Source organism: Cydia fagiglandana, chromosome 25, assembly GCF_963556715.1.
Source record: "Cydia fagiglandana chromosome 25, ilCydFagi1.1, whole genome shotgun sequence".
NCBI classification, from domain to species: domain Eukaryota; kingdom Metazoa; phylum Arthropoda; class Insecta; order Lepidoptera; family Tortricidae; genus Cydia; species Cydia fagiglandana.
Window position 1 is genome coordinate 2,101,545 of NC_085956.1, and position 576,716 is coordinate 2,678,260.

At 39.1% G+C, this 576,716-nt stretch overlaps 14 protein-coding genes, 1 long non-coding RNA gene and 1 other non-coding gene across 17 annotated transcripts; 5 read left to right on the forward strand and 11 right to left on the reverse strand.

The window, feature by feature from the left end:
• Positions 1-10,123: 10,123 nt before the first annotated feature.
• On the reverse strand, positions 10,124-38,733 carry LOC134677128 (chaoptin). Its single transcript, XM_063535587.1, has 21 exons — positions 38,592-38,733; positions 37,832-38,005; positions 37,380-37,480; positions 36,540-36,709; positions 34,207-34,359; positions 33,052-33,155; positions 31,762-31,860; positions 30,869-30,970; positions 30,140-30,284; positions 28,747-29,001; positions 27,126-27,298; positions 25,663-25,866; positions 24,520-24,751; positions 19,049-19,248; positions 18,172-18,256; positions 17,119-17,314; positions 15,507-15,584; positions 14,896-15,093; positions 14,176-14,416; positions 12,478-12,623; positions 10,124-11,163 (listed from the first exon to the last, which is right to left on the reverse strand). The coding sequence occupies exons 1-21, from the start codon at positions 38,603-38,605 to the stop codon at positions 10,868-10,870; spliced, it is 3,366 nt and encodes a 1,121-aa protein (XP_063391657.1). The 5' UTR covers positions 38,606-38,733; the 3' UTR covers positions 10,124-10,867.
• A 4,216-nt stretch (positions 38,734-42,949) lies between these two features.
• Positions 42,950-77,463, forward strand: LOC134676908 (3-hydroxy-3-methylglutaryl-coenzyme A reductase). The gene is made up of 2 exons (XM_063535290.1): positions 42,950-43,098; positions 73,999-77,463. The coding sequence occupies exon 2, from the start codon at positions 74,029-74,031 to the stop codon at positions 76,564-76,566; it is 2,538 nt and encodes an 845-aa protein (XP_063391360.1). The 5' UTR covers positions 42,950-43,098; positions 73,999-74,028; the 3' UTR covers positions 76,567-77,463.
• Positions 67,726-71,669, forward strand: LOC134676789 (uncharacterized). Its single transcript, XM_063535171.1, has 2 exons — positions 67,726-70,354; positions 71,434-71,669. The coding sequence occupies exons 1-2, from the start codon at positions 67,726-67,728 to the stop codon at positions 71,667-71,669; spliced, it is 2,865 nt and encodes a 954-aa protein (XP_063391241.1).
• A 2,282-nt stretch (positions 77,464-79,745) lies between the features above and the next one.
• Positions 79,746-150,507, reverse strand: LOC134676790 (paired amphipathic helix protein Sin3a). The gene is made up of 30 exons (XM_063535172.1): positions 150,320-150,507; positions 139,084-139,184; positions 127,978-128,041; positions 127,244-127,389; positions 126,485-126,690; positions 125,578-125,701; positions 124,767-124,891; positions 123,311-123,426; positions 117,856-117,959; positions 116,984-117,112; positions 115,215-115,343; positions 114,358-114,447; positions 112,483-112,576; positions 111,829-112,000; positions 110,149-110,307; positions 109,651-109,823; positions 108,709-108,806; positions 104,803-104,919; positions 104,185-104,361; positions 101,645-101,749; positions 100,462-100,660; positions 99,470-99,637; positions 98,380-98,468; positions 97,789-97,935; positions 95,780-95,954; positions 93,518-93,699; positions 91,181-91,321; positions 85,109-85,213; positions 83,920-84,179; positions 79,746-83,060 (listed from the first exon to the last, which is right to left on the reverse strand). Exons 2-30 carry the CDS (start codon positions 139,153-139,155, stop codon positions 82,928-82,930), a joined length of 3,999 nt encoding a protein of 1,332 aa, XP_063391242.1. The 5' UTR covers positions 139,156-139,184; positions 150,320-150,507; the 3' UTR covers positions 79,746-82,927.
• A 636-nt stretch (positions 150,508-151,143) lies between these two features.
• On the forward strand, positions 151,144-373,878 carry LOC134677080 (protein seele). 2 transcript variants are annotated; one of them, XR_010099988.1, is made up of 8 exons: positions 151,144-151,365; positions 151,443-151,510; positions 152,453-152,552; positions 153,991-154,145; positions 156,642-156,734; positions 158,618-158,713; positions 159,588-161,163; positions 373,790-373,878. XR_010099988.1 is itself a non-coding variant. In XM_063535528.1 (7 exons), exons 1-7 carry the CDS (start codon positions 151,278-151,280, stop codon positions 159,744-159,746), a joined length of 759 nt encoding a protein of 252 aa, XP_063391598.1. In that variant the 5' UTR covers positions 151,144-151,277; the 3' UTR covers positions 159,747-161,616. The 2 variants fall into 2 exon arrangements, 1 of the variants encoding a protein (XP_063391598.1); XM_063535528.1 differs by lacking the exon at positions 373,790-373,878 and having other exon boundaries at positions 159,588-161,616.
• Positions 169,468-182,258, reverse strand: LOC134676903 (ras-related protein Rab-31). Its single transcript, XM_063535286.1, has 6 exons — positions 182,077-182,258; positions 175,843-175,970; positions 173,079-173,221; positions 171,974-172,118; positions 170,040-170,160; positions 169,468-169,596 (listed from the first exon to the last, which is right to left on the reverse strand). Exons 1-6 carry the CDS (start codon positions 182,117-182,119, stop codon positions 169,490-169,492), a joined length of 687 nt encoding a protein of 228 aa, XP_063391356.1. The 5' UTR covers positions 182,120-182,258; the 3' UTR covers positions 169,468-169,489.
• Positions 199,359-253,745, reverse strand: LOC134676791 (homeobox protein Hox-D4). Its single transcript, XM_063535173.1, has 6 exons — positions 253,635-253,745; positions 231,380-231,624; positions 230,808-230,998; positions 227,832-228,020; positions 202,300-202,457; positions 199,359-199,733 (listed from the first exon to the last, which is right to left on the reverse strand). The coding sequence occupies exons 1-6, from the start codon at positions 253,743-253,745 to the stop codon at positions 199,410-199,412; spliced, it is 1,218 nt and encodes a 405-aa protein (XP_063391243.1). The 3' UTR covers positions 199,359-199,409.
• On the reverse strand, positions 264,165-269,353 carry LOC134677167 (uncharacterized). Its single transcript, XR_010099993.1, has 2 exons — positions 266,882-269,353; positions 264,165-264,738 (listed from the first exon to the last, which is right to left on the reverse strand). It is a non-coding gene; the product is annotated as an uncharacterized LOC134677167 (long non-coding RNA).
• Positions 274,361-396,650, reverse strand: LOC134676793 (uncharacterized). Its single transcript, XM_063535174.1, has 35 exons — positions 396,265-396,650; positions 351,562-351,966; positions 351,174-351,246; positions 348,703-348,906; positions 347,443-347,567; positions 345,915-346,009; positions 345,170-345,230; positions 344,344-344,402; positions 343,417-343,546; positions 340,092-340,222; positions 338,384-338,480; positions 337,655-337,784; positions 317,860-317,955; positions 317,490-317,628; positions 315,822-315,920; positions 315,015-315,109; positions 313,449-313,541; positions 299,838-299,898; positions 299,397-299,488; positions 298,177-298,644; positions 295,918-296,800; positions 295,370-295,443; positions 294,443-294,527; positions 290,270-290,351; positions 288,990-289,086; positions 288,726-288,839; positions 288,462-288,575; positions 288,198-288,311; positions 287,461-287,571; positions 286,008-286,160; positions 281,290-281,387; positions 279,502-279,596; positions 277,338-277,423; positions 276,408-276,456; positions 274,361-275,390 (listed from the first exon to the last, which is right to left on the reverse strand). Exons 3-35 carry the CDS (start codon positions 351,234-351,236, stop codon positions 275,338-275,340), a joined length of 4,446 nt encoding a protein of 1,481 aa, XP_063391244.1. The 5' UTR covers positions 351,237-351,246; positions 351,562-351,966; positions 396,265-396,650; the 3' UTR covers positions 274,361-275,337.
• LOC134676730 (piggyBac transposable element-derived protein 1-like) lies at positions 340,974-342,504 on the reverse strand. Its single transcript, XM_063535116.1, has 2 exons — positions 342,451-342,504; positions 340,974-342,095 (listed from the first exon to the last, which is right to left on the reverse strand). The coding sequence occupies exon 2, from the start codon at positions 342,093-342,095 to the stop codon at positions 340,974-340,976; it is 1,122 nt and encodes a 373-aa protein (XP_063391186.1). The 5' UTR covers positions 342,451-342,504.
• Positions 396,651-397,395: 745 nt separating the features above from the next.
• LOC134676892 (cytochrome P450 6B2-like) lies at positions 397,396-402,492 on the forward strand. The gene is made up of 3 exons (XM_063535276.1): positions 397,396-398,662; positions 400,373-400,626; positions 402,320-402,492. The coding sequence occupies exons 1-3, from the start codon at positions 397,554-397,556 to the stop codon at positions 402,487-402,489; spliced, it is 1,533 nt and encodes a 510-aa protein (XP_063391346.1). The 5' UTR covers positions 397,396-397,553; the 3' UTR covers positions 402,490-402,492.
• An 8,657-nt stretch (positions 402,493-411,149) lies between these two features.
• On the reverse strand, positions 411,150-411,222 carry Trnaf-gaa (transfer RNA phenylalanine (anticodon GAA)). The gene has a single exon. It is a non-coding gene; the product is annotated as a tRNA-Phe (tRNA).
• Positions 411,223-463,736: 52,514 nt separating this feature from the next.
• Positions 463,737-493,341, reverse strand: LOC134676794 (uncharacterized). Its single transcript, XM_063535175.1, has 5 exons — positions 492,919-493,341; positions 472,533-472,717; positions 470,045-470,194; positions 466,362-466,503; positions 463,737-463,879 (listed from the first exon to the last, which is right to left on the reverse strand). The coding sequence occupies exons 1-5, from the start codon at positions 493,181-493,183 to the stop codon at positions 463,737-463,739; spliced, it is 885 nt and encodes a 294-aa protein (XP_063391245.1). The 5' UTR covers positions 493,184-493,341.
• On the reverse strand, positions 478,098-480,964 carry LOC134677033 (uncharacterized). The gene is made up of 2 exons (XM_063535453.1): positions 480,692-480,964; positions 478,098-480,610 (listed from the first exon to the last, which is right to left on the reverse strand). Exons 1-2 carry the CDS (start codon positions 480,873-480,875, stop codon positions 479,337-479,339), a joined length of 1,458 nt encoding a protein of 485 aa, XP_063391523.1. The 5' UTR covers positions 480,876-480,964; the 3' UTR covers positions 478,098-479,336.
• An 8,386-nt stretch (positions 493,342-501,727) lies between the features above and the next one.
• On the forward strand, positions 501,728-504,874 carry LOC134676983 (histone acetyltransferase p300-like). The gene is made up of 4 exons (XM_063535358.1): positions 501,728-501,874; positions 502,756-502,920; positions 503,908-504,080; positions 504,360-504,874. The coding sequence occupies exons 1-4, from the start codon at positions 501,860-501,862 to the stop codon at positions 504,493-504,495; spliced, it is 489 nt and encodes a 162-aa protein (XP_063391428.1). The 5' UTR covers positions 501,728-501,859; the 3' UTR covers positions 504,496-504,874.
• A 433-nt stretch (positions 504,875-505,307) lies between these two features.
• Positions 505,308-542,040, reverse strand: LOC134677155 (uncharacterized). Its single transcript, XM_063535614.1, has 7 exons — positions 541,837-542,040; positions 525,273-525,449; positions 518,261-518,392; positions 515,078-515,150; positions 514,703-514,770; positions 510,251-510,543; positions 505,308-509,336 (listed from the first exon to the last, which is right to left on the reverse strand). Exons 1-7 carry the CDS (start codon positions 542,023-542,025, stop codon positions 509,165-509,167), a joined length of 1,104 nt encoding a protein of 367 aa, XP_063391684.1. The 5' UTR covers positions 542,026-542,040; the 3' UTR covers positions 505,308-509,164.
• Positions 542,041-576,716: the final 34,676 nt, after the last annotated feature.

A 576,716-nucleotide genomic window follows, 5' to 3' on the forward strand; every position in this document is an offset into this window, starting at 1 on the left:
ATTAAAATAGTAATAACATGTAGCTGTAAGACACGGCATTTTGTGCTCATATGTTACATAAAAAGACAGTAATATAGCTTCACATAATTACTAGCCTAAGTTGACTTAGAGATGTAAAGGTCTCTAAGTGTCAGAAACATTAAAAATATAGGTAAGTATGTATAATCAAAAATAAAAATCAAATAAATAAATATGTACTTAGAGATGTATAAGGTCTCCAAGTGTCCAAAACTAAAATTAAATTAAACAATATAATCAAGCGAGAACATCATTGTCTCATGTGTCAATTCTACTGGACACTAGCATATTTAATTCACAATGTAAAAAAAAAACAATATTTATTTAATTCTTATTATACTAATGAAATCAAGCTACCGGCTTAAAAGCATCTCTATCGTTTATAAAATCATTTACAGTGTAGTACGCCTTACGTAACAAGGAGTGCTTAATGTGCGACTTAAATTTATGAAGTGGTAAATTCACTACATCAGTGGGGACTTTGTTATAAAAACGTGTACAGTTCCCGACGAAAGACGTACTAACCTTACGGAGGCGGTGGGCGGGCACAGCAAGTTTATGTTTGTTTCTAGTGTTATAGTTATGGATATCACTGTTAACCTTGAATTCGTGGATGTTTTTCCGAACATACATAATATTCTCTAGTATGTATTGAGATGCAACGGTAAGAATGTTAACTTCTTTGAATTTCTCTCTTAGGGATACTCGAGCGCCCAGTCCATAGATGGAACGTACAGCTCGTTTTTGCAGCACAAATATTGTCTGAATATCTGCCGCTTTTCCCCACAACAGAATTCCATAAGACATAACACTATGGAAGTAACTAAAGTATACCAGCCTGGCCGTCTCTACGTTTGTCAGCTGTTTGATTCTCCTCACTGCATAGGCTGCTGAACTAAGTTTTCCGGCTAGAGTGCCTATATGTGCATGCCATTGCAGTTTGGAGTCTAGAGTGACTCCCAGGAAAACAGTTCGGTCCTCAAATTCCAGCGTATCACCTTTTATTTTAATCTTGCTGTTATTTACCTGCTTGACGTTAGGTAGCGTAAACTTGATGCATTTGGTTTTCTTGGCGTTCAAAAGCAAATTGTTTGCCGTAAACCAGTTTACAATGGTAGATAGCGCGTCATTAATGCTCTCGAAGCTATTTTCCTTTCTGTCCACTTTAAATATAAGGGAAGTGTCATCTGCAAATAACACTATATCATGTCTATCTTGCACAACTTTTGGTAAGTCATTAATGTATACCAAGAACAGGAAGGGACCAAGAATTGAACCTTGAGGCACTCCGAGGGCTACCGGGGACCCCGCCGATTGAGTTCCATTAATAACTACTCGCTGAGTTCTATCCGAAAGGTACGATGAGACCAGGTCAAGGGCACTAGCTTTTATCCCATAGCGGCTTAATTTTCTCTTTAAATTTTCGTGATCAACGCAATCAAATGCCTTTGACAGATCACAGAAAATTCCAACAGCATCTTGAGCTTTTTCCCAAGCATCAAAGATGTGTTTTAGAAGTACCGCACCGGCGTCAGTAGTTGATCGACCTTTGGTGAAACCAAATTGATTGCTGTCAAGCAGTTTGTTTCTGTTGAAATGTGACAATAGTTGATTCAGAATAAGTTTCTCGAACACTTTGCTTAATGCCGGTAGTATTGAAATCGGTCTAAAGTTCGTGGGATCTGTTCTCGTTCCTGATTTAAACAGAGGGATAATTTTGCTATGTTTCATAATATCTGGAAAAATTCCAGCATCAATGCATCTGTTGAAAATCTCAGCTAAGTATGGTGTAATTGACTCAATGATGGAATCTAATACTTTGACAGACAGGCCCCAAAGATCTTCTGTTTTCTTTAAATTTAAAGACCTAAAAGTCTTAAGAACTATATTCGATGAGACATACGAAAATTTGAAGATTTCTGTACATTCTGCCACATTTGTCTTCAAAATTTCTTCAGCGACGTCTGGCGATGAATTAAGGGATCTTGTTGTTTCTACCGGGATATTCGAGAAAAACCGCTCAAAATGATCTGCCACTTCACGGTCGGAACTTACTAAAGTGTCAGCAATTCGTAGGTTGTAGTGCGGATCCTTCAGTTTACGTTTTCCAGTTTCATTACTGATAACTTGCCATACAGTTTTGACTTTATCGCTGGAATTTAGGATCTTTTTCGACAAATAATCGGCTTTAGCGGCGACACACAACATTTTAAAAGATTTAGAATAATTTTTGACGTACTCCAGAAATTCCGGTTTTTTATCAGTTGCCTTTAAATCATATAAGTCGTAGAGCCGGCGTCTTTTCTCGTGAATATCCGGTGTAGCCCAGTCGCTAAATTTAGTCTTAGCCTTGCCTTGCACCTTTTTCTGAATGAAACAGGCATCAAATTCCTTTTTAATACAATTAAACAACTCGGAACTCAAACAGTCAGGGTTTTCCTGGGTACATGAAAGACAACATAATTGTTTAGTAATATTACGATTGAATAAACCTAGGCGACTTTCGGAAATCGGCCTACACAAAGTGTCTTGAGGAATTTCTTCAGTTTTCCCGCTGAAAGAAGCTTTTAGTCCACAGTGGTCAGAACTTAGGTTGTTAATAACAGATTTACTAATCGCGTCATTATTACTAAAGATGTTATCTATACATGTAGCACTGGTTGCTGTGACTCGAGTGGGTTCACAAAATAAATTGACTAAATTGAAGGATTTAAAAGTATTTAGTAACCTTCCACATAATGGCGAATTTTCTAGCAAATTAATATTGAAATCACCACATACAATTATATTTTTGTGACTTCCAAAAACACTACTAAGTACTTCATCTATGACCGATTCGAATAAGTTATAGTCTGCCGATGGGGGCCTGTACACGCATATAATTATAAATTGTTCCAATTCAACACAAGAAAGTTCTATAAGGCGTTCCACAGACATGTCAACAATGTCTTTACGCTCCTTACTTTTTAAATTATGTTTTACCATTATCAATGACCCGCCGCGATTGCAAGATCTCCTAAAAAATGAACTTACTATACTATGATTATTGAAATTAAACATAAATTCATGACCTTTAAGCCAGTGCTCAGTTATACAGAGAATGTCAATATTCGAGTACTGTATAAACAAATCAATTTCGTGTTCCTTACAGGTAAATCCTTGGATATTTTGATGAACTAAGTTCAATAAATTGGTTTTACTAAACATACTAGCATCACAGTGATCAATATGAACGGAGCCGGCTGGTGCACACGTTGTCGTAGCGATTAGTTTAAATTCAAATCACCAGGCGGCTCCATCTCAAACCCTACGCTACCAAGGCGTAAAATACTACGCGACTTAAGGTTATTAGACGCCGTGCTAGCCACGACGGGGTCTTCAATATTATATGCTAACAGGTTAGCACACTCTACAAGACATCTTCGCGGTAGGTAGGTCCTCTTATGGGGCATAACAAAATCTTCTATAAATTTATTCGTATCAAAATACGAAATCGAAAATACGAAATACAAAATACGAAATTTATTCGTATCAATACCTACATTACTTGACAAAAAAGTTCAAATCATTGATAGCGCACTTCACACCGTCAATAACTTCTCCGGAGAAATTTGGAACTGTTATTTATCTGGACACTTTTACAAATATTCTCCCATAAAAGAGTTTTCTCCTTACCTCTACCCTCCAAAGTTTGAAATACCTCGTATTAGTCATTTGCCTTCAACTCCTTTGAAATATAAGTACTTAAACAAAGAGTGCTAACTCCATACTAGGGATGTAACGATACCGATACGATATATCGGCCGATATAATCGGCAGACCGATATATCGGCATCGCCGATTTAAATTCAGCCGATATTACAGTTTGAAAAGCGCGCGAAACGAATGACGCTGCTAATAATTTGAATACACTTTGTTTCCATAACAAATAACCCTCCCTTTGCGTTGCCGTAATCGGGTAAAAACTACCTAAAGTGAACTATAATTACTGATTTGGATTTACTTTTGCATTGATTGCTTGGTGGTTACCTAAATAAATGTTTTCTTTGATTTTGGTTTTACAGTTTTTCACACTTCACAAAATTGAGTGTCTATTAATACATATGTATGTTTTATGCATAATAAGTATATAATTCCTTACTTGTTATATCTATTAGCTAACTACTGTGCCATTGATATCGGTATCTGTATCGGTATCGCCGATTACTTACTTCAAAAATCGGTATCGGTATCGTATCGGCAAAATCATGTATCGTTACATCCCTACTCCATACATCAGTTTTCATACCAAAACGCGAGTTATTTTCGTAGCTAGTCGATATCTAGCGTCTAACTTTGCGCAAGTATCAATATAAACGCCTTATTTTGATCTCTCCCTTCTTCCTGGCGTTATCCCGGCATTTTTGCCACGGCTCATGGGAGCCTGGGGTCCGCTTGACAACTAATCCCATGATTTGACGTAGGCACTAGTTTTTACGAAAGCGACTGTCATCTGACCTTCCAACCCAGAGGGGAAACTAGGCCTTATTAGGATTAGTCCGGTTTCCTCACGATGTTTTCCTTCACCGAAAAGCGACTGGCAAATATCAAATGATATTTCGTACATAAGTTCCGAAAAACTCATTGGTACGGGCCTGGATTTGAACTCGCGACCTCCGGATTGAAAGTCGCACGCTCTTACCGCTAGGCCACCAGCGAAACGCCTTATTTTGATATCGAGCATTTAACTTGATTTACTACGAACATTTAACTAGATCAGTGATTTTCAAACTTTTTGGTGTCACGGCCCTTTATGACCACTAAATTTTTTTCGCGACCCCCTAGCCCCGTTTCTACGTTTTTCTATCTATATAGTCTGTGCGGAAAGAGAACAGTCGTGAAATGTATGGGATCCCATACATTCTACGGCTCTTATCTTTCCGCACAGTCCATCAATGGTCGATATTTAAAAAAAAGCCGGCCAATTGCGAGTCGGGCTGGCAAAAAAATCACGTTTGTTGTATGGGAGCCCCACTTAAATATTAATTAAATATATTCTGATTTTAGTATTTGTTGTTATAGCGGCAACAGAAATACATTATCTGTGAAAATTTCAACTGTCTATCACGGTTCATCAGATCCAAAAAAGCGAGGAATTAATTCCCAGCAAGCTGGAAATCTAATACCTTCATTTGGTCCTAAATGCGAATAATCTGAGTTTGCTCCCAGGAGGTGTGGATAAATTTTGGAAGCCTTGGGAGATACATTTTATCTTGGATTGACAAAACCACTCGAAATAGAAGGAACCCACCGTCAAAATTAATGTTACTAAGTTGTTGTGGATCAGACACTGGTAAAAATAATTCGGATTTTAACACGATTTTAACAAAAATAAAATAAATTCAAAGTGGCGGCCACTTTTTACAATGTTTGACTAGGTAGTAATTCATATTAAGGTACTTTTCGGATCCTCAGTTATCAATTTTTATCATGATTAGAGCAAATTTTCCGTCGGACGTACCGTTTTTGAACTACAAGCAAAAAACTGAAAAAGGGCAGCAATTTTTCCACAACTCCTGAAATGTAGTAAACTCGGATTACACTAATTTAGAACCAAATGAAGGTATTAAGACGATTTCCAGCTTGCTGGGAATTAATTCCTGGAAATAATCTAATTTCACGGGCCTCTGTTAGCTTAACTTGTTTAACTGTTTATTAAATACAGTTTACCTATCTAATAATGTTTTGTTTTATTGATATATTAACTACGAGGGGCAAACTGAAAGTGTTTAGAATAGAAAAAGCTGAAGTAATTAGGACGTTACTCTTTATTTTAATGCGTGCTTTATCTCTTTCTGACCACGCGTACAAATTTTCATTAGGATAGGATTACCCTGAAGCGCACACAGCTCATTCTTCCAATGCCTTTTTTGTATGGCGATTTTAGGTCCTCGGAGGTTTTGTATGAAATTCATGAGGTACCCATCGGGATTCAAGCTTTTTTGACACAAAATAATTTAAGCAAGATTTTTTTAACAGTGTCATATGAATACTGAGGGATATCAAAAACTACTGATATACAATTTTTTGCCAGTATTTTTTATTAACCGCACAACTGTGCGATGTAAACTTTTGACGTCACTCTTGAATGACATGCTTCTCTATGATCATCCGTTGAATAACTACAAAAGCGATTAAATGTGTAATTTAAAAAATAAACAGACGTACAAGAACTAGGCTTCATTATGAAACTATAACTGAAGCCTACTGTAACTCTGTTGTTGGCTGAGCTCACAATAAAAATCGTTATAAATAGTAATACGAAAAAATTCTTAGGTCGAAATTGAAATAACGCTCGACGTACAATTTCCAAATTGCCATCAATCCTGAAACACAGATAACGACCAAATTGCATATACCTCAAAAAAAGTATAAAGAGTTATATTTTCATAAATAATATGCCTCTTTTTGTTATATGATCTCTAAGTAGCCTTTTCTAAGAACTTTCAGAGTTGCCTACGTATGTACGTTAACGATCATTAAATTTTAAAAGATTGGACTATATTTAAGTAAAAAAAAATGAAATCTGCTTTCCATAAGTTTCTTTCAACGCTGAGCTTCGCGACCCCCCTGGACAAGTGCCGCGACCCCCCTGGGGGTCGCGACCCACAGTTTGAAAAACACTGAACTAGATTACTTATACATTTTACAATCGGTTTATAGTATTTCTAGCGTATCGGGCATTTGTGTGTATTGTACATTCTCGTTGTTTTCTTATCTTTGTTATTTTTAATCGTTATATAATGTAACTCAATGGATGACTGTCATTGGCCTTATTTTTATGTAAGCATTAATATGTCTTAGTTATATTTACGGCTGTTGTTATCCTGAATACCAATAAAATAATAAAATAAATATTTTGAGTTGAGTTCTTGTAGTTGAGATACCCCACACTAGCTTGTTTGTTACTGCACACCGTGGTATGGGGACCTTGCACTTTGAGACTATGCGCTGAAACTTGTCTTTTCTACTTTACGCGTTTTTTTTGTTAGAAAGTGCATTGTTTTAGTTCCAAATTTATCCGACAATGATATATCACATGCCCTAATAGGGATAGTTTTAGAGAAATGTTGCTCCAAGTGAAGCGCGGCGGCGTCGAACTTCCCCCCCTCCCCCCACTAAATGAGACGTGGCTCTCGACAGCTCCCGGTCTGTATCTCTCAAGACCAGCTAACAATCAACTGTGCCAAGTTTCAGCGCATAGTCTCAAAGTGCAAGGTGTCGTGCAGTAACAAACTAGCTACACGTATGGGTTTGATGAAAAAAACATTTTTGAGGTTCAGTTCTAAGTATGGAGAACCCCAAAATTTATTGTTTTTTTCTATGTTTGTGTGAAAATCTTAATGCGGTTCACAAAATACATCTACTTACCAAGTTTCAACAGTATAGTTCTTATAGTTTCGGAAGAAAGTGGCTGTGACATACGGACGGACGGACAGACAGACAGACATAAGGGTTCCGTTTTTTGCCATTTGGCTACGGAACCCTAAAAAGAGTAGAAATTAAAAAGTGGCAACACTGTAGTGTCATCCCGTTCTCTTATATAAATTGATTAGAAAGGCACGACACTACAGTGTTGCCACTGTTTAATTTCTACTCTTTTTTTGCCAGGCTGTAAGTTATTAATTTATTGTGATAACAAAAATGCATTTTAAAGGTGTAAAAATATTTATTTCATAAAAATATTGTATAATGTCGGACGTAATTTCATTTTTTCTTACAATTAAAAGATACAAAAATATAGACTTCAATGTTTTCATAGTCATGTTTATAAAAAAATATATCACAAAGGCTACATTGAAGACAAATTTTATACTAAAAAAATTGTGATTTAATAGTTTTTTTTTTCATTTTGCACAGGTTAAAATGTATACAACCAAAGCCACAGGAGAGGGCTAGTTTTACAGAATCAAAACTTTCATTTCTGTCTTGTTTAACATTTTTTGTCAGAAAAAAATCTGGCAATTTTTTACCTTCTTGTATACACTATTTAAGGTCTATATTTAAATGTTAAATCCTCGACATTGAAGCAAATTACCTACTCTTTTTTTGTAAAATATGTGTTTTATTTTGTATTAGTTATATGTAGGTATATTCCAATTGAATTAAATTTTTAGATTTGTGTATTTTTTGTTTAAAAATATTTATTAACTGTCATCTAAATGTAAATTGCCTCCTACTCACAACTACAACTTTTTCAGACCATAGGAAGACTTATATATAACAATATTAACAATCTAGCACTTTCCGTATAAAAATAATTTCATAATATACAAAATATAATACAATACCCTGTAGAAGATGGGATATTATACCGGGTGTGGCCTGTAACATGAGCAAATATTTAAAACATAGATTGTACTCCTCAAACGGTGACACTTTTGTGTTTAACAACTTTTAGAAATTATGAAGTATTTAGACTCCCTATTTTTCATACAAAATAAATATTATCTTCAATGGACGCCATCGCCACGCCATATCATTTGTGATTGACGTTGCTTGTAGCCTTAAACATAACAAAATTCGCAATACATTGCGTCTTTGAATAACCTTTAAAGTGTATTAAATATCAAAGTAAAAGTTATTTTAAAGTCGCTGAACAAATGTTGATCAGTATGAGGAGTACAGCCTACAGTTAAATTTTTTGCCCATATTACCCGGTATGATATTTAATGTAATATCAATTTGAATGTGCTGTCAGGAGTAATATGATTTACTTACCTATGTCTAACATTGAGCATTTTCTTTTTTAATACTATTGCTTAAAAAGTTAAGTACTTAAGACCATTTCACGTCTCAGTTCCATTTTGTGACCAGGTTATTCACATGATACGGTAACCGGTTACAGATTGAAAATCAAAGTTTTAAGTTTTATTTTTCGCGGTCATATTGCGAAAATATTGAATATACCCAGTTTATAAGGTCCCCCCCACATCTAGCGTCTTTCGAGCGTCGGCGTCTGGTCAGCGCTATGGAAAATGACGTCGCTGCGCAGTTGCGTCGACGTTGCGTCGAGCAGCGGCCATAGAGTTGTAGACGCCGACGCTCTAAAGGCGCCAGATGTGGAGGGGCCCTAACAGGTTAAATGGGTTTTAGATAAAATCTAACAATCTCAAATGAGAGGAATATATTTTTACTAAAATTGTAATTGATTACTAAATGGAACTAAACCAATTTTACATGTCAGATTATTAAACTGTACCTACAAAATACTAAAATGACGAGGAACAAACGCCATTTCATTTCATATAGCTAGGCTATATATTATACATTTATAAAATTCAGCTTACAATATATATTAAAAATAAATACAATATCACAACTTATTAAATTTGTGACTTATTAAGTGTATATACAGGGCGTCCCACGGCGATGCCACATGGAGGGAAAGTACCTTAAATATCATAGATAGCATATTTTGCTGAAAGAAGACTTCATTTTATTTTTAAAACTTAGTAAAGTTGCATTCATACTTTTTTATTTTTTTTTTTTTAAAAATGTACGGAAAAAAATTATCGAGTCATTGGAGGAAAAGTACCTTAATTATTGTAAATGAACATCTTACTGAAAGAAGACATTATTTCGATTTAAAAAAACAAGTTGAATTGCATTTTAAATAATTTCATGGTTAAACCGGGAATCGAACCCGCTACACGAGAAAAAAAAATACCTTGTACCAAAAAAATCATTCTCACATTGAAGCCTTTCGATCGGTATGACAAAGCTACAAGGTATTTTTTTTCTCGTGTAGCGGGTTCGATTCCCGGTTTAACCATGAAATTATTTAAAATGCAATTCAACTTGTTTTTTTAAATCGAAATAATGTCTTCTTTCAGTAAGATGTTCATTTACAATAATTAAGGTACTTTTCCTCCAATGACGCGATAATTTTTTTCCATACATTTTTTTTCAAAAAAAATTAAAAAAGTATGAATGCAATTTAACTTAGTTTTAAAAATAAAATGAAGTCTTCTTTCAGCAAAATATGCTATATATGATATTTAAGGTACTTTCCCTCCATGTGGCATCGCCGTGGGACGCCCTGTATAAACAAAACTGGTCAAACAAGTTTGTCAGTAGCAAAAGGCGCGAAATTATTTTTTTTGTGAAACCATTACCCATCGCGATTTTTTTTTTAATTTACTGCTTTTTTCTACTGACGGAAATGGTTTGACACACTATATAACAAAAAATAATAAAATCAACATAGCCTAGCTACAAAATTGAGATTCTTCAAATATGTACATGGTAACAAAAAAAATACAAAATTATAAATTAAACACCCTGGCAGTGATAATACTTATAAAAAATTGTGACAATAATTAAAGCATCGACTTTAAGGAACAAATTTCAAATACAACCACAAACTTACTTGTCTTGAGTATGTTTCATATAAATGTTTTTTTATAATAATCCTGAAAAGGTGTAGCAAAAATCCTTAGTGTACTCCTAGTCCTTAATATAATTTGGAAGACCTACTTTTGTCAGTAGAAAAATATGCGAAATTCGAATTTTCTATGGGAGGACAAACCTCCGCGCCGACATTTATTAAATTTTCCGTTTTATTTTCTATTGACAAAAATAGCCTGCCAGACTATAATATTGGTCAAATAAAACATACACAAAAGTATTTTTAACCATAAATGCTTCATATTTTTCAAATCGGGCCATATAAATAAAATATAGCATTGCAAACTGTCTTTTTTACGCTATAAAAAATCAACAACAAAAAATACTGCAACACTACCGCTTCTAAAAGCTAGTAAACCTTGATAGCAACATAGCATACTCAAGACTAAATTTCTACACATTAAATCTCAAAATCCGCCAACTTTCTAAAGCACACACCCAAAAATATGCACAGAGTAATCAAAATGGAGTCGCTCACTAACCTCAGAACGTTATTTTTGAAAAAAGAATACGTTTTTTTCTTCGTCAGCCGGCGCTTGTCGACGTTCAGTTTTTTCGGCCAGCTTTCAAAATTGGAAGGCACGGTTTGACACTGGCTCGGGAAGCGTTTGCGCGCGAAACCGTTGGACTTTTTCGCTTGCACGCAAATGTCATGTTTGGCGCCTTTTTCTTGGAGTGACGATTGGAGATCGTTGTCTGTGGAAATGTGTAAATAATATAACTAAAAACCGGGCAAGTGCGAGTCGGACTCGCGCACGAAGGGTTCCGTCCCATAATGAAAAAAAAAGCAAAAAAAAACGGTCACCCATCCAAGTACTGACCACTCCCGACGTTGCTTAACTTTGGCCAAAAATCACGTTTGTTGTATGGGAGCCCCATTTAAATCTTTATTTTATTCTGTTTTTAGTATTTGTTGTTATAGCGGCAACAGAAATACATCATCTGTGAAAATTTCAACTGTCTAGCTATCACGGTTCGTGAGATACAGCCTGGTCCCGTTCTACCCTTTGGGTACGGAACCCTAAAAAAAAGATCGTTAAGATCCATGTACGAGTAAATATAGCTGGTCAAGCAAATCGTGTCAGTAGAAAAAAAGCGCGAAATTCAAATTTTCTATGAGACGCTATCCCTTCGCACCTACATTTTTCAAATTTGCCGCCTTTTTCTACTGACGAAATCTGCTTGACCAAGTATAACTATTTAGTAACTGGATACGCCTTGGGTGTCATTTTCTGTACAAAAAAGTCTGCCGATTTTTGCGGGGGAGGGGCACGTCAAATGTATGGCTATTTCTACATGATTTGAACGGAACGTACAAATAGCCATGTCAGATAAACGTCAGTCCATACAAAAGGTTTCACAATTGTGCAAGGTTTTCGGCAGAGGGGTAAGCTCTTAAAGGCGACTCCAGTTATTAAATGCTCTAAGCTATTTAGGTAATGAGATAACTATAATACAAAACATACATACATATTTTAATTTAGAGTGGAATATGTAGTAATCATACAGACATATAAATAAGGAAAGAGTGGTAACTCATACATCAGTTAGTTTTCTTAATAAAACCAGGCGTGGCTCACTCCGCGATTTCGTCGCTTTGCTACAGGTAGCTAAAAGTACATCCGTTCGACCCCAATTTTGGGGTTGCGCGTGGCGCTGTCGCCACCTAGCGGCCATATCTGTGCTGATTGTGACACACGCGTTTTGTTAGAGAGTGAGTCTTCTGTATCTAACTAGTACTATTATTTATTCTGTGCTAAAACGCGAGTTATTTCGTATTTTCGTAGTCGACATCTAGCGTCAAGTAGTGGATTTATAAGTACTGCTACTTGACACCAGATGTCATAAGTGTCGCTACTGATGAAAAATATACTGCCACAACAAATTACAACTTATATTACAAGCAGAAGAAGTTGAAAATTGAGTTCCGGTTAATCCGGTTGTAATAAATATTAGCTAAAAATTGTTGCTCAATAGTTAAGCTAGTTAATATTAGTATTAGGCACATACCTATATCAACTTTTGTAGAGCGTAAATTATACGGCACATCGTTGGAATAAACGACGTTTCCCTTATCATTTATGATGAAGAGGAAGAAATCAGCCACGTCCTCTGTTGTCCGGACGAACCAGTGCGCGTATATTGTTGGTTGCGAACTGAAATAAATTAGTCTCGTAAGCCTTATTACAGTTCGTAGGTTTATAATAGAGCCCGAGCTAATCCTATTGTCTATTGTTAAGTAAAACCGCTCGTGCCACGTGCCACAACCACCTGCATAAAAACCTGCGTACTTCGGTTACCGAGTGCCGGCGAGTCGAACACTACAGAACCAGTCTAAGATGTGTCATCGAGATGCGTAACAAAGGCGCGTTATCGGAGAGCGCACCTGCACTGGTTTTTTGAGCGTTGGACTAGCCCGCGCTCAGGTGCCAAATAGAATAATTAAGACCCTTTTTTGCAGGTAAGTAGCACGTGCGGTTTTACTTAACAATAGACAATAGGATTAGCCGCCGGGCTCTGTTACAAAGCTACGAACATACAAAGGAGTAAGATGCAAATGTGTAAACATAATTTTAACGTCGACTGTACATTAAAATGTACATATTTGTTGCAATCTAATTTGAACGTTTCATGAAATAAATAAAGTAGTATTTCTTTTGTTTAATTGCGTTTTAAAACAAACGAAATACGTTCCAATTTACTTATAGAACAAGGTTCAAATAAAAAATTGGAAAACTTGGGCATTTTTAGAAAAAGTCTACTATTTAGTTTCATTTGAAAATCCGACATCTTTTGGGTTATTTCCACTCGGAAATACGAGAAAATTGATTGAAAAAAAGAATACAAAAAAAATACAGTTTTCTGACGCATCATGTTGAGGAACGTCACAAAAGTGAATGGATCACAATATATAATGAGGATTCTGGCTGGCATTATTACGAAACAACTGGTCCAAAAAAAATTACAGTATACACGATGTAACATGAGGAAACCGAATAATTTTAACCACGCATTTCTGAGGTCAAAAGAAGGAAAAAATGTAATATAAGGTCAATTTAACAAAAAAAAATTCTTTTGTTTTGTTTTTTAAATTTTTTGAATAAATGTTATTGGTAAATTTGTCACTGAAAATTGATTTTTACATTTTTTTTCGTATAACCTACTTTTTGCAAAGTGTTACTTGTCACTTTTTGACATCCATCTATAAGGATATTTACTACGTCCCATAGCAGCAACATCACCATCAAATAGGGCTTTTACACTATGTAACAATAAAAACTTGTTATTTTTAAAAATTAATATTATCTCTGAAACCAGGCGAATTTCAAAAAAGTTTATAGGACATTTTTGTCTCTAAATATGATCAGGAATACGCTGTTAAAATTGTTCGGTTTCCTCATGTTACACCGTGTATATATATGTATACCTATGAATTTCCTATGAATTTTCTCAAATGATTTTTATTAACATAAGCCATTGTTTCTTTTGGGCTCCCGTGTTGAGCGCGTGCCAAAGCAACAATGTCGTTTAAAAAGCATCTGTATCGTGCTGGTTTTAAGGTTCGATGGAAGAGTTGACTTTTTAGGACATACGGTGAAATTGCGACTGCGCTTATAATTTTACAAAGTAGAGAACTCTATCTATCAACCGAATTATATCAAAATCTAACGAAAACAAAATGTTGGCTTAAAATTTAAAAGTACTTACTACTGTATATCTCTGAAGCTCAAATCCGGTTCCAGCTCAAAATCAAACTCCTCCCCCCCAAACTCGTTAATTTTCTCCTCTAACCCTATATTCTTGGCGCAGAGTAGCCGTTCCTCGTCTATGGTGTTTAATGGCTGCCCGGCCATAGATAAGGGCTCGGAGCAGGTTATGTTATCTATGGTTCGGTGGTTCAACAGGTGTTTTAGGGGACGAGTGAAGCAGTCGCATTTTAGGTTGTTTCCTGAAAAAAAAGGAAAGAAAAATAAAAAATGAACATTAAAAAACAGTCAGTTAAGATTTTAGGCGACGTCATTTATCTTCGAGCAACACCGGCTGCCGACATGTCGGAAGGGAGGAGCCCAAGCGATATCTACAAAATGGTGGCCTAGCAATAAGAGCGTGCGACTTTCAATCCGGAGGTCGCGGGTTCAAACCCCGGCTCGTACCAATGAGTTTTTAGGAACTTATGTACGAAATATCATTTGATATTAACCAGTTGCTTTTCGGTGAAGGAAAACATCGTGAGGAAACCGGACTAATCCCAATAAGGTCTAATTTCTAGAAGGTTAGGTGGTAGTCGCTTTCGTAATAACTAGTGCATACGTCAATACTTGGCATTACTTGTCAAGCGGACCCCAGGCTCCCATGAGCCTTGGCAAAATGCCGGGATAACGCGAGGAAGAAGAGAGATTAGAAATATGCAGCATATTGTGAACTTACCTTCGAAATAAACTGTCATCCCTTGGTCCCTCATCTTTCTAACCAACGCTGGATGGAAAGTATCCAGCAAGTTATCCCGCACATCCAGCACCCGAAGCTTGGTCGCGTTGACTATTTGTTTTATCGGCATTTCTTGCAGCGTATTGTTCTGTATGTACAGTTCTGTTAGATTCTCCGGTAGATTGAATTGGAGATCGGCTGGAAGGAATAGAATCATTTATATGCCATGCCTAATGCACTTATGCTTCCAAAAATTATCTTTAGGTATTTAAATAAAAGTAATCAAACAATTTGTAATTTTCGGGTAGTTCTAACATTTATTGGTTAACCAACGAAATAAATGTTTTCATCTACACTCGCGGCCATCGCGCCAGCCAAGTAAAGCAATGCAATTCAGCGAGGTAATGCTGCCAGCGTCTACGGCACCTTGCCGAGGGGTGAATTTTTTATTGTATTTTTCGTTTAGACACGTTTTATTTTTATTAATTTAGAATAGTTACCTACTTATAGTTTATAAGTTTTCATACAATATCTATATTTATTTGCTTAATGTTTCAATAAATATTATGTTCAATGAAAAAAAGAGTAAGTAGGTAATAAAATGTACTTACATGTCCTTGAAACTAAACTTTTCAACTGGTTGTCAGACAGATCCAGTACTTCAAGCGATGTTAAGTTGCCAAGAACATCTGAAAAGATATAATATTTTTTATAAAATTTCTGTAAGCACCAAAATTACGTGCTAGATCCAGAGTTAAAACTGAGACTGATCTCATTATAACTGAGGTCTACTTTGAACAGTCTGCATGGGAGTCATATTAACAGACAATACTTAATATTCCTAATATCGTTGATAATGTTTCCCTTCTATATAAGCTTCTTAAGTTTCTTAGTGCCAAGCGTGAGATCCAGGGTTAGAACTCAGATCTCTTTATAACTGAGGTCCACTTCGAACAGTCTGTATGGGGGTCATATAACTATAGACAATACTTACTAGGTGTTAGGGTGGTTCACGTTTGTATGGGAAAAATTCAAACTCTAGCTAGAAGAAGCGGCACCCTCTCATTTTGTTACACTTGTTCTGTTGACTAAATATGCCAAGTTTTGTAATCTTATCTCACCTACAAGGGGTTGCTCAAACACTTTGAAATTTTTCAAAGTTGTATGATAGTATCCAAAAAAATCAAGTTATTATTTTTTTGAGTTTTATGTAAGTAGTAGTTTTCACATAATTTGATAGTGTGATTTAAAAGTTATTTGGTGAAAAACCATTTTTATTTATATTTTTTATGATTTTTTTAGGTGAAATACTAAAAATCTTACTTTTGAAAAATTATAAAAAATAGAAATAAAAATGTTTTTCTACTTAAAAACTTATAAATCACATGTGCAAATAATATGAAAACAGATACTTAAATAAAATTCTGAATATTAAATACTTGTTTTTTTTTTGGTTTTCATACAACATACAAAATTTTCAAAGTGGTTGAGCACCCCATTGTAGTTGAGATAAAATTACGAAACTTGGTGTATTTTGTCAGCATAATAAGTGTAACAAAATAAGGGGGTGCCCCGTCGGAAAATAAAAAAAAATGTTTTTTGAACCACCCTACTTACTATTCCTAATTTCCCTTCAATATAAGCTTAAGTTTCTTAGTCCCAAGTGTGAGAGCCAGGGTTAGAACTGGGATCTCATTATAACTGAGGTCTGCATCGAACAGTCTGTATGGGAATGATATTAACAGACAATACTTACTATTCCTAATATCGTTGATAATATTTCCCTTCAATATAAGCTTCTTAAGTTTCTTAGTGCCAAGCGTTAGATCCAGGGTTAGAACTGAGATCTATTATAACTGAGGTCCACTTCGAACAATCTGTATGGGAGTGATATTAACAGACAATACTTACTATTCCTAATATCGTTGATAATGTTTCCCTTCTATATAAGCTTCTTAAGTTTCTTAGTGCCAAGCGTGAGATCCAGGGTTAGAACTCAGATCTCTTTATAACTGAGGTCCACTTCGAACAGTCTGTATGGGAGTGAGATTAACAGACAATACTTACTATTCCTAATATCGTTGATAATGTTGCCCTTCAATATATGCTTCTTCAGTTTCTTAGTGCCAAGCGTGACATCCAGGGTTAGAACTCAGATCTCGTTATAACTGAGGTCCACTTCGAACAGTCTGTATGGGAGTAATATTAACAGACAATACTTACTATTCCTAATATCGTTGATAATGTTTCCCTTCAATATAAGCTTCTTCAGTTTCTTAGTGCCAAGCGTGAGATCCAAGGTGAGTACTGGGATTTCATTATAACTGAGGTCTACTTCGAACAGTCGGTATGGGATCCAGGGACTCGCGGGGAACATCTTCTTGGTCAAAAAGCCGAAGCGATTATGGCTTAGATCCACCTAAAAAAAATATGAATTGCTTGTTGTCATTTTCATTTATTGTACAATCGCCATCACATATAACGGAGCGGCCAAGGCGCTCACAAATATCTGAACACGCCTCTATTATCAAAGGCACTAGAGTGCGTGTTCAGATATTTTTGAGCTTTCGGCCGCTCCGATATATCTGATGGCGAACATAAGAGGAATTTGTTGTTATTTAGATTTGACTGTTTAATTTCACTGTACAGCTCCGTACATTAAGGTCAGAGCACACCGACTGCGTTTGCGTAGACATGCATATGCGCATGCGCAAAAATGCTGGAGACATACACGCACACGTCACGCAAACGGTGTGACGTCTCTTATAATGATCTGTATATTACAACGCGCACGTCCACGTCTACGCAAACGCATCCGGTGTGCACAGGCCTTTATACAGTATAAACAATAACATAACCTACAACAATAATTAAGTACATAGCCTTGTATAGATTACTTTTATAACTAAATTAATGTATCTGGTATGATTTATATTAAATTTACAGTCCATATGGTGCTACTTTCCCGCAATAGTGCGGGAATAAGGACTTTCAGTGCATATGTCGAAAATTTAAAGGGCCGTATGTACTGTAAAACGTTGTACGATACATGTGCGAATAGATAATTAGCAACTCGTCGTTTACCGCCACTCGTTGCGAATTTCCTACTTTCCGCACTTGTATCGTAAATAACTATTATCTGGTTATATATTAATAAATATTCAAATTTTATAATCTGTTATGGTATGTCAATGATTTAATACGACCGCTCGCGAGCGAAACACATTGCGAGTCGCGTCACAAGGCATCTCGCGCGCACTCATTCGTCAAACCTACCTTTTCCAAAGACAGGCAGTCGTCTAATAAGCCGTGTGTTTTGTTGTCGATCCTCTCCAAATAGTTGTGTGACAGGTCCAATTTCCTATAAAAAATAATTAAAGTGTTAATAAACTTATGGTAAAGTACGTATTTAAAGAAGAGACGCTAAGCAGAAGGAATTTCGTACACTGATCTCTATCGCCCACGCGTAATTATATTGCTGTCCCGCCTGTGATGCCGGCTCTCAGTGTCACTGTGCAAGCGGGACAGCATACATTGCTTAAGCGCGTACGATAGAGATATATACAGTCGGGTCAATGTACGAAATTCCTTGTGCTATGCGTTTTTTTAACCAACTTCCGAATTGCAAAAGGAAGAGGTTATCATGTCTGTTTTTTTTAATGTTTGTTACTTTTTTTATAACATACCTCAAAGCGACCAGCCCTTTAAAGGCCTCGTTGGTGACCCTCTCCAGCATATTGTTCCTCAGCGACAGGTCCAGCAGCTGCTGGAGACCCTTGAAGGACTCCTGGGCGATGTCCGCCAGCTGGTTGCCAGAGAGGTCCAGTTTGAAGATGGTCGGCAGGTTGCAGAAGGCCGCTTTGGATAGGGACGTGTTGTTATAGTTCTCTCTGTCACTCTTTACTTTTTTTTTAAGCCTACTTTGGTGTCCCACTGCTGGGCAAAGGCCTCCCCTCGACCCTGTCATCGGCATTTTCCCACCATTTGGGGTAGAATGCGTCCAAATCGTCCCGCCATCTCCTTTTCGGTCCGTCTGCACCCCGGCCTGCATCGTCTATTGTGTTCCGTGGGTCCCACTCATTAAACATTTTGGCCCACCTTTCTGGGTACATGCGGCAGACAGACTTACTATATATTATAAAGTATAACATACCTTAAAGCGACCAGCCCTTTAAAGGCCTCGTTGGTGACCCTCTCCAGCATATTGTTCCTCAGCGACAGGTCCAGCAGCTGCTGGAGACCCTTGAAGGACTCCTGGGCGATGTCCGCCAACTGGTTGTCCGAGAGATCCAGCTTAAAGATGGTCGGCAGGTTGCCGAAGGCCGCCTTAGATAAGGACGTTATGTTGTTGTTCTGAAAACAAAATTAATATGCTGGATTATCGATCCAGAGGCCGTGAGTTCAAGTCTCACCCAAGACGGTATATTTTCCACTTTTAAATTTATTCTACAGTGTGTTCTCTGTAACATTAGCAATAAATTAAACTGTAGGCTGTACCCCTCAAACTGACCAACATTTGCTCAGCAGCTTTTGAAAATAAGTCATGTTTTGATTTTTATTACACTTTAAAGTGGAATTCCTTGCCGGCGTCTATATTTCCGTGCTCTTATAACCCGGCAACCTTCAAATCAAGAGTGAACAGGCACCTTCTGGGCGAGCTCGCTCCATCGTAGGCCACGTCTACGCCTCGGCTAGTCTGTGGCCATGAGTAAACCCATGCATATTAAAAAAAAAAAAAAAAAAGTTTATTCTAAGACGCAATGTACTGAAAATTTTGATATGTGAAAAGCGTGACAAGTAGCGTCAAACACACTGATATCAGCGTACATTGAAGGCAATATTTATTTTGTATGAAAAAGAGGAAGTCTAAAGGATTCATAATGTTTAAAAGTTGCTGCACAAATGTTGGTCAGTTTGAGGAGTATAGCCTTTAATTTAATTTATTGCTCCTGTTACAGGAAGCACCCTGTATAGTAGTTTGTGTTACAAGGGATCAAAATGATATATATCCGTCAAGGGCGTACATTGAATCCTGAATGAAGCGATGTATTCTACAATTCTCACTACGTTCGAGATTCTAAAGTATGATCCTGAGCGTAACGCGGCATTCAAGTGTTAATGCCCAAGACGAAATAATTTTGATTAGAGATGCACCGGATATCCGGTTACTATCCGGTATCCGGCCTATCCGGCCATCATTTTACTATCCGGCCGGATACCGGATTGTGACCTACTATCCGGCCGGATACCGGATAGTAAAATTGCTTGATTTTGGAGTAAACAAATTGGATTTAAGAATCAGACACGGTCATAATCGTACTTGTTTATTATTTTAACACAATTTAAACATTCTTCTGTCTTGCACGAGCACTCATTTCGAACCTAGAAATGAGTCCGCGCGAACGTTCACTAGGAAACAGGTCAAACCTGCAGAATGTGCACCTGAATAACCGAAATGTAGGTATAGTTTCGCCGGCCGAATATTCGGCGGCCGGATACCGGATATCCGGCCGATGGTCAGGCCGAATATCCGGTAACCGGTATCCGGCCAAACAACTATCCGTTGCATCTCTAATTTTGATACCGTGTGACAAAGAAATTGGACAGGTGGAATACCACCCTAAGGCCCACTTGCACCAGCCCACTAACCCGGGGTTAACCGGTTAAACCGTTAAGCTAGTGTCAAATTGTACTGGTAACCATGGTGACACTCCAGGTTTAAACCTGTTAACCCCGGGTTAAAGCTAGTGTCAAATTGTACTGGTAACCATGGTGACACTCCAGGTTTAAACCTGTTAACCCCGGGTTAAAGCTAGTGTCAAATTGTACTGGTAACCATGGTGACACTCCAGGCTTAACCTGTTAACCCCGGGTTAGTGAATGGTGCAAGTGGCCCTAAGGGGTGAAAAAATACATGTATAAAATTATAAGTCGCCGTTGTTAAATTTGAACATTTCTTTTTAGGGTTCCGTACCCAACGGGTAAAACGGGACCCTATTACTAAGACTTCGCTGTCCGTCCGTCCGTCCGTCCGTCCGTCCGTCCGTCCGTCCGTCCGTCCGTCCGTCCGTCCGTCCGTCCGTCCGTCCCTCCGTCCGTCCGTCCGTCCGTTCGTCCGTCTGTCACCAGGCTGTATCTCACGAACCGTGATAGCTAAACAGTTGAAATTTTCACAGATGATGTATTTCTGTTGCCACTATAACAACAAATACTAAAAACAGAATAAAATAAAGATTTAAATGGGGCTCCCATACAACAAACGTGATTTTTGACCAAAGTTAAGCAACGTCGGGAGTGGTCAGTATTTGGATGGGTGACCGTTTTTTTTTTTGCTTTTTTTTTGTATTATGGTACGGAACCCTTCGTGCGCGAGTCCTACTCGACCGACTTGCCCGGTTTTTTAATTTTATTCAATTATTTCTTTTTTTTTCAATAGTTTGGATGTTAATCTTTTAATTTTATACTCGATCTATATTACCGATATTTTTTAATACTTTATCTTAACTTACCTGTAAATACAAACCTCAAACCTGTGTTGTGTGCAATAAAGTGATCACTAATACTACTACTACGTGGGTCAGACTGAAAGTTTCAGGATTCTGATATGGGGCTATTCATAAATTAACTCATTTCAAATTAGGGGGGATCTGGACATCGGATGATGGTAGCATGACGTAGGAGTAAACGGGGCCATTCGAAGCAAAATTTTTGGATGATTTAAGGGGGGGGGGGGTCAAAAATCAATGACGTAATTTATGCACAGCCCCTATATGAGACGACTTATTTTTTCTAAATCGATGACGTAATTTATGGACAGCCCCTATATGATATGACTTATTTTTACTAAATGGTCAGTTCCAGGAATTTTCAGTAGCCCCTAAGTACTACTAACCTGTAAATACAAGTACTGCAGACTGGTGAGCGTATTGAGCGCCTGCCACGGCGGAGTGGCGACTCCGTTCCCGGACAAGTCCAGGCTCTGCAGCGTCAGCAGACCGGCGAAGCTGTCGCCCGACAACTCCGCCAACATGTTCGACGACAGGTTCAGGCGGAGCAACGCGTTCATGGTCGGCCACGTGTTGGCTTTGATCTTATATAGCTATCTTACCTGACTGTAAGTTTGTATATCTGACCTGACTGGAGTTTTCCTCTCATCTACTTGGTTAGCTGGAGGAGATCCCTTATAGGGATAAGTTCGCCTTTGTACTTCCATTACTGTAATTTATTTTTGTAAACCTGTGTTGTGTACAATAAAGTGATCACTAATACTACTACTACGCGGGCCAGACTGAAAGTTTCAGGATTCTGATATGGGGCTATTCATATAAGTCATTTCAAATTAGGGGGGGGTCTGGACATCGGATGATGGTAGCATGACGTAAGAGGAAACGGGGTCATTCGAAGCGTGATTTTTGGATGATTTAAGGGGGGGGGAGGGGTCAAAAATCGATGACGTAATTTATGCACAGCCCCTATATGAGATGACTTACTTTTACTAAATGGCGAGTTCCAGGAATTTTCAGTAGCCCCTAAGTACTACTTACCTGTAAATACAAATACTGCAGACTGGTGAGCGTATTGAGCGCCTGCCACGGCGGAGTGGCGACTCCGCTCCCGGACAGGTCCAGGCTCTGCAGCGTCAGCAGACCGGCGAAGCTGTCGCCCGACAACTCCGCCAACATGTTCGACGACAGGTTCAGGCGGAGCAACGCGTTCATGGTCGGCCACGTGTTGGCTTTGATCTTATATAGCTATCTTACCTGACTGTAAGTTTGTATATCTGACCTGACTGGAGTTTTCCTCTCATCTACTCGGTTAGCTGGAGGAGGTCCCTTATAGGGATAAGTTCGCCTTTGTACTTCCATTACTGTAATTTATTTTTGTAAACCTGTGTTGTGTACAATAAAGTGATCACTAATACTACTACTACGTGGGCCAGACTGAAAGTTTCAGGATTCTGATATGGGGCTATTCATATAAGTCATTTCAAATTAGGGGGGGGGGGGGGTCTGGACATCGGATGATGGTAGCATGACGTAGGAGGAAACGGGGTCATTCGAAGCATGAATTTTGGATGATTTAAGGGGGGGGGGGGGGTCAAAAATCGATGACGTAATTTATGCACAGCCCCTGTATGATATGACTGTTTTTACTAAATGGCCAGTTCCAGGAATTTTCAGTAGCCCCTAAGTACTACTTACCTGTAAATACAAGTACTGCAGACTGGTGAGCGTATTGAGCGCCTGCCACGGCGGAGTGGCGACTCCGCTCCCGGACAGGTCCAGGCTCTGCAGCGTCAGCAGACCGGCGAAGCTGTCGCCCGACAACTCCGCCAACATGTTCGACGACAGGTTCAGGCGGAGCAACGCGTTCATGGTCGGCCACGTGTTGGCTTTGATCTTATATAGCTATCTTACCTGACTGTAAGTTTGTATATCTGACCTGACTGGAGTTTTCCTCTCATCTACTCGGTTAGCTGGAGGAGGTCCCTTATAGGGATAAGTTCGCCTTTGTACTTCCATTACTGTAATTTATTTTTGTAAACCTGTGTTGTGTACAATAAAGTGATCACTAATACTACTACTACGTGGGCCAGACTGAAAGTTTCAGGATTCTGATATGGGGCTATTCATATAAGTCATTTCAAATTAGGGGGGGGGGGGGTCTGGACATCGGATGATGGTAGCATGACGTAGGAGGAAACGGGGTCATTCGAAGCATGATTTTAGAATGATTTAAGGGGGGCGGGTCAAAAATCGATGACGTAATTTATGCACAGCCCCTATATGAAATGACTTGTTTTTTCTAAATCGATGACGTAATTTATGGACAGCCCCTATATGATATGACTTATTTTTACTAAATGGCCAGTTCCAGGAATTTTCAGTAGCCCCTAAGTACTACTTACCTGTAAATACAAGTACTGCAGACTGGTGAGCGTATTGAGCGCCTGCCACGGCGGAGTGGCGACTCCGTTCCCGGACAAGTCCAGGCTCTGCAGCGTCAGCAGACCGGCGAAGCTGTCGCCCGACAACTCCGCCAACATGTTCGACGACAGGTTCAGGCGGAGCAACGCGTTCATGGTCGGCCACGTGTTGGCTTTGATCTTATATAGCTATCTTACCTGACTGTAAGTTTGTATATCTGACCTGACTGGAGTTTTCCTCTCATCTACTTGGTTAGCTGGAAGAGATCCCTTATGGGGATAATAAGTTCTCCTTTGTATTTTCATTACTGTAATTTATTTTTGTAAACCTGTGTTGTGTACAATAAAGTGACTACTACTACTCACACGGAGGTTAGCTGGAAGAGATCCTTATAGGGATAAGTTCGCCTTTGTACTTCTAGTAAACCTGTGGGCCATATTGAAAGTTTCTGGATTCTGATATGGGGCTATTCATAAATTAAGTTATTTCAAATTAGGGGGGGGGGGGTCTGGACATCGGATGATGGTAGCATGACGTAGGGGGAAACGGGGTCATTCGAAGCGTGATTTTTGGATGATTTAAGGGGTGGGAGGGGTCAAAAATCGATGACGTAATTTATGCACAGCCCCTATATGATATGACTTATTTTTACTAAATGTCCAGTTCCAGGAATTTTCAGTAGCCCCTAAGTACTTACCTGTAAATACAAGTACTGCAGACTGGTGAGCGTATTGAGCGCCTGCCACGGCGGAGTGGCGACTCCGTTCCCGGACAAGTCCAGGCTCTGCAGCGTCAGCAGACCGGCGAAGCTGTCGCCCGACAACTCCGCCAACATGTTCGACGACAGGTTGAGGCGGAGCAACGCGTTCATCGTTGGCCACGTGCTGGGTTTGATCTCGGTTAGGTTGTTGTGGGCGTAGTTTAGTTCACTAGAATAAAAAATACATTGAGTGCTATTAACCTTGTGATGGGCACCTTTGCGCCGGGGGTAGCGCGGGGAGGTCTCTTTGAGTAGTTTTTATATTCTTTGTTTTATTTTAGATATATTTAGGGTTGTTAGTTTTAATTTAGTATTATTTATAGATGTATTTAGTTCATAAGTTATTTATTTGTCTTTCTACTGTCTTTTTCCTATGAAATTAACCTCGTAAGATCTACCATAAAGTATTTAATTTGAGTCTTCTTATACAGCGATCTTATTTGTAGAGCCATAAGAGCGGGTCACATATTTTTGCGGCCTTCGAAGAGTAACATATTATTGCAGGTGACTGTACCTCGTTGTCATGGTTACACACAAATATTTTAAACTGACTGCCCTCCACACGGATAGCAGTACCTAATATACCTACTTACTATACTCTTTGGATAGTTCTCTTCTACAACTATAGACACCCCCCTTATTCATAAAACTTTACCGGCCTGGTTTAGTTAAATTATGATTTATCCCTTTCTTACAAATACATAAGTCAAAATGACAGAAAAAGACAAACAATTCATGGCTGATTCCGGTCCGTAACGCGTTTATAAATATCGCCATTAAATGATTTCCTAACTTTGGCGTATTCGCTCCGTTACTATGCCTACACTAAGACGTGGCTGCACTATGGAGTAATGCTATGGGGATTCAGTTCATACGCACAAGAAGAAAAACAATGTATCTATATTCAACACACACGATTTACCAGAAAGCTGCTGCTTATTATTTTCAAAATATAGTGGTTTTCTTATAACACATGTTAACACATAACATAATGTGAACTTTCGCGTTTTTAACACATGTAATACATAATTTTGTCACATCTATTAGCGAATGGTAATTTTCTTAATATATTTTACTTACCTCAAGCTAATAGGTATTTGGAATATCCTATCCAGCTGATTATAACTGATATCAATCGATCTACAACTGGCCAGTTTAGCCAGACCGCCGCGAGATGGATCCCGCAACTTGTTGTGCGACAAATTTAATTCCAGTACCGTGGGTAAGGTACCGAATGTCGCTGGTTTGATTATTTCCATCGAGTTGTGGGATAAGTTTAGGTATCTGAAATAAGAATAAGAGATGTTTATTAGCACAAATAATAATAACTAATAGTCAGCGAACGGTCTCATAGCGAAGAGTCTCGACCAACACCTAGAGAGACTCTCGCTGGGTGGTTGGATCAAGGGTCAGATGCAGAAGGCGGTAATTTTGGACACGGCGCGTATAGTACGTCGGTTCCTCACTCTGCAGCCCTGACCACCGGCAGCTTGGGCCCTGCCCCGCTGCTGGCGGCACCCTAGGTTAGGTTTTTTATAATGTGTTTATATGTATTTTTTATTGTTTTGTAAGTGTTTTTATATTTTATTTTTATATTCATATTATAAAAAAACCTAACTTAAGACGTAAAATGAATAAAGAATAACTAATAGTAATAACACAAAACTAAAATTCAATTACATAAATATTTGTGCCAAAAGGTCCTCACTCAGCTTATTGTCACGTTGTGTATCCTAGGACACACAATGTGACGCTGATTTTCAGTGAGGCCTACTTAAAGACTAAAGCTAAAACTAAAACTATAAGGTGGCAGAACCAAAATAATAATTCAACAATGAATATAATAAAAAGGCAATTGATTTTATATATATCGATGTATCTACTTTTGTCGAGCGCGTATGTGTGTGTGTGTGTGTGTGTGTGAATGAGTGTGATGTTTATTTGTTGGCACGGTTGCCTAAGTGCTACATTTTTTGTTTATTTAACAGAAAGTTCCGGAGTTTTACTAGAATGAATGAATGAATAGATGATTTTGTTAATATTTTTGTGTCAGTCAAATTTAATATATATTGCCACAGTGTAAAAAGTAACAGTACCGAGAGAGTAAGTAATACCGAGCTACTAACAATGACGATGTATGCAGCTCGGGTGGCCGCGTGATTGGTATCTGGGATGAGCAATTCAAACGTACATTTAGCTATCTAAATGACATTTTACATACCATTTTTTTTTTCTTTTATTAATGATGCTATAAGTTCCGAAATAAATTAATTTGGTATGGTACCCCATACCCCGCAAACGCGCATCGTAACTGGTGAATTTCCAATACGACTTGGAACACCGGTAGCCGTTTAAGAAGTCTTACGGTAGATGTCGCTAGGGGCGCTTCCCTAAAGGGGCATATGGTGGAAATATTCGCTGTCTTCGGATGTAGTCTCGGTAGCTTAGTTGGCAGAGCATGAGCTAGCGATCCAGTGTCGTGAGTTCAAGTCATCTTAGACAGTGAATTTTTCCACTTTTAATTTATTTCCAATCGTACATACCTCAAAGAAAACAGATTCTGTAAGACAGCATTATGTATCTCCGTCAGATTATTATGTGAAACGTCAACTGTATGGAGCTCATACAATTTGGGGAACGCCATTTTAGGAATACTGACGATTTGATTGTATGACGCATTCAGGACTCTTATGCCGGACATATTTTGTACGGGTATCTGAAAATAAAAATTTATATATTTCACTTTTCCTTCGTATTTTCACGGAAACTTACGAACGTGTCTCGCTATTTCAGTCTCGGTACAAAAAGTACTGAGGTTGACTGAAGTGGCATGACAAATACGAACGTTTCCGAGAAAATACGATGGAAAACAATTAGCACTACGGCTGTACGTCTATTAACTACCTCTACTACTTACCACTGGCAACTACTCGAAAAAATCTCAGTAGTTACCACTGGTAAAAGGTGGGTTTTTTTACAAGCTTTTATTTAGTTTCACCTGACCATTGTTTGTTTGTCTGTGTGTAATCAAACCTTGCAAGTTAAATTTGATCCACTTCCCGATTTCCGATTGAGCTGAAATTTTGCATGTACGTATAAATCGGATGACAATGCAATATTATCGTACCATCGAGCTGATCAGATGATGAAGATGGAGAGAGAGAGGAGGTGCCATAGGAACTCTGTGATGAAACAACGTAACCTAATTGTGTTAGGGGTTTTAGAATTGTCTCGATGAGTATTAGTTGTCTGTCGTAAGAAAAGTACAGTCAGCGATAAAAGCTTGTACCAAAAATGAAATTGATAATGCTTGACGCGTACGCTGGGTTCTTTATCTATAATTTAATATATAATTAGTTTGATTATTATAATAAATCATGGCAATTTTTGGTAGAAATAGTAGTTTCAACACAACTAACCTGCGAAAAATTTACTATCTCATTATACGCCACAGTGAATTCATCCGCATAACTGTTCGCATCAAATCTTATTATAACTTAAGTCCATCATAGTTAAGTTTTGGCAGTTTTAAAACGATCCCTTAATATTGTATTTAGTGGTAGAAAAGGTAGTTTTAGCAGAAACTCAGTTTTTGAACGCTCCCTTCTCTATGGTAGTTTTTAGTAAAAATAATAATTCAAGTACAACTTACCTGCGAAAAATCTACTATTTCATTATACGCCACAGTAAACTCCCCAGCATAACTGTTCTCATCAAACGCTCCTTTACTGATATTAACAATCTTATTATAACTTAAGTCCATCATAGTTAAGTTTTGGCAGTTTTAAAACGATCCCTTAATATTGTATTTAGTGGTAGAAAAGGTAGTTTTAGCAGAAACTCAGTTTTTGAACGCTCCCTTCTCTATGGTAGTTTTTAGTAAAAATAATAATTCAAGTACAACTTACCTGCGAAAAATCTACTATTTCATTATACGCCACAGTAAACTCCCCAGCATAACTGTTCTCATCAAACGCTCCTTTACTGATATTAACAATCTTATTATAACTTAAGTTCAACATAGTTAAGTTTTGGCAGTTTTAGAATGATCCCTTCACATTGTATTTATCGGTAGAAAAGGTAGTTTTAGCAGAAACTCAGTTTTTGAACGCTCCCTTCTCTATGGTAGTTTTTAGAAAAAATAATAATTTAAGTACTACTTACCTGCGAAAAATCTACTATCTCATTATACGCCACAGTAAACTCCCCAGCATAACTGTTCTCATCAAACGCTCCTTTACTGATATTAACAATCTTATTATAACTTAAGTCCAGCATAGTTAAGTTTTGGCAGTTTTGGAACGCTCCCTTCTCTATGGTAGAGAGTTCGTTGTGAGAAATGTTGACGGTGGCCAAATAGAGGTCCGTGAAGGCTTGGCTTTCTATTATTTTGATTTGGTTCTCTGCCAAGTTTATAACCTGAAAAGAAACAGAAGTTGTGAACGTGAAATAATTGCATTCTAGTAATTGTTTTTAAGCTTTTTGGCAAATTAAAAATAATTAAAATTATAGAATACGTTCTGTTTAAAACGCTTTTTTATTTTAATATATATATATATATAATACTAGTCCTGAAAGACTTCTGAACATGTCGGGCCGTGGAAATCTAGGTCACAAGTAGAATTTAGCTTACAAAGGGTGGTTTGGGTGGTCTTAGGGTTGGGTCGGTGGAACTAGGTATATAGGTCATGTGAACTTACCTCAGCGTACTTTACGCTGAGTTATTTACGCTGCGTAAATAACCTGTTGAAACATCTGATAGTCGACCTTGGCGATCTTATTCCTGGCTAGATCTACTGTGCCTATTCTGGTTACAAAGGAAAAGGCACGATATGGAGGGTTGTGAGTGGTATCTTAGAGTTGAGTCGGTGAGACTGGATGTATAGTTCATGTGAACTTACCTCAGCATATTTAACCTGCTGAAGTATCTGTTAGTCGACCTTGGTGTTTTTATTCCTGGCTAGATCTACTGTGCCTATTATAGTCCCAGAGTAACATCAAGTAACATACATCCAACTTGTCTTAAATATGTCTAGTTATGTGAACTTACCTCAGCATATTTAACCTGCTGGAACATCTGATAGTCGACCTTGGTGATCTTATTCCTGGTCAGATCTACTGTGCGTATTCTGGTTACAGAGGTAAAAGGCACACAACCAACGTATTATGATATGGAGGTTTGTGAGTGGTATCTTAGAGTTAAGTCGGTGAGACTGGGTGTATAGTTCATGTGAACTTACCTCAGCATATTTAACCTGCCGAAGCATCTGGTAGTCCACCTTGGTGATTTTATTCCTGGCTAGATCTACTGTTCCTATTATAGTCCCAGAGTAACATACATCCTACTTATCTTGAAATGCCTATGTGAAGTTACCTCAGCATATTTGACTTGCTGAAACATCTGATAGTCGATCTTGGTGATTTTATTCCTGGCCAGATCTACTGTGCGTATTCTGGTTACAGAGGTAAAAGGCACACAACCAACGTATTATGTATGGGCGGTGGAGTGAGTGGTATCTTAGGTTTGAGTCGGTGGGACTAGTTCAAGTGAACTTACCTCAGCATATTTAACCTGCTGGAACATCTGATAGTCGACCTTGGTGATCTTATTTCTGGCTAGATCTACTGTGCCTATTCTGGTGACCGCGGAGAAGGCGCCGCGACCGACGTCTGATATCATGTTGTCTTGGAGGAAAAGGCGCCTGTTGAGAATAAGTTGCCAGAATTATATTTTTGATAGAGTTTGACCAAGGTAAGTCTGCAACGATTTTGAAAGCACACGCAGTGTTATTTTAAACCAGAGCTCGGAGACCGTTTTATTTTTCAAACCGGTTTCGCTCACTCACCCGGGAACGAAAAGGATTTCTTTTCTGTTTGCGGTTATCAGTTAAAGAACTGTTCTATTAAGAATATTAAGATACTGATTTATGCCTTATTCGTTCGCCTTCCGTTTCTGTGGAAAAAATTAACCGGTTAAATTTAAAATATTGAAGCGAGATAGAACGAGTAAGTATTGCTATTTCTTTCATGTATGACAACGAGTTTAATTGAGTCTCCGAAACCTAAGAATAACCGGTATTATATAGTTCCCTGCGAACCATAAAGTTCCGTTCCCTCTTCTTACCAGTTAGGAGAGAGAACATAATTTGTTAGTTCTCGTTCCATCAATTAACCGGTTTTTTAAAGAACGAAATAATATAACGGTTTTAAACAATATTAACAGGTATTTCAATACCGGTTCCGAGCCCTGTTTTAAACGTCAAACTTCTATGAAATTATGACTCACCTCAAAAACCTCATCCCTCTGAAACTGTTGGTGTCAATCTTCTTAATTTTGTTGTTGTCCAGATGAAGGACCTTTAACACTGTGTTCCTCGCGAACATACCCCTGCGATTGAGAACACAAACATAGAATAGAATAGAATAGAAAAAGTTTATTTGGTGTTATTATTATTACATCTCGTTTTAATAAGAGGCAATCTGGATTGATCCCCTTGATGAGTGAATGATCCCCTTATCACGTCGGGGTCACCAATGTAGAAGGTAGAGAGGCAATAGAGAGTACTCTCTCCAGGCGGGTGTTATGCCTGGGGACCGAAGTCCACTGAGAGATGGTCGGAAGTTATATATATAGAAACTGACATTTAAAACTCCGTAAGCGCGATGTAGGTTCTCTTACTAATTGCGTTCTAGCTCCCTAACGCCATCTGTTAGATTATTAATGGCTCGACGTTGGCAGTGACAGCTAGAGGAGACGCCACAAGTCCCTTCCGTAATATACCCTTTTTTGGGGTTCCGTACCGAAAGGGTAAAAACGAGACTCTAATACTAAGACTCCGCTGTCAGTCTGTCCGTCCGTCTGTCTGTCACCAGGCTGTATCTTAGAACCGTGATTGCTAGGCAGTTGATACACAGATGATGTATTTATTTCTGTTGTCGCTATAACAACAAGTACTAAAAACAGAATAAAATAAATATATCAGTGGGGCTCTAATACAACAAACGTGATTTTTTCAGTTTTTTGCGTAATGGTATGGAACACTTCGTGCGTGAGTCCGACTCGCATTTGGCAAGTTTTTTATAAAGAAACCTAGCAATTATCAATAATGTTGTGACGATAACTCAGTTTTTCTTTTTCATTTATTTAAAGAAATTGAAGTCTAATATATATGAATATACCTGGCGATCTCTCCGATAAGGTTGTGGCTGACATTACACCACCCCAGCTTAGTCAGGTCACCAATATGCTGACCGTCCAGCTTAGTTATATTGTTGTAACTGTAAAGAAAAAGTAAAATAAGTCATAGGTGTGGGTATTTTTAGGCTAACAAAGAGAACAGCCCGGTTCGAACTTTAAGATACGTCAAATATTACGGCTAGATACGATATAGATTAGATATGTCAGTGTCAAAAGTGGCGTTTTTGTTTGAAGAAACGTCAATTTTGACATTGTCGTATCTCATCTATATCGTATCTATAGTTCGTTTTTTTTAGCATTAGAAAGAACTTGCAAGAATGTAAGCGATCTTGACATGTGTTTTAATTGAAAAACGCTTTTTAAAAATCAATAACTTTTACAGAAAGCAGAAAAATAGAAATGATCGTATTAGATTCATAATTGTTACATATTTGCCGTAACTTATTTTTAAAATGCGTTTTTCAATTAAGAGACACATCAAGATTGTTTACCTTATTTCTAATGCTAAAAAAACGAACTAATATAGCCGTAATATTTGACGTAGTTCGAATAGGGCAGAAAAGAGCGTATAAGGGAAGAAGTAGAAGTCCGTAGACCTCGGCGGACTCTCTCTGATCAGATCGGGGAAATCCTGAAGAAAGGCCAGGCCAAGAGCACCCTAAACCGGCGAGCGTGTATGAGGAATGTTATGAAAGTGAAGGAAGCGAAAGAGGTATGTCAGGATCGTGGCAAGTGGAAATCCGTGGTCTCTGCCTACCCCTCCGGGAAATAATTAGGCTTAATTATATGTATGTATGTATTTTATAGTAAAATATTTTTTCGCTTACAAAGGGTCTACAGGAATTCGACGCAGGTCTACAGGAAGTAACAGCTAATATTACTCCCAATGCAGTATTTTTTAAATATATTATACTCGTATCACTGTCATGTCATCTGAAGAAGTTATAGTACATCAAGTGTTTGTCAAGCTGTCATTATTTTTTTCTAATTTAAATATGTATTACTTTTTATATTTGTTATATAAATAAATAACTTATAAATGTTAAAAAAGTCAAATGCTTATTTATAAAAACTTTCTGATTTTGTTAATCAATACTTTTTTATAAAATATTAAATTTTAAAATAAATCTTTTCCGTTTCATACGCAAATAAATGATTTTTTTTTATATTAAAGTTTGAGCTAAACCCTTACTACACATTAATTTCTAATTGGAGAATAAATAAACGAAATAATTTAAATAAAAGTAAATAAAGTAAATGTGCATATTTACCTTATGTCTAACACTTCAGTGTCCCTGAGACCTTTAAATTGACTCCTCTTTAGAGTAGCCAGCCTGTTGCCGTGCAGGTCCAGGATTTTCAGCCTCTTTAGATTCTGAAATAAAACAAATTACGATAATAATTATTAAATAAATATTATTAATAAAGGAGATACAAATAATTATTGTTTTTATGGTTTTTTATGTGTTTTTGTATTTTACTTTTATATTCATGTTATAAATGACCTAGCCTAAGAAGAAAAATAAATAAATGAATAAATGTGATATAGAGAGACTCTCGCTGGGTGGTTGGATCAAGGGTCAGATGCAGAAGGCGGTGATCTTGGACACGGAGCCGATGGTCCGCCGGTTCCTCTCTCTGCGGCCCTGACCAGTGACCACTGGTAGCCAGGGCCTTATAGTTCGTTTTTTTTAGCATTAGAAAGAACTTGCAAGAAGGTAAGCGATCTTGACATGTCTTTTAATTGAAAAACGCTTTTTAAAAATCAAAAACTATTACTTATGAAAGCAGAATAAATGTTCGTATTAGATTCATAATTGTTACATGTTTGCCGAAACTTATTTTTAAAATGTGTTTTTTAATTAAAAGACACATCAAGATTGTTTACCTTATTTCTAACGCAAAAAAAACGAACTAAGGTTCGGTTTTTATAATGTGTTTAAATATATGTATTTTTAAGTGTTTTTGTATTTTACTTTTATATTCATGTTATAAACAACCTAACTTAGAAAGATTAATAAAGCTAAATATGAAATGGCTACTCGGAGTAGTAGCCTACTCCATTCAGAAAGTATGGCCTATTGTGCCCTTAATTTAACCTAGTGTGCGCTAGTGGCGCCAACGTTGCATCGAACAGCAGCCATAAAGATTTCGCCTCGTCGCTACAAGTACATGCGGCCCACACCAATATTGGTGTCTAGCAGTAGTGGTTGCCGCGCACCGCTTCGGCACGGACGCCTGCTCGCGCTTGCGCCACCTAGCGGCCATATCTAATAGACGCGTTCTGTTAAAGAGAGAACCTTCTATACCTAGTAATATTATTTGTTCTGTGGTGTGGGCTCAATATCGCTTCTGACTTTTTGACCACCCGCGGTGGTAAAAAGTGGCCATTGGCATCATAACTCAAATTTTCTGAATAATCTCACCTGAAAAGCTTCCACAGGTATGTCATTCAACAATCCATTGGTAATATGCAGTTTCTCGAGCCGGCCGGCCGCTTCGCTGCCCGCGAATATGTCTTTACCCAGTTTGGTCATGTGATGACCGTCTATGGATAGGATGGATAGGTTCCCCAGTATCTGAAAACACACAAGACACAACTTATCGTAAATAATAAAATCGGACAAGTGCGAGTCGGACTCGCGCGTGAAGGGTTCCGTATCATTACGCAAAAATAGGCAAAAAAAAGGACACGTTTGTTGTATGGGAGCTCCACTTAAATATTTATTTTATTCTGTTTTTAGGGTTCCGTACCCAAAGGGTAAAACGGGACCTATTACTAAGACTTCGCTGTCCGTCCGTCCGTCCGTCCGTCTGTCACCAGGCTGTATCTCACGAACCGTAATAGCTAGACAGTTGAAATTTTCACAGATGATGTATTTCTGTTGCCGCTATAACAACAAATACTAAAAACAGAATAAAATAAAGATTTAAATGGGGCTCCCATACAACAAACGTGATTTTTGACCAAAGTTAAGCAACGTCGGAAGTGGTCAGTACTTGGATGGGTGACCATTTTTTTTTGCCTTTTTTTTGTTTTTTTTTTTGCATTATGGTACGGAACCCTTCGTGCGCGAGTCCGACTCGCACTTGCCCGGTTTTTTATTAGTATTTGTTGTTATAGCGGCAACAGAAATACATTCATCATCATCATCATCTAAGCCATAAGACATCCACTGCTGAACTTAGGCCTCCCCCTTATGGGGGGCGAATGCCATGATCGCCACGCTTGGCAGGCGGGTTGGCGATCGCAGTCGAGTACACCGAATTTGAGGGACGCTGCTGCCCGTCCACCGGTGGTCTTGGACGTAGTTTAAGGACATACCCGGGTCCAGAAATACATTATTTGTGATAATTTCAACTGTCTAGCTATCACGGTTCATGAGATACAGCCTGGTGACCGACAGACGGACAGTGGAGTCGTAGTAATAGCTGGTAATAGGGTCCCGTTTTTAGGGTTCCGTACCCCAAGGGTAAACGGGACCCTATTACAAAGACTCTGCTGTCCGTCCGTCCGTCCGTCGGTCACCAGGCTGTATCTCACGAACCGTGATAGCTAGACAGTTGAAATTTTCACAGATGATGTATTTCTGTTGCCGCTATAACAACAAATACTAAAAACAGAATAAAATAAAGAGTTAAGTGGGGCTCCCATACAGCAAACGTGATTTTTGACCGAAGTTACGTCAGTACGGGCGGGGTCAGTACTTGGATGGGTGACCGATTTTTTTGCCTTTTATTGCATTATGGTACGGAACCCTTCGTGCGCGAGTCCGACTCGCACTTGCCCGGTTTTTTATTAGTATTTGTTGTTATAGCGGCAACAGAAATACATTCATCATCATCATCATCTAAGCCATAAGACATCCACTGCTGAACTTAGGCCTCCCCCTTATGGGGGGCGAATGCCATGATCGCCACGCTTGGCAGGCGGGTTGGCGATCGCAGTCGAGTACACCGAATTTGAGGGACGCTGCTGCCCGTCCACCGGTGGTCTTGGACGTAGTTTAAGGACATACCCGGGTCCAGAAATACATTATTTGTGATAATTTCAACTGTCTAGCTATCACGGTTCATGAGATACAGCCTGGTGACCGACAGACGGACAGTGGAGTCGTAGTAATAGCTGGTAATAGGGTCCCGTTTTTAGGGTTCCGTACCCCAAGGGTAAACGGGACCCTATTACAAAGACTCTGCTGTCCGTCCGTCCGTCCGTCTGTCACCAGGCTGTATCTCACGAACCGTGATAGCTAGACAGTTGAAATTTTCACAGATGATGTATTTCTGTTGCCGCTATAACAACAAATACTAAAAACAGAATAAAATAAAGAGTTAAGTGGGGCTCCCATACAGCAAACGTGATTTTTGACCGAAGTTACGTCAGTACGGGCGGGGTCAGTACTTGGATGGGTGACCGATTTTTTTGCCTTTTATTGCATTATGGTACGGAAACCTTCGTGCGCGATTCCGACTCGCACTTGCCCGGTTTTTTTACCCTTTGGGTACCTTTGGGTTTGTCACGAAAAAATCACTACCCTCCCCCAACCAACGTGCTGATCACGTTGATTGGGGGAGGGTAGGCATAAGAAGACCTCACGTGTATTTTTCTACATTGAACGAAATTAAAATTCGGTCGAATGAAAAAATACACGTGAGGTTATGTGGGAGGTAGCCAAAAATATCACCAAGGGCGAGGGGGGTAAAAAAGTAGCCGAAAACACCTCGCGTGATTTGTGCACAACCCCAAAATGGTGCTTACCTTAAAGGCGTCCTTAGGGAATGTAACAATATCTGTATTCTTCAAATACAGCTCTTGCAACGTTCTATTGACGCCTAGGAAAGCGTTTTCATCTATGGTAGTTAATGGGGCGTCTCTTATATGTAGTACGCGGACTGACGAGCGATGGAAAAGAGATCCAAATAGATTCTCTGAAACAACATAACAAATAGTAAACAGAATTTATACTCTGTATATTTAGGTATTTAAATAAAAGTAAACAAAATCTACCCTCAAAAGGCTGCTTTGTGCCAGTTGAGGGTAGATGGAAAACATTACGTGATCAAATAATGTAGGTTAAAGTCGGGTCGTACAGTGACAGATCCAGGCGGTTTTGTATTTGGTTGGATAACCAATAAATGTTATAACTACCCGAAAATGTACAAAATTATTTGTTTAGTCTTATTTAAATACCTAAAGATACCGAGTTATAGCAATAGTATAAATGCGTATGTCAAGGTAAATTTAGTAGCCACAGTAAATTTACTGCCATCTTTTGACACAGGATTAAAACTTATAGAACGCCATTTGATTTTGATCCTTGTTCTTTCATTGATATGTGTTAAAATTGTTAAATATCAAATGGTGTCGCCATCTACACGAGTATAGGCCAAACGTATGGCACCATCTTTTCGGGCATATTTTTTTTTCGAAGTTACCTTTTCGTCTTAGACTTGATTTATCTCAAAATATCTTTTGGCCGACAAAAAACGTATTATTCGCCAAAACCACGTGTAATTTAGTGAGATTCGGTTTGACCCCCTCCCCACTGAAGCCACACGAGATTAATGGACGGCCCCTAATCCAAAATGGCTTACTTACGTATGGGGCATTGTTTTAGCTCCAGTCTCTCTATGGGCAGCCCTAAGCCAGCTATGTTGCCCAGACCAACGCTCAGTACTGCCAACCCTGAGTTTTCACACCTGAAATTTAAAAAAAAATTTAAAATTTATGGCATACAATTTAAGCTGAAGTAGCATGACAAATACGAACGTTTCCGAGAAAATACGATGGAAAACAATTATGTACCACATGAAGCACATCTGTAATGGATGAGCTCATGAGTAGGTGCTTAAAAACTGGACAAGTGCGAGTCGGACTCGCCCACCGAGGGTTCCGTACTTTTTAGGATTTGTTGTTACAGCTGCAACATAAATACATCTGTAAAATTTTCAACTGTCTAGCTATCACGGTTCTTGAGATTCAGAATAGGGTCCCGTTTTTACCCTTTGGGTACGGAACCCTAAAATATTATGATAGATAAGATAAGATACCTGACATATAGCCCAGCATCTGTCCCTTTCTCACACACACATGGATGCAAGAGATGCAGATTCTCTTTCGGGCATGGATAAGCTGGGCCCGGGGGTTTGTATTCCGAATTTGAAAATGGGAGTGTTGCCAGGATGATAATTAGAAACTGTGTTGCCATGTTGGTAGGTTGTGATCTGAAAACAAATGTTAAAAAAAAATCTTTATAATAAAATTACCAACAACAAATAAAACCCACATCACTAGAGTTAGCTTGCATTTTTTATTGTACATACTGCAAATAAATTGGCTTAAGCAATCATTCTCAAAGTGTACACCGCGGAGCCCTAGGGCTCTGCAAAGCCTCCTTGGGGGCTCCGCGAGAATGCTTGTAATAAAAAAACTTCTATACGCCTGGTCCATAGTCCGAATTTTTTATTTTATTTAGGGCTCGATCAAACATTTCGCTTTCCAGTAGAGTTCCATCACAAAAAAGTTTGAGAACTACTAAAGCAAAGACAACCTTCTTTCAAGGAGACTACTTTATGGACTTCCCGAGCGAGAATTCATAAAAAATTCGTCATCCGAGGTCATCAAAACCCGTTTGCATCATTAATAAATACGCATTACGCATTCCCAAAGGCTATTACGTTCTATTTAATAGGGCCTTAATAGCTCTAAACTCTATTTTGTTATTGTACTGTCAATGCAAAACATTTTTTTTAATCCAGGAACTTCATGCGAATACTTTCACTTACAAGAACTTCTAAAAACAATTATTACCTGTCAGTTTTCATAGTTCACAGTGAAAAATAACAGTCACGGTAGCTGGTGGTAAATTTTCACAACTTTTCCATGCTTAATATCGCGATAGAACGTAAATAATGTTCTAATTTTTCAAGCTACACTACCTACAACTCCATGGTCAACAAGAAACTAGTTTAGAAAAAAGAAACCAATGGAAACCATAAGCAAAGCAATGATAGAGTTTTGACGTTGACGTTTGAATAATGTTGCTAGCACTGTCACTTAATTGTGATTGGTATATTTTGCGATACCAGTTTAAACAAATTTCATTATTTGAAAATATTATATATTCATATACATCTTTTTAGACATTATGTCGTCATGTACGGTGCAAAATAATTACCGTTGCAGTAATAACGCAAACCTGAGATCGTGGCCTCTTCCTGTCCCCGATAATTGTACTCGACGCAATTACTTTGCATTTAGCGGATGGGATTTATTATTTTTTCCTCTTATATTTTGTTCCCGGCTTTGTAATGTCTTCTTTTCAATATGTAGTGGGTTCAACGATAACATGGTGGTTTGTTTATTCATACACTGGTTCATTTGCAAAATAAACTCGTTATGTGGTATAAGCCCTATTAATGCACCGTATTACTACTACCTCGTTTGGCAAATTATAATAATATCTCTTTTACTGTGGGTATTTTGGGTTTATCTTGCTAGGCCAAGTCTTATGCCGTGGATTATTGCATTTATTAAAACATTCAAACGTGCAACAACTACCTTTTTTTCCGAAGAAATTGAAACGGATAGAAGTGTTCCAGAGAATAGGTATCGCAGATATTGTTTTAAAAAGTCTGAATTACTAAAATAAATGATGCTCCTCTGCTGTAACAGAAGACTGTGTAAAGAATATGTTTATTTTTATATGTTATATATCTTGCTTTATATTCGTTTATATTTTGTTAATAACTATGAATTATACCTACATTAATATAAATATATGTACTAACTGAATTAAGTATATCATTGGCAATAAGTTTTGAGCAGTATAGGTATATGTATAGTGCGACATAAAATGAGAGTAGTAGAAATTTAATACAATGGAACAAAAAAATCCATTTTAGCATTTTACGCTATATACTTACTTTACTCTTTGATTTTCCGTCAAAAATGTGACAGTTACGTAGGAAGTGGCGCCCTCGATCAATTATTTTCTACATAATTATGTTTATGTCGCACTGTAGCTATCTATCTATAACAGGCGTAGTCGGCGTAGGCGAAGTGGGCCTTCGCATGGTCCTCTCCTCTCCTCGCCCACGCTCTCACGCCCCAAGAGACTCCTTCGAGCACAGTGAAAGAAAAGGGCCTCGCAGATGCGACTTCGCCGAAGTCTAGATTAGTTCACGCTACGCCACTGGCACAGTATAATAAAGAGTACTAACTATATCTTTTCTTTCCCATTAATACCTACTCACCTTATTAATTTATTTTGTCAGGTATTTAGTAAGCTACTTTATTATAATTGTTAAAATCATGCTTTGTATAACAATGTATTGTACCTGTTTTACTTATAGGTATGTCTTTGCAATATCTGCTTGCCAATGTATCTTACATTAATCAAATATTATAATAAAGTTGTTTATTAATGGGTAATAGAAGAGCAAAACTCTTGATATAACAAATTGTATATGATCCTGTTTGCATATTGATTAATGTTTAGTGTGAGTTCATACATTTGTAGCAAATGTATGAACTCGTACTAAACAATAATCAATGTGTAAACGGGCTGTAGGAATGCATATTGACGTTAATGCTTAATTTTAAATGATTCTCCATTCTCGTGGAAAAAATTCCACGAGAGGGCTCTCTTTCTCATATATATATATATATTATATATACTACTCTTTGCAATGGGTTTGACCACTGAAATATGAAACCTTATTATATAGGTCTATGGGTTTGACGGTTACAAAAATACTATAAAAATACATTTAAAATGACACTTAGTGACTGTCACTTTTAAGTAGTCGAGTAAGCTGTAAATTTTAACGAAATTTATTTAAGTGCAATATTCTACCATGGCTAATCGACCTCCTCCTGGCAGAAAACCTCCTCCTGGCAAAAAACCTCCTCCCAGATCAGTTCCGAGCCACCTGGAGGCTAATGCAACATCATGTGATCCTCTGCGCGCCAGCGCGTTCAATGTAGGTGGCGGCGATGGCCTCTTCTCAAACAATTGGAGTGATATACTATGCTTTCCCTACACTCTATGCATCAAATTTTGGGAATGCTGTACTGCCCTCTGCTCAGGCACAAATTATTGCATGATCTACTGGCTCATACTTCAATGGATTTCGTGCAAAATTACACAGATGACTACCCCGCACCCTATCGTATACCCATACTTTTTCAACATATTTTTCCAAGTGTTTGCTCTAACAATCTTCTTTTGCACGGTTTGGCGCTGGTACGGAAAGTCAACGTTGGGGCCGTATTTTAGAGCGTATTGGACTGCGTTGCTAGAAGTGCACCACGGCCCGGATTGGGTCAAAAGAAACGTAACACGGCTTTCATATAGAAAATATTGTTTTAGAAAATCTGAGATATTTGAAGTGCCTCTGGATAACAGTGGGCTGACTATAATTGCGAATTATATTTTACCATACTTAACTGCAGCTTTTCACTATTTTATTACGAAAATTATACATTGAGATATGTGTATTTCTTTTATTTTTCACCTCTCCGCATTATTATTTTTACAAGTTTTTATAACAAAACTTCCGTGAGACACACGAGAAACTACCCTCATTTATGGCATTATTGTCAAATGATGGGTTGCACACTGGTTGCACACAACACTCACTACGTCATTCGCTAATGGTTCGCCCACACTGTCCACCGACGTAGTACCCAAAACAGTTTTCCAGCTTGTAGGCACTGACCACGCACTGACCAACCACAATCACGGTTAAAATTCGGATGACGACTAATTTCGATAGCCTCCCGTACTTTTCGCTGAATCACAAACTTTTCTTTCGCCAGCACGGTTACCTTTATCCACGAAACTTATATAGGGTGTTACTGACCATCGGGCTTTAAATCCAGGGCTCGATTCTACTCGCTAAACTGAGCTACTTTTATTATGGCACCAACCCCGAAATCCCGAAAATTTTTGAAGTGAAAACTTCTTTAGCGGCGCTGAGCACTTTTTGAGGTGTAGCTGGTTTGTTACTGCACACCGTTGTATGGGGACCTTGCACTTTGAGACTATACGCTGAAACTTGGCACAGTTGATTGTTAGCTGGTCTTGAGCAGATACAGACCGGGAGCCGAAGAGAGCCACCTCTCATTTAGTGGGGGGGGAGGGGGAAATTTCGACGCTGCCGCGCTTCACTTGGAGCAATATTTCTCTAAAACTATACCTATTAGGGCATGTAATATATCATTTTCGGATAAATTGAGGATGAGGAATCTAGTTTAGGGACAAAAACAATGCACTTTCTAACAAAAAAAGCATAAATGATATATCACATGCCCTAATAGTTATAGTTTTAGAGAAATGTTGCTCCAAGTGAAGCGCGGCGGCGTCGAACTTCCCCCCTCCCCCCCACTAAAGGAGACGTGGTTCTCGATGTCTATCGGTCTGTTTCTGCTCAAGACCAGCTAAGAATCAACTGTGCCAAGTTTCAGCGCATAGCCACAAAGTGCAAGGTGTCGTGCACTAACAAACCAGTGGCCTATTATATAATGCTACAAGTTACAATTTACAAGCGGAAGCCTCGTTCTAACACATAGGGTTAGAAAGAGACTTCCGCTTGTAAATTGTAACTTGTAGCTTTATAAAATAGGCCACAGGTAGTGGGGAAAAAATGATAAACTCGATTCAGCGTAACGCGTAACCATAGATTAGTATATAAGTATATGTTATAACACCGCAGAGCCCCGGCTATCCCTGTTCTTCATACTACGTATGTGCTCGGATAATCTAGTGGAAACTTACGACTTACTACTTAAATACGTGAGTGACCCGTTTTTAATATATTTAACAAGTTTTTATAGTTTGGCAGTGTTTGACCCATGCACGGAAGGGAAGAATGAATGAGCGCGCCGAATGAATGACTTCTTTGTTTTGTGGGCCCTTCAAACATAGAAATAATCATACTGTCTTTGTCTTACGCTAGTACCATCACTCAAAAGAAAGAGGTGAGTATAATTTTCTTGGTTCTTACTGACTGACAAGTTGAGTTTTATCACGCAGATTACAGCAAGATTACAGTTTGAAAATTCCGCGAAAATACTCTTTTAGCAGAAAGTATAGCTATTATTATGGCAACACTAAAAAAATAAAATAAATGGTAGTTCATGGTTTTTGTGTCAGTCCACTCCAAATGTGACTGTGACCACAGGCCGCCGAAAGTGTGTCAGTCAATGTTAACATTATTTCTCAATATTTAATTATTTCCTAGTGAAACGGTGAATTTGGCGGCCTGTACGTTCGTCCGGGAAACTATAAGTTATAAACTACACATTTTTACTGGTGAGTAGTGTTTAAATGTTGCATGGGAATTTTTCCTGGTATAAAAGTGAAATTTCGATTTCACGTAACCCGTAAAGAAATAATTTGAATAAGAAAGAGGTTTCCTTGGTTCTTTGTTGGGTTTAGTTTCTTAGTATGCACATGTTGAATGTATTTAGGCCTCAATTATTCTTTTATTACCAGGTCATGGCTGTTTTAATCTTGCGTGTTAAACCAAACTTAGTCATTTAAAGTTATTGAGATATCCGGCGTAGAGATGTAAAACAGTAATTTTCATAATTATCTGATAGTCTCCATAACCGTAATTATTCAGGTGCTTTAAAATAAAGATCAGGCAGGGATCATATGAATAAATTCACTTGAAACGAAACTTATATTAGAGGCCTCCTCCAGGTCTTTCCATTGGGGTAGGTCTGTGCCTGCTCGGTCACTACAGCAGAGAGCGCTTCGCTCTCGGTCAATCGGTCAAACGAACTAGTTCGGTCTTTTAGTTCCTTTAGTTCAGTTCGGTCTTTGAGAGCTGGGAATGTATGAATCGATTTTACCTTAGTTTTTTTTTCTAAAGTTTTGGCAACTGAATTACGATTCAATTGTACGATACTATATGACGGTTAAACATCAAAAAGCTAGACACAATAAAATAAAATAAATAATATAGAAAAAATATTTGATTTTTTTTCATACTTTTCAGTAGGGCATGCAGGTACCGGTCCCGGTACCAAGAATTTCATTTCCCGGTTCTGGGCATGGCCGGAACCGGGATTCCCGGTTCTTCCCGGTTCTCAAGGCATCTTTTGATTACTTTTAAGAAATTGTTTCTGTTAGCGTACAATCTTTATGAATGACTTATTTTCATATAAATAATTGCATAAGAATTAATAAATGACTTATTTTATTATAAACAAACACTTAATTGGCGTTCCAACCTATTTTACGAAATTAACCGGCACACATTGGCTCCGCCTGGGCCGAGCCACACGGCCGTAGCGTAGTCGATGCACTCAGCACTCTATGACGGCACGGCCTGCCTTCACGAATGCCTACTTTACTAGGTTAATTTATCGGGTTATTTGGGTCCCGTTTCATAGCACCATTATTAAATGTTATATAATGTCCCGAGCTAAAGTAGTAATACATTACTACTATTGAAATGGGAATAAATAGTCATATGATGAGAATCGGGAAGTACCGGTACCGGGTCTTCAGTACCGGTTCTTTTGATACCATAAAATTCCCGGGAATTCCCGGGAATATGAGAACCGGGAATTCCCGGGAGCATGCCCTACTTTTCAGGTTTAGAACTGTTTGTCATTTTTAACCATTTCGTTCAGTCTATTTTCTGTTTCCCTCATGTCAAGCGCTCATCAATATCAATCCCACTGAACTAAAGGACCTAAAGACTTAGTTCCTTTTGGTCCTTGACGGGATTTCATTCTTAACAGTTCTTAAGGCTCCTCTTCACGTTGGGCCAACACCAACGCCAAAGAGGGACGCATTTATGCGTTAGAGGGAGCAAGTGATATTGCTATCTCATTCTACCGCAGGGCTGCGTTCCTCGTTGGCGTTGGCCCAACGTGAAGAGGAGCCTTTAGTTCATGACCGACACAAGCCTACATTGGGGTCTGTCGTGGGCCACTCTTCTCCAGTCCGGGCCCACTGTGAGTTTGAGTTCATCCTCCCATCTTGTTCGAGGTCTCCTCTGACTCCGTGTCCAACCTCTTGGGTACCAATACGTTACGATTTTGCACAATTTTACCTACTTGTCTCTCAACATGTGGCCAGTCCATCTCTAAATCTGCTGATCTATTTTATTTAATGAGTATGTTGGTCACTTTTGTTTTTTTGTCTCAGGTCTTTATTTCTCATTTTGTCTAGTCTGCGTGTTCTCATCATACTTCGTTCTATAGACCTCTTCTTCCTCAGCGAGTATGCGCCCACTGTTGGGCATACGCCTCTCCAAATCTCCTCCAAGCAGCCCTATTTGCTGCTTCTCTCTTCCAGAGTGGGCCTGCAATCTTTTCAATGTCATCCTCCCATCTTGTTGGAGGTCTGTGATCCTCTGGTCTCTTTGAACGAGGCCTCCACGCTAGGACACGCTTGCTCCATCTCATATCATCTCTGCGACATATGTGCCCAGGCCCATTTAAGAGTAGCAATCCGTCGGCCGATGTCTACTACTTTGGTCCGTCGCCGGATCTCCTCGTTTCTAATTCTATCGCAGAGAGATATGCCGAGCATACTGCGTTCTATAGACCTCTGGCAGGACTTAAGCCTGTCTCGGTGCTCTTTGTTGAGTGTCCATGTCTCACATCCGTAAGTAATGCAGGGTAAGATAAATAAATATTATAGGACAATTTTACACGGATCAATCTAGACCCACGGTAAGCTCAATACTTGTGTTGTGTGGGTGTGTGTTGTGTTGTGGGTACTAGACAAGGATATATATAATTTTTTTTTTTCAACTTAAATCTTAATCAGATGGTTTGTTTCTTTTTTTTTTAGTTGCTATTTAGGGTGGTGTTCCACTGAGCACCATCATCAGTTTACGTGGGGGCTTATTGTCTCCGGTCTAGCCCTAGGATATGCCATCTTTTTAGCCTCGGTATGTAGTCTTGTTCGTTTAACAGGTTTCTGGCTAATTTGTTGCAGTGGATTTGAAGTCTTTCCTTGTACTTTTATATAATTATATGTAAATACTTATATACATAGAAAACATCCATAACTCAGGAACAAATATTTGTGATAAACACACAAATAAATGCCCTTACCAGGATTTGAACCCGGGACCTGCTTCGTAGGCAGGGTCACTACCGAGTAGGCTAGGAGGCCGTCTAAGATACATGTGTTAAATACTTTTCTTAGTGGTGGTGCTGCTGAATTGTATTGCTGAGATTAGTGGACTTCGTCACTTCCTTAATATAATATTTTTTCCATCCATTTGCTATTCTTGTATTTATTTCTTTGCTAGTGAGGTCTACCGGAGATATCAGGTGGCCAAGGTATGTGTACTCTTATATTCTAGTAACGTCGTATTTATGTTTATTTCTGTTTTTATTGAATTGTTAAACGTCTGTGTTCATTGTTAAACGAACTTTTTTGCTTTCCTTGCATAGTGACTCGATCATACTTTGCAGTTTCTTTGGATCTTCTTTAAATAATACAATATCATCTGCAAATCTAAGCTGGTTTAGTTTCTTACTATGTGACCCCCGAGTAGTTTGCGGAAAATGTTTTCAAGGACTGCAGAAAATAACTTGGGGGACATTGGGTCTCCCTGTCTCACAATTCTTTTTACTCTGAACTCTGGGTCAATTTTTTCCAGTTGAGCTCTTGCTTTGCTATTTTTGTCATCTAAGGTTTATTTTTTTATATTTCTATGAAATAATAAGTTGTGTGAGGACTGAGGAGTATGGTAAAACTTGTTATTAATGATATTATAGATAAGCAAAAAATTTTATTATAAAATATCGAACAGCTCGCTAGGATCCATACTAATATTCTCTCTCTCTCTCTCTTTAGCCTTTTTCTACCCTTCGGGTGTAGGCCTCCTGCTTTTACGCCGTTTGTCAGGGTCTTGTGCAACCTGGAGCCACTTCTTCCCCGCAGTCCTTTTGATGTCGTCGTCCCATCGCATCTTGGGTCTACTTTGAGGACGCTCTTCCCCCCATGGTCGCCACTCGAGTAGTCGTTTACTCCACGAGTCGGTCTTTCGTGCTATATGACCCGCCCATCCCCACTTTAAATTTGCTACGTGTTTTACAACATCCGTGACCTTGGTCTGCTTTCTCAGCCACTCATTTGTTTTACGGTCTATACTAATATATATATATGTATATATATGTATTATAAATGCGAAAGTCTGTCTGTCTGTTACCTCTTCACGCTTAAACCGCTGAACCAATTTGGACTAAATTTGGTATGGAGATAGTCTGGGCCCCGAGAAAGGATATCTATAAGGTAGTTTTGGTTCATAATCATCACCAATCCAAGCAACGGAAAATTTCCAATTTTCTCGAGAACATTATCTTATTATTCTCATACAAATTTTAAGACAATAACAAATTTATTCTTCATTGTTTTCTTTTCTAGTTACATTTAAGACGAAACAGGAGCTGAGTTTTAAATATTTTAGGTAAATATACCCGTCTCGCTAACGTTAAAAACGCTAAAATCCTGCGTATAAATCTCAAAAATCGAGGTTTCGTACTCCTCTGTTTCCTCCTCCAAAACTTAACCAATCGTAACCAAATTTGGAAATCTAAATGATTATGAAATTATCTGTGTCGGACAGTTTTGCTTTTTTGGCTAATTGATATCAGTTTTGAATGCCACGCCTGTCGCCTCTCATTGCGGCATAGTCAATTAGGCCATTTTGGCCATTTTTGAAGGGCTCTATTAGCGCCTTAAAAAACAAAAATATCAAGAAAAGCAAAACGGTCCGACACAGATATTGACAATATTAATCTGTGTTGAAAAAATCATTGCTCTAGCTTCAAAAACCACGGAGGAAAACGAGGAGTACGTTTGTATGGAGAAATGACCACTCCTGTTGGCTCTTAATACAAATTTATTCCTGTAATTCACCAAAAATTCATGAATAGGTAGAAGAAGTTAACTTTCAAGTGAATTTATTCATATGACCCCTATGAAATTGAAATTGCATGATGCAATTGCAAAAAGTACCTTAGGGGTCATCCATTAATTACGTCACACGAATTTCTAGGTTTTTTTTGACCCCTCCCACCCTCCTTGTCACACTTGGTCACATTTGGCAAACCCCCCCCCCCCTGTGACGTCACATTTATTCTACTAAATCGCCAAATCGAATTAAGTAAGTACTTACCTAAGTATTATTAATATTTTATCAAAATATTTTTGACGATATAAATATTAGTCATTTTATACCCCAAAACTGCTTATGAAAGAAAATTAAACGAATAAAAATTATTTATCGTTTTAAAAACTTGTTATTTAAATGTACAGAGAATAAAATAATTTAAATAAATTTTCAGTTATAGTATGAATTATCTCAGATGATTTTTTCGAGTTCGGGTGCTAATCCGTTAAACAAAAGCCTTTGTTTCTTTTAAGAGCGGTCTACAGCTCGTGCCAAAGCAACCATGTCGTTTAAAAAGCAACTATCGTGATAGTATTAAGGTTCAAATTTATATGACAGCTTGTTCAGAGAACAATTAGGGTAGTCTTGTTTTTGGAGATAACAAAAACGTGTTATCTCCGAATGGGCTGATTCAAGAATTTGAACCATATAATTAATTAGAATGGTAAATTTGCTTTTTAAATGGGTTTGTTCCCGTTACTTACGTCGGGGCTATTAGCAGTAAACATTGTAACCACTGCATAAAGGAAACAATATCTTTTGTTTAACAAATTAGGGTCCGAGCCCGAAAAACTCAGCTGAGATTATTCATACTACATATACTGATGAAGTTAAAGTGACGTCACAAAGTTTGTGTCTCCCCCCCTCCCCCATGTCACAATATGTCACATTTTCTTGACCCCCTTCCTCCCCCTAAACGTGTGATGTAATTAATGGATGACCCCTTAGGGGCTGTCCATAAATTACGTCATCGATTTTTGACGGTTTTTGATCGATCGTTTGATACGTCGCATAGTGCCGCAATAATGTTTGTTAGTTTTTGCATGCATTTCATTTAGCATATATTTTTTTTCTTCTCATACAATGTATATATACCTAAGACACTTTAGAGGATACCCCAAAAGTTCACGTACTTACCTGGCAATTCTGTAGAGCGGTCACCACGACACAGGCCTAGCCTAGTGTGGGATCACTGAGCTAGTTATGTAATTTTATCTTCTTTCTTTTAATAAACTAATTTTTAAGGTTCCATACCCAAAGGGTAAAACGGGACCATATTACTAAGACTTCGCTGTCCGTCCATCCGTCCGTCTGTCCGTCCGTCCGTCCGTCCGTCCGTCCGTCCGTCTGTCACCAAGCTGTATCTCACGAACCGTGATAGCTAGACAGTTGAAATTTTCACAGATGATGTATTTCTGTTGCCGCTATAACAACAAATACTAAAAACATTATAAAATAAAGATTTAAGTGGGGCTCCCATACAACAAACGTGATTTTTGACCAAAGTTAAGCAACGTCGGGAGTGGTCAGTACTTGGATGGGTGACCGTTTTTTTTTGCTTTTTTTTTGTTTTTTTTTTGCATTATGGTACGGAACCCTTCGTGCGCGAGTCCGACTCGCACTTGCCCGGTTTTTTTTAAATGTCGGAGCGGCGTTAATAATAGCGTAAGCGCCAATCGCCATAAGGTACCTTTACCCGTGGGACGTCACTATGTTTACCATAGCTACTTTGTTACGTATGCCATTTTGACAAACATCTCACGTACACACAGCCTACGAGACGTGAATACAATTTATGGTCAGAATACATACCTTACAAACTAACATAGGTTCCTGTTACATACCTATAATCAGGGTTGGGCAGTATTTCAATTACATGTATTTGAAATACGTATTTGAAATACATTGTAGTATTTTGTATTTGTATTTCAAATACTACCTGGAAAAGTATTTTGTATTTGGTATTTCAAATACTGCACTCACATGTATTTTGTATTTTGTATTTCAAATACTTCAAGCTTCAAAATACATTTCTACAAAATACATTTTATTAAATTCTATGATCCTAAAATGGAACGTTTTTTTTTTAATATAATGTACAACTTGTACGAGGGCAAATATGTACCATGCGCGAGTTATTCTGCGCGGAACTTTTCGTCAACAGCCAGGGGATAGAGTCATTACAGTAGTTTCCGTCCATGCTCTAGTTTTCGACCACTTGACAGATAGGCAAATAATATATTTCATTTTTAATTTACTATTTGCAGCAATGTAGGTTTATATTCAAATTTCGTCAAGTGGATGAAAACTAGAGCTGGACGAAAACAAGCGCAATGACCATACGTTTTTAGGAAAGGATATTCGTTAAACAAACTAAACGATTAGACAAAAAGAATTAAAAGTATTTTGTATTTTGTATTTGAAATACATTATTTTAAACACTGTAATTTGTATTTTGTATTTCAAATACCAGTCACCAAAGTAGTTTGTATTTGGTATTTCAAATACTTTTAAAAATGTATTTTGTAATTTGTATTTGAAATACGTGGAAGCCAGTATTTTGCCCAACCCTGCCTATAATAATAAATGTAATCATTTCTGCAACACAGTTTTCTGTCGCATGGTGTGTTCCGGTGTACGATTCGGCAGATTCCCACGGAACTGCCGAAATACATTGATGTATATCTCGGGACGGGCCTTAAGCCGACCACTGACTAACAGTCCGCCGGTCGATATCGGCCGGTCAGTTGTTCGGAACTGTCAAATTATTGTTCTAACTGACAGGCCGATATCGTCCGGCGACCTGTTAGTCAGTGGTCGGCTTTACGGGCACTAAAAATGGTACTAGTTCAGTGGTGTCACTCTTAGAGCCATTTAAAAATGGTACTAGTTCAGCGGTGTCACTTACGAATTTTGAGCCAATCGTGCAGCCTAACGCAACTATAGTTGCGACCAATCGCGCGCGTGATGCGAACTCATCAACCAATCGCGTTGTAGCGGTGTCGCACCGCTGTATTGGCCCCATTCATGCCCCTTCTTATGCCCGTAGGGAGGCGTGTGTCACTCCGCGATTTAATCGCTTTGCTACAGGTAGCTAAAAGTGCATCCGTTCGGCCCCAATTTTGGGTTTTGCCATAAGCCGCGCGTGGCGCTGTCGCCACCTAGCGTCCATATCTGTGCTGATCGTAACAGACGCGTTTTGTTAGAGAGCGAGTCTTCTGTACTTAGTACTATTATTTATTCTGTGCCGTAGGCCTTAAGGCCAGTCCTGAGATATACTCGTACGTCAATGCCGAAATATTACACCTTTCGGTCACAAGTCCGCGCTCGCCATGGTTTCCATAATATTCTAAAAGTTATTCGCAAAGTTAACTTTTCTGAATATTGGATAGCGAAATTTAAGTGGATACAAGCGCTAATATTATTTTTATGTCGTGATATAACATTTGATTGTTATGTAAATTAATATTATTATGCGCAAACGCATACAACTTGACGACATATTGATGACGCACTCGACCTTATTACTTAGTTACTTATTATATTACACCTTTAACAATATTTGTTCAGGTTTAATACCAATTTCTATTAGATATACTTACAGCTTGGCAAAAAAAGTAGAAATTAAAAAGTGGCAACACTGTAGTGTCGTCCCTTTCAAACCAATTTATATAAGAAAAAGGGACGACACCACAGTGTTGCCGCTTTTATATAAGAAAAAGGGACGACACCACATTGTTGCCGCTTTTATATAAGAAAAAGGGACGACACCACAGTGTTGCCGCTTTTATATAAGAAAAAGGGACGACACCACAGTGTTGCCGCTTTTATATAAGAAAAAGGGACGACACCACAGTGTTGCCGCTTTTTAATTTCTATTTTTTGCCAAGCTGCAGGTACATAAGCTCTACTGCTGACCTGACCTGCTAGCATGAGTTCCGTTCTCGCGCGACTCCATACATCTAGCCCGAAATCAAGCACAGAATATATTATAGTGCTCATTATCATCATATCAGCCTTTTATTGCCCGCTAATATGTCGTCCAAAACCAATAAGAACCGTACAGAAAGAACACTTCCTACAAAACCGAAGTTTGACAGCGATTCAGGGACGAATCATGCTGTTCCTATCTAATGTATGGCACTATCCCTGTCAGCTATTTAGGGTTGTCAAAATTCAAGTAATTTTATCTGTGGTCAACTGGTCGTACACGCAAAGGGACGTCAAGCTGTGCCAACCCCAATAATTGCTCGGAGCAATGCTGTGCTATAACCGCGAAAATCGAAATTCGCAAATTGCGGGCATTATTCTCTGTCACTCTAATTACGCCTTCATTGGAGTAAAAGAGAATGATCCCCGCAATTTGCGAATTTCTGTTATCGCGGTAGCCCCTCTGAGCCGAAAACGCCGGAACGCTTTCCTACCCCTGCCCATAGCCGCCAGTTCGTCGCCACTGTCATGCACATATCCAATATTTGTTTGTAAACAGATTGGTCGAGGAAGTGTGCCAACGATCAAGGCCACTAGAGAAAGCGAAGGAAATTAACCGCTACGTAATAATCAGGGCAAAAAGAGCCTATAACCATTGAACGTACTTTTTAAAATTAGACTCTAAGATGTACTTTTTAAGGTATATTTTTGAATACGCTTTTGTATAGCCGGTTGGTGTTGAAGATACACTAAGTCATCTTCCTCGCGTTGTCCCGGCATTTTGCCACGGCTCATGGGAGCCTGGGGTCCGCTTGGCAACTAATCCCAGGAATTGGAGTCGGCAATAGTTTTTACGAAAGTGACTGATATTTGACCTTTCAACCCAGAGGGGAAATTAGGCCTATTGGGATAATAGCGGGACCTTATTACTAAGACTACACTGTCCGTTTGTCTGTCTGTCACCAGGCAATGAGATACATCTCTAGAACCGTGAGAGCAAGACACTTGAAATTTTCACAGATGATGTATTTCTATTGCCGCTGTAACAACAAATACTAAAAAGTACGGAACCCTCGGTGGGCGAGTCGGACTCGCACTTGGTTTTTTAGTTTTTACATTACGTATACATTTGACGTGCCCCTCCCCCGTAAAAACCGGTAGACTATTTTCAGTGGCGGATTTGCCCTAAGGCACAGTAGGCAGTGTTGCCAACTTGGCATAATTGATGCCAGATCTGGCATATTTTCACTTGCTTTGGCACCAAAATTTTCCATTTAGCATTTGGCATATTTTTTAGCATAATTTAGTCTAAGCCAAGTTTGCACCAACTTGGCAGCAACAATATGCGCCATCGTCTTATGTGGTTCATATTTTCATATGAATTTTTACTTTTGTGGACGGATGGACGTCGACGGACTATATAAAGTTGGTCAAGCAGATCTTGTCAGTAGAAAAAGGCGGCAAATTCGAAAAATGTATGTGTTTTAAGTATCTAATTTCAAGTTGACATTTTAGCATATTTCAAAAATCTTTGGCATAATCTAGACATTAGACCAGCATTTTTTCAAAATCCGAGTTGGCAACACTGACAGTAGGCCCGGGCCTAGGGCTGCAAGATATTTAGGGGCGGCAAATTGTGACAAAAATTCGCTGATGGTAACAAGAAATAACTCAAAATGTAGTCAATATTATGGGTGCCTTGAAAGGGGCGGCTACAGGGCCTGGGGCCTAGGGCGGCAAAGACTGGAAATCCGTCGCTGACTATTTTGCACCGAAAATTACAGACATGGCGTCTATGTTTGGTTATATCCTCTAAGTGTATAGTAGGTACATAATTGCGTCACATAATTAGCATATAGTTAGTGTTGATATGCGGAGAATACCAAAGATTTTCCTTTGTTACATTCTACTACACTGTTAACTGTACATCGGTGGACCTTATGCCTTTTGTAATAAGGTCCACGTTTCGAGTGTTGCTGTTACGTAGGAAAAACAGTACAGTACGTGAGATCTTAGAAGAACCTTCGTAATTTAGAAAAAGACTTCGGTTATCGGCGGTAACGTACGAAGGTGATACTGCTGTTCTGCTTTCTTAATAGCTGATAAAACTTTTTGAAGTTATCGTAAAAAGTTAAGTGGACAATTAGCATCAACATAAAATAAACCCTAATCTAAAGGCACTTAAATTAAATTTCGCTAGATAACTATATTGCGATTAGACTTATTGTCATAATTTAAATAAACTGGAATCAGAATTTGAATTTCGACCGGAGGTAAATTTGAAAACAGAATGTCATCTCACCATGTATCGCTTCTGGAAGAAATTATATAGAGCTGAGAATACCTATCGCATATTGGATTTTCTTCGATCATACAATCAGACGTGGCACGCACACGCATTAAAAGACGTGCTTGGAGTGTCGATGGACGAATGAGTAGAGGGCGTGCACCCAGAAGATGGACAGATGTGGTCCAAGACGTTATACCAGGACTTCACTCCAGGCAACTATACAAATGGCTGAAGATCGAACGGCCTGGAAAGCAGTGACAGAAAGAATAGCCCAATAAAGTCACGTCCCTCAGTCATGAGGTCACGACCAAGAAGAAGGAGAAGTAGATTTGAATTTATAATATAAAAGTAAAACTTCAAGATTAGAAAATTGCGTTAATATTACCATTTTTAATGCTAGGGTGTGAGCCTATCATCATCACTATCGGAGTCATGTGTATCAATTATAAATTGGTCACTGTAGTTATCAATTCTATTTTCGTATTTACGGAAATTTTCTTCACATTTAACTGCGTGCTGACAAACTTTTCGCCAGTCTTCCGGACCGATCATATTAATCTTTTCTTGGAGAAGATTCCTGATGCTTGTCATGTTCATATCAACATTACGCTGGGCTACATATTGTTTTATTTGAGCCCATATATTTTCGATAGGGTTAAAATCTGGGTGATACGGAGGTAACCGCAGAACAGAATGACCATGTTCAGCCATTATTTTATCTATTGAATATTGAATATGTTCTGGTTTGTGTTTTGAGATAATTTCGTAAATATCGGGTTTGTTTAGTCGGGTGTTTACTGGAATGTTGCGAGTTTTCAACCAATCTATCATATCTTGTTTCCGGGTATTAGAATTTGGCATCTTTTCGGTATGTTTGTAGTGATATGGGGCATTATCAACTACTAGCACGGAGTTTTGCGGCAAATTTGGAATGAGCTGATTTTTAAGCCATTTCTCGTAGTTTTCGCTGTTCATCTCCTTATGATAATCTCCCGTTGTGTCCGTAGATTTGTACATAAGCAACGCACCGGGTATAAAACCATTTTCACTGCCGGCATGAGCTATAATAAGACGTTGCCCTTTGGAAATTGGTTTTTTAATCCCTGCGTTGCTCGAGTCTGACCAGCCTTTGCCATTAACGTGCGAGGTGTGTATTTACGATTCATCCATATACACTATTTCTTTTCCTTCTTCTCTACATTTTTTTATTTTAGATAAAAATTGTGTCCTTTTAAGTCGCACATCATGTTTTTCCATTAAAGTTTTTCGGTTATCTTTGGTTTTGCAATACCGAAATCCCAATTTTCGTAAAATTTTTCGTAGCGTGAACGTAGAACCCTTGAAATTTATCGCTTCTATTAATTTCAATCGCAAATTTTTCAAATTAGGGAGTTCTTTGAATCTATAATGAAAGTCATATACCATTCTCCTGATTACGTCGTAATCAAAACTATCTAAATTTAATAAATAATCTTTTTTCGGTCTCTTTCTCTGTGGCGTTTGAAAAGGCATAGATGGAGATTTTTGGTTGGCTTCGTTTAAAATTCTTTTTAAAGTACTTTTGGAAATGCCTGTTGCTTCTATCACCCGGTCTTGTAGTTTATTAAAATATTTACAATTATCGCTCTTCTTAAAAGTTGCCGCTTCCTTCGCAAAATATTTATATACATTATATACAATTTCCCGCGATTGACTATTTACAGATATACCCTTTTTGAAACGTGTCTCCATTAAAATCAATTTTTTTAAATATCTAATTAAATATTAACGAATATATTAATGGTGGTATTAACTGCTCTATATAGTTCAAGACGCGAAAAACGACTGCACTCTTTGGGTGTTGGACTGCCACTAATTCGTCAACCAAAGTAATTGAAACTGTCATTTTCTATTACACGATTACATCCGATTATAGCCGAGACCCGAAGGTTCTTCTAAGATCTCACGGACTGTATAATTCTTTCCATTTTATTTTGTCAATAAAAGTTTGATTGATTGATTCCTTTCCTACTAGTCCTTAATGTACTGGTCTGGTCTAAGCCAGTAAGGGTCCCAGTAAGGGCATTTATTTGTGTAATTATAATTTACCTGCCGCGTCGAATATTATCCTCTAGCCGCCCAGAGACCTATAAAAAGGTCTCCTGTTCCATTCTAATTTGAACTTTGTGTTGACAAAATAAAATTTTGTTTTGCTTGGCAAGGTTTGACGTATGGGCGGCTAGAGGTTATTTTACGAGCCCCGATGCAAGTTAGTTCATCTAGTCTAGTTCCACACAACAATTTTGTTTATTCTAATAAATTTTTCACCGCCTACAATATTTTCTGCTTGGCCTTAAGGTTGACTGGTAGAGAATGCCTCATGGCATTAAGTTCGCCTTTTGTACATTAAGTTATTCTTTTGTGCAATAAAGTTTTAAATAAATAAATAAATAAATACACGTGAACATATAATGACATTGTCTTCTAAAACAAACGTCACCCTATGCATTGCGCTATTATTACTATAGATTATAGATAGAGTTGTACAGTAGATTAGGGCCTTGAAGTATAGGTATAATGTTATAGACCGACCGTTTAAGAGCCCTTCAATGTCCACACTAGCGCCACAGCTAAATAATAGTGATTATTTAAATTTAACATAACAAAAGATATTGAAAAAAGGGGGCCGCTACGGACTGTATTGTGTATTTAAGTACCTTTTGAACAGAGGCGTAGCTAGAGGATATGGCGCCAGGGGCAGGCACCAAATTTGCGCCCCCCCCCCCCCCACACACACAAACGAAATGAACTACAAAAGGGTTACTTTTTTTTTAACTAAAATTTACTTTTAATTTAGACAATACAGTGTATATGTGTTATTTTAATACATCGACAGGCGTGGCTCACTCCGCGATGTCGTCGCTTTGCTACAGGCAGTTAAAAGTCCATCCGTTCGACCCCAATTTTGGGGTTTGCCATAAGCCGCGCGTGGCGCTGTCGCCACCTAGCGGCCATATCTGCGCTGATCGTGACAGACGCGTTTTGTTAGAGAGTGAGTCTTCTGTACCTAGTACTATTATTTATTCTGTGACATCGGTGGGTAACATATTTACGACCCACCTGATGGTAAGTGGTCACCGCATCAAATGGACGTCTACACTCCAAAAGAGTTACAAGCGCGTTGCCGACCATTTTAAAACTTATGCACTTTTTTGGAGATCTCCATACTGTAGCCTCTCGAGAAAAAGGAACTTAATCAATTTATTGTGGAATGAGCTCCCTTTTTTCGACAAATTTCCTCCCGACCACTGTGGAAGGAATTCCTCTTAAACCGCACAGTACGCGACCATTTAGGTTCTAGGGTGTGAGGATTTAAACACTCTGCCTATCCTAATACGGCGAGCGGTGCAGTGATGGCAAGCTGTCACCGTTGGCAACTAGGCAGCATGTCAAACAATTCTTCAGACAACAGCTCATTGTACTTACCTACGAGCGGTAGAGATCATCCTGTATACAGGGTGGCTAAAAAATAACTGTATTCCCGTTGCCAGGGAGGTTCTGGGATTATAATGAGCAACTTTTACTATGGGACCAACCCCTCAGTCGCGAAAAAAAATTTGGCTGGTTCATACATTTTGGTTGGTCCATTTTCTATGGGAGGGTAAACTTTTTTTTTTGAGATTTCGGGGTTGGTCCCGTAGTAAAAGTTGCTCAGTATAATCCCAAAACCTCCCTGGCAACGGGAATGTAGTTATTTTTAACCAGCCTATATAGGAATCCCCGTACCTACTGTCGTCCGATAGACAACATGTCACAGATATGCAGCAGCAGCTATTGGAGTAGGTTCCGTCTACTACGGCTCATATATATGCGCCTGCCGGACAAAGGGCTAGGGATCCATTTGCATAGGTAGTCTCTTGGACTGTCCATAAAATGGTAACTTCCCGACAGGAGACCCCTGAGGGAAAAGACGCGCTAACACGGAACACAGCTCTGAACTCTCTGAAGCACTCGGCCCGCTCGCCTTATAAAATGAAAGCATAGCAACTCCTACCGAATATCCCTCTGCTTGATAGAAGTTTCTGGCATAGAGTATTCGCACTGAAGGATGGTGGGCGGTAGGGCGCTACCGTCGTCTTTTAAGGTCGAGTTCTAGGCAAAAAAGAGTACCTAAAAGATCGGCTTTCTCTTTGCTTTTCTGAGCTGTGGGCCAGATTACCAGGATGAGAGGTAGTCTTTTGCCCATTTTGGCGCCCCCCCCTTGGACGGCGCCCGGGGCACTTGCCCCCTCCAACCCCCCCCTAGTTACGCCTCTGCTTTTGAATACATCAGACTAGTTTTTATGTTTCTGGATTCGTCAATCTATGCGTCCAAAGTTAAAACGGCCGTTTTTGTTTTGAGTTCCTAGATCCCCTTTTTTCAATATCTTTCGTGAAATTTAAACAATCACGATTATTTAGCCGTGGCGCTAGTGTGCACGTTGAAGGGCTCTTAAATGAGTCCTCGCCTGCGCGGTACGGGGGCGACGGGGTGGGACGACTAAGGGCGGCGGGGAAGGTGCGAGCGCACACAGGCGAAAAATCAATAAAAGTCGGACAAAACCTAAACATTCAGGATTATTATAGAAATCGTATTAATGCAGGTTTGCCAACTAATAAAAACAAAATTACAATTATATTATGACATTTTATTAAATTTTGATCATAATATCTTCTTCTAAAAGCGAAGCTATAAGTATGTTTAACTCATGTAAGTGAATTGTAATATTCTTATGAGTAATAAATTTCTTTAAACCTAAGCTTCTTGGGAAGCGACTTTTTACCACCCAAGTTTCTTAGTCCTGTTATATAAGGATCGGAAGACACTAAAAGTCTCTTGAAAGTGTCTTCCATAGCCATTTGCCTAAAAAAAATGTCGCTTAGTCACATTTTTGATTAAACTAGTCATCGATTAAAATGAAAATTTTGTTAAAATGTCGCGTAAGGTCGCATAAAATAATGGTTGTATGTTAAAACCCAAGTTCTGTAGTTTCTAAAATTGATAATATCAAAACCGGATCTATCAGGAAGTTGTACTTTTCTCCTTGGTGAAGTTGAACAATGTGCAAAAAATACAAGACATTACACTTATTTTTTTTTTATAATAAACAAGCAAGCATAGCTATCAAAAGTAACTATTAGTAATTAGGTTATTACCTTCTGGAAGGGTATCCATCATTAAATCACAACTTTCTGAAAGCAAACGATAAATAAGTAAGCACATAAGTAACACTTCGCAGAGCACTAAAATATTCGCCTTTGAACAAGTCGAACTTTGGAATGAGAACGTGTCGCGTAGATGACTCTAACATGAAAATGATTATGCGAGTAGCGTGCACTGTTTATTGGACTACCCGCTAAGATTGGTTTTTGCCTGTTGGGGCTACTTAGAAGTTTTTTGGTTTTGTCCGACTTTTATTGATTTTTCGCCTGTGTGGAGCGGTAGGCGTACACCCGCCCGTACACTTCCCCGCCACCCTTAGTCGTCCCACCCCGTCGCCCCCGTACCGCGCAGGCGAGGACTCATTTAAACGGTCGGTCTATAACGTATAGTACATTATATACTTCAAAGCCCTAATCTACTGTACAACTTTGTATAGTGGGTCAATGATCACTCAGGGACGCCGTGTTCTCATAGATACAAGCAGCAAGACTCCTAACTGTATATTGGTGAACATCGCTGGACCTTATTACAATAGGCATAAGGTCCACCGATGTACGGTTAACAGTGAGCGATGGTACCAAACCGGTTGTGACTTGCCCAATGTGTGAGTTTGCTAAACATTTGTGGCCTATTTGCTGACTGACATAGTTCCATTCATGGCTACGCCAGAGAGTAGCGAATTATCTATTTATTTAAACTTTATTGCACAAAAGAATATCTTAATGTACAAAAGGCGAACTTAATGCCATGAGGCATTTTCTACCAGTCAACCTTAAGGCCAAGCAGAAAATATTGTAGGCGGTGCATTAGAAAAGCAAAAGAGAACTTATCTAGAAAGAAAATGAAAGATGATGATGATGATATAATATACATATACCTAATCATACATACATATACAATATATAGATATTGTACGACTTGTCAGACAGATACTTAATTCTTCTTTGAACTGCCAGCAAAGAAATCACGCACAGATTTTTTAAAAGCAATTATATGAGAGCGATAACCTTCATCACTTACAGCAGTATTTTTCAAACTGTGGGTCGCGACCCTCTGGAGGGGTCACGAAGCCTCTGCCAGCCTTAAAACAATACATAAGGGAAACATTTTGTTCGTACTAAGGGGGTCGCGTCATGAAAAAGTTTAATAAATCTGACAGATCTTTTTTATGACGCGAATCCTTACCGTAAGTCAAGTGTAAAAATATGGGTGCATATACAACTTACTTATAAATTTTAAATAAATACATTTATGTCCCATAGTTCTTAATTCCCTGACATAAGAGCTATGTGACATATTTTTGAGTATGATGAGCGGACATCGTACATTTTATAGCATTTTCGGTGCAGCGGAGTTATAACAATTTCAAACCTAATGATTAATTAGAGTTAATTACGTTAATATTAACCTCAATTTACCATTTCAGTGGAATTATCTACAGTGAGTAAATCTAATACGGGCGATAAATTAAATCGGACATAGTATGAATCATTAGTGTAATCATGAAGTAAAAGGTTTTTTTGAGTTGCAGTTCATTACGACCCCATAATTAATTTTTTTTAAATTTCTCAGCAGCAATGTACTGTAAACATGGTTGCGGTACCGAAATGTCAAATGTTAATTAGCAATACAACAATAGCATTTACAAACTTACCTATCTGGAGGAACATTCACAATACATGTTAGCATTACACTGCTTTTAATGTTTTGTAGTTATTTTGGTAGGTAAAAGTACTAGTAGGCGTGTTAAAAGATATTAAATCTTATTTATTTATCATGTTTATCAACAAGAAACTGACTTCATTTTAATCAGTCACGATGACAGCACTTGACGTGATGATTTCTAATCTGAGCAATAGACAAGCACCTTTGATAGCATACCCTTTTTGAAAATTCATCTAATATCAGTATCTCATAGAAAGTACTCTCTTTTCTAAGTGATTATTGTGTATTCATTTCGTATTTAATTTGCCTGTTTTTTTATACCAGGATGGCGGAAAATTAAGCATACGGCCCGCCTAATAGTTGTACAGTTATTACCAAAATTATTTCGAGAATTAACTAAACCGTCTAAACACCACACAACTTGGTTGGTACATTGTGTGAAAACGTGGCAAACTCTTTGGTGGAATTGCAAGTTTCTTATTTTATTTCAACTCTGATTTGACAATGTCAGTCGTTCGATTCAAAAGTAATCGTATGTTACAAAAATGCCTCGTTTAACAACTTTTACTGCTCCTAAATTAATGGACATGATTTTAATTTACGGTGAAACACTACAAAATGGTCATCGAACGCTAGCTGTGTACAGAGAGCGATTCCCTCATCGGGTTGTACCAAGAAACGCTCAAGTAATTGTAAACGCGATACAGCGAGCTCGCGAAGGATTGCCCGTAACTGGAAGGGTGGAGGGGGCAAAACTAAACTCAGGTTTCTCAGAATTTGTATTGTTGTAGGGTACATCGCCAATTATTAGCCAGTTTTCAATTACTGGCCACCTATACTAAAATGAATTCTGTGTATCAGTGTTGGGCAAAAAGTAATTGAATTACTAATTAACAATTGCAATTACAAAATGTAATTCCAACAAATAATTTCCATTACATGTGGAAAGTAATTAAAATTTTAATTACTAATTACAATTGCAAAATGTAATTAGTAATTAAATTATTAATTACATTTTGTAATTGAAATTTGTAATTTAATTACTTTTTTGAATTAAAATTACTTTTATAGAATGCAAGTTTTTGATCATCTTTATTTCCAAAATCAGATGAACATTTTGAATGGTTTTAAATTTGACTAAGCAACATTGTCAATGTTAACTTTGGTTGATTTGGTTGGACTGTAGCAAAGGGAGGGCTGGGAGTTAGAATTTTTTTCTGATTAAGTGGTGTCATTATGATACTATTTTTAAATGATTGTAATGTGTAGATCACGTCAAAATAAGCATCTTTTACTGGAAAAACTTTTCTCTAAAATAAAAAATGGCTGAGTTAGACGCCTCCAAAGATTGATGTTTTTAAAGGGAGCTGGGACTTAGAAAATTTTCATCGCGAGTGGTGTCATTATGACATATATTTTAAATGATTGTAACGTATAGAACACGTTAAAATAGGCTACTTTTACTTGAAAAACTTTTTTCTAAAATTGAAAATAGCGGACTGTATCAAAGGGGGGCCGTTTCTGGGACTTAGAATTTTTTTCGAGAAAATGAAAAAAACAGGGGTTTTAAAACAGTTCTTAATAAAATTTTAGAAAAAAGTTTTTCAAGTAAAAGTAGCTTATTTTGACGTGTTCTATAACAATCATTTAAATATATGTCATAATGACACCACTCGCGATGAAAATTTTCTAAGTCCCAGCTCCCTTTAAAAACATCAATCTTTGGAGGCGTCTAACTCAGCCATTTTTTATTTTAGAGAAAAGTTTTTTCAGTATTAGATGCTTATTTTGACGTGATCTACACATTACAATCATTTAAAAATAGTGTCATAATGACACCACTTTGTCAAAAAAAATTCTAAGTCACAGCCCCCCCTTTGCTACAGTCCAACCCGAAAGGCACCTTAGGTCGGCGCTTACGTCATTATTAGCGGCGCCCCAATACTAATGCGGTGCTACGCGACGTAAGCGCCAACCGCCATATTCAACGTGGTTTGTCACATAGTACCCTGTAAAGGTATGATTCCAGGGATAAAAAATATGTTATAACGTTATCCAGCGTATAATGGAATTTATGGAATTCATAAAAGTTTTTTACTCCAAGTAAATTTGTTCATATTTGCATATTATTAAAAAGGTAAATGAAAAGTAATTGAGTAATTTAATTACTAATTAATGTAATTACAATTGCAAATTACACAGAAAATTTAATTACATGTAATTAAATTTTATGTAATTCAATTACATTGTAATTCAATTACATGTAATTAAATTAGTAATTAAATTACACGAGTAATTAATTACGCCCAACACTGCTGTGTATAGGTGAATAGAACTCATTTTTGTAAGAGGCGGCCAGTTATTGAACGAGTGGGTTGTAGATAAATTTCAGTTACTGGCCATTTTCCTTATACTGAAAATGAGTTTTATTTATCTGTAAATAGAATTCATTTTTGGAATAGGTGGCCAGTAATTGAAAACTGGCTAATAATTGGATTTTCGTACCTTATATACTAAAATGAACTTTGTTCACCTATAAATAGAAATCAAATTAAGTGGCCAGTAATTGGGGGGTGGCTAGTAATTGGCGATGTACCCTAAATTGTGTTTTTTAGTTTTCTTTTTTAGTTGGTTTTCTTTAGGTAAGTATTTCAGCAACTTCAGTACATTTCAGTTGTAATTTCAATGGGTCGTTATTAAAATAAATGATTGCTTTTAATAAGATTTTTTCATGTAATTTGATTTTAAACTAGGTAGTAATTTCGTCAGATAAAAAACATCATACTTATTTATTATTTACCCACTCATGACCGTTAATGACATTACATACGCAATAGGAGTTTTTGAAAGTAACTGTCAACGAGCGTTTAACGTGAGTGTGTTTGCATTACATTGCGGGCTGAATTATTTTGTATGAACAAAATTATTGTTGCAACTTTAAGTAAATGTTATCTAATTACCTTTACTTTGTCCTATACTAACCACCGTTAAGAGATTCACCCGTATTAGATTTACTCACTGTATAGCTATAATAATGTTTAGAATATTTACGATATCTGAGCGTTTTCCAAAAAAAGTGTACATTTCATTCATGTCTTCAAAATATCGACTTCTTGGGCTCATTTTACTCAGAATCATTTGTACATACACGCCTCATACATGAAAAAATGTGTCCAAAAATTTTGTATGAATGTGACGATCTGGAAAGGAAATTTTTGGACACATTTTTTTTATGTATGAGGCGTGAACGTGAAACGTGAATGCACAAATGATTCTGAGTAAAATGAGCCCAAGAAGTCAATATTTAGAAAGACTTGAATGAAATGTACACTTTTTTGGAAAACGCTCATCTGTGATCTGATGATGAGTGCAGCTGCAGCCATATTTTTATTTTACTCTTGTCTGTACAAAATGTTTCGCTTTTCTATTTACTTGCTTTATGGCTGGTAGAGGTTGGTATGGTAGCCTAGCGGTAAGAGCGTGCGACTTTTAATCCGAAGGTCGCGGGTTCAAAGCCGGCTCGTCGACCAATACAATGCGTTTTTCGGAACTAATGGATCAAAAAATTTAAAATTCTCAAACATGATTGCCGCAATTCCGGGCACAGCCGCCTCGCTCGCACTTACGTTCAGTAAGAGCGAGAGAAAAACCTGAACCTAAACTGAACCTAGATAATATACGTGAAGTATGTTTAAGGGTGGTATTCTACCTGTCCGATTTCTTTGTCCAGTATTTCGTCTCACATTGTGCTTAATGAGAGAGTGAGACGCAATGACATTGGACCAGTATATTGGACAGATGGAATACCACAATAACGCGGAAATACTTTCACGTGTGACCTTGTTGGACCGGTTGCTTCTCAATTTAGCCGGTTTTCATGTAAAGTCACTTTTCCTTTTAAGAGGCTGTTAATAGGTACCTAAAACGCCGCACTGTGTATATACTTGGTCAAGCAGATCTTGTCAGTAGAAAAAGGCGGCAAATTTAAAAAATGTAGGCGCGAAGGTATATCGTCCCATAAGAAATTTGAATTTCGCGCCTTTTTTACTGACAAGATTTGCTTGACCGTCTATACAGTATCGGAGTAAAGGGGTATCCAGACGGCACTGACGAAATCAGTCGATTTGTTCAGAAAAATAATTGGGCAGTCTCATCTAGCGTCCACACGTACACAAATTAAATCACCAATTTGCATTCTACTATCAAAATTGGCATTTTTGTGTCCGCACCTGCTGATGTGATCGGGGAATCAAATGGTATTTGCGTCCGCACGGCCCTGTTCGATCGGAGAATTTCATCAGATTGGCGAAAAATTGTCTCGTCTGGATACAGCTTAACACGTTCACTGCGGCTCAAAATATTGCTAACTTTCAACTAGTGCTGTAAGAGGTCTTTACGCCTTAACTGTACCATTTCACCGGTGCGGTTAGGGGCTTTAAGACCACTCAAGAAACAAGAATATTAAAATCCTTTTTTTCTCATGAAATTCACAGATTTGTGAATGATATTTATATAATGCTGTTGCTAAAGGACTGTTTTGTCTTGTTTTGGCTTCGCCCGAAGTTCTGATGTCAAAATATGGAATAATCACTAAAAATAATTAGGAGGCCTTTAGACCTCTTACAGCACTGAATTTGAGGTACATTTGTATGTACTTCTAGTGATGTTCCTAATAAAAATGCATTTTACCGATAAATCAAATAACTTTATTATATAATGTAAGTGAATCACATATGACTGTTATAGAACCATTTAAGACACAGAGGCTTGTTACAATCACGGCAGTAAGATTTAATTTCTACTAAACTGCAAAACGTAATTCAAGACCAAAAAAGTAATAAATGTTGCCACTTTTTTACTAGCGCGTCTTGTATTTATGTACAAATAAGTAAATAAAAGTACTTTTTTAAATAGTTGAAGTAAAATTACTAATGAATAAATTATCTTAGCGTGATTATTTATCAAAATCAATTTACAATTTTATAAACAAATTATTGCAATTGGCAACATTGTCTTACTTTTTTTGGTCTTGAATTACGTTTTGCAGTATAGAAGACGGCTCACTTAGTTACTACTGTGTTCGCTTTTGCAGTAACTTTTTGGTAAACTCGGCGATATTTTGGCACAGAGGTTGCGTCTTGCACTTCATTCTGATTCTGTGCTAATTGTAGAATCCTCCGACATCTCTTGTTTACACTCGCGACCAATGATTCATCACATTCGATACTTATTGTTAATATCACTCACTGACCAACAGCACTTCTTGGGTATTTAACCTAAACACTGAACACAATTGACGCTTACTACTTAGAATGTACGTATTTTGTCTCACGAGCAAATGCAATACATTACGTAGGTACATAATTGCTCATCGACTCGTGCACATCACTGGGTCATAGTTCGATTATCATAGACACAGACAGGTGCGGGAGGGGGCGGATAAGCCCGTACTACCTATATGAGGTCTTTAGACCCCCTATTCGCACTGGACGCACACTTTTCACTCTCAGTGCGATGAGAGGCCTTAAGACCTCCTGCGTATTTTAAAGTATCAGAAAATTTTACGTTATAATAGAAATCGAACCATATATTGGACTCTTTTCTACCTATACAATTCTATAAGCTACGAGGTCCGCACCAGAGCGAAACCACAATATTTTTGCCCGCACAGCCCGGGAGTACTAGCAGGGGGTCTTTAGACCTTCTATCGCAGTGAACGTGTTAAACAATGATAAAAGGCACGTATTTAACCTGTCAACTAATTAATCGCTTTTAGTAGTTTAAAAAAAATTAAATGGGTACTAAAATTTAGAGATGCAACGGATAGTTGTTTGTACCATCGGCCGAATATTCGGCCAGCGGAACTATACCTACATTTCGGTTTTTCAGGTGCGTATTCTGCAGGTTTGACCTATTTCCTAGTAAACGTTCGCGCGGACTCATTTCTAGGTTCGAAATGAGTGCGCGTGCCGGTCAGTGATTAAATTGTTTTTAAAGTAATAAACAAGTGCGATTATGACCGTGTCTGTTTCTTAAATCGAATTTGTTTACTCCGAAATCAAGCAATGTTACTATCCGGTATCCGGCCGGATAGTAGATCACTATCCGGTATCCGGCCGGATAGTAAAATGATGGCCGGATACCGGATAGTAACCGGATATCCGGTGCATCTCTACTAAAATTAATAGATTGGCAACAAAAGAGAGACTTAAAATATATCAGTATGAGACAGCATTTTAATGCCGTTACAGCTTTTGTTTATTTTTAGACAGGTACGGTCGCCATCAGATATATCGGAGCCGCCAAGGTATTCACAATATCTGAACACGCACTCTAACGCCTTGACAATAGAGGCGTGTTCAGATATTTGTGAGCACCTTGGCCGCTCCGATATATCTGATGGCGACTGTACCAAATATTCATTTGGCAACTGAATTATTATATTAGAGACTATTTACGAAGTACATTTTAAACAGAAAGCGGCTATATATTAATTTAAAAAAAATTTAGTTCTTTTAAAATATTTTGTTTGGTCACTACACGGTCAACCTAACACGCTCCTCCTCGCTTCGCTCGTCGTCGCACCTATCTTTTGACTCTTGCAGAACACCGTGATACTTAACTATTGAAATTAGTAATTAAAAATTTAAAGAACTAATGGTATAATAGCCATTAGGTGTTTCATGATTAGAAATTTCGACTATAAGTATAGGTACTATTGCGGTATGCGCTTTTTAGGGTTCCGTACCTGACATGGAACGCATCCTTAAGTGGCCCCCGCCGCCGCCGCCGGCTGGAGGTCTCCCCGCGCTTCCAGCCGTCACTGTCAAACACTGTCTTAAATAATGTGCTTGTTAATACATCCCAATAAAAAGATTATTAATACAGTTAGTATTATCATTTGATATTACATGGTGCCGAAACCCGAGAAAACCATCAAAATATGGCCGAAAACAAAACAGACGTCAATATAAAGCCGCCCAAACAATTAATCATAAACACCAGTGAAGATGTAGCAAAGGCGTGGAAGCTGTGGCTCCAACAATTCGAGTGGTATGCCATCGCTACAAACCTGGAAGGGAAAAAACCAACGGTGCAAGTGGCGGTATTCATGGCATGTATCGGACCTGACGCGGTGGTTATATACAATACGTTCAATCTTACAAGTGATGAGGAGTTACAATTACAAACGATTAAAGACAAATTTACAAATCACTTCACTCCAAAGATTAACGAATCATATGAAAGGTATATATTTAATACCATAGTACAAAAAGAGGGCCAACCATTTGACGAATTTCTCACAGAACTCAAAAGTAAAGTAAAAAACTGTGATTATGGTACCTTAGAGGACAGCCTCATTCGTGATAGAATTGTAGTAGGAGTAAGGAGCGACTCCCTTAGAGAGAAGTTGTTAGCTGAACAAGCCCTTACACTGCAAAAAACGATTGACCTCAGCCGCTCAGCGGAGCAAGTTAAAATGCAAGTAAAAACGATGAAGCAGGCTCCTACTGTAGATGCGGTTACCTGGAACAATAAAAACACAAATATTAAGAAAAAAGAAGACAACATCAATATGAATAATAAGAAAAAAGAAGATAAAAGTGAAGAGACATTTCATTGTGGTAGATGTGACACTATACATGCCCGGAGAAATTGTCCTGCTTTTAAGAAAATATGCCTGAGATGTAACCGAAGAAACCATCTCACCAAATGTTGTAAAATAAAAACGGTGGATTCACTTCTCCAGAATGATGAATATGATAGTGAAGACGGATTCATGGTGTCATCAATAGATACTGATGATGATGATGTTGGTAAAGAAGACTGGTATGAGCCATTAACCTTACCTAATGCAGTCACAGTGATGTTCAAACTTGATTCAGGCAGTCGGTGCAATGTTATTAGCCGAGAAATAATGTATAGAACAAAATCACACCTCAGTCCATCAACAACCAGATACCTGATATCCTTTTCAAAGCATAAGATGCAAGTCTTAGGTGAAGCCAAACTGATGACTATTAGTAAAGGACAGCAAAACCTGATTAAATACTATGTTGTTGATGAAAAAGTGACACCAGTTCTTGGCAGGAAAACATGTGAAAAGTTAAATTTAGTAAAGAGAATTGATGCTATTACAATAAATGATGACTTGTTTGAAGGAATTGGTTGCCTGAAACAGTACAAATATGATATTGATTTAGTAGACAATCCAAAGTTACCTATATGCCCGGCACGTAAAATTCCCCACACCATAAGACAAAAAGTAAAAGATGAGTTGGATAGCATGGTCGAACAGAAAATAATTAAACCTGTGACAAAGCCTACACCAGCTGTTTCACCTATGGTTGTGGTGAAGAAAAATGACAAAATAAGACTGTGCTTAGATCCCTCAGACATAAACAAAAATTTAAAAAGAAGACATTACCCACTTAATACTCTTGAAGAAATTGCTGCCAGAATTCATGGCTCGAAATGGTTCACACTGCTAGACTGTAGAAAAGGATTTTGGCAACTGCAAGTGACTCCCCGCACATCAGAGTATCTCACGTTTAGTACACCCTTTGGAAGATATTCTTGCTTAAGAATGCCCTTCGGCTTAGCATCAGCTCCAGAAGTCTTCCAGCAAGTTATGAGCTCACTCTTAGCGGACCTGGAAAATACAGAGGTGTCAATGGATGATGTACTTCTACATGCTGCCAGTAAAGACGAATTAGAGAAGACTACACAGAAAGTACTGGGAAAGTTTAAAAATGCAGGTCTTAAACTTAATAAAGAAAAGTGTGTATTCAGTACACAAGAAGTCAAATTTCTGGGCCACATAGTAACTAGCGAAGGCTTAAAGCCCGACCCGGAAAAAATAGAAACCATCACAAAAATCAAGAGACCAGAAAATATAAAAGAACTGCAACGGTTTCTAGGATTAATTACCTACTTGTCAAAATTCATAAAAAATATGGCAAACATTACCAGCCCCCTGAGACAATTATTACACAAAGATGTAGAATGGGTTTGGGATCAACCACAAGAAGAAGCGTTCACCAAATTAAAAGAGCTGTTAAAAAACCCACCTGTTCTGGGATTTTATGATCCTCGGGCACCAATTTTGCTGTCAGTTGATGCTAGTAGTTATGCCTGTGGTGGTGTAATGATCCAAAAAGAAAAGCCTATTGCTTACTGTGCTAAATCTTTCACTAAAACTGAACAGGGCTACAGTCAATTGGAAAAAGAGGCCAATGCAATCTTAGTGGCTTGTAAAAAATTTCATAACTATATCTGGGGCTGCAAGGACTTAACAATAGAATCTGATCATAAGCCTTTAGAAACAATTTTCAAAAAACCACTTACCAGTGCACCACCAAGACTGCAAAGAATGTTATACCAGATTTTGCCATATAATCCCAAAGTGACATATAAAAAAGGTTCAGAGATGTATGTAGCCGATACTTTGAGTCGAGATTGTGAGAAGCTAAACTGCGAAGATGTTAACTCAGAAAACTTGCAAATATGTGCTATTGTGCCATTTTCAAAAAACCGCAGAGAAGAAATCAAACAAGAAATTGAGAATAGCAGTGAGTTGAGAAACTTAAAACAAATTATACAAGATGGCTGGCCTGAAAAATGGGGCAATTACCAGATAACTTGAAAAAATACTGGCACTATAGAGAAACGCTCAGTGTATATAACGACCTCATTTTCAAAAACGACAGGGTACTAGTACCCACATCAATGGTATCACTAGTGATGAAACAATGCCACCTGGGTCACAAAGGTATTCAAGGCACAATACGGCTCGCCCGGGACAACGTATTTTGGCCAGGTATGACTACGGATTTAATCAATTACACGAAATCTTGTACAACATGTGCAAAAGTACAAAAAGATAATCCAATGGAGCCTATTGTTGTACAAACAGCATCAGAACGCCCTTGGAGTCTTGTGGCAACCGATTTATTTCATTTGAAAGGCAAAGACTATATAGTGATAGCAGATGGCTACTCAGGGTTCTTTGACCTTAAAGAACTGAAAAGAGTTACCAGCCTTGACATAATTGACAATCTGAAATCTTGGTTTGCGACATTTGGAATTCCAGATATACTATTGACTGATGGTGGTAAACAATATGACTGCCAAGAGTTTAGACAATTCAGAAAGGAATGGAACTTTGAACACAGAATATCAAGTCCACACTTTCCTCGCTCCAACGGATTAGCAGAACGCTATGTTCAAGAAGCTAAAAATTTAATGAAAAAATGTATGGAAGACAACACAGACTTACAATTAGCGTTACTGCATCACAGGAACACACCCCGACTAGATCTTGGGTCACCAGCACAAAGGATGTTTAATAGAAGGACTAAAACCTTACTTCCTACAAACAGTAAACTCTTTATACCAAAAATAATAAGAAATGTAACTAAACAATTGCAAAAAATTAAAGAAGAAGAAAAGAAATATGCAGACAGAGGAAAAAAGGTAAATAAAGAGTTTGTTAGTAATGAAAACGTGATGCTACGAAAAGGTCATCAAAACTGGGTTCCAGCAAAAATAGTGACAGAAGAAGGTCACCGAGCCTACAAAGTAGAGACTGATGATGGTGCAATTTATAAAAGAAACTCCTGGCACCTTAAACCAACAGCCAATTACACAGAGCTGGCCACAGAAGCTCCAGAGCTAGGAACAGAAGATCCAGACACTGCTGGACAGCCATCACCTACAGACCAGTCACCAGTCCCTGTAGTACAGCCTGTACAGCCGTCACCTATATCACCAGCCAAACCCACACTGACTGTGCAGAGTCCAGAACCACAGCGGCTGCTAACAGCTCCTCAACCTAGAAGTACCCGCAGTGGGCGGATAGTGATCCAGCCTGCTAGGTATCACTGAAAAGGAAAGATGACATGGAACGCATCCTTAAGTGGCCCCCGCCGCCGCCGCCGGCTGGAGGTCTCCCCGCGCTTCCAGCCGTCACTGTCAAACACTGTCTTAAATAATGTGCTTGTTAATACATCCCAATAAAAAGATTATTAATACAGTTAGTATTATCATTTGATATTACAGTACCCAAAGGGTAAAACGGGACCCTATTACTAAGACTTTGCTGTCCGTCCGTCCGTCCGTCTGACTGTCACCAGGCTGTATCTCACGAACCGTGATAGCTAGACAGTTGAAATTTTCACAGATAATGTATTTCTGTTGCCGCTATAAAAACAAATACTAAAAACAGAATAAAATAAAAATTTCAGTGGGGCTCCCATACAGCAAACGTGATTTTTGACCAAAGTTAAGCAACGTCGGGCGTGGTCAGTACTTGGATGGGTGACCGTTTTCTTTTTGCATTTTTTTCCGTTTTTTTTTGCTTTATGGTACGGAACCCTTCGTACGCGAGTCCGGCTCGCACTTGCCCGGTTTTTTAATAATATGATGCTTAATTTTGATATTAATGCACAGCCAAATTATATTATTATATGTCCAGTGAAAGTTCCTGTTTAATATTTTAGTTGTACGGTTAATAATTACCGAAATTAAATCATTGATTGTCTCCAAAATGTAGTCAATTAGAATATCGGTGTCTTTGAGAAAGTTACTTAACGCTCAGGGGGCCGATTTTTGAAATTCGACCACTCGATTTCGTGTATTTCGTTAAATGATATCTCCACTACTAGGCGTTTAAATTCTACTAATAGAATTGAAATCGAGTGGTCAATACCACTAGATTCCAAGTTTCGATCGCTCGTATTTCAAAAATTAGCATTTCGTCGTTTTCCACCGATTTTCGAGTGACGAAATCGAGTGAACGAAATTCAAAAATCGGCCCCCAGGAATGCACCCTTGATATAAACGGAGTTAAAAAACACGGTGTATGACGTAGGTACTAATTTATACATTTCAGCCATTATACACGTACCTATGTAAACATAGACTTCAAAACAACTATGTAGACTTTGTTGTTTCATATGAAGGTATTGTTAAAGGTTCGCCTTGAATTGGTAAATACGAGCGAAACTGCAAAATTCACTTTCTACTGTTTTGCAACTGAGCGTGCTTGTATTTCATAGGTTAGTTCAAGTTTTAGATAAAAGTCCTGCTCTTTTCAAGTTCGATATCTGGGAGACTGAGCTTTGCCCGGAAAACTTAAAAAAACTCAAATTTCCCAGATAGAACATAGATATAACTAAATCGTTTTGTCGCCCTCGAAAACCCCCGTATAGCAAATTTTATCAAAATATTAGAGTGTTTCCGAGATCCCCTAAATATATAAATAAGTATACATGAATTGCTCGTTTAAAGGTATAAGATATAATCCGTATTATACGCGATATAATCCGTCTAAATAGTTTTATTTCATGAAAAACTATCGCAATAACCGTAGACAATACCCTCCTGACCTTTTCTTTTGATAAAGGTGAAATTAACAGCCAAACCAAAATCAAATTAAATATCATATATTATCAGGTCAGGTCAGATACATACCTTACAAACGAACATACATACAATAATAAAAATCTTTAATACATTTTTTTTTCTATTAAGTAGAGATAGGGATTGAAACCTACTCTAAGGCGATTCCACCAGAGATGTTTTTAATTCACAAATGAAATCTTATTACGAAATTAAAGCTCATTTGTCATACTCATTTAATTTTCTTGTCGGTGAAACCACAAAGAAAATAGAACAGTATCTGTCTATGAGCGGTTGTGCATTTAACTGAAAAACTCTCGTGTGTCTTTCTCAGCACCTTCACTGTATTTCAATTTCAATAAGCCTTTATTTAACCTTTTGAACGCCACAGACGGCAATTGACGTCAAGGCAAAATCGTGACAACGACGCCAAAGGGCATTTCACGTCGATCGTTATTTGATGAAATCTACTGAAAAACACGCCACTTTTAGGTTGGCATTATTTATGCATAAAACTAAATTTTACCCCCGTGGCGTCAGTGGCGCGGCAAATGGATGCGCCGTTTGGCGTTCAAAAGGTTAACAATCTTATAAACTAGTTTTACAAAATATAATATAAACATCTTATTTCCCTCTTACTTAAAAATATAAAAAAAACTATTACAATATCTCCGCTACCAGACATCGGAGTCAAGATTGTCTTGCTTTCCAGCATAGGCCAAGTACCTACCTCCAAAGTTCGCGATCATGGGCTTTCCTTATAATTTCCTTTGCTTATAATCTTATAATTCACGTTGACTATTTTCTTTTCCAGACATAAGCTGTTCAGCAGCTCTCAGCAAAAATGAAGCTCTGGGGCGCCCACGGAGAGTTCTGCGCTCGCCACCAATGGGAGGTGATCGTCGCCACCCTGGCCTTACTGGCCTGCGCGGCCAGCGTCGAGAGGCATGGCCCTGGGGCCAGGAGCGAGCGCTGCGCCGGCTGGGCCCGCGCCTGCCCCGGCCTAGAAGCAGAATACCAAGCGGCAGACGCCGTTATCATGACCTTCGTGCGATGCGCAGCCTTACTATACGCCTATTATCAGATCTCCAATCTACACACCATAGCTTCTAAGTACCTACTCATCATAGCCGGCGTGTTTTCTACGTTCGCCAGCTTTATTTTCACTTCGGCGCTTGCTAGCATGTTTTTTAGCGAACTAGCCGGTATAAAAGACGCGCCATTCCTGTTCCTGCTAGTCGCAGATGTCGCTAGGGGCGCGAGGATGGCTAAAGCCGGCTGGTGTGCCGGTGAGGACCAGGGAAAAAGAGTGGGGAAAGCATTATCGCTGCTAGGACCGACTGCTACTCTAGACACTTTGCTAGCGACTCTTCTAGTTGGAGTTGGGGCGTTATCAGGCGTTCCAAGATTAGAACATATGTGCACCTTCGCCTGTTTAGCTTTGCTAGTTGACTATCTGGTGTTCGTGACCTTCTACCCTGCCTGCTTATCCTTAGTCGCTGATTTCGCGGCCAGCCGCGGCACAATTTCATCGGATGGAGATTTCTCAGAAACTGATTTAAAACCTAACCCTGTAGTCCAGAAAGTTAAAATGATCATGGCCGCTGGGTTGCTCTGCGTGCATTTAACTAGCCGTTGGACCCTCACAGCTAATAACGGGAATATGGAAGGACCTTTAAACGAAAACTCCACTCCGATCTCTCAGGACAACGTGTTGCTACACTCTTACGTCAAATGGTTCTCAGTGAGTGCCGATTACATAGTTATAGCGACACTGCTCTGCGCTCTGATCATTAAGTTCATATTCTTTGAAGAGCAGAGAAGTTGGATTATTGATATGAACGATATGGTAGTGAAGGAACTTGTAGCAAAAGAGGAAACGCAGAAAACTAACAAGAAACCGATGTTCTCCGTCGGCGATGACGCTATGGCTGAGGCGTCCACGCAAACCGATAATATAATTAGCGCAGAAGAATCTGAATGGCCTACGTTATCCCCTAGTTCTTCAGCAAATAAACTTAACGCCAAAAAGCGACCGATGGCAGAATGCCTAGAAATTTACAGATCTGAAGGCGCGTGCACGTCTCTCAGCGACGAAGAGGTAGTCATGCTGGTCGAACAATCACATATTCCTTTGCACAGACTTGAAGCAGTTCTTGGAGATCCTTTAAGAGGCGTGAGACTGCGTCGTAGAGTCGTTGGAAGTCGGTTCCAAACTGACGCAGCTATAAAACAACTGCCATATCTGAATTACGATTACAGCAAAGTCCTGAACGCTTGCTGCGAAAATGTGATAGGATTTGTGGGTGTGCCAGTTGGTTACGCTGGGCCTTTGGTAGTCGATGGAAAACCTTATATGATTCCGATGGCGACTACGGAAGGGGCTTTAGTCGCTTCGACCAACAGAGGCGCGAAAGCCATAGGAGCTAGAGGAGTCACAAGCGTGGTCGAAGATGTTGGGATGACCAGAGCGCCTGCTGTGAGATTCCCGAATGTCGTCCGGGCTCACGAATGTAGGCAATGGATCGACAATAAAGAAAACTATGCATTGGTCAAAGAAGCTTTTGATTCTACCTCTCGTTTTGCAAGACTCCAAGAAGTCCATATAGGAGTCGACGGTGCCACGCTCTACTTAAGATTCAGAGCGACCACAGGAGACGCTATGGGAATGAACATGGTCTCAAAAGGCGCTGAAAACGCTTTAAAAGTGCTTAAATCTTTCTTCACTGACATGGAAGTTATCAGCTTATCTGGAAACTATTGTTCTGATAAAAAAGCTGCGGCTATCAACTGGGTTAAAGGCAGAGGGAAACGCGTTGTATGCGAAACTACTATATCTGCTGAGAATTTAAGGACGATATTCAAAACTGACGCTAGAACTCTTTCTAGATGTAACAAGATCAAGAATCTATCTGGGTCCGCTTTGGCTGGGTCCATAGGAGGTAATAACGCTCACGCAGCCAACATGGTGACAGCCATATTTATCGCCACTGGGCAAGATCCAGCGCAGAATGTAACAAGCAGCCAATGTTCTACAAGCATGGAAGTATGTGGGGAGAATAGCGATGACTTGTACGTAACGTGTACTATGCCTTGTCTGGAAGTTGGCACAGTAGGGGGAGGCACAGTATTGACAGGACAGGGCGCTTGCCTTGAAATTCTAGGCGTCAAAGGGGCTGGGATAGTCCCTGCCGAGAATTCTGCAAGACTTGCATCTTTGATTTGCGCTACTGTTTTGGCAGGCGAACTAAGCCTTATGGCAGCTCTTGTGAACTCCGATCTGGTCAAGTCTCATATGAGGCACAATCGGTCCACTCTCAACGTCCAAACCATCACAAACGAAGTCACCATGTCGAACAACCTTAGAGTGCCGCGGTTATAACATGCATGTTACTTAGTTGTAAGCATTGAGAAATATAAGTAAAGAAAGAGTGGCCACTCCATACATCAGTTTTATCAAAACGCGCGTTATTTTATTTAATTTATTTGACGACTGGTCTGGCCTAGTGGGTAGTGACCCTGCCTGCGAAGCCGATGGTCCTGGGTTCGAATCCCAGTAAGGGCATTTATTTGTATGATGATACAGATATTTGTTCCTGAGTCATGGGTATTTTCTATGTATTTACGTATTTGTATATTATATATATATCGTTGTCTGAGTACCCACAACACAAGCCTTCTTGAGCTTACTGTGGGACTTAGTCAATCTGTGTAAGAATGTCCTATAATATTTATTTATTTATTTCGTAGTGGACATCTAGCGTCAAGTAGCGGAATTTATCAGTACTGCTAGTTGACGATAGATGTCGTGACGAACGAGAACTCTAATGCTAAACAATTTTCAGCTAATATTATTACCGGAACTCTATTTTCAACCCCTTCTGCTTATAATGTTAGTTGTAAATTGTTTTAGCAGTACATTTTAAGTCAGTAGCGACACTTGTGACATCTAGTGTCGAGTAGCGGTACTGAACTACTTGACGCTAGATGTCGACTACGAAATAACCCGCGCAAGAAAACTGATGCATGGAGTTACCACTCTCTCTTTACTTCTATTTCTCTATGGTTGTAAGGCAATTTTACTCGAATTATCGGCGGATATTTTTGTACGTTTTTTAAGTGTATTCTTAAGTATTAATATTAATATTCATTATTTTAAATTAATTTGTGACGCTGGTTGGCTTCCATATTGTATTTTCAGCGTGTGTAGCTTTATGACACTGCCGTGAATCTTCGACATGTTTGTTATGTTTGATTATTACATGATTATGACATTGAATTGACAGACTTTGTATATTTCCTTGTAGTTAAGTCATTCGAAATTATATTTTACAGTACATATTTTTTTATTTTACCGCCCTATGGCCATATGTACTGTAAAACGTTAAACAGTACACGTGCGAAAAGGTAATTCGCTACTCTTGTCGATTTAATACACTCTCTTCGGTTGTGGTTCAATTTATCGCTACTCGTTGCGAATTTCCTACTTTTCGCACTTGTATTGTAATCATTACAGACGAGCGAGTTACAAGTGAGCAGAAAATGAAACGCTGGTTCGTACTACGTTAATTTCGTCAAGTAGCGAGTATTTTAGTTACTAAACGTGTCTGAACACCAAAAATTTAGTGGAGTAGATTAGTAAGAGAGGTGGGACGAAGCTCACTCGCCAGAAAAAAATGAATAAAATGGATCCACTGGACAAATTACTTGACTAATCTACTCGACTAAATTGTTGGTGTTCAGACACGTTACTCGCCACTCTACTAAATTGCTAACGTAGTCCGAACTAGACTTGGTGATTAATAGGTGTCGTTGCGCTTTATTTTTAACAAGCTTTTATTAGGTCGACCTGTATGTAACTATGTAATGGAATCTAAGGTAACTAATTTAACCATCTTCCAAGGATCGTAGCGTCATGAAAATTGGCAGCTGTATGTAGTTCTGATGACAATACAATAATATGCTACTGTCGAATTGATCTGATGATGGAGACAGGAGGTGGCCATAGGAACTCTCGACCTGTATGTAACTATGGAATCTAAGGTAACTAATTTAACCATCTTCCAAGGATCGTAGCGTCATGAAAATTGGCAGCTGTATGTAGCTCTGATGACAATACAATAATATGGTACTGTCGAACTGATCTGATGATGGAGACAGGAGGTGGCCATAGGAACTCTGTGATGAAACAACGCAACCTAATTGTGTTAGGGGTTTTTAGAATTGTCTCGATGAGTATTAGTTGTCTGTCGTAAGAAAAGTACAGTCAGCGATAAAAGCTTGTACCAAAAATTAAATTTTTGCCAATAACTTATTTGTCTTTAACACTTGTCTCTGACATAAGTACCTTTTGAACGCTGATACTTGTTTACATATCTAGTATAACTAATACTTCTTACAAATATATTCAGTATTTCCGCTCGATGGCAACAATACGTTACCTATCTAGTCTAGATAAGATCTGGTAGTTTCTTAAAGAACTGACGTCACGTTTTAATAATGGAACATGGATTTACCCGTAGCACAGAATAAATAATGGTACTAGGTACAGAAGGTCCACTCTAACAAACGCCTCTATCACCACAGAATAAATAATAGTCCTAGGTACAGAAGGTTCACTCTAACAAAACGCTTCTATTACGACAGATATGAACGCTAGGTGGCGCAAGCGCGAGCAGGCGTCCGTTCAGTTGCAGAGCGCGGCAACTATAGTCGCACCAAACAAAGTCTGCAGCGGATTTGATAGCCTACGCAGTGTAAGTGTTATGTATACGTCATAATTTCATAGAAGTTTGACGTTTAAAATGACACTTGCACTGCGTGGGCTATCTAAATCGCTGCAGACTTTTTACGGTCTAACTTTAGTACTACGACCACAAATAATGACTTCAATTTAGCAATCCTAGATAGCCGAAAGGGATAGTGCCATATATTAGAAAGGGACAGCATGGTTCGTCCCTGAATTGCTGTCAAACTTCGGTTTCTTTAGGAAGTGTCATTTATGTACGGTAGTACTATTATTTATTCCGTGACGCATGGTACAGTCATCAGCAATAGTATCTTACACAACTAGGGCCGCAAAAATATATGACGCGCTCTTATTGCGCTCCAAATAAGAACGTGTCACATATTTTTGCGGCCCTAGTTGTGTAAGATACTATTGCTGATGACTGTACCTTAGTACCTACAGTTCGTTTTTTTTAGCAGTAGAAAGAACTTGCAAGAAGGTAAGCGATCTTGACATGTCTTTTAATTGAAAAACGCTTTTTAAAAATCAAAAACTATTACTTATGAAAGCAAAAGAATATAAATGATCGTATTAGATTCATAATTGTTACATATTTGCCTAAACTTATTTTTAAAATGTGTTTTTCAATTAAAAGACACATCAAGATTGTTTACCTTATTTCTAATGCTAAAAAAAAACGAACTATAGTACACTATTATTTATTCTGTGACTTGGTCAACTCAACTCTAGATACTTTCTAGGTATGCTTAGCTAGAACTTTGGCTCGTCGCTAATTAAAGGGTTCAGCTTCTAATTCAATAAAAACACAAGTATATTATAAATATAATAATATTTATTTCTCTTGACAAGTCATTTTTTCTTTACAAATTAACAAGATTGGTTCTTCAACAACACTAACGCTCACTCTGCTATATACACTGACACACTGTACTTCATAGAGATCCGGCGGCAAGCGGAAATGACGTCACACTTCCGGTCGCCGCCATCTTACACTACGCCTCGCCACTAAAACGCGGTTCGGCGAAAAAAAAAACAGTAAAAATGAGATTACCCCTTTAAAAATGCATTGGCTAAAACCGGCCCAAAATAATTTTAATTTGACGCGTGTACGTTTTAAGATACCCTGTGCCCTGTTTGGACCGACTTTAATACCAGTAGTTTAATTTTTAAGAGCGAGAATATCGTTTGTGATTAAAACTATAAAGGCCCATTTACATGGTGCGAGTTTCTCGCACGTTTTGGGGCGAGAAATCGTATGACATTATCGTATGCAATAATCGTCAGGCGATTATCGAATAAAAATGTTTACACTCATACGAGAAATAAAAACTCGCCTACGATTATGTCATGCGATACTCGAATGGCGATTATCGCCAGGCGAAATAGTTTACATGGGGAGCTGCGTTCTAGGGAGATATTTGCATACGATTTCTCGACTCGTCTAAACTGGTTCTCGTATGACATTTTTTCACGTACGTGCGAGTATCGCACGAATCGGTGCGAACCGATTTTCGTACGAGTTTTACCTGTCAACTTACGTGATTAGTTACTAATCTTTTCACTATACTGTCAATATTCTTAGTAAATATTTCTTGTTTCTTTCATTATTTTGAATTTTAATATATTTTAAGTTGCATTTACGAGTATTTTAATATTGGCTCTTGGCTGAAGTAACGTGACGTTGCTTTTAAGAAAAAATAGTTTGCCGGGAAACGACAACATTACTCTGAGGGGTGAATACATAATTACATAATGTAGTTCATACAAAAGAACTTTTACCTACTCCATAGTAGGTTGTCATAAATTTCAAAGAGTCATAATTCGTCAATGTTTTCTATGGAACAAGCAGATTTGTTTTCCGCGATTTCGGGGTTGGCTCCACACTCCACAGTAAAAGCTGTTCAGTATGACCTACATAATTCACCCCCCAGAGTACATTGGTCAAACATCACAAAATACACTAGGTATGAAAAGAAAAATATTGTTGTGCGTTTTGGCTATTAATAAAACATTTTAAATGTCCCAAAAACGCATAAAATTGGGACACCAACAAATATGAACTCGAAAATCTCGAAATGCGATTCTCGCATTAAAATTTTGTTTACACGGAGACATCCAATCAGCAAAGGCGAGGCGATTATCGCTCCTTCTAGTACCATATCGTACGTTTAGTTTACATAATACTATATTTTTCCTCGTGCTACGATAATCGAGCGTTCGAGGCGAGAAAATCGCACCATGTAAATGGGCCTTAATACTTGGGCCATACTGAAAGTTTCTGATTCTGATATATGTAGAAGACTTATTTTTTCTATGTGGCCAGTCCAGGAATTTTCAGTGTGCCCTAAAGTATCTGAAATCTGGACGTTCAAACCGGAGGTTAAACTTAGGTCGACCCAGATAAGTTTGCAACAATTTTGATAGCACAGTTCGCAGTGCGTCATTTTAAACGTCAAACTTCTATGAAATTATGACGTATAAATAACGCACTGCGTATTCTATCAAAATGGTTGCAGCCTTTTCTTGGTCGAACTCTGGATTTCTTGTTTATAAAGGCCAGTCCAGACGGGATGATCAAATCGATCGATCACAATTTAATTACCAATTTTAGATTTATGGCGAGATTTGAGCGCTCGAAATAAAGTAAAAATGCCGCCAAACGCGCATATTACCGTCGAAAATTGGCATTATTACGACATCTTCATTTGATCGGTCAAAATCTTAAAATTGAATCAAATGGGACCGGCGACCCAATTTTATACGTCCACACCACCTGATTTGATCAGGCAATTTAATCAGATAGGGCGAAATTGTACCGTCCGGACTGGCTTTAACAGTGGACTTATTTACATAGGCGTAAAGTTCTGTTGTAGTGACTTGTGCTTTCAATATTATGCTGAAGGCAATAGCCGCTATATAAATACATAATTGACTTTGAACAGATATTATCTATATTACAATTTATATACATTTGTGACAGAGGCGCTACTGAATCTAACATTTATTTGACATTGAGAATATAAAATAAAAGGAAACTGCATACAAAAAGTATATTGATGGATTCAAATTAAAAAAAAACATTTCAAAAGCGCTTAGCATTAACATGTCCCGCGTATTCGGATAATATTATTTAAAAAGTGCTTTATTATCACATCGAAATCACAATAAGTAGATTAGATCTCGAATAAGCGGAACTTTCTTATTATTTAGCTTCTTGCTAGGCAAGAATCATTTTAATTATTTGCGTATTTACATAAACAATATTCTCACTCCGTCTTAAAATTAATGAGTTTTGAACAAACACCCTTCAATAGACTGTAGAAATTTGAGTTAGAATTTCAGTTGGCCGGGAAAAGATACAGATGTGGTGCATAATAATTTTCCATCGTATTTTCACGGAAACGCACGAACGTGTGCTATTTCAGTCAGTCTCGGTACTAAAAGTACTGACGTTGAGTGAAGTAGCATGAAAAACACGAACATTTCCGAGAAAATACGATGGAAAATAATTATGCACTACATCTTGTAGAAATCTGCGATATATAACGCGGTATTCGACTTTCTGGTTTGTAAAACATCTATTAGGATTTTTATTAATTAATATTTGTATTGAAAACGTATTTATATCAATTTATACGTTTGAAATTGTCATCCTGCCGTAATGCTATAGAAGGGTAAATTTAGTCGATTGGCAACAAAAACTCACTGTTATTTTTTGAAAATCTTTTTATTTTAATACTGAACTGTTATAAAGATTCAAATTTAACAACGCGTACTTATGTACCATTTTTAAGCAAATACGAATGCTTTTACGATGAAAATTCACCATTTTCATCACGACTCGGTCTTACATGAAACGTAGTTTTCTGGGACGCATCACGCGCATGCTATATCAAATGTTATACCATACAAGTTTGAAATACAGTAAGTTTTGGTCGTCAACCGTACATACTGTAGTTGTAACAGTGGGGGAAGGGTAGGTTTAAAAGTGTGATCATCGGTGCGGGTTGGACTGAAGCCACGTCTTGAACTTGGCTCGTCGTGCGGCGTGCAGGCGCGCGTGCGAGGCGCGAGCGGCCGCTAGCGCCCCCGCCCGGTAGAGGTGGTGCGGCCGCGACGCCACCAGTCTGAAAGAGACAAAGATAGGTTAGGAGAGTGTTGATATTGGATGTTGTGAGGTGTTTGGAGGGATGTCAGAACATTAAATGCAGCCATTAGTTATATCATGGTGGTCAAACGGTAATTTGTTTCATCATATTGAAGTAGAAAAGTGCCTTTTTGATTCGTAATATTGTAACTGTAAGAATAAAACTTCTGCTGACGAATGTCGTGGAAGTTTACGAATAAAACATATATTATTGTGCACTTTTATGACCAGAAAGTTAAGAACTATATTATAATTGTACTGTGAATAAATCATTTTTATTTGTAAGGAGAAATGTAACAAAAATCGATCAAAAATATGGCTATATAGATCGGTGGAGATAAAGCATTATTCAAAAACGCGTAGTAACATGCAGGCCTGAATTAACAATGAATTGTTTGTTTTTATTTATCATTTTGATTCATGTATTTATAAGAAAAGCAGATCATTGACTTGAATTAAATCAAACCCGTAAAATTTTATAAATCCAGGGGTTAGTTCTTACTAGGGACTATTTAGTAAGTTTGTATATTCGAGCGATAAAGAGACAGTTTTTCGTCGATCGTGGCAAGGCAAGAACGTTCACAGTTCCATTTTCCCTCAGGGCTACATTATCCCGAGTCGCTACATCTCGCGGCGTTATTCACGAATCCTCCTCCCGAGTCGTACACTCATGTCAGAGTGGTCGCGGTTATGGGTCGTCCTTTTCCATGTTTATTGCGGTCGTTGCGATACTCCTCCATCTCAATATTCACGAATAAGACGAGCTTTTTGCCAAGTCAGTACAGAGTAAGAGCGAGGCATCTAAATAAAATAATGGTCTAACAATAAAGATTCGTTACCTGATGCCGCTGCTGAGCGTGCACTCGCTCCTATCAATAATCCTGTGGGGTTTCCTCTTCCCCCGCACGCCGCCCACCGGGCCGGAGTCCCCCGGCGCCACGTTGTGGCCGGAGCCGCCGCAGCGGGCGGCGTTGCGCGCGAGGAACACGGGCTTGTTGGGCGCGGGGCGGGCGAGGTCGGGGCGCGCGTAGCGCTCCGTGTACAGCGACCAGGCGGCCAGGCGCGACACCGGCGACCCGTTCGGCGCTGAAGGCCGCGACTGGAACATACATTTATTTTTAGTAAGTCACCCCCGAAGACGAGACGTCCTCCAGACCGAGCATAGTAGCGCTACCCCTCTGCCACAAATATAGTAATTTTGGCAGCATCGGATATATGAAATAATTGCTCTAAGCTCCGTCTAGAGGATTCCTAATCTATGTTCACCCTTTAAAAGACAAATCAGCCATTTTAACTTTGATATTTAAAAAAAAAATCGAGTTCTATTTTGCAATTACGCTTAGTACAAAACCGCTACGGCTAAAAAAGGGGTAATCCAGCTCGCAGCGCTCCTACTAAACCTATTTAATTAGAGTGGTATTCCACCTATCCAATATCTTTGTTCAATGTCTATTCATCATCATAATTTAAGAGCATGACTCTTGTCGGTGGAGTATCACCAATTTTCACGGTCCTCGGCCAGGTTTTTTAAGTCCCTTTAAGATGGGGTCGAAAAATGCTCGAGTGGAGACCACGGACTAGCAAACGCAGCGTAGGACGTCCACCCACAAGATAGACAGACGACCTTGTTAAGACCGCCGGAAGATGCTAGATGCGGGTCGCTTCTAACCGGTACGAATGGAGGTCCAAGGTGGAGGTCTATGTTCAGCAGTGGACGTCTTATGGCTGAGATGATGATGAAGACACGACACCTGCTTTTAGTTGTTGTGTATAGCTTGCACGTGGTTTTCCTCTTCCTCTCCTAACTTCGATCTTGCCTTTTAATATAGTTGTCTATTGCGTCTCACATTTTGTTTTAATGAAAAAGTAAGACGCAATGACTTTGGACAAGTGGAATACCACCTTTAACCAATTACGGACTAATTGAAAAATAAACACTATGTTATAATTCCAAGAAATAAAAATCAATTATTTTGGACTCAAAATAACCAATTTAATAAAACACGTATTTCAATTAATGATTTTTACCTGATTGGTAGGTGACAGCCGCGAAGAATCGTTGTGCGGGGAAGCGCGACCCTCTCCGCCACTCTCTAGCAATTCAAAGGAAACGCGGCACTCGTCACCACCATACTGAAAACAAAACAACATTACATTAATATAAAGGTGTATGACCGCTATATTAATCAGTAGCGATTTCAAATTATACCTACGTACATACATATACACGGTGTAACATGAGGAAACCGAATAATTTTAACAGCGTATTCCTGATTATACTGCGCAACTTTTACTATGGGACCAACCACGAAACCGCGAAAAAAATCGCTATAGATGCTTGAAAATACCCTCGGATCGGAGGGTATTTTCAAACATATATAGCATTAGCAACCCGCTTCGGCTTCGCACATGATAACAAATGAGACTCAAACCTTCCTCGAGAATAGCTCTATTGATAGGTGAAAACCGCATGAAAATCCGTTTAGTAGTTTTTGAGTTTATCGTGAACATACAAACAAACAAACAGACAGACGCGGCGGGGGACTTTGTTTTATAAGGTGTAGTGATCATTGACATAGATATCTAGGGACTGATCTTACGGGCAATAATAATGAGGCCTGACAGGGGCCAGTACAGCGGTGTGACACCGCTACAACGCGATTGGTTGATGAGTTCGCATCACGCGCGCTATTGGTTGCAACTAGTTGCGTTAGACTGCACGATTGGCTCGAATTCGTGAGTAACACCACAGAATAAATAATAGTACTAGGTACAGAAGACTCACTCTCTAACAAAACGCGTCTGTTACGATCAGGACAGATATGGCCGCTAGGTGGCGACAGCGCCGCGCGCGGCTTATAGCTAGCCACTTTAAGGGGCTACCCCACGCCAATGACCTTCGATCTGAATTCCTTAGTTTTCAAATGTTTTTTGGAGCTTATTATATTAACAGCAACGGCTTTATGCAATATAGTATCCCATATATACGTCAAAGTTCATTGTCTTCGAGATATTTGGCATCAAAGTTGAACAATTTTAGGCTAAAAAACTGGTTTTCTTGCCATAACTTTTGTGTTAATTAGTTTAAAACTAAAACCTTGGACACGTTTTTCGGGACGTCAAAGACGAACCCAAATATGTAGATATCGTACATGAAAGATTCTACACTGCAAACTAGATACGAAAAAAGTGTTTTTTTAGACAATGTTTAAAAAATTCATAAAAAAATAAGTAATCATTTTTTTCAAAATCCGGTGGATAAAACCGGAGATAAAAGATTGAAAAACCGATAGCCATTTGTATTATAATTCTATCTGTAGTGCAAAAAAAGGAGATACGATTCAAAACATGTCAAAAATCGATGAAAACCTCAGGTAGCCCCTTAAGCTACCTGTGGTAAAGCGACGAAATCGCGGAGTGAGCCACGCCTGGTACCACCGCTGAACGCAGTACTATTTTAGTTGCCCGTATCGGCCGTCCTTAGATATTATAATAGCATGGCGGTATCAATGGTTGTGATGTACATGTGGCCTCACCAGCTTGATGAGGAAGGCGGTATGATCCTTGTGCAGGAAGCGCTGCGCCCTCCGCACGTAAGATAGGGCGCCGCGCATGCCGCCGCGCGCCGCCAGCTCCGCCGCGCGCAGCGACCACGGCTCCGACACGCAGCGTTGTGTAGTAATGTAGACGTGGACTCACCAGCTTGATGAGGAAGGCGGTATGATCCTTGTGCAGGAAGCGCTGCGCCCTCCGCACGTAAGATAGGGCGCCGCGCATGCCGCCGCGCGCCGCCAGCTCCGCCGCGCGCAGCGACCACGGCTCCGACACGCAGCGTTGTGTAGTAATGTAGACGTGGACTCACCAGCTTGATGAGGAAGGCGGTATGATCCTTGTGCAGGAAGCGCTGCGCCCTCCGCACGTAAGATAGGGCGCCGCGCATGCCGCCGCGCGCCGCCAGCTCCGCCGCGCGCAGCGACCACGGCTCCGACACGCAGCGTTGTGTAGTAATGTAGACGTGGACTCACCAGCTTGATGAGGAAGGCGGTATGATCCTTGTGCAGGAAGCGCTGCGCCCTCCGCACGTAAGATAGGGCGCCGCGCATGCCGCCGCGCGCCGCCAGCTCCGCCGCGCGCAGCGACCACGGCTCCGACACGCAGCGTTGTGTAGTAATGTAGACGTGGACTCACCAGCTTGATGAGGAAGGCGGTATGATCCTTGTGCAGGAAGCGCTGCGCCCTCCGCACGTAAGATAGGGCGCCGCGCATGCCGCCGCGCGCCGCCAGCTCCGCCGCGCGCAGCGACCACGGCTCCGACACGCAGCGTTGTGTAGTAATGTAGACGTGGACTCACCAGCTTGATGAGGAAGGCGGTATGATCCTTGTGCAGGAAGCGCTGCGCCCTCCGCACGTAAGATAGGGCGCCGCGCATGCCGCCGCGCGCCGCCAGCTCCGCCGCGCGCAGCGACCACGGCTCCGACACGCAGCGTTGTGTAGTAATGTAGACGTGGACTCACCAGCTTGATGAGGAAGGCGGTATGATCCTTGTGCAGGAAGCGCTGCGCCCTCCGCACGTAAGATAGGGCGCCGCGCATGCCGCCGCGCGCCGCCAGCTCCGCCGCGCGCAGCGACCACGGCTCCGACACGCAGCGTTGTGTAGTAATGTAGACGTGGACTCACCAGCTTGATGAGGAAGGCGGTATGATCCTTGTGCAGGAAGCGCTGCGCCCTCCGCACGTAAGATAGGGCGCCGCGCATGCCGCCGCGCGCCGCCAGCTCCGCCGCGCGCAGCGACCACGGCTCCGACACGCAGCGTTGTGTAGTAATGTAGACGTGGACTCACCAGCTTGATGAGGAAGGCGGTATGATCCTTGTGCAGGAAGCGCTGCGCCCTCCGCACGTAAGATAGGGCGCCGCGCATGCCGCCGCGCGCCGCCAGCTCCGCCGCGCGCAGCGACCACGGCTCCGACACGCAGCGTTGTGTAGTAATGTAGACGTGGACTCACCAGCTTGATGAGGAAGGCGGTATGATCCTTGTGCAGGAAGCGCTGCGCCCTCCGCACGTAAGATAGGGCGCCGCGCATGCCGCCGCGCGCCGCCAGCTCCGCCGCGCGCAGCGACCACGGCTCCGACACGCAGCGTTGTGTAGTAATGTAGACGTGGACTCACCAGCTTGATGAGGAAGGCGGTATGATCCTTGTGCAGGAAGCGCTGCGCCCTCCGCACGTAAGATAGGGCGCCGCGCATGCCGCCGCGCGCCGCCAGCTCCGCCGCGCGCAGCGACCACGGCTCCGACACGCAGCGTTGTGTAGTAATGTAGACGTGGACTCACCAGCTTGATGAGGAAGGCGGTATGATCCTTGTGCAGGAAGCGCTGCGCCCTCCGCACGTAAGATAGGGCGCCGCGCATGCCGCCGCGCGCCGCCAGCTCCGCCGCGCGCAGCGACCACGGCTCCGACACGCAGCGTTGTGTAGTAATGTAGACGTGGACTCACCAGCTTGATGAGGAAGGCGGTATGATCCTTGTGCAGGAAGCGCTGCGCCCTCCGCACGTAAGATAGGGCGCCGCGCATGCCGCCGCGCGCCGCCAGCTCCGCCGCGCGCAGCGACCACGGCTCCGACACGCAGCGTTGTGTAGTAATGTAGACGTGGACTCACCAGCTTGATGAGGAAGGCGGTATGATCCTTGTGCAGGAAGCGCTGCGCCCTCCGCACGTAAGATAGGGCGCCGCGCATGCCGCCGCGCGCCGCCAGCTCCGCCGCGCGCAGCGACCACGGCTCCGACACGCAGCGTTGTGTAGTAATGTAGACGTGGACTCACCAGCTTGATGAGGAAGGCGGTATGATCCTTGTGCAGGAAGCGCTGCGCCCTCCGCACGTAAGATAGGGCGCCGCGCATGCCGCCGCGCGCCGCCAGCTCCGCCGCGCGCAGCGACCACGGCTCCGACACGCAGCGTTGTGTAGTAATGTAGACGTGGACTCACCAGCTTGATGAGGAAGGCGGTATGATCCTTGTGCAGGAAGCGCTGCGCCCTCCGCACGTAAGATAGGGCGCCGCGCATGCCGCCGCGCGCCGCCAGCTCCGCCGCGCGCAGCGACCACGGCTCCGACACGCAGCGTTGTGTAGTAATGTAGACGTGGACTCACCAGCTTGATGAGGAAGGCGGTATGATCCTTGTGCAGGAAGCGCTGCGCCCTCCGCACGTAAGATAGGGCGCCGCGCATGCCGCCGCGCGCCGCCAGCTCCGCCGCGCGCAGCGACCACGGCTCCGACACGCAGCGTTGTGTAGTAATGTAGACGTGGACTCACCAGCTTGATGAGGAAGGCGGTATGATCCTTGTGCAGGAAGCGCTGCGCCCTCCGCACGTAAGATAGGGCGCCGCGCATGCCGCCGCGCGCCGCCAGCTCCGCCGCGCGCAGCGACCACGGCTCCGACACGCAGCGTTGTGTAGTAATGTAGACGTGGACTCACCAGCTTGATGAGGAAGGCGGTATGATCCTTGTGCAGGAAGCGCTGCGCCCTCCGCACGTAAGATAGGGCGCCGCGCATGCCGCCGCGCGCCGCCAGCTCCGCCGCGCGCAGCGACCACGGCTCCGACACGCAGCGTTGTGTAGTAATGTAGACGTGGACTCACCAGCTTGATGAGGAAGGCGGTATGATCCTTGTGCAGGAAGCGCTGCGCCCTCCGCACGTAAGATAGGGCGCCGCGCATGCCGCCGCGCGCCGCCAGCTCCGCCGCGCGCAGCGACCACGGCTCCGACACGCAGCGTTGTGTAGTAATGTAGACGTGGACTCACCAGCTTGATGAGGAAGGCGGTATGATCCTTGTGCAGGAAGCGCTGCGCCCTCCGCACGTAAGATAGGGCGCCGCGCATGCCGCCGCGCGCCGCCAGCTCCGCCGCGCGCAGCGACCACGGCTCCGACACGCAGCGTTGTGTAGTAATGTAGACGTGGACTCACCAGCTTGATGAGGAAGGCGGTATGATCCTTGTGCAGGAAGCGCTGCGCCCTCCGCACGTAAGATAGGGCGCCGCGCATGCCGCCGCGCGCCGCCAGCTCCGCCGCGCGCAGCGACCACGGCTCCGACACGCAGCGTTGTGTAGTAATGTAGACGTGGACTCACCAGCTTGATGAGGAAGGCGGTATGATCCTTGTGCAGGAAGCGCTGCGCCCTCCGCACGTAAGATAGGGCGCCGCGCATGCCGCCGCGCGCCGCCAGCTCCGCCGCGCGCAGCGACCACGGCTCCGACACGCAGCGTTGTGTAGTAATGTAGACGTGGACTCACCAGCTTGATGAGGAAGGCGGTATGATCCTTGTGCAGGAAGCGCTGCGCCCTCCGCACGTAAGATAGGGCGCCGCGCATGCCGCCGCGCGCCGCCAGCTCCGCCGCGCGCAGCGACCACGGCTCCGACACGCAGCGTTGTGTAGTAATGTAGACGTGGACTCACCAGCTTGATGAGGAAGGCGGTATGATCCTTGTGCAGGAAGCGCTGCGCCCTCCGCACGTAAGATAGGGCGCCGCGCATGCCGCCGCGCGCCGCCAGCTCCGCCGCGCGCAGCGACCACGGCTCCGACACGCAGCGTTGTGTAGTAATGTAGACGTGGACTCACCAGCTTGATGAGGAAGGCGGTATGATCCTTGTGCAGGAAGCGCTGCGCCCTCCGCACGTAAGATAGGGCGCCGCGCATGCCGCCGCGCGCCGCCAGCTCCGCCGCGCGCAGCGACCACGGCTCCGACACGCAGCGTTGTGTAGTAATGTAGACGTGGACTCACCAGCTTGATGAGGAAGGCGGTATGATCCTTGTGCAGGAAGCGCTGCGCCCTCCGCACGTAAGATAGGGCGCCGCGCATGCCGCCGCGCGCCGCCAGCTCCGCCGCGCGCAGCGACCACGGCTCCGACACGCAGCGTTGTGTAGTAATGTAGACGTGGACTCACCAGCTTGATGAGGAAGGCGGTATGATCCTTGTGCAGGAAGCGCTGCGCCCTCCGCACGTAAGATAGGGCGCCGCGCATGCCGCCGCGCGCCGCCAGCTCCGCCGCGCGCAGCGACCACGGCTCCGACACGCAGCGTTGTGTAGTAATGTAGACGTGGACTCACCAGCTTGATGAGGAAGGCGGTATGATCCTTGTGCAGGAAGCGCTGCGCCCTCCGCACGTAAGATAGGGCGCCGCGCATGCCGCCGCGCGCCGCCAGCTCCGCCGCGCGCAGCGACCACGGCTCCGACACGCAGCGTTGCAGCTACATTAAAAAAAACATTCATTTAATTAAACTACATTGACAATTTATACTGAAATAATAATTACATTTACAAATGTAATGCATAATAATTTTCCATCGTTTTTTTTCCACGTAAACGTACGAACGTGTCTAATTCAGTCATTTTCAAATAGTGAATAAAATCAGGCGTTACATTGCGGAAATCCATATTAATTAAAACCAAAGTATTACTTTGCTAATCGACGAATAGTTAACGTGCTAGTCAATCAGTGCTAACCCGTTTTACTTACTTGCGTATTTCTACATGTAAGCATGCATGCATAAATGTATACATTACATGGTGGGAGGGTGGGAACATTAATTACATGCACGCAAGTAAGTATAACAGATTAGCACTGATTGACTACCACGTTATCTTTTCACGGATTAGCAAAGTAATATTTTGGTTTTAATCAGTCAGACTCAGTATAAAAAGTACTGAGGTTAACTGTATTAGCATGACAAATACGAACATTTTCGAGAAAATACGATGGAAAATAATTATGCACTACGTCTGTACATGGTTGGATTTGTAGACGTCAGTAGGAAGGCAGCATGCGTGTATCACCACAGGGATTCTGTTGTTGCACATCGCATGTGTTTCATCATTGTCTCATAATAATAACGACTAATGTTTCTAATTCGTTTTTAATTAATTTATAATCGCTTTTATGCAGCCTAGTGTCACCTGTGAGTGAAGTTATACTACGTATTGTAGTTGTTTCAAACACTTTTTCATCTCTCCTGTTCGGAAAGTTCACCTTTCATAGGCTGATAAACGGGTGGAAAATTTCATTTCCCACCCTAGGGTGGAAAGTAATATTTTTTTTTATGTTACTTCGAGCAATGGCTAACAGCCATATATGCCATGCCATATATGCCATGCCATATTATTCAGTTAAAAGCTCTCATTAGCTTCCGCATGACTGAAATTGGCGTCGTTTACATTTTCAAGTGATTCGAGTGACTTATAGTTATGTGGTTTACCCAGGTATCTGTTAATAATTTGTTCTAAAGAAATATACTTACCAATAATAAACCTACACTACATTTCTCGTGTTTGACTTTCCTCATAGTCGAAATGAAAAGTAGAGTGTTTAACTCGGGTAAAAGTAACCATCTCACTCTCGAACTATTGGCGCTCTCTCTTCGTTCGAGCGCCAAAATATCTCGGGTGAAATGGTTCACTTTCCACCCTTGGTTAACAATCTACTATTTACCGACTTTTATTTAAGTTCACCTGTGTGTAATCATACAATGACTTCAAATCTAAGAAAATAAACTTAGACCTGTGGGTCTAATTAAAAACTTTAGATTGACCCATTATTTGATTGAGCTGGAACGTCACACATATGGATGACAACGCAATACTATGTACCATCGAGCTGATCTGATGATGGAGACTGAATGAAATAAAGTCAGGTTGTCTAGCCGCTAGTTACAGTAGGGCGGGTATTCCGTACCTGTCGCACGGCGTTCCACACCAGCTTGTCGAGCGTGTAGGCGGGGTAGGCGTGTATGCCGAACATCTCGCGGGCGGCGTCCTCGTACGCCGTGGCCTCGGTGTTGTCTAGCCGCTAGTTACAGTAGGGCGGGTATTCCGTACCTGTCGCACGGCGTTCCACACCAGCTTGTCGAGCGTGTAGGCGGGGTAGGCGTGTATGCCGAACATCTCGCGGGCGGCGGCCTCGTACGCCGTGGCCTCGGTGTTGTCTAGCCGATAGTTACAGTAGGGCGGGTATTCCGTACCTGTCGCACGGCGTTCCACACGAGCTTGTCGAGCGTGTAGGCGGGGTAGGCGTGTATGCCGAACATCTCACGGGCGGCGGCCTCGTACGCCGTGGCCTCGGTGTTGTCTAGCCGATAGTTACAGTAGGGCGGGTATTCCGTACCTGTCGCACGGCGTTCCACACGAGCTTGTCGAGCGTGTAGGCGGGGTAGGCGTATATGCCGAACATCTCACGGGCGGCGGCCTCGTACGCCGTGGCCTCGGTGTTGTCTAGCCGATAGTTACAGTAGGGCGGGTATTCCGTACCTGTCGCACGGCGTTCCACACGAGCTTGTCGAGCGTGTAGGCGGGGTAGGCGTGTATGCCGAACATCTCACGGGCGGCGGCCTCGTACGCCGTGGCCTCGGTGTTGTCTAGCCGATAGTTACAGTAGGGCGGGTATTCCGTACCTGTCGCACGGCGTTCCACACGAGCTTGTCGAGCGTGTAGGCGGGGTAGGCGTGTATGCCGAACATCTCGCGGGCGGCGTCCTCGTACGCCGTGGCCTCGGTGTTGCCGTCGAGGACGCCGCGGACTAATTCTAGTAGCGCAGGATAGTAGTCTGCGGGGGATGACGCGTCCGCTGGGAGATCTGGAAACGTTATATTGAGATTATAATGTAATCTGGCCTGTATTCATTTTAACCCACGCCCTATCACCAGTACTAATGTATTTATTTTTTGAAATAAAAAACGATTGATTTATAGGTATAATTCTAAAATAACCTCTAATTTAATCGCAATATCGTTATGTCATGGCGTTTTTACGAAATAGGGTGCGAGTACTCAGTCATAAGACTTTTGACAACTTAGTGTCGGCAAAGAGAAGAGTGTATAGAGGCTTATTGTCATAGTAAATTTTGAATTTTGTAGTCACAGTAAGGTTCTCTTTTCTGAATAGTTTATGTTGGCATAACATAATGTACAAACGCAACAAAGCTATATAAAATAAACGTCTAGACATGTTACTAATTTCGTCTAAATCCTCGTATTCTGTATTTTTTATTTAAAATCTAAATCCTCGTATTCTGTATTTTTTATTTAAAATCGTATTTTTGTTGGAGACTCAGGTGCACCATTCGTGTATCAACCACAGTGAATCTGTCAGTGCCCCCCGCACGTGTATCATCATTGTCTCATATCATAATACAGTAGAATCCGCTTATAATGACATCAAAGGGAAGTGACAAACACGTCATACTAAGCGGATGTCATATAAAACATAGTTCTACAGCTTATTATTTTTGTTATGTTTTCCAAATTAATCTCAAATTCCTTTGTGAGAAATAAGTTTTATTAAACTTGTAACAAATATCAACTTGTCACTGATGATCAAAACTAAAATACCTTACGCCACGAACGCATCAAACGTCCTCGCAGGGAAAGACGTGGTGACGGCCACGAAAACCAGCATAAGTGTCAGTATGACCGGACATAATTTCATGAAAATGGGATTTTTCGGTCATAGTAAGCGATTTGTCACTATAAGCGAAGTCATCTTATCCGAATTTGTAAGAATTTTATATGAAAACCAAACTTCGCACAGTAATTACGTCATAGTAAGCGGTTGGTCAGTATAAGCGGAGTCATAATAAACGGATTCTACTGTATTCTTATTTATGACTAAATAATTATTTGTGGAATGTGGCCTTAGTCTGTAAGGAACTGCCACCAATTAATTGTACTACGGTGCAAATTTGCCAATAAACGTCACTTGCACCATCTCACTAACCTGGGGTTAACCGGTTAAACCTCGAGTTACCATGGTTACCAGTACAATTTGACACTGGGTTAACGGTTTAACAGGTTAACCCCGGGTTAGTGGGTCGGTGCAAGTGGCGCTTAGTCACGATAATCGGTAATAAAGATATTCGCAAACGGTTTCTCGGATAATTCCGCTACTCGATGCTAGATGTTGACTACGAAAATAATAGCCTCTTACCGCCCATACGCCAAACCTTGCTAAGTTAAATGAAACTTTGATTAAGCCAACATAAAGTTCAAATTAGAATGGAACAGGAGACCTTTTTATAGGTCTCTGGGCGGCAAGAGGATAGTCTTTTTGGTACTAAAACTGACTTGGAGCATTTAGTAACTGGAGGCGTCATGGCCGTCATGTTCTGTACGAAACAGTCTGCCGATTTTTTGGACGTCATGGGACGTCAAATGTACATGATTTCTTTTTCTACATGATTTGTACGTAACGTACCATGCCATTCCATACAGAAATTTGCAAAGTTTTTCGGCAGAGGGGTAAGCTCTCACAGGCGACTCCAGTTATTAAATGCTCTAAGAAAACTGAGGTATGGAGTGAGGATCTACGTATTTTATTATCTATGGCGATACTGAATGTTGATGAAGTGATAATAATTGAGAAAGGTATGTTGAGATGGTTCAGACATGTGGAAATAATGAGTGACAAAGAGAGTGTATAAGGGAGAAGTGGGAGTTGGAATGGGTAGACCTCGGCGGCCTTTCTCTGATCAGATCGGAGAAATCCTGAAGAAAGGCCAGGTGAAGAGCACTCTAAACCGGCGAGCGTGTATGAGGAATGTTATGAAAGTGAAGGAAGCGAAAGAGGTATGTCAGGATCGTGGCAAGTGGAAATCCGTGGTCTCTGCCTACCCCTCCGGGAAGGCGTGATTATATGTATGAATGTATGGTGATACTGACTGTTGGGCTTGAGCCGCAGGGCGGCGGCGACGCTGGGGCGGCGGTGCGCGCGCTCGCGGGCCTCGCGCTCCGCCAGCTGCAGCGCGCCGCGGCGCAGCGCGCCCAGCCGCTGGCACAGGATGCCGTGCAGCCGCAGGAAGATGTACCACGACATCGTGCACACGAACCGAGCCTCCTACGACACACACATCAATAGGGGATATTACTGCGATGTTCTGCCGACAGAGTGCAGCACTAGCGCCTCTAGTAAATTTATTGAGTAACTTATACATACTGTGCCCTAAACTGTTTTTTGACAAGTTTTCATACATAATAAAATATGACAATGATGCATCAAGATAGTTTGTTAACAATGGCCTACTGGTAAACGCGAAAATCGAAATTTAGTTATCTACCCCTTTATCGCTCGAATATGCAAGAGTGATAGAGAAGCAGAAACCGAACTTTCGATTGTCATGTTTCACGGTAAGCCATGTAGTTGACCTAGTGACGCATGATGTTTGTTTACTGTATGTGCTAGTTGTGCCACCTACGCACAGCTTTGCCTAATATTCCCTATTAAATATAGGTATAGTTTCAGAAACTAAAAGTGAGAAAACTAACCATAGAAGATATTACACCATGTTTTTATCGTAATAATAGCCGGGTCCACACAGAGCGAGCATACGCGCGAGGCAATTTCCACGCGCACAAAACGGCCAGTGTAGCCGGCAATGCGGCCGAAATTGCCTCGCGCGTATGCTCGCTCAGTGTTGACCCGGCTAATAATCTTATATTCTACCTGAAGACCACGGAACGCTTGACGCTAACACCGACCGTCATACATTTGTTTTGATCTTTTCGATGCCGGATGCCATATACCATTGGCATCGCATGTCCAACGCCAAAGACAGATTAATCCGTCATACACCACAAAGCAACAAACTACGTGCATATGCATAAAGTTCAATTTCAGTTTTGACACTTTGGTTACGTGGCGTCAAAGTTTTGACACGGCGTCGAAAAGGTTAACCAATATGTGACCGTTTACGATGCTTACCTCGGTCGGCTTGCAATATCTGATATGGGCTAGATTTTCAAAAATCGAAATAATACTCGATAAAAAATCTCGTTTCGCCTAACAGAATTCACAAGCGCAACGAAGCTATGTTAAATAAACATTATAATTTCGTAAAATCCTCGTATTCTGTACAATAGGGTATTTTCCTACTAGTCAAATCAGTTACTTTTTTAGAACTGTCAAAACGATTTGCTAATATGGAATTTATATGAAACATTACATCGTGACGTCACGGTCAACTCACCTACTTTTTGTATTTCTATCCGATTTATTAAATACAACTTGTGCTGAAAAATAACTCCTATCTGTGTTTTTGTAATAATTATCTGGTGCTTTATTTCATACATGGTGTAAAATAATTTATTTTAAATACAGTGTAATACCCTATTGATTATAAATCATATTTTTGTTGGAGACTCAGGTGCACATTCATTCGTGTATCAACCACAGTGACTCTGTCAGTGCCCCCCGCACGCACGTGTGTCATCATTGTCTCATATCACATTAATATCTATACTGCAAAACGTAATTCAAGACCAAACAAAGTAAGACGATGTTGCCACTGCAATAATTTGTTTGTAAAATAGTAAATTCCTTTTGCTAAATAATCACGCTAAGATAATTTATTTATTAGTAATTTTACTCCTGCAATTTAAATAAGTACTTTTATTTACTTATTTTTACATAAATACAAGACGCGCTAGTAAAAAAGTGGCAACATTTCTTACTTTTTTTGGTCTTTAATTACGTTTTGCAGTTTAGAAGACCGAGTTTTGCTCGGAAAACATATAAAAACTAAGAATTGCGCGTTTTCCCAGAGATAAGACCTAGCTAGATCGATTATTCACCCCAATATAGCAAATTTAAGCGTTTTTCAATTGACAGACGCCAAGATGGCGTTTTTTTTTTCTAATGCTAAGAAACGAACTATAGCAGGTCAATGGCTCACGTTAGGCGGATGGTCCCTAAAGTCCTCCTCGTCCTTGACCTCTAGTTTGTCGGTGCGCGGCTCGTGGTTGTTGTTCTTGGGTTTGTTCTCCTTGTCGTTCTTGTGGTGGCGCGACGACTTGTCCGACGCGTTGTCGGACTCTGACGACTGTCAAACATAACAACATTGTGACAAAAACAATTCGGATTACAGTATTTTCCATGGAACAGTAATATCACTAAACAATAGGGAGTATTACTGCAATGTTCTGCCGCCAGAGTGCAGCACTAATTTGTTTAGTAAACGATAGAGTAACTTATACATACTAGGCCTTAAACAGTTTTTTGACAAGTTTTCACTATGACATTGACGCACCAAGGCGGTTTGTTTGCAGGTAGCCTACTGCGAAATGCGAAAATCGAAATTTCTTTATCTGCCTCTCGATCGCTCGATTTTGATATAGTAATGAAGCTATTACAACATTTAAGATAAGAAATTTGCTGTAAAAAAATAGTTTATCGTAATGTGGGCCATTATTTACGAATTTTGAAGGCATCATAGACAGTTTATGATATGTGTGTAGATAAATAATTTAAACTTCACAACACATACCTCTTGTTTCTCTTGTTTGACGGCTTTGTCCTCAGCCGCGGTGTCGGCCGTAGGGCTCCCGGCCGGGCTCGAAGGCTCCTCTTTCTCTTCTGTAAACGAATAAATTGTTAATATCCTGTGTAAAGTAGGGTAAATGGTAGTTGTGAAGGTGGGAGTGTCAGTAGGAAGGCAGCATGCGTTTATTCAACAGTGGGATTCTGTGTAAGCACATCGCATGGGTTTCATCATAGCAAAAAGAATAGATAGTATAGAGGGGTCCTGTCATTGTAAATTTTGTAGTCACAGCAAATTTACTGCCATCTATCGACACACGACTAAAACTCAGAATGAAGACGTGTAAAATTAAAAAATTATTTTCTTATTTTTATTTCATTTAGATCCATGTTCATTTACTGATATATATGTGTTAAAATTGTTAAATATGAAACGCTGTCGTCACGCCAGAATAGGCTAAAGGTGTGTGCGGCATCTGTCCGAGAATGACTTTTTCTTGATATCCGAGGCACGTTTTTTCCTTAGACTTTATTCATCTTATACGAAGTTACATATGTCTTTGATCATAGTGATTGTAGTAAGTTATTTTAAAATCGAAATTGGAGGAATTTGTGGTTTTAATATGTATTTTCAGATGGATGAAACCACAATATAATAGGATAGTAATAAGTAGTTTATAAGTATAGTTTGCTTTTTTTTAATTCACTCAATATATTTCTCTCTCTGCACCAATTGTAGGTATGGTCTAAGATCCGGTATATATGGTCGATCTTCACCAATACGCCTGACGGATGAAATATATTATATTTTAAGAAAGATAATATAATTAATATCTTCCAGAACATAAATAAATAGGGTTGCCTAAAGAAATATGGACATTGGACAAGGCTATTTTTAATGATTTTTTGAAAAAAAAAAATTACTTTCGACAAATTTCACCGATTTGTCTGACGAACGAAATAAGTTTCAATGGAAAGTATACAACTTGTACAACACGAATCAACTAGGTTGCCCATCTTTTTCCGGTCACTATTATGTGGTTGCCGTGTCGACGGAAGACGAAAGTGATCTAGGCCTGCAGGTCTACAACTCCTACCTTCATCTCTCTCGTCGTCGGAGAGCGGCTGGCGAGGATGCGCGAACAGGTCCGGCAGGAAGTGTCTCAGCAGCTGCTTGATGCGGCGTTTCTCCGCCTTCTGTATGCCGGTCTGACGCCGCGCGTGGTGGATCAGGAGCTCGGCGGCGTCACGGACCACTTTGATAGCTGGGGACAGAGAAACATATTAAACACTAGTTCAACATGAGAATATATGCAACATAATAACTTGTCAGATATTTTACAAGTATGTATTGTATAGAAAAATCGTAGGACTGTCTTTCACGGCTCACGGCCCGACGTAGACCAATTTTAAGGGATGTATACTCTGGCACAGCCACTTTGTTGACTTTGTCAGTAGAAAAAGGCGGCTTTGGGCGCAAAGGATTGATCTCCCATAGTAAAATAACAACGGGTTGCACTCCGGGAGTGCCGGTAGAAGTGACTCAATGACATTGTCACAGTTTTTCGATCAGGTCACGTGTCCGTCTTACGCTGTCGCGAGTTTAACATTTTTTCCCCATCACATAAAGTGCACTGCGCCGCTAGAGAAGATTTCACTTCAAAAATTTAAATGCGCGCCTTTTTATACAGACAAAATTAAGTGTGTCTGAGTATTGTTATGAGATGGAACGAAAAACTCACCTCTCATACATAACTAAGTACATTTTGTACAACAATTTGAATGGACATTAAAAAAAGATTTGCGTATTTCTATTTTACATAATATATTTCATTTTTGGAGACTTCAGTAGGAAGGCAGCATGCGTGTATCACCACAGAGAATCTGGTTTTGCACATCGCATGTGTTTCATCATTGTCCCATACCAGTATGAATAAAAGGTATAAAAATTATATCATTTATTTTTACGATTAAACACTAACGTTAAATTCGTTTTGTGCACCAGATTAATACAATTTTTTCACTCAAAATCGTATCATGTCATGGAATCGAGTGCTAATCTCAAGGAGTTAATGATTATGAGACGTACCTTCCTGCCGGTTCTTCATATGATAGTCCACCACTAGATGCGGGCCGGGCTTCCTGGCCGCGTACGCGCTCTCCACCTCGTTGTAGAGCGACTTGGAGCGCATGGCCTTCAGGTCGTTCTGCTTGAAGTTGATGCCCTGGTGGTCGAGCGACTTCAGGTAGTATTTCTCGTTCTGCTCGCGCCATTGCTTATTGAAACCCTGTAGGAAAGATTTTATAGCATTAATTAATGTTATCAAGATCTGTAATTTGAACTCTTGAGCATACTTTTCCACATCTTATACCTTAAACGAGCAATTCTTGTTTATTTATATATTTCGTGGATCTCAGAAACAGCTCTAACGATTTCAACGAAATTTGGTACATACGGGTTTTCGGGGTCAAAAAATCGATCTAGCTAAGTTTTATCTCTGGGAAAACGGGCATTTTTAGGGTTCCGTACCCAAAGGGTAAAAAGGGACCCTATTATTAAGACTTCGCTGTCCGTCCGTCCGTCCGTCTGTCACCAGGCTGTATCTCACGAACCGTAATAGCTAGACAGTTGAAATTTTCACAGATGATGTATTTCTGTTGCCGCTATAACAACAAATACTAAAAACAGAATAAAATAAAGATTTGAATGGGGCTCCCATACAACAAACGTGATTTTTGACCGAAGTTAAGCACCGTCGGGAGTGGTCAGTACTTGGATGGGTGACCGTTTTTCTTTTTTGCATTATGGCACGGAACCCTTCGTGCGCGAGTCCGACTCGCACTTGCCCGGTTTTTTGAGTTTTAAGGTCTCCCAGATACTGGAATATCACAAGGTGACGATATAATTGTTTTTTTTTTATTGTCGTGTCCGTCAAAACCCAACAAGTCGCCCGTAAGGTCAAAATGGGAACATGAATTAGCTATGAATCGTTTGTCTTTATCCATCTTTGACTTATGTATTTGTAAGGAGATAAAACATAATTTAACCGATTCGGTGCTGATGACACGTCTACCGTGTCATCAATGTTTTTTACACATGGCTGATGACACGGTAGGCGTGTCATCGTATTCTATGGCGCATGGCATGGCTGCCGTGTCATGAAATGATTGTTACGCGCCATAGCCAAAAGTTTTCGAAAATGGAACACGCAACGAATCGGTTAACTAAATCAGGCCTGTAAAGTTTTATGAATAAGGGGGTTAGTTTTTACCTTCTGCGCCTCCCTCCACTCTTCCTCCTTGGCCTTGAGCCGGCGCAGCACGACGGGCACGGCCACCACGGGGTTCTTCTTCAGCCCCGCTATTATGTCCACCGCCTGACAACAACATATACATTATTTATTTTCCATTTCTCATGCTCTGAAAGAGGGGTCATTGTTGTTCTAAAAGGTGTGCAGAAAATGATACGTAACTGCACTAGAGCATTTTAGGTTCCAAGTAAGATTTATTTTACGATAAGCAATTGAAATTTGGGTATAAATGGATATGTTATACAATTTTCATTCTGATATTTGACTCCCCATTCCATAAAAAAAAACTATTAAAGCTATTTAAGCTATTATTCTACTGTACAGTACATATGGTGCTACTTTCCCCCGCTACCTTCCAGTGTCCATAAAAGCCGATTCCCACCGGCTTGCCTGTTCTTGGACGTTTGAGCAGAGTTGTAAAGGAAATATGTAAGCCAAATTAGCCCCGGCTTGCCTATGGATATGTTTGACGCGCCGCCACTGCTACCTTCCCTTCCCTTTTTTACTGGTGGGACTAATCTTAATAAGACCTAGTTTCCCCCTCTGGGTGGGAAGGTCAGATGGCAGTTTGTCAAGCGGACCCCAGGTTCGCATGAGCCGTGGCAAAATGCCGGGACAACGCGAGGAAGAAGGCTGGTGCTACTTTCCCGCACTAGTGCGGCAATAAGCACTTTCCGTGCCTATGTCAAAAATGTAAAGGACCATATGTACTTTAAAACGTTGTACAATACACGTGCAAAAAGGTAATTCGCAACTCGTGTCGATTTAAAACACTCCCTTCGGTCGAGTTTCTATATATCGCCAATCGTTGCAAATTTCCTACTTTTCGCATTTGTATCGTAATGTACTATTACATTTCATTTTTATACATTTTACTAAACTGCCTAAGCGTGCAAATACTGCATAAAATATGCTTCCATTACAAATAAAACATGTAAAAGCATTAAGTACATTTAAACAACAACTAGAAGTAAAATAAAAACTATAAGCGCTCTACAGTTCCTATCCTTCCTTTTGGTTTCTACTTTCCATGCAGATAATAGTTAAAATGAGCAAATAATTAAACCATAAAGATAGAAATATGAACCACATCAAACAGATTTTACAAACGCAACAAAGCTATATAAAATAAACGTGTATACACATTCTAATTGTCAAATCCTCGTATTGTATTTTTGATTATACATCATATTTTTATTGGAGACTCAGTGACCATTCGTGTATCAACCACAGTGACTCTGTCATTGCCCGTGTATCATCATTGTCTCATATCATATTATTATTATTTAATGTCTAAAAAAATATTTGTTGTTTTCCATCAGAGAAAACTGATCAACTTTTTCTCAACAAATAAAATAATTCATATACATAAATAAAAATATACGCTTACTAGTAATTAAAAGGTAAATAAATAAAATACCACGCAAATAACCAAACCGGGATTCGAACCCGTTGCAACTTGGTGAGAAGTAAAATCAATCGCGAAAATGCAAGTAAATAAAAAAAGGCTCAGGTATATAAAGCTAAGTCAGAATGAAAAGTAGTTACCAAAGATGTAAACAAATTTACCAGTAATAAATGAAAATTTGGTCTATGGGCGTTTTGCGAACCCTCATACCCCAAGTTTGAGAGAAGTAGACGGGACCATATACAGATGTAGTGTATAATTGTTTTCCATCGTATTTTGTCGGAAACGTTCGTATTCAGTGGCGGATTTGCCCTAAGGCACAGTAGGCCCGGGCCTAGGGCGGCAAGATATTTAGGGGCGGCAAATTATGACAAAAACTTCGCTGATGGTAACAAGCAATAACTCAAAATGTAGTCATTATTATGGGTGCCTTGAAAGGGGCGGCTACAGGGCCTGGGGCCTACGGCGGCAAAGACTGCAAATCCGCCACTGTTCGTATTTGTCATGCTACTTCAGTCGACCTCAGTACTTTTTGTACCGAGACTGACTGAGATAGCAAGACACGTTCGTACGTTTCCGTAAAAATACGACGGAAAATAATTATGCACTACATCTGTACTTGCGTTGTCAAATTTCAGATTTGACGACGTGAAAGACTATTAAATAAATAAAAACTAAACATAAAATGTATTCATCCTTACGTGTCTTATAATGTAAACAAACGTGACGTCAAAGTGTTATTCCAACAATACGATTCATAGACTCTAGACATCGTAATGTCAGATGTTTTTGAGGTGATCCGTTCGTGACTGCGATTATTGATGAAAAACTTATTAGAAATGATATTTTTCAATGATCATTTGGTTGATTACAATACTTTATGAGTTTCATTAAGTATACAACCACATTTAAAGTGATGATTATTGTGTAAGTACAGAGAAAAGTAGGATAATGTCTTCGACAAGCGTTTGTTTACACGATAGGACAATTAAGGATGAATACACCTTACATACATAGTTTAAAGTTTTCTAGTTTACATCTTGGGTAACCTGTAGCCCTACAAATAAACATGCTAAGAGCTTGTCGCTCGTACCACCTTCTCGCCGTAGATGCGTCGCAGCGCCCGCTGGTGGATGGTTGCGGAGTGACCGCCGAGGCAGTCGTCGAGACGGTACTTGGCCGCGTCGTCCGCCGTCATTCGGGAGAGCTTCTTCTGCACGCCCTCTAGCACGCGGATGGTGGCCGCGTTGGTTTCAATTACTACGTCCAGCTGGAAAATAAAATAGGATTAATGATGTTTAAAAATGCTAAAATCCTATCCTATTTAGTCAGATTTAATACTTTGAATGTCACGCGTTCTTTTGTATACTTACGGCGCGATTCGAACTTTAAGATATCGCGCCGTTAGACATTCGCTCGATATGAAATAGTAAAGATATGTGACGTTCCACGGAAAAAGGTACCTTATGGCGGCTGGCGTTTACGCTTATTATTAACGCCGCTCCAATATTCAGTCGGGGCAATGGTACCTTTTGCCGTGGAACGTCACATATCTTTACTATATCTTATCTAGCGCATCTCTATTTCATTTCCCGCATCGCGCCGTTAGTCTCGTCACCATGGTGGCGGTACAAGCTATCAAAAATAACTTAGTTTCTTATAAAGGAAACAAAACAAAGAGTATTCTTTGACATATGTTTCTGACACTTACCTCAAATCTCTCATCTTCGCACCGATAGATGTACTCTTCATACTGCGTCTTGCGTGACGTCACAAACGTAGAGTCCTCGCTCCACGTAGGGAAGGACACCCAAGTATCGTTCAAAACCTGAAAGTAACATTAATTGTAGTAGCTGCGTGGAGGGGTGTATAGAAAGTAGGGAAGGACACCCAAATATCGTTAAAAACCTGAAAGTACATAATATGTAGTACTAATGTAGCTGTGTGGAGGGGTGTATAGAGGTCACGCCAGACGTCAGTAGGAAGTTGGAGTTCTGAGTTTGAACATCGCATGGTTTTCATTATTTTATTTGGGGCATTATCTATGAAAAGGTACTGCAGATGGCGCACAGCGTCGCGTGGCATTGTATTTATATCGGAGCATCGTTAATAATGGCGTAAGCGCCAAACACATTAAGGTCCCTTTTCATAGATAACGTCACATTTATTGCCCACCTCACCTAAGCTAAGTTCATCTAAATATAGGCATTTAACAGTGTAGGTAGAGGTATGTACTATAATTAGGCCAAGCTTCAATTAACTTTATTTTGAGATCGGAGCGTGGGCGGATCTAAATCGGCTATGTATAAATATTTCGTAACTTTAAATTGCGTGTTACATAAAATAGTCGCGGCGGTCAAAAAGTTTACCATTTCACAATATGCAATTAAATATATCGTCGGGTGACAAGCAAAAGTCACTAACTAACACCATTGAAATTATTGGACAATAAACCGTGTTACAAGTGTAATAAAGTGGATTGTTACTTTAATTTTACGATAGTACTAAGTGACTTTTGCTTGTCACCAGACGATATTACATGTATGTTTTTCAGAGCCGTACGAGTATTAATGAAAACTAGTAAGGCATAATGTGCATTACAATGTACAGTTTCAACCTTTTAAAAACTAAATAAAGTAGAATTTCTTTTGTTTCATTGTCTTCTTAAACAAACGAAAGTCACCCTAATATAATATACAACAAGGTTCACATTAAAAATAGGGAAACTTACGAGGTTAAGTTACATAAAAAGTCAATCCTATAATTGGCTACTTTCCTACTAGTCAAATCAGCTTCTTTTTAGGGTTCCGTACCCAAAGGGTAAAACGGGACCCTATTACTAAGACTCTGCTGTCCATCCGTCCGTCCGTCCGTCTGTCACCAGGCTGTACCTCACAAACCGTGATAGCTAGACAGTTGAAATTTTCACAGATGATGTATTGCTGTTGCTGCTATAACAACAAATACTAAAAACAGAATAAAATAAAGATTTAAGTGGGGCTCCCATACAACAAACGTGATTTTTGACCGAAGTTAAGCAACGTCGGGATGGGTGACCGTTTTTTTTTTGCATTATGGTACGGAACCCTTCGTGCGCGAGTCCGACTCGCACTTGCCCGGTTTTTTTAGAACTGTCAAAACGATTTGCTAATATGGAATTTATATGAAAACTTGTGTAGTGACGCCACAGTCAACTCACCTACTGTTTATATTTCAATTCGATTTATTAAATAGAAATTGTGGTAAAAAATGACTATGTTTTTGTATTTATTATCTGGTATTTTATTTCTTGCACGGTGTGAAATAATTTATTTTAAGTAGAGGAAAGTACCCAATTGCGTCAAGCTTCAATGAACTTTATTTCATTCGCGATCTGAGCGTGGGCGGGTGTATATCGTTTGTTTATTTATAATGATGTCGTAACGAAGTTTGTAAACCGGTGGGGTGAAGGTCGCTGTTTATCGATTGATCCGTTGTGTAAGGTTTTGGAACTTCTGTAGATTGATTAGGAGTGTTATTATTGGAGAGAAAGTTTGGAAACTTGATCGTAATTCGTAACCATCAAATTTCTAAATATGAAACGAGGAAAAATATACGTTTACACTTGGCACCTTATTCCTTTGTGATAATGCAAAAAATGTAAACATATCTTTGAAGCCGACTGACTGTACTACTATCTAGTTCCACAGACTTCAAAGTATTATCAAAATACAACTTTAGAAAAATTACAAATTGAATAAGTACTTGTTTTAGTTGGATCTAGTACACCCAGGCGAGGATTTCGTTGCTTTGCAACAGGTACATCCGTTCCACATCAATTTTGGTGGCTAGCCATAAGGGGCTGTCTATAAATTACGTCATCGATTTTTGACAATTTTCGACACCCCCCCCCCCCCTATAATCATCCAAAAATCATGCTTCAAATGACCTCATTTCCTCCTACTTCATGCTATCGTCATCCGATGTCCAGACCCCCCCCCCCCCCCTATTCGAATAGCCCCTAAGCCGCGCGCTGTCGCTACTTAGCGGCCATATCTGTTCTGATCGTAACAGACGCGTTTTGTTAGAGAGTGTCTTTTGTACCTAACACTATTATTTATTCTGTGGTACAACTAAAATAACAGGTAAATATTAATGAATTGAGTACATAGGTAGCTGTATATGACAATACGCACCGTTATCACGTAAATGAGGTGTTCACACACCAAAACTTAGTGTTGCGTCACATTGAGCGGTGCGTTACGCATGCGTCGTCAGTATGACAATTATTTTTGTGTGTCAACTCTCGTGAAGGTGTCACACCGTTATTTACAATACAAACAGTTGTGAAACTTATTTTTACTACTTCATGCGCGTAATTTCACTTTGGCGTATGTTATTATCAAAAATACGGTCGAATTGATAATGATAAACTCCTCCTTTTTTGAAGTCGGTTAAGAAATAAATGTTTTACGAAGTTTTTAGAATAAAATAAAAATAAACCTGCTATTTAGGTATGATTAGAACGAAGTTTTTAGAATAAAATAAAAATAAACCTGCTATTTAGGTATGATTAGAAAGGGATTTTTTTAAAACAATATTAGCTAAAAATAATAATTTTATCCACAAAATTGCCTCAAAATTAATGGAAATGGTTAATTTGGACTCGCGTCATCATTTATTTTTACACCGTCGATGAACTAAACGTCGTTGAACAACCTCACGCTGAATAGAATGTTGGACAAATGTAGTACAGATCCATCGTATTTTCTCGGAAACGTTCGTATTTGTCATGCTACTTCAGTCAACCTCAGTACTTTTTATACCGACACTGACTGAAATAGCAAAACACGTTCGTACGTTTCCTGAAAATACGATGGAAAATAATTATGCACTACATCTGAAGGTGTTGTTGTTGTACGTGTGGGTGAATCAACAATTTCTTGTTGTTGCTCTGTCCGGTCAGCCAAGATACAATAGTAGCATAGTTTGTTAGAAGACATTGTATACCACCTTCTTCTGACACGCTTGTGAGATTTGACTACCACAAAAAAAAAAGAGTGTTTTTGGAATTTAAATGCCAAAAATCAGGTTTTGAAGAGTGACCAAGGAGAACGTAACCATAGCAACGAGTGACAAGAAAAAGTTGATTCACCGTGTAATAATGATGTTTTGTTTAAGAAGTTTAGGTATATGTATGTAATGATGCATTAGTTATTTGTACAACAAGAGATCAAAGTTTGATATTTCTTCGAGTGCTTATTTCGAGTCCCGTGCAAGCGAAAGATTCTATAATAGATCTTGAGCGTAGTAAGGGATTCGAAAGCGCACGAGATGTAAATAACTTTGATCTGGTGTAGTACACAAAATTTTTCACCCTAAGCAGTGAGAACATACCTAGAGGGACAGAGATAATAGGATCCAAGTATATCGAACTTGTGTTAGACCCCGCATATTAAAATGACATTTGACTATAAAGGTCGTTTGAATGTCATTGTCTCACTCAGTGAGCAAAATGCGATTTTGCTCACTGAGTGAGACAAAATGACTCAGTGAGCAAAATCGCATTTTGCTCACTGTTTTCAAGAAGCAAAGTACCCTTGTTTGAGCTGCTGAGGTGAAAAAATATTGTGGTTACCTCCTTGCAGAGGGGCGTGCGGCCGGAGCAGCGGCGCGCGGCCGCCTCGCGCGGCAGCGCGCAGTACGACGTGCCCAGCCGCTTGCACGTCGACAGGTCTGAGGGGGAACACGGACACTTAAGTACTTAGGGCATACTGAAAATTCCTGGACTGGCCACTTAAAAAAACCGGGCAAGTGCGAGTCGGACTCGCGCACGAAGGGTTCCGTACCATAATGCAAAAAAAAAAACAAAATAAAGCAAAAATAAAACGGTCACCCATCCAAGTACTGACCCCTCCCGACGTTGCTTAACTTTGATCAAAAATCACGTTTGTTGTATGGGAGCCCCATTTAAATCTTTATTTTATTCTGTTTTTAGTATTTGTTGTTATAGCGGCAACAGAAATACATCATCTGTGAAAATTTCAACTGTCTAGCTATCACGGTTCGTGAGATACAGCCTGGTGACAGACGGACGGACGGACGGACGGACGGACGGACAGCGAAGTCTTAGTAATAGGGTCCCGTTTTACCCTTTGGGTACGGAACCCTAAAAATAAGTCGTCTCATATAACAGAATCCAGAAACTTTCAGTATGGCCCACGTAACTTCCTTAATTTATAAAAAACTTGCTTGAGTGTAGTAAAAAATGTAGCTTTATTGAATTATATTTGAGTGATATAAAGTTAGAATGTAACTGTGAGATCCTCGTATTTCAGCCCGTACAACATTGAACTTTATTGCTTAATATAAAAGTCCAGTTTTTAATAATTGCCCTGATTATGATACGTTATGACTAAAGTTCTTTGGTGAATAACATTGTCCGTGACACATGACGTCAGCGTCACGTTACGCGTTACGCTGAAGCGAGTTTATAATTTATTCCGCACCTCAAAATGTGCTCAGCGCCGCTAAAGAAGTTCTCACTTCAAACCTACCTCAAGTGCAAAAACCTTCGTACCTATATCAAGTGCAGCGTCGCCCTGCGGCCGGTCGTGGCGCAGCTGCGCGCCGAGCGGGCCAATGGGCTCGTAGCGCACGGACGGCTTGTTGTCCAGCGAGCGCTCGCGCTCCAACCGCTCCCGCTCGCGCTCGCGCTCGAAGCCCAACAGGCTGTTGCTGGACATGCCGTAGCTGTTGTACCCTGCGAATTTATGGATGAAATGAATAAAGTGGAATCGTATACAAAAATCGGAATAATTTTGCTTTACGAAGGGGCAAAATCGTGATCATAGTGATAGTATTTGATACCCGAGCAAGAGAAAGATTCCAAAATTGAACCAAGAGCGTTATGCTCTAGTTTCCTAGCATAGCGGTGCCATCATATAGCGAGCGGCCCCATACAAATACTACGACATCCATATTTAGCCCTATTATTTAGTATGGAGACGGCCGCTATGTGACAGCACCGCTATCCTAGTGAAACCGATCTTAACCCGCATTTTTGATTTTATTATACTAACCGGAGGTAGGCTGAGTGGGGGTGGAGGGGGGCGACACGGGCCCCACGAAGTCCTGCAGCCACTTGTGCAGCTCGGGGTGGCGGCACAAGAACGGTGACGTCACGGATACGAGCTCCGAGGACGAGATGATCTCGTTGGTGAAGAGTAGCAGGCATCTGAGGGGTAAAGGGTCAGTTAAAAAGAGAATATTAAAACGGTAAAAAACAATTTACACAGTTCTGAATCTGTTGTCGAAAATTTGTTTTTTTTTTTACCCTATTACAAACCTATTTTTTTGTCACGCCCTAGCAAGGTCCGTGCTGTACTTTATAATGTTATTATTATAGTATGTAAACAGCTTTGTAATACTATGATGCCATTCAATAAATGAATGAAACATTTTTTCTACAATATTTCCTGTCTCAAGTCAATTGAATTGACATTTCTGTAAAAAATCACAGCTTAGGTCTAGCGAATTCTGAGCGCCCGACGAGCTCTGTCAAAGAAGTTGTATTCCTGCTGGGTGCTTACTTGGCGGCCTCGGCGTAAGATACGTCGCGCACCATGCCGCCGGTCAGAGACGACAGACGGGACTTCTGAGGCCTACAGCTGTGTGAGAGGTTAGTCTCTTACCTAAGGAAGTTGTCATAGACCTCCTGCGATCTGAGCGCCCGCCGAGCTCTGTCAAAGAAGTTGTATTCCTGCTGCGTGCCGTACTTGGCGGCCTCGGCGTAAGACACGTCGCGAACCATGCCGCCGGTCAGAGACGACAGACCTGAGGCCTACAGTTGTGTGAGAGGTTAGACACTTACCTAAGGAAGTTGTCGTAGACCTCCTGTGACCTGAGCGCCCGACGAGCTCTGTCAAAGAAGTTGTATTCCTGCTGGGTGCCGTACTTGGCGGCCTCGGCGTAAGATACGTCGCGCACCATGCCGCCGGTCAGAGACGACAGACCTGAGGCCTACAGCTGTGTGAGAGGTTAGTCTCTTACCTAAGGAAGTTGTCATAGACCTCCTGTGATCTGAGCGCCCGCCGAGCTCTATCAAAGAAGTTGTTTCCTGCCGTACTTGGCGGCCTCGGCGTAAGATACGTCGCGCACCATGCCGCCGGCCAGAGACGACAGACCTGAGGCCTACAGCTGTGTGAGAGGTTAGACTCTTACCTAAGGAAGTTGTCGTAGACCTCCTGTGACCTGAGCGCCCGACGAGCTCTGTCAAAGAAGTTGTATTCCTGCTGCGTGCCGTACTTGACGGCCTCGGCGTAAGATACGTCGCGCACCATGCCGCCGGTCAGACGACAGACCTGAGGCCTACAGCTGTGTGAGAGGTTAGACTCTTACCTAAGGAAGTTGTCTTAGACCTCCTGCGACCTGAGCGCCCGACGAGCTCTATCAAAGAAGTTGTATTCCTGCTGCGTGCCGTACTTGACTGCCTCGGCGTAAGATACGTCGCGCACCATGCCGCCGGTCAGAGACGACAGGCCTGAGGCCTACAGCTGTGTGAGAGGTTAGACTCTTACCTAAGGAAGTTGTAGTAGACCTCCTGTGACCTGAGCGCCCGACGAGCTCTGTCAAAGAAGTTGTATTCCTGCTGCGTGCCGTACTTGGCGGCCTCGGCGTAAGACACGTCGCGAACCATGCCGCCGGTCAGAGACGACAGACCTGAGGCCTACAGCTGTGTGAGAGGTTAGACTCTTACCTAAGGAAGTTGTCATAGACCTCCTGTGATCTGAGCGCCCGACGAGCTCTGTCAAAGAAGTTGTATTCCTGCTGGGTGCCGTACTTGGCGGCCTCGGCGTAAGATACGTCGCGCACCATGCCGCCGGTCAGAGACGACAGACGGGACTTCTTGGGCGGCGGGAGGCCTACAGCTGTATGAGAAAAGACTATTAGAACATCTGTGTGTATATTATATAAGATTGTGGTATTGGGAGATGGTCAGAACATAAAAATGCAGCCATTAGTTATATCATGGTGGTCAAACGGTAATTTGTTTCATCATATTAATTACGATTCCGAGAGTTCAGTTTTAGAAAAGAATTACTTCAATTACTCTTTTTTGACGTAATTCTATATGCAGAGTATACTGATTTTATAGTAGTCGAATGAAGAAAAAACTCGTCTTAAGAAATCGTAACATTAAAAATAGACGTCTATTTCTTCAAAAACAACAGAACTTTCAAGGGCAAACATGCGTCCGAGAATAAATTCTACAAACTTATTATTATTTGGTGAAATGAATTCTATTTATAGGTGAATAGAATTCATTTTTAGTTTAGGGCGGCCAGTTACTAAAAATGGCCTGTTACTGGCGAATTACGTATTTGGATTAAAATATAATAAATGTACTTACGCATCTGAGTAGAGGAGGTGAAGCTGGGTGATCGCTTCAGATGCTGCGGCGGCGGAGCGCTGCTCGACACAGTACTGGTGTGTTTGGGCACCTGCTGACATACATCACGTCAGTGAACTATATGTATCTTTAGGTATTTCAATAAAAGTAAACAAACAATTGAAACACTGGGCCCAAGGTCGACCGACAGCAAACAGTTAATAAAGCAAGTGTCGGTCAGATTAACCTCTAGCCGCCCATACGTCAAACCTTGCCAAGCAAAATGAAATTTTATTTTGTCAGCACAAAGTTCAAATTAGAATGGGACAGGAGACCTTTTTACAGGTCTTTGGGCGGCTAGAGGTTAATAGGTGTCTCGGGCGACCATAGGGCGGGCTCCTTCTTGGCTCAAAGATTAATTTTGGCGGTTCAAAGGGGCAACGCCGCCAGCATTCTAGGGTCCATTCCAGAAACAAACAATTGGTACATTTTCGAGTAGTAACATTTATTGGTTAACTGACCAATTACAAAACCGCCTGGATCTGTTACATTATTTGATCGTGTAATGTTTTCATCTACCCTCAACCACAGAATAAATAGTAGTACTAAGTACAGAAGACTCACTCTCTAACAAAACGCGTCTATTACGATCAGCACAGATATGGCCGCTAGGTGGCGACAGCGCCACGCGCGGCTTATGGCAAACCCCTAAATTGGGGCCGAACGGATGTACTTTTAGCTACCTGTAGCAAAGCGACGAAATCGCGGAGTGAGACACGCCTGCCTCAACTAGCTTAAGGAGCCATTTGAGGGTTTTATTTAAATACCTAAAGTTATATATCTATATACCTATAGTATAGTAAGTACAGTCGCCATTACTCTATACAAGTTCATACAAAAACACACAAGTGTGATATATTATTGGCCGGTACTGTATATCCGACCAGTCAAGGCGCTGACAAATATTTGACCTTCTGAGACTAAACGTACATTACAATGTCCATATTCGTGCAATATAATTTGAACCGCTCATGAGGCACTGGTCCCACCATGAGCTATCGGCTATAAACACGAACAAAAGATAAGCACTCCCGTGTAAATAAAAGAGACACGGCGATATTTATAGTTACTCGCCCAGCGGTGAGCTATAAATATCGCCGTGTCTCTTTTATTTACACGGGAGTGCTTATCTTTTGTTCGTGTTTATAGCCGATAGCTCATAGCTTACTAGTTCGCGGTGGGACCAGTGCCTGAACCAAATAAAGTACCATTTCTTTTGTTTCACTGCTTTTTAAAACGAACGAAATTCGTTCTAATTTATTTATGGAATAAGGTTCAAATTAGAAATTATATATGGTGGGTCTTACGAGATTAAACACGTCTCTATTATCAAGGCGCTAGAGTGCGTGATGGCGCTATACTGTCGTCGAATACGCGAGGTATACAGGGTGTCCCAGAATTCGACGTCAAGCCGTAAACGGATGATAGACCAAGTTATAACAGTTATCATAAAAATACAAAAAAAAAACCAACTCATGTTCTTTAAAAATTATGGTCACTTTAAAAATTCACTAAAAAATCCACACCCTGTAATTATTCAAGATTACACAATAATAAAAAAATTAGAACAAATTATGGAATTTGTAGTAACAAGAGTTAAAGAACCATTACAGGGTGTGGATTTTTTAGTGAATTTATAAAGTGACCATAATTTTTAAAGAACATGAGTTGGATTTTTTTTTTTGTATTTTTATGATAACTGTTATGACTTGGTCTATCATCCGTTTACGGCTTGACGTCGAATTCTGGGACACCCTGTATTGCTTAAGGCACGTCGAACACGCGAGGTATAGAAATGCTTAAGGTAGTGAGTGCAAAGTAGTGATGGTAACAGACCTGCGGCAACAGATGCTGCGGCGGCGCGGCGTGCGGCGGCGAGGGCGCCGGCGCGGGCAGGAAGCGCTCGGGCTCCGGCTCGGGGCGCGGCTGAAACATATGCACGTTAACACTCGGGAACCTGGACTCTTCATACCACATTATTACCGCATTACGGAACATGCGACACAACTGAAAACCGCCGTGTCGCCCAAATAATTTTTAGCTTGTAAGATTTTACTATTGTATGTATGTTAGTTTTTAAAGTTTGTAATGTATCTATGGGCCTTAGTTGCCTGATAAATGATATTTGATTTGATTTGGTTACTAGAGAGTCTCTTTTATTTTTTGCCATTTTTAAATATTGTGGCCTATTTTACCCTTTTGTGTTAATTCTATTCAGAATCACAAGCTCTTTCGATCCTAAAAAATAAAAAATGTGCGTTGACGCCGCAATCGCCGGTCCGCAAGCTCCAAATGACACTTCCTCAGTGTGGAGTGCAACATGTCGAGCGTTTTTCGACTTATACGTGAGTGACCCGTTTTTACGAATAAGAAACCATTTATTGCAACACAAAAAACAAATAATAAGATTTAAAAAAATTGGCTTGTTCGGCAAAAGGTACGGGCTCAGCATACGAGTACGCTGCGTCAGTCATTTCATTACAAATTGCCTGGGCAGCGCTGATTTTCAATCCGTCCCCTTCACATAACCACATTGACATTTAAAAATGAAAATGAAAAAATATTTATTACATTAATAAATGTTACATAACAAGGTAACAGGTTGGGACTCCCTATTAAGTATATTATACCTGTATTTATGCGGGTTAAAGGAAATTTTCCAGATTTTTTATATATTTAAGTAGCATAATTACCTGGGGCGGCATGAGCGGTGGCGTGCGCGGGTGCGGCGGGTAGTGCGGCTTGGTGACCGCTTTAGCGTCCGGCAGGAACTGCCCGAACTCGGCCAGCAGATCGTCCTGGTTCTCAAACAGCTTCGCCACCTGTTCCAACGACAACTATTTACAGCACGGACAGAGTTAGAATGGTGGTGAATAAAGAGAGGTATATATAGTTCATTCGCGTTAAGAATGCTGTAAAATCGGGACCACCCATGCCCGTAACCAATCAAATCGTTCCTAATTATAAAATATGCCTTCAACTGGTCTGGTGATGTGCCGATGCGAACGTTCTCGTTTCTGAGAATTCTTTTCCGAAGAATTTTTCGGAGAATTTTCAACTTTCTTAATTTTCTTTAATGGAATGACTTATTAACATTCCTTAAGTTTAATCAATCAGTGTTATTTTTTTTATTGCTATGACTAATACTAAATATTTGCTTTTAAGTTTCCATGGTATTTGTCTTATCTCCTACACTAAACTATTAAACAAAAGAATTCTTCGCTTTTGCGACGAAAGGGTAAAACTATCAGTGAATATTTCCGAGAAATTTCCGAGAACGTTTCCGATAGATTTATCTGTTCTCGGGAAAATTTCGAGAAGGGCACATCGCTAAACTGGTCACTGTGAGCTTGACTTTCTAATTAACCTCCTAAGGCCCAGCCATACAAATGAGAAATGCAATATTTGCTACAGAAATTTGAACCTACAATGTAGGATATAGAGTTGATTTTGCGTTGTTCAAAATCTGAACGAGACAAAGGAAAAGCAACTCTGTTCCAATTGAATATGATTTAAATTTCATTGAACTGAATAAGTACTATAGGTGGGACCTTGGGTCTTAGGAGGTTAAGAAAGATTTGATTAGTTGGTTACAGGCGAGGCTAGACGTGGCGGACAATGATATTACTGCATTCTTAACACGAAAGAACTATAAAGTCAGAACTTAAAAAGCAGCCATTAGTTATATCATGGTGGTCAAACGGTAATTTGTTTCATCATTAGATTAAGTGTAACCTAGGAATAAAGGAAGATTTTTGGGTAAATTTCTTGGTGATTTGTAAATGGATAAGTTGATGAAATATCATGTATAATTTATTAATTTCTCATTTAAGCGAAGTTTTGTTATATCTTCTTGAGAAATAAAGATTCTTAAACCTGAAATATGTATTGGAGGCTAGTTTAAGCCCGAGAGTAAACAATTTCTTATTATTTTTCTTGTAATTTCAAAAACTGTAACTTTTATAATAAATTATCCAAAAATAAAGGTAAACAAAAAAAAGAATTATCAGTAAGTTTTCAAGCATATGAACAACCATTTACGATCACATTTAATACATATCATTAATCTTTCAATATCTCAACTGTCAGCACTTTAGAAATTATAAAAATCCAAATTTCCAAGTGTTTCAAATTTTCCATATAATTTCTGTTAAATCTCAGGTGACACGATATTGAGAGCTAGAATTATTGACGAAGGTGAGAGGCCGAAGTAACTTTTCTGTCGAGGTATTACGGGTGGAATTTGAGAGGTTAGCATAAGAAAATGACCCGTATAAGAAAGGCCTGTGCACACCTGGTGCGTGTGCGTAGACTTGCACGTGCGCGTTGTAATATACAGTTCCTTATGAGAGAAGACACACCGCTTGCGTGACATGTGCGTGCGCGGATCCAACATTTTAGCGCACACGCAGCCGGTGTGGCCTGGCCTGAAACCTGTCACCATAGTAAAAAGAGCACAAACCTGCGAATACACTTCCTGTTCCGTCTGCTGTTTAGCTTGCGGTTCCTTCACGTCCCTATGGCCCCTCTGATACGCATGTAGTATCTCCAGGAAACGCTTGTACTTGTCCGGTTGGCGGGAAAACCGCGACTGTAAGCAAGTTTAGGGTTAAATTGGGTTTTGGAAGGGTTAATGTGGGGGTTTGTTGCTGTGTTCAGAACATAAAAATGCAGCCATTATTTATATCATGGTGTTCATACGGTAATTTGTTTCATCATTGGAATGGAAGTAGGTATTGAAATAAGTCAAATAAGTAAAGAAGAATTGAGGAATGACTTAAGTAAAAGCGATTTGCTATTCATTCATTTATTTATTGTTAAAATGCTACAGTCACCTGCAATAATATGTTACTCTTCGAAGGCCGCAAAAATATGTGACTCGGATATTCGGCCGATGGACAGGCCGAATATCCGGTATCCGGTATCGTCTTGGGTCGTCCCATTCGTTTTTCGTCACGTTCTTAAATTAGTCCTATTCTGCTTTCGTCACTCATGCTACATTCGTCACAACCGTCGGTGGCTTTCAATGTAGAATGAGTGACGAAAGCAGAATAGGACTAATTTAAGAACTTGACGACCCAAGACGATACCGGCCAAACAACTATCCGTTGCATCTCTAGTTTCTAGTGTATTACCCATAGTCTAATAAAAAATGGTCTTCTCTTCCCAGAGTGACAAGCCTACGTCCCAACAACATGGCCGCTATATATAGCGCTATCGCATATTATCATATAGCGCTGTCGCACGATGACGTAGGCTTGTGTCAGTCACGTGACCACGAAAAGACGGGAAGAGAGTACCAGGCGGAGTATATTATTATACCATGTGTATTACCTTAATCTTGTTGACATATTCGATGGCGTGGTTGAACTCGACGGGCTGGCCGGGCGGCGCGGGCGCGGCGTGCGGCCCCGAGCCGGCGGGCGGCGCCGCGGCGCCTGCAACATGCACACTTGTAGCGCTAGCCGAGGGGGGGGAGGGGTCGATGGGAGGGGGCAGGGTGGTCAGAACATAGAAATGCAGCCATTAGTTATATCACGGTGGTCAAACGGTAATTTGTTTCATCATGAACATGTTTAGTTGGTTTGTTGGTTTTTGACGAAAGCTGAGGTGGATGAGCTATCTGTATGATGACGAAGCCTGTGCTGTGGATCTGAGAGTTATTATTATGTTGTTTTTAAGGGTCAAAGTAGGACATCACTCAAAGAGCAGTAAAAGCGGCAATGTACATCGAACGAAAACATGTAATAATCATAACCTCAAATTTTACAAATATTTACGATGAACGAGCATGATTGTACATTGTAGGCACCTTGACTTTGCTTTTCATTGAAGTTCACGCACAATCTTATTTAAAGGCTCCTCTTCACGTTGGGCCAACGCCAACAAGGGACGCAGCCATGCGGTAGAATGAGATAGCAATATCACTTGCTCCCTCTAACGCATAAATGCGTCCCTCGTTGGCGTTGGCGTTGGCCCAACGTGAAGAGGAGCCTTAATGGTGGCAACACAAATTTCTCTTGAAATAGCAATGATGTAAACAAACAAGATGGCTGTCATTTCATCCTCCACATTCCACAGATAAAACACAGATGACACGCAATTTTGGAATTATTCGTACACAGTGTTGCTAAGATTTTTCAAATTTGCCGCCATTTTCTACTCAGATTTATTTGACCAAGTATATGCGAAAAATACGATAGCCTCGTCGCAGTCCGCTAAAAATAGGAGCGGCGTTGATAAAACCCGACTATATCAACAAACAATACTAATGTGTTTGTTTACTACGCACGAAGGTCACAGTATAGTACCTGTACATACAGCAACACACTTAACTGTACATCGGTGGACCGTATTACAAGAGGCATAAGGTCCACCGATGTCGCCATCAGATATATCGGAGCGGCTATGGCGCTCACAAATATCTGAACACGCCTTTATTGTCAAGGCATTAGAGTGCCTGCTCAGATATTGTGAACACCTTGGCCGCTCCGATATATCTGATGGCGACTGTACAGTTAACAATGTGGGCGATCGTACAAAGTACAGTTAGCAGCAGAAGTTGCTAAGCGGGCGAGGTGTTCAAAATTATCTTGACTCGACTTTATTATTAAGACAATAAGAGCGTGTCAGGGTAATTTTGAACACCTCGCCCGCTTAACAACTTTTGCTGCCGACTGTACTTCATTGTTTATTTTCCTTATATCTGCCCGCATTGCACACATGACGGGGAAAACTATGCGTCATGACATTCGTCATTGTACAATGACAGAGTTTATACTCTGTATGTTTAGGTATTTAATTTAAAAAAAGTAAACATAACAATTTACTCGCGTTTCGTACACATTTAGACCCACTTGCACCATCCTACAAACCCGAGGTTAAGCCATTAAACCGTTAACCTAGTGTCTAATTGTATGGGTAACCATGGTAACTCCAGGTTTAATCGGTTAACCCCGGGTTAGTGGAATGGTGCAAGTGGGCCTTAATTATACAAACGGGTGTACCGGGTAATTCAGTTGAAACGTCGGAATTTAAGGTAAAAACAATGAAATTATAGTAATCGAGACCCGTTTGTGTAATTAAATATTAAGTAAACAAACAATTTGTACATTTTCGGGTTGTTATAACATTTACTGGTTAACCAACTAAATACAAAACCGCCTGGATGCGTCACTGAACGACCTGACTTTAGGTGGTTCGCCTAGGTTACTCAAAACTTAACTCTCGCTAGATGGCACCACTTTTGCAAAATTTCAGATTTTATTTTTTTGTGAAATGGTCTTGGTATTTGTATACTTAAAAGTATGTTTCGCGCACTCTTTAAGTAAATATTGAACTATTAAAATAAACATTGAATACTTCATTGTGCAAAAACCACCTTTTTAATTCGACGGAGTGTTGCTGTCACGCTTTTTCCTACTATTACTCACACATGCAAACAGTGTTTCCGTGATCCTTGTAGTAGACAATTTCACACAACGTAAGTATGTTGCAATAGCGTAACGGTATGTTCGTGGAAATACGTGCAAGAGGATTGGGGTTCAAGACTGGTGCGAGTAGGTAATTTCTTTTTGTTTCTCCTTTGTGTTATCTTACCTTTAAACGAGCAATTATTAGATATATAATTATTTATTTATATATTTGGATGGTATCAGAAACGGCTCTAACGATTTCGATGAAATTTGCTATAAGGGGTTTGATCTCTTAGTTAGGTCTATGAGAAAACGCGCATTTTTGAGTTTTTATGTTTTGTAAGCTTTGGTCGGTCTCCCAGATATTCAATCTCCGCTTGGCAACTAATCCCAGAATTGGCATGCGCACTAGTTTTTACGAAATCGACTGCCCTGACCTTCCAACCCAGAGAGTAAACTTATTTGGATTAGTCCGGTTTCCTCACATTGTTTTCTTTCACCGAAAAATAGGTATCGGTGTATAAATAGGTAGGTATCAAATGCTATTTCGTACAAAAGTTCGAAAAATCATTGGTACAAGCCGGGGTTAGAACCCGCGACCTCCGAATTGCTTTCCGCTAGGCCAGCAGCGCTTCCCCCACATACTCAGTGTTATCAGGTTTTTTAAAAATCAAAAACCGGGCAAGTGCGAGTCGGACTCGCGCACGAAGGGTTCCGTACCATAATGCAAAAAAAACAACAAAAAAAAGCAAAAAGAAAACGGTCACCCATCCAAGTACTGACCCCTCCCGACGTTGCTTAACTTTGGTCAAAAATCACGTTTGTTGTATGGGAGCCCCATTTAGATATTTATTTTATTCTGTTTTTAGTATTTGTTGTTATAGCGGCAACAGAAATACATCATCTGTGAAAATTTCAACTGTCTAAGCACGGTTCGTGAGATACAGCCTGGTGACAGACGGACGGACGGACGGACGGACGGACAGCGAAGTCTTAGTAATAGGGTCCCGTTTTACACTTTGGGTACGGAACCCTAAAAACGATTACTTATGAAAGCAGAAGAATATAAATGATCGTATTAGATTTATAATTGTTACATATTTGCCGTAACTTATTTTTAAAATGTGTTTTTCAATTAAAAGACACGTCAAGATTGTTTACCTTATTTCTAATGCTAAAAAAAACAAACTATAGTAATAATTGTGTTTTTCATTCATAGACAAAATCCATTATTTTTAACCACAGGAAATTTTATACACTTCTTTTTAGGGTTCCGTACCCAAAGGGTAAAACGGGACCCTATTACTAAGACTTCGCTGTCCGTCCGTCCGTCCGTCCGTCTGTCACCAGGCTGTATCTCACGAACCGTAATAGCTAGACAATTGAAATTTTCACAGATGATGTATTTCTGTTGCCGCTATAACAATTAACAAATACTAAAAACAGAATAAAATAAAGATTTGAATGGGGCTCCCATACAACAAACGTGATTTTTGACCAAAGTTAAGCAACGTCGGGAGTGGTCAGTACTTGGATGGGTGACCGTTTTTTTTTGCTTTTTTTTGTTTTTTTTTTGCATTATGGCACGGAACCCTTCGTGCGCGAGTCCGACTCGCACTTGCCCGGTTTTTATTGCAGTGAGGAAGTCCTGATTGTAAAAATCAGAGAGATTAGGAAGAGTATAATTTCTAATTATCTTTGTAAAAATAAAAGAATACGTGTAGCCCATACTTAATAATCTATTTATGATAATAAGAAAAATTAAATAAAAATAAAAAAACAATACCAAATTTAGGTGTAACAAAAATACAAAAAGTTATGTTCCAGCATACAATGACTGGGGATCGAACCGGGAATCTTCCGTTTGCAAGCAAAAAAGCGACTGTTTGCATAACACGCCATGATAGTTCTTAGCTAAGCTGACGAACTTCTCGCTTAGGTCAATTAACTACCTGTCAAATATCAGTGTCAACAAAATTGCACTAAACATGACGGCACTCCAAATTCGAGCCGTGGTCAGCCCGGCAACGTCGGAAATGGTATGGCAACGTCGCAAATGTATCTGTACACGACATTTGTGACACATACATACGTAAAATTGATGAAAAGTTAACTATGATTTTTGCATGATTTCTGTATGAAACATTGTTTTCCTGTTAATTTCGCGCAAACGAATATTCGAAAGAAGATAAATGCGGAAATATTTGTGTACTAATAGTGTGTAGTTACTTAATGAGCTTTGATTGAATTTTGTATGAAAAGCGAACCACCTTAACCTACATTATTTGATCATGTAATTTTTTCACCTACCCTCAACTGTGTTAAGGAGTCATTTGCGGGTAGATTTTGTTTACTTTTATTGAAATACCTAAAGATACAGTTTATAGAGATCGATAGATGACCTAACCTAACTTTAAGTCACGCGAGAGTCTAATAACCTAAATTGCTGCAAGTTGCATATTTTATTTATTTATAAACAAGTTAATTATGCATTTGAGTTTTAGACACAATTACTTTGTTTTCGCGGTAAATATAGTGAATTATATTATTATTTAATAACCAGTCGCTTTTCGGTGAAGGAAATCATTGTGAGGAAACCGAACTAATCCCAATAAGGCCTAGTTTCCCATCTGGGTAGAAAGGTCAGATGGCAGTCGCTTTCGTAGAAACTAGTGCCTACGCCAATTCTCGGGATTAATTGCCAAGCTGACCCCAGGCTCTCATGAGCCGTGGCAAAATGCCGGGATAACGCGAGGAAGAAGTGACAACACAAATTTCTCTTGAAATATTAACGTTTCAGAATGTAAACAAACAAGATGGCTGTCATTCACGAGCCACATTCCACAGATAAAACACAATTTTGGAATTATTCGCCAAACTGAATAATGAATTTGGCCGAATACCGAATATTCGGTCCCTCGCTCGGCCGAATACCGAATATTCGGCATGACATGCGAATATTTTGAGTCACAATTATTATGAATACTGTTCGCCAACTAAGCACAACGTTTTCTAAGATATATTTTTATGTTGAATTGAATTAATGAATGTACTTAGAGTCAATCAAATCGGATCCATGTTGAAAATAAAATATTTTGTAATCAACAAATGCTCAAAAACGTGCCTTCCTATTTAACTACTTTCCAAGAATACGTTTTAAATATGAAATATACCTATTTTTTGGTTATATTTTTGAGTAGTTTTTTCTTTTTAAGTAGCTGCAATAGATATTCGGTATTCGGCCGAATAGTAGGCGGTATTCGGCCGAATAGTAGGCAACTTTCGGCCGAATACCGAATATTTGGCAAAGTGGCCGAATAGGCCGAATACCGCATAGTTGCCGAATATTCGTGGCATCTCTAGTATAAACTTACCAGGCGCATGGTGTATGGCCGCCTCGATCTGCTGATGCGCCTGCGATATATGATGCAGCGTGTTCGCCGGCGTCGCACTGACGGACAGGTTGTGCACGATCGCGTTGCTCACGGACCTGCGGGAGAGAGACGGTTAGATGCCGGTAGAGTGAGAGCGAGAGATGGCACGCACAAGTGGGTCAGAACATTAAATGCAGCCATTAGTTATATCATGGTGGTCATACGGTAATTTGTTTCATCATGAAAACGTGAGTTTAAAATGAGGAATTTAATTTGTCGTCAATTTTGTTATTGTTATCGGAATAACTATGCTTGAAAAATGAGGAGCTTATATTCAGATAAGTAAATAAATGAGTAATGTACAAGGTGTAAAGTTAGACCAAGAAAAGTCTGCAACGAATTTGATAGCGTACGCAGTGCAAGTGTTATTTTAAACGTCAAACTTCTACGAAATCATGACGTATTAAATAACACTTGCACTGCGTACGCTATCAAAAACGCTGCAGACTTTTCTTGGTATATCTCTAGGTTAGTTTGGGATGACGGAGTTGGAATAGTGTGTCAAGCTTACAGTGGTTGTCTATTTATAGTGGTATTTTTGTTACCGACATATCCAAAAATCACACGCACGCCAACATCATTGGTAGGAATTCATAACTTACCTAGCAAATTTGAAGTTTTTTAAGACAGGTTCATGCATGGGTAAGTATCATTTTATATGATGCGAAAACTCCTATACTCTACAGTCCGTTTTTTTAAGCATTAGAAAGAACTTCGCAGAAGTAAGCTTGTGGTTCCAAAACCGGCACTTTTAGCGGTAAATTTGAAGTAAATTATATGTATTGACCATGCTACATTAGATAATTCAATAATTATTAACAATTAAAGAGCCTGATAAAAACTGCACGCTTGCTTCTGTGGACTTCTTTCTAATGCTAAAAAAACGAACTATAATACCTGTGATAGTTTTTATATGTTGCGAATTTTATAAGTAGTTGATTGAATTTGTGGTTCGTCAGATGTATATTTCTCGAACGGTATTAGTCTAATATTATCAGTGTGTTGCCATGCCATGGTAACCCATATGATTGACAATTCGTGGACTAATATAATACCGTTTGAGAAATGGGCCCCTGGACCAAGTAATGAGGAGTGTATATTCAGGGGGGGTGTCACTACGCAGTTTAGGTACATTTGGCCGGGCCTCCCGGGCAGGGCAGGCGTATGGCAGTGGGCTGCCGCTCGTCCGCACGATCGTCGTGTCACGTGGCGCTCGCGCAATGGAGATTCACGGTTCGTGCGCGGTTATAAGTTTCATTTTTGCTGCAGCCGGCGAGTATAGGTATAATTTTATACCTAAATCTGACTTTTGTGAAGGAGTGAATTTTCTGTACGGTAGCACTATTAGTCTGTGGTATAGTGAGGAGGCGCGTGTATGTGGTATGGGTATACTTACTGCGCGACGGGCAGCAGGTGCACCAGCTGCGCGGGCGGGTGGTGCGCGGGCTGCGGGCCCACGCCGCCCACGCCCAGCAGCACGCCGCCGCCCAGCCCGGTCGGAGACGGCATCGACACTGACACCTGCACAACATATATACTCTGTCAAGCCATTTCCGTCAGTAGAAAAGAGCGGCAAATTTAAAAAATTGTTGATTGAATTTCGCGCCATTTTCTATTGACAAACTTGTTTGACCGGCTATAGTCAAAATACTGCTTTTAAGTACTTTAGGCAACCGTTCGATAAGTTAAGGGATAAGTTCCACTTTGTACTAATTACGAATGTTATTTTTCCTGTTTTGATTTGATTTTTATACAATAAAGTGTTTTACTACTATACTATTACATTACTAATAGGTCTATAAGGTGCTATCTAAACCTTTATTCTTTATTCAGACAAACAATAGGTATAAGTGTCTAAACCTTAATAAAATGTGAGAGGGTTTGTTTATTGTGTGACAAAAGACTAGAAATAAAGACACAAAAATGTACGAACAAAAATAGAGAAATTACAAAATGTACAACAGGGTTACTTGTAAGAATAGGTGTTTCTTGACCCCTCGAGAACTCGAGAAAGTAGATTTAGACCCCTTTTATAGAAAGACAACTATGACGTCTGTGACTTCATGGTAAGCCCTGTCATTTAAGATTATAATTGTATGCGTGTCGCGCGTTAACACGAAGAAATCTAAGTCTTATGAAATCAAAGTTTTATTTTAACGACCCTATCTCTGTCTATCGACTGTGAAATTCATGATACCATGACATACCTGGCCGTTACTCTGAACCTCGATCTTGTAGCCAGGAGGCAGGAAGGTGTTGAACCCAACTATGAGCTCCGGGTGCCCCTTGAACAGGTTCGACACCCGGGTGATGACGCCGGGCGTGTCAATCCTGAAACACAGCCTTAGTTTAGAGGTAACATCGTAACTACTCTATGGTTTAAATGAAACATGCACAGAAAATATATGAATGGGATTGTATTACTATGTTTCAATTTATGGAAATACATAATCACGTCATCTTTAAGTTATGTCTAAATTGTTGTTTTTTATGTAAAGCGCCCTCCAGACTATGCGCGTGAATCGCGGGCGAAGCCGCGAACGCGAGTGTGGAGTCTAGTTCGCTGATATGCGAAATCGACTCCAGACTCGCGTTCGCGCCTTCGCGCCGCGATTCGCGCACGAGTGTGGAGCGGGCTTAAGACATAGATATCTTTTTATTAAAAAGACTTCAGTAGGAAGGCAGCATGCGTGTATCACCACAGTGAATCTGTTTTTGCACATCGCATGTGTTTCATCATTGTCTTTTTATCTATAAAAACGAACACATAATATTTTAGGTAATTTAATGATATAACTTCTGGAGACGCCGTCAGAATCATACTTTATCATATGTAATTTACAAAATGTACTCTTCACCCATCCTGGGTGAAGACCGAGCAGCCAAAAGGGCCTACTTGGGTCGACCAACTACTGGCCGTCGTCCTCTTGGTCATCTTAAATACCGTTGGGCAGATAGAGCGGAGGCAGATCTCCGTGAGCTCGGCGTCGGCGAAAGCTGGAGGGATACCGCTCTGGATCGATCAAAGGGGCGTGCTCTCGGGTCGGAAACCAATATTCATTTTGGGTCACCGCGCCAGCCAAGCAAGTAAGTAAGTAAGTAGTATGTACTCACGTCTGACTCTTAAACTCCTTCATGATGTCGAGGAAGTCGTTGTAGACCTGGGGCTGCGTGTTGAACTTGTATTTGACGAGGTCGAGGTAGGAGAGCGCGTCCTCGACCTTGAGCCGCTGGAACTGCGCGCCGGGCGGGGGCGGAGCGCCCGCGGGCGGCGGCGCGCCCGGCGGCGACGCGCGCCCCGCCGCCGGCGCCGGCGGCAGCTGCTGCTGCTGCCCGCCCGGCGCCGGGACCAGCTGTGGGGAACGATCAAGTTACAATGCTGGAGCTGGAGGCTTACACACAGAATAACTAATGGTATTATCATACAGACCGGCCATTTCAATAGGAATGTTATCCAACACTTGTGCGGCATGGCCTTATCTTATAAGTCATTATGACATTTAACGCGCAGGCGCAGCCGACGCGTTAGATGGCGCTGATCGCCACCACAAAGCGCAAGCAAAGTGGAGTGGACGCGTTCAGATTTATTAATAGGGCCGTGTTGCACGGTTGCGTTCGTGGCCCACAAAATGGTCTCGCCGGAAGATCAGCGCTGACTTTCGGGTCAGTATTATGCTGAGGCGAGCCCATTTTTGTGGTAAACTTTAACGCTAACCAATTTTATTAATAGCTGCAATTTTTAGTTATACTTTTGTATGTAATCTTAGCTTTAAGTTTACCACGTAAAATACTTGATTCTTGATTCCATTCAGGCTATTCACTATCCGTAGCAAAATGCCGGGAAGAAAGATGATGATGACGGTCTGTACTAACCTTGTGCCGTAAAGGTGGCTGCTGAGGCTGGGGCGGCTGTTTGGGGTACTGCACGCCCGCCTTCATGTAGTTGATGACGGGCGGCGCCGGGCCGGCGGGCCGCGCGCCGCGGGCGTACCCGCCCACGGATAGCATGGCGGCGGGACCTGCGGACACGCTGTGGTTAGCTCTACGAGTTCCGCTACGTTGTATAAAACGGGTTTTTCTGCTCGTCGACTGTAATTCTTGAATTAAGATTGCGTATGCCAAATTGCAATTGGGTACTTTTAATGTATGGGATCCCAACTCAACAATAATATTCATTTCGATACGGTTTAATCAACTATAATGAAATTGACCAATCACAGCTCGCCGCTATCAGGAGGACGAAACAAAACCATAGCTCAAGTCAGAGACGCGCATGTGACACCTTTAATATAGTACATTTAAACGCACCTTACGATAGAGCATAAGAAAATGACAATTTATCATGACAAATGGGATCACATGACTAAGAAATCAGACCCTAACGAATAGGTATATACTTAATAAGGACTAGGTAAATAAGTATCTATGGCAAATATTTCATTAATTTATTTTAAAAAGCCAACCATCTTATATAGCTATTTCTCTCCAATATTTCATACCATAATAAACGTCAGAAAATAATGGTATATAAATATCCGAAAGAGGCCTTAGTAAACTAGAATCATTGTAGAATTTGTACCTAAACTTATTATTTTAATAACACTTACCAAGTATTTGGGGTTGGGCCGATTGGGCCAGAGTGTGCATATTGCTTGCACCAGCTTGCTGCATCTATAACAAAAGGAAAATATGTTGTTATGTAATCCATAAAATACTCCACAGAATTCAAGTTAATGCCTACACATTTTTTTGGCAGATGTAGACAATTTCATACTTATTTTTATTTAATATAATAATACCTCCATCTATCGGCACTTGTAAAAGCAAACCAACTTAGTAATAATTTAAATAGCCACATTCTACAGTAAAAAACAATAATAATACAGTTTTTCTGGAAGCAAATCGCTTGTTATGCGTATAAAAAAACCATTACTTCACTCATCGTGATAGGCGTAATTATACTTATAACTAGTTTTATTGCCTATATAGAAATAAATATTGCAAAGAGTTCTTTTTATTTTTAAAGATGATATCACTGGCAGATATGGGGCCCGTTTCTCAAAAGCATGTAATACAAGCGGCTGTCACTATTTGACAGCTTTTGTTAGAAAGGGACTTTGTTAGGCCCACTTGCACCATTCCACTAACCCGGGGTTAACCGGTTAAACCTGGTTACCATGGTTACCAGTACAATTTGACACTGGGTTGACGGTTAAACCCACCCACCCACAAAACCTACGTTGCCTTATTGACACTATCTTGCCTTAATTTCTTGCCTTTTAGCCTCAATGCCATGTCCCGCCAAAGTAAGTGGCGCTGGAAGAGGTGTTAGTACCTAATTATGATAATAATTATATACAAAGATATGTTTAATAATTGTGTTCAGAGTATAATAAATAATATTAACGTTGTTTAATAATTAAGGTAGTTATAAATAATTATAAACGTATTTTAATCTCAATTTGTATGTGTGAGGGCTATATGGGACCAATTTTTAAGTGTTGTTAAATACCTAGCTATTTATTAGGGGCTGTCCATAAATTACGTCATCGATTTTTGACCCCCCCCCCCCCCTATAATCATCCAAAAATCATGCTTCAAATGACCCCATTTCCTCCTACTTCATGCTACCGTCATCCGATGTCCTGACCCCCCCCCCTAATTTGAAATGACGTAATTTATGAATAGCCCCTTAGACAACCTTGTAACTTTTAATACAAGTGGAAGTCCCCATTCTAACAAAAGCTGTCAAAAAATGACATCCGCCTTTTTACAAGTTACAAGCTTTTGAGAAACTGGCCCCTGGTACATATTTGGTTTGGTATTTTATATGGGTTTTAAAATTGTTGTCCACAGATTATTCATCCTCGTATTTAAAGATCCTTAAATGATATGGAGATATTAATTGTAAACATGTTTGTATCATATTGGAGTTTAAAAATATCCTCTAATTTTATCTGTTATTGACCTGTTACAGAGATTTTTCTACGCTTATTTATTAGGCTATGTATGTCTGCGAATTTATGTAGCGTTCCGGCAAGTTTTGTCAGCTAAGACTTATTTATATAACACAACCGCTTATTTCAAAATCGAACTAAGATAAGTTGATTGGTAAACATTAGCTCTTCGTGACAATTCGACCAAAACAAAGTTATGAGTGTTATGACGCATTCCAAAGAAAATACTCACTACTCAAATTTAGTTATTACGTCCAAAAGAATTCAAACCGAAAACCGCATGACGGGCTAACCACCCACTATTTTCGAACTAAACGCGCAGAGTTAAAATTAACTCGTGCAAAAAACCAAGGTTCATGAATATAGTACGCCGGTTTAAATATAGATATTTGAGTAATCGGCCGGGAGAGTTTGTATGCGTCAGATGACGCTTGTTTCTATATATTACATACTGTTTTATGTTATGGCTGTCCGTGGGTGTTTACATAGCGTTACAGGTATATGTATGAGGAATGTTATGAAAGTGAAGGAAGCGAAAGAGGTATGTCAGGATCGTAGCAAGCGGAAATCCGTGGTCTCTGCCTACCCCTCCGGGAAATAAGCGTGATTATATGTATATATGTACAAGTATATGTATAGCGTAGATAAATTCAGTACAAAGGCTACAGTAAAGGATCAATTACACAAACGGGTCTACCGCGATATAATTTCATTGTTTTTACCTTTAATTCCGACGTTTCAGCTGAGTTGCACCAGCTGTGGTCACGTAAAGACCCGTTTGTGTAATTGAATATGTGTACAAAACGCGAGAGTTTAAAGTGTTATACAGTAAAGGATCGGCAAGACTTCGGTAGACATGCGGTAGTTCAAATTGACATTTGGCGAATAAAACATGGGTTACTAAATAATAATACCACCATACAGAAAGACACTTCCTATATAACCGAAGTTTGACAGCGATTCAGGGCCACTTGCACCAATCACTAACCCGGGGTATACCGGTTAAACCAGCAGTTACCATAATTACCAGTACAATCTGACACTGGGTTAACGGTTTAAACGGCTAACCTCGAGTTAAAGGGATGGTGCAAGTGGCCCTCAGGGACAAAACATGCTTTCCCAATCGAATGTATGGCACAATCCGTTTCGGCTATTTATGGTTGTCAAAATTCAAGTGATTATCTTATCTGTGGTCGTGCACGCAAAACATGAATCTAGGATATACCTGGATCTGGCATGAGTGGTGGGGGTAACTGACAGAACGGGATAGTCTTATGTATCTTTCAGTAGGAGTAGCAGAGAAAGCGGTATTATTGCTTGTCCTTGTCACAGTCTCACTTTTTGTTTGTTCCCCACCTTTTTATTAGTATGGAGAATGGTGGGCAACAAATGAATTCGACCAATCACAGTGTCGCATTTGCGTATGTTTTGTCCCTCACGGAGGCACGCGTATACCACTTCTATGCGATCCTACCTTCTATGACGTAAAAGGACGCTAAGTAAAATCAACCCTAATAATTGCCCGGAGCAATGCCGAGCAGAACGGAGCCGAAAATGCCCGGAAGGAGGAGTCTCGCCCCACTGGTAGTATGGAGATTCACTTTAGTTAGGACTAGACTACAACTCTTCTCTTCTTCTTCCTCGCGTTATCCCGGCATTTTGCCACGGCTCACATGGGAGCCTGGGGTCCGCTTGACAACTAATCCCATGATTTGACGTAGGCACTAGTTTTTACGAAAGCGACTGCCATCTGACCTTTCAACCCAGAGGGGAAACTAAGCCTTATTGGGAGACTACAACTCTTCTACAACCAATAATTTCTTAGTTCCTAGATAATGATAGTTTGATAGTGCTATGTACGTCCATATTAACTGGTGACATGCGAGCTATTGCCATTGGCCGATCGATGAGAATAACTAATAGCTTGACAACAGATTGTAATATTCAAGCTGTTTTTACTGCATCGTGAGCTCTTCTACAAACAATAGCATACTATGGCTCGTCTACACGATGGGCCAACGCCGGCCACTCCAAGGGACGCAGCCATGCGGTAGAATGAGATAGCAATATCACTTGCTCCCTCTAACGCATAAATGCGTCCCTTGGAGTGGCCGGCGTTGGCCCATCGTGTAGAGGAGCCATTACCTTCGAGCATCACCAGGAAAGGAGACGGCATTTGTACTATTTCCCTTCTGCCGGAGGAGCATTCCACGGGCTGTCCCGTACAAACGCATTTTATTTCCTGTGTTGTGACTTTTTTTTCGGCATTTAAAGCAGTCGATTATATTTCTGTGCATATTTTTGAACGTTTGTCATAGAAAAGGAAACTCTTATACCTGCAAATCTTCAGAAAATTCGCGTTTGTACGGGACAAACGGTAGACAATTTCATGGAATGCTCCCGAAGCATAGGCACAACTGTAGGTACCTATAGAGGTCCGTACACAAAAAGAGAATATGCAAGATTTGTCTTAGACGTATGTCATTTTCTATGTATTTGTCTCGTCATTACAGACTGGATTTTGTATGTAGTGAGTGAAAAGTGCGACTGTATGCACGTTTCCCCCCGCCAGTACAGCGGTGTGACACCGCTTCAACGCGATTGGTTGATGAGTTCGCATCACGCACGCGATTGGTCGAAACTAATTGCGTTAGTCTGCTCGATTGGCCCGAATTCGTGAGTAACAACGCTGAACTATATACTGAATTCGTGAGTAACATTTTTAGTGGTAAGGCCAGTCCTTTGGGGTCATCCATTAATTACGTCACACCAATTTCTAGGTTTTTTGACCCCTCCCCCCCTTGTCACACTTGGTCACATTTGGCAAACCCCTCCCCCCCTAGTGTGACGTCACATTTTTTCTACGAAATCGCCAAATCGAATTAAGTAAGTACCTAAGTATTATTAATATTTTATCAAAATATTTTTGACGATATAAATATTAGTAATTTTATAACCCAAAACTGCTTAGGAAAGAAAATTAAACGATTAAAAACTATTTTCGTTTTAAAAACTTGTTATTTAAATGTACAGCGAACTAAATAATTTAAATAAATTTTCGGTTACTGACGAAGTTAAAGTGACGTCACAAAGTTTGTGTCTCCCCCCTCCCCCATGTCACAATATGTCACATTTTCTTGACCCCCTCCCTCCCCCTAAACGTGTGACGTAATTAATGGATGACCCCTTTACGTCAATGCATGTCAGTGATTGCCGATCGATGAGAATAACTAATAGCTTGACAACAGTCTGTAGTATTCAGCCATGTTGACTGCATCGTGCATCGATGTGCATTATGACTGTATAATAAAGGGTTTTCCTTTAGAAAATAATAGCGTCGGCCATTATTTACAGAATTCTAGAGATGTCCGGCACAGTGACTGTTATTTTGAAAGACGAAGCACATATTTGTACACATGTCAATAAAACCAGCGTCTGTCCGTGACTGATCTCTCGGCGTGATGATGATTGATATGTCGGCGGCCGATCGTAAGATCAGGCATATCGTGAAACGTGAAAATCTTTGACTCGTTCCCTGAGTCGACGAAGCCCCGCGTACGCGGGGCTCTTATTTCTGGGCAGTTTACCCTTCGGGCATCTGAAGCAACCTAACGAACCTATCCTACCTATATGTTGGTTTAATGTGACTATCGTCGAAACATTACACAGGAACATTACGATCTGCCTGATCTTACGATCGGCCGCCGACAGATAAGTATCCTATGTCCGTTCATCACTGGGTCTCAAACTATACTCTGTATCTTTAAGTTACTAAACTTAAATAAAAGTAAACAATTAATTTGTACATTTTCGGGTAGTTATAACATTGATAACCAACTAAATACAAAACCACCTGGATCTGTCACTGAACGACCTGACTTTAATCTACATTATTTAATCATGTAATGTTTTCATCTACTTTTTTAAATACCTCTTAGATACAGACTATCCCCCTTATTCATTAACGTCTACTAAAGTTGACAAGCCGATAATAATAGTTTGTCCCCTTTCCATCATACCAATACGTCGTCGGAAAGGGACAAACGATTATTATCGGCTTGTCAACTTTAGTAGACGTTTATGAATAAGGGGGTATACCTCCATACTAATAAGTACACCTTACTTATTTTATTATGTACATCATTATCTATTCTGGGGCAGTTTAAAACAAACACCAACGAAATGGTATTGACACACCTCGACACAAGCGCCGATAACATCTGATAACCCGTTGTTTACTCGCTATCGCTAATGACTGGTGTGTTATTGTATTTGCATACAGATACAGGCTTTACAACTACTCTGAAATTAGCATCGTGGACTATTGATTTCACTCACTGCACTGCCCTCAGCTTCTTTGGTCATATCTTGCGGTCTAAAAAGCACGACCCAGAAAGGCAGATTATCTTGGGCCAAATAGAGGGCAAGCGAGTGCGAGGAAAAGCACCCACGAGGTCCGATGTTGTGAAGAGGGTGGTTGGCGGCAACATGCAGTGCGTGACCCATATGGCTTATGATCGCACACTGTGGAGACGTAGCATACATGTTAACTCACATTATAGACGGGTCTAACGCGAATTATATTCAATTACCTTGATTTACCGACGTTTCGACACAGGTTTCACTGGTCGTGGTCGCGGCTGACTGATGTCCCAGCAAAATGTCAAACAAAATCAAGGTAATTGAATATAATTCGCGTTAGACCCGTCTATAATGTGAGTTAATATGTATTCAAAACGCGAAAGTTTAAAATATTATGTAGCATACATGGTCGCGATCCTCAGTAATGAGGGACCGAGGAAGAAGAGAGACTATTGATTGAATTCTTAGTAAGCTCACTAGATGGTGTTGCATTCCTTTTAGACGTCTCTTAGTCGCGCAATCAAGAAATACAGCAATTATTCCTATATAATAATTTACGCGCTCTCTCTTTTATCGCTAATGACTAGTGTGATATTGTATTTGCATGCAGATAAATATTTGGGAAAACATACAAAAACTCAAAAATGTGCGTTTTCCCAGAGATAAGACCTAGCTAGATCGATTTTTCGCCCCCTAAAACACCCATATAGCAAATTTCATCGAATTCGTTAGAGCCGTTTCCGAGAATTGCTCGTTTAAATTGTGTGTGTGTGTGTGTGTGTGTGTGTGTATGTGAAGTTATTAATCCCAATTTATTTGAGAAGCCTGAATATTTTATTATCCAGAAAACTCCCTGTAAATTAATAAACGGTCATACACATCGCGTTAGACGACTCATACAAATGTACGACAAAATTGAGAAGTTTGTGGCGTGGCGAGTCAGTTACTTAAAAAAACCGGGCAAGTGCTAGTCTGACTCGCGCACGAAGGGTTCCGTACCATAAAGCAAAAAAAAAAAACAAAAAAAAGCAAACGGTCACCCATCCAAGTACTGACCCCTCCCGACGTTGCTTAACTTTGGTCAAAAATCACGTTTGTTGTATGGGAGCCCCATTTAAATCTTTATTTTATTCTGTTTTTAGTATTTGTTGTTATAGCGGCAACAGAAATACATCATCTGTGAAAATTTCAACTGTCTAGCTATCACGGTTCGTGAGATACAGCCTGGTGACAGACGGACGTTTTCCGTCGTCCCTAAAAAACAGCAGCTATTTCTGCATGTCACATATAAGCGTTGTATGTAAATATTCATTTTATTAAACATTGTACTAGCAATTGTAATGAGTTGTTTTTTAGGGTTCCGTACCCAAAGGGTAAAAACGGGACCCTCGTCTGTCCGTCCGCCCGTCTGTCTGTCACCAGGCTGTATCTCACGAACCGTGATAGCTACACAGTTGAAATTTTCACAGATGATGTACCTATACTATAACACCAAATATAAATATTTAAGGGCCCCCCACATCTAGCGTCTTTCGAGCGTCGGCGTCTACAACTCTATGGCCGCTGCTCGACGCAACGTCGACGCAACTGCGCAGCGACGTCATTTTCCCTAGCGCTGACCAGACGCCGACGCTCGAAAGACGCTAGATGTGGGGGGGGGGGCTAAGGGGGTCTCCCATACAACAACCGTGATTTTTTGCAGTTTTTTGCGTAACGGTACGGAACCCTTCGTGCTAGTCCGGACTCGCCCGACTCGCACTTGGCCGGTTTTTTCATGGAATTGTAAATTAGATTCTTGCATGCTATTAATTGTTGCATGTAGTTTGATTGGCATAATTGATTCTTCAAATGCGGATTAAGTCTTCATTAATGGATTTAAAAAACGGAGTTGTCAGATTTCATACATATGAAAATACTACCGGATTTTATTCCAAGTGTATAAATATTATTATCACTATGATGAGTAAAATAATGCAGAATATTAAATGCTACACGTTAAGAGCGGAATCTTATTCATAACTAGCGATCCGCCCCGGCTTCGCACGGGTTAACAAATTATAAAAAGGTTTACATCACGGGTGCTATCGACAGTGTAAACGCGCCTTAACCCTTTATAAGGCATAATCGTCTAGGAACTATGCAAAATTGAACCCTATCACTTTGAAATAAAGTTCAAAATCAGGTGGGAAATATATTCCCTCTACCTTATAAAAGCTCAGGAACTTCTATAGTCTATACTAGAGATGCACCGGATATCCGGTAACTATCCGGTATCCGGCCATTATTTTACTATCCGGCCGGATACCGGATAGTAATATTGCCTGATTTCGGAGTAAACAAATTGGATTTAAGAAACAGACACGGTCATAATCGTACTTGTTTATTATTTTAAACAATTTAATCATTCCACTGACTTGCACTCGCACTTATTTCGAACCTAGAAATGAGTCCGCGAACGTTTACTAGGAAACAGGTCAAACCTGAAGAATACGCACATGAAAAACCGAAATGTATTAGGTATAGTTCCGCTGGCCGAATATTCGGCGGCCGGATACCGGATATTCGGCCGATAGTCAGGCCAAACAACTATCAGTTGCATCTCTAGTCTATACCATTCGTCTTCGGCAGTGTAAGCGCGCCGTAAGCACCTGTTTCGATATGTGAGCGGCGTTCGATAGAAATGTCAATGCACCCAGAGGACCTACCGCGAACCACGTTCGATGCGTCGCCTCTCTGTCGCACTTGTAAATTCGTACGTAAGTGTGACAGGGAGGCGACACGTCGAACGTGATTCGCGGTAGGCCCCCAGATTGCACAAACCAGTTCGGAAGGTGTTTTGGTACGCGTCCAACACTGGAAGGTCGACTAGGAACACTTTATTGATCTTTAATAGACCTTATAACGTTGTTATAGAGGTTATTGTTGATCAAAGTGTGTTTATGGCAAGCCTTATACAAGGTCATCATCATCATCATTTCAGCCTATATACGTCCCACTGCTGAGCACAGGCCTCCTCTCATGCGCGAGAGGGTTTGGGCTATAGTCCCCACGCTAGCCCAATGCGGATTGGGGACTTCACATACACCGAAAAACATCGTGAGGAAACCTGCATACATCTGCGAAGAAATTCAAAGGTGTATACAAGGTAATAGCGACTAACTATCGTTTGTTTCTTTAGGTATTTAAATAAAAGTAAACAAACAATTTGTACATTTTCGGGTAGTTATAACATTTATTGGTTAACCAACCAAATACAAAACCGCCTGGATCAGTCCCTGAACGACCCGACTTTAACCTACATTATTTGATCATGTGTTTTCATCTACCCTCAACTGGCTTAAGGAGCCATTTTGCCGTAAGGTGCAAAAGTGTATACGTATTTTTGACGTCGACTGTACACAGAAATGTATAAGAACTGCTTTGAACTAAATCTGCTTTACCAATAATTCTGAAGTAAGCTGAACGCCTCAAATCTAATCCAAATCAAAAAGTTATATATAGTTATTTACGATACAAGTGCGTAAAAGAGAAAATTCGAAACGAGTGGCGATAAATTAAAACACGACCGAAGGGAGTGTTTTAAATCGACACGAGTTGCGAATTATCTATTCGCACGTGTATCGTACAACGTTTTACAGTACATATGGCCCTTTAAACTTTTGACATCGCACGAAAAGTGCTATTTTACGCACTAGTGCGGAAAAATAGGACCATATGTACTGTAAATGTATATTTTGAGTGTATGAGCATTTTCGGCACGCCATACCCTATGGTAGAGTTTGACGCTTCCAACGTTAACTATGATATACCCCTTGTACGCAGCTGTCATACCTATCGCAGGTAAGCAACGGGAAATGGGGGACCAACTTATATTTAAATGGAGTTAATTGACACTTGACAGATGTTAATTTTAATATTTTACTAATAACATACGAGTAATACCGGGTGTGGCCTGTTATACGAGCAAAACATTAAACTGTAGGCTGTACTCTTCATACTGACCAACATTTGTTCAGCGACTTTTAAAAATAACTTGTGGTTTGATTTTTAACATACTTTAAAGTTTATTCTAAGACGCAATGTATTGCGAATTTTGTTATGTTTAAAGGCGTGACAAGCAACGTCAATCACAATGATATGGCGTGGCGATCGCGTCCATTGAAGATAATATTTATTTTGTATGAAAAATAGGGAGACTAAATTCTTCATAATTTTTAAATGTTGTTGAACAAGTGTCACCATTTGAGGAGTACAATCTATGTTTTAATTATTAGCTCGTATTACAGGCCACACCCGGTATAAGGGTCAAACAGGTCACTGTGTTACGTTCTTTCCTGTAGACATACACAAGAGTTAAGGGCTATAAAGTTTAATTTTCTTATTTAACCCTTACCCACGTAAAAAGGTCCTCCTTTTATTTACAGAACTATGATAAAATCATTACTTACCTGCCCACAAACTGTTAACTATTGCCCACAGGAGAGAAAAATGTACAGTTCGCGCGAACACGCTAGTTTTCTCTCCTGTGGGCAATAGTTAACAGCTTGTGGGCATGAAAGTAATGATTTTATCATAGTTCTGTAAATAAAAGGAGGACCTTTTTACGTGGGTAAGGGTTAAATAAGAAAATTAACCTTTATAGCCCTTAACTCTTGTGTATGTCTACAGGAAAGAACGTAACACAGTGATCTGTTTGACCCATAAGTAAAGAAAGGGGGGTAACTCTATACCTCAGTTTTCTAACGTGAGTTATTACGTAGTCGACATCTACCGTCCAGTAGCGGAATTTATCAGTACTGCTAGAGTTAAACCAAGAAAAGTCTGCAGCGATTTTGATAGCCCACGCAGTGCAAGTGTTATTTATACGTCATAATTTCAGAGAAGATTGACGTTTAAAATAACACTTCCACAGCATGGGCTATCTAAATCACTGCAGACTTTTCTCAGTCTAACTGTAAGCGATCCTGAAATGTCTTTTGAATTGAAAAACGCTTTTTAAAAATCATCGAAAAAGAATATGAATGATCGTATTAGATTCATAATTGTTACATATTTGCCGTAACTTATTTCAAATGTGTTTTTCAATTAAAAGACACATCAAGATTGTTTACCTTATTTCTAATGATTAAAAAAACGAACTATAGATGTAGATGAACAATGATTATTATTATCGTCTGTCTACCAATATTAGTTTAGTATCTATTATCCTGTTATACCTAATCCGATGACAATGCCACTTAAATATCCTTGGTTTACAAATCATAGTGGGAATTGTCTCAGGATGTAGGTTGAACTTACTAATGTATAAATCTATGTCCTCTTTTTGTATTATCTGCCTATGTCTGTTGTTTTTCCCAATAAAGAAAATAAAATAAAAATAAATAAATAGCGTACCTGGGCAGGTGACTGAGACAGCGGGGCAGGCTCATCCGGGGCCAGCCGCGGGACGCCTGTTCGCTTCATCATGGTGGATCAGAGAGCCATCACACGATCACCTGGAACGTTACATTATTGTGTTAGAAACTATATACTTAGGTATGGAAACAAGGGGACATCTGACATACTCAAATAAAGGCATTTTTAATGGCTTTTTATTTTGACTGCGGAGAAATTTCAACTCATCGAAATATCTTCCATGTTTTACATTATTAACTAGTGTCACTGAGGTAGCGATTTAAAAACAGGTCCATGTGCTTAGGAACCTTTATAGACATAGAAGGAGCCTTCGACAGGACTAGGTTCAGCAGCATTGCAGCAGCACTGGTAAGACATGGTGCGAATACAGTCATGACCAAATGGATAAACAACATGTTGAGCCAGAGGATCATAAGACTTGGGACAGGCGAGACACAGCAGGCAGTAGTGGCAAAGGGATGCCCCCAAGGGGGAGTTCTATCGCCACTTCTATGGAACCTAGTGGTGAACGACCTCATAACAACATTAAACAACAATCACTATTACACAATCGGCTATGCTGACGACATAGTGATACTAACAAGCGGCAACCACTCAGGTACGGTATGCGATGTTACCCGCTCTGCACTAGCCATCGTGGAGCGCTGGTGCGTTAACAACGAACTCACAGTCAATCCTCGCAAGACGGAGCTGGTAATGTTCACCAACAAACGCAACTTGGGAAACTACCACCTTCCCAAACTGTTCAATACAGAACTCCAACTATCGGCAGAGGTAAAGTCTCTAGGGGTAATACTTGACAACAAACTGAATTGGAGTAATCACCTAAATGGCAAAATTGATAAAGCTACAGTCGCGTTCTGGCAATGTCGTAGAATGGTGGGTAGAACCTGGGGATTAACTCCTAGGCTAACTCTATGGCTTTACCAGGCAGTGATAAGACCAATAATAAGCTACGGCGCGATAGTATGGTGGCCACGCACCAAACTATCCACTGTTGAGGCTAGACTACAACGACTCCAGAGGTTGGCCTGTATGGCGACAACGGGCTGCATGAGGACAACACCAACCGCGGCCCTGGAAGCCTTACTGGGCCTGCCGCCGCTGCACCTCTTCATACAACAAGAAGCGCTGGCTGCGGCGGTACGTCTCAAAAAATCTAATCTCTGGAGACCGCCTAGGGTGCCACACACCGAAATCCTCTACGAGGCCATAGGTAAGGAACCGCTTATAGAAGCGGTGACTGACAGGATACCCAAGCAGTTCGTCTTCGACAAAAAATACAAAATACAATTACACGAAGAACCCCATGAAGGACTCAACCCAAGGGAGCTGAGAATCTTCACGGACGGATCAAAAACAAGGTCAGGCACTGGCGCTGGGGTTTTCTCAGAGGACCTAAACATACACATCTCGACACCACTTGGTGCCCATAACACAGTCTTCCAGGCGGAATGTATGGGCATTATAATGGCAGCACACGCAATCGTCTCAAGGGAAGCAATGGACTACCCCATCCGCATACTCTCTGATAGTCGGTCAGTACTACAAGCTCTACAAAGTTTTACTTTCACTTCAGGGCTAATTTACGAATGTCACAAAGCTCTGTCAGAGGTATGTACCACCAATGGCGTAACTCTGCAGTGGATCAAAGGACACAGCAACTCACGAGGTAACGATGCAGCCGACATCCTGGCGAGAGGAGGCTCGGAACTGAAGGTGGCAGGACCTGAGCCAATCCTACCTCTGCCATATGCCTGGCTCCGGAACACGCTGCGACACAACACCAAGGTAAAACACCAGCAATATTGGTCTAACCTAGGCACATGCAGGCAGGCGAAGGAAGCCCTCCCGACACTCAACCCCAATCTGTCGCGGAGGCTTTGACAGCTGAAGAGACCACAGCTCCGGCTTTTAGCTGGGGCAATAACTGGACACGCCTCATTTAACAAACACCTATTAACCCTACGTGTTACAGATAGCCCCCTCTGCAGAGCATGCATGGAGGCAGAGGAGACAGCCGCCCACGTCATTCTCGAATGCCCAGGGGTGGCAAAATACCGGGCACAACACCTCGGCTCACCGGGGTCTCTCCCAGAAGTCGTCGGCAACATTAAGGGTCTGCTAGGCTTCTTGGTGGAGTTGGGTTGGCAGGAATAGTGCAGCCATCCCATCACGCAAAATAGGCGCAATAATAGACGTCGAGTTGCGGAAAACAAGCCCGCGATAACCTATAACCTATATATAGTGTCACACACAACCTAATTAATGTCATTGCTGATTTTACTAGGAAATTTTCCTTTAAGTATAGTTTTTTTTTAATTATGAATGGGCTTACTCATGGCCACAGACTAGCCGAGGCGTAGACGTGGCCTACGATAGAGCGAGCTCGCCCAGAAGGTGCCTGTTCACTCTTGGAGTATCAATATTATGTAGTCTATAAAATTTATAAATGTTTGTATATTTTATAAATGTTTTAGCATTTTCGGCACGCCATAACCTATGGTAGAGTTTGACGCTTCCAATGTTAACTATGATATACCCCTTGTACGCAGCTGTCATACCTATCGCAGGTAAGCAACGGGAAATGGGGGACTATGAGATATGATAAAAATTGTTAGTCTGATGTAATTTTACAGGCCTGGAAAAGCTCACTAGGCTGGAAAGGCTCTTTATAAGAATAACAATGATTTATTGCAGTACTGTGTACATTTATTCATTATTACTGGCCGCATGGCAAAGCAGCATAGGGATAGACGTATGGCCACATATAGGACAGACAGAATAACGTCAGAGACAAACACCACATTGCAGGCTAGCTTGCACCGGGCCCAAGACAGAGCGGCTTGGAGAGAACTGGTGAAAAGTGTCCACATTCGGCACGTCCCTCAGCCATGAGGATATGACAAGGAAGAAGAATTTTACAGGATTTCACGAGAAATCATCAACAAACTAAAATTACATTTAATAGTACTGAAATTAAATTCTTTGACTACAAGTTTTATTCAAGTGTGATATATTTGTATTGTATTAAATTTGCCCTTACATGACGTTACATAGTTTGTATCAAGTTAGAAGTTATGCAACACAACTTTCAACTTGTTTCTGTTATGTAAGTAACTAGATGTGTAGATTTAGATAATAGAAATAAAGTTAAGATTATAAATTGTATACCTCTGCAATGATTTCTTTGTAAATACAATATACTTTTCTTGTAATTTATTATATCTAAGTATTGATTTGACAGCATTATATGCAGTTGCATGTTACAATAATTTTAACAGTCAAATAAAGAAACTATAAAAAATACTAAGCTTTAGATTTACCATACAAATGGCTAAAATAAGATCAAAGTCTGTACCTAGTCCCATTTTGTTAATGGCGGTATAGTTAGATAAGATTATAATGATAAGTTGACATGTGATTAACATGTGGGCTGTCAAAATACAGTCAAAACTATGGAATTATAGTAAAATACAACTAAATCGCTATGAAACATAAATATGTCAGATTTAGGCATCATGTATTACTTTGATTTAGGACTTCATGTAGACATTTTCAGTGAAAGATTGAAGCCTTATTGCGACATACGCTAATTCAAATGTCATAGGTTATGTCTTATGTTTTTCATACGGATTAAGTAACGTGGTCATTTATGAAAATACAATATATTATTTGTTTTCTTACCGCGTGGCTTAGCACGTGGAGATATATACGGGAAAAAACGTCGGTTATCCTCAAGGTGACTTATACAAGGCCATGACCCGTTTTTTTAATAAATTACAATCAAAACGATTTCAAAACTTAGTTTTGAGAGTAAATCATTGCGCAACTTTTCCTTATAAGGTTAGATTACTCCAATGTACCATGTTGGGACTATGAAGGACGAAGATCACGTATTTTAATTAAACACATGACGTTTACTCACGTAATGACAAGATGCGTAGCGTATTCCAAATATAGACAAAGCTTTTCACATCACAGAACTAACGTTAATATGAAATAAACGTATTACACAACTATTGTGCTGAAATAGATTCCGACAAAGATGAACAACTTTTACCCAAGCAGTTTTGAATTTGGATTTGGAATTTCAATTCAAAGTACTTGCTCGAGTCGTGGCACCCACACAAGTTTCGTTCAGAAACCGGTCCGTAGGTACATCGATGAGCGTTACAAACTCGTACTTATTTATAGCGAAAAACGTACACAAATCGATAATCCCGGAGTAAATGCAGCAAAGCTAGCTATTTATTAATTATGTGATAGATAACTTTCAATAAGAATTTAATTATTGTTTTGCACGAAAAGGGAAATTAATTTGACCACTCCCGCCTTAATTCAAATTGCATTTTGGTATTCGGTTTAATAACCGGAAGTCTTGACTTTTTCTTTACGAACGCAACAACGAAAACCTTATTATTATTATTATTCCACTGTGAATCATAGCGAGCGGATCTCATTTTGAAGAATAAGTTGATGTTGTATAAGGATAATCATCTTTCAGATTAAAGCAGTAAAGTCCGGTTTGCATTGGGCCGGTGAAAACGGGGACGGAGCGGCAGTATTCGTCACCGACGTAGAAAATGGCGACTAAATACCAACAATTACATAGCTCGACTGAACATCAATGCGAATTTTATTCAGAGGGCATTAAAGCCAACCTATGCCTATTTAAAGAGCACACTCAGTGAGGCAATAAGATGTAAGCGACTATTTATCTGGATGTATGGAGATAAGGGAACGCGGCACTAAACGATGTCCTAAACCACTCAAAAATAATACATACCGATCAATCCTGAGCGAGATTACGTCAATTCTTCAATCTTCTGTCGAAATACCCTTTTGTAACTTAAAAAACTGTTGTAAGGCAAGTGGTGCCGATAATAACGCGTCACGATACGCTTGCGAGCATATTCGTGCGCCTCCAAATAGCGCAACGGCGCAACTTTTTCGAGCGCGGCGTCAACACGGTCAGGTGGGCGAGGTTGCGACACTGCCATAGCGCCGTCTCTGTCTCGCGTCTCTCGCTCTCTCAACAGCCTGCCGTCTCTCTCGCACTCGCGGCAACGCCGGCCCGGGACAGGAGGGACGCGAGCGGAGGGCTCCGCTGACGAACGTCGCGCACCAAGCTGCGCGGCCGACTGACTGCACGCAGCGCCTCCACCTCGGACCTGACCGAATAATCGAGCCCGGAGCTCCAACGCGGAGCGGCAACGACGCCTCCGAATAATAGCGAGCGAAACGGACGTGCCGCGATATGAAATGCCACGACCGAAGAACCTCCACGAAGGTGTTGGACCAAAACAAATCTCCTTTCTCTAAAATTATACAACAGTTGCAATCGAGAGCACGGCCGGGCGCAGCGTCTTTTCCCGCCAAAATCTTTCCATTTTCATGCTCAGTGTGAATCACCCATTACGACTTATTTATGAAGATGGTCGGGGAATGTTATGTTTATTTCAGAGGGTTGGGTTGCCTTGACAACAGATAGCTGGCGCAAGGGGAAAAATAAGATGATAGAATCAGATAACTGAAGAGCAAAATACTCTAGGAAAATCGAAAGGTTAATAACTGCAACATCGCAATTAACAGACACGCATCTGCGTTGTTGGTTAATAATCAATACACGGGTGTAACATGAGAAAACCGAATAATTTTAACAGCGTATTCCTGATCATATTTAGAGAAAAAAAGTCCTATAAACTTTTTTGAAATTCTCCTAATTTCAGAGATAATATTAATTTAAAAAAAATTAGTTTTTATTGTTACATAGTGTAAAAGGCCTTTTTGATGGTGATGTTGCTGCTATGGGACGTAGTCTAAATATCCTTATTGATAGATGTCAAAAAGTGACAAGTAACACTTTGCAAAAAGTGGGTTTTACGAAAAAAAAAATGTAAAAATCAATTTTAAGTGACAAGTTTCCCAATAACATTTATTTTTTTTGTACAAATATATTTAAAAAATTGAAAAAACAATACAAAAACATTTTTTTTGGCGATATTGACCTAAACTCATATTACATTTTTTCCTTCTTTTGACCTCAGGAAACGCGTGGTTAAAATTATTCGGTTTCCTCTTGTTACACCGTGTATACAGGTTAATTTACGTTACTAATATATTCGAAACTGGATAATACTATCTGCCTCACTGCCAGTGCCAGGTGACGTGAGATACGGCGCATTCTATTCTATCGTTAAAGGGCAAGGGTCGGCTAAATAAATGAACCAGGTTTACCTTCAATACTTTATTTTGTTAACTAACTACTGTGCAAATGTTTGTTAATACAATACAAATACATTTAGTTCTAATACAGGTAGTGCATGTAATAAGGAAAGTAAATATAGCAGCTCATTAGATGGTGATTAGTAAATTATAGCTAAACAAAGCAAATGCTAAAATAACTAATTGGCAGATATAATAAATATAGGTGTGATTGTAGGTGAGGAGATGTGGCTTATAATATAATTCAATGTTGAGTATTTTCTGTAATTATAAAACCTAGTAAATATGTATGAACATGGCAGGAAATTTTTTGTCAGGATTTATATAGTAAGAAGAGACCAGACTTCAGTATTGCAATTAGCTTATCAAATAGTTTGTTTGTATTGATTGATGTCTTTTATTCCTTCTGTTCTCTTAGGACTCCGCCAACTATTGTAAAATTATTTTATTTGTTTGTACAGTTTGTACTTCTATATTGGTCCCATTTTTGTCAAAATCCAGTTGTGATTATGGAATCGGGGGAATTCCAAATTTAGATTCATTTATTTCTCAATAAGTATTACATGTTTTTATTACAAACGAATATAAAGATGAATACATATTAAGATCTTCAATATAATATTATAGACATATTCTTTTTTTAATAACGCCCATTGGTGAAGTGGGACTGTTAAGATCAGGGCTATAACCGCGAAAATAGAAGTTCGCAAATTGCGGGTATTTTTCTCTGTCACTCTAATTACGCCTTCATTGGAGTAAAAGAGAAAGATCCCAGCAATTTGCGAATTTCGGTTTTCGCGGTAGCCTCTCAAAACGAACCGAATTCTTCATCGACACGTATTATACGTTTGACGATTTGTCTTCTTCTTTAAGTTAGTTGAGCAAGTACGGTTTTTATATAATGTTTGTCATGATTCAGTTGTGATGATAAATGGATTCCTTGAGGAACTAAGGGAAATCCTCAAATCTACTGATAGTTTTTGTTTTATATACAAATCAAGCATTTTCATTAAAACGGAGCAATTTGGTGAAATTCTGAAATTGAACTACTGATGAAGACCTGGACAGAACTCTTCAATGCCAAGTGTTTTAAGTATTTGGGTTAATTGTAATTATTTTAGAGTAGGTATGCGCTATTACAAAAACAAGCAAATATGATTTATCTATCTAACACATTTTAAACTGTTTTGTGAAGTCGGTTACTTCTGCTAAAGATTATTTAAATTATTATAACCAAAATCACCACTTAATTTTAAACTAGACTTATAAATCCCAAACATAAAGAACTGACTTAAAATTATTGAATGGCCAGATTTTTTTACCTTATTTGAGTATCCCACTGTTGGGCAAAGACTTCCCTTGATTCCCACGACTCCCGATTTGGTGGAATGACCTGACTACTTGTTAGGGTTCCGTACCTAAAGGGTAAGACGGGACCCTATTACCAAGACTCTGCTGTCGGTCCGTCTGTCACCAGGCTGTATCTCACGAACCGTGATAGCTAGACAGTTGAAATTTCACAGATGATGTATTTCTGTTGCCGCTATAACAACAAATACTAAAAACAGAATAAAATAAAGATTTAAGTGGGGCTCCCATACAACAAACGTGATTTTTGACCGAAGTTAAGCAACGTCGGGCGGGGTCAGTACTTGGATGGGTGACCGTTTTTTTTTTGCCTTTTTTGTATTATTTTTAATTTGTTTTTACTTGGATACAATGATCTATCAAACATTGCATTGCAGAATACACTTGGTACCAGATCTACAAATACAAAAACCGGGCAAGTGCGAGTCGGACTCGCGCACGAAGGGTTCCGTACCATAAAGCAAAAAAAAAACGGGAAAAAAATGCAAATAGAAAACGGTCACCCATCCATCCAAGTACTGACCACTCCCGACGTTGCTTAACTTTGGTCAAAAATCATGTTTGTTGTATGGGAGCCCCATTTAAATCTTTATTTTATTCTGTTTTTAGTATTTGTTGTTATAGCGGCAACAGAAATACATCATCTGTCAAAATTTCAACTGTCTAGCTATCACGGTTCGTGAGATACAGCCTGGTGACAGACGGACGGACGGACGGACAGCGAAGTCTTAGTAATAGGGTCCCGTTTTACCCTTTGGGTACGGAACCCTAAAAACCAGGTTATTTAGTTTTGGAGTAGCTTGATTCTTGTACTATTACGCTAACTTTTATTTTATTTTTATCTCAATCAGGAGATTCAACCCAACACAGATTTAACGTATCAATCAATATTTATCAGCAATGTTCTTGACATCGCTTGTTATCAATTTATCATCAATGCAGATTGCAGAATGAATAGATCTTTTTTATTAGCTTGGGTTAGAAAACTTGAATCAGTTTTACATTCTATTTGTATCAGATAAGTTTCTTGCAGCAAGGGACATAATTTTTTGCTACACCCTTTCCAGGGTCCATGTATATAACATCTGTAATTCTATAATTAAAGATCTAATATCATCTATAATTAAAGATCTCTTAAATTGAATTTTGCGTGGCATGGAAAATATTGCAAAGTATAATTTAAAAAATTACAGTGAAAGGAAACGACCTTACGCGAAACATTTTTTATACCAACCAAGTTCGCGCTCAGAAAAGCACATCGCAACCAAACGTCCGATGTCTTTAGAGAAAGTCGGTTAACCTAAACCTAATAATAGACGAGGTTCTTAAAACCATAAAGTATAAACGAATTAGAAGTCCGAACGAGAGGTAAAAAACGACAACCAAAAAAGGCAGTCCTTGAACAAAGTAAGACTCAAACAAAAAATCTTTGAAACAACACGAGCGACTACTTTTTACAAATATCGGACCAAAAGATTAGCTGATCATAACAAACGATGTTCTTAACTCAACACTAACAACCATGAATATTTAATACACAAACTAGAAGCCAAGCACGTACAGAAGTGACGTAAACCCTGTTATTGGACAGCTTGAGTATACATATACAAGTATCTATATGTTATAACGGACTAGGACAATATTGTTATGTCTGTGTAGCCGTGATAAACGAACGCACACAAACACAGAATACCTACTTATCTCGGGACGCGGAGGCATTAGCCTCAATCAAGACTCGTTCATCCGATATTGGAATCTCATTATGAATACCATTACAATCGCAATTCGCAATACAACATAATTTATCGGCCATGTTAAATTTATCCATTGTTACAAGCGGATGATACTGAACTTATATATATAGCCTTGAAATTTCTTATCGAACAAGTGACTGCTCACAATTACCAAGAGGGCGCGACGTTGCCAACATTCTGTGCGCAACTGCGTCTTAATTTTACATTTACTAGAGCCGCCATTTTGTTTTAATTTATCAGATGCAACTCGCGAATGATACGGTTCGATGTATTAACAGATAATCCCGGATGTTTTAACAGATAAATGTCAGTCCCGGAGATAAACTAAAGCTAACATTTAACAAAAACTGCGTATGCCAGGAAAACCATGCCTATTTTCGATTACGTAATCGTAGCTCTGAAAAAAAGTACCTACGTGGTCAATGCATTCCAGATTTCATATCCATATGACATTTACAGGCGTTTCAGGATATCGAATAGAGGCAGATATGGATATGTGCCGATAGGTGTATACCGATCGTTATTGCAACCCCCGGACTATGCAAGGCATATCCATAGCTACCTATGTAGCACAAAGTGTCGGCGCAATATGGTTGAGGATACGTACTTTGTGCGAGTCGGGAGTCGAGGCCAGGTTTGGAGCGCTCGCCCCGTCATCCCAGGGCAACGCTCGAGCCGACCCACAACCAGATACATCACAGATTCGTACATTTTAACGCAAATTCCACGGTATCGATCACGCACAGCCGCCATTTTGAACCGACACTGAGCGAGAATGGGCGCGCGACGTTGCCACGTCGCCCGTTTCCAATCCACACATCTATTTCTGGCTCCCTCCCCCCGCCTTGCCGCGGAGATCGGCAAACAGGCAGCGCTCGGAAAAACATTCATGACTAGAACTGTATTATAAAATGTATAACTACTTTGTGTCTTATTGGAACGCCTTATTGGAAATAGAATTAAAATCTAGTCGGCTGCGGGCGAACAAAGGGGTGAAGAGGGGAGGGGAAGCGACGCAACTGATTATGATAAGATAGTGTGTATGAAGATGTAAGTACGCAAGTGTGTGTATCGGGCGCTCGCCCGGCTTTCACCGGAGCGCTTGCGGGGCGAGGCACGGCCGCGCAGGACCGCGCCAACATGTGCCATTGGCCACCGCAGAGATCGATAGACAAACAACGACGAGGACGCCGACCCACATTCGATTATAGACCTTGCACCGATAGTAACACGGGCTGGTTTACATCGGCGAAGACTATAAACAAACTACCGCACGACCACACTGACGTCCTCCACGTAGATATGCACGAACACAGGCGCAGGCAAACGACGCGAGCGGACGGCGAAGCGCGGCCGACCGATGAATGTATATCATCAATGTATTATGGCACTTTTCTAGAGTCGAAAATCCTCTACCGTAGCGCGCCAGCGCTCCCTATCGAGGGACAAAGGGCCGTTTTCACACGGAAAACAAAGGGAAATGCCGGTCTGACGATAATAACATTTTTTTGTTTATAAAATTAAGTTTTGAACAACTGATTTTAACTGGACCGCGCGTTGCCAAGTCGTCTAGTAGAGAGCGCGCGGGCTATCATTATGAAATTTAGATTATGAACGCACTCTCAACAGTTTTGAACCTAAATAAGATATTTATGCTGATTTGCTCTTTTACACGATTTATATACGTACAGTTAGGTGTAACGTATGGTATAGTAGATGATAAATGCTTGGTCAATATGGTATTTAAAATTGGTTCTTAAGTGAAATATAATCATTTGTATTGAAATAAAGCAATTATGTACACTACTAGAGAGCATAATAAGCTGAAAATAGTAAAAGACGCAATCTGACAACCAGTCACTTACCTGTATTTTTACACGAAACAGTCTTCTTTCTTCACAATTCTCACGGCAAAGTCACTTCTCGTCAATATAATCAAGAAACTTAAGGTATTTTAAGGATTTTAAACAATTTGATATGCACAAAAAAATTATACATTCCATATAGCATACGTCCTCCCCGCATTAAGACAGAACGCGAACTGTGGGTTTAGTTTGGGTCGGTTGGCAGGAGGGGAGCGGCGGGCGGAAAACGGAGAACGGGCGACCGGGGAGGCAGAAAGCGGGCTAAATCGTATTAATTTAACAATATTATCTTAACTGTTACTGAATAAGTAGCATGTTTTTATAATTCTGCTAATATTTTAATCATGCTATATTTTAATTGCAGGCTCAATTAGTATAGATTTACTTTAAATAGAATAGCATTTGGATTACACTTCCTAATCATGGCTGACTAATATGACAAACTGTATTGACATTTTTTTTATGTTGGTGAAAGGTGCGTTCATGTATACTTATAATAAGTGTCATTGTTTAATTATTAGTCCTTAAAGGGGTTTCCTATTATTTTAATAGTATATGTTTTACATAGGTATGCCATAGAATTTAATTCGCATTTTATAGAATTGATACTTAATTTTTTTTAGGATTACAAATATAAAGATGCGTGGTATTTACTTGAACGCATGATAACATTTAAACCCAAGTAAATGAAAAAGTAGATTAAATTGACTCATTTTATAGTTACTAAGTGGTTCGTGTTATTTATTAGGGTTATAATCTAAATTTGACATCCAATCATGAGTCTTCCTTTATGAAAAAAATGTTTACCGTCGTTAGCCACCAATAGGAAAAAGGTTCGTGTATTTGACTTGAGAAGATAAACTTCCTTTAACACGTCTGAACGATTTTAGTGCATTTATATCGGTTTTTCACTGAAATTAAACGTTTTACCTAACTTATCTACTCATTAATTACTAAAATGAAATTAAGTGGCCAATTAATAGTTTTAGCAGTGTTCATTGTTGTAGTATCAGCAAGAATAGACCCTAAAAACTTGAAGTGTTTGGGTGCGTATTTCATTTATGATTATTTAATTGTAATTTTAATTATTTCTAATCTTAATCTCATGTAAAATCCATTCCAGTATGCCGGACGACCTTCGAGGAACTGGATAAGGCGATTAAAAATGTTGATAAGTGGAAAAAAGTTGATGTAAGTAGTTTTGATAATATACTTTCAGAATTTTCAAATTAAACATCTTAGTATGCGTAGTAACTTCATCTTAAGTTTGTTTTTATAACTTGGTTAGATACATGATACATATTTAAAAGTCTGAGGTTTTACAGAACTCTGTTTTATCCATTACATGTTGGAAATTTCTTATCAGTCTATTATAATATAAATGTTTGTGGATTTTTAATGTAAATTTCCATACCGTAACTTCACTAGTCGAACAACTATAAAATTCTTTTTTGTTTATGGACTAACATAGAATCAATTTCTATAATATTTTATCACAGAATAAATTGACAAAATAATCATATTTTATAAATTAATTATTATAATTTGTGAACATCAGTTACAAAGGTAATTTTTATTATTTGATTTTAAATAACAACAATTAAATATATGTACTCCACATTCTCTCTGCTTTGCCTTAAGGTTGACTGGTAAATAATGCCTTAAGTCCGCCTTTTGTACGATGTTTTCTTTTGTGCAATAAAGATAAAAATAAAAATGAATTAAGCTGCGCTCGGCCAAGGAATGGAATTCCTTGCCAGCGTCTATATTTCCGTGTTCTTATAACCCCGCAACCTTCAAGTCAAGAGTGAACAGGCACCTTCTGGGCGAGCTCGCTCCATCGTAGGCCACGTCTACTGGCTCCTCTACATGATGGGCCAACACCGGCCACTCCAAGGGACGCGTTTATGCGTTAGAGGGAGCAAGTGATACTGCTGTCTCATTCTACCGCATGGCTGCGTCCCTTGGAGTGCCCGGCGTTGGCCAATCGTGTAGAGGAGCCAGTAGACGTGGCCTACGATGGAGCGAGCTCGCCCAGAAGGTAAGGGAGCCATACGCCTCGGCTAGTCTGTGGCCATGAGTAAGCCCATTCATAATAATAAATAAAAAGTATACTCCTCCCATGGGTTTCAGGTGGGTAACTTCAGGATGGATGCCAGCGGAGACACAATGCAAGATAAAGTGCCAGCGCACAGATCTACCGTCTACATCTCCGAGATGATTGATGACATCTGTGAGTACTCCTAGTTTATTGAAGTTTGCACTCAAAAAGCCCTGGGTTCGGTTGGTGGTACTCACGAAGGGTTCCATACCAATATGCAAAAAACGGCAAAAAAAAACATGTTAACTGTATGGGAACCCCACTAAAATATTTATTTTAATTCTGTTTTTAGTATTTGTTGTTATAGCAGCAACAGAAATACGACATCTGTGAAAATTTCAACTGTCTAGCTATTACGGTTCATGAGAATCATGAGATACAGCCTGGTGACAGACAGACTGACGGTGGAGTATTAGTAATAGCGTCCCGTTTTTACCCTTTGGGTACGGAACCTTAATAAAAAAAATTACAGAACTGTGCAGAAATTACATTAAAATTATAATTTCAAATTTTAAGGAATTTGATTTTAAAGGTATATTAGGTTTTATCACGATTTCTTAGATTGAATACTCTTTATTCACACACACCTCGATAACTTAAAATTTACAGTATCAGATAAAGTGATTACTTATTTAAAAATATGGGCAGAAAAATTTGACTTATCCCTAGAGTGGCAACCTATAGTTCGTTTATTTTAGCATTAAAGGCTTGCTACACGGTCGCCGACAAGCCCCCAGACAGCGTGGCCTTGGCCGGTCGCGGACCGTGTAGACAGTTGTTACCAACAAAATTTGACCAAAACTGACCAAGGACAGATCAAGGTCAGACGGTTAGAAGGCTTGTCGGCGACCGTGTAGCAAGCCTTTTAGAAAGAACTTGCAAGAAGGTAAGCGATCTTGACATGTCTTTTAATTGAAAAACGCTTTTTAAAATCCAAAAACTATTACTTATGAAAGCAGAAGAATATAAATGATCGTATTAGATTCATAATTGTTACATATTTGCCGTAACTTATTACGTAAAAAAAACGAACTATATGCAATGTATAGACCCTATACACATACCCCCTTATTCATAATCGTTTATTAAAGTTAAGAAGCCGATAATAATAGTTTGTCCCTTTCCATCACACTAATACGTCGGAAAGGGACAAACGATTATTATCGGCTTCTCAACTTTAGTAAACGTTTATGAATAAGGGGGATATACTATAATTATGTATATATTGACCCGGGTATGTCCTTAAACCACGTCCAAGACCACCGGTGGACGGGCAGCAGCGTCCCTCAAATTCGGTGTACTCGACTGCGATCGCCAACCCGCCTGCCAAGCGTGGCGATTATGGCATTCACCCCCCAAAAAAGGGGGAGGCCTATGTTCAGCAGTGGACGTCTTATGGCTGAGATGATGATGATGATGATGATGTATATATTTTGTATGTTCCATTAAAGAAATTCATTCAGCATTCAGAGGGAATTCATTTGTATGAGTTGAGTTTATAGCCTCCAGTTCCGAAGTGGTATGAAAAAAGTTATAATATGTTTACATAATTGAAGTCTTGTGTTTTAAGGCAAGAAGATGGACGACTACGTCCGCGTATACTACAAGGCGACCGGCAAGCTCGAGATCATGCAGCTGATGACCGAAGCCGGCGGGATGAACCCGGAGTTCAGCAAGACCAAGTTTGTCACCGATGATGACTTGAACAAGAGTTTGGAGTACTATGTGAGTGGATTTGTGTGATATTTACATACTTACATACATTCATATAATCACGCCTATTTCCCGGAGGGGTAGGCAGAAACCATGGATTTCCACTTGCTACGATCCTGACATACCTCTTTCGCTTCCTTCACTTTCATAACATTCCTCATACATGCTCGCCGGTTTATGGTGCTCTTGACTTGGCCTTTCTTCCGGATTTCCCCCATCTGATCAGAGAAAGTCCGCCGAGGTCTACCCCTTCCAACTCCCACTTCTAATTCTCCCTTATACACTCTCTTTGTTAGCCTTCTTTCACTCATTCTTTCCACATGTCCAAACCATCTCAACATACCTTTTTAAATTTTTTATCACTACATCTACATTCAGTCCACACTTTTCCCTTAGCACACTGTTCCTAATCCATATTTACTTTACAATAAAGTCGCTATTGGCGTAGCGAAAACGGTACAATGCCTGGCTGGGTCGCCATGTGAAGGTAAGAGCAATAATATTACATGGGGATAATATATAACATTAAAGCCTTTTATACACTAAAGTAAGTCCAGCAAAATGCTTTAAAATTGTGCTTCAAATTCCTAGATATTAAATTGCCCGATTTGTCAGTTTATGTGCTAAAATGGCAGGTATATTACACTGATTAGGTAATAGACTCTGCAATCTGACTGTAATTTTAATATCTAAAGAGCTAAATTTAACCCGCTTCCCGATTTCCGATTGAACCGAAATTTTGCATACACATGTAAATCGGATGACAATGCAATATTATGATGACATAGAGCTGATCTGATGATGGAGACAGGAGGTGGCCATGGGAACTCTGTGATAAAACAACGCAAACTAATTGTTTGTGTGCCTACAGTGGCGGCGCATCTAGATTGGTCGTAAGCAAGCCGTAGCTGAGTTGCCTTTCCTTTTCTTCATAAGTTTATAGAAAATAGCCCAAGAGCCTGAATTTCAGACAAGCCGATGGGAATCGAGTTCTATGGACGCTCCGCCACTGGTGCCTATACATATATATATATGCTGGTGGTGGTTAGTTATTTACGTTACAAGTGCGCAAAAGAGGAAATTCGAAACTAGTGGTGTTAAATTAAAACACGACCGGAGGGAGTGTTTTAAATCCCCACGAGTTGTGATTTATCTATTCGCACGTGTATCGTACAACGTTTTACAGTACATATGGCCCTTTAAACTTTCGACATACGCACGGATAGTGCTCTGTCCCACACAAGTGCGGAAAAGTAGGACCATTTGTACTGTGAACATTTTTTTTGTACTTATAAGCAGAGCTCGGCGGGGGTGAGCTGTTTTCAGAGTTTGCACAACATGGACATGCCTTGTCATTCGATGGTATATGTGGTGTAATTTAATAACTAAATAAATTATTTCATTAAGACTGCCTTTCCGCTACGATCTTTTACATCGCCATTAAAACTAATGAATTTTATAGCAAGCTTTTTTAGTAAATCTCTTCAAATAATATGTATATGGATGGACCAAATGCTACTATTAAAGTTTATTTGTACATAAGGCATTGTCATTTTAGTTTAATTAAAATTAATAAAGTTTTATTTTAATATTTCTTTCTAAGGTGTATCTATATTAATATCTACACTTGACATAAGTGACGTCAAAATGGCTCACCCCTGCCGAGCTCTGCTTATAATTGACAGAGATGTGACTTATTTGAAATACTTGTATTTAAAATGCAAATACAAAATGCAAAATACCTATTTTGTATTTTGTATTTAAATACCTTTTGAAGAAAACTATTTTGTATTTTATTTGAAATAGTTTTTGGGACCTATTTTCTATTTTCAAAATACAAAATACTTTATAGTAGGTAGGTAATGTAGGTAGGAGCTACAATCTCTTCTGATGTTACAATCCTGGCAACTCTCTCATTCTTTTAACATGGAACTGTTGAATCTGTTTAGTAACGTCGCACATGACCACAAGCGTAGCGAGGGGTTAAAAAAGTGGAATCTTGAGAGTTGCGAGGGTTTCAAGGCACAAGAGGAGAAACTTTTCTGCCCTGGTGAAACACAAACGAGACGTTTTCATCACACTAACAAGAGGCATTATACTAGCTGTAAAACATTACAAATTAATGCTTTAAAAGTTGGCCGTTAAAAACCATCATCCATACCTATATCCTACCGGTTAATATGAGCAAACAACTAGAAATTTGCACTTTAGATAGAGGATTGATTTCAAAGAATAAAGAGTCTTTTCAACTCGGAAATTCCGAGTAATACTTTTTAATTCAGACTAGGTATTCACTACTCAGAGTACCTTTTATCGCAAAGTATTTTGTATTTTTAAAAAGTATTTTGAAAATACCTATTTCGTATTTTGTATTTAAATACAAATTCAAAAACTATTTGTATTTTGCATTTGAAATAGTATTATCAATGAAGTATTTGTATTTTGTATTTAAATACTTTTTATAAAGTATTTTTCACATCTCTGATAATTGATTTGTTTGTATTTCAGTGCGAGCGTATGTTCGAAGAGAATGAGGACGAGATCACCTCGCTGTACAAGCATCGGCCGCATGATGACGTCATGCCAGACGCGCTCAACGAGGTATCTATTAAACCAGCGGTCGGCAACCTTTTAGCAGCCACGGGCCACATAGCTGTTAACGAAGTGGACGCGGGCCGCACTTTGTTAATATTTATGACTTTATCAGACATTGTAATTTGTCAATATTACATACCAAGTAGCCAGGTAGAGGCTCGCGGGCCGCATGTGAGAGGCCCGCGGGCCGCGGGTTGCCGACCGTTGTATTAAACTATTGCTGCTATGGTTTGTTGGGGTAAACGTGTTCTTGAGTGGAGACCGCGACTCGGCAAACGTAGTGTAGGACGCCCTCCGACCAGATGGGATGACGATCTGCGAAAGACTGCAAGCAGATGCTGGATGCGGCAAGCTGAAGACAGGGCGCTATGGCGCTCTTTAGGGCGCAACAGCGGACTAATATAGCCTGATGATGATGATAAAACTATTGAACACCATCACTATCGGCGATTACAGACATTTTACAAGTTTTCGTGAACCGCTTGACATATTTTTTGTATTTTATCGATCGTATCGATGAAGTCACGAGAGAAAATACTCAAGATAAAATTTTTGACAACCGTATTGTAAATTTAAAAAACCGTTACGATTTTTCAAAAACTTCGCTCTCTGAACTTACGGCACCTTAAATTGGTTGTACAGATATAGTGCGTAATTGTTTTCTATAGTATTTCCTCGGAAACGTTCGTATTTATCATGCTAAAGGGCGTCCCAAAAAGGACGCAAGATTTCAATTTGCCGCCATTTTTGTATTTTAGTGCTGGCAACCCTAAAAAAAACTATAGATGGTCAAGCAAACCTTGGCAGTAGAAAAAGGCACGAAATTCAAATTTTCTATGAGACAATATTTCAAATTAGCCGCCTTTTTCTACTGGCAAGATCTGCTTGACCGTCTATATTTGACAGCTGAATGTTTAGGGTTTGTAAAAATGGTGGGTTTATACGAAAGATCAACGCGTTTTTATTACAAATACAAATACAAAAATAAATATTTAAATATTTTATTAATAACAAAAAGTTACAGGTCGTGTTGGGATAGTGGGTACATTCTGTACATTAAATATGTCTTCTAAATTACGATTTTAAAATCACAAATAGGTACTTAATTATTCATTATAAAAAAATCACTGTAAAAAATTAAACTAAAATTATTAAATTATCAATAATATTATTAAAATTATTCAATATTAGTATTATTGAACAATATATCAAAAGTAATGAAAGTTTGGCGGGTACGGTTCGAAGCTTCCTAGTCGTGATCTCTCTATTCGGTGACTTTCAGTACTTTTTGTACCGAGACTGACTGAGTAACAAGATACGTTCGTGCGTGTCCGTGAAAATACGATGGAAAACAATTATGCAATACATCTGTAAGTACCTATTTAAGTAACTGCAGTGTGTACGGAACTGTTGTATATGTCGGCGGCCGATCGTAAGATCAGGCAGATCGCAATGTTCCTGTGTATTGTTTTGAGGATAGTCACATTAAACCAATATATAGGTAGATAGGTTCGTTAGGTTGCTTCAGATGCCCGAAGGGCAAACTGCCCAGAAATAGGAGCCCCGCGTAGCGGGGCTCCATCGACTCAGGGAACGAGTCAAAGATTTTCACGTTTCACGATATGCCTAGGAATTTCACGATATGCCTGATCTTACGATCGGCCGCCGACATATACATTTAGATCAGCGGTCGGCAACCTTTTAGCCAAGGGCCACATAGTAGTTAAGGTTGTTGACGCGGGCCGCACTTTGTTAATATTTATGACTTTATCAGACATTGTCGTTTGTTAATATTACATACAAAATAGCCAGGGCGGCTCGGGGGCCGCAAGTGAGAGGTTCGCGGGCCGCCTGTTGCCAACCGCTGATTTAGATAATATAATTTTCAGATCTGCTTCAAGCACACAAAATACTGCGAGGACTGGATGCTGCCGACCGAGGAAGATACCACCTGGACGGAGGAGATGGAGAGGGAATACATTAAGGTGGGAACATTGGCGTAAATGTGGCTTTCCGGCACAAAAGGGTCCTTATACTACTAGTGCAATAAGGTCCTTTTTATCTGAAATTCTGATAGAAAGCTCTTCTGACTTGACCCTTCTCTGATGGAAAGCCACAAATATTAGTCAATTTACTAACTTTTTAGAATTTGATAGTATACAATAATAATTTTACCATACACATACAGGAATAGAAATAATTAAGTAAAAAAAACAATAGTGTATAACTAGACAGTTGAAATTTTCACAGATGTATTTCTATTGCTGCTATAACAACAAATATTTAAAACCGGGCAAGTGCGAGTCGGACTCGCGCACGAAGGGTTCCGTACCATAATGCAAAAAAAAAACAAAAAAAAAGCAAAAACAAAAACGGTCACCCATCCAAATACTGACCACTCCCGACGTTGCTTAACTTTGGTCAAAAATCACGTTTGTTGTATGGGAGCCCCATTTAAATCTTTATTTTATTCTGTTTTTAGTATTTGTTGTTATAGCGACAACAGAAATACATCATCTGTGAAAATTTCAACTGTCTAGCTATCACGGTTCGTGAGATACAGCCTGGTGACAGCGAAGTCTTAGTAATAAATAAGGTCCCGTTTTACCCTTTGGGTACGGAACCCTAAAAACAGAATATAATAAATATTTAAGTGGGGCTTCAAATTATTATACCTATTGTAAACCAGACCAGACCAGATATTGAAAGATGCATGTGTGTAAAATTAAAGAAATAAAGAGGCTTTTTCAATCATTTATTTATTTACTTTTTTATATATTTTTCAAAAACTGCCAGGAAAAAGCTTTTAAAAAAGGCTTACATTTTTAAAATCTACTTAATTTTGAAATGTAATTACAGATCCACGGCCCGGACCCGTACGGTTTCAACATGGGCGGCATGGGTGGCATGGGCATGGGCGGCATGGGCATGGGCGGAGCGCCCGAGATGCCCGACGGTCTTGGAGACGAGCTGCCGGAGGACCTCGAGGACTTACCGGGGGTTAAAGATGAGCTGTAGACTGTCACCAATAGCAAATATACCATGGTTAACCTTTTGGACGCCAATGACCGATATATCCGCACCGCAGGTCTAACGCCAAAGACGGATTAATCGGTCACAGACCACAGAGCAACATATACCAACGTGCATGTGCATAAAGTTCAATTTCAGTTTTGACACTTCGGTGACGTGGCGTCCGAGTGAGAGCTGTTGTATTTAACACGGCGTCGAAAAGGTTAAACTGTGTGCGTTTATTTTTTTTTAAACGTATACAGATAATACTTACCAGTCTATACTGAAAATCGTAATTCAAGACCAAAAAAAGTAAGCCAATGTTGCCACTGCAATAATTGGTTTGTAAAATAGTAAATTTCTTTTTATAAATAAACACGCTAAGATAATTTATTTATTGGTGATTTTACTTCTACGATTTAAAAAAGTACTTTTATTTAGTTTTACATAAATGCAAGACGCGCTAGTAAAAAATGGGCAACATTGTCTTACATTTTTTGGTCTTGAATTACGATTTTCAGTATAGTTTACGAAGCCTTTTAGAATTAAGAAGCAAACTTGTCAAACGGGTTATTATATCCTTGTTATTACGTGTCCATCTTGTATTGTGTATATTTCTAAAACATGACAATAATTTAAACCTACGTATGACTAAGCACTGATCAGATCAGTTAATTTAAGTAAACATATTGTATTAAATAATGGATTTAAATTCATACGCACTGATCACATGCGAAGGGTTAAAGAAAATATTTAAAAATATATGTAAGTATCTATTACCTAAATAACTTTGAACTGATTGTAAACTTCAAGTATTTTACATTCCAATTGTACTAGTAAGAAAAAGTCTATTAAAGAAATGTACTAAATTATTTGTCTTCCAAGCTAAAATGACAAAACGCCTATTTTAACATATTCACTGCCAGCGACCCGGGTTCTAACTAGAGATGCACCAGATATCCGGTTACTATCCGGTGTCCGGCCTATCCGGCCATTATTTTCCTATCTTGCCGGATACCGGATAGTAACATTGCTCGATTTCGGAGTAAACAAATTGACACGGTCATAATCGTACTTGTTTATTATTTTAAAACAATTTAATAATTCCATTGACTTGCACGCGCATTCATTTCGAACCTAGAAATGAGTCCGCGCGAACGTTCACTAGGAAACAGGTCAAACCTGCAGAATGCGCACCTGAAAAACCGAAATGTAGGTATAGTTCCGCTGGCCGAATATCCGGCGGCCGGATACCGGATATTCGGTTGATGGTCAGGCCGAATATCCGGTATCCGGCCAAACAACTATCCGTTGCATCTCTAGTTCTAACACATTCACTGCCAGCGACCCGCGAGGCGGGTTCTCTCTTCGTAGGCGCTTTTCGCTACATACGGGTTTTCCCATGTTATCGGCTACGCTCGTAGTGCGTAGCTCGGGCCGGCACTGAATATGTTAAGTGTTTACATTTAAAAATTCGTTTTCACAAAGTCTATAGTTCGTTTTTTTAGCATTAGAAAGAAGTTGCAAGGAGGTAAGCGATCTTGACATGTCTTTTAATTGAAAAACGCTTTTTAAAAATCAAAAACTATTAATTATGAAAGCAGAAGAACATAAATGATCGTATTAGATTCATAATTGTTACATATTTGCCGTAAACTATTTTTAAAATGTGTTTTAAATTAAAAGACACGTCAAGATTGTTTACCTTATTTCTAATGCTAAAAAAACGAAGTATAGTTTGATAATTATATCACAAAGTGTCTTAATTAAGTTAAGCTAGAAAAATATACATACCTATACACAGATAGTGTAAAAGGTTCAAAAAGACAATAATAGTCTTGAAGTTGAGTGAAGATTTATAGTCCGTTTTTTTTAGCATTAGAAAGAACTTCGCAGAAGTAAGCTTGTGGTTCCAAATCCGGCACTTTTAGCGGTAATAATTTGAAGTATTTTATATGCATTGACCATGCTACATTAGATAATTCAATAATTATTAACAACTAAAGAGCCTGATAAAAACTGCACGCTTGCTTCTGTGGAGTTCTTTCTAATGCTAAAAAAAACGAACTATAATTTTGCATTTAAAAAAAAAATTGATGTTTTACCAACATTAAAATTTGAGATTATGTTAAGATTATTAGTGAGTTTATTTAAGTTGGTTGTTTTAAAAAGGGAAAATGTACTTAATGTTTTTAATAAAATGATGTTTTAAATGCGGTTGTTTTATTATGGTACTGTTTTATGTAAGTCACAGACATCTACCAGACTGAGCACAGTAGCGCTACCCCCTCTGCCACGCATACGGTAATTTTACTCCATGTTCGAGTTGAAAGTGTCTTTGTGTGACGTCCGTGTCTTTGAACGTACCAATCACGGCATGGGACTTCGCTCACCTCGTCCCGCGCACCCTTTTAGGCATCATCGGTTGCATAAAATAATTGCTCTAAACTCGGCCTAGAGAATTCCTAGTCTATGTATGTATAAGAATTTTATGTAGTCGAAAGTATGGTCGAAAGTTTTAATTTATAACCCAATTTGTATCTTGTCACAGTGAAAATAGTATGAGGTCTCTAGTGACTTTCATACACGGTGTAACATGAGGAAACCGAATAATTTTAACAGCGTATTCCTGATTATATTTAGAGACAAAAATGTACTATAAACTTTTTTGAGATTCGCCTAGTTTCAGAGATATTATTAATTTAAAAAAAACAAGTTTTTATTGTTACATAGTGTAAAAGGCCTTTTTGATGGTGATGTTGCTGCTATGGGACGTAGTCTAAATATCCTTATTGATAGATGTCAAAAAGTGACAAGTACCTAAAACTTTGCAATAAGTAAGTTATACGAAAAAAATTTAAAAATCAATTTTAAGTGACAAGTTTACCAATAACATTTATTTATTATGTACAAATACAATAAAAAAAATACTACTTTTAATTCCCATTCGATTAAATGATGACAAACGAAACTAAATTTAATTTTTCAATAAAAAACATACTTCATTCAAAATATCTTTATTGATATATCACATCACAATGTCGTCATAATTTCAATAGTATCAAATACAATTTACAGTAAAATATTACAAAACTACATAAAACTGTCAAAAACCTATACAAAATAGGAAAAACAGTGGCGGATTTGCAGTATTTGCTGCCCTAGGCCCCAGGCCCTGTAGCCGCCCCTTCCTCAGCACTCATCATATTGACTACATTTTGAGTTATTTCTTGTTATCATCAGCGAATTTTTTGTCACAATTTGCCGCCCTAGGCCCGGGCCTACGGGGCCTTATAGTTCGTTTTTTTAGCATTAGAAAGAACTTGCAAGAAGGTAAGCGATCTTGACATGTCTTTTAATTGAAAAACGCTTTTTAAAAATCAAAAACTATTACTTATGAAAGCAAAAGAATATAAATGATCGCATTAGATTCATAATTGTTACATATTTGCTGTAACTTATTTTTAAAATGTGTTTGTCAGCGAAATGCTATACATGGAAGTATTCTGTCCGCTCAATTATGACCCAACGCAAACTACCCCGCGATAGGCGGTACTTACAAACTGCTCGATTGGCAATCTCATTACGACCGAGATGACAGTCAGTGACAAATGGCTAAATTGATTTATAAAAACAACGTTTTTTTGTAATTAAAAATATATTCATGTGTCGTGAAGTGGTGCAGAAGTTATTTTAGTTCATACCAAGGACAGCGGAATCACTTTTCACTTGTAGTAAACAGATAACTTCAGTAGAATTTGGAAAAAACATGACGATTTGTTTTCAATACTACCGTGCTAAGCTAAAACGTAACAACTGCATACGACTTTCATAACAACATACGACTTTTTAAATTGCGAGGATAATAGGGATGGTGTTATGCTAAATGAAGTAGACTATTTTATTAACTTGTGTTTGGTTTAGGTATTTTCTATATAATTATAAATGTAGTAATAAATTCCTTCTTACAGATTTGTATTTTCCATTTTTATTTCATGAGATGGAGCTATAATAAAACTACCTAGTTATTTCAAATTAATAATCAAATTTGGTATTGTCATTTTACATTACTTTCCATTCAGATTCCCACAAGATGCTATTCGTAGAGAACTATGAAAAAAAGCTGTCCAATTAGAGAGACATGAAATTGAGTGGATGCCTGGCAAGATATCTAGAATATGTTCTATTCATGAGATATAACCCGTGAGATAATCATACGCGGTCTCCTATATGTAGATACATTTTTCCTATCATGCTTTCACTGAATTAATTTAACAAATACACACATTATCTGAAAATGTTGATCATTTGAATCCACCCTCTACTGTCACATATATGTAGGTATGTTCTCTCTCAAGCCGTTTCCGTCAGTAGAAAAGAGCGGCAAACATATTAACTCACATTATAGAGGGGTCTAACGCGGATTATATTCAATTACCTTGATTTACCGACGTAAATCAGTTTCGTTTCGTATAATGTGAGTTAATATGTGTTCAAAACGCGAAAGTTTAAAATATTATAAGAGCGGCAAATTTAGAAAATGTAAGCGCGCGAACGGCTGTGGTCCTATACAAAATTTTAATTTTGCACCTTTTTCTACTGACAAACTTGCTTGACCGGCTATAAACATATAAAATATTCTGAAAAGTGGGGATTTATTGTGACTCCGCCTGTTCAAATATTTTTGACCCGATTCGTGTACCCATGTAAATTTTGCAGACTGTATAGCCAGTCCGATTTCTAAGATCAAGTTCGCCATACATTTACTATGGCGTACTTGATCTTAGAAAAACCGACAGACTATACCTGAACGTGACTTCGCACTGCCATGCAGATTGATAATAAAATATACAAAATACTTATTATAGCGGAATACATTTATACAACAATGATATATTTACTTATGTTGAGTTAGTCTGTCATGTCATAACAACATTTTAACTAGTTATCTTTTAATCTGCATTAAATTATTATACGTGAATTATTTGACTGGTTCTTCACTGTATGGCATAAACCTATCCCTGTCCAAGTCATATTCTAATCAAATATGAACCGCGAACTCTCAGCGGCCAGTACGTACAGCAAGAAGGTTATTAGCGGATTAATGTCGCTGATTGGTAGTTATTGACATTATATGCATTTCATCTACACTTAGCTATGTACCATTAGTGTAATAAAGATGACTATTATTTCGTTTACCAGCTTTGATTACAGGCTCTGTAAACGCGTCGTCTTATTTGAATGTAGGCGTAATTGTGTATGTGTGCTAATTTGGTCCGAGAATTTGAACGGTAATGTTCCTAAAGGCGGTATCCATGGTTATATATGATCGCAGGTGTTTGTCAATTAAGAGACACATCAAGATTGTTTACCTAATTTCTAATGCTAAAAAAAACGAAGTATAGGGCAAACCCGCCACTGAGTTAAAACTTCAAAGTAATATTTATAGTATTATGCTATTATGGGGTGAAATGGGAATAATACTTTCCCATTTGTCCCCGTCTGTCGCAAATGTGTAACAATATAGTTAGACCAAGACAAGTCTGCAACGATTTTGATAGCACACGCAGTGCAAGTGTTATTAATACCTCTTAATTTCAAGTTTTTTTTAGGTATATTACATCGGTGGCAAAAAAGCATACGGCCCGCCTGATGGCAAGCAGCCACCGTAGCCTATGGACTCAGACACCAGAGGTGTTACATGCGCAATTGCCGACCTTTTAAAAACACGTTTGAAGTTACACGTTTAAAATAACACTTGCACTTCGTGTGCTACAAAATCGTTGCAGACTTGTCACACACAGGCGAAAAATCAATAAAAGTCGGACAAAACCTAAACATTCAGGATTACTATAGAAATCGTATTAATGCACGTTTGCCAACTAATAAAAACAAAATTACAATTATATTATGACATTTATTAAATTTTGATCATAATATCTGGTTCTTCTAAAAGATTTAAAACATTTTGGCATATGGGAAGCGACTTTTTACTACCCAATTTTCTTAGTCCTGTTATATAAGGATCGGAAGACACTAAAAGTCTTTTCCATAGCCATTTGCCTAAAAAAAAATGTGACTAAGCGCTCATGCTTGATTACACTAGTCATCGATTAAAATGAAAATTTTGTTAAAACGTCGCGTAAGGTCGCATAAAATAATGGTTGTATGTTAAAACCCAAGTTCTGTAGTTTCTAAAATTGATAATATCAAAACCGGATCTATCAGGAAGTTGTACTTTTCTCCTTGGTGAAGTTGAACAATATGCAAAAAATACACGACATTACACTTATTTTTTTTTATAATAAACAAGCAAGCATAGCTATCAAAAGTAACTATTAGTAATTAGGTTATTACCTCCTGGAAGGGTATCCATCATTAAATCACAACTTTCTGAAAGCAAATGATAAATAAGTAAGCACATAAGTAACACTTCGCAGAGCACTAAAATATTCGCCTTTGAACAAGTCGAACTTTGGAATGAGAACGTGTCGCGTAGATGACTCTAACATGAAAATGATTATGCGAGTAGCGTGCACTGTTTATTGGACTACCCGCTAAGATTGGTTTTTGCCTGTTGGGGCTACTTAGAAGTTTTTTGGTTTTGTCCGACTTTTATTGATTTTTCGCCTGTGTGTGTCATGGTCTAACTCTAACATTATTGGTAGAATAGAAGTAAACATATTAGCACTAGACTAGCGCACTATACTTCGTTTTTTTTAGCATTAGAAATTAGGTAAACAATCTTGATGTGTCTTTTAATTGAAAAACACGTTTTAAAAATAAGTCACGGCATATATGTAACAATTATGAATCTAATACGATCATTTATATTCTTCTGCTTTCATAAGTAATAGTATTTGATTTTCAAAAAGCGTTTTTCAATTAAAAGACATGACAAGATCGCTTACCTTCTTGCAAGTTCTTTCTAATGCTAAAAAAACAAACATTAGTAGAACTACAGAATATAACTACGGCAAATAAATTCGTTGCATCGAACTTCAATAATTTGTGATATCAACTTAAATATAATAATAGTAATATGTGACGTTCCACGGTAAAAGGTATCATACGGCAGCTGGCGCTTATGACGCATAGCGCCGCAATAATATTGGAGCGGCGTTAATAATAGCGTAAGCGCCAACCGCCATAAGGTACCTTTACCTGTGGGACGTCACATATTTAAACATTAATACGATTACGTAAGTAGGTATAAGGTAATAACTTCTTTTAATCATATTTTTAATACAAAATTATCAGTGGCGGTGCGTCAACAGGCTAAAAAAAAGTTAAACAGTGGAAATACGACCAGCCGAGTTTTATAGATGGTCCAGCAGTGATATTTACATCTATTATTTATTTATTTATGTCATCATCACCATCTTCGCGTTTTGCACGGCTCAGGACATATAAAAAGGGGTTTATTTATCTAAGGGGCTATTCATAAATTACGTCATTTCAAATTAGGGGGGGGGGGTCTGGATATCGGATGACGGTAGCATGAAGTTGGAGGAAATGGGGTCATTTGAAGCATGATTTTTGGATGATTATAGGGGGGGGGGGGGGGGTCAAAAATCGATGACGTAATTTATGGACAGCCCCTAATAAATAGCTAGGTATTTAACAACACTTAAAAATTGGTCCCATATAGCCCTCACACATACAAATTGAGATTAAAATACGTTTATAATTATTTATAACTACCTTAATTATTAAACAACGTTAATATTATTTATTATACTCTGAACACAATTATTAAACATATCTTTGTATATAATTATTATCATAATTAGGTACTAACACCTCTTCCAGCGCCACTTACTTTGGCGGGACATGGCATTGAGGCTAAAAGGCAAGAAATTAAGGCAAGATAGTGTCAATAAGGCAACGTAGGTATTTCATAGAATTTTAACCTCTAGCCGCCCATACTTCAAACCTTGCCAAGCAAAATGAAATTTTATTTTGTCAACACAAAGTTCAAATTAGAATGGAACAGGAGACCTTTTTATAGGTCTCTGGGCGGCTAGAGGTTAAGTAGTGCACTATACTTCAGTGTGGCTACCACTAGTTTGGCACTGACAAACGCTATCGGGAACGCAACTTTCTATGCATCTCGCTCGTAAATTGGTCGCCGATCTTATTAAATTGCCCGATCGAATCAGGACGTGCAGACGCAAACGCCAATTTCGCTCGCCGAATTCAACCACCGATAATGACCGATATTACCGATAAAATGAGGTGCGGACGCACGAATACCAATTTGTGGGGCCAGTATTTTCGTTCTGGGGCATTTTTTCAATTTAGATGGCTCTAATATCACCATAAATCAAAAAATTGGAGATTGACGCCAATTTCATTTCTGATCAAATCGACCGATTTGATGAGTCCCGTCTGGATACCGCTGTACACATACAATTAGCATCAAAAGTAGCGGATCAGACTACGCGTCGAAAGTATCTATCATCAGTGGGGAGACACTCCTCCTTTCGGAAAAACTCGGCTCCGTTCGGCTCATCATTGCTCCGCGCAATTAGGGTCGGCACCACTTGACGTCCCTTTGCGTGCACGGCCACAGATAAGATAAAGCCTTGAATGTTGACAACCCTAAGTAGCCGAAAGGGATAGAGCCATACATTAGAGAGGTACAACATGATTCGTCCCTGAACCGCTGTCAAACTTCGGTTTAGTAGGAAGTGTCTTTTCTTTATTTATTCTGTGCTATCATTGTCTCATAAAACATAACACGTAGTGATTATCTCTATAGTTCGTTTTTTTTGCAGCATTGCAGAAAAAAGGTAAACCATCTTGATGTGTCTTTTAATTGAAAAACACGTTTTAAAAATAAGTCACAGCAAATATGTAACAATTATGAATCTAATACGATCATTTATATTCTTCTGCTTTCATAAGTAATAGTTACTGATTTTTAAAAAGCGTTTTTCAATTAAAAGGCATGTCAAGATCGCTAACCTTCTTTCAAGTTCTTTCTAATGCTAAAAAAACGAACTATAGTTGTAAAAGTAAATCAAGTTGACACTCGGGACACATTGTAAAAAGTAACAGTGGGCCGACGCCTTTTTTGCGTAAATGCAGACATCACACAAGAACACATATAGGGTTGTCACAGACATAACAGTGCCTGTTAAGTCAAATATTGCACAGTCAAATAAGACACGCAAGCCCTGTAAGTAGTACCGAGCTACTAACAATGGTAACGTATGCAGCTCGGGTGCGCGCGACCCTCCCCTCGCCCCTCGCACCCCGCACGATTGCCCTGTCTATACTCTGTACCTTTAGGTATTTAAATAAATGTAAACAATTTGTACATTTTCGGATAGTTTCTACATTTATTGGTTAACCGACCAAATAAAAACCGCCTGGATCTGAGAATGAACGACCTGACTTTGACCTACATTGTTTGATCGTGTAATGTTTTCATACCTTCAACTGGCTTAAGGAGCCATTTGAGGGTAGATTTTGTTTACTTTTATTTAAATACCTAAAGACACAGACTATAGAAGCTTCGTCGAATGACTGTATTGTTTTATCCTATAGCCGCCCAGAGACCAATAAAAAGGTCTCCTGTTCCATTCTAATTTGAACTATGTGTCGACAAAATAAAATTTCATTTTGCTTGGCAAGGTTTGACGTATGGGCGGCTAGAGGTTATAATGTTCGAGTGGTAAGGAGATGGTAAGGTGGGGTGTTGGTCGTGAGTGCTAAGGAGGGGGTAAAGGGGAGGGGGGGTGCTAACAACACATGCTCCTCGCGGGTTCCCCGTGGGCGATGCTGTCGATGCTCCAAGCTGGGAGCTCCACTTTGCCCGTGTGCGTCGCCGGGTCTTCTGTGGGGTCACCTGTTAAACAGAGTCACCTTTTATTATCACCATTTTTTAATCGACTTTTATGATTTGGAAGAAGAAGGCTCTATAAAGATGTTAAGCCTTTATAAGGCAGAAGGAATATTTTTCCCACTTAATTTTGAACTTTAACTTAAAGTGATAGGGTTCATATTTGCATAATTCCTGACACCCAAGCTTTATAAAGGGTTAAATTAAAATACACATAAAATAATTTTTATTAATGGTATATGGTTTTTTTTGATCAATCGATCAGGTTTGTTTTTAGGATCAAATGGCATGGTCTTCACGAGGAATGCGAAAGGTTTTAACAACACATTTCAGAGGGCAAAAGAAGGCACCTTTTCCTTCTAATATGAGTTTAGGTCTACTTCGCGAAAAAAAAATTTTTCGTCGGTTTTTTTTTAATTTTTTACTAATATGAGTAATATGACAATTACCTGTGGGTACCCTGTCGGTGTCGCCCTCTGCCGAGTCGTAAGAGCGTAGCGAAGCGCTCAAGGTTGTGGTCGACATTTGCAGTAGCGCTGTAGCCGTGCTCAGGAATACTTGGTCAATGCCCTGCGAAAATAAAACATATCATTATAGTAACATATTAACCAGAATCCAAATTATATGACAACACCCTGGCCAACCGAAGCGCCGCCTAGCGGTAAGCGCGTGCGACTTTCAATCCGGAGGTCTCGGGTTCGAAACCCGATTCGTACCAATGAGTTTTTGGAACTTATGTACGAAATATCATTTGATATTTAATAGCTGCTTTTCGGTGAAGGAAAACATTGTGAGGAAACCGGACTAATCCCAATAAGGCCTAGGGCCTTTCCCCTCTGGGTTGGAAGGTCAAATGGCAGTCGCTTTCGTAAAAACTAGTGCATAAGTCAATTCTTGAGATTAGTTGTCAAGCGGACCCCAGGCTCTTATGGGCCGTGGCAAAAATGCCGGGATAACGCGAGAAAGATGATGATTTGAATACGTGGTCGTGCAGGGCCGAAGTTTTTTTTTTTATGAAATAGGAGGCAAACGAGCAGACGGATCATCTGGTGGTAAGCGATTACCGCCGCCCATGGACACCCGCAACACCAAAAGAGTTGCAAGCGCGTTGCCGGCATTTAAGATGGGAGTACGCTCTTTTCTTGAAGGTTTGAAGGTCGTATCGGTCCGGAAATGCCGCAGGCGACAGTTCATTCCACAGTTTGGCTGTGCGAGGCAGGAAGTTTCTGCAGAAACGCACAGTTGAGGACTGCCAACCATCCAAGTGATGAATGGCAGAGTATTGTGAAACTCATCAATGGCGGTCGCGTACTGCTTGGCTTCGGAGTACGGGCCCGCGCGGGACTCGAGCAAGTCGCATTTGTTGCCATTATAGAGCGAAATAGAGAGAGAGAGAGAGAGAGGGAGGGAGAGGGAGAGAGAGAGATGGACTCAATACCTGGTCGTGCAGGGCCGAGGTCTCACAATACTGCGCCCCGATGGCGGCCGCGTACTGCTTGGCCTCGGAGTACGGGACCGCGCGGGACTCGTGCAAGTCGCATAGAGCGAGAGAGAGAAGGACGGATGGAGGGAGAGAGAGAAGGGCGGATGGAGGGGGAGAGTGAGAGAGAGAGAGAGAACTCAATACCTAGTCGTGCAGGGCCGAGGTCTCACAATACTGCGCCCCGATGGCGGCCGCGTACTGCTTGGCCTCGGAGTACGGGACCGCGCGGGACTCGTGCAAGTCGCATAGAGCGAGAGAGAGAAGGACGGATGGAGGGAGAGAGAGAAGGGCGGATGGAGGGGGAGAGTGAGAGAGAGAGAGAGAACTCAATACCTGGTCGTGTAGGGCCGAGGTCTCACAATACTGCGCCCCGATGGCGGCCGCGTACTGCTTGGCCTCGGAGTACGGGCCCGCGCGGGACTCGTGCAAGTCGCATAGAGCGAGAGAGAGAAGGACGGATGGAGGGAGAGAGAGAAGGGCGGATGGAGGGGGAGAGTGAGAGAGAGAGAGAGAACTCAATACCTAGTCGTGCAGGGCCGAGGTCTCACAATACTGCGCCCCGATGGCGGCCGCGTACTGCTTGGCCTCGGAGTACGGGACCGCGCGGGACTCGTGCAAGTCGCATAGAGCGAGAGAGAGAAGGACGGATGGAGGGAGAGAGAGAAGGGCGGATGGAGGGGGAGAGTGAGAGAGAGAGAGAGAACTCAATACCTAGTCGTGCAGGGCCGAGGTCTCACAATACTGCGCCCCGATGGCGGCCGCGTACTGCTTGGCCTCGGAGTACGGGACCGCGCGGGACTCGTGCAAGTCGCATAGAGCGAGAGAGAGAAGGACGGATGGAGGGAGAGAGAGAAGGGCGGATGGAGGGGGAGAGTGAGAGAGAGAGAGAGAACTCAATACCTGGTCGTGTAGGGCCGAGGTCTCACAATACTGCGCCCCGATGGCGGCCGCGTACTGCTTGGCCTCGGAGTACGGGACCGCGCGGGACTCGTGCAAGTCGCATTTGTTGCCTACAAGCGCTAACGCCATTGGTTCTGGCACATTGCTGAAAAAAAGATTGACAAAAATTGATGACTTTTTGTCAAATAGTAATACATGGCCCCGGGCAAAAAATAACGATTACGAGCAAATTTTCATATTTATCTTAATATTTTATACTGCCAATAAAATGTTTTAAAACAGAAAAGTGCTTTGATCCCTCCTGGAAGGGAAGAAGCCCTTTCCGAATAGGTAATGTGGAAACATCTTCACAAAGCTGCCACTGGAGGTAGTCGTTTTTGAGGTTTTCGGGAGTGCAAATGTATCTTTCGGAATATGAATTGCGTTAATTATGTAGGTATATGAAAAATGGTTACTTTACAGGGAAAATTCCATAAACATGAACCGATTTTATTACTATTAAATGAAGGGTGAATGGTAATATATCTATAGTGTATTCGGAGTCCAAAGTAACCCATTTTATTGCTCTTGACAGTACCGTCTTTACCATACGGGAACACGGGGTCCGTGCTCAAGGCCCCCATCCTCAGGGGGCCCCGAAGGACAGACAGTAAACAGTATTTATCCATAATCCATAATAAATAGAAGATCATAGTAGAAAAATGTTAGTTTAATTAGCTTTCTTTACTTTCCAAGAGGCCTAAAATTCTTAAGTGCCCAGGGGCCCCAGCATAGTTTAAGACGGCTCTTGAGAGTATATTAATAAGGCCTTACCTTTGTAGCTCTTTGACCCATGTTTTGATCGCAGTGAAACTGCCAACGCTAGTGATATCGTAGACTAGCAGCGCGGCGTTGGCGTTATGATAGTACATGACCTAATATCATTGTTATTGAGTGTTAATGGCACAATTAATACTGACCTTTGTAGCTCTTTGACCCATGTTTTGATCGCAGTAAAACTGCCAACGCTAGTGATATCGTAGACTAGCAGCGCGGCGTTGGCGTTATGATAGTACATGACCTAATATCATTGTTATTGAGTGTTAATGGCACAATTAATACTGACCTTTGTAGCTCTTTGACCCATGTTTTGATCGCAGTAAAACTGCCAACGCTAGTTATATCGTAGACTAGCAGCGCGGCGTTGGCGTTACGATAGTACATGGGCGCCATTGAGCGGAACCGCTCCTGCCCCGCTGTGTCCCATACCTGGAATATCGGTTTGTCATATTTAAAGTACAGACAGGCGTGGCTCACTTCGCGATTTCGTCGCTTTGCTACAGGTAGCTAAAAATACATCCGTTCCACCCCAATTTTGGGGAAAGCCAAAAGCCGCGCGGGGCACTGTCGCCACCTAGCGGCTTATATCTGTGCTGATCGTAACAGAAGAGTTTTGTTAGAGAGTGAGTCTTCTGTACCTAGTACTGTTATTTATTCTGTGTTACAGATTGATTACACTATGTATGCCAATCAAATCTTCCTTTTTTCTAGGAATTAATTCCCAGCAAGCTGGTAATCGTCTAAATACCTTCATTTGGTTCTAAATTAGCGTAATCCGAGTTTGCTCCATTCCAGGAGTTTTGGTTTTTTATAATCGCGTCAAAATCCGATTTTTTTACCAGGTTTAGACATAAGTCAGGTCATTGGTCTGTGAAAAATATGAAATCAATGAGTCTCAAAATTGACTATACACCGTGAAATTTTAGTGGTTGTTTTCCCGCGGCAGGGCGATTTGCTATCAGTAGTACTTTCGAATTATGATACACAAACTTATAAATAAACTGTTTTCCAAAAAAAAAAATTACAAAAAAATAACCTAAACTCGAACAAGCGAAAAACAATAGTAACACACTAAAACTGCAAGTCGACGACAGTTCCCGATATTGTAAACAGATAAACAAATAAACAAGCACATGTTACTTTTTTAAACTGTGTAACAGGCTAGAGTGCTTTACTGTTTGACAACTGAAATTAAAATTTACTTAGACTGTTCCTTCACGATTAACAGCTGAAATAAAACCTTTTTATTAGTTTGATGATTGCCATTACGTTGTGTCAACTTTGGTAAATCGAATAATTACATCCTCTTCGCTTATTAAACTAATGTGATAACAGATCCTGTCAATGTCATCACTGCTATTTCTAGTAAAATGGATCGACATTACGAATATTCTAATTTAGAGTACGTCGCGATGGTGCAGCTGTACGCTAGGGCTAACTACGACTCCCACGCCGCCCGGCGACTTTACGCGGAACGGACCATTTACAGTCGCTGCGTCTTCGGGGGATTTTAAACCCTCAAGTTCCACACGGACGAACAATTGTCGCCGCAACACAGCGGCTGCTTAACCACGGGCAGTTTCAAACGCCAGCACATGCACAGGCCAGAGGTGATTGTGTATTGAACGTGGCGGATTGCAGTTCGAACAATTATTGCGGTATCGGGAAGTTTAAGTGTTTGTTTAAGTTTTTGATCATTAAAAGCTTGATCTTAACTTGTTATGTTTACTTTTAAGGATCTGCAAACTAACTGCACGTAAAATGTGTGAAGGAAAAATAAATGGAACTACTTTTTAGGTTATTTTGTTTCATTCCGCGTGGAGTGGAGAAACAGCCTTCTAAGAGGTCGCGAAACCCATGATAGGTCCTGGTTTCAAGACTTGGCCCGAAAACGGGCAATAAAACACATGCGCGATGAGGGTCGCCTCGATGCGGATCCTCAATGCACTTTTATTTGTCACAAATGTGGGCGACGGTGCCGTTCAAGGATCGGGTTATATAGCCACGAGCGACGCTGTCGCTAGTTAATAAGTCATAGATGCTGCTTAAATCATCTGTAAAGATGCACAAGGCCTAATGATGTTTCATTCACTCATAAGAATTAGGTAGGTACTACGAGGGTTGCACTGAAAATGTCGGGAATAGAGAATACTGTCGCATCTAGACAGTCAATCTTTATTTTAATGCATACTTAATCTCAAACTGACCACGCATATAAATTTTCTTTTGAAAGTAATCATTCTGTAATGCACACGGCTCATAATCCCAAAGTCCTTTTTGTATGGCGATTTTGGAGCCTTAGTGGTTTTGTATGAAATTCGTGGAGTAGCCAACGGAATTGAAGTTTTTTTTACATATATATATATATATAATATTTTTTTACTGTTGTCATATGAATATTTAGGAATGTCGAAATCTGCCGATATGCAACTTTTTTGGCAGTCTTTTTAATTAACAGCACAAATGCGATTTTAATTTTTGACGTCGCTTTGGAATGACATGCTTCTTTAAGATCATCTATGGGATAAAATGAAAGTGACTTTCATATTTAATTTTAACCGCAAACGAGCGTACGATGAACTCTAGTTCATAAAAAAATAACAGAAGCCCATTGTAACTTTTATTTGTTCGCTGAGGGCATATTGAAAACCGTTTAAAAATTTGATCGGAAAAATCACTTTGCCAAAAATTCAAATAATGTTCGACATACAATTTTCAAATTGCCAGTAATTCTTAAATACAAATGACAACCAAATGAAATATACCTTAAAAGTTTTATAAAGAGTTACATTTTTATAAATTATATGCCTCTTTCTATTATGTTATTTCTAAGTGTCCCATTCCCGAATATTTCAGTGCGACCCTCGTACTGCAGTACTACTACTGGTGTTAGGTCACTTTCGAGTTTCGTTCGACACATTTATAAATGTGGCATTTCTTAACATTATTAAAAAAAAAGATTACACATCGACTGTATATCGATAGCAGAATCATTTCGTTGCGGGAAAACAACCACTAAAATTTCACGGTGTATATAATATTGAGCTAACCTGTAGTTTCACCCTGGCTCCATCAACATTGATATTGCAAGTGAAGAATGATGCTCCGATGGTGGGCGAGATGTGTTTGGAGAACATTTTTCCTATGTAGCGGACCACAAGGCTTGTTTTGCCGACGCCTGAGAAAATGATGTTAAAAAACATTGTATTGTTATCCATATGGTTACCACAATATGTGCCATTCTCGACCAAAAGGGTTCCTATTGTTGGTTGTCAATAAGGCGCTATTCCATAAAGCTTTAATTAGAAATAAACCTTATCAACAACTGACAAAGTGGTACCTTTTGGTTGAAAACATCACATATGAGCCTTTAAGTTCAAAAGCCTGTGAGGCTAGGTAAATTTGTGCAACATTATCCCATAATATATATTTAATAATGAGGTAACATCCATCAATACATAATAAGGATAAGCTAAGGGTAAAGTTATTGTTGCAGGTCTGTGCCGGTCACGTTTATTGCATGCATCCGGATAGGTGGGCTAACATAGCCACCAGGTGAATGCCGGTAAAGAAGCATGGGCGGGGTAGGCCCAAGAGGAGATGGGAAGACGATTTTGACACCTTCATTTACAAATTTATCTGTGGCTCTTTGACAAGTGACATCGCAAATTTTTCATCTCTGGGAAATTAATAAGAAATTCGTGGAAAAGTGAAAGATTAAATAGAAATCGTACGAAAGTCTAAGAACTGGACTCACATTTCATAAAACTAAAACCGAAATTTAATATAAAAACTGTTGTCCGCGCTAAAAACACCATAGTGACAACTTAACCTCAAAATCGGAACAAAGAAAAATGAACGAATCACAAATGGAAGAAATGATGACAAGGCTGATGAAGTCCCAGACGGCGGAAATTACACAAAATTTAACAAAAATACTGGAAGAAAGCTTCGGCAGCAGAATTACCGCGCTGGAAACGGAAAACAAAACCTACCGGGAAACCGTTGACAACCTTCAAAAACAAGTGCAATCCTTGTCAAGACAAAACAAGGAAAAAAACATCATCTTATTCAACGTGCCTGAAGAAAAAGGAGAGTTCATCACTGCGAAAGTCACAAAACTTCTTCAAGATAGTGGGGAGATGAACATCGGGGAAAGTGATATTGATTATGCAAGAAGACTTGGAAAGTTTACACCCAACAAGAATAGACCGATCCAAGCCAGATTTGTGCGTAAGGAAATGAAATTTAAAGCTTTTAAACTGATCAAGTATCTAAAATCAAAAAATATATATTTAAGTGAAGACTTTACAAAGGAAGTTCTAGAGATTCGCAAAAACTTAATTCCCCTTGTCAAAAAGGAACAAGCAAATGGAAATAAAGCTTATATCAAATATGACAAATTAGTAGTCATCCCTAGCACAAACAAGCGAACACGCTCGGAATCACCCCCCTCGGAAGAAGACAAAAACTCATATGTTGGTAAACAAACACCATCCTCTAAGGTTGTAAAAACCAATGCCTTCCAAGTAATGAGGCATAGGGCACAAACGAACAGCACGAACAGCACAAAAAACTAATTGCCATAGGCCACAGTTCAACTCCTCTTATTAAGAAACAACAATTTAAATCAACTTTTTCAACACCTCTCCCAATCCGGACAGCGGTCACCGTGGGAGAACAGGACCGCACCCCTCCAGCAACAAATACTACAAAACGCAAGGACAAACACTATCAAACTGTACCAACCTCAAAACAGAAAGAAAACCTCTATATCTCCACACTTAACGTAAACACACTTAGAACTCCAGAGAGATTGGCCGAACTTGAAGAAGCACTTAAAAATATAAACTGGCATGTAGTGGGTTTAAGTGAGGTACGCCGTCTTGGAGAAGAAATAGAAGAACATAGCAATTTTATTATGTACTACAAAGGAGAAACAAGAGGGCAGTACGGGGTTGGCTTTCTAGTACACATCTCACTGAAGAAATATATCACAGAATTTATATCGATATCAGACAGAATAGTTATACTAAACTTGAAACTCCCAGAGCAAAAAGAGCCAATGTCAATAGTACAAGTTTATGCTCCTACCAACTGCGCAACTAAAGAACAAAAAGAAAGTTTTTACAATCAACTTAACTCAACAATGGCCACTACACACAAGGCAAAGATTGTGATGGGAGATTTTAATGGCCAAATTGGAAAAAACGAAACATCCATTAACACAGTGGGAAATCACTCTACTGGCAACAGAAACGACAATGGTCAAAGACTGATAGATTTTTCCTTATGCAACAACCTTTACATCATGAACACTTTCTACAAGAAAAGACCGTGTCGGAAATGGACTTGGATGTCCCCAGGTGAACGCTACAACAATGAGATAGACTTTATATTAACAAACCGGCCAAAAACATTCCAGGATGTGGATGTTCTTAGCTCACTAAACTTCAGATCAGATCATCGTATGGTAAGGGCTAAGATTACTGTAGAGATGCCTAAACGCAGTAGAAAAAATGTAAATCTGACAAAAAGAGCCCGTGGACCATTAGATCTCTCGGACGAGGTACAAAATAACATCAGAAAATCATTGGAAAAAATAGATTCAATAAGTAATCTACAAGAAAAATACAATCGTCTAGAAAAAACGTTAATTACTGTATCCCATAATATTACCTCAAGCAACAGAGAAAAAGACAAGATTGGAGACAGGGCACGAACTCTCATGCAAAAAAGGAAAACTATGTTGATGGAGAAGAAGACAAGGAAAAACGAAATTACACAAATTAGCAAAGACATAAACAAAGCTATCAGACACTATAGAAAGGGAAAACAAAGAGATGCATTCGAGCACTACATACAAAAAACAGGCGCAGTCAAGAAAGCTTTTAAAGACATGAGAGAAATGGTTACATGGATACCTAGTTTGAGATCAAAAAGGGGGAAAAAGGAGTCGAAACGGACCTCAATCCTGCAAGTAGCTACAGAGTTTTACAAAGACCTCTATAGTGACACTAACCAAGAGTCTATTGTAGAATTACATGAAAACCCTGAAGAAGAAACACTTGAGGTGCCAAGTATCCTAGAGAAAGAAATAGAATTTGCCATAAAATCACAAAAAGCAGAGAAAGCGCCTGGTCCAGACAAAATAACAAATGAAATGTTAAAAGCCACTTTAAAAGTAATTTCTAAACCGCTGGCAAGTATCCTTAATGAAGTATTAAGGACTGAAAAAGTACCAGAGCAGTGGAAGAAATCTATTATTATATTGCTACACAAAAAAGGAGACAAACAATCAATAAACAATTATAGACCTATAAGTTTAATGCCAAACCTATACAAAGTATTCTCAAAGATTTTACTAAACCGGCTAACGAAGACATTAGACGAAAACCAACCAAGAGAACAGGGAGGATTTAGATCTAATTTTAGCACTATAGACCACATATTTGTAGTCAAACAAGTAATCGAAAAACTAACAGAATTCAGGAAAATATACTACTTAGCATTTGTGGACTACAATAAGGCTTTTGACAGCTTAAAGCATGCGAGCATATGGAGCGCCCTGCTACAGCAAGGAGTAAACAAAAAATACATTCGGATTATCAAAGAAATATACAATAACTGTACTTCGGCAATCCAACTAGAAGCCATGGGAACAGAATTTTCTATCAGTAAAGGGGTGCGACAGGGCGACCCACTCTCACCAAAATTATTCTCAGCCGTGCTAGAGCACCTATTTCGAAACCTCAACTGGGATGATCAAGGCATAAACATAAATGGTAAAAAACTAAGCCACCTGAGATTTGCGGACGATCTAGTGCTATTTGCGCAAAGTGCCCAATCACTACAAGAAATGTTAGAGCAACTCGCTGAGCAAAGCGCTGAAGTAGGACTAACAATGAACACAGAGAAGACCAAGGTTATGTCAAACCACACCAAAAATCTTATACTTGTCCATGGAAAAGAGATTGAATATGTCGAGGAATACACATATCTAGGACAAATTATAACAGGTTCAAACATGACAAGTAAAGAAATTGAAAAAAGAACTGTTAACGCATGGAAAGCCTACTGGTCATTGAGAGACATTCTAAAAAACCAAGATTTACCATTGTCCTGCAAATCAAAGGTATTTGATATGTGTGTTCTACCATGTATGACTTACGGATGTCAAACCTGGGCAGTAACTAAGAAAGATCTCGAAAAATTAAAAGTTTGCCAACACAACATGGAAAGATCAATCTTATCTGTAAAAAGGAAAGACAAAGTAAGACTGACAGATATTAGAAAGAAAACTAAAATTAAGGATGTATCAGTGACTGTAAAAACGTTAAAATGGAAATGGGCTGGACATATGGCAAGAGAAGGTAGAAATAAGTGGGATAGAGAGGTGGCGGAATGGTATCCTAGAGATAGAAAGAGGAGAGAAGGGAGACCATTAATGAGGTGGTCAGATGACATCAAGAAGCATGCGGGAGTAAACTGGATTAGGACGGCACAGGATAGAGAGACGTGGAGAGAACTGGAGGAGGCCTATGCCAAGAAGGCAGACTAAAATACTAAAAACAATGACATTAAAATATATTATTATTATTATTATTGTGTAAGCAGGCAGGCAGTTGTGACAACTGATATTGCCTGTATCCAGTAATCATTAATAGTTATCGTTGACAAGTAGATGTATTGATGTGTCTGTCTAATTTATTTTTAAATTGGTTCACATTTTGTGCTGAAACCACATCTTCGGGGAGTTTGTTCCAAGCCCTCACTACTCGGTTGCTCAGAAAGTGTTTGTATGGGTTACTGTGGGACCTATGCCTTTCTAACTTTAAGTGATGACCTCTCAGACGGGTGTTGTTGTTGCGCTTGAACATCTCATGAAAATCCTTGAGGTCATAGTGCCCAGACAGTATTTTGTATGTTTCTATTAGGTCTCCACGTTCTCTGCGGTGCTTAAGAGTAGTGAGCTTCAGTTCCTTCAGTCTCTCCTCATACGGCTTGTTCTTAAGTTGCCTTGGTAGTTTTGTGAAACTCCGTTGAACCTTCTCCAGCATATCTATGTCCTTGGCAAAGTAAGGACTCCAGGCTTGAAAAGCATATTCCAGTATGGGTCTGACATAGGTTTTGTAAATTTTTAACATCATTTCTGGTGTCAAGGTTTTGAAAGCTTTTCTAATGAGGTAAATCAGGCTTCTGGCTTTCTTTACCATTGTAGAGATGTGCTCTTCCCACTTTAGATCCTCTGAGATCTTAACGCCTAGGTCAGTTTGTGTTTTTACAGCCGTTAGTGGAGTGCCATCCAAGTTGTAAGTTAGGCGGGGGTTCCGATTTCCTATGTGAAGTATAGTACATTTGGCAGAATTCAGATTGATTAGCCATTCTTTAGACCAGCTTGCTAATGCATTCAGATCATCTTGTAGATGGCTGTAATCTACGAGTGGGTTAGCAAATAACTTGGTGTCATCCGCAAAAGTACTAATACTGCATTTTAGGCGACGCGGCAGGTCAACTGTATATAGTATGTAAAGCACGGGGCCCAAAACTGAACCCTGTGGTACTCCACTGTGTATCTCTCGTTGCCGTGACTTGGTTTCTATATTTATTAAAAATTTGATAGGAAAGATATTAAAACTAATATAATGATAAATGAAATGTGAATTTATTTAAATGCAATATGTAATAATTCTATTTTGGTCAATAAAGGCTATTCTTATCTTATCTTATCTTATCATTTACAAATGGCCGGAGAACGCACAAAATCAGGAGTTATGGAGAACCAGAGGAGAGGCCTTTGCCCAATAGAGGGACACTCAAATAGGCTAAACAAAAAAATACATATTAAATTATGTTGGTCACCTTGACTTGGATATGATTCAACAAATATTAAAACAACAGTAAAACTAGACTAGCCGCAGTATATGAACGATGAAAATATAGCAGGAAACTTTTATAACTCTTGTTATCTTTAAAATAAAAGAATATATTACTTTTAACAAACCAATCAAAACCCTGCTTTAATCCAACAACACAAGGTATAAATTTCTCTACCGAGCAGATGCCCTAAGCAAGAGAAAAACTTTTGACAGCCAAAAAAAAATAGACGTTACGAAATTGTCATATTTGTAAACCGGTTATTTCAATTACATTATTAATCGAATAATAATCTATTTAGACAAACTATACTAAGAATTGAACGCATTCCTTTTAATATATACCAGTTTTTATGTAACTATACGCATAATGCGTTATATCACAACAAAGGTAAGAAAAATACGCACCTTGTGATCCTAGTACCACTATTTTTGCTTCAACCACTTTCATTGTAGCTGTATTTAATACTACAAAGTTTCATGGGCACTCGATTTTGATTATTCACATCGTTGTTAACAGGATAAAGGATACCTAAAAGTATAAACTTTACAAAAACATGTAATAATAACAATACATGTTCACGATGAAGATGAAGTTTCCAACTGTGCTGACAAATAAAAAATGACATTTGTCAGTCAGTTGTCATTTGCGAGTGGTCAAGTACGAGTTGGCCGTTGTCTTTGCAAATAAAATTAAGTTTATTAAAATAATTGCAAAAAATGCATTCAAATATATCTGTAAATTATATTCAGTCCGCTTTTCGTTCGTTCATAAATTCCTAAAAATACATATATTTGAATTTAGTGCCATCTATAATAGTTTTTACGTACTATATTTAGAAATCACTGTTATGTTGTCTGACAGCTTCATAATGACGCTACTCAACGCTAGATGTCGCTGCTAACCATTATTATTCTCATTCTTATTTTAATCAATAGATGGCACTAAGATTGCGTTTACTGCGACTTATGAAGAAGGCATTTGATGGCTAGATAATTAATTTCATTTTATATCTCATAAAACCATTATTGAATTTATAGATGACGGCATTAACCCACACATCGCTTTCGCCCATCTAAAAGCAATCACTATTAAGCTTTTGCCATAAAATATAAAGCCTATGGGCGTAAAACGGACCCTTAATCGAGAATTATAGTACTTTTGTGTTGTACATATTAATATAATACATATAGCCCAATAAGGATTTCGAGTACCTGACTATCAAATAATTTTATTTGTTAATATTATCCTATCTAAATTTATTAATACCTTATATCTCTACAGTAAAATCATTAATCTCGTTCGAACTCTAATTTATATACTCGTAATATTCACTCACAAATTCATTTTATCGCAAATCAGATAGCTAAATTAAAATAATGAAATTTCTGTCCGCACAATCCTAATCCCAATGTACTAAAGTGAACGCACCCGAAGAAAAGGCGGGAAAACCAATCCAATATGGCCGATTTAGCGAGGATTTTGGGCGCCATTACAATATTTCAGAAAATTTATTCGCCAAATTATATTCACTTGTTACTGTTGCTTTAATCTTTAATGCAATATTGATAAGGTTGAGTTTGGCGTGTATCTATGGTATTGTTACGTTTGTAAGCCGAAGAGCTATCCGCCACAAGTCAAGTTGCAAATCGGAAAACATTATACAGATTAAATTTCTAGGGATATCATATAGAGCTGTTTAGTCATATTTTTGTTATTTCATACTTACCACATAAGTTTTTAGAACTCCGTTGTTTTTTCAACTCGTTCTGGACGTGCAGGTTGTCACGGCCATGCTCAGCGTAGGGTTCCATAGTAGTAGTAGGTTTAGTAAGGAACATAAATGTATGGAAGTGCATGCACTTTAGTCTCAGGCGATGCCGCTTGGCACGATTGTTCCTTAGGTCAAACAAAGCTGATCTAGCCCGGTAGCCAGGAGATCGTACCATGCAGACCCCCCCAATGGGGGGGAAATTGGGAGGAGAAAGTATGTATGGAAGAAAAATAAAAACAACAAATTTGTACCAAAGACTTTTTGCAATAAGTCCGATTTCCATTAAAAGTATTTGCTAAGCTTTTATTTTACGATTTTTTTCATTTTTTTTTTGGACCCATGGTTTAAAAGATATTTGCCCATTTGTTTTTCTTTCGGAGTTTACTTTTTAATAAACATTAAATTAAAATTATAATAAAATTCATAGGCGGTATTAGCTACTCCACGTGATATCAAATCACTGAGCCCGCCCCTAAAGAAATCTGTTAGTATGTAATGCGCACATATACGGTTCGTTTACATAAAAAAGCCGTTCCCCGCGAGCTGTAGTTAACGGAACGTTTTATTTTACAATTCAATGGTACTTGACCGGAATAAAATATATCTAAAATCTATAGTTGGTCAAGCAGATCTTGTCAGTAGAAAAAGGCGGCAAATTTGAAAAATGTAGGTGCGAAGGGATATCGTCTCATAGAAAATTTGAATTTCGCGCCTTTTTCTAATGACAAGATTTGCTTGACCATCTATAAACTAGTGGCTCTTTGAGCTGTAGACTTTAAACCATAGCTCCGCCATTTTGCAAAAAAAAACAAAAAACAAAAAGTGAATCGCGTAACTGAAAAACCCTCCTCCTTATCCACGTACGTATGTTAGTCTTGACCCGTCTTCACCGCTGTTCCTAGTGATCCAAATGACTCGTGCCTTGTTACCTCTTTTTTAGGGTTCCGTACCCAAAGGGTAAAACGGGACCCTTCGCTGTCCGTCCGTCCTTCAGTCCGTCCGTCTGTCAGGCAGTATCATTCAGGGACAAGGAATTTAGGGAAGGCGATGGAAAAGGAAAACGAACACAAACAACATATGATGTATTTTACTATGTATAATTAATAATCTATTCTTCCTTCTTACTTAGGTTTACGTTCTCTACGTTTACGGAAGGAAAATCTATGTTTCTTCTAGTCATTTATGCACAATTAATAAATAGTAATATATTTCTTAGATCACACGGGAATTTATTAATATGGAACATGGTGGTACAATGATTTCTAAGAAACGGAGTTAATTCTTACAATTATCCTGTTCATAAACTATTGTTAAATCATACAATATTTTAATTTAATATCGACATATAAATATATTCTCCATAAAAAAAACATAAAAATACAAAAAAACTTACTTTCATCTTGTACAAAAAGTTACAATCTTACATATTTTGGGGACAAAAACAACGACATACCTAATTGATATAACAGGTGAAAGAAAAAAGATATTAGATATACTTTCTTAATAGGTAATAAATTATACGTCCTTATATATAATTAGCAATTAATGTCAAAAATTAAGTTGCGTAAAATGCGACTGTAACTAAAGCAGGTCACTGACGAGCCTTCCAAATTGATGCCGTTACAATGGATTCATCCAAATGGACAGCATCCTAATATTAAACATTGTACGTTTATGACATTCACGGACCGATTTTGGATTGCAGCCACGCTATTTGGACTGTTGGAAGGCTCGTCAGTGGCCACCTTAACAAACAATTATGTAGATTATACGCACTTAATTTTAAATAAGTACACTGCGAATTATTTCACACGTAAATATTATTCAAAGCGATTATTTCGTTCTGTCTATATCTATATTCAGCCCACAACTCTCTGTGAGTTTTCATTGTAAGAAAATATACGTTAATTATTAATGTAATAAAAATATTACAGTAAAAATTTACGGAATAAACCCAACACTTCCACGGAAGCAGGTTTTCTGAGTTTAAAGAATTAGAATTAGATGAACTTATCAATATTGATAATAATAAATCAACAGATTTAACAGACAGATGCGCACTAGTTAGTATAAATACAAAAGTAGATATTAATACTTTTATAGAAAAAGCTTTTGAGCTTCTATACAATGTTAATAACACAAATACGTACACTGTACAATTTACTAACAAATTACAACAAAATATCGTCAAACTAAAATACTTATGAACATCTGCCAAAACTTTGTTAAAAGTTACAAAAACAACAGGGAGAAGCCATCCAAAAATATTGACCACAAGAAAAGGATCATTAATCTCTTTTAATTTCGGAAAAACGTTTACAAAATCGATGTAAAATACAATAGTTGCCACGACAAACCATTGAGAGATGGCGAAATAAAGGATATTCCCTATGAAACTGTATAAACTATACGTAGGGATCTCGCTTCCCGAAACTGACAGGTGTAAAGCCATGACCAACATGCCAGTGAATAGGAGAATGCTTAAAAGTAAGTTGACGATCACGTAATGGCGTATCAGTTGCCATTTCGGCAATACAATCCAGCTCACCACGCCAAACGCCACGCCGACTGTGCACAAGAGTACAACAAACCACCAGCCGACGATAAAAAGTAAGTCACTGGTGGCAAGTTTGTCTTCCGAAGTCATTTTTAGACACTTGTGAAATCCGAAAATCACTGTCACACACTGAACTTTTGTCACTTTCCTGACAAATTAAAGATTACATTTAGATTTATTCCTATAGGTATATATTTGGAGCAAGTATTTTATTACGTTTTAAACATTTACCAGTTGCGTAGAAACCAAATTTTTCGGAAGATTTATGCAAATAGAGAGAAAACACTGTTAACGTGATCAAATGTAACAATCAGTGCCATCTATCGGAAAATTGGTTTATATACTCGTACTAACTACGTTTACGATATTTTGTCGCACAAATCAAAATTATACTTTGGTGTATTTCAGTCGTTTCCGAATGCAACGATGGTCTGAGTAACATGTTTGACAAGGTTCAACTTCTAGTAAAATAAGTATTTTACTTGACTCATAGTTGGCATGTAGTGCGTCAGTACTGGAAAGGATAAGAACTCATCAAAACAAGCGTCATTCAAGTCTAATATACCGGGTGTCGCCTGTAATACGAGCAAAAAATTAAACTGTAGGCCCTCATACTGACCGACATTTGTTCAGCAACTTTTGAAAATAACTTGTGTTTTAATTTTTATTACATTTTAAAGTTTATTCTTAGACGCAATGTGTTGCAAATTTTTGTTAAAAGCGTGACAAGTAACGTCAAACACATTGATGTCAGCTATTACATTGAAGGCACTATTTATTTTGTATGAAAAAGAGGAAGTCTAAAGGATTCATAATTTTTAAAAGTTGCTTAACAAATGTTGGTCAGTTTGAGGAGTTCAGCCTTTAGTTTAATTTATTGCTCCTGTTAGAGGAAGCACCCTGTAAGTATATTAAATATAAATGTCAGGATTATATATTGTAGCGAAAGTAGGTATACAATACTGTACATAATACTATTTATATATGAGTAGTAGCCCCAAATAACTCCAGGGATCGGAACATTATTTTTAATTTTCCTCAATTAGCCATAATCTACCAACCCCCGACATTTCCACCAATAACAATCAAAATCAGTCGGCCATAGACAACAATTTATTTACGTCCAACGCATTCAGCCAACGCAATACATTTAACAAATTACTCCAATAAATGTAATCTCTACATACACATACAATCATTTAAGGTAAATGTGTAATTCTACTAAAAGCCAGAGGCAAAGTGGCGATAAAAGTTAAGTGGTAATAAATTAGTTTCAGCGCCATCTCTCGGTCATGTTATATTCATGACGGTTTAGAGGCGATTTTGTTGCGATTTTTCGTTGTATGTTGGCGCTTTTGGGATTAGTTTGGGTTTTGTCTTAAAAGCCAGTTTGTTTGAAAATTTGGTGCTTTCTATTCTGATGTTGAATTTTGGATGAACTTATTTGGTTTATTTTCGTTTTTACAATTCTAACTTCTTTTAAAATGAGCTCAGTAAGAGGCTCGGTCCAAGTTAACTTTGCATGATATTTGCAATTACCATATGTGGGAATGTAATCAAAAATATCAAGTCTATGAAAATATGACGTCTATGGCTGGCTCCTACATATGAAAGTAAGTCTGTTACGATACATAAAATTTCGTATGGAGATAGTTTGAGTTCTATAGAAGAACATCGGAAACCATCCCTTAAGGGATGAAAAAGGGAGTGGAATTTCCAATATACCATACCTACAGTACAAATTCCACGCAACCGAAGTCGCGGGCAGAAGCCAGTAAGTTATAAGACCAATACCATATATTCACGAAGTTAAATTTATATCAGATTTGCGTCCCGTTCTGAATTTCCCATATTTCTGAACAGTATTTGTGTAAGAATGCTTAGCTCGAACAATTTAGATAAGCTGGGTCTACATTCCCTTTTATAAAAAATAATATTTTTTTATATAATATTTATACTTACCTACCTAGAGTTAGACCAAGAAAAGTCTGCAACGATTTTGATAGCACACGCAGTGCTACTCAAACTTCTATGAAATTATGACGTTTAAATAACAATTGAACTGCGTGTACTATCAAAATCTATGCAGACTTATCTTGGTCTAATTCTGCTTATAAGTATTTTCAGCGTGTAATGTTTATGCACATGAAATCAATGAAAGTTACAAAGTTAGTAACTTTGTATGCAATCCCATAATGGAAATTGGAAGATTCTTCAACTGGAGATGAAGCTGCGGAGCGCTCCTACGTTTTTTTTTTAATTTACCTACATTTATTATACAGACAAAGGGGCTATGATGCCAGAGTATATAATATATGTGTGTACAAAGTCGCATATGAGTACAAAATTTCCACTAATATTCATCTGATGACTTATAGCTAAACCCGTGAGTGTAGAGCGGGCGTCGGGAGGACGCCCCCGGCTGCGCTCGTCATCGTGTGGACAGAACTTTTGTGGACAGCTTAGTGTGGACATCACTAACGTACAGTTCTTGTTCTTACCGGTAGTGAATTAAATGCTACGGCCGTGAGTGTAGTACCTAATATGTAGAGAGAGCGAGCGTCGAGAGGACGCCCCCGGCCAGCCACCGTGTGGACAGGAGAACTTTTATGGACAGATAACATGGACCGCCCCTGAACGGTGACAATTGTTACATTTAAAATAATTAATAAGCAATTGAACTATTAAAGTTGATCTGACTTTGCTCTTTATGCGTAAACTGTTGTCTTAATGTCCTTAATGAGACAAAATTAGTGAAAGAGCCGGATTCGGTTCGCGAGTTTAACACACATAAACAAACAGACATACAGATAGAGTCGCACCATAATAACATGACGTGGATATGGGCGAATGTTTGCCGGAAGTGTCCGAGGTTTTGTAAGATCATAGCACTTGCATTTGACTTTTAATGAATATCTGTATTTTACTTTTTATATATATTTATTGTATTTGTATACGTAATTAGTCTAATTATTCGGTGTATTGGCATATGCTGTGATGCCGTGTAAATGTATTTAAATAATAACATGACACGGTTTAGATCGATACATGGCATCTATATTAGACGGTGCAAGGATGGCATGATTGGTATACAACTTTAGATAATGCTGGCTAAATAGGATCCACAAATTAATTCGATCGACCAAATGCCGCAATGTACACTCACCACACGTGATTGTTATGCCATCTAGGGTTCTTGCTAAATTGGAAATTCTATAGCGTAAGTAACAACCAATTTAGCTAGGACCCTAAATGGCGCAACAATCGCGGAGCGTAATGGTACAGTCGCCATCAGATATATCGGAGCGGCAAGGTGCTCACAAATGTCTAAACACGCCTCTATTACCAAGGCGCTAGAGTGCATGGTCAGATATTTGTGAGAACCTTGGCTGCTCCGATATAACTGATGGCGACTGTACATTATGAGTCTTCTATCTTCTATATTTTATTTTAAAATAATAAATATCAGTATTCTCTTGCCCTTGTCCCATTCACTTGGGGTCGGCGCAGCATGTCTTTCTCTTCCACACCTCTCTTTCGCCCGTCATTTCATCATTCACTTGCGTTCGTTTCATATCATCTCTCACACCGTCCATCCACCTTTTCCTCGGTTTTCCTTTCCTCGTACTTCCGTCCACATTCATTCGTAGTACCTTTCTCGTCACATGACTTTCATCTCTCCGCATCGCATGCCCGTACCACGCTAGGCGATTTGCCCTTACTGTTTCTGTTATGGGTGCAACTTTCAGGCTTCATCTTATATACCAATTTTATTTTAAAATACTAAATAAACCTAAAAGCCTTATCCACGCTACATCGTCGCACCGCAAACGAGCAATCAGCGAGCGATCGCCAACACGACAATACCCTCTTGATTCCAAATTCAATTTGCACCAATCAGCGACTCCCGTCTTCCCGCCTCCGCCGGACGTGTTGTTTTTAAAATTGGCGCGCTTTTTGCGGTTATGTTGGTACGTTGTTAGTGGCCATTTTGTTTGGGAATTGCGTTGGAAATTTTGTCTGTGGTTTTGGAGTTTAGTTAGGTTAATCGTTTTCAATGTTTTCTTAACGGATTTTGCAGCGGTATGAGTATGACGTCCTATTACAAAAAAACCGGCCAAGTGCGAGTCGGACTCGCGTTCCAAGGGTTCCGTATATTACACAATTTTTAACAATCAGTGCCGGATTAAGATATTTTGATGCCCTAAGCATTTCTAGGTGCCCCCTCTCCCTAGGGTCATCAAGATTACATTGATTTTTTTTGGTAAATTAAGAGAAGTTCATTGCCGCATTACAGCTGCATCATTTTATCACGAAAATTGACAGTGCCGCAGCAGTAATGTTGCAACAGAGTACCTAATGCTGTTGCAGTCGCCCACCGAATGTCACCTTTATCATAGCTTAGAAAGTAATAGAAACGCGAGCGAAGCGAGCGCGGAAATTTTTCGATATAAAAACGCAATAAATATGATAGACAGTTGTACATTTTTACTTTTAGCATGGAAATCAGTCACATCATTTTATCACGGAAGTTGACAGTACTGCAGCAGTAACGTTGCAACAGAGTAATGTTGCTGCAGTCGCCACCCGAATGTCGCCTTTATCATACCTTATAAAGTTATTGAAAACGCGAGCGAAGCGAGCGCCAAAATTTTTCGATATAAAAACGCAATTTTATTTATAGTCCCAACCAGGCGCGAATCCAGTATTTCATACAGAGAAGGGATGGGACAGTTTTCTATCAGCCTAGCATAAGTAGGGCTCGATATTTAAGGGTCTCAGCGAGCATGTTTTCATGCATAAATTATGCAAGAAAGCAGAGCTTGGAATTGAATTGGCGAAGTGTGAGAAAGGCAGTAGGCCCAGCTGCGAAAGAGGAAAGCTTGGATTTGGATCCACGCCCAAGTGTAATTAAGGCAGAAGATCAACTTTGCTGAAAGGCCTCGCAAAGACCTAACGCCGAACCGCAAAAGAGTGGGTTGAAATCGAATCTATGCATCACGACTCTTCTACTGCTACCGATTGTTTCCCAAAGAATTACGCGCCATTATTTTTGCAAATTAGCTTTTGGACAGCTAAAAAAAATCGTGTGGTAAAAACGATGTGTCTGTCCCTAATTTTAAAATTTGTTCACCTTTTTCAACCTGGCATTTTGGTGCCCCCCCCCCCCCCCTTGAACGTGGTGCCAAAAGCACGTGCTTGTTTTGCTTATTGGTTACAAAGTCTTCATTAATTCAACCATTAAAGTCGACGAGTACAAAAAACTTTAAGCTAGCTCTCAATTTAACTTTTTGTTTTAAACATTATTTTTAATTTGACCTTACAGTTACTCGTAAGTAGGTAAGACCGTTAAATATTTAAAATGATTATCTTATCAGAAAATTATCACCAATTACTCTAAGAAAACTACTACTCTAAGTAATCCGGCACTGTTAACAATGTATTTTTTATGTAAAACGTGAGTGAAATCTCTTTAAAAAATGCGTAGGGGTCGGATCAAAAACTGTAATTAAGTCCGACTCACGCTTGACTGTACATTTCTAATAGTTTTTTTTTTCAAAATTTTAGACCTAGTAGTTTCGGAGATAAGGGAGGGGGATGGTCATTTTTTGCCTATTTTCTTGATTAACTTCTAAACTGTTTATTCTAAAATTATAAAAAAAAATATATTTGAAATCCTTACAATAAGCTCTTTCATTTGATATGTAACATGATATAGTTTGAAAAATTTAATTTTTTCATTTTTTTATTTACTCCCCAAAAGTGGCCCCCATGTTTAAAATTCATTTGTTTACGTTACGTGTCCGTATTTGGGTCAAAAACTTACATATGAGTACCAAATTTCAACTTGATTGGTCCAGTAGTTCCGGAGAAAATCGGCTGTGACAGACGGACAGACAGACAGACAGACAGACGCACGAGTGATCCTATAAGGGTTTCGTTTTTTCCTTTTGAGGTACGGAACCCTAAAAATTACAAGAGTTGTGAACTGGTTCAACCCCAGGCATTCAGTAAATTATAACTATTATAAGTAACTGATTCGTATCCGTATTACTGAGATTAAGATTAATTTTAATAGTTTTGAATTATTATGACATGCATGGTCATTCTACAATTAGAAAACTTCCGTCAAATAACAATATTCTTTGCTTTATCCGTGGCAAGTACTTTTGAAAAATCATCTCAAGGTTGAAAATTTATTTTCTTCATAATCAAGTGCTATATTAACAGTTAAAGAGGTTTTATCTTTATTAGTTAAATGTTAAAGGGTGACCATGCTTGTAATAATTATAATTAACTTTTACATATTTGATAATAGTAAAAAACCGGAAAATTGTGGCTGTTTTCATTAAATACGATGGTGAACGATCCAATAGGTAACATTTATAGAGTTGGTAGGGTTGGTCCTGCTCAGATCTCTGAGATCTCATCAATCACTCTGTTTGTTCGATTTTAGCAAGCATGAAAACTCACACAAACACAATACAGCCAATACTATTAACGGCCATAGACAACCAAATTTTTTAAATCGTATACTTTGCTGTCATCGAAACGTCAAAGGCAAAAGCGCGATCGTTATGAGATCAAATATCAAATATTGATACTCGATTCAGTATTCCAGTCTCGTATTTTTCAGTTGGAAGTTGGAATAACCAGTGTATAAACGACCTTGAAACCTATAGTAATTGTTTATGACCATAGATCGCAATATACTGGCTATTTTAAGCGAATAAGTTATGAGAATCCTCTGTTTGAGGTGTAGATTTTATTTGCAGATTCACTTGAAATAGCGCTTTTTGACGATCTGTCATTTTATTCCGGAGATATTGTTTTTTCAGATACAATAGGATTGTTTATTTAGGTTAGATCTGAATTGATTCAGGCTCTATAGATTTCAGGTTTGCAATCAAACAATTTTTTAGGGCGCGCCGCGCTTTGAAATTAACCGAATTATTAAATTGTCATACAACTTATACTTTAATTATACACAGATTTATAACGTTTTCACATTAACGCTTTCTTTTCAAATACCTAAAAACAATAATTATATGAATAACAAAATATAAAAATGCATTTTTTTCTGTAGTCATATCCGACATCCGATATTGCATCAAACACACACTGGAAAACGCTCTCAATTCCTGATGGTCATCTCTACCCCATGGTGTGTAATTATAAACTAAGGTTTTAGATTAAATTCAGAATATTCAGAATATTGTTCATGGCATGAATGCAGCAGTATTGCAGCGCGATATACAAGAATATGCAATATGAATGATATTTAATTAAAATTTTTGTTTATTACCATAATTTGTTTTGCAATTCTTAAGTTTAATAATGTATCATTTGTAAATAGTTACCATTAAGTAGTATTAAGATTATTGCAATGCCCTAACGGGGTATTATGTACTTACTTTTCATAATGTTTTATACCATCCTCTGTAATGAACATGATCGCAATAAATACATATATGAATATGAATATGAAAATTAGGCGTAGAAAATTATTGAGGGCGCTACTTCTTACGTAACTGTCACATTTTTGACGTAAAATGCTTAAACATAGCAATAATTTAGTATGGATTTTTTTAGTTCTATTTTTAATTTCTATTAGTATATTTAAAACTATAAAATGTCGTTTATTTCGATCAAATTGTCAAATTTCTATTTAACTTCTATTATTTAATGCCGCACTATGTTACGTATATAAAGTCAAAGTATGCAGATACGCGAGTGACCCGTTTTAATTCATCTAATATATGAGTAAGCCCATTCATAATAAAAAAAAAAATGACTGCATCCAATAATTTCATTTCGTTTTCTGTCTCACGTCCGATTTATTAATGAAAAAAAAAATACCAAAAAAACATAGGTACTGTAAATTCTTCACAAACCGGTAGGAGACGTCTGCACTATACATACGGGCAGTGTTAGAGCGGGACGGTACGTGTTATATCTATCTCTTTCTGCACGAGAGAGGAATACTGAACGAGGTTTTTGAGGCAATTTATAGCAAGCTCCGCCACTTGAGAAGTAGGGTGACCACGCGTTGTGAGAAAATGGAGACATGTCCTAAAATCATAAATAGTTTTTCATTTTGAGTAGGTTAATAATATATTTCTATTATAAAATCGTTACTAATAAGCTTGATGTTTAAAATTTACTTAGTACTAATACTAAATGTTTATTCTCTACAGAAATATGCGAAGTAGGTTGAGGTAAATGTGCCTAGAGTCCGTAATAGCCAAATTTGCACCGATATGAATAGAACAAAGTGAGGAGTGTCATTATAAATATTTTATAAATTTGACATTCGTGATGACATTGCCATACTTTTTCATTAAATCTGTCGATAAAAGAGTTCAAAATAGAATTTACTTCCTTTCCTCGCGTCGAGTACATTTTAAAACGGCGCGCTTTTCGAAGTTACGAGTTTGTGCTAGTATTATATAAACTGTGATCATGGCCACCCTACAGTTTAATTTACGGTGTAAGCGATCCGTTACCGACAACTTTGACGCTTCCAACAATAGTTACAGAGATCAATAGCGGTACTCTCTGTTTGTACGGCGCTGATCACACTAACAACAATAATAGGCCGGGAGCTTTAGGTTATATCACTACTAGCTTTTGTCCGTGACTTCGTTTGCGTGGAACTAGTGACAGCAGCTATAGTAGGTATAGCGCCTGCATTATGCTAATAGCGATCATTCAATTCGCGCATGCTTACTTAAATTATTAGACAATTCATTAACTCTTAAACTCCAACCCCCTCTGTACTCTCTTCAGGGATGATTTCCGACATAAAAACTACCCTTATGTCCTTCCCCGGGACACAAACTATCTCTATACCAAATTTCAACTAAATCGGTTCAGCGGCTTAAGCGTGAAGAGGTAACAGACAGACAGACAGAATGGATAGTATTACAGACTAGCCTCTGTCTACGATTTCGTCTGCGTTTATTATTACGATAATTAGAACTTCCCCCACTTTCAATCCCCATAAGAAACTTACAGTAATAACATATACTAATCTATGCTTCTTGCTAAGAACATTTCTTTTTTCCTTTCTTTTTAGTAATAGACCGAAACATAGTATCAGTTACAACAATATTATATATGTAGTTCCAGAGATCAATAGCTGTATGAGTATGTAACACCTCTCTGGAATTGCAGACATGGTATAAAACTGTACTATCAGTAAAGGTGTTTAGAAAAAAATAATATAAGTAGCTAGTCCCGTATTGGCTTGTACAGCCATCTTAAAGAATCTTCATCTTAATTTAAATTTTGTTCACGTGGACGTTAAAATGAATCGCCTTCGTCTGCCATAGACGTTACTGGCCAATGATGATGATGATGATCGTTGACTCAATCAATGTGCACATAAGAAGAAACTTAAGTAATTGTTTTCTTACTTAGACAAGAAATTATGCATTTTGTATCTCAGTAAAATCTAAGCATGCAAAATAACATATTTTATTTACCTAATAGTATCCATGTTTAAGCATCGTCTTCATTTTAGTACTTACTTTTAGTCCACAGGTTCCAAGAAGAAAGCTTTGCCTTTTGCTGTAATATTTGCGGAGAAAGGCAGTTCTCCGATAGAAACATTAGTAAACTGTAATTTTCTTTGATGTTGTTTTTAAATTATATCAGGAAGAAATTATAACCATATTAACAACTCAAGACAAGTTGAATGTGAATATCTCCATTGTCATAAACTCTAAGTCATTGTTATTCCAATTTAAGATAATTTTGCTCATCCGTTAAGGGGCCCACAGATTACCAGTTCACCGGACGATATCAGCCTGTCAGTTGTTCGGAACTGTCACCTTTTGCGTTTAACTGACAGGCTGATATCGTCCGGCGAACTGGTAACATGTGGGCCCCTTAAGTATAAAGTTTCTCAAGCCAATCGAACCCGCGTTTGCTCAGTGGTCACTTAGTCAACCACTAAGTATGTGTGCTCGAACAAACAAACTACTAGGTCGGCGTTCTGTGCGATTGCTGATTACTTACCTAACGTACCTTTTTATTAGTCTTATTTTATGGTCAGAGGGTCTACCGCGAACCACGTTCGACGTGTTGCCTCCCCGTCACACTTACGTACGAATTTACAAGTGCGACAGAGGGGTAACACGTCGAACGTGGTTCGCGGTAGGCCCTCAGAAATGGATTCTTCGCTTAAACACAAGTAGAAAGAAACTGGGCTATAACCGCAAAAATCGAAGTTCGCAAATTGCGGGGATCTTTCTCTTTTACTCCAAAGACGGCGTAATAAGAGTGACAGAGAAAAATCCCCGCAATTTGCGAATTTCGGTTTTCGCGGCAGTCCCTCTGGCCAAGCAAATAGAAAGAATCTGGCATATTTTTATTAATTGTTGTATATATGCATTTTTTTTTACGTAATGCTTGTTGGTGAGGGTCAATCGGTCCTCGCTAGGAGTACGGGCGGCCGATTGCCTTTAAGTTTGTATTATTAATTAAATGATTTTAAATTATCTATGATGTATTTAGTATACCTTAAAAAAGAGTTGAGGGCTTCTTCTATATATGCATATTGTGAGCGTGTCAACTATCGTGATTGTGTAAAATAAAATCTATTCCCGAAGTAATAAAGCTTAATTTGGTTGTTAATGTAGACTTAGCAATATCAAATTAAACAGGACGTGTTCTGAAAGTTCCTACAATATTTCAAAGATTTCGTTTTGTCACTTTATAGCAATGCCAAATTATAGCTTTAAAGCATTACTGAGCTTAGACACGAACAAACGGTCAGATAGACAAGGTAACTATGGAAGTTATAAGTTAAAAGTATTCATACTTAGGTATATTGTATACACCTCTTAATAATAAAACTTACAATTCACAAGCCGTTGTTAAAATTTGTTACTTTCTAATAAGTACAAATGTCTAAATGACGGCTAAGGACAAACAATTATCAAGGGCGTGTTAGATTTGAAAGGCATTTATATACCGGGTGTGGCCTGTAACACGAGCCTATTTTTCATACAAAATTAATATTATCTTCAATGGACTCCATCGCCACGCCATATCATTGTGATTGACGTTGCTTGTCACGCCTTAAACATAACAAAATTCGCAATACATTGCGGCTTAGAATAAACTTTAAAGTGTAGTAAAAATCAAACCACAAGTTATTTTTAAAAGTCGCTGAACAAATGTTGGTTAGTATGAGAAGTACAGCCTACAGTTTGATTTTTTGCTCATATTACAGGCCACACCCGGTAATATACAGTATGAATGCAGTTTTTCTTGTTACTAAAATCGATGACATGGTTCCTAAGAAGAGATCGTCGTATGTCTTATAATTTCAGATTTTCCCATACTGGCCGATCTAAGTGGCCCACCCTGTACAGCCACTATAGTGTACATAAAAGGAGTTGGATTATCTTTCTTTCAATGAAAAAACCCAGTAGATTTCAACATATTAACTATATTTCAGTTAATTATAATTTTCTTTACAATGTTACCGTAATTATTATAATAGTTGGTAGGAATGTTTCATTACATCACTTCACATCACGTTATTATTAATAGTATACATAATAATCTTAAATACCACAATTTACTTGGAACTTTACTTATTTTGTATTTATTTTATACAAGTAAATCAGTTAAATTTAATATAATTAATACTTTATATTTACAACTTATACATATTATAAATAATTGTAAGTGTAATTAAAGAACCGATTGAAATACTCAAATGACTTAAAAAATAATTTGTGGCTATCCATTAGAGAAGGGTCTTTATGCTTCATATGCAGATGGAGCTTATTGGACCTTTTTCTGATAGAAAGGCACATTTAAAGGTATACAAAAGTGGTTTTGTTGATGTGAGGCCAATTCTCTATAATTTCATTGTACCTAGTGTGACACTATCTCATATGTATCATGAATCTACGAATTACCAAACAAAATAAGTATTTTTTTTGTAAGTTATAAGGTGATAAATAAATACAAAAATACCTTGCCGTACATTACCTTATTTTACATTAATTGTTAACATTTACACTTAGCTATTCTACAAAATAATACTGATCAAAGACGTCTTCTTAACTAAATACTTTTCATTGACTAGGACTTAGAAAACAATTAAATAAATAACATTATACAAAATAAATGCATTAACAGTCTCCTCTAAATAAAAACTGTATAAATAATAAACAGATTTATAATCATGTTTGATTTGCATATTTTTAGTTCAGGAAGAAAAATCATGATACCGTAGAAAGCTATTAAAATATATTTTTGACACTGTACAATACTAAGAACTCTTGTTGCTGAAGTTTTGTTATTAAAATACTGAAATCTTGCAGAATACTGTCAAAATACATATACGTAACGCAAATACATATTATTTATTTTTCATTAAAATTATAAGCCATTGGTTTCGCTTTATTTATACTGTTAGTCTTAAGCAATATTTGGCTTGAAAATCAGTTCCTTCCCAACGTTTTTTCAACCCCTTATGTGAATGTAACTGACTTATATTTAGATTGACTCAATATTACATTTCATACTTATTTACAATCATAAGATTTATTTTACATTCACTGGACTTCAACATTAAGTTATATTACATTAGGTCAAATTTCAGGACAATCCTTTAATTTTATTAACACATGGTCACCCTAATATTGCGTCAATTGTTCAACCATTTATATTACACTAGATGACAATTAAATAGGGACATTGATGTAAATTTTTGGCAAATAACAGTGCTAATTTAGAGCAATTGTTATTGTTCAGATGTATATAATATTACAAATACTGTTATAGTTAAGTAAGGGGTCATCCATTAATTACGTCACACGAATTTCTAGGTTTTTTGACCCCTCCCCCCCGCCTTGTCACACTTGGTCACATTTGGCAAACCCCTTTCCCCTAGTGTGACGTCACATTTTTTCTACGAAATCGTCAAATCGAATTAAGTACCTGAGTATTATTAATATTTTATCAAAATATTTTTGACGATATAAATATTAGTAATTTTATAACCCAAAATAGCTTAAAAAACGATTATCGTTTTAAAAACTTGTTATTTAAATGTACAGCGAATAAAATAATTCAAATAAATTTTCGGTTACTGATGAAGTTAAAGTGACGTCACAAAGTTTGTGTCCCCCCCCCCCCAGTCACAATATGTCACATTTTCTTGACCCCCTCCCTCCCCCTAAACGTGTGATGTAATTAATGGATGACCCCTAAATGCCAAATTAGTTTCTTTATGGTGTATTGTTTTTAAAATAACTCATTCAAATACCCACATACCAAGATCCGTGAAGATCCAACAAAAAAATATTCTCTTTACGTCAAAAATTAAAAATAAACAACACCGACAATAAAAAACGGAAAAACAAACAAAAAATCCCTTAATTTCATACCACATACGGCCTAAACATATCAGCGGACCGCCCGCCATCTTGATTCATCAGCACCAATCCCCGTCTGTTGTCTAAATTCGAATTAAAGTTCGCCGCCGCTATTGCTCTTTCTCTCTCCAGCGCGATAATTCTGTCCCTATCCAACATGGCGGGCGGTTTGACAGCTGTCATGTCTGCCAACTGAGGTTTTTCCTGCTCTGTGGTAGGTTCTTTATTGGGTGCTTTTTTGTCGTCGCTCGCGTGGTCTTTTTTCGTGTCCTGCTGCGCCTTTTTGGAGCGTTTCCACTTCATACGCCGGTTTTGGAACCAGATTTTTACCTGTTGACAAATAAATAAGTATTATATTAATTATAGGTTTTATTTAGGTAATAATTAACACACCATACAGTAATAGTAAATATTAACGCAAACATAGAGATCTTTACTGTAGTATTACTTGGGTAGATAGGTAATATTAATACAGTTTGCTGTAACTCCTTTAATTAACTTTGCTTAATAGCATCATAAATTAAATCATAATACTTTAACGTCTAAAACTAGTACATAAAAGTAATTTAAACGAGAGCAATAAAATACGCAACCACATAATATTCTAGTTTTACGTACTGTGAAATTAGGATAAGCCGCAATCCACATGGGATTAGGACCACAAAACTATTAAACACTCAACATAAAACTACTGCAGTTTATATATTATACCTAATTATACTTTTTAGGTAATTTATTGTTATAAGTTATAACCGTATTTAATTTAATGTAGAAAATACACCAAATCGGCTTTGAGATAATTTCGTATAAAACATCCGTGAAAACAGAAGTGTTACATTTATTAATCTACATATATAGCCGGTCAAACAAGTATGTCTGTAGCAAAAGACCCGAAATTAAAATTTTCTATGGGAAGACCCTTCCCGCCTATATTTTTTAAATTTGCCGCTTTTTTTACTGGCGGAAATGGCTTGTAACACTATAGATTTTTTGGCCTTAGCCTTTTAAGCCAAACAAATTTTATAGGTAATATAAAGGTTGTGGCCTGTAACATGAGCAAATAATTAAAACATAGATTGTACTCCTCAAACGGTGACACTTTTGTTCAACAACTTTAAAAAATGATGAAGTATTTAGATTCCCTATTTTTCATACAAAATAAATATTATCTTCAATGGACGCCATCGCCACGCCATATCATTGTGTTTGACGTTGCTTGTCACGCCTTAAACAAAACAAAATTCGTCTTAGTATAAACTTTAAATTGTATTAAAAATCAAACCACAAGTTATTTTTAAAAGTCGCTGAACAAATGTTGATCAATATGAGAAGTACAGCCTACAGTTAAATTTTTTGCTCATAACAGGCCACACCCGGTATAATATGTTCGCGATAAACTGCTGAACGGAACTTTATGCTTTTTTTCTTAAGGAAGGTTTAGGTGTGTAATTTGGTAAGGTTTTGTGTAACCCGTGCGAACCCGCCCCGGGTACAAAACGCTACACCTTTGAGTCAAAGCAAAAGACAAAGGCGACATTTATTATGATAGTAAATAGTAGAGACCCTCTGAGATTATCACTGAAACCGACGTCAAGCGTGTTTACTACCTGCCAGGCTGCCACCCCCCATTTGTAAATGGAGAGGGTGAAACTAAGGGGTTTTTATAGTCGTAACTTTGCATTTGGTAACGCTAGTTATGCCATAAAACTTAGAGTCAAAGTGTCCTCAACAAATCTTAGGGTTGAAACTAACATTCTGCCTGCGTGTTGCCCCCCCCCCCCCCCCCCGAAGGCACCAAATTTTGACAGGTATTTTTAATTTTAGTTATTTTAATTGTAGTTTGTTTTAGTTTTATATTCCTGTTTATGTCTTTTAGTCTTCTTCTTCTTCTTCTTCCTCGCGTTATCCCGGCATTCTGCCACGGCTGTTTATGTCTTTTAGTAATTTATATTAATAAATACATAATTAAAAAAAACATTCTCTAATACAATGAATTAAATCTCATTTTCTTAACCGTTTAAACGCCGTAGACACAAAATTGGGCTCATTTCGCCGCGGCGACGTACCGAGGAGCGTGTGTGGTGCGCCTGAGTGATAGAGAGGCCGATATACCTGTGTCTCAGTCAGCATGAGGCTGGTGGCGACCTCGAACCGTTTAGGCCGCGACAGGTACTTGTTCATGCGGAACTGTTTCTCCTGGTGATAGAGCGAGGGGCTGATATACCTGTGTCTCAGTCAGCATGAAGCTAGTTGCGACCTCAAACCGTTTAGGCCGCGACAGGTACTTGTTCATGCGGAACTGTTTCTCCTGGTGATAGAGCGAGGGGCAGATATACCTGTGTCTCAGTCAGCATGAGGCTGGTGGCGACCTCAAACCGTTTAGGCCGCGACAGGTACTTGTTCATGCGGAACTGTTTCTCCTGGTGATAGAGTGAGAGGCAGCTATACCTGTGTCTCAGTCAGCATGAGGCTGGTGGCGACCTCGAACCGTTTAGGCCGCGACAGGTACTTGTTCATGCGGAACTGTTTCTCCTGGTGATAGAGTGAGAGGCAGCTATACCTGTGTCTCAGTCAGCATGAGGCTGGTGGCGACCTCAAACCGTTTAGGCCGCGACAGGTACTTGTTCACGCGGAACTGTTTCTCCTGGTGATAGAGCGAGGGGCAGATATACCTGTGTCTCAGTCAGCATGAGGCTGGTGGCGACCTCGAACCGTTTAGGCCGCGACAGGTACTTGTTCACGCGGAACTGTTTCTCCTGGTGATAGAGCGAGGGGCAGATATACCTGTGTCTCAGTCAGCATGAGGCTGGTGGCGACCTCGAACCGTTTAGGCCGCGACAGGTACTTGTTCATGCGGAACTGTTTCTCCTGGTGATAGAGCGAGGGGCAGATATACCTGTGTCTCAGTCAGCATGAGGCTGGTGGCGACCTCGAACCGTTTCGGCCGCGACAGGTACTTGTTCATGCGGAACTGTTTCTCTAATTCCAGCAGCTGTTGGGAGGTGAAGGCGGTGCGCGGGCGCCGAGTCTTGCCGAGCAGAGCGTGGGGCGCGCCTGAAACAAAGTTGTTGGTGAAATTCTAAATTCAATAATTAATAATGTTGAACCGAGAGTCTGCAACTATTTTGATAGCACACGCAGTGCAAGTGTTATTTTAAATATCCATTTTCTATGAAATAATGACGTACTTATAAATATAGTTGGTCAAGCAGATCAGAGAAAAAGGCTACAAATTTGAAAAATGTAGGTACGAAGGGATATCCCTAAAATATATATGCGCGAAATTCAAATTTCTTAGAGACGATATCGTCTCTAAGAAATTTGAATTTCGCGCCTTTTTCTACTGACAAGATTTGCTTGACCATCTATAAAAACTTACACTGTTTGTGCTATCAAAATCGTTGCAGACTTATCTTGGTCTAACTCTACCGTGTTTTTATTGAATTCCGTTAACTTCGGGGTATGGTTAAGTACGTTTAAGAGTACTAAATGACATAGTTAATTAAAAAAAAAAAGTTTTTTTTGTTATTTTTTTTAATACAAAATTAAGTTTAAAAAGTAATTAAATGTAGCATATAGCGTTATTGTAACACGGGCATTACATTGAACTCAACCAAACAATTGAAATCTGTGACATATCAATGTCATTTCGTACATCGATCGACCGAGATTGTACTTAAGTTTAGTAGCAAATGTATGAATTCATTCTAAACACTAATCAATATGTAAACCGGCCCTAAGTCAAGTGTACACGCTTGTAGAGGCCTTATATGAAAAAATAAATTATTAATTATCTCCGAAATGGAGTTAATTAGAATATCGGTATCTTTGAGAAAGTTACTTGATTTAAGCTCAGGAATGCACCCTTTAAATTAACGGAAATCAAAAAAAACACGGTGTATAAATATGTTAATCTTTTTTATTAATTAAATTTACATATATTTGCTATAGGTACGCTTTCATAATCATATTTTTACTTAAATAATATTTTAAAACATAAGTACGTATTATAAAAATATTTTTATATTATACATAACTGTGGTCATTTTGCGTTTTCCAATTTTATTCTGGATGAGTAGACATACTCGTATGCCTTGTTGAAATTAAACGAGCCAAGCCAATCATCATAATATTTTAATTTTTAAGCAAGTCAGTAATAACCAGTTATAAATCAAACAGCCCAGCCAACGATTAAAGCGCATTACAAACACAAAATAAAACTAAACGAATTTAAAGCGGCCATTACGGCCACGCCGAGAAATGTCACGTTCCGTCAACATTACAATCATGCGTTATTGATTTTTGATTCTGGCACTTGAGCACGATCGCCTGTGCCTTTAATTTGTTTTTAAATTTCTCAGGAGATGCCTTCGAATTTCGAAAAATTTCACCTGATTATTATTGATTTGACGTTCGCAGTATCTTATTATGTCTAAAAATAATATGCAAGTTAATAACTGAAGACTAGATTAGGAAATTAAAGGACAAAACATTATCTAGGTCTCGGATCTAGGTACTAATGTTTTAGCTTCTCCAATAGTAAAGTAGTAAGGTCAAATAAATACAAAATCAGGTTGGATTTTTATATGTGGAATGTAACTCCAGGTGTGTAGTTTTGCATTTGAGGGGTTGCGTTCTTAGTAGTTTCAATGCGTTTAAGTAAGTTTAAAAAAAAAACGAAGCCTTACTATTTTTTTTCATAAGTATCTTCATGCTTTTTCTAGATATTCTAAAGATTAATGGGTTTAAATAAGTTAAAGGCTTGCTACACGGTCGCCGACAAGCCTTCTAACCGTCTGACCTTGGTCTGTCCTTGGTCAGTTTTGGTCAAATTTTGTTGGTAACAACTGTCTACACGGTCCGGGACCGGCCAAGGCCACGCGGTCTGGGGGTTTGTCGGCGACCGTGTAGCAAGCCTTTTACTTATAGATGGTCAAGCAAATCTTGTCAGTAGAAAAAGGCGCGAAATTCAAATTTTCTATGCGACAATATCCCTTCGCACCTACATTTTTCAAATTTGCCGCCTTTTTCTACTGCCAAGATCTGTTTGAACAACTTTATATAATATTGTCACTAACATAGACCAGGTTCAGCACAAAAATAAGCTAGGTATAATAATAATGATTAACGTAATTTTTCTTAAATACATTACCAAGGGCGCAAAATTTTGATATCTAGATATTTTTAATTTTTAGTTGTAGTTAATTTTAGTTTTGTAATAATTTTATAACACTTATTTTACAATAAATGAGTTTTCTACTTTACATTTAATTTTAGTTAATCATATGTATTTTATTAAAGCTCAAGAATCCGTTCCTATTAAGATGTTCGATTTAAACTTGTTCCATAAACTATAGGTACATTAACCAAATCACATCAGCAAAACAGTATAAACACCGTATAAATTTCACCATTCAATCAACATCGCCCCCAAAAAAGACCCAAACGTCACCGCTCCCGCCAAAACTGACAGATGCGTTCGGATACTTATCACAAAAATAAACATGCACAAATGTCGCTCGCTGTTAGCTAATTGATAATTATCATTTTTATAGGCTTAGCGGCGCTTTGATAAATATGTATTAGCTTAATTGCATTGCGTAGTGTTAATTTGTATTGTTATCTGTATCTTGTTAGTTTAATTAAGCTTGCATGATTGCGATAAAAAGTATAGAAATAGGTTTTGTTAAACGATGTTCGATTTTTGTTATTAGATTTATATTTTACTAGTTTCTGCTCGCGACTTTGCATGAGAAGAAGTTATTAGTTTCTTTTCTGTGTATGAAAAGGTTCCTGGTCGAATATTAAGTCATCCTTTTGCATATTTTCAGTTTTTTTTCTGTTGTATACAAATACAGCACAACCGATGTTTGGACTCATGATTTTGACCACTACATATGAGCGGTAAAACTAAATACAGCTTCGTTAGTGTAGTGTTATATACTTTTAATACTTATACCCATAGGAAAATTATAAATTAAATGACGATACACATTTTGTTACTGGGTTACGATACACATTTAAGACCGCCTACGGTGATACTCGTAAGTACTAAAAAGTAAGAGTCTATAGGTATATAAAGATTTTTTATTCGAAACGATCCTGTTTTCGAAGCTATCCCAATCTTTTTTTTTTTTTCTCTTTATTTTTAGAGCTTGTCACCGAGGTGTTTTATGTCGCTCCATAAAAAACCACAAATTAATATATTCTTACAACTAACTTATTCTACATACTAAAGCCTTTCGTACAAGCTGCAATAGCGCCATGGCGGCGTCCGACAGAGGAGCAGCCAGGACGCTATTGCAGCCCCCAACTATCCCAATCCTAAATAGTTTTCTGTATTCACCTAATTTTTTTTAAAGAATAAAGTCGATATTCCTCTGCCCCGTCCGGGCCGGAACCCGCGTCGCTGTCATCGCTAATTGGACCCGCCCATAAATTCAGCCATAAACAAAACCTGAACGCTTGTCTAAGACACGTAAATCTTTTCCAATATGGCGCCGGTGCGTGTGGGGAGATGCTCTGCTTACAAATAAATACCTAGGTCGATCGAAATTCGAGACACAATATTATGTACCTTGGTCATTTTACCCCCAAATATAAATTGGATCATACACATCAAACAATTTACCATAAACATAGATAAATGTCCTTCGAATTAATTAATTCGAGATAATTCGAATAATAAAATTTGTATTATCCGAATATTCGAATATTTCGGATAATTTCGGATAATTATAAATTAATCAAAATAATTATTACAAGTTATAAAATTTGTAAAACTAGCGCTAAAATAAGCGTGGATAAGATAACGGCTGAGATATTAGAGTGCCATAATGCGAAGTTAGCATCTTACTTTCATTTTTTTTTTGCGTAAGTCAGCAGAGCTATGAACAAAAAACCACCTAGGACTATAGCACATTTAAGGGTGCTATTAGAACTCTCATAAAACTGTGAGATGTTAGTTTCACAGACACCTTATAAGATGCTTTGATCGCTTTATCAGATGGAAACGCGTGCAGAGTAAAAATATCACAGATACAATTTTTAGTTTAGTTTTTTGTACTATGCAATGCACCAGTTAATCCAGTTATAAACCGTACGAAAAAGTACGGTTTTAATGATAACATTATGTTAGCTATTACAGTAATCATTTAAAATTGGTTGGGGTAAAAGGGAGTTGGATTATCCGAATATTTTCGGATATTATTATTGGCGGATATTCGAATATTTTTAATATCCGAATATTCGGATTGCAAACCCTAGCTATGAGGCCCTCAAGCTGGATAAATCATTAAAATTTTAATGCATTGCGATGCGGTAGAAATTTTACAGACAACAGTGAAATATAAAAAACAGATATTCCTAATATTCTCTATTAAAATTTTGCTCGTCATGTCTCTCGGCTATATATCAGTCATTACTAGCTATTTTATACTAAATTTATACTGCTATGGTAGGCAGGGTAACGACTATATAACTTAAAATAATAGAAAATTAGACATGTTTTCGTGTTTTTTTTTCTATCAAACCAACTTTAACTTTTTAAGGTTTGGTTGGAGTCTGCCCTTTAGTTATATATGTAGTTTTGTTTCGGTGTGATATTTTTATGGCACTTGTCCTAGATTAAACTGGGTACCGATACAGTATGTGTCTGGGCTTTAATTCCAGGGCTTGATTGTACTCGCTAACCTGAGCTACTTTTATTATAGGACCAACCCTAAAATCGGGGAAAAAATTTTAGCTTTCCCATAGAAAACGTCGACATCTGATCAGCCAAAATGTAAGTATGAAAAAGTAAAAAAAAATCGGGATTTCGGGGTTGGTGCCATAATAAAAGTAGCTCAGTTTAGCGAGTAGAATCGAGCCCTGGATTTAAAGCCCGATGGTAAGTAACACCCTGTATAAATTAAAAATACAGCAGTACCTAATGTACTAAATTTTTACATATATAGACGCTTACTGACAGACCGAATTCCACCCGGGCGGAGCCGCGGGCACAGCTAGTTAAAAATAAAATAGTAGAGCCACTATCAAGTTGATTTTCTCGGCAGCGTATAAATAACAAGGGGGGCGACACGGGAGCCTGTTTGACCGCCTGCGTTTTGTTCAGTACGGATATGATGGTCGTATTTGTCTACGTGACAGCGTGATAAAACGGTGTCCGTCTCTTTCTATCCCGCAGAGTTAAAAAGTGACAGTTGTTTTATCACGTGGATAAATGTGGATAAAGCGATCCATAATAGGCTTGCAGGGCAGTGTTACCAACTTGGCATAAATGATGCCAGATCTGGCATATTTTCACTCGCTTTGGCACCAAAATTGTCCATTTAGCATCTGGCATATTTCTTAGCATAATTTAGTCTAAGCCAAGTTTGCACCAACTTGGCAGCAACAATATGCGCCATTGCCTTATGTGGTTCATATTTTCATATGAATTTTGACTTTTGTGGACGGAAGGACGTCAACGGAATATATAAAGTTGGTCAAGCAGATCTTACCAGTAGAATAAAAGCTTGTAAAAAGGCATTAAATTTGAAAAAAGTATGTGTTTTAAGTGTCTAATCTAATATCAAGTGATATTTTAGACATTTTTTTTAGCATATTTCAAAAAACTTTGGCATAATTTTGGCACAATCTAGACATTAGTCTAGCATTTTTTCAAAATCAGAGTTGGCAACACTGGTGCAGGGTTCGATTCCCGCAACTTTGTCTGTACGGCCAGAGGGTGTATTTTTGCAGGTACTTATATAATATATAAATATTAGGTAGAGTCAGACCAAGAAAAGTCTGCAGTTCCCAGCTCAGCTCGGTCATAAAACCGCGGCGCGCAAGGAAGATTCACGGTTCGTGCGCGGTTACGTAGGTATATAAGTTTCAATTTTGCTTGCAGGCGGCGAGTATAGGTATAATTTTATACCTAAATGTGACTTTTGTGAACGAGTGAATTTTCTGTACGGTAGTACTATTAGTTATTCTGTGGTTTAGGTATAATCTGTTAACCCGTGTAAAACCGGGATCGGTCGCTATTAGTATCATCATCATCATTTCAGCCTATATTCGTCCCACTGCTGAGCACAGGCCTCCTCTCATGCGCGAGAGGGCTTGGGCTATAATCCCCACGCTAGCCCAATGCGGATTGGGGACTTCACATACACCTTTGAATTTCTTCGCAGATGTATGCAGGTTTCCTCACGATGTTTTCCTTCACCGAAAAGCTAGTGGCAAATATCAAATCATATTTCGTACATAAGTTCCGAAAAACTCATTGGTACGAGCCGGGATTTGAACCCGCGACCTCCGGATTGAAAGTCGGGCGTCATATCCACTCGGCCACCACCGTTTAGTATAATAATGATTAATATTACTATGGGTTATTGTAAAACGATATCATTTTGTATATAATATATATACATGGTGTATATTGTTGCCCCCTCGGGGAGGGTGGGGCAAGGCGGGCCCGAATCGAATTACCCTGATTGCCGTCTTGCGCTCAGCCGGGCGACTTAACGTCATTGTCCTGTTTGTTCGTGACAACGCGCATGTGCTGATACCGTAGAAATGTGTTACAGAATAGTCGATTGTCTGTGATTACTTCGCGATGTGCCGTTTTCGAATTTTTTCCGATAACAGAAATCTATTGGAAACGTTCTCGGAAATTTCTCGGAAATGTTCTCTGAGAATTTTACCCTTTCGTCGTAAAAGCGATGAATTATTTGTTTAATCGCTCAGTGTTGGAGATAAGACAAATACCATAGAAGCTTAAAGGCAAATATGTACTTGGCACCATTCATATTAATATACAAAATAACACTAATTGATAAAAAAACCAGGAGCAAAACAACACAAAATTGTCCAAACAAGTTATTTGCGGCAAAATGTATATAAGTACTTAAAAAAAGTTAATATGTCACTCCATTAAAAAAAATAAGATTGTTCATAACTTATTAATGCTAACAAGAGAACGTTCTCGAAAAATTTGGAATTTTCAGGAAATTTCTTCGGATAGGAATTCTCTGAAACGAGAACGTTTTCATCGGAACATCACTCGTAGATCAATCAAGGTAAGGCGGACAGACACAATAATCCCGTATACTGGGTGACATTGGATTGAACTCATTGCAAGGAGCAAAGTTTAAGGTGACGTTCGGATTTAGACTGCACCAACATTACCGCTTCTTTTTGTTAGCCTAGTTTTGTGTCCCACTGCTGGGCAAAGCAAACATGATAGCTAATAAGCTAGATTGTCCTCTGTTATGGGCAATGGGTCAGCGGACAAAGTCACTTTAGTTTATAAATTATTAAATATTTTATTAGGTTACTGTTGTTACTAACATAAATTATATTATAAGCAATAACTAACAAATGTATGGACCATATGTTGTCTTTAATAAAGAAATGTTAATTTCTTTTTTAATTTTAAAAGGCCTTCCTATGTATGTATATTTCTTTTTTAATTTTAAAAGGCCTCCCTATGTAACTTTAAAAACCGGGCAAGTGCGAGTCGGACTCGCGCACGAAGGGTTCCGTAACATAATGCATAAAAAAAAAGCAAAAAAAAAACGGTCACCCATCCAAGTACTGACCACTCCCGACGTTGCTTAACTTTGGTCAAAAATCACGTTTGTTGTATGGGAGCCCCATTTAAATCTTTATTTTATTCTGTTTTTAGTATTTGTTGTTATAGCGGCAACAGAAATACATCATCTGTGAAAATTTCAACTGTCTAGCTATCACGGTTCGTGAGGTACAGCCTGGTGACAGACGGACGGACGGACGGACGGACGGACGGACAGCGAAGTCTTAGTAATAGGGTCCCGTTTTACCCTTTGGGTACGGAACCCTAAAAATCACACCATATTTACCCAAAACCGTCAATCTCACACAGTTCGACCTAGTCCCACAGTAAGCTCAATAAAATATTTATAAATGTAAATAAAATATAGAAAACATCCATAACTTAGGAACAAATATTTGTGATAAACACACAAATAAATGCCCTTACCAGGATTCGCACCCGGGACCTCCTGCTTCGTAGGCAAGGTCAAGATTATTCAATGTTGTTACTTTCATATTTTGTAGATTTTGTAATGTTTTACCTTTACCTCCTTATTCATAAACGTTCACTAAAGTTGACAAGCCGATAATAATCGTTTGTCCCTTCCCGACGTATTGGTATGATGGAGAGGGACAAACGATTATTATTACTTGTTAACTTTAGTAAACATTTATGAATAAGGGGGTTAGTCTGTAATAACAATATACAAAATTTTAATTATTAAGAATAAAGACTTAAAAAATCACACCATATTCACCCAAAACCACCACCATCCGTCTACAGAACCCTAAACTAAATCCTCCGACCACATATTTATGGCAAGTGTCATCGCAAATGGGGTAAGATTACCCCGGCGGGGTATTTACCCCATCACGAGGGTGATAAAAGTAAAGCGGGACATGTTTTACAACTGTCGCGATTTAGGGGTGACTGATGGTGCTTTTGATAAGTGGGGGGGTGAATTATTCTTTCTTCGTTTTTTTTTACGTTTTCGTATCAAAAAGGAAAAATATAACCATTAGGTATAGTATAGTCGCACCAATAAAAGTCTGCAGCGGATTTGATAGCCCACGCAGCGTAAGTGTTATTTATACGTCATAATTTCCTAGAAGTTTGACGTTTAAAATGACACTTGCACTGCGTGGGCTATCAATATCGCTGCAGACTTTTTACGGTCTGACTTTAGTATATTAATATATACTGTATACGACTCTGTCCGCGTGTCTGTCTATGACATGGCTAAATATCTTGGAAATTATTATAAAAAAGATATAATATCAATAAAATATATATTGCTGTTAAGTTTATTTTTACCATATTTGCTGTGTATGACCCAAATAATAAATGTACCTATATATTAAACTTACTAAAGAGTAAATTAGCAAATTATTATCTACTCTACATATAATTATATATATCTATAAGAAAATATCATAACAAGTAGGTATAAAAATAATGAACTTTAAAATTCGCAATATATTACAAGTATAAATAAAATATTTAGAACAGTAATATACCTCATGAAATAAAAATAAAATGTATTTTAAAAATAGACCTTTCTAATCGACTATAATTTATTTCAATTCAACTTTTAATCTCATCCAATAATTTCAACAATAAAATTAACAACAAAATTAAACAACACAAATTGAACCTGTCACCCCTCGCTAAGCCGTACCAACAAATTAGCTCACTATAAACAACAATAAATAACTACCATCCCTAATTTAAACATTAAATTAATTATACTAATAAATATTAAATAAATGCACCCCCTTAAATATCACTTAGAACGCACATTGAATTTTCAACCTAAAAGTCATTAGCGCAGAATTCAAATCAGCTTAATGCCTCATTTATAAACTTGAATTAACCTTCAACGCGCTCCAAATAAAATTGAGCTTTATGTTTTGGTAATAGAGTCTAATTTAGTTTGTAGTAGTTTGTGTTAAGAGGGCTCTAAGTGACATTTGTGCAGTATGTTCTAGTTACGAATGGGGTGCAATTTTATGGGTGTTTAGGCAATTGGGGCCACTTCGCTAAGTGCCATATGGGCAGGTGGCGAAGTTGGGATCAATTCGGATGGCAATTATCGTTAGCAAATTGATTGAAAATATTTATTAATCGATCGTGAAGTAATAAAATCATTTTGATTGATGCAAAATATTCATATAAAGTAGTAGGTACTTATATTTTGCGATGTTAGAAAGGAGTTTTATTTTTATTTTTAGACCTAGTAATATTTTAAATGCGAATTAATTTTTTTCGCAGAAACAAACACAAACAGACAGACGCGGCGGGGGATTTTGTTTTATAAGGTGTAGTAATAATAAAATAAAATAAATGTTCTATTGCCTAATCTACAAGATGGCCCAATAATACGTTTACAAAAATCATTTTTTTTATCACGATACCAGTGCTGACTCGGGGCACAAATGATACATGCGGCTGAGTTAGCGGCGCTTCGAAAGCGCGATAAGTACTCGGCGCTGCTGACAATAGTTATTTGTTTTACAAGGGGGCAAAGTTGTTGTTTAACCGTTCGTGCTAATATTGATACCCGAGCAAGCGAAAGATTCCAAAACTGAACCACGAGCGTAGCGAGTGGTTCGAAAAATGGAATCTTGAGCGTTGCGAGGGTTTCAAAGCACGAGGGTTAAACAAAATTTGCCCCCGAGTGAAACACAAAATTTTTCACCTCACCAACCCGAAGCAAATATTAAATGTAAAATATCAAATAAAATCAAACCAAATCAAATCCAAATGAATGTTATTAAATATTTATCATCCAAAGTCATCATTTAAAAGTCAATTCTAACAGCAAACATAAGAAAACAACTCAAAATTTGCATTTGATTACTTTGCCTCACATGTGAATAAAATACAACTTTGCTATCAGTTTTTGAAGTGCAAAGTAAGCCTTTCCGAGCTGGTGTGGTGAAAATATCTTTTTGTCCCTATGGCAGTGGAGACGCCCGGGTGTTGGTGTGCCGAGGCCAAAATTTTTTTGAGCGAATTGGGGCCACGTTTGAGGGACGTCATGACCTCCCATGACCCTCGTTCCGGGTCATTCCTGATGCAGAGGCTGTCTATCGCGGTCCAGCGTGGCAACGCGGCGAGCGTGATGGGCACTTTTGCGTCTGGAAGGGCGCGGGACGGGTTGTTTGATTAAGTTAAGTTGTGGCATTATTTGGCTTAGTTTTAATTTAGTTTAGTTTAGAGTTAATTTTAATGTAATTTATTAATTTTGATAATTGATCGAGTATGTTTAGGGGTCATCCATTAATTACATCACACGTTTAGGGGGAGGGAGGGGGTCAAGAAAATGTGACATATTGTGACATGGGGGAGGGGGTGACACAAACTTTGTGACGTCACTTTAACTTCATCAGTAACGGAATTTTTTTTTAATTATTTTATTCGCTGTACATTTAAATAACAAGTTTTTAAAACGATAATCGTTTTTATTCTTTAAATTCCTATGCAGTTTTGGGCTATAAAATTACTAATATTTATATCGTCAAAAATATTTTGATAAAATATTAATTATACTTAGGTACTTACTTAATTCGATTTGGCGATTTCGTAGAAAAAATGTGAGGTCACACTAGGGGGGAGGGGTTTGCCAAATGTGACCAAATGTGACAAGGAGGGGGGGAGGGGTCAAAAAACCTAGAAATTCGTGTGACGTAATTAATGGATGACCCCTTAGGTATAAGTTTTAATTTCTAATAGGCCTAGTTGTATATGGTTTATGATGTAATTTGAATTGTATTCTGATAATAAATGATATACAAATACACTTTATTACACACCTCATTACAGAAAACAATACAAATAATACAGGAAGAAGATGTTAAACAACAGGCGGTCTTATCGCTAAAAAGCGATCTCTTCCAGACAACCTTTAGGTAGTAGGAGATAGTAATGATGTCTTTTTTTATCGACAAAAAATTGTAGATTGTATAGTACATCGACGAATTTTTTTCTTTTGCCCCAAACCAAAACTAATGGTATTAAGTTAAGTAATTTAGTATGTAATAGTTTTAAGGAAAAAATGTGCAATAATTGACGGACATAAATGACCTACATGGAAAAAAAAATTGAAATTAAACTGTCATTTTAGTTTCTGAGATGCAAAAAGTGTAAAAACACATCTTAAGTGTATAAAATATATAATACAAGCAACACTCAACTCGAAAGAAAAGATCGCTAAAAAAGGCAGTGTCTTACACCACGCATGCGCGCTAGACCACGCCCACTTAACTTCATAATAACGTCTTATGTGTACACAGATACTGTGGCGTTTAAGACCCTTTGAACGATAATTAAAGTAATAATGTCTAGTATAGAAATTGTGGCTCTTATGATGTTTTTGTGTTTTGTTGATAAAAAGTTTATAACATTTTTTTTTTTTTTACAGCCTATATTGTGTCCCACTGCTGGGCAAAGGCCTCCCCTGTCTTTCGCCACTCGTCACGGCTTTGTGCATGCTCCCGCCAGTCGCCACAAAATGAGTCCAGGTCGTTTCGCCATCTCATTTTTGGTCTGCCTCTGCCTCGGGTGATCTGAGGTGCCCATTCGGTCGCTATTTTGGCCCATCTGTCCGGGTGCATCCGACAGATATGTCCCGCCCAATCCCACTTGAGCTTGGCGGCCTTCACACCCACATCTGCGATTCCAGTTTTGGAGCGCAGCTCTATGTTCCTTATCCGATCGATTCTACATTTATTAGAGGGAAATTGTTTTGATTAAATTGTAGCGTGTATACAGAGTAAGAATGTAGGTTATTCCAGTTTTAAGTCATAATGTATTGTTTGACGTATTAGTACGTATGATTAGTAGCGGCTGCGCCCGCGCCCCCCCGCGGTAGGCCTATTATCATTAAACTAGTGTGCAAATAGCTACGGTGCGTTTCACTCGTGTCCTCATTTACATACCAATTGGCGGCGATGGCTGGTACTTTTGGGTTGATTTCGGTTTTTAATCATGAAACCCAGGAGTGGAGAACCTACAAGAATCGGCTGACTCAGTGGTTCATAGCCAACGATATTAATGACGACACAGATAAAGCGGAAGTGAAGCGTCGAGCTATCTTGATAAGCGCACTCGCCGAATCTACCTACCGGCTGGCAAGTAATTTAGCATTACCGGCTACGTTAGAACAAAAAGGATTTTCGGATGTGGTGAAGATTTTGGACGCACATTTCACACCAAAACGCTGCGGATACGTGGAGCGATTCCATTTTTATTCGGCTACCCAGCAAGCCGGCGAAGGTCACGTACAGTGGGCTGCGCGTCTGAAAGGCCTCGCCGCGCACTGCGATTTTAAAAATATGGAGGACGCTATTCTCGATAGATTTGTAATGGGTATGCTCCCAGGCCGAGAGCGTGAAAAGTTATTCGCCCAAAATGTCGGTGAGCTCACATTAACTAAGGCGATAGACTTGGCGGAGAGCATCAGAGTTGCTCGCACCGGTGGCGCTGCCACCGGCCCAGCTGGAGCCCCAGTGGCCACGGAAGTCAGCGGTCTGTTCCAGATTGAAAAAGCAGCTGCGCGCCCGTCTACGTCGTCGTCTGACGTCCAGTGTTCGGTGTGTGGTAGATACAAACATAGTGCTACAAAGTGTCGTTTTAGAAATTATAAGTGCAGAAAGTGTCAAACAAAAGGCCATTTAAGTAACATGTGCAAGGTGGTAAAATATATCGAGTCGGAAGAGGTGAACGAAGATGATGACGGTGAGTTGTTTCATATTCGTTCGGAAGGTGGGGCACCTATGGTCGAAACTATGAAGGTAAATAACATTTCGATTAAGTTCCAGATAGACAGTGGTGCGGCAGTCTCGGCTATCTCAGACGAAACTTATAAATTGTATTTTAGCGACGTGCCATTGTTACCCCCAAAGAAAAAACTATTCGGCTACACGCGACAGGCACTCGATAGTAGGGGTGTTATTAATGTACCGATATTCTATGACGGCTGCGAAGTCTATTTGGACATTTATGTGATTCCAGACGGTGGACCACCGATCCTAGGTCGCGATTTTATCTCGAAATTCCGCCTAGAATTAGCACGAATTCCCCCCGCGCCAATAAATTATTGTACGGATACAGACATAGTACAACAAACCCTATCTGACTATAAGGATATTTTTGTAGACCGCCTGGGCTGCTTTAATAAATACAAGATAAATTTAAACTTAAAAGATAACGCAAAACCTGTATTTATTAAGGCTCGACCAATTGCATTTGCGCTTAAGAGTAAAGTGGAGAACGAAATTGATCGGTTAGTGGCCTTAGGTATTTTGGAACCAGTGGAGTATTCAGAGTTTGCTTCGCCTATTGTTCCCGTGCTAAAACGTGACGGCTCCGTGCGCATCTGTGCCGACTACTCGCGCACTATCAATAAACAGCTGATCGCGGAGACCTATCCGCTCCCAACGGTAGATGAGTTATTCGCGAAACTACACGGTGGAGTTCAATTTTCGAAGCTAGACATGTCTATGGCCTATAATCAGTTTCCCATAAATGATCCCAATAACATAACATGTATAAATACCACCCGCGGACTATATAAGTATAAAAGATTAGTTTTTGGGTTAACAAGTTCTCCGGCTATTTTTCAACGCGCCTTGAATACGTTGTTAGCAGGATTAGACGGCGTATTATGCTTTTTGGATGACGTGTTGATAACGGGGCGCGATAAGACAGAGCACCTGCAAAGATTAAATAATGTACTTGCGAGGTTCAAGGACGCCGGCTTAACGCTGCAAAGACACAAATGCGAATTCTTTAAAGATGAGATATCGTATTTAGGTCATGTAATAAATAAACAAGGTATTTCAAAATCGCAAGAAAAGGTAGCTGCAATTAGTAAGGCACCGCGGCCTGAGAATGTAGCTCAGTTGCAGTCCTTTCTAGGTCTAGTGAACTATTATCGTAACTTTGTACCTGACGCATCTAGCATTTTAAGCCCTCTATATGATCTGATAAGGAAAAATGTTAAATGGTCGTGGACGTCGATTCATCAAAATGCATTCGAAACAATTAAGAGGCAGTTGTCCTCCGACCAAGTTTTAGCGCATTTTGACCCTTCGGCTAGAATAATTGTAACAGCTGATGCGTCACCAGTCGGCCTTGGATGTCTTTTATCTCAAATAGGTACTGATGGAATTGAACGGCCTGTTTCCTTTGCATCGCGAGTTTTACGGGATGCCGAAAAAAACTATTCCCAAATCCAACGCGAAGCAACGGGAATAATTTTTGCAATTAAAAGGTTTCATCATTACCTTTATGGTAGATCGCAGCCTTTTGTTCTCCGAACAGACCACAAACCGTTACTTTCTATATTTGGGCCACAAAAAGGTATTCCAGAGGTCACGGCAAATCGTCTACAGAGGTATGCGATTTTTTTATCGGCGTACAATTATGTTATTGAATACGTACGAAGTGAGAATAATAGTGCAGATTATCTCTCGCGCGCGCCGCTTCCACTTAGCAACAGCGCATCGTCGCCGGCCCGTGACGTCACAACAGCTAAAGAATTCGATGACCGCGCGGCGTATGTAAACTTCGTAGTAGATGGATGCTTACCTCTAACAGTTGAAGATTTGCGTCGCGAAACGTTACAGGATATTCAGCTGCAAAGAGTATGTGACTTTGTTAGGAATGGTTGGCCGAAAAAAGTTAACGATAGCTATTTAAAACCATATCATTTATGCAGAAATGAGTTATCAGTCGAGAACGGATGCTTAATGAGAGGGCATAAAATTGTTATACCGTTATCGCTTAGGGAACAAGTTTTGCAGGAAGTTCATAGTTCACACCTAGGAATAGTTAAGTGCAAATCGGAGATTCGTTCGAAATTTTGGTTTCCCGGTGTAGACCAAGCTATTGAGAGAATCATCGGCGCTTGCAACGTATGCATTCAGCTACGGCCTTCTCCGCCGCGGGTGACAGTAGCGCCATGGCCGTATCCTGAGTACGCGTTTCAAAGGTTGCACATCGATTTTCTCGGCCCAATAAATAACCACTCATATTTGGTTATAGTTGACGCTTACAGTAAATGGGTCGAGTGCTTCGATGTGAAATCAAACACATCGACGCATAGTGTTATTGAGAAACTCTGCGAAGTGATGTCTCGATTCGGTACCCCGCAATGTATAGTCAGTGACAATGGCACGGCGTTTACTTCAGACGACTTTAAACAATTCTGTTCGCTAAACAAAATAACACATTTAACGAGCGCGCCGTACCACCCAGCTAGCAACGGCCAAGCCGAAACTTATGTAAAAGTTATTAAAAAAGGAATAAAATCAGTACTTATGTCAAATATTTCGAATGCTAAAATGAACTGTAAACTAATGAAGTATTTATTTGACTACAGAAATTCCATTCATTCGACCACTGGTACTTCACCAGCGCAGTTAGTTTTTGGTAAAAAGTTAAAATCCAGATTAGACTTATTAACCAATATAAACTCACCGCCGTCTTCGTCCACCAACTTCGCCTCGTCGGTTAAAGATAAACAGTCCTCACAGGTTAATTACCACGGCGGCACAGAGAGAACCGATTTTAATATCGAGGACCAGATATTATATAAGAAATATATTAATAAAAACAAATTTCATTGGGTAAGAGGAAAAATAACAAAAAAACTAGGTCAACGATTGTATTTAATAGAAGATCAAGAAACATGTAACGTTATAAAAAAACATATCAACCAAATTGTTTTATACAAAGGGAAACAAACCAATTCACCCACTACGGAATGTATGGTGCCCACTACACACACGTTGCCGAGCACACAGGAGTCAACCGTATTCCTGCCCGTGCCTGGCCCGGTCGCCTCCACAAGCGTCAGCCAGCCAGTCGTCAGGCCGACTTTGCCGGCGCTTCCAGAGGAACCCGAAGACTTGGACACTTTTCATCCGGCAGAGGGGGAAGAGGGTAATAATATATCCCCAGAGGGTCAGTGCTCTCAGCAATCCGAGAACGCGGATGGCCAACGTGTCTACTCCTCCCCGGAGGACCAGCCACCTCAGCAACCCGGGAACTCTGATCCTCAAGACAGGAATGCCCTAAAACCCTTGCCACCGCGGCAAGCTAGACTTAATTTAGATTTTAAGAAATACTTTTAAGGTATTGTTAAATAATGGTGGAGGGATAGTACGTATGATTAGTAGCGGCTGCGCCCGCGCCCCCCCGCGGTAGGCCTATTATCATTAAACTAGTGTGCAAATAGCTACGGTGCGTTTCACTCGTGTCCTCATTTACATACCACGTATTATCATTAGCAGAGATATAACATATAAGTCGCTGAACAAATGTTGATCATTATGAGGAGTACAGCCTACAGTTACATTTTTTGCTCATATTACAGGCCACACCCGGTATATTAGTGCGACAGTGACTGTTGCGTTTAGGGCCCCCCCACATCTGGCGTCTTTCGAGCGTCGGCGTCTGTCGGCGTCGGTCCAGCGCTATGGAAAATGACGTTGCGCAGTTGCGTCGACGCTGCGTTGACGTTGCGTCGACGTCGGCCATAGAATTGTAGACGCCGACGCTCGAAAGAGAAGAAAGAGAAGAAAAGAAAGGGAGCGTGAACGAATGTTGGCTAGGCACCCAGTAGGTCCGACTGTATGAACGTTTCGTGAAAGTAACGTAACCTCTAATTAGTTATTCGGCTCGACGGCTCCACCAATTAGACGGATTCTTGCTGAAAACGCTCCCTTTTTGCCTTTACTGCTCTAGGGTTGTAGATATGTCGATAATGAGGCAGTTTATATAGGGTGTGGCCTGTAATATGAGCAAAAAAATTAACTGTAGGCAGTACTCCTCATACTGGCCAACATTTGTTCAGCTACTTTTAAAAATAACTTGTGTGGTTTGATTTTTAATACACTTTAAAGTTTATTCCAAGACGCAATGTATTGCGAATTTTGTTATGTTTAAGGCGTGACAAGCAACGTCAATCACAATAATATGGCGTGGCGATGGCGTCCATTGAAGATAATATTTATTTTGTATGAATAATAGGGAGTCTAAAACTAAATACTTCATCATTTTTAAAAGTTGTTGAACAAAAGTATCACCGTTTGAGGAGTACAATTTATGTTCTAATTATTTGCTCGTGTTACAGGCCACACCCGGTATACTAAACAGTCAATCAGCTACTCGTGCGCTGGTGGCCTAGCAGTAAGAGCGTGCGACTTTCAATCCGGAGGTCGCGGGTTGAAACCCCGGCTCGTACCAATGAGTTTTTGGGAACTTATGTACGAAATATCCTTTCATGTTTACCAGTCGCTTTTCGGTGAAGGAAAACATCGTGAGAAAACCGGAGTAATCCTAATAAGGCCTAGTTTACCCTCTGGGTTGGAATTGGAAGGTCAGATGGCAGTCGGTTTCGTAAAAACTAGGGCCTACGCCAATTCTTGGGCTTAGTTGCCAAGCGGGCTCCCAGGATGAACCTTGGCAAAATGCCGGTACAACGCTTGCTTTCATAAAATCAGTACCTAATAGTTAATTTAATTATATAAACGTTTTTTTAATTAAAAGTCACGTCAAGATCGCGTAGTCTGAAACCAGAAGAATATAAATGATCGTATTAGATTTATAATTGTTACAAATTTGCCGCGACTTATTTTTAGAACGTGTTTTTCAATTAAAAGACACATCAAGATTGTTTACCTTATTTCTAATGCTAAAAAAACGAATTATAAGAAAATACCACCTTAGAATTTACGTCTCGGCCATATTTAGTATCGATATTTGTATCGATAGTATCGATACGTGTGTGTCTCGTCCCTACGGCGAGTCCCTTTGTTTGTGCGAACAAATTGGCTGCCGGTAATTGGCTTAAGGCCCCGAGGGCGCGGCGCCACTGCCGGCGGGGAATGATTTTTTATTTTTTATTTAGTTATTTATTATACAAGAAGTTACAACTTTTTTGTTAAGGACAATGCTCCACAAAACTACATACTGTGGAGTCTCACTATATTATATTGTTAATACCTGTTTATGTGCAATATACATCATCATCATCGTCATCTCAGCCGTAAGACGTCCACTGCTGAACATAGGCCTCCCCCTTTGGGGGGTGTATGCCTTAATCGCCACGCTTGGCAGGCGGGTTGGCGATCGCAGTCGAGTACACCGAATTTGAGGGACGCTGCTGCCCGTCCACCCGTGGTCTTGGACATAGTTTAAGGACATACCCGGGTCCAATATACATACATACATATATACATTATAGTGTCAAGGTCCGGCGGTAGTCAAATGTTCATTTGATTGGGTTTAAAGGATAATTAAACGTTAACACATTGAGTGCCGGGTTCTCTTTTTGTAGTCGCTTTCCTCTACAAAGCGGGAAAACGCTGGGATCGGCTACGGGCACTACGAAAACGTTGGCAGTGAACGGTCCCGTTCCGGCCAGAGTTGAGTACTCACCGAGGCGACATCAACACCAAGTTTTCTGCAATGTCACCGAGTCAACGAGGCGTTCCGAGTCCGAGCCATGACACATACTTAAGGATGACTCACGCTACGGACCGGGTTCGGGCCGGGGCGCCCGACACTTCGGTTTTATATAGTAAGCATCACGTGATCACCTATCACCTGTCATAGAAAACGAAGCGCCGGATCTCGGGCCCCGGCCGAGTCTAATGTGAGTCATCCTTTAATTTCTAGTTCTAAAACTCCTAAAATCGGTTCGAAGAAAAATGGAAAAAGAAAAACTACATCGGAGAGAAGGGTTTAATTTACTGCAAAATTTGTTTTCATTAAGATTTTTAGATATAATTGAAATTAATTAGTTAACAGTACGCGTTGATGTCTTTAGTTCCTCTAATTGGATATTACGTATAAAAGCTTGCAAAGTTTGTTTAAAACTTTTCATTCACTTTCGTTAGATTGTCAACATATTTTTATGAGGTATAATTTTCGAAGTGCCTCGACCTCTCGCAGTCGCGCCCCGCCTCGTCCTCTAAGCGCCCTCACGGTTGATTTTTAAATCAGATTTGCAGCAGACTCGGGATGGCAAGTTAATTCATAATTAGTGACTTATGTGCTGTTTATATGTTTAGGCAGTGACACATACAATATAGAAATGGGTTTTAATGAACTAAAATGAGATTTAAAATATTGAGTCATCATCATTATTTCAGCCTATATACGTCCCACTGCTGAGCACAGGCCTCCTCTCATGCGCGAGAGGGCTTGGGCTATAGTCCCCACGCTAGCCCAATGCGGATTGGGGACTTCACATACACCTTTGAATTTCTTCGCAGATGTATGCAGGTTTCCTCACGATGTTTTCCTTCACCGAAAAGCTAGTGGTAAATATCAAATGATATTTCGTACATAAGTTCCGAAAAACTCATTGGTACGAGCCAGGATTTGAACCCGCGACCTCCGGATTGAAAGTCAGACGTCATATCCACTCGGCCTCCACTGCTTCAGATTTAATTGAGTAAATAAAATAAACAATAAAATAGCTGTGACGTTTCGGATGGATATGATTTTTGTACCATAACCCGTCGAAACCGAAACTTCGCTCTAACACTTAACGGCTATCTCTTTGTCTATCTGTCTGTCCATCCGTTCCGCCAAACCATTTAACTCAGCAAAGGATTACTTTCCAACCACCCATACTATTATTACAATCATACAAATAAGCCAAATTGTGACAGATGGCCGTAATGCCAACGTTTATGGCCTAATCTTTTAGACCGCGGGAGGGAGACACCGATAATAATATTCACGCCTAGGGTGCCACTTAGTTCTGTAGTGTCACCATTATTTTTGACTCCAAATCCGATAGTATCTTGATTTACAGGTCAATACTTAGTTGGAATGTCGTTAACACGAAATAAAATACTATTCCCTGTCCTTCAAATCCAGAAACCTCTATATTTCCATATTTCGAAATATTGAACCTCATTAAGACGAAGTTAACATAGATTCCCTTTCCGGCACGATTATATCGAGTACTTACCTTAAATTTTTACACAACTCTAAAATTTTTGGGTAGAAATTATAAACGGTGGCTAAAAAATAACTGCATTCCCGTTGCCAGGGAGGTTTTGGGATTATACTGAGCAACTTTTACTATAGGAGCAACCCCGAAATCGCAAAAAAAAAATACACTCCCATAGAAAATGGACCAGCCAAAATGTATGAAACAGCCAAATTTTTTTTCGCGACTACGGGTTTGGTCCCATAGTAAAATTTGCTCAGTATAATGCCAAAACCTCCCTGGCAACGGGAATGCAGTTACTTTTTTGCCACTCTGTATACCTTCATAAGTTGTATCTTAAGCTAACTGTTTATAACATTCAAAAACATTTAAGCGTGTAACTTTGATTGCTTATATTGAAATGGCCACTTTATTCAGAGGCCCGCACCCCTTGGTTTAAATAACACCATTTTTATTGCTACGATTATATTTAACTATCGTCAATTTGCTTTGTCAATTGGTACTTAGTATGGCAGCGGACCTTTTAAAGTGTTTATACACCACTAGAGGTTAACGGGAAGACAGGTGAATGAATGAATGAATTAATAAATACTGGTGGCTCTGTGAGTTGTGGAGTGTAGACCTCATGATAAGTTTCATCAGTTTAAAAATGGAAAAATAAGAAAAATACTTCGTTGCGTCATTATCACAGCGAACTCACAATGGCCGCATGTGCCGATTTCCACCATTTTGATCTTTTTCCAAAAAAGAACGAAACAACAGAAAGATACAAAACTATATGAGTACCTAAGTAGGTATATCGAGATAGAGAATGTTGTTTTGTTAAAAAGTGTAAGATCATATCTTAAAAAGGTAGTTTGCCTACTTTTGATAGAATGTATTGCAACACGCACAGTCTATCAAAGATAAAGCTTAAGTACATAGAGTGACACATAATAATAGTAAATAAGATTAATCATACATCTGTGTCAGCTTCCATATCTATAAGATAAGATAATTTATCTTAAAAGTGGGGAATTTGAAGATATTACGAGTCGTTTACCTGATTATTGTCCTTTTTTGTAAGTGTTGGATAAAATAGTAGAATATCAGTAGTTACTAAAAACGTATATGGGGCATTATTGATGAAAAGGGACCTTATTGTCGATGGCGCTTACGCCGCACAGCGTCGCGCGGCATTGCATTTATATCGGAGCATCGTTAATAATGGCTTAAGCGCCATCGACAATAAGGTCCCTTTTCACTGATATTTTTTATTTATTTATTTATGTAATAAATGTAATTTTAGTGTTTAACTTACCAACTTATACCAACTTCTGAATTGAAAGCCGGTTACATCTTCCTAAATTTAGTAACTGACAAGAGGGACGTCGCAATACGTGAGAAACGATAGGGTATATCTTTTATCGTGTACTACACGGTGTACTAAATTCAGTAAGGTGTAACAAGCTCTTTAGTCCATCCGGACCTAAAGTTGGCTTAAATTATTTTGCCTCATCTCATAATAGAAGGCGGTGAGCAAGTACCAAGGCGGCAATTGATATAGTCGCACCAATAAAAGTCTGCAGCGGATTTGATAGCCCACGCAGCGTAAGTGTTGTTTATAGGTCATAATTTTTATAGAAGTTTGACTTTTAAAATGACACTTGCACTGCGTGGGCTATCAAAATCGCTGCAGACTTTTTACGGTATGACTCTAAGCAAGAAGCAAGTACACGACTACTGCCAACTAGGCCATTTTGCGAATAATTTAAAAAAAGTCTTTCTCCACACTATATCAGCCAGCAAGTCAGGGTTGTCACACTGTGTGCACAGGGGTGCCACCTCGCTATTTAATCGAGGGGACAACTGATAAGCAAGTGGATAACGATTGATAATTAGGGGTTGTGCACAAATCACGCGAGGTGTTTTTGGCTACTTTTTGACCCCCCCCCTCACCCCTGGTGATATTTGGTGAGGTTTTTGGCTACCCCCCTCCCTCCACACAACCTCACGTGTATTTTTTTGAATTTTTTTCGTTCTATCTAATTTTAAGAAAAATTGTAGTGTATGTAGAAAAACTTGTTTATTTTTCTATTTTAGTTAAAAAGACTCGCTATTTTGAAGTGCAGAGTGAAGATTTATGTTTAACGAAACCGAGATAAAGTATCTACTCATGTGGTAGGTGTTTTTTTCATAGTTTCGTTCACTGTAGAGAAAACACGTGAGGTTTCGTTCTACCCCTCCCCCAACGTGATCTATCGTGATTTTTTCGTGACCCCCCCGCCCCCTATCGAACCTCGCGTGATTTGTGCACAACACAAGCCCTTAGTCCAGGCCAGCAGTCGGCAACAAGCGGCCCGCGGGCCACATGCGGCCCTCGAACCTCTCGCCTGCGGCCCGCGAGCCTCCCTGGTTATTTTGTATGTTATATTGACAAACCACAATGTCTGCTAAGGGGCTGTCCATAAATTACGTCATCGATTTTTGACGATTTTGGACCCCCCCCCCCCTAAAATCATCCAAAAATCATGCTTTGAATGACCCCGTTTCCTCCTACGTCGTGCTACCGTCATCCGATGGCCAGACCCCCCCCCCCCTAATTTGAAATGACGTAATTTATGAATAGCCCCTAAAGTCACAAATATTATGAAGTGCCCGCGTCAACTTCGCTAACGACTATGTGGCCCTTGGCAGCTAAAAGGTTGCCGACCGCTGTCCTTCTCCACTCTATAGTAGCCAACAAGTCAGGGTTGTCACACTGCGTGGACAGGGGTGCCACGGTGCCACCTCGCTCGTCGAGGGGACGATGGATAAGCAAGTGCATAACGACTGACAATTAGGCCATTTAGCGACAAGTTTTTTGGCCAGTACCGAAAAGTCCGTCTAAGCTAACTTTGCATCGAATTGAACAGAACAAAAGGGAGAGTCATATTTTCATAGAACATTAACGATGACGTTGCTATTGCAGAGTTAGTTATAGTAGATTATTAACCAAGGGATAAAATGGTGCTTTCATTCGAGTTAAACATTCTACTTTTAATTTCGAATACGAAGAAAGTAAAATATATGTGCATTAAAAAAAACAGAATGGAAGTAGTACACCAAATCAATTTAAACCCAAAAAAATACTTATTGCTTATCGTAAAAAAAGAAAAAAAAATACTTAGAAATGCTCTCTGTATTATAGAGCAGAAACGTAATTATTTTCTGCACACATTTTAGAACAACTACCCACTTACAGAGCACGAGAAAAAAAAATTGCCTAGTCACAACTTTGACGAACTGTCAAAAAATCCCCAATCGGTAATCACGTTTTCCGCACATCTGACATCCTAAAAAACGTAACCACATCAACACTAGGATAATCCTACATCCAACCTGTCACATATGCTAGTCCCTTTCCAAGCACAAGCAAAAATGACCCTTGTATCCACGGAATAAAGACTAAAACGGTTTACGTAATGTTTGCGAGGGGACTTAGCCACATGTCACCTGTTTGGTTGTTTGCCACCTCCCCTATTATGCAGTGCCGAGGGTGAGAAATGCATTATTGATGACGGGTGACGTTAAATGCATACCGTATTGATAGCGAGAAACGCATTGAAAGGTAATGTAATTAAAACTTTCAATTTTTTAAATATATTGCTGAGTGTACATTTGCTGTTGGTGCTCACAAATATCTGAACTAGGGTTTCTGCTCGAGAATTCTCGAGGCGAGAAATCTCGAGAAATTTGTCCTTTGTCGAGACGGGAAATAAAAACTCAATGCCTCGAGAACTCGAGAAATAAATATCTTGTTATAGGTAAGTAAAAACACAGGCATATAACACGTGATGTGTCTATAGTGTATTTCTTTAGGTAGTCAATATAAAAGTAAAGAAGGTTTTTTTTTGACATTTTCAGGTACTTAAATCATTTATTAGAGAACCAACCAAATAGAAAACTGCCCCGATCCGTCCTCTATCGTTCTGGCTTCAACCGATTTTCATATGTTGAAATTAAAAAAAAATTAAAAATCTAAATCAGGTACTATTGATAAATCAAATCTATATATACATTCCTATGCAAAATAGCACAATTTTAGCAGCTTCATTGTTACATTGACTAAGTATTAATATTACGTAGTAAAAGTGTAAGATCGTCACATCGATTCAAATTAATTGACTTTAATATTCTTGCCTAATAAAATACCATATTGTGGTTTGTTTACATTTTGTTAAATTTTTAAAGAAATACACTATAGAATGTCACCGTTGGCGCGTGCGAATGCTGCACCTACAGTTTTTTTTGTCGAATTTTTGATTATTTAGTGGAATTTATGGTAACAAAAAATGTATCATTTGTACATAATGAATTTATACATATTGAAGCAACGAAATAAAGCACTAAATTTAAAATAACAGTGTTTTTTGAAACTTTCAAAATTTCTCGAGGTACTCGAGAAACTCGAGAAATCCTGGTCGAGAATTCCCGTGCCTCGAGAAATAAAAAAGGTCGAGAAACCAGAAACCCTAATCTGAACACGCCTCTATTGTCAAGGCTAGAGTGTTCGTGTTCAGATATTTTTGAACGTGTCTTGCTAATATCTCAGTCAGTCTCGGTACAAAAAGTACTGAGCTTGACTGAAGTAGCATGACAAATACGAACGTTTCCGAGAAAATACGATGGAAAACAACTATACACTAGGTACATCGGTACCTACTTCTGAAGATATTCTAAATATTCCAAATATTATAATATAAATTTATTTATGACCCCTATACTTACAAACGACAAAATAGTGGTATAATTTAGTGTATGTAAGTAGTAGCAGTATTTAATTTAGTGTATATTAGTGCATACGTGCGATGTCACCTTGACAAATACTCAAGTGGATCCGATATTCACGGAGGAAACCTGCCTAACCACTTACCTCCAAGCTCTGGTATCCGATGGTAGAACATCCCAGTCCTGGCCAGCCACTCCAGCTGCATGTGATGCAGTACCCTGTCTCCAGGGTGGTGAAAGGCTGAGGGCAGGGGGCCCGGCATCTGGTAGTTGAAGAGGGGGGACTGCGCCATCACCGGCGGCTGAGGGAGGAGGCCGGGCTTCGGGACTATTCCTGGAAAAGGAGGGGATGTTGTAGCACCTCGTCCTTAAAGTATCATTGTTTTTTATTATTGTTAGTATGGTTAGTAGCATTAGGTTCGTTGAAAGAGCAGAAAATCATTGTTTATAAGTACTTAATCTTATACCTTTAAACGACAAATTCTTGTTTATATATGTCGGCGGCCGATCGTAAGGTCATATCGTGAAACGTGAAAATCTTTGACCCGTTCCCTGAGTCGACGGAGCCCCGCTACACGTCTGAAGCAACCTAACGAACATCTATATGTCGGCGGCAGATCGTAATGTTCTTGTGTAATGTTTTGACGATAGTCACATTAAACCAATGGTTTACTAACGAATGGGCCAAAACGTTTCCCAAAGTATCACATCCCAAACTATGTTTCCCAAATTATCATTTCCCAAAAAAATGTTTGGCAAAACAACTTATCGCAAATTTTCAGTTAGCAATAGTCTTTTTTGGCAAGTTATTGTTTAGCAAATAATTACTTGGACAAGTTTCATTTTACCAAATATTATTTAGTCAAATGTATCATTAAGCATAACTTACATGTCCCAAAATATTGCATGGCATACAATTTACATACCAATAGAGAGGAGGCTGCAGAATTTTATTTGTCTGGTATTTAACTGATCATTATTTTTGATAGTAAGAATGTTTTTTTTTGACGTTACATTTTACTATGTATATGTTTACATAGCCAAATTAATAACCAAACCATAACCAAATTTGTTACATCTTGCTATTCTATTAAAGCAAACACCACCAAAGTAATCATTGTAACCCAAAAATAGTAAATAACCACCAATATTTACACCACACTTTAGTTTAAAATGTCATGCAATTTTTTTACATCTCGTTATTCTATTAAATTAATTAATCCACTTAGATAACCTTTTTCTAGTACATAGTATTGCGTTTCTGTAAGGATCGCAGTTCTAACCTAACCTAACCCACTTTTGTAATAGCATTTCGATTCTGTGAGGCTCACAGTTCTAACCCAACCTAACCTACTTTTCTGATAGCGGTTCCGTTTTGTGAAGATTGAAGTTCAAACCTAACCCAACCCACCCAAATTACGTAGAATTTAACGTAGGTACCTATATTAACATAACAAAAAGTACAAATTTAAATAGAGATGCCTATTTGTCAAATTTGCGAAGTGACAATTTTGACCAAACATCTTTTTGGAATATAATATTAGACAATAAAAACCGTTTGCTAAATAAGTTTTTGTCCTAATAACATTTGACAAAGTAAAATCATGCCAAATGATAATTTGACCAAATAAATTATATGCGAAGTGTCACTTTGGTAAAAGTTCCTTTGGGAAATGAAACTATTGCGATAAGTTTGTTGGGAAGTGAAATTTGGCGAAACGTATTTTGCCCAAACGAAAGTACACCTAAACCAATATATAGGTAGGATAGATTCGTTAGGTTGCTTCAGATGTAGGGTTTCTGCTCGAGAATTCTCGAGGCGAGAAATCTCGAGAAATTTGTCCTTTGTCGAGACGGGAAATAAAAACTCAATGCCTCGAGAACTCGAGAAATAAATATCTTGTTATAGGTAAGTAAAAACACAGGCATATAACACGTGATGTGTCTATAGTGTATTTCTTTAGGTAGTCAATATAAAAGTAAAGAAGGTTTTTTTTTGACATTTTCAGGTACTTAAATCATTTATTAGAGAACCAACCAAATAGAAAACTGCCCCGATCCGTCCTCTATCGTTCTGGCTTCAACCGATTTTCATATGTTGAAATTAAAAAAAAATTAAAAATCTAAATCAGGTACTATTGATAAATCAAATCTATATATACATTCCTATGCAAAATAGCACAATTTTAGCAGCTTCATTGTTACATTGACTAAGTATTAATATTACGTAGTAAAAGTGTAAGATCGTCACATCGATTCAAATTAATTGACTTTAATATTCTTGCCTAATAAAATACCATATTGTGGTTTGTTTACATTTTGTTAAATTTTTAAAGAAATACACTATAGAATGTCACCGTTGGCGCGTGCGAATGCTGCACCTACAGTTTTTTTTGTCGAATTTTTGATTATTTAGTGGAATTTATGGTAACAAAAAATGTATCATTTGTACATAATGAATTTATACATATTGAAGCAACGAAATAAAGCACTAAATTTAAAATAACAGTGTTTTTTGAAACTTTCAAAATTTCTCGAGGTACTCGAGAAACTCGAGAAATCCTGGTCGAGAATTCCCGTGCCTCGAGAAATAAAAAAGGTCGAGAAACCAGAAACCCTATTCAGATGCCCAAATGAAAAACTGCCCAGAAATAGGAGCCCCGACGCGGGGCTCCGTCGACTCAGGGAACGAGTCAAAGATTTTCACGTTTCACGATATGCCTAGGAATTTCACGATATGCCTGATCTTACAATCGGCCGCTGACATATATATTTCGGGGATCTCGGAAACGACTCTAACGATTTCGATGAAATTTGCTATATGGGTGTTTTCGGAGGCGATAAATCGATCTAGCTAGGTGTTATCTCTGGGAAAACGCGCATTTTTTATTTTTTATATGTTTTCCGAGCAAAACTACAATATTAACACGGGACGTGAAATCATTAAGTACGTATATAATCATGAAAATAATTTCCAGTTTATTTTCTCCTACAATCGGCGTTTATCATCTGACCCTGGACTGTTACTTACCAGGCCTATAACTCTCTTAATCCACATTAAAATCCCATCATCTGATTCTGGGCTGCAGCTGCAAGTACTGCTGTCCTGTGTAAAACTTACCAGGTCTATAACTCTCATATTCCTCATTCCCACCCTCAACTCCAGGTGAGATGGGTGGGCTGTAGGACCCCGACCGGTTCCCATCATCAGACCCTGGGCTGCCGCTGCGAGGACTGCTCTGCCCGGAGCCACTCTCGGGGAACTTGTTTATCGTGTTCTGTTCTATTTGGGCGTCGTAGTTGTCCTGGTACCTGTGGTAGAAGAATTTTGTTACGGGGGCGTTCCAAAAGTTTCTGGGTGGATTTCTGTAATGTCATTTTACGTTCGGGTTCCTTTTTACTGTATAAGTATTTTGGTCAAAATAACTGTCACAATCATAAATCATCAGTTACCCTTGAGCAAGATGCATGTAACTGCGTCGATATATCGGGAGCTCGAAAACAATACAAAAGGTGCTCATCCCGGTCGATATAAGTCTAGTGAAACTATTGAATTATTCAAACTGTTAAGGACTTTCTATCAGAATTTCCTTACAACATCCAACATCCTTATTGCACTTGAAGGATGACCCTTTTGATGGAAAGCCACATATCATAGCAAACTTGTTAGCTGACCAACCTTACCGTCCTTACCTAGTAATATAATTCTTATTCTGTATAAACGCCAGATACTTCTGGTGCGTCATCTTATCCTGCAGACTTGACTCCGGGGACAGCAGCGCATCGATACAGAAGCTCTTCTTCGTGAGGGTCGTCTTCTCCTCGTAGAACTTCTTGGGGCTGCTGGAGCGGCTGGTCTCCTCGATGTCCAGCTCTTCGGTGGACTCACGGTAGGGGAGCACTTGGGAGGACATGGTGGGGGTGTTTACATGGCTTGCCTGGAACAATGTTAGGATGATAGAGGTCGGGAGGTAGTGTGCGTTGGCGCCGTTCATTCATTGATTTCCCTCTTCTGATATTGTGAGATTTATCTCGACCACAACCGTATTTGCATTGTATTTTGAGTATAAATACCAACGTATTTTACATCAATTAAATTAAATTTATTTAAGACCAACAAAGGATCAATTTCGTTAGCGACACATTTTAATCTTACAACTAATTTGTTTGTTTTGTTGTAACTAATTTGTTGGTCTTAAATAAATTTAATTTAATTTTTATTTTATAAATGACAATGCAAATTGTAAAATTATAACCAAAAATATTACTTTGCTAATCCGCGACAAGATAACATGCTAGTCAATCAGTGCTAACCCGTTATCTGCCGTAATACTTACTTGTGTATTTTTTATATGCAATTAATGTTCCCACCCTCCCAACGCAAGAATAAATACACAAATAAATATAACAATAAGAAATGCAAATTGTGTCTTATTTTGAACAGAAGTGAATTGAGCTAAAAGGTCCTCCAAATAAAGCATTATGATTCTGATTCTTATTCTCTGCTTGATGGCCCAAAGTGAATCCTAATCCTAAGACACACTACGTGACGCTGATTTTCGGTCAAGCTCAAGCCTGGTGAAACTACAACCAGAACTAGGTATAACTAAAATTAACTAGGACGCACAAATATCCAAGAAAACATAGAGCAACCAAATAAATAATCACAGCATTAAATAGTCCTACCAGCATTAGTTAGTTCCCGTCAGCAGAAAAGAGCGGCAAATTAAAAAAAATAGGTGTGAAGTGTCATCGTCCCCTAGAAAATTTGAATTTCACGCCTTTTTCTACTGACAAACTTGTTTGACCGGCTATAGTTTTATTATGGTTCTATTTACCTATATAAATAGCCACTGGTTCCCATACAGTCTAAATAACTCTAGATAGTAATTTAATGAAATGCTAATAATTGAATATTGATAAAGCTTCTGATAGCGGGCTTTAATATACAGATAATGGCTTCGGCACCCGATTAACTGTAGGCCGGCTGCACACGGGCGACTTGCGTGGATGTAGGTACTGGGGGCCTAGCCAATATGACAGTCGTTTGCTGAAAACGAAATAAAACGCTATCTGCCTGCCATATTAGTGCGATAGAGAGTTAGCGTTTCGTTTCTTCTGCAAGAAGTGCCCCCAACGACGGATTTGATCATTCTTTCAGGTGGTGTACTGGCAGGTCCTAAGAACTCTCTATGCTTAATATCAGTCCTCGATCTTCTTTTGTTTTCGAGTTATTCAGGATTGTCATCTTGGCTACGCTCCACGATGTGCCGTCGGAGCACATGAATAAAAAAATCAGAAAATTGTATTACAAACTTTTCCTATTTTTATTATGAAACTTTTCACAACTTGTACTTACATTTATACGTGTAAGAGTAGAAGTAGAGATGTAGTGCATAATTGTTTTCCATCGTATTTTCTCGGAAATGATCGTATTTGTCATGCTACATACTTCGGTCAACCTAAGTACTTCTTAGAAAGAAATAAAAGAAAGAAAATGCATTTATTTACATCAAACCAAACCAGTTAACAATTTTTGTACCAAGACTGATTGAACTAGACACGTTCGTAAATGTCAAACTGAAATAGCAAAACATCTTCGTACGTTTCCGTGAAAATATGATGGTAAATAATGATGCACTACATACACTGTACACTGTACAGCATATTAAGCGCGTCGCTTACAGTTGTACGCATTGTAAGAAGTTTTCAAATTCAAAAATGCAAAAATGACTCTGGTACTTGGGACCGGGAGGAAATAAACGCAACTCTGCAACAGCCCTTATGTCTAAATATAATTATCCGCATCAAATTGACTGATGCCACCTAATTTAAGCTTATCACCGTCATGGAGTTTAATATCGAGCGTATGTAGCTTATTTATTCACGCTACTGTGTGAACTGTGGCTATCTTTTAATTAATAAACTATTTACCGACGGTTATATCTAATGGGATCATCAAAGAACCATTTAATATAAAAATGAATTAAATAAATTTAACTTTTTTATTGGAAATCCGTCAAGTCATAGGGTGCGCCATAATACATATTATCGTTATTTAATAACATGTACATACATACATACATACCTACAGATAAATACATGCTTAACGACTACCATAGTTATGCGAACTCCGTTTGACGGGAGCAATTTGGTTTAAAGTTGATGTTTGAATGAATGAACCCCCTTATTCATAAAACTTTAGGGCCTGATTTACTTAAATGATTGTTTATCCCCTTTTTAAAACTAAAATAACAAAATAAATTAATCATAAATCTAGCCCTAAATTAGCCTGAGGCATTGTTCCCAGGACGCTGGCCGCGTTCCCCCTCTGCACAGCGAGGCTGACTTTTTGTGCAAAAAAAGGGGCAGCTCGTAGGTCGCCAGACACCCAGACCAGTTTGGTAGAAATTTCTTTAACTAGTTTTTTGGTGTCTGACGACCAAGGACCGAGAGTTTCAATTGCAAGTGCCGCAAATACATAATTCGGTTGCAAAAAAGCGTATTTGCGACACTTGGTAATTTGGGCGTCGTTTGCTGCCGTCCCCGGCCTCCTGGCAGAGCCCAGGACGTGGGGTGGGGCCAGTGGCCAACGCTTTTAAAAATACATAAGTCAAAATGACAGATAAAGACAAACGATTCATAGCTAATTCAGGCCAGTAACGCGTTTATGAATAACGCCATATAAAAAGTTAGCGGAACTGAAACAATAGATGTCGATAAAATTACCTATGTTGTAGGTACCTAAGATTATTTTTAAGATAGTCCCGTTATATGTAGGTAAGTATAAATATTATAAAATAAAATAATAGGTAGATAAATAGTAAAATATTAAAATCACATGACAATTTAATTACCGTCGTGATGACTTACGGCTCCGAAACGTGGTCTTTCACTATCGGCCTCATCTCAAAATTTAAAGTCGCTCAACGAGCTATGGAGAGGGCTATGCTCGGAGTTTCTCTACGTGATCGAATCAGAAATGAGGAGATCCGTAGACGAACTAAAGTCACCGTCATAGCTCACCGGATTAGCAAGCTGAAGTGGCAATGGGCAGGCCACATTGCGCGCAGAGAAGATGGCCGATGGGGTCGAAAAGTGCTCGAGTGGAGACCACGGACTAGCAAACGCAGCGTAGGACGTCCACCCACAAGATGGACGGACGACCTTGTTAAAGCTGTCGGAAGACGCTGGATGCGGGTGGCTTCCAACCGGTACGAATGGAGGTCCAAGGGGGAGGCCTATGTTCAGCAGTGGACGTCTTATGGCTGAGATGATGATGATGATGATGAATTTAATTACCTGTATTATTTATTCGATGTAATTTTAATTATTATCAGAATCAGAATTACGTAATAAGAATAAGTAAAAAATAAAAGTTTGCTAATATGTAGATAATAAAGGAACTAAAACCATCTCAATTATTATTGGTTACTTCAAGGATGAGCCATATGTTATTATGAGTCGATATTTAATTAATCGTTTGCACTAGTGCATTTTGTCAGAAAATGTCACACAGAAAAAAAAATTTGGACGCTTACTTTAAAAATCATTTCCATTGTTGAGGTATATTTAATTGTATTAGAACATGATGGAAGGATGTAGTGGTAATAAGGACATGAGTGACAGGCCTATTCGGATTTCGAGATAATCACAAGATCTAGAGACGATTTAGAGATCAACTAGATCTACATTAAGATATCGACTAGATGTGACTTGGATATCTAAGTCATAACTTGTCGAAATCGTTCAAGAGGACCTCCAGAATCGTGGAAACGTCAAATTTGACATATCTATCTTACAAATATCTTTAAATTATCCATATCGTAACTTGTTGAAGTCTAGTAGAAATCTGATTCATTTTCCGAATCGAGCCGTGAATGCAAGTTATCCGAGGACGATGTCGTGGACAGGGCGAAGTGGAGAAGGTTAAGCAGGAAAGCTGACCCCGCCACCATGTGGGATAGATAGCTAGGAAGAGAGATTTAATTGCATTCAAATTTCAATATTCATGTCAATTCGAGACTTTTATGTTGTGTGTTGTTTGCAATTTAAACCAAAAATATTTTTCGCACTAAGATTTTAGTAGATTTTAGTAAGTTACGATTTTGGTTTCGGAATCGGCAGGTTTCACTGGTTCCAGCATAAAAATAGTGTTTCATCCGTTTCAGTTTTGGTTTCGGCAAAAATCCAGTTTCGGTCAAACAATAAATATAAAATAAGTAATTTACTGATTGCGGATAAAAACGTAAAAAAATATTACGTACCTACCTAAATAAAAAAGTAAGTTAGTAATTATTTTCACAAAAAGATGACTTCAAATTCCAAAAGGCGGAGGTTCTCAATTTAGTTCTTTGTATGTTTTTACGGTTTCGTACCCAAAGGGTAAAAACGGGACCCTATTACTAAGACCTCGCTGTCCGTCTGTCCGTCCGTCTGTATCTCATAAACAGTCGAAATTTTCACATTTTCTGTAGCCGCTATAACAATAAATACTAAAAACAAAATAAAATAAATATTTATCTGGGGCTCCCATACAACAAACGTAATTTTTTTGCCGTTTTTTGCGTATTTTTAAATAATTGTTACTCACGAATTACTTCATTTCTAAACATAAAAATGTATAACTACCTACAGATTGGTCCCAATTTGAACAAAAACTAGTTCTAAGACCATTTAATAGTCGATTGATGTACTGATGTAACTTAAGGTACCGTTCTACAATATTGTCGTAAAATTCCTAACATTATTTACAGGGCCGCCGGGGGTCGTATTTCAACCCTTATAGGGGTGCTGAAAAACGACAAATCAAATTCCTTCACTGCCTTACGTTATAGAGGGTTCCGTGGGGATTTGTTGATACGTTTTGTTAAGACTTAATATTTTTTGTTATACATATATATTTTTTGACTCGTTTCTGACAAAAAAGAAAAAGAAAATAAATGTTTTTGAGTAAAACAATAAATATTAAAAAAATTAAAACTAACAGACGTTGAAATAGAAAGTAGAAAAATATGGCTTTCCATCACAAATGGACGTTTCCAATTGAAATTCCAACAGAAATTCTGATACAAATAGTCCTTATTGCAGATGAAGCATAAGGACCCTTCTCTGATGGAAAATCACAAATATCTACTGATATAATTTATTTTGAATCTATCGTTCTTTCGATATAATTATGAAATTACAGAATTGTGTTCTTCAATAAAGGAGTGTAGTTAAGTACAAGTATTTAAAGTGTCCGATGCGCGCATGTGACAATCCTGGAGAGGGGTTCATAGGCTACGGTGAGCGCTTACCATCAGGCGTATGGTTGATTGCTAGCGACGTGGTATATTATTAGTGTCCGACCGAAGGTTCGGTTTCGGTTTCGGTTTCGGCCAGTTTCGGCCAAAAAATCATGTTTCGGCCGTAGTTTCGGTTTCGGCCAAAATACGGCCGAACCTTTCGGCCGGGCCGAAACTTACGAAATGGTACTTCGGACAAAGACCAAAAGTTGGGGAATAAGTAGGACAACAATATTAATATCTAGGTACATATACTGATTCATGTATAGGTGGTATAGGTACCTACATAATTTAATTGGTTTATTATAAAACACAATTCCACTAGTGAGGGCGCCACTGGACGGTCGACTCAGTCTTAAGAGGCTGTCAATACCTATAACGCGCACACTGTCTAATTGTATCGGAGTGAATGAGATAGCACTGTCGCACGTAGCCGTTGGCCGAGTATCCGCTCGGCCCGAGTCGAACGATGTCTTTTTCGCTCTAATTCAATCACTTATTCAGTCATTTTCCTATCTACCTCTAATGACAAATTTTAAGCGAGGGTAAAGGTTACGCTCAACTAGTGCTGCAAAGTTGATTTTCTCAATAGTTAATATTTTACGAGGCTGAACAGCTGACTATTGATTAAAACGAAGAAAAAACCCTTAAAAGTGCCCCCAGTGCAGTTTTTCATACGAATGCTTAGCCTCACTTTTTACCTCAATTTACCATTGGTTTGCGTTCCACATGTCCTCTACTTCAGCTTAGCCTTTGGCCTCGCTGCGCCATGCTCAGCCTGCGGTCTCGCTTTTTAATACAATGGACATTGGTTGGAGTCTGTGCTCAACTACTTATTTTGAAGCCTGAAGCACGGCTTTGACTTCGCATGAAAGTTCGCCTCACTGGGGCACTTCGGACTTTTAGGCCCAGGTGAAGATCGGTACCCGGCCTTGCGATATTATTAACAAAAAATTTCGCGCTCGCTGCGCTCGCGTTTTTGGTTGACCATGTATCTACATGTTAGCTTGACTGGTGAATGAATAGAGTTACACCAAGAAAATTCTGCAATGTTTTTGATAGCATACGCAGTGCAACTAGTGCAAATGTTATTTATCAAAAATGTTATCAAAATCGTTGCAGAATTATCTTGGTCTAACTGTAGTAATTTTCTTAAAAAACTGCTTAAGTAACATAAATTTCAAGGACATTGGGTGTTGACAGTCCCATAATATGTGAGTAAAAGCGGTTTTATGAGATTTTTTCAACGATTCTAACAAGTCTACAAAAGTTTCGGTTTCGGTTTCGGTTTCGGCCGAAACTAGAGCCAAAGCCGAACATTCGGTTTCGGTTTCGGTTTCGGCAAAAAAACATGTTTCGGTCGGACACTATATATTATATAAAAAAAACCGGGCAAGTGCGAGTCGGACTCGCGCACGAAGGGTTCCGTACCATAATGCAAAAAAAAAAACAAAAAAAAAACGGTCACCCATCCAAGTACCACTCACGACGTTGCTTAACTTTGGTCAAAAATCACGTTTATTGTATGGGAGCCCCATTTACATCTTTATTTTATTCTGTTTTTAGTATTTGTTGTTATAGCGGCAACAGAAATACATCATCTGTAAAAATTTCAACTGTCTAGCTATCACGGTTCGTGAGATACAGCCTGGTGACAGACAGACGGACGGACGGACGGACGGACGGACGGACGGACAGCGAAGTCTTAGTAATAGGGTCCCGTTTTCCCTTTGGGTACGGAACCCTAATAAGTATAAATACTGTAACTCAGTTTAACTTTACTGGAGACTCAGTTTACCCTGTGGGTAACTCTGTGGTCCTACTCAGGTGGTGTAGGTGTGTGTGTGTGGGTTTAGGTTACCCTGTAGGTATTCCTAGGATTCCGAAACTTCGAAGTACATTTGAAATTAACAGTTTTGACTGATAAGCTGTTATTAGCTTGTTTTTTTTTTGTTTGATTTTTTGTCAATGTTATCTACGTATTATTATTTTTCGGTAGAAAAGTTTTAAGTAGGTAGTTACATACTTATAAAATTAGTAAAATTATTTTTCGAATAATTATTATATTTAACCTAATTGTATGTCTGCTAATCTATTTATTAATTTTTCTGTATTTTTTATACGTTAATATTAAATACCCATAGGTACCCAACAAACAATTAAGCGACACTTAGCACTTATTTTATCACCTAAAGACATATAACGGCTGTAGAATAGCTATATACTCTAAGCTTACAGGCTCTGGTGACATCAAGGTCTTTAAGAGGTCCATGTATAGCTTTAAGATCCACAGTAGCCGTTTTGGCCGCTATAATGGATCTTAAGCAGCTAGTGTTATAGCTCAAAGTGAATTCTACCACCTTAACATCTATATGAGTAATAAGCAGCTGCAAATTTCACTTAAGGTTCTAAACAGGCGATAAAAACTCTTTTATAGCTCCGTTACTCGCAATCGCTTCTTAACTCTCTTGTCCCACTTACAGTCGAAAAGAGAAGTTATGAGTCACTTTTATAGATCATGTAGTCGCAGACGGGCGTTATTCAATACCTTAGTACATCTTATAGTGTTATTAGAGTCTTACTTACAACCTACGCCTATAGCGCCATGTTAATATGACCGATGAATCAATAAGCAAAACAAAAACTGATAATTAGAACGTAAATACTTAATAAAAATCGATACTTTTAGTCAATATAGACATAATGTTAGTATTGTTGTATTTAAAACCGGACTTCACGTATATTGTGTAATTTTGCTAAAATTAAATACGGTGGACCACAATTTAAAAAATATTATATTCAGATAAATGTGCAAAGGATCAGAGGCCCTTTAAAATTTTGTTAGTAATACATATAGTTATTGACAGTGTAATTAATTTCGCCATCATAAATCCGCAGATAACACCGGCATCAGTGAACTAAAATAATTATTTGCTTTTATTTATCCGCCATTACATTTCACTTCAAGCTGTCACAGTGCAAGCTTACAAATAATAATACAAAATGGAAACATCTGCAACCAAAGCAGGCGGGGCTAAGGAAAAAATGTGCAATTACCTTCTTGAGTGTTACAAATATTGACTTTAAATGCTAATATACCATCTCAAGCTGAAAGTATCATCTATATAGCTGTACACTACTACTCAAACAGTTAGTAGTCGCTTATTTGGCACCCTTTTAAATCCTAAGTTGTTAATCAACGCTATTACAGCACTACTTTAGCGCTCTTCTGCTACAACAGTTTGTAGTCACCTATATGCAACCCTTCTAGCTCCTAAAGAATTAATTAACACTATTGTAGCTCCACTATACCGCTCTTATGTCTCTTTTTTTATCCGCTAACCCTACTGTAGCACTGTTATAAATCTTATGGTGATAAAATTTGTGCCCAATCCGGGGTTAAAACGGGGTTATAGCCGGCTATAACTCCTATTTTTAGAGCACAAACAACACCTAAAGAGTAAATAGGCGCTTATATAAATCTCTTCTAACCCTTAAATTTAGCGCCTGATGTTAGTTGGGTAGTCACAAAAATAAAACAATTGTTATTAACTTATTATATCCTGAGTTGAGTGAATAAGCATCCCGGTACCTAACCGGCCACAATATTATCGAAATATCATTTAGTTAATCTACCTATTTATTGTACTAATTAAAGTAAAAAAATAGGTGTCTAAAATTCCAAGAACTTACTTCACTACCAACAAAAAAAAAACTTCACCACAAACACTTCACAAAACACAACAAATCGCGTTCGATATTCAAAATTGGAACCGTCACCCGCGCGCGAAAGTACGTAACTACTGAATTAAAAATATCCCGAATGCCTATTATCTACTCATATTGCTTGTATGGAGGCGGTTCTAACCGCCCAGTATAGATGGCGCCACCACATTCAATACAAAATCCCCTTTCTCACTTGTATTACTTTAGCGTAACGGACAATGGAAGGTCTAGATATACTGGTTACAACGTAACTCCGCCCAGTTTGCGTTTCGCTCTTTCTTTGTTGTTTTGCTGCGTGCGTCTCGCTCTCGCAGCGTTGCCAACCTAACCGTTTAGCTTTAATTTTCTTCAGCTTCAGAATGGTAATTTCGTGGTCGCAGATTGTTGGGTTTTATCTTTATGCTCAGTGCGATGGCTTTTTACTTTAGTTATTTGCATAGGATTTGTCTTATTTGTGCTGAACCTCTTTAGAATACGTAATTAAAAAATAAGAGACTTAATAACACACATTTACTAAGTCATTTTTGAGTTGAGTTTTATGAAGGTTTATTTGAAAATTTCTTATTATTTAGGTAGGTATATATTATTTCTTTTCATCTCAATGCTTAACCTTTTATTGTTGTGGTCAAACATCGTGAGTTCAAACCTCGATTGTGCTGTATAAAAAGCAGAAAATATCGTTTAAAAAAATGCAACAATATGACTAAAAATTAGGTCAGAATCTTTATCATATCTACACAGATAAGAGATCAATTCAAAAGAGCATAAAAATTAGAATGAATGTTAATACTACTTAATATGTACCTACTTAGGTATAGTCGCACCAATAAAAGTCTGCAGCGGATTTGATAGCCCACGCAGTGTAAGTGTTATTTATACGTCATAATTTCATAGAAGTTTGACGTTTAAAATAACACTTGCACTGCATGTGCTATTAAAATCACTGCAGACTTTTCTTGGTCTAACTCTAGATAGGTATGTAGGGATCCTAATCTACATTTCTACATAGGACAGAGTTCAAGACAAGGGTAGATCATTTTTTAAACATAATGAATTAAGTACAAAGTTATATCATTAGTCCAAACTTTACCCCCTTTAAATATATCAATTTAAATTGAATTTTTTTTTTTGATTGATTTTTTTATTTGATTTTTAGTCAATATATTAATTTAGAAAACCGGCGTTCTTTCTGTAGTTACGAAAATGTTTCTTGCGATTCATTAACGTTTTTCTTATCGCATATATAAAAAATAATACGACTTTTAAATAAAAGAACTGCTCCCACTGCCACAACATTAAAAACCCTCGCCGTCTGCTCAAAATCAGATAATTAGATCTGACGGCTGATTTTACTTAAAACTACGTTTGCCCGCCTTTGCCTCGCGGCGGAGGGCGCGACTGGACCGCCGGAGGCTCGGAAATAAACGGTGTAAGGGAGACAGAGACGGCTGTACCTACCGATATCATAATGAAAAACATACCTCAATGTTCTTATAGAAATCTAATACAAATCCATGTAGGTCCCTGACACCTAAACCTGACGGCTAAATTTGTACCTACTTAAAAACACACAAGTAATACCTTTACCAGGATTCGAACCCGGGACTAAGTCGGTTAAAATTTATGAATGTTTGAATCAGTAATGTCAACGAAAAAACAAACAACAAATCAGAACCTTAACTTTCTGTCTTGCAACTTTTCACATCTACATAAAAGTGAATAATCATGAAACGGGAAAATACTCAAAACATTAAAATTGTTCGTAATATCCTAGCGATCCTCCAAAAATGGCTTCCATACGATAGAGACAATACACTTTTTCCGTCCATTGTTTCACCAAATTAGGGGCGGGCGCTAAGTTTTCCACCAATCAGGGCTCGCCAGAGCGGGACAGCGCACAACTTGGTCTACAAGAGAGACAGAGACGGGTAATAAGTTGGGTTATTTATGTCAGAAGTTGCGAGTGAGTGGTTTTCCTCTGTAATTGATGCTCTCAGCCCGCTTTGGTTACAAATTGGGATTTTTATTCGGCGAAATGGGTAGAAAATAAATTTTCGGGCGATCGTTCGCACCAGAATTGGTGGATTTTGATAATGTTTCGTTAGTTTTAGTTTTTTGGGGATTTTATTGAAATTTAACAAATAGTATTATTTTTGTTGTTTGTACAATATTTAGGTACGTACTTACCTATCTCACTAACTGTACTAAAAACCGGCCGAGTCGGACTCGCGCACGAAGGGTTCCGTACCATTACGCAGAAAATGGCAAAAAAATCACGTTTGTTGTATGGGAGCCCCACTTAAATATTAATTTTATTTTGTGTTTAGTATTTGTTGTTATAGCGGCAACAGAAGTACATCATCTGATCTGTAAAAAATTCAACTGTCTAGCTATTACGGTTCTCGAGTTAGAGCCCGGTGATAGACAGACGGACAGACGGACAGTGGAGTCTTAGTAATAGGGTTTTTTTACCCTTTGGGTACGGAACCCTAAAAAATGTCATTAAACGTTTGACTAAGGACACTCAACGTCCCCATTTTTTCAAAATCCTGACTTACCTGCTTTCTTACGCACAAGATGGCCGCTCGCAAACGTCAAAAGTTTTGTGTAATGGCTCCCAAATTGAGGGGACCTCGTTGGCGGGAAATTGGATAAGTTTTTCATTATGGCGCCGTTTAGCTGAAGCTGGAACCATTTGCGATGTATTTTTTTACCTGTGCAATATACCGGGTGTGGCCTGTCATATGAGCAAAAAATTTAACTGTAGGCTGTACTCCTCATACTGATCAACATTTGTTTAGCGACTTTTTAAAATAACTTGTACTTTGATTTTAATACACTTTAAAGGTTATTCAAAGACGCAATGTATTGCGAATTTTTGTATGTTAAGGCTTGACAAGCAACGTCAATCACAATGATATGGCGTGGCGATGGCGTCCATTGAAAATAATATTTATTTTGTATGAAAAATAGGGAGTCTAAATACTTGATAATTTTTAAAAGTTGTTGAACTAAAGTGTCACTGTTTGAGGAGTACAATCTATGTTTTAATTATTTGCGCATGTTACAGGCCACACCCGGTAGTTAAAATCTGTGAAAAAAAATTATAATATTGTAGGTAGATAATACGTTCTATTATTTGGACTGATAGACAATGTATCTATAAATATAAATATGTAGGTATATAACTTATGAGGCTAACTCTAACATATTTTCATACTGACGCAAATTAATGATATTGCTCTCATTTTCTTCTGATTTTCGTACATTAAAGTATGTAATCTTATTATACATATGTCAAAGTAAATATCTGGACATGATCTGTGTGGCTATACCACCACTTTCGTACGCTATCAGAACTTGATCAGAACTATACTTACCTACTTTCTATGCATCTCGCTCGTACTCACATTATACACATACATACTGTATACATATGTAGTCCGAGCAAGATGTATAGAAAGTAAATTACGTAAACGTTATCGTGTATGTCAGTTTCGACACTGTCAGTGACTCATGGTACGGGTACTGGACTGACTTAGTAGCCATTTCGCAATAAGGCATAACTGAATTGTATGATAGATCGAACTAATACCTATTTTCAGTAACTTGGTAGCCATTTCGCAATAAGGCATAACTGAATTGTATGATAGATCGAACTAATACTTATTTTAAAGTACCAGCTTGGTAGGTATACATGTTGTGAAACTGTAATAGCAGTGATTCATCTCTGATATCGTATCTGGGTTTGATCTACCTATGTTAAGACATAGGTACGAGTAACTATTTGGACATGTCACACTAAGATCGCCTTAGAGAGATGCATACATACATACATATAATCACGCCTATTTCCCGGAGGGGTAGGCAGAGACCACGGATTTCCACTTGCTACGATCCTGACATGACATACCTCTTTCGCTTCCTTCACATTCATAACATTCCTCATACACGCTCGCCGGTTTAGGGTGCTCTTGACCTGGCCTTAGATGCATTTCATCATTTCCATCATAGAGGTCGTCGAAGACTTATGGGCTACAAATGTTTAGTAAATATTACCTATCATCATCATCATCATAATCATCAGTCGTTCCCTCAATCCTGAGGATCGTGACATCATGTCCTAATGTTGCTGACCAGTCTCTTCCATAGGCTTCTGTCACCCGCCATATGTACGGCTTCCTGCAGATGTAGATGCAGCGGTGTAGTGACTTGTGCGCTCCATCTAGCGGGTGGTCTGCCGCGAGTCCTCTGGCCCTCAACTTTGCCCGTCATAGTCGTCATTTCTAGGCTATCAGGAGAACGTCGTGAGAGGTGGCCAAAATATGCAAGGATGCGGTCTTGACATATGGTCGACAGCCGGCGGTATATATTACCTAAAACTAGCCTAAATTTAAAACTGGACAACCTAATCACCATGTGATCTCTCAATTTCCAGCCGATTTCCCATGACACCTGTCACTTCGAGTGCCACAATGACAGCTGTCAGATAAGCCGCGAAATATGAATTATTTGCTTTTTAAAACATGTTTATCTCGTATTTTGTAAAGATAAGGGACGTGGGTTTTTCGCGTTCAGAAACACAGTTATCTCTATATCTGATTGGTAATGGATTGGTAGATACTCGAATTATGAAAGAGTGAATCCTCCTAGCAGTACAGTCGCCATCAGATATATCGGAGCGGCCAAGGTGGTCACAAATATCTGAACACGTCTCTATTGTCGGGGCGTTAGAGTGCGTGTTCAGATATTGTGAACACCTTGGCCGCTCCGATATATCTGATGGCGACAATACATATAGTCGCACCAAACAAAGTCTGCAGCGGATTTGATAGCCCACGCAGTGTAAGTGTTATGTATGCGCCATAATTTCATAGAAGTTTGACGTTTAAAATGACACTTGCACTGCGTGGGCTATTAAAATCGCTGCAGACTTTTTACGGTCTGACTGTACATAGTTTATTTGTTTATTTTTTGCATACAATTAACACAGTTACAATAGGGAAAATTACGTGAAAATCTGTGTAGAAGCAGGCGTGTCTCACTCCGCGATTTCGTCGCTTTGCTACAGGTAGCTAAAAGTACATCCGTTCGACCCCAATTTTGGGGTTTGCCATAAGCGGCGCGTGGCGCTGTCGCCACCTAGCGGCCATATCTGTGCTGATCGTAACAGACGCGTTTTGTTAGAGAGTGAGTCTTCTGTACCTAGTACTATTATTTATTCTGTGGTAGGATGCGGCACTACGACAATGTGGCTAATTCCGTCATAGGGACTATTCCGTCCAGTAGCGTTTTTCTCGAACAACGAACAAAATTGGTAATTTCATCGACAAAGCAACGATGGCTTTTAGTTTGAGCAATAAAAAGCAAATGGTTTTTTCCTGCGATTGATAATTAAAGAAATATACCGGGTATGGCCTGTAATATGAGCAAAAAATTAAACCGTAGGCTGTACTCTTCATATTGACCAACATTTGTTCAGCGACTTTTAAAAATTACTTGTGGTTTGATTTTTAATACACTTTAAAGTTTATTCTAAGACGCAATGTATTGCGAACTTTGTTATGTTTAAGGCGTGACAAGCAACGTCAATCACAATGATAATGGCGTCGCGATGGCGTCCATTGAAGATAATATTTATTTCGTATGAAAAATAGGGAGTTAAATACTTCATAATTTATAAAAGTTGTTGAACAAAAGTTTCACCGTTTGAGGAGTACATGTAGTACAGCAAATAATTAAAACATAGATTGTAGAGTACAGCAAATAATTAAAACATAGATTGTACAATCTTACAATGTTACAGGCCACACCCGGTATACGCTCGTGGACGGTAAAGTAACAATAAAATAAAATTTGAAAACATCGCATTAAAAAAGTCCGAAAATCACATCAAACATTCAAATTATCCTATTTGCTTACATAACCCGATAAATACCTACACACGCTCCGATTCCCACAGATTTGCGTCAACTTTCACATGACCACAATCGCATTATCGTAATGTGTGTTTGTGTGTTTGTGTGTGTTGTGTGATACCGCGAGTCAACATTATTGTGATGCTGGTGTAATCTATATTTTTAATCGACCAATGCAAACATTAATGAGAACAGCAAACAGACAGGTGGATACGCGTGCTGGGACTGCTAGGTTCATTTACAGGAGTTTATGTGACTGCTGCATAATGCCAGGTATTTAAATACAAGTGTGGGTTTATGACACGAACGAAGTGAGTTTCATAATAGGATCACACGTGAGTTTTAGAAAAAATGTGATAGATATGTAGGCACCTGCACTAGAGATTTAAGTCCCCAGTTACTGGAATCAGTTATGTAACGCTGCCATACCCAAAAATTTTTCATTAAGCTATGAGCTTCATCACATCTGATATTTGAGTAATTCTAAGCATTTCTAGCCTGAAGTGGGGGGGAGGGTGGGGTACAAAGACGGCCGCCACCCGTCATCTTTAAAAAAAATCTATTCTGATCCTGGTGGGTACTAGGGCAAGTTTGGTATCATTTTCGTATAAACCAAAGACGTAGAATTCATTGCTGATATTTGTTTTTTTTTAGTTTCATAGTAATTTTACAAGAAAAACGTAAAAAGGTGAAAAATTTGGTTGGAGATTTTTGCTACGCGGAGCCGAAACTACAAAAGATAGAAAGTTGAAATTTGCACACTAGATTACATTTATAAAGTGTACAAGAGATAAGAAGTGATTTTGAGAAATTCAACCCCTAAGGGGGTTAAAAAGGGGATGAAAGTTTGTATGGGGTTCAAGTTTTATTTTAAGCTAGGAATTTGAAAGTTCGTTAAACGATATATTATTACAATACAAGAAAACTAATTTCAGCGTTTTTGAAAACTCATCCCCTAAGGTGGTGAAAAGGGGGTTGAAAGCTTGTATGGATATCAAAAATTTTTCGAACGCGTGACTTGAATCTTTGTATTTGGGGATATTACTAAAATACAGGAAAAGTAATTTCAGCGTTTTGTAAAATTCATCCCCTAACAGGGTTAAAAAGGGGTTGAAAGTTTGAATCCATTACAAATCCGAGTAGACACACATTTCTTATTGCCTCCCAGGCTTGAAATGCTTAGAATTACTCAAGGAACATATGTGATGAAGCTCATAGCTTAATAAAAAAATTTTGGGTCAACTTTATAACTGCTTCCGCTAAGTTAGGGACGTTATTTAATTTTAGTCGTTAGTTAGAATTTATAGTCATGCCATACTTACATAAATGTCATACCTACTTATAGATAGATCGTGTCATTCACGAGGACGCGTGCCTTGATTCGTATTGTCTGCTGCATAATGACAGGTATTTAAATACGAATGTGGGCTTATGACACGAACGAAGTGAGTTTCATAATAGGATCACACGAGTGCTTTAATTTAAATTGTTTGCAATTGAAGTTTAATTTCGAATAAAACTTAATTTCGACTGATATTTTACAATAGAGGTCAAATCAAATGCCTGTGTTATCTATATTTTTAATCGACCACCGCAAACACGACTGAGAAGTGTAAACAGACAGGTGGGTGCGTACTAGGACTAATAGGTACATTTATAGGATTTTATGTGACTGCTGCATAATGATAGGTATTTAAATTACGATTGTCGGTGTATGACACGAACGAAGTGAGTTTCATAATAAGATCACACGAGAGCAACAGTACATATCTATCACAATTATGTAATTAAGTAGGAAAGTATATATGTGTTTTGCTAGTGTAGACTGGCGATGGTTCTTACATAAGTTTTCACGTCACCAGATGGCGACGTTATGATACCGTTTTTTAAATGTCGTATTTAAAGCCATGACAGTACCTAATGTAGGTATTCTAGATATTATGATACCTGTGTTATAGTCTGACATGAAATGTAGAAAATTATTGAGGGCGCCACTTCCTACGTAACTGTCACTTTTTGACGTCTTATAAATCGATGAACACCGGTAGCATGCACGAAAAATTTCACGTTGTGGACAGATGTCCATGGTAATGTTGTGGACAGATCTCCATGGTAACGTCACGTAATGTAATGGTAATGTTTTCTTATGACGTTATCACGCAAAATTATCGTCCGTAAACCGACTTCACAGGCAACCATATTTTTTTTGACGTAAAGTGTCACCAGCGCTTTGTTACAATATTTTAAACAACGTACAAAAATATATTTTCCGCGGCCCCAAGTCCGGCCCCGGGCGAACAACAGCACTTGATTAACGCCACCGCATCCGTCCCGCTCGTGCGTTGGTCTCTCTCCCACAAGTAGCTTCACTCTGCTTTGTATCCAATTTAATGAAAATAATCTATCTAACACCTTTAAACGAGCATTTCTTGTTTATTTATATAAGTATATAATTTCGGAGATCTCGGAAACGGCTCTAACGATTTCGATGGAATTTGCTATATGGGGGTTTTCGGGAGCGATAAATCGCTAGGTCTTATCTCGGGGAAAACACGCATTTTTGAGTTTTTATATGTTTTCCGTGCCTAGATATTGAATGTGAAATGAATACAGTCAGTCCATGATAACTTCGCATTGGTTTGACAAACTTTAAGTACTTATGAAAGTATGACGTTTATAATACCTAAACTCCAACACTTAGCTGTTGGCTGCTGCAAAGTCCATGCATCCTTACACCATAACACACAGGTCATCTGGAAGAAATCGCTCCGTATCAATGAGACCACACGTTTGCCTACCGCTGTTTTATTGATTAATATTCAGGTAACTTTGACGACCGGGCTAGCCTAGTTAGTGGGTAGTGACCCTGCCTGTGAAGCCGATGGTCCTGGGTTCGAATCCCGGTAAGGGCATTTACTGATTTATTAATTTTTATTGATACGTGAACCGCATGAAAATCCGTTTAATAGTTTTTGAGTTTATCGCGAACATACAGACAGACGCAGTGTGGGACTTTGTTTTATAATTAGTACTGATTGTGTTACTGTGTAATTTGAAAATAGCATATACCGGAATCGAACCCGCACCGTGCTCTCCACCGAGCCGAGGGAGCCGCTTAGGTATAAAAGTGGTGTTCTTGTCTTTAATTTGTCCGGAGATCGCTGACGGCGCCGCTGGCCTGGGAGATGGCGCCACCAAGTTGCCCTTATAATTATGTAGGTCAGGCATCTTTACGGCTACCACCAGTTTTGACATTGACAGATACGCTCGCGTCATAGAGAAATGTAGTAAAGACAAGAGTGCTCACTCCATACATCAGTTTTGGTACCAAAAATATCAGTATTTTCATAGTCGACATCTAGCATCGAGTAGCGGAATTATCAGAACCGCTACTCGATACTAGATGTCTCTCGAGTGGCGACCCACGAAAATTGTATTGAACAACAATTTACAACTAATATTAGAAGCAGAAGGAGTTGAAAATAGAGTTCCGGTTAATCCGTTTATAATATTAGCTGAAGAGAGAGTTTTTAGAGAGTGAGTCTTCTGTACCTCTAGTACTATTACTTATTCTGTGTCTTCAGTTTAGGTAGGTATTTAAATAAAAGTAAACAAAATCTACCCTCAAATAGCTCTTTAAGCCAGTTGAGGGTAGATGAAAACGTTACATAATCAAATAATGTAATGTAAAATTCAGGTCGTTCAGCGACTGATCCAGGCGCTTTTGTGTTTGGTTGGTTAAGCAATAAATGTCATAAGTTCATAACTACCCGAAAATGTACAAATTGTTTGTTTACTTTTATTTGAATAAATAAATAAATATTAAGGACCTTTTTACACAAATTGCCTAAGCCACACGGTAAGCTCAAGAAAGCTTGTGTTGTGGGTACTCAGACAATGATATATATAATATAATATATAAATACTTAAATACATAGAAAACAACCATGACTCAGGGACAAATATCTGTATCATCATACAAATAAATGCCCTTACCAGGATTCGAACCCGGGACCACCGGCTTCACAGGCAGGGTCACTACCCACTAGGCCAGACCAGTCGTCAATACCTATACAACCCATACAATACATACCTAGACAATATTTAAATACCTAAAGATACTGAATATAGTTAGCTATCATAATATATCAGTGCCAGCTCCCGGTGTATCCGGGCGGCACAGCTCTTCCTAATTGCCATGATTATCGCAAATGGCCGCTCGCTAGCCTCGCCCCCCGGGACCGCCCGCCATCTTCAACCTAATCTACTCGCGATTTTTAGCTGCAATAAGGGTATTAAGGCTGTAAAAGGGAATTCTTTTCGATAATTTGACGAATTTTGAGACATACAGTATACTTATAAAAATCTTAAATATATTTACAGTTAATAGGTACATATGGTGCGACTTTACCGCCCTAGTGCAGTAACTAGCATTGTATGTCGAAAATTTAAAGGGCCATATGTACTGTAAAACGTACAATACTCGTGCGAAAAGGTAATCTGCCACTCGTGTCGAGTTAAAACACTCCCTTCGGTCGTGTTTTAATTTATCGCCACTCGTTGCGAATTTCCTACTTTTCGTACTACTATCGTAATATTCGTAATGTATTAACTAATACTAGCTCCACTATAAGATATTTAAAATTTCAACCCCGAGTGAAAATGGCTAGTGAAGGATTCTTTCTATTCAATCCAAGAATATTTTGACATTAATATGTAACTTTATCAATATATTTTTTATGTAAATAATGTTTAATAATTTAATTGTGTTATTTGTATAAATTGCATGATGTAAATCTAAGTTCATTATGTATAATTAATTAGTATAAGTAATATTGTTTGCATGCCAGTATTGTTGGCGAGATATGAGCGCACCTCTACTTATTGTAATTGTTTAACATCTGTATTAACCATATCTCTTGCAAATAAATAAATAAATTAATTCATTCATTCATTCAAGCCATCGAATTATCTCTAGTCCTTTTTCGCAATTTTTAGGATTCCACAATTGACTTGAAAATATGTAAAGTTAAGCCACGAAAAGTCTGCAGCGGTTTTGATAGCCCTCGCAGTGCCAGTGTTATTTATATGTCATAATTTCATAGAAGTTTGACGTTTAAAATAATACATCGACTGTGTGGGCTATCAAATCCGCTGCAGACTATTATTGGTCTGACTTTATCTATATAACTTTTGAACAGAGTGGTTTAGTTCTATGGCATTTTTACACATATTTTTGGTGACTAACCAAAACCTGTCTTTTTTTGTCTGTTTACTAGTAAGTATAAAAGGGTCAATTTTTGAAGAAGGTGTTTTTTCGACATTTGTATGGCAATTTTTTATTTTTGAATAATCTGATTCATAATCATCGTTTTAGGAAGGGTTCTTAACAACAAAAAATATACTGTAGGAGGCACCTCTGTACTTTTTATAGTTAGATAGATATGGACGTTTAAAGATTGACATTTGTATGACACTATTTAGCCATTTGTAAGGCGCTTTTGACATTTATACGGCATTTTTTCTACATTATATGGCAGTATCAACATGTATATGCCACTATTTATTATTTTTGTTACATTTATAAGACCCTGACGACATATGTATAACACCTTCTCGACATCTGTATGGCACTATGTCGACATTTGTATGCGACAATCGACATTTATACGGTCAAAATAGCCGTATAAATGTCGCCATACAAATGTCGCGACATGTCGCCAATAATATTTTTTTGCGATATTTCCTACACAATACAACGGATTCACTTATTTATTTTACTATATATTTTAACACTATATTTGCAACTATTATTATAAAAGAAACATTTTTATTCCAACTATGTACCAACGTATTCAGAGTCCATACAAATGTCGTTGTAGTCGTACCAAAATATATCGAAAGAGATTTTTATCTGTTTTTAAATAAATTTAACTGTTTCCGGGTTTACATTTGATGTCAATCGATGCCCAACTAACCGCACTATTGCGTTGTAAATTTAATCTAACCATTATTCAATAGACAAAGAAGATTATAGGGGGTATATTTAAGTCATAACAAAACAGGTGCCGCGCGGGACAGCGATAAAAAGGCTTCCCTTGTTTTATTAAATAGCGCATTAATTTATCAATATGATTAAATCAATTCTCTAGAAAATGCTCTTTATAGAAATACAAAGTTGTTTATAATACGTTGCCTACATCCAAAGTTATGATTTTTTTTATTGCGCGGTGCCGCCACTGGGACACGCGAAAAATGGCAAATTTCGCCATTTTTGGAACTTCAAATGCGATTTTGTCAGGACCAAATAATATTTTTGGTACAGTTGTGCATGATTTTTAAAGCTTATAATACACTGAATTAAAATATATACATATCCAGTCTTTTAGTCCTATGGACTTCGAGTTTTAGCCGTGGGACAGCAAAAAATGCCTATTTGAAAATTGACCCAAAAAATTATCGTTGTTGTCATTATTGATTGTGAAACAAAAATATTTTTTTGTTCTCGCAGTCGAGTTTCACAATTAACGCCCAAAGAAAATAATTATATTTTTTTTCGTAATTAATTAACTCATGAAGATTATTGAAGATCCAAATGAATGACAAAAACTTATTTTTAGGCAACTATAGTGGCGCCCATCCTAAATAATTAGGTAGTCACATTATACCTACGTTAAAATTGTGTTATGCAACCCCGAATTGTCAGGGAGCCGGCGGCGGAACAAAAATAAATGTAACCCATGAAAATAATATGATTTATGCTGTATCATTTATGTATAAGAAATTATATAAAAAAACAGCAAACAAGCAAATATTTTCTAGTTATATATATTATATGCTATCTCCAAGCCGATAATGGCGAAAACGGACTAAACTTCGAATTCACTTACAACAACCTCTAAAAGTTATATTTTTTGCACAGTCTGATAAAAACCAACCCCCAGTCCGTCCCTGCGCCCCATCCAATTAGCGATCAGATTAAAGATATGCCGGGGGAGCCATTACCCGCGAAATTACCCGCTTGACGCTCCTCGCTCGCAGTGCGAGCGGAAGCGGGGGAGGTAGCGGGCGTGGTATAGGGCGCGGAGGGTTGAAGTCGAGTCGTTGAAGATACGTCGGGGCAGCCATTACCCGCTTGACGCTCGCTCGCAGTGCGAGCGGAAGCGGACGCGGTAGCGAGCTCGGAGAGTTGAAGATATGCAGGGGAAGTATTACCTGTAAAATTACCCGCTTGACGCTCTTTGTCCACAGTGGGAGTGGAGTGAATAATCTTAGGTAACTATTAATATTTAGCTATAGGTACTTATACTAAATAGATTTACCAAAAATGTGCATATAGTTAGTTTTTTTAGCATTAGAAATAAGGTAAACAATCTTGATGCATCTTTTAATTGAAAAACACATTTTAAAAATAAGTTACGGCAAATATGTAACAATTATGAATCTAATACGATCATTTATATTCTTCTGCTTTAATAAGTAATAGTTTTTGATTTTTAAGAAGCGTTTTTCAATTAAAAGACATGTCAAGATTGCTTACCTTCTTGCAAGTTCTTTCTAATGCTAAAAAAAACGAACTATAAGTCGTTTCAACTACCGGTCTGATATTGATCCAGCATCGACTTTTGTATTAAAAAAACCTGTTACGATGAAACCAACTACTTATAGTCCAAAAGCTTCTTAGTTATAATTTCTTTCAATCCTTCGTGCTTCTACTTTATGTGCACTTTTCCATCAGTAAAGGAAAGTCACAATTACTTTTTGGACTTGTTTTGTTATTTGTAGTGGACAATAGTTAGGTGGTCTTAACAATATATGTAATAAAAGTAGGTCGCTCCCGCTCCCGCTCTCGCTCCGCTCGTCACCGCGCCGCTACCGCACCCGCCCGCACTAATTGTTTTAATCGCGCCTACTTACCTACCGTTATGTATTGTCGCCGTAAATATGTATTCACCCTGTATATTGTTCCGACGCGTCGTGGTAAGATGCGAACGTGATGAGTTTGTTGAAATTTCTCATTGTCATATCATATCATGTCACCCGATATTGTTTATGTATCTTATCTTCAATGATCGTACATGTTCCAGCATTTTTGGTGCAGCCGAGTGGTGTTAACGGAATTGGTATAGATCATTTCAAATGAAATGGTAAATTAATGTTAATATTAACGTAATTAACGCTAATTAATCATCAGGGTTGACATTATTAATACCAATTCCGTTAACACCACTCCGTTGCACCAAAAATGCTGGAAAATGTACGATGTCTGCTTATCTTATATTTATATATATATTTAGGGGATCTCGGAAACGGCTCTTTTCGGGGGCGAAAAATCGATCTAGATAGGTCTTATTTCTGGGAAAACGAGCATTTTTAAGTTTTTATGTATTTTCCGAGCAAAACTCGGTCTCCCAGATATTATCAACTAAAGCGCCGTATTTATTGATTTGTGACCTTTTTAATAAGAATTACTTACTGATGACAGTGATGACGGAAAATCAGTTTTCCCGTTATTTCATCATCATCATCATCATTTCGGCCTATATACGTCCCACTGCTGAGCACAGGCCTCCTCTCCCGTTATTTAATTATTTTAATTAACTATTTTTATATTGTGGTAGAGACTTATCGGAAACGTTTGTATTTGTCATGCTAGTTTAGTTAATGTCAGTACCGTAAAATGGGGTGAGTAGGGAGAAAACTGACATTCAAACCTCGATAACATTTTATTTTTACCCGACTACGGCAACGCAAAAGGAGGGTTATGATTTTGACCGGTATGTATGTGGGTATGTATGTATGTATGTATGTATGTTCATCTGTTCCCTCATAACTTCTAAAGTACTTATTATATTTTAACAAACGATGTGTCATTCGAATCGTCTTAATCGTCCGCTGGTTATAGGCTATATGGCGTCACAAAAAAATGAACAATGCGCCCTCTAGAGGTCATAAAGTCACGAACCAAAAAACTAAAATTAAGTAATGATGATGTGTTATACATCATTGGAAAGAGCTCAATTAGCACATTTCAAATATATAAATATTGTTAGCTTTTGCACCCCGCTTTGCTTGCATGCGCCAGATAAAACATTAATTTATCGGTTAGGTGATTCGAACTATGAATCTACAAGCGCTCTGGATTCTATCCGCGTGTTACGCGACTACGGCGATACAAGAAGGTTTTTGCAAAAGAAATTTGTTTGGCTGCTATACACGGTGTTTTTTTAATGTCCTGCAACATTTTATAACGTGAATAGGTATAGAAATCCTGATCAGCCAAAATGTACAAGTATGAAACGGTCAATTTTTTTATTTACAAGATACGTACGCGTTCCGAAACCGGGCGCCTTCGGCGCCCTCATACTAAACGTGTCGGGCGTAGCCCGACGTACGCGTTCCAAAGCCGGGCGCCTTCGGCGCCCACATACTAAAAGAGTCGGGCGTAGCCCGATATACGCGTTCCAAAGCCGGGCGCCTTCGGCGCCCTCATACTAAAAGTGTCGGGCGTAGCCCGACGTACGCGTTGCAAAGCCGGGCGCCTTCGGCGCCCTCATACTAAAAGAGTCGGGCGGAGCCCGACGTACGCGTTGCAAAGCCGGGCGCCTTCGGCGCCCTCATACTAAAAGAGTCGGGCGCAGCCTGATATACGCGTTCCAAAGCCGGGCGCCTTCGGCGCCCTCATACTAAAAGAGTCGGGCGCAGCCTGACATACGCGTTCCAAAACCGGGCGCCTTCGGCGCCCTCATACTAAAAGTGTCGAGCGTAACCCGACGCACGTGTTCCAAAGCCGGGCGCCGAAGGCGCCCTCATACTAAAAGAGTCGGGCGTAGCCCGACGTACGCGTTCCAAATCCGGGCGCCTTCGGCGCCGTCATACTAAAAAAGTCGGGCGTAGCCCGACGTACGCGTTCTAAAACCGGGCGCCTTCGGCGCCCTCATAGGCACTAAAGGGCGTAGCCCGATATAGGTGGCGCTCTGCGTGCATTTCTGTACTGAGGACGCCCTCGCAAAAGTAGTATAAAGTGACTTCAAAAAGTTAGTAACGAAATCATGACCCCAAAATTAATTAAATAAAAAATAAGTTCAAAAACTAAAACCCGACTACTGCAAATCGCGCTCTAAAAAGTATGAAACAAGATAGAATTCTTATCTAAAATTATCAAGCAGGAAATATTATAAATGTTACCATTTTTTTTTATATAAAAATACAACGTAATATAATTTACTGATTTTTTTATATATTTACAGAGATTCAGAGGATAGCCGTGGTCGTATGCCACATTACTTTTAAGTTTATAATCGTGGCATACGACCACGGTGATCCTCTGAATCTCTGTAAATATATAAAAATCAGTAAATTATATTACGTTGTATTTTTATATAAAAAAAATCGTAACATTTATAATATTTCCTGCTTGATAATTTTAGATAAGAATTCTATCTTGTTTCATACTTTTTAGAGCGCGATTTGCAGTAGTCGGGTTTTAGTTTTTGAACTTATTTTTTTTACATATGTCAACGGAATGGTATATTTATTAAATGTTCCGGACGTTTGTATTTTAGTTTTTTTTTATGATTTTTGGTAGTTCCATTTCATAACATTACCGATAAACACAAAATCCCTCCTCATCCCGTAGGGTACTATACTACCTAATCACCTCGCACGATATGGATAACGGTCCAAAAATGACCCTGTATATCATTTTTTATATATACTATCTATATACTATCTGTCTTTAGGATTACGAAGAGTACACAATCAGCCATACGCTGGTAATTGTAACGCTATCACTTATCCGATAAGTTTATTGACGGTAAGTGACGGCAAGTGAACGCAAACAATGTTGATAAACATTTAGCCGAGGCTGTGCGTCTAACTGAAACGCGAATTTGCATACGTCAAAGCACACAATAGCATTTACTTCGTTTGCTTCCTTTACAGCCTGTGGCCTGTAATACGAGCCAAAAATTAAACTGTAGGCTGTACTCCTCATACCGACCAACATTTGTTCAGCAACTTGTGATATGATTTTTATTACACTTTAAAGTTTATTCTAAGACGCAATGTATTGCGAGTTTTGTTATGTTTAAGGCGTGACAAGCAACGTCAATCACAATGATATGGCGTGGCGATGGCGTCCATTGAAGATATTTTTTTAAAGTTGTTGAACAAAAGTGTCATCGTTTGAGGAGTACAATTTATGTTTTAATTATTTGCTCGTGTTACAGGCCACACCCGCCCCGGTAGAATTAAAAAATCAAATAAGTAGATTTTGATTATGGAAGGTATAGAGATTTACTTCTACACTCCATAATTTTGATGATGAGTTGTCAATAGGGAATATTAGGCAAAGCTCTGCGTAAGTGGCACCACTAGCACATACAGTAAACAAACATCAATGACACATCATGGTCATCATGGTCTACCGTCAAACACGACAGTCGAAAGTTCGGTTTCTGCCTCTCTATCACTCTTGCTTATTCGATCAATAGAGAGGCAGATAAAGGAATTTCGATTTTCGCTTTTCGCGGTAGGCCACCTGTAAAGAAACCGCCTTGGTGCATCAATGTCATAATGAAAACTTGTAAAAAAACTGTTTAAGGCCTAGTATGTATAAGTTACTCCATGGTTTAAACAAATTAGTGCTGCACTCTGGCGGTAGAACATTGCAGTAATACTGCCTATTTAGGTATTCGTAATTTGTTGTCTCGGGTGGTACCTAAATGTTAAATGTTCCTGCTTTTTTGCGTCGATTACTGCTAGAAAACAGTGAGCAAATCCGCACTTAGGTCCCTGCTTTCAGTGAATAAATAGTTTTTAATATTGCGAAATGTACCTAAAGATGTTGTAATTTTATACCTGTAATATATTTTTTGTATAGAAAAACTTTGATAGCGCGATGTAGGATTTTGAGAATTCTTTGTTGACTGGTGTAACCGGTAGAATACAAAATGGCGGCCAAACAAGAGTAAATCGTATTATTTTATCAACTTATCACTTAATGGACAGTAAGTGCTACCGTATTAGCGCTGATAATATTCCAAATAGAGATTATTGATTGACCAATATAGGGGCCCACTGATTAACAGTCCGCCGGACGGTATCGGCCTGTCAGTTAGAACAAAATTTTGACAGTTCCGAACAACTGGCAGGCCGATACCGTCCGGCGGACTGTTAATCAGTGGGCCCCTAAAAATCCTCCGCAGCGTCTGTCTGTTTGTGTGTGTGTATGTTCGCGATATACTCAATAACTTCTGAACGGATTTGCTTCATCATGCGGTTTTCACCTGGGGTCCCTTTGTTTCCCATAAAGTTTTAAGTCATAATGTATTGTTTGTCATATTATCGTTAGTCATAAAACTGAAACCGTTAACTTTTCAGGATTTTCGTAAGGTTATTCTGTAGGCGCCCAGTGCGCAGGGGGCGCAGTGGTGGCCGAGTGGATATGACGCCCGACTTTCAATCCGGAGGTCGTGGGTTCAAATCCCGGCTCGTACCAATGAGTTTTTCGGAACTTATGTACGAAATATCATTTGATATTTACCACTAGCTTTTCGGTGAAGGAAAACATCGTGAGGAAACCTGCATACATCTGCGAAGAAATTCAAAGGTGTGTGTGAAGTCCCCAATCCGCATTGGGCTAGCGTGGGGACTATAGCCCAAACCCTCTCGCGCATGAGAGGAGGCCTGTGCTGAGCAGTGGGACGTATATAGGCTGAAATGATGATGATGATGATTCTGTAGGCAGGTTAGGTTAGGTTAGGTTTGTTTTATGGCAATCTTGAAAAGTTACGTGTTTCTGAAAAAAATCAATTATGACTTACGAAAATTCGGACAAACAATATATTATGACTTAAAACCATTTGGGAAACAATAGAGACCCTTTTCACCTACCTATCAAGGAAAGTTTAGGTTTAAGCAGTGGGGAGACACTCCTGACTTCGGTCGAACTCTGCTTGTAGGAAGTGTCCTTTCTGTACGGTAGTACTATTATTTCTTCTGTGGTTTAGGCAGGCGTGTCTTACCTACTCCGCAACTTCTTCGCTTTGCTACAGGTAGCTAAAAGTACATCCGTTCGGCCCCAATTTTGGGGTTTGCCATAAGCCGCGCGTGGCGCTGTCGCCACCTAGCGGCCATATCTGTGCTGATCGTAACAGACGCGTTTTGTTAGAGAGTGAGTCTTCTGTACTTAGTACTATTATTTATTCTGTGGTTTAGGTGTATAATTTGCTAACCCGTGCGAAGCCGGGGCAGGTCGCTAGTACTGAAATAAAATAAAGGAAATGTAAAACCTGTACCTACAGTTCGGACGCACACACAAGGTTTCTCTCCTGTGCCTAATATTATCAGCTTGTGGGCATGTAAGTGGGTCAAACAGAAAACTGTGTTACGTCTTTCCTGTAGACATACACAAGAGTTAAGGGCTATAAAGGTCAATTTTCTTATTTAACCCTTATCCACGTGAAACGTATTTAGAAAACTATGATAATATCATTACTTACATGCCCACAAGCTGTTAACTATTGCCCACAGGAGAGAAAAATGTACAGTTCGCGCGAACACACTAGTTTTCTCTCCTCCATATTAACCTTTTTAGCCCTTAACTCTTGTGTATGTCTTCAGGAAACACGTAACAGTTTTCTGTTTGACCCAAGTATGTAATGATTTTATCATACTTATCAAAATAAAAGGATTTTCATGTGGGTAAGGGTTAAATAAGAAAATTAACCTTTATAGCCCTTAACTTTTGGGTGTCTACAGAAAAGACGCGAACACAGTTTAAGCCCACGTGCGATTTTTTTAAAACATCGCCTTTTTTCCTGAAGGCTATTAAACACGGCTGAAGTCGGTTAAATACGGGTTATAAGCTCATATGTATTTAACCTTTTCGATGCCGTGTCAAACACAAAAGCTGTCACTCGGACGCCACGTCACCGAGGTGTCAAAACTGAAATCGAACTTTATGCATATGCACAGTCTAAGTTGTTCTGTGGTCTGTGACCGATTAATCCGTCTTTGGCGTTGGAACTGCGGTGCGGATATATCGGTCATTGGCGTCCAAAAGGTTAAATCACATATCGTTATCGTATTAATGGACAGTAAGTGCTACCGTATTAGCTCCGATAACGTATCACCAAAGAGAATATATAGTATAGAGGGCTATTGTCAAAGTAAATTTTGTAGTCATGGTACATTTACTGCCATCTATCGACACACGATTAAAACTTAAAATAAAATTGAAAATGTATAAATTAATCAAAATGTGTTTACGGATAAATGATTTTTAATTTTTATTGTTCCATACTGACCCATGTTCTTTTACTGATATGTGTTAAAATTGTTAAATATCAAACGGTGTCGTCAACGCCATCTAGCCGAGAATAGGCCAAAGGTAATGGCGCCATCTATTCGAGAATGACTTTTTCTTGATTTCCGAGGCACGTTTTTTTCTTAGACTTTATTTATCTTATACGGAGTTATATATATCTCTGGTATCACTAAGTACCCGTATTAATACGTAAGGTATAGGATATTGCGTTAGACCCTAAATCCCTGTAGGTCAGGAAATGAATGCTCAAAAAACGTTGTAGAGGGAAATGCTAGGAACACAATTTTTGACTCCGTAACTTTGTTTGGACTAGTTAGAAGGTGAACATATCAAAAGTCCCCGGCTGTAGCCCCGCTGCTGGGGGGTAGAGGGGGGTAAGAAGGTCGAATTTTTCGGTTTTTCATTGATATCTTGGAAACTTTGCGTCTTAGCGACATTACTACTAAGACAAACCGAAAGCTGATAAAATTAGTTACAAGTTTTATCCAGTCAAGTTTTTCGATATCATGAATAGTTTTTGAGATACCCGCTCTTGAAAGTTTATTTAGGGATTTTAATTTTATCTTGATATCTACGTCAGTGAAGCTGTTAGGCCATGTTTGGTATCATTTTCGTATAAATCGGGGGTGCTGAATTCATTTATGGTATCATATTGACACCATTCCAAAGTAAAACCAAAATTTAAAAATAAATATTTTTTTAAATCCCTCTTCACGCTTAAACCGCTGAACCAATTTTGTTGAGATTTGGTATAGAAATAGTTTAAATCTCGACACACGACATAGGATAGTTTTTATAACCAAAAGCATCTTTTGAGGGTGTGAAAAGTGGGGTGGAAGTTTGTATGGGGAGTCAATAACCGCTGAACCGGTTTAGATGAAATTTAGGACGGAATACATCTGTGATTTCGATGAAAGTGATACCAAACATGACTTCAAACCTTACCTTGAGCAGTATTAACCTCAGGAATTCAGTTTCGTCGACGAAGTTGAATTCCCCCCATACTCCATTTCACAACTTTAAAGGATGATTATTGAGATAAAAAGTATCTTATGTCCTGTCTTGGGACTCGAAATATCTGTATACCAAATTTCAATTAAATCGGTTGAGCGGTTTAAGCGTGAAGAGGAATTAAAAAAAAAAGGTATTTGTTTAAAGTTTATATGTTTTTTCTTAGGAATGGTGTCAATGTGATACCAAAACTGAATTCAGCACCCCCGATTTATACGAAAATGATACCAAACACGGTCTAGCAGCGTCACTAATGTAGATATCAAGATAAAATTGAAAGCCCTAAATAAACTTTCAAGAGCGGATATCTCAAAAACTATTCAACATATCGAAAAACTTGACAGAATAAAACTTGTAACAAATTTTATCAGCTTTTAGTTTGTCTTAGTAGTCATGTCGCTAAGACGCAAAATTTCCAAGATATAAGTGAAAAATCGAAAAATGAGACCTTCTTTCCCCCCTCTACCCCCCAGCACCGGGGCTACGGCCGGGGACTTTTGATATGTTCACCTCCTAACTTGTCCAAACAAAGTTACGTAGTCAAAAATTGTGTTCCTAACATTTCCCTCTATAACTTCTTATTGCTTGGCCTACTGAATAAATTAATAATACCTGCCCTGAATAAATGTATAGATGTCGACAGGGCACTTAAGGTAAATAAATATGTTAAGTTGTTGTTAAAGATATTCTTGTATAAAATCTACCGCGGATGGAGTATCGAGACAAACCTTACTGGTTTATCGATACTTTTGTAATTAAGTTAAGATATTGTGTTGTAATTACCTGAATAATAAATAAATAAAAATAAATAAATGAGTTAAATGCACGAATTTTATAGACCTAAACTGAAAATCGTAATTCTATACCAAAAAAAGTAAGACAGTGTTGCCACTGTAATTATTTGTTTGTAAAATAGTAAATTCCTTTTTATTAATAAACACGCTAAGATAATTTATTAATTGGTAATTTTACACCTACGATTTAAAAAAGTACTTAATTTACTTATTTTTACATAAATACTAGACGCGCTAGTAAAAAGTGGCAACATTGTCTTAGTTTTTTTGGTCTTGAATTACGATTTTCAGTAGTCTGAAAAAAAAAAGAGTATTAATTAAAAAGTGGCAATACTGTAGTGTCGTCACATTTTCTTATATTTATACATTTGAATTGATTCGTAGTCGACATCTAGCGTCAAATAGCGGAATATATCCGTACTGCTAGTCGACAATAGATGTCGCGGCGAACAAAACTCTAATGCACAACAATGTCCAGCTAATATTATAACCGGAATACTTGAAACTCTATTTTCAACTCCTTCTGCTTCTAATATTAGTTGTTAATTGTTTTAGCAGTACATGTTTCGTTAGTAGCGACACTTATGCCATCTAGTGTCAAGTAGCGGTACTGATAGTTCCGCTACTTGACGTTAGATTGTTGACTACGAAATAACGCGCGTAAATTGAATAACACCGGCATCTAGTGACCTCTATAAATTCACTTTTTGCCACCACAATGGAAACATTGTCACAGTGCTGCGATCTCAGCGCCACCTATTCAAACTGTTAATACCAAATTACTTTGTCACGTAGCGACATCTAGTGTCGAGTAGAATGATTAAATGAATGAAACTAGAAAGATTAATGCAAACGCCAGTAGCTCACATCACAGGTTTAGTAGGGCGAATAGTTCTTATGAATGTCCATAGATGGCTCTAGAGAGTTTAAGACGAGTTCATAACCTTTTCGACGCCATGTCAAACAAAATCTGTCACTCGGACGCCAGGACACGTCTCCGAATTGTGAAAACTGAAATTGAACTTTATGCATTTGCACGTAGATCCATGTTGCTCTGTGGTCAGTGACGGATTAATACGTCTTTGGCGTTGGGCCTGCGGTTCGGATATATCCGTCTTTGGCGTCGAAAAGGTTAACCCTCGATCTATATGGCACAATTTAGATGCCGGTATTTAAGATGGGAGTAGGTACCAGTGGCGGCGCGTCCATAAAAGCCGATTCCCACCGGCTTGCCTGTTTTTGGACGTTTGAGCAGAGTTGTAAAGGAAATATGTAAGCCAAATTAGCCCCGGCTTGCCTATGGATATGTTTGACGCGCCGCCACTGGCAGGTACGCTCTTAAAGGTATCAGTGTAAAGACATCCTAACCTAGGTTGGTAATATGACACTTTTATAATAAAAAACATGACATACGCTAAAATCTTTAATATTAACAATTATATACTCTCTACACGTTACAATAAACTTCCATATAAATTACCGCTCTACGGACGTTGCTTACAATTTGACAGTCGAACTGTCAACTGTCACGACAGTTTGTAGCGCGGCGGAGCGACTTGACAAGCTGTCAAATACAAATATTCAGGATTTACCCCCCCCTTATTCATATAACTTAACAAAGCACTATTCATTTTGTATGGATCGCCACAAAACTGCTTAAAACTTATTTAGGAAAATACGTTTTTAGGGTTCTATTTTTATGTACGGAACCCTCGTAGGGCGACTCCAACTCACACTTGTCCGGCTTTTTTTCAATTAATAAGCTTGTCATTCTTATTTCTAACTTTCGGAAAAATAAGAAAATCCCTTAAACACGGGTAAGTTTCCAAACGTTCTTGGTCTAACTCTACAATTTTGTGTGGCCTTACCCTTACAATGATAATTATGTTCGTTCTTACTGGAATTAGTAAGATCGAATTCAAAAATTGATGATTATCATCATAACATGGATTATGATAGTAACATTTATCGTGGTTGCATCAACCTTAAGGTGGTTCGCCTAGGTTACTCAAAACTTAACTCTCGCTAGATGGCACCACTTTTGCAAAATTTCAGATTTTATTTTTTTGTGAAATGGTCTTGGTATTTGTATACTTAAAAGTATGTTTCGCGCACTCTTTAAGTAAATATTGAACTATTAAAATAAACATTGAATACTTCATTGTGCAAAAACCACCTTTTTAATTCGACGGAGTGTTGCTGTCACGCTTTTTCCTACTATTACTCACACATGCAAACAGTGTTTCCGTGATCCTTGTAGTAGACAATTTCACACAACGTAAGTATGTTGCAATAGCGTAACGGTATGTTCGTGGAAATACGTGCAAGAGGATTGGGGTTCAAGACTGGTGCGAGTAGGTAATTTCTTTTTGTTTCTCCTTTGTGTTATCTTACCTTTAAACGAGCAATTATTAGATATATAATTATTTATTTATATATTTGGATGGTATCAGAAACGGCTCTAACGATTTGATGAAATTTGCTATAAGGGGTTTGATCTCTTAGCTAGGTCTATGAGAAAACGCGCATTTTTGAGTTATTGTTTTGTAAGCTTTGGTCGGTCTCCCAGATATTCAATCTCCGCTTGGCAACTAATCCCAGAATTGGCATGCGCACTAGTTTTTACGAAAGCGACTGCCCTGACCTTCCAACCCAGAGAGTAAACTTATTTGGATTAGTCCGGTTTCCTCACATTGTTTTCTTTCACCGAAAAATAGGTATCGGTGTATAAATAGGTATCAAATGCTATTTCGTACAAAAGTTCGAAAAATCATTGGTACGAGCCGGGGTTAGAACCCACGACCTCCGAATTGCTTTCCGCTAGGCCAGCAGCGCTTCCCCCACATACTCAGTGTTATCAGGTTTTTTAAAAATCAAAAACGATTACTTATGAAAGCAGAAGAATATAAATGATCGTATTAGATTTATAATTGTTACATATTTGCCGTAACTTATTTTTAAAATGTGTTTTTCAATTAAAAGACACGTCAAGATTGTTTACCTTATTTCTACGTAATGCTAAAAAAAAAACAAACTATAATAATAATTGTGTTTTTCATTCATAGACAAAATCCATTATTTTTAACCACAGGAAATTTTATACACTTCTTTTTAGGGTACCGTACCCGTAAAGGGTAAAACGGGACCCTATTACTAAGACTTCGCTGTCCGTCCGTCCGTCCGTCCGTCCGTCCGTCTGTCACCAGGCTGTATCTCACGAACCGTAATAGCTAGACAGTTGAAATTTTCACAGATGATGTATTTCTGTTGCCGCTATAACAACAAATACTAAAAACAGAATAAAATAAAGATTTGAATGGGGCTCCCATACAACAAACGTGATTTTTGACCAAAGTTAAGCAACGTCGGGAGTGGTCAGTACTTGGATGGGTGACCGTTTTTTTTTTGCTTTTTTTGTTTTTTTTTTTTTTGCATTATGGCACGGAACCCTTCGTGCGCGAGTCCGAATCGCACTTGCCCGGTTTTTATTGCAGTGAGGATGTCCTGATTGTAAAAATCAGAGAGATTAGGTAGAGTATAATATCTAATTATTTTTGTAAAAATAAAAGAATACGTGTAGCCCATACTTAATAATCGATTTATGATAATAAGAAAAATTAAATAAAAATAAAAAAAACAATACGAAATTTAGGTGTAACAAAAATACAAAAAGTTATGTTCCAGCATACAATGACTGGGGATCGAACCGGGAATCTTCCGTTTGCAAGCAAAAAAGCGACTGTTTGCATAACACGCCATGATAGTTCTTAGCTAAGCTGACGAACTTCTCGCTTAGGTCAATTAACTACCTGTCAAATATCAGTGTCAACAAAATTGCACTAAACATGACGGCACTCCAAATTCGAGCCGTGGTCAGCCCGGCAACGTCGGAAATGGTATGGCAACGTCGCAAATGTATCTGTACACGACATTTGTGACACACACATACGTAAAATTGATGAAAAGTTAACTATGATGTTTGCATGATTTCTGTATGAAACATTGTTTTCCTGTTAATTTCGCGCAAACGAATATTCGAAAGAAGATAAATGCGGAAATATTTGTGTACTAATAGTGTGTAGTTACTTAATGAGCTTTGATTGAATTTTGTATGAAAAGCGAACCACCTTAAGTAAACTACGGAGAACAAACGATAGCGTCATCTAAACGACAAGCAGCGCCATCTAGTGACAATTGTTGCAACAAAAAAAGGGCAGTCACTAGGGTGGTTTAAAAAACATTTTTTTCCGACGGGGCGGGGAAATAAGGGGATTATTTTGTTACACTTATTAAGCTGATAAAATACACCAAGTTTCGTAATTTCATCTCAACTACAAGGGGGTGCTCAACCACTTCGAAAATTTTGTATGTTGTATGAAAACCAAAAAAAAACAAGTATTTATTATTCAGAATTTTATTTAAGTATCTGTTTTCACATTATTTGCACATGTGATTTATAAGTTTTAAAGTAGAAAAACATATTTATTTCTATTTTTTATAATTTTTCAAAAGTAAGATTTTTAGAATTTCACCTAAAAAAATCATAAAAAATAGAAATATAAATGGTTTTTCGCCAAATAACTTTTAAATCACACTTTTAAATAATGTGAAAACTACTACTTACATAAAACTCAAAAAAATAATAACTTGATTTTTTTGGATTTCATACAACTTTGAAAAATTTCAAAGTGTTTGAGCACCCCCTTGTAGTTGAGATAAGATTACAAAATTTGGCATATTTAGTCAACAGAACAAGTGTAACAAAATGAGAGGGTGCCGCTTCTTCTAGCTGGAGTTTGAATTTTTCCCATACAAACATGAACCACCCTAAGTTCGTTTTTTTAGCATTAGAAATTAGGTAAACAATCTTGATGTGTCTTTTAATTGAAAAACACATTTTAAAAATAAGTTACTGCAAATATGTAACAATTATGAATCTATTACGATCATTTATATTCTTCTGCTTTCATAAGTAATAGTTTTTGAATTTTAAAAAGCGTTTTTCAATTAAAAGACATATCAAGATCGCTTACCTTCTTGCAAGTTCTTTCTAATGCTAAAAAAAACGAACTATAGTAGTCACACCCGTCGCTCTAAAAAAGTTGTCTCCAGAATCTCGCGAACTATATTGACAAGTCAATTTGCACAAATACGAATACCACAGCTTAAATAGCCAGTGCTGTTCACACATAAGACTAGGAATCCTCTAGACGGAGCTTAGGGGCTGTCCATAAATTACGTAATCGATTTTTGACTATTTTTGACCCCCCCCCCCCCTATAATCATCCAAAAATCATGCATCAAATGACCCCATTTCCTCCTACTTCAAGCTACCGTCATCCGATGTCCAGACCCCCCCCTAATTTGAAATGACGTAATTTATGAATAGCCCCTTAGAGCAATAGGCTACATTCCTACTAGTAAAATCAGCTTTATTTTTAGAACTGTCAAAACGATTTGCTAATATGGAATTTATATGAAAACTAATGTAGTGACGTCACAGTCAACTCACCTACTTTTTATATTTCAATCCGATATATTAAATAGAAATAGTGCTTTAAAATAACTGCTGCCTATGTTTTTCTGATTATTATCTGGCCTTTATTCCGTGTACGGTGTGAAATAACTTATTTTAAGTAGAGGAAACATCCCTATTATTTCATGAAACCGATGCTGCCAAAAATACAGGGGTGCGGGGGACGAGGTGAGCGAGTCCCGTGCCGTGATTGGTCCGTTCAAAGACACGGGCGTCACACAAGGACACTTTCGACTCGGACATGGAGTAAAATTACCGTACGCGTGGCAGAGGGGGTAGCGCGACTAGCGCGACTATGCTCAGTCTGGAGGATGTTTTGTCTGTGGCACCGCCTGAATATTTATAAACTAAATAACTCAAAATCACATATTTGTAATTCTAGCTTGTCAAGTAGCCCAAGCGCGAGTGAAGCAACACACAATAGAAACTTACAGAAACAATATGCATGCCGACAAGAGTGATTTTGTAAGCGAAATATTTTGTGATGTACTATAATGTAAGGAGGTGTTCACACTGTAAGGTCAACCTTTACTGCCACAAATCTATCTTATAGGTATATTGTTGGTTGTATATTTCTATAGTCAGACCAAGCTAAGTCGGGTCTGCTTGGCAACTAATCCCGAGAATTGCCCAAAACTTTTTTATGTGGCTTTCACCAGAGAAGCCCCTTACCCCCCTTCCCCTTCTCACATGGAAAGCCAAAAGTGCCACAACGCTCTAAAATCTTTTTTAATTCTGCCCCACACATAATTGGACCTTTTGACATATTTAATATTTTGTACAATAACATGGTACTTACATCATAACTATACAGATGTGCATAATTGTTTTCCATCGTATTTTCTCGGAAACGTTCGTATTTTTCATGCTACTTCAGTCCTCAGTACTTTTTGTACCGAGACTGACTGAAATAGCAAGACACGTTCGTAAGTTTCCGTGAGAATACGATGGAAAATAATTATGCGCTACATATGTATAGTACATATATGTCGGCACGCATAAGACATCTGTAATTAAAGGGGCCCACTGATTAACAGTCCGCCGCACGGTATCGGCCTGTCACTTGTTCGGAACTGTCAAAATTTTGTTCTAACTGACAGGCCGATACCGTCCGGCGGACTGTTAATCAGTGGGCCCCTTAAAACGGAGACAAAATAACTATTATGATAGGTTTGACAACTATTTTACAGGATGAAAGTATTTCTTATTGCTTATGGAGACAATCACTTATATACTTGTATATGTCTGCAAATTGCCTGTATTTTATTTTATAATATATATTTTACTTAATCAATATTTTTAAAGGTAAAACCATTAAAAAATTAAGTACAACATTGAATTGTAAAAACTAACATTTGTTTGAAGAGTTCAAACTTTTCATTATAACACAAGCAAAGCCGCAGGCATGTACTAGTATAATATATAACAGATTTCTTGTACTTGTAGACTAAACTAGATATTAATTAAAAAACAACATCACGTTTCCTTAGTGCGCTTAAAATGTCCAAGCTTCTCTAAGAGTTTCATAGATGGCGCTAATATCAAGAGTTGTAACGTAAAATTATTTGAATTTTTTTTGTATCCAGTTTTGATAGTTTGGCCATGGATGCTAGAATACAAAAGATATGCCACTTTCGCAATTTCATTTCCATAATATAAGCGTTGAAATCATACTTACATCTGTATTTCAGTTAAGATAGGTAATAATAAAGACAGTGACAGAATTAGTGCAAGTGTTATTTTAAACGTCAAACTTCTATGAAATTATGACGTATAAATAACACTTGCAGTTTATGCTATCAAAATCGCTGCAGAGTTATCTTGGTCTAACTCTAGCCCATCGCTTTCGCCAAATAGCCTTGTTAATTTTAGATTCCATCAACTCTTAATAGTCCTTACACCCTGGCGGGTGCTGCCTCTGCGTGCGTCACATGACACGGGCAAGGGCAGCATCCGCTCGGTGTACCCCTTACATCTCATTAAAGTTTCAAAAGGACCTCTACGTGTTGGCTCTGGCTCCGCGAACGCCTCCCATAAGTCCGGAACACCATTGTTCCCTGATGGGTCGGATAGATCAGATGTACAGTCTATATTAAGTCATAACGTCATTTGTGCGTGTTTTTTTATACTTTGAGTGAGATTAACAGTCTATATTAGTTACTTATCTCAACTTTTAACCGAATATTAACATTAATTGCCAATAGTTTTGTAGATATAGCCATGCTATGCCCAAAAACGGTGCCATATCTCTTGTATTCTGACATCTGCGATGCTGACAGACATAATTACAGATAGGTAGGAGGACCCGAGGTCCTAGAAATAGGTCAGAGGTCTAGACTTACGACAAATAAAGTTATAAAAGCAATGATATTGTATTTATAAAACTTACAGTAAACTGACAAGGCGTCTCTGTTGAGTTTATATCGATTTTATTTTCGAATGAAATCATCACATATTAATTTTATTTTTACGTAAATCAAAATCATACACATAAACGATGAAGTGTCATCTAAATACATTGATACTTCGTCGTTAATTTAATAGTCAACAATAGTTAGAAATAACGTCAAGTAAATTAATTATATCATTATTATGTTGTATCGTTGTAAATTTATTTTCACCACACCAGCTCGGAAAGGCTTACTTTGCACTTCAAAAACTGATAGCAAAGTTGCATTTTATTCACATGTGAGGCAAAGTAATCAAATGCAAATTTTGAGTTGTTTTCTTATGTTTTCTGGTAGAATTGACTTTTAAATGATGATTTTGGATGATAAATATTTAATAACATTCATTTGGATTTGATTTGGTTTGATTTTGTTTGATATTTTACATTTAATATTTGCTTCGGGTTGGTGTGTTGAAAAATTTTGTGTTTCACTCGGGGACAAATTTTGTTTAACCCTCGTGCTTTGAAATCCTCGCAACGCTCAAGATTCCATTATTCGAACCAGTCGCTACGCTCGTGGTTCAGTTTTGGAATCTTTCGCTTGCTCGGGTATCAATATTAGCAAGAGCGGTTAAACAATAACTTTGCCCCCTTGTAAAACAAATAACTATTAATTTTGAACTAGACTTACATCGAACGGGATATGGAGCGAGATCTGGGGGCACGGCAGTGCCCGGGGGCACTCGTCATTATACTCCCCTCCTCCTCCTCCTTATGTCGTCTGAAGAAGCTTTGGCTTTCCAATCAGCGTGATCTGGTTAAGTACTAACCTTTATTTCTACTTTAAACTTGTATATATATATATATATATATATATATATATATATATATATATATATATATATTGTATTGTATTGTATGTATGCTAGTATGTATTTTATGTATTTTATTCGATAATATTATTTATGTATTTTATGAGTTGACAATACGTTAGTTTACTTTTTCTAAATATTACTGTACATCCCGTAAGTTTGTCTATCTGACCTGACTGGAGTTTTCCTCTCATCTAATCGAAGGTTAGCTGGAAGAGATCCCTTATAGGGATAAGTTCGCCTTTGTACTTCCATTACTGTAATTTATTTTTGTAAACCTGTGTTGTGTACAATAAAGTGATTACTACTACTACTACTACTATTATACGTATTAAAAATTAAAGATATCTTATTCATACGGTTTAACACCCCCTGGCACTGATTAAAATAACCGACTTGGTTTCACATAACATCTCAAAACTTTTTTGTAGTAGAACAATTACACTGCGAGACTTGCATCTTTTTACATGTAATGTTTTTGATGGGACTACCTTTTACCCTTGAACAAGATGCATGTAACTGCGTCGAAATATCGGGAGCTCGAAAACAATACGAAAAGTAATCACGGTTCATATCCCGGTCGATATGTCGGCGGCCGATCGTAAGATCAGGCATATCGTGAAATTCCTAGGCATATCGTGAAACGTGAAAATCTTTGACTCGTTCCCTGCCACGCGGGGCTCCTATTTCCGGGCAGTTTGCCCTTCGGGCATCTAAAGCAACCTAACGAACCTATCCTACCTATAAGTATATTGGTTTAATGTGACTATCCTCCGCCGCTAGGCCGCCGACATATGTAAGTCTAGTGAAACTAACCGTGAATCATTCAAAACTAACTTTTGAACTAATCATGTATACAAAGTTATTGTCACCCTACAACTGTTTTATATTGCATCATGTAAATCCCTTGTCAGGTAAATGAGATGTAGGGTGACCACACATACAGAGTCTAAGCTAACTTTCCACCGATTCGAACAGAAAAAGTGAGGGAATGTCATTATAAACGTCATATTATCATGGAAATTTGAAATTAATGATGACATCCACACTTTGCCATTGCAAACCCATGCAGAGTTAGTTTGGTCCAACTTTAGTTGATATTAACACTAACAGGCGTTAAAAAACGGGTTATTTTTCAAAGACCTAATGATCTGCCCTATTCGAGGTTCGAATAGGGCAGATCGAATTTCGAACTTTAAGATACGTCAAATTAATAGATCTAGAAACGATATATATTATGGATTAGATGTGTCAGTGTCACATGTGACGTTTTTGTTTGAAGAAACGTCACGTTTGATACTGACACATCTGATTCATATCGTATCTAGATCTATTAACTGACGTATCTTAAATTTCGAATTGGGCCGTAGGTTATGGATATTAACAATAATGTCTAATTTGGGATGTTGACTCGACGATCATTGTTCCGATAGTCGTGTCAGCGAACGGTCTCATAGCGAAGAGTCTCCACCAACACCTAGAGAGACTCTCGCTGGGTGGTTGGATCAAGGGTCAGATGCAGAAGGCGGTAATTTTGGACACGGCGCGTATAGTACGTCGCTTCCTCACTCTGCGGCCCTGACCACCGGCAGCTTGGGCCCTGCCCCGCTGCCGGCGGCACCCTAGGTTAAGTTTTTTATAATGTGTTTATATGTATTTTTTATTGTTTTGTAAGTGTTTTTATATTTTACTTTTACATTCATATTATAAATGACCTAGTCTTAGAAGAAAGATAAATAAAGAAAATGTCTAATGTTACCTTTATGTTCTCAATAGAGACCCCTTGCCAAAAAAAAACTATTTTAATCATTCCGTTGTCAAAGGAAATCCGCTAACAGCCGTTACAATAAATATTAAAAAAAACATCACTATAGTCTATGCAATTTAGCTTTAAAAAATGACTAGTTCCTTTGCGATGTGAGATCTCCTTGGAGGCGATTTTCCTTTGACTTTAGGTTATTTTTAAGGCGTTCTTTAAAAATGTCCATATAAAATATTAATGCAATATTTTTTTTTTATAAAGTTAGACCAAGAAAAGTCTGCAGCGATTTCGTTAGCTCACGCAGTGTAAATGTTATTTTAAACGTCATACTTCTATGAAATTTTGACGTATAAATAACACTTGCACTGCGTGGGCTATCAAAATCGCTGCTGACTTTTCTTGGCCTAATTCAATACTAAATCAGTGGCAAACAAGCATACGGTCCGCTTAATGGTAAGCGGCAGCAACGTCTGGTCACTATACTAAGATACCCACAGTTCTTAATGTATTTTAGAATAGTGAAAATTATAGAGTGAATATGGTATAATAATATACTCCGCCTGGTACTCTCTTCCCGTCTTCTCGTGGTCACGTGACTGACACAAGCCTACGTCATCATGCGACAGCGCTATATGATAATATGCGATAGCGCTATACATAGCGGCCATGTTATTGTGACGTAGGCTTGTGTCACTCTGGGAAGAGAAGACCATGTTTTATTAGACTATGAGAGTGAGTTTTAGACGAAAATCATCAGGAAATTTACGGAGTTTTATTTAAAGAATGCCTTAAACGTACTAAACTATTGACTGTCACAATTGGCCAAGTAATATTAAGGATTATACTATTGTTTATTTATATAAGTCCCGAAATCAACCTTTATAATAAAATATAACAAGAAACATACCTATTGTTAAAGTGTACTTCTATTATGGAAAAAAACCATAAGTTGACTTAATCTATACTTTAGATTAGGTTAGATCAGCGGTCGGCAACCTGCGGCCCGCGGGCCGCATGCGGCTCGTGAACCTGTCACTTGCGGCCCGAGAGCCGCCTTGGCTATTTTGTATGTAATAGTGACAAACGACAATGTCTCGTAAAGTCATAAATGTTAACAAAGTACGGCCCGCGTCACCTCCGTTAACTACTATGTGGCCCTTGGCTGCTAAAAGGTTGCCGACCGCTGATTTAGATTAAATTACTATTTTCTGCCATGGCTTGATATTTTAGGTACATATGTAGTGCATAATTATTTTCCATCGTATTCTCACGGAAACGTACGAACGTGTCTTGCTATTTCAGTCAGTCTCGGTACAAAAAGTACTGAGGTTGACTGAAGTAGCATGACAAATACGAACGTTTCCGAGAAAATACGATGGAAAACAATTATGCACATATGTAACTTTGAACGCCACTCGTATCGTGCGCGGCGCGTCATCGTGAACCGAGTCATAGAGAAAAAAATACATAGAGTGCTAACTCCATACATCAGTTTTGGTACCGAAACGACTATTATTTTCGCAGTCGACATCTAGCATCGAGTAGCGGAATTATCAGTACTGACTACTGCTACTTGAGAAAAGATGTAGCACCGACTGAAAAGTCTAAAGCTCAACAATTTCAGCTAATATTATAAACGGATTAACCGGTACTCTATTTTCAACTCCTTCTGCTTTTAATATGAATTGTATTTGTTGTTCAATACAATTTTCGTGAGTCGCGACACTAGAGAATTCTAGTATCGAGTAGCGGTACTGATAATTCCGCTACTCGATGCTAGATGTCGACTGCGAAAATAATAGTCGTTTTGGTACCAAAACTGATGTATGGGTGAGCACTATTCTTAATACATTTCTCTATGACCGTCTCTATAACCGTGTCAAAATGTAGCCGCACGCTTCAGTTGACGTCTTTCGCGGTGAAAAGGTTAAACAATGTTACGTGTGGTAAAACAATAGTATAAGATGTATGTATGTATAAAGGCGGATCACGGGACGTGTTTGTGTGTGTGTGTGTTGGATATGTTAACGTCGTCCGTTGCGCGTGTCTGGGTGCGGCCGCCGCGGGTGGTTTAAAGCTGCGAAAATATAATCATTGTGAAAATCTGGCTTGATATAATTAATACGGGTAAATGCTATAATTAATCTTGAGAGGACCCCTGATGCTCGCGCGGGTTCGTACAGTCGCCATCAGATATATCGGCGCGGCCAAGGTGTTCACAAATATCTGAATACGCCTCTATTGTCAAGGCATTAGAGTGCGCGTTCAGATATTGTGAACACCTTGGCCGCTCCGATATATCTGATGGCGACTGTACCTGGTGCAAAGGCTGGCCATCGCTATTTAACATGGTAACGCGGCAAAGTGTGATGGGCACCTTTGCACCCGGTACAACTCGCGGAGGTCTTTTAGATTAAAATATTTTAATATTTAGATATATTTAAGTTATTTTTGTATGATTTTATATACCATTAACCTTTTGTATAAATATAATTTATTTGTTATCTGTCAAAAAAATTATACTGTATAATACGTTTAATAATCACACTTTTTAGGGTTCCGTGGCGGTGCGCGATAACTACTACTGCTATACTGAAAATCGTAATTCAAGGCCAAAAAAAGTACGACAATGTTGGCACTGCAATAATTTGTTTGTAAAATAATAAATTACTTTTTATAAATAAACACGCTAAGATGACTTATTTATTGATGATTTTACTCCTACGATTTAAAAAAAGTACTTTTATTTACTTATTTTAACATGAATACAAGACGCGCTAGTAAAAAGTGGCAACATTGTCTTACTTTTTTTGGTCTTGAATTACGATTTTCAGTTTAGACACCAAAACTGGTGTGGGCCGCATGTACTTGCAGCGACGCGGCGAAATCGCGGAGTGACCCACGCCTGCCATTAGGCCACTAGGTTAATAGAAATCGTCGGGTGACAAGCAAAAGTCACTAACTAACACCATTGAAATTATTGGACAATAAACCGTGTTGCAAGTGTAATAAAGTGCATTGTTACTTTAATTTTTTGATAGTACTTAGTGACTTTTGCTTGTCACCCGACGAAATATTCGTATAGTTTTCTTACTTGGGTGCATGGGGCCGGGGGACCGCCTGCACCAGTTCCCGGGAGACATCTGTGAATTAACCGAAAAGTTAGCGAAGGTCTCCGTTTCAACACGGGCATTTTACTTTCGTATGTCCGAAATTCTGTACAGGTAGCAATTCTTAACCGATTCTCGTGAAATTTTGTGATAGTTATAGACGCGGGTAAGATTGTCAGATTTTGGGTGTCGTTTCTGACTTTTGTATTCCTTTAACCCGTGGAACGCCCCAGTATCACAGTAGTATGGAGTTAGCATCACACGTGTGATACTAGGACGCTCCACGGGTTTGCAACGGGTCCCATATGTATACTGTATAGACAATTGGTCGCCAAAATAAATCTGATCGACTGTTACCATTTAGTAAAAGCTTGATATGTACCAAAGAGAATTTAGTATAGAGCCGGATTGTCAGTTTTTTTGTAGCGACAGTAAATTGACTGCCATCTTTCCGAGCGATGGCGCCATACTTTTGGCCTATGCTCATGTAGATGGCGACACACACCTACACATATCAGTGAAAGTACAAGGACACAGAATAAATAATAGTACATACTACGTACAGTAGACTCACTCTCTAACAAAACGCGTCCGTTACGATCAGGACATCCTCTAGGTGGCGACAGCGCCACGCGCGGCTCATGGCTAGCCACCAAAATTGGTGTGGAACGGTTGTACTTTTAGCTACCTGTAGCAATGCGACGAAATCGCGGAGTGAGCCACGCCTGACAAGTATCAAAGTCAAATGACGTTCTAAAAGTTTTAATCAGTTGTCGAATAAATGGCAGTAAATTTACTGTGACCACAAAATTTACAATGACAATAACTCTTTATACACTCTATTCTCTTTGGTAAAAGCTTTTATCTACCACTGTTGAGATATTTATGCAACAGTCAGCTCTAATGTTTAGTACCTGTCTGTGCGGTCGGCGCTTATCGTCTCTCTCGTCGCGTCGCTCGCGGTACCCCTCGCCCATATGCCGCCTGGCGTCGTGCTGGGCTGAAAAATTATACTAGACTGTAGATAAAAAAATCATTTATTCGCTTGCCACAATACACATGTTGATAAAAAATAGAAACAATAACAAATTTTTATTAGCCTGTTAGTGTGTCCCACTGCTGGGCAAAGGCCTCGCCTCTTTCCCGCCACATGGCTCTGTCTAATGCACACTCCCGCCACTCCACACAGATCTAGGTTGTCCCGCCATCTCCGTTTGGGTCTTCCTCTGCCCCGAGATCCATCCTGTGGGATCCAGTCCGTGGATACTTTGGCCCAGCGTTCTGGGTGCATTCGGCAGATGTGCCCTTCCCAATGGGACTGCAGTCCCATTTCAATAACAATACCAAAATAAAATAAGGAACAAGAAGCATCAATAAGAGGTAGGTTTGCTGTGTGCGTTGCAGTAAAACAAAAGGGTTCTGGCTCAGTAATACGCTCCACTTTTTTAATAATTCTTTTTGCTATCTTTATAGATAACTTCTAACGTAATATTTCCTCATTGTTATAGATTTTGTATATTTTTCTTAACAGTATGTAGCTAATTATAAATAATACTCGCCTGTACAATATACATGTAAAGTGCATAGAGACAAATGGAAGGTAGCTGGTACTTATAGCACAGGTTTATACCTAATTTAAGTACCAACGAAAGATCTTAGACAGATATACCTATGTAACATAACTTATGAAATTATGTATAGAATGTAACCTTTTGAGCTCAATAAACTTTATCTTATCTTATCACTTTCGGGTGAATAAGAATGTTGTTGTATACTTAAAGAGATTCTTCCATATTAGTGTGACAGTGACAGTTGCGTTTCGTTCGCTACGGAGCGTTAGCGATTGGCATGTTGTCTACGGGGCCAGATCTGATTTTATTTAGCTTGCTAAAAAGATATTCAGGGGCGTGAGAAGCAAGTTAGTAATACATATGTATGTTTAAGATTCGAAATCAACATCCAAACTCATAACGCCTTACGCTGCAGTGCTGCGCTCCATAAGGTTTTGGTGTCTAAGCTTCTTAGTAGACGTACTAAGCTACGGATCTACAAGACCGTGATCCGCCCCATTCTGATGTATGGGTGTGAGGCTTGGACACTAACACTCAAGGAGGAGAACAGCCTTTTAGTCACAGAACGTAAGGTGTTAAGGAAGATTCTGGGACCCGTCAAAAGAGACGATGGCAGTTGGAGGATCCAAAAGAATGCCGAAATAGAACACCTGATAGCCGAGCCGAACATAATAGGTGAGACCAAAGCGCATCGTCTCCGCTGGCTTGGCCATCTCGAAAGGATGGGTGAAGATCGGGCAGCCAAAAGGGCCTACTTGGGTCGACCAACTGGGCGCCGTCCTGTTGGTCGTCCTAAATACCGTTGGGCAGATAGAGTGGAGGCGGATCTCCGTGAGCTCGGCGTCGGCGAAAGCTGGAGGGATACCGCTCTGGACCGATCAAAGTGGCGTGCTCTTGTGTTGGAGGCCAAGACTCATTTTGGGTCACCGCGCCAACAAAGTAAGTAAGTATGTTTAAGATTCTAGAGATAGTTCGAAAAGTGTATACATGTTTATGATACTGACTATGTGGATGGTGTTTAGCAAAAATGTGTCATCCCACATTCATTTTGCAATAAAATGTCAACTTTAAGCGTAAAGTTTTTAAGTTGACATCTTATTGAAAAATGAATGTCGGTTGACACATTATTGTTTAACAGCATCCATGTATTAACAGTATAAGGCCCAGTTGCACCAACCACATTTAACAGACTGATAAACGTCAAACAGCAGTGAAGTATGAAAATTCCCATACAAAAGTATTTAGCGAACGCTTTAACGGTGTCAGACGGTTTGGTGCAACCGACCCTAAGTGCCACTTGCACCGTCCCACTAACCTGGATTTAAGCGGATAAACCGTTAACCCAGTGTCAAATTGTACTGGCAACCATGATAACTCCAGTTTTGACCGGTTAACCCCGGGTTAGTGAATGGTGCAAGTGGCCCTAAGTGTCTTGGCATCCTGCAGCTGTAAACTTATACCTAGTGTTTGTTTGAAAGAATAAAGTGAAAATATGTAATATATTTACTGGTGTGCGCGTGCGCCTGCATGTTCCGTATGGAGTTGACGATGGCGCGCGCCGCCGACGACAGCTGCGTCTCGTCGTTCGTCGACACGCTACGCCTGAAACGTACGACACCAATTTAACACGGTATTCTAACCCCCTAAGCGGCACTTGCACCATTCCACTAACCCGGGGTTAACCGGTTAACGTAACCGGTACCGTTAACCCAGTGTCAAATTGTACTGCTAACCATGGTAGCTCCAGGTTTAACCGGTTAACCCCGGGTTAGTGGGATGTTACAAGTGGCGCTAAGGCCCACTTGGCCCAACCCACTAACCCGGGGTTAAACCGTTAACCTAATGTCAAATTGTACTGGTAACCATGGTAGCTCCAGGTTTAACCGGTTAACCCCGGGTTAGTGGGATGGTACAAGTGGGCCTAAGAGTCCTAAGGCCCATCCTGTAACGTCTTTACCATAAGGGCACACGGCTCAGGGCCCCCATCCTCAGGGGGCCCCGAGATCAGACAGTAACAGTATATTTGACTACCCATAATAAATAGAAGATCATAGTAGAAAAATGTTAGTTTCATTCGCTTTCTTTACTTTCCAAAAGGGTCCCAACTTCTTATGTGCCAATGGGCCTCAGCGTAGTTTAAGACGGCCCTGGGCCCATCACACAAAAAAAAACCGGGCAAGTGCGAGTCGGACTCGCGCACGAAGGGTTCCGTACCATAATGCAAAAAAAAAACAAAAAAAAAGCAAAAAAAAAAAAACGGTTACCCATCCAAGTACTGACCACTCCCGACGTTGCTTAACTTTGGTCAAAAATGACGTTTGTTGTATGGGAGCCCCATTTAAATCTTTATTTTATTCTGTTTTTAGTATTTGTTGTTATAGCGGCAACAGAAATACATCATCTGTGAAAATTTCAACTGACAGACGGACGGACGGACGGACAGCGAAGTCTTAGTAATAGGGTCCCGTTTTACTCTTTGGGTACGGAACCCTAAAAAGCCAGTTGAAAATAGTTTTATAGAAAAAAAACAGTGATAGGTTTTTTTAGATCACAATACGTTTGCCAAAAAATTATCTCGAGGCTTTTTTCTAGTGACTTCATCGATTCCAATTCAGATTTTTTGATTATCGCTCGATAGAGAAAAATATAGAACATATAAAACAAAAGCTAAAAATAATAAAAATGCTTCTAAAAATGCGCAATTTATTTTTTTAGGGGTCTGACCGATTATTTTGTTTTTTGTTAAAACTTACAGAAATCTAAATTCCAAAACATGATATGCGCGGTCCCGAGCACGCACAAAACATCCATTTCGCTCACGCTTACGCCCAGTGAGAGTGAGAGTGAGAGTGAGAGAAGAACATGAACCCAGCCTGCCAAGTCGCCAGCCTGTCGGTATTCTACAGGTTGCACTTCGGGGAGTGTGCCCAAGAGCTACACGAGCTCATTCCACCGTCCCCATTCTACCATCGGACTTTTAGACGCACGGCCGGTTTCCATCCTTACATGGTAGATATTCCGCCAATTCACACGAAGCGCTTTGCTTCTACTTTCCTTATGCGCACTGCCAAGGAATGGAATTCCCTGCCGGCGTCTATATTTCCGTGTTCTTATAACCCGGCAACCTTCAAATCAAGAGTGAACAGGCACCTTCTGGGCGAGCTCGCTCCATCGTAGGCCACGTCTACGCCTCGGCTAGTCTGTGGCCATGAGTAAGCCCATTCATAATAAAAAAATAAAATAAAAAAAATGAACCTACGGAGCCTTAAAGGACAATGTTGTATTGTAAGCTCACCCTAATCTGCCGTTGTAGTTGGGCGGCGCGTTGCCTAGCAACCCGTTGCCGCTTTTCTCCTTGTCCTGAGTGTTCAGGTGCGCCATTTGCTCCTTTATCTGTAACAAGTCAAGCACAGTGAGCTGCAGACACAGCTGACCCCCCTGTATACAGGGTGTAACATGAGGAAACCGAATAATTTTAACCACGCATTTCTGAGGCCAAATAAAGGAAAAAATGTAATATGAGTTTAGGTCAATTGCGCCAAAAAAAATTGTTTTATGTTTTGTTTTTTCAATTTTTTTAATGTATTTGTACATAAAAAATAAATGTTATTGGTAAACTTGTCACTTAAAATTGATTTTATAAATTTTTTTTTCGTAAAACCTACTTTTTCAAAGTGTTACTTGTCACGTTTTGACATCTATCAATAAGGATATTTAGACTACGTCCCATAGCAGGAACATCACCGTCAAAAAGACTTTTTACACTATGTATCAATAGAAACTCGTTTTTTTTTAATTAACATTATCTCTGAAACTAGGCGAATTTCAAAAAAGTATATAGGACATTTTTGTCTCTAAATATGGGCTTCCCTTTATCTTGCATAATATCGATTGTCCGAAATACACTTCGCATAGCAGGTTTCGCAGAAACATTTTTAACCGAATGATACTTTTGCATAATTGTATAATTAGCATAACTGTCATGTCGCATAACATTCATTTGGCAGAATTTTGAATAGCAGAATACTACTATCGTCGATTTTACATACGCAGAATTGTATGTAGCATAAATTACATTCCACCGAATTTCTTATGGCATATTGCTCATATTGTAGACTTGAATTTCGGAGAATGTTATGCAGCAGAATAAAAGTTCTGGCGAAATTGTTACCGCATAATACTCATGTCGCTGACTGAACCTACACAAAAGGAATTGCTGCCAGAACTACGGGTTAAGTTAGGTTAGAACTGCGACCCCTACATAAAAGGAATTGCTGCCAGAACTATAGGTTAGGTTAGGTTACAATTGCGACCCCTACACAAAAGAAATTGTTGCCAGAACTGTAGGTTAGGTTAGGTTAGAACTGCGACCCCTACTGAAAAGAGGGTGCGTAACGGTCCATATAACAACTTTTGATATATTTTTAGTCGATATAACGATTGAGGGACATAATGCACTTTTGCTATAACAATACATGGTATATTCTTAAAGAGTCTAACTATCGTCAAGTATAATGAACTTGTAATATAACAACTTCTAATCTAACATTAACAGCGTATATAATTAAGTTCGATATAACGCTCAGTTGGCATAATGTAGTACTGGTATAATTTGTAATATTTACTACTATTATAACAACCTATGTATTCGAACTTAAGGCAGGTCTCAGTTAGGTACGACGACGAGCGAAGCGAGGAGGAGTGTTAGGTAGAACTGCGACCCTACAGCGCGCGAGCCGAGCGAGCGAAGCGAGCGTGCCGCGGTAGCGGCCGGCGAAGCGCCAGAACCGAATTTTTTATTATAACCTCAACTTATTATTATACATTTGAAAACATTATACCATAAATACTTATAACAAATATTCATTATATACAGTAAACGTTATATCAAGAAATATTGACACATAAATAAAATTATTAGAGTTAAGTGTCTTGTGAGAAATAATTATTCCTGTAATTATTTATGTTGTGTTCATTAGTGGTTATCTCTGTGTTAAAAACTTCTACCGGTCGTTGTCTTGGCGGTCTATTTATAGGTCGTCTACTAGTTGCGGTTCTCATAGAGATGTCGCTATCTAAATGGTCGTTCGATCTTTGGGGTTGTGGCTTTGGCGGGTACATTTGCCGCCATTGTTCTGGAGTTGGTCTCGGTTGGTTGGCCCATTGCATTTAGTTATTATTATTTGTTTGCTGATTAGGATAAGATAATTGAACGAATTGGTTAGGTGGATGTTGAGTAACACGGTTTTGATTAAAATTATGTTTTATTGTAGGATGTTGATTAAAGGTTTTATTATTGTAGTTGAATTTTGAATTATATTTAAATGATTTTTCTTGTTTTCTTTGGAAGTATTCCGGATGTACTTCCAATTCGTGTTTTAATTGATTGTAAGCCTCATCAAAAGTGGTGTGTTGTGCTGAACGGATTAATCGATCGGTCGCAATATCCAAGTGTTTACATAATTGGTCGATGCAAACGTTCTCTAAAATGGATGTTGCTTGCGGAGAATCGGCTTTATTTTTAGCTGCGTACAAAAGTTCTTTTATTTTATCAGCAAATCCGAGTGCACTTTCGTTAGGAAACCGTTTAATGCGAGTGATTTCAGATAGTATTTGTTCGATACTTCTAGTGTCACCAAATTTAGATCTTAAGGAATTTACAATGTCTTCAACCGTGTTGTTCGGCATGTGAGCAATTGCTTTAATTGCTTCCCCGCGTAATTTGCTTTTTAATATAATTGGAAACAGGGCCCTTGCTTCAGCATCTGCTGCTCTAGCCAGCATTGTTACTTGATTTAAAAAGAAATCTAGAGTTTGCCTATCGCCTTCATATTTCGGCAAATATTTCTCAATCGTAGTATGGTTTAATGCCATTTTTAATTAATTAATTCGTATTCAAATTAAATTAATTAAATCGTTATTATTAATAAATTAATTAAATCGTATAAATAGATACTGGCTCTTGAATAAAAAGAAAAAAAAAATGGTGGAAATGCACACAAGTAATTAGGAAGTTCAAAGGATAATGTAGGAAAACTCACAGGGTTGCCGCCAGTGCGATGAATACTGTGGTCTTCATAAGGCAGTGGTTGAATCTCTTCAGGTTGAAACCTTCCAGCTCGCGCCGACGATGTGTAGCCGCTGCTTGCTGGGAGACTCGCCCGTCGCTGTCACCAGTTAAGTGTCTTGTGAGAATGGAGGTCTTCTTATAAAACACCGATGAGGAGGTATTTACTTTATTGGGTTTTACAATTATGAGGTTAATTAAATATAGTTGAGAAGCGCGAGGGTGTACCGGTACACCGAGCGATTCGGAGCTCACGTGTAGCCTGGTCGCTAGATGAGGACTCGATGCCAACTGGATGAGAACTGCCCGCCGCTGGTCGGGGTTGCTGTTTATATTCATCCCGAAACCGTGGGAAGATACGGGGATGCGTCGTCTGGAGTCACGTAGGCCACGAGAAGTTTCTGGAGCGTTTATGCTGTCGCTGCGGTGCCATTAAGATAATGAAGAGTCGATCCCGTGGGAGCGGCACTAATTGACAAACGCCATAAAATAGGTGATGCTTTACATGCGCCTGCACTTGTATCAGAGGGTGCGTTTGTTTATGCGGTTAGGTGCCCATTAGTTAGGCGCGTCTGCAACCCTTCTATCGACGCTGAAGATAATGTTTAATGTTTTGCCGTCGGTGTCTTGCTGGAGGTCGGGGCTGCGTGGGAAGCGTTCCTTAACTTTAGACATACCCACCATAACCACCACTATCAGCGCCTACTAATAGTATTTGTGCAATTTACGCTTTATACGAAAGTACTATAACATAAATCGAATTACAATCAAGAAATTCAAGAATTAGCAAAATATTATTCGATTTTATATCTGTATGCGATACCTATTTCGGCGAGAAACTAACTATCCATCAAAATATTATTCTCATCAACAGTATGCCAATGAATTATTCTGCCTAAGGAAATTGTGCGAAAAGACAGTATGCCAAGTACATATTATGCGACGCAATTTTCGGCAAAACAATTATTCGATTATAGTATTATTCTTCAAATTGAGATTATGCCATTGCATTATTCTGCTTTACAAAATTGTGCGAAACAACAGTATGCCATGAAACTTATGCAAAAAGTAATTCTGCGAAATGATGATTCTGCCAAGGGTTGCTATGCGAAAGTAAAATATGACAATAAATTTTATGCAACATATTAGTAATCCCTAAATATGATTAGGAATACGCTGTTAAAATTATTCGGTTTCTTCATGTTACACCGTGTAGAAACTTGTTCGCAAGGGGGTCAGTTATCTTTGCAACCATTCTAGTAATTACTAGAATTAAGTACCTGTTGTACTTGTAACAATTCGGGTAGTCATAACGTTTGGTGCAATAATTTACAAGCTAAAGTTAAAAATAATAGTCAAGTCTCACCAGTACCTGTTGTATCTTAAGCCTTGCCATCTGTACCTGTTGTATCTTGAGCCATGTATCACCCATACCTATAGTATCTTGAGCATTGTCTTACCCATACCTGTTGTGTCTTAAGCCTTGCCACCTGTACCTGTTGTATCTTGAGCCGTATCTCACCCATACCTGTAGTACCTTGAGCGTTGTCTTACCCATACCTGTTGTATCTTGAGCGTTGTCTCACCCTTACCTGTTGTATCTTAAGCCTTGCATCACCCGTACCTGTTCTATCATGAGCTTAGTCTCACCCGTACCTGTCACATCTCGAGCCTTATCTCACCCATACCTGTCGTATCTTGAGCCATGTCTCACCCATACCTGTTGTATCTTGCGCCATAACGTCTCACCCATACCTGTTGTATCTTGAGCCTTGCCTCACCCGTATCTGTCGTATCTTGAGCCTTGTATTACCCGTACCTGTCGTATCTCGAGCCGTATCTCACGAATACGTGTTGTATCTTAAGCCTGTCTCACCCATACTTGTTGTATCTTGAGCCTAGTCTCACCCGTACATGTCGCATATCGAGCCTTATCTCACCTGTACCTGTTGTATCTTGAGCGCGATCTCGCTGTCTCTGTCCCTCGGCTGGGGGGTTGTTCGCTGGGACGTGGGAAGAGTGTGTGCGCGTCGCGGTCTCCTGTCCTTGTCTAGCGTCGGGTAGATTGGTTGGACTATCGGGTACGGTTGTGGTAACATCTGAAAAGGTATGGGGAACTTGTCAGACATAAGTTTTTTGCCAATTTTGATACAAGCTTTTATCGCTGACCGTATTTTTCTTTCCACAGGCAACTAATACTCAACGAGACAATTCTAACAACCCCAAACACAATTAAACTGAAAATTGTAGTTCAAGACCAAAAAAAGTAAGACAATGTTGCCACTTATTACTAGCGCGTCTTGTATTCATGTTAAAATAAGTAAATAAAAGTATTTTTTTAATCGTATGAGCAAAATTACCAATAAATAAATTATCTTAGCGTGTTTATTTATAAAAAAGGAATTTACTTATTTTACAAACAATTTATTTCAATGGCTACATTCTTACTTTTTACAAGCTTTTATTTACTTTCACCTGACCGTTGTCTGTCTGTCTGTAATCAAATCTTGCAAGTTAAATTCACTCCACTCCACTTCCCGGTTTCCGATTGAGATGAAATTTTGCATGCATGTATAAATCGGATGATAATGCAATATTATGGTACCTACCATCGAGCTGCTCTGATGATGGAGACAGGTGGTGACCATAGGAACTCTGTGATGAAACAACGCAACCTAATTGTGTTAGGGGTTTTAGAATTGTCTCGATGAGTATTAGTTGTCTGTCGTAAGAAAAGTACAGTCAGCGATAGAAGCTTGTACCAAAAATGAAATTTTTGCCAAAAACTTTTTGGTCTTGAGTTACGATTTCAGTTTAGGATGCGTAGTTTTATCACAAAGTTCCAATGACCACCTGTCTTCGTTTATTTATGCACCTGTGGGGGATCTATATCTGAATCCCTAAAGTTTTTTCTCCTATCATTATATTCCCTAATATTGTTTGTCATACATAATGATCAGGTGTCCTAACACTAAAAACCCTAATTTTGTTTTCCCTAACCCAACTTAACCTATCCTAATGTTATTAAGCATATTTTCTTTTTTGCGAGTGTCGCAGTTCTAACCGTATGACCATTAGGACAAACCAGTAAGGGCAAGTGACTTTAGGACAAACGTTAGGGATTCAGAATTTTGACGACCGGTCTGGCCTAGTGGGTAGTGACCCTGCCTGCGAAGCCGATGGTCCTGGGTTCGAATCCCAGTAAGGGCATTTATTTGTATGATGAAATGATGATACAGATATTTGTTCCTGAGTCATGGGTGTTTTCTATGTATTTAAGTATTTGTATATTATATATATCGTTGTCTGAGTACCCACAACACAAGCCTTCTTGAGCTTACTGTGGGACTTAGTCGATCTGTGTAAGAATGTCCTATAAAAAAAAAGAATGACACCGACCTGTGGGTACATGTAGGGGTACTGGGGGTACACGGGGCACAGTTCGTGCATGAGTAGTTTCGGTGGCGCTCCGGGTATCATGGGACTGCCCCATTGCATTGCATCTGGGTACTGCAACAAAAAAAGTAAATGAACAACAATCGAATTTAAACTGTTGTGAGACGTACTAACGTTGAATAATTTTACGGTTTAGACTCACTTGTTTTAAGTCACTCGCGCGACATGTTTCGGAGAGCCTAGGTCTCCTTTCTCAAGCACTAACAGTGCGAGCAGGGAATACAGGGTGATTTCGGGGTCGTGGAGCAAGAGAGCCAGACATCATACAGAATCCAAAGATGAACCTAATGATGTTGTTAATTATTGTTTATCACCAATAATGATGATTCTTTTCCAGATGACAAGTAGGAAAAAACATTTTTGCATACAATTTGGTGACCCTACTCAATGTGACGTTTTGTCGCTTTCCATACAGCGTATGTCAAAAGTCATAGGGTGACCATAATTACTTAGTACAACATTCATTTTACTTGAAAAATAAGAATAATTAAAGTAATTATCTTTTAATCAAATACTACCATATGATAATGTGGATCATTTACAGAGTCAGAAAAAGTGGTTCTGGATCACGACCCAGAAATCACCCTGTATAGGCGTGTTCAGATATTTGTGAGCGCCTTGGCCGCTCCGATATATCTGATGGCGACTGTACATCTCTTATACTAGAGATTCAAACTTACAGGGTAGTGTTGCACGTTGTGTTGCAGCAACACGTTGCCCACGGGGTACGGTTGCTGCAACATTAGTTGCTCTAGCTGCCCGTAGCCCGCGCTGTAACTGTAACATCTCTTATACTAGAGATTCAAACTTACAGGGTAGTGTTGCACGTTGTGTTGCAGCAACACGTTGTCCACGGGGTACGGTTGCTGCAACATTAGTTGCTCTAGCTGCCCGTAGCCCGCGCTGTAACTGTAACATCTCTTATACTAGAGATTCACACTTACAGGGTAGTGTTGCACGTTGTGTTGCAGCAACACGTTGCCCACGGGGTACGGTTGCTGCAACATTGGTTGCTCTAGCTGCCCGTAGCCCGCGCTGTAACTGTAACATCTCTTATACTAGAGATTCAAACTTACAGGGTAGTGTTGCACGTTGTGTTGCAGCAACACGTTGCCCACGGGGTACGGTTGCTGCAACATTGGTTGCTCTAGCTGCCCGTAGCCCGCGCTGTAACTGTAACATCTTTTATACTAGAGATTCAAACTTACAGGGTAGTGTTGCACGTTGTGTTGCAGCAACACGTTGCCCACGGGGTACGGTTGCTGCAACATTGGTTGCTCTAGCTGCCCGTAGCCCGCGCTGTAACTGTTACATCTCTTATACTAGAGATTCAAACTTACAGGGTAGTGTTGCACGTTGTGTTGCAGCAACACGTTGCCCACGGGGTACGGTTGCTGCAACATTGGTTGCTCTAGCTGCCCGTAGCCCGCGCTGTAACTGTAACATCTTTTATACTAGAGATTCAAACTTACAGGGTAGTGTTGCACGTTGTGTTGCAGCAACACGTTGCCCACGGGGTACGGTTGCTGCAACATTGGTTGCTCTAGCTGCCCGTAGCCCGCGCTGTAACTGAAAAAGAAAATTATGATGTTTTCGACGCACGCTTATACAGGGTGTGTCTGTTCTTGGGGCTTTTAATCCAGGGCTCGATTCTACTCGCTAAACTGAGCTATTTTTAGATTGGCACCAACCCCGAAATCCTGAATTTTTTTATTCATACATTTTGGCTGATTCTATGTCGACGTTTTCTATGGAAAAGCCAAAAAATTTTCCCCGATTTTAGGATTGGTCCCATAGTAAAAGTAGCTCAGTTTAGCAAGTAAAATTAAGCCCTGGATTTAAAGCCCCATGGTCAGACACACCATGTATTGCTTTTTTTTCGCTTTTTCATGACAACATTAGCACAAGTTAATAGCTGCTTTCTATTTATTGTACAAATAAATATTTAGTTAGGTCAGGTCACAGAATAAATAATAGTACTAGGTACAGAAGGTCCACTCTCTAACAAAACGCGTCTATTACTAACGCGTCTATAATCGCTAGGTGGCGCAAGCGCGAGCGGGCGTCCGTTCCGTAGCGGTGCGCGGCAACAACTACCGCTAGACACCAACATTGGTGTGGGCCGCATGTACTTGTAGCGACGCGATGAAATCGTGGAGTGACCCACGCCTGGTTAGGTGTCTTAGCGCCACTTGCACCATTCCACTAACCCGGGATTAACCGGTTAAACCTGGAGCTGCCATGGTTACCAGTACAAATTGACACTGGGTCACAGAATAATTAATAGTACTGACGTACAGAAAGGAAACTTCCTACAAAAACGAAGTTTGACAGCGGTTCAGGGTCGAATCATGCTGTCCCTTTCTAATATATGGCACTGTCCCTTTCGGCTATTTAGGGTTGTCAAAAATCAAGTGATTATCTCCGTACACGACGGAAGAAGTTGATAACTCTCGGGAAAAAATGGAAGAAATTTGAACCTTATGCAGTTTTATTTTAAGTTCAAATTCCTTCAACAAAATTTCTCGAGATATCAACTTCTTCCCGCCGTGTACCGATCTTATCTGTGGTCGTGCACGCAAAAGGAAGTCAAGTGGTGCCAACCCTAATAATTGCTCGGAGCGATGCTGAGCCGAGCGGAGCCGAGTTCGGCCGAAGTCAGGAGTTTCGCACCCCTGACTGAGTTAACGGTTTAAGGGCGTAACCCCGGGTTAGTGGGATGGTCCAAGTGGGCCTTAGGTGTGTTACTCACGGCCGCTGGTGCTGGTGCTGATGCGGGTCGAGGCAGGCGCCTGCGCACGCGCCGCAAGGGTACGCATACTGGTACGACGGGTCTGCAACACCATCACACATATTTATTTATTTATTATTTTTAAAACGCAATCAATACCAGTCACTTATTAATTAATAGTGAAATTGTTACAAACTAATGGACACGATGGGCCAACGCCGGCCACTCCAAGGGACGGATTTATGCGTTAGAGGGAGCAAGTGATATTGCTATCTCATTCTACCGCATGGCTGCGTCCCTTGGAGTGGCCAGCGTTGGCCCATCGTGTAGAGGAGCCATAAGAAACAGGGATGTTGCGAATATTCGCATCCGCATCCGCGGAGCATCCGCATTATTTTCAACATCCGCATCTGCATCCGCATCCGCATAAAATCGATGCGGAGCATCCGCATGATGCGGATGTCGACCAAGTCGGTAACAGAAACGTATGAGCGGCGGCGCCGGCGGCGTAAGTGCTAGGTAATTTCGTCATTGTATATTATTATAACGAAATCGTCTAGATCCCGAAAAGTCAGCCAAGTTACTGTTTATTAAATAAAACGCACCTATATTCTTGCTCAAATGCTAAACGTTACGTTTTTTTTTAAATAAAAAAATCTAAAAATGTAATATTTGACGTTTATTAAGCACCAAATCTTGACATCCGCATCCCCATCCGCGGATGTCAAAAAATCTGCATCCGCAACATCCCTGCTAAGAAATAATATCAGCCCTACAGATTTAATATGGCTTTTTAAATTGACTTATTAAAACTGTTGCAACGAACGCCAGCTGGAACGCCATTTGATTTTGATCCTTATTCTTTCACTGATATGTGTTCATTTATTAAATATTGAAATTAAGAGCCAACAGCAATGATTCTTTCAACACAGATTAATATTGTCAATATCTGTGTCGGACCGTTTTGCTTTTTTGATATTTTTGTTTTTTAAGGCGCTAGAGCCCTTCAGAAATGGCCAAAATGGCCTAATTGACTATGCCGCAATGAGAGGCGTGACATTCAAAAATGATATCAATTAGCCAAAAAAGCAAAACGGTCCGACACAGATAATTTCATAATCATTTAGATTTCCAAATTTGGTTACGATTGGTTAAGTTTTGGAGGAGGAAACAGAGGAGTACGAAACCTCGATTTTTGAGATTTTTACGCAGGATTTTTCGCCTTGTCCTTATCGCACTACTTTTAGGTGCCGCTTCCGTTAGCGAGACGGGTATATTTACCTAAAATATTTAGCTCCTGTTTCGTCTTAACGCCATCTACTCGACTGTAGGCCAAAGGTTATGGCACCATCGCTCGAAAAGATTGCACCACACCTTTGGCCTACTCTCGAGTAGATGGCGTTAATGTTAATATTTAACATGTTAACACAGTGTTTTTCAAACTTTATGGTGTCACGGCCCTTTATGACCACGAAATTTTTTCGCGACCCCCAAACCCTATTTCTACGTTTTTATATCTATATAGAGTCTGTGCGGAAAGAGAACACGGGGCCGATTTTTGAAATTCGATCGCTCGATTTCGTGTATTTCGCGCAATAATATTTCCACTACTAGGCATTTAAATTCTACTAATAGAATTGAAAAAGAGTGGCCAATACCACTAGATTCCCAATTTCTATCGCTCATATTTTAAAAATTATATAATTATTAAGTATTTCGCCGTTTTCCATGAAATTCAAAAATCGATGAAATGAAATGTATGGGGTCCCATACATTCTACGACTGTTTTCTCACAGTCCATCTATGGTCGATATCAAAATGAAAAAAACCGGCCAAGTGCGAGTCGGACTGGCAAAAAAAATCAAAATTCATCATCTGTGAAAATCATCTATCACGGTTCATGAGATCCAAAAAAGCGTTTTGTGAAATTAATTCCCGTTTTGAATACATATTAACTCACATTATAGACGGGTCTAACGCGAATTATATTCAATTACCTTGATTTACCGACGTTTCGACACAGGTTTCACTGGTCGTGGTCGCGGCTGACTGATGTCCCAGCAAAATGTCAAAACAGAGATTTGTGCATCTACCCGACGAAAAGTGTATGGAAAAGTTTGGGGTTGACATCACATTTTCAAACCACCCACCACACATAATTTTAATTATTGTCAATAGTCCGACACGAAACACTCACAATATCCACGCACCCGTCCGAAGATAGATCCTTTGGCTTTAACTTCTGTATCACTGGTTCCCAAGTTGGCGATAAGTTGAAACCATCCTCCCTATTAAAATTCCTGGGGTGAAACGTCGGTAAATCAAGGTAATTGAATATAATTCGCGTTAGACCCGTCTATAATGTGAGTATAAATTAATTCCCAGCAAGCTCCACATCATTTTAATACCTTCATTTGGTCCTAAATGCGAATAATCTGAGTTTGCTCCATCCCAGGAGGTGTGGTAAAATTTTGAAAGCCTTGACATTTTACCTTGGATTGACAAAACCACTCGAAATAGAGGAACCCACCGTCAAAATTAATGTCACTAACTAACAGCAAACTAACAGCAAGGTTGTTGGGGATCAGACACTGGTAAAATATTTCGGATTTAACAAGATTTTACCAAAAAAAAAAACAATTTCAAAGTGGCAACCACATTTACAATGTTTGACTAGGTACTAATTCACGATTTCAGATATCGATTTTTACCATAATTAGAGCCAATTTTCCGTCGGACGTACCATTTTTGAACTACAAGCAAAAAACTGAAAAAGAGCAGAAATTTCTCCTCAACTCCTGGAATGGAGCAAACTCGGATTACACTAGTTTAGAACCAAATGAAGGTATTTAGACGATTTCCAGCTTGCTGGTAATTAATTCCTGGAAAAAATCTAATTTGACTGGTCTAACAGATCTTAACTTATTTAACTGTTTAAAAAATACAGTTTACCTATCTAATAATGTTTTGTTTTATTGATGCGTTATACTGTACGTTAACGACCATTAAATTTTAAAGGATTGGATTATTTTTAAGTTACAAAAATGAAATCTGCTTTCCATAAGTTTCTTTCAGGACTGAGTTTCGCGACCCCCCTGGACATGTGCCGCGACCCCCCTGGGGGTCGCGACCCACACTTTGAAAAACACTGCGTTAACACATCGTCGGTTGACAAGCAAAAGTCACTAAGTACTATCAAAAAATTAAAGTACAATGCACTTTATTACACTTGTAACACGGTTTATTGTCCAATAATTTCAATGGTGTTAGTTAGTGACTTTTGCTTGTCATTCGACGACATATCAGTGAAAGAATAATGATCAAAGTCAAATAGCGTTCTAACAATATTAATCTTCTGTCAAAAGACGTCAGTAAATGAACTGTAGCTACATATTTTACCATGACAGAAACTCTCTATTTCAAATTTTCTTTGGTATAAATGAAGGTATTTTAAATTGTATTATTGTTGTGTTTGACGACCAGGAGCCCATTTCTCGAACGGTATTAGTCTAATATTATTAGTGTGTTGCCATGGTAACCTATACGATTTGACAGTTCGTGGACTAATAATATTAGTCTAATAGCGTTCGAGAAATGGGCCCCAGTCTGGCCTAAAGGGTAGTGACCCTGCCTATGAAGCCGATGGTCCCGGGTTCGAATCCCAGTAAGGGCATTTATTTGTATGATGATACAGATATTTGTTCCCGAGTCGTGGTTGTTTTCTATATATATATATGTAAGTATTTATATATTATATATATCGTTGTCTAAGTACCCACAACACAAGCCCTCTTGAGCTTACCGTGGGGCTTAGGGCAATTTGTTTAAAAAACCGGGCAAGTGCGAGTCGGACTAGCGCACGAAGGGTTCCGTACCATAATGCAAAAAAAAAACGGTCAGCCATCCAAGTACTGTCCCCGCCCGACGTTGCTTAACTTCGGTCAAAAATCACGTTTGTTGTATGGGAGCCCCACTTCAATCTTTATTTTATTCTGTTTTTAGTATTTGTTGTTATAGCGGCAACAGAAATACATCATCTGTGAAAATTTCAACTGTTTAGCTATCACGGTTCGTGAGATACAGCCTGGTGACAGACGGACGGACGGACAGCAGAGTCTTAGTAATAGGGTCCCGTTTTACCTTTTGGGTACGGAACCCTAAAAATGTAATATTTATTTATTGTTATAAACTGACCGATCCTAAAAGGTTCGTTGTGGGGAGACGGCGTCAACTTCTGTTCTTCCATCAAGGGCTGGTACATTGGCTGCAATGGTTGATCCTGAAATATACAACATTATACTGCAAAACGTAATTCAAGACCAAAAAAAGTAAGACAATGTTGCCGCTGCAATAATTTGTTCGTAAAATAGTAAATTCCGTTTGATAAATAATCACGCTAAGATAATTTCTTCATTAGTAATTTTACTCCTACTATTAAAAAAAATACTTTTATTTACTTATTTGTACATACATAAATACAGGACGCGCTAGTAAAAATGTGGCCACATTTCTTACTGTTTTTGGTCTTGAATTACGTTTTGCAGTTTAGTTTTAAACAATTGTTCATTTATATTATTTTAGGTTTCAGTATGTGAGCATAAATAACCTTATTAAACAAAACTAGAATATCCGGTATCCGGCCGCCGAATATCCGGCCGGCGGAACTATACCTACATTTCGGTTCTTCAGGTGCGCATTCCGCAGGTTTGACCTGTTTCCTAGTGAACGTTCGCGCGGACTCATTTCTGGGTTCGAAATGAGTGCGCGTGCAAGTGAGTGGAATGATAAATAGGATCAAAATAACAAACGGGTACAATTATGATTGTTAAGGCTGCCGGAAGACGCTGGAAGCGGGTCACTTCCGACCGGTACGAATGGAGGTCCAAGGAGAGGCCTATGTTCAGCAGTGGACGTCTTATGGCTGAGATGATGATGATGATGATGACAATTATGACCGTGACTGTCTTAGATCCAATTTGTTTACTCCGAAATGAAGCAACGTTACTATCTGGTATTCGGCCGGGTAGCAGGTCACTACGCGGTATCCGGCCGGATATTAGAATATTGGCCGGATAGGCCGGGGGACAGTATCCGAATATCCGGTGCATCACTAATATTTACCATCCGCATTTGGGTGAGGTAGGGGTAGGCCGGCGCCACGGCGGGGAACACCATATTCGTGAGTGACACCGGACCTGGAACAAGTCAAAAACAAGTTACCTACTGTCAAATAAGTTTCTGGCAAAATTCATTTTTGGATACAAGCTTTTATCGCGGACTGTAATTTTCTTTCCACAGGCAACTAATACTCATCGAGACCATTCTAAAAACTCCAAACACAATTAGGTTGCGTTGTTTCATCACAGAGTTCCTATGGCCACCTCTGGTCTCCATCATCAGATCAGCTCGATGGTATAAACACATTATAAAAACCTAACCTAGGGTGCCGCCGGCAGCGGGGCAGGGCCCAAGCTGCCGGTGGTCAGGGCCGCAGAGAGAGGAACCGGCGGACTATCCGCGCCGTGTCCAAGATCACCGCCTTCTGCATCTGACCCTTGATCCAACCACCCAGCGAGAGTCTCTCTAGATGTTGGTCGAGACTCTTCGCTATTAGACATTATTTTAATGAATATTTTTATTGTATTTTATAATTCTGGCACTGTACTTACGGAGGTTGGGGTCTACGGGTACAGGAGTGACCTTGGCCTGGGCCATGATGTTGTAGACCCCTACGTCAGCCATCATAGGGTTCTGAACCATTACTGTCTCTGGTTGGACCATAATCAAACTGTACTCACGGAGGTTGGGGTCTACGGGTACAGGAGTGACCTTGGCCTGGGCCATGATGTTGTAGACCCCTACGTCAGCCATCATAGGGTTCTGGACCATTACTGTCTCTGGTTGGGCCATAAACAAACTGTACTCACGGAGGTTGGGGTCTACGGGTACAGGAGTGACCTTGGCCTGGGCCATGATGTTGTAGACCCCTACGTCAGCCATCATAGGGTTCTGAACCATTACTGTCTCTGGTTGGACCATAATCAAACTGTACTCACGGAGGTTGGGGTCTACGGGTACAGGAGTGACCTTGGCCTGGGCCATGATGTTGTAGACCCCTACGTCAGCCATCATAGGGTTCTGGACCATTACTGTCTCTGGTTGGGCCATAAACAAACTGTACTCACGGAGGTTGGGGTCTACGGGTACAGGAGTGACCTTGGCCTGGGCCATGATGTTGTAGACCCCTACGTCAGCCATCATAGGGTTCTGAACCATTACTGTCTCTGGTTGGACCATAATCAAACTGTACTCACGGAGGTTGGGGTCTACGGGTACAGGAGTGACCTTGGCCTGGGCCATGATGTTGTAGACCCCTACGTCAGCCATCATAGGGTTCTGGACCATTACTGTCTCTGGTTGGGCCATAAACAAACTGTACTCACGGAGGTTGGGGTCTACGGGTACAGGAGTGACCTTGGCCTGGGCCATGATGTTGTAGACCCCTACGTCAGCCATCATAGGGTTCTGGACCATTTGGGGAGGCGATGTCACCTGAAAAACAATAAAAAGTTGATTAAGTTTCATTTGCGGTCATTTTTGGAATAATACATTAAGACAGGAAATTCGCAACGAGTGGCGATAAATTAAAACACGGCCAAAGCGAGTGTTTTAAGTCAACACGAGTTGCGAATTAACTATTCGCACGTGTATCGTACAACCATTTACAGTACATATGTGGCCCTTTAAGATTTCGACATAGTTGCGTAAGGGGTCATCCATTAATTACATCACACGTTTAGGGGGAGAGAGGGGGTCAAGAAAATGTGACATATTGTGACATGGGGGAGGGGGGAGACACAAACTTTGTGACGTCACTTTAACTTCATCAGTAACCGAAAATTTATTTAAATTATTTTATTCGCTATACATTTAAATAACAAGTTTTTAAAACGATAATCGTTTTTATTCGTTTAATTTTCTTTCCTAAACAGTTTTAGGTTATAAAATTACTAATATTTATATCGTCAAAAATATTTTGATAAAATAATAATAATACTTAGGTACTTACTTAATTCGATTTGGCGATTTCGTAGAAAAAATGTGACGTCACACTAGGGGGGAGGGGTTTGCCAAATGTGACCAAGTGTGACAAGGAGGGGTAAAAAAACCTAGAAATTCGTGTGACGTAATTAATGGATGACCCCTAATTAGTCCCTGGTGTTCACTTAATTATACAGCAAATGATGATGATGGAATTTCCTTTTCCAGAGTTGTTATTTTACATCAAAAATCCGGTTGGCTCCCCTTCCTAAATCAATCTGTGAGTCAAAACGAGCAACTCTGCAAAAGGAAATTTCATCATCATCATTTGCCGTATATCACACTTTTTTGTCGTGAGCGCCACGGACTAAATGAGCTTATTATCGCACTAGTACGGTGCGAACTGTAATACTGTAAACAAACCGCCATATTGAAATGGTCAAATAATAAAAACCGGGCAAGTACGAGTCGGACTCGCGCACGAAGGGTTCCGTACCATAATGCAAAAAAAAAAACAAAAAAAAACGGTCACCCATCCAAGTACTGACCACTCCCGACGTTGCTTAACTTTGGTCAAAAATCACGTTTGTTGTATGGGAGCCCCATTTAAATCTTTATTTTATTCTGTTTTTAGTATTTGTTGTTATAGCGGCAACAGAAATACATCATCTGTGAAAATTTCAACTGTCTAGCTATCACGGTTCGTAAGATACAGCCTGGTGACAGACAGACGGACAGACGGACGGACAGCGAAGTCTTAGTAATAGGGTCCCGTTTTACCCTTTGGGTACGGAACCCTAAAAATGATGAATTTACTAGTGACTTTTTGTTTACATAGTTAGCAAGTTCCATTGAGACATACATACATATCAATGGGAAAAGTTTACCTCGTCATTTCTAAATCCCTTGTGGTAATGCTGCGGGACATATTGCGGCATCTCAACGCTCTCCTGATTGGTCAATTTATTAACCGGAGCCATCTGATTGGTCGCATTCTCGCTAGCCGTCCTTTGATTGGCCAACGGATCGAACGACGGCGGCCTCTGATTCGACGCTTCGAACGTTCTATTTTCAAATACCTTCGGCTCGTACGGCCGCTGGTTTTCGAATTCCGTTCTTTGAGGCTCGAATGGGACTTGATTTTGAGGTTCGAACGTTTGAACATTCTGAATCTCTGGCCTCTGATTGGTCGATTCCGCGACGCGGGTAGCTGCAGCGTCGTAAGGTTGTCGGTGATTGGCCGCCGTATCAGGCGGCGTCGTTTGATTGGTTGTCTGTTCTGCATTTTGTTCGTAACGGTTTTTGACCGGGCTTGATGGTATTGGGGTTGTTTTTTGCTCTGGTTGTACTGAAATCTGTAAAAATAATAAAATAATACAGTAACTTTATACATTTACCCCCTTAGGCCCACTTGCACCATTCCAATAACCCGGGATTAAACGGTTAAACCGTTAACCTAGTGTCAAATTGTACTGGTTACCATGGTAACGCCAGGTTTAATCGGTTAACCCCGGGTTACTGGAATGGTGCAAGTGGGCTTTATTCATATAACTTTACGGGCCTGATTTAGTTTAATTTTGTTTTATCCCTTTCTCACAAATACATAAGTCAAAATGACAGATAAAGACAAACGATTCATAGCTATTTCAGGCCAGTAACGCGTTTATGAATAACGCCATTAGCGTTTGCGTCAAACCCGGTAGCCAACCAATGAACTAGAGGCGGGGGGGGGGAGGCAAGTTGATATCGCCGGAGGCCTAGGGCATAGGATAAATAATAGTACTAGGTACAGAAGACTCACTCTCTAACAAAACGCGTCTGTCACAATCAGCACAGATATGGCCGATAGGTGGCGACAGCGCCACGCGCGGCTTATGGCTTTCCCCAAAATTGGGGTCGAACGGATGTACTTTTAGCTACCTGTAGCAAAGCGACGAAATCGCGGAGTGAGCCCCGCCTGTCTAGGGGGGAGGGGGAGCTGATTGAAGCCGCAGAGGGGCAAAGTTTGAGCCCATGGGCTCAACAGTGAAAGATATAGGGCTGATATGATGATGATGAAGGCAGGACTAACTAGCCAGTTCACTGTCTACTACTGTGAAGATGTTACCTTGTTGTCGCAGCCCCTTTGGTTGCAGCCATCGTGTCGGCGACACTCGCAGCAACACTTGCTCCGACCGTCGTCGCAACGGCATTCAGCTTCTGCAAAAACAATTTCAAGTGAAATCAGAATTATTTATTTTAATATTTTTTCCATATCCCGTTAACCCAGTGTCAAATTGTACTGGTTACCATGGTAACTCCAGGTTTAACCGGTTAACCCCGGGTTAGTGGAATGGTGCAAGTGAAGAGTCCATCATTTATAATTTCTTGTATTAAGCAATAAATAAATTAAATTAATAGTAGTCTACAATTCTCCCTTAATTGCTCGAAGGTTAACTGGAAGAGGTCCCTTAAAGGGATAAGTTCGCCTTTGTACTAATGATAAATGTTATTTTTGCTGTTTTGTTTTGTTTTTTGTACAATATGTTAAGTGTTTACAAAAAAGTACCTGTGTCGATAAATGAGTGCTGTTTCTCCAACCGCCCTCTTCTTTTTTCGCAATTTTGAATCTGAAACAAGAGTTAAATAATTTTCTAAATATGATTTTTGAATTCCACAAACTCTGATTACGCACGCATTTAGAACCAAATGTGACGTTTCCAATCAAAAGGTACCACATTGTCGGTTGTCTATAAGGTTGATTTCGAATGGAAGGTATATTGGAAATAGTGCCTTATTGACAACCGACAATAGTACCCTATTGGTTGAAAATGGCACAAATGACACAAATTTTGTCAGTGATACTTTCATTTGGCATAATATTAAATTATATGTATGTATTAAAGTAAAGAGGCCCACAGATTACAGTCCGGCGAACTGCCGGATAATATCAGTCTGTCAGTTAAACGCAAAAGGTGACAATCTCCGAACATCTGACAGGCTGATATCGTCCGGCGAACTGGTAATCTGTGGGCCTCTTTACTTTAATTTAATGTTCATGCCAAATGAAAGTATAACTTCGATGAGCACACATTTGTAGGTATTGCCCCAACTTGTCCATACGCACCGTCTCGTATGTCACTGATCTGTGATACATCACACATATAATATATAAATCGTCTACATATATTGTGTATGCGTCATCAGTTCCGATTTATCTCGTGGGCTGGACTATCGTTTGTTGTGCTGTACATAATTTTAGTTATTATCTGTATTTATTACATATTATAGTATTATTAATTTTGTTGTGCTTCTGTTTACAACTTAGTTCTTAGTTGTGACACTGATTTTAATCATTCGGGTGTTGTAATTTCCACTATTTGTTGGAAATTGTAAGTAGTTTTTGTATTTTGCTGTAAATAATAAGTTATATATACCAATGAGTTTTTCGGAACTCATGTACGAAATATCATTTGATATTTACCAGTCGCTTTTCGGTGAAGGAAAACATCGTGAGGAAACCGTACTAATCCCAATAAGGCCTAGTTTCCCCTCCGGGTTGGAAGGTCAGACGGCAGTCGCTTTCGTAAAAACTAGTGCATAGTTATCAAGTGATAGTAAATTTAGACCAAGACAGGCTTGCAAGTATTTTGATAGCATACGCAGTAAGTGTTATTTATACGTCAATTTTCATAGAAGTATGACGTTTAAAATAAAATTGTGTCATTCCAGATGATCTCATCTATCGCCATAGCGGTCGTCGTGTTGTCAATGATATACACAGAAACATGGTCATTCAACCTTCACTCCAGCAAGATATATTATAGCAATACACATTTAGACGATAAAAATGTCGATGTTAAAAACACAACAGACGAAAAAGCAAAAGTGAGAGATATTTCAAACTTGGATCCTTTGACACCTAATATTTTAAATAGTATTGAACAAAATAAAGATTCTAATAGAGGAAATACTAGAATTGATAATGAAGGCATATTTAATGAAATAGAAAAGTTTGACAATAGCAAAATCAACACACATAAATCTATAAATAGAGCTGGAATAGAAAATAAAAAGATAGCGGACGAAGTAACAACGAAAACTGAATTAAAATTTGATAAGACAAAAAAAAGTTTGATTGAAGACGTCACATCAACACAAGACAATACAGATTATAAGATTTCAAATTGGAAACGCCGAGTTAAAAGAGACGATGACGATGATGAAGAAGAAGCTATAATGATTTGGGACAACTGTCCAGGAAAGTTACAGTACGCGATAATTGACGGCGAGCTGAAATGTGTTGATCCGAGTGAAAGTATGAGTTTCCCAAACAGAATAACGGAGTCTTTAGGAAAATGTCCTAAAGGTACAAGAAGAATCATTTTGCCGGATCGTACTAGAATGTGCTTGAGGAAACGATCGAGACGCTCGTGATTTTAATAAATAGCCGTGTAAAAAGCAATTGTATTTATAATTCATGGTTTTATTAATAATTTATGTATTATTTGAACGGGTGTTTACTGAGTCAATAAATTTCAACGTAAGATAGACGTCACAATGTCTTTTTCACCACACCAGCTCGGAAAGGCTTACTTTGCACTTCAAAAACTGATAGCAAAGTTGCATTTTATTCACTCGGGGGCAAATTTTGTTTAACCCTTGTGCTTTGAAACCCACTCGCTAAGCTCGTGGTTCGATTTTGGAATCTTTCGCTTGCTCGGGTATCAATATTAAGCACGAGCGGTTAAACAACAACTTTGCGCCCTTGTAAAACAAATAACTATTATAAGTTATGGCTTTAACAGTTTTGAATGATTCACGGTTAGTTTCACTAGACTTATATCGACCGGGATATGAACCGTGATTACCTTAGTATTGTTTTCGAGCTCCCGATATTTCGACGACGACGCAGCATCTTGTTCACGGGTTCCTTTGTATTTGTCGGCGGCCGATCATAAGATCAGGCAGATCGTAATGTTCCTGTGTATTGTTTTGAGGATAGTCACATTAAACCAATATTTAGGTAAGATAGGTTCGTTAGGTTGCTTCAGATGCCCGAAGGGCAAACTGCCCAGAAATAGGAGCTCCGCGTAGCGGGGCTCCGTCGACTCAGGGAACGAGTCAAAGATTTTCACGTTTCACGATATGCCTAGGAATATTACGATATGCCTGATCTTACGATCGGCCGCCGACATATTGTTTTCGGGAGCTCGAAAACAATACAAAGGCTAATCACGGTTCATATTCCGGTCGATATAAGTCTAAGTTATGGCTTTATTAATAATTTATGTATTATTTGAACGAGTAAACATGAGTCAATAAATTTCGACGTAAGATAGACGTCACAATGTCTTTTAATGAGCAGTTAACTTGTCCCTAGATTTATCAAATCTTTAATTATTAAAAGCTTTTATTTAGTTTCACCTGACCGTTGTCTGTCTGTAATCAAATCTTGCAAGTTAAATTTGATCCACTTCCCGGTTCCCGATTGAGCTAAAATTTTGCAAGCATGTATAAATCGGATGACAATGCAATATTATGGTACCATCGAGCTGATCTGATGATGGAGACAGGAAGTGGTCATAGGAACTCTATGATGAAACAACGCAACCCATTGTGTTAGGGGTTTTTAGAATTGTTTCGATGAGTATTAGTTGTCTGTCGTAAGAAAAGTACAGTCAGCGATAAAAGCTTGTACCAAAAATAACATTTTTGCCGAAAACTTATTTAAGATCTAAAAACTAAAACAAATCAAACCTTGTGTTGTGGGTAGTGGGTACCAGACGACGATATGTTTAATAGATAGTTGAAATATATATACAGGTTCATATCAAATATAAATAACATATTATAACATAACCTTTACCCTCATACAAGCAGCTAGCCATTTTAAACTTTATCAACTTTGCATTAAGGTTGATAATAATGATAATTGATCAGTTAAATATGTTTACTCAATCTTCAGAGTGAATATATTCCCCACCCGATTGTCGACTTTATTCCAAAGTGATAAAGTTCAATTTTGCATAATATCTGACACCCTAAATAAAATGTTAAGATAAACAATTTCCTAATAGGCACAGATAAGTCTAGTAAATGCATAAATACTAATGATTTCTAGTTCTATTAGTCAATTGTTAGTTATAACTTGAAGTTTATGGTTGTATTAATACTATACATAAATATTATGTAAATTTTTTTTTTATATAAAAGTCGCAGCGTTGTGAAATAAACTAGGAGTGGATCATTGGATATCTAATGTAAGTATTATACATATACCAAAGAGAATTTGGTATAGAGGAATATTTTCGAAGTAAATTATGTACTCAGTAAATTTACTGCCGTCTTCCGACACAAACGATTAATACTTTTGGAACGCCATTTGACTTTGATCCTTATTTTTTCAATGATTATGTGTTAAATTTGTTAAATGTCAAAAAGTATCGCCATCTATTCGCCGAGAGTAGGTAGGCCAAAGGTATGGCTCCATCGCTGGAAAAGATGGCACCATACCTTTGGCCTAATCCAGAGATATATATAACTCCGTATAAGATAAATAAAGTCTAAGAAAAAAACGTGCCTCGGATATCAAGAATAAGTCATTCTCGAATAGATGGCGCCATTATAATTTATACCTTTGGCCTATTCTCGGCTAGATGGCGTTGAGGACACCGTTTGATATTAAACAATTTATAACACATATCAGTGAAAGAACATGGGTCAGTATGGAACAATAAAAATTAAAATATAATTTATCCGTAAACATATTTTGATTAATTTATACATTATCAATTTTATTTTAAGTTTTAATCGTGTGTCGATAGATGGCAGTAAATGTACCGTGACTACAAAATTGACAATGACAGGACCCCTCGATACTATCTATTATTTTTGCCTAATCGTAACAAATTTGACAGTTGTAACACATATCAGTGAAAAAATAAGGATCAAAGTCAAATGGCGTTCTGAAAGTGTTTATCATATGTGTCGAAAGATGGCAGTCAATGTACTGACTACATAATTTACTTTGACAATATTCCTCTAGTCTAAATTCTCTTTGCATATACTGATAAAGTGGGCCTCCGTTGTGTTGCCAGATAAAATTATGAACTTTAACCCAACTAGGTACACAATAACTTGATTATTTACATACACTCAAGGAATTTAATTCTGTGCCACTTTTCGTATCTTGCCAGTGACAATCAATATACAGAGTGGCTAAAAAAAAAATACCTGCATTCCCTTTGCCAGGGAGGTTTTGGGATTATACTGAGCAACTTTTACAATGGGACCAACCCCTAAATCGCGAAAAAGAATTTGGTAGTTTATACATTTTGGCTGGTCCTTTTTCTATGGGAGGGTAATTTTTAAATAAAATTTAAATAGAACGATATGATATTTAACGACTTCATTAGGGTTCCGTACCCAAAGAAATAAATGATTGGCGATTACCTACTTCACCGACATGAGCAATGCTCTTAAGTTATGATGATAATGACCCAAAGTGTAAAAACGGAATTCTATTACTAAGACTCCACTGTCCGTCAGTCTGTCACCAGGCTGTATCTCATGAACCGTGACAGCTAGACAGTTGAAATTTACAGATGATGTACATAGGTATTTATGTTGCCGCGATAACAACAAATACTAAAAACAGAATATAATAAATATTGTTGTGGGGCTCCCATACAACAAACGTGATTTTATTGTCGTTTTCTGCGTAATGGTACGGAACTCGTACGCGAGCCCGACTCGCACTTGCCCGGTTTTTTATTTACCTAAAACAATATTGATAAGAAACGCTAATGTTGATTTCAGATGAAAGCGCATGTCTCCATCATCTTCTGTTTCGTAGCAGTAACATTCTGTGCCGAATTCAAACTCAAAACAGATGCTCAAGACACTGCAGCAGATGGAGTAACTCGAAACTTGGAAACTGAGCGAAGAAAGCTAATCAGACAAAAACAAGATATAGTAAATGAGAAACCACATGGAAATCAAGGTACTGATCAAGATTGGAACGCTTACAGGCAGAAATGGAACGAATATGGAAATAAGTGCGACGGGTACCATGCTAGACGGAATACACAGAGTGAGAAGAGAGAGAAAAGAGATGTACAAGAGTCTACAACAGATGGCAACTTGGAAACTGAGTGTAGAAAGTTAATCAGAGATAAACAAGGTATAGTAAATGAGAAACCTCAAGGAAATAAAGAAATTGATCAAGATTGGAACGTTTACAAGCAGAAATGGAACGAATATGGAAAGAAATGGGTTGCGCACCATGCTAGGCAAGAAGCAGGAACATTAGGTGATAATAGAAACAAAAGAGGTGTACAAGAATCTACAACAGATGAAGAAAAGCAAATTATAATAAACGAGAAACCTCATGGAAATCAAGGTACTGATCAAGATTGGAACGCTTACAGGCAGAAATGGAACGAATATGGAAAGAAGTGGGACGGGTACCATGCTAGACGGAATACACAGAGTGAGAAGAGAGAGAAAAGAGATGTACAAGAGTCTACAACAGATGGCAACTTGGAAACTGAGCGTAGAAAGTTAATCAGAGATAAACAAGATATAGTAAATGAGAAACCTCATGGAAATCAAGGTACTGATCAAGATTGGAACGCTTATAGGCAGAAATGGGACGGATATGGAAATAAGTGGGACGGGTACCATGCTAGACGGAATACACAGAGTGAGAAGAGAGAGAAAAGAGATGTACAAGAGTCTACAACAGATGGCAACTTGGAAACTGAGCGTAGAAAGTTAATCAGAGATAAACAAGGTATAGTAAATGAGAAACCTCAAGGAAATAAAGAAATTGATCAAGATTGGAACGTTTACAAGCAGAAATGGAACGAATATGGAAAGAAATGGGTTGCGCACCATGCTAGGCAAGAAGCAGGAACATTAGGTGATAATAGAAACAAAAGAGGTGTACAAGAATCTACAACAGATGAAGAAAAGCAAATTATAATAAACGAGAAACCTCATGGAAATCAAGGTACTGATCAAGATTGGACCGCTTACAGGCAGAAATGGAACGAATATGGAAAGAAGTGGGACGGGTACCATGCTAGACGGAATACACAGAGTGAGAAGAGAGAGAAAAGAGATGTACAAGAGTCTACAACAGATGGCAACTTGGAAACTGAGCGTAGAAAGTTAATCAGAGAAAAACAAGATATAGTCAATGAGAAACCTCATGGAAATCTAGGTACTGATCAAGATTGGAACGTTTACAGGCAGAAATGGAACGAATATGGAAAGAAGTGGGACGGGTACCAAACTATATAGATGGAATACACAAAGTGAAAAACCGCACGTGCTACTTACCTGCAAAAAGGGGTGTTAATTATTCTAATTGGCACCGAAGCGCGGGCTAGTCCAACGCTCAGAAAACCAGTGTGGGTGCGCTCTCCGATAACGCGCATTGTTACGCATCTGGATGGCACATTTTAGACTGGTTCGACTCGCCAGCACTCAGTAACCGTAGATAAATACACGACCCATTTTTTTACAGGTAGAGACACGTGCGGTTTTACTTAACAATAGACAAAGGATTAACGGCTCGGGGCCAGTTACAAATCTACAGACTATAACTTTCTCTCTTTTTTTTAATTATACATTTATAAATATAAGCTGCTTTTTTTTTCTCTTTTTGCACCCGCGTCAGCTAGCGGACGCCCTCATGGTCGCGACGTTTTCGTTCATCAAAAAAACCAAGGTATATTTAACTTCAATGTTATGAAAGGCATTGGACAATTCCCTTGGGGTTTTCCAGTTACAGTTGTAAGTATAGTGTGTACGTGACAGTATACATGACATGCTTAATGAATCATGATTACATACATGTGTGATATCCTAATATGGATCGATTGAAGCCATGAAACTTAGGGAAATATTTATCACGATATGTACTTATTTACGATAAAAGTGTGACATTCGCAACGAGTGGCGAAGGACATAGGGACAGGCGATAAAAATAAACCCATGCTGCGCCCGCAGGGATGAAACTGAACATATATGGCCTATATGAATGAATGTTCAGTTTTAACCCTGCTAAATAACCAGAATTAAATCAGCTTAAGCCCTTAGGGCCACTTGCTCCAGCCCACTAACCCGGGGTTAAGGGGTTAAACCGTTAACCCAGTGTCAAATTGTACTGGTAACCATGGTAACTCGAGGTTTAACCGGTTAACCCCGGGTTAGTGGAATGTTGCAAGTGACGCTTAGTGGCTCAATATTTAAAGTCCTCGAACGTACAGTCGACGTCAAATATATGTTTACATTTTTCGCCTTATTACAAAGGAGTAAGGTGCATAAGTCACCGTACTGGTTTTATGACTAATTCTTTCGCCGTCCAGGCTAGTCGTCTCTGGAATTCACTCCCTCTAAATATTAGACAAGCTCCAAGTAAGTTTTCTTTTAAGCGGTTGTTGCGTAAGCATTTGCTAAAACAAGAGTTCGAATAATATTCATCATTATTATATTTATAGTATGTATTGTATAAATATGTTTATTTATTTATGTAGTTTATATGTATAGTTTGCTTTTTTTTATTCACTGAATAAGTATATTTCTCTCTCTGCACCAATTGTAGATGTCTGTTTGGCCCTATGGTTGACTGGTAGAGAATGCCATTTGGCATTAAGTCCGCCATTTGTACATTTTTGTATATACTTTGTGCAATAAAGTTTAAATAAATAAATAAATAAATAAGTGTAAACATATTTTTGACGTGGACTGTACGTGCATTCTCGATCAAATATTGGCTTGCGGTAATGACGACTGGGAAAATTTAAATACGTAATAATAAGCCACACATTTAAACCACAGATAAAATTAAGTCCACACATTCCACACTGGTAACTGACAGTTCGTAGACCTTAATGTAAGGATATAAGGCTTACCTGTGGTTTGTTTAAGTGTTGGCTAGTACCTATATAAGAACGGTCATGGGCTCATACAACATATATTATTGGGATATATTGTGGAGAATACACATAGAGTGAATTCAGATGTTAAAAAAACAAGAAATACATGTAATATAAACAAAATAAAAACAATTATAAACTAAAATTAAAACTACATAAAGCTACAACTAAAATAACTACTAAACTAAAATAACCTAAAATAAACGATGTTAAATAATTTGTAGTGAAATATTTTGTTTTTTTTTGTTTTGTATTTGTATTTGGTTTTATGGGAGCGAAGGTAAGCAAATTAATATGGTATTTTCCTACTAATCAAATCAGATACTTTTTTAGAACTGTCAAAACGATTTGCTAATATGGAATTTGTATGAAGCATTACATCGTGACGTCACGGTCAATTCACCTACTTTTTATATTTATATCCGAGTTATTACATAATAGAACTTGTGTTTAAAAATAACTCCTATCTGTGTTTTCCTAATAATTACCTGGTGCTTTATTTCATGCATGGTGTAAAATAATTTATTTTAAATACAATATAATACCCTATTGTTACGTGACGCTTTCAAGGAAAATGTAACTTACCGTATTGTAGTATTGTAACTATAATAGCGGATGGCGCTGGAGCTAATATACGGCGTTGCATGAACAAGAGATTTCCTTTGGCAGGATTGGTCCTTAGGACCCAAGGATGGATTCAAGAAGTGGAGCCACCGAGATTTTTGATGTAAATTATTAGGGGGGGGGGTCTCAATTTGATCTTGATATCTGTATCATTTAAGCTACTAGGTCAAGTTTGGTATCGTTTCCGTATAAATCGGGGGTGCCGAATTCATTTCTGATATCATAATGACACCATTCCGAAGTAAAAACAAATAAAATATGAAAAAAATACTTTTTTTTAATTCCTCTTCACGCTTAAACTGCTGAACCAATTTAGTTAAAATTTGGTAGAGAGATACTAAACTTGACTTAGAACCTAAACTTAAAAAAATATTAACCTCAAACGTCGCAGACGCTTAACCCCCCCCCCACCTCCCACCTGCATCAAAAATCTGGGTGGCTCCACTTCTTAAATCCATCCTTGGGTCCTAAGGACCAATCCTGCTAAAGGAAATCTCTTGTTCATGCAACGCCGTGGTTTACCTTTTTTTGCTCTGAGCAAACACAACTATAAATAGCCCATATCGACAATCTACGATTGAGTACATTTTGCTTGAACATAATAATATAGCCTTTATTTCTGACATAGTAAACTTAATCTATATACATGTTTTGCTTGAACAAATCACATTTAAATGTAAGTTTCGTAACATACTCTTGAAAACGAAATGCAATTTGTTTGGCTATTTTCTTAAATAACTTCGAACCTATGTATTTTAAAATTATAAAAAAAACATGTCCATCTTTGGGACACCAATTTACATATGTGTACCAAATTTCAACCTAATTGGTCCAGTAGTTTCCGAGAAAATAGTCTGTGACAGACGCACGAGTGATCCTATAAGGGTTCCGTTTTTTTCCTTTTGAGGTACGGAACCCTAAAAATGTAGGCGCGAAATGTTATCGTCATAGAAAATTTGAATTTCGCGCGTTTTGCTACTGACAAAATTGTTTGACCGGCTATATATAGATCAACTGATTAATTTAAACGTGTAGTTCCAGAAACAAAATGGCCGACACGCAAGAGCAGCCACCACTTGAACCAGAAGTGGAGAGTGTGAAAACGCCAGAAACGGGGGAACATTCAAGGGACAAGCGGTCCATTTTTGGCCCTCTGCCGCCTGACCCCAATGACAAAAATTGGATCTACAAAGACGGTAGATGGATACATTTGCCGGGAAGAAACGATTCATGAGAACCACAGATGTACACGGTGTAACATGACGAAACCGAATAATTTCAACAGCGTATCCCTGATCATATTAGAGACAAAGATGTCCTATAAACTTTTTTGAAATTCGCCTAGTTTCAGAGTTAATACCAATTTAAAAAAATCATGTTTTTATTGTTACGTAGTGCAAAACATCTTTTTGATGGCGATGTTGGTGCTATGGGACGTAGTCTAAATATACTTATTGATAGATGTCAAAAAGTGACAAGTAACACTTTGCAAAAAGTAGGTTTTATGAAAAAAAATGTAAAAATCAATTTTAAGGTGGTTCGCCTAGGTTACTCAAAACTTAACTCTCGCTAGATGGCACCACTTTTGCAAAATTTCAGATTTTATTTTTTTGTGAAATGGTCTTGGTATTTGTATACTTAAAAGTATGTTTCGCGCACTCTTTAAGTAAATATTGAACTATTAAAATAAACATTGAATACTTCATTGTGCAAAAACCACCTTTTTAATTCGACGGAGTGTTGCTGTCACGCTTTTTCCTACTATTACTCACACATACAAACAGTGTTTCCGTGATCCTTGTAGTAGACAATTTCACACAACGTATGTTGCAATAGCGTAACGGTATGTTCGTGGAAATACGTGCAAGAGGATTGGGGTTCAAGACTGGTGCGAGTAGGTAATTTTTTTTTGTTTCTCCTTTGTGTTATCTTACCTTTAAACGAGCAATTATTAGATATATAATTATTTATTTATATATTTGGATGGTATCAGAAACGGCTCTAACGATTTCGATGAAATTTGCTATAAGGGGTTTGATCTCTTAGCTAGGTCTATGAGAAAACGCGCATTTTTGAGTTTTTATGTTTTGTAAGCTTTGGTCGGTCTCCCAGATATTCAATCTCCGCTTGGCAACTAATCCCAGAATTGGCATGCGCACTAGTTTTTACGAAAGCGACTGCCCTGACCTTCCAACCCAGAGAGTAAACTTATTTGGATTAGTCCGGTTTCCTCACATTGTTTTCTTTCACCGAAAAATAGGTATCGGTGTATAAATAGATACAAATGCTATTTCGTACAAAAGTTCGAAAAATCATTGGTACGAGCCGGGGTTAGAACCCGCGACCTCCGAATTGCTTTCCGCTAGGCCAGCAGCGCTTCCCCCACATACTAAGTGTTATCAGGTTTTTTAAAAATCAAAAACGAGAAAGCAGAAGAATATAAATGATCGTATTAGATTTATAATTGTTACATATTTGCCGTAACTTAATTTTAAAATGTGTTTTTCAATTAAAAGACACGTCAAGATTGTTTACCTTATTTCTAATGCTAAAAAAAACAAACTATAGTAATAATTGTGTTTTTCATTCATAGACAAAATCCATTATTTTTAACCACAGGAAATTTTATACACTTCTTTTTAGGGTTCCGTACCCAAAGGGTAAAACGGGACCCTATTACTAAGACTTCGCTGTCCGTCCGTCCGTCCGTCCGTCCGTCCGTCTGTCACCAGGCTGTATCTCACGAACCGTAATAGCTAGACAGTTGAAATTTTCACAGATCATGTATTTCTGTTGCCGCTATAACAACAAATACTAAAAACAGAATAAAATAAAGATTTGAATGGGGCTCCCATACAACAAACGTGATTTTTGACCAAAGTTAAGCAACGTCGGGAGTGGTCAGTACTTGGATGGGTGACCGTTTTTTTTTTGCTTTTTTTTGTTTTTTTTTTTGCATTATGGCACGGAACCCTTCGTGCGCGAGTCTGACTCGCACTTGCCCGGTTTTTATTGCAGTGAGGATGTCCTGATTGTAAAAATCAGAGAGATTAGGAAGAGTATAATTTCTAATTATCTTTGTAAAAATAAAAGAATACGTGTAGCCCATACTTAATAATCGATTTATGATACCTAATAAGAATAATTAAATAAAAATAAAAAAACAATACGAAATTTAGGTGTAACAAAAATACAAAAAGTTATGTTCCAGCATACAATGACTGAGGATCGAACCGGGAATCTTCCGTTTGCAAGCAAAAAAGCGACTATTTGCATAACACGCCATGATAGTTCTTAGCTAAGCTGACGAACTTCTCGCTTAGGTCAATTAACTACCTGTCAAATATCAGTGTCAACAAAATTGCACTAAACATGACGGCACTCCAAATTCGAGCCGTGGTCAGCCCGGCAACGTCGGAAATGGTATGGCAACGTCGCAAATGTATCTGTACACGACATTTGTGACACACACATACGTAAAATTGATGAAAAGTTAACTATGATTTTTTCATGATTTCTGTATGAAACATTGTTTTCCAGTTAATTTCGCGCAAACGAATATTCGAAAGAAGATAAATGCGGAAATATTTGTGTACTAATAGTGTGTAGTTACTTAATGAGCTTTGATTGAATTTTGTATGAAAAGCGAACCACCTTAAGTGACTAGTTTACCAATAAAATTTATTTTTTATGTACAAATACATTTAAAAAAATGGAAAATACAAAACAAAAAAAAATATTTAGCGAAATTGACCTACTCGTAAACTAACATTTTTTCCTTCTTTTCAGAAATGCGTGGTTAAAATTATTCGGTTTCCTCATGTTACTCCATGTATACAGATATACCTCAACAGTTAGACGGAAGAAAGTGAAGATATAATTAACGAACACCACAAATACAACTCTATCGCTCATCTTAGCATGTATGCCCCGCTTCGGAGCCCAGGGTCGGCTCTCCTACTTGTCTCCCTCCGTTTCGCACGGTCTTCAGCATCGTCGTAACGTCGAACCAGCCCCTTTTTCCCGAGGCCAGGCAATACACGTCGAACTAGCCCCTTTTTCCAGGCCTCCATCTCGGCAGCATCTCCAGGCCTTTCCCCTTATTTCCGAGGCCAGGCGGAGGCGGTATATGTTGGCACAGATATCATGTGCGCCCATATTTACGACTAATACTTATGTAAATGTTATTTAAAATATTTCCAAAGAAGTAACCGCTAAACTGACCAATGATTGTAGTATATAAACTGTGTATATAATCATATGTAAAAGAGTGGCGCAATTTATGTTCTACATATAAAGCAGAGCATAAGCAAAGAGAATTTGAAATACAGAGTTACTGTGATGGTAAATTATGTAGCTACAGTACATTTACTGTCATCTTTCGACAGAAGATTAAACCTGTTAGAATACCATTTGACTTATGATCATTATTCTTTCACTGATAGGTATATGTTAACTTGTTAAATATGAATATTAACGCCATCTACTCGAGAGTAGGCCAAAGGTATGGTGCAATCTTTTCGAGCGATGGTGCCATAACTTTTGGCCTACACTTATAAGATTAAATAAAAAAATGATGTATTCTAGAAACTTATCAGTAGGCTTACCTTTTGATCTTGATATGTGTCGTACATGACGGGCGGGTTCTGCGGGTCGAAGTGGTACACGGAGCCATCGGGGTTGGTCAGCGGCCGGCCCGTCTGCGGGACAACAGTAATATTAATATTATTATTTTTTTAATATATAATAATAAAACGATAGATATATATATTTCTTGAGAGACTCTCGCTAGGTGGTTGGATCAAGGGTCAGATGCAGAAGGCGGTGATCTTGGACACGGCGCGGATGGTCCGCCGGTTCCACTCTCTGCGGCCCTGACCACCGGCAGCTTGGGCCCTGCCCCGCTGCTGGCGGCACCCTAGGTTAGGTTTTTTATAATGTGTTTATACTTATTTTTTGTTGTTTTTTATGTGTTTTTGTATTTTACTTTTATATTCATGTTATAAATGACCTAGCCTAAGAAGAAAAATAAATAAATGAAAAATAAAAAAACGATAGTCGTGTCAGCGAACGGTCTCATAGCGAAGAGTCTCGACCAACACCTAGAGAGACTCTCGCTGGGTGGTTGGATCAAGTGTCAGATGCAGAAGGCGGTAATTTTGGACACGGCGCGGATAGTACGTCGGTTCCTCACTCTGCGGCCCTGACCACCGGCAGCTTGGGTCCTGCCCCGCTGCCGGCGGCACCCTAGCTTAGGTTTTTTATAATGTGTTTATATGTATTTTTTATTGTTTTGTAAGTGTTTTTATGTTTTACTTTTATATTAATATTATAAATAACCTAACTTAAGACGAAAAATAAATAAAGAGAAAAACGATACCACAAAGCGCAATGTAGTATCATTGCAGACGTTTCTACTTAAGACAAAATTAATTTAGTATTGGTTAGCTCAAAGTAAGAGCCCGTTCGCACTTGTTGGATATCGGACCCGGATTTTAATGGAATGTCCCAGTGGCAGAACATTTCATGTGAAGCTATTAACACGGGACTTAGGGGCTGTTCATAAATTACGTCATTTATTTTTCACCCCCCCCCCCCCCCCCCTCTAAAATTATCCAAAAATCATGCTTAGAATGACCCCGTTTCCTCCTACGTCATGCTACCATCATCCGATGTCTAGACCCCTCCCCCCATTTTCCAATTTGAAATGACGCAATTTATAAATAGTCAAACAGCTCTAACGATTTCGATGAAATTTGCTATATGGGGATTTTCGGGGGCGATAAATAGATCTAGCTAGGTTTTATCTCTGGGAAAACGGGCACTTTTGAGTTTTAATATGTTTTCCGTGCAAAGCTTGGTCTCCCAGATATTGCTAGTAATAGGTAGTGTAATGTTTTAATAACTGTGGCAGTGTCGAAAACTCGGATTTTGAAAAAATGCTAGACTAATGTCTAGATTATACCAAAGTTCTTTGAAATATGCTAAAAAATATTAAAATGTCACTTGAAAATAGACACTTAAAATAATATGGTGTCTAAAAATATTCAGTAAAAAACACCGTACTTTGTCAGTAGAAAAAGGCGCGAAATTCAAAAAGTGATATTTTGATGCTAAAGCGAGTGAAATTATGCCAGATCTGGCATCATTTATGCCAAGTTGGCAACACTGACCTGTGGGTGTATGACGAGCGCGCCGGGCGGCACGCAGGCGAGCTCGGCCACCGCGAACACCACGCTCTCCGACCCCGGCTCCGGGCTCGCGCCACCTGCAAGTAATCAACCATGTACCCCTCGCTTCACCTCTCCCCTTCCCCCCTCCCCGCGGAGGGAGATAAATACCTAAACTGGTCCAGAAGCCCCATATCCTCCCTACTTCCAGGGATCGGATACAGGTATTTTTTGTATGGGAACGTAATCGGTATTTTTTGTATGGTAACGAAAACGATAGTTTTTCGTTCTTTGTTAATTATTTCATCTCTAATTGGGCAATCTAATAATAAGAGTACGAAGTCGTTACCTAAATACACAACCGAATACTACATTTCGAGTATAAAATAATTCGAAAAATATGGTTATAACGATGTTTAAAAAAAAACGGGTCTGATCTCTACGGTCTCTGTTACGGTCAGTTGCAGAGATAACTGAGCCCCCTGCATGGAAATTTGTTTGCACAGACGTGCAGCTGACTGTACGCGTTTACATTAATTGAAACAAATTAACATGATTACATTATTTCACTTGAAAATGTTTTGTAAATAACCGAAATCTATTTATTTATTTAATCTTTATTGCACAATACATGAAGGTACAAATGGCAGACTTAATGCCTCAAGGCATTCTCTACCAGTCAACCAATGGGTTAAGTAGGCGCAGTGTCTTTTACTAAATAACTGAACCTTATTTGATAAGATAAATAAAAACTGGCAAAACGGTCATTGGCAAAACTTACTTACAAAAATTCACAACCCTAATACGTACCAGTAGGTGAAGGAGTGACAGAGTCTGTGCTCCTCAGACTTAGCGTCTTATACCCCGAGCTAGAGGGAGACAGACGCCAACTGCTCGACGCCAGGTCACCTGCAATATGAAATCGAATTAGCGACGTTTTGACTCACAATAACTTATAACAAGTTCGAGCTAGAGTGCGTGTTTAGATATTTTTGAGCACCTCGGCCGCTCCTATATATCTGATGACGACTGTACATTTAGACTTTTTTCCATGTGCCATAAGGTCGATGTTACCTTGTCGACTATTTTAAACCTTAGCACTTTACTTATAAAGTTGAGATTACAATGCCTGCTAAGTCTAAATCCTGGTCACGGCACCAAAAATGTAACGCTCTATATTCATTTGTGACTCTATTACATACATCATAAGGTCGACATCACCTTGTCGACTAAGGTGTCTTGGTTGGTGGGTAAGCGAGTTCTCGTATCTCAAATTGTGTAAACAGGGCTCGCATTTTGAATTTTAATTCATGTACATAAGGTCGATATTACCTTGCCGACTAAGACGTGTCGGTTGGGTCGTAGGTGTGTTCTCTGCTCTGCCGCCGTAGCCACCAAAACTGTGGCTTTTTGTAGAAATATCTCAACTACCCAACGACTATTTTAAACCTTAGCGCTCTCCTCATAAAGTCGAGATTACAATGCCCGCTAGTTCTTGATCCTGGTCGCGGCACCAAAAATGTAACGACCTATATTCATTTGTAACTCTATTACATACATCATGAGGTCGATATCACCTTGTCGACTAAAGGAGTCTTGGTTGATGGGCAGAGAGCGCAACTTTGGTGCCGATGACAGACGTATGACGTGAAGCTAAATACAGAGTGTTGTTATCTAGATTATAGATACTTAAACAAATAACAACTTATATTAGCCTCTTTAGTTTACTGATATTGAAACTTGAGTTGAGAGTTTTTATACGTACTGGTCACGTATAAAAACATAACTAATTGTCTTTGTCATGTTAAATAAAAAACAAGATTGTTGGAAATGACAACCAATTACTGTTTACTTATTTTTTTATTAGTAAAATATAACCGAAATATTATTGTTTGAAGTCGCTATTGAGTCTTTGCAGCCGTATTTGCAGAAATTTCCTTTTCTGATTGTAAAAAATGAAACAATGTGACCAAAATTTAACAGCAAAAGCAAGCAATGTAGAGAAACATTTGAAAACAACAAAGCATATTGAACGAGAAGGAGATCGTTTCGTATCATTTTTTAATGTTTACATTATTTTTTGTGTAAATTACCAAGCATTTTTATAAATAAACAATTATATATATATGATAATATATATATGATAATATATATATATATATTATCATTATTAAGAATCATTGAGGTGTTACAATGTTGTTTTAAAAAACCATCCTATATGCGAGTTAACGTCATAATGACGTCATCGGCACCAAAGTTGCGCTCTCTGTTGATGGGTAAGCCAGTTTTCGTATCTCAAGTTGTGTAAATACGGCTCGCATTTTGAATTTTAATGCATGTATCATTAAACCTTAGCGCTCTCCTCATAAAGTCGAGATTACAATGCCCGCTAATTCTTGATCCTGGTCGCGGCACCAAAAATGTAACGCGTAAAGATTATTTTTAATTCTATTACATATAATATAAAGTCGATATTACCTTGCCGGCTAAGAAGTCTCGGTTGGTTGGTAGGAGCATTTTCTGCACCGCCGCCGTAGCCGCCAAAGCTGTGGCTTTTTGAAACGGGGCCTCTGTTGCGCCATGACTGAGGCGGACCGGCACCTTCTAGCGATTGTACCTGCCAAAATATAAATTGTATAAGGGTAAAAATCAGCCCCTTCCAATTTCCTGAGTGAAATACAAATACTTTTTTATATTGCACGCTTCAATACAAAAATAATACAGAGAATACAACAACTCAAGCAGAGGTAAACAGGCGTTCTTATCGCTAAAAAGCGATCTCTTCCAGACAACCTAACATAATGAGGTTAAAACCTACGTGATGTCAAGAAAAGTTTTATGAGCTTACTTTTAACAATTTATTTCTCCCAGAGTCGGGTGTGAGCAGTTTCACGGGTCCGGCTTGAAGCCACGGCCATTGAGATTCGTCCTGCGAACAGTTGTCCTGGAAAATAAAATAATAAATAAATATTATAGGACAATTTTACACAGATCGACCTAGTCCCACAGTAAGCTCAATAAGGCTTGTGTTGTGGGTACTAGACGACGATATATATAATATACACATATATACTTATATACATAGAAAACATCCATAACTCAGGAACAAATATTTGTGATGAACACACAAATAAATGCCCTTACCAGGATTTGAACCCGGGACCTCCTGCTTCGTAGGCAGGGTCACTACCGACTAGGCTAGGGGGCCGTTAAAGTAAAATAATAAGCTCGTGTTAAAATACAATTTAATTTGACATACATTACTATAATATAACACTTTAAACTCTCGCGTTTTGTACACATATTTAATTACACAAACGGGTCTATGATTTCATTGTTTTTACCTTAAATTCAGACGTTTTAGCTGAGTTGCCCCAGCTACGGTCACGGAAAAATCCATTACTATAATGCCTGGAAATAGAGACTTGTCGGCCGAGTGCGACATAAACGGGCGAGCTAAGTCAGGCCATTTTATGAATAAGGTCGATTTTAAGATCACATTCTCGGCCTAGACCAGCAATGTTGTACGCAAACCCATTGCCGTGCCGGCGCGCCTCGCTCAAGCTTGCGTAACCTAGTATTTCATAACTTATATAAACTAGTAGACATGCGCGAAACAGTGCTTCGAAAAGTGATGCTATATCAGTAGTGTGTTTGTGCCGCTTTTGGACCAGAACTTTTCCGCCAGAGGGCGACAGTATGTATGCGTAAGGTAGTGACAATTTAGTTCACCCTACTCCCCGCTAGATGGCGCCACTGTCTATGCGCAACGTTAGTTCCAAAGGTCTCCGCTAGATGGCGCCACTGGTTAGTTCACTCTACTCCCCGCTAGAGGCGCCACTGTCTATGCGCAACGTTAGTTCCGAAAATATCCGCCAGCCCCGCCGGAGGGCGACAGTATGTATGCGCCGCTGGTTAGTTCACTCTACTCCCCGCTAGAGTCGCCACTGTGTATGCGCAACGTTAGTTCCAAAAATCCCCACCAGCCCTGCCTGGGGGCGACAGTATGTATGCGCAAGGTTAGTTCCAAAAATCCCCGCCAGCCCTGCCTGGGGGCGACAGTATGTATGCGTAACGTTAGTTCCAAAATTATCCGTCAGCCCTGCCTGGGGGCGACAGTATGTATGCGCAAGGTTAGTTCTAAAAATCCCCGCCAGCCCTGCCTGGGGGCGACAGTATGTATGCGCAACGTTAGTTCCAAAAATATCCACCAGCCCCGCTGGAGGGCGACAGTATGTATGCGCAAGGTTAGTTCTAAAAATCCCCACCAGCCCTGCCTGAGGGCGACAGTATGTATGCGCAAGGTTAGTTCTAAAAATCCCCACCAGCCCTGCCTGGGGGCGACAGTATGTATGCGCAACGTTAGTTCCAAAAACATCCGCTATGAAATTGCAAAAAGGCCCATCATGTTTGTTTTATAATATGAGGCATATATCGGCGTTTTTTTTTTTTTTAATACCACGTCAGTGGCAAACAAGCAGACGACCCCACCTGACAGTAAGCAGTCACCGTAGCCCATGGACGCCTGCGAATTCTATTGTTACCACGGATGCATTTTTATTTGCGTTTGGTTTTATCGCTTGTGCTTATCAAATGTATGGAGTTTATAGTTTACCAACCGCAAAGGGGTTTTTCTTTTATGATACCACATTGGTGGTAAATAAGCATACAGTCCGTCTGATGGTAAGTTGTTACGGTAGCCTTTGGACGCCTGCTTGAGAGAGCTGCCTCAGTTTAGGTATTCAAGTCCCCCCGCGGGGGTGGGGGGGAGGGGAGGGGAGGGGGGAGGGGAGTGACCTTGACCTTGAGTGACCTTGACCTTGAGTGACCTTGACCTTGAGTGACCTTGACCTTGGGTGACCTTGACCTTGGGTGACCTTGACCTTGGGTGACCTTGACCTTGGGTGACCTTGACCTTGGGTGACCTTGGGTGACCTTGACCTTGGGTGACCTTGGGTGACCTTGACCTTGGGTGACCTTGACCTTGGGTGACCTTGACCTTGAGTGACCTTGACCTTGAGTGACCTTGACCTTGAGGGGGCGTGACCTTGAGGGGGCGTGACCTTGAGGGGAGGGGGACCGGGAGGGGAGGGTGCCTAACGGGGTGAGGGGAGAGGGTAAGCGCCTCGGCGACACGTGAGCAGTCACCGTAGCCCATGGACGCCTGCGAATTGTATTGTTACCACGGATGCATTTTTATTTGCGTTTGGTTTTGTCGCTTGTGCTTATCAAATGTATGGAGTTTATAGTTTACCAACTGCAAAGGGGTTTTTCTTTTATGATACCACATTGGTGGCAAATAAGCATACAGTCCGTCTGATGGTAAGTTGTTACCGTAGCCTTTGGACGCCTGCAACTCCAGGGTGGATACAAGCGCGCTGCCGACTGCCCAAAGATTCAATAACTTTGTTTTAAAATATGAGGCATATATCGGTGTTTTTTTTAATACCACGTCAGTGGCAAACAAGCAGACGACCCCACCTGACAGTAAGCAGTCACCGTAGCCCATGGACGCCTGCGAATTCTATTGTTACCACGGATGCATTTTTATTTGCGTTTGGTTTTGTCGCTTGTGCTTATCAAATGTATGGAGTTTGTACTTTACCGACCGCAAAAAGACTCAATAACTTTTTTTTTTCACATGTTCCAATGGGTAAGGAGAGGCATAATAAAATAATGTTTTTACTCACATAATATTTTTATTTCGTCAATAGACTTTAACTACAGTACATATGTAAAATCAAGAAAGATTATTATATCTAGCATAAATCTATAAATAATCTATAATAGGTATCTATTTCATTATGTCCTAAGGCTAATGTTTGATGCGGTTTGGATGGGATTGGGAATCGCTTATCATCATAATTCTTGAGAGCAATTTTGTTGACAGTTTGCGAATATAACTGGTGACCTTTACTACGGATAACATTCATGTTCCTATACTGAGGTGGAGCGTTCATAATACAATTGTGATAATCCTCACCGGAAACAGTTTTAGCTATGACACATTTTTTTATACCCTTGATTTTTTTAATAACATTATCCCCTTCCTTCTCTTTACCCCCCATTTTCCCCATTAAAACATCATCTGCTGCTGCTTTCTCCACATAATAACACTTTGATCTTATTCCTATAAATTTTGAAATTATTCTCCCACTAACCTCGTCCTTCATTTTTCCCAATACATTCTTATTAACTCTAGGTAACGCGTAAACATTATCTATTTGGAAATCTGATGTATCGAATTTATCTTGTACATCCGGTTTGATATCCTCATAGAAATCATTTGTATTAATGTCATAGATGAATGAGTCTGTATCTGTATATAATAGTCGTATATTTTCACTATATTTAGGTAGCATATAATTATAATGGAAATCAAACATATGGGTTTTACTTAATTCTAAGACTGTAAACCCTACATATATAGGCTTATCATATTTTATACAATTTCTAGTCATTTGTATTATCGAAACATCATCATTGATTATGCATGAGCTATGAAAGTTAAGACGACCGATTAGAGCGCGCGCACCTAACCGTCTTCCCTGACTCTCCCAAGCACTTACTACTCTAACATCCTGTCGTTTTTCAACATTTTCCATAGTTTTACCAAAGACTGCATTGTTCATTAATTTATAAAAGTCTTTCTCAAACTTGTTTCTAGACTGTATTCTTTTGTCTGTATTAAGATCAATGTACGATTTAAGCCATGGACGTTGAGTAAACTCAAGGATGCGGTGGATTTTTTTTACTTTCAACCCATGTCTTATAGCCTGTAGCAGATTTATATAATGAATTACATAATTACATTTATCTTCTAGTGTAGCTAATAATTTATTTGTTTTACTCATCCCTATCGATGGAGCCTTATTCTCAAAGCAAAACGGGAGGTCATTGTGTAAATCATGTAAGCTCGTAGGATACTCTAAATCTACTTCAAAAAAGTAACCCTTTTCATTTTCGGGGCATAATTTAGTCATATCGAAATTGATGGTTTCCTCTTCAGATAGCCAGCGAAAACCTCCTACAGGTAAATACTGGGACATAGCCCATCCATACAAATTATTTGCATCTAAATAAACTATAAAATTAGAGGGTTTATCTGAATCATAATTTTTTAAATATTTATTATTTGCTACTGCAAATTTCCCACAACACTGACTCAACCCCCCTCGTATTCCGGATGAAATAAATTTTATTTTTGACATGTCAGTGAGTAGCTCTAACTCAATTTGAGTGTGCTTTAACATAGAGTCCCAACTGAGTCCAGGGGCGGTATAATAGTGAGCCGGGTCGAGCTTATACGTCTCAAGACAGACGTCACGGAAGTTCTCAAAAACTTCTGTCAATAACATGACGTCAGTCTTAAGGTAATGATCGCTATACTCCCCCAGAGTTCCAATTTTGAAGGCATCCCAAACATCTTGGGCATGCTGGTAATCCTCATCGGAAATGGGGGAGCTGGCGAGGCTGTTATAGAAGGCGGTCTGAGGAGGTAGTGAAGTTTCCTCAAGCTGCGTCCACCCCCGTACGTACTCATAGGGGAACACCCCCTTGCGTGTTAGTAAATCTAGTTTATCATGAGGGAAATGTGAAGTGATAATGTTAAACTGATTTTTTGGAAGGTTTTGCACTAATTTATCTAATGAGGACGCCATAAATCTAAAAGAATCTATAAACCTAAGATCTAACTCTAAAACATCACTCTTCAAAGTAAGAGATATAAATTTCTCTTTATTCTGAGGTATAACATTAACATTATCATACTTTTTCAAGGACTTAATTATAAAGTGTGAGTCATACCCACTGAAGTTATGCATCACTATTGGAATCTCATTACAAATTTTATAATTCAAGTTGCAGTTAGAATGTGCAGCGCCCCTAAACTCACCTGTGAGATGACAGTGATCCCGTACCCTATCATCTCCCAACACTCCCCCACAAATATGACAGTTTATTGCAGACTGGAATTCTACCTGCTGCTCTCGTGTAAGAGAACGCATAGGTATTATAGTTTTAATCTTACTCGCAAAGGGCGCTAACTCGGTCTCCAATGATTTAATAAACTCTTTCGCACAGTCCTCGCCGCGAAATGTCACATATTTAGATTTTGATTCGTCGTATGAGCATTTGATATAATAACCAAAGCTATACGGCTCATGTGACTGATAGTCTACAGTATATGAGGAAGATTGAGATGGCGTGCAAGTGGGTATAATAGGTTTTAACATAGCCTCGAAATCTGCATACACGACAACTGGTGCTCGTAATTGATAGCGAAAGTTTTTAAATTTTAATATATTTTCTCCATCATTCGGTAAAATGGTCTTTACATGGGAACAGTCGCGTTTTATATGTTCCTTGAATTTTACTTCATTGGAAAAAGGTAAAAGACATCCATCACAAAACCACATCTTATGACGATGTTTTGAAAGCTGTGTGCTTATCAACCTACTTATATCTTTAATCCAGCAAAAGTGTTTTTTGTCACCATCTTCTATTATGAGCATGTTTATATGACGGTCGCGTCGCTTTTTTGTATGATATACCGGTCCTGCTATTGACTCATCAATAATTTCAAAAACATTAACACTTATATTATTCAACTGTTCAAACCGTTTAATCCCGCACAATGACATGGGAAAAGACACCCCCTCTAGGCTTAGTATGTCCTTAAAGTGGGGATATGACGAGGGACGATCCCCATGTTTATCAGCGGGATACAAAGCGCTAACAATGGCCCACGCAAAGCATGCGTCATCATCATTCTTAACATTAATACAGGCGTGCCTCGCTTGCACCCACTTTGGTAGGGGCAGGTATGATGATCCTCGCAAGGGTTGATATTTGTTAATATTCACTTCTAGATGTAACACTTTACTTATAGCCCACCCACTGTCCCGTTCTTGAAAGTCTTCAGCCTTAACTCTGATCTCCTCCATAAACAATTGATAAATTTCATTTACGTTGCACCCATCTAATGAAATCACTTTATTCTTGGTGTTGAAAGATTTCACCTCCTCCACCTCCTGATCATTATCATTCACCTTGATCCATTTACTATATCGTCCGAAAAGTTGCAAATTCACCTTAACAGCGCTCTTAACCCTAGATATATTCTCCTCTATGAGATTAACAACTCGTTGGCGTACACTGTCCATGAAATCGTCAGGAGTGAGATATTCTTCCTTGGTAAACAGTCTATAAGAGATGATCCGGCTCTTGAACGCTGATGTTAATATTTCAGTGTCTTCGTCATACATCTTACATTTTAGACTGTGTTTATGCATTGCACTTTTCAGATGATTATGCAATGATTTTACCTCTATATCACAAGTATCACATTTTTGCGTTTTGGAGGGTGATGCGTCATCATTAGCTCGTACTGATGGCCCTTCATCGCTAACTCGACTGCGTTTCTCCCCCACCAACCGTTGATTTGATTTTTCACATTTGGTAGGTATGGTATTTTCACGTTTTAAACTCGCTGACTTATCCGACTTTAAATACTTCATACAGTAAGTCACATGTTTAAGCATGTTGGCTCTCTGAGTAAAGTTGCGATTACAATATTCACACGGAAACATTTTCAATTGTCTTGTTACGTGGCTACACTGAGACTGACGCGAAAGGAAATGATTTGCGGGTGTGCCGTGTGGCGGACCGCGGGCAACTGCCAGGCCCTGCGCGTGCGGCTGCGGAGCGCGGCAGAGCGGGGGAGGGGAGACGCGCCGCATCACGCGACATCGACCTTGAATTTGCACGTGTGCCTTGCCCCGGCGGAGCAGTGACGTCATGCGCAGGTGTCAGGTGTCGGGTGGTACCAAAATGGCGGAGCATTTCCAAACCCACAACTGGCGGCGGGCGTAGGGGGGAGGGGAGACTCGCCGGCCAGGTGCGCCATCAAGGCCGATGTCGCGTGATGTGGGGCGGCCCCCCGGTCATCGCAACATCAAAACGTCGTAAGTGACGTGAAATTCATGGCGCTTACATCGTTACAGAAGCGGGGTGTGAATCTCGTGACCTAAACGTGTAAGCGCCAGGGAATTCACGGCGCTTACGGCGTTTCAGTCGACTGAGAGTGACGCAATATTGCGCAATGTTGTGCAATTTACACGTGTTTCTTTCGACTGCGAGTGACTCAATATTGCGTCATCGGGTAAGTATTCTCTGGAAGTTTCTATTGTGAAATAAAAGAAGATGGGTTTAGTTTAGTTATTTTTTATTTTTTCATCAAAATTTAACCGATTCAATGGAAAATATAGGTATTACACAAAATATCGGCGGCATAACACTTGATTTCAGAGTCGACAATATCGTTTACATTGCACAAACTACCTATAATATTGCGTGCCTGTTGAATATTGACGGGGTGATATATCTTGAAATGTTTCTTGAAAAAGTTGAGACGGTTCTCGTAGGTAGACTTTGTTTTGTTCAAGTATCCGATACGTGCGTTAATACACTCCACGACATGTTCGATATGGCTCCATTCCATGTGGTTTATCACCAAGGGGTGTGAGTTTGTCATAGGTTCGTCATCATCGTCACAGGTGAGTAAAAGTAACGGCACCGGAGAGATACACATCTGAAGACGATTGCACTGTATCAGTTGTGGTGAAACACTCATTGGGTTATGAAAGAAGTTTCCGATGACTTCAACTTTTTCCGCAAACATTGCATTCCATTCTTCACTGGTGAGTTCATATCGCCCATTAAAATTGACACAGGCATCTAGTCTGATTTTAGCCTCAATAAACTGCAACTTCAAGTATACATGGATATTTTCAATCAGAGCACTTGCACCAGCAGGACAGCGTTTGAGATTGTAGACACTCTTGCTCAGCTCACAGCGACCGACACCTTCACCGCTGCCGGAACAATCAATCGACGGTGTGTAAGAAGGTGAATAAATGTTTGAATAATTCATTTTTTATTTTATTTTAAAGGCTCCACGACACGTTTACAAGTGAGGACGGTCAATGGTCTACTGAATAATTTTACGAGTGGTACTGGTGAGAGCGTTATACTCAAACAGTGAATCGTTGATGATGAGACAGTATGCCGTGGTGTTAGCCGGCACATTCTCTTTAAACTCCATTTCCAATTTAATATCAATAGCACCAGCTCCCGAGTTGAAGCTGTCACACTGTCTTGACGTGTCAATGACAATTAATGGAGACTGTGTCTTGTAATGAGCGTAATTTACTTGAGGGCTGGTATGATGACGGTTGTAGTACGACCGTTGGAAATTGGTAAATGCGTCGTATAAGAGCGCATAGTTGTTTGTTTTAAATTCAGCCGAAAAGGGATCGTATGGATAATACTGTGCGTTCAAATACACCCTGCAATTGGTAAGATTACAATGGTCGAATATACTCATATCTTTGCTCTTCTCGTTCCTACGAGCCGTTTGGAAACCAACAATGAGATAGCGAGGTTTCTCCAGTTGAGTGCTAGTCTTGATGCACCAAATATGACGTTGTGAGGCAGGCAGTATGGGATATTCGTACAGTTCCCAGGTGCGGAACGCTATCTGAACCGGTATGCCCCTCTCAACATACGACATTAGACGCAATTTCTCCTTATCAGATACTTTTATGACTGGCATCCTCCATGTGACACGGGTGATTTCAATCTCACCATTTGGTGTTGGCGGTTGCGGTACCTTCTCCGCATCAACGGGTGCTAAATCTAAACAGTTTACATCTGTACTGGCGCGATTTAATATCAACTCGTGTTTCCCATTAATTATAACCTTTTTATAGTCCTCGGCGAAACCCAAGAAATGAGATAGTGGTATAGTCACAGTAAACTTGTCTTGAATCTTTTTAGCACCAACTTCCCACCCCGCCGTCTGAAGACTATGGTCCATTTCCTTGGTGTATGAGACTAGTCCCTTAATGGTGGACGTGATACCGCAGTTTCTCGCGCGGTCAATCTCCACACCGTTCAATTCATAACGAATGTCTTGAAATAAAAATGCAGCACCGTTGTTGATCAGTAGACATCCTTTCTCCACTGTGCCCTCCACTAATATTTGACTGTGACTCGGTAGTAGAATTAAATCTTGACGGTTGATACATATGTGGATGTTGTCGTTATTTTTGAACGAGTCATTATACGGAGTGTACGGGTGAAATTCTATACTTTCTATACTATCATCGAATAACACCTTCTCACCAATGTTTAAGATAGATGATGAGGACATACTTGGAAACCGATACTCTGTAAAAATGCACTATTTTCTCGTGTCAATTTCTTTGGCTGTTGTAGTGACTGGCGTTGCTGTCTCTCGTTGTTAATACGACGACGACGACGAGTAGTACTTGCTCCCACGAGAGCAAGATCTCGACTAATTGTAGAAGTGTTGTTACCAAGGCTTTTATTGTTATGAATAATCATTTCTTTTTATTTTTTACTTTTTACGAATATGCAAACGAAGTGCAATGCTTTCACCTCGAAAATTCACCGTATTACCGTGCTCGTTTACAATGCGCAACTCAATGTTTTGTATGCGATTGTTACTCTTCTTGACAGGTAAATATATAATGTTGGTAGGATGTTCAATAATTTGATAGCCGGGCGGGACGTCGGGTGAAAACTCGTGTAAAACATGCGACGGCTTGTTGTTTACGAATGAACCCTCCACAATATTGCACTCTATTCTTATAGTGTTTGTTATGATTATGTTTATTGTTTTATCCGACCAATGTGATGATTTTGCTTTAAGCTTTTTCGGTGAATAACCAAACAATGATCCTATGCTGTTTGGTTTGTCAAAGTGAATATCATACTTTGGCGAGAATATCATACACTTGGAGGTATTGTTGTTTACAAAGATATCTGCCACCGCCATTCTTTCACCCTCTAGGCCTTTAGCCCTCTTGGTCATTTCCTCCTTCAAGAGGTGTATTATACTGGAGAGCTCGTATGAACCTTCAGGAATCGCGATTACATCATCTCCATAGTGAAACAGATTATTGCTCTTATCAACATTGGGAATAGTGTTGAAAGTCTTAAAGTACACGAGAGCACACTCGTAAAAACCATCATTGTCCAATTCTAGAGCCGGTTGAAAGTCTACATTCAACACAGACTCGTTACCGCTCAGACTTATTGTGAATGATGTCATGGACATGATACCTGCTGCTGCTGCTGACGGGTAGAAGTTTAATGTAAGAATGAAACTACACATGTAATGCTCATGATATTTATTTAAAACAAACGCTTAGCATTGGTACACAGGAAATCCAAACACAAGTGTCCACAATTTACAGTATTAAATTTCTGTAGGCGATTGTAATTATACTCTATTCGCATGTTGCGCTGTAGTTTGGCACCGTTTATATAATCAATAAACTCTCGAGGTGGTCTCAAATCACCAAAGCTATCAAAATATAGACAATAATCACCCTTTTTCGCATAGGCACACCAATGTGTACCTTCACCACGCTGAGAGTCTAAATTAATGATACCAGTTTCATAATAGTGAGGATTCTTTGGGAGATTATCTCGCATGAAAACACCTCTAAAGTAGGGGATTTTCTCTCTACGTGCAAATCTCACAATGTCCAAATCGGTGAGAGCTTTATCCATTGGAGGTAAATTTATTTTCTTGTTTTTTTTTTTCTTTTCTTCATCAATTTTGCAGTTGCTGCCGCTACTGTTCCATTAGCCGGTGTAATGTAGAGTCCCATTCCACGTTTATAAGGTGCTAAATATAAACCTCTACCGACAATCTTGCTTTCGGTATTATTATTATTATTTCTATTCTTTACCATTTCATAAATATTTTTAGCAGCAGTGGTAACACCACCGGCCAAAGTTCCCGTGGCGGCTAATGCACCCAGTAGCGGTATCAAAGCCGGTAGGAAACCGCCTCTCTTAGGTATTGGGATGACTCGCTGTTTCTGATGTCCCTTGACAATTTTCCCTTTAACAAAATGTTTTGCCGCTTTTACGCCCACTTTGAGTAGTTTATTAGCAGTTGTATCCTTCCTTTTCGCAATGTGTTTTTTTACAGCGTCACGACTTGCTTTTATGACTTTTGATATGGGGACCATGCCCATACCGTGTTTAACTTTATACTTCATAATCTTATCTACCGCTAACGCGGCAATGCGTTCACCAATTGGATTGTGACCACGCCAACGATTTTCAGCAGCTTTGGCCAATTGTAAATCTGCTTGATGACGTCCCTCCAATGACTTGTCACGCGAGTAGGCAATATCGTGTAATTTACAAGCTTCGTCGAGCGGATTCACACCGGGATCGTTGCGAGCCAATCTCTCCTTCAATCTAGTACCGGGACCGCAATAATTGTAACCGGGTATGTGCGCTTCGAATGGTAGATTATTAATTAAACTATTTATAATACCACCGCCGCTTATGTGATGCTGCTGTCTACGTCTACGTCTACGTAGTTTGGGGTTATGTTTAACACTAACCCCGCCAATGTGTGTTATCATCTCAAGTACCTATACTTGACTGTGTACGTGAGTATAAAGTATGCTTATATATATTTAATATTTGTGTGTGTATATGTGTGAGTATAAAATACACGTCCTAATGATTTGATATGTCACAGTGAAATGAAGCTTAAAAAACAAAACACGTCGCTCGCTATTAAAGATTGGAGTGTTGTTCTGGATGATAATGTGAAACAAACAGTGACTCATCGCTCCTTTAAACACGGCTCGTTGCTGGCGAATAACATTAGATGTCTCATCTGTGGACCTTCCAACTGTGGCAAGACAAATGTTCTATTGACTCTACTCTTACATCCGAACGGTGTAAAGTTTCATAATGTTTATCTTTATTCGAAATCATTGAATCAACCCAAATACCAGTTTCTGAGTAAAGTTTTAGAGCAAGCGGGTGACATTCCGTTTCACACGTACAATGATAAGAGTCAAGTCGTCCCACCGGAGGAAGCCGCCGAGGACAGCGTCATTGTATTCGATGATGTGGCTTTGGAAGATCAAGATGCCATTCGTCAGTACTTTGCAATGGGACGGCATCGTTGGTTGGATTGTTTCTACTTGTGTCAGACATATAGTAGGATACCTAAACAGTTGGTACGTGACAATGCCAATCTTATATTGCTATTCAAACAGGACGAGTTGAATTTAAAACATGCCTATGACGATCACGTGAACACCGACATGAGTTGGGAAATGTTTAAGGGAATTTGTCGCGAGTGTTGGCAGAAAAAGTACACTTTTTTAACAATCGACAAGGAGAGAGACATTAACAAGGGTCGATATCGTAAAGCATTTGACGTTTACATTATTGTATAAAATTTAGTGTCATCTCCGGTTTATCATCAGTTTTATGTTGTCAGCTACTGAGGAACAACCTCTTTATCTAAAATAACAAAAGCAAACATGTTTGGTAATAAAAAGTTGAAACGGAAACTCGTAAATTCAATTGAGAGTGTAAAGAGAAAAGTAAAGGCGTTGCGAGCAGATAAGACATCGCTTGACACTTCGCTAGCGCAAACCTTTGAACCAATCACAAAACCGCTCAATGTTTTAATGAATAAAGCTTTGGAATCCAAGGGTAATAAGAATCACGATGATGACGATGACAATGCTAAACCAGCAGTTATGAATAAACCTCATGGCCCCTTGATAAAAACCTCCACACCATTGCCACAACGTTCGCGTAAAAGGAAATATCTGATCAAAACCGAAGAACCCAATAGTAAACTGATCAAGTGGAGTAATCATCCTTTAACAAAAACACACCAGATTGATAATGATGATGTTGATTCTAATGATTATGACGATGATGATGATGATGATGATGATGACGATGAAGAGAAGAAAACAGAGGGAGATGAAGAGAAAAAAACAGAGGGAGATGAAGAGCTTAGCGATGATGATGAAGATATGAAATCGGCTCTTGAAATTGATGAAGGTGGTAATAGTAGTATTGATGATCTACAAAATAAATATATTAAACATCTTGTTAAAACACCAAAGATACCATTTGGTGTTTATCTCGAGGATGATAAAATGCATATTGGTAATAGTCGAGTTAGAATCATTGATGACGTGTTGTATATTAAAGATTCACGATTCAACATGACTCCTGGACTGTTGGAACTTATCTTTAAACGAGTACCAAACAAGAATGTAATTTTGAAAAAAGATGTAGATGATTACAATAAGATTTTAGACATGACAAACGCTCATCGTAGAGGATTCTCACCCAACGGCCAATTGAGTGGAGATAGAAGTTTAAAGTATCTGCGCTACATTAAACAACCACAAGAATCAAAGAAACATAAAGAAGGTGGGTGTTTGAACTCTGGTAAAAGAGATATATTAACAACTAAAACTTTTTATCCAAAAACCGATTACATCTATTGGGATGACCCGAACGAGCTGGTGAGCCGTTTACAGCTTTTGATAGCATCACAAAACGCTGGCAACACCTCTCATTCGAACGAGATCAATGCAATCGTTGAGGAACTAACTGAGAGCGGTATAATTTTAAAGTAAGAAAACAGACCCGCTTCGGTTTTTGTTTTAAAAGCTGTTTTCCGGTAAAACCGATCTGTTTCTCCCTGGTTACCTTGTTATAAATACTGATGAAGGCTCCCTCCATCGCTCACTTTCACAATGCCTCTTAACAAGTTTGGACAATACTTGGGCAGCGAATCTACAATCCGTGACGATATAAAAGTGGAACGAGATTTAGTCAATTTTGAAAATAGACGAGTGGCAGGAATTCACAAGTCTTTCCTCAAAACTGATGCCATCTGTAGAGCTGAACTAGATGAACAAGTAGTATTTTTAAACACAAAGCTAAAGGCGAATATTAAAGATATAAAAGATTTACGGGTAAAGCTTGAAAAATTATCAGAAAGAATTACTGCACCAACTCCGTCACAACCTCAAACACCACCATCGACAGCGGCAACAGTTCCAGGAAAGCGCATTGCATTGAAGAAAAATGAGTAAGGCTCAAGTAGTCGACGAGATACACAAGTATGCGAGAAAGACATTTCCACGTCGACGATTCATTCAGAGGGGGCTCGATGACACATGGCAGATTGATCTGATTGATATGCAAAAGTACTCCAAGGATAATAACAACTATAAATACATTCTAGTGTGCATTGATACTTTTTCGAAATACGCTTGGATGCAGCCGCTAAAATCCAAGAGCGCTGACGATGTTACAAGGGCAATGAGCAAAATTTTGAGTGAAGGCGGGAGAAGGCCCAAGAATATTCAGTCAGATGACGGCAAGGAATTCTTCAATCTCAAGTTTAAATCGCTCATGACACGTCATCATATCAACCACTACTCTACCTATAGCGTCATGAAAGCTTCCATAGTGGAAAGACTAATTAGAACCTTAAAACATTGGATTTGGAAGCAATTTAGCTTGAATGGTTCTTACACATGGGTACAACTGATAAGCCAAGTGGAGCATTATTACAATAACAAACCGCATCGTACTATCGGTATGGCGCCGGCGAGTGTGAATAAAAACAACTCTAAACAGTTGTTACATAAAGTCTACGATAACATTAAAATTAAACCACGGGCCAAGTTCAAGGTGGGTCAACATGTGAGAATTAGTAAATATAAATCCACCTTCGCCAAAGGCTACACCGGCAATTGGACTACGGAGATATTTACAATAACTAGAGTGCAAACTACTAATCCAGTGACATATTTACTTCAAGACGCTAATCACCAACCCATCTCTGGATGTTTCTATGAACAAGAGTTGCAGAAAACTAAACACCATGACATTTATCTAGTGGAAAAAGTGTTGAAACGTCGTGGAAATAAAGTGTATGTAAAATGGCTCGGCTTAAATGAAAAAAGTTGGATAGATAAAGATAACATTGTCTAACTATTATTATGTTCAATAAACATTTATCTACTCTAAATCAATGAGGTTTCATTCAATAAAACATCTCTATATTCAGAAATATTATATATATTTATTGTTATTAATTATTATTAGTATACCTATACGTGTACAATTATAATACATGTGCAGTGAGCTAGCAATTTAAAAGTAAACAATGAAAAGGAAACAAAAATACACCATCATTAATAATCACCAGAATCTATTATGTTTGGACCTACCACACAAAATATGACATTAATTAAATATGTAAAAGATTCCACATTGCACACTGCGCGTGAAAAAAGTTCCGCTGTAACACCACCTAACAAGTCAATCCAGTCTTGAAAATTTATTTGGGCGTCTCCCACTATTTCTTCCGCTTCATCGTTTAAATCGTCCCACATTACAATTAAACGGTAAATATGACAATCGTCACGGTGACCTTCGACATATAAACTTTTCAACAATCTCGCCACTTCTGCTCTAAATGAGTGTAATGGCATGGGCACGCGCCATCTATTAATCAATGTATTCTTTTGGAACGCTTCCATCCACTCGTTTTTACATTGTTGATGAAAAGATTTCACTTCGTTGCTGGAATCGCTCTCGTGGCCGTAGTACAAGGGATTGGTGTGTTTTTCCTTGCCCCCGTCGTCTTGTGCTTTCGCTGTTGCCATCGGTTGTGCGGGTGGTGAGTGTGAAGTGGAGCTGCTGCATCCACCGTCACAGCCGCCGCCTGTGGTCGTGGACAACCAGCACTGGCAGCACCAAGCGGTCATGGTACTGTTAATGTCAGCTGGGGAAGATGTAATAAAAATTAGGTATTGTTTATATTAAAAGTAAGCAAAAAGTGTATCTAATTGAGAAGTTTTTAATTACAAAGACAGAACAGAGTTCATATACTCAAAAAATTAGTATGATACGACTATACTTGAAAAGAAACTTACATTTGGTATGTGATGAAGCTTGTGGATCCATTGTTGTAGAATATTATTTCAACACGATAATTGTAGTGACACTCTAGTGAGAATGCGGTGAAATGACTGTTTACTATGGCTGAACATGCTCTTTTATAAACCCGGTGGAGGGGAGCGGGGGCATAGGAGTGCGGGGTGTAGGGAGCGCGGCATAGGAGAGCGGGGTGTAGGGGCAGGGGGGCAGGGTGTAGGGGGCGGGGTGTACGGGGCAGGGGGAAGGGGGCGGGGTGTAGGGGGCAGGGTGTAGGGGGCGGGGTGTAGGGGGCAGGGGGAAGGGGGCGGGGTGTAGGGGGCGAGGTGATTATGGCAAAGAAACGTGTGAACCCAGTAAAGAAAACTAAGTACAATGTTTTGTAAAAAATAAATATATACTTACCTCAACTTTCAGTGATGAACAATCTCTGTCGAGCGATGTCAAATGCAGCCATTTACTTGCGCAATGAGATATAGTTGAGAAATCGGATGACGTCATATTTATTCTATTCCATGACTTCTAGAATACATTGTATAACAGTCCACAAACACGCTAATTTAGCATATCCCCGAGAAATTATGAGAATGTAGTCGAGAAATTGAGGCTGGTCCTACCGTGACGGGGTGGCCTAGAGGTTCATACAGTGTGTGGTGACGATAGCCCCGGTTAGCTAAAGATGCGCTGGTTCGAATCCGACCTTCGCCACTGGAGACCACCCCGTCACTTTTTGCGTTTCTCCTATGATACTGCAGTTTTGGAACTAACGTTGCGCATACATACTGTCGCCCTCTGGCGGGGCTGGCAGAATTCAAACTCACATACAAAGTGGAGACATCTATTCATTTCATAGCGGATGGTTTAGGAACTAACGTTGCGCATACATACTGTCGCCCCCACGCAGGGCTGGTGGGGATTTTTAGAACTAACGTTGCGCATACATACTGTCGCCCCCAGGCAGGGCTGGTGAGGATTTTTGGAACTAACGTTGCGCATACATACTGTCGCCCCCAGGCAGGGCTGGTGAGGATTTTTGGAACTAACGTTGCGCATACATACTGTCGCCTCTAGCGGGGAGTAGAGTGAACTAACCAGTGGCGCATACATACTGTCGCCCCCACGCAGGGCTGGTGGGGATTTTGGGAACTAACGTTGCGCATACATACTGTCGCCCCCACGCAGGGCTGGTGGGGATTTTTGGAACTAACGTTGCGCATACATACTGTCGCCCCCAGGCAGGGCTGGTGGGGATTTTTGGAACTAACGTTGCGCATACATACTGTCGCCCTCAGGCAGGGCTGGTGGGGATTTTTAGAACTAACCTTGCGCATACATACTGTCGCCCCCAGGCAGGGCTGGTGGATATTTTTGGAACTAACGTTGCGCATACATACTGTCGCCCCCAGGCAGGGCTGGCGGGGATTTTTAGAACTAACCTTGCGCATACATACTGTCGCCCCCAGGCAGGGCTGACGGATAATTTTGGAACTAACGTTACGCATACATACTGTCGCCCCCAGGCAGGGCTGGCGGGGATTTTTGGAACTAACCTTGCGCATACATACTGTCGCCCCCAGGCAGGGCTGGTGGGGATTTTTGGAACTAACGTTGCGCATACACAGTGGCGACTCTAGCGGGGAGTAGAGTGAACTAACCAGCGGCGCATACATACTGTCGCCCTCCGGCGGGGCTGGCGGATATTTTCGGAACTAACGTTGCGCATAGACAGTGGCGCCTCTAGCGGGGAGTAGAGTGAACTAACCAGTGGCGCCATCTAGCGGAGACCTTTGGAACTAACGTTGCGCATAGACAGTGGCGCCATCTAGCGGGGAGTAGGGTGAACTAAATTGTCACTACCTTACGCATACATACTGTCGCCCTCTGGCGGAAAAGTTCTGGTCCAAAAGCGGCACAAACACACTACTTATATCACATCACTTTTCCGAACACGTAATGGTACACTGAGATATCACATCACTCATCACTCGAAACATGACCCGAACGTGAAACAGCGCTCGGGCGCGCGCGAGACGGCCACATTACAGCTATCTCTTACAGCGCATTCAGGCGGCGTAGCACGGTCGCGTTTTTATCGCTTGTCACCATGCCTGTCACGTTCTAACAAGTACGTTAGTGCGAAAGGGACGCGCATAGTGATAGTCGTTAAAAATGGAACCGTGCTGCGCCCGCAGCACTCTATAGTGATTCTAGGGCGTCCCGTATCCGTATCGGCGATCGATCTATTTATTACGCGTTGCGTTTTGTCACCTTTATGTGAAAGATTTTTTTTTAGTTCTTATAAATTATAAAATAATGTAATTATGTAATATGTATGTAAGTTTCGGAGGTAGATAATTGCCTATGGAGCTTCCCGATATGGCGAGTATTCTATAACAATGCGTACATTTTGCTCGCTTTGGTTCTGTCTCCGTAAAGTAGTTCGTTTATAGCCATTTTTTTTAAATAGGTCAATCAAGTTAAAGTCACCAATAGTCCGTAAAAAAGCGATTACTCACCAGCACTAATACATTATCAGAATATTGCCATAACGAAACTATTATTTACACTTTTCACAATTTAATTTAACTATACTCGTATTTGCAATTTAGTTCAATCAGTCTTTATAAACAACTCGAATTTCTACAGTCAGTCTCGATATGCACTAATTCACAATTAAATTAAAGGATAAACAAGTATTAACTCGTACTTAGTTTGCCGCGAACCGCGAAAGTCAAGCAAACTATCAAACATTTCACAACAATAATACGAGTAATAAACGGTTTTCTTTTCGTCAAATTCAAAATCGCAAATAAATTACTCCATATGACCGCGTCCTTCTTGTATTATAAGAAAACATTTTAAGCTCTACGCGGACGCATTAGAGTTTTAAATCTATTGCAGAAAATCATATTCGTAAAAATATTAGTGAGTGACAACTTAAACCGCGGCGATCGGCCGAGCGGACCTATCCGAATGGTTCCGAAGATAGCCGAAAGCATCGCAGAGCGAGAGCGAGCGAGCACTGAGTGCGGGTGCGAGCGAGATAACAAAGCATGATGGCATGGCATGGCGAACAAACATGACACTATCACAAGTGACATTACACATTACGCGCTCCGTGCGTAGACTTGAACTGACCGTTCATATCGGCGAGTCAATGTATTTGGAATATAATCCATTTCGCGCGCTTCGGCCGGTCGTTGGCGCTCGCGCGCTCGGTGCAGCTCGCGTGATGCGTGATGTTTGAAGTACTGGTTGATTTCGCGGAGAGATACGTAATGCCATATTACGTGTTCGAGAGATATCTCATTTGTGATATTACGAGCATTACTTACACATGTCTATAAACTAGGTATGTGAGAAAATTTATGAGAAAAGGTTTCTAATAGCCCCTTTATACACTTAGTTGCGCTTGCACCTTTTCAGTAACCCGGGGTTAACCCGTTAAACTTGGGGTTACCATGGTTACAGGTACAATTTGACACTGGGTTAACGGTTTAACCGCTTAACCCCGGGTTAGTGGGAAGTGGCCATTAATATCGTATCCAAAGACGCCAGGGAGGGAATATATTCCTCACAATTATTGTAAACTTTATTTCAAAGGGATAGTGTTCTATTTTGCGTAGTTTTACCCCCTTAGGGCGACTTGCACCATTCACTAACCTGGGGTTAACTGGTTAAACCTGGAGTTGCCAAGGTTACCAGTACAATTTGACACTGGATTAACGGTTTAACCGCTTAGACCCGGGTTAGAGGAATGGTGCAAGTGGGCCTTAAACGTAAACGTTGCGGGCCCGTCTGTCTGTACTGACCGTGCTGAATATCCTCCGTCTCACTCGCTCGTACTCCCTCTCCCTCTGCTCTAGACTCTTGCTCCGCTCGACAGCGCGACTCGCCGCGTTCGCGTCCTCTGGCGAGTGTGTGTCGCGCTTTAATATTGATCTGAAAATATATAATAATAATATAATAATTCAGCCTAGCCTATATACGTCCCATTGCTGGGCATAGGCCTCCACTATATGCTTGGGCTATAGTCCCCACGCTAGCCCAATGCGGATTGGGGACTTCACATACACCTTTGAATTTCTTCGCCGATGTATGCAGGTTTCCTCGCGATGTTTTCCACTCGGCTACCACCGCTTTACACAAAAGCACAGAAGAAATAATAGTACTACCGTACAGAAAGAACACTTCCTACAAACCCGTAGTTAGACAGCGGTTCAGGGTCGAGTCATGCTATTCCTTTCTAATATATGGCACTATCCCCATGATTTTTGGATGATTTGGGGGGGGGGGCGGGTCAAAAATCGTCAAAAAACGATGACGTAATTTATGGACAGCCCCTTTCGGCTATTTTGGGTTCTCAAAATTCAAGTGATTATCATTATCTGTGGTCGTGCACGCAAAAGGAAATCAAGTGGAGTCAACCCTAATAATTGCTCGGAACCATGCTGAGCCGATCGGAGCCGAGTTCGACCGAAGCCAGGAATGTCTCCCCACTGACAAAGGTAACGATATTTGAAGGTCTGGATGGGACTCACTTGGCGTTGACGCCGTCCTGCCGCACGGGGCTGGGCGGGAAGTTGACGGTGCACCACTGCTTGAAGCTGGTGCAGGGGATACGGCCGCCACTCGTCCCTGAAATTCAAGTTTCTAGTTAGCTGTGCCCTGTTTATCAAAAGCTTGTATAGTTTGTAGCTTCCTAATAGAGCCCGACGGCTAATCCTTTGTCTATTGTTAAGTAAAACCGCTCGTGCCACGTGCCACAACCACCTGCATAAAAAATCGTTCGTCCACTTTACCCAGGTAGTTGAATTACAACTCCTATGAGAATTGCAATAGGATTCAAAATGAACTAATGGATAAATATTTTGTTACGATGTGTGTGGTCCGTTCAACTCGCCGCCACTCAGTACTTATATTACTGAGTGCCGGCGAGTCGAACGCTACAGAACCAGTCTAAAATGTGTCATTGAGATGCGTAACAAAGGCGCGTTATCGGAGAGCGCACCTACACTGGTTTTTGAGCGTTGGACTAGCCCGCGCTCAGGTGCCAAATAGAATAATTAAGATTAAGACCCTTATTTGCAGGTAAGTAGCACGTGCGGTTTTACTTAACAATAGACGATAGGATTAGCCGTCGGGCTCTATTAGGAAACTACAAACTATAACTTGTAATACATGTTCCAAATAGGGAAAAAACAAGACGCGCCATGCAGGTTCTACCAGGAGTCAGAGGAGACTGCTATGCACATTCTCTGTTCCTGCGGACGAAGAAGTACCTACCTAGGGCGACACATACTGGCACCCTACAAAGTAAGTACAGAACATTACGGCCCAAAGAATCTGGAATTTCCTAGATTCAACGGGCATCAGTAGTGAACTTTAAAGGTCACAATAGATTACAGCTTGGTCGAAATAAATATGTTCGATACGTACCGCTTTTGCTGACCGTGACCGAGTTCTTGCTGTTCTGGTCTAGATGATGAGTCAATTGGAACAGAGTGGCCACTCGGTGCACCAACATGCGCTCGTACGATGTCATACAAGGGAACTTGAAGTTGCACCGTTTACTTTGGCAATCCGCCTCTATACACTCTATTCTCGCTGCTTGGCCTATGCTCTATATCAAATTTGCTTTTTTTTTTATGTGATAGACAGCAACGAGCAGACGAGACGCCTGATGGGAAGCGGTCATCGTCGCCCATGGACATAAGCAACATCACAGGAGCCACTTAAGCGTTGCCGACCCTTGAGAACCCTAAATTAGTAAGACAAGAGTGCTCACTCCATACATCAGTCTTATGTTATTGAGCATTAGATTTTCCGGTCGGTGCTACATCTATAGTCACTTGACAGTACTACAACTGCTTCTTAAAGTACTGATAATTCCGCTACTCGATGCTAGATGTCGACTATGAAAATACTAATATTTTTGGGACCAAAACTAATGTATGGAGTGAGCAATCTTGTCTTACTATATTTCTCTATTCCTAAATATATATTCTATACTCGCTAAACTAAGCTACTTTTACTATGGGACCAACCCTAAAATCGGGGAAATTTTTTTGGCTTTTCCATAGAAAACGTCGACATCTTATCAGCCAAAATGTATGAAAAAGTAAAAAAAAATCGGGATTTCGGGGTTGGTGCCATAATAAAATTAGCTCAGTTTAGCGAGTAGAATCGAGCCCTGGATTTAAAGCCCGATGGTCAGTAACACCCTGTATAAATATGTTCGATACGTACCGCTTTTGCTGACCGTGACCGAGTTCTTGCTGTTCTGGTCTAGATGATGAGTCAATTGGAACAGAGTGGCCACTCGGTGCACCAACATGCGCTCGTACGATGTCATACAGGGGAACTTGAAGTTGCACCGGCTGAAAACGTAACGTTTATTAGTTAGAAAATTTATTTCATAGGAAAAAGACAGTAGAAAGACAAATAAATAACTTATGAACTAAATACATCTATAAATAATACTAAATTAAAACTAACAACCCTAAATATATCTTAAATAAAACAAAGAATATAAAAACTACTCAAAGAGACCTCCCCGCGCTACCCCCGGCGCAAAGGTGCCCATCACACTCGCTGCGTTACCGCTTTGAATTGCGATGGACAACCTTTGCACCAGGAAAAAACCGGAGCGCGGGACAAGGCCCCTTTCTTGAAGGACCAATGCATGCGCATGCGGCTACCTAGAAATGAGACCGAAAACATTGAAAAAAGGATAGACTAGCCGGAGGATTTTTTAAGAGCCCATCAACGTGCACACTAGCGCCACTGCTAAATAATCGTAATTATTTAAATTTAACGAGAGGTATTTAACCCTTTATAGGGCAAGATTTTTTTTTGGGCAATCTTCTTTATTTTTAGTTATATTGTAGTTTAGGGTTATACCGAAAATCTAATTTCTTAAAATTTTTGGAAATTTTCGGAAAAGCGAGATAATTGGCGGTCAACCATATGACCGTTGACCATTTGATGACCATCTAGGGTGGTCATCCATTTGACCAGTGATCATGCAGCGTTATACAATGCGGTCTATATATTGACCACTGCTCATTCACCTACAACTTATTTAAACCACACAATTAAACAACTTTTAAGAAAATAATATCGTTTTTATTACGGAATCATACTTTCATCAACACTCAAATATCGGCTTGGAGAAAATGCTTTGCTGAATGAAAAAGACAGTGAATCAAGCAACGGTCTGACCTTGTGTAAGCGATCAAAACCTGGTTCTCCCGGCTTCTTCATATTCAAATTATCATTTATATGAAGATACCTTAATATTTTTAAGAAACGTTTTAGTGGCATTACTTTTGCAACAGCATCAACTCTAAAATTTTTGTTATTTGACCAATAAAGCCTCATAGAAGGTAATGTGTGAAAGCCCATAATAATAAGGATTCCTAAAAAGGCTTCCAGCTCAGCTTGAAACAAATTCAATGAAGTGCCCATTTGACTTGCATACCGGTTGCTCTCAACAATTATATTGGTCATAACATCATAGGTAAAAAATAAAGTGAATATTTTTAACGGATTGAGCAAATCAACTTCAACATTAATACCTGCATATGAACTGAATTTAAAACCTTTGTACTCTTGGGGGGTCCTGTAGATTCGTTTAAAATCAAACTGTTCCTGAGATGGCTGGCTTGCAGTTGCTTGAGTTTCTCCACATACTGCAGACACCCTACCACGGCTACCTATGCCACCACGGCTACCTCTGCCGCTATGGCTTCCTCTGCCACCATGGCTTCCTCTGCCACCAAGGCTACCTTGGCTACAGTGTTGCACTGATGACCCTGTTGCACTTGTGGATGGAGAGTTTATGTCATTCACAGTTTGTCGTTTAGATGCAGCGTTAGTGCCTCCTCTGGTTCTAGCTCCTCGTCTACGTTTTTCAGATGTTTGTACCTCTGGTGGTGGTGGTGATGGTGAAATAGTGCTGCCTGTCTCTTGGGTTATGTCTCCATTAGGGACTTTTCTTTTGCGAGAAAGAGGCTGAGGTTGTATTTCTTCCTGAATATCACAAGGTGGAGAAGATGTAGCTATATGGGTTGAAGCTCTAGTTGGTATGTTTCTTGTTCTGGCTGGTACATCTAAGATATCTTCCGCATCATCATCTCCTCCAATATCTGAATCCAGAGCCTGTTCATCAGTCAGTGAAAATAACTGTTCTATCTGATCATCTGATAGATCTTCCAGTTCCGCAGCGGTGAAGTATCGTTTCCTGTACATCTAAAACATAAGACCACGTTAATGTTTCTCATGGTAGAAGCTGGAGGAGTGAAAAGTGGACCTGAATTTAGAAATGATAAGGTTATATTATCTTTGCCGGTTGCAATTAATCAAAAACAATAATTGTAAATCAAAATATATTATTTCAGCCTTTGATATAGAAAACTACAGCAAAATATATTATGTTTTAACATAAAAATATAAGATTTGAACATGAGGGGGCAAATTACGGACCGATTGTTTTTTTACCGGGAGGTTCAGTTCTAAGCCCGATTATTCTTGTAAGAATGAATGTACTTGCTTAAAACTGCACAAATAAGACATAATTAAAGATAAATTTACGTAAATAACTTACCTTTTCCTGGTTTTGTTCATTATTTATGGAGAAAACCGCCAAATAATTGTTGCATAGCTGTCAACTGCATGTTTTTTTTTTCTAATAGTGCAGCGGTCGCGTTCGAGACCACTTTTATGTCGCGTCAAAATTACCGGTTTTTGTTGTCTATGGTTCGCGGTCGCATTTGAGACCTTTGCCCATTCATGGTTTACACAAATAATCACAAAATACGTTATATGCATAAATATTTTTGAAATTTGAGCTACACAAATATAGGTACTCAAGTGGTCACTTTTGCGACCGAAATCGTTAATTGCCCTATAAAGGGTTAAAGGGGTCGCTACATGTCGCTCCCTTTTTAGGGTTCCGTACCCAAAGGGTAAAACGGGACCCTATTACTAAGACGCTGTCCGTCCGTCCGTCTGTCACCAGGCTATATCTCACGAACCGTTATAGCTAGACAGTTGAAATTTTCACAGATGATGTATTTCTGTTGCCACTATAACAACAAATACTAAAAACAGAATAAAATAAAGATTTAAGTGGGGCTCCCATACAGCAAACGTGATTTTTGACCAAAGTTAAGCAACGTCGGGCGTGGTCAGTACTTGGATGGGTGACCGTTTTCTTTTTGCATTTTTTTCCGTTTTTTTATTTTGCTTTACGGTACGGAACCCTTCGTGCGCGAGTCCGACTCGCACTTGCCCGGTTTTTTTATATCGTAGGAGTTATTGCAGTGGCAACATTGTCTTACTTTTTTTGGAATCTAATTACGATTTTCAGTTTAGAGGAGAACATCCGGACATACAAAATATGGGGCATTATCTATGAAAAGGGACCTCATTGTCGATGGCACTTACGCCGCACAGCGTCGCGCGGCATTGAATTTATATCGGAGCATCGTTAATAATGGCGTAAGAGCCATCGACAATGAGGTCCCTTTTCATAGATAACGTCACATATACCCGGTAAATGTCAACATACCCAGTATCGGTGACCAGTGCATGTAATTCCTTTTCTATCTTCAGTAGCAGCATCCTGTCTCTTGTGTTCTTGTTCAGAGTTTCCCTTATGAAGTTGACCAGCTCCGGGCCCGTTGGCTCCATTTTGTTATCTGCTCAAAATAAATTAATTAGTGTAAAATACTTTTTCATCACACTCGCTCAGTAAATGTGGAATTGCACGCGGCTTTAGCGGGAGTTATAGAAAAAGCGTTCTCCCTAAGGAGTTTTGAAGTTTCTAGTGACATAATTAACAGTTTTTTGTCTTTGTACTTAATTTTTGTATCGCAAGTGTGATGAAAAACATTGTGTGTAACTCGGGGCTAATAAATAATATTGCAAACGAGAGAAAGTTAAATCGCAACGGCTTGCCGGAGCGATTTAACTTTCTCTCGTTTGCAATATTCAACTTACGCCCCATGTTGCACAATATACTATCGTATCGTTTGCAAAATTCAACTTACGCCCCATGTTGCACAATGTACTATCGTATCGTTTGCAATAAGTATTCAACTTACGCCCCATGTTGCACAATGTACTATCGTATCGTTTGCAATATTCAACTTACGCCCCATGTTGCACAATGTACTATCGTATCGTTTGCAATATTCAACTTACGCCCCATGTTGCACAATGTACCATAATCATTGTTAAACGCTTTACTCATTTTCAGCATTTCAATCAACCCAAAAAACAGTATAGTAATAACATTTTATTTAACACCGCAATTTGCCACAAGTTTTGATTAAAATACAATACAATACAATACAAATACTCTTTATTGCACACCTCATTACAGAAAACAATACAAATAATACAGGAAGAAGAGGTAAATAAGAGAGGTAGAGGAAAATAAGTTGTTTTGTGCAAAAAGACTACTTGCATTTATAAAATTATCTGAATTACTCACCTGAATCAGTTCTGCTTAAAGAATTAGTCTTTGGTGGTTTAATTTTCCCCTCCGGACATCTGTAAGCGAAAATGTTGCTTTAAAATAATATTCTAAAAACATATATTTTGGCCGAAAGCTAATCATTCATAATTTCCTTTTTACGGAATATTTACTACGATACTAAAGAAAGAGCCAATTATTTTACACGGCTATCAATCATGCCCTTAAAATGATCATCATATTTTCTACAAGCTTTTATTTAGTTTCACCTGACCGTTGTCTGTAATCAAATCTTGCAAGTTAAATTTGATCCACTTCCCGATTTCCGATTCAGCTGAAATTTTGCATACATACGTAAGTCGGGTGACAATGCAATATTATGGTGTCATCGAGCTTAGGAACTATGTGATAAAACAACGAAACCTGATTGTGTTTGCGGTTTTTAGAATTCTCTCGATGAGTATTAATTGCCTGTGGAAAGAAAAGTACAGTCGGTGATAAAAGCTTGTACCAAAAATTTAATATTTGCCAAAAACATATGTTAGGTACAATCTTCAGGTTATAGCATCCATATCAGCCCTTTATCGCGCTGAGCATAGGCCTGTCTTCTAGTATGCTTCTTGTCCCGGTCCTGAGCTAATCTCATCCAGAATGACCCACAATTTTCCGGAGGTCGTCCGCCCAACGAGCCAATGGACGCCAGCCGATTCTTTCATATTATAACATAAGTAGGTAATAGATTGTAGATGGGACCGCCGGAATTAATGGAATTAATAGTCTCTACCCCCCCCCCCCTTATTTTTAAGAAGTACTTAATTAAAGAAGTTGTACAAAAATTATTAACCTGCAATATGACTCGTCCGAATCCAAACTGCAAGCTTTTCTGACATCGTTACTCGAGCCTCCTAAAAAACACAACGAATGTTTTTATACAGCTTATATCGGGAAACTATCGAGATGATGATGATGATGATGATATCGGGTAGAACAGAACGAAGGACTTTTACGCAAATGGGAAATTGTTTACGCTGCGTACTTTATTTATGACGTTAAATCGTTACCGGTATAAAACCGGTATGACAGTAACGTTATTATCAAATTTTACCGGTAGGTATGCTCGAAGTCGGAGCAGTCAGTGCAATCATTGGGACACGATATACCGGAGTCCTATTACATCGGACAAAGTTAACCGGTATGACAGTAACGTTATTATAAAAAATACCGGTATTCTCGAGTCAGAGCATTCGGTGCAATCATCGGGTACGATATAACGGAGTCCTTTTTCACCTGTCAAAGTTAACCGGTATAAAAACCGGCATGGCAGTAACGTTATTAAGTTACCGGTATGCTCGAAGTCGGAGCATTCGGTGCAATCATCGGGACACGATATATCGTAGTCATTTTTCATCAGACAAAGTTAACCGGTATGAAACCGGTATGACAGTAACATTATTATCAAAATTACCGGTATGCTCGAAGTCGGAGCAGTCGGTGCAGTCATCGGGACACGATATATCGTAGTCATTTTTCATCAGACAAAGTTAACCGGTATGAAACCGGTATGACAGTAACATTATTATCAAAATTACCGGTATGCTCGAAGTCGGAGCAGTCGGTGCAGTCATCGGGACACGATATGCCGGAATCCTGTTTGGTCGGGCAGGGGTTCCGTCGTCTTTGACCCCTGAAAAATACAACAGAGCCATAAATGGTAAAATAATAACAATAGGTGGTTATGGTACAATAAAATGGAAGCTAAAGACGACCTACATTGTGACTAACAAATATTATTTTCTTGAATAATTTCACGGTTTAGACTCACTTATTTTTAGTCACTCGCGCGACATGTTTCGGAGAGCCTAGGTCTCCTTTCCCAAGTACTAACAGTGCGAGCAGCGTTCACGACGGCCGTGTATCGCGTATTATTCAATGTTAGTATGTCTCACAACAGCTTAAATTCGATTATTTTCTTATGAAAAATACCTGTTTAATCATACACAGATATACCCAAAAATAAATGAATAACTTATAACAAGAATATGAAACTCATTAACCTGCACTGTGAGCGACAGCCCACGACGCACGCGACACGAGGCCCGTTTGACAACAAGTCGCGCGACTGCTGCGGCCAATGGCGACGAGATTTCTACTTTCCCCTCTCTCATGCTACTATAACTTCTGTCTCCCTCCCCCCCATGTATCCACCCTACTGTCTCACTCCCTCCCGTATAGTGCCTGTAATGTGAGCGACAGCCCGCGACGCACGCGACACGAGGCCCGTTTGACAAGTCGCGCGACTGCTGCGGCCAGCGGCGACGAGATTTCTGCTTCCCTCTCTCCCATGCTCCTATGACTCCTTCTGTCTCCCTCCCCCCGTGTTTCCATCTGTCTCACTCCCTCCCGTATAGTACCTGCACTGTGAGCGACAGCCCGCGACGCAAGCGACACGAGGTCCGTTCGACAGCAAGTCGCGCGACTGCTGCGGCCAGCGGCGACGAGATTTCTGCTTCCCTCTCTTCCATGCTCCTATAACTTCTGTCTCCCTCCCCCCCCCCCCCCGTGTATCCACTCTTCTGTCTCACTCCCTCCCGTATAGTACCTGCACTGTGAGCGACAGCCCGCGACGCACGCGACACGAGGCCCGTTCGACAGCAAGTCGCGCGACTGCTGCGGCCAGCGGCGACGAGATTTCTGCTTCCCTCTCTTCCATGCTCCTATAACTTCTGTCTCCCTCCCCCCCCCGTGTATCCACTCTTCTGTCTCACTCCCTCCCGTATAGTACCTGCACTGTGAGCGACAGCCCGCGACGCACGCGACACGAGGCCCGTTCGACAGCAAGTCGCGCGACTGCTGCGGCCAGCGGCGACGAGATTTCTACTTCCCCCTCTCTCATGCTCCTATGACTCCTTCTGTCTCACTCTCCCCCGTGTATCCACCCTACTGTCTCACTCCTTCCCGTAGTACCTGCACTGTGAGCGACAGCCCGCGACGCAAGCGACACGAGGTCCGTTTGACAGCAAGTCGCGCGACTGCTGCGGCCAGCGGCGACGAGATTTCTACTTCCCCCTCTCTCATGCTCCTATGACTCCTTCTGTCTCACTCCCTCCCGTATAGTACCTGCACTGTGAGCGACAGCCCGCGACGCAAGCGACACGAGGTCCGTTTGACAACAAGTCGCGCGACTGCTGCGGCCAGCGGCGACGAGATTTCTGTTCCCCGCTCTCCCACGCCCCGCCTGTGATCTGTAAGTATACCATCTGTATTTATCTTGCCGCTATACTAATTGGCGACTGAGATCATGCTGTTCCCTTTACTCTTGTTAAGAACAACCAAGAGTGAAAGAGATGGCATTATGACCTGACTCACCATCGCCACTTAGTTTTGCGGCAAGTATAGTTTGGATTTTACTATTTGGATAGTGGATACGTTTCCTGCTGTCTTATAGAGCTGATTTCTGCATTTTCAAAAAAAAAAAAAATATTATTAGCCTGTAGGAGTGTCCCACTGCTGGGCAAAGGCCTCCCCTCTTTGCCGTCATTTTGTCCTATCAGATTTTCAAAAATTTTACAAAAAATAAATAATGAATAACTTTCAGACCGAGATATTTATAGAATTTATTCACAATTTTTTATGCTTTAAATCCTTTTCCGTAAATTACGTCCAATTCTATTACCAAAAACTTAATGCTACATGTTTGATTGGTCCCCGAGTGATTTCACCAATTAAGCAAACACAATCCCTAAATAAACAACGGGTTGCACTCCGGGAGCGCCGACAGAAGTGAAAACTCAATGACTAGTCCAAAATGTCTGCAGCACTATGTATAATTGACCCATCCTCCTTTCTATTGAAAAACTTTAGTTCCGAAATTGCTGGCCAGTGAGCTTAAATTTGTAGCGTTAATTGTTTAAAATTCGAATAGAAATTGTAAAATTACCTTGCAGACCTCGCATCTAAATATCACCTCGTATCTAGATATCTAAATATCTATTTGGTCATGATATTTTGATGGTTTTATTCACCAGTACTAGAGTTCACTTTTATTAGCAATTTCATCAAGATGTAGCTTTATTGAATTATATTTGAGTGATATAAAGTTAACTGTGAGATCCTCGTATTTCAGCCCGTACAAGATTAGAACATTGAGTTTTATTGCTTAATATAAAAGTCCAGTTTTAAATAATTGACCTGATTATGATACGTTATGACTAAAGTTCTTTGGTGAATAACATTGTCCGTGACACATGACGTCAGCGTTACGTTACGCGTTACGCTGAATCGAGTTTATCATTTTTTCTCCACCTCAAAAAGTGCTCAGCGCCGGTAAAGAAGTTTTCACTTCAAAAAAAGTTACTTATACTAAATTTCAAAACTCACGTGTATTTCAACCGGGCGCCTCTTCTCCTCCACCTCCACCACGTCCGTAACCGGATTCCCGGTACCACCGTTACCGGTACTACCGTTACCGGTAGCGGTAACGGTATCGGTACTGGCGTCGTCGACTGCGGGTGACGCGGGCCGCGGAGGAGATTGCGACTCGCGTATCGCCTGGCTTCTGACTAGTTGTTTCGACTTGAAACTCTGAAAAAAGCAATTTAGATGTGTAATTAATGTAATTATATTTTTCCGGTAATATTTATGATGGGTATGGGTATTATTTTTCGTCATGTAATCATTATTTTCCTTTGGTAAACTTCTGTATTTTTTTGTACAAAATCATTTTTATTTTCACTGTACAAATAAATATTATTTAAACCTAGTTAACTGGACTCATATTGAGCATTCCCCATGGCATCAAATCCTGTTGCTCCAGCGTGGTACGTTGCGTATCACTGGGTCACAAATGGCTCAACAAAATCACTGCCAGCGCGAGCTACGAGCGTAGCCCATGACACAGAAAAACCGTATGTAGCGAAAAGCGCCTACGAACAGAGAACCCGCCTAGCGGGTCGTTGGCAGTGAAAATTAGGGATTATTACCAGCAGGGCGGACACGCCATGCGTCAAAAATCATTTGCGTTTATATGTGTGCGCGGCACGTCTGTACACGCGTCATTGTGTATGTGTGGGTAAGTCGCTTTACTGAGAGGACGCCAGAAGTCCGCCAGATTCATGTCGCAACCAGTCGCGGGGCGAGGCGTGGCCGTTCTGTATGACCCATAATAGTACAGCCATTATAGATTTTGACCCGTGAATAATTAGTTCTTGGATTTTTTTTTCGTAGGTCCCTCGGGGGGGTCACTGGGAGTGTAAATTCAAAAAGTAGGCTGAATGAGGCTCCTGCGTATATTCGAAAAATGGTTATTTCCAAAAAAACGGTTTTTCTTCAATAACTCGGCCATTTTTGATTTTACAGTAAAACCGTAAGGACAAAAATTGTAGGAAATTTGATTCTCTACAAGTTACTCCAGTCATTATATCCAAAAAACCGACCCTTGCCGTGAATAATCAGTTCTTGGATTTTTTTTTCGTACGTCCCTCGGGGCAATCACTGGGAGTGTAAATTCAAAAAGTAGACTGAATCAGGGTCCTGTGTATATTCGAAAAACGGGTTTTCTTGAATAACTCGGTCATTTTTGATTTTACAGTAAAACCGTGAGGACAAAAATTTAGAAAATTTGATTCTCTACAAGTTTGTTTCCCTTCATTTATGCCGTAAAGCGTGGAACATAGGAGATAATGATAATACATATTTTGAATTTGTCGCGTTTTTCAGGTTTAATTTCTAAAATATCGATTTTGGGGGAAAAAAGGTGGGAACCAAAATTGTTCAGAATTTGATTCTCTACAACTTTAGTCCTCTTCATTTATGTCGTAAAGTTGAAAATAAACGAGATGTTGAATTTATTTTGAATTTGTCGCTTTTTTGTAATTTTATTTCCAAACTATCGATCCTAGAAGAAAAATTGTGAGGACCGAACTTGTAGAGAATCAAATTTTCTAAAATTTTTGTACTCACGGTTTTGCTGTAAAATCAAAAATGACCGAGTTATTCAAGAAAAACCGTTTTTCGAATATACACAGGACCCTGATTCAGTCTACTTTTTGAATGTACACTCCCAGTGATTCCCCCGAGGGACGTACGAAAAAAAAATCCAAGAACTGATTATTCACGAGAAGGACGGTTTTTTGGATATAATGACTGGACTACCTTGTAGAGAATCAAATTTCCTACAATTTTTGTCCTTACGGTTTTATTGTAAAATCAAAAATGGCCGAGTTATTGAATAAAACTGGTTTTTTTGGAAAAAAACCATTTTTCGAATATACGCAGGAGCCTGATTCAGCCTACTTTTTGAATTTACACTCCCAGTGACCCCCCCGAGGGACCTACGAAAAAAAAATCCAAGAACTAATTATTCACGGGTAGGGTCGGTTTTTTGGATATAATGACTGTATTATAATACAGGTTATCCGGAGATGGTCTAGAACGCAAAATGACTAGTGTGTTGTTTTGCCTAAATCGCAATTAGTCTACATCGCAAACGGTCTAGAACGCAAAATGCCCATTTTTTATATCACCACATTTTACATAGGTAGGTTAGGTACGTTAGGTATCTTCAAATGGCCGAAGGCCAAACAGCAAAGAATAGGAGCCCCGCGGAAGCGGGGCTCCGCCGACATCGCTATAAAGTTAAGATAAAATGGAAAAAAATAATTCGGGCATTTTGCGTTCTAGACCGTTTGCGATGTAGACTAATTGCGATTTAGGCAAGACAACACACTAGTCATTTTGCGTTCTAGACCATCTGCGGATAACCCGTATTATCGGTTTGTATTATCGGTAGTGTTGTTTAATTACTTATTCTGTGGTATTAGTATGTTGTTCAATCAATAATATCAACTCACCCTATTTCTATTCAACGCGCTCTCCTCTGGAGGGGAGCTCGTTTCAGATTCAGGATTCTCCATGTTATGGTACCTGAAACCGTTAACGTTTCAATTATTTTTTAAATTTTAAATTACAATTTTTTTTAACTTTTCTTTTTAGTTGGTGACATTTTTAGATATACAGGCTGGAAAGATAAGTCGAGCCCTGGAGGGAAACTACCTTAAATCCTTAAGCTGGCTCATTTTACTTAAAGGAGACATTCCTTTATTTTTAAAAAGAAACAAAACTTTGCATTTCAATCTCTTACTAAGCAAAATGTGAGACGCAAATACACATTGCACTAAGATGTTGGACATATGGAATACCAGCCTAAACCGATTACTTTTATAATTGTCAAAAACTCACCTTTATTCGATCTCCAAACGATAATCAGCCAATCACAAAATACAACTACGTGGTTATTTATACAATATACAAGAAATTGGACCAATCACAGATCTACTAACTAAGAAGGCAACTATCCGAATGGGAATTTACGTTTAGAAATTTTATTAAAGCTTCCTTTTTCAAAATAAAAAAAAATCGAAAAATTCTAGAATGCGAGTCCGTTAACGGTTCTGTTTAAATTTGGAACACACGTTCGGTTTAGTGTTGGTAAGCTCGTTGCGTTTCTTTTTAATTTTTAGGTGGTTTATAGTGTGGTGTGGACGGCGGCTGACGGAGTGCATTTTTTTTTAATTTCTCTATTGCTGGGTTGACGGCGTTGGTGATTTTATACGGTGTTTCTTCACTATGTTGGACGCCATTAAACTGTAACAAAGAGAAAAGTAAATGAATTACTTGGTTAAATAATATAACCCATTAACAAAATCAAAACTTTATCAAATTTTGAAATCAGAATCGGCCTCCAGCCGGCTTATTATGGATGGCTTTATCCAGGTTTATCCACGTGATAAAATATCCGTCACTTTTTAACACCGCGGGATAGAAAGTGACGGATACCGTTTAATCACGCTGTTACATAGACAAAATCGACCATCATATCCGTGCTGGGGTTTATTAGTGTCCGACCGAAACCGGATTTCATGCCGAAACCAAAGGTTCGGTTTTACTCTGGTTTTGGCCGAAACCGAACTATCTACGAACGCTACGGTAAACACTTTGCTACGGGCTACGGCGTAGCACACTAAATGACTTCAGCGGAAAACTAATTTTGTGACGGTCCATACAAAATGTACTTATGTGAAAATGCGTCACAAAACTGACATTTCTTGGGACACATTTTTTTTAAGTCCTCGTGATTCTGAGTAGAACTAACCCAAAAGTTGATGAATTTTAGAAAAAAAAAAAAAAAGTTACAAAAATGCCCTTGTGAACTCGAGCATACAGTCAGCAGCAGAAATTGCAGGTGTTCAAAATTAGCTTGACACGCTCTTATTCGCTAAACAATAAAGTCGCGTCAAGATCATTTTGAACACCTGGCCCGCTTAGCAACTTCTGCTGCCGGCTGTACAATGAGTTTTAGGGTCACCAGGTTAGGTTTGATGGTATGGGCTGCAGATCGAGGTTGTGATAAGGCAGGGTGGACTACCTAACCTATTACGTAAGCTATAGATCAAATTAATTATTTTAGGTTGTATAGTAGAAACAATTTCTTCATAAGTTAGAAACGCGCATGTGACACCCTTAGCAACATCCATAGACTACGAAAACCACTTAGCGTTGCGTGTTAGTCTTCCATAGGCTACGGTAGCCAAAATCGAGAAAACAACTGTCTAAAAATTGAATTTAGCGCGGAGCAAGTACCAGGGTCTCATGAGTTACGAGAAGGTGTCGTTGACCAACGACCGTACCGTACATCGAGTTTTAGGGTCACTAGATTAGGTTCAGGTAAGGACTGCAGATCGAGGTTGTGATAAGGCAGGGTGGACTACCTAACCTATTACGTAAGCTATAGATCAAATTAATTATTTTAGGTTGTATAGTAGAAAGAATTTCTCCATAAGTTAGGAACGCGCATGTGACACCCTTCATATAGCAACATCCATAGACTACGAAAACCACTTAGCGTTCCGTGTTAGGGCCCGATTCTGGAGATGCTCTTGAACGATTTCCACAGGATATGACTTTCATCTAATAGATCTAGCTTACTCTATCTAACGTAAAAGTGACTTGGTTGCCCGAATTGCGCTGCAAAAGAGAACTAGTTGATATCTAAACTATAACGTATCTTAGAATGGATCTAGTACGTGTCGTCTCTTGTGAATATCTTGAAGTTCGAATACGGCAGTTAGTCCTCCATAGGCTACGGTGGCCAAAATCTAGAAAACAACTGTCTAAAAATTGAATTTAGCGCGGAGCAAGTACCAGGGCCTCATGAGTTACGAGAAGGTGTCATTGACCCAACGATGGGACATCGAGTTTTAAGAGTCACTAGGTAAGAACCACTACCACCAGTTTTGACATTGACAGATACGCTCGCATCTAAGTAGCTTACTTTCTATGCATCTCGCTCGTACTCGCATATTAGTGCAAGCGAGATGTATAGAAAGTAATTTACGTAGACGCGAGCGTATCTGTCAATGTCAAAACTGGTGGTAGCCGTATAGGTTTGATGGTGTAAGGACTGCAGATCGAGGTCGTGATAAGGCAGGGTGGACTTTTTGGGCTGACCTCGAAAAGAAAATGGAGATTTCGTGGTATCGTAAAAATAGGTGAGACGTGAATATGTATCTAGAAAAAACCGGCCAAGTGCGAGTCGGACTCGCGCACGAAGGGTTCCGTATCTATTACCCAAAAAACGGCAAAAAAAATCACGTTTGTTGTATCGGAGCCCCGCTTAAGATTTATTTTATTTTGTTTCTAGTGTTTGTTGTTATAGCGGCAACAGATATACATCATCTGTGAAAATTTTAACTGTCTAGCGGTACGTAGTAGTTTCACTGATAGTTCCACTACTTGACGCTAGATGTCGCCTACGAAACAACGCGCGTTTTAGCAAGAAAACTGATGTATGGAGGTACCACTCTTTCCTTATTTATATATATTACTCTATGGTTATAATTTATAAGAGATGCCCCGAATAGTGAATTTGGCCGAATACCGAATATTCGGCCCCTCTCTCGGCCAAATACCGAATATTCGGCCCCTGTCTCGGCCAAATACCGAATATTCGGCCCCTCTCTCGGCCGAATACCGAATATTCGGCGACCGAATATTCGGCATAACATGCGAACATTTTGAGTCACAATTATCATGAAAACTGTTCGCCAACAAAGCACAACGTTTAATATTTTTATGTTGAACAGAATTAATGAACGAAACTATGATAAAATAGAAAATATTTTGTAATCAACAAATGCCTACAAACGTGCCTTCGTATTTAGCTACTTTCCAAGAATACATTTTAAATATTATATACTTATATATCTAGTTTTTGGTAATTTTTTGTGTTATTTTTCTTTTTAGGTAGGTGCAACAGATATTCGGTATTCGGCCGAATAAAAAGCAACATTCGGCCGAATACCGAATATTCGGCAAAGTGGCCGAATAGGCCGAATACCGAATAGCTGCCGAATATTCGTGGCATCTCTAGTTATAACAGACGCTGCAATACCTACTAATGCGGTGCTACAATACTAAAGCGCCAACCGCCAGAAGGTACCTTTACCTGTGCAACGTCACATACCTATGTTTATATGTGACGTCCCACGGGTAAAGGTACCTTATGGCGGTTGGCGCTTACGCTATTATTAACGTCGCTCCAATATTATTGCGGCGCTATGCGACGTAAGCGCCAGCCGCCATAAGGTACCTTTACCTGTGCAACGTCACATATGGTTATATAGACTGGTCGAAGTTCAAAGCCAGTCTTAAGTTACGTGGAAGCACCCCCCTCCCCACAGTCTACCCCCATAAAAATGTCGGCTACAGTAGGTCAACAAGAGGCAGCGGGAAACAATATAATATATTAAACTTTCGCGTTTTGAACACATATTAAGTCACATTTTGCTGGGACATCAGTTACCCGCGACCACGACCAGTGAAAATTGTGTCGAAACGTCGGTAAATCAAGGTACTTAATTCAATAAAATTCGCGTTAGACCCGTCTAAATGTGAGTTAATATGTACACTGAGAGAAAAATCATCACCAGGAATTAAAAAACAGTTCTGTACTGGGGGATAAAATGAAGTTTTAGTAATAATTATGGACGTTTCACTATTTCTGTAAAGTTTATTTATTTCTACAAACAGCTCAGTAATCCCAAATATAATTTCAACAATAGGTCAGGAAATGAATGCTCAAAAAACGTTGTAGAGGGAAATGCTAGGAACACAATTTTTGACTCCGTAACTTTGTTTGGACTAGTTAGGAGGTGAACATATCAAAAGTCCCCGGCTGTAGCCCCGGTGCTGGGGGGTAGAGGGGGGTAAGAAGGTCGAATTTTTCGGTTTTTTATTGATATCTTGGAAACTTTGCGTCTTAGCGACATGACTACTGAGACAAACTGAAAGCTGATAAAATTAGTTACAAGTTTTATCCAGTCAAGTTTTTCAATATCTTGAATAGTTTTTGAGATACCCGCTCTTGAAAGTTTATTTAGGGATTTTAATTTTATCTTGATATCTACATCCGTGAAGCTGTTAGGCCATGTTTGGTATCATTTTCGTATAAATCGGGGGTGCTGAATTCATTTACGGTATCACATTGACACTATTCCGAAGTAAAACCAAAATTTAAAAAAATATATTTTTTTAAATCCCTCTTCACGCTTAAACCGCTGAACCAATTTCGTTGAAATTTGGTATAGAAATAGTTTTAGTCTCGACACAGGACATAGCATAGTTTTTATAACCAAAAGCATCTTTTGAGGGTGTGAAAAGTGGGGTGGAAGTTTGTATGGGGAGTCAATAACCGCTGAACCGGTTTAGATGAAATTTAGGATGGTATACATCCGTGATTTAGATGAAAATGATACCAAACATGACTTCAAACCTTACCTCAAGAAGTATTAACCTCAGGAATTCAGTTTCGTCGACGAAGTTAAATTCCCCCCATACTCCATTTCACAACTTTAAAGGATAATTATTGAGATAAAAAGTATTTTATGTCCTGTCTTGGGACTCAAAATATCTGTATACCAAATTTCAATTAAATCGGTTGAGTGGTTTAAGCGTGAAGAGGAATTTAAAAAAAAAGGTATTTGTTTAAAGTTTATATGTTTTTTCTTAGGAATGGTGTCAATGTGATACCAAAAATGAATTCAGCACCCCCGATTTATACGAAAATGATACCAAACTAGGCCTAGCACCTTCACTAATGTAGATATCAAGATAACATTGAAAGCCCTAAATAAACTTTCAAGAGCGAATATCTCAAAAACTATTCAAGATATCGAAAAACTTGACTGAATAAAACTTGTAACAAATTTTATCAGCTTTTGGTTTGTCTTAGTAGACTTAGTAGTCATGTCGCTAAGACGCAAAGTTTCCAAGATATAAGTGAAAAACCGAAAAATTCGACCTTCTTACCCCTCTCTACCCCCCAGCACCGGGGCTACGGCCGGGGACTTTTGATATGTTCACCTCCTAACTAGTCCAAACAAAGCTACGGAGTCAAAAATTGTGTTCCTAGCATTTCCCTCTATAACTTCTTATTGCTTGGCCTAACAAACAGATAATAGAAATTGCAAGAACTAATAGAAATTGCAAAAGTCAATAGTTCCTATTAGTTAACTCTCCTTGTCCCCGGATTAAGTTTATTTTTGTAATTCTAAGTGTATTTTTGTTGTACTTTTCTCTCAGTGTAGGGAGCGGGAAGTTTCTGAGGGCCTGCCGCGAACCACGTTCGATATGTTGCCTCCCTGTCACACTTAGGTATGAATTTACAAGTGCGGATGAAAAGCCGACATGCCCATCCCATCGCCATCCCGCCGCGCCATAAGCCATCCGACATTACTACACTGAGAGAAAAATAATTAGTAAACTAAACCAGGAATTAAAAAACAGTTCTGTACTGGGGGAAAAAATGAAGTTTAGTAATAATTATAGACGTTTCACTATTTCTGTAAAGTTTATTTATTTCTACAAACAGCTCAGTAATCCTAAATCTAATTTCAACAAACAGATATTAGAAATTGCAAGAACTAATAGAAATTGCAAAAGTCATTTTGTTCCTATTAGTTGACTCTCCTTGTCCCCGGATTAAGTTTATTTTTGTAATTCTAAGTGTGTTTTTGTTATCCTTTTTCTCAGTGTACCCTCCCTACACGCAGGCCCATCTTAGTGGGCCAGTATGATAGCCTATCGCGTAGAGCAAGCGTAGAGGAGCCATAAGTTATAAATATATAATTATGTGGGTAGGCCAACAATATTTGTACGCCAGTCATGGCAAATCAAAGATCGTGCAAAAACAAAAATGCAACACCTATATACGTAGGTTGCCCTGAAAATTTCGGGAATTGCATACTTAGGAACGTATATTTGACATGTGTTATACCTCTTTGTTACAAGCATAGTCTCATTATTCGAAAACACTGGCCACTAAGAAAAAAAAAACAATGTTCTATTTTCAATTGTTTTTTAAAGTCGTTGAGTCGCTGGTGAAAATGGAGCTGTCCCGCGAAAGTTTTAGAGCAATGATTTATTATGACTTTAAAAGTGGATTAACACAACAACAATGTGGAGACCGATTGACTATTGCTTTTAGTAGTGAAGCACCTTCGAAGACGACAATATACAGGTGGTATTCGGAATTTCAACGTGGCCGTGTGTCTCTTGCGGATGACGTACGTGAGGGTCGACCGAAAACTGCCGTTACCGATCAAAACATCGATGTTGTTCGCCAACTGATAAAAGAAGATAGGCATGTTACATATCGGGAAATTCAGGAGACTTTAGGCATTGGAATGAGTCAGGTACAAGTTATTTTACAGCAAGAGTTGGGCGTGCGGAAGTTGTTTTCCCGGTGGATTCCTCACTTGTTATCTGACGACCAGAAAACGGTCCGTGTCAATTGGTGCCACAAAACCCTAAAAAGATTTAATGGAGGAAGCTCAACTGCCGTTTTTAGTATTGTGTCAGGTGACGAGTCATGGATTTACGCATATGAGCCTGAATCCAAAAACCAATCTCGAGTATGGGTTTACGAAGACGAGCCGAAGCCAACAAAAGTTGTTCGTTCTCGCAGCACGATCAAAAAAATGGTAGCCACGTTTGTCTCCAAATCGGGTCACGTGGCGACTATTGCTCTTGAAGATCGAAGAACTGTCAATGCCGATTGGTATATAGGCGTTTGTTTACCGATTGTTTTTGCTGAACTGCGAAAAAATAACCCTAACCGCCGTATTATACTACACCATGATAATGCCAGCCCTCATATTGCTCAGAAAACAAACGACTATCTGAAGGGCGAGAAAGTCGAATTACTGGACCATCCTCCGTACAGCCCCGACCTAAGTCCCAACGATTTTTTTACTTTCCCGAAAATAAAGAATCGGTTGCGTGGTCAGCGTTTTCAGACCGCGGAAGAAGCAGTCCACGCTTATAAAATGGCCATTTCGTCAACCCCCAGTTCAGAGTTCAATAACTGTTTTGAAAACTGGTTTCAGAGAATGAAAAAGTGCATTAAACACAAAGGAGAATACTTTGAAAAACAATAAAAGTACTTTTATTTCATTTAAACGCGTATTTTTTCCAATTCCCGAAACTTTCAGGGCAACCTACGTATACTATTATATACGCTTGTTTGATGCAAATAAACATTCATTAAATTCATAGATTATATGATACATTTCTTGTTACGTTGTTCTGTTGACTTATTTCTTTGTGATAGTTAAAGCGGGCCTACTGTATTTTTATTCATAATACCACTGAAACCGTGAAATCGCGGAATCGGAGCCAGTCACGCGATACTACGAACCGACCTTAGTACCTAAATGATTGTAGTAAGTAGAACATCTAGAGTCAGACTGTGTCCCAATTTCACCACGGCTCCAATTGTCAGTGACATATGTCGAGCGACAATTGTCAAGCGACAAGTGACATATTACAATATTTACAATTTTATAAAATATTTTCTATAGAAATACTTACAAACATGACAGGTATTTTGCTACAATTGTATTGTATTACAAATTGTATTATGTTGTGAAACAATAATTATTTTTTCTAGTCGACATATTTGTAGAATTGTTGGTGAATCTTGATAGGAAATGTTATATGTCGGAATTTCATGCCAATTGTCGTGTTTCTTGTGACAATTGTCACTAGGGTTTCTGCTCGAGAATTCCCGAGGCGAGAAATCTCGAGAAATTTGTCCTAAGTCGAGACGGGAAAAAAATATTCAATGCCTCGAGAACTCGAGAAATAAATCTCTTGTGATAAGTAAAAAGAAAACACGCGTATAACACATAATGTGTCTATAATGTTATGTTATTTAACTACCTGAATAAATATTTAGGTAGTTAAATAAATATGAACAATGTTTTTATAAAATTTACATTTTCAGGTAGGAATCTACTTACTTAATACATTTATTACCAACCAAATAAAAAACTACCTTGATCCGTCCCCTATCGTTCTAGCTTTAACCGATTTTCATGTTTTGAAACTTTTGAACTATCATGATTCATGACAATCATGTAGTGTCTTTTTATTGAAAAACGCTTTTAAAAAATATTGTAACGAATTATAGAACCATGTAATAAGTGTAATAGCAAATATTACAAAACTAAATTACTATTGATAAATCAAATCATCCCGGTATATTCCTATTAGCAAAATATTACAATTTTAGCAGCTTTATTGTTACGTTGTGTAATTAATAGTAAGTAGTAAAACTTCTGTAAGTTTTGTCACATCGAGTCAAATTTATTGACTTGAATATTGCTGCCTAATAAAATACCATATTGTGGTTTCTGTACATTTTGTTGAATACCTAAAGAAATACACTATAGTTTTGTTGTTGTATTTTTGAAGTGCAATATATGGTGACTAAAAATGCACCTACGAGTCTGATTTGAAAAAAAAGCAAAAAAAAAAAATACATGGTTTGGAGCTTTCAAAATTTCTCGAGATACTCGAGAAACTCGAGAAATCTTGGTCGAGAATTCCCGTGCCTCGAGAAATTAAAAAGGTCGAGAAACCAGAAACCCTAATTGTCACAAACTTAGCAAGAGAAATATCTGTTTTTTTCGATATAATAAAGTTTTTTTTTAATAATACAATGATGGTGGCAAACAGGAATACGGCCCGCCCGATGGTAAGCGGTAACCGTACCCCTTGGATGCCTGTGACGTCAGCAACAGTGATGTTTTACAATTGTCGCACTTGTCACCGTGGTGAAATTGGGGCCAGGCTAAATCTGCATTGCATTTGCAATTTGATTTGTGTAGCAATGTTACCCATTAATTTTAATTAACGGACAATGGTAACGTCTTGTCACAGTTTTTCATAGGAAAGAGATAGATCAGCCATTACCCTATATAGGGTTCCGCAAAGTCTCTGTTGGGGCTCCGCGAAAATATACTTGTAATAATAAGAAAACAAGACCGAAGTGATCCCATAAGTGTTCCGTAAACAAAGTTTTGTACGGAACACTAAAAAACCAGCTCTTTTATAGGTATATCTGGTCCTCAGTGATGAACGAACATTTTTAATTTGGGGTTCCGTCAAATATTTCGCTTCCTAAAAGGGTTCCGTCACCAAAAAAGTTTGCGAACCGCTGAGATAGATAATACGTATTGTCGCACTTATTTGGCATGACCCCCCTCCCTCTGTTGCTGTGACGTAATATGTGGATGAACCCTTATTTGAAAAATTTGAAACAACGTGTAGTGTTAAAGAAAATGGCCTAGATACTGTACAGTCAGCAGCAGAAGTTGCTAAGCGGGCGAGGTGTTCAAAATTACCTTGACACGCTCTTATTCTCTTAACAATAAAGTCGCGTCAAGATCATTTTGAACACCTCGCCCGCTTAGCAATTACTGCTGCTGACTGTACTGTATACTTAATGAAAGTAATTATCTAAAGCTATAATACAGACTTTTAATCCGGAGGTCGCGGGTTCAAATCCTGGCTCGTACCAATGAGTTTTTCGGAACTTATGTACGAAATATCATTTGATATTTACCAACTAGCTTTTCGGTGAAGGAAAACATCGTGAGGAAACCTGCATACATCTGCGAAGAAATTCAAAGGTGTATGTGAAGTCCCCAATCCGCATTGGGCTAGCGTGGGGACTATAGCCCAAGCCCTCTCGCGCATGAGAGGAGGCCTGTGCTCAGCAGTGGGACGTATATAGGCTGAAATGATGATGATGATGAAAGCTATAATCTGCTTTCTACCATCCGTACCAATTTCCATAAAACCCCTACACAAAATGCAATAAAAGGATTCACCTCCGTAAAACGTTCGTGCACGTTCGTACGTTTCCGGAGGTGTTCGGAACGCATCTCGTGACCCGGTCATCGGGGCGGCCGGGTCTCGAGACAACCCCACACTAAAACCAACCTTACTCCTTTATTATACGGTCGCGTTTTGAACGTGTGGAGCTAGTGTGAGATGGCGACAAGCTGAAATGAGACTTAATTGGATATAGGAAGGTAGAGTTTTGAATGCAGTTGGGAAATAGGGCGGCAAGGTTCACGTGTTTAAATGGTTATTGTCATCGTCTCCTCGCTTTAGAATGACCAGTTTTAGTCAGAACTAGGTACGCATACAGTTTGTATACAGCGAGAGGTCACTATATACTGGTTATTATGGGTGGAAATTGGTGAGAATAACAAGGAAAGCTATTTTATAGGAAGGTAGGTAGTTTAAATAGTTTAATAATAATAAATAATAATAATAAATCATTTATTCCAGACAACATCGATCCATAGGTATACATTTAAGATAAAATTAAAATATATTTAAAAAATTAGGTATAAGTATAACATAAAGATTCTTGACTAGACATTACAATTAAATTAAACTTAGCATTTGATAATAAATAATAAAATTCATTGATTATTAAAAGATTAAAATGTAATACTATAAAAAACACTGTAAATATATGCGCAGTCCAATTTAATTAAAATGTCAAAACTTAAAACTAAAATCAATAAAAATAGGTATATAATTTATAGATCCATGACTAGACATTAAAAATAAATTAACCGAGCATTTGATAATTGATAAAAATAAAATAAAATTAAAAATAAAATTGATAAGCAATAATAAAATATAATAAAATAATAAAATTTATATCTGAGATTTCATTTAAATATTAAAATTATGCGCAGTCAATTTCAATTAAAATGTCATGACATAAAAAAAAAAAAAAAACTATTCTTAAGTTAGGATAAAGTGGGAACATGGAGACTATCCCAGTGCCTTGCTATAGGACAATCTAGCCTATTAGCCACCAGACTTAGGATGCTGTTGGAGCTCTCACGTACGCGGCGCATAAGGGAGGCGGTTCGTTTTCGTATTATGGCATGAAACCCATCTACTCGCGTATCCGCAAACATACCCGAAGCGCTACAGAACTTAGGAAGACCCAACAGCATCCTAAATATGTTATTATACTGAACGCGCAAGGCGCTGACTGCCCTCTGGGTATAGTTGACCCACAGGCTGCAAGTGTAAAAGGATTGGCAATATGCCTTAAACAGAGTTATCTTAACTTCCTTTGTACACCGAGCAAACCTGCGAACCACCATGTTACCCCGGACAGCCAACGCCCTGCGCTCCCTCTCAACGTCTAGATCATCCGAGAGGTATTCCGTGACCCAATGACCCAGGTACTTGAAATTCTTGGTCCTATTCAGAGGTATTCCGTACAGCGCGATTTCCGGTACCCTGTCCACCTTATGCTCACGCGGCTGGAAAACAACAACCTCACTTTTAGCCACATTGTACCTAAGTCCGTGAGTCACAGCATACTCCTCGCACTTACTCAAAAGTTTTCTGATTGCACATACAGAGGGCCCCAGCAGCACCATGTCATCCGCGTAACTAATATTGTTGACCATTTCCCCGGCAATCGCACATCCAACTCTGGTACTGCTGAGATCCTCTATGAGCGCATTGATGTACAAGTTGAAGAGACGCGGCGAGGTTAACCCCCCCTGCCTCACCCCGCACCTCAACCTGTACTCATCAGAAAAGGCATTGCCCCACTTGACCACATTTGTTTGGTTGTTATACCAATAATCAAAAACACCTATTACATCCTCCGGTACGTCTGTCTCTGTACGAAGCTTATGCCAAAGAAGGTCGTAAGACACCATATCAAAAGCTTTTGATAGGTCAAGAAAACAAGCGTAAACTGGCGTTTTCCTATCGGTGTAGTATCGGACAGTATGCTTGAGACAAAGGATTGCTGTTTCAGTTTATCCTGACTAGTAAACGCTAAGCGTCTGAGGTTCTTTGCACCAAAACACTATTTAGCTTATACAGGGTGGCCAAAAAATAACTGCGTTCCCGTTGCCTGGGAGGTTTTGGGATTATACTGAGCTACTTTTACTATAGGACCAACCCCAAAATCGCGAAAAAAAAATTGGCTTTTTCATATATTTTGGCCGATCCATTTTCTATGGTAATTTTTTTTAAATACTCTTTCTTATTGAAATCAGCCAAACATCCGTTCCATTCTATTATATCATTGGACCTCGATGCATAAAGGGATTATCTTTTATAGAATGGTCAACTACACCCCTCGGTATCCAGTCCATTAGGGTTTGGGTCGTCTCATTGTATCAGACAAAGGGTTAAGGGCTAGTCTAGATAAGGCAGGTACACGCACACGGATCACATCGTGCATTTTTAGGGCTCCATAGTCCACTAATAAGACCTTACATAGGGTAATTCCCTGGCCAGTTTAATCAATCCACCATGTATTTCGACTGCTTTTCAAAGAGTTACCATGTGCCAGAGTACCAGTGCAAAGTCCCTAAACCTTGCCAGTCTGGATTAAAGGCCAGGCACCAACCACAGTTAACAGACTGATCAACGTCACGCAGCAGAGATCTTTTTTTTACACAAAACTTCCCATACTTTAAAATTTAGCGAACGCTTTAAAATGGTTTGGTGCAATCGATCCTAAGTCTTGATTCTTTGAATGGGATTTTGAGTTTCCAATACGTCCCGCTTGGCGCGCTGTGGATAATCCCATAAAAAATGAGACTTAACGCAAACGCGTACGTCACGTCACGCTATCGAATGAAATTTACACTACTACTGGTATTTGCCCTGAATAAATCCACCCTGTATTTGGACTGCTTTTCAAGGGGTCACCATGGGCAACCGCCCTAACCTAAACCTAGCCAGTCTGGATTAAGTCTGAACCGGTTGGTTGACCGTTAACGGACTTTTGACACGATTTGATTATAATCAGAGTTCGAATTTCAACTTTGTCCAACCTCTGTATGTATTTCGTCGGGTGTGACAAGCAAGTCACAAAGTACTATCAAAAAACCGGGCAAGTGCGAGTCGGACTCGCGCACGAAGGGTTCCGTACTATAATGCAAAAAAAAAAACGAAAAAAAAGAAAAAAAAAACGGTCACCCATCCAAGTACTGACCACTCCCGACGTTGCTTAACTTTGGTCAAAAATCACGTTTGTTGTATGGGAGCCCCATTTAAATCTTTATTTTATTCTGTTTTTAGTATTTGTTGTTATAGCGGCAACAGAAATACATCATCTGTGAAAATTTCAACTGTCTAGCTATCACGGTTCGTGAGATACAGCCTGGTGACAGACAGACGGACGGACGGACGGACGGACAGCGAAGTCTTAGTAATAGGGTCCCGTTTTACCCTTTGGGTACGGAACCCTAAAAATTAAAGTAACAATGCACTTTATTACACTTGTAGCACGGTTTATTGTCCAATAATTTCAATGGTGCTAGTTAGTGACTTTTGCTTGTCACCCGACGATATCTCAGTTTTATTTTTATTATAGTTCGTTTTTTTAGCATTAGAAATAAGGTAAACAATCTTGATGTGTCTTTTAATTGAAAAACACATTTTAAAAATAAGTTACGGCGAATATGTAACAGTTATGAATTTAATACGATAATTTAGAGTGTGTACTGTCTCTTCCGAAAATCGTTTTTTCCATATTGATATAATTGTCATTCGCAATTTTTACCATTTTACTTTTTCTCGATAGCATCCTTTCCCGGAAGCATTTCTAACCATTCGCATATTTTCCCATTAATTTTATTTTCCAGTAGCTTATTTTCCTAATATGTTTTCTAACCATTCGGATAATTTGGATATGTATTCTTATTATAATATACGAGAGACTCACTAAAAATAACTTCTTTTTGTAAATCAATATCGTACAATATAATTAGTCGGTTCTGGCGCTCGCCGGCCGCTGCCGCGGCACGCTCGCTTCGCTCGCTCGGCTTCGCGCACTGTTTTGCTCGCAGTTCACTCGCTTCGCTCGTCGTCGCACCTATCTATTCCGTGATTGTAAACAAATAAAATATAGTGGGAAATTATGCGAATGGTTAGAAAACCTATTAGAAAATTAAGATATTGGAAAATTAAAATAATGGGAAAATATGCGAATGGTTAAATATGATTTCGAAAAAGGATGCGATCGAGAAAAAGTAAAATGGTATAAATTGCGAACGGCAAAAATATCAATATGGAAAAAAGGATTTTCGGAAGAGACGGTACACACTCGTTTTAGTTTGTGTTGACATGTTATATTTTATCAATAAAAGTTTGATTGATTGATTGATTAGTTGTTTAATTAGCAGACATCGTTAATTTTATAGCATTTGTCGGTGCAGCGGAGTGGTGTTAACGGAATTGGTATAAACAATTTCAACCCTAATGATTAATTAGAGTTAATTACGTTAATATTAACCTTAATTTACCATTTCAGTTGGAAGTATGTATTGATCATGGCAAATTCTCTCCTTCATTTAATTGATGTTTTATTTTTATTTTTGTTGTAGTTAAATTGACTGGAATTTATTTAAGTGTTATAATTAAAATAATTTATTTCAGAATATTATTTATGCTTCTACTCTATGTATTCAAACACAATTGAAATTATGAATAAATATCTTGTATCTATACCAGCGATCGGCAACAAGCGGCCCGCGGGCCGCTTGGTTATTTTGTTTGTAATATTGTCAAACAACAATGTCTGATAAAGTCATAAATATTAACAAAGTGCGGCCCGCGTCAACGTCCTTAACTACTATGTGGCCCTTGGCTGCTAAAAGGTTGCCGACCGCTGCTCTATACCAGTTCCGTTAAGAGCCAACAGGAGTGGCCATTTCTCCATACAAACATACTCGACTATTTCCTCCGTGCCTTTTGATGCAATAGCAATGATTTTTTCAACACAGATTAATATTGTCAATATCTGTGTCGGACCGTTTTGCTTTTTTGATATTTTTGTTTTTTTAACGCGCTAGAGCCCCTCAAAAATGGCCAAAATGGCCTCATTGACTATGCCGCAATGAGAGGCGTAGTATTCAAAACTGATATCAATTAGCCAAAAAAGCAAAACGGCCCGACACAGATAATTTCATAATCATTTAGATTTCCAAATTTGGTTACGATTGGTTAAGTTTCGGAGGAGGAAAGAGTCGAGTACGAAACCTCGATTTTTGAGATTTTTACGCAGGATTTTTCGCCTTGTCCTTATCGCACTAGTTTTATAGGAGCTGCTTCCGTTAGCGAGACGGGTATATTTACCTAAAATATTTAAAACTCAGCTCCTGTTTCGTCTTAACATAACTCCGCTGTTTTCTATGGGAGAGGCAACATTTTTTTCGCGATTTCAGCGTTAGTCTAGTAGGAAAAGTGGCCCAGTATGACGTAACCTAAATTTACATCTCGCAAAATATGGCTAAGGGTTGAAACCGCCCTTGTAGTGATGATTATAAATTTAATATCCTTACGCTTATCGAAACAAGGTTATAATACTTCAATAACCACGTGAAAACCTTAACAAACCAAATTTCAACCTTAACCAAACCGGATTAGGATTAATTTTGCATAACATAACGCATGATTACTTTCCCTGTAACCCTGAGTCAATACAACCTTGGGTGAATCATTTATATTTAATCAACCTGAAAACAACCTTATGTCATAAGGATTAGGTCTCTTTTAGGTTTTTGTCAAAAGGGTTGCGTAAGTATTATAAAAAACTCGGTGACCTGAGATGGGTCTTATAGCTTTGAAATACGGTTTAAAATTGGTGAGTTAATATTGTGGATGGTGATAACGAAAATGACCTTTGATGGTATAGAGATAAGGGATAAGTGTTTAGGGTCAGTTCGCTTAGGGATTTATAGGTGGAGTTAGATAAAGGCTTTAACAAAAGGTTGCTTAGGTCATCTCTCATCTAGTTTAAGTAATGACGTCATTACTTAGTAGGTAATGTTTAAGAATAAAAAGGTTTTTAGGGTTCCGTACCCAAAGGGTAAAACGGGACCCTATTACTAAGAATTCGCTGTCCGTCCGTCCGTCCATCCGTCCGTCTGTCACCAGGCTGTATCTCACGAACAACAAACGTGATTTCTGACCAAAGTTAAGCAGCGTCGGGCGTGGTCAGTACTTGGATGGATGACCGTTTTTTTTTCTGCATTTTTTTCCGTTTTTTTGCATATTGGTACGGAACTCTTCGTGCGCGAGTCCGACTCGCACTTGCCCGGTTTTTTAATACCACATGACTTCATCAGTACATCTTTGAAGTGTGTTTTTTTTTGTAAAACATACCTTTGATTGAGCAGAAATAACAAAACACTTGTCCATGATTTTTTCATTGTCTCCAACATAATAATCAAACCAGTAACTAACTAGCAATTTGCTTGAACAAAACTATCTACAGAAGTAAAGAGGGTTTTTTCACTTTTCAGTACTTTGGAGGACGATTTCTCCCAATAGGTTGAGTTTGGCTAGCTAAAAAAAATACGTGTCTGTTATTTTAGACTAGGTACCCTATAACATATAAAAATAAATCAAATCGGAGACGGACAGTTGGGTACCTTTCCTTGTAAGTTGTTTTGAAAATGAGTACCTAATCACAATAGCATTGATATTTAAGTGCATTGAAACTAAAGCCTAAAAAGTAGCCTCCCCTGACCTTTGGCCTTTGTAGTCAAGTGTAAAAAGATGTGTGCAACAGTGGCGGCGCGTCCATAAAAGCCGATTCCCACCGGCTTGCCTATTTTTGGACGTTTGAGCAGAGTTGTAAAGGAAATATGTAAGCCAAATTAGTCCCGGCTTGCCTATGGATATGTTTGACGCGCCGCCACTGGTGTGCAAACACACATCTCACTCAAAAATATATCCCATAGCTCTTATATCGGCGAATTAAGAACTATGGGACTCACTTACAACTTGACAACTGCCCTAGTTGCTAAGAGCAGGAAGAAATTTAGCATAGATTGGACCTGGTGATCCGACCCTTGCCCCTACCTTTTTGGGGGGTAGGCATGGTACGATCTCGAGCTAACCTTTGTTTGGCCTTAGGAACAATCGTGCCAAGCTGCATCGCCTGAGACAAAAGTGCATACTCACTGCACTTACCCTACGAATACAATTTCGAAAAAAATATAAATTTTGAAAGGTTTTATTTCGGAAACTACTAGGTCTACTTAGACAATTCTAGTCTCGTATTGTAGCAAATTTAGTCCACTTTAAAAACGGCCTGAGAAGATACTATCAAAAACTAGTCCTTTAGGGTTATAATCGCCCAAATCTTAAAAATCTCCGAAAATTTCGCGGGTTTTGCAGATTTTTGACAAAGTTGCGTTCGGAGCTCGAAGTCTCAAACTTGGATTATTCATTGGGCCAACATCATAAAGTCATCACAAGTCTGCAAAAAATCAGAACTAACGCAAACGCTAAATGTATAAAATTACTGTATTATAGTTCGTTTTTTTTTAGCATTAGAAATAAGGTAAACAATCTTGATGTGTCTTTTAATTGAAAAACACATTTTAAAAATATTAAGTTACGGTAAATATGTAACATTTATGAATCTAATACGATCATTTATATTCTTCTGCTTTCATAAGTAATAGTTATTGATTTTTAAAAAGCGTTTTTCAATTAAAAGACATGTCTAGTCGCTTACCTTAAAAAAAAACGAACTATAGTCGCCAAAATCCGCTAAGCAATATCGCTGTACACTCGGAAGAGAAAAACGGTCAGAATGTCAAGGTTCCGAGTGTCGCAGTTTCCTGTTACCGCACTTGGAAAGACGATTTAACCCTACCTCATACCTGGCTATGTTTTTATACCACGACCTAGAGGTAAACAAGCGTTATGGAAAGGCATAAAGCGTTTACATATTATCCGATGCGATATCGGAGTAAAATGTAAGAAATATGCGTTTCTCTGTATATAAGTACTCGTATTTACTACAGGCAGGCGTGGCTCACTCCGCGATTTCGTCGCTTTCAAATACTAAAAGTACATCCGTTCCACACCAATTTTGGTAGGTATTAGGCACATACATACTAGGGTGGAGTGTCGTTGTATGAAAAAAAAAAATTTGATTATCAATGTGGAACAAGTACAAGAAGTTGCAGTTTGTCATGTAGATTAAATATAGTGATTACATCAAGTTTCAAAATCAACACTACTTCCATTGTTATATTCAAGAATTTTGGATTTCGCTCCACCCTAAATACATATCTACTTGGACCCGAACAGGGCTTAGCAAAATAAGGTTTTAAATTATATCTAGATTTCAGTTATTATTCATTATTTCTTTATTTATTTATTTATTTATTTCTATCTAAGGGCGTTTTCTAAAATAAATATTGAAAATGTGATTCTCACAGATTCTGGTGTTTCTGGGTTCAATTCAGACGATGAAATAAAATGTCCCAAAAATTTGTATGAAAATTGTACGTTCCACTACGTCACGCACATACAAGTGAAAATTTTGTCATACTAAAACGTGACGTAATGGAATGGACATTTTGGGACATCTTTTTTTAATGGTGGGATGGAGAATGCTAACGATTCTGAGTAGAATGAGGCCAAGAACGTCCAGATTTGAAAGAATCAAGTTTTTAATATTTATAAAATTTTAGAAAACGCCCCTAAATGTCTTGGTAGACAGGTAAAACAATGTAAAACGGCTGCTAACCAGTAACCACCCCCCACTACCCCCACTACCCCCCACAAGGCAAGATAGACGGCACAGGGTCAAGGGCGAGTGAGTCACTGCTGCAGGGTGAATCACAGGTACCCGATAAAAAGATTACTAACGCCATAGAGAAATATGGTAATAGAGTGCTCAACTGCTCACTCCATACATCAGTTTTGGCACCAAAAAGACTATTATTTTCGCAGTCGACATATATCTAGCTTAGAACATTTAGTAACTGGTGACGTCATGGCTGCCATTTTTTGTACAAAACAGACTGCCGATTTTTGCGGGGGAGGGGACGTCAAATTTCTACATGATTGTACGTAACGTACAAATGGGTCTCTATTGTTTCCCAAATAGTTTTAAGTCATAATGTATTGTTTGTCCGAATTTTCGTTAGTCATAATTGATTTTTCTCCAAAACGCGTAACTTTTCAGGATTGCCATACAACAAACCTAACCTAACCTAACCCATCTATAGAATAACCTTACAAAAATCCTGAAAAGTTAACGGTTTCAGTTTTATGACTAACGATAATATGACAAACAATACATTATGATTATGACTTAAAACTTTATGGGAAACAAAGCGACCCCCGTACAAATAGCCATGTCAGTCCATACAAAAGTTTTGCACAATTGTGCAAGGTTTTCGGCAGAGGGGTAAGCTCTTAAAGGCGACTCCAGTTATTAAACGCTCTAAGGAGGTACCCGATAAAAAGATAACTAACGCTTTGTGGGTTGTACGGTTGCGATCAGACAAATATGCTGACAAATATCTGAGCACGCCTCTATTGTCAAGGCGTGAGAGTGCGTGTTCAGATATTGTGAACACCTTGGCCGCTCAGATATATCTGACGGCGACTGTATATCACTACTATTCACTACACCCCTGAAAAGTCATGCAATTGTTTACAATACTATACTATAAATACTCTTTCTGCTCTTTATTGCACACCTCATTACAGAAAACAATACAAATAATACAGTCATCATCATCATCATCATCATCTCAGCCTATATACGTCCCACTGCTGGGCACAGGCCTCCTCTCGAGCGCGAGAGGGCTTGGGCTATAGTCCCCACGCTAGCCCAATGCGGATTGGGGACTTCACATACAACTTTGAATTTCTTCGCAGATGTATGCAGGTTTCCTCACGATGTTTTCCTTCACCGAAAAGCGACTGGTAAATATCAATAGTACATTACTACAAAGGCCGGGACGAAAGGGGTTGCCGGCCGAAGACATATAGACGGCCGAGCGAAGCGAGGCCGGATAGGTCTGAGCGCGGGCAACCCCATTTCCCGCCGAGGTATGTATAGTGCTTTTCTCAAACATGCAATGAAATAAATAAAATAAAAAATCCACTAAACCCAAGTTTTATTTAGAATAGAATAGAATAGAATAGAATAGTTTTTTATTCGTAAACACACAGACAACAGACATACATAGAAAAAACATAGTGAAAAATAAAGTGTCACGAAATGGTCCCATCTCAGCATGTTGCTGGCGACTTCCAGCGCTGATCTTCCGATTAGACCATCAAGTGAGAAATAATCACGGAAGGTAACAGACAAAAAAAAATTAGTAAAGAGTATTTTAAAGTAGTATTTATAGAAAAAACTAAAAACTACACCCAAAATATAACCAACACGTACCTTTATCATTATCACGCGTATGTTTTACACGAGTCGTGTATTTTTACTACCCGTATATTTTCATGTATCTTTGATTTTTTCGCCCTGTATCCGTCTGACTGTCGTTTTCGTCACATACGGTTACATAGTCTTTCATGTTGATATCATGTTTCACATACACCGTTGCTTTATGCATGGAGAAAATAAGTATAATTTCCACAGTGTTGACGAATTTGCAGTTACATTCATTTAAAATATGCCACAAAACTGTTTCTAATAAACTGTAAGCCATTTTTCTTAGTGTCTCGCCATTTTTTATACTTCGTCTTTGACTTGGCGGCAGAGGCAGCAAGTTATTTAAATTCAATTCTGCTTACGCTGCCAATTCCAACACCTACGATTACAATTAATATTAATTTTATTATTTCGTCGGAACTCATATTAAAGTAAAAAAATCAACAACGCACCATAAATCCAATAAAACAGAATAAAATTTTTCAACTTTACCTCCATAACAATTTAAAAAAAATAACTACGCGTGTTTGAGTAGACCTTTTTACCGCTAACGTTTAGATGAAATATTTTAAATGTTTTTATTTGTGTAGTTAAATTTATAATTTAAAATTATAGAATTTGATTAATAATGTATTATTTATTAAGTTCGTGTTGATTTTATACAATTAAAACTGCAAATTATAGCAAACATTGTTTTTTGTGTTTTTTTTTTATAGGCGTAGTGGCAGAGTGTCATTACGAACCATAAAGCAAAAACTGCCTCTAGTTTTTTTAAATGGATGAATGCCACGATGCTGTGTCACAAATATCTGTGAAATGAAAATTAAAAAAAAGGACTTTGCCGGCCTAGGCCTGCAAGATTTGTATGAAATTCCATTAAAGACCTTTTGTCCTAGCCGCACCTGAAACGTCATACTTCGCAGCCTATTATAAGGAACATAACATCAATATTTCATTGCATGTTTGAGAAAATGATATTTCGTACATAAGTTCCTAAAAACTCATTGGTACGAGCCGGGGTTTGAACCCGCGACCTCCGGATTGTAAGTCGCACGCTCTTACCGCTAGGCCACCAGCGCTCCAGTAATACAGTAAGAAGAGGTTAAACATCAGGCGGTCTTATCGCTAAAAAGGTATTTGTATTTATTTTATTTGTATTTATTTATTGTATACATGTACAGTACAATGATGCATAAGAATACATGGTGTTAATTATATATCTTAGGAATAGTACATGCTACCCTGTGAGGGCATTACAATGACTTATTTCTATACTTATGTTATATTTTGTAACATCATATATGTAGTACTAAAGATTAATGAATAATGGTATTATACAGTTTAATTACATATATTTAAATTTATTCTCATTAATTATAATAGTATTTGTCACATCTAATTAAGTGTCTAGTCAATTTAAATCTTTGTCATTAAGGAATTCGTCTATACTATAGTAGCATTTTTTTATCAGTAGGTCTACAAGCTTTTTCTTGAATACGCTATCTCTAATCTCGGTCGTTATACTGTGGGGTAGTTGATTATATATTTTAATGGCTCTTACATGGGGGCTGTTTTGATACATTACCAAATTACACGTCGGGATAGCTAGTAAATTTTTACATCTCGTATTGCCAGTTACTAGGTTTTTGCGCATTTCATATAGGTGTAAGTGTTTTCTTACAAATATGGTTGTTTCCAATATGTATATACGTGGTAGGGTTAGTAATTTAAATTTTGAAAAGAATGGGCGTCGTACGTGCAGTACTTGCATGAAAAACATCGTTTAAATAAAGAACTTATTCAAAGAGAACAAGATAAAAAAAGGGTCGTCTGGAAGAGATCGCTTTTTAGCGGTATCGTCTTGGGTCGTCCCATTCGTTTTTCGTCAATTTCTTAAATTAGTCCTATTCTGCTTTTGTCACTCATTCTACATTCGTCACAATCGTCGGTGGCTTTCAATGTAGAATGAGTGACGAAAACAGAATAGGACTAATTTAAGAATTTGACGTAAAACGAATGGGACGACCCAAGACGATACCGCTAAAAAGCGATCTCTTCCAGACAACCCTTTTTTATCTTGTTCTCTTTGAATAAGTTCTTTATTTAAATTATGTTTTTCATGCAAGTACTGCACGTACGATAAGCAGGACGGATAAAACAAAGGCCCCCGCCGCGTCCGTCTGTGTCTATGTACGTTCGCGATAAACTCAAAAACTACTGAACGTATTTTCATGCGGTTTTCACCTAAGTATAGATAGAGTGATTCTTGAGGAAGATTTAGGTTTTTTTCTTCTTTCTTTTTATCTGCAATCGGCTGTTTCAGCCATAATCAGATGTTCTGTCTTTTGAGGGTTCTGAGAGGTATTCCATCAAATACTCAGAATACTCTCTCTTGACTTTGATAGAATTTATCTTCTAGTGCCTTTGGTCTAGCCGCAGTATTTGCCACCTTTTCAGCCTACTCGGATTGTCGTTGGTGTCTACCAAGTCCCTTGCAAGTTCGTTTGTATGATTTTATTAGTCGTTCTTTGTATTTAACACAATATCTGTGTTTTTTTTGTGTTAAAAGATTTAGGTGTATATATAATCTGTTAAGGTTTTGTGTAAGCCGTGCGAAGCATTTGGCGACAATCTAGATGACTCTAAATCGCGTTTAAAACTTTCTTTTCGCTTTTTTTATTTATTGTGTGATTTAGGTGTAGGCACAGAATAAATAATAGTACTAGGTACAGAAGACTCACTCTCTAACAAAACGCGTCTGTCACGATCAGCACAGATATGGCCGCTAGGCTTATGGCTTTCCCCAAAATTGGGGCCGAACGGATGTACTTTTAGCTACCTGTAGCAAAGCGACGAAATCGCGGAGTGAGACACGCCTAGTGTAGGCATAATTTGTTAAGGCTTTGTCGTTTTGTGCAGCCCGTGCGAAGCAGGGGCGGGTCGCTAGTAAAGAACAAAGTTCGCCCATATAGTTGAATTATCGAGAAGATGGAATTGCATTTGTAGTGGTTGTGCCGTTTGCAACAAGAAAATAGAAAATTCAAATATAGAATGCCTGTAAACAAACAATACTACTACATATGCAATTCCACGCTCTCGATGATTCAACTATACCAATCTAGCATTTAGACTTCAAACTATAAAACCTATAATAACAGCCCGTTTCTAATTTTAGCGCCTTTTTATGCACCATTAAAATGCCCTAGTGCACTGCGTCATAGGACGAGCATGCACATGTACCAACCCAAGCCAACGTCATTTTCTGACACGTGACATTTTACGTGAGTCGGTCTGCTGTCCTGCACTATAATAGCTTTTCGCGCGCGACTTGCGTAGGTATATACGTGTAATGTAACATTAATTTAACCAGAAACGTCACTTTTGTCAAAAAAAATGGAGTTGGAGCACAAATTATATAATGGGTTGGCTTAAAGTAATGAGAATTTTTATTTTCAAAAACATCAATAAAAACTCAATTGCTATAGGTTTAAGGATTTTAATATGGTAAACTCTTCGATTTTTCTTAGCTTAGGTACTTTTCACCGTTAGCATCATACTTTGGACGAAAAAAATGTTTACGTACCTACTCGTATTTCTGGACCACGTACAGTCATCAGCAATAGTATCTTACACAACTAGGGCCGCAAAAATATGTGACACGTTCTTATTTGGAGCGCAATAGGAGCGCGACATATATTTTTGCGGCCCTAGTTGTGTAAGATACTATTGCTGATGACTGTACATTATACTTACTCGTGATATGCTTAACGACGTCCATATGTAAAAATAAAATATCGATAGCTCCTAATGGCGTTTTCAATCAATCAATATTATTATGTTTACTAGTGAACATAGAACGGAAATAATTAAGTATTACGGTTAAAAATAAAGGTATGTTTTTCATTGGACAGTTCAAAATAGATGTCAAGATTACAGTTCCATATCTATTATAATAGAATAGATATTCTTAAAAATATGGTAGAAATTCGAAATGATGTAAGGCATGTAAACGTCGTTTATTTCATCATCATCGCTTTGGTGTGTGTGTGTGTGTGGGGGGGGGGGGGGGGGGGGGGGGGGTGGTGATTGCCAAAAACATCACCAAATATCACCAAGGGGGAGGGGGGTTAAACAACCCCTAAGCACTAGTTTTTACGAAAGCGACTGCCATCTGACTCTAACCCAGAGGGTAAACTAGGTAGGCCTTATTGGGATTTGTCCGGTTTCCTCACGATGTTTTCCTTCACCGAAAAGCGACTGGTAAATATCAAAATGATATTTCGTACATAAGTTCCGAATAACTCATTGGTACGAGCCGGGGTTTGAACCCGCGACCACCAGATTGAAAGTCGCACGCTTTTAAGGCGCCCACAGATTACCAGTTAGCCGGACGATATCAGCCTGTCAGTTGTTGGGAGCTGTCAAATTTTGCTTCTAACTGAGAGGCCGATATCGTCCGGCGGACTTGGTAATCAGTGGGCCCCTTTACAGCTAGTGATAGTGGTGGACTAGCGCTTAGTTACACTATATTAGGTGATCAGATCGGGGAAATCCTGAAGAAAGGCCAGGTCAAGAGCACCCTAAACCGGCGAGCGTGTATGAGGAATGTTATGAATGTGAAGGAAGCGATAGAGGTATGTCAGGATCGTGGCAAGCGGAAATTAGTGGTCTCTGCCTACCCCTCCGGGAAATAGGCGTGATTGTATGTATTTTTTTTTATTATGAATGGGCTTACTCATGGCCACAGACTAGCCGAGGCGTAGACGTGGCCTACGATGGAGCGAGCTCGCCCAGAAGGTGCCTGTTCACTCTTGATTTGAAGGTTGCCGGGTTATAAGAACACGGAAATATAAACGCCGGCAAGGAATTCCATTCCTTGGCAGTGCGCATAAGGAAAGTAGAAGCAAAGCGCTTCGTGCGAATTGGTGGAATATCTACCAAGTAAGGATGGAAACCGGCCGTGCGTCTAAAAGTCCGATGTATGTAGTATGTATGTACGCATAGTGGTGGCCGAGTGGATATGACGCCCGACTTTCAATCCGGAGGTCGCGGGTTCAAATCCTGGCTCGTACCCATAAGTTTTTCGGCACTTATGTACGAAATATCATTTGATATTTACCACTAGCTTTTCGGTGAAGGAAAAAATCGCGAGGAAACCTGCATACATCTGCGAAGAAATTCAAAGGTGTATGTGAAGTCCCCAATCTGCATTGGGCTAGCGTGGGGACTATAGCCCTCTCGCGCATGAGAGGAGGCCTGTGCTCAGCAGTGGGACGTATATAGGCTGAAATGATGATGATGATATGTATGTATGTATGATATTAGGTAAGATGTGCAACAATGAGTGTTCGATAATCGGGAGCGGGTCACGGTTCCCGCAGGTCGCCCTGGACGGGGTCAACGACCGGGAACGAGGTCGGGAACGGGCGGGGCGGTAGGTCTGTAGGTCACAATTGATCATTCATTCCATCTCGTACATTTTGCTAGATAATAAATAAATAAATATTATAGGACATTCTTTACACAGATTGACCGAGGCCCACAGTAAGCTCAAGAAGGCTTGTGTTGTGGGTACTCAGACAACGATATATACTTAAATACATAAGAAAACAACCATGACCCAGGAACAAATATCTGTATCATCACACAAATAAATGCCCTTACTGGGATTCGACCCAGGACCATCGGCTTCACAGGCAGGGTCACTACCCACTAGGCCAGACCGGTCGTCAGATAGATGAATGAATGAATAATATAATATTTAAAACTTTCGCGTTTTGAACACCTATTATTTGTATTTATAGTCATAAGAGCGTGTCGCATATTTTTGCGGCCTTCGTTGTGTAATAATATTGCAGGTGACTGTAGGAAATTGTATGTACAGATATCCAATTCCTTGACCGTACCTACTGCAAAAACATATTAATAATTCATAACAATGTTAAAATGTTACACAGCTAACATCATTATTATTTTTATCAGTGCAGTTAAAAAAGACAGGTATTTAGATACCTATGTATGTATGAACTTACACTAAAATTCTTACTACATTATATCGGTAATGCTATAATGATAAAATATACGATCATAAAGAGTACAGTCGAGTGCATAAATATTTATACATTTTTTCACCTTATTGCAATGGGTTAAGCTCGACTGTATCTACCTATTATAATTATATTATACGTAGTTTAGGTCCCATAATGACCTGGCCAGAAACAAATATTATTGTGATACCGAAAGAAAACTACATATTATTACTTTTCAAAACAGTCGCATTTCATGTCAACGCACTTTTGACATCTTTGAGTAAGCAAATGCATCTCTATTCCTTTGTATAAGTACTTTGAAGTTCCGAAGTTCCGCTCATCATGACGAGAATCGTTTGAGAAATGTGACCTGTACAGGAAAGACATTTTTGACCAAGCTGAACGGGAGAACTTCGCTGCCGCTCGGTCAGCTATAATATAGTAGACATCGAAATATTTCTCGTAAGAATCTTTGTAGTTATTCGAAATATTTGAAATTTTCTCATTTCATTCTGAAATCGTAACATTTCTCGCTTCCGCTGATATTTCAGCGTGTGACGTCACGCTACACCGATGTAAATATATTTAACTATACTAAAGTATATATATATAAAACAAGGTCGCCGTTTGTACGTCACGAATAGATGAATGAAGCCGGCTTCCGTTGAGATCTTGTATTCATATTTCTTCTATTAGTTTTAGGAGTTATTTATTGTAGAAAAAAAATAAGTTCAAAAACTAAAACCCGACTACTGCTAATCGCGCTCTAAAAAGTATGAAACAAGATAGAATTCTTATCTAAAATTATCAAGCAGAAAATATTATATATGTTACCATTTTTTTTATATAAAAATACAACGTAATATAATTTACTGATTTTTTTATATATTTACAGAGATTCAGAGGATCGCCGTGGCACAAAAGAGATAGGTACAGAAATCAATCTACATACAAAGCGCGCTCGAGCAACGCACACATAGACACTGCTCACGGACACGATATCTCGGACCAGTTGGGACCAGTCCGAGCGCGAGTGCCATCCGCTTGAGGCACGCGTCTGTGAACTTTTTTGTGCAATAATGGAGAAACAAAACAAAAAGTTATTATAACTGTACAGTGGACGGTTGTTTAAATTCAACATTAACCGGTGAATTGTCGTTTTTTAAGCTACCAGTGGTTTCAGAGAGAATGCGTATGCGAATTTATTACATTGTACATGAGAATGCGAATTTATTACACTTTAAAATATAATAATCGTGCATTTCGCCAAACTCGAAATCATCGCAAGATATTTTCTGTGGTAAATCTGTAATATAACAATGACATTAAAATGAAAATAGCTATTTGAGTTATTAATGTCATTATTAATTTATATTTCCATTCTTCCCGTTTCATCCTCAACAATAAATCAAACAACTAGATACGAGATACGATACGATGGATACGAGTGCCACTAGGTACCACGATAGTTTTTTGTGCATAAGTCATAGTCCGCAACAATCGCAACCCTAGAGCGACCGCCGAGCGTAGGTATGAAAAGTAAAGTACATACATGTGATTGACTTCTGTACTTATCTGTTTTGTGGCCGTGGTCGTATGCCACGATTATAAACTTAAAAGTAATGTGGCATACGACCACGGCTATCCTCTGAATCTCTGTAAATATATAAAAAAAATCAGTAAATTATATTACGTTGTATTTTTATATAAAAAAAATGGTAACATATATATTATTTTCTGCTTGATAATTTTAGATAAGAATTCTATCTTGTTTCATACTTTTTAGAGCGCGATTAGCAGTAGTCGGGTTTTAGTTTTTGAACTTATTTTTTATTTAATTAATTTTGGGGTCATGATTTCGTTACTAACTTTTTGAAGTCACTTTATATTACTTTTGCGAGGGCGTCCTCAGTACAGAAATACACGCAGAGCGCCGCCTATATCGGGCTACGCCCGACTCCTTTAGTGCCTATGAGGGCGCCGATGGCGGCCGGCTTTGGAACGCGTACGTCGGGCTACGCCCGACACTTTTAGTATGAGGGCGCCGAAGGCGCCCGGCTTTGCAACGCGTACGTCGGGCTCCGACCGACTCTTTTAGTATGAGGGCGCCGAAGGCACCCGGCTTTGGAACGCGTATGTCGGGCTACGCCCGACTCTTTTAGTATGAGGGCGCCGAAGGCACCCGGCTTTGGAACGCGTATGTCGGGCTACGCCCGACTCTTTTAGTATGAGGGCGCCGAAGGCACCCGGCTTTGGAACGCGTATGTCGGGCTACGCCCGACTCTTTTAGTATGAGGGCGCCGAAGGCGCCCGGCTTTGGAACGCGTATGTCGGGCTACGCCCGACTCTTTTAGTATGGGGGCGCCGAAGGCGCCCGGCTTTGGAACGCGTACGTCGGGCTACGCCCGACACTTTTAGTGTGAGGGCGCCGAAGGCGCCCGGCTTTGGAACGCGTATGTCGGGCTACGCCCGACTCTTTTAGTATGAGGGCGCCGAAGGCGCCCGGCTTTGGAACGCGTACGTCGGGCTACGCCCGACACTTTTAGTATGAGGGCGCCGAAGGCGCCCGGATTTGGAACGCGTACGTCGGGCTACGCCCGACAGTTTTAGTGTGAGGGCGCCGAAGGCGCCCGGCTTTGGAACGCGTGCGTCGGGCTACGCCCGACACTTTTAGTATGAGGGCGCCGAAGGCACCCGGCTTTGGAACGCGTATGTCGGGCTACGCCCGACTCTTTTAGTATGGGGGCGCCGAAGGCGCCCGGCTTTGGAACGCGTACGTCGGGCTACGCCCGACACTTTTAGTGTGAGGGCGCCGAAGGCGCCCGGCTTTGGAACGCGTATGTCGGGCTACGCCCGAATCTTTTAGTATGAGGGCGCCAAAGGCGCCCGGCTTTGGAACGCGTACGTCGGGCTACGCCCGACACTTTTAGTATGAGGGCGCCGAAGGCGCCCGGCTTTGCAACGCGTACGTCGGGCTACACCCGACACTTTTAGTACGATGGCGCCGAAGGCGCCAGGCTTCGGAACGCGCACGTATCTTGTAAAAAAATTGACTGTTTCATACATTTTAGCTGATCAGGACTTCTATACCTATTCACGTTATAAAATGTTGCAGGACATTAAAAAACACCATGTATAGCGGCCAAACAAATTTCTTTTGCAAAAACCTTCTTGTATCGCCGTAGTCGCGTAACACGCGGATAGAATCCAGAGCGCTTGTAGATTCATAGTTCGAATCACCTAACCGATAAATTAATGTTTTATCTGGCGCATGCAAGCAAAGCCGGGTGCAAAAGCTAACAATATTTATATATTTGAAATGTGCTATTTGAGCTCTTTCCAATGAAGTATAACACATCATCATTACTTAATTTTAGTTTTTTGGTTCGTGACTTTATGACCTCTAGAGGGCGCAGTGTTCATTTTTTTGTGACGCCATATAGCCTATAACCAGCGGACGATTAAGACGATTCGAATGACACATCGTTTGTTAAATTATAATAAGTACTTTAGAAGTTATGAGGGAACAGATGAACATACATACATACATACATACCCACATACATACCGGTCAAAATCATAACCCTCCTTTTGCGTTGCCGTAGTCGGGTAATAAAGTCTAAGAAATAAGGTTCTGCCAAAAATTTAGTTAGCTAGTGTGGGGTGGCCCTAAGAGAGACACCACATGATAAGCGTCTTTTTAGCCGACTACGGCAACGCAAAAGGAGGGTTATGATTTTTAGCGTCAGCGTCTAGTTAGCACTATACACGGTGGCCAAAAAATAAGTGCATTCCCGTTGCCCGGGAGGTTTTGGGATTATACTGAGCAACTTCTACTATGGAACCAACCCCGAATACGCGATAAAAAATTTAACCCTTCCATATCAAATGCACCAGCTAAAATGTATGAAACAGTAAAAATTTTTTTTCGCGATTTCGGGGTTGATTCCATAGTAAAGGTTTCTCAGTATAATCCCAAAACCACCCTGGCATAGCGTTTAAAATTTCCGGAAAAAATCCCGTTTCTTTCCAAATTCTGTATAAGATTAATTACGATTCATAAGAGCTTGTTGCTAGGCCTACATGAATAAAGTATATTTTGAATTTGAATTTGAATTTGTAACGGCTCGTTTTTTTCGGATTTTTACGCAAAAACCATGAGATTTACCGCTTCAATTTTTCCGAAAAAAGAAAAACGATTTAAACAGGTTTCAATCGGTTATTTTTCCTAATACTGGTGACATACAGCTCACAAAATCAACTGTCTGTCTATCACTAGGCTGTATCTCATGAACCGTGATGTCCGTTATAGATGAAATTTTCACAGATGATGTACACATTTCTGTTGCCGCTATAACAATAAATACTAAAAACAGAATAAGTGGGGCTCCCATACAACAAACGCGATTTGTGTTTTGGAGTTTTTTGCGTAATGGTACGGCACCCTATGTGCGCGAGTCCGACTCGCACTTCGCCAGTTTTTTTAATAAACATTGTATTTTTGAAGTGAAAACTTCTTCAGCGGCGCTGTGCACTTTTTGTGATGGGGAAAAAATGTTAAACTCGCGACAGGTCACGTGACCGTAAGATTCGTAAGACGTAAGACGGACACGTGACTTGATCGAAAAACTGTAACAATGTCATTGAGTTTTCACTTCTGCCGGCACTCCCGGAGTGCAACCCGTTGTTTTTTTTGCATTTTCTATTATATCCAAATCGGAACGCTGACGATATCATTTGGCAATGTAGCTGAAACGCCAGCAATATTTGTTTATGCCGACGCGAAACGTATTTTTACGACAACATTAACCGGTCACTGCGCGCCTGACGTTTCGTACATCTGTGCTACTATTCATAACGTACCTATCATCATCTCAGCCATAAGACGTCCACTGCTGAACATAGGCCTCCCCCTTCATGATGGGGGGTGAATGCCATAATCGCTACGCCTGGCAGGCGGGTTGGCGATCGCAGTCGAGTACACCGAATTTGAGGGACGTTGCTGCCCGTCCACCGGTGGTCTTGGACGTAGTTTAAGGACATACCCGGGTCCAAACGTACGTAACGTACCTATACCAGAGACTAAATAATAGTACTAGGTTCAGAAGACTCACTCTCTAACAAAACGCGTCTGTTACGATCAGGACAGATATTGCCGCTAGGTGGCGACACGACAGGGCCACGCGCGGCTTATGGTTTGCCCCAAAATTTGGGTGGAACGGATGAACTTTTAGCTACCTGTAGCAAAGCGACGAAATCGCGGAGTGAGCCACGCCTGGTTACGTACAAAATCTCCATACATTTGACGTGCCCCTCCCCCGCAAAAATCAGCAGACTGTTTTGTATCGTCTCCAGTTACTTCGCCACCAAAATTGGTGTGGAACGGATGTAGTTTTAGCTACCTGTAGCAAAGCGACGATATCGCGGAGTGGGCGCCTGCCTATACAAAATCTGGCAAGCGCTGTTAGCCTAGCGGTAAAAGCGTGCAACTTTCAATCCGGAGGCCGTGGGTTCAAACCCCGGCTCGCACCAATGAGTTTTTCGAAACTTATGTAGGTACGAAATATCATTTAATATATTAAGTTGCGTTTCGGTGAAGGAAATCATCGTGAGGAAACCGGACTAATCCCAATAAGGCCTAGTTTACCCTCTCGGTTGGAATGTCAGACCAGATGGCAGTCGCTACCGTAAAAACTAGTGCCTACGTCAATTCTTGGGATTAGTTGTCAAGCGGACCCCATCAGGCTCCCATGAGCCGTGGCAAAATGCCGGGATAATGCGTAACATAATCCTGGCTAATCAACTTTGTCAGTAGAAAAGGCCGCGACATTAAAATTTATTACGCAATATCGAAATATCGATTTCGTCGCTTTGCTACAGGTAGCTAAAAGTACATCCATTCGACCCCAATTTTGGGGTTTGCCATAAGCCGCGCGTGGCGCTGTCGCCACCTAGCCGGCCCTATCTGTGCTGATCGTAACAGACGCGTTTTGTTAGAGAGTGAGTCTTCTGTACCTAGTACTATTATTTATTCTGTGGCAATAGACCCTGATCGTAGTTTCAGTAGAGTTTGTCAAAAATCCGACGGTTCTGTGGCCTATTTTACACTACGAGAATGTCTTGTCATGTCATGTACATAGGTACCTAATGGTTAGGGTTGCCAGAAATAGAAATAAAGAAAGATTGTCTTTATTGTTTTCTGTGTGTACTTTATTTTTTGATACATCTCAAAAAAAAACTGGCAATGAATCATCAACATTTATTCAGCAAATAGGCCACAAGGGCACTTTTACACGTCAACATTGAATTTACATAAAAACAAACATAATAACATCAACAATTTTATAAAATAAAACTAACAATTCAATCTAACGTATGACAATTACTAAGAGAGATTACTAGAGACTAGAATCATTAGTAATGGTCCTGAGCCGAATCCTCGCTAAGCGCTAGGAATGAGATTTTATCTCGGAAATAGAAGAGCGAGTGACGCCAGTGTTTCAACGTCGCATCTCCATGGAACAGACGCAATGTTTACATATTATTATAACTCGTACATAATTTCCTCTTTACAATATAAACATGACATAAAAGCTCTCCAAAGGGCCTCTACGTGTTGGATCTGTGTCCCCACGCAAGCCTATCAAAAAACCGGGATTATAGGCCCGTGATATCCAAGGAGATACAAATAATAATAATTTAGCCCTGACCACCGGCAGCTTGGGCCCTGCCCCGCTGCCGGCGGCACCCTAGGTTAGGTTTTTTATAATGTGTTTATATATTTTTTGTAATGTTTTGCAAGTGTTTTTATATTTTACTTTTATACTCACATTGTAAAACCCTAACCTTAGACCCTAATTGAATAAAGGATAATAATAATTTAGCCTATATACGTCCCACTGCTGGGCACAGGCCTCCTCTCAAGCACAAGAGGGTTTAGGTTATAGTCCCCACGCTAGCCCAATGTGGGTTGGGGATTCACATAGATCCTAGATCGATTTATCGCCCCCGAAAACCCCTATATAGCAAATTTCATCGAAACCGTTTGAGCCGTTTCCGAGATCCCCGATTACAAACAAGAATTGTCATTTCGACGAACGATTACGAACAGGAGTGGTCATTTCTCCATACAAACGTACTCGACTGTTTCCTCCGTGGGTTTTGAAGCTAGAGCAATGATTTTTTCAACACAGATTAATATTGTCAATATCTGTGTCGGACCGTTTTGCTTTTTTTGATATTTATGTTTTTTAAGGCGCTAGAGCCCTTCAAAAATGGCCAAAATGGCATCATTGACTATGCCGCAATGAGAGGCGTAGCATGCAAAACTGATATCAATTGGCCTAAAAAATTACCACTATTTCAGTCTCGGTCACTGACAGCGCACTAATAATTATAGTGGTGTAGAAAGTGAGTCAATCGGTAACCTTTCCTCGGATTAATCGTTCGCGAAACCGGTAAAAAGCTTGGCACACGCGCACGCGCATATAAATAGCGCAGAATGCGGCCCGGCACCGGCTTCCCGAGGGAAAGCGGGCTTAATGATGCGGGGTTCTAAGGCGTATTCAGATTTGTCAATTTTTCGCCAATCTGATCCAATTGCCCGATCGAATCAGGAGGTGCGGACGCAAATACCAATTTTGCTCGCCGAATTCAACCGCCGATAATAACAGTCGATAAAATGAGGTACGGACGCAAGAATACCAATTTGTGAGGCCCAGTATTTTCGTTCTGGGGCATTTTTTCAATTTAGAGGACTCTAGCATCACCATAAATCAAAAATTGGAGATAGACGGCAATTTCATTTCTGATCAAATCGACCGATTTGATCAATCCCGTCTGGATACCACTTTATCCAGCTGGCTGTTAGGATAACATTTAATGAGATAAGAAGTAGGTACTTAACATGGTATAATAATATACTCCGCCTGGTACTCTCTTCCCGTCTTTTCTAGGTCACCTGACTGACACAAGCCTACGTCATCATGCGACAGCGCTATATGATAATATGCGATAGCGCTATATATAGCGGCCATGTTATTGTGACGTAGGCTTGTGTCACTCTGGGAAGAGAAGACCATGTTGACCACAAACATATAGTCTACGATACGTTATAAGAAATAAGTACCCTCTCTGATCAAATCGGAGAAATCCTGAAGAAAGGCCAGGTCATCATCATTGGCCACAGCATCTTTGCAGATGATAGTTGCAGCGACTAAAGAAAGTATTTTGAGGAAGTAGTCTACAGTCAACATCGACTGCTATGACTGTATAGACCAATGGCCGATCGGCACTTCTTGCCGCATCGATCACAGACGTGTCTTGACTCCTGGGGTGGTCCAGCAGCTCTGCGATTTCGTTTCTGCCTGAGTTGGTCCAGCCAGAGCTCGTCATGCTTTGTCATGCCTTCCCGCAGTTTACGACGCCACTCCGGTCTCATCTCCGCCTTGGGGTCGAACGGATGGACTTTAGCGACCTGTAGCAAAGCGACGAAATCGCGGAGTGAGCCACGCCTGGCCAGGTCAAGAGCACCCTAAACCGGCGAGCGTGTATGAGGAATGTTATCAAAGTGAAGGAAGCGAAAGAGGTACTTCAGGATCGTAGCAAGTGGAAATCCGTCGTCTCTGCCTACCCCTCCGGGAAATAGACGTGATTATATGTATGTATATGTAGGTATTCATATTATGAATGTATGTATGTGTCTAAGTACCCTCATCTGTTATTTATTTTTAATAAGAAATAAATTATAGATGATATTCAGATTGATACATTGCAAATAGGTTGCCTATGTCGGCGACCGATCTTAACCCTAGCATTATATACATTTTGACCGCTTTATTTTGACATACATAGGTAACTATTTGACATTGTATTTAGTATGTTTATTACGCTCTCTGACATTTTATTTTACTGTATTTGACTATTACTTTTAATTTTTATTATGATTATTTGATTGTTTTATATTTTTTACTTATTTTTTAATTATTTTAAAGATTATTATTATTGTTTACAATCTGACGATCTTTTTGTGAATTCATGTTATTTGGAAACATTATGACATTTATGACATTGTTAAATATCATGTAATTTTCAATAAGAAATAAATTAATCTAATCTAATCTAATCTAAGATCAGGCATATCGTGAAATTCCTAGGCATATCGTGAAACGTGCAAATCTTTGACTCGTTCCCTGAGTCGACGGGGCCCCGCTACGCGGGGCTCCTATTTCTGGGCAGTTTGCCCTTCGGGCATCTGAAGCAACCTAACGAACCTATCCTACCTATATATTGGTTTAATGTGACTATCCTCAAAAAGTCAAAACAATACACACACAGGAACATTACGATCTGCCTGATCTTACGATCGGCCGCCGACACCTAGTTAAATTGCGCGAGTATATTAGGGACCATTTGTCGACGCGAGAGTTACGCTCCTCATAACATGGTGACCGTAAGACTGCATGCGTGGTCTAGTAGGTAAAGTCTATGCATTACGTTGGCTATGGTGCCAACATATGCCATCACTTTCGTTTAGAATCATTGTGTAAATATTTCAGTGCTAATAATCTCGCTTCCGGTCATTTCTGGTATATGACTATTACGTTTTAGTTTTAGTAACGTTTGGTTCTGTTTTATGGCTCCTCTACACGATGGCCCAACGCCAGCGCTGGGCCATCGTGCTGGAGGTAATGTAATGTATTTATAGACCTTTATAGGCAGAAGCAAAACTCCATTTGACTTTCCCGCTGACGTCACAGGAACAGACCGTCAGATTTACGTCCGCCTGAATTGCTGCACGGCCGCCGTCTATTTTCGGCTAATTTCGCAACACTGTGTACTTATTACTAAGATATTCACATTGGAATTTCTTTCTGCTCAGAGTGGCTACCGCGAACCACGTTCGACGTGTTGCCTCCCAGTCACACTTGCGTACGAATTAACAAGCGCGACAGAGAGGCAACACGTCGAGCGTGGTTCGCGGTAGACCTTCTGATCAAAGACTCGTTTCTCTCGTTCTTACAGGTTAAGTTTGTTAAGTTCGTTAAGGTTCTTACAGGCGTGGCTCACTCCGCGATTTCATCGCTTTGCTACAGGTATCTTAAAGTACATCCATTCCACACCAATTTTGAGGTTTGCCATAAGCCGCGCGTGGCGCTGTCGCCACCTAGCGGCCATATCTGTGCTGATCGTAACAGACGCGTTTTGTTAGAGAGTGAGTCTTCTGTACCTAGCACTATTATTTATTCTGTGGTGGATTTACCTCAATACGTCTCACTAGGCAAATTTTAAATGAGGTGAGGGCACAGAATAAATACCTAATAGTACTACCGTACAGAAAGGACACTTCCTACAAAACCGCAGTTTGACAGCGATTCAGGGACGGATCATGATATCCCTTTCTAACATATGGCACTATCCCTTTAGGCTATTTAAGGTTTGTCAAAATTCAAGTCATTATGTTATATATGCACGCCAAAGGACGTCAAGTGGTGTCAACCCCAATATGTCAGTACGAGCAAGATGCATAGAAAAGAAGTGACGTTCACGCTAGCGTTTATGTCAGTGCCAAACTCGTGGTAGCCGCACTGTATGCATCATTCCGAAATACGCAGCAAGCAATACATCGTTTCGAAATATTTTTAAGGAAAACACAAAAATAAATACGATGCTATCTATAAATAGACAAGTTTTGTCAACCATACGCGTCATCACTACACTTTATAAACGTCCCCCGCCCTGTTTGTGTGTAACGGATTTTCATGCGGTTTTCACTTGCCAATAGAGTGATTCTTCAGGAAGTCCTCTGTAGCTAATTGTGTGCCATGTGGCGAAGCATAGTGATACTGTATTATACATTTAAGACCTACTGTGGTACCTACATCTTATGTTTAACAAATAAATAATTTGGAATTTGGAAGGTTTAGGTCACAGACAAAACATCCACCAGACTTAGCATACAGTCACGCTACCTCCTCTGCCACGCATACGGTAATTTTACTCAATGTCCGAGTCGAAAGTGTCTTTGTGTGACGTCCGTGTCTTTGAACGGACCAATCACGGCACGGGACTCGCTCTCCTCGTCCCGCGCACCCCCGCATTTTTGGCATTATCGGTTGCATGAAATAATTGCTCTAAACTCGGTCTAGAGGATTCCTAGTCTATGGTTTAGGTGTATAATTTGTTACGGTTTTGCGTGACCCGTGCGGAGCCGGGGCGTGTCGCTAGTTTAGTATATATAAACATAAACATCACTTTCCTATTCTATTTCACGTGATTTCACTGACATTGACCGTCGACGCAGCCACGTTGACAGATGGACACGTCACGGCTATTTTGGACACGGACAGTTTCGATTCCGTGTTTTATGGCTCCTCTACACGATGGGCCAACGCCGGCCACTCCAAGGGACGCATTTATGCGTTAGAGGGAGCAAGCGATATTGCTATCTCATTCTACCGCATGGCAGCGTCCCTTGGGAGTGGCTGGCGCTGGCCCATCGTGTAGAGGAGCCATAAAACACGGAATGTAACCCATAATGTAAAACCGTAAAACCATATGTAGGTACTAACTGCTAACACCACCAACTCCCTGTAAGCACCTACTACATGACAACTGAAGTAGGTACCTTTTAGGTAAACACGACACAATTGCAAAACAGCTCGAAAACTTTCGTCATTGATGCCATACAAACTCTAAAACGGATGACATACAAATACTCGAACTCTGCGTTGCCAAATTTTCGTAAATGTCACAATACACTTTTGTAAAAGTTGGCTGACTTTTACAAAAGTAGGTATTTGTGAGTTTTCTACAAATTTGAAAACATTTATTTTTGGCATTTTAGCTTGTAATTTTTTTTTGTGTTAGTTTTGACGGTTAATCACTACGCCTTATATAAAACAAAGTTCTCCGCCGCCGTCTGTTTTTGTTTCTATGTTCGCGATAAAGTCAAAAACTACTTACTGAACGGATTTTCATGCGGTTTTCACCTATCAATAGAGTGATTTTTAGGGTTCCGTAACCAAAAGGGTAAAACGGGACCCTATTACTAAGACTTCGCTGTCCGTCCGTCCGTCTGTCACCAGGCTGTATCTCACGAACCGTGATAGCTAGACAGTTGAAATTTTCACAGATGATGTATTTCTGTTGCCGCTATAACAACAAATACTAAAAACAGAATAAAATAAAGATTTAAATGGGGCTGCCATACAACAAACGTGATTTTTGACCAAAGTTAAGCAACGTCGGGAGTGGTCAGTACTTGGATGGGTGACCATTTTTTTTTTTGCTTTTTTTTTTGCATTATGGTACGGAACCCTTCGTGCGCGAGTCCGACTCGCACTTGCCCGGTTTTTGATGAAGGTTTAGGTGCGTATAGTTTGTTAACGCAAGCGGGCAGTCGCTAGTCTTAAATAAATAAATAATCAAAGAACATTTCATATTATTCATTACAGGCCTGTGCACACCGGCGTGCGTGTGCGTCACGTGCACTGTTGGATGTTGTATCCGCACACGCACACGTCGCGCAAGCGGTGTGCCGTCTCTCATAAGGATCTGTATTAGAGATGCACCGGATATTCGGTTACTATCCAGTATCCGGCCTTGATTTTAATATCCGGCCGGATAGCGGATAGTGACCTACTATACGGCCGGATACCGGATAGTAAAATTGCTTGATTTCAGAGTAAACTAATTGGATTTAAGAAACAGACACGGTCATAATCGTACTGATTTATTACCTATTTTAAAACAATTTAATCATTCCACTAACTTGCACGTGCACTCATTTCGAACCTAGAAATGAGTCCGCGCGAACGTTTACTAGGAAACAGGTCAAACCTGCAGAATGCGCACCTGGAAAACCGAAATGTATTAGGTATAGTTCCGCTGGCCGAATATTCGGCGGCCAAACGACTATCCGTTGCATCTCTAGATACACAACACTACTTGCGTCGCGTTTCCGTTGCTTTAAAGCCACAGACTTTAAAGCCGACCACTGACTAACAGTCCGCCGGACGATATCGGCCGGTCAGTTGTTCGGAACTATCAAATTTTTGTTCTAACTGACAGGCCGATATCGTCCGGCGGACTGTTAGTCAGTGGTCGGCTTATCGCAGCGGTCGGCAACAGGCGGCCCGCGAGCCCCCATGGCTATTTTGTGTGTAACATTGTCAAACGACAATGTCTGATAAAGTCACACATATTACTAAAGTGCGGCCCGCGTCAACTTCGTTGCCGACCGCTGCCTTAACGCAACTCATGCGGGTGTCTGGCATACAATTTCATACATTACAACCGACTTGCGTCGTTTACCGAGTCGCGTCGCTTTCTTGTTTATGTTTACATTCATTTAATTAGGTACTATACCATTTTACACCAACATTATTGTAAGTTTAGGTAATTTCACAAAAGCGCAAACAGTATTCGACATAAAATCTATTCTGGCTAACTGGCAAATTTCAAACAAACTGCTGCTAACAATATTGCGATATATTCCAATTTCCGCTACCTACAGGTTGTCTGGAAGAGATCGCTTTTTAGCGATAAGACCGCCTGTTGTTTAACCTCTTCTTCTTGTATTATTTGTATTGTTTTCTGTAATGAGGTGTGCAATAAAGAGTATTTGCATTGTATTTAAAAAAAAAGCGCTGGTGGCCTAGCGGTAAGAGCGTGCGACGACTTGCAATCTGGAGGTCGCGGGTTCAAACCCCGGCTCGTACCAATGAGTTTTTCGGAACTTATGTACGAAATATCATTTGATATTCACCAGTCGCTTTTCGGTGAAGGAAAATATCGTGAGGAAACCGGACTAATCCCAATAAGGCCTAGTTTACCCTCTGGGTTGGAAGGTCAGATGGCAGTCGCTTTCGTAAAACTAGTGCCTACGTCAAATCATGGGATTAGTTGTCAAGCGGACCCCAGGCTCCCATGAGCCGTGGCAGAATGCCGGGATATAGTGAGGAAGAAGGAGGAGACCTATTGTATTGTACTGAAATATTACGGCGTGTGGGCGGTAATCAAAATCAACCCTCCCACTGCTACTGACTCATTTGCCCGTGACATTCCTACCCTTGCCGGCCTTGCCCTTTCGGAAAGGCCTGACTAGACCAATAGTTCACGTTCACTAGGGGTGGTAGGTTCACACTTTTTATAATATATAGGCATAGGCAAGCGAGCAAACCAATCGCCTGATGGTAAGCGATTACCGTCGCCCATGGACACCCGCAACACGAGGGTTGTAATAGTAACTACTACCAGGCGTGGCTCACTCCGCGATTTCGTCGCTTTGCTACAGGTAGCTAAAAGTCCATCCGTTCGACCCCAATTTTGGGGTTTGCCATAAGCCGCGCGTGGCGCTGTCGCCACCTAGCGGCCATATCTGTGCTGATCGTGACAGACGCGTTTAGTTAGAGAGTGAGTCTTCTGTACCTAGTACTATTATTTATTCTGTGCTAGTACTATAACTACTACTACTAAATGCGTAAGTGGTTGTAGTCTATTCGGAAAGAGAAGAGACGTGAAATATATTGGGCCCCATAAATTCCACGACTCTTCTCTTTCCGCACTGACTCTAAGTGCGTTGCCAGCATTTAGGATGGGAGTGCGCTCTATTCTTCAAGATTTGAATATCGGTAGGTTTTTTTTTATAGTTTATCCCTGAACCTTTTGGACGCCAATGACCGATATATCGGCACCGCAGGTCCAACGCCAATTTACAGATTAATCGGTCACAGACCACAGAGCAACATAGACCTACGTACATATGCATAACGTTCAATTTCAGTTTTGACACTTCGGTGACGTGGCGTTCTAGTGATAGCTTTTGTGTTTGACACGGCGTCGAAAAGGTTAAGAATCCAGTGTAGTTCAGTCTTTAAGATTGAAGCCTTCAGGTCAAATGCATCAATATTACGGCGCGTGGGCGGTAATCAACCCTCCCACGGCCATTGACTCATTTGCCCCTGACATTACCACTTTGCCCTCGGAAAAACGGTACTAGACCAGTAATCCGTATTTTGTCAACGGCCAGGTTTTTGCCGGTCCGGATTAGCGAGGTCGCATTGAATTGTTTTTATTCTTCTCTAAGCACGGAATTTCTGCTTGTAAACCACAGAATAAATAATAGTACTAGCACAGAATAAATAATAGTACTAGGTACAGAAGACTCACTCTCTAACAAGACGCGTCTGTCACGATCAGCACAGATACGGCCGCTAGGTGGCGACAGCGCCACGCGCGGCTTATGGCAAATCCCAAAATTGGGGTCGAACGGATGTACTTTTAGCTACCTGTAGCAAAGCGACGAAATCGCGGAGTGAGCAACGCCTGGTACTAGGTACATCTCTAACATAACGCGTCTATTACGACAGATATGACCGCTAGGTGGCCAAGCGCGAGCAGGCGTCCGTGCCGTAGCGGTGCGCGGCAACACCAAAATTGGTGTGGGCCGCATGTACTTGTAGCGACGTGACGAGATCGCGAAGTGAGCCACGCCTGTTGTAAATTGTTTTTAGTATTTATTAGCTAAGTGGCCAGTAAAGAAGATACCAGATTGTATAATGTAGGGGGCGTCAACCGGGGTGAATAGAGATAGCCGGGGTGAATAGAGATAGCCGGGGTGAATAGAGATAGCCGGGGTGAATAGGGACAAAACCCGTAATGACATTTTCATGTAATTTTCTAAAAAAATTGTATCCTACAAAATCTACTATTATATCGTTTAATAACCTAATATACCAGGAAACCGTCAAATTAGCTAATGGAATCTAAAATTTAAATTTATTGGCAGAAACTTTTATTAATAACATATAATTTAAACATAAAATTAATTCAAAACTAAACTTAAATATAAACTAAATAGGTATGTATAAAATAAACTACCTACAGTACCTACTCAAACCCGTCCCGGGCTGTCCCCAATGCAAGGTGCCCATCACACGCGCTGCGTTGCCGCGTTGGATTGCGATGGACAGCCTTTGTAAGTAAGTAAATGTGGTGAAGATCGTCTATCCTCATCCTGCCCACTCAGATTAAGCTACTGAAGTTTAAACCAAATTAGTTAATTTTAAATTTAATTAAATTTAATTAAATGCATTTAATCATCAAAAATGTAAAATTATAAAAAAACAGAATAAGCAACAACAAAAACATGGCGCTAGCGCAGAGTGGAAGTAGACGGGCTAGGTAGGGCTGCACCGTCATTGAGCCCGAAGAAATGTTGAATGGGTTTGAATTTTTGAAATGTTAATTAAATGTCTAACATCTATGTGTTTGGTGTAACATAAATTGTGAAAATAAATGTATTTGTATTAAATTATTAAATTTTTAGCCCTCAATACTGCAAGAGGGGAAAGGATACCTGAAAATGAGACGGTAAGAGAGATTCTAGAGAGACGACCAGTCTGGCCTAGTGGGTAGTGACCCTGCCTGTGAAGCCGATGGTCCTGGGTTCGAATCCCAGTAAGGGCATTTATTTGTGTGATGACACAGATATTTGTTCCAGGGTCATGGTTTTTTTCTATGTATTTAAGTACATATTTATATATTATATATATATCATTGTCTGAGTACCCACAACATAAGCCTTCTTGAGCTTACTGTAGGACTTAGTCAATCTGTGTAAGAATGTCCTATAATATTTATTTATTTTACCTAAGTGGACAAGAACTGCTCGAAACAGAGAAGATTGGAAAGCTTTAGAGGCCTTTGTCAGAAACCCGGACATGACCCATGAAAAGTGTAACTTTAATTGAGTCAGTAAATTAAGATTATTATATGTATTAAAATACTTTAAAAATCAAAATTTACCGATACATAATATATCGAAATTTACCACCACCTTTCAATATCGAAATTCACCGATCCATAATATAAAAGCCTTTGCCACCACAATTCAGCTATCATGCCAATTAAGCAATGCATCAGGCCAATTTGTGGGAATTTGAAGCGAACATGTTAAAAAAATTTGATTAAACGTTTCTTAATATCCCTAAAGCAATAATCTGCTCAAACATGTGGTTACATGAGTTGTAGATAGTTTTGTCAACGTATGGCACAGTGCCAAGGCCAAGGGCCAAGGGGGGCCATGTTAGGGCTACTGCCCTTTCTCTAAAGTTGACATATTGTCTCCTTCGAGCAACACGGAAGGGAGGCGGCATTCGCACTATTTCCCCTCTGCCGAGGTACAAGATTAGCGCGTCAATAAAATCTAGCGCGGGTAATAAAACTAGTTGCACTTGGATTTTTCACTAGACTGAGTCCAGACGCGCGCGTGAACACTGCTGCACAAAAATGCCTGTTTGCTCGGTTTTTTGTTATAAAAAGATGTCGGGGACATCAAATTTACAAAAAGAAAGTGTTACATTTCACATGGGATTTTTTTTTTACATATCATACGTTTAATTACATTTAAATACAATTATTATATTTTAGTCTCAAGTTATTGTTGGATTTATTGATTTTGCTCGCTCAGTACAAATTGCGGATCGGTCGAGCGACAAATCCGACTTCTCATCTCTCAGAATACAATGACATACTTCAAAGAAAATGTGTTAGTGTGCGTGTTGTGACACTAGTCACTCGTCCGTACACAAAAAGAGATCGAGGTTTGCAAGATTTGTCTTTGACGTGTGTCATTTTCTATGTATTTGTGTCGTCATTACAGAGGGCCTACCGCAAACCACGTTCGACGTGTTGCCTCCCTGTCACACTTACGTATGAATTTACAAGTGCCATAGAGAGGCAACACGTCGAACGTGGTTCGCGGTAGGGCCTTTGATTGGATTTTGTATGTAAGTGTGTGAGAAGTGCGACTGTGTGCACCTTCCCCCCGCGAAAAATGGCAGAATGATTTGTACGGTGAGATATCGCTTGGGCCCCTCCCTTCCGACGTGTCGGAAGCCGGTGTTGCTCGAAGATTGTCTCTCATAAAATGTTCCATAGTTAAATATTTTCTAGAGTATGTAATTGTTTTCATCAACATTGTGAATAAATATATAAGTAGTAGGTATATAAGTATTCATTGTAAAAATTGTTTCAAATAAGAATCTTATTAGAAAATAAGTACGAATAAAGCTGGCCAATTTGCAAATCCAAACCAAATGGCAAATAGCTATATTAAAAAAATTGGGTCCTGAATCTTTTTTTTTAGTTTATTTTCTTAATGGTCTTAGAATTTTTTATACTACCTAAATTTATTTACTGTTGTATTCCTGTAAAATGTTACTATTAATCAAATAAGGATAGGAATAGTCGATTTCTCGTCGTGCGAGGTTATAGTAAAAAAAAAATACTTACAAAATTTGGACGCCTTCTGTCGGGAGTAATTCATCAAAACAAGAACACCACGATATATTTAGCACTATATGCAGTCGAAAATAGATCTAACCACTGAACACTTTATTGTATAATCCTGTCCACATCGTCTAATTGTAAATAAAAAACACCAACACACAATAGATGAAAATGAGATGAAAATTCGTCGAAAAATCTAAATCTTTGTTTTTTTGCGTTGAAAAACGGCAAACTTTTTGCAAATTATCACTGACGAATAATCCTTGACTGTTCACCAGGTTTCCGGTTGGTTTTTTGGAGGGGCATGCCCGCAGCCACCTTATCCGAGTATTTTTCACAAACCAAATCACGTCGCGTTTCAGCCAACACAAAATAAAATGAATTGAATGACAGATTATTTTTGACATGCGCACCCCATTGCAAAAATCAGTGGCGCCCTCTGTGCATCCGCTTTGCACTACTGAGATAGCTGTAGTGCTTGCCTAGTCGTTTGGCTACTCGATCATAGATGGCAGGATAATCTGTACGTGCATAAAAACACCTTAAGTACAACGTCATGACGATAGATGGCGCTAATATTTAAATTTAAAAAGTCATTTATAATATTATTTGATATTATTATGAAATCCTTATTTCAGTTTAAGTATTTACTTAAGTACTTACTTTGCTGGCGACCCGAACTGGATTCGTTCCTGAATTATTTCTGTACGATCCGACGCCATTCAGCCGCTATAAATATTATACCTATATAAAATTATATTGATACTGAAGTACTTATTTTTTATGTATTAATTTGTATATCAGCAAACCCCCATAAAATGAGACACTTAAGCCTGCTATTAACAATTTACTGATGGGAATAAAATAAAATATTGTGATAATTGGAACGGAACGAAGAAATAGCGATATCACTTAATACTTATCAATATTATAATGTTATAAGTATAGCTACCCTACTGATAATGTCTGGCCAGTTGTCTTGTCCAGTCGTGAGCCAGTCCCATCAATTATAGATGATTACATATACCTTACCGACATCTGAAAAAAGTCTTTGTTGTCTGTCAATTAATACATTTTTATCATCGTTATTATCATTTGTGCAATTGTCTAGAACTTGACCTTTGATAATTAAAATAAGCGGAACTTGTAAGTATATCACTCATCCACAATATCAACAGATAACGTGCTATAAATATTGATTGTCATTTAGTTCTCATCCAGATTGTAATTAACTAGCAAATAACAAGTTTCTTGCCTTAACCCATTAAAAATTATAATTATTAAAAGTAAAAATGTTAATTTTCATAGTTATTGTTGTACTTATTTGGTCCTTATACTTATACGGTACGCAAGGCCACGACTATTGGAAAAAGAAAGGCGTCAAATACGAACAACCATATCCAATTGTGGGCAGCACATCTCGTATATTCCTGCAGAAACAGAGCATTACCCAATACGTCACAGATTTGTACAGAAGATACCCGGAAGAAAAACTTGTCGGTTATTATTATAGTAGGAAAAAATCTGTAGTGATTCGCGACCCGGAGCTAATTAAGCATGTTCTCATGACGGACTTTAATAAGTTTTATCTAAGAGCGATTAATCCGCACGAGAAGGTGGAACCGATGCTGAAGAACTTGTTCTTCGCGGATGGGGATCTGTGGAAGCTGCTGCGGCAGAGGATGACGCCAGCTTTTACGTCTGGCAAGCTGAAGGCGATGTTCCCTCTGATTGTGGAGAGGACCGAGCGGCTACAGCGGATCGCCGCTGAATCTGCCAAGCAAGGTTCAGAAGTAGACGTGCGAGACCTCATGGCGCGCTACACCACAGACTTCATCGGCGCCTGCGGCTTCGGTCTAGACACCGACTCCATCTCCGATGAAACCTCAAAATTTAGAAAGCTAGGCAAACGCATATTCACATTCTCAATCCGAGAAGGCATAATCGCTTTTCTAAAAGAGTTTGCACCGGGACTGTTTAAGAATCTCAACTTTTTAGCGCCCGAAATCGAAAGGAATACGGTAGCCTTAGTGAAAAGTATTATGGAGCAGAGAAACTATGAGCCTTCAGGGAGGAATGATTTCATTGATTTGCTTCTAGAGTTGAAGCAGAAGGGGAAGATTGTGGGGGAGTCTATAGAGAAGAGGAATGCAGATGGGACACCACATATGGTGGAGTTGGAGATGGATGAGCTGCTGATGGCGGCGCAGGTGTTCGTGTTCTTCGCGGCGGGGTTCGAGACGTCCTCGTCAGCGACCAGCTACACGCTGCACCAGCTCGCTCTGCACCCTGACCAGCAGGCCAAGTGCCAGCAGGAGATTGATCAAGTGCTGGCTAAATATGGTGGAAAGCTTTGCTACGACGCGGTGAAAGAGATGCAGTATTTGCACATGTGTTTCAAGTTAGTAATAGAACTATATATTAGTTAGTTTTTTTAGCATTAGAAAGAACTTGCAAGAAGGTAAGCGATCTTGACATGTCTTTTAATTGAAAAACGCTTTTTTAGAATCAAAAACTATTACTTATGAAAGCAGAAGAATATAAATGATCGTATTAGATTCATAATTGTTACCTACATATTTGCCGTAACTTATTTTTAAAATGTGTTTTTCTATTAAAAGACACATCAAGATTGTTTACCTTATTTCTAATGCTAAAAAAACGAGGTTTAGAGTCGGACCAAAAAAAGTCCGCATCGGATTTGATAGCCCACTATGTACGTGTCATTTATACGTCATAATTTCATAGAAGTTTGACGTTTAAAATAACACTTGCACTGCGTGGACTATCAAATCCGCTGCAGACAATTCTTAGTCTGACTCTAAGACGAAAGTGGAGGACCCCTGCGATATTGCCTTTTCATTTCAGCATACATACGTACAGCCTGGCAAAAAAGAGTAGAAATTAAAAAAGTGGCAACACTGTAGTGTCGTCCCCGTCAAATCAATTTTAATAGAACGGGACGGATTTGACGGGGACGACACTACAGTGTTGCCACTTTTTAATTTCTACTGTTTTTACAGGCTGTCTTCATTTTCCTGTTAGCAATATTAACATTTTCGAAAATATTTTGACTTATCTTGCTGTATACCAACCACAGCAATGCCCCTACGTTTGATATTTTCGAATTATGAATTAGGTATAATACAAGTTAGGAGCATTTAAATTTTTGTACATAACCTTTCGCTCCAAATTTTTACAACAATCAAAAAAAGTTGAACGTAGGGGCAAAAAGATATTAAATATAATACGTTAAAACATTTAAAAACATTTTCTTAATGAATTATCCAGAGGAAAATGAGAACTACGTTTGTATGCAGAAGCGGTCATTCCCTTTCCTCTCATCTCTTCATACAAGTTTTCTTTATTTGTCTTTTCGTGATTTTCCCAAGGGGTAAAAACGGGACCCTTGACCCTATTACTTAAGACTCCGTTGTCCGTCTGTCTGGCGGCTGCATCTCATGAACCGTGATAGCTAGACAATTGAAATTTTCACATATTAGGTATTTTTGTTGCCTCTCCAACAACAAATAAGTACTAAAAAGTACGGAACCATCGGTGGGCTATACAGCCTGGTAACAGACAGACGGACAGTGGAGTCTTAGTCATAGTTTACCCTTTGGGTACGGAACCCTAAAAACTAATGTAAGGGGTCATCCATTAATTACGTCACACCCATTTCTAGGTTTTTTGACCCCTCCCCCCCTTGTCACACTTGGTCACATTTGGCAAACCCCCTCCCCCCTAGTGTGACGTCACATTTTTTCTACGAAATCGCCAAATCGAATAAGTAAGTACCTAAGTATTATTAATATTTTATCAAAATATTTTTGACGATATAAATATTAGTAATTTTATAACCCAAAACTGCTTAGGAAAGAAAATTAAACGATTAAAAACTATTTTCGTTTTAAAAACTTGTTATTTAAATGTACAGCGAACTAAATAATTTAAATAAATTTTCGGTTACTGATGAAGTTAAAGTGACGTCACAAAGTTTGTGTCTCCCCCCTCCCCCATGTCACAATATGTCACATTTTCTTGACCCCCTCCCTCCCCCTAAACGTGTGACGTAATTAATGGATGACCCCTAACTTCAATCTTCTTACAGGGAAGGCATGCGGCTGTTTCCATCGCTCGGTTTCTTAATAAGAAAAAGCGCAGAAAGTTACCAATTCCCTGGCACAGATGTCACCATCGATAAGGGGACTGGCATCATGATACCCCTGCAGGGTATTCATACAGACCCTAAATACTTTAAGGACCCTGAGAGCTTTATTCCGGAAAGATTTGACCCGGAGAATCTTAAGGACATTAAGAAAAATACGTATCTGCCGTTCGGAGATGGCCCCAGGGCCTGTATTGGTAAGTTATTTATAGCTATTTGTTAGTAGGTAGACTAGGTAGGGAGTAAATTCTTCCAATAATAGTTCTGCTTATTCACACAGAAGCGAACTGAACGATATGTGAACTAAAAGTGTATGTAACGAATCAAATAAATCACTCTGCGAAATCGTTGTCTGCGAGTCAATAATCTGCTAAAAAAATTCTCGGAGAAGATTAGGTACCCTATCTCTGGGCCCGATTCGGATTATGAAATAGACATCTATTAGACATCTTTTAGACATCACCAAGATACGATAACGATATGTTTAAGATCTAACCTCTCAAATTTGACATTTGCGTGATTCTGGAGATGCTCTTGAACGATTTCCACAGGATATGACTTAGAGATCTAATTCACATCTAATAGATATCTTACTCCATCTAACGTAAAAGTGACATTGGTTGCCCGAATTGCGCTGCAAAAGAGAACTAGTTGATATCTAAACTATAACATATCTAGTACGTGTCGTCTCTTGTGAATATCTTGAAGTTCGAATACGGCAGACTAGGTACCTAACTCCGCGGCGGTAGATATAATGATCAATTGATCACATTTCTAACACTTGTCATGTCATGAGTCACTTTTATTTATCACTTATTTGGCACTTACATTATATTTGTTAGAACGTGACAACTTGACAAGCATCACAGGCATGATGCCAGATGATAAAAAACCGACCATCTTAGCCCTACCTAGATGGTGTGCTCAAATTACGGCACCTATGCAATTAAAACTGCACGAGGCCATGCGCATGGCGGGGAATAGAACCCTATGGAGGAACCTGGTCTTCAACAGAAGGATATGATGTCACGATCCTCAGTATTGAGGGACCGACTGAAGAAGAAGCCCTACTGTAGGGTCGAGCCATACTGGTCTTACAGAATTAGGTCATATAGACGCTAGACAGAAATAATATGACTCATTTTGTTTGTTATCAACATTATCATCGTAATCTTTAGCTTATTATCAGATTTAGACATCATAAATATTGCATTGATTTCGCTGCCGCGTAGGTACCTATTTAAATTAATTTTAAAATTAATTATAAATTAATATAATATTAATGGAAATGCTAAAAATAATAATTTTGATAGGTGAGTCGTATAAAGTTTATATTTATTACTGCTATGAACTGTATACATTATACATCCATGTAAAACTTTGCACCAACTTTGCACTGAGGTTGTTACAAAAATATGATTTTTGATTATCACTTTTTAAACGACAAACAAATAAAAAAAACCGGGCAAGTGCGAGTCGGACTCGCGCACGAAGGGTTCCGTATCATAAAGCAAAAAAAAAAACAAAAAAAAGCAAAAAAAAGCAAAAAAAAAACGGTCACCCATCCAAGTACTGACCACTCCCGACGTTGCTTAACTTTGGTCAAAAATCACGTTTGTTATATGGGAGCCCCATTTAAATCTTTATTTTATTCTGTTTTTAGTATTTGTTGTTATAGCGGCAACAGAAATACATCATCTGTGAAAATTTCAACTGTCTAGCTATCACGGTTCGTGAGATACAGCCCGGTGACAGACGGACGGACGGACGGACAGCGAAGTCTTAGTAATAGGGTCCCGTTTTACCCTTTGGGTACGGAACCCTAAAAAACAGGTAGAAAACAGGTTCAAATGATAACAATAGTTTCTAACTGATCCTTTTTTTGCACAGGTGAGCGTTTAGGCCTCATGCAGTCCCTCGCAGGCCTCGCGGCGCTACTCCACCGGTTCACAGTGGCGCCCTCTAAGAACACCCGGGTGAAACCACTCACCGACCCGACTTCACATATAGTGCAAAGTGTCAAGGGGGGCATACCTCTGGCTCTTACTTTAAGAACATAAATATATTTATCCTCTGTCTATTTCCATACTTCTCTATGCTCTTTTTTACCTCTTCCCTCTTCATGCTTAAAGGATGACTCACGCTAGACTGTGCCGTGTCCGGGCCGGAGCTCCTGGCGCATCGTTTTCTATGGAAAGCATCACAATATTGCCTGTCATAGAAAAGTAAGAAAAGTAAGCGCCGTAATCTTCGGCCTAGATACAGACTAGAGTGAGCCGTGTCCGGGCCGGAGCTTCTGGCGCATCGTTTTCTATGGAAAGCATCACGTGATCGCCTGTCATGTCATAGGAAAGTAAGCGCCGGAATCTCCGGCCCGGACACGGCCCGGTCTAACGTGAGTCACCCTTTAGCCGCTGAACCAATTTAGATGAAGCTAATTTTCATACTCTGACCATATAGAAAAAAATACATAGAGTGCTCACTCCATACTCTCCATAGTTCAGTTTTACGAAGTTATAATATGACTTTGGTTTTAGTACCAAAAAGACTATTATTTTCGTAGTCGACATCTAGCATCGAGTAGCGGAATTATCAGTACTGCTACTGGACAATAGATGTAGCACCGATCGAAAGGTCTAAGAATAATAATTTTGAGCTAATATTATAACCGGATTAACCGGAACTCTATTTTAAACGACTTCTGGAGTAACGACTCTATGGAGTGAGCACTCTATTTTTGCTATATTTCTCTATGCTCAGACTATTTAATATTTTGTTGTTAATTTTTTTGATAGACCTATATTGTAATTGCAAATGCTGGTCCAGCTCTGGTACGGAACCCTCGATGCGCGAGTTTGACGCACATTTGGCCGTATTTAACCTTTATGAATAATACAACAGTCGACCCGGATGTCTGTCTAGTCAGCCATACATTGACGATTAAGTGCATAATATTTAAAGTCTCTCTCCCGTGTATAGTCTTCCTAACACGTCGTGATTCAAGAAAACACATATAATTATTAGTCATATGCCTTATGGGAATATAGTTCAGAGCCGGAAACCGCTACCAACTTTTAGTATGTTGTTGGGCATAGCATTGGGTCTCCAAAACTGCCGGGAGACGGCGGCGCCGGCCATCTACTTCAGCGGAATGACGTCATCAAAATGACTCCCGCTTCGTTGCGAATATTGCATACTGCACCTAAATTATGCATAGCACATACACGTGTGGGGTATTAAATGAAAGCCAATTAAATAAACTATATTTTATTCATACAAAGTGTATCAAAATATGCAACAGTTTAAGAAAAATTTACAAAATACTAAAAATTACGTAAAAAAATATTCGATTATTTGGGTTTTGCAACCAAACCAAAAGTCGGACGATAAAGCAATGTACTACAACATTAAAGATGACGTCTCAAGCCATACACTGATATCAATAAAATCAAAATTGAACCAAATATGTGGAAATTATGCATCAAAATGTAGATATTTGCCCATACAAATACATAAAAGTTAAAAAAATCAAAATTGGTCATTTTCAGGATAATCCGCATAAGCTTCTAGTATGTTATTAGCAATATGACCTGGATTCTAAAACTGCCGGGAGACCATCTCTGTTCTTCCTCAGTTACAAATAATGACGTCATATAAATAATCACTGCCGAATTTCGTAAAATGTAAATTATAGCTATACCACAAGTCTCACATACACGTGAGTTACATGTAATGAAAGGTTATTAAATGTATTATGATTCACTTAAACATTGTTTGTAAAAAAAATGTACGGTTTCAGAGCTAGAAACAACGAAATACCACTTTTTATGGAAAAAGTAGATATGTATCAATTTTATAGCTAAACTAAAACCGTCAAAAATTTTTTGCATATAATATTTGAAAAACTAGTTATTCAACTATGTATCACAATTTAAATTTTACATTTCCGACAAAAACTGTGGTAGGTGTGGAAAAAAAACTAAAGCGCCCCAACAATTCTACCTTAATGCGCTCATATTATGCAAAGAATAGTTCTATTTATCGAGTATTAAATGAATGAACATTACATAAAATACATGAAAACGACATTTTCGAATGGAACCATGTTTAAAAAAATAATAATTTACTTGATAAGTAAGCAATATACTGTTTCTTTAAGTACCTAATCTCCTCCTTTCAAAGTCGGTTAAAATGTAGCTTTTGTGACCTGGGCTACAAAGACAAATAAATTGACACCTCATTTATCAAAATCAGTTCAGTAGTTTCATGCAAACGGTACCTACACATGCACGCATAGATAGCAAATTCTGCCGTAGTCGGACAAAAAATTAAAATTCAATAATTAGACCTTTACTATTATGGCCTGGCGTGGCTTGGCATCTAACGTTGAAACCCTCAGGCCGTAGATGTTAGCAGGCCTAGCGGGCGTCGCCTCGATGAGTTAGCAAGATGCCTTATGGAGGCTTCGAATGATCAGAGGGGTGACCTGTATTTCGGAGGATCAGAGGGAAAATTCTGCCAGCCTTCTCAGCTCAGCCTTGAAACCCTTGCACCAATCAAGATTCCACTTTTATAAGAATACCCAACTTACCCAGAATAGGGCAGAGTGACGCTCTTTTGTGCCAGAGGCCAAGATCCTCTTTGCTTTGGGTCACTGAGCCAGTGATGTAAGTATGTACGAGGCTAATCGAGGCTTAAATATATAAATGTATCGCATTAAGTGAACTGATATGGCATTTACCTCGATAAGGCATTTTGTATTAGGCATGTACCTACTTACTGACATGTAACTTAACATTTCTCTAATAATGTAGCGTTAGGCCATGACAATAAGAGTCTATTTCATATTAATATTTACCGCGACTACAGCAGGAGCTGCTATCTACGTATGTAATTATGTATTTTTTACATGAAACAACTGAACTGATTTTGATAAATGAGGTGTCAATTTATTTGTTTTTGTAGCCCCGGTCACAAAAGCTACATTTTAACCGACTTTGAAAGGAGGAGATTAGGTACTTAAAGAAACAGTATATTGCTTACTTATCAAGTAAATTATTATTTTTTTAATTATGGTTCCATTCAAAAATGTCGTTTTCATGTATTTTATGTAACGTTCATTCATTTAATACTCGATAAATAGAACTATTCCTTGCATAATATGAGCGCATTAAGGTAGAATTGTTGGGGCGCTTTAGTTTTTTTCCACACCTACCACAGTTTTTGTCGGAAATGTAAAATTTAAATTGTGATATATAGTTGAATAACTAGTTTTTCAAATATTATACGCAAAAAATTTTTGACGGTTTTAGTTTAGCTATAAAATTGATACATATCTACCTTTTCCATAAAAAGTGGTATTTCGTTGTTTCTAGCTCTGAAACCGTACAATTTTTTTACAAACAATGTTTAAGTGAATCATAATACATTTAATAACCTTTCATTACATGTAACTCACGTGTATGTGAGACTCGTGGTATAGCTATAATTTACATTTTACGAAATTCGGCAGTGTATTTATATGACGTCATTATTTGTAACTGAGGAACAACAGAGATGGTCTCCCGGCAGTTTTAGAATCCAGGTCATATTGCTAATAACATACTAGAAGCTTATGCGGATTATCCTGAAAATTACCAAGTTTGATTTTTTTAACTTTTATGCATTTGTATGGGCAAATATCTACATTTTGATGCATAATTTCCACATATTTGGTTCAATTTTGATTTTATTGATATCAGTGTATGGCTTGAGACGTCATCTTTAATGTTGTAGTACATTGCTTTATCGTCCGACTTTTGGTTTGGTTGTAAAACCCAAATAATCGAATATTTTTTTACGTAATTTTTATTATTTTGTATTTTTTTCTTAAACTGTTGCATATTTTGATACACTTTGTATGAATAAAATATAGTTTATTTAATTGGCTTTCATTTAATACCCCACACATGTATGTGCTATGCATAATTTGGGTGCAGTATGCAATATTCGCAACGAAGCGGGAGTCATTTTGATGACGTCATTCCGCTGAAGTAGATGGCCGGCGCCGCCGTCTCCCGGCAGTTTTGGAGACCCAATGCTATGCCCAACAACATACTAAAAGTTGGTAGCGGTTTCCGGCTCTGAACTATCTCTGCGACCGTTTCCCATAAGGCATGGCACTATGCAAGTAATGCAACAAAACAGCTCGAATCATAAAAAAACGTGCACCCACTCACCCAAAAATATGACCGTTTAAAAATCAGCTGTTACGCGCCCGCCATCTTGTATTTTTTTTTTCTAACGTCGGAATGCAAGGTTACTTAAGACACGTCTTACAAACCATAGACTTACAAAGTTATAGTCTGTCAAGCCATTTCCACCATTAGAAAAAAGCGGCAAATTTAAAATGTAGGTGTTAAGGGTTATCGTCCTATAGAAAATTTGAATTTCGCGCCTTTTTCTACTGAGAAAGACAGACTAAATATAGGTTACCTACTTAGGTAAAAAAAGGGTTGAGACCGAGGTTGCAGTTGGAGTGCAGTCGGCATGCAGTGCCCATACAAATAGGGTATTTGACTGTATTTATAATAAATTATTTTACACCATGCATGAAATATAGCACCAGAAGATTAATAAATTGAATTGAATTGAATTGAATAAAGAAACGTATTAGACAGCAGTTATTTTTAGACACAATGTCTATTTTAAAACCCGTATAAGGTAATTTGATTGTGACGTCACATGCTAGTGTTTCATATAAATGCCATAGTAGCAATATCGTTTTGATAGTTCGAAAAAAGAAGAAGCGCTGGTGGCCTAGCGGTCAGAGCGTGCGACTTTCAATCCGGAGGTCGCGGGTTCAAACCCCGGCTCGTACCAATGAGTTTTTCGGAACTTATGTACGAAATATCATTTGATATTTGCCAGTCGCTTTTCGGTAAAGGAAAACATCGTGAGGAAACCGGACTAATCCCAATAAGGCCTAGTTTCCCCTCTGGGTTGGAAGGTCAGATGGCAGTCGCTTTCGTAAAAACTAGTGCCTACGTCAAATCATGGGATTAGTTGTCAAGCGGACCTCAGGCTCCCATGAGCCGTGGCAAAAATGCCGAGATAACGCCAGGAAGAAGAGAAGAGTTCGAAAAAAGAAACATTTGACTAGTAGTCAAATACCCTATTGAAGTCCGGTCTAACCGTTTAAGATTTTTCTCGAACTCCAAGATGGCCCTAAACATTCAACTTTAAATACAGACAATTCTGTCGCCCAAAGCTTAGAACGCAGGTACTAAACCTAGGTACCAAACTCGTTTGAGACCTAAGGTCGGCGGTCTAGGTCACCGCCGGCGTGGGTAGACTCATAAAAACTCTGCTTTTTGTTTTGTATCCCAAATATTCGATGTTGGCGTCATTTGAAGAAATACATTTGTAGGTACTGAGATTGTGGAAGCTTCAACTTATAAAAAGGGTTTTTATTTTTTTAACCATCTAAATGTGTTGATGATCTACAATACATTACGATAGGGTTTTCATTTTTAACAAGCAGAAACGTCTGCGAACGATGCTATTAAGCTTAGAATAAATTAAAAAAAAACCCCCTAAGGGTCCCCTTGACCTATAATATGGTGGAAAAATTTTGCTGGCTAGGGATGAGGTCTTGGTGGCTCAGATGGCAGAGCGCTGGAGTATCGATCCAGAGGCCGTGAGTTCAAGTCTCACCCAAGACAGTAATTTTTCCACTTTTAAATTTATTCTAAGCTTAATTACGATAGGGTATTTGACTGTATTTAAAATAAATTATTTTACACCAATGAAATAAAGCTCCAGAGGATTAATGGAGAAACGTAGACATCAGTTATTTTTAGACACAATGTTAGGTATATGTATTTTAAAAACCCGTACGTATACAACTTTAGTTCGTTTTTTTAGCATTAGAAATAAGGTAAACAATCTTAACGTGTATTTTAATTGATAAACACATTTTAAAAATAAGTTACGGCAAATGTGTAATAATTATGAATCTAATACGATCATTTATATTCTTCTGCTTTCATAAGTAATAATATACAGGGTGTAATCGTTAAGTGTGGCCAGGCGATAATTCCGTAAATATAACAGATATCAGAAAACTTCAAATTGATATCGAAAGTGCGTTACCCAATGAGTAAAATCACATTAATAACTTTTTTTAAATAAAAGCAGAAATATCCCAAACATTAACTTAAAACCCTCCCATACATTTAGTACGACGACTCACCCCTCAAATCAAAGTACGTCTGTTTCGTAAGAGATAAAACTGCTTGAGATTCATTATTTGTAGTCATAGTAATTATTTCATAAACGGTATTTTATTACAGTTTATTATCACAAATAATGAATTTCAAGCAGTTTTATCTCTAACGAAACCGTTCTTTGAGGGGTGAGTCGTCGTACTAAATGTATGGGAGGGTTTGAAGTTAATGTTTGGGATAATTCTGCTTTTATTTAAAAAAAGTTATTAATGTAATTTTACTCATTGGGTAACGCACTTTCGTTATCAATTGGAAGTTTTCTAATATCTGTTATATTTACGCAATTATCGCCTGGCCACACTTAACGATTACACCCTGTATAGTTACAGATTTTTTTTTAAAATTTAAAAGCGTTTTTCAATTACTTGTAAAAGGCATGTCAAGATCGCTTACCTTCTTTCATGTTCTTTGTAATGCTAAAAAAACGAACTATATTAAGAGTTGGAAATTTTATTGTGACGTCACATGCTAGTGTTTCATATAAATTCCATAGTAACAAAATCGTTTTGACAGTTCGAAAAAAGAAACTGTTTTGACTGGTAGTCAAATACCTTATACAGTGGAACCTGGATAATTGCAATCTCAAGGGACCGGCCAGTTTTTGTCAATTAACCAGGTTTTTCATTTAAGCAGGTCGTGTCAATTAACGAGGTTCAAAAAATCGTTGTGTCAATTATAGAGGGTTTCATTAATAGAGGTTGCGTTCTGACAAATTTCTTTTATGGAGGTGCAAATAACCATTTAAAGTAGATTTACACGCTTACGTTCTGGGTTTCTGGTCTATATATTGCTTCTGTCTATACTTGCACTTTTACACTACATTAATTACCACTTTATTTTCTTATCATTTGGGTTTAAAAAATTCCCTTGAATTGTAGAAGAAAGTTTTATTAGAATGTAGAAAGCATACTTTGTTTTTTATTGATCAAAACTATTTCACCTACTACAGGCTGTGATAGATACCCAATAACTAAATTAAATTCTAGATGGAGATATAAATAAAATGATCATTGCTATTAAAATATTGTTTCTGCTGTCTACAACTACATTATTTCAATTATAGAGGTAATAAGCAAGACTCGTTTCAATAATAGAGGTAAAAACAAGAGCAAAAATAACGGATTTTTTTTGCACAGTGTCAATTATAGAGGTCTTAAGTTGCGATGTGGTCAATTATAGAGGCAAAATTACGAAAAGCACTGAAATCTAAATTGCAATTATAGAGGTTCCAAAATTTCAATTATAGAGGCCTTTTGGTCTCAAGGGGCCGGGACCGGACTTTTGGTTGCAATTATTGAGGTTTTCCATTTATGCAGGTTCCAATTAACCAGGTTTCACTGTACAATACTCTTTATTGCACACCTCAGTTTGCACACATTATTTTTCACCTCAGCAGCTCGAACAAGGGCACTTTGCTTCTTAAAAACAGTGAGCAAAATGCGATTTTGCTCACTGAGTCACTTTGTCTCACTCAGTGAGCAAAATCGCATTTTGCTCACTGAGTGAGACAAAATGTCATTCAAGTGACCTTTATAGTCAAATGTCATTTCAACATGCTGGGTATATAAGTTCGATATACTTGGGTTCTATTATCTCTGTCCCTCTAGGTATGTTCTCACTGCTTAGGGTGAAAAATTTTGTGTACTACACGAGATCAAAGTTATTTACATCTTGTGCGCTTTTGAATCCCTTACTACGCTCAAGATTCTAAATTAGATTCACTCGCTACGCTCGTGAATCTATTATAGAATCTTTCGCTTGCACGGGACTCAAAATAAGCACTCGAAGAAATATCAAACTTTGATCTCTTGTTGTACAAATAACTATATTCTGTAATTTCTGTGGTGCGGCTATATAGTTCGTTTTTTTAGCATTAGAAAGAACTCCACAGAAGCAAGCGTGCAGTTTTTATAAGGCTCTTTAATTGTTAATAATTATTGAATTACCTAATGTAGCATGGTCAATACATATAATTTACTTCAAATTATTACCGCTAAAAGTGCCGGATTTGGAACCACAAGCTTACTTCTGCGAAGTTCTTTCTAATGCTAAAAATAACGAACTATAGGCATCAACAATTATGAATGTTTGTATGTATATATATTATATGTTCGTAACAATATCGTAACTCATTCAGTTTTAGTCCAACACGTTTTATTTGCACGTTTAGATCATTAAAATGCCGAGTTTGTTAGCGTGGGCAAAAAATGGTCAAGCGAGAACCGTGGAACGCGTCAGGGTTCTGCTCAGCGGTTAAGTCTGGCAATACAGCGAGTAAACGCAGCAAGCGGCCCCAGGAAACTTTAGGTTTTTAATGTTCGCTTGTGATTATATTGTCAAACTTTTGTATGCTATTAAAGTGCATGATCTAGAAACGACATGGATTAGATGTGTATGTGACAAAAGTGACGTTTTTCCAAATTTTATATTAAAGGAAAAAATGGAAAAATTTACGCTTCCGGCAGGACTTGAACCCGCATCCTCCACAATTCGTGTGTTGCTCTTAACCAATTGAGCTACGGAAGCCTACCAGGACATCGCAAATCTTTCCATTCCTTTCTTTATGTAAACACGTCTTTGGGGTGACGTATCTGCTTGTTAAAAAATTGATTTAGTGACGTTTTTGTTTGAAGAAACGTCACATTTGACACTGACATATCTAATCCATATCGTTTATTATAGATCTATTAACTGACGCAGGTGTCTTAAAGTTCAAATCGGGGCGATAGTATTGTGTTACGTTTTCAATTAAAGCTAGCCTAGACAGCGTGATTTTTGTCCGGAAAATAAAAAACATCGTCACATTCCAACTAATTGACGCAAAACCACTCACTCTATTGAGGCCTCGTTTTTTTGCATTACAAACAAGTGCGAGTCGGACTCGCGCACGAAGGGTTCCGTACCATAATGAAAAAAAAAACGGTCACCCATTCAAGTACTGACCACTCCCGACGTTGCTTAACTTTGGTCAAAAATCATGTTTGTTGTATGGGAGCCCCATTTAAATCTTCATTTTATTCTGCTTTTAGTATTTGTTGTTATAGCGGCAACAGAAATACATCATCTGTGAAAATTTCAACTGTCTAGCTATCACGGTTCGTGAGATACAGCCTGGTGACAGACGGACGGACGGACGGACAGCGAAGTCTTAGTAATAGGGTCCCGTTTTACCCTTTGGGTACGGAACCCTAAAAAGTAAACAATTTTGACGTCTCTTTTTATCGAAAAATAAGTTACAGCGAATATGTCAACAATTATACATATAAGAAGCAAGGATATATATTTACCCCCTTATTCATAAAACTTTATGGGCCTGATTTAGTTAAATTATGTTTTCTCCCTTTCTTACAAATACATAAGTCAAAATGACAAATAAAGACAAACGATTATTAGCTAATTACTTTGTAGCGCGTTTATGAATAAGGGGGCTAACGTTTTCAAATAAAGATTTTTTTGATTGTATATACCTATGTATTTAATTTTTCATAATCAGTGCGGAACCCTAAACGACACATTCCAAAGCATCCGGAGAAGGCGCGGCGATTTTTGAATATCGAATCCGTTAAAATTTGTCTGTGGTACAAACAGCAGCACAAATTGTACATCGGTGGACCTTATTACAAAAGGCATAAGGTCCATGTACAGTTAACAGTGTGGGCGATGGTATACCATGAATCTAGTATTAAACTGGATTGGGCATGAGTGGTGGGGATAACTGACAGAACGGGATAGTCTTATGTATCTTTCAGTAGGAGTAGCAGCGAAAGCGCTATTATTGTTTGTCCTTGTCACAGTCTCACATTTTATTTGTTCCCCACCTTTTTTTTAGTATTGATAATGGTGGGCAACAAATGAATTCGACCAATCACAGTGTCGCATTTGCGTATGTTTTGTCCCTCACGGAGGCACGCGTATACCACTTCTATAGGATGCTACTTCTATGTGGTATACCTATGTGTAGTCGTGTAGGGGTTGTGCACAAATCACGCGAGGTGTTTTCGGCTACTTTATGACCCCCCCTCCCCCTTGGTTATATTTGGTGAGGTTACCCTTTATTTTAGGTTAGTTACTACCCCCCTCCCCCACACAGCCTCACGTGTATTTTTTTGAAATTTTTTCATTCGACCTAATTTTAAGATAAATAGTATTGTATATAGAACGTCTTGTTTATTTTTCTATTTTCGTTAATTAGAGTGGCTATTTTGAAGTGCAGAGTGAAGATTTATTTTTAACGAAACCGAGAAGAAGTACATATACCTACTCATGTGGTAGGTTTTGTTTCTTAGTTGCGTTCACTGTAGAGAAATACACGTGAGGTCTCCTTATACCCCCCCCCCCCCCCCCCCCCCCAACGTGATCTATCGTGATATTTTCGTGACATAGTAGTAAAGACAGTATGATTAACTCTTGTTTGAAATGAGACAGTCCTTGGTCAAAGAATTTGCATAATCGATAGAGATAGAGATAGATGGCGCCAGCATAGGCGTTCCTTTTGTCTCTAGTTTTGTTCTACGCGATTTGGCTTAAAGAGCTCATCCAGGCCATACAAAAAAAAAACCGGGCAAGTGCGAGTCGGACTCGCGCACGAAGGGTTCCGTACCATAATAAAAAAAAAACAAAAAAAAAGCAAAAAAAAAACGGTCACCCATCCAAGTACTGACCACTCCCGACGTTGCTTAACTTTGGTCAAAAATCACGTTTGTTGTATGGGAGCCCCATTTAAATCTTTATTTTATTCTGTTTTTAGTATTTGTTGTTATAGCGGCAACAGAAATACATCATCTGTGAAAATTTCAACTGTCTAGCTATCACGGTTCGTGAGATACAGCCTGGTGACAGACGGACGGACGGACGGACGGACGGACGGACGGACGGACAGCGAAGCCTTAGTAATAGGGTCCCGTTTTACCCTTTGGGTACGGAACCCTAAAAACAAGAAATATTATTGAATGAAAATTAAAAAAAAATTAAAAGGCTGTATAATTTTACTTATATATTGAATGAAATATAAAAACAGGGATATACAAAGTCGCACAGAAGTTCCGTGACTTTACAAGAATTACGTTTCCCTCTAGTTAGTTAGTTTTAGCTGGATTATTACAACACCTATCGCCAGGTAATTATAGAAACACGCGAAGGTAATTATAAATCTTCCTACAAAGGTCAGTTGAGAAATAAAGTCATCGCGAAAGAGTCTTGGAGGCCGATTCTGTTGGAAATATCAACTTGATTTGTTGTGGCACTGACACGACTTTAGCACAGAATAAATAATACAGTGAAACCTGGTTAAGTGGGACCTGGATAAGTGAGAAACCTCTATAGCTGGGACTCATGGTGCGGTCCCGACACTTTAGCACTGAATTACCTCTGTTAGTGAGAAAAAAAGAACCTCTATAACTGGGATTAGTTGTTGTGCTTTTATAGTCAAATTTACCTCTATAATTGAGACAGAGAGTGTATTTTACCTCTTTTACTGAGACTATATTTATAAGATTACATTTTCCTAATTGTTTTTTTTAGAATTTTATACGAATTACCTCTGTATCTGAGATAACGTCAGTCTATGAACTCTCTAACTTGGACTTTATTTATCTATTTCCGTATTCTTCCTAACTCTTAGTCTATCCACAAATCTCGCATTTGCTTAAAATTGTGTCTAAACGACTTCAAGTTTCATTTAGTTACTTTATGTAGTTAAAACTATCGTAACGAAAGCTGGCATCTTGATAAGTAACAAGAATAAACAAATTTTCATTTAATTAATTTCTAATACTCATTGCGTCTTCCGTCCATATCAAATTTAATTGAAAAAATCTATCCTTTGGAAAATCATTCAAAATAAATTCAAAGAAATATTTAAATAGACTTAAAAAATATTTAGGGACAAGGATTATTTTACCTAAACATTTAAAGATAATTACAAAATACTTTATTAACCACCTCTATAACTGAGATATATATCCTCTATTCTCACCTCTATTAATGGGACCCTCTGTAAATGAGACAGAAATTTATTTGTACCTGACTAACTGGGAGCCTGGGTAAGTGAAAAACCTCTTTAAGTGAGACAAATTTGCTCGTCCCTTGAGATCCCACTTATCCAGGTTTCACTGTAGTACTAGGTACAGAAGACTCACTCTCTAACAAAACGCGTCTGTTACGATCAGGATAGCTGTAGCAAAGCGATGAAATCGCGAAGTGAGCCACGCCTGACTTTGGCCAGTGAAGCAGGGATGTTGCGAATATTCAACATCCGCATCTGCATCCGCATCCGCGTAAAATCGATGCGGAGCATCCGCATGATGCGGATGTCGACCAAGCTGGAAGTGTCCTGTCTGTAAGGCAGTACAATTATTTTCACCACACCAGCTCGGAAAGGCTACTTTGCACTTCAAAAACTGATAGCAAAGTTGCATTTTATTCACATGTGAGGCAAAGTAATCAAATGCAAATTTTGAGTTGTTTTCTTATGTTTGCTGGTAGAATTGACTTTTAAATGATGATTTTGGATGATAAATACCTAATAACATTCATTTGGACTTGATTTCATTTGATTTTGTTTGATATTTTACATTTAATATTTGCTTCGGGTTGGTGTGGTGAAAAATTTTGTGTTTCACTCGGCGGCAAATTTTGTTTAACCCTCGTGCCTTGAAACCCTCGCAACGCTCGAGATTCCTTTTTCGAACCACTCGCTACGCTCGTGGTTCAATTTTGGAATCTTTCGCTTGCTCGGGTATCAATATTAGCACGAGCGGTTAAACAACAACTTTGCCCCTTGTAAAACAAATAACTATTATTTTGTGGTCTGTGCTGTGCATTAGTACGACTCATAAGTGCAAGCGAGATGTATTTATGCTTTACTAGCACCCCGGCTTCGCACAGGTGAACCCTAAACAAATTATACACATGTTAAAAACCTAAACCTTCCTCAAGAATCACTCTATAGGCTACATTCCTACTGGTCAAATCAGCTTATTTTTAGGGTTCCGTACCCAAAGGGTAAAACGGGACCCTATTACTAAGACTTCACTGTCCGTCCGTCTGTCCGTCCGTCCGTCCGTCCGTCCGTCCGTCCGTCCGTCCGTCCGTCTGTCACCAGGCTGTATCTCACGAACCGTGATAGACAATTGAAATTTTCACAGATGATGTATTTCTGTTGCCGCTATGTTATAGCGGGACCCTATTATTACTAAGACTTCGCTGTCCGTCCGTCCGTCCGTCCGTCCGTCCGTCCGTCCGTCCGTCTGTCTGTCACCAGGCTATATCTCACGAACCGTGATAGCTAGACAGTTGAAATTTTCACAGATGATGTATTTCTGTTGCTGCTATAACAACAAATACTAAAAACAGAATAAAATAAAGATTTAAGTGGGGCTCCCATACAGCAAACGTGATTTTTGACCAAAGTTAAGCAACGTCGGGCGTGGTCAGTACTTGGATGGGTGACCGTTTTCTTTTTGCATTTTTTCCGTTATTTTTTTTGCTTTATGGTACGGAACCCTTCGTGCGCGAGTTCGACTCGCACTTGCCCGGTTTTTTTTATTTAGAACTGTCAAAACGATTTGCTAATATGGAATTTATATGAAAACAAATGTAGTGACGTCACGGTAAACTCACCTACTTTTTATATTTCAATCCGATTTATTAAATACAAATTGTGTTTAAAAATAGCTGCTATCTATGTTTTTCTAATAATTATCGGGTGCTTATTTCGTGCACGATTCGAAATAATTTATTTTAAGTACAGGAAACATCCCTATTGAATTGAATCACTCTATAGGTGAAAACAGGCGTGACTCACTCCGCGATTTCATCGCTTTGCTACAGGTAGCTAAAAGTACATCCGTTCGACCCCAATTTTGGGGTTTGCCATAACCATAAGCCGCGCGTGGCGCTGTCGCCACCTAGCGGCCATATCTGTGCTGATAGTGACAGACGCGTTTTGTTAGAGAGTGATTCTTCCGTACCTACTACTATTATTTATTCTGTGGTGAAAACCGCATGAAAATCCGTTCAGGAGTTTTCGAGTTTATTGGGAACATCACAACTAGCAAAACTAGATAATTAGTAAGTATTTATTCTTGTACTTATACCTACTTATAAGATACCTATGCTTTGCTACAAACCTGGGCTATAACCGCGAAAATCGAAGTTCGCAAATTGCGGGGATTTTTCTCTGTCACTCTAATTACGCCTTCATTGGAGTAAAAAAATAAGTTCAAAAACTAAAACCCGACTACTGCAAATCGCGCTCTAAAAAGTATGAAACAAGATAGAATTCTTATCTAAAATTATCAAGCAGGAAATATTATAAATGTTACCATTTTTTTTATATAAAATACAACGTAATATAATTTACTGATTTTTTTATATATTTACAGAGATTCAGAGGATCGCCGTGGTCGTATGCCACGATTATAAACTTAAAAGTAATGTGGCATTCGACCACGGCTATCCTCTGAATCTCTGTAAATATATAAAAAAAATCAGTCCTTACTGTTTCCACTTGTGTGCACTTAAAAATCAGTCCCTACTCCTTTAGTGCCTATGAGGGCGCCGATGGCAGCCGTCTTTGGAACGCGTACGTCGGGCTACGCCCGACTCTTTTAGTATGAGGGCGCCGAAGGCGCCCGGCTTTGGAACGCGTACGTCGGGTTACGCTCGACACTTTTAGTATGAGGGCGCCGAAGGCGCCCGGCTTTGGAACGCGTATGTCGGGCTACGCCCGACTCGTTTAGTATGGGGGCACCGAAGGCGCCCGGCTTTGGAACGCGTACGTCGGGCTACGCCCGACACTTTTAGTATGAGGGCGCCGAAGGTGCCCGGTTTTGCAACGCGTACGTCGGGCTCCGCCCGACTCATTTAGTATGAGGGCGCCGAAGGCGCCCGGCTTTGGACCGCGTACGTCGGGCTACGCCCGACTCTTTTAGTATGGGGGCACCGATGGTGCCCGGCTTTGGAACGCGTATGTCGGGCTACGCCCGACTCTTTTAGTATGAGGGCGCCGAAGGCCCCCGGCTTTGGAACGCGTACGTCGGGCTACGCCCAACACTTTTAGTATGAGGGCGCCGAAGGCGCCCGACTTTGCAACGCGTACGTCGGGCTCCGCCCGACTCTTTTAGTGTGAGGGCGCCCGGCTTTGGAACGCGTACGTCGGGCTACGACCGACACTTTTAGTATGAGGGCGCCGAAGGCGCCCGGCTTTGCAACGCGTACGTAGGGCTCCGCCCGACTTATTTAGTATGAGGGCGCCGAAGGCGCCCTGCTTTGCAACGCGTACGTAGGGCTCCGCCCGACTCTTTTAGTATGAGGGCGCCGAAGGCGCCCGGCTTTGGAACGCGTACGTCGGGCTCCGCCCGACTCTTTTAGTATGAGGGCGCCGAAGGGGCCCGGCTGTGGAACGCGTACGTCGGGCTATGCCCGACAATTTTAGTACGAGAGCGCCGAAGGCGCCCGGCTTCGGAACGCGTACGTATCTTGTAAAAAAAATTGACTGTTTCATACATTTTGGCTGATCAGGACTTCTATACCTATTCACGTTATAAAATGTTGCAGGACATTAAAAAAAACACCATGTATAGCGGCCATACAAATTTCTTTTGCAAAAACCTTCTTGTATCGCCGTAGTTGCGTAACACGCGGATAGAATCCAGAGCGCTTGTAGATTCATAGTTCGAATCACCTAACCGAAAATTTAATGTTTTATCTGGCGCATGCAAGCAAAGCCGGGTGCAAACGCTAACAATATTTATATATATATTTGAAATGTGCTAATTGAGCTCTTTCCAATGATGTATGACACATCATCATTACTTAATTTTAGTTTTTTGGTTCGTGACTTTATGACCTCTAGAGGGCGCAGTGTTCATTTTTTTGTGACGCCATATAGCCTATAACCAGCGGACGATTAAGACGTTTCGAATGACACATCGTTTGTTAAATTATAATAAGTATTTTAGAAGTTATGAGGGAACAGATGAACATACATACATACATACATACATACATACCCACATACATACAGGTCAAAATCATAACCCTCCTTTTGCGTTGCCGTAGTCGGGTAAAAAGAGAAAGATCCCCGCAATTTGCGAATTTCGGTTTTCGCGGTAGCCGCTCTGGCTATGGGCGCAGTTATAGGAGCATTGTTTACTTGTGACGATATTATAATATACTTACTTACTTACTTAGAAACGCAATTGCTTTATAATGCTCCGAGTAAATTTTATAAGGCGTAGTGATAATATAAAGTTAATGTGATTAGATTGTAGCTGCAACCAGTCGGCCGCGGTTTTAACCCTGAACGATGACATTTTTGGCGGATGAAGTCACATCTGTAGTTTCACATATCTATACATAATATAGACGACCGGTCTGGCCTAGTGGGTAGTGACCCTGCCTGCGAAGCCGATGGTCCTGGGTTCGAATCCCGGTAATGGCATTTATTTGTGTGATAAGCACTGATATTTATTCCTGCGTCATGGGTATTTTCTAGGTATTTAAGTACCTATGTAGAATAAACTGTAAAAACAGATATTATCTTTATATTTACAAGCACATTTGAAGCCTTACTACTTTACTATTTCTAATTCATAGTTTCGTAACTATACTTGGTCAAGCAGATATAGGCATTGTCAGTAGAAAAAGGCGGCAAATTTGAAAAATGTAGACGCGAAGGGATATCTTCCCATAGAAAATTTGAATTTCGCGCCTTTTTTTACTGACAAGATTTGCTAGACCAGTAGCGGAGTCAGTTATGAAGTTGGCCCAAAAATTTTTTATTAAGCTATGAGCTTCATCACATATGATCTTTGAGTAATTCTAAACATTTCAAGCCTGGGAGGCAATAAGGGGAGGGGGGGGTACAAAGATGGCCGCCACCCGTCATCATTCAAAAAAATCTGTTCTGGTCCTGGTGGCTACTAGGGCAAGTTTGGTATCATTTTCGTATAAACCGGAGACGTAGAATTCATTGCTGATATTTGTTTTTTTCAGCTTCATAGTCATTTTACAAGAAAAACGTAAAAAGATGAAAATTTAGGATGGAGGTTTTTGCTTTGAGAGCTAATAACTTTTGTATAGTGGCCAAAAATATCATATAAAAAATACTATAATAAAGCGTAATTCATGCAGATTCTAAACATATACACGTTGAGTAATATCCTACTGCAAAAAGATGGTGAAAAAATTATTAAATGACCGCAGCGCGGGTAGTTGGACTTTCGTTTATCTTGCGGACCGTCGTTTATCTTACAAAATGATCAAGTACGAGTATCTACGTAGGTATGCTTACTTTGCTAGATTTTATGATGACGAATAAAATACGTTCATCCAGACATAATTCATCATACAGACATAATTTTTAATGCACTTGCAACGATTTGAGTGGGGCCTAGTGTTATTTGACCGGTGTTTTCTGTAAGGTGGATGTAAGTACGTACTTCCCCAGTTGGGCTCTGCTCGGATAGATCTGGAATGACATCCGCTGTGCTGTGCCCTACCACACAAAGCGAGATGACATTCACAGTGCCCATACCTCTCTTTTGAACGTAGTTTAAGGATATACCCGGGTCCAAAATTGGGTCCGAGAAATAACTATTATAAATGAAATTATTCTAATAAAATAGCGCTCTTATTTTTGCTGATAATATTAAAACACTATTTATGAGAGAAATTGTACTACTTAGGAAGAGGCAAAATATTTATTTTCACGATAATTTTCATGCTATAACTCACTTGCTATCAGAAAGTTTCGTGTTCGTAAAGTACAGAAGTCATTCGTTGGGCAATGCATTCATTTTTATAACAAGTTACCTGAGGATGCTTTAAGATTACCCTTTCCAGCTCTTAAGAATTACTTAAAAAAGTCATTGATGTTGAAGGCTTATTACAGAGTCGAGGACTACTTGACAGACAAACATGCATGGTCCAAACCAGAAACTGTAATAACGACAAGTAGTAATTAAAAATATTGTATTATGTGTAGAGTTAAAGGTGACTCAGCTCAGGTAAGAAAGCACATCAAATTGTATGAAAGCATCTCATAACAATCAGTCAGATTCATATAATTTGTATTCTCATTTCTTTTATTGATTTTAATTTCTTTTCCTTTTGTAAGATTTGATATGTTTCCTGAAAGAGCTACGTATTTGTGATTTCATGTACATATATGTTTATTTTTTATATCAAATTCTATAAAGTTATGTACTCACTGAGTATAATTGCATGAATTCTATAGTAATTTAAATTGTATTTTTCTTAATTACTCGTAATGCATGTTAATTATAAGATGTAATAATGTTTTGAAAAGATGTGTCCCGCCGAGTTTGTTGCCGGTCCCATATTGGGATACCCTCCTCCAATTGAGGGGAGATTTAAATATTCTCGGGGCAGAGGTGTACGGTTGGAGCCGGTAAAGGTTTATTTGACGTTCATAAGCGCATTGTAATATGCCTACTTGAATAAACTATTTTTTATCTTTATCTTATCTTATCTTATCACTTTAAGTAATTTTATAGGTACTTACTTGTTGTTTTTAATAAATAACTTCAACCTGCACATAACATTCATTTGGATTTGATTTGGTTTGATTTTGTTTGATATTTTACATTTAATATTTGCTTCAGGTTGGTGTGGTGAAAAATTCTGTGTTTCACTCGGCGGCAAATTTTGTTTAACCCTCGTTCTTTGAAACCCTTACAACGCTCAAGATTCCATTTTTCGAACCACTCACTACGCTCGTGGTTCAATTTTGAAATCTTTCGCTTGATCGGGTATCAATATTAGCACGAGCGGTTAAACAACAACTTTGCCCCCTTGTAAAACAAATAACTATTATGCTGAGAGCTTACATTTAGAAATCATAACAGCTATGTATATTTGTCATACTAATATAGGTTATGCAAGTATGACTTGGTGACAAACCAACGAAGTCCCGCCTCGCGGGGCTTCTATTTTCTGCTCTGAGGGATAAAAGGTAACTAACGAACCTAACCTAACCCAACCTGAAATTGCGGTTGTACATGATCTTATTTGTTAAGCGAGCCGCCCTCCTCTTTAGACATGGGGATACCTGTGTGTATTTTTTTAACCTATACCAGAATTATGTCTGTGTACTGGAAACTGCGGACATTAAATATACAGAAAGCATTTTATTCGTCATCATAAAATCTAGCAAAGTAAGCATAGTTACCTACGTAGATACTCGTACTCGACCATTTTGTAAGATAAACGCCGCCTAGCGAGAGTCCAACTACCCGCGCTGCGGTCATTTAATAATTTTTTCACCATCTTTTTGCAGTAGGATATTACTAAACATGTATATGTTTAGAAGCTGCATGAATTGCGCTTTATTAAAGTATTTTTAGTATGATACTTTTGGCCACTATACAAAAGTTATTAGCTCTCAAAGCAAAAACCTCCATCCCAAATTTTTATCTTTTTACGTTTTTCTTGCAAAATTACTATGAAACTGAAAAAAACACATATCAGCAATGAATTCCACGTCTTTTGTTTATACGAAAATGATACCAAACTTGCCCTAGTAGCCACCAAGACCAGAACAGATTTTTTTGAATGATGACGGGTGGCGGCCATCTTTGTACTCCGCCCTCCTCGACTAGACGCACGCTTCTTATCGCCTCCGAGGCTAGAAATGCTTAGAATTACTCAGAGATCATATGTGATGAAGCTCATAGCTTAATAAAAATTTTTTGGGTCATATATGGCAGCGATCCGTAACTGACTCCAGTACAGCTATATTTTACAATAAACAAAGTTACATAAATACACGAAATCATTCCCGCACCCAAATCCCGAGGCATGTTCTTAGACGTTGATTTTCCTAATTTCATTCCAAGTTCAAATCAAAACCTAACCGTCATTTTTTTCGCAACTTTTTTAAAATCCTCGCGAGGCGCCGATATGAATAAATTATTAACCAGTTTCCAGCCAGTGTCTATCTGTTACGTTGTCACGTGCGTCAGTGTGGACTGTGTGCTTGTGCTGTAGCGACGTGTGTGTTGCCTTTAGTTTTTACGGCTGCGTTCAGGTATTTTTAGTTTTTTTTTTATTTGTCAGGATCAGATTGTTTTGGCGATCGGTGAATTGCCGTGTCTTATTGTGAAACTGTTTTTTTTTAATTTAGAATCTGTCTAGAATTTAATACCTAATATAAAAAAGTTCTTTTGTAAAAAACTAAGCGAATCAGTTTATTATCAGACCGCTGTGACATTCATTGTTAATTTCTGATTTCATTATTCTTGAAGCGCGGGAACGGTGTAGGTAAGAAAAAATTTGACTTTACTTCATATGTAGGTACAGTCGAGTGCATAAATATGTATACATTTCTACACCTTAACCCATTGAAATAAGGAATAAAAATGTATACATATTTATGCACTCGACTGTACTTACTCAACTTTATTAATCGTATTAATAATACGAATGAAATCTTAGATTTACCTAAAGATTCTTTACATAATTCTCTCTTTAGTTGTACCGGGTGCAAAGGTGCCCATCACACTTATATGACCGTTAACTATGACGTCATAATATGACGTCCACTCTAAGTCATTGCCGGAACTATGATATCATATTATCTAAATATTTGTTTAATACCATCATCTTTTTTGCTTCCGCAGTCGGGTAAACGGATTTTAATATTATAATCAGCTGTGTGCTTTTTTGTCCGTCTGTCTGCTGTCTGGCTTATTTTACTAAACAATTTTTTGTATACAAAGGTGAAGCTGTAACAAAAACTGTGATTACAATTTGAATCTTCTTCTCTGGGTAGTAAGGTCGATATTTAAACTCAGAATTTCACATCAGACATTAATTAAAAACATTGTTTAAAATGATGTGAATTTATATTGAATTTAACAAGTACACTATTATCTCTCCAGAATTTAATTTAGGCGACTAATGTATTGATTTTCGATTTTCAGTCAGTAATAGGGTATTTGACTGTATTTAAAATAATAGTTATTTGTTTTACAAGGGGGCAAAGTTGTTGTTTAACCGCTCGTGCTAATATTGATACCTGAGCTAGCGAAAGATTCCAAAATTGAACCACGAGCGTAGCGAGTGGTTCGAAAATGGAATCTAGAGCGTTGCGAGGGTTTCAGAGCACGAGGGTTGAATAAAATTTGCCCCCGAGTGAAACACAAAATTTTTCACCACACCAACCCGAAGCAAATATTAAATGTGAAATATGTCCCGTGAAATATGTAATAGGGTCCCGTTTTACCCTTTGGGTACGGAACCCTAAAAATGTTAATCATATCAAATTGGGCAAAACCTGGTATGGGCTTAGGCTCATATTTATGGGACCTGGATTTGAAGTAGCCTGGTTCTTTGAATTTCAACGTTAGTTGGCAATATGGTAGCACGTCTTATGCCGCTTCTAAAAATACTAGTAAGAATGTGTGATCTCTACAACTTCTAAAAGAAAATTGGGCTAAACCTAGTATGGGCTTAGGCTGATCATTTTGAGATCAGATTTGAGGTAGCCTGGTTCTTTGAATTTCAACGTTAGTTGGCAATATAGTAGCATGTCTTATGCCGCTTCTAAAAATACTAGTAAGAATGTGTGATCTCAACAACTTCTGAAAGAAAATTGGGCAAAACCTTGTATGGGCTTAGGCTGATAACTTTGAGACCTAGATTTGAGGTAGCCTGGTTCTTTCGATTTAAACGTTAGTTGGCAAGATTGTAGCTTGTCTTATGCCGCTCCTGTTAATGCCGCTAATGTTACGGGCCCTTCGAGCCTGAGGAAGGACTCCCGACGGGCCCGAAACATGTCGCCAATGGCGACTAAAAATTCAAGTGAGTGAAACCGTTGTCGTTTAAACAGTTTAAAATATCTCTCAAGAAAGTTTAATTTCGATTTTATTTTCTTATTTTTATTATAAACTGAAATAAATGTCATATACTAAGAAAAAGTGACCAAGGCCTCCAGTGCCCCAGGCTTATTTTTATTCTCGTCATCACTACTTATTTCATCTAATTTCGTCATTTGATTTGTATTTTTACAAAAAAAAACCTAATTCCCTACAGCAGCACTCGTTGAAGTCTTTTACTGTGTAGATAGATACGTTATACATATGTATTATATACTTTCTACATCTTCAAATATCAATTAAAAATATATTTATTCAAGTATTTATTATTTATTTTAATCTTTATTGCACAATACATAAAGGTACAAATGGCGGACTTAATGCCTTAAGGCATTCTCTACCAGTCAATCAATGGGTCAAACCAAAAATATAATTGGATAATTAATGGTAAAATCAAAAACTAAATTGATCTAAAAATGCCCTGTGCGGGCTGTGCGGCATAGTACATAGAATATTATTTAGGTTTTTGGTTTTGCATATGAATTCGTTACTTTTATAGTTCGTTTTTAAGCTTTAAAAAAAGGTGAAATCTTGATGTGTCTTTTAATTGAAAAACACGTTTTAAAAATAAGTCACGGCAAATATGTAACAGTTATGAATTTAATACGATCATTTATATTATTCTGCTTTCATAAATAACAGTTACTGATTTTTAATAAGCGTTTTTCAATTACAAGACATGTCAAGATCGCTTACCTTCTTTTTAATACAAAAGGAATTCAAAGATTTATTTATTTCGTCATCATGGGTTACACAAGGTGTCAGTTTAGGTCCATGGTCCATGGTCAACTATTGTAAATCCGTATTTTTGTACTTTTAAATCCTATACTTGTACTTTAGAAACTAGTAAATCCCATGAAAATCTTCTAATTATACATAAAAGAGTTCTGTATTTTAATTACGTCACATTTTAATAATTTTTCCTAAATTAAATAAATTTTATGTCAAAATTAAATTGTATGTTTATGTGTATCTATCTAATACCTAATACGAGGAATTCTTGTTTATTTAGGGTAAGACCACCAGTGAATGAACACTTAAGCAATTATCCAAGTTTGTAAAATCATTGCTCAGCATTCATTAAAAATTAAAATAATTAACTGCAATTTAATCAATCCTCATTTAATAAATAAGAAAGTAATTTCTGCGATTTTTAATTACTTTCATAGTTTTTGAGTTATACCAGAATTTACCAAAAACTACCCAAAAACCTAATGAATGAACATAAAAACTAGTGAATGAACACCGAAAAATCCAGTGAATGAACATTATTTAACTTTTTTTAATTAGCATAATAAAATCATTTTTATCACAAACACCGTTTCCGGCTCTATTTTAATAGGTATAGCGATAGCGTTTATATCTTTTTATCCCTCCATATTGACTTCGAATCGATTAGAATGTAATAAAATGATGGTTATTCACCTATAACATAGAAACCCGTTACATATTAAAATGAAAATATAAAATCAACCATTAAAACAAGAACCAACGTGCATATTTTGATGAAAAGGGGTCATGCTCACCAAATAATGCTTAAAATAATAAACTTGTCACTGCAATGTTCGTGGTTACACTGTTCATACATAGAATTAGTAGAAATCCAATAAATGAACAAGCCAAATTTTGTATTGTTCATACATAGGCATGACAAATCTAGTAAATGGACTATAGACATTTGGTTTGTTCCAATACTGGCTAAATGAATCAGAATCGTTTTCTATGCAGAATCACAAAAAACAAGCTCATTACGATTGCGTTTACATATACATTTGGGGAAAAAATGAAATCTACGCGACACCAGTAAATGAACACACTGTTCATTTACTGGTTTCAGAACATTTGATGAGCCAGTAATGGAACTATAAAAAATAAAGACTTAATCGCATAATACGCCGACAAAGTGTACATAAATAGAAGGTTCAACTCTTAATCTAACCAAATAACTAAATTTTGTACTGGTAAAAATTAAATAAGCACTTCATATGTTGGTCCAAACGTACACTGTTCTTATCTGGGATCTAATATTTTCATACAAAACTTCAAATCCAGAAACACGTAAACTTCAAACGCCAGTCACATCCTAACTGGTCGAAAATAAATTTATTACGGGTTGTCATTGCATAGGAAATAGAGTTGTTAATAAGAAAAAAAATAAGACAAGTGGAAGAAATTGCTATATTTCTTATTTTAGACGAAAAACGTGATTTTGTTCATTCACTGGGGGGTGTTCATTCACTGGAGGGTTTACCCTATATTGTATATATCGGGGATATCGGAAACGGCGATGAAATTTGCCGTAAGGGGGTTTTCGGAGGCCATAAATCGATCTAGCTAGGTCTTATCTCTGGAAAAACGCGCATTGTTGAGTTTTTATGTTTTTCGAGCAAAGCTCGGTCTCCCACATATTGTAAGGTGCATTCGGGTAATTTGTATGTCGGATAATTCCGAAAATTAGATGAAAATTACCCAAAATTCCATCATTTCATTTTTCGACATTCGTAATTATATTACCCGAATATACCTTAGCTCATAAAAACGCTAAAAACCAGTTGTTAATACGTGTCTTTAAGTTGAAGTCTCAAACTATTTTTTGAACTGTTTTAAAAATCAGGTTTTTTATTATCATTTAATTTGCGAATCTCAACGTTATATGACTAGCATACGACTTTGTCACAGAGGTCGTCAGTCTGCCATCTGACTATAAATGTACAGATTAGCATACTTAATACCAACCAGCGGAGTTTGAGCCTGTGGCCTCGACATCTAGTCTTAGTTTTACCAGTGGGGAGACACTCCTGACTTCGGTCGAACTCGGCACCGTTCGGCTCAGCATTGCTCCGAGCAATTATTAGGGTTGGCACCACTTGACTTCCTTTTGCGTGCACGACCACAGATAAGATAATCACTTTTAAATCATTTATTTACATACAGTACATATATATATACATCAGTGTTACTACTAAACGAAATTAATAACTACCAAGGATGGATGCTGGCGGCATTTCCCCGCTGTATCGCAATGCTGATACGTTGTGCGAGGTAGCCGCCAGCTCTTCGGTCACCAGTTACCTCAACCAGACGCTTCGCGATTTCTGCGAACAATTTATGCGCGCTGGGACCCCATGGACCTAGAGTTTTAACTCCAGATAATCACTTGAATTTTGACAACCATAAATAGCCGAAAAGGATAGTGCCATATATTAGAAACGGATAACATGATTCGACCCTGGACCGCTGTCAAGCTTCGGTTTTGTAGGAAGTGTCCTTTCTGTACGGTAGTGCTATTATTTCTTCTGTGGTTTTACTGTTGAAGAAGTGTGGCTATTAGCCACTATTCCATACAAACTTAGACCCCAATTTCCTCTCTAAATGTTAACATTATAGAAAGTAAACTACGTTCGAAGTGCATGGTGGGAGTAAGTAAAGCGATGGCAGCGCATACGGTGGTGAAAATTGGAACTAACAAAGGACATTTCATACAAGTTATATGGCTCTAAATTGAACTTTAATTTGAGATTACTCCGAGCTATTAATTTAAATTGTATGGTGTAAGGGACCATCGTGATCCGTATGAAATGCTTAATATAATTAACGTATTTAATTTGATAATTATTGATGCTATATCCGTGTAAATAAATTTGCAAATGCCACATATTAGGTATGTAATCTTTTTCTAGTATTTAAGAATGGGTATAGTAATATTATCCTCAAAAGAATGACATGTATTACTATGTAGTGGTCACACATTTTCCATAATATTACATTCAGGGAGGAAAATGGGACTATGTTTGTATGGAGAAGCGGTCCTACTATCCGCTTAACCCATGAATCTAGTATATAACTGGATCTGGCAAGTGCTGGGAGGAAACGGCAGAACGGGCTAACTAGTCTTAATATATATATCTTTCAGTAGGAGGAGCAGCGAAAGTTCTATTATTGTTTGTCTTGTCACAGTCTCACTTTTTTTATTCCCCACCGTTCAGTATGTATTATGGTGGGCAACAAATAAATTCGACCAATCATAGAGTCGCATAGCGTATGTTTTATCTCTCACTACGCGTATACCACTTCTATAGGATCCCACCTAGGGTTACCAGGTGACAGGAATTTTCCTGACATGTCAGGAATTTTGGCCTTTTGTCAAGAATGGGGACGGAACACGAAAATGTCGGGAATTTTTTGAAATTGATAGAGTTTTTTATAAAGTACTTACCTTTTTACTAACTTAAATTAATTCAAAAACATTAAAAATAATGAGATCCACTCAACTTATCAATAACATTGTAATGATTCATTAACAAATCTTTACATACATAGATGTTTTAGAAATCAAAATCATGTCTAATATTCGCCTTTGCAAAGATAAGAATATAATACGTACCCTCTGCCTCTGTGATTAAAATAATGTAGGTAAAACATACATCTTTTTTAATCTGACTAAACTTAAATGTCAGGAAAGGTATTCGGAAATCAGGAATTTTGTCAGGAAATTCTAAATTTGTATCTGGTAACCCTAATCCCACCTTCTATGTCTTAACAGGCGTGGCTCACTCCCTTAACGATTCCGTCGCTTTGCAACAGGTAACAAGTACATCCGTTCCACACCAATTTTGGTGGCTAGCCATAAGCCGCGCGTGGCGCTGTCGCCTAGCGGCCATATCTGTGCTGATCGTGACAGACGCGTTTTGTTAGAGAGTCTTCTGTACCTAGTACTATTATTTATTCTGTGTATACATTAACTGCTTAATCGTCCATGAATTTAATTATGTAGTTTTAGTATCTAGTCGTGATGATATTCTTACTTTGGCATGTAAACGTGAGGGGTCACCGCTATTTAGCCGCCACGTGACGTACAAGGTCTCGTATTTTTCCATCGTATTTTTTTTTAATTGAAGATTCGTCTTATTGTATTTATTATTTCGTTAACTTGTGTCGCTACTTAGGTATTATGCGTTGATCTTGTTTATCAAAGTTTTACCTACTTTATTAGGTTTGGAGTGGAATTCTACCAGCAAGCCTATTATGGATCGCTTTATCCACATTTATCCACGTGATAAAACAAATGTCACTTTTTAACTGTGCGGGATAGAAAGAGACGGACACCGTTTTATCACACTGTCACGTAGACAAATACGACCATCATATCCGTAGATTGAATAGAGTAAAACATTATTTGTGCAGGCAGAAAAAAACGATATATATTTATTTGTTCAAGTACACTGACAAAATAGAAAACCACAGACAAAACTAAATAGTCGCCAGCTCATGGCATAAAGTTTTACAACCGGTTTATATGTTCTAACATACTTATACAAAGTCCCAAAATATAACAAAATTGTATGTTAATCTGTCACTAGCGCTAGCAAAAATTTTATGGGAATGCTTTGACAAAATTCTTATTCTAAATGATGAGACACGTTAGACCGGGCCGTGTTAAGGCCAAAGCTTCCAGCGCATCGTTTTCTATAGAAAGCATCACGTGATCGCCTGTTATGTCATATAAAGTAAGCGCCGGAAGCTCCGGCCCGAACACGGCCCGGTCTAACCTGAGTCATCCTTATGCCTACTTGCACCATCCCACTAACCCGGGGTAAAGCGGTTAAACCGCTAACCTAATGTCAAATTGTACTGGTAACCATGGCAACTCCAGATTTAACCGGTTAACCCCGGGTTAGTCGATTGGTGCAAGTGGGCCTTAGTGGGTGTTCTATCAAAATCGCTACATACTTTTCTTGGTCTGTCTTTAAATTTAGAGTGTGACATAAGGATACCCTCACGCGTACGTGTTTCCATTTTTATTTTTATTTTGTGGACCTAAGGAGGAAAAAGATTAAAAACCTTTATTTTGCGTTTCGATTTTGGCATGAGAGTTTGGCATTTTAAGATTAGATTGGAAACGTGTTGATTTGAAAGTATTTTTTCTTCTTCTAAAACGTACTTACCTATTTATTTTTATAGTATGCATTTTAAAATTGATAGGGTACATCGCCAATTATTAGCCAGTTTTCAATTACTGGCCACCTATACTAAAATGATTTCTGTGTATAGGTGAATAGAACTCATTTTTGTAAGAGGCGGCCAGTTATTGAACGAGTGGGTTGTGGATAAATTTCAGTTACTGGCCATTTTCCTTATACTGAAAATGAGTTTTATTTATCTGTAAATAGAATTCATTTTTGGAATAGGTGGCCAGTAATTGAAAACTGGCTAATAATTGGATTTTCGTACCTTATATACTAAAATGAACTTTGTTCACCTATAAATAGAAATCAAATTAAGTGGCCAGTAATTGGGGGGTGGCTAGTAATTGGCGATGTACCCTATAAACATAGAGTAGACCATGATTTATGTTTTGTTTTGTTTTTGGAGCATTCCACGAGACTGTCGCTTACAAAACGCAATTCTTCTAATACTTCTGGAAATGCTGAGTAAGCGATATTGGGTCAGGTAATATTTCATGACTTGGCTAACAAATTGGCAGTATATATATTCTCGAGATTCACGTATTTTATTGAGGTAGCTGCCATACCAGGCAAAAGCGTTATGTAAGCGACAGTCTCGTGGAATGCCCCTTTTGTTAAGATTTAATATACACATTAGCACTACAAACTAATAGAATAGGTTTGTGGTATCAGCGGTCTCGAATATACACAAAGTAAACGCATTATATATATATTTTTAAATCATTTTTTGACATTGGTTTGTTTTTACTAAAGTTTATATTAACTATCTTCAATATAAGATGATTCGCCAGTACCTGGCCACCTGTTAGTAATTGGCCACCCTAAACTAAAAATGAATTATATTCACCTATAAACAGAATTAACGTTTAAGGCTCCTCTTCACGTTGGGCCAACCCCAAGGCCAACGAGGGACGCATTTATGCGTTAGAGGGAGCAAGTGATATTGCTATCTCATTCTACCGCATGGCTGCGTCCCTCGTTGGAGTTGGCGTTGGCCCAACGTGAAGAGGAGCCTTTAGGTATTTAATTTACCATTTTATCGTGTAAATCTGTGTTAAGGATGACTCACGTTAGACCGGGCCGTGTCCGGGCCGGAGCTTCCGGCGTTTACTTTTCTTGACAGGCGATCATGTGATGCTTTCTATACAAAACGATGCGCCGGAAGCTCCGGCCCGGATACGGCCCGGTCTAACGTGAGTCATCTTTTACCCTTTTATATTTTAATTGAACTTATACTGGGTGTGGCCAGTAATATGAGCAAAAAAATTAACTGTAGGCTGTACATACTCCTCATACTGACCAACAATTGTTCAGCGACTTTTAAAAATAACTTGTGGTTTGAATTTTAATACACTTTAAAGGTTATTCAAAGACGCAATGTATTGCGAATTTTGTTATGTTTAAGGCGTGACAAGCAACGTCAATCACAATGATATAACGTAGCGATGGTGTCCATTGAAAATAATATTTATTTTGTATGAAAAATAGAGAGCCTAAATAATTCATAATTTTTAAAAATTGTAGAACAAAAGTGTCACCGTTTGAGGAGTACAAACTATGTTTTCATTATTTGCTCGTGTTTCAGGCCACACCCGGTATATATTGTTTGTCCCTAATGCAAATCGTGCGCAGGTATAACCCAAACCGTAATTGATCAAAAACGCAGCGTGGGAGAGACAGGTCCGATCGGTCAAATGAATCATACACAATGACTTATACTAATACCATACCTTTGATAATTTTTAAGATAGAGTTAAGGATGACTCACGTTAGACCGGGCCGTGTCCGGGCCGGAGCATCCGGCGCTTACTTTTCTTTGACATGACAGGCGATTACGTGACGCTTTCCATAGAAAATAATGCGCCGGAAGCTCCAGCCCGGACACGGCCCGGTCTAACGTGCGTCATCCTTTAAACCAAGAAAAGTATGCAATGATTTTGATAGCACACAAAGACCAGGTGTTATTTTAAACGTCAAACTTCTATGAAATTATGACGTATAAATGGAGTCAGACCAAGAACAGTCTGCAGCGGATTTGATAGCCCAGGCAGTGCAAATTTTATTAATACGTCATTATTTCATAGAACTTTGACATTTAAAATAACATTTTTACTGCGTGGGCTATCAAATCCGCTGCAGACTTTTCTTGGTCTGACTTTAACACTGGTGGTGGTATAATATTTCTGCAGACTTTTCTTGATCTAACTCTAATAGTGGTTTGGATAATATATGTTAGTTCCTAATTCCCACAAAAATAACTGAAAGTATTTTGATGAAATTTGGCACACACCAAGGAAAGGCCATACCTATATTTTCAATAATTTCCGCCTTATGCGGGTGCAAAAATAAAATAATTATAAAAAAATATGTATTGCATATTATTTTTTTGTCATTTTATCCTGGTCACGGCACCAAAAATGTAACTTACCTGGTAGATTTCGTAATAAGCAATCTATTTTGGTAAATTTTTATTAAAGTAATTAAGAAATACGACCAAGATAAGCCTGCAACGATTTTGATATCCCGGATTGTGCAAGTGTTATTATAAACATCAAACTTCTATGAAATTGTGACACGCTTGTACAGTTTGTGCTGTCAAAATGGTTGCTGAGTTATCTTAATAAAGTTACAGTGTTGTCATTGTCACAATAAAAACGGAAGTCATTACAGCTGAGAAGTCCAGAAGATTAGACCAGGAATGGGAGTTCAGAAGCAGAAGTCATCGCACGCAAAAATTCTAGATTATTCTAGAAGATAACATTGAATGGAAGTTCGACCTAGCCTCTCCTTGGCTTTGTCTGTGTTCAAGCTTCAGACATAGCCTGATAGAGGTTACGTTCACGACCATTCTGTCATCAGGAAACAGAAGAAGAAAGAAGATACAAGAAGAAGGAGGTATAGAAGATATAAGAATTTAAAGCCTGCCTGATAGAGGTTACATTTGTGACCGCTCTGTTGTTTTGGCTTCAAAAGGAAATACAAAATACAGAAGACATAAAGGATGACTCGCGCTAGACCGGGTCGGGGCCTGGCCGGAGCTGCCGGCGCTTCGTTTTCTATGGAAAGCATCACGTGATCAAAGATCAGCCGTCATAGAAAATGTCGAACGCCTCGGCCCGGGCACGGCCCGGTCTAGCGTGAGTCATCCTAGTCTGATGTTTTAGTTTCAGATATACCTATACCCTTCAGATATAACCTTTTCAGGTCATGTTTACGACCGTTCTGTATTCAGGAGAACAGAACGTACGGAAGGATTACAGAAGAGTGTTTTCAGTGAGTGTTAAGAGTGACATTCCATTTCCAACTGCAGCTGCAATACTGTTCATTTTACTATGGAAATTGACAGTGACAGCGACGCGTTTCCATAGTAAAATGAACAGTATTGCAGCTGCAGTTGGAAATGGAATGTCACTTTAAATCTGACATCGGACATCGGCGTCGGATACGACCATATTGTGAATATTTAATTTAAGTTGCTATTAAGAATTATATTACTTTTATTGTAAATTACTTTATTTTTTGATGTAGGTACCATAATTGTAGATTATGTTTATTGCAATTAAAAAATATTATTATAAGTGCAAGTGTTATCTTAAACGTCAAACTGCTATGAAATTATGACGTATAAATAACACTTGCACTGCGTGTGCTATCAAAATCGTTGCATACTTGTGGTCTAACTCTAAATGTCACATTTAATATTTTTGAAGTGAAAATTTATTAGCGGCGCTGTGCACTTTTTGTGATGGGGAAAAAATGTTAAACTTGCGACAGGTCACGTGACCATAAGATTCGTAAGACGGACACGTGACCTGATCGAAAAACTGTTACAATAACGTCATTGAGTTTTCACTTCTGCCGGCACACCCGGAGTGCAACCCGTTGTTTTTTTAGGGTTCCGTACCCAAAGGATAAAACGGGACCCTATTACTAAGACTCCGCTGTCCGTCCGTCCGTTGCCACCAGGCTGTATCTCACGAACCGTGATAGCTAGACAGTTGAAATTTTCACAGATGATGTATTTCTGTTGCCGCTATAACAACAAATACTAAAAAGTACGGAACCCTCGGTGGGCGACTCCGATTCGCACTTACCCGGTTTTTTTAAATCCTTCTGCTGCTAACTGTACAAGAATTTTAAATCGAAAGACAACAAGATCTATCAGAGAACTATTAAAGCAAAGCAAAGTCGCGCCACCCAAGGGCGTCGGCTGCCTGACGTCACCGTGTGTTCTTAGAACCGTCGTGATTCCGTAATATACCTAATACCACAGAACAGAACAAATAATAGGCCAGCTCTACACTCGTGCGCGAATCGCGGCGCGAAGCCGCGAACGCGAGTGTGTGGTTCGCAAACCTGCGAATCACGTACACACTATGTTTTTTTGGTTACAGTACATGCAACGGTTACGGTTACGGCTCGCTAATGAGTATCCGGCTTTAAAGGATATTTATTGACCGAGCGTTAACGAAGTTCTCCGTTTCAGCTTATGCAAAAACGCTTTCGTTTGTCCGGAAGTTCTTCTCTACACGTCGCAATTCTCAATCGATTCTCGTGAAATTTAGGATAATTTTCCAAATAGAGGTGTCATACATTTATAAGCGACTAGGCCTTATTGGGATTAGTCCGGTTTCCTCACCATGTTTTCCTTCACCGAAAAGCGCCTGGTCAAATGATATATCGTAATTAAGTTCAGAAAAACACATTGAGGTACGAGCCGTACGAGCCGGGGTTTGAACCTGCGACCTCCGGATTGATAGTCACACGTTCTTACCACTAGGCTACCAGGCGCTCGCGTATAAATTGCACATTACTAACTCTTAGGCAAATTTACATAATAATATCAGTGTAAATTACATTTTATGTATATCCTCTGACCACCCAGAGACCTGTAAAAAGGTCTAATGTTCCATTCTAATTTGAACTTTGTGTTGACAAAATAAAATTTAATTTTGCTTGGCGAGGTTTGACGTATGGGCGGCTAGAGGATATACGTAATCCATAAACCTGGCAATGTTTAATATATTCATTGATATTAGGCAATAGGTCACCGTGTGCAACACCAAGTATACTAGTTTGCAAATTACATCGTAATCTTGACTGAACTGAGGTTGTTAATTTTACATGAGGACTAGGTACTTTTAAAAAAGCGGCCAAGTGCGAGTCGGACTCGCCCATGGAGGGTTCCGTTACAGAAAGTAACATAATAAAATTGCGGTTTACGATTTATGACGTATTAAAAAAAACTACTTACTAGATCTCATTCCATCCAATTTTCGGTGGAAGTTTGGGGTCATCCATTAATTACGTCACACGATTTTCTAGGTTTTTTTACCCCTCCCCCCTCCTTGTCACACTTGGTCACACTTGGCAAACCCCTCCCCCCTAGTGTGACATCACATTTTTTCTACGAAATCGCCAAATAGAATTAAGTAAGTACCTAAGTATTATTAATATTTTATCAAAATATTTTTGACGATATAAATATTAGTAATTTTATAACCCAAAACAGCTTAGGAAAGAAAATTAAACGAATAAAAACGATTATCGTTTTAAAAACTTGTTATTTATATGTACAGCGAATAAAATAATTTAAATAAATTTTCGGTTACTGATGTAGTTAAAGTGACGTCACAAAGTTTGTGTCTCCCCCCTCCCCCGTGTCACAATATGTCACATTTTCTTGACCCCCTCCCTCCCCCTAAACGTGTGATGTAATTAATGGATGACCCCTTTGCATGGTTAATGTACATCATATAGTTTTATCATTCTCTTAATTTAGAAGTTACAGGGGGGGGGGGGGACACATTTTACCACTTTGGAATTGTCTCTCGCGCAAACTATTCAGTTTAGAAAAAAATGATATTAGAAACCTCAATATCATTTTTGAAGACCTATCCATAGATACCCCACACCACACGTATGGGTTTGATGAAAAAATATATTTAAGTTTCAGTTCTAAATATGGGAGACCCCCAAAAAATGTATTGTTTTTTTTTTGTATGAAAATCTTAATGCGATTCACAGAATACATCTACTTACCAAGTTTCAACAATATAGTTCAAAACGCTTCAGTCCGTATTTCAAAAATTAGCGTTTTGCCGTTTTCTACCGATTTTCGAGTGACGAAATCGAGCGATCGAAATTCAAAAATCGGCCCCCAGAGCCTGAGTAACAATACAATAATAATTATTAATAATTATATCGTCGTCTAATAGTACCCTAAATAATCCCATTTAGGCTTTCGGTAGGACTAAGTAGTTAACATACATATTTATTTACTTTTAATTTTGGAATCTAAGATTTTAGAAATACGTAAATTTTATTTATTAAATTTTTTAAAACATAATGGAAACATTAAATATGTACTTATAAATAAATAAAAAATTAAAAACACGACTGCTGCATTAAATCGAACTGAAAAGCTAAAAATAATGTTAATATGTTAGTCACATAATTTTATGAATCTAAATTGGAATGTAAATATACACTCACGGTCATTCACAGTAAGTACAAAGGGCTATGTACATTTATGTCCGTGACTGTAGGTACGTGTAAATTTAATTTCAATTACAGTCGGGGGACCTTGTTGTACCTAAGTGCATCTCAATCAAAAGGTCCCCCGACTGCAATTGAAATTAAATGTACACGTACCTACAGTCACGGTCATTAATGTACATAGCCCTTTGTACTTACTGTGAATGACCGTGAGTGTACATTTACATTCCAATTTAGATTCATAAAATTATGTGACTAACATATTAACATTATTTTTAGCTTTTCAGTTCGATTTAATGCAGCAGTCGTGTTTTAAATTTTTTAATTAATTTATTTTATTTTAAACATTTTAGTGAAAAAACTACGTAAAACTACCATTTATAAAGATTTCCCCCGGCCATTTAGTTTGTCCACAAAGTTCTTTTTATGTGGATAGGTATTAGCTCCTAGGACAGGGACCTTCTAAAGGCAGGGACACACTTATTACGGGCGTCTTTTCTGTGGATAATATGTGAATGTGTTCACAATTTGGGACATTTGATATTTGATATTAAATATAGCCTCTTAACTTCTTAAAAAGAAGTGGAATTTTGAATTATAATGGCCATGAGGGTTTGAAGGTCCACAATAAAGACTCATAATATTAACTGTCACTAAAAAAGTTTTTGACCCAATTATCTTCGTCGCAACTTCAGCACGACGCACACATGGCCTTTGGCAAAATAGCACCAATTCAAAGATCAATAATGACAGACTGCATGTAAAAGGGCCTATTCGACGCTAATATCTTTAAGAGCGCTCTTACAAGAAAAGTCGAAATAATGCAAAATTGATGATACTAGTCGACGAAATTCAGGACTTTGTGCTCATTATTAGAAACAATGATTACTTGTTCCAGTAAAAACGTCTTCTTATCTTTTTAAATATCGTTGTAAATATTAGAAAAAGGACTTATTAAATTAGTAATGAATTTTTTTCTGATGGTCGTTTCCGAAAAACCGCGTGAAGCACTGAACGGCAAGCTCTTATTTGGAAATGTTGAGAAGTTTACTCTGCTAAACCTGGCTATTTTGTATTACTAATACCCTGTACTTTAGGCATATCAAACGATATTTTTCCTACATACCTTTGAGAAAGAGAAAATCAAAGTAAAACGAACTCAATTTTCTCTCCGAAACAAGTGTCAATTTCTACGAAAATCTACTTAATATCGAAGTGATTTTCATACTCAAGCAATCTGCAACGTTTGCTTATACTGTTAGTATACATTAGTGTTTATGAAATTCTACTATAATTTTTTGGCAATTTTTTGAAAATTACTCTATATTACCGATGACGCGCGCTCGCCAGCTCAGTGCCGCGGCAGAGCTTGTACAGGCAGGCAGGTCGGCTCCGCACATTTTCAACGGCGACAACGAGGTTTTTTATCATTGTGTGCGGCGGGCGCCGTGTAAAACGCTATAATGTGTGCGTGTAAACCGCAACGAAAGACTTTGATCCTAGCACTGTTTTTATAGTATTATAATTTATAATGGTACAGTTTAATAAACTACCGGACAGGATTAAAAATATTTGAAACGACCTGACATTCTATATGTATTTATTTGACTCAAAATAGTACTCAGGGTCTGATGATGGAGCCGGAAGGTGGTCACCGGTACCAATCAACCATGCAACTAAACCACTTCGTGTTTAGGCTCGTTTTATTCGTCTCAACAAGATCTTTGACACAAGATAGTACTCAGGGTCTGATGATGGAGCCGGAAGGTGGTCACCGGTACCAATCAACCATGCAACTAAACCACTTCGTGTTTGGGCTCGTTCGATTCGTCTCAACAAGATCTTTGACACAAGATAGTACTCAGGGTCTGATGATGGAGCCGGAAGGTGGTCACCGGTACCAATCAACCATGCAACTAAACCACTTCGTGTTTAGGCTCGTTTTATTCGTCTTAACAAGATCTTTGACACAAAATAGTACTCAGGGTCTGATGATGGACCCGAAAGGTGGTCATCGGTACCAATCAACCATGCAACTAAACCACTTCGTGTTTGGGCTCGTTTGATTGGGCTCAACAAGATCTTTGACTTAAGATAGTACTCAGGGTCTGATGATGGAGCCGGAAGGTGGTCACCAGTACCAATCAACCATGCAACTAAACCACTTCGTGTTTAGGCTCGTTTTATTCGTCTCAACAAGATCTTTGACACAAGATAGTACTCAGGGTCTGATGATGGAGCCGGAATGTGGTCACCGGTACTAATCAACCATGCAACTAGTCCATGATTAGTCTCAACAAGATCTTTGACACTGAAGATACACAAGGTTTGATTATGGAGCTGAAAGGTGGCCACGGGTACCAGTCTATTATGTAACTGAACCACTTCGTGTTTAGGCACATTTTATTCATCTCAACAAGATCTTTGACACAAGATAGTACTCAGGATCTGATGATGGAGCTCGAAGGTGGCGACGGGTACCTGTCTATCATGCAGTGTTGGCATCAATCTGAACTAAATCAATCCGGATTGATCAATCGAATTGACGCGTCAATCCGAATTGATCAATTCGAATTTATTTAATTCTGATTGACGCGTCAATCCGATTGAATCAATTGGAATTAACGCATCAATCCTCAATTCGGATTAAATCAATTCTCAAACTAGATTAACCCCTTCCCCTTCCCTAAGATAAGAAAGGGTCCCTTTCCCTTCCCTAAGATTAGTTTTCAAAGGTGTCCTTTTTAGGGACTTACTTACTGGACTTAAAGTCGATATCTGAGGTTCCCAGAGGTTCGAAAACGTGTTCCTGATGTCAGTATTGACTGATGTCCCTTTTAGGGACATTTTTCGAAATTGGCCAATTACGTTCATATTCGTAATCGATGTCGACCATAGGTCCCGAAAAATGTTTCTGACGTCAGTATTGAAGGATGTCCCTTCCATTTCGGGACATTTTTTTAAATTGATCGTTGGCACTTTAAAATGATATCTGAGATTTCCAAAGCTTCCGTAACATGTTTCCGACGGCAATACAGACGGAGTTTCCTTTTTTTTCTGGACATTTATGGGACATTTCTTCCAATTAACCGATTGCGTTCAAAATCGATATCTGAGGTGCCCAAAGGTTTCGAAACATGTTTCTGACGGCAATACCGAAAAATGACCTTTTTTCAGCAGGGTGGCGTAATGCAGGTAGTAAAGTAAGTACGCGGCTAAAGTGTAGAGTCTAAATATTGCCGTTGAAATCATATTTTGCACCTCAGATATCGATTTTGAATGCAATCAGTCACTTTCAAAGAATGTCACTAAAATGTCCCAAAACAGGACACCTTTCAATATTGCAGTTGAAAAAATGTTTAGAAACCTCTGTTTACCTCAGATATCGATTTTAAACGCAATCGGGTAATTTCTAGAAATGTCCCAAAAAAGGACATCTCTCAATATTTCCCTCGGAAACAAGTTTCGAAACCTTTGGGCACCTCAGATGTCGATTTTGAACGCTATCAGTTAATTTCAAGGAAAGTCCCGAAAATGTTCCAAAAAGGACATCCTTCATATACCCGTCGGAAACATGTTTCGGAACCTTTGGTAAACTCAGACACCGCTTTTGAACGCATTTGGTCAGTTTCACAAAAATGGCCTAAATAAAAAGGACATTAGGTAGGTACATACAAAGTAATCGTCAATCCGAATTGACGATTGAGGATTGACCGATCAATTCGAATTAACGATTAGTAATCGTCAATCTTCAATCAGTAGATTTAGAATTAGTTTCGTCAATCGTCAATTCGAATTGATCGGTCAATTCTCAATCGTCAATCGTCAATTCGAATTGATTTTTTGCCAACACTGCTATCATGTAACTGAACCACTTCATGTTTGGGCTCGTTTGATTCGTCTCAACAAGACCTTGGACACAAGTTAGTACTCAGGGTCTGATGATGGAGCTGGACTGTGGCCACGGGTACCAGTCTACCATGTAACTGAACCACTTCGTGTTTGGGCTCGTTTGATTCGTCGCAACAAGATCTTTGACACAAGATACTACTCAGGGTCTGATGATGGAGCTCGAAGGTGCCGACGGGTACCAGTCTATCACATAACTGAACCACTTCGTGTTTGGTTTATCACCTAGTGTCAAAGATCTTGTTGAGACGAATCAAACGAGCCTAAACACGAAGTGGTTTAGTTGCATGGTTGATTGGTACCGGGACCACCTTCCAGCTCCATCATCAGACTCTGAGTATCACCTAGTGTCAAAGATCTTGTTGAGACTAATCAAACGAGCCTAAACACGAAGTGGTTTAGTTGCATGGTTGATTGGTACCGGTGACCACCTTCCGGCTCCATCATCAGACCCTGAGTACTATCTTGTGTCAAAGATCTTGTTGAGACGAATCGAACGAGCCCAAACACGAAGTGGTTTAGTTGCATGGTTGATTGGTACCGGTGACCACCTTCCGGCTCCATCATCAGACTCTGAGTATCACCTATATAGTGTCAAAGATCTTGTTGAGATGAATAAAACGAGCCTAAACACGATGTGGTTTAGTTGTATGGTTGATTGGTAATGGTGACCACCTTCCAGCTCCATCATCAGACCCTGAGTACTGTCTTGTGTCAAAGATCTTGTTGAGACGAATCAAACGAGCCCAAACACGAAATGGTTTAGTTACATGAGAGACTGGTACCCGTGGCCACCTTCCAGCTCCATCATCAGACCCTGTGTGTCTTCAGTGTCAAAGATCTTGTTGAGACGAATCAAACGAGCCCAAACACGAAGTGGTTTAGTTACATGATAGACTGGTACCCGTGGCCACCTTCCAGCTCCATCATCAGACCCTGTGTATCTTCAGTTTCTTGTAACTTGTTTCTTGTAAATAAGCGAGTACCTATAATTTCTTTCGAGTAATATACGTTCATAAGTACGAGTATGGGGCTATTCATAAAGTACGTCGTTTCAAATGGGAGGAGGGGGGGAGGGGGTCTGGACATCGGATGATGGTAGCATGACGTAGGAGGAAACAGAGTCATCCGAAGCATGATTTTTGGATGATTTGAGGGATGGGGGGGTCAAAAATAGATGACGTAATTTATGAACAGCCCCTATGTACATTTGCACTGCATTTAGTATTTTCGTACTTACCAAATAACAGTTTTAGGACTTTATAAGTTAAGTACAGTTAGTGTTGTTATGGTTGATTTCATTATGCTTCGCGAAGGATCAAGAATGTTTAATCCATCATTGTAGTGCGAGTGTGGTAGAAGGGATCGGAATACTGAGCTCGCACGGCCTGCCGCAGCGCGTAAAATACCTAAACTCGCTCAACCCCGAAATGTAATAGCACTCTTAAGTGTTAGTACCTACCTACATTCAAATGATGAACTTCCAAATAAAAGTAGGTAGCCCTGACAGACTAGATGGCTGGATGCCGAGCTCTGCGTAGGGCCGAACACCCAAAGCGTCCAAGAGAAGCGAGTTTCTACGCGAGGCTGAAGGCTAAGCTGCGGGACGTTAGCGGTGAAACACAAAACCACTGTAGGTACATGTGTTAAAATACATAAGCTGAAGACCGACCTCCGCCGTAAGGTGAAGGGCTAGGGATTCTAGCAATTCCTGCAATTTCTTCAAATATCTGACCAAGTTCCGCGAGTACTAACCTCCCGCAGCTCGGTCTTCAGCCTTGCGTGGAATTGTGACTTCTCAATTATGATACTAGGGGAAATTGTAGAAAGCGCGTACCTGTCGGACGCTCCGGGCCTTCGGCTTTACGCGGAGTTCGATCTATGCCCGACTCTTTTTGTACGAGGGCGCCGAAGGCGCCCGCCCGACTTTGGAACGCGTGCATCGCGCCACAAACGTCGGGCTAACGCTTTAAGTATATGAGGGCGCCAAAGGCTTTTGGTAAGCGTACCTACAGCGTGTGACGTACGTCAGGCTACGCCCGACTCTTTCAGTATGAGGGCGCCGAAGGCGCCCGGTTTTGGAACGCATACAGCGCGCCACGTACGTCGGGCTGCTTTGAGTATGAAGACGCCGACGGCGCCCGGGTTTGGTAAGCGTACAGCGCGCCACGTACGTCGGGCTACGCCCGACGCTTTGAGTATGAGAAAGTCGAAGGCGCCTGGTTTTGGACCACGTGCAGCGCGCCACGTATGTCGTGCTATGCCCGACTCTTTTAGTATTATTAAAACCCTATCGCTTAAATCGAAGTTCACACGTTTAGATTGCAATAGGGCGATTTAGTTCCTAAAATTACTTTATAAAAATATACCTATACAAGTCATATGGATGATTTGTATATATTTTTATGATCAGCGGTAAATACCCTTTTATTTGATAGCTCACTAAATAAGATAGAAGAATTTATTTTTCTTAGCACATTTTGTTAATCCTTATTTAATCAAAATAAGATTTAAGCGCGTATGTTGCATATATATTTTAAATCGCCTTTCAAAGCTCTTCATTTTGAGATCCCACTCGATAGGTTTGCAAGATTTTTTTTTCTAAACCTCACGCAATATTGTGTATTACGTCCGCCATATTGGATTTATAATGATGTCATATAGCTTATGTCACCCGGGATGACGTAAGGATTCTAATGACATATCAGACGTCTAAATCGGTTCAGGCATTCAGAAGTTATGGTGGAATAAAGAAACTCACATAAATAAATATAGAAATACATACTTACAAACATGAACGCTGAACACAATACACTCTTTTTGTTTGGGCAGTCGTGTAAAAACATAAAAAAGGTCCCCGCGGCATTGTGTCAAAGATGCAGGCAGCATTCCCTCGCTGAATGGCAATACTAATGCAATACATTTGAGAAACTAACATCAAATCCGACAAAACACATTTATATCATTAGCAAAATACGAATCATATTAAAACCACAATTCACGAAAACTCGTTGCAAACCAGTAATATCCATAAACTTGGCAATGCCTGACATTCATTGACATTAGGTAACCGGACGGAGCCAACCTGTTTACCTGGCGCGCCAAAAATAGACGCTAGAGGCCCTATTCGACACGTGGTGATGTCACCGAAGAGGTCGATTATCGTGAGGATTTTATGTAGGAGTGCATTTGAAGTTTAGATTCTAGATTATTTGTTGGTACTTACCTATATGTTGGCGTGTGGGCGATGTACAAACTTAATTTTTTTTTTTATTGAAATGCTAAATAAAAACTAGTTGTGTAACAAATCCGCAACGCAGGCTTCGTCCGGTGGCTAAAAATGCAATTCAGCAACATGCTTCGTCCCAAACATACCAACTATACCAAGGATGATATCCGCAACAGGCTTCGTCATTATAAAATCTAAGTAAGTTAAACAAAATCGTACCTGGCTCAAATGTCCCCATTACGCTGGCGGCGTTACCGCGCTGAATGGCCAATGAGATCTGTTGGACCAGGTACGATCCAAAAAAGTCAGGGAAGTCAAAATTAAATCTAAATATATTGTAGTTAACATTATTTATTAAGAAATTCAAAGGTGTATGTGAAGATTGTGAAGTCCCCAATCCGCATTGGGCTAGCGTGGGGACTATAGCCCAAGCCCTCTCGCGCATGAGAGGAGGCCTGTGCTCAGCAGTGGGACGTATATAGGCTGAAATGATGATGATGATTATTTATTATAGAATTTGTGTGCCTTTATGCAAAATAATCAATCGTGATTGGGTTGTTTTTTTTTTTAATAATCGTTATACTGTCCCACCACGTAAGTAGAGTCAGACCAAGAATAGTTTACAGCCCACGCATTGCAAGTGTCATTTATACGTCATAATTTCATAGAAGTTTGACGTTTAAAATAACACGTGCACTGAGCGGGCTATCACATCCGCTGCAGACTTTTCATGGACTGACTCTATTATACTTGTTACGTGGCGTAATGGGACAGTATAACGATTATTAAAAAAAAAACAAATCAAGTGCGAGTCTGACTCGCGTTCCAAGAGTTCCGTACATTACACAATTTTTTACAATGTATTTTTTTATGTGGAACTTGAATTAAATGTCTTTTAAAAAACCCGTAGGGGTCGGATCAAAAACTAAGTAAACTACCTACCACTGGGTAGTACAAGTACAAGACAAGCATATGACAGGAAAACCTATTAGAACTGTCTAATAGGTTTTCCTGTCATATACTTGTATAGGTAAAGAACTATTTTGTGTATTTTTTCAAAATTTTTGATTTAGTAGTTTAGGAGATAAAGGGGAGGGGGGAAAGGTCAGACAAACAGAGAGACAGACGCACCAGTGATCCTATAAGGGTTCCGTTTTTTCCTTTTGAGGTACGAAACCCTAAAAATCATAAAAAAATACTGAAGTACATAAAGTTAGTGCTAAGACACGAAAATTACTAATGGACTTAGACCAAGATAAGTCTGCAACGATTTTGAATAGTACACGCAGTGCAAGTGTTATTTTAAATGTCAAACTTCTATGAAATTACGACGTAATATTAATAACACTGGCACTGTGTAATCAAAATCGTTGCAGACTTTTTTTGATCAAACTCTGTTTATCTTTGAAGCTTGTTTGACCAGTCTGGCCAGTGATATTCCAGGATCTAATATCATTATCTGTACGTTAGTCCTAAGATTCAAAAATATTTAATAATACAAAAATTTCTTAAACTATAGATGGTCAAGCAAATCTTGTCAGTAGAAAAAGGCGCGGAATTCAAATTTTCTATGAACCGATATCCCTTCGCGCCTACATTTTTCAAATTTGCCGCCTTTTTCTGCTGACAAGATCTGCTTGACCAAATGACCAACTATAAGTACCTGCTTATAAGGGGGTTTTCAGAAAAAATGACACCATTACTTTTTTTCGAAAAACCATTAACTTTTGGATTATTTAGGCTCAGAATCACGAGTACTATTGAATGAGACAAAGAAAAAAAGTGTCCCCAGTTTTATTGCAGATGGTTAATAACAAAAAAACACAACATTTAGAACAAACAAACAAACAAACAAAAATATATCATATTGATATCAAAATGGAAGTTTGCATTGGCCTCGCATTCTGCTTAGTTACTAAGTAATTGAGAAAATCTTGTTTCAACATTAAATGGATTCCTATAATTTACCGATTATACAGATCAATATTAAAAAGACATGTATATCATTAATTCTCGTAGAACTTACGTGTTATAACTAGAGATGCCCACAATTGTGAATTTGGCCGAATACCGAATACCTAATATTCGGCCCATCTCTCGGCCGAATACCGAATATTCGGCGACCGAATATTCGGCATGACATGCAACAATTTTGAGTCACACTTATTATGTGTTCGCCAACAAAGCACAACGTTTGCTAAGATTTGTATTTTTATGTTGAACAGAATTAATGATTGTAGTTAGAGTCAATCAAATCACACCCATGATAAAAATAAAATATTTTGTAATCAAGAAATGCTCAAAAACGTGCCTTCGTATTTAGCTACTTTCCAAGAATACATTTTCAATATCAAATATACCTAGTTTTTGTTTTTTTGGGTTCCGTACCCAAAGGGTAAAACGGGACCCTATTACTAAGACTTCGCTGTCCGTTCGTCCGTCCGTCCGTCCGTCCGTCCGTCTGTCCGTCTGTCCGTCTGTCCGTCTGTCCGTCTGTCCGTCTGTCCGTCTGTCTGTCACCAGGCTGTATCTCACGAACCGTGATAGCTAGACAGTTGGAATTTTCACAGATGATGTATTTCTGTTGCCGCTATAACAACAAATACTAAAATCAGAATAAAATAAAGATTTAAGTGGGGCATCCCATACAGCAAACGTGATTTTTGACCAAAGTTAAGTAACGTCGGGCGTGGTCAGTACTTGGATGGGTGACCGTTTTCTTTTTGCATTTGTTCCGTTTTTTTTGCTTTATGGTACGGAACCCTTCGTGCGCGAGTCCGACTCGCACTTGCCCGGTTTTTTGTGTAATTTTTCTTTTTAGGTAGGTGCAACACGTATTCGGTATTCAGCCGAATAGTAGGCAACATTCGGCCGAATACCGAATATTCGGAAAAGTGGCCGAATAGGCCGAATATTCGTGGCATCTCTAGTTACAACCAACGACATTTTGCCAAGGGCAGCCAGTGTGTACGTGTGACGTCACCGCATACATACATGTAAAGTGATGCAAAGTGGATAGATTTCATCTGAAGGCAGATTGCTTGTGCCATTTAGAAGTATCTTGTGGCATTTTATTTCTTCTTGCTACTTTTAGCTGCAAGATATTGATAAAAAAATTGTTAGACTAGACCAAGAAGAGTCTGCATCGATTTTGATAGCCCACGCAGTGCAAGTGTTATTTATGGTTTTACGCACTAGTGCGGAAAAATAGGACCATATGTACTGTAAATTTATTTTATTTTTATTTATTACTCAAATTACAGTAAATCCAAGGCACCGTGACACTACAAAATAATAATACAAGAAAACAACAATAAACTACAAATAAAAACCTAAGACAAATGGTCAGGTGACAAGCAAAAGTCATAAATTACTAAAAAAAATTAAACAAAAATCGACCTTCTTTTAGTACTAATATGGTTCATTATGGCTATGAACTTGTGGTGGTAATTAGTGAGTTTTGCTTGTCACCTGACGAAATTAAACATTAGATTTGAAAAATCAGTGCGTAACTTTTAAGCTGTGTGCTGGCGTGTGCATAACTTATGAATCACAAGATTTCTACAAAAATCGTACGTGTCTCCTAACTTAGAATGCGTGGGAGCATCAGGCATCTAAAGCGCCAGTTGGCATTTGGCTCACGTCACAAGATGCCGTCACCAAGTTTCCAGTATTTCGAAATGCTGAGATGCGATTATTTCAGTTGCCTATACTTCGTTTTTTTTAGCATTAGAAATTAGGTAAACAATCTTGATGTGTCTTTTAATTGAAAAACACATTTAAAAAATAAGTTACGGCAAATATGTAACAATTATGAATGTAATACGATCATTTATATTCTTCTGCTTTCAAAAGTAATAGTTACTGATTTTTATAAAGCGTTTTTCAATTAAAAGACATGTCAAGATCGCTTACCTTCCTGCAAGTTCTTTCTAATGCTAAAAAAACGAACTATAGTCGGTAGTGACCCTGCCTACGAAGCAGGAGGTCCGGGGTTCGAATCCTGGTAAGGGCATTTATATATATTTATATTTTTTGTGTGTTGATCACAAATATTTGTTCCTGAGTTATGGATGTTTTCTATGTAAGTACATATATAAGTATTTATATTATGTGACGTCCCACGATAAAGGTACCTTATGGCGGTTGGCGCTTACGCTATACGCCGCTCCAATATAATTGCGGCGCTATGCGACGTAAGTGCCAGCCGCCATAAGGTACATTTTGTCGTGGAACGTCACATATATCGTCGTCTAGTACCCACAACACAATTAAGCCTTATTGAGCTTACTGTGGGACTAGGTCGATCTGTGTAAAATTGTCCTATAATATTCATTTATTAAGGTATATATTTAATATCTGGGAGACTGAGCTTTGCTCGGGAAACATATAAAAACTCAAAAATGCGACTGACATCACATTTATATATCACTAGCTGTGCCCGCGGCTCCGCCCGCGTGGGATTCGGTTAGTGTCAGTAAGCTGCTAAATATATAAAAATAGTAAATTACATTACACTGTATTTTTTTATTCAAAAAATTATAACATTTATAATTTCCTGCATGATAATTTCTTAAAATAATTAATATCTTATTGTTTCATACTTTTTAGAGCGCGATTTGTAGTAGTCCGACTACGCCCGACTTTTTTAGTATGAGAAAGTCGAAGTCGCCTAGCTTTGGACCGCATTCAGCGCGCCACGTGCGTCGGGCTTAGCCCAATGCTTTGAGTATGAGGGTGCCTTCGGCTCCCAATTTTGGCAAGCGTACAGCGTGTCACGTACGTCGGGTTACGCCCGACGCTTTGAGTATGAGGGAGGCGCCCGGCTTTGGAACGCGTACAGCGTATTACGTACGTCGGTATACGCCCGACACTTTTAGTATGAGGGCGCCGAAGGCGCCCGGCTTTGGAACGCGTACAGCGTGCCACGTGCGTCGGGCGTAGCTCGACGCTTTGAGTATGAGGGTGCCTTCGGCGCCCAACTTTGGCAAGCGTACAGCGTGTCACGTACGTCGGTCTACGCCCGACTCTTTTAGTATGAGGGCGCCGAAGACGCCCGACGCTCTGAGTATGAGGGCGCCGGAGGCGCCCGGCTTTGGAATGCGTACAGCGTGTCACATACGTCGGTCTACGCCTGACTTTTAGTATGAGGGCGCCGAAGGCGCCCTGCTTTGGAACGCGTACAGCGTGTCAGCACGTACGTCGGTCTACTCCCGACGCTTTGAGTATGAGGGCGCCGAAGGGCGCCCGGCTTTGGAACACGCACAGTGTGTCAATTAAGAGCCAACAGGAGTGGTCATTTCTCCATACAAACGTAGTCCTCGTTTTCCTCCGTGGTTTTTGAAGCTAGAGCAATGATTTTTTCAACACAGATTAATATTGTCAATATCTGTGTCGGACCGTTTTGCTTTTTTTGATATTTTTGTTTTTTAAGGCGCTAGAGCCCTTCAAAAATGGCCAAAATGGCCTAATTGACTATGCCGCAATGAGAGGCGTGGTATTCAAAACTGATATCAATTAGCCAAAAAAGCAAAACGGTCCGACACAGATAATTTCATAATCATTTAGATTTCCAAATTTGGTTACGATTGGTTAAGTTTTGGAGGAGGAAAAAGAGGAGTACGAAACCTCGATTTTTGTCATTTTTACGCAGGATTTTTCGCCTCAGCTGCAGTTGTCCCTATCGCACTAATTTTAGGGGCGGAGTCAAGTTTCTAAATACGTACACAGCCAGAAAAGTGATGGGCAATAATCGACCTTTAAAGTCGATAATCTAGTGATGAAAGAAGTTATCGATAAACCGTCTTGTGTGAATATATCTAGATCCTCCTAAGACACAAGGGGTTTTGCGTTGAGAGGGAACACATTTTTGTAGTTACATAGGTACAATCTATTTTGAACTTTTTGATTCTAATATTTCAAATTAGAAATCAAAATCAAAAATATTTTATTGCATGGTTATGGGTTTACAAAATTTTTAGGTACAGTCACGCTCCGTAATTGTCGAGCAATTTAAGGTCCTAGCTAGGGAATGCAATCTCGCACCAAGATTGGCGATTCGAGATCTCGCACGAAAAATCCGAATCGAGATTGGGTGTTTCGAGATCTCGACAGTCAGATTTTCGGGATCGAGCTTAATATCTCGACGATATCGAATTTGACAAAGTAACTAAAAATGTGTTATTTTAATCAATTATCTCTAAGAATTCCATAGATATAGACATCGTAAAATCGGGCGTATCGAGATATTCCTAGGAATATAATGAAACGCCGACATTTCATGATCTGATAGTCATTTACAAAATCATTGAAAATATGTATATGATTTCTCGATCAATTATTTTACAATGCGCCCGCTATGAAGCTGGAATATCAAAGAATGCATTGCTCTGATGGGTCAGCCGTCTCTTTCATAAGGAAGATCGTGATATGCCTGGGTTAATATTAGATCAGGAAATGGTGGCGTTTCATGATGCGCCAAGGATAACGATTTTACGATATGCGTATGCCGCCGACATACTACTTATTTAAGGTACCTCATGTTATATTTTGAAAATAACAACAACAAATTAAATATTTAACATAAAATCAATTTTAATTTTTACTTTACTTCTCTGAAATGCTATCGATGTTAAACCACTATTTACCTTTACTTAGAAACTGCGTAACAATAATAGAGCTAAAGCCGGACACATAATAGCACTGCCTGAACAACATGAATCTAAGGTCATATATTACTTAAAACAAAGTATTTCACTTTCAGTCTTGTTCGAGATCTCGAATATATTAATCGAGATCTCGACCGAGATTGCATATATCGAGATTTCCTGTCAACTAGGTAAAATTTCGAAAATACGTGCGAGGTCTAGCGAGATCTCAAAATTGCGAGATCTAGATAGCATTCTCTAGTCCTAGCTGAATTGGTTGTTTCATACACTTACTCTTACTCTATAGATTGTCCAATCCTGCCTTACAAAGACGTTAATATTTATATTTGTCATGTCTATACTTCGTTTCTGAGCATTATTGAAAAAAAAAAATACTTACTTGATACTAGTATTAACCACTAAGTACATAAATAGGGTAATTCGCCAGTAACAGGCCACTATTAGTAACTGGCCACGCCAAACCAAAAATAAATTCTATTCACCTATAAATAGAATTCATTTTAGTATAAGGTGGCCAGTTATTGAAACCTTATACCTACTAAAATGAATTCTGTATAGAGGTGAATAGAATTCATTTTTAGTTTAGGGCGGCCAGTTACTGGCGAATTACCCTATTCGATATCGAGTTACGTAAACATAAGCCGGGTAAGTAAAAAAGTTCAATCGCAATAGGGTAATTCGTCAGTGGCCAGCCCAAACCAAAAATGAATTATATTCACCTATAAATAGAATTAATTTTAGTATAAAGGGGCCAGTTATTGAAACCTTATACTAAAATGAATTCTGTTTATAGGTGAATAGGATTCATTTTTAGTTTAGGGCGGCCAGTTATTAAAAGTGGCCAGTTACTGGCGAATTACCCTACTTAGTAGTAGCAGTAACAAAAAGTGGCAATGCAAATTGCAATCAGTGAGCTGCGCGCTAGCGCGAGTACGGGCGCACCGCACGCGTCTGTGTGCGTGCATTACACATACAAATACAGTCTCTCACGCCGCGGTTACGCCCCGTCAGAGCGACGGGTATATTCAGCTTGAAATCTCAAAATTGACTTTTAGCTCAGCTCCCGTTTCGTCTTAAGTACATCGGTCTACGCCCGACTCTTTGAGTATGAGGGCGCCGAAGGCGCCCGGCTTTGGTAACCATACAGCGTGTCACGTACGTCTCTTTTAGTATGAGAAAGTCGAAGTCACCTGGCTTTGGACCGCGTGCAGCGCGCCACGTTGTCGGGCTACGCCAGATTCTTTTAGTATGAGGGCGCCGAAGGCGCCCGGCTTTGGAACGCGTACAGCGCGACACGTACGTCGGGTTAAGTCCGAAGCAGTGCCGTATAAAGATATTTTAATGCCCTAAGCATTTCTAGACAATGTTGCCCCCTCTCCCTAGGGTCATTAAGATTACATTATTTTTTTTGGTAAATTGAGTGAAGTTCATTGCCGCATTACAGCTGAGAATGGAAATCAGTCACATTATTATATCTCGAAAATTGACAGTGCCGCAGCAGTAATGTTGCAACAGAGTACCTAATGCTGCTGCATGCGCCACCCGAATGTCACCTTTATCATATCTTAGGTTAGAATGTAATTGAAAACGCGAGCGAAGCGAGCGCGAAAATTTTTCGATATAAAAACGCAATTTGATAGACAGTTGTACATTTTTACTTTTAGTATGGAAATCAGTCACATCATTTTATGGAGCATTCCATAAAATTGTCTACCGTTGTCCCGTACAAACGCGAGTTTTCTGAAGATTTGCAGGTACATGAGTTTCTATTTCTGTAACAATTGGTCAAAAATATGACCAGAAAATAAAAGTCGGCTTTAAACGCCGAAAAAAAAGTTCTAATATACGAAATAAAATGCGTTTGTACGGGACAGCTCGTGGAATGCTCCTTATGACGAAAATTGACAGTAACGTTGCAACAGAGTAATGCTGCTGCAGTCGCCACCCGAATGTCACCTTTTTGATATCTTAGAAAATGATTGAAAACGCGAGCGAAGCGAGCGCGAAAATTTTTCGATATAAAAACACAATATGATAGACAGTTGTACATTTTTACTTTTAGTATGGAAATCGGTCACATCATTTTATGACGAAAATTGACAGTAAAGTTGCAACAGAGTAATGCTGCTGCAGTTGCCACCCGAACGTCACCTTTATCACATCTTAGAAAGTGATTGAAAACGCGAGCGACGCGAGCGCGAAAATTTTTCGATATAAAAACGCAATATGATAGACAGTTGTACATTTTTACTTTTAGTATGGAAATCGGTCACATCATTTTATGACAAAAATTTACAGTAACGTTGCAACAGAGTAATGCTGCTGCAGACGCCACCCGAATGTCACCTTTATCATACCTTAGAAAGATATTAAAAAGGCGAGCGAAGCGAGCGCGAAAATTTTTCGATATAAAAAACGCAATTTTACTTTTAGTCCCAACCAGGCGCGAATCCAGGATTTCATACAAAGAAGGGATGGGACAGTTTTCTATCAGCCTAGCTTCGCATAGGGCTCGATATTTAAGGATTTCAGCGAGGTTGTTTTCATGCATAAAAGATGCAAGAAAGCAGAGTGTGAGCAAGGCAGTAGGCCCAGCTGCGAAAGAGGAAAGCTTGGATCCACGCCCAAGTGTAATTAAGACAGAAGATCAACTTTGCCGTAAGGCAGAAGGCCTCGCATAAGACCTAGCGCCAAACCGCAAAAGAGTGAGAGAGAGTGAAACCCAGATAAATAAATATATACCTACATACAAACACGAACGCTGAAAACACAATACACTCTCTCTCACTTTTTTTGGGTAGTCGTGAAAAAGATGTCACTGTGCAATGAGGGGTAATTAATTTACTGTCGTTTAATTTTCTTGTATATTATTATATCGACATAATTATTCAATTAAATTTGTTGATGTCCGTACCCCCTCATCTAAACTTAGAGTTAATTTGACAAAAACCTTCCTCGTTGGCTATTCATGTCACTACGTATTAAATTCAGCGCCATCTGTTAGTTTACCAGGGTACTCAATAGTGGTAGCACATATTTGAAAAAAGTTTGCCCCTCCTTCCTAAGTAGCGCCATAAGATTCAGGGGCAAACTTGAATCAAGCGAGTGTTGTGGCTACCCCCCCTTTTAAGGGTTGAATTTTTATAGCCTATAACCTGGCCGGAGATTTTCTCGATAGATTAGTAAAGTTTGCATCAAAATCCATTCAGCCGTTTTCACGTGATGCGCGTTCAAATAAACAGACAAACAGATAAACAGACAAACAGACAAAAATTCTAAAAACTGTTCGAACGTGTTCTGTTATCGATTCTAAGTATCCCCAGCCAACTTTTTTTCAAATATCTTCCATGTACAGACTTTCGACCCTCTACAGCTTTATTATATGTATAGATAGATAGATTTAGATGTCACAATGTAACCTTAAATTGGCCTCCGTAATTCCGTAATAGGGTATTTGACTCCTAGTCAAATCAGTTTCTTTTTTCTAACTGTCAAAACGATTTTCATACTATAGAATTTATATGAAACACTAGCATGTGACGTCACGATCAAATTACCTACTCTTTATATTACTGAATCGCGATTAGAAAGGGATTGAGATAGCTGTCAATCCATATTGATTTTGACGTAAGTGTATGGAAATCTGTTATTTCTAATCCCTTTCTGATCGCGGCATGATAATAGTTTTATACGGGTTTTAAAATAGAAATTGTGTCTAAAAATAACTGCTGTCCACGTTTCTCTCTTTATCTTCTGGTGCTTTTATTTCATGCATGGTGTAAAATAATTTATTTTCACCACACCAGCTCGGAAAGGCTTACTTTGCACTTCAAAAACTGATAGCAAAGTTGCATTTTATTCACATGTGAGGCAAAGTAATCTAATGTAAATTTTGAGTTGTTTTCTTAAGTTTGCTGGTAGAATTGACTTTTAAATGATTATTTTGGAGGATAAATATTTAATAACATTCTTTTGGATTTTATTTGGTATGATATTTTACATTTAATATTTGCTTCGGGTTGTTGTGGTGAAAAATTTTGTGTTTCACTCGGGGGCAAATTATGTTTAACCCTTGTGCTTTGAAACCCTCGCAACGCTCAAGATTTTATTATTCAAACAACACACAAACAATTTTGGAGTCTTTCCCTTGCTCGGGTATCAATTATCAATATTAGCACGAGCGGTTAAACAACAACTTTGCCCCCTTGTTTAAACAAATAACTATTATGCTCACATACCCTATTGAGAGGTTTTGACTTCTTACCTGCATCATAAATAGGTATTTTACCTCAATTACCAGCAACCTTCCAACCTTCCATCATAGCTGAGATCATATCTAGTGTCAAAACGACCTTATAACTCAATCAATACAATGTCTGCGTGAGATTTCTAGTTTTTATCGACATTACTGGGAATTGCGTTTTAATTCCTATAGCTTGCAAGCTGTGCAGCTGTGCACAGTTGCAACATGTGAGTCAAACAAGTTTAAATTAAAATTACATACGAAGTTCTTATCTGGTTTAACACCTAAAGAATGGAGCTGCAACCACGGAAAATGGCGAGAAATCGTACGGAAAGCAAACATCTGTGCCTGATGATGTCAACAGTTGACTACGACACTCTGCAAAGAGTATAACGACAAAGAAGAAGAAAAACTCTGCAAAGAGTATTAACGACTAATAAGAAGTAGAAGAGAATGGAGCTAGCATGAAAAGTCTCCAATTCCACACTGCTTCTAAGTACCAAGAAGAAGAAGAGAAGAGCTAAATAAAAATAGAATGGCATACTGACTAGAAAATTTGCATGTTCAGCGTTGCAATTCTAGACCTCGAATTTTGCAATATTGGCTCTATCTCCCGACGGTTCGGCTACCAAACCCCATGTAGTTCATAAAGGGGCCCACTGATTACCAGTCCGCCTGCAGTCTCTGGCCTTATCGGGCGGCCTGCCGTCCTAGACCAATAACGTCCACAAACATAAGCGATTATTGCCGGCCGGCAATGGTCTGCTGCCACCTCTGCGACTACAGACGAGTCGTCACTTTCCCACCGTACGGCCGCCCGCCGGCAATAGTCTGATATAATTTTGACAGGTCCCTACAAATTGACAGTTCGCCGGACGATATCAGCCTGTCAGTTGGCCGTAAAAGGCCACACATTAACAGTTCTATTTCAGATTTTGGACTGACGGCTATTCAAAATACGGCTCGTCGATTCCGGTCAGCGTCGACAGATATCTGCCGGACAGTCCGTGGCCTGCAGGCCAAATTACACACACATTATCAGATAGCCGGCCGGTGGCCTGTCGGCCGTCATCTGCTGTCAGTCGACGGCCTTCAGTTTCACGTTTTTCAACTAGTTTAATTTTTTTTACTTGGATAAATGGAAAACCTCAATAGTTACAACCAAAGCTCTGGTTCTGGTCCTTTGGATCCAAAGGTCCTCTATAATTGAAATAATGAAACTTTTTTAGTCATTATATTAGTTACATGATATTTGATTTTGATGTTTTTTTAGGGTTCCGTACCCAAAGGGTAAAACGGGACCCTATTCCGTCCGTCCGTCCGTCCGTCCGTCTGTCACCAGGCTGTATCTCACGAACCGTGATAGCTAGACAGTTGAAATTTACACAGATGATGTATTTCTGTTGCCGCTATAACAACAAATACTAAAAACAGAATAAAATAAAGATTTAAGTGGGGCTCCCATACAGCAAACGTGAATTTTGATCAAAGTTAAGCAACGTCGGGCGTGGTCAGTACTTGGATGGGTGACCGTTTTCTTTTTGCTTTTTTTTCCGTTTTTTTTTGCATTATGGTATGGAACCCTTCGTGCGCGAGTCCGACTCGCACTTGCCCGGTTTTTTTATGTTTGCCTCCGTAATTAAACAGATTGCATAAAGTAGATACCTACTCTATAATTGTAACAGTTTCAAATAGTTCCACTGTTTGGTCCTATTTATTATTTCTACTAGTAAGATAGGATATACTTTGTATATTTATTTATTTTATTATTTTAAACTTTATTGCACAAAACAAGTTAAAGGTACAAAAGGTGGACTTAATGTTTTAAGTTATAATTCTTTACCAGTCAACTACTGGCCCAACCAGAAACTATTTTACAAGCTTTTATTACCTAACTGACTTTCAAATCTGAAAAGGCCGGACGGAGGTTATCAATAGGGAATATTACGCGAAACTCTGCGTAGGGGGCGCCAGACCGTTACAGAAACGAAATACTACCAGAAAAAGGTGACGAAGTGGATTACTATATCTGGTGATTTACGTAATTTTTTTGTTTGATTTCTTGTAAATTATAAAAATCTTTTATTACAAGGTATCAAACAAAAAAATCACCCGTAAACCGCCCAAGTAGACCTAATAGTATGTAGAAAAGTTTATAAAGAGTAGAATGAATAAAACAAATACATAACAGTAAAAGTATTTTTATTTCTTTCAATTTGATTTACAAAGATAGCACCTAAATAAGAGCCGGTGTAATTAAAAGTAGGTTGAATCCACCGCTTGCAGCTTTTGACTTCACATCCTTTTTTTGTAATAATTGTCACATAGTAGGAGAATTTCGGGTAGGTAATATCGCCTCGCCACGCTCTGTAACTCCGAATACAGTTTGCTCCAGATATTCTCTTAAGTAAAAACGGAATGAATTAATGTTGTCATAATTCGGATCCAACTTGTAGCTGAAGAATTTCAGGCATAGATCTTATCTCTTGTCTAAGCACGTACCTCCATACTTGCGCTAATGTTCCTACCTCGTGTCTTTATAGCGGAATCAAATCGCACAATTTTTGCAGAATGTCAGTCGTGAAAAATAATTAAAATTGTGATATTATATTTTCGATTTACTTATAAAGGTATTTTTCATAGCTAGTCTTTTCATTGCTAGCTGCCGTGAACGCCAACGATGGTGTACCTCCCGCCGTTGTCTTGAGAACTATTAAAATTTTAACCAGTGTTGTAGGTAATATTGGGAGGCTAAGTAATTTACTTATTTGAATCTTTGAATGCATGCTCCTTTTTTACTCGGTTACACTTTCAGCAATCAATAATCATGTCTGTATTTTCGAATATATAAGCCACGCAAATACATTTAAAATTAATAGAGAAAAAATAAGGTTTATGTTATAATTCTCTTTACGACATTTATTTTTGACTGACAGTAAACAGTTGCGAGGTAACAACATGATAAATAAAGAAAAGTCTTGACAAACTAGATACATGCAACCTTCGCATTGTTGTATTCAGGCCTTAAAATTGTATAAATTTTATACTGACATCTGGTGACGTAGTTTGCACATTCGGAATAATTTTATTTCAATTTGACAGAAGCCCTACCGTATTTAAGATTAATAAGGTCTACTGGCCGTAAATTGTGTATGAAATTACAAGCAAATATCAGCCTTCCGTGATGTTCGAAGACAAAAAGTCGTATGCTTATATTGCTTATTAGGGACTATGAACTCTTAAGTATTAGGAATAAAATAGAATTTACTAATTCTGTAACGTGTGTCGATCGCCGGCCGGCTACCTCATGATGTGTGTTTGACTGGACTCGAGGCCACGGACTGTCCGGCGGATATCTGTCGGCGCTGACTGGAATCGTCAGGCGGCCACACACGATCAGTTCGTGTAAGTCGTCAGGCCGAAAACTGACAGAAAACTGTTAGTGTGTGGCCTTTTGCGGTCAACTGACAGGCTGATATCGTCCGGCGGACTGGTAATCAGTGGGCCCCTTAATATTTTGGTCCGTTTTGCGTTGATCAACAAGCTGTAGGAATAGCACTGAGTGAGAAATAGCGCCATTGTTAATGTTGTAATGCTGCTCGATTGTGACGACACTCGTTATGCGTTTATTGATGACGTTCTTTACCTTATTTATAAAACTTTAAGGGCCTGATTTAGTTAAATTATGGTTTATCCCTTTCTTACAAATACATAAGTCAAAATGACAGATAAAGACGAACGATTCATAGCTAAATCAGGCCAGTAACGCATATATGAATATCGCCATTAGAAAATGTAGCGCCAGGCGGACTAACCCCTTTACTGTGTTTTATATGTTCTTAGGTATATCTCAGACAAAATATAGTAAAAAGTCTGCAGCGATTTTGATAGCCCACGCAGTGCAAGTATCATTTTAAACGTCAAACTTCTATGAAATTATGACGTAAAAATAACACTTACACTGCGTGGGCTATCAAATCCGCTGCAGACTTTTATTGGTGCGACTATACTTATTCCTCTTCATAAACCTTATCCCATTTACTTGGGGTTGGCTCTCCTTATACGGCGTCGCAGCGTCTGTCCTGGATCGTCTATGGTGAAATATGTATTCTTTCTTCAAGGTTCTTTTTTACAAGGTTCTTTTTTACAAGGTTCTCTTTTACCTATCCATGTTATCTTGGGTCTCCGCGTCCCCTAGCCTTTTCCCCCACTCATCTCAGATACTACATAAGAGTTGCTTAACTTCAAACTCGGGTAAATCCATCTGTCAGATTATGCGATTTTGGTATTAATAAGAGGTAATAGGGTAGATATTTGCTGAGAGGGTCGAATGGATTTACCCGAGTTTGAAGATAAGCAACACAATGATACTGTATGTATTTATATCATATATTATATTTTTACTGTTGATGTAACCCCGCCCACATCTGCTTTGCCTTACGGTTGACAAGAAGAGATATTGCTGCCCGGCATTACCTAAGTCTCAGTTTTGTACTTTCTAGACCAGTTTTTTGAACGCCGCGGCTACTAATTTTGCATTTTAAGTTTTTATTTAGAAAATTATCTGTTCAGATTATAATGTAATCGTATATTTTGCCTAATACTGTTTATTACACAGAATCCTTATAAGATAGAATTAATAGCTGTGTGTTAATCGCGGCCCGCAACCTCGGGCGCCGGGCGGCCTTGACATAGCCTCTCTGCTGGTAACGACAAAGAAATACTAGATAGGTAAGTGTTGAATAGAATACTCCCATTTGTAACGAATAGTTGACCGAGCGTTAGCGGAGGTCTCTGTTTCAGATCGGGCAAAAATGCTTTCGTATATCCGGATGCTGTAACTAATCTCCTATTCTCCTCTGCAGGGGGCCGATTTTTGTATTTCGATCGCTCGATTTCGTCGCTCGAAAATCGGTGGAAAACGGCAAAATTCAAATTTTTGAAATACGAGCGATCGAAATTTGGAATCTAGTGGTATTGACCACTCGAATTCAATTCTATTAGTAGAATTTAAACGCCTAGTAGCGGAGATATCGTTTAAAGAAATACACGAAATCGAGTGGTCAAATTTCAAAAATTTCTCAACTGATCGTCGTGGAATTTTTTGAGCCGCTTCGGTAGTTAGATAGATTTATTGTCGTTTAATTTTTTGGAAAAATATTAAGCTTATGAAGCTAATCGCTAAGTCTACAGCTCACAGAGCCACTAGTAGGTAAAACTTTGGGTAGGTATAAGTTGTAGAACATTCTCGAAAATGCAGGAACATTCTCGCAGTTTCTGGAAACTTATACGAGAATTTAATGAAAGTTTCCACTTAGACATCCTTATGGGAGCTTTTCAAAAAAGTATTAACAAACATTATATATTACATATTAATTAGACAAGAACAATATCTAATTTTTAAAATTTAAAATTACAGTGCTGGTTAAATTTAAATTTCGGAAAGCTTTTCCTATTTGTAGGCAATTTTGGAAACTTCACCTTGGTATTTGCACATGAATGAGCCATGATTTTCAAGGATCATTTTATTTAAACTGTCATCACTAACTCGCATATAGTCGGCCAAGTTAACTCTGCATGGCATTTGAAATACACTTTGAAAACATTATTATAGTATTTGGACTTTGGACTATAGTGGCTTGGTTTTACGGTACGTTAATAAATAATAAATAAATAAAACCTGGTAAACATTAAGAAAGTGTTTATTATTAACATTTATAAATAATAGCAATATTAGCTAATAAATAACTTATCTATACACTAATTATTAGGTAATAATTCAAGTACCAACCTTTAGGCAAATACTAATATTCAAAACTATTTTACAGTACAAATGGCCCTATTTTCCCGCACTAGTGCGTAAAATAGCACTTTTCGTGTGTATGCCAAAAGCTTAAAGGGCCATATGTACTGTAAAACGTTGTACGATACACGTGCGAATAGGGATTTCCTCTTTTCGGCACTTGTATCGTAAATAACTATAATAATACAATTGGTAACAACTTTTATATTTTGGGCAATAATGTAATATAAATAACAGGTATTTACAGGTAGAGTTTACCTCCCACATAAATGGAAAACATTTGTGACATCCCACGGTAAAGGTACCTTGTGGCGGTTGGCGCTTACGGTATTATTAACGCCGCTCCAATATATTATTGCGGCGCTTTGCGACGTAAGCGCCAGCCAACATAAGGTACCTTTTGCCGTGGAGCGTCACATTTGGCCTCTATTCGCCATGCAACAAAGCCAGATGACGATAACATTTGGAAACAGTTATTTACATTTTTGTTCTTTTCGTGAGATAAATTCATGTAATCATGTTAGAACACGGCAAGTTTGAAACGATAGATAGATAGATAAATCATTTATTTGACAGCTGCAATGACACACAATATAATTTTAAACACATCATAACAGAAAGAAAAAACAATAATTATTACACTAACAAAGAAAATTGAGTTACAAAGAAAATAGCATAGAAATGAGTAGGTACAAAAGTAAAATTTTATAAAAGTAGGTAGGTAGTACAAACTGTGTGTGTTGCAGCAGGACAAAAGGGTCACGGCTCAGTGGTACGCTTCGCTCTTTCGAGCAAAGCACTAATTTTCTGCCGGAACCCAGGTCACAACAAATATTATATTTATGTAGAAGTATTTACGTACGTCGGAAACAATCGTACAGTGTAAGTGTGATATGTGCATGTCGTGTGATAATTTTTTGATAAAATACTTAGTTTCTAACGACACAACTTTCTTTCTCTGCGGACACACCCATTCACTGATCTTGGCAATTAGTGAAGACAGTATTTTTAATTAAAATTGGCAATTGTGGAGAATGGCAAAGAGGACTAACTATAGACACATATTTCCATACGATGTCCATGTCGGCGGCCAATCGTGAAATTCCTAGGCATATCGTTACTAAATTTTTGACTCGTTCCCTGAGTCGATGGAGCCCCGCGTGCGGGGCTCCTATTTCTGGGCAGTTTGCCCTTCGGGTATCTGAAGCCACCTAACGAACCTATCCTACCTATATCTTGGATTAATGTGACTATCGTCAAAACATTACACAAGAACATTACGATCTGCCTGATCTTACGATCGGCCGCCGACATCCATAACAATACAAATAAGGTAAACGTACTAGTGGGGTGCGTGGATATTGTGAGTGTTGCGTGTCGGACTATTGACAATAATTAACATTATGTGTGGTGGGTGGTTTGAAAATGTGATGTCTACCCCAAACTTTTCCATACACTTTTCGTCGGGTAGATGCACAAATCTCTGTTTTGACATTTTGCTGGGACAATCAGTCAGCCGCGACCACGACCAGTGAAACCTGTGTCGAAACGTCGGTAAATAAAGGTAATTGAATATAATTCGCGTTAGACCCGTCTATAATGTGAGTTAAAACGTACTAGTGCTCGACATGCTGCCCAATAGATGCCACCTTGCTGTCACCTCTATTGACAATGACTTAAGTTTCAAGATGACATGTACTGGGATCGCGTCGAGCACCAGTACGTTTAACTTACTTCGTTCGTCTTTTTGCCTCTCTATCTTACAAATATGGAGCCACAGAGAGGCAGATATTATCTTGATTTCCACAGTAAGCTCTCAGTCTACATACTTTGACCGTACAGTGTCCTTAAGCCTCCTCCACACTCGTGCGCGAATTGCGGCGCGAAGCCGCGAACGTGAGTGTGGCGTCGATTTTCGCAGACAGCGAAATCGACTCCACACTCGCATTCGCGGCTTCGCCCGCGATTCACGCGCATGGTCTGGAGGGGGCTTTTTAACTCTAAGGGCCCACATACAGAGGGCCTATCGCGAACTAAAGTGTCATTAAGGAACTTGCTACTCGTAACTATGTCAGGCGTGGCTCACTCCGCGATTTCGTCGCTTTGCTACAGGTAGCTAAAAGTGTTCCACCCCAATTTTGGGGAAAGCCATAAGCCGCGCGTGGCGCTGTCGCCACCTAGCGGCCATATCTGTGCTGATCGTAACAGACGCGTTTTGTTAGAGAGTGAGTCTTCTGTACCTAGTACTATTATTTATTCTCTGACTATGTAAACAAACCGCCATATTGAAATTGTCTTTGAATGATGAATTTATTGTCTTTTGTTTGGGCATTGTCACTTAATTGAACACCTTTAACAGCCGATTAGCAATCGTTACAAAACTGATGGTCAATGTCAAATCCCATGTCATTTTGTCAGGAATGTAACGGTTAGACGTTACTGAAACACGACTTAAGTCGCGCTTAACTTGTACAAGTTAAATGAAAATGCCCGTTTACATAATTAGCAAGTTCCGTAGAATGACTTACTTCGTTCATTCCTCTATGTCTATTTGACTCTCTATCTTTCAAATATAGAGCTATAGAGAGACAATTTCGATTTTCGCGCTAGGCCCTCATGAAAACTCTCAATCAACTTTGACATAATTCCCGTACGGGGTCCGTATAGTTTAGGGCCAGCTTAGATACAGTTAGGTACAGAGAGCCTATCGCGAACTATTTCGTTCGTTCTTCTATTTGACTCTCTATCTTTCAAATACGGTGCGATAAAGAGGCAAATATTATTTCGATTTTCGCGCTAGGCCCTCAGGTAAAGCTAAGGTCTCAATCAACTTTGACATAGTTCCCGTACGGGGTCCGTATAGTCTGAGGTCCCGCTAGATACAGGTAAGGGTTGTAGGCCTCCGCTGACACCTTTGATGAAATGCTGGCGGGTGAACTGACGGGACCGTCACGGGACCACGAAGCTGCGAACAAAAATAGAATAGATATTTACGATACAAGTGCGAAAAGATGAAATTCGAAATACTACGCGAATTACTTATTCGCACGTGTATCGTACAACGTTTTACAGTACATATGGCCTTTTAAACTTTTGACATACGCACGCAAAGTGCTGTTTCACGCACTATATATAGTCCGTTTTTTTTAGCATTAGAAAGAACTTCGCAGAAGTTCGCTTGTGGTTCTAAATCTGGCACTTTTAGCGGTAACAATTTGAAGTAAATTATATGTATTGACCATGCTACATTAGATAATTCAATAATTATTAACAATTAACGAGCCTGATAAAAACTGCACGCTTGCTTCTGCGGAGTTCTTTCTAATGCTAAAAAAAACGAACTTTAGTGCGGGAAAATAGGACCATATGTATTGTAGAATAAGTTTTTGACAAAAATTTCATTTCGTCGTTATGTTCGATCGCAAAAATATGTGACACGCTCTTATCCTCCTAAGGCACAAAGTCCTACCTGTAGTACTTATTCAGTTCGATGAAATTTAAATCATATTCAATTGGAACAGAGTCGCATTTATTTTGTTTCGTTCAATTTTCAAACTAAACCAAAATCAACTCTATTCCCTATTCTGGATTATTTATTTGTATGGCTGGGCCTTAGGAGGGTATGGCTCTACAAATAAGATCGTGTCAGATATTTTTGCGACCTGTGTTGTGTAATATATTATTGCAGGTATCAGCGCTAAGGCCTACTTTTTACCAGCATGATATAAAATTATAAATATAAAATCACTACTAATACCTACAGACATCTAGCGGCAAATCGCGTAAGCTTATAAATTATTCAATCACTGCTCAATGTGATTTTAGTTCTGCCACTCGTCGCTAGATGTCCAAGTATCAAGCAACACTTTAGTACCTGTCAAACGTGTTTGCTATTTGCTACTAGATGGCATTAAATTAAAAATTTCATAAAAATTTGTTTTATAAAAAATTGCCATGTTCACGATGCGAACAAAAAAAAAAGCGTTAATACACGGATTATTACCTTTATCCTTTTTTAGGATATTTTCTACAGAGCAGTGAATGTATGTTATTTAAATGTCCCTTTTAGCAAGATAGCAAAGAATATACAGGGTGGCTAAAAAATAAATGCATTCCCGTTGCCAAGGAGGTTTTGGGACTATACTGAGCAACGTATATTATGGGACCAAACACGCGAAAAAGTTTGGCTCTTTCATGCATTTTGGCTGGTCTATTTTCAAGGCTTGCTACACGGTCGCCGACAAGCCCCCAGACCGCGTGGCCTTGGCCGGTCCCGGACCGTGTAGACAGTTGTTACCAACAAAATTTGACCAAAACTGACCAAGGACAAACCAAGGTCAGACGGTTAGTAGGCTTGTCGGCGACCGTATAGCAAGCCTTTTCTATGAGAGATTTTTCTTCACGATTTCTGGGTTAGTTTCATAGTAAAAGTTGCTCAGTATAATATTGGTATAATCCCAAAACATCCCTAGCAACGGGAATGCACTTATTTTTTAGCCAACCTGTAGAGTTAAATCAAGAAAAGTCTGCAGAGATTTTGACAGCACACGCAGTGTAAGTGTTATTTAAAACGTAAAACTTCTATGAAATTATGACGTATAAATAACACTGGCACTGCGTGTCCTGTCAAATCTGAGCAGACTTTTCTTGGTCTAACTTTAGCAATAAAGAATCCCATTTTTTATTTATACGTTTTTAGTGTTTTATTATGTTATGAAAATGTTATTTCGATTGACAGTGGTAATAAAATGATTTAAGAGCCCATCAACGTGCTCACTAGCGCCACAGCTAAATATCGAAAGATATTTAAAAAAGGGGGCAGCTACGTACTGTTATTTGTGTATTTAAGTACCTTTTGAATACATCAAACTAGTTTTTATGTTGCTGGATTCGTCCATCTATGAACTCAAGGTATCGTCTTGGGTCGTCCCAATCGTTTTTCGTCAAGTTCTTAAATTAGTCCTATTCTGCTTTCGTCACCCATTTCACATTCGTCACAATCGTCGGTGGCTTTCAATGTAGAATGCGTGACGATAGCGGAATAGGACTAAGCACTTGATGAAAAACGAATGGGACGATCCAAGACGATACCGAACTCAAAACAAAAACGGCCGTTTTAACTTTAGACGCATCGTTAAATTTAAATCTTCTTCTTCTTCTTCTTCCAGTGCCATCTCCTACCGGAGGTCAGCTACCATGAGGGCTATACGAACTTTAGACACAGCTGCGCGGAATAATGAGCGTGTGCTCTGCTTGAACCATGTTCGGAGATTTTGGAGCCATGAGTTACGTCTTCGTCCGGATGATCTTTTCCCTTGGATCTTTCCTTGTATAATAAGTTGAAGGAGTTCATACTTCTCGTAAATTTAAATAATCACGATTATTTAGCAATGGCGCTAGTGTGCACGTTGATGGGCTCTTAAGAATCCCATAAATTGAGAACTTACATATATTAGGTATGACCTCTTCCTCATGCTCATGATGGCCTTGTTGCCCGTTATGTATATGTAGATGGATCTCCTTACTTGGCGGGGGGGCGTAGGGGGGGGCGGGCTGGTGGTGCAACTTGGCACCGAGGAGGCCGCCGAACTGAAACACGATAATAACTTGTTAGTGGCTGAATAGTGGCTGAACTGATTTTTGTGTAAATAAAGTAGAAACTAGAAGTGAAGTGAGCACTCTATGTATTATTTTCTCTATGGTATGGTATGGTATTGGTTTCTACTAAACACTTTATTTCACAAAACAAGTACATAACACAGAGAGAATCACCGTAAATGTGTACAAAGGGGGGTTGAGGTGAATAGATTATTGCTATCTCTATGTAGCGGCAGAGAGTATACAGTGTGGAAAGATAAGTCGGGCCCTGGAGGGAAACTACCTTAAATCTTTAAGCTGGCTCATTTTACTTAAAGGAGACATTCCTTTATTTTTTTAAAGAAACAAAACTGCATTCAAAGATTTTCTAAAACTCGCTTGCCTCGCCCGCGTTTTTATTCTACTAGTCGATACAGGCCGCGTAGCCAAGACGTCAATCGCTTACGCTTCGTAGCGATCGAAACGCAACTGTCACTGTCACACCAATATGGAAGAGTGATAGAGAGACATAATGCTTTTCGTTGTCGAAGCGATAGCGATTGTAACCTTGGCTAGGCCGGCAGTTAATGTTTATGATAACATTTCTCCAAGAAACATTAGATCTTACACTCGTCTACGGTCTATCGTACAAAATATCCATAAAATCTAATATTTAGTAGGTACTCAAGATTTTTTTAGACAAGCCATTGAAGAAAAAAATAAAAAATGTTTAAATGCAGTTTTGTTTCATTTTAAAAATAAAGGAATGTCTCCTTTAAGTAAAATGAGCCAGCTTAAGGATTTAAGGTAGTTGCTCTCCAGTTATATATACCTATCTCCTTTCAAGCTTGTAGGGTCAAGAGCCTAATAGCACCCAAAGGCACCCAAAACACGCATCCGTCCCGCTCTGACCCACTGCCCGTATTGCGTCATCTCACTCACGCAAGCCTTAGAAAGCCACTTTCACTGTCGCTCAAAATGTGTCAAATGATTCAATAGCACAAAATATTACGAGGAAAACATTGAAGGCAAAAGTGATTTCTTTTTTTATGATTTAGTAAACTGTGTCATATTTTGATGAAAGTTCCTGACAACAAAATAGTTCTTTAACTATACCGGGTGTGGCCTGTAACACGAGCAAATAATTAAAACATAGATTGTACTCCTCAAACGGTGACACTTTTGTTCAACAACTTTTAAAAATTATGAAGTATTTAGACTCGCTATTTTTCATAAAAAATAAATATTGTCTTCAATGGACGCCATCGCCACGCCACATCATTGTGATTGACGTTGCTTTTGTCATGCCTTAAATACAGTGAAACTTGGATAAGTGAGATCTCAAGGGACGAGCAAATTTGTCTCACTTAAAGAGGTTTTCCACTTACACAGGGTCTCAGTTAGCAAGGTATAAAAAAAATTCTGTCTCACTTATAGAGTGTTCCATTAATAGAGGTGACAAAAGAGGTTATTTCAGTTATAGAGGTGGTAATAAGGTATTTTGTCAACATTATGTATGAATTATAATCATCAACAATAAATAAAGGTAAAATAATCCTTGTCCTTAAATAGTTTTTTAAGTCAGTTTAAATTTTTATTCGAATTAACTTTGAATGATTTTACTTCTACAAAAGGATGGAATTTGTTAAATTAAATTTAAACGGACTTCATTGCGTCTTAGAACTTAAATAAATGAAAATTAATTTTAGGTTTTTCGTTTCGATAGGTTTAACTACTTACTCAAACTAACTAAATAAAACTTGAAGTCGTTTAGACACAATTAACCGAATGCGGAATTTTCGGTTAGACTAAAGTCCAAGATCTTCAATAAAGTCCAAGTTAGAGAGGTCATAGATTGACGTTATCTCAGATACAGAGGTCAATTCCTATAACATTCTAAGAAACAATGAAGCAAATGTAATCTTACAAAATATAGTCTCAGTAAAAGAGGTAAAATACACTCTCTGTCTCAGTAATAGAGGTAAATTTGACTATAAAATCGAAACAACTAATCTCAGTTATAGAGGTCTGTTTTTTCTCACTAACAGAGGTAATTCAGCGCCAAAGTGCCGGGACCGCACCATGAGTCCCAGCTATAGAGGTTTCTCACTTATCCAGGTCCCACTTAACCAGGTTTCACTGTATAACAAAATTCGCAATACATTGCGTCTTAGAATAAACTTTAAAGTGTATTAAAAATCAAACTATCTACAAGTTATTTTTAAAAGTTGCTGAACAAATGTTGGTCAGTATGAGGAGTACAGCCTACAGTTAAATTTTTTGCTCATGTTATAGGCCACACCCGGTATTAGACAGGAAAACCTATTAGAAATGTGAAGTCAAGCACGGACTTAATGCACGGAACGCGAGTCCGACTCGCACTTGGCTGGTTTTCACATAGCTTGGATATGGTTGCAGAGCGGTAATCTCAATACAATGGCGTTGGCCGGTCGAAGTATTTTATAGACGGCGCTAGTATATTGCCTAGTGGTTCTGTCCATGCCTAGAATTGTGTCAAATTCTTGTTTTTAGGGTTCCGTACCCAAAGGGTAAAACGGGACCTATTACTAAGACTTCGCTGTCCGTCCGTCCGTCCGTCCGTCCGTCCGTCCGTCCGTCTGTCACCAGGCTGTATCTCACGAACCGTGATAGCTAGACAGTTGAAATTTTCACAGATGATGTATTTCTGTTGCCGCTATAACAACAAATACTAAAAACAGAATAAAATAAAGATTTAAATGGGGCTCCCATACAACAAACGTAATTTTTGACCAAAGTTAAGCAAAGTCGGGAGTGGTCAGTACTTGGATGGGTGACCGTTTTTTTTAAGTGATAAAACCAAAAGTAGAATAGGTACATGGTGCTTTTTAAAATGAAATTTTAGGTCTCAAACAGAAGGGCTATTCTAGCTACAGGGTGTATTAAGATTTTGTGATTGTACCTCATTTCTACCAGATCTATTTTTATGCGCTTTTTGCGATAGCATTTTAGTGATATTTATGGTAATTACAATAGAAACCCAGAGAACCAGTGGTAACAACTTCTACTGGTAACTAAAGGATCAAAAGAATGACTCACGCTAGAAAAATCCGGCCCTTCGCGGCCTTCCGACACGTATTTTTCTATGACTTCTATGAGAGGTGATCGGTGATCAGATCACGTGATGTTTTTTATACAAAACTGACGTGTCGGGCGTCCTGTCCCGGGCCCGGACCGTTCTAGGGTGAGTCATCCTTAATCTTTGCTTTTAGTTTTGGTATATCCCAACAGAGTCCGTAACTCTGCATTGACTTGAAACTTGAACAAGTCATTTGTCATATTTTGATAGAAAATTGTCATTAATTATGTTATGACAAGCTACACTTTGTCATTGCTAAAGCCTTGCACAGTTAACTTGGACCGACTTTAATAGCCTACTACAGATAGTTCAATTATACTTGTTTTTTTTTTAAACTTATTTTTACAAAAACGTACAATCCCAACACCAACATTGCGCAAAAAACAATCGGCAGAAATGAGGTTTAAGAGGAAACAAAATTATTTCAAAAGTTACCAATGTTGGTACCACTGGTTTTGGTACGGGTACCACGGGATTTGGTACGGGTACCATGGGTCTCTGGTACGCGTTGTACGGTGTCTGGGGACCGGGGTAGTAATTGTATGTCTGTCTGTTCTTAAATCCGGCGTCTATTAGTTCCACGGCCTGTGTAGTACAAATATTTAGGTACAAAAATATCGTATATTTACTACATTACATGTTGCCTAATAAGAAGTAACTGTTGGAAAGTGTCTTTGTAAACTAATAGAATCTTGTTTATAGGTTACTGCATAAACGCACGTGGAACAAGTTTGAATATTTGAATAAATATACAGCTTTTGTTCGCGTGCGTGATGCCGTCACATTCGTTTAGGCCTTTCTGCTGAATAGCCTAAATTTGTATCAGTGCCTATTTCCTTCGACAATAAGTATACTATATAACCAAAACGGATTCCGGAAGAACAGATCAACAACTTTAGCTCTATATAAATATACACAAGAAATCCTAAATATCATTGACAGTAAGAACTACGCAATCGGAGTCCTGTTAGACTTAAGTAAGGCATATGACAAAGTAAATTATAAGATTTTACTAAATAAACTCTACAATATAGGAGTGAGGGGCATTGCGCATTCATGGTTCCAATCATATTTGACAAAACGTGAACAATATGTGCAAATAGAATACCACAATCATAAAACAAAGTTAATAGAGCAAGTTAAATCCAAAACTGTAATTATGTCAGGATCTATCCCACAAGGCAGTGTACTCGGGTGCCTCCTATTCCTAATATATATCAACGATCTCCCTAAAATACTTGACCAAACTAGCATCCTATTTGCAGACGATATCTCCATAGTTTTTCCATACTCTACACATGAAAATAACCTAAATTCTCTTTTAAACGCCACCCTCACTAAAGTAGTTGATTGGCTAAATCTCCATAACCTTGAATTAAACATAGAAAAAACAAAAATCATGCAGTTTAAACCGCATCAGAAAAGTAGCTTATCCATAAATTATAAACACAATAATCAAACCATAGATTGCGTAAATTCCTCTAACTTACTAGGCATTGAAATAGATACAAACGTAAACTGGAAACTCCATATCCAAAAAATCATATCAAAACTCTCTTCATTTATATACGCTCTAGGAGAAGTAAAGAAACATACAGATGTAAAAACCGCCTTATGTACCTACTATGCTTTTGCTCACTCCTGGCTCCGATACGGTATAGTTATGTGGGGCAACAGCACCAACATACACGACCTGTTTATCTTACAAAAGAAATGCATAAGAATCCTAAGCAACATAAACTTAACACATAGTTGTCGACCTCATTTCCGTAAACTCAACATATTAACATTAACATCTTTACACATACTCGAGATAACTAAATTCAAAAGAAAATACAACGACTTCTTTCCAGTACCAAAAGATCCGACTACCTCAAATTTACGCCCTAGAAATACAATTCCAGTTCCATTTTCAAATTTAAGTATCCATAGCTCTAGTCCATATATAATGTGCATAAAGATTTACAACAAGCTTCCAGTAGATATTAATAAAAACGAAAAAGTTGACAATATATTTAACAAAAAACTTACAAAATATTTACTAGACAACAGTTTTTATAATATGCAAGAGTTTTTTGAAAGTTAAATTTATGTTAGGTGTAGGATACATAATATAAATATAAAGATCTCATTAATGTAATATTTCCATAATTATTTATATTGCGATGGTCCTTTGAGGCTCGGACATTGCTCGGACAGCACTAGTGTTAATGTAATAAACGGGTGGCCTTACGCCTCGGCCCCGGAACGGCCCGGTCACGGTGGCGCTCCTGACAGCTCCTGCGTCGGCTCGCTCCGGCCCGCCCCGGTCCGGGCACGGCCCGGTCTAGCGTGAGTCATCCTTAAGTCTATATTACGTACCTAATATTATTGTTAGATTGTAAGCTACATACTTAAATTGTAGTGCCCTTACAGGGTTCATAGCTTGTTCACCATTCTAATGTAAGACCTAATTGTACCTATGAAAGCAATAAATTACTGAATTACTGAATTACTTCATATCAGATCATCAAAGTTTCCTTTACGCCCAGATTTATCAGGTTATGGGCCCAGCACGCTTTTTACGCTCGAAATACCTTTTAATTTTTATTGAGTTGTAGTTATTCCTTCCGTGACCACCAAAGTCTTGGCTCCTATTTAATTAGGGCCGCGACCACGGCCCATGTACCGGCGGACCCTATAGCCATCGCAAGTGAAGACTAACAACAACTTTAAAAAACTAAACCTTAATTACCACAGTATAAGGTTGTATTTACCTTAGCAACTCCCGCCATAAGAAGTTACTTCAGTATAAAGAGGGTGACCACCAAAGTCTTGGCTCCTATTAGGGCCGCGACCACCGCCCAAGTGCCCGCGGATGCTATAGCCATCGCTACTGAAGACTAACATCATTATAAGAATCTAAACCACATGTCCTATATTATAAGGTCATATTTACCTTAGCAGCTCCCGCCATAAGAAGTAACTTCAGTATGAAGAGAGTGACCACCAAAGTCTTGGCTCCTATTAGGGCCGCGACCACCGCCCACGTGCCAGCGGAGCCGATGGCCATAGCTAGCGGAATCAACGCTTGCATCATCTTCTTCATTGGACGACCGAAGGTTCGACCTGAAAATATATACAAATTGTTGAAAAACTTATACATTAAGAACCGACCAAAGCTCTTGTATTGGAGGACAGGACCACAAAACAGATAGGTACAGAAGTCAATCACATATATGTATGTACTTCACTATTCATACCTACGCTCGGCGGTCGCTCTAGGGTTGTTAACTATAGCTTATGCACAAAAAACTATCGTGGTAGTGGCACTCATATCAGCCCGTATCTAGTTGTTTGATTTATTGTTGAGGATGGAACGGGATGAAATGGAAATATAAATTTATAATAACTAAAATATTAAAATTTTAATGTCATTATTAAACTGGTAGTTTAAAACACGATAATTCACCGTTTAATGTTGAATTTAAACAACCATCTACTGAATAGTTATAAATCTTATAATAACTTTTTTTTTGTTTCTCCATTATTGCACAAAAAATGTTCACAGACGCGTGTCTCAAGCAGATGGCACTCGCGCTCGCAGTGGTCCCAACCGGTCCGAGATATCGTGTCCGTGAGCAGTGTCTATGTGTGCGTTACTCGAGCGCGCTTTGTATGTAGATTGATTTCTGTACCTATCTGTTTTGTGCCAGGACTCATTTTGCGTCATCGCGCCTACCAAATAAGCAAGAAATGTAGGTATTAGGAGGTCTATTCAAAAAACTAGACGTTTCTGCTGGAAAATAGGTGAAAACAGGGAAGGTTGAGGCTGAGTGAACCGAGAACGTTTAACAACTCGTGGCTGGCTAATCTGGCAATCCTATTTCTGTCGAGGTAATTATGAGAAATAATTAAAATTATGGAATGAAAATAAATATGATCTATGAAGTGGAGGGCATTTCTCAGGAGGGCCGTTTTTACGTGTCCGGGGCAGTAATTGATTGAATTTACTGTTCAATAAATCTGAATTAATTTAGACATGATCTTCAGCTTATATTCTGTCTGGAACACTATCAAATTATTTATTTATTATTTAAATAATACAAGAAAAAAAAATTCAAATGCCAAAAATGATGTTCGGTGGGCGTGTCCCGCACCCAGATTTTATGAAACAAAAAATTATTACTCAAGATGGGGCATTAGATCGGAGTTATTATGGGTATTCACGCATAGGGTATTAGTTAGCTTATCATATTCTTTATACCACAATAATGTGTTTGCTCAACACATTGAATAAAACCAAATTTACGATGTGTCCCGGGCTAGTGACTGATATCGGTGTAATTTGCAAAACATGTCAGTACTCCTTGAAAGTTGTAAACCAGGAACTCAGTGTCTCAAACATAGTATGCTTTAGTTGTGCCTTAACCGTTGAATAAAGTAGAGGTACAGTCACAGTTCAATAAAGTGATTTTTTAAACGTTTCTCCGTCCTTCGCAGGGTTTGGTCCTATGTTTTTTTGAGATCGGTGGTGCAATTTACTCCGAAAGTTTTAGTGCAATTATCGTTATGTAAGTGATTAAGAAGTCATCGAAAGTACGTAAATCCACCATTATTACATCTCCTCTGTATCGTTCATGCTATTTCTGTAATTGCTAAAAAGCGATTAATTTTGATATCGCTGGTGTTTATTTCCCTGGTTTCGGTGGATTTTTTGACCACCGATATCAAAAAAGTGATCACTGAATTCAAATCCTGCTTTGTAAACTAGTTTGTTGTACTAATTTATCATGTATAAAAAGTGAAAGATACGTTGTACAAACGTAAAATTATGTTTGTAAGTAAATTATGTCATAGTAGGTACACAAAATCACTAGTTCACTATGAGTAGTTTTTTAAACCAGACGTATAGACTCAATGTTTCTTTCTCTGTCTTGATATTCTTTTCCAACCAATTAAGTAAATTATGTTCGTTGTCCTCTGTATCACCGGAGGCCCTACACCTCGATACCTTTAAACATGTCAGCCATGTTAAATAAATGTAGTCAATTAGATCCCACTTCTTTTAAAATAACTTGTGTATGTAAGTACTATGCAAGGTGAACCCAAGGGACGGGATGTACAGAACAAGGGATTAAAAATAAAATAGCATTCTAATGTCGAGATCGCTTCAAAGGCACTGAGCGTACCTACTGATCGATATTTCTAAAGGATAGCCATAGACACAAATTGAACACAGCAAATGTTTTAACAATCCTCAATGTCTTATGTCTTTGTCAACAACTTTGTTACAATTAAGCTCAAGTGTTTGAGGGTGCTGGAGATCATAATTAATTGGTAATTGGATCTTCAAGCATTACTCGACTACTTCAAATATTAGATTAGAGTTCACGCATTTAAACTCTTTTATTAAAAAAAATACTTGTTTTCCGTATTGCATCACATTGCTTCATAAGTACATTAAATATTTAATGAGCATTGAACACCACTCAAGAGTGTATTGTTTATCGGGTGCAGGTAACATAAGTTTTTTTTAGATGCGTGTGCGGTCGGATTGCGTGAAACAAACATCTTCTCCTTCATGGATATAATAATGCAATGAATAAATGATTATAATGTGCGAATTTGTGGTCGACAATGTCGACACGTCTGAAACTCGTTTCAGGACCACACATCACCCTATTATATGAGGCCAGTCATATAGTGTGGGATATCTGCTAGAGATGTTGATTTACAAGCCGTAATTTGGTTATTTTAAAATCTTGAGTCTATATCTATTAAAGTTATGTAAGCTTTCGAGATCATTAGCCTTGTTACATCGCTTATCAACAAATAGGATTGAAAAATATGATTAAAATAATTATATAATTGAGATTTAAAACCTAAATGTGATTTTGGTGTAAGCATTATTGAATTCGGTGACGTAAATTGATTTCAGTGCCTGCACATGATTTCGGTGTTTTTAAATCTCAAATATCTTGAAAACTATAAGGTTCTAATGGAGGCCTCCACTACCAATATTTTTTATATCAAGGGTAGATTTTAGGAAATAAACTCGCATATTATATAAGTTAAAAAAAAATTTTGGCACCGAAGTCAGGCACCGAATGTCATCTCTGAGAATCGCCCTGGAGTGAGCTATGAATTAGTGAACTGGAGTCAACTACATAATATATGAATTTTCCAATTTCACGCCATTTTCTTTTTTACTTTCCCCAATTCAGGTGTTATCCAATGTCGCAATCTGTTACGTTTTATTACACTAGTGTTATAACTCCGATTAATTTGTAGGCAGTGAACCGTATAGTGGCCTAAATGCCGGTTAGCGGGGATATTGTTTTGACAGTGTGTTTTGGACGCGATACGGTCGGCTGCACCAAACCGTCATCGTCTTTACAATCTTTAAAAGTCGGCATTTGCACTATTTCCCTTCTGCGTTGGTACAACTACACACAATCAGGCACATATTTAATTACTACTTTAGTTGTAACCAGTTCTCAACGAATCATCCGGTGAAACATCCTGAGAAACTTGTCTGCTAAGTCTAATGTAGAGGCTCCGAGGAAATGTGTCTATGGTTGTTATCATTTACCGTCATCGCTGTGGATATAAAGTCTGTGCTAAGGGGCTGTCCATAATTACGTCATCGATTTTTGACGTTCTTTGACCAATCCCCCCCCTCTCTAAAATCCTCAAAAAATCATGCTTTGAATGACCCCGTTTCCTCCTACGTCATGCTACCATCATTCGATGTCCAGACCCCCCCCCCCCTTATTTGAAATGTCGTAATTAGGAGCGGAACTAAAAAATTTACGTAGATGGCGACACAAGCGACCCTGCTCTATTGCGTTTGTTAGCTCTGGCTGTCAGAAGTAATTTCGGAAATTCTCGATATTTATAGCAAAAATGTATTCATTTATGACTGTGGTGCAGTTAAAAAATGAATTGCGACAGAGAAATGCATCTGTAACTGGTAAAAAAGCTGATTTGATCGAAAGGTACGCAAAAACAATATTTGAGGTTATGAATAATAAATTAGCTTTTATATGGTTATTTGCTTTATTAATGCTACGCCTTTTGTTCTAGATTGGAAGCGTATGACCGAAACTTTAATTTTGGTGCAGACCCTGGTCCTAGTGAAGATCCTAGGTACGAGTGCCCGCCTGTGTCGTGCTTTAAGGATATTAATGCCGATTCGCCCATTCCACCTTTAGATAGGCACGAAATTCAGGCATATTTTGAAAAATTTAATGCCCAGAATAAAGGCAAAGATATGTACGAGTCTCGTTGCCTGCTAACCGCTAGATATGCTTCGGTCGGGGCGAGTACTTACTTTCAAGGGCAGTGTAAAGCCCAAATGAAGAAAGTTACTTACATAGTGAATGTAAAAGTGTCTAAAGAAGGTAATATCGAACAGGCCAACTGCGAGTGTGCTGCTGGCAGTGGTATTGAAGCTCATTGCAAGCATGTGTCTGTTTTATTATGTGCAGTGGAAGATATGTGCCGAACTAAGACCATTATGGTACATCAAGTGACAACACAAAAGCTGATGACGTTCAAAAGACCTCATAAGGTATTATAGGTCGCCTATTCAGGCACAAAATTTACCAATGAGCAGGCCAAGAAAACAAGCTGTAAATTTTAACCCACTCAAGAGAGAGGATATGATGGAGAATTATCAAGATTATGTCCACAATTTGGCCATCAACTTTGGGAAGTCAACAATGCCCATACTCCAAACAATTAAACCAGCGAATCCTTATGCTATCGAGTGGGATCATAGCAACTACACCAACCGTAATGAAAAAGAATTGTTGCTAGAACGGTTACTTTTAAAAAATGTGACGCCGGAGCAAATAGTGAATACAGAAAAAGCTACTAAGGTGCAGGATAAGTCAAAAGAATGGCACAACCTTCGTTGTTGCAGGGTAACTGCCAGCAACTTTCATGTAGCTTGCCATGCTACAACAGGCAAGGATCATTTGATTCAGAGAATAATGAATCCAAGGGCTATTCACACTAGAGCTATCACTCATGGTAAAATCCATGAAAGCACCGCTATAGCTAAATATGAAGAATACTTTGGATTAAAAGTAGAGAAAAGTGGACTGCACATATCTGAGGAGTTTCCGTTCCTGGCAGCTTCACCAGATGGTCTCTTAGGCGATGAGACAGTCATTGAAGTTAAATGTCCCTATGCTGCAAGATATATGCCTATAACTGCTGTCACAGTTCCATACCTTGAAAGTATTGTAGGCAAACTGCATTTGAAAAGAAACCATCCATATTTTTATCAGATACAGGGACAGCTATATTGCTCCAAAAGAAAGTATTGTAATTTAATAATATATACTTTTAAAGAAATTCAAGTCATCTTTTTGCAGCGAGATGATTGCTTCATTAATGAAATGGTTACAAAACTAGTAATTTTTTTTGAAAATCATTTAAAACCAGAAATAATAAATAAATATTATTACAGAAATTATGATTTAATAAAACCATAAAATAATATTTTTGTTTTATTTATTTTCCGTGTCAACTAAACTTAACACAATTATTTATAAAATAAAAATAAAAATAAAATAAAATTTATTCAGTAAGTAGGCCACAAGGGCACTTTTACACGTCGTACTAAACAGAAAAAAAAGAAAATGAACCTAAATCTACCACCGATTCCACCCTACACCTCTGACCCGAGAAGAACCGGCCAAGAAACTCGGCGGGACTTATTTTTTCAAAACAGTACAATGATACTTAAAGACTATATTAAGATACTTTCACTGTTCTGTGAGAAAACATATCAAACTACTTTAAGAGACAAATCACAGCTATCAACAAAGAACGCGCCAAAAAAATAAAAGAGTGAAATTAAACTGCAAAAATTTAAGTAGGTGCTTTGCTTACCGTTTGATATACTTTCTTCCCTGAACTGTGTCCTTTACCATAAATTACAAATTTAAAAAGAGATTATTCTCTTTTAGAATGAAATCAAACTTACAGAATTGTATTTAAAAAAAAAACCCTTAGAGATGTAAAAGGTCTCCAAGTGTCCTATATTCTAGATAAAAACTAAAGATAAAATTATGTATAACTAGCACCGAATGAAATGTCTCTCCACGCCAAATTAATCTCAATATATTCATAATGTGTTACTACATAAATATGGAACCACAGTAAGCTAAAACAGACCAGTCTTCACAAACAGCACCCGTTCACGAGTATGACGCGTATCTCAGCCATCGCCTCCCTCAACCTTTCTTTGGGAAAGTGGCGACCCGATCAACGTCGCCACCATAAGCAAAGACTTTTCAGCGAGCATGACATGTTCAAGCTGGCGGGCTCTATTTATAATAAAAGCTAAACACGTTTAGGCTGGTGAGATTTCACATTTTGTGCTTATTTTGTATGATTACATACATGTCGTCACAACCTAATTAATAACTATACATTACTGTCACATAGAGATGTAAAGGTTATTTGTCGTAAACCAGTTAACTACGGTGGATAGTGCATTGTTAATACTGTCGTAGTTAATTGCTTTTCTGTCTACCTTGAACAACAGAGATGTGTCATCAGCAAACAAGACTATATCATGTTTATCTTGCACAAGTTTCGGTAGATCATTAATGTAAACCAAGAACAGAAACGGGCCAAGTATTGAGCCTTGAGGCACTCCAAGTGCTACTGGGGAGCCGGCAGATTGAGTTCCATTAATAACCACTCGTTGTGTTCTATTCGATTATGCTTATTTCATTATGCTTTCTCTAAAATTACAACACATAGTACATATAAAAAATATTTTACCTGCAATTGGAATGTAACTGTGATCCAGATCACTTTTTAAAATCTTATATGTTTTAGTGAGGCCAATTAAGCGTTCAATGTGCACTCTTTTACTAGCTAGATTCCTATCTTTTAACACTGTTAAACCTGGTAACTGTGTTTTGCCCTTTAAAAAAGTAGGTATATTTACAGCAACATTTTTGTGTGCAAACATGTCCTGAATATTAAATCCCCGATCTGCTAAAATGCAGTCACCACTTTCACATTTACTAATTAAATTACTTCTCTCCACTGTTTGCCTGTCACTGACCGACCCAGCATATGCAGGAGAGCAGTATGATAACAATCCCCCCGGTGTTCCTCCAACAAGAACTTTAAGAGTATTTGCATGCTTGTAGCTACTCCATGACGCTTGTTGAGACGTTGGGTTTTTAGGTTTCTGTACATGAAATTCGGTCCCATCTAAAATCACCCTTATATTCGCATTATAATTTTTAAAATGTTCCGGCATATAATAATGTACCAAGTCTTTGCTTGGCCATGTGTCGAGTTTTATCCATAGTTGATACATGAAATTTATCCAGGTAATAAATATATTTGACACTGTTGTAGTACTTACATTAAAAAATCTGCTTAGTTCAAAAATACATTTATTTTGTCTTAATTTCATTATTGTTAAAAAGAACTGATCTTCAGTACTGAGCAAAATAACAGAACTACCATAATACTGTATTTTATGGGCCATAGGACTCAAAGTTGAGTAAACAAAAAAGAACTTCCGGTAAGACTCGAAGCCTGTATAAAATTGAATTGCTTTATCATCATTTTTGAATCTATGTATTGTTCCAAATACATGTTCCATGTCAATTTGCGTCTCTTTAGATGAGAATTTAGGATTATTTAAAATAGGTACTGTAAAATCATTTATATTCGCACTGATTTCTATTTCACTAGCAACGTCCATGAAGATTGGCACTGTACTTTCTTGATTTATTGATGTTGGAGTTACAGTTTCTTCTACGTCCATGGAGTGGGGCACCATTCTTTCTTCATTCATTGATGGTTGGTGGCTTGTTGATGGGGTCACAGTCTCTTCAAACCGTAACTTTTTCTGAGACCTCATCTCAAGTCGCTGCTGACGGGCTGTTGCACTTGCTGTATCTAATCTTGAAATGTTGAATGAAAATATTGAAGGTACAGCAGTTTTCTTCAAGAATCTCGCTTTCGGCTCGTAATCTGAAAGAAAGTTACCATTGCTTTAAAGTTTCGTTGCTTGGCTATAGATCACGAAAATCGAAAATAAATTAAGTAACTTACTTGTGTATATACTTTGTCCGTAATAGTCATCTGATGTAAAATGCATGGAACATAATCGCGATGAGTCTTTTGCTTTAAAGTTTTTGATTCTTAACGCTTTCTCCCAAGCCTTTCTACGCTTTGGGTCTTTAGGGAAAGCGTGAACGCCTTTATTTTTGCAGTCTAAAGCACTACACAGGGCCATTTTAATAAGATATTACCCAATAATTGTAATCTCACGATGTAATTAACAAAAAATGTATAGGATTTGACAGATGACAAGTTGAGGTTAAGCAGTGTCGATTGTGCGATCTGGCGGGATAAAACGGCAGTTTTTCTCCTCATTTATGAATAGCCCCTAAGGTTAATAATTTTTGGTACAAAATCGCGCGGAATAATTATCAAATTGTTTGTCTATAATTGAGTGAAAACACGGAAAATATAAAACCGTTGACATACTCGTAACTGAGGGCCTACCGTGGACCACGTTCGACGTGTTGCCTCCCTGTCACACTTATGTATGAATTTACAAGTGCGACAGAGAGGCAACACATCGTAATTGGTTTGCGGTAGGCCCTCCGGTGACCAAAGACTTATTCGCACAACGTAACACTTTAAAACTCTCGCGTTTTGTACGACATATTTATTTACACAAACGGGTCTACCGCGATATAATTTCATTGTTTTTACCTTAAATTCCGACGTTTCCCGTGTCTTTCCGTGACCACTTGACCAGGGCTATAACCGCGAAAATCGAAGTTCGCAAATTGCGGGGATTTTTCTCTGTCACTCTAATTACGCCTTCATTGGAGTAAAAGAGAAAGATCCCCGCAATTTGCGAATTTCGGTTTTCGCGGTAGCCGCTCAGAGCTGGTGCAACTCAGCTGGAACGTCGGAATTTAAGGTAAAGGTTTAAGGTAAATTATATCGTGGTGGACCCGTTTGTGTAATTTAAAATTAATCAGAAATAATAATATTAATAGACTTGGCTCACGAGATAACCGCTATGTGGGATGTTGATTCGACGATCATTGTCCCGATAGTCGTTTCAGTGAACGGTCTAAAGGTAGCCACTGACGAGCCTTCCAACAGTCCAAATAGCGTGGGTGCAATCCAGAATCGGTCCGTGAATGTCAAAAACGTACAATGTTTAATACTTATTAGGATGCCGTCCATTTGGATGAATCCATTGAAACGGCATCCATTTGGAAGGCTCGTCAGTGGCCTGCTTAATAGCGAAGAGTCTCGACCAACATCTTGAGAGACTCTCGCTAGGTGGTTGGATCAAGGGTCAGATGCAGAAGGCGGTGATCTTGGACACGGCGCGGATAGTCCGCTGGTTCCTCTCTCTGCGGCCCTGACCACCGGCAGCTTGGGCCCTGCCCCGCTGCCGGCGGCACCCTAGGTTAGGTTTTTTATAATGTGTTTAATACTTATTTTTTGTTGTTTTTTATGTGTTTTTATATTTTACTTTTATATTCATGTTATAAATGACCTAGCCTAAGAAGAAAGATAAATAAATTAAAATTAATAGTAATATAGTGTGTAACAGGATTATTTGGGGAGAGCGTGACGCTGCACAATTGACATTATATGAGAATTATTGCAATTAATAATTTAAATGTATCGACTTTCCAATTGAATTTACTGAATGTAGTGACATAAAATGTAATAATACTGAACAATTGCATTAACAATCCACCGCCGCCCAAATATAAAAACAAGTCAAATATAATGTACGATCGAAAAAAACACATAGAAAACAAAATAAGCGACGGCGACCTTAAAGGTGCCGCCCGCCTCCTTTTCTCTAGCGACGTGCTATCGCCGGATACCCCCGACACTCTTCTGGCCCTACAGACAAAACATCCCCCAGGTCCCACCACCCCGCACTTCTTGGACCCACCAACGGCAAGCCAAGCCTGCCTACAAATAAAAAACAGAGACGTAATTGTGGGTATCTTGTCATTCAAAATCGGTTCTGCTGCAGGCTTGGACGGACTCTCACCCCAACATTTAAAAGACCTCACTTCCCATTCCGTGGGCGACGCTGGTGAGCGTCTCGTCGAATCCCTTACTAAATTGATCAACCTCATGTACACAGGCAACGTGAACCCAGAAATAGTCCCGATCCTATACGGGGCAAATCTCATCGCACTCACCAAAAAGGACGGAGGGGTGAGACCGATTGCCGTTGGCTCTACTTTAAGACGTCTCGCCTCCAAAATTGCAGTCAGGTATATCATTTCCAAATTAAAACCACTTTTCGAACCTGTTCAGCTCGGTTTCGGTATAAAAGGAGGTTGTGAGGCAGCCGTCCATGCCTTACGTACTTACCTCTCAAATTCACCCTGTGATGTGCTGGTCAAAATTGATGTTCGGAACGCCTTTAACTCAGTAAACAGGGACACCTTGCTGACTGAAATAAAGAACAATATTCCCGAAATCTACAACTATCTCCTGCATTGTTATGCTGACCCTACAAATTTGATATACCATGAAAATGTTTTATCTTCTGAAGTCGGTTGTCAGCAAGGTGATCCTCTCGGGCCGGCAATATTCAGTTTGGCAATTAACCCAATTATTCAAAATTTAAAATCAAAATTTAACGTCTGGTACTTAGACGACGGAACCCTGGGAGGCGACATCGAATCAGTACTGTCAGATCTCTCAACTATAAAATCAAAATTTGAAACAATTGGTCTAGAATTGAACTATAGCAAGTGTGAACTTTTTATTAACAATACCTCTTTAAATTTTTCGGGTATAAAACCAAAATTTGATGTTCTTACACCTAACATTAAAACAATAGACAAAGACTCTCTCTGCCTCCTTGGGTCTCCTATCTTTGAAGAATCCTACTCAAAATTCACATGCGATACTACCTCTAAATTTGAAACTTATGAAAGTCGTCTTCTCGAAATTAGTCCGCATTTCGCTTTAACTATTATCAAATTCTGCCTTTTTGTACCAAAATTAATGTATGTACTTCGCTGCTGCCCTTTTACAAAATTTCAAAATTTATTAACTCCTTTGGACGACTTGATAAAAACTAATTTGGAATCAATTTTGAATCTGCAGTTCAGCGAAGAGTCTTGGACCCAGGCATCCCTTCCCATTCGCCACGGTGGGTTAGGGATCCGCAAAATTTCAAGTGTGTCTACACCGGCGTTTTTATCTTCCGTTCATAGTTCAGCAACTCTCATAGGTAAAATCCTGAGGTCCTGTCCTCCAAACTATGAGATTACTGGCTTAACGGAGTCTAAAAACGCCTGGTCCATCGCCTGCCCGGGTAAGGATTTTCCCGAAAATCTAAATTCGCAAAGGGCCTGGGACGACATACAATGCAAAATTACTTATGACTGTCTTTTAAGCCGCAGTACAGGTTCTGCACGCGCCAGACTGCTAGCAGCCGGTTCCAGGGAGTCCGGTGCCTGGCTGCACGCCTTCCCGTCGGCGCATACCGGCACTTTCCTGGAGCCGCACACTCTGCGCGTTGCGGCCTGCCTGCGACTCGGCGTCCGGGTCTGTGCTCCACATAGGTGCCCCTGCGGCACTGACGTCGACGCCTTCGGACACCACGGGCTCTCCTGCCAAAAGAGCGCCGGCCGCTTTTCTAGACACGCCGCGCTTAACGATATTCTCCGCCGGTCTCTTACCAGCATCAACGTACCGGCTCTTCTCGAGCCTCCTGGTATTATACGAGACGATGGTAAGAGGCCAGACGGAATGTCACTAATTCCGTGGAAGATGGGTCGGGTGCTGGTGTGGGACGCCACCTGTGTGGACACCCTAGCCCCGTCTCATCTCCACGGCACTACTGGAAAAGCCGGCGCGGCAGCAGAGGCGGCCGAAAAATTAAAAAAGACCAAATATAGGGGTCTCGGCCCCGAATACAATTTCGTACCTTTTGGTGTCGAGACCCTTGGCCCGTGGGGTCCGAACGCGTCTAGCCTTTTTAAGGACTTATCAAAAAGATTAGCTGACGCCACTGGTGACCGTAGATCTGGCAGCTTCCTCGCGCAAAGAATAAGTATTGCGATACAGCGAGGAAATGCTGCCAGCATCTACGGCACCATGCCGCAGGTGGATATTTTATAATCATTTATTTTAAGTTTAGTTTTATTTATTTTTAGATATAGTTTAAGTTTTGTAGGTTAGTTATTTAATTATGTTTTTTTAAGTATGTATATTAAGTACGTATGCACTAATAAAAATAATACTGAACATAGGTACTTAATACTATAAAGGATAAGGATAAGGTGGATACTTAATACTATCAGAGATCAATAAAGCTTATTTTTGCTAAAACGAAAGATAAATTAGAATAAAATTTATTCACCAAGTTTAAGTGATAACATCCTAACAGACTTTAAAAAAACTGTATTTTTTTAAATATTATAATTGAAAATTTGAGTCTGAGCACAATTGAACCCCTTGAAATAATAACCCATTACATATTACAGTACAGCCCCAATTCCCGCGTAACCTTCACCCATTCACCCATTCACTCGATTCACCAAACAGCACCCGGTCCACAAACCGGTCTCATTTGGGCCGGTGAACTTTCTCGCTATCGGCTATGTGACTAGATAGTTTGATATGTGCAGTCATGTGCAAAATCGAGACTGCCTATTAAATTTAAGAGATAAACTCATCATCATCATCTACTTCGCATTGTCCCGGCATTTTGCCACGGCTCATGGGAGCGACGGAAGAATTAGCGTAGGTACTAGTTTTTACGAAAACGACTGCCATCTGACCTTCCAACCCAGAGGGTAAACTAGGCTCTTACGGGAATAATCGGTTTCCTCACGATGTTTTCCTTCACCAAAAAGCGACTAGGTAAATATCAAATTATATAGCAGCTCAGCAACAGAAATATATCATCTGTGAAAATTTCAACTGCCTATCACGGTTCATGAGATACAGCCTGGTGAAACACAGTCAGACAGACGGACAGTGGAGACAGTGGAGTCTTAGTAATAGGGTCCCATTTGTACCCTTTAGATACGGAACCCTAAAAACGGTAGGTACAAATCTCACGAGTCTACGCATTATGCAATAATGACATTAAAAATAATATATAATTAGTTAATTAGTCACTTTAACGCTAATAGGCCTATTTTAAATTGCTAATAATGTAATGTTTAATGTTATAGTACGGAGAATTATATAATTTAATGGCGTAGTTAATACTCCTTTGTCGCTAATCCGGCATAATGTGGATATTATGACTATGAAATACTATGAAATAGTATCTTTAGGTATTTAAATAAACGTTAACAAACAATTTGTAAATTTTCGGGTAGTTATAACATTTATTGGTTAACCGACTAAATACAAAATCGCCTGGATCAGTCACTGAACGACCTGACTTTAACCTACATTACCTATTATTTGATTGTAACTTTTCATCAACTGGCTTAAGGAACCATTTGAGGGTAGATTTTGTTTACTTTTATTTAAATACCTAAAGATACAGAGTGAGCCTAGTGGTGATTCAAAATCCCATACATAATGACACTTAACCATACTTAACGCAAACGCGTATGTGGCACGTCACGCTATCGAATGAAATTGTGTCGCTTAACTTCAAACTCTGGTAAATCCTTAAATTTTAATATTACCCCACATGACCTTATGAATTTAAAGTGTGACCGGTAGTTCAAGTGTCACCGGATGCTCTTATAATATTATATATTATGCATAAGTTTTGTAAATTCGTCAACAATCTTAACCTCCATCTCGACCAACCTCCGAAACTTGATAAATATTGACTGTACAATTATGTCGAACACCTTGGCTTTATTTGATTTACTTATTCATAAGAAACATAAGTAGAGATGCAACGTATAGTTGTTTGACCGGATACCGGATACCGGATGTTCGGCCTGACCATCGGTATCTGAATATCCGGTATCCGGCCGCCGAATACGGATGTTCGGCCTGACCATCGGCCGAATATTCGGTATTCGGCGGGTCGGGTCATTCGGCCGGTGGAACTATACCTACATTTCGGTTTTTCATGTGCGCATTGTGCAGATTTTGACCTGTTTCGTAGTGAACGTTCGCGCGGACTCATTTTTAGGTTCGAAATGAGTGCGCGTGCAAGTGAGTGGAATGTTTAAATTGTTTTAAAATAATAAAATAGTACGATTATGACCGTGACTGTTTCTTAAATCCAATTTGTTTACTCTTAAGCAAAGTTATTACTATTCGGTATCCGGACGGATATTAGGTCGCTATCCGGTAACCAGCCGGATATTAAAATAAGGGCCGGTCAGGCCGGATACCGTATAGTAACCGCATATCCGGTGCATCTCTAATCATAAGTAAGAAATAAAGTTTCAAAGATGGCGTTTTTCTTGATGTATGTATTATATAGTGCGACATAAAATAGTAGAATTTAATAAAATGGATTAAAAAAAAATCATAGAGGTAGACCAAGAAAAGTCTGCATCGATTTTGATAGCTCACGCAGTGCAGGTGTTCATACGTCATCATTTCATAGAAGTTTGATGTTTAAATTAACATTTGCACTGCGTGGGCTATCAAAATCGCTGCAAACTTGGTCTAACTCTACCTAAAACATTGTTGCCATGTTTAAGCATTTTACTTAAAAAATGTAACAGTTACGTGGAGGAGTTAGGAAGTGGCGCCCTCTACAATCTCTTGTAGTGCGTTTTCACACTGTCCTATCCTATATACCAAAGAGAATAGATAGTATAGAGGGCTATTGCCAAAGTAAATTTTGTAGTCACGGTATATTTACTGCCATCTATCGACACACGATTATAACTTAAAATAAAATTGAAAATGTATAAGTACCTAAATTAATCAAAATATGTTTACGGATAAATGATTTTTAATTTTTATTGTTCCATGCTGACCCATGTTCTTTCACTGATATGTGTTAAAATTGTTAAATATGAAACGGTATCGTCAACGCCATCTAGCCGAGAATAGGCCAAAGGTGTGTGCGCCATCTATTCGAGAATGACTTTTTCTTGATTTCCGAGGCACGTTTTTTTCTTAGACTTTATTTATCTTATACGGAGTTATATATTATCTATGAATATACGGAAGTAACGAGTCTACTTGGTTAAACTCTGTAACACCAAGTGAAATTGTTTTCCTGATGTCATAAGACAGGTTTACAATCGTATTGTGTTGTCTCCATTAATTATTGTTAGTTGACATTATTAGCTACCTAATTATAAATAACTTAGACCATGCTTAAAGGCAATGACCACCATTTTTTCCTCATTGTCTATGACCGAACGAATGAGCCTTGGTCAATAACACTAAAAAAATGAAAGCGCTCGTCTATAGGCTCATCACGCGATCTTAACTTACAATGTAAATCGGACTTAATTACCTTAATAATAACGTTCAAATTTGTAATTGCCGATAGAAGCGTGTTCCAAGACTTCCAAGTAAGATGAGTGATAATTACGCTTTCCATCTTACTTAAGTAATTCGATTATTTACCGTTGTAGTGATTTATGTAATAGGCAGTTTTCTATTTAATCTTCGAAATCCCAGGGTCGTTGTTTTTTTTTGTCAGATTTCGATAAAATTCTTTCCAGAATTTGGACAAATTTTATCGAATTTGATATAGAAAATGTATGTAATTTTCGTTATTAGTGGGAACTAATAACGAAAATTACATACATTTTTTGTCCCTATGTTTACCAAGAATGAGCTCTACAAACTTACCAAACTTTATAAAAGTTTGATGAAAAAAAACCAACACCAATATAGCCCTTAGTAAGTTTTGAATTAGGAACCATTTTTAATTCCGTTAAAAAATTAGTTTTTTAGTGTTTGTCCTTTTAAATGGACATCGGGGCTTAAGAGGTTAAACGGATTTTACGCATTGTGGTTTGGGGTTTCAACATCGAACTTTTTCAAGACAAACAGGAAAAGTTTTGTGGTTTTCCATGACACTATTGGCCCAAAAATCACGGAAAAAACACAAGCAGTATAAATTTTTGGCAATTCAATTTAGAATCTTTCAATAAATTTTAAAGATTTAGCACAAATTTTTGAAGTGAAAACTTCTTTAGCGGCGCTGTGCACTTTTTGTGATGGGGAAAAAATGTTGAACTCGCGACAGGTCACGTGACTGACAGATTCCACAGATTGAAAATTCTTAAGACGGACACGTGACCTGATCGAAACTCTGTTATGTCATTGAGTTTTTTCGGCACTCCCGGAGTGCAACCCGTTGTTTTTTTTTCAGCCCAATTTTACCTGAGAAATGTATGAAAGGTACATAGGAGGGAGAGCCACAAGTCAAGTGCAACAAGGGCCATTGAACTTTGAAGTCAGATATTATTGATGTTTAGATCACATTTTTGCACATTTTAATAAGGTAGGTACTTAAGTTAGTAACTTTTTTTACGATACATATAGGAGGCAAACGGGCAGACGAATCGCCTGATCGTAAGCGATTACAGTCGCCCATGGACACTCACAACGTACTTATAGTTCGTTTTTTTAGCATTAGAAATAAGGTAAACAATCTTGATGTGTCTTTTAATTGAAAAACACATTTTAAACATAAGTTACAGTAAATATAGATGGTCAAGCAAATCTTGTCAGTTAAAAAAGGCGCGAAATTCAAATTTTCTATGAGACGATATCCCTTCGCGCCTACATTTTTCAAATTTACCGCCTTTTTCTACTGACAAAATCTGCTTGACCAACTATATGTAACAATCATGAATCTACTACGATCATTTATAGAGATGCAACGGATAGTTGTTTGGCCGGATACCGGATACCGGATATTCGGCCTGACATTCAGCCGAATATCCGGTATCCGGCCGCCAGATATTCGGCCAGCGGAACTATACCTACATTTCGGTTTTTCAGGTGCGCATTCTGCAGGTTTGACCTGTTTCCTAGTGAACGTTCGCGCGGACTCATTTCTAGGTTCGAAATAAGTGCGCGTGCAAGTCAATGGAATTATTATATTGTTTTAAAATAATAAACAAGTACGTTTATGACCGTGTCTGTTTCTTAAATCCAATTTGTTTACTCCGAAATCAAGCAATGTTACTATCCGGTATCCGGCCGGATAGTAGGTCACTATCCGGTATCCGGCCGGATAGTATAATATTGGCCGGATAGGCCGGATACCGGATAGTAACCGGATATCCGGTGCATCTCTAATCATTTATATTCTCCTGTTTTCATAAGTAATAGTTATTGATATTTAAGAAGCGTTTTTCAATTAAAAGACATGTCAAGATCGCTTACCTTCTTTCAAGTTCTTTCTAATGCTAAAAACCGGCCAAGTGCGAGTCGGACTCGCGCACGAAGGGTTCCGTACCATAATGCAAAAAAAAAAACAAAAAAAAGCAAAAAAAAAACGGCCACCCATCCAAGTACTGACCACTCCCGACGTTGCTTAACTTTGGTCAAAAATCACGTTTGTTGTATGGGAGCCCCATGTAAATCTTTATTTTATTCTGTTTTTAACCGACTTCCATTTCATAGAAGGAGGAGGTTCTGTATTCGGTTGTGGCTATTTTTTTTTTTTTTTTTTCTATGTACGTTCACCGATTACTCCGATATCCGTAGTCCGATTTGAGTAATTCTTTTTTTGTTTGAAAGGAGCTACCTCCGAGTTGGTCCCATTTTAATTTGGTTCTGTTCTGATGATGGGATCCATGAGGAATTGAGGGAACTCCTCAATTTTTAAAGGCACATACATGGTGATTTGGGTGTTTTCTTAAGCAACTCGAGCATTTTCTCCCGAAAACCACCACTTTGATGAAGTAGACCTGATGATGATGATTGTTTTGATGATAATGATGATGATTTTTTAAATGTAGTATGTTCGGCGCTTACTCCGGCACCTGTGATCCGATTTGAGTAATTCTTTTTTTGTTTGGAAGGAGTTACCTCCAAGGTGTCTCCGTATTATTTTTGGTTCTGGTCTGATGATGGAATCCATGAGGAATTGAGGGAACTCCTCAGTTTTTAAAGGCACGTGTAAAGTGATTTCGGTGTTTTCTAAAGTAACTCGAGCATTTGCTTCCGAACACCGCCAATTTGATGTAGTGCAAGTGTAGCCTTACCACGAGTTTTACATTGACATATTCGCTAAGTTAGCGACGCTAACGTCTTCATAACTTACTTTTTATGCATCTCGCTCGCACTAATATGCCAGTTAGAGCGAGATGCAAAGAAAGTAAGTTACACACACGCTAGCGAATAAATCAATGTCAAACTCTTGGTAAGCTGGTAAGGCTATTGATCGGGGGTTGGGGTTAGGAGTTAAGGAATGACGGTTGAAGGGCTGCTGATTCAGGGTCGAGGGGTTCATGGATCAGGGGTTGATGCGCTGTGAGGTAGAGTGATCGGGGGGTAGAGGGATTGGGTCAGTGGCGGGGCGGAGGATGAATTTAGTGTAGTGACAGTAATTATAATTTCCCAGACGGACTCGAGAAAATTCCTGATTACATATTTATTAAAGTAGGTACTACACGAATTTAGTGTTAATCATGATGTTGTTTTTCATTCAATGCGTCGCGCTCTTAACATTGCGTTAAAACTAAAAATGGAAAAATAAAAACTTTTTACAAAAAAAAGAAAACCGACTTCAAAAAGGATGAAATAAAATATTATCCTTTTTATGTCTATGCGTTACCAACTGATATGTTTGAAGTCGGTGCCAAGCCAAGTAGTAACAATAACCGTCAAAAATAATCAGCTTTATGACTATAAATCCCATTAGAACTGTACTAATAACTATTATAAATGTGTAAGTAATTCTGTCTGCCTCTTTGTCGCCTTTTCATGGCTAAACAACTGGACCGCTTTAGGTGAAATTTGGCAAGAACGTAAATTCCTTGAATTGTTTTATATTTTGAAATGTAGTCCTCTGAATAAGGGACGGGAAATAACTCAGTCCCAATCCCACGCTTGCGTGCCGACAAACATGGTACGGACTGTACCAAGAAAGTTTGATCATGTGTTCTGACGTGTGTTCTTAAGTACAGTCGACGTCAAAGATATGTTTACACTTTTGCACCTTACTCCTTTGTAATAAGACGAAAAGTGTAAACATATTTTTAACGTCGACTGTACCTACAGAAAGTACGTTCATTGTCGTCGTGTAAGGCAATCCAACGTACATCCCTATTGAATCGCACCAAAATCATGGTATGCTTCAAAAGTTGGGTTGGCACCGACTTCAAACATATCAGTTGGTAACGCATAGACATAAAAAGGATAATATTTTATTTCATCCTTTTTGAAGTCGGTTTTCTTTTTTTTGTAAAAAGTTTTTATTAGTATTTGTTGTTATAGCGGCAACAGAAATACATCATCTGTGAAAATTTCAACTGTCTAGCTATCACGGTTCGTGAGATACAGCCTGGTGACAGACAGACGGACGGACGGACGAACGGACGGACGGACGGACAGCGAAGTCTTAGTAATAGGGTCCCGTTTTACCTTTTGGGTACGGAACCCTAAAAAACGAACTATAAGTATCTTTCTATACATGTTTCTATTATATAGGCACCTATATACTGTATATGATCGTCTAGTACCCTAAACACAAGCCTTATTGAGCTCACTGTGGGACTAGGTCGATTTACATGTGTAAGTAAGATTGTCCACACCTCGATCTGTCAATCATATGTCTTACTTTTCACCTTGCAAATGGTTTGTTCTACATGTCGTATCATATCATATAATATTGGAACGTATCTTGATGGGTGTTTTTATATCTTTGGAAAGTCTAAATCAAACCATAATAGTTTTTTTTTTTAGGGTTCCGTACCCAAAGGGTAAAAAACGGGACCCTATTAGTATTACTAAGACTCCGCTGTCCGTCTGTCTGTCACCGCTGTATCTCATGAACCGTGATAGCTAGGCAGTTGAAATTTTCACAGATGATGTATTTCTGTTGTCGCTATAACAACAAATACTAAAAAGTACGGAACCCTCAGTGGGTGAGTCCGACTCGGACTTGTCCGGTTTTATAAAATCAAATTGGCATTTTAGTCGGATTAATATGCCTCACAGCGACCTTGTCAGTAGAAAAATGCGGCAAATATTTCGCGCATTTTTCTACTGACTCGGCTTTTTTCGGAATCCAAACCTAAATATATCAGGACACTAAAAACGTCAACTAAAAGTAAAATTTAATAAAAAGAAACCGGAAATGAAACAAGTCAGTAAAAAGCAACCGGAAATGAAAACACAAAGGCAAAAACACTTACCCAGTGAAGTATCTTCATTCCTCAATTCCTCAGAAACCAACGATTTACTCCCATATACTTCACTTTGGTTTAACTTAAAATTATTTTCGTAACTAACTACTTTTTTGGCGTTATTTAAATGACTACTTTCATCTAATTCACTAGCACTAATACCCGGACATAGATTACAAAATAATAATACCCAAATAAGAGTCATTCTGGCGTCCAATTTTAGCAAAATGTGAAAACACGGGATAAACCACTTGATAATCTCTCTTAAATCCATTTCTTTATTTTATTTTACGAATATACACTTCAGTTATTCACGCACGCATATATTTTTAATAAAACACATATACAGTCGTCGTTTCCCGCCAAAAGTTGCAATCGAACTGACAGCAGAATCAAAATGGCGTTCCATTTCTTCTTTCACCGATCGCCGGCCGCTACACAAGGCATAGACTATCGGCGAGTCAACTTTCGCTTTTTTTGACGGCATGCCAGCCAGTATACTTGTTTTAAAAGCGCAAACCAACGTAAACACAATAACATTGTAGGTAATGCATTGTATATTTGACATTTAAGGTAGAAAGTTCGACTTAGTTACGGTGGAATATTCAAAAGTATTGTTTAAGAAAGTATTTCGTCATATTAATTATTTATGTATGCGTGTGCGCTACTTGTGAACGATTTGGTAATCAGCGTATTTACACTTACACATGAGATTCGAAACTGAATATCTTCGAATTTGTGTTTGATGCGGTACGTTTAAGCAGAGATACATATAACTCCATATACACTATATACTCTCTAGTATAAGATACTATGTGTAAAAAAACCGGGCAAGTGCGAGTCGGACTCGCGCACGAAGGGTTCCGTACCATAAAGCAAAAAAAAAAACGGAAAAAAATGCAAAAAGAAAACGGTCACCCATCCAAGTACTGACCACGCCCGACGTTGCTTAACTTTGGTCAAAAATCACGTTTGCTGTATGGGAGCCCCACTTAAATCTTTATTTTATTCTGTTTTTAGTATTTGTTGTTATAGCGGCAACAGAAATACATCATCTGTGAAAATTTCAACTGTCTAGCTAGCATCACGGTTCGTGAGATACAGCCTGGTGACAGACAGACGGACAGACGGACGGACGGACGGACGGACAGCGAAGTCTTAGTAATAGGGTCCCGTTTTACCCTTTGGGTACGGAACCCTAATAAAAAGTACCTAGAGTATCCGCCGTAAACTTACAATAGTACCTATCAAGAAAACCGTCAGTAGAAAAAGATTTATAATTTCAAATGTAGTCACACGAGTCACGATCACTTGCCATTGTAGAGTTATCCCTTAAGGATGACTCACGCTAGACCGGGCCGGGCCCGGGCCGGAGCTTCCGGCGCTTCGTTTTCTATGGAAAGCACCGTGATGATCACCGATCAGCCGTCATAGAAAATGACATGTCGGACGCCTCGGCCCGGACTCGGGCCGGACTAGTGTGAGTCATCCTTTAAACCGAGATTGTATAAAATAGTACCTACAAGATATAAGCATTTTGACCATTTTTTTTGTTAAGAAGAAAAGTTCAGGGGCAAGACCAATTTGCGGTTGAATCATTATTTTTATTCTGTGGTAAACCGACTTACCGGAATTCAGGTCAAGTTTTACACTGCAGAAGGAAAATTTTTGCTTACAACAAAATAAAAAAACATCTGTTTGGCCCATAGACCTAGTATTACATAGATGAGCTATACGCGTGCCTCCGTGAGGGACAAAACATACGCAAAGCGAAAATATTAAAAACACGTTTCAACATTCCTTACCAAAAACAATATACGTAATTCGGTCGGGTTATTTGTTGCCCACCATAAACCATACTAAATTTTTGGTGGGCAACAATCAAAAAGTGAGACTGTCACAAGGACAAGCAATAATACCGCTTTCTCTGCTACTCCTACTGAAATTTCTATAAGTGCATCTCGTTCGGTCGTTTGGGCCCTCCCCCGTGTCATCTCTTTATTATTGTACCTCTATACTTTGGCCTGATGGGATGGTTACAGCTTGGCAAAAAAGAGTAGAAATTTAAAAGTGGCAACATTGTAGTGTCGTCCCGTTTTCTTATATATATTGGTTTGAAAGGGACGACACTACAGTGTTGCCACTTTTTAATTTCTACTATTTTTTGCCAAGCTGTAACTGCATGCATGGTAGATACTAGAAATGCCCTTTGGAGCCATAGAGCAATGCTGGCTAGCGTTGCTCTATGGCTCCTATGCTGCCCCCTTCAGTTCATGCACGGGGCCTATCGCCGACATATTCTCTTTGCAGACAATATAATATATTGGACGGGACAGCAATAGGTACAATTACCCGCTTGCAATTAGCGATAGGAACAGATGGGTAAATGTACGAAATTCTTCTTGATAAGCGTTCTTACTTTATCTACATATCTATATACATATCTATCATGATGATATCAATGTCGGCGGCCGATCGTAAGATCAGGCATATCGTGAAATTCCTAGGCATATCGTGAAACGTTCCCTGAATCGACGGAGCCCCGCCTATTTCTGGGCAGTTTGCCCTTCGGGCATCTGAAGCAACCTATCTTACCTATATATTGGTTTAACGTGACTATCCTCAAAACAATACACAGGAACATTACGATCTGCCTGATCTTACGATCGGCCGCCGACATCAATATCCCGTAATGTAACCGACAATCCATTACGGTGTGGCTACCACCAGTTTTGCACTGACATAAATTCTATCGAGAACGTAACAACTTACTTTCTTCTATGCATCTCGCTCGTACTCGTATATTAGTGCGAGCGAGACGTATAGACAGTAAATTACGTATACGTTAGCGTATATGTCACTTTTGACAGTCAGTGACTCATGGTACGGGTACCGATTATAATACCGGTGTAAGTACAGTTACTTGATTACTTTACTCTGACCAGCGCAGATAAACAGCTTATCCACTTTAAAAGTAACGACCACAATATCTTAAGATGTGTCCGACTGGCATCAACTCATGTGTACCAGTGTGTGTACTGTTATTTGCTTAACTCTGACCCGCAGCTTAGCTATAGTTCGTAGGTTTCAAACAGAGCCCGAGCTAATCCTATTGTCTATTGTTAAGTAAAACCGCTCGTTCCACGTGCCACCACCAGCTGCATAAAATCCTGCGTACTTCGGTTACTGAGTGCCGGCGAGTCGAACGCTACAGAACTAGTCTAAAATGTGTCATCGAGATGCGTAACAAAGGCGCGTTATCGGAGAGCGCAACTACACTGGTTTTTTGAGCGTTGGACTAGCCCGCGATCAGGTGCCAAATAGAATAAGTATGACCCTTTTTTGCAGGTAAGTAGCACGTGCGGTTTTACTTAACAATAGACAATAGGATTAGCCGCCGGGCTCAATTACGATGCTACGAACTATACTTTGGAATAAACGACCATTATCTTAAGATGTGTCGGACTGGCATCATCTCATGTGAACCGGCGCGAGTACTGTTATTTGCTTAGACACTGACCGACACAGATTAAAACAGCTTAGCCACTTTGGAATAAACGCCCATTATCTTAAGATGTGTCCGACTGGCATCATCTCATGAGTACTGGCGCGAGTACTGTTATTTGCTTAGACACTGACCGACACAGATTAAAACAGCATAAGCACTATGAATTAAACGACAAGGATATAAACCGGTAAATATGTCAGGATGCGACCTACTGGCATCATCTGTTAGTACCATCGCCCACACTGTTAACTGTACATCGGTGGACCTTATGCCGTTTGTAATAAGGTCCACCGATGTACAGTTAGGAGTGTTGCTGTTTTTACCGTTACTGGGCTTACTTACGTGAGTTTCTTGTCGAGTTACTTAACATTTTATTGACCAAATAGATTAAAACAACTTATCCACTATAATATAAACTCTTTGATAATAATAGAAGTACCAATCATGTGATGTCCTCCGGCGTCGTCTCATGTGTGTCGGTGCGACTATATACAGTTACTTGCTTTTAGATACATTACATTTTGCTCTGACCAGGGCTATAACCGCGAAAATCTCAGTTCGCAAATTGCGGGCATCTTTCTCTGTCACTCTTATTACGCCTTCATTGGAGTAAAAGAGAAAGATCCCCGCAATTTGCGAATTTCGGTTTTCGCGGTAGCCCCTCTGGGTGCCTAGACAAGGTGCCAATCGTTTGCGTTACGTCAAGGAAAGGCTCTGTCTCTTTATCGCTCTTACATATTAGTGCGTTAGAGAGACAGCGTTTTATAGTCGTACCTAGGGCAAACGATTGGCACTTGGCTAGGCCCCCAGCGCAGATAAGAACAAGTTATCGCAGCAATCTGTACAAGTATACATATTTCAATCCCTCAGTGTTAAAAGCACGGTTACAAGTATGTTTTGATTTGGAGTATAGGCCCCGTGCATGAACTATAGATGGCAGCATAGGAGCTGCCAGATTATTGGCGCGAGGCGTAAATGTGTCGTATAATGCTTCCGATGTAGCCCACAAGATGGCAGAACCAATTATGCACAAGGAAACGTACCGACGAGAACGGTAAATGGTAGCACTTGCTTTGGCATTGTACATGTTGTGCACATACAAGATGGCAGACCCTCCAACGCGCTATCGTGATCTTAGTCAACTAGTATTAGGGTTACCAGATGACAGGAATTTTCCTGACATGTCATGTCAGGAATTTTGTAAATTTGTATCTGGTAACATTAACTAGGATTCCTTAAGGCTAGTTATTATGCGGGTTCTCTTATTTATCGCCGAAAATGGTATGGCCGATTATCACTTCCCAACTCACGTTTGGCGGAATTTCATTTCGCCGAATATTCATTTCCCACTTATCAAATGGTTTTTTTTTATTTGCCAACCGCACACTTACCAACTAAACGTTTGGTCTGTGTTTTATAATGCCTATTTTCAAAATGCCAACTTTCATGTCGTAGAATGTTTTAGCTGGTATAATATACACTTAGTTGTTTATTGTCTACCAATTGTTTCATTTGGTCAGACTGTGCCAAAGGAGGGCCGTTTTGAAAGAATAACTTTTCTCTAAAATCAAAAATGGCCGAGATATTTGACACGAAAGTTGGGATATTTGACCCGGAAGTTGCTGTGTAATTACGTTTTTTAGATTGTTGAAAAAAAAATAACCTCGAAGACTAAGGCGGGAGCAAGCTCCCGCCTTAGTCTTCTAACCTAACCATGTCCAAGTCGGCTCTGCCCAGGAAGGTCTTGCTCGCTCGCTTCACTCGCTCGCTGCCACTGGCTTCAAATATTAAAATATACATTATAAAAGTCGAACAACTCGGCCATTTTTGATTTTTTGGTATGTATCTTTTCCTTATTTGTAACTTGCCTAATGTATGAAAAGCGAACTGTAGCTTCAACGAAACGTTATTCGTCCAAGAGTTGTTCGACCAAGTGAAAGATTTGACAAATGATAAGTCTTCCAAAAGTTTAGAGGCGTTATAATAATCTGCTTTATAATAATTCTACCAATTGAAACGTTGTCATACAAAAATTTGCTAATCGTTAGTTGTCAAAGTGAAACGTCGGCGAAATGTTGGTTGGCAAATGAAATTCCGCCAAAAATAGTTCTGCGAAAAGGCAGAACACCTATTATACGTCACACGTAACATGAGTCAGACCTACTCTTTTTATGTTCTTGTAAGATTAAAGTAGTTACAAGTGGTAGTTTTGATGTGTACTTATACTGTGACTGTGTCATTCTGAGTATCTTATTATTTTAGTTTTATGTATTAATGTCAAATAATTTGTGGACTAACATAACCAATTGGGCCCCACATCACACCCGGGGTCGCGGTAAACCTCGACCTTGACGCCTTTGATAGGAACTGGTGGGAGACGGATCGAGGCCGGGATTCGTGGAAAGGGAGGAGGAGGAGGAGGAGGGAGGCCTTTACCCATCAGTGGGGCACTCTAAAGTATTATGAGTCCAGGCTCACATAAATATAAAATAATAATAATTTAATTTAATTACTGTCCGATAGCATTGAACAAAACACTTATTTGAACGTACCTAGTGGCGTTTTAATATGTTTAGTGACTAAGCTGATTTATTCTGTAAAGATGACCGCTATGTATTAAGAAGACAAACGAGTTTCCTCGAACATGTACGGACATTTTGTACATTCAAATGTCCGTCAAAATAAGGATGTAGAAACTCAAAATACACTCAAGAGCAATAAAAACGGATACTTTTAATACATTGTGCAGTAACATCAGTTTTTACATTGCATTGCGAATTTGCGATCCGGTACCTAACTGTAGAATAACGGACCGCCTACTTATGGGCATGGTCACAGAATAAATAATAGTACTAGGTACAGAAGACTCACTCTCTAACAAAACGCGTCGGTCACGATCAGCACAGATGTGGCCGCTAGGTGGCGACAGCGCCACGCGCGGCTTATGGCAAACCCTAAAATTGGGGTCGAACGGATGTACTTTTAGCTACCTGTAACAAAGCGACGAAATCGCGGAGTGAGCCACGCCTGGCACAGTGGCCACATACGAAACCTGTATGTGACAAGTCGTTATTTGTTGTACAACCGCCATCGGATACATCGGAGCGGCCCAGATGTTCAAACCCTTAATTATCTAGACCAGGGATGGGCAAATTAATTATTATACAGTGTGGAAAGATAAGTCGGGCCCTGGAGGGAAACTACCTTAAATGCCTCATTTTACTATGTAAAGGAGACATTCCTTTATTTTTAAAAATAAACAAAACTGCATTCAAAGAATTTTTCTTTTTTCTTCAATGTGGCTTCATGTCTAAAACAATCTTGAGTACTAAATATTAGTTTTAATGGATATTTTGTACGAAAGACGACTGTAAGACCTAATGTTTCTTGGAGAAATGTTATTATTAACATTAACTGTATCGACTAGTAGAATAAAATTGAGAGTGTTTATTTTTTGAATTTTTAGTCGGTACGAGTCCCGGGCGAAGCAAGCGAGTTTTATGTAGGTAAATCCTTGTATGTAAAATGAGCCAACTTACGTATTTAAGGTAGTTTCCCTCCAGGGCCCGACTTATCTTTCCACACTCTGTATATACCTACATAATTTAATATACCTTTGAAATATTTAATTTCGTTACCTATTTAAATAACCCTACGGGCACTTAAAATCCTAGTTGTAACAGTGGCACTCTCTCAGCTGATTTTCAGGATCATCCGACATCCGATATCGGGTCGGAGAATATGTAAACGCTCTATGTCAAATCGGTCAAATTACACCCAAATCGGTTCGCCGATATTGCGCGATTGAGCATGAAACAACGTATTTTATAATTTTAAAGGTCAAACTTCTATGAAATGATGACGCATAAATGACACTGCACTGCGTGGGCTATCAAATCCGCTGCAGATTTTTCTTGGTCCGACTCTAATTGGAATTACGCACATTGCTTAGTTTCTCTAACAAACTAACAAAGTCAGTGAAAGTGCACAAATGAATTAACCATCAGGAAATTACGTGGAAGTTTAAGAAAAACGGACTTCCACCAGGAAAACTGAATAATTCAACGCCAGAATACGATGATCTAATCAATCTAATCAATCAATCAATCAAGAATGTCTTAGATAAGGCCCAGTGCGTTCAGCCAGCAGTTTAAAAAAAATCGTATAGTTTTTTTAAATCGTAATACATACAGGGTGATTCACGAGACGTGAGCAGGACTAATCCTGCACACTCAGTAGCTGATAATTGATCGATCACCGTCGTATTTATGTGAAACAACCACATTTTTTCCTATTTTTTAACTTTTTGGTGAGGGGAAATTTAATTCTCTACAATCATGGTCACCCTACAAGACCTAATTAATAAACATAAAACCTCTTTAACCGTAATGACAGCATTATGATTACGAAGAAAATAAACTATCAAACTTGAGTGAGATACGAGTTTTCAAAAGTAACCAGACCGTGATGACATTCAATTTGACACAGAATATCGGTAGTTTAGTATTGTAATTGTAGGGTGACCATGTATGTCGTAAATAAATTGATAATTTTTTTTTCAACACGACTAGAAAATTAACGTTAACCTCACTAATACTAATGCCGGCTACATACGTCAATCCTTACGATAATCGACAACGATTTGTCATACACACGGTTCGATTTATCTGCACAGTCGGACTGCACAGTTTTATCGCAACGATTTATCGTTACGTATGTAGCCGGCATAATACGAAACAGTTGCTTATAATTTACGAAATGCGCAGTGTTAGTCCTGCTCACGTCTCCTGAATCACCCTGTATATACGGTTGCCTAAAAATATTACCTATCAGTTATTTTGAGGCCTTTATTTAGTAACTTCATCGCTTCAAAATGTCGTCACAAATTGGTATTCATGCGCCCGCACCTCCAAGTTATCGGTAATCGAGCGTTTGCGCGATTTGCGCCCGCACCACCTGATTTGATCAGACAATTTAATCAGATTGACAAAAAAATGTTCCCGTCTGGACTGGCCTTTAGGCCTTTATGACATTCGTGACATTCTGTCCTAAGCGTTCGGATATTTGCCCTAAACGAAACTAATTAAGTTTTTTTATGTTACAAGTAAAAATTTTACAAATTTAAATCAATAACACAAACCGAAAAATCTTTCACTTAGCTTTTGATAGATCTAGTTATCGATTATGTAAATTATCTATAGTAGATCTTGAACTTTTAATGGCGTTTTGCCGCATTGATGGAAATATCATAACGCACATTCAGTGACAGCTGATGCTGACAGATGAGATGACGTGAGTCGTGATCTTTCTTCAATTTCTTCATCGATCCGCGATCGTCGATTAACGTAAATATTCAATTAAATAAACTAAATTGGGTCGGGTTATTCTTTGGTTTTATTTTGGCTTGGACAGACCACCCAACTGAAATGCTACAATATAATCATGGATGTGCCTAACGTAAGCATTAAAACATACCTAATGTTTAGAACGAATTTGCTATGTTTATTACGTGTGTTTGTGTTTTATTCTAGGCTTGTGCTTGCTCGGTCACTACAGAGAGCGCTCCGCTCTCGGTCAATCGGTCAATTAAGTTCCTTGTAGTTCAGTTCGGTCGTTGAGAGCTGGATAATATGAATCGATTTATAATACCTAGTTTTTTATCTTTGGCTTTTTGACGTGAAACGTAGGTGAACGTCTTTAAAGGCTCCTCTTCACGTTGGGCCAACGCCAACGCCAACGAGGGACGCAGCCATGCGGTAGAATGAGATAGCAATATCACTTGCTCCCTCTAACGCATAAATGCGTCCCTCGTTGGCGTTGGCGTTGGCCCAACGTGAAGAGGAGCCATAAAAACCCGTAGAGGGGCTCGGATCAAAAACTGATGTAACGGAAAAGTGTTATGGCGCGGCGGCTTATATCTCCGAAACTATCAAAATCGAAATAGTTTATTGATACAGTGAAACATGATTAAACAAGTTAGGTAAACTTATTCTAGTTTAACACTGCTAAAGTTGTTGCAAGATATGAAAATTGCCCGTGACACCTGCACTAGGCTATGCCTGTCTCGCAGGATGGCACTTTTTCTAGTTTGCCAGTTTTGATTGATTACATTAGGCGCTAAAGAATTTACTACTATCAGCTAAATTAACAAAATGCATGCTACCCTACAGTAGCATGCATTTTGTTAATTTAGCTGATCATAATACCTATAAACATAGTTTTGATATAGATATGTAGAAGAAAGTAGCCATTACTCGGAACAACACATATAAGCTTCCTGTATGACTGTAATAACATCCCATGTACATGACTATACAAATAAACATCTTATCTTATAGGACCCAGTTGGACACCTCTCTAATGAAGAGACAAGGAAGTTGATTTGGCAGCAGTTAATTCTATTGCTGCATGCTTACAAATGTGAGGAACGGGGGGTTCAGCAGTGCGCACTGCCTCGGTGCTCGGATATGAAAGCAGTTCTCATTCATCTCAGGCTTTGCCAAGTTAGTACCCAGTGGTGGATATGCCCTAAGGCCCTGTAGGCCCGCGCCTAGGGCGACAAGATGTTAGGTGCAGCAAATTGTGTCAAAAAATTTGCCGATGATAACAAGATGTTAGGTGCAGAAAATTGTGTCGACAAATTTGCCGATGATGACAAGAAATATTTAACTCAAAATGTAGTCAAGTCAATATGATGGATGCTGAGAAAGGGGCGGCTACAGGGCCTGCGACTAAGACTGCAAATCAGACACTGTTAGTACCTCATAATATGTGACGTTATCTATGAAAAGGGACCTTACTGTCGATGGCGCTTACGCCATTATTAAAGATGGTCCGATATAAATACAATGCCGCGCGGTGCTGTGAGGCGTAAGCGCCATCGACAATAAGGTCCCTTTTCATAGATAATTCCCCATATTGATTATTCATTAGGGTTTATACAGGTTGCTTTCCCAACTCTTAGGGTCCTATTGCCTGTGTGTGAATCAACTTTTAAACCCTTAATTTTGTGTCCCTAGCAAAGAAAAAAGCAGAAAAAAACTTTTCTCCCGTACAAAAGTCAAGGACACACCATTTTTGCCTATTTTCTGCTGCATTACCATACAAAATGTAACTTTTATCTGATCAAGTTGTTAATTTTAATGTACGAGTATTGACGAGTAACTATGAAATAACTCGCGTTTTGGTAAGAAAAATGATGTATAGAGTTACCACTCTTTGTTTATTTATAATTATTAGTCTATGATTTGTGTAAGGAATTAAGGATGTCCAACTATAGTAAAAAAAAACAATTATAAACTAAAATTAAAAACTACATAAAGCTACAACTAACAACAATGTAAACTAAAATAACCTATAAATAAAAAACTGGCTCTAGTTCTGTGCCTTGGGGCAGGGTGCCAAGAAGGCTGGCGGCATTGCCACGCTGGACGGCAATACCAATACCAGGATGTCCTATAAATATTTTTTGATTTATTTTATTTCTTCAGGAAGGCATTTCTTGTGGAATACCACACTGCATATCTTCAAGACAATTAATACGACACTGGAAAACATGTGTCAACAGCGCCTGTCCAGTCTGCTCACCAATTAAAGGGACGACGCCAAAAGAGTGGCACCAGTCAATGAGAGAGGAAAAAAGGCGCCATCTAGTGGAGCTTTTGTAAGTCTATAGAGAGAGAGCAAAGTGTAGGATAGCCAGGTTGGCAAAAAAGAGTAGAAATTAACCTTTTGAACGCCACAAACGGCAATTGACGTCAACGCGAAATCGTGACATCGACGCCAAAGACGACATTTGACGTCGATATAACAACCCGAAAATTTACAAATTGTTTACTTCTATTTAAATACCTAAAGATACAGAGTATAGGTAAGGACAATGAATTATCGGATTACTTAAGTGACAATAACCGTCTATACACTCTTATATCTTTGATTACAGGGACAGGGAAACTATACCTGATTTGATGTCAGTGGAGAAAAGCATCTATCATTTGGCGGACACTCTTGAAAATTACTACCGTATGATGGCTGCGAAAATGTGCCAAGAGATGACCAAGAAGGGCCAGCCGGCCTAGCCAAGGTTACAATCGCTATCGCTTCGACAACGAAAAGCTTTGTCTCTCTATCACTCTTACATATTAGTGCGACAGTGACAGTTGCATTTCGATCGCTACCTACGGAGCGTAAGCGATTGGCATCTTGGCTACGCGGCCTGCAACGCCAGCCTGAGGAAGTGTAAAAACCGGCCAAGTGCGAGACGGACTCGCGCACTAATGGTTCCGTACTGTAGTGTGTACTACGCCTTAACCCACACATATACAGTGTTAGAGTATATAAGGCTACACATGTATCATTTGAGAGGCATTATACCAGTATCATAGCAAGCAGTTGTTTGCCTTTACGTCCCACCTCACATGGCGACCCTGCCAGGCTGCTGCGAAAAAAACGGCAATAAAATCACGTTTGGTATTTGGGAGCCCCACTTAAATATTTATTTTATTGTTTTTAGTATTTGTTGTTATAGCGGCAACAGAAATACATCATTTATGAAAATTTCAACTGTCTAGCTATCACGGTTTATGAGATACAGCCTGGTGACATACAGCGGAGTCTTAGTAATAGGGTCCCGCTGGTACCCTTTGGATACGGAACCCTAATAACGGACATTCCTCGAAATTCGTGAGCGATCTGTAAGTTTCCGTATCATTCGAGCCTTCGAGGTCAATGACACATTTTCTTGACGTAACTATTATAATAAGGTACATTTTTTTAATGCTAAAAAACAAGGTATAATCACCGTTTAATCCCATTCCGAAGAAACCATGAAACTTTGATGTCTAAACTAGGTACTCATTTCATTTCGAAATGTTGAAATAAAATCCATCAAAACAGAAAATAAATTCTTTATTAATTTCAATAATATCGAATTGTCAGATTGTTTAAAACAACTAGAATATTACAAAAGAATTTCAATACTTGCAATTAACACTGAAATGGATTATGTCGTCAAAAGTCACCATACTATATTAAAAAAAAACTGACATTAAACATTAAAACGAAACCGTCAACTAAGGTACTCTGCTTCCCTTGAATATATTTTGTTCGTGAACATAAGTAGAGTATTTGGTCAGACGAACCAAAAAAACATACATTATTGCAACTTAAGTAATTTTTCTATAATTAAAATATATGTTGTTTACAATATAATGGTAACTTTTATCGACATTTTATAATATTTACTGTACTGAGATCTTACTTAAAAACATCACATACCAACTGATGCCAAATTATTGCTATGAAACGTTCTAATACATTTTAAAGGGTTGCCAGGGTACATTGAGCAAAGTTTATTATCTATGGTATTTAATGAGCACGACAATTTTATATTTGCGTATAAGAAAAAACAACTGCGTGTTTTTAATATCAAGAAATGATTCTTCCTACCGCAAATATAAATTTGTCTTGATGGTGAAAAAAAATGTTAGTCTATTATTACGATGGAGAATATATGACAACCCTTTTGGACACATAATATTATTAAAATTAAAATAAAACTGAAAAATGGTAGGTGTAGGTCGCCCCCATCAAAAATGGATCTAAAATTTCACTTTTTTTAACAACTATTCAACTATTTTTTATCATTACAATACACTGTTAACATGAGGTATCTTTTTATTGAAAATTACTTTTTTTGTACTGTAAATTTATTTCGTTCTAACTTTAATAGTAACTACAAAAAATAATATCATACTGTACAATACTTAATACATATTTAGCTACGCTTTTACGTATTTTGCTTCTATAATAATACGTTTGCACATATTGTGAAACGTTATTAGAGGGTCTTTAGGGGTCCAATCCAATCCAACACTTGTCATATATATGTGACATTAGACTTTGAATACTTTTAAAGCGCTGGTTACCTACAAAAAGACCCACATAGTACTTATTTATGTAATAACTACTTTTTCGTAAGAATTGTTGATATTTGATATGTAAATATCAACAATTTTATGTGTTGGCACATTTTCTGACTGCAGCACCTTTCAGCCCAACAAAAAAAAACCGAAAAATGATATCGAAATTGGACTGTGAGATGCTAGTTATTTGAAGTAGTTAAAATTTCGAACCGAACAATTGCGTTACGAATAGCTATATCTATGGATATATAAATCAAACGCATATCTAAGCTTTTGAGCGCCAGGAACGTCATATCACGTCGATGGAAACACGCCTTCAAGACGTCATTTGACGTCCAAACATCTTCGTATTTCTGTTATAAGTCTGCAAAGTATAATTTTATACTTTTTTAGCCATTTCTAAGCATTTAGCATATAAAAAAAAAGTTTTTTATAATCGAACATACATAAAACATTATGTTACTTTGGTGTAAGTAATAACTTGTGTTGTGGTAGACGCTTGGCACTCAAAAAATAACCAAAAACAAGGAAAATAACTGCCTTAACCTTCGATGTCAATAAAGGCAATTATCATAATTACCATTAGTACAATTAGCCAATTTTCCTAACATTTACAGTACTTATTCATAATAAATACTTTCTTATGATAACTACTTCACATAACTATTAGACTAGGTATATTCACTTTGTATTTTCACTAAATTTCACGTTATTTTGTCAAAAGTACGAATACCCATATTAAACATCAACAGGCAAAAACTTTTTGGTAGTTATTATTTTCATAAGATTTTTTGAGGTTATCATTATTTCCTTCTGTTCGTAAGTCCTTAAATATAGTCCATATTCTTATAGAAAAAAAATGGTTTGGTGGTTGGTGTTTAAGTAGCAAAATGTTTTGAAACTGTCGATATTTAAATTCGATAGACGGCCTGTATAATATATTGAAAACTTAACATTTCTAAGTACTAAAAAGTAACAAATCCGCTATCTTATTTGGCAGTTTCTCATTTTAAATATACAATTTTAATAAAAGCTGCCTTAAAAAAATATATAAAATATAATACTATAAAAATCAACATTATGGCGGAAAATGGTTGCTTAAGAACATTATACGTCTATGCTAAAAAGTAAAATCGTTACAAAATAAAACGCTATGCGAAAATATATTAGAAAAAATAATAACGATATTTTTGATCACATTTTTTTACCCATTCGGTGCGTATTTGTCTAAAATAAGAATAAAAACTTTTGCCAAACACTTTTAAAATATTTGTATTTGTATTTATTTATTGTATATGTATTGTACTTTGTACAATTATTCCAAATAATGACACCATAAACTGTGCATCACAACTTACTTCACATGTTTTGGCTTCTTTCACCTAAAGGTAACACAGCGTATATACAGAGTTTAAAAGTAAAATATCATATAAAAAATAACCCTTTCAATGTCTAGCTTTCGAATTGCTATAGTATTAAAAAAAAAGTATACTGTCAATATACAAACCGCACCGAATATTACCACCTCGTATACCTAACTTTCCTTTAACAGACAAATTATACATTATTGCTGTCAATAGTAAAATTATTGCACATTAAAAAACGAAGTTATGACAATATCACTTTAAAATGACTGAAGCGAATTAAGAGAAAAGTGTTTCACTTCAGTCATTGTATGCCTTTCATATAATAGGGAAACTTATGAGAAAATGGCACATTATAACTAGATTGCATTGCTATAATAAAATAAAAAAATGACGTTACGCCATGTGAGTAGCTAGTAGACATATGCGTCGATTAACATTTTTTATGCTAGTAAAAATAAAGTTTTATAAGTTTATAACTCGTGGGTTGATTTAGGTCTATTTTTTTCCTGGCTTTCCCATCAAAACAATCGTTCAATTCAATATGGGACCTTAATCGGAACACATTTTCGTTTCTATGATTACAAGAGTAAGCACACAGGGACGTGCAGAACGACAGGATGGCCGTGTCGTAGACAGACTATTAAAAATTCGTAATACATTACTGGTGTTATTCATAAACGCGTTACCGGCCTGAATTAGCTATGAATCGTTTTGTCTTTATCTGCCATTTTGACTTATGTATTTGTGAGAAAGGGATAAAACATTATTTAACTAAATCTGGTCCGTAAAGTTTTATGAATGAGGGGGAGTTTAATGAATAAATATAACATCAATTGATCAATTTATGGACAGCGGCGCATATGTCTAATAGCTATAGTCAGACCGTAAAAAGTCTGTAGCGATTTTGATAGCCCATGCAGTGCAAGTGTCATTTTAAACGTGAAGCTTCTATGAAATTATGACGTATAAATAACACTTACGCTGCGTGGGCTATCAAATCCGCTGCAGACTTTTATTGGTGCGACAGTAGGAAGCCATGATAAATCTCAAATACTTTTGAACCCTTGCAAGCCGTCACTTATGTTTGACTTTTATGAATAATCATATTAAATCATTGCTAGGCATAAGAGTTCAATAGAAAAATAACCTATAAACCGCCTACACGCAAATCTATTCTTTATAACATTGCGTTAAGGTGCATTTTAACACAATCACTGCCAAAGCACGTATGTGTATTCATAAACGGGGCTCCGGCATAAACGGCAGCGAAAGTGTTAAAATGTACATTCATTGTCACTTATCGAAGACAGTGGCGGAAGAAAAGTATTTTAACCCTTTGAATACCACTCCTAAATATAACGCAAAGGTTAACTGTAACCGTGCGCGTCTATAGACGCCTTGCGGTGAAAGGGTTAAATTTCATTTTGGCAAATTTCAGTGACAGCATGCTCAGTCCCTTATTTACCACTGGCCTTTTCAAGGAAATCCATTTTCAACCTTAGCTCTATGAGAAAAAGTTGTTTTTGCAGTGAAAAGATTTCCTCCTTCTGTTTGAGCTCCATGTTGAGGATCTTCATTTTGGCTTCGTGCTCCCATATGGCGTGCTGGCGTTTTGCGGTGAAGTATAATCTGTGGAAGAAACAATAAGTTAGTTATCCCTGACCACACCTCGGACACTGGCGATCAAATGTATGAAACAAACGCGTTCCTACGCACACAGTCTAAGCTCGTGTAGGTGAACGCGTACCATGCTTCTGTGAGTGAGATAAGACGTGCTAGGGTTCCCGCCATTTTGTTGTCAAGTTCGATGACCTCAATGACTCAAAACTCATTACGCGAATTAGGAAGAAATAAGAATCGTATTATGCTGTAAGGTGGATCTACTCGTAAGCTCGATTTAAACAATAGTTTCCTATTTTGAATCAGTATAAACGAAGTAACAAAATTTTTGTAAGGAAATTCAGGCCACCAAAATATTACGTAATCTAGTGTCGGAGGCCAAGATCCACTTCGGGTCGCTGAGCCAGCGAAGTAAGTAAGTAAAATGTTACGTAACATGATTGAAAACATGATTTTTTGTTCATATAGATATTGTGTTGTTTTCAGTGTGATCTGATAGGTTTGTAAAAGTTTGTTTAAAATTTGAATATTTTACGTGGCCTCCGCTCTGCGCACCGCGTCGTCGCGTCCTTGCCAGCCGGTAACTGTGAGGTAACCGAGAGCGGGTGGGCGGCACTTTCAACGGGAGGCAGGGAGTGTCCATACTGTACGATAGTATTCTTTATTATACTGTGCCCTGACTAAACTCTGAGGGGTGAGGTCATACCAGGCGTAGCTCACTCCGCGATTTCGTCGCTTTGCTACAGGTAGCTACAAGTACGTCCGTTCCACACCAATTTTGATGGCTAGCCATAAGCTGTCGCCACCTAGCAGCCATATCTGTCCTGATCGTAACAGACGCGTTTTGTTAGAGAGTGAGTCTTGTACTTAGTACTATTATTTATTCTGTGGTTTAGTAAAAAAATATATAATTATTTTCATACCTCTCTTCCTCCGTAGCATTCCCCCCCTCCTTTTCCTCTTTATCCTTAACATCCCCATTTCTCCCCTCCAAATGGCTCAAATTGAGCGGCGTATTCGACAACTCGTTCAACTTTATCAGGAAGTCCTGTTGCAACCGCGCCTGCTCCATCGCTATAGGGTTGAGGAGGGGTATGGTGAGGGGGTGGGGTAGTTTGGGGGAGGGCGAGTGGGGGATGATGGTGACGTGCGGCTCGAGGGGGTTGGGGGTCGTGTCGTCGCTGTCGTTCGTGCTTGAGAGTCGGCCGTTGGTCATCTGGAATTATAAAACAAGGGTTCCATAAATTACCCAATTTTTAGGGTTCCGTACCCAAAAGGTAAAACGGGACCCTATTACTAAGACTTCGTTGTCTGTCCGTCCGTCCGTCTGTCTGTCACCAGGCTGTATCTCACGAACCGTGATAGCTAGACAGTTGAAATTTTCACAGATGATGTATTTCTGTTGCCGCTATAACAACAAATACTAAAAACAGAATGAAATAAAGATTTAAATGGGGCTCCCATACAACAAACGTGATTTTTGACCAAAGTTGAGCAACGTCGGGCGTGGTCAGTACTTGGATGGGTGACCGTTTTTTTTTTGTATTTTTTTCCTTTTTTTTTCATTATGGTACGGAACCCTTCGTGTGCGAGTCCGACTCGCACTTGCCCGGTTTTTAACAATGTATTTTGATCATAGAGGTACAATAATATAGAGATGAAACGGGGGAGGGTCTAAATGACCGAACGAGATACACTTATAGAACTTTCAGTAGGAGTAGCAGAGAAAGCGGTACTATTGCTTGTCCTTGTCACAGTCTCACTTTTTGTTTGTTTCCCACCATAAATTTAGTATGGGTTATGGTGGGCAACAAATAACTCGGAATGGTCATTATTTGGCTATTTTCTAACCTATGTATTTTCAAATTATAAAAAAAAAAACATGTCCATTTTAGGGTCACTAATTTACATATGTGTACCAAATTTCAACTCTATTGGTCCAGTAGTTTCCGAGAAAATAGGCTGTGACAGACGGACAGACAGACGCACGAGTGATCCTATAAGAGTTCCGTTTTTTCCTTTTGAGGTACGGAACCCTAAAAATTAACCTTCTCCACGCCGTGTCAAACACAAAAGCTGTCACTCGGATGACACGTCACCGAAGCGTCAAAACTGAAATTGAAATTTATGCATATGCACGTAGATCTATGTTGCTCTGTGACTGATTAATCAGTCTTTGGCGTTGGACCTGCGGTGCGGATATATCGGTAATTGGCGTCCAAAAATTTAAGAACAATTTTTATTTGATAACAAATAAGCGAGTGTATATGGTGGCCGAGTGGATCTGACGTCCGACTTTTAAATCCGGAGGTCGCGGGTTCAAATCCTGGCTCGTACCATAGAGAAATATAGTAACAATACGAGTAGATGTAGCACCGACCGGAAAGTCTAATGCTCAACAACAAGAATTTCCGGTCGGTGCTACATCTATTGTCATTTGACAGTACTACTTCTTAAAGTACTGATAATTCCGCTACTCGATGCTCGACTATGAAAATACTAATTTTTTGGTACCAAAACTGATGTATGGAGTGAGCACTCTTGTCTTAGACTAGACAAAAAAAATCAAAATCGCTCTCCTTCTTGATGCGACTGGCAAATCATATTACTTTTTGGCAACCAGGTTTTTTAACCTAATTAGACCCCGCTGAATCCGAATTTGCCGGTTGCTCGATCGAAATCCTTACCGGAAGTGAGATATTTGACATTATAAAGGTCCGTTTTATTCGTTTTTCGTAAATAACTCTTAAACGGTGGTGCATAGCAAAAAATGTTCTATTACATAAGTAATATGCATAAAATTGCCTACAAGAAAGATTCAGTACAATTTTTCGCTAGGATCAATATTAAAAGAGATTTTAACGCGGGAAATTTAATTATAATCACTTCTAAGGTCCCGTTTTTTAGGTTTTCGTAAATAACTCATAAACGGTGGCCAATATCAAAAAATGTTATTAGACGTTAATAATCTACACAAAATTTTGAACAAAAAAGATTCAATACACTTTTTGCAGGGATCAATATTTAAAAAGATAATAAAGAGGGAAAGTTAATTATACTAAATTCTAAGGTTCCTTGTTTTTATTTTTTCGTTAATAATTTGAAAAGTATGACTCATAGCAAAAAAAATCTTATACATAAATAATAAACGTAAAATTTCCTACAAGAAACATGCAGAACACTTTTCGCTAGGATCAATATTTAAAAAGACAAAGCAGCGGGTAAGTTAATTATAATCAATTTTAAGTCCCTTTTTAGTTTTTTGTAAATAACTCGTAAACGGTGCCCCATAGCGAAATAAGTTTTTAAGAATAAATTATCTACATAAAATTTCCTCCAAAAAACATCTAGAACACTTTTCTCTAGGATCAATATTTCAAGCGATATTAAAGGAAGAAAGTTAATTACAATCAGTTCACAGGTCACTTTTTTTTGTTTTTCATAAATAGCTCGTTAACGGTGGCCCGTTGCAAAACAATGTTCTACATAGATATTAAACATAAAATTGTCCACAAAAAAGGTTCTGTACACTTTTTCGCTACCATCAATATTTAAAGAGGTATTAAAGGGGGTAAGTTAATTATAATCAATTTCCAGGTCCCTATTTTTAGGTTTACGAGAACTATTTTATTTTATTTTATTTTCAAAATTTAGACCCAGTAGTTTCGGAGATAAAGGGGGGGGTGGTATTTTTTTGTATTTTAATGTTTTATTTTGGGGAAGGGGGCTTTATCTCCGAAACTACTGGGTCTAAAATTTTGAAACGATACACAGAATAGAATCTATAGATGACAGGAAAACCTATTAGAATTATGCAGTCAAGCGCGAGTCGGACATTACTTATAGTTTTTGAACCGATCCCTACAGGTTTTTTAAAGGCAATTCACTCGCGTTTCACATATATAAAATACACTGTTAAAAATTGGGTAATGTACGGAACCCTTGCAACGCGAGTCCGACTCGCGCTTGGCCGGTTTTTATTCATTTTGAGGTACGGAACCCTAAAAAGAGAAAAGTGTTCCATATGTCTTTCGTAGAAAATTTTATATCGATTATTTATTTACAAGAACATTAAGAACTTATTTTGCTATGAGCCTTATTTTACGAGTCATTTGCGAAATCCTAAAAATAGGGACCTGGAAATTGATTATAATTAACTTACCCCCTTTAATATCTCTTTAAATATTGATCGTAACGAAAAAGTGTACAGAACCTTTTTTGTGGACAATTTTATGTTTAATATTTATGTAGAATATTGTTTTGCAACGGGCCACCGTTTACGAGTTATTTACGAAAAACTAAAAAAAAGTGACCTGTGAACTGATTGTAATTAACTTTCTTCCTTTAATATCGCTTGAAATATTGATCCTAGAGAAAAGTGTTCTAGATGTTTTTTGGAGGAAATTTTATGTAGATAATTTATTCTTAAAAACCTATTTCGCTATGGGACACCGTTTACGAGTTATTTACAAAAAACTAAAAAGGGACTTTAAAATTGATTATAATTAACTTACCCGCTGCTTTGTCTTTTTAAATATTGATCCTAGCGAAAAGTGTTCTGCATGTTTCTTGTAGGAAATTTTACGTTTATTATTTATGTATAAGATTTTTTTTTGCTATGAGTCATACTTTTGAAATTATTAACGAAAAAATAAAAACAAGGAAACTTAGAATTTATTATAATTAACTTTCCCTCTTTATTATCTTTTTAAATATTGATCCCTGCAAAAAGTGTACTAAATCTTTTTTGTTCAAAATTTTGTGTAGATTATTAACGTCTAACAACATTTTTTGATATTGGCCACCGTTTACGAGTTATTTACGAAAACATAAAAAACGGGACCTTAGAAGTGATTATAATTAAATTTCCCGCGTTAAAATCTCTTTGAATATTGATCCTAGCGAAAAATTGTACTGAATCTTTCTTGTAGGCAATTTTATGCAGAATACTTATGTAATAGAACATTTTTTGCTATGTGCCACCGTTTAAGAGTTATTTACGAAAAACGAAAAAAAGGGACCTTTAATGTCAAATATCTCACTTCCGGTCAAGATTTCGATCGAGCAACCGGCAAATTCGGATTCAGCGGGGTCTAATTAGGTTAAAAAACCCGGTTGCCAAAAAGTAATATGCTTTGCCAGTCGAAATCGATTTTATGAAAAATATGACCAGTCTATCTTACTATATTTCTCTATGCTCGTACCAATGAGTTTTTCGGAACTTATGTACGGAATAGCATATAGTAAACTCAAACCAAACTGACGACTGGGGTCATATCACTATCTCTCTAGTCCTACCTACGACCACGCGAGTATGAACGAGAAGTTTAACCACCCCAGTCGTCAGTTTGGTTTGCGTCTACTATAGTACTCACGTTAACGGGTAGGTCATCGTCTTTCACGCTGTGCGCGCCTTGCTCACTGGTGGCTGCTTCGTCGTCATCTGAATATAAAACATCATCATAACATTACTTTATACACGGTGGCCAAAAAATAAGTGCATTCCCGTTGCCAGGGAGGTTTATAACGAGGCCAACCCCGAAATTGCGAAAAAAAATTGGCTGGTCCATTTTCTATAGGAGGGTACTTTTTTTCACGATTTCGGGGTTGGTCCCATAGTAAAAGTTGCTCAGTATAATCCCAAAACCATAAATTTGTGTTTTGTACAATAAAGAGTTTATACATACATACAATATGGCTAAAATCTCGGTAATTATCGATACGTTCATAGATGACGTTTACGTTTATACCTTTAACTTCTAACGGGTGAATGTTCTGCCAGAGCATGCCGTCCAGTAAGCCAGGCGCGTCGGGTTGAGGTGGCTGAAACAACGTCATTATATTTATTGTAAAAACTGCGGCTCTTTCTAAATAACATCCAACTTAACCCAGACATTTCAGATTGTGGTCGAAAGATCCGTAAAATCAGGTAACTTTAGTCCACAACTTGCAACTTTGGTCCAAATTCAAGGTCCAGTAATAAAAAAAACCGGGCAAGTGCGAGTCGGACTCGCGCACGAAGGGTTCCGTACCATAATGCAAAAAAAAACAAAAAAAAAGTAAAAAAAAAAACGGTCACCCATCCAAGTACTGACCCCTCCCGACGTTGCTTAACTTTGGTCAAAAATCACGTTTGTTGTATGGGAGCCCCATTTAAATCTTTATTTTATTCTGTTTTTAGTATTTGTTGTTATAGCGGCAACAGAAATACATCATCTGTGAAAATTTCAACTGTCTAGCTATCACGGTTCGTGAGATACAGCCTGGTGACAGACGGACGGACGGACGGACGGACGGACGGACAGCGAAGTCTTAGTAATAGTTTTACCCTTTGGGTACGGAACCCTAAAAATGCATATTTTTCAAATTATGTTGAGTGTATAATATAGAAAGAGCATTCGTGTATCTAAGCTCCAAAATAAATGTATTGAGTACGACTAAAGATCTTTAAACCAAAATCATAAAGGATCTTTAAGAATTAACGTTAAAAACTGTACCATAGTCAGTGGCGGATTTGCAGTCTTTGCCGCCCTAGGCCCCAGGCCCTGTAGCCGCCCCTTTCAAGGCACCCATAATATTGACTACATTTTGAGTTATTTCTTGTTACCATCAGCGAATTTTTTGTCACAATTTGCCGCCCCTAAATCTTGCCGCCCTAGGCCCTACTGCTAGGCCTACTGTGCCTTAGGGCAAATCCGCCACTGACCATAGTTGTATTTAAGGGCTATAGCTACCTGATTTTACGGTATTTAATTAACATAGGGACGTGCACAACATCAGGATGGCCGAGTCGTAGACAGCCTAATATTCGCTACAGTTTAGCCATAGACTAGGAATCCTCTACACCGAGTTCTCTAGAGAGACCTCTAGATGCGGGGGTGCGTGGGACGAGGTGAGCAAAGTTCCGTGCCGTGATTGGTCCGTTCAAAGGTCCCATCAACCTTATGTTTAACTTGCCCTACTAACCTGTAAACCTATCGAAATGCAATTCTTGCCTTGTAACTATTTTTAAGGTAAACTAATAACAACGTATTTAATAATAAAATAAACACGACTGACCTACTTTATAGACATTACAGACACTGACACAGCAATACTTGGTTACTAAGTGTAAGATAATTCAATACCTATTTTATGTCTCTATGTTCATGATTTTATTTTGTTTCATTGTTTATTGTTCTTTAAATTAGTATATTATGTCTTTGCCTGAGATACAGGATATTCCTAGTTCAGGCGCACGTAACAATATACGTAAAATGTAAATGTTCACGCATAATGTAACATTAGCAATAAGGTTTTCTCAATAAATTATTCTTATTCTTATTCTTAAAAGACACGGACGTCACACAAAGACACTTTCGACTCGAACATGGAGTAAAATTACCGTATGTGTGGCAGAGGGAGTAAAATTACTGTATGTGTTCAGTCTGGTGGATGTCTTGTCTGTGAGTTTAGCAAAGCAATTTTTTTCAGTACTATCTGTTTAATTTTGTAACTCATTGTCAACTGTCGATAGTATGTACCATCACGCTCCGCGATTATTACGCCATTTATGGTCCTAGCTAAATTGGTTGTGTAACTTACGCTTTGGAATGTCCAATTTAGCTAGAACCCTAAACGGCGTAACAATCTCGGAGCGTGACTGTACCTGCGAGTCGTGGTACACATCTTCTTATAATTAAGTTATCGTAGCACATTTCAACCAGCCGCAGTCTGTCTGTCTAAATTGTGTTATATTTTAAATATTCCAAAAGAAAACTAGTGTCAGGATACTGATTTAAACTTTCACGATTATTTAACATTATGAAACTACACAACGGGACTCGAAACGTCAGAGGTAAATCTTAAAACTTAAATACGCGATCAAGTCCCGTTGTGTAGTTTCATAGTGTCAGCATGTCCGATTTTGTGCCCGATTGTCATGTTGTCTGTATGTCTGTCAGTATTATGACCTGCCTTGGTCTGTCTGTGAGTAAGTACCTACCTGCGAGTCGTGTGCGCGCATTTTCCATTTCTTCTTATAGTTCTCGTACCACATTTTGACCTGCGCAGGAGTGCGAGGTCGCTCGCTGCCGCAGCGCTTGTTAACCGTATAAATAGCTTTGTGTTTTAATAGTTTAACCTTTTAACGCGCGCCGCTGCATCGTGAACCTTGCTGTAATGCACGAAGGTTGATATTGGGCTGTAGCCGCACGCGTCAGTTGACGTCTTTGGGAAAATTTTACTTAGGGACGTGTAAACTCAGGATGGCCGAGTCGTAGACAGTCAATTATTCGCTAGTCCGGCAAATTTTTTTTATATTATAGACGGCCAAGCAAATCTTGTCAGTAGAAAAAGGCGCGAAATTCAAATTTTCTGACAAGCTATCCCTTCGCGCCTACATTTTTCAAATTTGCCGCCTTTTTGTACTGACAAGATCTGCTTGATCAACTATAACTGATTGTAAGCTGTCGATGGTAAGTACCTGAGAGTCGTGTGCGCGCATCTTGCACTTTTTCTTATAGTTCTTTTACCACATTTTGTCCTGAGCAGGAGTGCGAGGTCGCTCGCGGCCACAGCGCTTGTTTACCGTATAAATAGCTTTGTATTTAAAATTTTACCTTAGGGGCGTGAAAACTCAGGATGGCCGAGTCGTAGACATTCAATTATTCGCTAGTCCGGCAAACAATTTTTTTCAGTAACTGATTGTCAAGTGTCGATGGTAAGTACCTGCGAGTCGTAAGCACGCATCTTGCACTTCTTAGAGTTATCTTACCACATTACAACCAGCCGCAGTCTGATGCCTGTCTAAATTGTGTTGTACGAGTATATTAAATTTATCGTATCTTAAATTTACCTAAAGACATGTACCTAATGTCAGGATGGCTGATTGTTATGTTGTCTGTATGTCTGTCAGTATTTTGACCTGCGTTGGTCTGTCTGTGAGTACGTACCTGCGAGTCGTGTGCGCGCATTTTGCATTTCTTCTTATAGTTCTCGTACCACATTTTGACCTGCGCAGGAGTGCGAGGTCGCTCGCCGCCGCAGCGCTTGTTTACCTCCTCGCATATCGTGGACCACACCAGCTGGAACAGAAATATTATACAGTTAGGGGTCGTCCAGAAATCACGTGATCATATTTGGCCTATTTTTGATTATTTTAATAAGTTTTCGACCTGCTACCTGTGAGTCCCTGTAATTGGCTTCCTGTTTTAATCTTGTTGTCTATTGTAAGTTTTAAAGCTGTTGGTTCTCCTAACATAAGTAAATAAATAAATGCCGCAAATTTTAGGTCGGCGCGCACGTATACCCTGTATATATTTAATACAAGTATCCCGGTAATATCTATTGTATATTGTAAAGAATGTGATACCTATTCCTAGAACTACGTACCTACGTAACTACATAGCAAAGATATCGAATGTCAAATTCCAATACATCTCACAATCAAAACAAGTCCGTAAACGGCACACCAGTTAGTTATAAAATCCGTAGCTACACTTTGTCTATTACTTATTCTGTGACTTTGTTTACAAAATTTCAGTTAGATGCATCTCTTGAATTATACATGTATGTATGTACCTATGTTTACTCAGTTATAACTATTGGTAGTAAAATAAACGGTTAAATTTTAGGAATGACATATTGATTATACAACTGTTTACAACCAATTATGAGTCTTGAAGCTTGAAATAAGAATAATTTATTTCTAGAAACTGTTACAAACATAGTAACCAGGGTTATAAAAGAATTAAATTTTATTTTTTTATTGGAAAAAAATATATACCTAATATCCAATATTTCACATTTCACTCCTTTTACTTAATGTCAGGTCTTAATTTAACGATCACAATCTAGCAAATCAGAATGTAGCTACATTGTAATATTTTTTTGATAAACAAATTATACTACCTTATAGTAAAATAGCTTGCAAGATTTGGTCCGAACATACATACAATGCAAGTTAAATAGAATCTTGTAAAAAGTAAACAAATAACAACTCACATAGTCATAAAGTTGGCTTCTTTCGTCCATCGCACGACAATATAACTCCATCATCGTTACGTGTATTATTAGTTAAGGTATGGACTAAGTGAGAAAATGTTGCGGGTACGAAGCTACACTGAGAGAAAAGTACAACAAAAATACACTTAGAATTACAAAAATAAGCTTAATCCGGGGACAAGGAGAGTTAACTAATAGGAACGAATTGACTTTTGCAATTTCTATTAGTTCTTGCAATTTCTATTATCTTTTTGTTGAAATTATATTTGGGATTACTGAGCTGTTTGTAGAAATAAATAAACTTTACAGAAATAGTGAAACGTCCATAATTATTACTAAAACTTCATTTTTTCCCCCAGTACAGAACTGTTTTTTCATTCCTGGTGATGATTTTTCTCTCAGTGTATATTAGGGTACTAAGTATATAAAAACAAAGTGTAATAGTGTCACAATAAACCTCAAATTTACATGCAAATTGACATTTATTGTGGTACTTTCACCCTATTATGTTATGTCAAAGATAGTGCAGAGTTAGCTCAGACGGAGTTTGGTGCTTGTGTACTACATTTTTATTAACTGGCAACTAAGTCGCTCGATACGTTTTGGAGATAAATGAACATTCATTTGATAAGCACACAAGATTCTCACCCATCTTATTCATAAAACTTTAGAGGCCTGATTTAGTTAAATTATGTTTTATCCCTTTCTTACAAATAAAATGACAGAAAAAGACAAACGATTCATAGCTAATTCAACCCAGTAACAAGAAAAACATATGTCAAGTTAACTAAACTCAAGAGCAACGAAAAGAGTCACTTTGCAAGGATATTTTCGTAGAAACTGGCTGTTTTTAGGATTCCGTACCCAAAGGGTAAAACGGGACCCTATTACTAAGACTCCGCTGTCCGTCCGTCCGTCTGTCCGTCTGTCACCAGGCTGTATCTCACGAACCGTGATAGAATTTCTGTTGCCGCTATAACAACAAATACTAAAAAGTACGGTACCCTCGGTGGGCGAGTCCGACTTGCACTTGTCCGGTTTTTCATTAATCGTGAGTGCACAGAGTGCAATTGATATTAGAAGCAAAGTATGCACCGCTAAGATGTTATGACTTGTGCCACACCCTACACGAGTCAACATTTTGCCAATCCAGCAGAGATACAAGATACCTAAGGTTTAAGGTTACAAAAACTGAGAATCTAGGTCGTATGTAAACTGTTCAAAGTTTAATGTAAATTATATTCACTGAAAGTATGTAACAGGATTTTTGCATGTTTTGCACATTACAAAAAACCGGACAAGTGCGAGTCCAACTCGCGCACGAAGGGTTCCGTACCATTACGCAAAGAACGGCAAAAAATCACGTTTGTTGTTTGGGAGCCCCACTTAAATATTGATTTAATATTGTTTTTAGTCTTTGTTGTTATAGCTGCAACAGAAATACATCATCTGTGAAAATTTCAACTGTCTAGCTATCACGGTTCACGAGACACAGTCTGGTGACAATAACAGACAGACGAACAGCGGAGTCTTACTAATAGGGTCCCATTTTCACCCTTTGGGCTCGGAACCCTAAATAATAGTTCCGTTTTTACCCTTTGGATACGGAACCCTAAAAAACGAGGGCCCAAAGGTCCAAATTTTAATTACAAAAACGTCCTCATATTTTTGCGTATAGATAAACCGATTATGACGTTAATTGAACAATTACATGATTAGTAACATTCAGCTGTAGTTAAAATTCCGTGTGATAGCGATAAGGTAACTATGGACGATAACTCGCAGATTTAGATACCGATAACTACCGATAATTGACGTATGGTTAACCGACAACACGAAGTATTTTGTAAATATTTGAATAACGTAAGTTTTTACCGTGCGACTTTCAATCCGGAGGTCGCGCGCTCAAACCCCGGCTCGTACCAATGAGTTTTTCGGAACTTGTACGAAATATCATTTGATATTTATGAGTGCCCCAATCCGCATTGGGCTAGCGTGGGGTCTATAGCCCAAGCCCTCTCGCGCTCGAGAGGAGGCCTGTGCCCAGCAGTGGGACGTATATATATAGGCTGAGATGATGATGATGATTTATGAGTGCCAGTCACTTTTCGGTGAAAGAAAACATCGTGAGGAATCCGGACTAATCCCAATAACATATTAACTCACATTTATAGACGTGTCTAACGCGAATTTTAGCCTGATCAGCCGCGACCACGACCAGTGAAACCTGTGTCGAAACGTCGGTAAATAAAGGTAATTGAATAAAATTCGCGTTTCACCCGTCTATAAATGTGAGTTAATATGTGTTCAAAACGCGAAAGTTTTAAATGTTATAATCCCAATAAGGCCTAGTTTACCCTCTGGGTTGGAGTGTCAGATGGCATAGTAGTAGCGGTTGACCAAAATCAGCTGCAAATGGTGTTAAAGGTATGAAAATCGGCACGATTAATCTTTAGGCCATTTGAATCAATTTGACCCGTAGCACCAAAAAATAAAAACAAACGGAAAGGAGTTATGACGTCATCTTTTTTTGTATGGAAAAATAAAAAAAAATGTTCAGAAACCTATCGTGTATGGAATTAAATGAAAGGGCGTTTTGAGCCGGTTCTAAAAATATATCACATTATTATATTTCCGTCACTTGCATTCAATTGAAATAAAAATAATTTTCAAAACATACCAAGTTTGGGCTCCTCCAGATACGAAACCGTTGAATTATTTTTTGCAAAATATACCTGCAGTAATACCCAATATCCTCATATCTAACCCCAAGAAATTAATTTCGAAAATATTTAGTTTTAGTATTATTTTTTAAATGTTTATTATTACAAATTGTAATCTATCAATCCAACAATGAAACGGCCTGCTAGCCTAGTCGATAGTGACCCTGCCTATGAAGCAAGAGGTCCCAGGTTCGAATCCTGGTAAGGGCATTTATTTGTGTGTTCATCATCATCATCACACAAATAAATGCCCATATACAAATATATACAAGCCCTGGTAAGGGCATTTATTTGTGTGATGATGATGATGAACACACAAATAAATGCCCTTACCAGGATTCGGACCTGGGACTGCCTGCTTCATAGGCAGGGTCACTATTGACTAGGCTAGGAGGCCATTTCATTGATAGATTGATAGATCACAATTTGTAATAATAAAAAAAGTAAAATAATACTAAAACTAAATATTTTCGAAATTAATTTCTTGGGGTTAGATATGAGGATATTGGGTATTACTTGAGCTATATTTTACAAAAAATAATTCAACGGTTTCGTATCTGGAAGAGCCCAAACTTGGTATGTTTTGAAAGTTATTTTTATTTTAATTGAATGCAAGTGACGGAAATATAATAATGTGATATATTTTTAGAACCAGCTCAAAATGCCCTTTCATTTAATACCACACACGATAGGTTTCTGAACAATTTTTTTATTTTTCCATAAAAAAAAAAGATGACGTCATAACTCCTTTTCGTTTGTTTTTTTTTTTGTGCTACGGGTCAAATTGATTCAAATGGCCTAAAGATTAATCGTGCCGATTTTCATACCTTTAACACCATTTGCAGCTGATTTCCGAATTTCAGGTTGTACCGCTATCGCTAGCAGTCGCTTTCGTAAAATTTCGGGGCCAGCTACAAATCGGAAGACTATAGAAGCCAGTGTGAAATAAATAAATAACTCAAATAAGTAAAACATTATCTAAACTACCCGACATACAAACTTTTTCATTATTGTCATATAGGTAGGTAACTACGTGTTATCTTTTGGAAAGTAATTACTAACTATGACAAGTTAGTTCAGCTTAACGATAAAATGTAAGATTATGATTATATCCGTGTTAGATTATGACGTAAAGTTACATGAACAACATTAATAACTTAAATCTGTTTGTGCTAACCTTTTACAAAATGATTTGTAATGATATAGGAGGATTTAGAAGGCAAACGGGCAGACGAAGCGCCCGATGGTTAGCAATTAAAGCCTGGCCAGAAATATATGACCACTTCAATAATTTTTAGGCGTAAGGGTCATTCTAGATCTGTGGTCTGTGGTGGTTTAGACCGTAGGTGCTAATATGGGGTACTACAAGTTACCTGTTTGCTCCGGTTGGTGGCGTTGTTGGAGCGGCCCTGGCGCGGCGTCGCGGTGGCGCGCGATCAGCTCCAGCACCGTCCTCTCCAGCTCGGTGCAGTTCTTGGAGCGCTCCTCGTGGCCCCGGCGGGCGCGGATCGTTGTCAGTACAAGTTACCTGTTTGCTCCGGTTGGTGGCGTTGTTGGAGCGGCCCTGGCGCAGCACGTCGCGGTGGCGCGCGATCAGCTCCAGCACCGTCCTCTCCAGCTCGGTGCAGTTCTTGGAGCGCTCCTTGTGGCCCCGGCGGGCGCGGGTCGTTGTCAGTACAAGTTACCTGTTTGCTCCGGTTGGTGGCGTTGTTGGAGCGGCCCTGCCGCAGCATGTCGCGGTGGCGCGCGATCAGCTCCAGCACCGTCCTCCTCTCCAGCTCGGTGCAGTTCTTGGAGCGCTCCTTGTGGCCCCGGCGGGCGCGGATCGTTGTCAGTACGAGTTACCTGTTTGCTCCGGTTGGTGGCGTTGTTGGACCGGCCCTGGCGCAGCAGGTCGCGGTGGCGCGCGATCAGCTCCAACACCGTCCTCTCCAGCTCGGTGAAGTTCTTGGAGCGCTCCTTGTGGCCCCGGCGGGTGCGGATCATTGTCAGTACAAGTTACCTGTTTGCTCCGGTTGGTGGCGTTGTTGGAGCGGCCCTGGCGCAGCAGGTCGCGGTGGCGCGCGATCAGCTTCAACTCCGTTTTCCTCTCCAGCTCGGTGCAGTTCTTGGAGCGCTCCTTGTGGCCCCGGCGGGCGCGGATCGTTGTCAGTACAAGTTACCTGTTTGCTCCGGTTGGTGGCGTTGTTGGAGCGGCCCGGCCCTGGCGCAGCACGTCGCGGTGACGCGCGATCAGCTCCAGCACCGTCCTCTCCAGCTCGGTGCAGTTCTTGGAGCGTTCCTTGTGGCCCCGGCGGGCGCGGATCGTTGTCAGTACAAGTTACCTGTTTGCTCCGGTTGGTGGCGTTGTTGGAGCGGCCCTGGCGCAGCACGTCGCGGTGGCGCGCGTTCAGCTCCAGCACCGTCCTCTCCAGCTCGGTGAAGTTCTTGGAGCGCTCCTTGTGGCCCCGGCGGGCGCGGATCGTTGTCAGTACGAGTTACCTGTTTGCTCCGGTTGGTGGCGTTGTTGGAGCGGCCCTGGCGCGGCGTCGCGGTGGCGCGCGATCAGCTCCAGCACCGTCCGCTTCTCCAGCTCGGTGCAGTTCTTGGAGCGCTCCTTGTGGCCCCGGCGGGCGCGGATCGTTGTCAGCACAAGTTACCTGTTTGCTCCGGTTGGTGGCGTTGTTGGAGCGGCCCTGACGCAGCAAGTCGCGATCAGCACCGTCCTCTCCAGCTCGGTGAAGTTCTTGGAGCGCTCCTCGTGGCCCCGGCGGGCGCGGATCGTTGTCAGTACGAGTTACCTGTTTGCTCCGGTTGGTGGCGTTGTTGGAGCGGCCCTGGCGCAGAACGTCGCGGTGGCGCGCGATCAGCTCCAACACAGTCCTCTTCTCCAGTTCGGTGAAGTTCTTGGAGCGCTCCTTGTGGCCCCGGCGGGCGCGGATCGTTGTCAGTACGAGTTACCTGTTTGCTCCGGTTGGTGGCGTTGTTGGAGCGGCCCTGGCGCAGCACGTCGCGGTGGCGCGCGATCAGCTCCAGCACCGTCCTCTCCAGCTCGGTGCAGTTCTTGGAGCGCTCCTTGTGGCCCCGGCGGGCGCGGATCGTTGTCAGTACAAGTTACCTGTTTGCTCCGGTTGGTGGCATTGTTGGAGCGGCCCTGACGCAGCAAGTCGCGATCAGCACCGTCCTCTCCAGCTCGGTGAAGTTCTTGGAGCGCTCCTCGTGGCCCCGGCGGGCGCGGATCGTTGTCAGTACGAGTTACCTGTTTGCTCCGGTTGGTGGCGTTGTTGGAGCGGCCCTGGCGCAGAACGTCGCGGTGGCGCGCGATCAGCTCCAACACAGTCCTCTTCTCCAGTTCGGTGAAGTTCTTGGAGCGCTCCTTGTGGCCCCGGCGGGCGCGGATCGCGTTCACGGCGCTTCTTGTTGTGGACATATCAGTCTGGAAATAAAGTTATGGTTACGCTTTTCATCATATTTTTTTTTAATGTAATAGTCAGCAAACGAGCCGCCTGATGGGAAGCGGTCATCGTCGCCCATGGACATAAGCAACATTATGAGTTTTTCGGCACTTATGTACCTACGAAATATCATTTGATATTTACTATTCGCTTTTCGGTGGAGGAAAACATCGTGAGGAAACCGGACTAATCCCAATATGGCCTAGTTGACCCTCTGCGCTCAACGTCTATTCGCCCGGAATTAGTTGCCAAGCGGACCCCAGGCTCCCATGAGCCGTGGCAAAATGCCGGGATAACGCGAGGAAGATGATACACTTCATATATCTTTAATCCTAGCATAGAGAAATATAGTAAGACAAGAGTGCTCACTCCATACATCAGTTTTGGTACCAAAAATATTAGTATTTGGGTTCCGTACCCAAAGGGTAAAACGGGACCCTATTACTAAGACTTCGCTGTCCGTCCGTCCGTCCGTCTGTCACCAGGCTGTATCTCACGAACCGTGATAGCTAGACAGTTGAAATTTTCACAGATGATGTATTTCTGTTGCCGCTATAACAACAAATACTAAAAACAGAATAAAATAAAGATTTAAATGGGGCTCCCATACAACAAACGTGATTTTTGACCAAAGTTAAGCAACGTCGGGAGTGGTCAGTATTTGGATGGGTGACCGTTTTTGTTTTTGCTTTTTTTTGTTTTTTTTTTTGCATTATTGTACGGAACCCTTCGTGCGCGAGTCCGACTCGCACTTGCTCGGTTTTTTTTTCATCACAGTCACAGCTTGTCATGAAAACATCAATAAGCGAGTCCATCGGCGATAGCGGTTAGATAAGAGATAACCAAATTGATGTAATAGGGTTATTTCACTTGTTTTTAGGGTTTCTGTGTCTAAAATTATTTACCTACATGTAGGTACAAGTGCGGAACCTGGGTACCTAATGATTCTCCGAAAAACTTTTAGCAGATCATCGATTCGCCGACAACGATTCGCCGAACATCGTTTCGCAGAGTCATTTATTTGTCAGTGTAACTTTTGGTCGACTAACGTTACGTAGACTCTTGGTTCACATACCGTTCAGTTTGCTTCTGTGTAAATTAGCAGTAACTATTATTATTGGACGATTTCCATTTAGCAAAGTAATCGTTTCGTTTAAGCAATGTTTAGTCGAATAACGTTTCACATTTTATATAGTTAGGTATAAGTCGTTATTTTCGAAACAAAAACTTTTTGCAGAAATAAAGAAAACCCATATCCAAAAGGATGAAATAAAATATTATCCTTTTTTAAGTAAATTATGGTTTATAAAAAATATTATATTTATATAGTTTAGCTTTGTTTTGCCGGCAATTTTTCTATAGATTTTTGTTTCACAGAAAAAAATTCAAGTTATTTGAAATGGCAAAATCTTTACACAATATTTACTTTTCAAATAATTTTACTTCGGATTAGTTATGGTTTACCAAAAAATTTAAATATTAGTTTAGTTTCAAGGACAATTTGTTCATGTAATTTCATTTCACAGATTCATGGACCTGTAGATAAGTTACTTCTTATAAATACGGTTTTTACCAAAATTTAAGATCCAGAATAGTCATTTAGTCGAATTTTATTTATTGAGTCGTTATTCGTCAATTAACGCAATCTGCTTTTCTAAGAATATAAGAATAAGAATACATTTTTTAGGGGTCGCAGTTCTAACCTAACCTAACGAACTTTTCTGGAAAAAGTTCGTTTTTTTTCGGGGTCGTAGTTCTAACCTAACCCAATTTTCTGGCAACAGTTCGTTTTCTTGGGGGTCGCAGTTCTAACCTAACCTAACCCACTTTTTCAGCAACGGTTCGTTTTCTTAATGGTTCAGCTCTAAACTAACCTAAACTGCTTTTTTAGCAATTTCAATGAATACTACGAGTATGTGAAAGTTAATTTAGTAAAGTAATAAATTAGAGAGAAGTTTTTCCAGTTAATATTAATGCCAAATGAACATTCGACCTCTTGTGTTTCGACCAATGGTTTCTCGGGTAATTATGACAGTTACTAAATGATTATTCTACGAATAGTAAATATGCGTATCAATATTCTGCTTATTGACTACTCTCGCAAGCGACTATTATGCGTAATGAGATTCGGCCAATCGTTACTCTGCCAAAGATCCCGTCGGCGAATCGTTGTCGGCGAAACAAAAATCGGCGTAATTTTTTTCGGAATATCAATAGGGCACCGCGGAACCTAATTAGAGTACCGGTAGAGTAGCGGAGATGCATTTGTAACATAATATAACGGCAACAAGGGTCCATATTGGGTCGCATAATAATTGATTGTCCTAATGTAATGTTACGCATAAAACTCATTTCGCATAATTGTTATTGTACTGGAAATATTAACATTTCTGAAAAATTATAACTCAAACCTAACCTAACCTACCCTATTCTACACAACATATGCAAAATATTTTGGATAATACTTTCTGTTTCAGCTGGAGAAAAAATATGCGAAAAGAGATTTATGCGTAACATTACATTATGACAATAAATTTTTATGCGATGAAATAATCCCCGGCAACAAACATCCGAATAAAAATTATTTCGTTCAAATATAAACTTCATACATTAGCAAACTAGATTCTTAAAAAAAAGAACCATATTTGTTTCGGCTTGCTTTAAACGCGCACTGATGACATCAAAATTATACGCCAGCATAGTTCAAACGTAAATTCACATTCACATGTAAAATTAATACAAATGTACATTCGCCATCAGTTATATCGGAGCGGCCAAGGTGCTCACAAATATCTGAACACGCCTCTATTGTCAAGGCGTTAGAGTGCGTGTTCAGGTATTGTGAACACCTTGTGGGCTATTCATAAATTACATCATTTCAAATTAGGGGCATCTGGACATCGGATCGATTATCGGATCATCGGATCGGAGGGGTCTGGACATCGGATGATGGTAGCATGACGTAGGAGGAAACGGGGTCATTCGAAGCATGATTTTTGGATGACTTTAGTGGGGGGTCAAAAATCGTCAAAAATAGATGACGTAATATATGGACAGCCCCTTGGGCGCTCCTATATATCTGATGGCGACTGTACATCATCATCATCATCATTTCAGCCTATATACGTCCCACTGCTGGGCACAGGCCTCCTCTTATGCGCGAGAGGGCTTGGGCTATAGTCCCCACGCTAGCCATTGCGGATTGGGGACTTCACATACACCTTTGAATTTCTTCGCAGATGTATGCAGGTTTCCTCACGATGTTTTCTTCACCGAAAAGCTAGTGGTAAATATCAAATGATATTTCGTACATAAGTTCCGAAAAACTCATTGGTACGAGCCAGGATTTGAACCCGCGACCTTCGGATCGGTCTTTCGGACTGTACATACTAACCTGCAATATGTAGGTATGTATGTGACTAGCTGGCCTTAAGTAAACATTTAAACCAACTGGTTCCCAAAGTCGTATAAAATTAACATTTGTCTCTACATATACTTACTGTTTGCAAAAAAAACTCACCCGTTTTACATTCCAATAAAACTAGAAATAACGACCAGTAAATAATAGAGACTATTAAATCGGGGTTGTTGTCACCAAAGTAAAGATTTCTAACCAATAGCACAGAATAAATACTAGATACATAAAGGTGACAGTCCATTTCCAACGACAGCTGGAAATGGCATTTTACAATAGAAATTGACAATGGCAGCGACGCGTTCAGTACCGGTAGTGCAGCTGCGGTTAGAAATGGAATGTTACCATAAGACTCACTCTGTAACAAAACGCGTCTGTTACGATTAGGACAGATATGGCCGCTAGGTGGCGACAGCGCCACGCGCGGCTTATGGCTAGCCACCAAAATTGGCATGGAACGGATGTGTTTGTGGAACTGATGTCGACAATTGTCGGACCTGTCACGTTGGTGAAATAGGGGCCAGGCCAGGTTGCGATTGCGATTTCATTGTTTGGTATGGCATCTCTATAGTGATAGTAACCAAAAGGCCGTAATATCCTTACGAAATTAGTGGAGTGACATTAATTTTACCCAAAAATCGCGCGGGGCAAACGTAGGGCATTATCTTATCTTATTGTTTTCGGGGGCCCTTGCAGATACACTTCGACCCATAGGGATCTTTTGTGCAATTACCCCCTAGAGAAGATCCGTCAGCTACTCAAGAGCTTTTCCCACCATATCCATGTGTCGAATGATGGAGCTCGTGGGTAGCGTTTTAAAGTCCTTTGGTTCCAGATATCCTGCTCCAAAGTCCTTCATTCTTTGTCTGGCGCGGGCGTGACATTCACACGTTAAGTGTTTCACTGTCTCTTCCTCTTCACCACACATACGACAATCGGTATTGTCAGAGTGTCCCATTTTGGCCAGAATTCCTTTGACCCCGTAATGGCCAGTAAACACCCCCGTTATGATTTGGAGCTGTCTTTTGCTAAGTTTCCAAAGTTTTTTGCTCCAGCCGGAGCAAAAAGCTTTGGAAACTTGTAGGGCATCGATATGCATTCATAAAATTAATGCATGCTTTACGAAAATATTAAATTTCACGTGAAACTGTTGGTAGAACTCATTCAATTTCAAAATACAAACTCACTAACACAACATCAATTTCACATCACCAATTTCGTAATGTAATTCCGACTTAAATCAATCCATTCCTACAGTTTGAAACTAAATCTCGTTTTGATTTCAAAGCCAATATAACGTTTCAAATTGATTTTCATCGACGTGATTAGGAATAGAACAGACAATTAAATAGGACACACGAGCGCTAACGTTTCATCTTAACGAAAAGAGAAACAATGTTAGAAGATTAACATTCTTTATTATTTATTGGTCTTTATTAAAGTCGATCTTGTTTGGGTACCGTTGGTAGCGGAAACATTAATAGTGTCTAACTGTAGTTTTTAGGGTTCCGTACCCAAAGGGCAAAAACGGGTCCCTATTACTAAGACTTCACTGTCCGTCTGTCTGTCACCAGGCTGTACCTCATGAACCGTGATAGGTAGACAGTTGAAATTTTCACAGATCACAGATGATATATTACTGTTGCCGCTATAACAACAAATACTAAAAAGTACGGAACCCTCGGTGGGCGAGTCCGATTCGCACTTGTTTCAATACTAATTAAAGTTAACAAGTCTAACAAAGTATGTATGTATGTATGTACAATTGTACATATGTATGTATTTACTTTATTGTATATAGAAATATAAACACGAGAAACACAGTTACAGAGTCAATTAAATACAACAAAGGCGAACTTATCCCTGAATGGGATCTCTTCCAGTTAAGTATTGTGTGTAGACTTATTTTTATATGGAATAGGAATGAAATAGAATAAGTTTATGTATGTATGTATTTATTTTTGTATGTATTCGTTTATGTGTGTTAAAATCTTATTTTACCTGTGTCTTATATTTTATGTTTACCCCACCGGACTGTATAACTGAAGGTCCGACCCCATTTAAACTAGAGATGCCCCGAATAGTGAATTTGGCCGAATACCGAATATTCGGCCCCACTTTCGGTCGAATACCGAATATTCGGTCGCCGAATATTGATGTGCGAACATTTTGAGTCACAATTATTATGAAAATTGTTCGCCAACAAAGCACAACGTTTGCTAAGATATATTTTTATGTTGAACAGAATTAATGAATGTAGTTGGAGTCAAACAAATCAGACCCATGATAAAAATAAAATATTTTGTAATCAACAAATGCTCAAAAACGTGCCTTCGATTTAACTACTTTCCAAGAATACATTTTAAATTTAATATTTATACCTAGTTTTTGGTTATTTTTTTGTGTAATTTTTCTTTTTAGGTAGGTGCAACAGATATTCGGTATTCCGAAATACCGAATATTCGGCATAGTGTCCGAATAGGCCGAATACCGAATAGTTGCCGAATATTCGTGGCATCTCTAATTTAAACCGTAATTAATAATGCAATCTGCCAACGCGTAGTAAACAACTAATAAAAGTTTTTTGTAGGTACTTATTTAAAAACCTTTGGCTACTTAGCCATCCTAAATATCAGTAATACGTGTATTCAATTACAAAAACGGGTCTACCGCGATATAATTTCATTGTTTTTACCTTTAATTCCGCGGTAGACCAGTTTGTGTAATTGAATATGTGTACAAAACGCGAGAGTTTAAAGTGTTATAGTAATACGTGTGTTCCAGTTGTGTGTGTTAAGAAGATATATGGGGCATTATCTATGAAAAGGGACCTTATTGTCGATGGCGCTTACGCCTCACAGCACCGCGCGGCATTGTATTTATATCGGAGCATCGTTAATAATAGCGTAAGCGCCATCGACAATAAGGTCCATTTTCATCATAGAAGTAGCATCCTATAGAAGTGGTGTGCGCGTGCCTCCGTGAGGGACAAAACATACGCAATGCGACAATATTAAAAACACGTTTTAACATTCCTGACATTATACCAAAAACAATCTACGTAATTCTGTCGAGTTATTTGTTGCCCACCATAGCCCATACTAACAAAAAGGTGGGGAACAAACAAAAAGTGAGACTGTGACAAGGACAAGCAATAGTACCACTTTCTCTGCTACTCCTACTGAAAGTTCTATAAGTGTATCTCGTTCGGTCATTTGGCCCCTCCCCCATGTCTTCTCTATATTATTGTATCTCTATGATTTTCATAGATTACGTCACATATTAGATGAGCCCTTTCTCTGATTTGAGTATTTTAGGTTTTAGGTTAGGAACGGCTCCTAAAATTAGTGCAATAAGGACTGCAACTTAGGCGGAAAATCCTGCGTAAAAATATCAGAAATCGAAGTTTCGCTCTCGACATTTTCCTCCTCCAAAGTAGTAGAGGCAGAGACCACTGATTTCCACTTGCTACGATCCTGACATTTACCTCTTTCGCTTCCTCCACTTTCATAACATTCCTCATACACGCTCGCCGGTTTAGGGTGCTCTTGAACTAGCCTTCAGAATCAGAAATCAGAATCAGAAATTATTTATTTGCATTGATACAGTATGGGGATGTTACAATATGGTGTTACAGATCATGTACCTAGCTTGCATGCAAGCGTGCAAATTCATCATTATAATCATAAATTTAAATAAATATAAAATGTCAAATTGAAATAATTGAAAAAATAACAAAATATTAACACAATAGGCATGTCACAATACAATTAATAACTAAATATCACTAATTTGAATATTGTTGGTATTCGAGATTATGACTTTACGCTGTAAAAACAACGCTCTGAGAGCCAGTTTGTCAAACTGCGTTTAAAAGCGTTTCCCTCTAGCAGCTTTAGTTCCTCCGGGAGATTATTATATATAATAATGCACATATTAAAAACATTTTTCTTGTATATCATCCTGCGACAACGAGGGTGGTATAAACGGTTCATAACGTTTACCCTGGTACGCCTTTCAAGGACTTCGCCGCGTGTTTTAAAGTACGAATTATGTGATCTGACAAAATTACATATTTCTCTTAAGTAAAACTAAAAATCCTTCCTTTACCGTGTCTATGGTAAAGGAAGGATTTTTAGTTTCTTGAAAAGGGGCACACAGCTTTCGTCCTGCCACGAATTACTGATGTGACGATGATGATGACGCCACGAATTGATGACACACTTTTTTTGTATTTTAAAGACTCTGTCCACTTCCACTGCGTTTCCCCACAATATTAACCCATAACCAAGGACAGATGATACGTATCCATGATAAGCGGTCAATGCTGCTTCAACAGACACCTTTCTTCAGGATTTCCCCAATCTGATCAGAGAAAGTCCGCCGAGGTCTACCCCTTCCAACTCCCACTTCTACTTTTCCTTATACACTCACATGACTTGTGTGCTCTATCATTTTTGCAAACTGTCAAATACTGAGTGACCTATAGCCGGTTAGCCGCCAAGTGACCAGCACCCAAAACCAAATTAAATTCTTATCTATAGAATAGTATTAGTATATTTCTTATTTAATTATACAAACGGGTCTATTGCGATATACTTTCATTGTTTTTACCTTAAATTCCGACGTTTAAGCTGAGTTGCACCAGCTGTGGTCACGGAAAGACTCAGCTCAAACGTCGAAATTTAAGGTAAAAACAATGAAATTATATCGCGGTAGACCCGTTTGTGTAATTAAATATGTGTACAAAACGCGAGAGTTTAAAGTGTTACAGTATATTTCTTATCTAGAAATATAATGGGAAAAATTAAAAGCGATGAACGTGTCTGGTAAAAAGGTCCTCATTCGTATGCTTATCTGTTTGATATAAGTCAACTGTCAAATAAATGATGTGACCTATAGCCGCGAGGTGGCCGCCACAGTTGCGCATTTATGAATGACAGTAGATTAATTTCTTCTACTGCTTGTTTAAAAAAAAACTTGAAATGATTTCACCGATGACAAAAGTATGACAGAACAGTACCGTCTTTACCACAAGGGCACACGGCCGGGGCCCTTGGCCCCCATCCTCGCGGGGCCCCGAAGGACTGACAGTAACAGTATTTGATTACCCATAATAAATCGAAGATCATAGTAGAAAAATGTTAGTTTAATTAGCTTTCTTTACTTTCCAAAAGGGCCCCAGCATAGTTTAAGACGGCCCTGGTAGAGCAACACGTTTTTAGGGTTCCGTACCCAAAGGGTAAAACGGGACCCTATTACTAAGACTTCGCTGTCCGTCCGTCCGTCCGTCTGTCACCAGGCTGTATCTCACGAACCGTGATGGCTAGACAGTTGAAATTTTCACAGATGATGTATTTCTGTTGCCGCTATAACAACAAATACTAAAAACAGAATAAAATAAAGATTTAAATGGGGCTCCCATACAACAAACGTGATTTTTGACCAAAGTTAAGCAACGTCGGGAGTGGTCAGTACTTGGATGGGTGACCGTTTTTTTTTGCTTTTTTTGCATTATGGTACGGAACCCTTCGTGCGCGAGTCCGACTCGCACTTGCCCGGTTTTTCGGTAATTGCAACACGTATAGAGTTAGACCAAGAAAAGTCTGCAGCGATTTTGATAGCCCACACAGTGGATGAGTTATTTATACGTCCTAATTTCACAGATGTTAAGAATGACACTTGCACTGCGTGAGCTACCAAAATCACTGCAGACTTTTCTCGGTCTGACCCTAATTAAATTAAAAACAAGAATTTAGACTGGCCCTAGGTGAAATAGCCCAATAATATGTAATACGGCTAACTCTGTCATTTAAAGCTGTCACACCGACGCTTAGACAGGTTTGGTCAAGGTCTCGACTCTCGAGTCTAGTTAAATTTAATTCTAATTCAATGTTGTCTAGATACGAGTTATTTTTACTGGAAAAACGGTTCGTTTTATATTTAGCTAACCGAGGCAGTGTTTGACTTGTTCTATTGTCAAATTGTGACATAGCTTTTCAATTTAAAAGTAAAAAGTGCCCGTTTTAATTTCGTTCTTAATAATCAAATTAGCCGTAATCTAAATGAACCCTACCCTACCATACCTTACCCTAAAGTGTCATTCTATAGAACTTGCTAACTATGTAAACAAACCGCCATATTGAAACTGTCACTGAATGATGATTTCAGTAAATAAATAAATAATAAATAAATAAATAAATATTATAGGACATTCTTACACAGACTGACTAAGTCCCACAGTAAGCTCAAGAAGGCTTGTGTTGTGGGTACTCAGACAACGATATATATATATATATAATATACAAATACATAGAAAACACCCATGACTCAGGAACAAATATCTGTATCATCATACAAATAAATGCCCTTACTGGGATTCGAACCCAGGACCATCGGCTTCGCAGGCAGGGTCACTACCCACTAGGCCAGACCGGTCGTCAAAATATATCGGTCGTTCAGTATAGCGGTTTGTTTACATAGTTAGCAAGTTTATCCATAGAATGACACTTTACCCCACCCTAGGACCTAAATGGTCGCGTACTGTGCGGTTTAAGAGGAATTTCCTCCCGCGGACGCTCCGGCTGTGGAATGAGCTCCCTTCCGAGGTTTTCCCGAGGGTCTACAGTATGGGGTTCTCCAAAAAAAGAGTGTACAGGTTTTTAAAAGGTCGGCAACGCGCATGTAACACCTCTGGAGTTGCAGGCGGCGGTGACTGCTTACCATCAGGCGGGCCGTACGCTTGTTTGCCACCGATGTGGTATTAAAAAGAAATCTAGTCCCAGATTCTACACGTTATCAGACCATTATGTCATCATTCGAAACATTCGCAAACTGGTAGTTAATACCAAGGTTTTCGGTGCAATTTTAGCATATGTGCGAACTGGCATATAACACCATCGTATTTCATACGATTATAGACTCTTATACTAAAGTAATAAGGTACGTAATGGCGTGAGTTAATTATAATTTGTTGTCATTGTCATGGCGCGAGGACTGGGACAGTTTATTCTGATTTTATTAGATGATACTAGCAACTCCCGTGGCTTTGTTCGAGTCATCATCATCTCAGCCATAAGACGTCCACTGCTGAACATAGGCCTCCCCCTTATGGGAGGTGAATGCCATAATCGCCACGCTTGGCAGGCGGGTTGGCGATCGCAGTCGAGTACACCGAATTTGAGGGACGCTGCTGCCCGTCCACCGGTGGTCTTGGACGTAGTTTAAGGACATACCCGGGTCCTGGACGTAGTTTAACCACTTGACCGTCCGACGATAGCATAGTATCCGAAAAAAATATGCTCTTAACCGTCCGCGGGAACCTTTCTATCCAAAGGGGTGGAAGAAAGAATTGACTTCAGAGCCATCTAACGGAATATTTCGGCATTATTTACTAATTCTCTTGATGCGACAACTTAGCCCAACTAAACAGTTAGCTCTAAAAAAATTTAGATGGCAGTGTAGTTATAATTTTTGTAGATATTCGTGAATGCGCTGCGCGGGGCGTGCGTCGCTAAAAAAACCGGGTTGACAGGAAAACAGTCTCGCGGGCCGGACGGTTGAGTGGTTAAGGACATACCCGGGTTGTAAATGTATGGCTAAGTAATAATCTAGACATTCTAGACCAAACTTAATTCTCTTTGGTAATATTAATTAGCGAGTATCATTGAGATAGGATGTATAAAGTTTATAACCGGATATAGGTTCTAAAATCGAATTTGTTATTGCCTGACCTTAAAAGGGTAAATCAAGTCTTTTATTTTTTTGAAATAAGGAGTGTACAGGTTTAAAGGGTAGGTATGCGATATCAGTCACAAACCGGTTTTTAACTGAGCCTAGAGTCTCGGTTAACCGGTTTGTAATCCGTGCTTGTAACGCGTTTACGTTTATGAATAACGCCATTAGAATTGATATAAGAGCAGGGGTGCGAAACTCCTGCCTTCGGGCAAACTCGGCTCCGTTCGGCTCAGTATTCCTCCGAGCAATTATTAGGGTTGACACAACTTGACGTCTCTTTGCGTGCACGACCACAGATAAGATAATGGCTTGAATTCTGACAACCCTAAATAGAAGGGATAGTGCCGTATGTTAGAAAGGGGCAGCATGATTCATCCCTGAACTGCTGTCAAACTTCGGTTTTGTCGGAAGGTTCCTTTCTGTACGGTAGTACTATTATTTATTCTGTGGAAAGAGCTTGTAGATTGTGTTACGAGCTAGATTGTCTAACCCACATTGACCAGCATTTAGTTCACCCAAGGGCTTGTGCACAAATCACGCGAGGTTCGATAGGGGGAAGGGGGGTTACGAAACAATCACGATGGACCACGTTGGGGGAGGGGGGGTATTATTTTCTACAGTGAACGAAACTAAGAAAAAACCTACCACATGAGTAAATACATTCTCTCGGTTTCGTTAAACATTTCACTCTGCACTTCAAAATAGCAAGTCTATTTAACGAAAATAGAAAAATAAACAAGATTTTCTATATAGACTATTTATCTTAAAATTAGGTCCAATAAAAAAAAATAAAAAAAATACACGTGAGGTTGTGTGGGGAAGGGGAGGTAGCCAAAAACCTCACCTAATATCACCAAGGGGTTGGGGGGGGGGGGTCAAAAAGTAGCCGAAAACACCTCGCGTGATTTGTGCACAACCCCTAACAAAAAAAAAAACTTCTTTTACTATACGAGTATATTCATAATAAAGAAAATTTATCAGTTCCTTTTAAATTGTCATAATAAATGATGAGTAGGTACCTTACTTTCTAAATATGTACCTATGTACTTGTTTATTTTGATCTCCTTGCATATAATAAAATGTGACGTTCCGCGGAAAAAGGTACTTTATGGCGGCTGGCGCTTACGTCGCAAAGCGCCGCAATAATATTGGAGCAGTGTTAATAATAGCGTAAGCGCCAACCGCCATAAGGTGGGACGGACCGCCACCTTTACGCGTGGGACGTCACAAATATTTGGGTATAGGCAGTTTTCATAAAACATATATGTAGGACTGTAGGTACATATCATATCATATTACTTGTTTGTAATAAGAGTTTAAGCAACACATAATGTTTAGCTGAAAGTGAAACTAAACAAAAAAACCGGGCAAGTGCGAGTCGGACTCGCGCACGAAGGGTTCCGTACCAAAATGCAAAAAAAAAAAGCAAAAAAAAACGGTCACCCATCCAAGTACTGACCACTCCCGACGTTGCTTAACTTTGGTCGAAAATCACGTTTGTTGTATGGGAGCCCCATTTAAATCTTTATTTTATTCTGTTTTTAGTATTTGTTGTTATAGCGGCAACAGAAATACATCATATTCTGTGAAAATTTCAACTGTCTAGCTATCACGGTTCGTGAGATACAGCCTGGTGACAGACAGACGGACGGACGGACGGACGGGCAGCGAAGTCTTAGTAATAGGGTCCCGTTTTACCCTTTGGGTACGGAACCCTAAAAATTGCATAGTTTATTCACACACAATAAAATGTTTTTTTAATACAGTTGCTCAAAAAGTGCTACTTTACGTAGCTGTTTAGCGTGCGGAAAGTTGGTTATCTCGAACTAGTGCTTTTTACTTTTCCAATTTTTTTTAAATTTATACTTGTTCCAATTCACGACTACTTATTGATGAGTGTTAATATTAGTTTCCTTTAAACGTCGTAATCAGCATAAAAACCTACCGTTAATGTAAGAATACGAAAAATATTACATATTTCATATTTAATTACTTACCTCTTCATCATTATAACACGTTTATTTTTTAATATTCAATATTGAAAATTCCGTTCTTAATAAGTTGACTGCATGGAACGGAATAGCTGCCAAACGCCCATAGATATAATATACTTAAAGACGACGTCTAACCGAGCTGTCACTGTTACCACTTTTGTTTAGTGTACGATTAACAATGTTTTTCTTATTTTTTCGCAACTGTATTAAAAAACGTCGTTCGATACACGTGCGGAAATGTCATTCTTCACTCGTCCCGAGTCTTGCTATATCTCGGTACTCGTGAAGTAATGACATACCTTCCGCACTAGCATCGAAATGTACTATTACAGTACATATGGCCCTATTTTCCCGCACTAGTGCGTAAAATAGCACTTTTCGTGTGTATGTCAAAAGTTTAAAGGGCCATATGTACTGTAAAACGTTGTACGATACACGTGCGAATAGGTAATTCGCAACTCGTGTCGATTTAAAACACTACCTTCGGTCGTGTTTTAATTTATCGCCACTCGTTTCGAATTTCCTCTTTTTCGCACTTGTATCGTAAAATAACTATTATGGCAGGGAGTTTGGTGCAACGGACCCTAAGGCCCACTTTCATAGGTTCTCGCGGGCTTGGTTTCCGCAACTCGACGTCATATTATTGCGCCTATTTTGCGTGGTGGGTTGGCGGCACTATTCTTGCCAACCCTACTCTACCAAGGGTTAACCGGTTAAACCCTGAGTCAGCAACTCGCCATGGTTACCAGTACATTTTGACACTGGGTTAACAGTTTAACCGGATAACCCCGGCAAGCGGTGCTTAGAATTCCAAATTCAAAAACAAAAGAACTCCTTCTGGGTGTCAGGAAGTACTTTTGATAATAAAACAAGTTAAATTGTTTCAAGATCAAATAAAAATAAAAAAATATTATAGGACATTTTTACACAAATTGACTAAGCCCCACGGTAAGCTCAAGAAGGCTTGTGTTGTGGGTACTCAGACAACGATATATATAATATATAAATACATAGAAAACAACCATGACTCAGGAACAAATATCTGTATCATCATACAAATATATGCCCTTACCAGGATTCGAACCCGGGACCATCGGCTTCATAGGCAGGGTCACTACCCACTAGGCCAGACTGGTCGTCAACCACCACCATAATAAATATTTAAATTTTAGTAGTAGTTCGATAAGCACAAAGTTGATGTAATTATGGATCATGGACGACCGGTCTGGCCTAGTGGGTAGTGACCCTGCCTGCGAAGCCGATGGTCCTGGGTTCGAATCCCAGTAAGGGCATTTATTTGTATGATGATACAGATATTTGTTCCTGAGTCATGGGTGTTTTCTATGTATTTAAGTATTTGTCTATTATATATATCGTTGTCTGAGTACCCACAACACAAGCCTTCTTGAGCTTACTGTGGGACTTAGTCAATCTGTGTAAGAATGTTCTATAATATTTATTTATTATTTATTTATTTATTTATCATTGACTGACCTGACGACTCGTCTGGCCTAGTGGGTAGTGACCCTGCCTGTGAAGCCAATGGTCCTGGGTTAAATCCCGGTATTTATTTGTGTGATGAGCACAGGTATTTGTCCCTGAGTCATGGTTGTTTTCTATGTATAAGTATGTATTTATCTATTGTACAAATATGTATATTGTCGCCTAGCACCCATAGTACAAGCTTTGCTTAGTTTGGGGCTAGGTTGATCTGTGTAGGATGATATAAAATATATAATAAATATTTAGAACCAGGGGTGCGAAACTCCTGACTTTGGTCAAACTTGGCTCCGCTCGGCTCAGCATTGCTCCGAGCAATTATTAGGGTTGGCACCACTTAACTTCCTTTTGCGTGCACGACCACAGATAAGATCACTTGATTTTTGACAACCCTAAATAGCCGAAAAGGATAGTGCCATATATTAGAAAGGGACAGCATGATTCGACCCTGAACCACTGTCAAACTTCGGTTTTGTAGGAAGTTTCCTTTCTACATGGTAGTACTATTAATTATTATTAGCATTCTGTGCTAGAACACAACTTATCAGCTATCTACAATTCTTCTCCTCTAACCGTTAGACATGTTTTAAGAACAATTAATTAACACCTCAGTTGGATCCTATAAGTGCCACTGGCTAATCTTTACTTTATGGACCGTCGATTTGGAGGGTGTGTTGGGTATGGGGGGGTAGAGGGTGCAAAGGGCTACCCCCTAGTCCAACCCCCATGGCGCGGAACCCCATGGTTATGGAGATATCCATGGTTAAAGTTTGTATGAAATTACTATGAAATAAAGTAGAAATGTCATAGCAGATGTCGATAGGTGCCGTTTTGTGTTAATTTATATTACTTTTTATACCACACCTATGGTCTCGTCAGCTCGCGACCTCAGGGGCGACGAAGCGGGCCTTCGGGCGAAGCGCGCCCCCCCTCACCCCTCACCCCCTCCCCCTTCAAATTTTGCTGTAATCCCTTACTTCATAGTAATTCCATACAAACTTTAACCATGGATATCTCCATAACCATGGGGTTCCGCGCCATGGGGGTTGGACTATGGGGTAGCCCTCTCCCCCCCCCTAACCCCTCCCCCCCTCCCCACCCCAAAAATCGACGGTCCATAAAGTAAAGATTTACCAGTAAGTACCTATTTGTTTAAGGAACTTGAAGTTTTAACACAAAATCAAAACATTGATCTTATTTTGAAGAAGTATGAGATTACAATATTTTAAAGCAAAAACTACAATTTAAATATCTTAAACTAGTGCTAATAAAAATAAACAATAAAAAACCAACCTTCGAATGTTTTTAAATACGTTTCAAAAGCGCGGTATTGACACTATCCAGCCAGTCACTTAATACACAGAAGATCACTGAATAAAATACCTGATTATTTTTTTAAAGATAAAACAATGTCAGTTAACGTTTTATCGAAAAGTTTAAGAACCAATCAACGGTTTAAATACGATTTTAACAATTATATCTAGATAACGATACAATTAGAGATAACGAGTTTAAATAATAAACGCCGAAATAACATAGCACTGTCCGATGTATAATGTATGCGGCGACAGAACGGATCGTAATAAAATTATACACGGGCATAGCGTCAAATTACGCATCTCTCGCTTTTAGTTAAAAGGTTAACAGCCAATTGACTACAGTTTTTTTAATCAGTTAAAAATAAGGACATTACGTTCGTTTTGTACTTGTTAAAACACTTACTTGAGCTAGCGGGTCGCATTCCACCGTTCTCGAATTGCGTGGGCCCTTATTTTCATCTTGTTCACGTAATACCACTTTGCGAATAAATAAATATTTTGTATCAAAATGCAAGGAGGTAAAAAATATAAGATGACCACTATTACAACTGTCAAAACTGAACTTCACTCGGGCACTTGTGCCAAGTGCCATAGACAAGGTTGAAAAAAATTATAAGGTTACCTTTTATTTATAGAATCACGTGCCGCTACTCAACAACAGATGGCGCTAGTGACATACAAAATGAAACTTCAGTGCTATTTTATTTTTTAATATTTTGCTAATTAATTTAAATTTAATCCTGTCGATATTTGTTCACCCGTTTTACTTTTCTTGTATTACTTACATGTGAAATGTAATACTTTCTTTTTGTAAATTTGATATCCCCGACCCCCGACCTCTTTTTACGACAAAAAACCGACAAAATGCAATTAGGCATTTTTTCTGCTGCTGTGTTCACGTGCGCATCTGAGGGCCTACCGCGAACCACGTTGGACGTGCTGCCTCCCTGTCACACTTACGTACGAATTTACACGCGCGACAGAGGGGCAACACTTCGAACGTGGTTCGCGGTAGGCCCTCTGGACTCGATCTAGTGAAAAATCCGAGCGCAACTAGTTTTATTACCCGCGCTAGATCAGTTGATCTTGTACCTAGGCAGAGGGGAAATAGTGCGAATGCCGATGCCGCCTCCCTTTCGTGTTGCTCGAAGATCTTAGACCATTCTTAGACGTACCCGGGTGAACTGAAAAAACAAGTTTTGAACCTGAGCTTGATTGATAATGAAATTAAAAAGAAAAATTAATACTGGCTCGTAAGACTTACATTATATCTTTTTTTATCATAATGCAATGCTTTTGTTTTCTTTAGTATGAGCACAGACTAAATAATAGTGTATGAGGGTCAGGGCTTTATGTAAATAGGAGTACATATGTACTCGTTCAAGCTGTGAAAAAACAAAGTGATTGAAATCATAATTGTACATACCCAAACAGCCAAATTGGCTGTCGGCTGGTTTCCATTGCCAAACTGGTCTTGTTCTATGCTAAACGGCTAACGATACCATCATTATTGTCTATGGTGAGCGCCGTTCCAATTTCAAAATGCAGATCGACTAGCGAAGGCAGTGGAGCCGTTGTTTTTATATTTTGTTTAATGAATATTAGGACTTTGGATTCATTAATTGTGACGTTTTCAACCAAAAGGTGCCAGTAGTACATAGTCGATTGTCAATAATGTTGATTTCAAATTGAAGCTATATGGAAATAGCGCCTTATTGACAACATTGATTGAAATTGGCACAATCTTAGAAATTAGTTTACAATTGCATACATTTACTTGGAGATGTAAAAATATACTATAGTTAAGGATGACTCACGCTAGACTGGACCGGGCCCGGGCCGAGGCTTCCGACATGTCATTTTCTGTGATGGCTGGTCGGTTATCAAGTGGTGCTTTCCATAGAAGACGAAGTGCCGGGAGCTCCGGCCCGGACCCGATTCGGTCTCGCGTGAGTCATCCTTTAAGCAGGAGGTCCCGGGCTCGAATCCTAGTTAGGGCATGTATTTTTTTATCACAAATATTTATGCCTGAGTTTGTGTCTGAAGTTGCTAAGCGGATGTGTGTTCAAAATTACCTTGACACTCTTATTTTCTTAACAATAAAGTACCTAGCGTCAAGATCATATTGAATATCTCACCCGCTTAGCAACTTCTGCTGCTAACTATACATATCAACCTAACAGACAACGCAGAGCCTAAAGAGCCTAAAATTTGAAAAGCATTCCTCAAATGTTGCAGACAATAATTATAATTTAAATTAAATCTTTAAATCTCTCGCATTTGTACCCGTATATATAATTATTAATTATACGTCCGGGTCTAGCTGATATCAGCTAAAACGTCGGAATTTAAGGTAAAAACAATGAAATTATATCGCGGTAAACCCGTTCGTATAGTTAAATATGCATAATTTATATTGTTTTATGTGAGATTTAAATAAAATCCACACTTATCAACACGTATTAGCTTGCCTTTCCTGTGGTATAAGACAGTGAACCCGAGAGGGTAATGCAGGTGCTGGGCATCCTTGCGTCTCCTCAATTCCGGCCCAGGCGGTTTAATGACTTACAATACTTACAGTACACCATAAATCGTCTGCAATACACGCAAAGGCCGATGAAATAAAATAAATAATAAAGGCGACTCTACGGGTTCCCTGTTCGAAACAATCAATAGGGTGTGAGACGGCTCGGGCCCAAACAACAAATTGGTTCGATGACTCGCGAGAACTAAATAATGTTATTTACATATTGTTTTGTCACTTTCCACTTAATACATGAGGATCACCCGGCGTTGCTCGCGGGCAGTGCTTTAATGAGAGTATAATTTAGATAAAGTCTGACCAGGAATATATGATCACGCGCAATGTTGCGGAATTTCACTGGAACGAATTTTTTCATACTATACTGACTTGTTACCTACATGGGAATAAAGTTGTATCCAAACGAGACAATTTTTCGCCAATCTGATGAAATTTTCCGATCGAACAGGGCCGTGCGGACGCAAATACCAATTTGATTCCCCGATCACATCAGCAGGTGCGGACACAAAAATGCCAATTTTCATAGTAGAATGCAAATTGGTGATTTAATTTGTGTACGTGTGGACGCTAGATGAGATTGACCAATTATTTTCCCGAACAAATCGACTGATTTCGTCAGTCCCGTCTGGATACCCCTTAAAGTCTACTTATCAGTCTTCATCTCTGTTACATTTTTTCATCTACGAAAAAACTCATTCATACTTAAATCTAGTTAAAATATCTTCACATTAACAGTCAAACCAACACCACTTAACCCTATTAAAAATGAACACCGTCATTGTTTTTTACCACAGATAATATCGTGGTCGTATCTGTGGCGTTTGTTTGGAAATTGGCGCGATTGTCTCTGGCCCCATTGTTTTTTTTCGGCCAGTCATGCACTTCATTCAGGATTGTGCCGGCAGGTGGCTTACATCCGGTCTGTATGTAAAATAAAAAGTTTGCGATTAGTTCTTTTTTAAATCTGATAATTTATTTGTGGTACGTGGGCCATACTGGGCTATAACCGCGAAAATAGAAGTTCGCAAATTGCGGGGGTCTTTCTCTTTTACTCCAATGACGGCGTAATTAGAGTGACAGAGAAAAATCCCCGCAATTTGCGAGTTTCGGTTTTCGCAGTAGCCCCTCTGAAAGTTTCAGGATTCTGATATACGAGACGATTTATTTTTCCTAAGTGGCCAGTCCAGGTATTTTTAGTATGACCTAAGTATTATTTTTCTTATTTGGGGTCATCCATTAATTACGTCAAACGTTTAGGGGGAGGGAGGGGGTCAGTAACCGAAAATTAATTTATATTTTTTTATTCGCTGTACATTTAAATAGGTAATGAGGTTTTGCAAGTAGGTAATTTTCGTTCCTAATTGGGTTTGTGTTATAAAATTACTAATATTTCTTTTACCAAAAATATTTTTTTATTAAAAAAATTATGCCGTGTATTGCCGATTTCGTTGAAAACAAAATTGCCTAAAATGTGACGTCACGTGAAATGTGACGGGGAGAGATTTGCAAAATGTGGCCAAGTGTGACAAGGAGGGAGGGATGGGTCAAAAAACCTACAAATTCGCGTGACGTAATTAATGGATGATTCCTTTGGTTATTCTCAACGAAAAAAATACCTATAGGAGATACTAGACTTTTCATTTATCCTCTTTTTAACCGACTTCCAAATCTCAAAGAAGGAGGTTATCAATTCGGTTGTAAGTTTTTTTTTATGTTTGTTACACCATATCTCCGTCATTAATAATTATTTGTTTCTAATCATAACCAGTATTGACCGCTTGAACTCACTACCTTATCTTTTTTGAGCTGAATTAAGGGTTCACTTAAAAATACTACGCGAGCTAGCCTTATCTGCTTTACTACTCTTACAAATTCGAGCGATAGAGAAGCAGATAACGAAAGTTTGATGTTCGCGGTAGAACCTCAGATCTCAGTTCCATACTTTTTCAAAATAACTTGATTTTCGTTCAATAAATGACCCTGAATATTGAAGGAACGCGAGATTTGTAAAGACACTGTCATTTTTTTTTTCGTCCATAAGTCATAGCCAATAACCGACATTCGATAATGCTAGTCACTTGCTGAGGGCCTACCGCGAACTACGTTCGACGTGTTGCCTCTCTGTCGCACTTGTAAATTCATACATAAGTGTGAGAGGGAAACACGTCGAACGCGGTTCGAGGTAGGCCCTGTTTAGGACACAGCTCACGCGCGCCACCTTATTTCTAATGAATCGGTTGTAAATCATCGATAGTGACGTCATGTATCGAATGGACAGCCCATAGACTAGGAATCCTCTAGACGGAGTTGAGAGCAATTATTTCATGAAACCGATGCTGCAAAAATACAGGGGTGCGGGGGACGAGGTGAGCGAGTCCCGTGCCGTGATTGGTCCGTTCAAAGACACGGGCGTTACACAAAGACACTTTGACTCGAAAATGGAGTAAAACTACCAACTACCGTATATTCTATGTGTATCAGAATTTTCAATAATATTCCCGCATCTATTAAGATACTTCCAGAAGCAGAGTTTAAAAATAAATTCAAAAACATATTATGTAACGTATGTTTCTACACGCTTGACGAATATTTTAGTTATAAGTTTTAGTAATTATACCCATATAATTTTATACCTATATAGAACCTTTGACATTCGACAATTGTAATTTGACATTTAATGTAATAATAATACGCATGACTTTTAACATTTACTATCTAGATATTAAGGGTTACATTAGCATAATATACTTAGTACTTAAGATATTGCATGTATGCAGTTAATGTTCACATACTTACATGGCTTTGTCATGTCATGGAAAAACAATTTTCACATGCCTTATGGCCATACATCGTTATCGCGGGAGCAAATATAAATTTATTAAAGAAGTGGTAAAACAGACTGCCCGTTTAGTAAAAACAGACCTTTCTGCCTACACATTATAAGCCTCCAAGAAGTTCATCATACTATAGCACGAAGTTTTTGTTGCATAATGTTCATAAATCTTGCTTTACACTCTGTTAGTAAATAATGACCCGGAATCGACATATCAAATAAATATTCATGATTTATTTTGTACAACATTATTTAATTTTTGTTGATCTTAAGTGATTTTCGTAATATACGACATAAATTTTCTCTATGTTTTCTACTCTTAATCTGCGGCGTCGTGCAGTAAATATCCATTTTAATTGGCTAAATGATCTTTCGACTGCTACTGTTGTAATGGGTGCGTTTTTAAAACGACGGAAGTAATCAAATGTAGAACGATATATCGTTGAATCTAGTACTATCTCCTTTTCCGATATCAGTTCACACATTTTTTTCATAACTTCATATCCGGCATTTTTCTGCAAAACCACTTTGAACTTTTTTAAAATCTGTTTTCCATCTTTATTCAAAATTAATTTGGATATATGTTTGTATGTATTTTGTACTATGGTCAAACTTTCACTAAGAGATAGATTTTGGCACTGCAGTTTATTTATAGCATCTGGTATTACTTGCAGATACTTTGCTATGAAATTTACATCTTTTCGAACTTTTGCACTGAGTAAAGATTTTTTTGCTTTGACGATGCACTGTGCGTCTGAATTACGAAATGTGTCTATAACGCTTTTTATTTCATCAAAATACTTGTTGTAGTAAGTGGTAGCCTCGATCGATGTTCCCCAGCGAATAATTGTTGGGTTTGGAGGCAAAGGAATTCCATTAAACATTTCTCTTAATGCTTTTACTCTTTTCGGAGATTTGCGAAATACTTTCTTTACATTTGAAATTAATAGGTTAACTTCTGGAAAAAGAACACGAACTTGATCGGCAACTCTGTTAAGAGCATGGGCTAAACATGTAACATGGACAATGTTCGGAAAAAGTGTTTTCAAATTTCTGCCAGCTTTCAACATATACCCCACACCATCAGTCAATAACAACAACACCTTGTCATGCTTATTGTGACCAGGGCCCCACAAATCATCCAGGGCATTTTTTACAGTATTAGTTATACTGATATTGTTCGTTTCATTTAAACATTTGCTTGACAGCACGTGTGGAGTTCCAACATCATCTTCAAGCATAGCACCTACTATAACGTTAGCGATTTGACGACCTATAGCATCTGTGGTTTCATCAACACTTACATCATATACGCGTCTTTTAATTCGTCTCTAATTATATCCATCTCTTTGTCGTATAATTCATTCACGCAAGTCTGCCTCAGCAAACATTCTGAAGGGACCTGAACAGTTTTTTCAAATTTTCCAGATACACAATCTTCAATGAAATTTTTAAATACAGGGTTCTCTATTTGAGACCACGGTATGTTACAGCTTACTAGAAATTTTGTCAGTTCCAACCTAAAATCTTTTTTGAGAGAAGTGTGTCTTTCAGAGTTAAAATGACGTTTCACGGAAGATTTAGTTTTACAAAAACTAATATTGCACTTCGAGCAAAATAGATTTGTATCGCGAGCCTCTAGCTCAGGATAATCCTGTATAAACAACCCCACAAATTCATCACATGTTATTTTCCTTCGAGGCATTTTAAAGGCAACTTCTATTTGATTATGTTGTTACAAATAAAGATCAGTCAAGATTGACAAATGTCTAGATTGACTGATAAGGTTGCGTACCTAATAGGTAATCTTTTTAAGTACCAATCAAGTCAAGTATGGAGGTAAGATAGCATTGATATTCAATAAAATAATTATACATTTTAAGGTCGTAGGTATAAACGTTTCTCTATACGAATGTCATTTCTGTTTTTGACTGTTTTTTATAATCTTTCAGTATTGTCAAATCGTATTTGCTCCCGCGATAACGATGTATGCTTATGGCAGAACATATTAAGGGTCAACATTGTAAATTTATAACATCCACTGTACTGTACCATATGTTCTTGTGAATAAACGTTCATTCATTCATTCATTCATTCTGGAGGATATCTTGTCTGTGGGACAGTCGGACAAAGCAAACGTGGCTATAGACACGATTTACACGAGGATCAGTAGGGCTACCGCCAATACCGAAAATCGTCAATTGCGGGGATTTTTCTCTGGCACTCTAATTACGCTGTCATTGGAGTAAAAGAGAAAGATCCCCGCAATTTGCGAATTTCGGTTTTCGCGGTAGCCGCTCTGGCTAAGGTGTCGATCGATTGGCACGTCGTCTAATACGTGCTGGGCTATAACCGCGAAAATCGAAGTTGGCAAATTGCGGGTATTTTTCTCTGTCACTCTTATTACGCCTTCATTGGAGTAAAAGAGAAAGATCCCCGCAATTTGCGAATTTCGGTTTTCGCGGTAGCCCCTCAGGCGGCCTAGCCAAGGTGACGATCGTTGCGCTTCGCCATCGAATCGAAACGGGGGTTTTCAGAATAAATTGTACCTACCATTCACTTTTTTTCGAAAAACCATCAAGTTTTGGGTATTATACTCAGAATCACGAGTACTATTGAATAAGACAAATAAAAAGTGTCCTCAGTTTTTCATACAAATTTTGGGTGTCAGTTTTGTGACGGTCCATACAAAATGTATGTGACAATGCGTTACAAAACTGTCATTTTTTTTGAGACACTTTATAACCTAAATGTTGATGGATTTTCGTAAAAAAGTAAATGGTACACTTTTAAGTGACTATGGGGTAGGGTTGCCAGATCGAAAGACGCTATTATCGGGAAAAAATATAAATTTTTCGGGATTTTGGGAATTAAGTCGGGAAAAAGTAATTGTATTTAACAACAACGATATTTTACATTATTGGCACTACGTCAGCTGCTCTGCTCATAGACGTTTTTATATAAAAATTGTATAAATTCTTTGAACATAAGACCACCACAAAATTTCATGTCTTACACTACAATACAATACAAATACTCTTTATTGCACACCTCATTACAGAAATACAAAGAATAATACAGAAAAGAAGAGGTTTACCAACAGGCTGTCTACTCTGCGTCAAGTACTGGAGTTTTTCCCGGAATCTCAAAGGATATTTTGTCATAGCACATTACAATATTAAATATATATTAAAGGGAAACATTAAACCGCGATTGATATTCAAATCATACTGCAATCGGAAGCTATAATCAATTTTATAGCGCTCACTTCCAACACCTGTTGTTATTGCTATGACTCAGAGACATAAACAAATGTCCTTAAGTATTTAAAAAAAGTCTTTAAGTATTTAAAAAAGAGTAAACTAAATCTACCCTCAAATGGCTTCTTACGCCAGTTGAGGGTAGATGAAAACATTACATGATCAAATAATGTAGGTTTATTTTTATTTAAGTACCTAAAGATACCATAGAATTAGATGAACAAGAACAACTGTCAATCTTCAAAAGTGTGACCAAAAATGAAATGCAAGTGTGTGCGTAAATTGTCTATGTGAGATCAAAAATAGTGATGTCATGTTACAACATATTAATAATCTGTCGATGTTTGATTGCTTAATCGACTACTTTTTCAAATGTGTTATTTTAAACACTAAAATTCTACGACATTATGACGTATAAACAACACTTGCACTTTTACATAAAATATCCTAAATTATTGACTAATATGATAAAATATTAGCACGAAACGGAAGAAAAACTTATAATGAACTGTATAAACCGGCTTCTTACACTTTTTTCCGCTGTTAATTTGACAAAATATCGTTATGAAAATTTCGCTCGGAATATCATAAATCCTCTGAAATGAGTATTTGCTTGGATTATTTGGCCCTGTGACACTGCAATCCGGCACACTACAAGACACCATCTTCACTGAATTACTTTATTTAATACTTTTCGTCCTAATCTGTGTATATTTTTCAATTTGAAAATTACCGTGATACGCTCTTGGCCGTCCGCGGCCGTTGTCAAACTCAAAAGTGGTTACGTTTTCTCATTGGTAGTCTGACTCTTTCGCACTCATGGGATGTTCATATACGTGATGGATCCCTTTCGCACACTTAAGCTGTCTATCAAGCGTGAGCGCGAATCTTATGTCTGTGAAAGATACAGAATATAGGTGCAACAAAATTGATCCACCAAATGCGGCAATATATCGTAAAAGGAGCTCTTTATATCAGATAGATGTGGCTATGACATAAACGTGAACGTAACTATTTTCTATGCATAAGCCCCCATTCGCACGAGAGCTTTTTCAACGCGCGTTAAAATAACGCTTGAATCTGTCCGCACTCTAAATTCGATTTAACGACCAAGGCTTAGGTAAGTCGAAAATCTAACAACGCGTGATAAAAAGCGCCACCGCTGTCGTGTGAATAAATACACATGTATCTATTGGTGTCATTCAAACGCTTTTTTAACGCGCGTTGTAAAAGCGCCCGTGGTAATGGGGGCTTATGCTCGTATTGCCATATTAGTGCGAAAGAGATATATAGAAAGTAAATTACGTAGACGTTAGAATAGAGTAAGTATATTTCAGTTTTGCCTTGCCATTGTCAGTGACTCAATGAAACGGGTACAAGCTGCAACATTCCTAACTATATATCGGTGGACCTTATTACAAAAGGCATAAGGCCCACCGCTGTACAGTTAACAGTGTGGGCGATGGTGCTCGGTAAACTAGTTTTGACTTAATTAAACAAACACATAAATGCCTAATGAATATCAATCCTAATTAAATATTAATCGACAATTACCAGCCAGACAGCCGCTGGCATTGTAGTCTTAATTAGTCCGCACAATGTGCCAAAGATGGCGCTCGCGCCAAAAAATTCAAGATGGCGGACAAATTAGCAGACGATTATACGGTAATGCGACGCGATTGTATGCAAAAATGCGACACGTGTAGAGATTAGCTGGTGGTAGAGGTGACTGCGGGTTTTTAAGGGTTTAATGCCTAGAGCATTGAAGCGTCTGTGCGAACAAATATGTACTGCTTTAGGCACGCACAGTATACTTTAATGATTTAAACTTTTTAAATTTTTACTCATTATTATTCAGAACGACGGGGTTTCATCGCGTCAAATTAAGTTTTAAATTTACCTCAGACGTTTGACGGCGTTGTCCCCGTGGTTTCGGAGAAGACTGGCTAAAGGATCACTCATGTTAGACCGGGCCGTGTCCGGGCCGGAGCTTCCGGCGCTTACTTTTCTATGAAATGACAGGCGATCAAGTGATGCTTTCCATAGAAAACTCCGGAAGCTCCGGGTCGGACACGACCCGGCGTGAGTCATCCTTAAAGTTGACATCAACATCTAGGCGCGCGAGTTTTTCGAATTACCCGCACTTGGTCTTGTTTATTAACTTGAACATTTTGCACACTAGGGATGTCACCCGATCGACACAACACTCACGATGTTCGATTTTTCAGCCTGCTATACTTGTTTTCGCTTACATTTACTGGATTCCATGAAATCTTAAAACCTTCGTCTCGATTGAAATTTCAATAATCTTTCATCAACGATGTGTCCAGTCTCTTCGTATTAATCTTCTCGTAGCTCGCATTAGCTGATTGGTGCCACGATGACTATGAATACAAATGGCGGCATTATAACTGGGCAATATTAGTTATCAATTTCTAGGAATTATTTAACGGTTAACGGATATCGGTTGGATAAATTGATTCTATTTTTAAATTAGGAACAGCGCTGGTGGCCTAGCTGTAAGAGCGTGCGACTTTCAATCCGGAGATCGCGGGTTCGAACCCCGGCTCGTTTTTCGGTGAAGGAAAACACCGTGAGAAAACCGGACTAATCCCAATGGCTACAAATATAATGACCACCAAAAAATACTTTGGTACCCTAAATAAAAAAATCATGCTTACCAAAAAAAATTACTGAACACCAAAAAAATAAGGCCTAAAAATACAAAAGTACCACCGTTTTAATTACGACTGCCCTTCAAATTGTATTCAAATACCAAATAAATTGAATGACCACCAAAAATCATTAATGATCACCAAATCTTGAAAACCAAATTAATGAGATATTTCCACCTAAATAAACCACTATGATTACCAAAAAATGTATACATATTACCAAATAAAGTAAACTGATGCCAAAATTACTAGCCCCTCCCGCTCAACCCCCCGTACCCCGCACTGCATACCTACCTAACTCAACCTACTTTTCTAGTAGGATTTCGTTATGCTACTAGAAAAGTAAGTTAAACTGCTATCAGTTAAGTGGGTTAGGTTAGCATTGCGACCCTTACAGAAACGAAATGGTACTATAAAAGTAGGTTAGGTAAGGTTTGAACTGCGACCTTTACAGAAACGAAATGCTACTATAAAAGTGGGTTAGGTTAGGTTAAAACTGCGATCCTCACAGAACCGAAATGCTACTAGAAAATTGGGTTAGGTTAGGTTTGAACTGCGACCCTAACAGAAAACAAATGCTACTGGAAAAGTGGGTTAGGTTAGGTTTGAATTGCGACCTTCACAGAAACCAAATGCTACTATAAAAATGGGTTAGGTTAGGTTTGAACTGCGACCCTTGCATAAAAGAAATGCTACTAGAAAAGTGGGTTAGAATACGTTTGAACTGCAACCCTTACAGAAACGAAATGCTACTAGAAAAGTGGGTTAGGTTAGGTTAGAACTGCGACTGTTACAGAAATAAAATGCTACTAGAAAAAGGTGACGAAGTGGATTAATTAATTTTATAGTATTATATTAAATATTTGCACATTTTTATTAAGAATGTGGTAACAATTTTGGTGGTCATTTACTATTTTTGGGTTTACAATGATTATTTTGGAGTAATTTGCTTTAATAGGATAGCAAGATTAAAAAATTTGGTTATAATTTAACATTAAAATGGAGTTCTAATTTTGGTGGTCATTTACTATTTTTGGGTTTACAATGATTATTTTTGTGTCATTTTCTTTAATAGGATAGCAAGATGTAAAAATGTGGTTATCATTTCACATTAAAATGGGGTTTGAAATTTGGTAATTATTTACTATTTTTGGGTTAGTAATGATTAGTTTGGTGTCATTTCCTTTAAAAGGATAGTAAAATGTAATAAAATTGGTAATCATTTCACATTAAAATGGTGTTATAATTTTGGTGGTCATTCATTATTTTAGGGTGGTAAAATATATTTTTTTGGTATTAAATTTTACTAAATCTGGTGATCAGTTAAATAGCAGCCATCCCAATAATACCTAGTTTCCCCTCTGGGTTGGAAGGTCAGATGGCAGTCACTTTCGTAAAAACTAGTGCTTACGTCAATTCTAGGGATTAGTTGTCAAGCGGACCATGTGCCGTGGCAAAATGCCAGGATAATGCGAGGAAGAAGATTTTTAAAATCTTTTATTATAGCAGAAGTTCTAAGGTCCTGTTTTCTAAGGGGACCTTGCATTTTGGAGACAAAGCAAACCGCTTGGAACAGGTGTTTCTGGGGGTGATCTGAGCCGATTAAGCCCGGTTGCCAAGAGGTTCCACCCAGCAGGTTGGCAGGGGAGGGGGGGCAAATGTGGCTCCGGCGCGCCTCACTCTAAGCTATATATCTGCATACATCTAGCAACTATATCAAGTTTGGTGTCTTTTTCGTGTAATTCGAGGATGAAGAATTCATTTCTGTGACTAAATTTTCACTCTTCCATACAAAAAAATCGAGAAATTAAAAATTCCAAAAAAATCTTTTCACTTCTTTTTTCGAAAATCTTCTACAAAATTAAAACTATGAGGATTTGCTCTAGAAAAAAAATATCTGTGAATAGCCCAGTTATCCTACTATATAGAATAGTAAACTTGTTAAACATTTTTTTTTCATAACTCTGATAAAAAAAATGTTTTGTGTCGCGCGGCGTACCTGCATTGTAAGAGCGGTATGCAGCGTTTAGGATTTTTAAGTATGTTTCGATGGTTTCTGATAAGTTGTTATTCTTCTGGTTGTAGAAAATTACTTCTGGACGTGATATATATACAAATATAAATTAAACGTATAAATATAGATGTTGGGAAAACTTTCGCCAATAGAGTTATTATAAATGTGATAAAATTAACAAAGCAGATGTTTGATTAAAATGCGGGTTAAAATACGAGTAAGATATATATTGTTCGCAATTGCCACTACATGCCCATGGGTCCGTGCATTTTAGTTTTTTCTTAACGCAGTTGCACCTCCCTGCCCATTTTGTTTTGCAGCGGCAACGAATAAGCTCTAAACAAGCAGCAGCCGCCGCAGGTAGGCTTGTACATATGGGCTCCCAGTAACCATTTTGTTTGGACCAGCTCCAGTCAGCAGGACATGGAAGCTGTTGCTGAGGGGCTATAATCTGTCCCCAAACATAGCCTCCTTGGTAAACTGCACGGAGAAATATGTTTACGTGGGTAGGGCATCTTCCATTGGATGCAGATTCTCTAACTGAAGATTTTTTTTTGTAAAAAGTACTTTTCGGCACTCTTTTGCACTCGTACTTGTACCTGATGTACTCGTAAAATCAGTAACAAAATACTATGCATTTTGTTAAAATAACGTCTAGGGGCCAATTCACACCTCGTAATTCAAATCTGTCCATACTTACTATTGTAAGACTCTTACTCGCCATACAAGACAATAACAATTTTTATCAATATTGGCAATGCCTGCTCAATATTGCCTTGTTTGCCGTATTTAAACCCCTCCGTTACGGCAGGATATGCGCTCCAAGCTTGAAATACGCTTTTTTCCCTGTCCATACAAAAAAGAAACAGTGTCGCAACCTGAAAAGGTGTGGAAGAATGACAAGACTTCTGACCTTTCTGGTCCTGTAAAATAAATTATATATCTATGCGTTACAAATAAAATCATATATTTAAAGAAAGTTTGCAGCACTTGACCAATTGCCCTGGTGAGCTGTCTCGTATACTGCGGTGACATATTTATTTTATTTACAATTAATGGAGGATTGGCACAGGAAAGAATCACCTGTTCCTCTCGTGCCATGCTATTGCATTTCCTTAAGCTAACGTTTGTAGTTCTTCCATTAATTGTAAATAAAATAAATAAATATGTCACCGCAATAAGAGACAGGTCAACTGGGCTAATGGTCACGTGCTGCAAACTTTCTTTAAATATATGATTTTATTTGTAACTCATAGATATATGATTTATTTTACAGGACTAGAAAGGATAGTAGTCTTGCCATTCTTCCACGCCTTTTCAGGCTACAACACAGTTTCTTTTGTGTGTGGAAAGGGAAAAAAAGCGTATTTCAAGCTTAAAGCGCATATCCTGCTGTAACGGAGGGCCTTCTTCTTCGTTACACTCTTGATAGAGTGGTCGTGGCCATTATGAAAACTTTTGAGCGACTCATTTAACGACACGTCGCCATTCCTCCCGTAGAGCTGCTTTCCGTAAGCATTCGCTTACTGTGACCGACACACTGATTTGGTTTGGTCAGTACATCTCATTAGAGATCTTCCCCTAGCCCTGTCACCTCCTACTCTTTCTTGCACAACTAGACGTTCTGTAGAGGTTCCGTCTCGACGAGACACGTGTCGAAAGAAGTTGAGTACCGAGTTTTGCCCGTAGAAAGCAACCGCTCTTTAATGCCAAGCTCCTCAATAATTGATGCTCAGTCCATGATATGCCCAGCATTCGTCTCCAGCACCACATCTCTAGTGCATTCACTTTCTGTTTTTCGGATGCCCTTAGTGTCCATGTGAGACATACAGCATACAGAAAAGTGGGAAATATGAGGGATCTGACAATCCTGGTTTTAGTGGTCCTTGTAATGTTCCGGAGGGATTTAAATACGGTAAACAAAACAACATTGAGCAGCCAATTTTGGAAAAAAATGTTATTGTCTTGTATGACAAGTAAGAGTCTTACAATATTAAATCTGAACAGATTTGAATTACGAGATGTGAATTGGTCCTTAGACATTATTTTGATACTATGCATTGTGTTACAGTGTTCGGATCAGGTACAAGTACAAGTGTAAAAGAGTGCCGAAAAGTACTTTTTACAAAAAATAATCTTCAGTTAGAGAATCTGCCTCCAATGGAAGATGCGCTACCTACGTAAACATATTCTCCGTGCAGTTTACCAAGGAGGCTATGTTTGGGGACAGATTATAGCCCCTCAGCAACAGCTTCCATGTCCTGCTGACTGGAGCTGGTCCAAACAAAATGGTTATTGGGAGCCCATATGTACAAGCCTACCTGCGGCGGCTGCTGCTTGTTTAGAGCTTATTCGTTGCCGCTGCAAAACAAAATGCGCAGGGAGGTGCAAATGCGTTAAGAAAAAACTAAAATGCACGGACCCATGGGCATATAGTGGCAATTGCGAACAATATATATCTTACTCGTATTTTAACCCGCATTTTAATCAAACATCTGCTTTGTTAATTTTATCACATTTATAATAACTCTATTGGCGAAAGTTTTCCCAACATCTATATTTATACATTTAATTTATATTTGTATATATATCACGTCCAGAAGTAATTTTCTACAACCAGAAGAATAACAACTTATCAGAAACCATCGAAACATACTTAAAAATCCTAAACGCTGCATACCGCTCTTACAATGCAGGTACGCCGCGCGACACAAAACATTTTTTTTATCAGAGTTATGAAAAAAAATGTTTAACAAGTTTACTATTCTATATAGTAGGATAACTGGGCTATTCACAGGTATTTTTTTTCTAGAGCAAATCCTCATAGTTTTAATTTTGTAGAGGATTTTCGAAAAAAAAAGTAAAAAGATTTTTTTGGAATTTTTAATTTCTCGGTTTTTTTTGTATGGAAGAGTGAAAATTTAGTCACAGAAATGAATTCTTCATCCTCGAATTACACGAAAAAGACACCAAACTTGATATACTTGCTAGATGTATACAGATATATAGCTTAGAGTGAGGCGCGCCGGAGCCACTTTTGCCCCCCCTCCCCTGCCCACCTGCTGGGTGGAACCTCTTGGCAACCGGGCTTAATCGGCTCAGATCATCCCCAGGAACACCTGTTCCAAGCGGTTTGCTTTGTCTCCAAAATGCAAGGTGGTGGACCTTAGAACCCCAGCTATTAGGCAGGCGTGGCTCACTCCGCGATCTCGTCGCTTTGCTACAGGTAGCTACAAGTACATCCGTCCTACACCAATTTTGGTGGCTAGCCATAAGCCGCGCGTGGCGCTGTCGCCACCTAGCGCCATATCGGGTAAAAGCACCAGTAGTCAGCCTTATAACGAAATTTCTATGTTCAAGATCGTATAATTTGCACACTTAAGGACCAATAGGTATTATCAATGTTTTTTCTGTTCAAGAATTTAATAAAGTTTATTTTTTGTAAAGAATAAAACTTAATTGAATTCAACTTTTGGAAATATTTAATTAAATATAATAAAAGGGCATTTTTGCCAGTAATCAGCCCCCTGAATACCAATACACAGCCTTTAGGTACCCAGTGCCCAGCCATCCCATTCTAATGGCTGATTAGTGGGATCGAATAGAGTGAGCTTATTGTCCAGTGGTCAGCCACAGGCTGACTACTAGGTTTTTAATGTATTTCAATCAAATAAATTCATAATAACGTATTTTTTTAAAGGGGCTTGATATAACTACTTACACTTCATTTTAAAATAATAACAAATCCTAAATCCTATGGTCAGCCTCCCCCGGCTGACTTCTGGGTTTACGACCTTTTTAAAATTACTGCTTCAAACCCAGTAGTCAGCCAGGGGAGGCTGACTATTGGATTTTGTACAAAAAAGTAGTTTCCAATAGTCAGCCGCCATAAAAATGTTACTACCGCATGGATTAATATTAATCTTTTACGTTTTTCAGATAGTTTAGGTATTAATTAGGTGATGCAGTCCATATTCTTTTAAAAATAAATCACAATTCGGCTGCTATCGTCTTATCAAAATACCATGTGACATTCCAAAAAAAAAGGCGCATATCTCTTAACCTTTCATGTCAGAAGACACCACCACTTTGAAATTTTTTTGTGGATCATCGTAGAGTATTCGTTTAAAAATTAAGATATTTTTCAATTAATAGCTTATCAATCTATAATATTACCTAGTTTTCACATGAAAATTAGATAAACTTTATTATTTACAGCCAAAAATAGGCAAGAAAGGCTGACTACTGGTGCATGGCTGAGCACTGGTGCCTTTACCCTCTGTCCTGATCGTAACAGACGCGTTTTGTTAGAGAGTGAGTCTTTTGTACCTAGTACTATTATTTATTCTGTGTCTTAAGCCCCCTCCAGACTATGCGCGTGAATCGCGGGCGAAGCCGCGAACGCGAGTGTGGAGTCCTGAACGCAGACCTGCGAAATCGACTGCACACTCGCGTTCGCGGCTTCGCCCGCGATTCACGCGCATAGTCTGGAGGGGGCTTTAGGCAACAATGGCGGCGCGTGATGCCGATTCTGATGTTATAATTTTGCAAGTTTCCATCTTGTTTTGATACGACCTTGAGTCGTATCGTTAGTAAACATAGGGCTTTGGGGGGCGAAATTTAATTATATCAATTAACTCAATTATTAATGATTTTGCCATATATACATATATAGTATAGCGTGGCGTGGCAGGCGTGGCTCACTCCGCAATTTCGTCGCATAAAGGTAGCTAAAAGTACCTTTATGCGACGAAATTGCGGAGTGAGCCACGCCTGCCACGCCACGCTTTCGCAGACAGCGAAATCGACTCCACACTCGCGTTCGCGGCTTCGCCCGCGATTCACGCGCATAGTCTGGAGGGGGCTTTAGGCTTACCGCGGCCACGTGATCTAGGGCCTTGGACAGTGAGATAGAGGCGACTATTTCCGACGTAGTCTACCGGTCTGCGGCGTATATGGCCATACCATCGGAGGCGACTTTCCTGCAGACTACACTAAGACTACACAGAACCAAACTACACTTTAGTAAGGATATTTAAAACCGGGCAAGTGCGAGTCGGACTCGCGCACGAAGGGCTCCGTACCATAATGCAAAAAAAAAACAAAAAAAAAGTAAAAAAAACGGTCACCCATCCAAGTACTGACCACTCCCGACGTTGCTTAACTTTTATTTGGTCAACAATCACGTTTGTTGTATGGGAACCCCATTTAAATCTTTATTTTATTCTGTTTTTTAGTATTTGTTGTTATAGCGGCAACAGAAATACATCATCTGTGAAAATTTCAACTGTCTAGCTATCACGGTTCGTGAGATACAGCCTGGTGACAGACGGACGGAGGGACGGACGGACGGACGGACGGACAGCGAAGTCTTAGTAATAGGGTCCCTTTTTACCCTTTGGTACGGAACCCCAAAAAAGCATAAGTTTCGGGTTGAGGTTACTAATTCAACCGTACCTACTTTTTTAAACGAAATATCAATTTACTTTTTTTAATTTCCAATAACAGGCGCCTATCCATAGACAATAGAGCGAGCCATAGACCATTAACATAATAAAGAGATTTGTTCGCCGAGACGGCCGGACGCTGGCGGGTTAAAGTAGCGTCAGCAGAACAATGTAGGTACAATTATTAATTTTATAATCACTACACCTTATAAAACAAAGTCACCCGCCGCGTCTGTCTGTTTGTGTGTTTGTATGTTCGCGATAAACTCAGAATTCTCAGAAACTACTGAACCTATCAATAAAGTAATACTTGGGAAGTCCGGACGGCTGCTGGCAAGGTTGCGGAAGAGTAAGTACTTCGGCGTTCCTGGGACCTCGCCGTATAGCAGCGAGGCGGCAACAGAGGGATTTTAGTGGGTAAGCCTGGGGTCTCATAAGCCCACAACAGGGAGTTCCACATAACCATCCCGGCCCGTCCCCGCGCCGGGTGGTATGCGTAAAGCATTTCCCCTCAACTACTACTGCTAGACACCAAAACTGGTGTGGGCCGTGTGTACTTGTAGCGACGCCACGAAATCGCGGAGAGAGCCACGCCTGACCATTGGAACCTCGGTTAGACCCCTGAATGTTTTCGTTTGTTTGTGTTTTGTTTGGGAAATTTCAAACCTATCTTAAATATCTCTAGTCATTTTGCTGTCCTTACACGCGTGAAGGCACGCGACAGTTCCACCGAAAACTATTAGTTGCCAATTCGTACCATCGCCCACACTGTTAACTCGTCGTAAACCTTATTACAAAAGGCATAAGGTCCACCGTTGGACAGTTAAGAATGTTGCTGTTAAGTTCCAATACCATCGCATCCAATCATCAATTCATCGCATCGCAAGTATCAATTTGCCGTGTGTCTCCTTCTTGTATATTTTCTGTACAGCCTACGGTAAAAATATGGGTGTAGACAACTCAAAAATATGTCCCATAGTTCTTAATTCACTGACATAAGAGTTATGGGGCATATTTTTGAAATGATTTGTACACCCATATTTTTACCGTTTATAAGCAGTGGTGGCCGAGTGGATATGACGCCCGACTTTCAATCCGGAGGTCGCGGGTTCAAATCCCGGCTCGTACCAATGAGTTTTTCGGAACTTATGTACGAAATATCATTTGATATTTACCACTAGCTTTTCGGTGAAGGAAAACATCGTGAGGAAACCTGCATACATCTGCGAAGAAATTCAAAGGTGTATGTGAAGTCCCCAATCCGCATTGGGCTAGCGTGGGGACTATAGCCCAAGCCCTCTCGCGCATGAGAGGAGGCCTGTGCTCAGCAGTGGGACGTATATAGGCTGAAATGATGATGATGATGATGATTTTTACCGTTGACTGTACCTACTAACTTAGTTATTAACTTATAAAATTGTTACTAACATCCTATGAATTGACCTGCAGTGAGAAATACTCAAAAAGTTACTAAAGTTTTTTTATTATTTATTTTCTGGTCCCTAAAGCCAGTAAATTATATAAAACCGGGCAAGTGCGAGTCGGACTCGCGCACGAAGGGTTCCGTACCATAATTAAAAAAAAACGGAAAAGATGCAAAAAAAAACGGTCACCCAATCCAAGTACTGACCACGCCCGACGTTGCTTAACTTTGGTCAAAAATCACGTTTGTTGTATGGGAGCCCCACTTAAATCTTTATTTTATTCTGTTTTTAGTACAGCCTGGTAACAGACAGACGGACGGACGGACGGGCGGACGGACGGACAGCGAAGTCTTAGTAATAGGGTCCCGTTTTACCCTTTGGTACGGAACCCTAAAAACCAAGAAATATGGCGCGCCGCGCGAAAGTTACGAGTCGCGACGGAAATTAATCTAATAGGTACCTTTAAACGAGCAATTCTTATTTATATACAGATATCTACAGCATTTAGTAACTGGAGATGCCTTGGCTGTCATTTTCTGTAAAAAATCTGCCGATTTTTGCGGGGGAGGGGCACGTCAAATGTATGGCTATTTCTACATGATTTGTACGTAAGGTACAAATAGCCACGTCAGATAAACGTTAGTCCATATAAAAGTTTGCACAATTGTGCAAGTTTTTCGGCAGAGGGGTAAGCTCTTAAAGGCGACTCTAGTTTATTAATGCTCTAAGACAGATAGGTATACAAATAAAATGATTACACTGTAAAATAGTTGGAGTTATAAGTCTGTATGTAATTGAAATTGATTTTTTTTAACGTAAATTACTGTAGTATCGAAAAAAACCCACAAACGAATGGCATTAAACATATTATGATAAATTTTTAATACTCGGGAAAATGGCCATATTTCCAACACTGTTGGTAATATGGCCAGGTGATTTTATGTGATGACATTTCACTCCTACTTGTCTGTTCAATTTTATTCTAATGTCAATGTACAGTCGCCATCAGATATATCGGCGCGGTCAGGGTGCTCACAAATATCTGAACACGCCTCTATTGTTAGGGCGTTAGAGTGCGTGTTCAGATATTGTGAACACCTTGGCCGCTCCGATCTGATGGCGACTGTACGTTCGAATTGGCCTGTAGGCCGTTAACTATTGTAATAAATAATTATTACATTGAGTTTTCCTCAAACTATCGTCGATAAAATCAATGACGGAATCAATTAAACGAGCCGCGCATTACGCATGCGCGGCGCAGGCGCCTTGATGCACCGCCGGACGCCGTGCGCATATGCCGGCGCAATTAAAAAGTTAAATTAAAAAGTTTGTTGACATTTTGGGCGATGAGGTTAGGTTATAGCACAGACAAGACATGAAGACTGAGAATAGTAGCGCTACCCCCTCTGCCGGTAGTTTTACTCCATTTTCGAGTCAAAGTGTCTTTGTGTGACGCCCGTGTCTTTGAACGGACCAATTTCGCTCATTCATTTAAATGACAAATTTTAGAGGATGGATTGGGTATAGTATGAAAAAATTAGTTCCAGTTCAAGATCATTTAGATCATACAGGTACACCAAGAAAAGTCTGCAGCGATTTTGATAGCCCAGCACGCAGCGCGAATGCTATTTTAAACGTCGAACTTCTATGAAATTATGACGTACAAATAACATTTGCACTGCGTGGGCTATCAAAATCGCTGCAGACTTTTCTTAATCTAACTCTATATTCCTGGTCAGGCTTATAATTATCATCATATAAATGCCCGCGCGTTCCCAGGAAGCCGACATGCAATGGCCCCCGAGCCCTTTGAAGCCCCGACTTCCAATTACCATCTGCATAACAGTACTGCGCCGTGGATATTGATGAGACCAGTGTTGCCAACTCGGTTTTAAAAAAATGCTAGACTAATGTCTAGATTATGCCAAAGATTTTTGAAACACCTATGCTATAAAAATGCTAAAATATCACTTGAAATTAGACACTTAAAACACATACATTTTTCAAAATTACCGCCTTTTTCTACTGACTCTGATGAGATCTGCTTGACCAACTTTATATAGTCCGTTGACGTCCATCCGTCCACAAAAGTCAAAATTCATATGAAAATATGAGCCACATAAGGCGAGGCGCATATTGTTGCTGCCAAGTTGGTGCAAATTTGGCTTAGACTAAATTATGCTAAAATATATGCCAGATGCTAAATGGAAAATTTTGGTGCCAAATTATGCCAGATCTGGCATCATTTATGCCAAGTTGGCAACACTATAGATGAGACTATTTAAGTAACTTGGTATACGGATTTCTATTCGTCATGCACAATCAGAAGTCATAAGTGAGATAATATAGGTACAGTTATATCAAGAAAAGTCCGCAGAGATTTTGATAGCCCACGCAGTGCAAGTGTTATTCTAAATGTGAAATATCTATGAAATTATGACGTATGAATAACACTTGCTCTGCGTGGGCTATCAAAATCGCTACAGACTTTTCTTGGTCTAACCAGGCGTGTCTCACTCTGCGATTTCGTCGCTTTGCTACAGGTAGCTAAAAGTACATCCGTTCGACCCCAATTTTGGGGTTTGCCATAAGCCGCGCGTGGCGCTGTCGCCACCTAGCGGCCATATCTGTGCTGATCGTAACAGACGCGTTTTGTTAATAGAGAGTGCATGAGTCTTCTGTACCTAGTAAGTACTATTATTTATTCTGTGGTTTAACTCTAGAATGTATTGGATCCCATACATTTTACGACTCCTCTCTTTCCGCACAGACTATCACCAGTTTTTCCTGAAATAGCAATGTTGTCACCATCAGAATGTAACCTTAAGCACACTGATTGCACCGACCGTGATTATATTTCCAAGAATATTTACACACACAAATTCCAATCACGTCAACAGCGTGAGTCGGCGTCGTAAAGAAATTAAAAGAAATTGTCTATGCGGCGCTTCAAAGACCATAGACAAATAGATAAAAATGCATTGACACAAAGTATGCTTCGTATAAAGCGTTTAAAGTACCTGCACCCTTATTGACATTGGCATAGATACTAAAATTGTTTACACGATATCGTGAACATGAGTCGTTTTGGACGTGTAGTAAAAATGGGTAATTTAAAAACAAACGAACGAACTGTCACATGCGGGTTGAACAAAAATGATCTCTATGCAGTATAAAATAAGATGCAATTAGAAATGATTTGAAATGTACCATAGATTATTTTTGTTTTAAATATATTTTTAATTGAATTATTGTTTTATTGGTAGTGTGCATTGGGATTTTTATAGCCGCTACTGTTGCATTTTGTATTAATTTTATTAATAATAAATTAGAGTTGGACCAAAAAAAGTCTGCAGCGTATTTGATAGCCCACGCAGTGCAAGTGTCATTTTTACGTCGTAATTTCATAGAAGTTTGACGTTTTAAATAAAATAACACTTTCACTGCGTGGGCTATCAAATCCGCTGCAGACTATTCATGGTCTGACTCTAACTACTTTACTGGTACTTTCGGTTTAAGGTAGGTAGGTTAAGGTTAAGTAAGGTACATACTTATTTTCCAATGGTAAAACAACATAATAAAATAAATAAAAATGTATCATGACAAAACCTAGATTTTTTTTTGGCAACGCTAGTCCTTGACTAAATGAAGTATCGACAACATATGCTATCGATAAATATGTCTTATAGTCTGTCAAGCCTTTTCCTTAAGTAGAAAATAGCACCAAACCTAAAATCACATAATATAATGATACGTATTTACTGAGCGACATAGCCAATACATATTATGTAGGATAAAAAAGCTCTAGTCAGACCATCAGACCAAGCAGCGATTTTGGTAGCACAGGCTGTGTAAGTCTTATTAACGAAACTGCCACAAATCCAGTGGCGGATTTGCAGTCTTTGCCGCCCTAGGCCCCAGGCCCTGTGGCCGCCCCTTACTCAGCACCATACAGCATATTATCTGTACCTTTTGACTTATTTTCTTGTTATCATCTAGCGATTTGTTGTCAAAATTTGCTGCCCCTAATATCTTGCCGCACTAGGCCCGGGCCTACTGGGCCATTGCCACTGCACAAATCAGCTATCTGGGCGTTAAAAAACAGTTGTCGCAAAGCGGGAAATACCTTACAAAATTATGCAAATAATATGAATAAAATATCCTGATATTCCTGATTATAAATTGATAATTATTCAATTCTCCCCACGCGCCCCGTGGCGCCATCATTCATAATCCTGGAAAAAACCGATTCCGCCGGATTTAACACAAAAACGAGACAATAACCTTTTTCACGCCATAGACAAAAACATGGCGCCTCGGTAAACAATAGAGGTGATTTTATTGTTTTAATAATGATTTGTGCGTCGTGTGGCCGGCAACCACACAAAGTCGATGTTTTCGCGAGGGAATACAGGCATGGAGTTGAAATGAAATGAAAATAATGTATTTATTTGACACAACAATCTTACAGATATTAAATATCTAAGAAGACATGGTTTTATAGCTTGTTGTCTCAAAGAGGATACCACTCAGCATGTGTCGGAGCACATAGTGCAACGATGCTGATTTTCAGTGGTTCCTTAAACTTAAAACTTGCAGTCTTTGCCGCCCTAGGCCCCAGGCCCTGTAGTATCCCCTTTCTCAGCACCCATCATATTGACTACATTTTGAGTTATTTCTTGTTATCATCAGCGAATTTTTTGTCACAATTTGCCGCATCTAAATATCTTACCGCCCAAGGCCCGGGCCTACTGGACCTTAGGGTAAATGCGCCACTGTTTGTCGGGCAGCCGGAATCGAAATGTCTCGATAGATTATTCTCCCAGCGTAAATAGGAGCGCTTCTTAGAGTCGCTACACCATTGTCACCGGATTAGTACGTGTTCGTCTAAACATGACGGGGATGTACCATTAATAACCTACTGATTGTTTACATACCTTATTGTGACGAGATAAGGGCTACGATTGGTCAATGAAAGTGTGTCGCTATTAATAGTATGTACATAATGTAAATCGGTTGCTAGGCCTGCTTTCAAGGTCGGTTAAATATTTTATCATCATCATCATCATCTCAGCCATAAGACGTCCACTGCTGATCATAGGCCTCCCCCTTATGGGGGGTGAATGCCATAATCGCCACGCTTGGCAGGCCGGTTGGCAATCGCAGTCGAGTACTTACACCGAATTTGAAGGACGCTGCTGCCCGTCCACCGGTGGTCTTGGACGTAGTTTAAGCACATACCCGGGTCCAAATATGTTATACTTGACAAAAATTCTGTACACTTGTAATTTTCTAAACAACAATTTCCAAAATTACGTCATCGCACACCCCATTTCGGGGTAAAAAATCTCCCGACAAAATTATACCCAATTCATTCCGTCTCTAATTCAATAGCACCCCCGCGCTTGTCGTTTTAAATCCATTTCCGTGTCACATTTGCGTTGCTAATGCGCTTCATGTTGGATTTTGACAACTAGTGTTGGGCTGTCGATGGTTTTTTGCAAATTGTTATCGATATAACACTTTTTAGCTTTTTTAAGGAATTTAAGGTAAAAACAATGAAATTATATCGCGGTAGACCCGTTTGTGTAATTAAATATTTGTATGTATGTATAAACTCTTTATTGTACAAAACACAAAACACTAATTTATGGCACATATAAAATATAAATTTATTTGTTATCGATAATTATTTATTTAAACTTTATTCCGAAGTAAATATAGGTACAGTTACAAAAGACAGAGTCAATGCCACACGGCATTCTTTACCAGTCAATCTACATTCGATATTTGACATCAAAGCTCTCCAAACGGGCTTTACGTGTTGGATCTATTTCTCCACACGACGCCTTAAGGTGGTTCGCCTAGGTTACTCAAAACTTAACTCTCGCTAGATGGCACCACTTTTGCAAATTTTCAGATTTAATTTTTTTGTGAAATGGTCTTGGTATTTGTATACTTAAAAGTATGTTTCGCGCACTCTTTAAGTAAATATTGAACTATTAAAATAAACATTGAATACTTCATTGTGCAAAAACCACCTTTTTAATTCGACGGAGTGTTGCTGTCACGCTCTTTCCTACTATTACTCACACATGCAAACAGTGTTTCCGTGATCCTTGTAGTAGACAATTTCACACAACGTAAGTATGTTGCAATAGCGTAACGGTATGTTCGTGGAAATACGTGCAAAAGGATTGGGGTTCAAGACTGATGCGAGTAGGTAATTTCTTTTTGTTTCTCCTTTGTGTTATCTTACCTTTAAACGAGCAATTATTAGATATATAATTATTTATTTATATATTTGGATGATATCAGAAACGGCTCTAACGATTTAGATGAAATTTGCTATAAGGGGTTTGATCTCTTAGCTAGGTCTATGAGAAAACGCGCATTTTTGAGTTTTTATGTTTTGTAAGCTTTGGTCGGTCTCCCAGATATTCAATCTCCGCTTGGCAACTAATCCCAGAATTGGCATGCGCACTAGTTTTTACGAAAGCGACTGCCCTGACCTTCCAACCCAGAGAGTAAACTTATTTGGATTAGTCCGGTTTCCTCACATTGTTTTCTTTCACCGAAAAATAGGTATCGGTGTATAAATAGGTAGGTATCAAATGCTATTTCGTACAAAAGTTCGAAAAATAATTGGTACGAGCCGGGGTTAGAACCCGCGACCTCCGAATTGCTTTCCGCTAGGCCAGCAGCGCTTCCCCCACATACTCAGTGTTATCAGGTTTTTTTTAAATCAAAAACTATTACTTATGAAAGCAGAAGAATATAAATGATCGTATTAGATTTATAATTGTTACGTATTTGCCGTAACTTATTTTTAAAATGTGTTTTCCAATTAAAAGACACGTCAAGATTGTTTACCTTATTTCTAATGCTAAAAAAAACAAACTATAGTAATAATTGTGTTTTTCATTCATAGACAAAATCCATTATTTTTAACCAAAGGAAATTTTATACACTTCTTTTTAGGGTTCCGTACCCAAAGGGTAAAACGGGACCCTATTACTAAGACTTCTTAGGGTTCCGTACCCAAAGGGTAAAACGGGACCCTATTACTAAGACTTCGCTGTCCGTCCGTCCGTCCGTCCGTCCGTCCGTCCGTCTGTCACCAGGCTGTATCTCACGAACCGTAATAGCTAGACAGTTGAAATTTTCACAGATGATGTATTTCTGTTGCCGCTATAACAACAAATACTAAAAACAGAATAAAATAAAGATTTGAATGGGGCTCCCATACAACAAACGTGATTTTTGACCAAAGTTAAGCAACGTCGGGAGTGGTCAGTACTTGGATGGGTGACCGTTTTTTTTTGCTTTTTTTTTGTTTTTTTTTTTGCATTATGGCACGGAACCCTTCGTGCGCGAGTCCGACTCGCACTTGCCCGGTTTTTATTGCAGTGAGGATGTCCTGATCAAGGCCTGTTCACTTCCTAAGAAAGTTATGTCCCCAAATAATTGCGCATGTGTGCGCCTGTAGCTTCTATGTGTGCGTTGGCCTCCGAGAAAAAGTTGCGGGTAATAAAAATAAAAACATTTTTCTACAGCAACATTGCTCCCAACTCTGATTTAAATTATCACGAATTTTATATATTATTAATCATAAAACGGGACTTAAAACGCTTAAAACTTAATTATACGCGATTAAGTTTTAAAATTGAATATTTGCTTCCAACTATCTTTATCAATGTTCATAAAATATATGGAGGGTAGGTACGTCTACCCACCATAATACAAAAATATATTTGTCAATGACTTTGTCCAACTGCTGTGGTTAAAGTTCATAACGAAAATTTTATTTATTAAATCTATAAATAATAAATACAACGTAGCGGTACTACCACCTAAGACTGTAAGTCTGTACCTACATGGATTACAGCAATGCACATAGAAAATGTGCTAAATGCGGAGCAACGGCTGTTGAAGCAGCCAGAGTGAAATTTACAGCTTTAGTGGGTTCAGAAGGAGCCGAGTCATAACGCATCTGGAAAGCGTATTAATTAACCGTGAAGAAATGTAGGAATACAAGTTGGAAATCTGTGTAAAATGCCGTGTGTAAAGTGTAGTGTATCTGTGTGTAAAGTGTAATAGGTAGGCACGCATCATGTTAATTGTATTATACTGAAAACTTTGTGAATGCGCTTTATTAATGTCTATTTCTTTATTAAGTTGCCAGTTTTCAGTGTATATTTCTATATGTAAAACATTTTTTAATAATTAATACAATGATATAAACATAAACATGCCTTTTATTTAAATCAATTGATAATACCACAAACAAGGGTTTATTTGCACCTTTCATATATTTCGTGATATGAAGATAACAAATATGTTTATCAACAGAATTACTATATACCTACCAATACCCGCCAGGCTAAACCGGTTGTCAACATTAGTTCCATTGGTACACAAAGACGGCGCCACTAGTATAAACGTATAAACGGTTGGGGACATTTTTTTGTATGGAGTTACCGTTCTTCTCCTAGTGAGTATTATATTCTTTGGTCCTGATTGTAAAAATCAGAGAGATTAGGAAGAGTATAATTTCTAATTATCTTTGTAAAAATAAAAGAATACGTGTAGCCCATACTTAATAATCGATTTATGATAGTAAGAAAAATTAAATAAAAATAAAAAAACAATACTAAATTTAGGTGTAACAAAAATACAAAAAGTTATGTTCCAGCATACAATGACTGGGGATCGAACCGGGAATCTTCCGTTTGCAAGCAAAAAAGCAACTGTTTGCATAACACGCCATGATAGTTCTTAGCTAAGCTGACGAACTTCTCGCTTAGGTCAATTAACTACCTGTCAAATATCAGTGTCAACAAAACTGCACTAAACATGACGGCACTCCAAATTCGAGCCGTGGTCAGCCCGGCAACGTCTGAAATGGTATGGCAACGTCGCAAATGTATCTGTACACGACATTTGTGACACACACATACGTAAAATTGATGAAAAGTTAACTATGATTTTTGCATGATTTCTGTATGAAACATTGTTTTCCTGTTAATTTCGCGCAAACGAATATTCGAAAGAAGATAAATGTGGAAATATTTGTGTACTAATAGTGTGTAGTTACTTAATGAGCTTTGATTGAATTTTGTATGAAAAGCGAACCACCTTAAGGGGCCCACTGATTAACAGTCCGCCGGACGGTATCGGCCTGTCAGTTAGAACAAAATTTTGGCAGTTCCGAACAACTGATAGGCCGATACCGTCCGGCGGACTGAATCAGTGGGCCCCTTTAAAAATGACCGGGCTTGAAAACCCGAGAATTTGTAACGGAGTTAAAATTAATAAAGCAGTTTAGTTTTAGGTACTGAGTTTATTAATGAAAAATGGTGAATAGAATCAGGCATCATACTTTGCGGAAATCCATATTAATTTAAACCAAAATATTACTTTGCTAATCCGCGTAAAAGATAACGTGCTAAGTCAATCAGTGCTAACCCGTTATACTTACTTGCGTATTTTTTACTGATTGACTAGCGTGTTATCTTTTACGCGGATTAGCAAAGTAATATTTTGGTTTAAATTAATAAAAAAATATTTAGGTATTAATCATCATCATCATCATCATCTCAGCCTATATACGTCCCACTGCTGGGCACAGGCCTCTCGAGCGCGAGAGGGCTTGGGCTATAGTCCCCACGCTAGCCCAATGCGGATTGGGGCTAGGTACTAATACTATCGACAAATTCCCATCACTATTCCGCTATTATACGATAACACCCCCATATCTGAAGTACCCCGGTTAGATTTAGTGGTGTGCTTAGGGTATGCTAATTCTAATGTAGCGCTAAAATCATGAATAACATCGCCTGTCTGTCTATCAGTGCCAGTGAGCGGTTAAATTAATTTTAAGCCACTTTTATTGTTTTTTTTTTAATTATTGCGATACGAGATGATACCGTTTAAGATTTATTTATTTGTGTATGTGGAAGATAACTTACATAGTTAATAAATATATCGATGCCTTCAAACATTCAAGAAAAGAGCGTATTTACTCCCATTTTTTAAATCCGGCAACGTACTTACAACCTCTCTGGCGTTGCAGGTGTCCATGGACGACGGTAACTGCTTATCATCAGGCTATTACTCGTAAAATAAAATAAAAAGTAGTAGTATAGTAGTAGAGTAGCAGTATGTGACTTACATACAACTACGTAATATGATTAATGTGTTCAGTTTCGAACCCACAACCTCAATTATTAAAAGACCCGCTGTACCGTTCGGCTTTATGCTCTTAAATGAGATAAATAGTCGAATAAATTGTATTGATCCCCATTATAATGTGCCCCAAATTATCACACCCTACACGAATTAAAAGTACACTGTGTCATGGACACGACCACGCCTCCAGGGAATGCACACCCGGCGTTACTTGGATGAATTAACTATTTCTTCAGACTATAGCGGTATCCAGACGGGATGATCAAATCGGCCGATTTGATCAGAAATGAAATTGGCGTCAATATCCAATTTAATCATCAATTTTAGATTTATGGTGATATTAGAGTCCTCTAAATTGAAAAAATGCCCCAGAGTGAAAATACTGGCGTCACAAATTGGTATTCTTGCGTCCGCGCCTCATTTCATCGGTAATATCGGTCATTATCGGCAATTGAATTCGGGGAGCCAAATTGGCCTTTGCGTCAGTACGTCCTGATTCGATCGGGCAATTTAATCAGATTGTCGAAAATATTGACCAGTCCGGATACGCCTTATAGGGTATTTGACTGTATTTAAAATAAATTACTTTACACCATGTATGAAATAAAGCATCAGAAGAATTAATAGAGAAACATAGACAGGAGTTGTTTTTAGAAACAATTTCTATTTTAAAATCCGTATAAAACTATAAAGAGTAGGTAATTTGATTGTGACGTCATATGCTAGTGTTTCATATTAATTCCATAGTAGCAAAATCGTTTTGACAGTTCGAAAAAAGAGACTGCTTTGACTAGTAGTCAAATACCCTATTAAACTCTGTCAAGCAATTTCCGTCAGTAAAAAGAGCGGCAAAATTAAAATATGTAGGTGCGAAGGGTTATAGTCCCATAGAAAATTTAAATTTCGCTCCTTTTTCTACTGACTAACTTGTTTGACCGGCTATTTTTCATATCCACAGAAAGCTTCTTTTAGTTCTTCAAATTTAAATGCCTAATTGTCTGTTTGCCAAATTCTTGAATAAAATAGTCTCATTCATTAACTGTACAATTAATTTTTCAAAGCTTACGCATTCAAACACAACAATTAACTTTTCACCAAGCTTGTAAAGGCTTTCTTTACTCTTCATAAACTGATGATAAAATTGTATTTTACTCACAAGCAGTAGCAAATTTAGAGTTGTTTCCCCATGTTGGCTCGTGGAATCGGTGGAATTGGCACACGGGCTGTTTGCCTGTAATTTTTACCGGAATCAATAGTTCATATCAAGTATACAGACTGTACAGGAGCAATACCTTAGGGACTCCGTGCACACTGAAGGAGGCAGTTAGCAACCTGAAGACACTGCTAGGTTTCATGGAGGAGCTGGGGTGGCTATAGTAGTGCTACCTCGTTTTCACGCAAAATAGGCACTTGCAATGGTTGTCGACTTGTGGAAAATGCCCAGTATAACTAACTAGTTCATAGCAAACCAAAATCCTATTCATTGTAAAACTAATTCTTCTTCTTCTTCTTCCTCGCGTTATCCCGGCATTCTGCCACGGCTCATGGGAGCCTGGGGTCCGCTTGACAACTAATCCCATGATTTGACGTAGGCACCAGTTTTACGAAAGCGACTGTCATCTGACCTTCCAACCCAGAGGGTATAAACTAGGCCTTATTGGGATTAGTCCGGTTTCCTCACGATGTTTTCCTTCACCGAAAAGGGACTGGCTAATATCAAACTCATTAGTACGAGCCGGGGTTTGAACCCGCGACCTGCGGATTTAAAGTCGCACGTTCTTGTCCAAGAGATAGTTCAGATCCGGAAACCGCTACCAACTTTTTTAGTATGTTGTTCGGCATGGCATTGGGTCTCCAAAACGCACGCTCTTACCGCTAGGCCACCAGCGCTTTTTCAATCAATAGTTCATATCAAACAAATATCCCATTCATTATAAAACTAATTTTTCATAATACTTACGCCTTCAAACTTTTTTTTCTGCAACGATCACTTTCAACAATTAACTTTGTCGCAAATAGGCGTCACACCCATTCAACAATAAACTGTCGCGTATAGGCGTCACACCCATTCAACAAAAAACCGGACAAGTGCGAGTCGGGCTCGCCCACCGAGGGTTCCGCACCCAAAGGGTAAAACCCGGGACCCTATTACTAAGACTCCGCTGTCCATTTGTCCGTCAGTCCGTCTTTCTGTCTGCCACCAGGCTGTAACTTATGAATCGTGATAGCTAATAGACAGTTGAAATGTTCACAGATGATTTCTGTTGCCGCTATAACAACAAGTACCTAAAAACAGCAAATATTTAAGTAAGTAAGTCAAGTAAGTAAGTATTCTTTATTGCACCAATAATCATACATCTTACATACATGTAAAATTACAAAGAAATTTTAGTGGAACAATAGAACCCGGCAACAACAGGGTAAGTGGGGTTCCCATACAACAATTTTTGAGTCTTTTTAGGGTTCCGTACCCAAAGGGTAAAACGGGACCCTATTACTAAGACTTCGCTGTCCGTCCGTCCGTCCGTACGTCCGTCCGTCCGTCCGTCTGTCACCAGGCTGTATCTCACGAACCGTGATAGCTAGACAGTTGAAATTTTCACAGATGATGTATTTCTGTTAACAACAAATACTAAAAACAGAATAAAATAAAGATTTAAATGGGGCTCCCATACAACAAACGTGATTTTTGACCAAAGTTAAGCAACGTCGGGAGGGGTCAGTACTTGGATGGGTGACCGTTTTTTTTTTGCTTTTTTTTGTTTTTTTTTTTTTGCTTAATGGTACGGAACTCTTCGTGCTCGAGCCCGACTCTCAGTTGTTTAGTATTTTTAGTATTTGTTGTTATAGCGGCAACAAAAATACATCATCTGTGAAAATTTCAACTGTCTATCACGGTTCGTCAGATACAGCCTGGTGACAGACAGAAAGGCGGACAGAGAGACACTATCTAGCTATCACGGTTCATGGGATACAGCCTGGTGACAGACAAACAAACGGACAGACATACAGACCGACGGACAGACAGACGGACAGGCACACAGACAGACAGAGGAGTCTTAGTAATAGGGTCCCGTTTTCACCCTTTAGGTACGGAACCCTAATAAACTGTCGCCTATAGGCGTCACACCATGGACAAATGGTTCGTCGCGCTGCCCCGCCCTGAGATTAGCGATTGTATTAAGCGCATCTGGCGTTGGCGAGGTGGGTTATGGTTTAAAAAAAACCGGTAGCAATAATCGTGAAATTATTGAAGTGAAATCTTCTTTAGCGGCGCTGAGCACTTTTTGAGATAGGGAAAAAATGATAAACTCGATTCAGCGTAACGCGTAACGTAACGCTGACGTCATGTGTCACGGACAATGTTATTCACCAAAGAAGTTTATAACGTATCATCATCAGGTCAATTATTTAAAACTGGACTTTTATATTTAGCAATAAAGCTCTATGTTCTAATCTTGTACCGAGTTTTCCCTTCTCTCGGCACTCCCGGAGTGCAACCCGTTGTTTTTAGGGTTCCGTACCCAAAGGGTAAAAAGGGACCCTATTACTAAGACTTCGCTGTCCGTCCGTCCGTCCGTCCGTCCGTCCGTCCGTCCGTCCGTCTGTCACCAGGCTGTATCTCACGAACCGTGATAGCTAGACAATTGAAATTTTCACAGATGATGTATTTCTGTTGCCGCTATAACAACAAATAGTAAAAACAGAATAAAATAAAGATTTAAATGGGGCTCCCATACAACAAACGTGATTTTTGACCAAAGTTAAGCAACGTCGGGAGGGGTCAGTACTTGGATGGGTGACCGTTCTTTTTTGCTTTTTTTTTTGTTTTTTTTTTGCATTATGGTACGGAACCCTTCGTGCGCGAGTCCGACTCGCACTTGCCCGGTTTTTTTTTGTATGTGACTCTCTATTTCTTCACAAGAAGCGATACCTAAAGGTCTTTTATAATCTTTTGAGAAGAGAATGAAGAAATAGATACAAAACGGCACCTAACTCAAGAAAGTAACTGGTTGGAGGGCTACTCCTTAGGGGTTGTGCACAAATCATGCGAGGTGTTTTCGGCTACTTTTTTACCCCTCCTTCCCTCCCTCTTGGTAATATTTGGTGAGGTTATTGGCAACCCCCCCCCCCCTTCCCCACACAACCTCATGTATATTTTTTTCGACCTAATTTTAAGATAAATAGTATTCTAGAAAATCTTGTTTATTTTTAACCGACTTCCATTTCATAGAAGGAGGAGGTTCTGTATTCGGTTGTGGCTATGTTTTTTTTTCTATGTACGTTCACCGATTACTCCGACATCCGTAGTCCAATTTGAGTAATTCTTTCTATTTGCGTTAAATAGACTTGCTATTTTGAAGTGCAGAGTGAAGATGTATGTTCCACGAAACCGAGAAAAAGTATCTAATCATGTGGTAGATTTTTTTTCTTAGTTTTGTTCACTGTAGAAAAATACACGTGAGGTCTCTTTACACCCCCTCTCCCCCAAAGTGATAAATCGTGATTTTTTCGTGACCCCCCCTGGTGGCCGATTTTTGAATTTCCACCACTCGATTTCGTGTATTTCGTTAAATAATATCTCCAATACGAGGGACTTAAATTCTACTAAGTAATAGAATTGAAATCGAGTGGTTAATAGCACTATAGTTCGTTTTTTTTAGCATTAGAAAGAACTCCACAGAAGTAAGCGTACAGTTTTTATCAGGCTCTTTTATTGTTAATAATTATTGAATTATCTAATGTAGCACGGTCAATACATATAATTTACTTCAAATTATTACCGCTAAAAGTGCCGGATTTGGAACCACAAGCTTACTTCTGCGAAGTTCTTTCTAATGCTAAAAAAAACGAACTATAGATTCCAAATTTCGATCGTTCGTATTTCAGAAATTAG

Coding starts and splice junctions, on each gene's coding strand:
- LOC134676790 (XM_063535172.1), bottom strand. CDS start 139,155: ATGATGAAGCGAACAGGCGTCCCGCGGCTGGCCCCGGATGAGCCTGCC. Junction 100,661..101,644: donor AGTGGAGGGAGGCGCAGAAG/GTAAAAACTAAC, acceptor TCTTTCCTACAG/GGTTTCAATAAGCAATGGCG. Junction 93,700..95,779: donor CCTGCGGCTCAAGCCCAACA/GTCAGTATCACC, acceptor TAACGTTTCCAG/ATCTCCCAGCGGACGCGTCA.
- LOC134677128 (XM_063535587.1), bottom strand. Junction 25,867..27,125: donor CAGAATCTGTTTTCTTTGAG/GTATGTACGATT, acceptor TTCTTATTTCAG/ATACCTAAACTTATCCCACA. Junction 15,585..17,118: donor TATCAACGATATTAGGAATA/GTAAGTATTGTC, acceptor ATATCTTTTCAG/ATGTTCTTGGCAACTTAACA.
- LOC134677155 (XM_063535614.1), bottom strand. CDS start 542,025: ATGGCACTTGGCACAAGTGCCCGAGTGAAGTTCAGTTTTGACAGTTGT. Junction 525,450..541,836: donor AATGCGACCCGCTAGCTCAA/GTAAGTGTTTTA, acceptor CTTTATTTCCAG/ACTGATATGTCCACAACAAG. Junction 518,393..525,272: donor CCACCAACCGGAGCAAACAG/GTAACTCGTACT, acceptor TTTCTGTTCCAG/CTGGTGTGGTCCACGATATG.
- LOC134676791 (XM_063535173.1), bottom strand. CDS start 253,745: ATGGCTGCCCCGACGTATCTTCAACGACTCGACTTCAACCCTCCGCGC. Junction 228,021..230,807: donor ATATGAGAGTTATAGACCTG/GTAAGTTTTACA, acceptor CTCCTTTTCCAG/GAATAGTCCCGAAGCCCGGC. Junction 202,458..227,831: donor TCGGATACCAGAGCTTGGAG/GTAAGTGGTTAG, acceptor ACTTTGTTTCAG/GCGCGCCCCACGCTCTGCTC.
- LOC134676908 (XM_063535290.1), top strand. CDS start 74,029: ATGAAGCTCTGGGGCGCCCACGGAGAGTTCTGCGCTCGCCACCAATGG.
- LOC134677033 (XM_063535453.1), bottom strand. CDS start 480,875: ATGGCCCTGTGTAGTGCTTTAGACTGCAAAAATAAAGGCGTTCACGCT. Junction 480,611..480,691: donor CGGACAAAGTATATACACAA/GTAAGTTACTTA, acceptor ACTTTCTTTCAG/ATTACGAGCCGAAAGCGAGA.
- LOC134676794 (XM_063535175.1), bottom strand. CDS start 493,183: ATGGATTTAAGAGAGATTATCAAGTGGTTTATCCCGTGTTTTCACATT. Junction 472,718..492,918: donor GAATGAAGATACTTCACTGG/GTAAGTGTTTTT, acceptor ATATATTTTCAG/GTCGAACCTTCGGTCGTCCA. Junction 463,880..466,361: donor AGAGGTCATACCTAATATAT/GTAAGTTCTCAA, acceptor TTTTGTTCGCAG/CTTCGTGGTCCCGTGACGGT.
- LOC134676730 (XM_063535116.1), bottom strand. CDS start 342,095: ATGTACAGGAAACGATACTTCACCGCTGCGGAACTGGAAGATCTATCA.
- LOC134676793 (XM_063535174.1), bottom strand. CDS start 351,236: ATGGAGAATCCTGAATCTGAAACGAGCTCCCCTCCAGAGGAGAGCGCG. Junction 317,629..317,859: donor GGAGAAATAAATTGTTAAAA/GTAAGCTCATAA, acceptor ATATTTTGGCAG/GTACAATCGCTAGAAGGTGC. Junction 286,161..287,460: donor ACCCCTACATGTACCCACAG/GTCGGTGTCATT, acceptor ATACCTTTTCAG/ATGTTACCACAACCGTACCC.
- LOC134676892 (XM_063535276.1), top strand. CDS start 397,554: ATGTTAATTTTCATAGTTATTGTTGTACTTATTTGGTCCTTATACTTA. Junction 398,663..400,372: donor TATTTGCACATGTGTTTCAA/GTTAGTAATAGA, acceptor ATCTTCTTACAG/GGAAGGCATGCGGCTGTTTC. Junction 400,627..402,319: donor TGGCCCCAGGGCCTGTATTG/GTAAGTTATTTA, acceptor TTTTTTGCACAG/GTGAGCGTTTAGGCCTCATG.
- LOC134676903 (XM_063535286.1), bottom strand. CDS start 182,119: ATGAAAGTGGTTGAAGCAAAAATAGTGGTACTAGGATCACAAG. Junction 175,971..182,076: donor AGTGGTACTAGGATCACAAG/GTGCGTATTTTT, acceptor TCATTTTCTCAG/GCGTCGGCAAAACAAGCCTT. Junction 173,222..175,842: donor GAGCCAGGGTGAAACTACAG/GTTAGCTCAATA, acceptor CCGATATTCCAG/GTATGGGACACAGCGGGGCA.
- LOC134676983 (XM_063535358.1), top strand. Junction 502,921..503,907: donor TTCATCTCAGGCTTTGCCAA/GTTAGTACCCAG, acceptor TTATTTCTTCAG/GAAGGCATTTCTTGTGGAAT. Junction 504,081..504,359: donor CGCCATCTAGTGGAGCTTTT/GTAAGTCTATAG, acceptor CTTTGATTACAG/GGACAGGGAAACTATACCTG.
- LOC134677080 (XM_063535528.1), top strand. CDS start 151,278: ATGAAATTAAGTGGCCAATTAATAGTTTTAGCAGTGTTCATTGTTGTA. Junction 151,366..151,442: donor TAAAAACTTGAAGTGTTTGG/GTGCGTATTTCA, acceptor AATCCATTCCAG/TATGCCGGACGACCTTCGAG. Junction 152,553..153,990: donor CGAGATGATTGATGACATCT/GTGAGTACTCCT, acceptor TTGTGTTTTAAG/GCAAGAAGATGGACGACTAC.
- LOC134676789 (XM_063535171.1), top strand. CDS start 67,726: ATGGCCGAAAACAAAACAGACGTCAATATAAAGCCGCCCAAACAATTA. Junction 70,355..71,433: donor ACAAGAAATTGAGAATAGCA/GTGAGTTGAGAA, acceptor CCAATTACACAG/AGCTGGCCACAGAAGCTCCA.